Source organism: Pongo abelii, chromosome 5 (genome assembly GCF_028885655.2).
Source record: "Pongo abelii isolate AG06213 chromosome 5, NHGRI_mPonAbe1-v2.0_pri, whole genome shotgun sequence".
NCBI classification, from domain to species: Eukaryota; Metazoa; Chordata; class Mammalia; order Primates; family Hominidae; genus Pongo; species Pongo abelii.
In genome coordinates, this window is record NC_071990.2 from 145,093,264 (window position 1) to 145,632,218 (window position 538,955).

General features: G+C 40.2%; 4 protein-coding genes and 3 long non-coding RNA genes across 55 annotated transcripts; 3 read left to right on the forward strand and 4 right to left on the reverse strand.

The window, feature by feature from the left end:
• Positions 1–1,339: 1,339 nt before the first annotated feature.
• On the forward strand, positions 1,340–299,964 carry PHACTR2 (phosphatase and actin regulator 2). 8 transcript variants are annotated; one of them, XM_063724674.1, is made up of 13 exons: positions 1,340–1,605; positions 173,525–173,692; positions 210,109–210,189; positions 214,841–214,999; positions 221,186–221,425; positions 226,057–226,594; positions 233,097–233,296; positions 234,899–235,055; positions 240,764–240,819; positions 246,629–246,690; positions 252,191–252,328; positions 270,467–270,543; positions 292,867–299,964. In XM_063724674.1, the coding sequence occupies exons 1-13, from the start codon at positions 1,389–1,391 to the stop codon at positions 292,880–292,882; spliced, it is 2,109 nt and encodes a 702-aa protein (XP_063580744.1). In that variant the 5' UTR covers positions 1,340–1,388; the 3' UTR covers positions 292,883–299,964.
• Positions 24,135–26,652, reverse strand: LOC112133774 (uncharacterized). The gene is made up of 3 exons (XR_008526513.2): positions 25,570–26,652; positions 24,652–24,707; positions 24,135–24,439 (listed from the first exon to the last, which is right to left on the reverse strand). It is a non-coding gene; the product is annotated as an uncharacterized LOC112133774 (long non-coding RNA).
• On the reverse strand, positions 31,597–33,723 carry LOC129060093 (uncharacterized). The gene is made up of 3 exons (XR_008526514.2): positions 33,459–33,723; positions 32,276–32,316; positions 31,597–31,907 (listed from the first exon to the last, which is right to left on the reverse strand). It is a non-coding gene; the product is annotated as an uncharacterized LOC129060093 (long non-coding RNA).
• LOC129060092 (uncharacterized) lies at positions 74,723–160,478 on the reverse strand. 7 transcript variants are annotated; one of them, XR_008526509.2, is made up of 10 exons: positions 160,336–160,478; positions 159,074–159,213; positions 152,549–152,678; positions 148,594–148,709; positions 93,673–93,887; positions 91,196–91,374; positions 86,073–86,148; positions 80,646–80,821; positions 75,197–75,320; positions 74,723–74,989 (listed from the first exon to the last, which is right to left on the reverse strand). It is a non-coding gene; the product is annotated as an uncharacterized LOC129060092 (long non-coding RNA). The 7 variants fall into 7 exon arrangements; XR_008526506.2 differs by having other exon boundaries at positions 93,631–93,887; XR_008526508.2 differs by lacking the exon at positions 152,549–152,678 and having other exon boundaries at positions 93,631–93,887.
• Positions 299,965–312,410: 12,446 nt separating the features above from the next.
• On the forward strand, positions 312,411–332,914 carry LTV1 (LTV1 ribosome biogenesis factor). 2 transcript variants are annotated; one of them, NM_001135512.1, is given in 11 exon segments: positions 312,411–312,565; positions 313,556–313,687; positions 315,122–315,295; positions 319,196–319,283; positions 326,373–326,514; positions 326,822–327,077; positions 329,504–329,631; positions 331,204–331,343; positions 331,946–331,998; positions 332,188–332,388; positions 332,519–332,904. In NM_001135512.1, coding segments are annotated over 11 exon segments (1,428 nt in total). In that variant the 5' UTR covers positions 312,411–312,562; the 3' UTR covers positions 332,630–332,904.
• An 88-nt stretch (positions 332,915–333,002) lies between these two features.
• Positions 333,003–411,137, forward strand: ZC2HC1B (zinc finger C2HC-type containing 1B). Its single transcript, XM_002817434.4, has 8 exons — positions 333,003–333,664; positions 353,355–353,416; positions 355,082–355,201; positions 355,734–355,872; positions 371,862–372,001; positions 376,422–376,530; positions 410,490–410,574; positions 410,933–411,137. Exons 1-7 carry the CDS (start codon positions 333,637–333,639, stop codon positions 410,558–410,560), a joined length of 669 nt encoding a protein of 222 aa, XP_002817480.1. The 5' UTR covers positions 333,003–333,636; the 3' UTR covers positions 410,561–410,574; positions 410,933–411,137.
• Positions 411,138–413,098: 1,961 nt separating this feature from the next.
• Positions 413,099–533,563, reverse strand: PLAGL1 (PLAG1 like zinc finger 1). Of its 35 annotated transcripts, none has more exons than XM_063725028.1 (9): positions 479,626–479,930; positions 476,315–476,370; positions 456,737–456,776; positions 440,484–440,555; positions 437,742–437,782; positions 436,370–436,401; positions 432,058–432,131; positions 420,686–421,161; positions 413,099–415,457 (listed from the first exon to the last, which is right to left on the reverse strand). In XM_063725028.1, exons 8-9 carry the CDS (start codon positions 420,835–420,837, stop codon positions 414,218–414,220), a joined length of 1,392 nt encoding a protein of 463 aa, XP_063581098.1. In that variant the 5' UTR covers positions 420,838–421,161; positions 432,058–432,131; positions 436,370–436,401; positions 437,742–437,782; positions 440,484–440,555; positions 456,737–456,776; positions 476,315–476,370; positions 479,626–479,930; the 3' UTR covers positions 413,099–414,217. The 35 variants fall into 35 exon arrangements, with proteins under 35 accessions (XP_063581098.1, XP_063581102.1, XP_063581099.1 ...); XM_063725032.1 differs by having other exon boundaries at positions 437,742–437,796; XM_063725029.1 differs by lacking the exon at positions 479,626–479,930 and adding an exon at positions 478,767–479,527.
• Between the last annotated feature and the right edge of the window lie 5,392 nt (positions 533,564–538,955).

Below are 538,955 nucleotides of genomic sequence, written 5' to 3' on the forward strand. Positions count from 1 at the left end.
GAGGCAGGTGGATCACCCTGAGGTCAGGAATTCGAGACCAGCCTGGCCAACATGGTGAAACCCTGTCTCTACTAAAAACAAACAAACAAACAAAAAACAAAAATTAGCTGGGTGTGGTGGCGGGCATCTGTAATCCCAGCTACTCGAGAGGCTGAGGCAGGAGAATCAGTTGAATCCAGGAGGCAGAGGTTGCAGTGAGCCGAGATCAAGCCATTGCACTCCAGACTGGGTCACAAGAGTGAAACTCCGTCCCCCCTCCCCCCCCCAAAAAAAGACAGATCCTCCAATAGGAGTTCATCTGTCAGGAATGGGAAAATCTGGGATCATAGCAGGCCCAGACAGATTATCACCTATGCTTCTGCTAGAAAACAACTCCTTATTACTTGATCAGCTTTTTAAAATCTGCACGAGACAACCTTTATTCTTTATACACTTCCTCCCCCCACCCTCCCATAACTTGTGTCACCTGCCCGCCCCCCAAACTCCAAGATCCTGTTCTTTTCTGTAACTCAGGATGCTATACAGGCTTCAGTCATCTGACCCTTTGAGCCTCATATTTTGTGAAACTCCCAGGTGAACGTTGGTAATTAAAATGGGTTTTCTTTGACCTGTTAATCTGCCTTATGGCAATTTAGTTCATAGACCAGCCAAAGAACCTAGAAGGGTGGAGGGAAGCTATTTTTTGCTCCCTACACCCAGCAGACAGATACCCAGGGATGTGGGCAACCGTGAGAGGTAGAGATGGGCTTTGAGGGCAAGGGGTATGGGTGCGGGTGGGGAAGGGCATTAGGCTTCACTTCACAAGGGACTCCAGAATCTGCCCCTAACCCGTCCGGCAAGTGCAACGCATTTTCGCGCCGGAGTTTCCTATCTGTTAACTGGGTATGATCATTCTTGCTCCATCACAGGGCAGCTCACGTATGTGTACATGGCACCCCCACCCACCACAGTGGAAATGATATCGTTAACTCTGACCTTGCATCCCAGCTCCTGAAGCCCAAACTCGGCTTTTCTGCGGCCAGATTGCTGGATGAACAGCGCTTTGTGGAGCGGACCCCCTGCTGCCATCCTGCCGGGGGCCAGTGCCCGGGGCTTGGGGGAGGAGCAGCCGGGCAGGTTCGCGGGCACCGAGGGCGGCCCAGCTCCGAGCCCTGCAGCTTTCGCCCGCTGGAGCGAGAGCCGGCTGTAGGCGGCTCCTTCCTGTGCAAACTTTTCTGTCCTCTTCCTCCTCCCGCCCTCCGCACCGGCTCCTCGGCGCCCGGCGTCCACCTCCCCGCCCTTCTCGGTGCCTCCGGGTCCCTGCGCGCGGGGCAGAGCCGGGCAGCAGCGGGCAGCGCTACCCTCGGCGCCGGCCCCACCCGGTGCTCCGGCCCCGCCGCCAGGAGCCGATGGCCGAGGCGGGCTGGCGCCCCGCGGGGTCCCCGGTCGATCCGGCCGGGCAGGCGGCGGCGGTCCCAGTCCCCGAGCCCGAGGCCCCCGCCCCGCAGCCGGCGCCTGCCCTGCGCTGGCTGCCCGGGGACCCGAGTCCCCGCGGCCGCTCACAGAGCGACCTCTCGTCGTCCTCGAGCAGGGGCCGCCCGCTCCGAGTCCACATCTCCGGCTCAGGTAAGAGCGGCTCGGGGCGCTGGCCGGGGAGGGCCGGCCGTGGGCAGGTGGCCGCGAGGGTGACGCGGCCAACCCGGGACGCCCGCGAGCACTGGCCCCGCAGGCTGGCGGCGGGGTGGGGGTGGGGGACAGGGGAGGGCGGAGGCTGAACTCCCCACACCGCCGCCTCCTCGGCCGCCGGGGCTCGGCGACCCTAGGCGGAAGATGCTAAAAGCAGGCGACGGCTTGGTGCGCCTTAAGGGGCGAGTGTGCAGCCTGGGTTGGGGTAGGGAGCGCTCCCTCTCGGCTGCACGGCGCCAGGCAGCACCGCAGCTGGGCTTCCGAGGCTTTTCCATCAGAAAGAGGAACATTCTCGGTCTTCGGCGCGACTTTGGTCCCTCGGAAGGGTGCGGTTCCCTCACTTTGTGGGCTGGGGCCAGGGCAGGTCTTGGGAGGCTTCCCAACTAACTGCTTATGGTTCTGAAATAAAGACGCCTTTTGCGGGTTGCTGGTAAGAGGACCCGGGATATGAGTTTTTCCTCCTTGCAAAAACCCATGAGGTTGATGGGGGAGAGCAGGGGAGAGTTTGGCGGGCTGTTTGTGCCTCTCATCCTTTAACATGTTTTGAAAAAGCCTCGGCCAGGCGCGGTGGCTCACGCCTGTAATTCCAGCGCTTTGGGAGGCCCAAGGCCGGCCGATCACTTGAGGTCAGAAGTTCGAGACCAGCCTGGCCAACATGGTGAAACTTCGTCCCTACTAAAAATACAAAAAATTAGCCGCCGAGGCGGCGCATGCCTGTAGTCCTAGCTACTCAGGAGGCTGAGGCAGGAGAATCGCTTGAACCTGGTAGGCAGAGGTTGCACCACTGCACTCCAGCCTGAATGAAAAAGTGATGCTCCGTCTTACACACACACACACACACACACACAAACCTCAAGCTAGCCCCTCTGCGGTAGCACCAGCTCATGTGTCCTCAGAGGCTGCCCTGTGCCCCGTGCACCGGGACAGACAAAATCAGGAACTCAGCTAAGGCCGATGCTGCCGGCCGAGTTGTGTGACATTGGACAAATCACTTAACCTTGTCTCTCCTATCTCAGTATTCAGAGTGGGAATCATAGTATGGTACTACCACATCGGGAGGTTATGTGGATTAAGTAATCATTTTAAACTGTTTTTGAACAAAGCATTAGCCTAAGAACTGTAGGACTATTTTTTAAAAGTCCACCAGATGTGTCAGGTTTCCACCAGTTGTCTGATGTGCAATCTTTGTAGGATGCATGGGAGCTGGGAAATTAGAAATGAAGCTAGCTAGCATCAAAAACTACCCATAGCAGCAAAAGCCCTGCCAGGGTGTGAATGTGCACTGTACCCGCTACCACTGCCCTGGTTTTCAGGCTCTGTGCTCCGGGATCAGGCCTTCTTTGGGTTCTAACTCAACCTCACCTAAAGCTGAGCTTCCTGTTCAAAAAAGCACATTTCCATGCCTCTAACTCCACTTCAGCTGGCTAACTCTCTCACCATAGCCTTCTGTCTTCTTATTCTTGTCATATTGTTTTTGCCACCCAACATGTGTACTTGAAAAACCTCAAAAGCATTGCCGTTGTGACTTTGTAGATCGCATTGGATGAAACAAGTCAGAACTGTTAGAATACAGGTAGTGGGATTTGTGTGAAGATTCTTCCTCTGAATTTGTAGTGTGAAAAGCATTGAGTCCGAATGTTTTTAACCACCTGCTCTTGGTGTGTTGGCCAAACTGAACTCGAGCCATGGATTATTTTGATTGATTTCTACAAAGATTAACTGTTCAGAGACTCTAAAGAGACCACTGAGAATTCACCTAGTTGGTGATTGTAGACAAAGTATAGCTTGCATCGCCATTTTTTCATTTTCATAGATGGAAGTTATGGACTGTATGCCGAAAAAGGACAACAAAGACATTTAAAATGTGAGTGTGCAAAGTGTACATCATGTGAGCCATGGGCTCCAATTTATAAAATTATTTTACTTCCAAGGACTCTTTGTCTTTTCTGTGTCCTCTTAACGGATGCTAGGAAGTGAAACCTTTCAGCTCAGTTGTCCCCTGTGCCGCAGGATGCTGGCACACATGTAGAAGAGTGAACATCTTTCATGTACCTGATTTCATTTTCAGAACTGAGCCTCAGATCCCTTTAAGAGCAGACTAAATGTGATCAGGAGCTCCCTGCTCTTAGAGTCAGAGAGAAAAAGAATGAGCAGGTCCTTCACTGACACACAGAGTATTTCTCCAGAATGCCTCATAGCCTCTGCAGCCTCTGTAAGCCATGCAGGATGGATCTGAGAATCAGCAAGATGACCGTGCTGGGATCTCTGAATTATCTCAGAGGCACAATAAGAGGGTTACATGCCTTGTAAAAACATTTCTTGGCCTAACACTATAGTAGCCCAATTTCCAGCCCTTCCCCAGAAGCTCTGGGCACACACAGAGGCAGCACCTAGAGCAAGGTCATATGTGGCTTTGCCAAAACAGCCCCTGGACCAGCATCTGTGGCCTCATCTCAGAATCACAGGCCCCACCCCAGGCCTGCTTAACTGAATCTGCATTTTAATAAGATCCCCAAGTTGCTCTTAGACACCTTGCAGTTTGAGAAGTGCTACTCTCCCACACTGGTTTTCAAACTTGGCTACACATAGGAATTGCTTGGGGAGTTAACAACAAAACAACTTGTGGCTGGGTCACACACCTAGGGATTCTGATTTAATTGGCATCAGGTGCATCCTGGTCATTAGATGATGCTAATGAGTAGCAAAGTTTGAGAACTGCTGTTCTGTGCCATATATGTCACCCTGGCTTGCTACCGTATGTCTTGTGATACCGTGATACAAGTGTAAGTTTAAAGAATTTGTTTTAGTACCTTCTCACATCCCTATTGCTACATCCTCTCTTCTACTACTGCAGTCTCCCAAGCAGCCTTCCTCACTCCTATTTTTGATTCCAGCTAGTTGTCAAATGTTCTTCCTAAGGGATAATTTCTAATCATGAGTTAACTCCCTGCTGTGAGTCCTTAGAAGAGTGTTGAGGGGAAAAGGAAATCACCTTTTGCAGTGACAGTGACCTGAAATGGAGAAGAGGAAGGGGAAGAAAGAGTGCTTGCCAAGAGTTGTCAGAGAACAGCCTCCCTCCGGAATGACAGACCATACTTGCTACCTGCAATCATTACCCCAGCCTCCCCCACAGCTCCACCTCCATCCTTTCCAGGAAAGAATAATAAAAACTTGGAACTCAGTCTCTAAAATCTTGCCCTCTGCTGCAAATAGTCAGTCTAATACTAAATATACATTGTTAAAGACCTGTTCTGTGCTAGCACTGTGTTGATAGATACTGTGAGGGTACCCCAAGAGAATTGGCTTCCCCTGACTATGCTAGCTTATTACTAGATTTTTGTCAAGAAAAGCGTTTCAGACTTCAAGGGATTTTATTTAACTTGTGGCTTAAGGAATTTTTCACATAAGAATGCATCTGCTTTATCAGAAAAAAAAAACCCAAGCCAGTTTTATATTTCAAAATCTATACAAAAAAGTTAAGAAAATAAATATTTTCAAATAAGTAATTTTTAAAGATAGAATTGAAATAACAGTGGCATTTATGAATAAACTCTTTTATTGAGTTTATAAAAACGTGGATTCATTTTGCCATATGGTTTTTGAACTCACACTTCTGGAATTCAACAAAAGTTCTGAATTTATTTTTCTTTTTTTTTGAGATGAAGTCTTGCTGTGTTGTCCAAGCTGGAGTACAATGGCTGTTCACCAGCACAACCATAGTGCACTGCAGCCTCAAACCCTGAGGCTCAAGGGATCCTGCTGCCTCAGCCTCCTGAGTAGCTGGTGTTATAGGCACATGCCACTTCTCCCAGCCTTGGATTTTTAAAATATAGTATTTCTTTGTAAATAAGGTGATGTTTAACTCAATTTTTAAAGTAAAATCTTGAAACAAGGTTCTCATAGTATATGGTCAGGTATTCTCTTAAGTTTTAGACCAATCCTGTTCGGTATTAAGGAGCTTTGATAACTTTTCAGTGGTTTCTGATGTGCTGTTCTTATAAGCACAGTGTTTAGTAAGTAAAGAACCTGAAGACACACAGCCACATAGACCATGTAAAGATTCAGCAAGTACCGACTGTTGGCCTACTGGGTGCCAGGTGCTGTTCTGGACCTGTGTGGGCTATAGGGAGGACCAAAAGGTGTTTTTATTTTCATGTGATGATGCTTAGTCTTGCACATTGGGCTGCATAGATCAGAGAACCATTCAAGCCACCTCCAAAAAAAGCAGTATAGGTGTATGGACCACTTCATTAGCTTAGTGTGCAAGTACAATCTCATCTTTTTATTACTCTGATTCATCTCTTCAGTATCCCTATGCCCTGGTACATATAGGCATAGGGGTAACAGCAAATCCAGGATCTTTTTCTCGAATCTTTAATTCCTGGTGTGTTCAGTGCTGAGTGGAAGTGAGAAATCTCGCATACCTCAGTGTACTATCAGTTCATACCCACTGCTTCCTGGCCACTTCCATGAGATACTGCTGTCCAAGACCAGTTCTGCTGTTGGGTCACCTGTGCTGTTGGGGGAAGCTTGTGCTTGCTCATCCCTTGCTGGTGCTTCTACTGTGTTTCTTACTGACCTCCAAGGTTGTAACTCTTTGAGTTGATGCTTTGTACTCCGAAAGGGTGGCTGGGTCCCAAGAGGCTTCTGAGCCCCAGCCACAAGCTGAGCTGCAGGTGCCCTAAGCGAGGAACGATGAACACCTGCTCACTTTACATTTGTGTAACTCTGAGTGGATTTTTTTCCCAAACAAAGACCATCTAGCTCTAAGTTTACTTTCTGTCTCTCCCTGGTCAGGGAATAGCAAGGCTACCCTGCCCAGGCCAGATCGGGCAGTACAAGAGGGTGCTGGATAGAGCAGGTGCTGGTGGGCTAAGGTCCAGCCTGTGCTTTGCCCAGGTCAAGCTGTGCACCTGGTGTGGACATGTGTGCCTTCCTTCTCCCCCAGGGAGAGCACCCTTTTCTTTGCACAAAATCCATGGGCTTCTCATCTACCCAGGAGCCTGACCACCGGTTAGGCTTCATTCCAGAAGGGGCACCTCCCATCTGATTCTCACCAAGTTACCATAGCAGCTGATGACAGTCCTGTACCAGAGCTTGGCACATTTGAAAAATTGGCTTCACCTGTTAAGTCAGGAGGCCCTTTATTAGGTTAGATTGCCCCTGACCTGGGGCTGACACCGGAGAATTGTCAGGAATTGAGGCAACCAATTCCTCTTTCTCTAGCCCTTTCCTAGGCTGGCATGGTCTCAGCAGGCTTGAGCTTCTGTTTGTCTCTCTGTTGACCAGCTTTCTTATTCTCTAATCAAAACAGATTATCTCTCCTTCATAGGTGTTTCCTCATCCATCAACTTAAAATGGCACATCAGGGGTCCTACCTACCTGACAACAATCTTCCTTTGTTTCCTTTTAGCTCTTGCCTTGTGTTTACCTGGGGAAAATTTCTTCATATTTCGTAGTTCAAATTCTCTAGAAAAGACCTATTGTGTGAAGCCATCTTTATACAGCAAGACAGAGATCATATGCCCCAGAGGTGCCTCTGGATTGGTTGCCTTTGATCAGATACCAATTGGAGCCGAAACCAGTTGTGGAGCATGAAGTCACAGTGCCAACATGGCCATGCAGAAGGGACTGAGCCTGGCCAGTTTCCATTCGTCCATTCATTCAATTAGTCTTTATTGATTACTGCTATGTGCCAGGTACTGTGCATACAAAGTACAGGCACTGGGCATGCAAAGGTGAGCAGATGTGATTCTGTGATTCTGGAGTTAGACTGAAAGCAGAGAGGACACTCAGAAAGGGTGTGGCAGGCCAGATACAGCAGTGTCTCTGGTGATCTAAGCTATAGGCCATGCATCATGCTCAGTAAATAACATGATGATGATGATGACTGTTCTTGTTTTCAGAGGATGCATGAAGAGCTAATTTACTTAAACTAGTTAAGCTCTAGTTTGTGTCAGTACATCAGTGGCAGCTCTGAGACAGATATTAAAGCTGTGGATTTATTCTGGCCCCTACCTACTGCTGAAGATGCTGTAGGCAAGGGCATATCTTGATTTTTCATTTCTTCATTCAATCAACAAATGGCTAATGAGCTAACACAAAGGTTGCAAAGACATCCCTCAGGAACTCACAGTTTAGTGGGGAAAAACAGGCCAATAAGCCAAAGACCACAGTGCAATAAAGTATAAGCTATGATTAGTGCCCTGTCCTGGGCCTGGGGGAGAACCTAGGAGGGTCGGCTATAGGGAATGGCTTTGGGGAGAAAAGCCCTCTGGGAAGAAGTGAAACCTGGGCTATCTCTGTGCAAAAGGAGGAACTGAAAGATGGAGTTGGGTTGGGGAGGAAGAGTGTTTGGGGATGGGAAACAGTACATGCAAAGGCCTGAAACAAACTGGCATAATCAGAAAACACTCAGCAGTTGCTTTTGGCTCTGAGCAGGGTTCTTTTGGGAGAGAAGGGAGAGTAGAGAGCTGGGCAGAGACTGAGTATGGGAGGTTGCTGTGTTTGCCTTTTTCTTGGGAGACACAATTTAGGCAATGTTTATAAGGCATTTGCAAGTTTGATATGGATATATTCTGAGTATATTCTGACATGAATACTGAAAGACAGAGACAATGGTAGAAAGAGCACAGACAACTGAGATTGGGACTGTCAGGGCTCAGAAAACAATACCTCAAAGCGTGGTGCTTTGATGTGCTGAGTATTTCTAACTGAAGGACATTGGAAAGGCCTCAGAAGTAAAGCCTCTCTCTGACCTTCTCTTGCTCTTCTCTTGACCTCCTATCTTCTGTTCCCCTTTCTCCCGAATCGCAGGCCACAGAGGCTAGAATTCCTCTTCCCTGAGGTGAGTTGTAGAAACTAGGAATGTTACTCTAACCTTGCCCTGACTTTTTGTGTAGGAACTAGCCATAAAGAAATCCTTTGACCTGCCTCGTGTGATAGTAGGTCATAAGACCTTCATTCCAGGAGGGAGGGAGGGAGGGAGTGGGAAGGAAGGGAGGCAGGGAGGGGGAAGGAAGAAAGGAAGGCAGGCAGGCTCCCATATCAAATAAAACTTTGATTCAAGAAGTTTGTTAGGCTTTCCTCTTGTTAACCTGTCTTGTGTTATAAGAGTGTTGCCATGACCCTTATGATAGGTGAGAAAAGGTATCACACCTTTCTCCCCCATACACAGAATCTGGTTATTATCTGTGTAATCTTGGTCAGGACAGATTGACACCTGTCACCTCCCTATGCTAGGTTTAAGTCACCTCCCTATGCTAAGTTTCCTTATATCTGACCTGGAAATAATTAGTAACAGTAACACATAGCTCATAGGATTATTGTGAGGCTGAAATGTGTGAAAGGTGCTTTTGAACTTTAAAGTACTGTGTAAGTGGTGGCACCTTTGCATGCTTCCATTATAAGACTTATTGTGCTGCATTCAAAGGATGCATGGATTTTTCTCCTTCCCTGCACCATAAAATCACTGAAGATGGAAAGCATATTTTATTTACTTTTGCATTTTCAGTACCTACTACACAGCCTGGTACATACTAGGTGCTCAGTAGATACTTGTGGAATTAATGCATGAATTACCTTAAAAATAGTTCTTTTGACATTAAGTATCTATAAATCAAAAACTAGCCTAAAGTGATTTTTTTTAAATGTGTAAATAGAAGATTGGGTAAAAATGGGGATTTCCAAATGTTTTAAAATTTAAAAATAATGAGAGATTTTTGTTTTTTTTTTTCTTCTTTGAGACAGGTCTCACTCTGTCACCCAGGCTGGAATGCAGTGGTGCTATCTCTGCTCACTACAACCTCTGCCTCCCATGTTCAAGCGATTCTCCCACCTTAGCCTCCTGAATAGCTGGGACTACAGGCATGTGCCATCATGCCTGGCTAATTGTTGAATTTTTGGGTAGAGATGGGGTTTCACTGTGTTGGCCAGGATGGTCTCGAACTCCTGACCTCAAGTGAGCCGCCCATCTAGGCCTCCCAAAGTGCTGGGATTACAGGCATAAGCCACTGCTCCTGGCCTGTTTTTGTTTTTTATACAGCTACCCATGAGATCATTAGAACTTCCTTGGGGTTAGTGTGTAAACCTCACTTGGCAACACCTGTGGAAGTGAAGAGTGAAAAGGAAGTCATAAGTGTCAGTTCAGCCTGAGGCTAGTGGTGATGGAACCCCAGCCATGGGGACTCTGCAGCCTCCTGGGAACGCTGGTGCTGGGTATTGGATGCAAGAGTGTAGGCAAACGAAGGCAGAAGGAAGTGCACTCATGCTAGCCCAATCCTGCATTATTTCCCCACATGATCACACTCTATAGCAACCTGTGAGAGAACAGTGTATCGGCTCCTTTTTTCAGGTAAGGAATCTGGTTTCAGAAGAGTGGAGTAACCCACCCAAGTCCCTCAGGCAGCAGGGAAGGAATAGAACCAAGACTCAAATCTTCATGACTTCAAAACGCATACTCTTTTCTTACCCTACACCACCCTAGTACATATCTGTCGCCCCTCATAGAAACAACTCATGTTTATCTCCACCAACAGAGGGAAAATTGCATTATGTTTTACTCTGAATTATGAAAGAGATCATTAGAATAAATATCACTTTCTATCAAAAAGTATTTTTAAGGCCCCAGTCAATGGTCTGTCTACTTTAAGGCACATTCAACACCACATTTCTAGCATAAAGAACAAATTTGACTTACTCGTGATGGAGTGTTCTGCCATGTTTTCAGCCTAGCACATTTCAGTGATCATTACTTAGGTGGATTCTTTTAATCTAAAACAATTCAGTTTTGGAATCATGTGTTTAATTCATGCCCAAGAACCATATCTTGTCTCAAGGTACAAGTGTAGTTTCGGTTACAGTGAAACTCAGGAAAAAACATTGAAGCAGCTTTAGTGTTTTTAAAATACCATGCTGAGTGACTCATTATCTTTGATCACACTTGCTGAAATTTGCACAGAGAAGTAGGTTGCAGCAGCTTGCCTTAGAAAGATTTCTGAGCTCTAACTTATTTTGTGACCTATTGGCTAAAATCTGACATTTATATGCCTTACTTTGCAGTTTCTTGATACCTCTGTGAAGTCTTGAGAAAGAGTAGCTATTGCTTATCCCTCGTAACAGGAAGAAACTTGTGACTTAAAAAAAAAAAAAAAAAAGCATGTTATCTCTCTCTAGAACTTTGGACTGTGGCTAGGGCAAGAATGTCAAAGGTACAATGCTTTGATTTTGGGTCCGTAACTCACATACTGTAAGCGTGTGACATAATAATTGATGGTCATTAGTCAGGTCATCAATGTTGATTTATGATCTTTTTTGTTTTATGTATATTTTCACCTACCTGAATGTTTGGCATATCTCCTTTGGAGGTATAATTTCTATTAAATAATCTTCAAGTAGCCTAAATATCAAGAACAAACATATTAAACCCCTTTTCTCCAAACTACTGGGCATTATAAATCTTTGATTTCTGCTCCAGAGGTTTGGACAACAAGACAGAAAGATGTGATAGTGATAAAGAATGTGACTTAGCCTGGGCGCAATGGCTCACACATGTAATCCCGACACTTTGGGAGGTGGAGGCAGAAGGATTGCTTAAGTCCAGGAGCTTGAGACAAGTCTGGGCAACATAGTGAGACCCCATCTCTACAAAAAAAAATAAAAAATAAAAAATTAGCCAGGTGAACTGGTGTGCACCTGTGTTCCTTTCTACTCAGGAGACTGAAGTGGAAAGATTGCTTGAGTCCAGGAGTTCGATGCTGCAGTGAGCTGTGATTGCAGCACTGCAGTCCAGCCTGGGTAACAAAGTGTGATCCCATCTTAAAAAAAAAAAAAAGAATGTGGCTTATGGTTAGTAAGTGTAATAGAATTTATGTCTTCAAATGAGTGTTATCTTTTAGAGTTGTCATATTGGAAGAGTATATACTTATTCCCCTTATAATCTTATTAGGCAAAACAGTGTTCAACAAAAGTTTTGTGACTAAAATATGTGGCCCATGTTTTTATCCTCTTGCCCTGACTATACCTCAATTGTAGCTCTTTCTAAAAATCATGTCTACATTTGAGTGACATAGATGTACTGTCACTGAGGAAGATTTGAAAAAGCATTCCATAAATGGCAGTAACAGTGGCCACGTTATAGGAATACATTTATTGTCTCCCAGCATGATTATTTTGGTGGGAATAACAATAATTTGGACAGCTAAGTCATTCACATCACTTTATAGTAACACTGCGTACCTCCAAAATATATAACCACACAAGGTAATATGTGCTAACCAAGCAGATCAATTGGAACTGTTAACACAGTGACTGTGATATCTAGAAAGTAAAGGAGCTTTGAAACAGCCACTGTGACATTTGTAGAAGGGACTCAATCAGATATGAATGAGAGGATTACTAAGTAATAGCAAGGGTTTGAACAAAACAAACAAATTTCCATAGTTAGCAATAGAGACTCCCTTCTTCGAATGAAGGAAAAGAGGTTTGTTTGTCTGTTTGTTAACAAGAGCAGCCATTAACCAGGAAGGAGAGTGTGGCTTCATGATACCTTGCGGCCAGGAACTGATACATTGATACATTGGTTGTGATCAAGGAGGGCACTCCCTTTTTGTTTCCAGGGATTGATCTAACTCTCTCTTGCCTGCTCTATCCATCTATCTATCTATCTATCTATCTGTCTGTCTGTCTGTCTGTCTATCTATCTACCTATCCATCTATCCATTCATCATCCATCATCTATTAATCTATCTATCATCATCATCATCATGTATATCATCTATCTATCTTATTTTGACCTACTATAACAAACTGTCATAGACTGGTTGGCTTATAAATAAGAGAAATTTATTTCTGTTATTATGTCTCACAGTTCTGGAGGCTGGAAATTCAAGATCAAGACACTGGCAGATTCAGTGTTTGGCGAGGGCCTGCTTCCTGGTACATAGATGGCCGTCTTCTTGCTGTGTCCTCACATGGCAGAGGGAGGAAGAAAGCTCTTTGTGAGCTTCTATAATGACACTAATTTCATTCATGAAGTTTCCACCCTTAATACCTCATCTAATCCTTATTACCTCCCAAAGACTCCACCTTATAATACCATCATGTTAGGGGATAGGGTTCTAATGTTTGGATTTTGAAGGGATACAAGCATTCAGTCCATAACACTACCTAACTAATCTGTCTTTCCATCCATTCAACCATCCATCCTTCTGTCTTTCCCTCCCTCCCAGATTTCTCTGATGCCTTGAGCATATATTCTCCTTAGATTTCCCCAATTTACATGTCTTCTGTTAAAGCTAGCAGAGAGGGCTGCCCTTGGATCCCAATTCCACACACCAGCCTGGTAGCCATTCCTGACACCAGCTATATCCGTTTTGTTGGACAGAGACCACTGGGATGTATTCTTGCAGGTGTGGAGAGCACAGTTCCTCGATGAGAGGTGGGGGACTGGGAAAACACAACAAAAGCATTCATTACCTCCTTGTACCTGGGGCCTGGGGAGGTAAGGAATTCCAGGGCTTCTGGGAAGCATATATGTCACAGAGAAAAGCCTAATGTCTTTTAGGTGAGAAAGAAGGGAAAGAGTAGAGTAAGAAAACTATGTGAAATAAGGAAGCATTTTTTTTAAATAACGAAGTGGATGTTTCATTGCACCATAGGTGTTTTAGAGTTGTGGGGAAACAAGCAAGAATGAGGCATGTTCCTAGGGAACAACAAGGTAAGAATAGGAAGGATGATGGAAATCATTGGCTGGGGTGAGGTGGGGGCACCTGTGGCTTGAGGAGTATAAAGAGTACAGGGAAGAAGGCTTGGCCATGAAGACAGGCATTCTCTCCCCCTGACCCAGATTGACATGGTGCCTGATCTCCTCCCCAGCGAACATGCCAGTCTGTAGGGTGCACATTTCCACAGAGCTGTCTGGGCCCCTCTGGTTTCCATTCAAGGCAGCCCTCAGTGGTCATTTAACCAGCTCTCCTCATTCCTTCAGGAAGATTAATAGTGGGCCTCACATGGCAGATCAGGCCTAGGTCTCTTCCCAAATGGAACAATATGGTAGTGAGGCCAGTTCAAACCCTTGCTTTCTGGGGATTACATCCCCAAGGGTGACCCTGAATTCAGAGGCCTGCTCGGGGTGCAGGATGGCATTCCTTTGGCCTAATCTGATGAAACATTTCTCAGCAAGGGTTTAGAATTTGCATGAGGTCACATGTGATTATCCAGATCTGGATTTATTGTTTTTTTATGGGGGTGACTGCTCCTTAGGCAGCTGACACATTCTCAGAAGGCCAGCCACAGGCAATGGCAAGATGAGAATGTTTGCCCAAGCCCAGGAACATGCTGGGGGGGACTCAGCAGCTGCTAAGCAGCTATGGAGGGAGAAAGGTGTTTTGAAATTTCTGGTGCCGAAAAACCTGCCTTGTACATGAAAATCTGTAAGCAAATGTCCCTGTTCCACCTCCCCTTCCTGAGCTGCCTGGCTGCCACTCCTCCCTTCTTCTGCACACGTCTACTTTAACAGTTGCTTATTGAGCCTTCTTCTAAGGCTTCCCTTGATGTTCATGTTTGCAGGCCCTCACCTGTGTTAAAGTCATGCCTAGGAGTGGGGGTGGGGTGTCTCGATATGATTCAGCCGGTCCCCGGCCTCAACAAGCAAGCTCTTAATCCTAGATCGTGGTTTTCAGCCATGATCACCTTGCTGCACTGTTAATAGACAATAGGCAACAAAGGCACACCACAAAGGATGAAAACTGAGAGTCCCAGTCAGCCACACCAGAAAGCGCCAAGGCTACCATTTTTTGCTAGGTGGGAGTTGGAGTGATATCTCAATGCATCAGTGGACTACTCAAATCAAACGTAATGGTCTGCTGACCAGAGCTCCCACTCCGAGTTCACATATGAGTAGATGACAGAGTCGTATTATCTAATGTAGCATTTCTCATATCTAATGTAGACTTTCTCATACACATTCTAACATAAGAATCACCCAGGGATCTTGTTGAAATGCAGTAGGTTTTGAGTGGGAATTGAGCTTGTGCACTTTCTAACAGGCTTCTAAGTTTTGCTGATGCTGCTGGTCCTCAGACCACACTTTAAGGGAAGCAAGTCTGTATGGAGAGCTTTCAACGGGCTTGTCAACTATTTTAAGGACTGATTCCTTATAGCACTGATGTACCTCAACATCCCATCCATGGAAACTTCCATGCTACTTAAAAGTCTACTCTTGCTTTCCTGTTTGGCAAACCTTACTGTATATTATCTATGTAGTAAATAATGGGTGGAGGGTGTCATGCTTTTCCATGAAGTTTTTTGATGAAGTATCTAAACTAATCCATGCTTTGAAGGATTTAGAGAGAGAGCATGGCTTTAGAACTTTTACCTACACAAAATATTTTGCTTCAAGAGTGTCCGTATGAATTGGCTTCTGGGACTTTCTCTGAAAAACTTCTAGTGTCCAGTGTCTAGAGGACTGTACAATTAAGAGGCAGGAATAGATTTAAAAAAACAAACAACAATAAAAACAACAAAAACAAACAAAGAAAAACAAAGATTAGGGGCGAGTGTGGTGGCTCACGCCTCTAATCCTAGCACTTTAGGAGGCCTAGGAGGGCAGATCATTTGAGCCCAGGAGTTCGAGATCAGCCTAGGCAACATGGTGAAACCCCATCTCTAGAAAAAATTCAAAAATTAGCCGAGTGTGGTGGCATGTGTCTGTAGTCCCAGCTACCTGGGGAACTGAGACAGGAGGATCACTTGAGCCTGGGAGGTTGAGACTACACGAACCATGATCGCACCACTGCACTCCAGCCTGGGCGACAAAGTGAAACCCTGTCTCCAACAAACAGAAAGACAACAACAAAATAACCCCAAAGACTAAAACATTTTATTCACAGAAGACTCAAATCCATTCTTTAAGGTGACATTACCCAAAACATGAACAGACAAGAGTAGAAGATGGATATACAGCAGTCCCCCCTTATCTGTGTGGGATTCATTCCAAGACCCCTAGTGGATGCCCGAAACCTGCAGATAGCACCTGCTGAACCCTATGTATACACTATATTTTTTTCTATTCATACATACCTATGATAGAGTTTAATTTTAAAATTAGGTACAGTAAGGACAACAATAACTAATAATTATAATGTAAAAAGTATGTGAATGTGTTCTCTCACTCTCAAAATACCTTACTTCACTGTGGAAAGTAAAACCTCAGATAACTATGGATTACTGTGGACTTTTGAAAAGTTTTACAATTGTGAAGCATTTTTAATTCTTCATTTCTCAGTGTCTGTTGTGCCTTTTGTAGACTAGAAAAAGGTAACGCTGAACAAGATGAGCTGGGTTTCTTGACACCCAGACCAGGGCTGTGATGATAGGAACAGGAAGGAAGGGAGACCTTGGGTACTATTGCCTCCATGGGTTGAACATACAGACCTCCTTCTAGGGAGACTAAAGATGCTGAGATACACCTTAGTATCAGAGTGTCGGTGGTGGCAATGATAATTATGAACATGTTGGAAAATAGGGTTGAGGCTGCGATAAGAAGATATGTTAATTTTATTATCTGTGATTGATATTATAATACCCATTGAAAATGCCCTGTAGAAGAGAGAAATATAATAATGGGGGAGGCTAAGCTCTAAATGGAGAACTTTGACTTGCTGGTTGGATTAATAATGTGACTATTTATTATTGCCTTGGGTATCACTGGAATTTTCCTACATAGCTTTGTTCACATGAAAAGTTAAAGTTTACTGCATAGTGCTTGCTTAATAATTTGTTCAGCAAGCACTATGCAATAAACTTTAACTTTTCATGTGAGTATAGACTGTCTCCCTCTCTTCGAGTTCACTCTGAGTAGTAGACTTTTGTAATCTCAATGTGCCTCATCCGTAGTAGTTGTTTATAAGGCATTTGTTGGAAAGCGACTGATTATACTTGGGAGTATTTGTAGTCACCTGAAAATAGTGAGAAGCCACAGCTGGAAAAAAAAATTAGAAGACTAGGGAAGAAAGAGTGTGGTGAGGGAGGTTAATGGGCCCCAGCTCACCTAAGAGAACCTAAAGAAGAAAAATTGAAAGGACATCTTCAGATTGCATCTGAAGGAAGTCACTAGAATTCACAGCCAAAGCATTTTTGATGAAGTTCTAAGAATGAAAACCCAGAGAGTCACTGAGGGAGTTGGAGTTGAAGGGAAGTTTAAGGAGCAAAACCACAAATGGAAATAAAGGGCAGGGAAGCGGGGAAATAACAACAACCAACAAGAAAAGTTCCTGTGAAGCAACTACTCTTCACCCAGTACCTTTCGATAATCTTTCATTAACATGATCTTCTGTGTTCAGACATGTCTGTTTATGGATAATATTAAACATGTAGTAGATGGTGCTCTATCAAAATTAAAAACAAACTGAAGGCTGGATGCGGTGGCTCATACCTATAATCCCAGAACTTTGGAAGGCCAAGGCAGGTGGATCACTTGAGATCAGGAGTTTGAGACCAGCCTGGCCAACATGGTGAAACCCTGTCTCTACTAAAAATACAAAAATGAGCCAGGCATGGTGGTGGGTAGTCCCAGGTACTCAGGAGGTTGAGGCCAGAGAATTGCAGAGGTTGTAGTGAGCCAAGATCGTGCTACTGCACTCCAGCCTTGGCAACTGAGCAAGACTCCATCTCAAAAAGAAAAAAAAAAAAAAAGCAAAAAACTAACCAACCAACCGAACAAACCAAAAAACACATTGAAGAAACCTTTAGGAAAACTGGCATGATCTCTGATGTCCAGCCGCCTGTCACTTGCCAGGTATTTAAGGAGTGAAATGAGCAATGGTGTTTCATCCAGATGCTTAAACATGCTTATCCCAGCCCAGAAGTGTGGCTGAGGGGCTAAAACCCATGTACCACTGTTGACCCATCAACAAGGTTCAGCAAGTATTTACTGAGTCTCTATTATGTGCCAGTGAGAAAACAAAAATCCAGTTCATAGAGACTGCATTATAGTGAGGGTGTCAAAGATAAAGCTGGAAACTAAAGTGGCAAGGAGAGATTTTAATGAGTGATAGACTATTGCTATAGAGAACTATTCAGTGTGAACTGAACAACTTCAATTTGTACAGAAGTGACTGTGCATTTTAAAGAGGAAATGAAGGAGTATAGAGGGAGGTGAGCAGAGGTTCAGTAAATTCACGGAGGTAAAAATATCATACAAAGCAGGAAGAGGGGAGTTGGTACATGTAAACCCATCTGGGTTTGTTAACTGGTGCTTGTGGAAGTCAGGCTCCCACCCTCCCACAGAGGCTGGAGACAGGAGCCCCATCTTCAGATGTTAGATGAACAAACAGTAAATTATTTTGACAGTTTTGAGTTTTCTCAGACAGGCACTTTAAGGGGAGTTAAGGTCATTCTAGAGATGTGGCCTTGAGCTGTTAGAAACTGTATTTGTGTTTTATTCGAGTCTCTATAGGCTGAGGTTGAGGCCTAGTTGAGAAGAGGGCTCAGGGGAGCTGACTAGAGTTTGATCAAGAAAAGAGTCTTTGCTGGGAGAGAGAGACAATACACAAACTACATAAACTAAATAACACAAACTAAATAAACAATATTAGATGGTGATTACAAAGCAGAGGAAGGGTATAGGTCGTGCTGGGGTGAAGGTGTGCAGATTGCAACCTTAAGTATGGCAACCAAGGCAGGCCCCTCTGAGAAGGTGGCATTTGGAGAAAGGCCTGAGAGAAGTTAAGGGGTGATCCTTCCAGGCAGAGAGAAGAGCAAGGGCAAAGGCCCCAAGGAACAGAAAAGAATCCCGGGTTGGGCCCCTGTAGACCATCGCAATGACGTTGACATTTTCTCTGAGTGAGACTGGGGATCCAGTGGCGGGGGAGGGGGGGCGCTGGGCACAGGGGCATCATGTTTTTTGATACAAATGTAGAAAGCAAAGTTTGGGAGATAACTACTTCATTCATATCAATATCAACTTAGGAGTGAATCCACAGTATTCACTAGCCAATTGATGGAGATTTTAACATTACGTGGAAGTAGCTAAACTAATGGAAGACATTTAAAAATGTCTTTATCTCCAACAATTTGCTGTTAAAAAATTATTCAATGACACTTGTTAAAGCACAGTAAGGCAGGTTTTATTTAGGACCATTGCAATAGGTATAGGGACTACTGCTATCGATTTTGTAGTCGGGGAGAGGGATTGGGCTCAACTCTGAATGTAACAGGGAAAATAACTTATAGCCAAGGAGCAGTGTATCTTGCTCCTTGGCTATAAATTACAAGTGGGTGTCAGTGGATGGAAAATTACTAAGAGGAAACGTCGGGGTTAGAGCACTCTTGCTGAAGACAGGCCAGGATGATCAGCCCTCACCTGAGGAAAGGTGAAGGGCTAAGGAACTCGATTGAGGGTGGGAGTTCTTGGTAAACCAATTTAGTAGGGCTTTTGTTAAAGCTATATTTTACGAGGAAGTGCCCAGATGGGCCTAGAAGATCCAGGAGCCTGACTAAAGCTTGGTCACTCAAATAATCTTTGTCACTGCCAGTCTAAGAGGTCAAAAGTGTAATTTTGTCTTTCCCTGGTTACTATTGAACCTAGGAAATATTTTCTATTATTAGCCATTTGCATTTTCTTTCTCTGTGGTCTTCCCAGTACATATCCTTTGCCCTTTGTTGCTGTTGCATTATTTTCTTAACTCTTGGTGTGTTGAGTTGGTAAATAATCCTTTGTGGTATACGTTGGAAGTATTTTTCTGCTATTCGGTTTGCTTTCGTTTTGTTCTTAGGACGTTTTGTTACTCAGGAACAAATCCAGTTTTGAGGTGTGAAGGTGTGTGTTTCCATACACATACGGAGGATTTACAAATATGCTGTAGATGTCTGTATTTGCCTTTAAATGCCCTTCAATAAAAACCATCCCGGCTTCTGTGATTCTTATCTTCCCTTTTTAGTGTGGGAGGCTTCCTGCTTTGCTTTGTCTGCACATTCACATAGAGCCTGCCGAGCTTAATTTTAACCTGGGGAAAAATACAGAAGAGAAGCTATTTTCAGTCAGGTCATATTACTGAGAACACCTGTGAAATTCAGGATATTTTCTTGGGGGTAAGTTAAAATGTAGGACGCCACCTTGCCTGAAGCACATTTCTATTGTGGTTGCTGTACAAATTGGGAGGTGTTACTTGGAGCCAAAAACCTTATCACTTTCACACCAGCACTGCTTCTAAGTTGCATGCCTCCAACCCTCAGTCTTTGGTATTAATTCTGAAACAACTAGTATAACCATCTGTTGAAAAGTTCTGTGGGAAAAAAAGGGGTCTTTGTGGCCTGTTTTATTCACTTCCATGAGATCAACACAGAGATATTTTACATTTTGGTTATCAATCTATTTTTTCTTGCTTTTCCTCTTGCTCCAGTTTGCCTTCCTAAATGTCTGGCCATAGGCAAATAAAATATACCTCCACCCTAGATGATTATAGTGTCAAAATTCCCTTAATCACACAGTAGCCCCAGCCATCTGTTTGAGTAATATTTTTCCTACCTCATCGTGTGAATTGTCTTATTGTTTTGGTGAAATGTTGACGCTACCACCTACTCTCATCCTCCCACCTCCATTTGCAGATAAAATCTAATTATCACCTCAGGATGGTTTCTTGACATACAATATAATCACCGACACAAAAGAATTTAGAGCACTATGACATTTAGCTTTTTTTTTTTTAAGACTGTTGTTTAAAAAAATGATCCTTTTAAATTTGCTATTTCACAATTAATTTTTTTAAAAAGAAACAGAAAAGAACAAAAAGAACAGAGACCAAACCTTTTACTCTTAGTAATTAATCTATTTGTAGTGTTACATTGAAGGTAGTAGCAGAAGGGACAGTGAAAACTCATGATGGTTAAGAAATTAACAAACGAACTTGCTTTTAGGACTTCAGGCAGGGATCATTACTAAAGTCCCTAGCTTTGATTAGAATTTTGTGATACCAGCTACTGTATAATTCGGCCCCAGTTTATTTCAGACTTTCTTCCTTAAATTCATTTATTTATTTCAAGACATTAAGGTATGGACTTTAGGTGTGGGGCATCTCCAATGCTCCTGCGTGCCAGGCACAAGGTGTGGGCCAGGAGAGTGAATATCTGGTGGAGGGAGGCGAGTAATACAGGAAGTAGTGCATTTTACTAAATGGAGAAAACATTGAAGGCAGCCAGCTTGATAGAATCATCAAAAATAAAAATCGAGGCATATAACAAAACCAGACAGTACATTTATAACTCCATATGTCAAACTAGAGAGAGGAAAGTGAAAAAGATGAGAAAAAATATTTTGAGAAAAGTTGACTAGCTCCTCTGCAGTGACAGCATTCAAAAAATCAATCTAAACGCAGCCCTAGAGCAGCAATTCAGCTTCCCAGCTTGGAGGACTCTAGGTTTGAAGCTTTCAGCTGCTATCAGATTTGAACCTCTCAGCTCACAGGGTGCTAACTAGAAGAGGAGAAGGAAGATGTACATCACCACAGGACCACAGCGACGCGTCCTCATAGAATTTTCAGACTCAACGCACTGGCCACGCCATGGGGTCCAATTGCTGCCATTTAGAAAAGCATGCTTTTAAAGTGTGTCATTTAAGAGTAAATATTCTTTTTTAAAAATATGGGCCAGGAACTAATAAAAATGATGCACAAAGACTTGAGAAGATATACTGCCTGTCTGTCCTCCTCCCTCAGAGAGACCACATTTCCTTTTGAAACAAAAATGAGGCCAGAATGAAAGGGCCTCCCTCCCTAACCCCAGCCTCAGTTAGAGAGGGCCACAGGAGCTCGCTTACCATCTCTCTCCAAAATATGTTCTCCATGTGGTTCAGCAAGAGGATTCACTTGGTTTGACAAACTTTTCCCTTTAAAGAATAAACACTTCCTGAAGGGTTAAAGGCCAGGTAATGGCCATTCACATTATTTTGCAAGTAAGTTACTTTAATCATCATCATCACTAGTATTGCAGAGAAGTTTAAAGGGATTCTCATCTCTCAACCATATTTCGTCCTCATAACCTTTTGAATCCAGTGGGACTCTTATTTACCCCATTTCACAGATGGGGAAAGTGGAGAGGGAGGTAAATCATCTTAGGTCATACAGCCAGTAAGTGCAGAGGCAGAATTTAAAGCCAAGTCTTCTGAGTCCAAGTTCAGGGCTGCTGCCATCACCCCATTCGTTGCACTCCCACATTTGCTGGAACTGGAGCTTTGGATGGGATTGGGGAAGGAGGGAAGAGAAGGTCTGGAAGTGTTGGAGGTGGCATGGGGAGGGAGGTATACCTTCCTGCTAAGATGGCTCACCCTCACCGCACAGGGTCTCGATGTTTGGAGAACTGACCGGACCATGTGGACTTGGTCCAGCTCTTCCAGACTCTTCCACACTCCAGTCGTTTTCCCCTGGCTGATTTCTTTCTCCTTAAGGTCTTGTCGTGAGTCCTGGAGGCACCAGTTCCTTGCATACTCCACCCTCCTTCGTCAGCATGCTGCCACCTTTGAAACACAGGCGCGTTGTTTCTTTTGCCTGAACCCCAGTAGAAATGTAAAAGGTGACACCTTGTCAGTGGGAAGCGAAGTCAGGTCATATTCTTGAAGGTAAAGTTAGGCCAGGGTTCTATGGAATAAGCTGGAACCATCTCCCATGAGAATTGTGCTTTTTTTCCCCTTTTGCTTTGTTTCGTTTTCTCATTCCTGCCTCAGCAATACCCTTGAAGGATGGATGGGATCCTTCATGTCCAGGTGTACCTCACCTGCTTCAGGAGACACCAGACTGAACTCTTTCTCTCTGACGTTCTCCTTGGGTCCATCCCACGTGCTGCCTGGGAGCTTCTTCCTTGTCACCTAGGGTCCCGTATGTCTTCATTTTTGCCCTGGATCCAGCACCTATAAATGGAAAGAGATTTATAAGAAACACTGCACAATCAAAATATATGGACTTTGTTTGAATTCTTATTCAAAGTGTAAGAAAAAAAAAGTTATCCTGGATATATTTGATGATATTAAAGAATTAATGTTCCTTCTTAGGTGTGAAATAATATTGTGGTCTGTTTTAAGAAAGAGTCTCCCTCTATTTACATGTAAAAATATGACAGGAGAAAAAAGATGTCTACTTTTTTGCTTCAAAATCTTCAACTCTCCCTTTCACCTACCTCTTTCCCTTTACTATGTAAACATGTCCTATTTGCATTAGAAATATTAAATTTCTAAATTCATATGTAGTAAAACTACTAGGTTTTAAAAAAATTGAGTGTCAGATCTGTTATAAGGATGAAATTAAACGTTTCCATGTCCATTTTCATTTTTTAGGCTACATGGTGGGGAGACCAGAAAGCTCACTATCTCACTTATTCCGGTCTCCTTTGTCATTTTCTTTAGTAATATTCTGGGTAGAGAAAGGTAAGAAGTGTGTACAAATGACTTCTGTAGTGGTAAGATACATTCATGCGTTTTTGCAATGCGAGGAGGTAGAGATCGTTTTACAAAGTCGAGCTCGTGCTCTTTGTTTCCCAACTGGCCTTTGAGTACAGGTACATTAGAATTTGTAGACCTCTGAGGAAGATTTCAGGACCTTGCTGCAAACAGTGGACCAGTAATGGTGATTAGGTAGCTCGAGGGCCCCTAAACGCCTCCCTGATGATTGACCAGCTGGAATGCGTGCGTATGGCTTAGGTCTCTTGCATCCCCACTCCCTGGGAGGAGGGAAGATCTGTTACAAGTCGGTTGAAAGGGTCTCTCCAGACACTTGGCAATCAGAAGCAGATATGGTAGCTTTTAGCCCCCTCGGCCCATCTTTGGCTTCTGCTACCCATGTGGTTGGGCTGTACCCAATAAGAAACCACCTCATCTTCAATGGCCATGAAGATTTCCTGGAATGAGATCAAGGCTTTCCCCTGCTATAATATATAGATGACTCTTCCAATAGAGCAAGTGCCTTCATGCCCCGCTCCTTTGGGGTAGCTTTGGATTTTGGCTGGAATGTTCTCATTACTGACATCTGCTTTTAATTTGCATATGATCAAGCAGGTCAGCCCCAACTGCATCTCTCAGGCTATTAAGAATGCAGAGGCAGAATCCCCTGAATGTGATGTGAGACCAGGCTATTTCAAAATCGTCACTGATCCTACTGAGGAAATATCAGTAGAAAGGAAGAAGAGGAAGAAGCAGAGGATTCATGAGTTATTTATTAGTTTGTGATGCTACATATATCAGTGGTAACCCTATCCTGACATCTCTCCCTCCTACCTCCACTCCTAATTCTTTCTGGATCTGAAGTGGAAAGAGACAATGAAGGAAGGAGCTGAATATAATTCATTCATGAGCATGTAAGATAACCCCTTCTCCTCTTCCCTCTCTTACTCTGCCATGTAACAAATATTGTTAAGTATACCAGTTATTTTCTAGTACTAGAAATATCAATAAAAATACCAGTGATTTTTCTTTTCTTTTTTTTTTTTTTTTTTTGAGACAGAGTTTTGCTCTTGTTGCCCAGGCTGGAGTGCAATGGTGCGATCTCAGCTCACTGCAACCTCTGCCTCCCAGGTTCAATCGATTCTCCTGCCTCAGCCTTCCGAGTAGCTGGGGTTACAGGCATGCACCATCACACCTAGCTAATTTTTGTGTTTCTAGTAGAGACGGGATTTCTTCATGTTGATCAGGATGGTCTTGAAATCCCAACCTCAGGTAATCCACCTGCCTGGGCCTCCCAAAGGGCTGGGATTACAGGTGTGAGCCACCGTGCCCAGCTGTTATTTTTCAATACTAGAACAAAAATTGAGAATAGGGATTATGAGGATTGTTATGAAAACATAAGTTGTAAATTTCTTGCACATTTGGGAGTTGTTTCGGGAAAACAGATACTTGGTGTTTTTTAAACATTTTTAGTAATAATTGTATGGTATTATTTATGAAAATATAATTCACTAGGTTTTAAAAATTAAAATCTGTCCTTAATTAAATAACTCAGTACTCACAGAAAGGATTTTGAAGAAAAGTGTCTTGTAGAATTTCTGTCTTTACAAACAGAGCCCTGCAGTTGCAATGGATTGATCTGATCAGTCAATTCATTGATTAGAAACTGAACCAAGTATTTGATTCTGTATCTTTAAATTAGTCTAATTCATCCATAAGCCATGTGATTTACTGGTAGCAAGTTAAAAATGACAAGAAACCCAGCCTAGTTTGTGGCAACTGTCTTGAGCTCTTCCACTTTGATTCTACCATTTACCCACTCATTCATTTAATCAGCTCTGAATGAGACTCTACTATTTGGACAGCAATGAGTAAGATACCATTAGTTGCTGTGTCTGGGTGCTTATTTTGGTGTAAACAGATCTTTGACTAGTTCATTTAGGTTACATTTCAACATAATGTAATATGGGCTATAGTAGGAGGGAGAACTGACCTAGACTGGGATTGCCAAGAGAGGTCACCCAGAGGAGGTATTGGATACCTAAGCTGTCATGAAGGATCAAGTAGGTGCTCGCTGCGGAGGGAGAGGAACTTGTTCCAACCAAGGGTAGCAGCTTGGATGCACAGATGAGAGGGCATATAAGGACTTTATTTTGGGAAATAGTGAGGAACTCTGGGGGATTGGGATATAAAATGCAAAGTAGAGGGCTGTGTGTGTGTGTGTGTGTGTGTGTGTGTGTTAGGTAGGAGAGTTGGAGGAGGGTAATGTCAAGAGTTGACAGGAGTTCTAGGCTTAGAACCAGCAAGGACTCAGGGGGGCTTTAAGTAATAAACTGGCCAGACTCCTGAAGCTGGCTGCTGGGCTGGGCTGATTAGTCTTAGGACCAGATAGGCTTCACTGGCTGCCAGCCTGGGCCAGGCCCCACATACCTCAAACACAAGCAGGGACTGAAGGAGAGGAAGATGCAGTAGGCACTGACCTTCTGACCTTGGCGGGATGCTTGAACCGTTCTGCCCTTTCAGGAGGTTCTACCCCTCTGAGCTCAGTTCGCCTCCTCACCCTGTGATGACAGTCTTAGCACTCAAGATGCGGTGACCTGTCGAGAAGTGGGGGCAGGGGCCCACTGTCTCCTTTTTAACTCGGTCTCCAGAGCCCAAAAGACTAGGCTGTTGCTTAATGTTTGTTGAATGAATAACTGAATGTGAGAAGTTGTTGGAGAAGAACTTTCAGGAAGAAATTTTTTAGTGATCACCACCCAGGTCCCATGGTTGAAGTCTCAGCCTTTTGGAGGAAGGCGTTGCAAGGTTAATACAGGCTGGTATACAGGGTTGCTGTGGGCTTAGAGTGCAGGGGAGATGCCTGGTCCCCTCCTCCAGTCAGTCCTCCCTGGAGCTGGGCATAATGAAGTCTCTGGGGAGGGCAGCACCCACAGGCTCTGGCCTGGCCTCTGCATTCCCACAGGAGTAGTGGTGAGAGGAGTCAAGTTACCACGTGACCTTGAATGAAAGGACGTTTGAGGGGAGTGGAAGGACAGGAATGGAGACTCCCAAATTCATGGGGACAGCTTTGCTGGGTACCAGAAGGCCAGTAAGTAAGGCAGTGAGCCAGGGAGAGCTGGGTTATTACTGCTTGTGTGATCTCACCCTTCACCGCCAGCTCATGAAGTCTGAGGAAATTCAGGTTGCCTTTGGTGTTAACCTCCTTGAAGACTATCACTAATTGAATGATAGCCTTCAGTTACTCTCTGTTCTCCAAATACGTCCTCTCTTTTTGCCCTATGTCTTGACATGAGTGGTTCCTGTGCTTGGAGGGCCTCTCGTCTCTTCTTCATTTGACACAGAGCTTCTGCTCATTCTTCAAAACCCTAGTCAGATGTTGTTGCTTCACTGAAAACTCTATGCCGTCAGCCAGAGTTCCTTGTTCTTCCCTTTGTGACCTCGTAGCCTTGTCACAGTGCTCTCTGTTGTGTTGGAATAATCTGTTTACTTGATGTATTAGGCCATTCTTGCACTGCTATAAATAAATACCTGAGACTGGGTAATTTAGAAAGAAAAGAGGTTTAATTGGCTCACAGTTCTGCAGGCTGTATAGGAAGCATGGTGCTGGCATCTGCTTGGCCTCCCCAGGCCTCAGGAAGCTTACAATGAGGCTGGAAAGCAAAGGGGAAGCAGGCCCGTCACACGGCCAGAGCAGGAGCAAGAGAGCCAGAGATTGGGTTGGAGGTGCCACTTACTTTTAAGTGACCAGGTCTCACGAGAACTCACTCACTATTGCAAAGACAGCACCAAACCATGAGGATTCTGCTCCCGTGACGCAAACACCTCCCACCAGGCCCCACCTCGAGCACTGGGGATTACAATTTAACATGAGATTTGGGTGGGGACAAATATCCAAACTATATCACTTGACTGCCTCTCCGGTGTGACTCTGAGTTTCAAGGGTAATAATCCTGTCTTAAAATTTATGTGTATACAATTCATGCCACAGAGTCTCATTGTGAAAGAAAAAAGCACATTAAAGAACATATCTAAGGCATTGGAAATACATCATCCACAGTTATTCCTAAAAGGTAATGAGTAGTTGAATTAACAAAATATGGTATTTATGTACATGAGTATTATCCAGCCATAAAGAGGAACATATGCTGCAACATGGCTTGAAAACGTTCTGCTCAATGAAATAAGCCAGACACAGATGGACAAATATTGTATGATTCCACGCAGAGGATTTACCTAGAATAGGCAAATTCCTAGAGACAGAAAATAGAGTATAAGCTTCTAGGGGCTGGAGGAAAGGGGAGAAAAGGAGTTATTGTTTAACAGGTTTGGAGTTTCTGTTTGGGTTGATGAAAAGTTCTGGAAACAGTGGTGAATGTACGTAATGCCACTAAATTGTACACATAAAAATGGTTGATGTAGTAAATTTATTTTAAGTATTTTTTATCACAATTCTTTTTTTAAAAAAAGCAACAAGGAGGAAAGAAACAGATGAAAAAATTAGCAGTAAAGTGTTCCAATGACCCAAATGCAGAGAGTGGTTCAAAAGTATGTAAACCAGTTACGTGGGAGACAGGGCACTATAGGCTTTTTATCAAGAGAAGAAACCCGGGGGCTCAAGCCTGTAATCCCAGCACTTTCAGAGGCCAAGGTGGGTGGATCACGAGGTCAGGAGATCGAGACCATCCTGGCGAACATGGTGAAACTGCGTCTCTACTAAAAATACAAAAAATTAAGCTGGGCATGGTGGCACACACCTGTAGTTCCAGGTACTCGGGAGGCTGAGGCAGGAGAATTATTTGAACCCAGGAGGCGGAGATTGCAGTGAGCCAAGATCGCGCCACTGCACTCCAGCCTGGGTGACACAAACTCCATCTCAAAAAAAAACAACAGAAAAAAGAAGAAACCCTGTGTTCTTTCTCTTGACACAGTATTTAGGGAATCAGTAAGATTCCATCAACATAAGCATCATATTCTCTTATTTTTCTGCAAAATCATCAGCAGCAAGTGCTTTTTCCTAACATTAAAATATATTTATTCTGGCTGCGCACTGTGGCTCATGCCTGTAATCCCAGCACTTTGGGAGGACAAGGCAGGTGGATCACTTGAGCTTTAGAGTTCAGACCAGCCTGGGCAACATGGTGAAACCCTGTCTCTACAAAAAAAAAAAAAATACAAAAAATTAGCAGGGTGTGGTGGCACACACCTGTGGTCCCAGCTATTTGGGAAGTTGAGGTGGGAGGATTTCTGGAACCCTTGAGGTCGAGGCTGCAGTGAGCTGAGATTGTGTCACTGCACTCTAATCTGGGTGACAGAGTGAGATCCTGTCTCAAATAAATAAATAATTAAAAGTTAATTATACTTCTGTCTATGGAATTTTACTTCACGTGAGCTAAGAGAACTCAAACAGGTTATTGAAATGCTTTAGAAAATTGTTAAACTGTTTACTTTTTTAAGTTTTTAGTCTGTCTTATTTATATGTGTATGTGCATATATGTGTGTGTGTATATGTGTGTGTGTGTGCATATATATATATATATATATATATATATATATATATATATACCACTGCACTCTAACCTTGGCAACAGAGTGAGAACCTGTCTCTAAAAACTAATACAAAATAAGTTAATAATAAAATAAGTTGGCCAGGTGCACATAATTAATAATGCCCAAGAGTAAAAATTAAGTAAACAGTTATAACATGATTAGTCATTTTATTTATTTTATTTTGCTGGATTGGAGTCTGCTGTTATATCATATAAAACATTTGCTAGGATTTTGTATTTTTAACACCCATGCACATTTATGGGAATTCATTAGAGGGGGAAGCCTGGATTTAAAATTTCCCTCCATGAAACAGTGAAAGATCAAGAGGTGAATCATGTGGGACATGAAGCATGTTATGGCTGAGCTGCTGACGAGGCCTCGACTGTGCTTTGCATCATGTAAGGGCTCAGCACCCTGAGAAGGTGCCTGGTAAATGCCGCTGGCTGATCGGACGGCAGTTCTCGGAAGGCCTGCTGATCAGAAACAGAGCCTTTGGCAGAATCTAAATGGCAAAGTCACAAACAGTAACAGGCCCTAAAATAACAACTGCAACCTCAGCAAAATGAAAACCTTCTATGTGGGAAGTATAATGGGAAATGTATTGATTGGTATTTTTCTCCAGATACATGAATAGTGATCACAAGTAGAGATGCTCCCCTTTTCTACAAAGGAAAAGGTGTAAAACATTGGTTTTACAATGTAGTAAAACCAATAAAATGGTGGTATAAAACATTGATCACCATCAGCAGATTCTTCTAGCAAGAATGGCAGTTCAAGCCAATAGATATGTTTGATGAATTTTGTGGTTGCAAGTGGCTGGAATGGAATGAAAATCAGCCTTCACGAATCCATTCTCTCATTCTTCTCATTTTAATGAGCACCTACTACATGCTAGGCATTGTTCTGGGTACGTGCAGGATATCAGCGAGCCTAGCCAAGATTAAATTCTCTCTGCTCAGATACAGAAAATAAGGGATACACATCATACATAAATATATAATATGTTAGAAAGTGGAAAAAGTAAGTAGAAAAAAGAAAAAGTACAGCAGCAGGGGAAATTCAAGAGTGCCAGGCCGGGTGCGGTGGCTCACGCCTGTAATCCCAGCACTTTGGGAGTCCGGGGTGGGTGGATCACGAGGTCAGGAGATTGAGACCATCCTGGCTAACACGGTGAAACCCCGTCTCTGCTAAAAATACAAAAAATTAGTCGGGCGTGGTGGCGGGCGCTACACGGGAGGCTGAGGCAGGAGAATGGCGTGAACCCGGGAGGCAGAGCTTGCAGTGAGCCAAGATCATGCCACTGCACTCCAGCCTGGGCGACAGAGTGAGACTCCATCTCAAAAAAAAAAAAAGAGTGCCAAAAACTGGTGGGCATGAGGCAGGAGCATTAGGTGGGCAGGGGCAGCTCTGCTGAGATGGTGATAAGTGAACAGAGTCCTGGAGCAGAAAACCAGTGGATGATGGGGGAAGAGCATTCCAGGTAAAGGAGGTAGGAAGGCCCCAGAATGGAGCCTGCCAAGCTGGATCTGGCCTGTGGTTGCTGCAGGGTGGAGTGAGGGCAGGGTCTTGTGGGCTTTCTCTTTGGGCAGGAAGGGGAGTCTGTGCAGGGTCCTGAGCAGAGGAGTGAACTGACCTACAGATAATTTTTAAAAAGCATTCACTTTGCTGCTGTGTTGGAAATAGAGGGTAGGGGAATGGGTAGGGTGGAAATCAGGAGGCTTGTGGGGGGTTATCCTTAGGTCCCAATGAGACACATGAAGGGCTGATCACCAGCCTCCAACTTCTGGGCTCAAGCAATCCTCCCGCCTTAGCTTTCTGAGTAGCTAGGCCTTCTGGTGCACAACATCATACCCTGCTAATTTTTCTATTTTTTTGTAGAGATAGCATCTCGCTATGTTGCCCAAGCTGGCCTTGAACTCCAGGCCTCAAGCAATCCTCCTGCCTCAGCCTCCCAAAGTGGCTGGGATTACAGGCATGAACCACTACATCTGGCCAGTTTATTTTATTATTATCATTATTTACTTATTTTGTATTTTTTTTAGAGACAGGGTCTCACTCTGTTGCCAGGCTGGAGTTCAGTGGTACAATCATAGCTCACTGCAGCCTCCAACTCCTGGGCTCAAGCTATCCTCCCACCTCAGCCTCACAAGTAGCTGGGACTACAGGCACATGCCACCATGCCCAGCTATTCTTTTGTTGTTGTTGTTGTTTTGTAGAGACAGGGGTCTTACTATGTTGCCCAGGCTGATGTTGAACTGCTGGCTTCAAGCAATCCTCCTGCCTTGGCTTTCCAGAGTGCTGGGATTACAGATGTGAGCCACTGTGTCCAGCCATTTTTTAGTAAAACTTAAATATAAACCAAAAGTAGATAGAATAGTCTAATGATCCCTCATGCACACGGTCCCTGTCCCTGTTACTAACTCATAGTCAAAATTGTTTCTTCCTCATGCCTATCTGCTTGCCTTCCCCAACCTCAGAATATTTTAAAATAAATTCCAGACATCATATTATTTTTCTTATAAATATTTCAGCATGTAATACTAAAGAATAAGGACTTTAAAAAAAAAAACCCACAGTGCCATTATCATACTAAAAGAAATTTAACATTAATAATATTAGCTAGTCAGTCAGCATTCAAATTTCCCCCATTGTCTCATCAATGAATGTTTGGATCAGGATCCAAATAAGTTTGACCCATTCCATTTGGTTCAGAATTTCCTTTTGAAGTGTCTCTGTAGATGATTTGTCTAAAGCCATTAGCAGCCACACACTCAGTTCTGTGTTCCTCATCATCTACACGTCGCGTTCCTTTCTGTGTCTTTCCCAGAGCAGTGGCATCTCTTGTCGCTGTAACACTTTCACTTCTTTAATTCACTACCTCGAATCACCAAAGTGACTTTAGCGCCCCAAGTATTCTGGAGTCATTGTGAAAGCTGCAGATGTGGTTTAAGTGTGTTTGGCTTTTGAAAACCCCCAAAAGTTTAGATATGCGCAAAATTCATGGTTCCCTCCCTCTCTCGTTCTCTCATTTAGAGAGAAGAGACACTTTCTCCTATAGTTGTCTCCATACAGGCTTTGGTCTTTGATTTTTTATTTTTTATTGATTTTTATTTATTTATTTATTTATTTTGAGACAGAGTCTTGCTCTGTCGTCCAGGCTGGAGTGCCATGGCATGATCTCAGCTCACTGCAACCTCCACCTCCTGGGTTCAAGTGATTCTTCTGTCTCAGCCTCCTGAGTAGCTGGAACTACAGGCACACGCCACCACGCCTGGCGAATTTTCGTATTTTTAATAGAGACAGGGTTTCACCATATTGGTCAGGCTGGTCTCGAACTCCTGACCTCAGGTGATCCACCCACCTCTGCCTCTCAAAGTGCTGGGATTACAGGTGTGAGCCACCGCCCCCGCCCCTGTCTTTGATTTTGAAATGCCAGTCTGCATCAGCTAGAACCTTCCCTACGCTGGGGTACTGAGTTGAGGAATGAACTTCCCTCTTTGTTGTTTGCTCTGTGAAACTTTTGACCTGTCTGTGTAATCCTTAGATGTATCGAGGTTTAAAGTATGCTCTGAGATTGGGGAGAGAAGAGAAGGGGTTTTAAAAACAGAAACAATCGAAGCATTGAGCGTCAAACTTTACCTCTAGAAAGGTTCCAGCGATTCCCACGACTCTGTCATGCCCTGGAGAGAATTTTGGTATAGTCGCTATGCATCTTTTCACAAATTATCATTATAATCACATACACAATTTTACCCTTTCTAAATTCACTGTGACATTATAAACACTTATTTTCTGTTGTTACATATTTTCCTTTACCTTGATTTTTAAAAAACCATAATATCCAGGCCTTCTTCCTTGGAAATACAAAACCACTGAGTAGCGACACTCAGAGTTAAGGGAACAGAATCCCAGGCCTGGTTTTGCCACCAACTAGAGATACCACCAAAGGATTGTCCCCTGAGTTCCCAGAGTTTTCTCCTCCCTTAAATGGGTACCATAATTCTTACTTCACAGGATTGTTACAGAGATGAGATGAATTAAGGTTATAGGGCCCTCGTAAACTCTAAATTAATATTCAAAAATAAGGTGTTAATGTCTATCTTTAGAGGCAGTAAGCAAAGCTGTGGAAACTAAGTAGTTAGTTCTCCCTGCTGATCAAGGCTATGGTACTCAAACCTTGAATCTAGGGCCCAACACTTAAGGAGGGAGAACCTGTGTGTTCAGGCTATGCTCCAGCTGCTGGCTCAGGGTAGGGGGACTTCCTCCCACATATAAGCAAGAGGAATCACTGAAACAGAGTTCAAATATTCAATCCAGAAAGCAATCAGTAATGGAAGAATTGTAACTCTGGTTTCTTTATAAATGGAGCTGAGAATCTCAGATATTTCTGATAATTTAATGAAGGTTTATGAAATTTTCTTAGTCTTCCTATGCCTTTGTATTTTGATTTTTAGAATGAATGTACTTCAAGCTTAGCACGTCCCTTATACACTGTAGGAGTATGATAGATCTATGTTGACCTGAATGAAGGTATGAGCAGAGGAGAATTATCCATGCAAGTATGGTATTATTTACATTCCTCTTGTTATTGAGCTGGTGATTCCAGTATTTCTACGGAATAATAGATCAACGGGCACATTTCGGATTTGATTAATCAGAGCTGCAGATGTGGTCTGACAATTCCTCTCATCCACTCAGTTCTGCTCTCTTGGTTGCTTTCTTGATTCCTATTCCCAAATATATTTCTCCCTGGAGACTGTTTTCTTCTGGACTAGTCTCTTAATCTTCCCAACCCATATTTGGAGAGATGTTTAGTGCTCACCCGTGACCATGAGAAAGTGTTGCACTTTCTGGCCTCCCTTGCAGTTAGGCAGGGCTATGTGATTGGTTCCAGCCAGTGTGGGCTGTGAGGGAAAGAGGTGTGTTACTTGTGGGCTGAGACAGTGAGAAGCTCGTGCATAATTCTCCAGGCTTTCTTTCTTCACCTCATCAACTGAGGAGGCCACAAGTTCAGGAATCATAGCCATAGGATGGTGGAGCCACCATTGGCCTCAACTCTGAGTCACCATGGCAACAGCCTCCTTGGAGAATCATGTGGCCCACAATGGACTTTATGTAATTGAGAAATCCATTTTTGTGGTGTCAAGCCAATGAGATCTGGGGCTTATTTGCGACAGTCGCACAATTGTGTTTATTCTGACTACACATTCCATCTCTAAAATGGCCTCAGTCTGTTCTCTGATTTTAAACCTTTCTTGTATGTGGGGAGTACATCCTGAAAATTTTGATGTACTTATATTATTTAGATTATATTGCCATATTTTCCAAACTGTGGCCTACGTACCACTGGTGGTATGTGAGATATTTTTATACGGAATATAGATAGACATACCTGTTTTTTAAATATTTATTTACATGCATAATTCACTTCCACTTATGGCAAGTGATGTGTCTTTCCCATTCTTAGTGGTTGCATAAATGCTTCTTTTACAATAACATTGGAGAAAATGAAGTGACTTAAGGAGAAATATCCAGCAGATAAAAGTATAATTGATGTGCAGATATGGCAAAAGTCTGAGAAATGCTATTCAAATGACTGAAGATTTGAGAAATGCTGTGTATGATAAGTTATATGGTGGAATGTCTTAAAGAAATCTCCACCAGACCAGGAGATTTTCATTTTTGACAACCAGTTCACAGCATTCGATTCAGTAGATGTTTTTGAATGAGTAAACATTACTATAAAAAATGTTTAAATCTAGGAACCTAAATAATAAAAGCCCCAGTCCAATCCTTTGAGGTCAATTTCATTGTTTTTCTCCTTATTCTCTGCTCTTAACAGATTCTGTTTCCCTTAAGTGTGTTAGGCTCAAATCAGATTTAACCAAAGATCAGCATTCATGGCATCATAACATTTAAGAATTTAAAATATTGTGTGCATGACATTTTTAAAAATAATGATTTGCTTTGCTGATATTCAGAAACGAGGTTGCTGTTGGTCTGAGTCACAGGTGGAGCCCCATTTGTTTTTCCATTCAGCCACTCGCTGGCCCTAATCACAAATGTCTTTGTACTCACAGTCATCTTATGCAGGGTTTGTACTTCGGCTTCTCTCACTGTGCTGGAGATTAAAATGTGAGATGAGGAGTAACAAACTTGCCAGTGACATGGAAGTAAATATTATTGTTTTTGGGGGGTGACATCGACTGCATTTCAAATACAGCCATGAAAATGTTCTATCAATAGCTTTCTATCGATTGGCAGTTTTGTGCCTTTTCAGTTCAGCTCCCAGAGCTGGTCCTGATGAGGTGACAGGCAACTCACCCCAGGTGTGGCAGGCCCCTCCCCACTCTCCTGGGGCTCTCCCTGTCCCCCCCTTGCTCTCCTTCCCTAATCCCAACACCTTTTTTATGAAGATCAATCCTTTGTACAGCAGCCATGGCCAGCGTGAGTTGCATGTGCAAGTGGAGAAGTAGCAGGTTCATCGACTCGTTCTGGCAGGGGGACTCTATCTTATTGAGCACACTTTTGACAGTGGAGACGCTGCCTTATTGCAAATCCCTTCCCGGACTCCTCCTCTTCCTCCAAAATTCAGGCTGAAGACAATTGCCCTGATTCCCTAACCTAAGGGATGGCTGTGCAAGTGGTAATTGATGTTTATCAAGTGCCCCTGAGACTCGAAGAGGCAAATTATATTCCTATTTTTCATGAAATTTAAAAAACTTTCTAATTTAAGATCATTTAACTTTTAGCTGCTGCAAAACTAGTACGTGGAGTTCTTGTATACTCTTCACCTGGACTCCCCAAATGGTAATATCTTACAAAACTGTAGAACAATGATGGAAATCAGGAAGTGAATGTAGGTAAAGAGCAGTACAGTCTAGTACTTCTAACTAATCTGCAGCTCTCATTCAAATTTAGCCAATTATCCCACTAACAATTATCATTGTTAGTAACAATTATCATTGCGGTGTTTGCCAGATGGTGACTTTCTAGTTATCATTCCTTCTGCATTTATCCATTGGAATTCTACTACGATGAAGAGCTACCACTTCTGAGCTATTTATTCATTCAGTTATTTATTTGTATCAGTGTGGTCTCATGGATATTTACTTTATCCTATAATCCATTACTATCATTACTTTATTTATTTATTTTTTTAGAGACCCTCCAGCTCTGTCACCCAGGCTGGTGCAGTGGTGCAATCATAGCTCACTGCAGCCTCAAAGTCTTGACTGAGCTCAAACAATCCTCCTACCTCAGCCTCCTGAGCAGCTGGGGCTACAGGTGTGCACTGCCACACCTGGTTAATTTTTTTAAAAAATTTTTTATAGAGATGAGTTCTTGCTATATTTCCCAGGCCAGTCAATCATCACTCATTTTGTTGCCCAAATTGTTGTGCAATTGGCTATCGAGAGTTTGGTACAAGTTTACTCCTGTGTCCATTTGCCATGCTCCCATCATTTAAAAAAATCATTTCCTTACTTTCTGGGACCACAAGACGTTCCAGACTCATCTTGTGTTTTCTCTGTACCTGCTTTAGAATCAGTCTTTTCTCCTATGAGCCCTGCTTTCAGTATTATTTTAATGTTAGGTTTATAACATTCTGTTCATGTTCTTGGAAAATTAATATGTACCATATGGGAGATCTCTATGTAGGAGATATTAGATATTCTTCTACCATCTACAGAACTGATTTCTTATGAAACACTGGTCCCAACAACATGTCAGATTATGAGGAGCATAGCCTATTTTGAAACATATGCTAAAAAATGGGAAGCCACACAATTAGGATTTTCACCAAAAAATCTGTTTTACTCTTTCTTGCTTCTATATTTCTTTTTAGGAGGTAACTACAGGTCCAATATCTTTTAGATTTTTTGTTGTTTGTAGACTTCGTTTTTTGCTAAGAAATTCTTTTTGCCCCATGTAAATATCTTCTGCAGTTTAGCTCCTCACTGGCTTGAATTCTCCCCTCATCATATTTTATCCTGACACCTTCCCTCTTTGCTGAATTCTTGATAATAGCATCTCTGTTTCTCTGGATCTTGTGCCAATTTTTCAGTCAATCTGATCAATATATACAGCCTCAACACTGAAGTGAATCTGAAAGTTTCTTGACCAAAACTAGAGTCTAATGCCTCCATCAAATATATCCCAACTATATATTTTTTCTAAATAGAATGTGTGTCAGTGTTTGTGACTATGTGTTTATTATAGATTGATTCATACTCAAACACTAACAGTGTTTTTTTGTTTGTTTGTTTGTTTTTTGTCATTGTGATCGTTGTTGTTTTTGAGATGGAGAATCTCTCCATTGCCCCAGGTTGGAGTGCAGTGGCACTATCTAGGCTTATTGCAACCTCCACCTCCCCGGCTCAAGCAATCCTCATGCCTCAGCCTCCTAAGTAGCTGGGATTACAGGCACATGCCACCACGCCCAGCTAATTTTTGTATTTTTGGTAGAGACAGGGTTTCGCCATGTTGGCCAGGCCGGTCTCAAATTCCTGACCTCAAGCAATCCACCTGCCTTGGCCTCCCAAAGTGCTGAGACTACAGGCATGAGCCACCGTGCCCAGCCAACAGTGGTTTATTTTCTTTTGAAATTCACAAATCTTACTGCTATGAATCTATTATCATCAAATTCTAGAAGCATAATGTCTTTTATCTGTGGAAGTTTGGTCATCATTAGATAAGAATCCAAAATAAAAAATGAAATGTTTTTTACTTTCTAATTTGAAATAATTCTGTCCTTACAAAACTGGCAAGACTAGTACCTAATGTTCTCATAGACCCTTCACTGGGTATATGTATAATTTTCTTATATATTGCATTTCATTGTATATTACATTCATGATCTTCCCACTCAGAACTAGTAGGGTCATGTGGTAAACATCTGTTGAAAATGCCTTAGTGTTATATTCCTGTGGGGAAACCACCTCTACCCCACATTATCAACCATGTGATTTGGAGAGATTGACCCATTCTTTGTTCCTGGGCTTTACTTGGCTTTGGCCAATCATCAATGGCTGCGTGCTTGGTTTAAGGGTGTGTCCGTGATCCAATTCAGGCCATTGAGATGCATGGAGACTTTCACTAGGTCTTATGGAAGTTTCTTCTCTATTCCATGGAGGTCCCTGGATGCTACATTATTATGTTTGTCATCCATGGGAGCCAGCCCAACTGTGAAGGTTAAGAGAGAAGAGCCTAGACAATTTCTGAGCTTTGAGAATGGATGCAGTTAAGCCTGAGGCCAGCCCTACCTCCAAACCAGTTTTGTGAACCCATGAATTTTCCTTCCCTCTTTTTTTTTTTCTAAGTATTTTTGATTTCGGCTTTCTGTAGCTTGGAAAAGTTTCTGTTGATAACGGATCTTTTTCTGTGCATTCTATCGTGTTATTTGTGCCTGTGTTGGCAATTATCTTAGTTAATTATGTGGCTGTTTTTCTTCAACTAAATTATGATATCCTTGAAACTGTGGACTAAATCACTTACCTGCCTTTCTTATATTTGTATGGAGCTTAGTCCTTCCATTTAGCTGCACTCTGAGGGCTAAATTTCCACCAGGCCTAGAACTGGGTCTGGTTCTCCATAACTGTTTATGGAATCGTGAATTTTATTTAATATACTACCTGTTTTTGTCTTCTATTATTGCATAGCAAATTACTACAATCCTAGTGGCTGAAACAAGTTACAGGTTCTATGGGTCAGCAGCCTGCGAGCAGCTCAGCTGGGTTCTCTGCTTAGGGTCTTGCCAGGTCACACTGAAGGTGTCAGCTGTTCTCATCTGGAGCCTGACTGGGGAAGAATTTGTTTTAAGCTCATTACACCTGCAGGCAGGATTCAGTTCGTGCAGCTGTGTGGCTGAGTGCCCCTCGTTTGCTGGCTGTTCACTGGAAGCTGCTTGAGGCTCTCACTGTGGGCTTCCTCAGCGTGGCTGCTCAGTTCCTCAAGGCAGGAAGGAGAATCCCGGTCTCTAGTTCACTAAGGCAGCGTCTTAGATAATGTAACATAATCACAGAGTGGTGTCCTGTTCCCTTTGCTACATTCGATCAATAAAAACAAGTCACAAGTTCCATCTACACTCAAGGCTAAGGGATTGTACAAAGGCATGGCCATTGGAGGTCTGTCCTCCATGCTACCTTAAAAGTTCCTGTTCAAAGAGTTTTCTTTAAACATAAAAGTGGGTTCGATGTCTCTCAACATTGATACCTATCATAGTAGGCAATTAGATTTTTAAAGTTATAACTACTTTTTTTTCTACTCAGGAGAGGCATTAAGTTTGCTTGAAATTTCTTCTTATGATCACCTGTATTTTATTTAGGTTGAATCATTTTGCAAATGATTCCCTGGAATGTGTTTAACTTTTCAAAATACTTTTATATTCTTTTGATGGCATTAAAAAAAAAAGCAGTGGCTCTGAGATAGTTACGTTGGAAATTTGATGTGAGTATTTTCCAAGAGCCCAAAGGACTAAGCACTGTCTCCTATAAATATTTCATTTTTGTTCTAAATCTAACAGCTGGCCTTCTCCTCCTCTCCCCCGATTTTTTAAAAACTAAAGGCATGGTGTAAAACAACAACAACAACAACAACCTCATACACTCCTTTACGCAAAGTAAAAATTAACACACTAATAGACTTGTGAAATTTGGCCAGATTTTCCTTTATCTATACAGAATGCCTAGATGTTGACTAGCAGATTAGATTTCTCAATATTTACTTGGCTAGTTAATTGTAACAAATATTCCATTTGGAACATAATTAAGAGATAATAAACAAAAAATAGGCAAATAAATAATCATCAACACTCCAAAAACATTTTCAGCCAGTTAATTATTTTCTTGCATATATTTTCATGTTTTTAATGTTTTACTTTACATCTGCTAATTAATTTCTCCATATTGTTTATACACAGTCTTTGAACATCATGATTTCTATCCATGGTTCATAGTTCAATGAGATATCTTAGCTTTCTCTTTTACAAAAAGTCTTTTAAAAATAACTTATCATATTCCTATCTTTAGGTTTTAAACATCGTTTTACATAATTTGTGTACTTTTTTTTATAAGCACCATGTCTTAATTTTCTAGCACACCTGGAAATGTTATAATGTGACTTAGTCTTTATATGAATGATCTGTCCTTTATATTCTTGATGATGAACAATCAAAACGCCAGTTTAGAGGATGGCTTTCAGAAAGATGGACTTGGAGAAAAAGCGCTCCCTAGCTGCTGTTTTACAGTGTGGACACTAGATGGTGTAGTGGTCATACTGATCAGCCAATGTAATATTGGTGGGACACCGGAGACTTGATGTTTGTGCTTAATAGCTTCCATTGAAAAGACAGATGTACCTATAAATGTATTGTTTGAATAGTTCTCTCTCGTAAAGTACTGAAGTCCTTGAGAAGCAATATGAGATAAATTACTTTTTGTTTTTAACTATTTAATGTTTATTTATCTTCCAATCATTTTAAAACCTTTATTGAACCGTTTTGTTAAGTAAAAATCCAGTCCCTCTTGGGGTAAATTGTTTGCACAATACAATTGATTCTTAAGTACATTAAGTCTTTCTAAGTGGACATTTGTTTTCAATTTAGAAAAAAAAAGTCTATGTTCCAGTTCTTCGAACAAATATTTTTGAAGTTTTTTAGAAACTTTTTAAGAGTTGCTGTTTTCAGCCAATAGAGCACAATCACATTTCTGGAATGAGATATATCAGACAAAGCCAATGTCCTTGACTAAATTGAATCTTTTCTAAATTGATGTCCAACAGTACTAACGTAGATGTTATAATCTGCATATCCAAAGGGTTTTTCTTTATCTTGGCTGGAAACGTGGAGCATCTGCAAGCTTGGTGTCTTCACATTAGATTACTCTTTGTGTGCTAGAATTTGCGATCCAAGCCTGAATCCTTTAATTACCTTTGAGTTATATAACACCCAGGGGACAAACTGGAAGAGATGCTGCTGTATAACACTCCGCTCTCATGACATAGCTTTGGAAGGTCTCTCTTCTCACGCATTTTCTAGATTACGTATTTTACAAGTCATGGGGTGATTTTCTGTTCCTGAAAAAGCAAGTTTGCTGAATTGCATTAATTCAAAAAGAAGCTGTGCTTAAAAATACAAGAAAACAAAAAGTTTAACAGATTTTACATTTATTTACTTTAAGCAGTATTCATGACTACCTAAATGGCTTCAAGGGAAAAGTTTATTTCTAACATTTAGCTTTTCAGTTTTAAAACAGAAGTTGAAAGAGGGAATATCTGTGGTTTTTAAAGTTAACCTAAAAATTATTTGAAGAGGGGCCGGGAGCAGTGGCTCATGCCTGTAATCCTGGCACTTTGGGAGGCAGAGGTGGGTGGATCACTTGAGGTCAGAAGTTTGAGACCAGCCTGGCCAACATGGCAAAACCCCATCTCTACTAAAAATACAAAATTAGCCGGGCGTGGTGGCACACACCTGTAGTCCCAGCTACTCAGTAGGTTGAGGCATGAGAATCACTTGAACCCAGGAGGCCGAGGTTGCAGTGACCTGAGATCGTACCACTGCACTCCAGCCTGGGTGACAGAGACTCTGTCTCGAAAAAAAAAAAAATTATTTGAAGAAGACTAAATTTCCTGACACTGCTTGTATTATAGGTATATACTACTTAAAACTCTATGCTAACATACACAAAAAGCAACAAACTACTATATCAGTTTATATATTTATGTGCTTTAATTTGTATAAAATACATTTTGGGGGTTGTGATTTATGATTTACCTTTATAATTAGGTGAACTTCTTTTGAGAAGTTGAATGAAATGTAAAAAACATTTTTCAATTTTAAGTTATATTTTAAGAACACCAAGAATTTTGCTGTGGTGGATCTTCTGGTAGAGGGAAGATTCAGTCTTTTTAAATTTTATTTTAGCATGCTCTGTGTCCAAAACCCTGTGCCAGGCAACAAAAAAGACACATAAAAGTAGCCAACTTGGTCCTTGCCCTTGGGCACTCACAGTCAAGGTCATCAGTATTTTAAAATAAAATATCACCTAACATAGGGAAATAAAATTATGATCCCAGATAACAATAGAGAAGATGAGAGAAGGACCCTAGGGGTTAAAAAGGTGAGGAGAGGCTTTGTGAGAAGGGAAATATTAAATAGTATTAAAGATTATATAAGATTTTGACTTAGCAAAAAAAGTGTGAAAAAAACTCCAACCAGGAGAAATGTGATGAGCAGAGGCATCGAGATGAGAATGCCCCCTGTGAGTTTTCAGTTTCGCTGGAATTAAAAGCTAGGAGATGAGACCAAATTGATATATCGGAACCCTATTATGCAAGGCTTTGAATCACAAAACTCAGACACTTGAACTACAGCCTCTAAACAGTAGATAACAGTTGAAAATATTTGGGTACCAGTGTGAGATCCTGAAAACCATTTAAAGAGATTAACCTGGTAACCATATCATCGATGGAAAAAAAAAAAGTGAGAGAGGAGAGATGCAAGGAGAGCCAAGAAGCACCTGTTTAGGTAGCTTACATATGAAATAAGAGCTTCAGCAGAGGTTCAAGAAGTACAACCAAAAACAAGGGATAGTGAGAGGTATGGTAAGAGAAATATGACTATCAATATAATGTTATAGTAGCATGTACTGTGCAGGTAAGTTCTCATTATTTATTTTTCTAGATTAGTCTAAATCTGGTCCAAGACACTGCATCCCCCGTTCGTTTGCCAACACCGGTGAGAATTCCACAGTCAACTTGCTTACTAGGCCCCTCCCTTTCCCTCTCATGGATTAAATCAGCCATAGTCCAAATGCAAAGAGGGAAGGAGCTTCATTTACTGTTGTTCCTTCACAAAGGAACCATCGCAGTCAAGTGCAGTGCTCCATGACAGCTGGAGAGGGGTCCCCAGACCTCCATCCTCACGGTCCAGGATGGGGAAGTCATAGCCAGATTTAGCAGTTCCCCTTTGTCAGTGCAATGCCTCATCCTCCATGTTTCCCCTTCTAGGATGATCTAGTTTGATTCAACTCTTCTTGGCCCTTAACTTTCCTCAGGGAGGCAGGGGAGGCCAGAAGTCAAGAGAATAGATACCTGGCATTAGGCTTTCCCCATGAGAAAGCTTGAGCATGGTAGCCATGGAAGGATGTGTAGGTTGTTCACTGCTCAAGAGCATTGACTGTGGGGAAGAATGGGGCTGAAACGCAGCCTATACCCTGCTTGCCAAGCTGGGTACAAAATCACTCCTGCCAACAAGAAAAGGAGGAAAAGGACCTTTTAAAAATATTTGCTCTTGACTTGGATGCTGAGGGCTATATGGAGGGCCTGGACAATGAGGAGAGGATGAGGAGGAGGAGAAGGAGGAAGGAGAAGAGGAGGACGTGAGTGCAGAAGAGGAGGATGAAGACGGTTATCACAATGGAGAGGTAGATGGTGAAGAAGACGAAGAAGACCTTGGTGAAGAAGAAAGGAGTCAGAAGTGAAAACAACTCAGAGATGAGGGAGAAGACGATGACCAAGTGGAATAACATATTTTCAAAAATGCCTATTGTGATTTGTGTTTTTACCCATATCCCCTCTACCCTCATAATCCTGCCCCCAAAACTTTTTTTTTTTGAGACAGGGTCTTGTTCTGGCACCCAGGCTGGAGTGCAGTGGCATGATCATGGCTCACTGCAACCTCTGTCTCCCGGGTTCAAGCCATCCTCCTGCCTCAGCCTCTTGAGTAGCTAGGACTACAGGCACATGCCACCACACCTGGCTAATTTTTGTGTTTTTTGTAGAGATGGGGTTTTGCCATGTTGCCCAGGATGGTCTTGAATTCCTGGGCTCAAGTGATCCCCCCACCTTGGCCTCCCAAAGTGCTGGGATTACAAGCGTGAGCCACCGCGACCCGCTCCAAAACTTATTTTTTTCTTATTGTAACGTTGCTGTGGGAACAAGAAGGGAAAGGTGTACTGAGGGTTGCTGGAGGAGGGAAGGTGTGGGGGAAATAAAATACTATTTTTATTGTCAAAAAATTTGCATAAAGGAGACTTACGGGCCAAGGGAGGTCCTGGTTGAAGGAAGGAAAACATTTTGCTTTGCAGGGAGGATGAGTCTTTACTAGAAAACAAAACAACAACAACAACAACAAAACATCCCCCAAACCAGCAAAAATGCCCATTTTAGCAAATTGCCCTATTATGTGTGTAGTTTTTAAGTAGACTTTCATATATAAGAGAGACAAGGAAAGAGGCGAGCGGACAGCTGAGATGAAAGAGCACAAGGAACCCCCCCAATAAGGCACTATCTCAGAGAAGGCGCTTCTTTGGGGGTCACTCAGTGAGACCTGGGAAGATGAGGGGAAGGGGCCTCTTCTGCAGATGGTAGCCTGGAGGAGAAGACCCTTTTCCACTGCAACGAGACAATCAGCGGGAAGAATGAGTGGGTGTGTATTCATTATCTATTGCTGTATGACAAGCTACCCTACAGTGTAGCTGCTTAGGAAATACATTTATTGTTTCTGTGGGTCAGGAATCCAGGCACATTTAACTGGGCCCTCTGGCTCAGGATCTCTCCCAGATTGCAATCAAGGTATGCGCCAGGGCTGCAGTCATCTCCTGGCTCTGCCGGGAGGAGCTGCGTCCAAGCTGACTCACGTAGTTGTTGGCAGGGTTCTGTTTTCTGTGAGCTGTGGGACTGGGGACCTTAGTTCCCCATGGGCTGTTGTTTTGCAGGCCACCCTCAGTTTCTTGCCACGTGGGCCTCTCCATAGGGTAGCTCACAACATGACCACTGCCTTCTCTCAGCATGAGCCAGAAAGAAAATCAAGAGAGGGATAGCAACATGGGAGTCATGATCTTTCTATAGCCTTGTCTCAAAAGTGATATCCCATCCCTTTAGAAGGGAGTCAACTTGGGGCCGAGCGCAGTGGCTCACTCCTGTAATCCCAGCACTTTGGGAGGCCAAGGCAGGCAGATCACAAGGTCAGGAAATCGAGACCATCTTGGCTAACACGGTGAAACCCCGTCTCTACTAAAAATACAAAAAAATTAGCTGGGCATGGTGGCACGCACCTGTAATCCCAGCTACTTGGGAGGCTGAGGCAGGAGAATTGTTTGAACCCGGGAGGCAGAGGTTGCAGTGAGCTGAGATCATGCCACTGCACTCCAGCCTGGGTGACAGAGCAAGACTCCATCTCAAAAAATAAAATAAAATAAAATAAAATAATAAAAGATAAAAGAAGGGAGTCACTTGGTCCAGGCCTCCATAGTGTGGGTGGCTGAAGGAACGTGAAGATAAATGTCTCTGAGGAGAAGAAGGTGAAATAATTAAGAGGCTTAGGTTTTGGATGGGTCACCTACACAAATGAAGTGACCCAGAATGCTGAGGGAACCAGGGTGGAGGTAAACTGGGAGCTGGGTGCTAAAACTTCTAGGGTGGGAGAGAGAGTGACACCAGGTGTTGAAATTACAGAAGGAACCATTTCTGGCAACACAGCAGACCAGATATCTTGTAAAAGTCTTCCATTACAGAACACCTACAAATCAGGAGCTCAAAAACAGATATACTCTTTAAATGTCTAGCCAAAATTTTGGAAAAGTGTGGGAAATCCCTCAGGGCCAAAACCAGAGGGAGTTGGACACCAGAGTGATAAGCAGACACTGAAGGCAAGGCCAACCTCAGGGCTTGGCTCAATATTCTAGAACTTTACCCTTGTTCTCGAGTCTCCGTGTGGACAGGGGATGAGAGTTACCTGGTTTCTGCTCCTTTGACTATGGCATAGACTCTGTAGATGTCTGTAATTGACCGGGAGGTATGAAGATGACTGTATCAAGTTATCCTCCTGGCCAGGCGCGGTGGCTCATGCCTGTAATCCCAGCACTTTGGGAAGTCAAGACAAGGAAGGAGGTGAGCAGACAGATGTGCTGGAAGAGCACAAGGAACCCACCAGTCAGGCATGATCTCAGAGAGGGCGCTTGTTTGGGGGTTACTCAGTAAGACCTGGGAAGGTGAGAAGGGACCTTTTCTGCAGACAGTGGCCTGGAGGAGAAGCTCTTTTTCCATGGAAACAAGAGGAATGGCAGGAAGGATGAATGGATATGTGTATTAATTATCTATTGCTGTATGACAAATACGGATCGCTCGAGTCCAGGAGTTTGAGACCAGCCTGGGCAACATGATGAAACCCTGTCTCTACCAAAAAATACAAACATTAGCTGGACATGGTGGTGGGTGCCTGTAATCCCAGCTAGTCAGGAGGGTGAGGCAGGAGGATCACCTGAGCCTGAGAAAGTCAAGACTGCAGTGAGCCATGATCACGCCACTGCACTCCAGCCTGGGTGACAGAGTGAGAACCCTGTCCCCTCCCCACCCCCCAAAAAGGAAAGAAAGTTATCCTGCCCTTGCCTATGACTTAGATGAACCCAGTCTATCTTTTGCAGTTATACATGGGGATGGCAAAAGGCAGAATCCTGGGCCTTGGCGTGAAGGCCTTGGGTCTTAATGCCTAAGTGAGTCACATAAACCCTGGACAAAAGGCTGTACCGTCAATAAGAGGAAAAGCTAGAAAAAAAAACCTATCACTCTCATAAAAATTGATAACCGTAGTCCACACCCTCACATAGATTTGGCACTAGAATTTATACCACCTGTTTAGGTCTGTAAATGCCAAGCCAAACTAATAATTGAAAGTGGTTCTAGTTGGAGCACTGTGGGGCACCCAGCACAATTCAGAGCAAATCGTTTTGGAAATAGAATCTCAGCCCGGGTTTCCTGCAATTCCCATACATTGCTCAACTAAACATGAGTTCAGAAGTCAAAATTACAAAATACCCTAGGAAACAAGCCACAAAGAGAGTGAGTCAGAAGGAAAATAAGACAGTAGAAAAATTAGATTCTAAATTATCAGAGACAAGCAGGATACCAGGAAGACAGGAAGCAGGTGATTTGGCCCAGTGACAGGTACCTGGAAGCAGTTTGGTTGTTTAGTTATAAATCTTAAAAACTCTCATTCATTTTTATTTAGCAATTTTATTCCTGCAACTTTTTTCCTGAAGAATGATCAGGTATGGATTTATAATGATATTCAAATAGTGTCATTGATAACATTAAAAAAATACTTGGGAACAACCTTCAGATCTAAGAAAAGGGAAATGAATAAGCAAACGATAGAAATTACAGGGTATTATTATTCATATTTGTAAACAGTTTTAATGACATGGGAATTTGTTTACAATATAATATTAAAGAATAAGAGCAAGATAAGAAAATGCTTTCTAAATGTGGCTGTATTTAGCTCTCCAAATTATTTAGCTAAACAAAACTATTTCATTCTTCTAGCATTCTGTTTAAATAGGTACGTGATGTATTTGGCAGCGGAAAAAGGGCATAAGAAAATTGATAGCTTTGCCAAGATTTTATTGAGGGATTCAGTTGTATTGAAAGAAAAAAGACTACAGAGATTTTAGGTATAAAAATATATAAATAATAGCTTTCACAAATAGAATTTAATTTCAAACTCTGAAGCACTTAAAACATGCAATCACCATTCACATACTTTAATTAGAAACATCATACTGAGTCTTTCTATTTTGGATATGAAGACTTCTCAGAGAATTTAGAAGTTAGTTAAATTTCTATTGTTGTCTTTGAATATAATGATGGGGTGACCATTCTTGCCATAATAGCCAGAATTTGGTATCTGTGAATTCACCATGACCATGGTGGTGATAAAGAGCATTCCTCCACAATCGGTCCATTTCTGTGAATCCAGAAGATTGATTCCCTTTTGCTAAACCATTATTTAGTGAATGAAAGGACTTATACCATGTGAGAATGGGTTACAGAAACGCATGCTAGCAGCAATCCTCAGGTTGTTGCCCAGAACCGTCTACAATGACAACATGATCCCTTTCTCACTTTTATGATTGGTAAAAAGTTGGTTTATCCTCTCTCAAAGTTTATCCTAAAGTTGCTGAGTGACACAATGATATTTTTGTACTTAATCACAAAAGCAGAGAGTCTGACAAGAATTCAAAAAAGGGTGTATAGAATACAAATACTGTTGAATGGTGCAGCAACAGAGCTGTACAACACCTTTGTCTTGCCTGGAAGGCAGTGTGTTAGTAGGGCGAGAGCGAGGGCTAAAGTAGAGACTGTAGATATTATCTGCCTAATACTGTAATTTTCCCAGAACTGATAGCTTGATTTTGCCAGTTATACACTCAAAGACTTTGGACTTTGGTGTGGAAATATATTTGCTCACTACATGCTAGATGCCAGACTATCATTTGTTGATTGGTTGATTCATTGTTTGGAAAATACCTGGACTACTATAATAGGTGCCAGGCATCATATCCAGAGGGGGACCTAGCATAACCAGAATTCATTCAAAGGAGGACGTCCAGAATTCTGAGAGGTCTAGAGCACTGGAACGGTGTCTTATTTTTCTCTACACTTTTTCTTCCTAGCACTGTGTCTGGCACTCAGGATATTCATAATAAAAGTTTGATAAAACAATGGATTTACAAATGGTGGTTGAGGCTGTTTTACCCACTGGCAGGCTATGTTCCTGAAGTTGCCTATATCCCTGTCTGCCTGTTAGCTGTGAATACCTCCTAAGCCAAGATGTTCCACTACTGTGCTGTGCCAAACAGCTGTGACCCATCATCACCTCCCGTGAGATACATTCTTTTTATCCTGCATCATGCTAAAGATGTTAACTCTTGACTAGAACCACTTCTTGGGGCTGTGGTTGTACTTTTGGAGGCCCGTCATGGACTGGGACCAGAAAACTGGAGACTTGGATATGAACAGAGATCAATGGACTAGAGACTTCATTTTGCATCTCCGAGTGTTGGATGAGGCATCCTGAGTCCCTCCACTGTACAGACAGGATTGGGCCCAGCTACTCAGGGGGACTGAACTTTCAAGGGAAGATCAAGTAGCCTCAGTTCTGGAGGAAAAAAGATAAAGAGTGGAACAAACAGCGCCTAATTCAAATAAGGCATCACATTCCCTATAGTCATGGCATCAGAACAGGCTGCCTTTACTGATGGCATTCCCTGGAGAGCCTAAGGTACACTGTCATTCAGCCTAGAAGACCTCAGAAGGTCCAAACTCAAGCCTGATGTAGAGGACTTGATGTAACTATTCAACAAATGTTGGTCAAGTTCTACTACTTGTTTGTAGGAAATGAGCAAATGTGTATTGTCTATCAGTGCAGTGACCTCTTCACGCACAAACTTGGCCCAGTGAGTGTCAGGCTCTGGGTAATCATTTTAGCCACTGCTGTCATGAGGAGGGACAAGTATAGGGTTAGAAGGAGTGGCTGAGTTGGGGTCAGAAGTTTCCTTCTTTGGAACCCAAGTAATGGGCAGGTAATAAAGATTAGGACTCAGGCACCAGGGAGGAGAAGAACATAAGGCTAGGAACCAGGGGAGGGAGAGAAAAGTTTCCCTGATGCTGGCATTCTCCTCTAAACCCCAAGACCCTAGCTGGTCCTACCCAGATTAAAAAAAAAAAAAAAAAAAAGCTACTTCTATATAGGCTTGGCTGTCATAACTCAAGTTGTTGGGGGACACATGACTATTTAAGCAGCAATTATGGAGTTGTTGACGGGCAGGACCAAGGCCTGGCAGTAGACCTGTACACCAAGGGGGACCAGTGGAAGAGTCTAGCAGACTACAGGGACAGACAGTGGGGGCTCAGTGGGGTAGAGACCGCATCTGCACCATGATGCAGCAAGAACATGGAGGAAGGGAATTTGAAGAAGAGAAGGTGCTGGAAACCCAGCTAAGAAGTCACTGTCAGGAAGCAGGTCTGTCCGTTGGAGGAAGATTCCAGCTACTAGGAAGAGGCTGAAAGCAGAATTCCAGCCTCCAGGGAAAGAATGACTTGGCCAGGGCCAAATCTCAGTTAAAGTAGAAACTGAGATTCCAGGCAGCACAAGGACAACACACTGGAACTAGGAAACCAGGTTTGCAGTTAACCTAGGGCTTCAGGAGTAAGGAATTGGATTCAGAAACAGAGCTGCCAGTGCCACATACCAAGCAGGAGGCCATACTGTGGCCCTGTAGCTCAGGGAACATACAGGAGTCTGATGGTGTCATCTTGGGAACACTGTGTTCTGAAAAAGACTAATTGGGACCAGAAAGCAAGCTCCATGAAGGCAGGGACCCTCCCTGGTTATCACCAGGCATGGCACCTAATAGGTGCTCAAAAAATACTTGTGTGCGAATGAACTCTGTGAGCAATTTTATCCCCCAACTCCTCAAAATGATGTGGAAGAATAAGACTTCTTAGGTAATTTCTGTTTCAAATTAGATTTGGCTGGGGAATTAATGTAGCGCTGAATGTTTAAACGGGAAGTGGATGAGCCCAGCAGCAGGGGATTTTAAGCTGGGGCCGCTAGCACTTCATGGCAGGGACACATTATTTTTCTTCTTTGAAACAATCCATAAACTTTGGAAACACATTATCATGTGCTTGGATGAGACCCTGGCCTTATGCATCATATTAAATGGAAGAGAAGTTTTTATCTCAGCAATTGAGATTTTTGTTATTGTTATTTTTTTCTGGTGGTAATTAGCTAGCAAGTTCAGCTAATTACCACTCTTGATCCACATCAACTGCATGAAGACAGATGATCATCTATTTGCCATCGTGGAAAGACATGATAATTATTCTAAATGTTAAATCAAATTACTTGGCTGCGAGTATAGAAAAAGAGAGAGAGAAGGAGAGAGAGGATTGTAACTAATAGTCCTGCTGTACAGCATTTGACTGTTTATTTTATTTTTCTAAGAAACCATCACACTTTAATTTTTGGCAATGAAAGATGATACCAACATTCAAGTAACATTTACAGAGTATCTGTGTAAAATTATATAGATAAATCCACAAATTATTTTTGTCCATGGAATCAAAGGCTGATATGAGATAAATTATTGATGCAGGGCAGGCAAGTCCCAAAGTGGAGCTTAGCCCACGAGGGTTCTTGGCTTTGCCCAGGAAAGAATTTAAAGGCAACCCCAAGGCAGAAGAGAACAGCGTTATTGAAGAGGCAGTGTTTCGGCTCCGTGACTGCTGCTGCAGAGCAGGCTACCCAGTAGGCAAAGTAGCAGCCCAGGGCAGTTTTGCAGTCATATTTATACCCAGTTTTAATTGCATGCAGATTAAAAGGCAGTGTATGCAGAAATTTCTAGGGAAGAGATAATAACTCCAAGGTCATTGGGTCACTGCCATGAAAAGGGGCAGTAACTCCCAGGTGTTGCCATGGTACTGGTAAACTGACATGGCACCCTGGTGGGAGTGTCTAATTGAAAACTGCTTCTGCCCTGCCCTATTTTAGCTAGTCCTCAATCTGGTCCAGTGTTCGAACCCCAGCCTTTGGAGTCGAGTCCCGCCTCCTACCTCATTTTGTTGTCCAAAGTTTTATATTAATAAAGACAATCTGATGTTATTTGTAACTTACCTCTCAGTAACATGAAATGGTTTGTGGCAGTGAACTATAATGGAATAATTGTGTCGAAAGCCTGTTAGCTCCTCATGTAAGATTAGATTAACCCTTTTCCTGTTTAGAAAAAAAAGGTACAGCTCACTGCCAGTGTTCATTTAATTTTACATAAACACGCTCTTTGAGGCTGAAGCAAGTCTCCTGATTTTCAATGTGAAAATAGAACATAAAAACTGTTCTTGGAGTTATTTCTAAACAGAACTAACATCAGAATCATCTGAATCATCAGAATAATCTATTTTGGAAAAATTAGATTCATCAAATGAATCTTCGGCCAACAACTGTTCGAGAACGATGTTAACATCAGGCATAGACATAGGAATGCTACGTTTTCTAGGATTTGACATTTTTTGCGATCAAGAATTACTGTATTTTGTAAATGGAAATGCCACTACTAAAAACAGAATGTTATAAATAGAATAATGTCTTTTATTTCCAAAGTCAACATACTAGAGCGATGCAATAATAATAATAAAAACAAGATATTTAGTTGCAAAGTTATCTTGGAGCAAACACTGCAGCCGCAAGCACTGCCAGTGAGTATTCTTGGGGCAAATGGAATGATTAAGTCCAGAGTTTGTTGAGAAAAAAGGTGAGATACTTTTTTGTGGTCATATTCAAAAAATGAATGAGATATTTAAAGGTAAGAGTTTTCTATTTTGAAATTGAGACTCACTATTCTTTCATACATCCCATGGGAACTCTACCTGAAGGGTTATTAAAAGTAAAATATTGGACGGGTGCAGTGGCTCATACCTGTAATCCCAGCACTTTGGGAGGCTGAGGTGGGCGGATCGCCTGTGGTCGGGAGTTAGAGACCAGCCTGACCAACATGGAGAAACCCCGTCTCTACTAAAAATACAAAATTAGCCGGGCGTGGTGGCGCATGCCTGTAATCCCAGCTACTCGGGAGGCTGAGGCAAAAGAATCACTTGAACTCAGGAAGCTGAGGTTGCAGTGAGCCGAGATCATGCCATTGCCCTCTAGCCTGGCAACAAGAGCGAAACTCAGTCTCTAAAATAAAATAAAATAAAATAAAATAAAATAAAATAAAATAGTAGTCTAATGCTCAGCACAAATTCTAAATATTACTGGCAGTGAAAGATCTTCTAAAGCCTTTTTATACTTAAGATCATTGATCTTATACAAGTAGATAGAATTACAGGATCCCGATTTAAAAGGGTTCTGGCATTGATAAATATGGAAAGATTTTCCCTAGCTATAAGGTGGTACTTAGAAACTCCAGTATGTTGTCAATAGAAATATAAGTGTCTACGAGTACTAAATATTATGATATCGGAGAAACAAACCTCATTGGCCTGGTCATTCAATAATCTTCAAATTTTTGAGAACATTTTATTTTTAGAAAACGGAACCCTTTTTTCCCCAAATTTTACAGAAGCCCAACTGATCAAAGTAGAGCCGCTTTGATGAAAAGATCTGAACATTCTCAACGTGTTTGAGTGACTCTCCACAGTAACCTCTGAGACACCACCAGAGTGTCACTAGGGTCATGCAGAGCAGAGTTTGAAAACCAGATGTCCCAAATGTCAGTCCTCAGAGTAAGGCTTTCTCAGAATCTACCCAAAGAAAGCAGGAAGAATGTAATAAAGATAAATGTAAGAGTTCGTGAAATAGAAAACAAATATATGAGGATCAGCGAAACTAAAAGTCGGTTCTATGAAAAGACTGATGAAAATGACACACCTGGGAATATCCATGAGAGAGAAGAAAGCACAAAAAACAGTATTAGAAATAAAAAGGAACATGCCTGTAGAAGTTGTAGAGATTAAAAGGTAGCAAGAAGATATTATAAACAATTTGATATCTATAAATTTGAAAACAGATGAAATGTACATGTTCCTAAAAAATGTAGCTTACTGAAACTGGCTTACAACAAAATAAAAAATTAAAAAGACCTATAACTATTAGCTAATTTGAATCAATGATCAAAATGCTTCATAAGACTCTGAAGATTTTATGAGTTCAATTCAACCTTCAAGGAACAAATCATTCTCATCGTATGAGTTTGCTAGAGCTGCCATAACAAAATGCCACGGATTGGGTGGCTTAAATAACAGAAATTTATTTTCTCACAGCTCTGGAGGCTGGAAGTCCAAGATCAAGGTGTTAGCAGGTATGGTCTCTTCCTAGGTATCGCTCCTTGGCTTGCAGATGGCTGCTCACATGGTTTGGATTTGTGTCCCACCCAAATCTCATGTCCAGTTGTAATCTCCAGTGTTGAAGGAGGGGTCTGGTGGGAGGTGATTGGATCATGGGGGTGGATTTTCCCCTTGCTGTTCTTATGATAGTGAGTGACTTCTCACGCTATCTGGTTGTTTAAAAGTGTGGGGCACCTCTCCCTTTGCTCTCTTCCTCCTGCTCCAGTCATGTAAGATGTGCCTGCTTCCTCTTTGCCTTTTGCCATGATTGCAAGTTTCCTGAGGCCTCCCCAGTTATGCTTCCTGTACAGCCTGTGGAACCATGAGCCAAGGAAACCTTTTTTCTTTATTAATTACTCAGTCTCAGGTAGTTCTTGCAATGCGAGAGCAGACTAATACAGCTGCTGTCTTGTATCCTCAGGTGGTCTTTTCTCTGTGTTCATTTCTGGTGTCTCTGTGTCCAAATTTCCTCTTCTTATACAAACACCAGCCAGATTGGAGTGGGGCTCACTCTAACAGCTTCATTTTAATACCATCGTCTCTTTTAAAGGCCCTGTCTCCAATACAGTCACATTTCAAGGTCCTGGAAGCCAGGGCTTCAACATATAAATTTAGGGGAGGGGACACAATTCAGTCCATTGCACTAATCTTATGCAAACTATTTCATATTACAGAAGATGACAACACACATCCCAGCTCATTCTAGAACCAGGCAAGGATAATAGGAGAAGGGAAAATGGCAGACTAATCTCAATTATCAAAGTAGATGGCAAATTCCTAAACAAAATGTAACCTAACCCAGCAATGTGTCTAAAAATATAATGATCATGCCCAGATTGAATTTATTACAGAATATTACAGTCACAAAAACTCTGTACTCAGCAATTAAAACTCATGGTAGCAGAGTTTAAAATTTGTTAGTTTACTGGTTCTTAGTGATAAAAGAAAATTTTACTTACTTAAAAGTAAATTTGATTTACATAAGATTGGAATTTTAGGTAGTCTTACGTTCATTAAACTCTGTCTTTATTAAATGGATTTTTAGTTTGGTATTTTCCCTGTATTTGGTCTTCCAGTCAGTAAAACTTTTCATGTGCTGCAGATGACTTTTAGGAACTCACCACCGTGAAGCTGGAGGACCCACATTCATAAAAACATCACAGTGTTTCATGCAAGGCCTAATGAGCTTCTGGAATTGTTCAGAGGAGAATGCCAGTCTGTGACTTCAAATGTGCTTTTGCAGAAAATGTCTGTCAGCCTGTGGTTGCTTAAGTCTGTTATTTTAAGACACTCATCAAGAGGAACATAGCATTTCACCTCCTCCATGCTGTTTACATGACTTAATATAAGATCAGTGTTAGAAAGCTAATTACAGCATCCTAGATTGAACAGTAATTAGGCATTTGCCATCACAAGTGGGTGCTATTGAAAAAGAGAAAGGAAGAAAACACCAAACGAACACCATTCAGTGAAATTTTTAGGTTTAAATATCACTCCAGGAGTTTAATGTCTTTCTTTCTATCTATGTACAGGAACACGCTGTCTTAGTGTTATGTCTGAAGATCTAAGAAAGAAAAGGCCTTATGTCTTAATAGCTGAATTTCTGTGGTAAGGAAGTTCAGGCCTCTAGACCCTTCCATTGAAGGGTCTATTATGATGCCTTCCTGTGGATGGATTAATTTTGCCCTGTTGTGTGGCCTCAGCCCATTCCCCATCCCAATGACAATCTTGCCAGCACATGCTGCGTGTCACTAGATGGACTGGCCGAGACCACAAATGAAGCAGAACAAATCCATACCTACTACCATGAAAACTCAACGTGTATATCCTACCGACAGTCAGCCAAGTAGAATTGTACTTGTATAAAAATACAGCATTTCTTATGATAATTTTATGTAAGTATTTGAGACAATATTTTGAAATATTAACAAGTTTTTTTTCTGTAATTCTTTGTGCCTTGTGATGCTTCCTTTTGCCCCATCAGCCAAGACATTCCACGTTCATTTACTTGGGAAAACGTGACAGAGCTGAAGGCAGAGAACAATGAAGTCAGCTCCTGACTTCTGAATTTCAAAAGTGTAGGCCAGGCATAAGATAAAAGGTTGGGAAGAATTCTTTAGAGATAAGCATTGAGGTGGGCCATTCCAGGGTACATTTAGGACACTCTGGAATGACCCTGCATCAAGCATGTTGAGAAAGAAAGAGAAACTTCCTGTTTTTTTCTAGGTGTTCCGGGTAGGTGGCCAAGGAGAGTATCATCAAGTTCCCTGTTCCACAGCTTGGCACAGGAGCAGAGAAGGAGCATATGAGACCAGGAGGGCACTAAGGTGGTCCTTTCCCAGCCAGGGGTTATGTGAGAGCAGCAGGATGTTTCCAAGAGCAGCATGAACACAGCCCAGAGAGGCTGCAGACCTGAGGCTGCTGTGAGTTCAGGAAGGAGGCATGACACAACAGTGACCTCCGTGAACCTCTTGCCTAGGGCTGTGAAGGCCAAATGGAATTGAGGACATCTCAGAGAATTCCAGTGGCGATAGATGACGATCCCAATGCTGCACTGACATGTGGGCATAAGGGGCCTCCCTGCTCTGGGCGCCACCTTGGCCTCCTCCAATTATCCATCTCTCCCAGGGTAGGGAATATGGAGCCACCTGGAACCCAGACATCCTTTCCTATGCTATGTTTTGGTTACTTTGGGCCCTAGAATTCCTGGCCCAAACAGGGAATTTGTCGACTTCCAGGTTTTCCTGGGCCACTTCCCTAGATCTATTTTTAGGAGATCGAAGGCAGGTTGTACTTCTGGTCTCCCTAGACTCGAGGGTTAGCCTGGGCATGGCTGTTTGTGGGGTGTGTTGACAGAAGTACATTTGTGGATATGAGAGGTGCATGCAGACTCTGACACAATGGGACAGACCTGGGGGTGCTCTGAGGAGTGGGGGCTTCAGGCCAGGAGCCAACTCTCTCGGTGCCACCATGTTCCAGATCATTATGAAGGTGTATTGGTTAAGGTTGGAGGATAGAACATATGGTAACTAATAGTTTGTTAGCTTGATTTACAGCTTTTAAATATTTAGGCATATAGGATGGGGGCTTCCATTTGTGCACTTGCCCCAGTCCCTACAAATATAATGGGCAGGCTTGGATAACACCAATGGTAAGATGAACCATCCTCTCCATTCAGATTGCCTGCATGTTTACTATTGTTTAGTAAGTTTTCTAGAGCTTTACCCAATTTCAGGAAAAGGTAACATAAGAAGAGGTAGGGAACCCCAATTAACTGAGATTTTTCCATCCAAAGCCTTGGATGGAAATCCTAATTCCAAGATGTCCCAGTCACACTAAGACTTGTACTCCAGGGGGCGCTATTCACATCGACTAATACTCTATAGGGGCCATTCCCTTGATTTGGTCACTCATCCTCTTTCCGGTCATTTGTTTATGCTCTTTCCATTAACCTAGCAATGTCCTTCCCTCTGTCTATCCATCTCATCTACAAAGCCATACATATATGAAGCATAAATGAATTTCCTACTTAGACTTGGGTTCCATCCCCAGTTCATTCCAAATTCATTGTCTACATTACACAAATTAGCTATTGTTAAGAATCCCGACCTTAGGCTGGGCACGGTGGCTCAAGCCTGTAATCCCAGCACTTTGGGAGGCCAAGGCGAGCAGATTACTTGAGCCTAGGAGTTTGAGACCCAGGCTGCAAAATGGCAAAACCCTGTCTCTACAAAAAATAAAAAAAAAAAATAGCCAGGCATGGTGACATACATCCCAGCTACTTGTGAAGGTGAGGTGGGAGGATCGCTTGAGCCTGGGAAGACGATACTATTGTAAGCTGAGATCATGCCACTGCACCTGCACTCCGGCCTGGGTGACAGAGCAAGACCCTGCCTCAAAAAATAAAAAATAAAAAATAAAAAATAACCCCCATGAGATTATCTGTTTGAGAGGAAAAATTCCATTTCACATCTAAACTCATTGAACAGGTATTTATTGAACATCCGCTAGGCATCAGGTTGTGTAGTTGTGTATTAGATGCTGAGAATTCAAAGCAAATTATCGCCCTGTCCTCATAGGAAGTCTTGTGGGGGCTGCAGAGCAGTGGCCAGACAGTTGCTATGCCATATGGCAAGTGGGTAAGTGTTAGGGTGATGGAAGGTCAGGATCTCAAGGAGGAAACACAGGGGGTGTCTAACTGGTCTCGGTAGGCCAGAGAAGACTTTCTAGAAAAAAGGTATCTCAGTTGAAACTAGAAGGATGTTTCTTGGAGATTATTGGCATATCTTCATTTCTGCTTCAAATAGTTACAGAAGAGACTCAGTTCAGCAGTAACAGCACAGCAAGTTTATTTTGGGGTTAAATGTACATATTCTTTTCATATCTTGAATGGATATTAATCCATTCAAAAGCCAAATGATAGAAACTTTGGTTAAGCAATTTAAGTAAAACCTAATTTTATCTATAGAAGTCCTATAGAAGTTCTTCATAATTTTGTTTATATTCAGAGCTAGAAGATCTATACATGTAGATCACTGAAATGTTTATAAGATGATTCCTACATTATCTGATTAAATTATTGATTCATTTAAATATTGAATGCCCACGAGGAGCTTATAGGGAAATAGTGAATGTGTTAGGCCCTGTACTGGACACCTTCCTCTATGTTATCTCACTTCAAAAACACAAACGTGACATTCAAGTTCTATGATAATAGCAACCATTTCTCCATGCTGTTGTATTTGACAATATTCTCATGCATACTTTTTCTCTGCTGTCCCTACTGTGGATGTAAGGCTCTAAAGTAGCCCTAGTTTTTTAAAAGAATATTCCACTTGTCTGTTTTTATCCATGTTACAGATCGAGCATCCCTAATCTGAAAATCTGAAATGTGAAATGCTCCAAAATCTGAAACTTTTTGAGAACCGATATGAAATAGTGATACCATTGTTTTCTGATGGTTCAATATATACAAACTTTGTTTCTTGCACAAAACTAGTAAAAGATGTTGAATAAAATTACCATCAGGCTACCTGTATAAGGTGTATATGAAACATAAATGAATTTTCTGTTTAGACTTGGGTCCCATCCCCAAAAGATCTCATTATGTCTGGTCCCAAACATTTTGAATAAGGGACAGTCGGCCTGTACTATGAATGAAAACCATTGACATTGCATTTGTATTATCTCCCCACCACACTATGACGTCTCAGAGCAGGGTCTTGTTCACTGTTGAGTCCCTACCACTCTGCTCAATGCCTGGCTTATGCCAGTGCTCAGTGAGTGTCAGTGGAATGAATTTGTTCAAGAAAATAGTGTGTTTGACAGCTGTTCACCTGAAAAACCATTAAAGGCTAATTACTTGTGTTGAGAACCAATGTAAGTATCCTGGTGGAATATGGAAACAATCCACAATGATTGGTGGAGATTGAGCACCACTCCTTCTCTACTGAATGAAAACTGGGTATTGCTGCTACTGGAGGGGAAGTGAAGTAGGGAATGCCCCTGATTTGATTATGGTCCAGGGAGCAAGCCCAGGCTTCTGCCTCAGTGCTGGCCTTGGCCTGTTCCTAGCCGGCCGCATATGGGCTTCCTCTAGAGTTTGCCGTCCATGGATCTGGAACCAACAGCCTGAGCTACAGAGACTGGGCTGGAGCTGCTACTAAGTGCTTGGCCCTGTTTTGCTCTCATTAACCAGGTCAGAATTGCTGGCTGCCGTTGCTGTCAGGTGGGGTGAGTCAGGTCTGTGGGGATGTTTGACATCATAGGGGCCCTCTTATTCTAATCAGCTTGTTTTAGCAGAGCTCCTTTGTATAAACACATCAGCTGAGGGAAGCTCTGAAATGAAGACTGTTACATAATGATTTTATGAATAACATACAGCTTCCTAAAATCGGTCTTTTTCTGTTATATCTTCAAACCAGGTTTTAGAAGCAACACAATTTTAGATTCTTATAGTAAGAACAAATTTAGACACCTTCATAAGGTGTGACGCATTTGATGCAAAATATAGATGGACAAGGAACGATGTTGCTTATTAATAAGTTCAATTACAGGATGGGCACTAAAATATATATGAACTAAGTTAAGTATGTCAAATGACACACTAAAGGCTAATTAGGTAAAGGAAGAAGTGTACATGACAGGTTTCTGATTTTCTAGCTTTTTAACAGTAAATGTAACTTTATTTCCAGCATTCGACCAAAATGCAGGGATTTGGGCCACATTTACTTGGCTCCGGGGGAGTTTTTCAGTTCTGTTGAAGCACAGCAAGCAAGGCCCGGGTCATGAGAATTCTGTGGTGCTGACTGCATTTGGAGCTTAATTATTTAAATGTTTCCAGACTCAAGTGACTGATGAGCTAACATATTTTTAATTCAGACTTTCACAGAGCAAGCTACAAGGTGTGTCTTGATAAACCGATGCTCACTTGAAGTTCCATGCCATGTATTTTATTTCAGTAGCCACATTTTACATGACAAATTTAAAATTGTATCCAAATTTCAAGAGAACAGAGTCCTACATTAGTTCCAGTACCCAGCCCTCTTTCATGAAGAGGACTAGAGGTGGTTTTGTTGTTGTTTTTAAAGAGAGAAAAAAATGCTGTTAGAATAAAAATAAAGAATGTTACCAGAATGTTCTACTTAATTTAGCTTTCCAAAGATAAACACACTGGTGAATCATTACATGCTGATGGTGCTGTTTTAACATTAATCCTTTAACCTTCTCCTTCTCCCTTCCTGTCTACTGAGTTGGGTGGGTTATAGGTAGAGTCACTTAGGGAAAAGTTTGTTCCTTTTTAATTTTTCTATGGTTCAAACTATTTCTCGTATAAGCACTATCTACTGGAGGCTCTTAAAATAGCACTTTAAAGAATAAAATAATACTTGAGAATAATTCAGTTGGTGGAAATTCTATAAATTTAGATAATTTATTAATCATTATGCTTATTAAGTAATTTAACTATCTCAAATGAATTACAGATATTTTATAGCACTATCCACATGTTAATTGAATCTTGATCCTCAGGCCTGCAAAACTGGCCATGGAAAATATTTTTGTAGTCCCCAGCAAGCCAGATCTGTGAGTCCCTTTATTCCTCTAGGTCTTTGTTTGGTATCTTTTTAGCGTATGTTCTGTTTTCCAAGTTGGGAGCAGCTAACTAAGTGGGTCGTCCTTTCTCAGAAGGTTTATTTCTTGGTAGTGATCTTGTTATTGAGACTCACATTTACCTGAACTGCATTAGGAGAGAGACACTCTTACTTATATTTGTATCCCCAGATTGCTAGCAGAGTATCAGTAATAAATGCTTAACAGCCAATGTTTTTGAGTGGATAATATAGTAGGTTTTCGGGAAGAGAATGTTTTTGAAAACACCAAAACTCTGTGTAAGAATCACAGCATCAGGCCGGGCACTGTGGCTCATGCCTGTAATCCCAGCACTATGGGATGCCAAGGTGGGAGGACCACGTGAGCCTAGTAGTTTGAGATCAGCCTGGGCAACATAGTGAGACCCCATTTTACTAAAAATAAAAAAGTTAGCTGGCTGTGGTGGTATGTGACAGTAGTCCCAGCTACTTGGGAGGCTAAGGCAGGAGGATCGCTTAAGCCTAGGAGTTTGAGGTTGCAGTGAAGTGTGATAGTGCCACAGCATTCCAGCTTGAGTGACAGAGTGAGACCTCATCTCAAAAAAAAGAAAAAGAAAAAGAAAAAGAATTATGGCATCCAACTCTGGGGCTGTTGCTAGGGCTCTGCAGCCCTTGCTGAAAGTCCTGTGAACTTACTTGCTGGCCAGCAGCCCCATCTGCCTTCTGCCTGTGTCTTGCAACAGCCCTATTGCTGCCAGCACAGCCCTCCTGCCTCCTTCCCTCCTGCGTTTCTGCTCCCAGTATGCATATCAAGGTCACATTCTTCTGCTCTATACTCTGGATCTTTCTACACTTGGCATGTATTTTCCCCTCTGTGTTCTCACGCTCCACACTGTGGAAGAACACATTCTCTCGGGAAAACCCATTGTAGGGAGGGACAGGAATGACTTCCAGGAACATAGTTGCTCAACCTAGCCTCCAAGAAATGAAAGACATACCATTCGTGAGCTGCTTGCTGTCCCTCCCTTGAAGGAATATTGAGGTTGTCTAGGGTATGTCAGTGGTTTTGCTTTTTTGCCTTGAGCAGTTGTACGGAAACATAATACTGGCTTCCAGGTAAGTAGTAAAGACCTCATGCATTTTCATTAAATGGTTAAATGTGATTTCTTTTATTCAAGGTGAATATCATCCTCTACCCACAGACCATCCTAAAAATAAAGTGAAATCCCTACTCTCTACAACCCACATGCCAAATGTGAGCAAACATGTTTGGAATAAGGTATATTACATATGTCATCTTTGCAGAGTTCAGTTGTAATTTGTCCTGGACTCTTGGATTCCTCTTCTGCTATCTGTTTTTCCTGATGGGAGCCAGTGATAAAAGGATTAAGGAGATTTGGTTCCCCCTTCAAACAATACATGGTTCCATTTGTGTTCTAGCATAGAGGTTTTTAAAGTCTTTATTCAGCATTGACCTAAACACTTTTTCATTTAAGCCACTGAACATGCTGGACCCAGGCTTTGGAATGCCATACAGAGCTAGATTATTGGAAATCCTCCAGGTCCATTATATTGACATTCTTTTTTTATAATTTCTCTCCCATTTTATCCTGAGAAATTCTCTTTCATTACCTGCTCAAAGCCCATCACTGGTGCCCTTCCTGATGCTCCTCCTATCACCTGCCGTATTTTCTACCTGTTACTCAGCACGCAGGACTTCAGGTGCACCTATGGAAGTAGCGGTGGGGGCTTTGGCTGTTTCTGAGCCTGTTCCTGGGGAGAGGCAACTTTAATTAAGATGACTTGATGACATGTAGTTTGTTAAGACAGTGATGATATAGTAGATCAAAGAATGCCCCCCGCCCCCCCAAAAAAGAACCACATCTTAACCCCTTAAACCTGTGAATATGTTACTTTACATGGCAAAAGGGACTTTGCAGATGTGAAGACATTAAGGATGTTGACTTAATGATCCTGGGCGAAATGATCCTACATTATTTGGTTGGGCTCAGTGTAATCACAGGATTCCTTATAAGAGGCACAAGAAGGTCAAAAGAGGAGAAGGCAATGTGACGATGAAGACAAATTTTGGAGCAATGAGGCTGTAACCAAAGAATGCAACTGAGCCTACGAGGTGGAAGAGACCAAGCCAGAGCCTCCAGAGGAATGCAGCCCTTCAGAACACCTTGATTTTAGCCCTATAAGATAAGACTAACTTTGGATTTCTGACCCAGAACCATCAGAGTAAATTTGGGCTGTTTTAAGCCACTAAATTGGTGGTAATTTGTTACAGTAGCAACAGGAAACTAATACCGATGAAAAGATAATAGGAAAGGAAAGTAAAAGCAGAAGTGTGAGCCAGGGAGGGATCGCAGTCATCTGATGGCAAAGCACTTCTCTAAGAACAACCACGTGGCTTCCCCTTCCTGGCCCGTGTCCCTGTGGTTATGATAGAACCTGGTTAACCTTGACTGTTATCCAGTGCCTTTCCTGGCTTTGTCCTTCCTATCAGATGCAGATGTTTTACTTCCTTTTTTTATGGCTCCCAGGAATTTTCTATAACCCCCTTGGAGGAATCACTAGACCTCGTGTCTCAAAGACTAGCTAAATGTTTGCTGTGGTCCTAACAAGTCCATCTAGAGCCATTTAAATGGCTGGCATTGATGCTTTCTGTTATCTGTTCTAGGTTTAGTGGCGTGAATAGTAAACATAGTAGATTAGTCCTTTGTAATTAAACTTAGATAGCATCTCACCCCTGACTCTTTTAGAACAATGATGGCAGTGGGAGGAGTCAGAGAGCTCAGTCCCCAGTTAAATCAGTCAGGCATTTATTGATGACCCTCTGGGTACTCAGTGCCTTGCTCTAGGTGTCCTAAGCTGATCTGAAAGATTGGGGTCACCTCCAATTCTTTTTTCAATGAAGGCTTGGATAAGGAGACAAAAGCGGAATGGTGAAAAAGAATCATTCTCTCAATTAATCTAAAGCCTATGTGTTAATACCCTTTAAAAAAATAAAACTACTAGATGGCAAGTGAACTTTCGTAGGAGAAAACTAAACTTTCATTAGGCTATTTAAGGAGATCAGGCGGAAATTGATTCATGAGAGAAAAAAGTAACACATGCTTTTTAGGCATTTTTAGGAATTTTGGCTCTGCCTGGACCACACTGTTTATTGATTCATCCATCACTTATCTGGTCATGTATTTATTCTAGAAACAATTGTTGAGCACTCAATAGTGTTCTGGGAGCTATGAGGAAGACCTTGACAAGATTTCTACGTCTTTCGTGGAAGCAATCAATACATGTTTGATAAGAAGTAACCCAACTTAACAAATGTCTTATTACTAAAGAAATGCTTATTAATTTAAATTTAAGTCAAGCAGAGCCTAGAATACTTGTTTGATGAATCCCAAACAGCCTATGGAGGAAATTTTTTGAGTTGCAAAGGGTGCTTCCCTTGCTAGCCTATAAGAACAGCTCATTAAGATCCAACCTATACCTTTCCCCCTTTCTATGCTGTATTAAGACATACCACCCTTTCTTTATAGAATCATGAGTCTGTAAGGGATTTGAGAGGTCAGCAGTCCATTCTGCTGACTTGGGCACAAATGCTTTCAGGAGCCAGGCAGGCCATGTAAGTGTGTGTAGCTCAATGTGAGACAATTGGGAGTGGTGGAAACTTTGGCAAACTCAGAGCAGATGCCTTGTCTAAAGCTTTCAAGGTTTGGCCTGGCCAAATGATCATGTCAGTGAGCTGGATTTGATTAGACTACCAGTTGGCAACTCATGATTCTAATCTGAGAAAACAGTAGTCTGACCCTTTCTTAAAGTCTACTAGAGAGAATCACCTTTTTGAGTATGGATAGCAGGCTGCCCCCCGTCTGGCTGGCATGAGCCTGCCAGCCACATCATTGGAGGGGAACTTGCTATGTTATTAGGATGGGTACCCATCATACTTCCAACTAACTAGTGGCTTGTGGAGAGAACTTGTGCAAGCTGTATATTCCTGGAGCAGCTTCTCTGAACCAGTTTTTTCCTTTGTTTGCTGGTTTTGTAACAATAGATTCATCCATAAGCAGCTGCAACTGCCCTTTAAGCAACAGGCTACCCTTTTGGCTGATCGATATGTTCAGAAGCCCTTTTTAGCCAACAGTCAGCACCATGTCAAACAGATGCCTTCCTCTGCATTCCAGTGACCTGGTGGCATTGCTGCCAACTCAATAATTTTTTGAGCATTGGCCATAATAAAGTATATGTAAAGTTCTTAAAAACTATTTTTAAAAAACCTTGAAGTGATAAATAGATTGAGCTAAATAATGGTAAGCATATATCCTTCTGCTTTGATTTACAGATTTATAATTTAGTCTTCCTTCAGGAATAATTTTTAAATGCAGCCATCTCCTGGAATTTAGAAAGAGGCCTGTATCTCAATGCCTTTTACAGGCAGAAATTCTACCATGTTTATTTTCATACCAAGACTATTGAGTGCTATTGAGGGCGAAGTGATTGTTTCGTTTAGTTTTGTTTTGTTTTGCAAAGGCAAAAGAATAGTTTTAAACATTTCATTAGTCAAATTGAGACAGAAGCCTGAAGCTTTAAAAGAAATTGTGCTTTTGCATTGAAAGCAGAAGTTCAATAAAATAAGATTCTATAAAAAGAAGTTGGGCCTGTACATTAAGCCTGGCCATTCCTGGTAAATATTGTAGAATGAAGAGATGACACATGAACATGCTACAATACGAAAGACCTGAGTTTGAATCCAGATCTATCATTTGTGCATCTTGAGGCACATTTCTTAACCTCTCCAAGCCTTAGTTCCTTCGTCTATAAAATGGGAATAATAATAGTACCAAACTCATTCTTGCTGTTATGTTTAAATGAAATAAATGCATAAAGAAAGTATTAGGCACCGTGCCTGGTAAATAGTCAATGTTCAAAAAATGAAAGCTGTGGTCTCTGGCCTGAGACTCAGATACAGGTGTCAGTTCTGGGTTCCAATTCTGGAGGAGAAGGAAGAAAGCCCAGAATCTTCTTTGAGAAAATCAGAATCTTCTGGAAAAAAAGGCCTTCTTGGGATGGCCTTTAGATCTGTACAGGTTGCTGGTCAAAGTGTCCGATGAATTGATTTTCACTGCAATGGCCAGAGCTTCCCCAACATGTTTTTGCAGGGCCAGGCCAATGTTGAGCCTCCTTCTCAGAGGGCTGCTTGCAGGTTTTTGTAGGAGTACAATGCTGGGCTAAGGCACACTAGACTGACACCTAAGAAATCTCATTTAGATGTCAGAATTCGCTTCCTAGGCACTCTTGGGTTAACTGGTTTTATTAGAAAAGCTAAACATATTTCACATATTGGGGAACCCTCTGTCTCTGACTTTGGCAGAGTTCCTTTTATGCCTTTCACGGACATAGGCTTTTTAGTTTTCCAGTCACCAGGGCATTCACTTTGAGATTCATTGCTGAGTAAGTGCCATCTGTGTGGACTCCTGGGTCCCAGATGGTCCTTTGTTTTCTCTCATTGTTCTGCATTGTTACTGTAAGAAAAATACATTCCCGGGCTTTTATGTATTAGCAGTCTTAAAATATTTTGGAATTCAACTCATGCCTTCATTTTCAGTGGAAGGTCTTTTTTGTTTGCTTGTTTGTTGTTTTAAATTTTTAATTATTATTGATACATAATAGTTATACATATGGGTTACATCTGATATTTTGATGCAATCATACAACTTGTAATGACCAAATCAAGGTAATGGAGATATTCATTGCCTCAAGCATTTATCATTTTTTATGTTAGGAACATTCCAATTCCACTCTTTTAGTTATTTTGAAATATAAAATATGATTGTTAACTATAGTCACCTCATTGTGCTACCTAACATTAGTTCCTTTAGTTTTGTTTTCACTCTCGCTCCCCCTCTCCCTAATGGTTTTATGGTTTTGAAGTCATCTGCACCTTGTCCCTCTAACCTTCCCATCTAGTCAGGTTTTCTAATGACATCTTGAGGAAGTTTCTGCTCAATTTTGAGGGCATATTGCCGATCCAGTATTTAGGGACCCACGTGAAGCTCAGTTAATTATTGATTATGAAGACTTATCCTCTCCCTGCCCCTCAAGGCTTTATAAAGCCATGGCTCCTGGAACTAAGGCATCAGCCATTTGTTTTTCCAACCTCATTTCTTGAGCCAGAACTCTCCATTCAAGCAGAGCCTGGCTCTGATTGCTCCTTTCTCATGTGGAGCTCTTTTAGAGACATTACTACATAGGAGCTGTGCATCTGGCCTGGACCTCTGCTTTTGTCCCTTGGGTACAGCAGGATACTGCAGAAACCTCACCCACAGCCTTCAGCTTTTGGCTCCCTTCTCATTTATAGAAATGGTCAACTAGCTTCTTGTGCCTAGCTGTGATTTACCTATTTAATATTTTATCTATCATTGCTATGTGTTTGGAGCAGTGGGGTGTTGTCCAAGTGTGGATTCACCAAACCACCTTGGCCAAAAGTCCAAACTTGTCGGAAGACTGTGTCTGATGGATGTTGCCTTATGTAAGGTCCAGACACCAGGCAATCTGGGTGTGCAGAAAAGTTTCACAGCCTCTGCATTAAGATGTTAAAGAGGGTAAGTGTGGGCCGGGCGCAGTGGCTCATGCCTGTAATCCCAGCACTTTGGGAGGCCGAGGTGGGCGGATCACCCGTGGTCAGGAGTTTGAGACCAGCCTGGCCAACATGGCAAAACCCCGTCTCTACTAAAAATACAAAAACCAGCCAGGCATGGTGGTGCATGCCTGTAATCCCAGCTACTCGGGAGGCTGAGACAGGAGAACTGCTAGAATCCATGAGATGGAGGTTGCAGTGAGCCAAGATTGCACCACTGCACTCCAGCCTGGGTGACAATAGCAAGACTCTGTCTCAAAAAAAAAAAAAAAAAAAAAAAAATACGTGGAAGTAGCTAAACTAATTGAAGACATTTAAAAATGTGTTTACCTCCAACAATTTGCTGTTAAAAAATTATTCAATGACACTTGTTAAAGCACGGTAAGGCAGGTTTTATATGGGACCATTGCAATAGGTATAGGGACAACTGCCATGGGATTTTGCAGTCGGGGAGAGGGATTGGACTCAACTTTGAATATAACAGGGAAAAAAAATTATAGCCAAGGAGCAGTGTATGTTGCTCTGCCTTAAAAAAAAAAAAAAAAAAAAAAAAAAAAAGAGCTATCAGGCACACTCCAAGGACCATGAATAAGGGAAGAGAAGCAAATGTTATCAAGAAATTCAGGAGACCCCTCCCCACACCTTACATCAGAAGAGAAACCTCAAAAGAAGAATAGTTAGGCAGAATAGAAAACATAGTCATGTCAAGTAAGCATTGGCCTAAAATCCACATAGTAGAACATTGGATAAATGTATAATGTTTCTTGCCCAGATCTTCCTGGAAATACTATCTGTTGCAAAACTTTCTCCTATCAACTGTTTTTGGTTAATAGTTCAGGGATTTGGTTTAGTACCTTGGAGAGTTATATATCCAAGCATTTTGCTTGTCAAAACTATTTGATAGCTGTATTTGTAAAAGCAGTGGCTCTAATGTTTTTACAAGAGATTTTCAGCTGGGTGGGGTGGCTCATGCCTGTAATCCCAGCACTTTGGGAGACCGAAGTGGGTGTATCACTTGAGGTCAGGAGTTCAAGACAACCTGGCCAACATGGTGAAACACTGTCTCTACTAAAAATACAAAAAATTAGCTGGGCATGGTGACAGGTGCCTGTAACCCCAGCTATCCAGGAACTGAGGCTCGAGAATCACTTGAACCCGGGAGGCGGAGGTTGCAGTGAGCTGAGATCATGCCACTGCACTCCAGCCTGGTGACAGAGCGAGACTCTGATTCAAAAAAAAAAAAAGAAAAGAAAAGAAGACCCTTTCAGTAGAATCTGTTCCAAAATGAACAGGGAGCAAGCTTTCTCATTGGTAGTCAATATTCTGATTCTTTGGATGAATCAGAAACTCAAAAGTTTGAAATAGTCAGATAGGCCCATCTGAGTATCCAAGAGATCTACTGGACCAAGCAATCTAATTACCTGGACAGTTCACTCTTTTTCTCCTCCATCCTGAGAAACAGAGCCTGATTTTGTAAGAAAAGCTTCCAATCCATCCTCTAAAAGTAAAACTATGCTCTTTTTAGCCTGTGATTTTGGAGTCTCTCTGCCCCTTGGAGTGGTGTTTCTGCTCTTTTTCTCCATAGAATCCATCTGAACTGGCCTTTATCCCCCTGGGCTCGAATTTCAGTTAGGAAAGGCAGAGTATTATTGCCACCTATTGTCATCAGTTCTTCTCTGTGCTTCCAATAAGTGAGAGCTTCTCGTAGGAAAGTTAAGGAGTAATGTGACCCAGTGCACTGGCTCATGCCTGTAATCCCAGCACTTTGGGAGGCAGAGGCGGGTGGATCACCTGCGGTCAGGAGTTCAAGACCAGCCTGATCAACATGGTGAAACCCATCTCTACTGAAAATACAAAAATTAGCCAGGCGTGGTGGTGAGCACCTGTAATCCCAGCTACTCACGAGGCTGAGGCATGAGAATTGCTTGAACCTAGGAGGTGGAGGTTGCAGTGAACCAAGATTGCGCCATTGCATTCCAGCCTAGGCAACAGAGCGAGGCTCTGTCTAAAAAAAAAAAAAAAGAGAAAAAAAAGAAAAGTAAGCAGAACTTTTATAGGAAGCCAAGACATTATCTTCTTTGTTAAAACTGAGAGAGACAGTTGCTAATAGGGTTTTTGTTTTGTTTTTTTTTTCATAGAAAGATGTGCCTGGTGATGCATTTGAAGACTCAGGGCCCCACAGCAACCTTGCTGTTGCCACCTCAGCCAGACAGGCCCGGCATCCCAAACATCATACAACCAACCCCAGGCAAACATTCTCTTAAAAAACCCAGACAGTGAGGGGTTGAGTCCTTCTTTCGAAGGTGGGATCACACTGAGGGTACTTGGATGCAGGTGCTCCAAATTACCCCAGCCTCAAACAAGTTTGTCAAACTCTAGGCAAGCTGAGTATATACTCATGGGAAGGTTAATAAAAATGGGAACAAACCCCATATTTAGAAACATAATGGAGAACATTAGGCTTATCGTTGCCTCTACCATGCTCACAGCATCTCTGGGGCCATTGGAAAGGGCCTGGTGAACATTTTATAACCAGGCATTCCCCAGCTACAGCATATTAATTGTGGGTGTGAATTAAATCAAGGGAGGGAGTGGATTCTCCCTGGAGCTTGAGGAAAATGGTCCACTTACTGTGCTTTTTCACGGTTGCATTGCCCTTCCTCTGATGCTGGGGAGGGACAGAGGAGGGGCAGTGGTGGAGCCAGTTACCAATACAGAGAAATGGGAAGCAGTTATGTCCTCGGCAATGAATGCAGTTTTTGAACAGGGCTTAATTTATAATGGACACTCAACATTAATTTTCTGATTTCTAGACATTTTTCCATGTTGCCCATTTCTTGTTTATCTCTTAGTGGAGATGTTTGAGTATTTACAAGCAAGGCAGGGAGATGATAAGTTCCTAAATACCTAGGGGAATCCTGTGACAAAATAGTATTAAGAATTATTTTCTGCCATTTTATTTTATTTTTATTTTATTGTAAATTGACGAATTATAACTGTATATATTTATGGGGTATGATGTGATATTATGACATATGTGTACAATGTGGGATGATTAAATCCAGCTAATTAACACATCCATCACCACAAATACTTGTCATCTACCATTTTAAATTGCAAAAATGGACTGAAGGACCACAGTCCTTCAACTGAAACCCTTGGAGTCAGTTGTGTTTCAGAATTCAGAATTTTATTTTAGAAAGGTAATAGAAAACATATGCTACTTATTATGAATCACTCCTAGCAGGATCTGGGAAGATTCTTAGAACCTATAATATTAAACATTTCTGTAGCAAACATGATTATTTGCTCTAAGTGGAATAAGTAAGGATTTTTAATAGCATCACATCACTTCAAGTTATGACACTAAATGCATTTTGGAGCGAAACTTACAAAAAACAACAATATTTTTAAAACTTTCTGGATTTTAGACTTGTGAGTAAAGATTAGATTTTATATAAATCACATTGTGAGTTAGGGAGTGCTTAATGGGCTGTCCTTGGAAGCCAGTCAGTATTTATGAAAAAAAAAGTGTGTTTTGAACGACCAATAAAATGAACTTTTGGAACATAATCCATTTGTCATTTAAGGACTAACAGTATTAATAAAAATAACTGAGAGTCACATTTTGAACTGTGGACAAAGCTAATATAAATATATTCATATTAGGCAATAGGTCCTGCCAATAGATGAGACTTCTTAGCTACTCCTTACCCACACCTCAGCTTTGATGATGTATCTTCTCTCTCTGTTACCTTTATTTCCCTGTTATCTCCTCTTTTTTTTCTTAAAAATAGTTAGTTTGTCCTAGATTTTGAGCTTATAACACTCACTCTGGATAGTTGGCAGGTCTTAATCAGGGCAAGTAGATGAGGTATAGAAACCACAGTGATTTCAGTCTTACGGGATCCAAGCAAATTTTAAAAAAATATATAAAGATGATTTTTTTAAATTCGTAGAGTGATATACCTTTAAAATTGTGTGACAGAATTGAAATAACAGGGTTAAAAATCTCAGGTTAAAAATCACTGAGAAATTCAGCTATTATTTGAGGAAAACATTTCTGAACTATCACTGACGTAAATAAAGTGTTTTGTTTAAACAATAAAAGAACCTCATATCTATAGGAAATCCTGAAGTTACATTAAAAACAAAAATACTTAAACCTAGAAGCTGTTACAATGGGAAACTAGACTATAAATAATTTGAGACCGGTGTGTCACTAGGAATTCCAATGGCATAAAGAAATGCTTAATAAACAAATTGCCTTTCAAATGTAGCAACTCTGGGGATATAACCCTATGAACTGTTTTTTAAAACTCTGTCTGTATGAAAGACCTGGAGAGCCTAACTATACTGTGGATTCATTTCATCGTAGGTCCTATGAGGTCATTGTAAATCTTTGTACTATATTTGAGAAAACAGTTGCGCTGTCCCCAGCATCTAATGTCATGACAGTCACAAGGCCTGGCACCTGATTTCTCCAGCACTGTGCTTACCCTTGTGTCCTGACGGCGTAAGCAGTTTTTGGTGTCTTTGAGAGTCATCTTTACACAGCCAAATTAAAGGAAAGAAGTGAAGTAGGGCCTTCCTGTGTTAGTCAGTCTTTCCTGGTCTTCACATTTCTTTAGCCACGGATTATAACCGACTGTAGAATCCCCTAACCTGTTTTGACAGTTCTTTCTTGTATTATTAGTGACATTTGGTGAAAATACTTTGAATTTCTCTGTTAGGATAGGTGAGCAGAAATTCTGCTCAGAAATAGAAGAACTAGTCATGATGAACATAACTAAAATGGAATGGCAATACTCAACTTCCTAATATTTATTTGGAACAGAGATATTAAAGATAGTCTTTATTTTTCAATGTTTTATCTGCTACTCCCTGCCTCCTCCCCTAACAACAACCAAAATGCTTTAAAATTTTAAATTGAAAAGTTGCCCAGTCATTCAGTGATGTCAATGATAAAGGCTGAACCATATTTAGACTAACCCCAAGGAAAGGATAATGTATTGTATTTTTAAATATTCCTTTTTACCTTTTCATGATCAGTGCCTCTTCCTGCTCCTGTTTGCCCTGGCATCTTTTGGAAAGCTCTGTGTTTTGCATAGCATGTGTGCTTTTTTTTCCTGAAATGTGCAACACATTCAACATTGCAGTGATTTTTTCCCCCTCCTTAGCTTAGAGCAGAGGTGGAAACCCCAGGGGATTCAAGTACCCACTTGATAGGCTCAGTCTCTCTTAATCAGCCTGTAATGGAGCTAATGGCTGTTTGTCATCCTTGGAGATATAAATTTCCTGGCGGTGTCTCCTGCAGACAGTGCATGAAGTATGCTCAGTGTGCCAGCAAGGGCTGATAATCAGCAGAAGGACAGGGTGCTTCGTTAGTCAGAAGAGCCAGGGCTTCCCAGCTGCCAGGCTACAGAACTCGCCTCGCCACTCCTGAGACATGGACAACGCCGGTGGGTAAATCAAGCATGAATTCTTCATAGCTGCTGGCTTCCTTTGCAGCCCGCATCCTTTGCTGCAGAAGGTTTGCCTATTTGTTGCTCTCGTTTTGCACTTAAATGTTCAAAACTGAGACGCGTGTAATATGTGAACCCCGATGCATTGTCCACAAGACAATTAGTGTTTACTTTGAAGTTTAGGAACTGGGCATGCAGATTGTATTCCAAATTCACCTTTTGTGAAGACTACTGCTATTTTATTTAGGCTGAAGCAAGTGTGGTGTTTGATTCTTTTGTGCTCGGAGCGGTGGGTGGAAAATGCATACAGTTAGTGAAAAAACTATTACTAAGGGACGGCACAAGGTAGATGGAATTAAGTTAATGAGCTGAGCAAAAATTCTGTATAAATATTACAATATGCACGGTGTAACAGCATAAGAGCTCTTTGGTCTGATGCTTTCATCTTCACGTTAGGATGCAATGTCGAAAATGTTTCGATAGCTTCTGATATTTTAATTTCGGAATAGAGACATTAGTGGTCAATTGTGAACCTTTAAAAATGTATTTATTTTTAATATCTTTACTTGATAACTAGACAGACGGTTGAAGTATGTTAATGTCAATTAAATAATTAGCATAAAATTATCAGGTGGAACTTTTTTCTTTTTACTTTGCTGTATTGAACTTTTAGAGGAGATATACTGTGAGATCATGCCCCATTTCAGTGTTGTCGGCACTCAAGCAGAATTCTCCCAGCTGTGTTATGGATTATCTGTCTCCTGAAGCTCATTAGTTCAGTTACGCAGCTGGTATCAGCTTGAAGGTGATGCTTCCCATGCCTTGAGACACGGTCAGCTCTTCTAAGAGGTTACATCATTTAAAACACATTCTACACTACAAGACCACCCATTGGTGGTGAAACATATTTGTTTATGAAATTGAGCTAGTTCAGTCCTCAGCGCAGGTAGCATAGGCTAGCAGAGATTTTAAAGTCAGCGTGTATTAAGTTCTTTTATGAAATAGCTTACCAGGAACAAAACTCTGTGACTAACATTATTTGGTCATTGCCATTGAAGATATTGAAATAAAGTGGAACAGTATAATATTGGAGATGAAAATGTTAGGGTGGTGGAAGAAATGAAACAAGTGTAAGGATGTGTGAGTAGTAGTAACAGGAGGGAAGCTGGATGCATGTATATGGATTATACCCCCATTCTGGTCATTAAAAAAATGTACTATAGGGCTTGTCATAAAAGCAGGTAGGTATGGTATTCCATGACAAGGCACAATTTGAAGATCAACCAAAAGCTTCTCTAATTACAGCAGTAGAGTGAGTAAAAATTAAATAAATAAACTTAGAATCTCTAATTTAGCCTCATTTAAAACTTCTGCCACCCACAATTTATTATACTGACATTCTGGCAGAATGATCACTTTAATTCAAGTAAATGCCTTTTTAAACTGACTCATATATTTATTTAAAGGCCATTTAAAAAAAGGAAAGAAACTCCTGTGGCAGACTTTATGTAGGCTTAAAAATGCTAAGGGTTATTTTTCTTTTTTGGGTAACTAGAGCTTTGGGGGATGTTTTCACAATCTTTAGTTATGTTATTAAATGCAATTAATAAAATACCTCTGCTCTTGATGAGTTTAAGATTATTTAAACACTGTGGAGAGTGGCTTGTAGAGTAGCAATTTCTATATCATTTCAAATTTTAGGTGTAATCTCAAATATAGCCATACATACCTTTGAATAGAATAACAGGTTTTAAATCACATAATTTGAATGTTTCAGAAATAGCGTGTTTCTTATAATGGCTTATAATTGGCTGTCAGTGATCACTTTTCATGGTAATTTTTTGATGAGGTAAGCAGCCTCTCTTACAGGAGGAAAATGTAAACATCCATTACATACACACATTGCAATACATTGTATTGACTGTAAGGGAAGCATTTAAGATAGAACTGGTAGGTGGCAAAAAAAAAAAAATCTGAAAAATCTGAAATAACTTGGAGCACTACAGTTTCTCCAATTTAATTTAAAGAAGATAATGATGTTGAGTATTTGCCTAAATTTTTCTAATCAGAAATGGGTTGAGGCCCTGGATTTCAGAGCTAGTAGTTTAGAGCTGGGCACTGGTACTGACAACTGGATCATTAGTTTCAAGGAGCCAGGCCTTCTTCCAGCAAGGCTTTCTGTGTGGGAGTTTGGATAATTGACAGGCAGAAGCACAGCAATGGGTCCACACAAGTTGAATGTCCCTCATTTATTCAAGTCACATAGAACGCCGCATCAGGATATCTGTGCATGGTTTCTGTTGTTAACAAGTAAAGAAAGATGAGCTGCTTGGCACTCCGGCCCTTTTGGTGGGTGTGTGTACATTTCAGCTATCATGGCATTGTGAATCTGTCCTTTCTCTCCTTAGCAGCAAAGAGCTGACATTCCTACTATCTCGGAGAAGGAGACATCCCTTCCCCATAATTGCTGGCTTCTGTATTCCTTTAAAAGCTTTTCCTGGAATAACAATAAAATATTTATCAAACTGTGTGTGTGGAATATGTCAGGGCAATTTTAGCAATATCTAAAATTTTCTTCTTTTTTTTTCAAATAGCTATTTCTTCTTAGAAGTTATATAACAAGTCGAATAGATGGTGCTTTAGAATGGCACACCTGTGACTACAAGCACCATCAGCGTTTTGCCAGTACCACTATCCTCCTTACCTCCATCAAGTGGTTCTCATGAATGAATTGTGATAAGACATTCAGAGGCAAAGTTGATTGGTGTGTGATTTTTATCTGAAACACAATTTTTGAAATGTAATCCCATATTCTACAGTGCAGAGTACTGTAAAACAAACAAAAAAAATTCTGCAGAATTTATTGTGTTGGGTTTTCCCTACTTGATATCAAGATATTTCAGTTACCATGTGTGGGTTGAAAGAGCCACACTCATTTGGAGGGGAGGTGGCAGCTGCTGAGAGCCCCTGAGCCTTCACCGTGCATTCTAGCTCAGGAGTTCAAAGGCTTTTGACCATTGATGTGCATTCATTGAGTTTGAGAAGGTCACAGTCTGCCAGCTCCCTGCAAAACAGACTCGAGAGTTATTTGGAGCCAGACTGAGGAAGGGTTTGGAGTGGAGTAGTCGAGAACATCAGATAATTTTAGGTGAACGTTGGCTCTGCCACCTGTCATCCCAGTGACTGTGAACAAGTAATAGAAACTCTATACATTTAATTTTCTCATTGGTAAGGGGTGACAATAATGGTACCCATCTCATAGGATTGCTATGAAGAGAAAATAAGATAACTCCTGTAAAGCTTTTGGTACAATGGCTGGCATATGGCAACATACAATGCATGTTGGCGTTTTAGAGAGCCATCAAAAGATTGAAGCAGGTTGCTTTATGAATAAATAAATACATGCTCCAGGAGCATAGCTCTGAAAGTGGTGTGGATGACAGTATGGGAAAGTGAGCAATTCTGAGCAAAGAGACTAGTCAAGTGGCTGTCTCAGAAAGTAGAGTTGGAAATTAATGTGGGTGGTGCAATGGGTGTGGGGTTGGGGGATGCATTGGATATGCATCAGCAGAGCACGACGAGTGGATATGGAGGCAGGGAGAACTGCAGCAGTCAAAGGAGACCCTGGAGGTTTCTAGTTAGAGAATTTAAGACAATCGTCCTGCACTACTGAACACAAAATGAGTTTTAAGAGAAAGACAGTGAGTTCCATTTTGACATTGTTGGGTTTGAAATACCTTGTGTGTTGCCCACTAGCCATAGTAGTTGGTTCACTGATGACTTTTTAATCCACTTAAAGGATTAAAAAGGATTCCTGCCCCCTCTCCCTCCAGTCTGTGGGAGATCCTATGGGATGGTATAGAGAAAGGAAACTTTCAAATGCTTCATCTTTTTTTATAGGTGGAAATAAGACCAGGCAAAGCGGAACATGCTCCTAAGCATTGAAATAATTAGGGTAAAGGCCAGGCTGTTACATAAGAAAATGTAAGCACGAAGACATTTCATTTCAAGCTGGTTCAAAACCTTAGCAGCCCAGGTTGTCATGCCAAAGTTCCTGAACAGCTAAAGATGGTGACTCAGGAGAAGGGTTACCTAATGGGGCAGAGATCCAATAAGAATGCATATGTTTTGAAAGAGGTTGCTTTCTAGAATATATGACTATGTTTGCAAACTCTATTTTATGCAATTAAAATTTTGTTTCCTCTAATTCTCCACTTTCATGATCTCTTGGTCTTACTATCTATATTTTGTTAACATGATACTTTTTAGAAATTTATTAATGTTATATATACACACACACATACATAATATGTACACATGCATTTGCATGTGTATTGTTAATATATATAACTATGTGTGGATTCTTTAATTAGGGGATTGTCAGCCTTGATGTAGGGGAATGTAATGTTGCTAGCTCTTCTAAAAAACTTGATAAAAAATTGGAACGGATTTTCTTTTAAATTAAAAAAGAAACTCATTCTTATCCTCTGAAATGCCCCTTATGTTGTAAAGATTATTATTTAACATTTTATTAACTACCAAGCAAATTACAGTATTTTCCTTTGAATTTATTGTGAAACCCATTGTGCTATTTTAGCATTTTATGTTTCACAAAATAAATATTCTTAGAAGCATCCAGGATTCATGTAAATATATTTTTCTTTTTCTTTTTTTTGAGACGGAGTCTTGCTCTGTCGCCCAGGAATGCAGTGGCGCAATCTCGGCTCACTGCAAGCTCCGCCTCCCGAGTTCACACCATTCTCCTGCCTCAGCCTCCCGAGTAGCTGGGACTACAGGCGCCTGCCACCATGCCTGGCTAATTTTTATATTTTTAGTAGAGACGGGGTTTCACCGTGTTAGCCAGGATGGTCTCAGTCTCCTGACCTCGTGATCCACCCGCCTCGGCCTTCCGAAGTGCTGGGATTACAGGCGTGAGCCACCTCGCCCGGCCCGTGTAAAGATATTTTTCTAAGCAAAAACTTAAAATTTGATAAATAATTTGTTTTTTGGAGCATCTGTTTTCAAAATGCTAGTATTACCAAAATAATTGATTTAAAATAAAAATGCCAAAAGGAAAAATAAGTTCATATATAAACATAAAAGTACTGTGAAAGTGGGACTAAATTTTCTTCCTAGTTTTCCTCTAATAGTGTAGTGACTGTGACCTCCTGAGAGTAAACTGACAGTCATGGCCCAAGAGTGTGCAGAAGCAGGACAAAGTCTTTGTTTCTGAAATGGAGTTTTTACTTTTGTTTCAGGATCACTGGAATTTGTTCTGAGTGTCTCTTTCTTTGCAACCACTCATCTTTCCAAAGGCAGAATGAATTGTGATTTTTCTGTATCACCAAGGTGAAATAGAAATGCTTGTCAAATGGCTTCTGTCGAGAACAACTGTTAGAAAAGATATAAAGCACAAGCAAAAATGCATTTTGGTGATAGAGAGAGGAATCAGTAATCAACATTTTCTAAATTATACACCATTCCATATTAATTCCACAGGTTATTAAATAAACTCCCCACCCCACCTCTACACACAAAGAATTTAGCATTCAGGCAATTTTAAGAATTGTTGAGTTTAACAGCATTCAACAGGTTTCTTAGCATGTTAAGAAACATGCTGAGGCCGGGCGTGGTGGCTCACATCTGTGATCTCAGCACTTGGGGAGGCCAAGGCGGGCAGATCACAAGGTCAGGAGTTCGAGACCAGCCTGACCAACATAGTGAAACCCCCATCTCTACTAAAAATACAAAAATTAGCCAGGTGTGGTGGCACATGCGTGTAGTCCCAGCTACTTGGATGCCTGAGGCAGGAGAATCGCTTGAACCCGGGAGGCAGAGGTTGCAGTGAGCCGAGACCACGCCATTGCACTCCAGCCTGGGTGACAGAGTGAGACTCCATCCCAAAAAAGAAAGATGCTGATAGAATTGGCATATAATTTCCTGTGGGTGCTAATATTTGTTGTGAATTCCTAAGATGGAATATAGAATGCAGCATTTCCCAATCATATTAACCTCAGTTTCTCCAGGGGATACCTAGTTACAAGGTAGATAACTCCAATTTGGAATGCACTGTTAAGATCCCTTCATTCGCAGCTTCACTTTCCATTTTTACCTTATTCTTCCTCTCCGGAGTTCTTCTCAACTTCCTGTTTCCAAATATAGGAAGCCATTTTTGGTAACTAGCAAAGTTACCAAGAAGTTACTTTTGGTAAGTAACTTTTAACATGGATATTTAATTTCTAAACAATCAAGCATTGATACTTCCATAAGTATGTACATTTCATGTACATGAAATTCCATTGCACATGTACATGAATATGTACATTTCATGATACTTCCATAAGTATCAGTGCTTGATTGTTTAGAAATTAAATATCTGTGTCATCTATGTCCAGGATTTCTCTTCTCTTTCCTTGCCTCTAACCTTTCACTGCTCATAAACATCACCATCAGATGAAGTAAAGAAGGAAAGGGAGCTAGGCCTCGAACCTGCTTTGGAAAGGAGTGGAATTCAATGACACCTATGAGATTGGGGGTCATGCACAGATTTTATCTATCCAAATGTAACAATTCACATGAAATATTAAAAATAGATGATGTAAGATGTTATATGTAAAAAGTCAACTTCAAAGTTCTATTTTTGTAAATCAGGTACCAAGAACATATATAACAAAGGCAAATCATATTTAGCTAAATGTCAAATGTCTTAAAAGGAAGGAACCTTACTTTTTTGAGTGTCCATTATGTCCTAGGCATCAAGTTAGGTATTTTACACATGTTACATCATTAATACTTGCATTCACCCTGTAAGTAAATATTATCTCCCCCAAGTTACACATAAGTAGCTGAGGCTAAGAGCTCACCCAATAAATAAGCCGGTAATTTATAAACTTGAATCCAGCCTTTTGTAACAATAGAAAAATTCAACTCATCATTTTTCATGTTGTCTTACTGCTTTAAGAGTGGGGATTCTTGGTCTTTGTGTTTTCCATAGCATTGAGCACAGTGCTTGGGCTGTAGTAAGTGTATAGTAAATGTTTGTTGAATTAAGTCAACAAACATTTAATGACATTTAATTAAGTTGGAGCAATTTTTTAAAAAGCAAATTAATTTGTAAATATCAGTGTCATATGATCTTATTATACATCTGAATACCCTCTTGGATAGAAGTTAGTATATGGATAAGACAAAATATAGTTGTGAAGTGTTTCTTTCATAAACATTCATAAATTTATGACAATTTATAAAATAGAATGCTTTTTGATAGAGCCCACCTATGAAATCTGTTACCACTGAAAAAAATTATTCAAAATTTTCATTTGAAGGATGTGATAATATTAGAGTCATTAACAAAAATTATGGAAAGAGCCTTCCCCATATGTTTTTAATGATATTTAAATGAAATGCAGACACACCTTTCTGGAACATGAAAGAATTTTACTTTTTCTCTCTTCTTCTTCCAGAGAGATCATGATTAGAGGGAAGACCACAGACTACCTGTGCCTTTGTCTCATCTGACCACACCTGTGCCTGAATAGTCCTTTTTCTTTCACTAGCATTGCTAACACGTTACATTCCACATGACTCTTTCCAAACTCTGTATTACTCTGTGAACCACTACAGGATTTGACAAACACACAGTGAAACAATAATCTCATTTAAATTTTGATATCTATGTCAGGAGAAGCCATAGTTTCAAAGTTTCAGTTTCAGGTTTCAGAGCTATGGTTTCAAAGTTTCAGGGTTTCCTACCATTTGGTATGAAGTATCTGTGTAATTGTTTTTATAGGTAGCTCTTTTATTATTTTTATAGATAATTCCCAAAATCCAGCTATCTCCCCAAAACTATTTTGAATTTTTTTCACATAAACCAATTTTTTCCAAATATTTAATCTTCTAATTAGGAATAGTGATTGAAGTTGTGCCTCAGGACTGGACTTTAGAATCATGATTTCCTTTCTTAGACCTGAATCATTCAGTCCCGGCACAGCATTTATACCTTTACAGGTGTCAAGTTCAAATCCTTATATTTATTGTTATTAGTAATGATTATATTTGACTTATTAACCTTTATCTTCTGTTATTTTCCATGTATCCTCTACATCTACCAGTCTGTTCCACTGTCTGTTCTGTATCCACAAAAGCATTTGTACCTTCATTGTTGCTGTTCTTCCCACCTAGAACGCCTTCTCCTCCTTGCCATTCAGTCATTAATTCATCCGTACATCCTGGTGATGTTTCCTGGTCACCCACTCTGTGCCACGCAATGTCCCAGTTAGTGCGGATATGAGAGAATGAAACAGAACTTCTGTCAGCATGCTCCTTCCTTCTAGTAGAGAAAGCAAAATTAGTAATGAATAGACAAAATGCTTGGGGTTGTGATTAGTGCTGCTAAGTTAATCAACTGGTATTTGGATAGAGAATGAGGTTGGGGTGGAGGCTACTCCAGACTCAGTAGTCAGAGAAAGCTTCCTGAGGAGGTGGCATGCAGGCTGAGGCCTAAGGAATGAAAAGGAATCAGCCACGTGAGAGCCAGAGTCAAAATGTGTCAAGCTGAGTGGCCGGCAAACACACACGCCCCCAGACAGGACGTTGACTGCGATGTCTGAGCAACAAGGCCAGTGTGGCTGGGGCCTGATGAGCGGTAGGTGCCTCAGACCAATCAGGGAGGGTCTTGAGGCTTGGCCTCTGCCTACCAGCTTTCAGGAGCCTTTGAAGGCTTTTATGAGACTGGGAAGAATGGACTGGAAAGAAGCAAGAGTGGAAGCTCCTAAGAATGAAATCCTCTTAGAAGGCTCTTGATGGAGGTGGTGGCAGTGGGGAAGGGGAGAGGAAATTTACTGCAATCCCAGCCCTGTGTCAAGGCCCAGCACATATCCCATCTTACAAGGTCTTCCCAACTGTCTCCAAGCCCTGAATTTTCTCATGGCGCTGATGGCATTCAACACCCAGTTTTGTACTTACTGGAAGTTCATCTGAGATTACTCTCCAGTTGAGTCTTCCCTTCCCAACCAGATTTAAAAGTCTTGAGGGCAGATGCCACATCATAGACATCTTTGATGTCTTCCAAAGAGTTAGAGTGGTCATTCTCAACTCTAGCTACTCATTAGAATCACCTGGAAATCTTTTAAATACCCATCTCTGTGCCCCACCCTAGACAAATTCAGTCAGGGACTTTGGAGAGGGGTCAGGACATTGGTATTTGTTTAAAAGCTCCCCACTATATTCTAATGAGCCATGAGGGTGACAACCACTGTTAGAGTCCTCTCTCTTTCTCTCTTTTTCTTCCCCTTTCTCTCCCTCCTTCCTCCCTCCAGTCTAGCAGGCCAGTCTAGCTGAGATTTTGTGCTTGGGAATTATCTGCTTCCAGGTGAGATGTGAGGCTGTGAGATAAATGAGACCTCCAAGGAAATGGCTGAGAAAAGAGCAGAGATGAAATACTGCTTCCAGGCAATGTATCAGGATAGGAACAAAGGAAACTGAAGCCAAACTTTCTATAATCCATCCTTCTGGAGTCTGTAGACTGGATCAAAGAAGGTAGTTACGGAGAGACTTAGTCACCTACTTCCTAATCAGGAAGGTTGGTTTCTCTTCCAACATCTTACAAGCAAATTAAATACTAAAAGTGAAGATTCACAACAGTGGCAAAAACTATTTCTGAAGAGACTACATGTGAAATTTAACTAAAAAGACATGTTAAACATATCTTGTCAAATTCTATATAACAGAAGAGGTACATTATTAGACCCCCAAATAGCACTGCTATGATTTAATCATCACTAACTGTATCTGTACCAAGAGGCTGGGTCAGAGCCACGATTAGACATCGATGCTATATTTGCTGTATCCATGTGACTTGCCACCGGCGCCCTGCTTTTTAGTGATAGAGAAATAGGTCCTGTTCCACCTTGTACTTCCTGCTCCAAACACACACACACACACACACACACACACACACACACGCACACTCCAGAATGAGTTTCAGATCATTTTAAATTGATAGTGACCTTAAATATTAAAGCCTAGGGATGCTTTGATAACTTGCTTTTCTGGTGTTTTGGTTAATAAATGGTGTTTTTTACAACAAGGTTAATACATGCCTTCTAATAGAAACAGCGCAATTTAGTAAAACCATCTTTTATAATGTTTGACTTAACTACCTCACATGGTCATAAACATCACTTGAGAAAGTGTCAGTGACAGAGGGTTTTAAACCCCAAATGTTTATACAAGTGAAGCATCTAGTATTGGGAGGAACCACCAGGGACTGGCAGGGGAGGCTGGGGGGGATGGGGGTTGAATGTTTCCCTAACTGCCCCTCCTGCTCCAGCCCCCACCATTTCTCCCCAGACCTCACTTGCATGTCCCATACTGCCATATTGCAAAGCCTCCTCCTTGTCTTAGCCTCAGCTCAAGTGTCCCCACTTGCTCCAAACCATCCTCAACTCCTCTGGATAGAATGAGTGTTCTCACTCCTCTCCTCTCCTCTCCTCTCCGAAAACTCTCTTCTACCCCTATTGGAACACGTAGCAGATGTACCATCATGCTGCTTCACGCGCTCCTTAAGAACAGGGCCATGTCTCCTTCTTGAGCCTTATACTGAGTATAGTACCAGGCAGAGGAGGTGTGTTCCATAAGCAGGCAAATGAATACACTAGCTGAAATCAAGCCTGAGCTGTCTCTTTTATTGTGTGCTACTACTTATATAGAAACTGAATTAATTCTTACTGGAATTGAATGCTGTGGCCATATGCAATTTAATATGAGCAGCAGTTCTTCAACTGAGGAGCCCGTTAGAATCACTTGTGCAATTAAAATCTTCCTGCCTGTCTGTCCATCCATCCATCCATCCATCCATCTACCTACCTGCTTACCTACCTATCATCTATTTTTCTGTCTACCTATCATCGATCAAGAGCCATACCAGCCCCACTCCAGACCTACTAATTCAGAATCTCCCATGGGAAGAAAGGGGTACTTTTAGGAAATGTTTCACAGATGATTCCTCTGTACTCCCCTGGTGAGACCCATTATCGGTCTAAGAAACATATAATGAAGCCACTCAGACAAAATGGGTTTCTACTGTTTTGTGTGCTATTAAGATACTTGCTTATTGCCAGTGTGAAAGCACATTATTATTAGAATGCTAAAGATCTTGTGCCATGCACAAAAATGCTCTGAAATACCCTATTGAAGGGTACACAGTGTTGACCTGTACACAAAGAAGCATCTTTCTTTGAGACTGTTGCATGGGAATGGTGGTGCATTCTGTTTTCTCTCCCTCCACTTACTGTGGAAAGGGACTCAGTAGCTTTTGTATCATTAACTGAGACTTGCTTAAAACTGTACACCCAACTTGTCTTTAATTTACCACCTGCTGCATGCCTCTGCACTTCACATCCTGGGTCTTATTTTCTTAGTAAGGGAAATTTGGCAACCCTCCATTTTTAAAGCAGCTTGACTTGGGGCATTTTTAATAAGGGGGTAAAAAGAAATATAGCCAGTCCCAAACTTTGAGAGTGGTCAGTATGGTATAAAGAGTGAAAATATCTTAGGTTCCCTGTGCGAGATTCTATAGTCTTCACAGCGCCGATCATGCTTGCTTGTGGTACTTACAGAACATGTCAATCGGTGGGGGGGCCAGTTCGTTTGCTCAAACAATAAGCATTTCACAACATTCATTAACCTTAGGGTCACTTTTTTAAGTTAAGGAAGTTCAAAGACATTTGTTTAAATAACTGTATGACTGTGACGATAGTTGAAAAAAGCCAGATAGTTGAAAATTAAAGCCAACTTTGTTTAAAATCCAGACTTTGTGGAAAGCCAGGAGCTCTGCAGCATACACTTAGAATAAAGCTCCAGCTTTAACTTCTAAATATCCTGGCTTATGTCAGTCTTTTTGTCACAGCCCTAATGCTGCATAAACAAAGGTGTCTCTTATATACTAACAGATGTGGGCTTTGTCTTTAGCCGTCTCAGGGAAGGTTTTCATGGAACCTTGAAGCTACAAAAACTCCCAAAGTACCCTTGAGTACCTGGGTTACTGTAAAACAAAATCATGTCCCACAAAATTATGTTTTAAATGCAGGGCTAGTAAGAAATGAAGTTTTTTTTAAAAAAAAATGCTGTACATACTTCACCAAATTCCTGTCATCTTCAAAAATGCTTACAAATATAGCTGGTTTCTCACAGTTCTCCGGTGAATTATGTAAACACTTCAAATCATCAGTTCTGCTTTTATAGATATGAAACTAAGGCAGAGAAGTTTATTTATTTATTTTTTCAGAGAGCAGCCTCATGCACAGCTTAACTGCACATAAAAAATGTTGCCCTGACATATAAAATCCATGTCTGCTTGAGTATATGCTTGGCCATCGGCCAACCCACAAGGCATAGGCCATGCCAAATGTGATTTCCATTGACTTTTATGCAGGGGGAAAGCCAGGCACAGTTTACCCTTTGGGATGCATGCAATATTGTTTTTAGGGAAATGTGGTTGTATTTGTCCTGGCCTCAAAGGCTGTCTCACTGGGGGACAGGCTTTGGTCACAGTTTTGGTCACAAAACACAACTGTCCCCATCAGTTATGTTGAAGCTCTCTGTACTAGGATATGCAACCAGGTGATCAAGGATTGGAAATCAGCTGGAAATTCCAATAGAGGCTCATTAATTAGTGGAGCCCACATATGCAGGGCATATACTTATATGGCAGGTGGGCAGCAGATGGGGGACAGTGCAAATCTCCAGGAAAAGAACAAGAGCAGGATCATTAAAGAAGCCTTAGCATTTTCACACAGGGACTGAGCTTGGAAATCCAGTTTCAGAGAATGGATTGGAGGATTGGGTAGGGAATGTGGACAGATTATAGGGAGAGACCAAGATAGACACCTGGCTTATGAAACGGGTCTACAGAAAACATCAGGAGGCCCCCACAGGTTTCATTCTGGCTTCTTCAGTTTGGTGTGAATTGACAACAAAGGAAACTCAGGAGGGCGCGAATGAGTTCCTGTGGATCCCCAGCACTCTCAGGCCTCCTCGGTGCAGAAGGGCAAATCCTTCCCATAGTTCCTGCCTCTCTCTGTAGAGTAGCACAGGACTTGGGAAGCCAGCAGCTACAAGGAAGCTCACCTGTCAAGCACTAACACTTTATTTTAATTTGTATTTTGCATGAGAATCATTAAATTGCAACTCTTTCTTATACTTAATCACATTTACTGGCTTTCTCAAATTGAACATACCCCAACCCTTGAATAGTGTGGGATTGTGCAAAGGAATGGAATTAGAGTTCGAAAAGAAGAATGCAGTTCCTGGCTGAGCCTGTTCTACCTGCTGGTATGGGGCCTTGGGCATATCCATGAGCCTCACTTTCCTCATCTGTAGTTTAGGGTTGATTGTTTTTGGCTTGAGCAGTAAGTATTATGTAACATAGATTCATTTCGCACCTACATGGACTGTAAATCTGTGTGAACATTAGCTCATTTCTTCCTCTCAGCTACCTCCCAAGGTGACCACTTGGCCCTAGGTCCCCCTGCTCTGGCTCCCTGAGTTCCTGCCTTGCTCACCTCTCACATTTTGCTCACCTCTCACATTGTGCACTTGCTTCTGGCAGCTCCCATCTCCCTCCTTCTAATCTGCTGTTTTCTTCTTTTTGTGTGTCTGGGAAACCAAATAATCAAGAGTGTTATCCTTTTGTTCAAAATGATAGTACACAGACCCCACTGAGGCCCTGAGTAGTGTATGATTCACTTGTGTGGGCTGGAGTTTGTGAATTTTTTACATTTATTCGGGCTGAGTTGCAGTTCAGTTGATTTCCTGGTTCTTGACATAATGGAGGTGGACAGCTAGGTTACATCTTTTAATGTTTCCTCATCATCCAATTTAGAAACCTCCAGAGATCCTGCCCAAACCTGAGGATAAAATTCAAGCCCAAAACGTCACACAAGACCCCTGTGTCACCAGCACTGTCACCACCTCTGGTCATGTAGTCGTGGGTCCCAGCTCCCCAGACTCTTCCTCTCATCCCAAGTACTGTGTCTTCCTGCTGCTTTGCTTGGCAATGTGCTGTTCTCCTCGCCTATATCTGGTCTCCCCACTGGCCAGGAAACTGCTCAAGGGCAATGTTACCTTACCGTTGGTTTCCTTAGTCCTACCCAAGATGTGGCACACAGTAAGTGTTTAATGCATGCTGGCTGACTCACTGCTTCTGCCATTGTTACCAAGCTACAGAATGTTCTATAGAGCACAATGATGTATATAGACCATCTCATTACATAGATTTTAAAAATATTTAAGGAGAAAAGGACAGTTTAGAGAAATGTAGCCAAATGCAAACGATGCAAAATGCAGCTTAATGAGGTTAGTAAAAATCCTTATCAACCCAGAAAAGTCCTTGTGAACCTTGATTTTTTTGTGTGTGTGTTTGACTGACATTAAACCAAATTTAGAATTTAAAAATATATATTTTGTAGGGATTCCTTGCAGGAGAAGATAGAACATGTAATAATTACAGTAACAAGTGTATTGAATTTGGTTATCTCATGAAGGAAGATGTACCATATACTTTAAAAAAATGTTCTCAAAGAAGATTTGATTATATCAAAGGCATAAGACCTGTGAAACTTGGCCCTAAGTTGAGGAGTAGAAAGAAGCCAGCCTTCACCTAAAGAAGGCTCAGTCTAATGACATTGTTTATCCATTTGCTTTGAACCTTTCAGATTACCTTCCCTAACACTGATGTCAAATATGCCAGTGAAGAGTTTGAATAAAATGTTTTCATGAAATGTGAGAGTGGAAAAAAGCAATTTTTAAAAATAGCATATTTTTAGACATGATTTAGTATATGTATTTTAAACTAAATTAATAAATTAAATATTATTATAGGAAAAAAGCCAAATTACCTTCCCTAGAAAAAGAAATTATTTTCAAACTCCTAAAATGTATTAGTATATTTAAATTGTCCCTTGCTCTTAATATATGGAGGGAGAAAAAACTGTCATCATAATACCCAAATGAAGGCCCATGTGAGCAGATCACTTGAAGTCAGGAGTTCAAGACCAGCCTGGCCAACATGGTGAAACCCCGTCGCTACTAAATATACAAAAATTAGCCAGGCATGGTGGTGCATGCCTGTAGTCTCAGCTACCCGGGAGGCTGAGGCAGGAGAATCACTTGAGCTCAGAAGGAGAAGGTTGCAGTGAGCCAAGATCATGCCACCGCACTCCAGCATGGGCGACAGAGTGAGACTCTGACTTGAAATAATAATAATAGTAATAATAATAATAATACCTAAATGAGAGAGAAATAATTCTGAGCTATTGTTGAAAATCAGTTCATGGGAGTACAGCATACAAAGTTGGTTTTATTTTTATAAAAACATTTTGTGTGTGCATAGAGCAATGCTCAATCCCTGAAGAATAAAAGGAAGAATAAAAGGGGAATTTTTATATTTTACTCTAGATTTTTCTATTTTTGGTTTTGTTTGTACAGTCATTGTGTCCTGCTTTAAAAGCCAATAAATTATGTTTTAATCAGTTAACTGGAGAGCGGCACATATTATATTGTCTGACCATGTATGATGCGCAATATTCTGGGTTCACTCAGAGCACCCCCATAATCAGTTGCTAATGACATGGGTCCCTACCCCAGAGTAACTTGGGGTGAGTGATATGAAGCCCCTGCCTTCCCACCCACTCCCCACCCCGCCCCAATGTAAGCTATTATTGAACTTGTTTCTTTGTTAATTAGAACTAGCTCTGAAATCTTGTTAATTTTTTTGTTGTTGTTTTTTAGACAGTGTTGCTCTTTTGCCCAGGCTGGAGTGCAGTGACCCAATCTCGGCTCACTACAACCTCTGCCCCCTGGGTTGAAGCAATTCTCCTGCCTCAGCTTCCCGAGTAGCTGGGATTACAGGTGCCCGCCACCACACCCAACTAATTTTTGTATTTTTAGTAGAGACGGGGTTTCCCCCTGTTGGCCAGGCTGGTCTCAAACTCCTGACCTCAGGTGATCCACCCGCCTTGGCCTCCTAAAGTGCTAGGATTACAGGCGTGAGCCACCGTGCCTGGCCAAAATCTTGTTAATTCTTATGACCAAGACACAGTCATAATTACTAATTCATATTCACACAATATCACCACAACATGGACATTTCAACTAGATTTTCTTCCACCTTCCTAAGTTGAGGACAGACTTGAGGCCAAAATCAGCAATTTGGGATTATATCACCACTCTTTTTTAATGTTGTGGGAAGCAGTTTATTTTCATGGTATGCAGCTTTTTTCACATGGCTAAATTTCACCCTGTGTCTGTTTGGGTGGGGATGTGTGTTCAAACTGCCCTTGAGGAGCTCCAGGCCTAAAGCTGGGACCCCAGGGTTGCCCTGGATCAGGTGAGGTGTTGTTAGAGAGGCTGAGTGTGTAAAGGCTTGGCCAGGAATGGTAAAGTTGCATTTGTCCTTATGCCTGCAAGCTGAGTACAGTGCCAGAAATCAGAGATGGAGACCACAGCAAAGAGCTGATAAAGTATAGTCAAGGAGGCTGGGAACGGTGCCTCACACCTGTAATCCCAGAACTTTGGGAGGCCGAGGCGGGCAGATCATGTGAGGTCAGGAGTTCGAGACCAGCCTGGTCATCATGGTGAAAACCTGTATCTACTGAAAATACAAAAATTAGCTGAGCGTGGTGGTGCATGCCTGTAATCCCAGCTGCTGGGGAGGCTGAGGCAGGAGAATTGCTTGAACCCGGGAGATGGAGGTTGCAGTGAGCCAAGATTGCACCACTCCAACATGGAGTGTAGAGACTGAATGAGACTTCATCTCAAAAAAAAAGTATAGTCAAGGAATATGGTGTTTAAAATAGAATATGGTGTTTAAAATACAGTCATGTATACATACAATAGAATTAAATAGTTTCTGTGCCAGAATTCTTATTTATTGTGAGATATATCAAATTTTTACTTGGTGATTCAGAATTTAAACTATATCACTACCTATACAGTTTATTCAAAAAATAAATATTAAGTTATAAATTTATTAGTTATTTATGACTTAAGTAATCTTTATAAACAAATATTATTTATAACTTATGCCACATACTGTGAAAATAAACTACTTCTCACAACATCAAAAAGGATAATAAATATAATAATATTCAATATATAATAATATTCAATATATAATATTGAATAGGTCATTGCTGCATATTGATTTCCATTTCCCTTTGTGCAATGTGTCTCCAATAGATGTAATATCACCAGTGACTGTGTGAACTTTGCAATTGCTAAAAATGACTGGGTGAAGCTTATTAGTTCTTATTTTCTTTGTCATAATTTTAGAATATAACTTAATCGAAAGACATATTTAGCAAATATGAATTGAGTGCCTACTGGGTCAGGCACCCTGCCGGGTGCAGTGAATGGGGCAGTGATGAGACACATGGAGTCCCTGCTCTCATGGAGCTTACATTCTATTGAGGCCAACAGACAGTGACCAGATCAACACGTAAATGTATGATAAAATGCCAGGAAGTGATAAGAAGCATGAAGAAAGGTAAAGCAGAGTGGTGGGGCAGGGACAACTGAAGAGCTCTTTTAGGTAAGGTGAGTTTCTTTCCAGTGACTGGCCATCTAAATGTGACTGGGTTACAAAATTTGGGAGATTTGCAAGCATAGCTTTGTAAAACCTTCTTTGATCAGTTTGGTGCAGTTTCAGGTGAACGCTATTTTTTATTTCAATTTGCTTGAATGCTTTTAAGTTTTGTGCTGTTTCAAGTTTCAAGAACAAGAATTTTACCTTGTTTTGTGTGATAACAGAATGAAGGCACGTAATTACACCGACTGTCCCTCACCCCTGCCAAACCTTTAGTGGCCCAAATTGGTTTAAAATTTAGCACAAAACCGGCCGGGCACGGTGGCTCGCGCCCGTAATCCCAGCACTTTGGGAGGCCGAGACGGGTGGATCACGAGGTCAGGAGATTAAGACCATCCTGGCTAACACGGTGAAACCCCGTCTCTACAGAAAATACAAAAAATTAGCCGGGCGTGGTGGTGGGCGCCTTTAGTCCCAGGTACTCCGGAGGCTGAGGCAGGAGAATGGCGTGAACCCGGAAGGTGGAGCTTACAGTGAGCCGAGATTGCGCCACTGCACTCCAGCCGGGGCAGCAGAGCGAGACTCCGTCTCCAAAAAAAAAAAAAAAAAAATTTTTGCACAAAACTGCATTGTTATCAGAGGATGTTCCCATGTCTTAAGAAAAACCTGGCAGTATTAAGGTGGCAGCTTGATTACACAAATAGTAAATCATGTCTTCCTTAATAACAAAGACCTGTTGTTTATCCTTATAGAGACCAAATTAACACATGTTTATCTCTGGAAAATGTTGCTCTTAAGAGCTTCTGCCTGCGTGTGCTATGTACGCCAGGGGGCATGATGTGAAGCGTGTCAATTAAAGAAAGACAGGGAAGGGTTTTAGCAAAGACATTAGAATTTAAACAACCAAGGAGAGTTTCTTTCAGCTATCACATTGAGCAGGTATATATTCATTTTAAGATACTGATATTACTCAAACAAGTTTGGAATTCCTCTTTTAGAAATGTCTTTGGAGCTACTTTACAAGACAAACTAAAACGTTAGGTTGATTATTAGTGCTTTCCTTTGCCAACTTGGCGCTTCCTGCTCAGTGTATGTCAATAGATTAGAACTATTTCTTACCCTTGAGACGCCAACGCTGTTGTGAGGAGACAGATGAGACATAGAACTGGAAGTGCTTAGATATCTATGAACCAAACAAGTTAGAAGGTCCAGGAGGGAAGGGCCACTTGGTGATGTAGGGGAGGCTCCAAGGGTGATGATATTTGGGCTGGGATGTTTGAAGAACAGGTTCAAGTTTGCTAGGCAGACGGAAATGTGAGTCTCTAACTTTATAACCACACATTATTATTTTCAAAACTAAGATAGCTTTACTGAGTTCGATAACTTGCCTTATTCAGCAGACTTAGACTAGAATGATCTTGACTAATTTAAAAAAATTTGTAGGACACAGATATTTTATACCTTTTAATTTCATAAATATTTATTGAGTTCCCAATTATATACTCAGCCACTACCTTAGGTAGCCTTGCAGAATTCAAGAGTCTTTCCCCATCTTTTAATTTTTGTATTAAGGTGAGATTCGCATGACATAAAATTAACCATTTTGAACTGTCCAATTCAGTGGCATTCAGTACATCCACAATGTTGTACAACCACCACTTCTTTTTTTTTTTTTTTTTTTGAGAAGGAGTCTCGCTCTGTCGCCCAGGCTGGAGTGCGGTGGCACGATCTCGGCTCACTGCAACCTCTGCCTCCCAGGTTCAAGCGATTCTCCTGCCTCAGCCTCCCTAGTAGCTGGGACTACAGGCGCGTACCCACACCCAGCTAATTTTTTGTATTTTTAGTAGAGACGGGGTTTCACCATGTTAGCCAGGTTGGTCTCGATCTCCTGACCTTGTTATCTGCCCACCTTGGCCTCCCAAAGTACAACCACCACTTCTATCTGGTTCCAAAGCCTTTTCATCTATCTCAAGAAAACCCTATACCCGTTGTGCAGTCATGACTATTGTCCCCCTCCCCAAGACTCTTGCAAACACCATTCTGCTTTCTATCTCTATTGATTTACCTATTTGGGATATTTCTTATAAACGGAATCATAAAATATGTTACCTTTTGTGTCTGGCTTTTTAAATTGAACATAATGTTTTCAAGGTTCACCCAGGTTGTAGCAGGTTATCAATACTTCATTCCTTTGTATGGCTGCATAATATTCCATTCTATGGATATACCACGTTTTGTTTCTCTATTCATTTGCTAAAGTACATTGGGTTTTCCCCACCATTTAGCTATCATGAATAGTGCTGCTATAAACGTTTGTGTACATGCATTTGTCTGCATTCGTTTCCTATTGTTGCTGTAACAAATCACCACAAACTTAGTGACTGAAGGCAGCACAGATTCATTATCTGAGAGTTCTGGAAGTCAGAAGTCTAGCAGTCTAGTGTCAGCAGGGCTGCATTCCTTCTGGAGGCTCTGGGGGAGAATCTGTTTCCTTGCCTTTACCGACTTGTTAGAGGCTGCTGGCATTCCCTAGCCTGTGGTCCCTTCTCCTAGGTTCTAAGCCATCAGAGTAGCACCCTCTCATCTTAGACCTCCGCTTCTGTCTTTGCACCTTCTCCCTTTGACTCTGACCCTTTGCCTCCCTCTTATAAGGACCCTTGTGATTACATTAGGCCCATCCAGATAATCCGGGGTAATAGCCCCATCTCAGAATCCTTAATTTAATCATATCTGCAAAGTCCCTTTTGCCATATAAGATACCATTTATAGGCTCTAGGGATTAGGAGGTAGATATCTCAGGGCAGGGAGGGGCTGAAGGTGGGGGAAGAGGGAGATCGTTGTTCACCCTACCCATGGTATTTCTTACTTGAGCAAAGTCTGATTTCTTTAGCAGTGCTGGTCACAATCCTCACTAGGCTAATATTTTCATTATTCATTTTTCCAAGAGATTTCCCTTTACATTCTGGTCAATGGGAAAGAAGATGAATGTTTAAATGCAGGATATATATATATATATATACACATACACACATATATATATACACATACATATATATATATATATACTGCAAATCCTTGAGGGCAGGGATGGCCTTATTCAACTCTTGATGTCCAGTACCTAATAGAGTTCAAGTCACATGTTCAATAAGTACAGAAAATAATGGTGGTGGGTTATATCCTGAAATGAGGGAGGGTATCATTTTATAGTTTTCTTAAAGATGTCCATAGAAATAATAAGATTCTGTAACTCCAAGTACAAATACAGATCTATTATATGAAAATCATATTGGTCATATGCCTTCTCCCTAAACATCTTCTGGAGGGGGAAAGAGATAATAGACGTCTAACCAGGTCTGCTGAGAGGGACAGAATTTTACCATCTGAGAAAGAGCAGAACATATTTTTGGCACTCAGTCTAAATTTTTCCTTTCAGTGGTATTTTTAAAACCAAGTGAAGTTTCAGCATTTGAATTATTGTCAAGCTCCACATTGGACAAGGAATTAGCTAAATATTAAATTAGGTAATTTGGGCTTTATTCCAAACTAACCAGTACCTCATAGTGATGGAGAAATACAGTTTGGCATCCTAATGGTACCTCTACAAAATGTCCTTGAGTATTGAGTGTTCTGTGTCGTGTGTTATTCATTGCTGGGAACAACCTGTAGAATGTGCCATCTGCAACATGTGGCATCATAGCCTTCATGAGCGAGCAGACGGTGTAATCCAAGCTGACCTCTGAAAAGCAATCAACAGTATTGCAGCTCTTCTGTTTTCATCTTCTTGTGGTTCACAGTTCTATTAAGGTAATCTCTGTGAAAAGAGGAAGATGAAAATCTTGGATACATGACCAAAATAACTTTAATAATGGGATTTGAGTCATTCTTAATATTGTCATTATATTTCAGAATTATAATTCATAATATTAAGATGTTTATAAATATTATTTGAATGAAGATCAAAAAATTAAAAGATTTTATTTACTATCATTTAAAATATTTTCTTGTTTTGGATGAATGCAAACATTGAAGAAACAAAGTATGTCTAGAAAGCTATAGTAAGGCATATTCATTCTGGCTACCTTTAGAGGAAATTTAAGAAATAATGTTAATATACCAAATGTTTGACTTGATGACACGTTTAAATTAAATACAATTGTAGAATCTCTATAACTACCTACCAGTTTTATCAAATTGCATTACTAACCTGAAACCTCTATGCCTTAATTATAGCTCAAAAACAAATTAAAAGTGTTGTGATAACTGTTATTGACTCAGTAAACAACTATCATTAATCCTTCATAGGGTCATTGTAGGATTAAATGAGTTAAGCTTTCAAAGCCCCATTCCTGACACATTATTTATAAAATGAATAAAAATCATGGTAATGAATTCACTCATCCAACACGCTTGGCAAGGCAAAGTAAATTCCTTTGTTTAATTGAAACTGAACAGAGCAGGTCTATATCATACGTAACTCACATGTTATGGTACAATGCCATTTATACTGGAAAATTGAAACTAATAAGTGAAAATAACTAGTGATGGAACTAAGCCAGAAATACACTGGTATGGATCAGCCTTTGGAGCAGGGAAAGAACTGAAATGGTTCACATTGGAGAGAACTCTTGAACTCCAAGTCTTTCTCACAAAAAGTCATTCCTAGGTCTTCTTAATAACCAATGCTTCATGCAAGTCATGTATTTAATGGCTGCTCGAAGCAACACAAACTGTAGCAACAAGTTATGCCACAAATCCTTTCTTCTCTCCCTTCTTGAATACCAGCCTTCCTTGTTGGAAGGTACAGAGCAGGGAATTAAATACTTAACACAAACACTGAATGTCCACAGCAGCATTTTATAAGAGAAGTTTTATGTAGTATCTAACATGCCATATGTTACATCATTTCAAGAGGATTTAACCTTCTAGTAGAAAGCATTCTTTTTTATTTTTATTTATTCATTTGTTTTTTAGAGACAAGGTCTCACTCTGTTGCCCAGGCTGGAGTGTAGTGGTATAATCATAGCTCACTGCAGCCTCAACCTCCTGGGCTCAAGTGATCCTTCTGCCTCAACCTCCCTAGTAGCTAGGACCACAGGTGCAGACCACCACTCCTGGCTAATTTTTAAAATTTTGTTTTTAGAGATGGGGTCTCACTGTGCTGCCCAGTCTGGTCTTAAATTCATGGCCTCAGACAATCCTCCTTCCTCGGCCTCCTAAAGGATTAGAGGCCTAAGCCACTGAACCTGGCCAGGCAAGCTTTTTTTAGCCTGCTTCCTGGCTCCATCTGCAGAGCTTGTGTGCTTCCATGCCTATGGTACACCCAGTTAATTTGTATTAAATTGAATGGAAGACTTTCTCACACTAATAGGGAAAAGACAAGGCCATAAATTCAGCTGAATTCTTAACCAATAATGTCCAGCTTCATTTTCAAACCCCACAAACGGGGTCTCATTGACAAAGTTCAATCTGCATTCTGGTCCTGGGAACCCTGTGCACATTCTAGGAGTGAGACAATCTTAGAAATGTTGAGCTTCTCGTAAAGTGCACACACTCTAGAAAACATCATTAAGAGATAAGCAGAGTAGAAAAGGACAAAATTGATGGAAACCCTAAGATTCTGTCTTTATTCGGCAGTCCCTTTTTTGATCAAATTTGTTCCATTTCTAGGGCTATGCCTATATCTGTTATAGTACAATGCCATTTATGCTGGAAAATTGAAACTAATACATGAAAGTAAGCAGTGATGGGACTAAGCCAGAAATGCACAGTTATGGATCAGCCTTTGGAACAGGGAAAGGAACAAAGATGGTTCACCTCCCAACCTGGCCCCCTGCCCCTCCCTGGCCCTGACTCTAAGCAGATGGTCAATTTGCATTGTTCCAGAAGTAGAGAAGCAGGAGTACATCAACTACAAGGAGAGCCTCAAGCTGCCTTTTTTGTTTTCCCTATCTCGAGCACTGGCTCAAACTCATCTAGGGAAGGCTGCTGCTTTGAGGTCCACATGATATTGTTCTTTAGACTGCTTCTATTTGGGGAAGAATAAGAATATTTTTAATATTCTGTCTTGTATTTTACCTAAGTATGTATGTTATTTTAAAGAAACTATTTAGATACCCCCTGCCACCAATTTATTAAAATAGGCTAGAATTTGCAAATAAAGGCAAATAAATGTGTTTGACTTTTTAAAAGTTAGTGAACTTTATATTTTAGAGGAGTTTTAGGTTTACAGCAACATAGAGAACAAAGTACAACAAATTCTCACAGGTGTCAGGGGGTGTCTGCCCCCGAGTATGGACATCCACCACTAGAATGGTGGATGATTTGTTAGAATCAATGAAACTACATTGACTCATCATCATCTAAAGCCCAACATTAGGGTTCACTCTTGGTGTTGTACATTTTATGGATTTTGACAACGTATAATGATATACATTCACTGACACAGTGTTATATACAGTAGTAGTTATATACAGTAGTTTCACTAATCTAAAAAATCCTCTGTGCCCCACCTATTCATCCCTTTTCCCCCCTAAATCCTGGCAACCACTAATCTTTTTACTGTCTCCATAGTTTTGCCTTTTTCAGAATGTCATATAGTTGGAATCATATGGTATATAACCTTTTCAGATTGGCTTCTTTCACTTAGTAGTATGCACTTAAGGTTCCTCCATGTCTTTTCATGGCTTGATAGCTCATTTCTTTTTAGCACAGAATAATATTCCACTGTCTGGACATACCACATTTTATTTATCCATTTACCCACTGAAGGACATCTTGGTTACTTTCAAGTTTTGTCAATTATGAATGAAGCTGCTATAAACATCTGTGTGCAGGCCTTTTTGCTGACATAATGTTTCGACCGATTTGGTTAAATACCAAGGAGTGCAATTGCTGAATCACAGGGTGAAAGTATATTTAGTTTTATAAGAAACTGCTAAACTGTCTTCCAAAGTGGCTGTACCATTTTGCATTCCCATCAGCAAAGAATGAGAGTTCCTGTTGCTCCACGTCTCTACCAGGATTTGATGTTGTCAATGTTCTGGATTTTGACCATTCTCAAAGTTGAGTAGTGGCATCTTGTTGCTTCAATTTGCAATTCCCTATCGACATATGATGTTGAACATCTTTTCATATGCTCACTTGCCTTTTCCATCTGTATATCTTCTTTGGTGAGGTCTTCCTTTTTAGTGAGGACATCTTTAGAGAGACCTTCTGTTCAGGTCTTTTGTCCATTTTTAAATTGGATTCTTCATTTCCTTATTGTTGTGCTTGAAGAGTTTATATTTTGGGTAACTATCATTTATCAGATATGTCTTCTGCAAGTAGTTTTTCCCAGTTTGTGGCTTTTCTTCTCATTATCTTGACATTGTCTTTCAGAGAGTAGAAGTTGTTAATTTTAATGAAGTCCAGAATATTAATTATTTATTTCATGGATCATGCCTTTGGTGTTGTATCTAAAAAGTCATTGCCATACTGAAGGTCACCTAGATTTTCTCCTACATTATCTTCTGGGAATTCTGTAGTTTTGTACTTTATATTTAGATCCATGATCAATTTTGATATTTTATAAAGGTCTCTGTCTAGATTCATTTTTTTGCATGTAGATGTCCAGTTACCTTTTGAAGATGAACTTTGTAAGATGAACTATAGATTTAAGGTGAAAGTAAAAACGGTCCTCATTTAGCAGCCAATATTTTACTTAACAAGGCAGTATCATAAAATGACTATGATAATTATATTTCATTCTACTTTTACAAAATACTAGTCAGTGCAGGTATGCCTACTGACATCATTTTTACTGTACTACAGCAGGTCTTCCAACAGGGAAGTAAAATAATCTCATGTAGAAAATGGCCTAAAAAATGTTAAGCTCTGAGTCCCATGTTGGCCTTTTGCAGTGTGATTATTTTCAGAACAAGATTTCTTTTTCCTTTTGCAGATAATCCAACAATAAAAATATAATTATGGAATTGCAACCTCTTTGGGAGAAGGTCCTAATATATATTCTAAGTTCTCTTCTGGAAAGTTACATCTTAAGAATGTACCGTTCCTTTCAAAGGCCATAATTAAACAATATGTTTTCCTGCTGCCTGATCTTGCCAGAATAGGAACACTTAGTCCTTTTCATTTAATAAGAGAGCAGTTTTGCTAAAAATGAAACTTAATTTTAAAAATTTTGATATGTGCCATTGTATATATTTGAAGATGGTATTTATATCCTCAGAGGTTATTGAAAAAGAGGTGATCTGATTTTAAACAGCGGTCTTGGTGCCAGCTGTGCCTTATACTACTGATCAGTTTGTGTTCATTGTATGATAAGTGTTTACAACAAAGGAGTCTGATAGTGAGGATGAGCCAGTTAGATGATTTATCTCTGGTCTATTCCATTGGAGAATGAGGCTTGGATTCATGCCAAGATGATAAAAGACAGTAGTATCTCTGTTATAAGGTGTCAGACTGATGACTTTATAGTTGGGCATATGCAGATAGCTTCAGGCAGATCTTGGGTAATTTGCATACCACAAATATTTGCTCACTGTATATAGCTAGCAAATGAAACAAATACCACAGCAAATATAAAACCTGGCCTTGCCTTCATGGGATCTCATAGCCACAAATTAGTGGGGCGTCACAAATTTAAAAATCAACACCAATATTTTAAATCATTTTCTCATTTTTTTTTTAGAAAGGAAAGACTAATTTAGATAGCCTGAGGAATTGAAGTAATTTCTACGCACAGAACGTGTATCTACTCTAAGAAAAATGAACTTTCTTAGGGTCACTATTATCATTAAGATGGTGCACAAATATATTCAAAAGCATGACATTTATCCTCTCCACATTCTTGTTCTCTGCAGATGGCATGTGTTACTTTATCTCCATTAGTATATCTTTTTAAAACCCAAATTAGATTATACATATTTGTTACATAACAATAATTTTTCACTTAACAGTATCCATTGGATATCTATCCATATTGATATATATGAATATTTTAAATACTATTCCATTATTTGTATGTACTCAAATGCATTTAACTGGTTCATATTGATGGAGCATTTAGGATGTGTGTGTGCATATGTGTGTGTGTGTTTTCTGTTACAAAAATGCCACATAAAGCACACATTTCAGAAATCTTCAGTTACTTAAATAAATATAGGACAAACTCTTCAAAGTGGAATTGTGGGATCAAAAGTACATAGCTTTAAAATCTTGATAGATACTGCCAAGTTGTCCTTCTAAATGTTTCTAACTATTTATACTCCCACAGACAGTGTATGAGAGTGCCTCTCTTTCCCACCAACCTCAGCAACAATTAATATTAGCAGGCCTATAAATCTTTGGCAACCCAATAGGTGAAAAATCATTTCTAATTATTGTTTTAATTTGTTTTGTTTAGTGCCAGTTGTATGTACTTCTTTTCTGTGACCAACTCTTCATTCTTAGCTTTTCCCCATTTTACTTTAAGGCCATCTTGTTGATTTATAATGGCTCTTTATATTAGGGATGTTACGCCTTTATCATGAATGACACAAATGCAGGCCTTTTTTATTTGAATGTAAATAAGAAAGCTTTTCATCTTTATAAGCTTTTTATTTAAGGCTTCTGGATTTTGTATCCCATTTAGAAAAGCTCTCCCCTTCCTAATTTATTTTTTCAAAACTGGACCAGGTGTGGTGGCTCGTGCCTGTAATCCCAGCACTTTGAGAGGCTGAGATGGGCAGATCACTTGAGGCCAGGAGTTCAAGGCCAGCCTGGCCAACATGGTAAAACCTTGTCTCTACTAAAAAAAAAAAAAAAAAAAAAAAAAAAATTAGCCAGGCGTGGTGGTACACACCTGTAGTCCCAGCTACTCAGGAGGCTGAGGCAGGAGAATCCTTTGAACCCAAGAGGCAGAGGTTGCAGTGAGCTGAGATTGTGCCACTGCACTCCAGCCTGGGTGACAGAGTCAGGCTCTGTCTCAGAAAAAAAAAAAAAATTAAACCATGCTTTCCTCTGCTGCCTTTATGGTTTCTTTTTGTTATATGCATGAAAGATTATATATATTTTATTATATATGAAATGTATTTTTACATAAGGGGTGAGGTTGGGATCACCGTTTATTTTCTTTGCCAATGTGCTTCTACACATCATTCATTAATTTTCTGATTCATTTGAAGTATCACCTTTGTTACATATTATTTTCCATACATGTTGAGACCTATTTCTGAATGCTTTATATCAGTGTTTTTCAAAGAGTAGCCAATAAATCACTTAAGGTTGTCTGCAGTCTATCAGGCAGTCTATAGGCAGTTGGATTCCAAGAAAAATGTTATTAAATGATTTGATTCACAAATTTAAAATAGAAGATAAATTATGACTTCCACAGAATTTCTGTGCTTTCTTAATTATTTTCATACCTTTAAACATTGCCCATGCCCATGTATTAGCTCATCTTGGGTAGCATATATTTAACAGGGTAGATTTTGCCATGAACAATGAATTTTCAGGTCCTTTGTATATTATTATTTTCATTTTGAAATTTGCTTCTTATTTCTTTTGGGCTATGATACATACCCAACTCACCAAACAAGATGTACGGCTTCAAAGTCATTCATTAAAGTGTAAATGTCAAGTCCTTTTGGTTGTCTCATATCTTAGTAGAGGAATATAATTCTAGCTGAAAGTGGAATAGATCTTCCCTCTGCCATCCCCTGGCCATCAGCACTTGGGCACATGGCCACATGGCCCTAGGTGTCACCATTAGATGCTCTCAATCCAGATTCTCAACACAAGGGTTGCCATAAAGGTACAGGCCTGAAGAGATTTGTCATGCTGGCCTTCAGTGGTAGGGATGGAGTGTCCAGGGGTTGCATAGTTTGGCAGCATGACTAACCGAGGGCGGTGCAAATGGTGGTGTGCTAAGCAGGTGGTTCTTCTGAGGGATCCTTGCTGTGCCTTGTTCCCTTGTTTTTGCTATAAGCTCAATTCCATGAGCCACTCAGTATCCTTCCAAATAATTTTTTTTCTAAGTTAACCATTCTTTTGTTTTTCTAAATTAACCATTCTTTTGTTGTTTGGAAAAAAAGAAAAGAAAGAAAGAAAAGAAAAGGAAGGAAGGTAGGAAAAAAGGAAGAAGGAAAGTAAAGTGCACAGGAAACGTAACAATGATATTTAGTTTTTCTTGGACTGGTAGCTTATCCACTCTTAGTCCTCAATATGTTCTTGGTAAGACTTTGCCAAATTGAAGTATATTCATTTTCTATGCTGCGTAACAAATTATCACAAATTTAGCAGCTTAACACAACACATATTAACTATGTCACAGCTTGTATGGGTCAGGAGTTCAGGCACAACTTAGCTGGGTCTTCTGCAAGGCTACACTCTAGGTGTTGGGCAGGACACAGTTCTCATCTGGAGGCTTGACTGGGGAAAAGGGACTGGTCCCATTTTAGCAGAGTCAGTTCTTTGCAGCTGTAGCACTCATCGCAGCTTGCTTCTTCAAAGCCAGCAAGGAGAGCAAGGCTCTAATGCAAATCTGCTGTAGCAATGGGAGTCTTTTATAACATAATACAATCACAGGCGAAACATCCCTTCGCCTTTGGCAAACGTGATAACATAGTCATGGGAGTGACATCCCATCACCTTTGCAATGTTCTAGTTGTTAGAAACAAGACACAGGTCCCACCCATACTTAAAGGGAGAGGATTACACAAAGTCTTGAACACCAAGAGGCAGTGATCATGGGGGGATCATCTCAGTGTCAGTCCACCACAAAGCTTTCATGTCAATTTCAAACAAAAGCTATAGCATTTCTGGTAAAAACAGTCTAATGATTCCAGAACAAGGTTACAATAATATTTTTAGTGTGTAGTTGATGAATTATTTCAGTAAATATAGATAGAAACCACAAATACTAAGGTCTTCCTTGTAGCAAATAGAGACTTAAGTTATAGTATTGCTGAGAGCTTGATTGGCAGTTACAAATTCAGTGATCGCTATGGCTTAAAAAGAAGCAGAGGAATGCCAGGTGCAGTGGCTCATGCCTATCATCCCAGCACTTTGGGAAGCCAAGGTGGGAGGATCACTTTAGGCCAGGAGTTTGAAACCAGCCTGGGCAACATAGCAAGACCCTGTCTATACAAAAATAATAATTAAAAGATTAGCTGGGCATGGTGGTGCATGCCTATAGTCCCAGCTACTCAGGAGGCTGAGGTGGGAGGATTGCTTGAGCCCAGGAGTTCAAGGCTGCAGTGACTATGATCATACCACTGCACTCCAGCCTGGGCCACAGAGCAAGACCTTGTCTCAAAAAAAAAAAAAAGTATCACACACACACACGTACACACACACACACACACACACACACACCCAGCTATCCAAGTTTTGAGTTTATTTTTCATTTTATATTAAGCATTAAACACCCCAAACATATATTTGCTTAAGAAAAAATGCTAAATACATAGTTTTAAAAAAGGGCAGTGAAGTTAGAAGATGAATGTTAGCAGGCAGATTCATCATACTTTTCCTTCAAATATTTTAAGAATAGTAAATCCACAGACAATGCTTCTTGCATGTAGGGAAGTACACGTGTCTTGTACATTGCTCTTTCTAGCAATGTAGATAAATTCCTTTGTTCTACTCTGTCAATTTTCCTGCCCAATTGCATATTTGTCCTTAATAATCAGTAGTTTACAAAATTTATTCTGTCTAAAAATTGTAATTTAGAGTGTTCGTAGCTTCCCCAAAACTATGAATGACATTATCTCCTTAATGATCATTTTCTCTTTGCCCAGTTGTCAGGCAATAAAATTATTCAGTGTAGCATCAAAAGCCTCAGCCAAGGGCTGATAAAGTCAGATGAATCTACATACTTATGCATAATTTTTTTTAACAGTGTCCAATATTCTTCTGAATTATTTTTGAATCATTACATCTTTTTGCTTTCATGAGCCACCAATGCTATGCTTCATAAAATGACAATTGCTGCAAAGTACCTGAAGTACTGTCTGTCTTTCCAAAACAAATTAATGATAAGATATACCTATAGCAATGTAATGTTGTAAAACAAACATAACAGAACTTTATATAGTGATTTAATCTTTAAATCATGTTGGGAGTTAGTGTTTATGCCATCAAGGCTATCATTGCTCAAAACATTTCAAAAATTACTAAGTGAAAGCATATTCAGAGCCATCTTATAAGTGACACAAGCAAAATAATTCTTATTTTTAATTTACACTTTTGTTTTATGCTTATGTAGATCACCTATTTTTACTTTTGGCATCTAGATGACATTTGGCCCATTCAAAAAGAATTAATTGTGCTGGGGAAAAGTCTTTAGGTTTGGGAGTGAGAAAGCCTGATTACAGTGGGAGGGATTACTAACTCTCCCTTTGATGATGGATTAGCATACCCCAACATGAGTAAGGATAGCGATGGTTTAAGCAAGACAGTTGACAAGCTTGATGTAATTGATCAAGAACTTTGCACACAACAAGTAGATATCATTCCTCTTAGGCAAATATGAAACATACACAAATATTGACTATTTACACAGTCACAAAAGAAGTTTTAAGAACCACTGAAGGGTGATTTGATTTGCATTACTTTTTCTCACTGTAGTGCAGTTAAATTAGAAGTCAACATAACTACTCTGAAGATAATGTGTTCTGGTTCCTAGCCTCCAGAAGCTGGAGGAGGCAAGGAATAACAACTTGTTATTAATAGAGTCATGCGCTACGTAATGATGTTTCAGCCAACAATGGGCCACATATATGATGGTAATCATATGTAACTGTAATAGAGTTGAAGAGTTCCTATAACCTAGTGATTTCACAGTTGTGCTGTCATAGTGCAAAATGCTTTACTCACATGTTTGTGCTGATGCTGCTGTAAACAAACCTACTGCACTGCCAGTTGTATGTAAGTGTAGCACATGTAATTATGTACAGTACATAATGCTTGATAATGACAACAAATGTCTATGTTACCGGTTTATGGATTTACTATACTTTTAATCACCATTTTAGAGTGTACTGCTTCTACTTACTGTTTTTAGAAGGTCACTGTAAAACAGCCTCAGTCAGTTCCTCCAGAAGGTATTCCAGAAGAAGACACAAAGGATGGATAGATGAGCAAAGTTAACCAGGACACTCAGTCAAATAGAATAGAATAACATTCTCAAACAAAAGACTTAAAGACAGACATAAGGAGAGCAACTTGCTATCTAGCTAGATGCATTTATGGAAGTGCAGAGATGGAGGAGAAGTGAGCCAGGAGATGAGGTTGGAAGGTGAAGCAGACCTCACAGAACCAGTCAATGCCTACAAAAGGTCAATGGGTTTTGTATTCCTCTTGATTGAGCCTCAAAACAAACATTTTCCATTTCTGTTTTCTGTCAACTAATTTAGTGCTATTAATACATTAATAAACTACTACTTAATTTGAAAAAATACTAAAAGTATTTCTCAAGTACAAGGGACATTCTCAGGCAATTGTGTAGTGGACTGCATAGTGGCTCCTCAAAAGATATGTCTATGTCCTAACCTCCAGAACCTGTGAATATGACTTTATTTGAAAAAAAGATCTTTACAGGTGTAATTAAGTTAAGGATCTTGAGATGAGATCCTCCTGGATGACCCAGGTGGGCCCTAAATCCAGTAAGTGTCCTTATGAGAGACAAAAGAGGAGAAAATAGAGACACACAGAAGAGAAGGCATGTGTCTTAGTCTGTTTTTTGCTGCTGTAACAGAATACCTGAGACAGGGTAATTTATAATGAATGAGAATGTATTTCTCATAGTTCTGGAGGTTGGTGGTCCACGATCAAGGTGCTGGCATCTGGTGAGGGCATTCTTCATGACTCATGGAGGCAGGCATCACATGGCAGAAGGGCAAAGAGAGAGCAAGAGGGGGTTCAAACTTGCCGTTTTATCGCAACATTAATCGCACCCTTTGGAGTGGAGACCTCATGGCTTAATCACAATTTGAAGGTCCCACCTCTAAATACTGTGATAATAGCAATGAAGTTTCAACATGAATTTTTTAGAGGACAAACATTCAAACCATAGCAGCATGTGAAGTTGGAGGCAGAGATTGGAATGGTATAGCCACAAGTCAAGGAATGCCTGGAGCCTCCAGAAGCTGGAGGAGGCGAGGAAGGATTCTCCTCCAGTGCCTTCAGAAGGAGCACTGCCCTGCCAATTCCTGACTTCTTACCTTCAAATCTGTGAAACAATACATTTCTGTTGTTGATTTGTTTTTTTGTTTGTTTGTTTTTGAGACAGAGTTTTGCTCTTCTTGCCCATGCTGGAGTACAATGGCATGATCTCAGCTAACCACAACCTCCGCTTCCTGGGTTCAAGTGATTCTCCTGCCTTAGCCTCCTGAGTAGCTGGGATTACGGGCATGCGCCACCCTGCCCGGCTAATTTTGTATTTTGAGTAGAGACGGGTTTTCTCCATGTTGGTCAGACTGGTCTTGAACTCCCGACCTCAGGTGATCCACTGGCTTCAGCCTCCCAAAATGCTGGGATTACAGGCGTGAGCCACCGCACCCAGCCAAATTTCTGTTGTTTTAAGTCACCAAGCTTGTGGTAATTTGTTGTGACAGCCACAAGAAGCAAATACAAGCAGCTGAGATGAAATGGAGTCCTATATGCATTTTATCTCTTGTGACGCTAAAGAATGCCTAGATATTTATGCATCTAACTAGGTAATCGTGTTTGTCCCACTCATGCATGGCCAACAGCTACATAGAGGTGAATTATATACAGCTCCTCTGCAGTAAAGTACACTGTAGCACCTCTTTAATCATACCAGATCCTTCATTCAGAATGTCCTTTCCATTCCACATACTATAGTCCCAAACCCTAGATGAGGTCAGGATACACTGGCCTTATACTGATACTGTTGTACAATGAATAGGAATTTAATCAATGTCCTATTATTATTATTTGTAATTTCCTCTTGGTCTTGGAATGTCCTACAGTTTTTGAAGATCCAGCTTCTGTACCACATTGTTATTAGGGAGAAATTATTTACTGTCTGCATCGCAAGCAGTCTTGCTTTGGAAACACTTCGCGAACCTAAAAAATGTGATCTGTTGACCAGAGCAATGAACAACTATGGTAACGTAAGTAAGCAAAATTCACAAATAAAACAAACACTTCATTGTGTCAAAGATTTTCACCTTCTTATCTTCAGAGCTTTTAGTAGAACTGCAGTCAGATGTAGTGGTTTGGGCATGGCTTGTTTGATTGTGTTATGGATTGAGCCGTGTCCCTACAACCTTACATGTTGAAGTCCTAACCCCTAGTACCTCAGAACATGACCTTATTTGGAATAGGGTTGTTGCAGATGTAATTGGTTTAGTTTAGATGAGGTCATTAGGGTAGGCTCTAATCCAGTATGACTGGTGTTCTTATAAAAAGAGGAAATTTGGACACAGAGATACCCACACAGGGAGAACACTATGTGAAGATGAAGACAGAGATTGGGTGATGCTTCTACAAACCTAGGAATGTCAAAGTTTGCCAGCAAACCATCAGAAACTAGGAGAGGGGCATGGAACAGATTCTCCCTCACAGCCCATCCTGCCAATGCTCTTGTCTTGGGACTTCTAGTCTATGACACTGTGAGACAATACATTTATGTTCTTTAAGCCATCCAGTTTATGGTACTTTGTTACAGCAACCCTAGCAAACTAATAGTTTGGCTATTCCCTATTAATTTGCTTGGAAGTTGTTCATGAGTACTAAGATAGCTCATGAAAATACAAAGCAAAAGACTCTATTTAAATTATATTTCAGGTAATTTCATTGTAAATTATTTTGGAATTAACTATACTAAAAAGATTTTATAGTGCACATATAATAATGAATTGAGTACATCATTATTTTACAGAGACATTATTGGTGAGGATATTTATACAAATTATTGTTTAAATGGGTCTTTTTTTTTTTACAAAAAATATTTCATAAATAATCTATCCCCTGACTCCTTGATTGGCTTCAGAAGTGTTTTGATATAGACATCATCTCAAACCAAATTTAACATCACTTCTAGTTGGATAATTTTTAGTGGTTCAATTTAGAAATATTTTCTTAAAAATCCACAGATGGAGTCATACTATGCACAAGTTACTTCTGAAAATTGGTTAGTTTATGGTCCAAAAGTAATTAAGATTTGCATTCAATTCAGTTTGGAATTCAGTAAATTTTAGTAACATTCCTTTGTGAAGTCAAGTCACTGGTTATAGCAATGTTTTAACCATCAGTTGTTTATAATGCATTGTGTCATCTATATATAAGTCATGGGCATTGAAGAAGGAAAATGTACCTTCAGTGAACTTTGGAATTTAGTTCCCCAAAGGAGGGCTATTACTAGAAATGAACAGAGAGGTACAAGAGAGGCATAAATTAGACTCAAATGGGGCCCTCAAAGAGCCCCAAATCTAGGGTTTTATTTTCATTGTTAGAATGTCTATGTCTGTCTATGTCAGTAATTGGGATTATTTTTAAATTGAAAAACTCTATCCCACTTTAAAACTCCTAAATAGAACAAGCATTTATCTAACCTTAGTATCATAACATAACTCCTCAAAGTTTATTGACTTTAAAATAACTAAATTCAGTAGCTCTCAAATATCCATAGTATAATGAGTGACAGACCTGTAAAATCTAATTGACTTTATTTGGCAGACACAGGCAAACACATACATGTATTTTAACATAATATGATGACTACTTAGACATAACCTGATCCTTCAAATACAACTGAAAAGAAGGTGCTCCATTTTGCATGATTTATCATTGAACTAGAGTTTCCTTTCCTGGGTACATGGAGCAAATAGAAAAGATAATTAGAATTCCACTTTTCTTGAAATGTCAAGAAAGGCAGGTGTACTCTGACCTCAGCTTTAAATTTAACCAAATATATAGGGGGATTTGAGACTGCTCAACATGTTTCTCATGGAATTTCCCCCAAGCACTACTCTCTGAAGAGCCTGAAAAAGTATGTAAGAAAAGTCTTGTTCTCTCTTGACATGAAGTTATGCTCAGCCTGCTTATTATGCTAGAGCTTAGTGTCTGAACAGCAGAGAACATTTTCTCATCCTTAGTTATGTTTGTTGTTCTAACATAACAGTCTTCTGATCACGATGATTCTCTATAATCAACATTTCTTAAGTGCCCAGTGAGGTAAGTCTTGCTTCTAAAGAATTTTAAAATGTATTTTTAGCAAGGCTCTAAAGATTAAGTCTTCACCTTGCTGTCAGCAGTTACATTTTTTTTTCTAAGGGGTAAAAAGCACAAACCAGAATTATGCTGGATCTCCATTAAGATATAAAACATTTTATGGTGCCTGGTTGCTGTTGACCTACATTGATAATTGGAAATATTACAACTTATTGCAAAGCTACTATGTATTATGTATTATGTGTTTTGCATCCTTTTCTGTGATGTAGATAATATTAGTCCTATTTTGCAGATGAGGAAACCAAGACTCCGAAAGCTAAAAAACTTGCTAAAGTCACATGGCTAATGAGTAATAGCAAGATTCAAAATCAAAACAACCTGACTCTAAAACCCTCCTGTTAATCAATGACCTTTTCTCCTCTCAAAATTCTGCAATAAATGGAAACCATTTCACATGTGTTTATTCATTCACACCTACAGTGTGCCAGCTCCCAGTGTAGTCTAGGGATACTATCCATGGTGAAGAGGACAGGCTAGGTCGTTGCCCTTATGGGCTTGCATTCCATTGAGACAGATACATTTCTCAGTGCTTAATTTAGTTAAGTGAGATGGGGGCGGTAAAGAAGAGAAAATAGAGAGACAGAGAGTCATGGGGTTTCAACTTTATGTGGGAGTCAGGGAAGGCCTCCATGAGGAATTGTTAGCTGCAAGGAAACCTTGGTTGAAGTGAGGGAGGAGGAAACCTTGCAGATATCTTGAGAGAAGAGCACCTGTACAAAAAGAACAGCAAGCACACAGCCCCTGTGCTGGGAATAGGCTTGTGTCTGAGAACCACAAAAAAAGCCAGTGTGGCTGGAAAGGGCAGGTAAGGGAGAGCACAAGGGGAACTGGGCACAGAGCTAGCCACAGCCAACTCAGAGAGGCGTTGTAGGCCCTGGTAAGGATTTAGGACTTTCTTTTCACTTCTGTGATAAGAAACCAGTGAAGGGTTGGGCTTGGGGAAGTTGCCCCTGGCTGTGTGGTCGCAGTGGAAATAAGGGAAGCAGGTAGGATCCTGCCATGACCTGAGAGAGATGTATGGCTGGGACAGAGCCACAATAGTTGGAAACTGGTGGGTGATGACATTTGGGGTCTCTTTTGAGAATTCAGGGGATTTATCATCTCGTTGGTGGCAGGAACAAAACTCATAACAGCATAGTGGAAGAATACAGACAGCATCCTGTTAAGGACAGCAGTGTTTTCTGCAACTTCTTCCATGTGTCTACTGCAAATTGTCTGAGAAGGGCAGGGCCTAGGAAACATGGTGGAAGTTTTGAGATAAAAATATTGTAGCCCATCTGCATTTCCCTGGGAGCTCAATTAGTTATCACTTTGCCTTACTAATTACTAAGAGTTCATCATAGTTCTAAACAGATTCCTCAAAAGAATTAAATTCAAAGGACAAAGGGGTAGAAAATGGATCTGACTGTCTCTGCACTGGGAACTCCTGGGAGGGGAGGACGAGGAGGAACAGACCAAACAAAGCACGGCTGATAGAAAGAGAAGCCTGCGATGGGTGGGCTGAGTCAGGTAAGACAGAAAAGCTTGCTAAGGTGGAGTGGAAGGAAATCCCATCATTACTGTGGCTGCCCTCTGAGGTAGGAAGGAATGAAGAGCCCAGGGGGTTTAAAGTGCTCTGAGGCACTGATACTCTAAATGTGGCATGCTAGCCTAGGCGAAAGTGTAATTCAAACAGGCAGACTACTCTCTCTGCATTCCTACAACTGCTTCTCCTTCCCAGGATGTGTGCGTGTGTGTGTCTCTGTGCATGTGTGTGTGTGTGCTTGTGTCTCTGTGTGTGTGTCTGTGTATGTCTATGTGTATATCTGTGTGTATACAAGTGTGTGTCTTTGTATATGTGTCCGTGTGTGTATCTATGCATATGTGTCTATGTATGTTTGTGTGTGGGTGTCTGTCTGGGTCTATGTGCATGTCTATGTCTATGTATGTTTGTGTGTGGGTGTCTGTCCGGGTCTATATGTATGTCTGTGTCTATGTATGTTTGTGTGTGGGTGTCTGTATGTCTATGTGTACGTCTGTGTGTGTCTGTAGATGTGTCTGTGTGTGTATCCGTGTGTGTGTGTCTGTGTGTGTCTATGTGTATGACTGTGTCTATGTATGTCTGTGTGTGTCTCTGTGTGTATGTCTGTGTGTCTATGTGCATGACTGTGTGTGTCTGATTACACTCAAATGCTTCTGTGGAAAGAAGTCAATTAGATTTTGCCTTTCCGCATGGCTGCTGTGCGGCCTGTGCTTGACCAACCATCAACCAAAGCCTGTGGCTTTTCCTGTGAAAGGAATGCCACGTTTTTGTGTGTGTCTGTTTGTAAACAGTGACATTCAAGCACAAGGGTTAGGGATGGAGTGGATAAGGAGGGTGTGAAACAGCACAAATCAGAGAAAATTTAAGAGGTACAAGAACAAGGTTCTTTGCCTTGGCTTTAAAATGCTGGTAAACACTAACTAATTCTATGAGGCCAGCATCATCCTGATACCAAAACCTGGCAGAGATACAACAAAAAAAGAAAACCTCACACCAATATCCTTAATGAAACACCAATGCAAAAATCCTCAACAAAATACTGGCAAACCAAATCCAGCAACACATCAAAAAGCTTATCCACCATGATTCAGTAGGCTTTATCCCCGGGATGCAAGGTTGGTTCAACATACACAAATCAATAAATGTGATTCATCACATAAACAGAACTAAAGACAAAAAAACACATGATTATCTCAACAGATGCAGAAAAGGTCTTTAATAAAATTCAACATCCTTCATGTTAGAAACGCTCAATAAACTAGGTATTGAAGGAACATAACTCAAAATAATAAGCACCATATATGACAAACCCACAGCCAATATCATACTGAATGGGAAAAGCTGGAAGCATTCCCCTGAAAACCAGCACAAGACAAGGATGTCCTCTCTCACCACTCCTATTCAACACAGTACTGGAAGTTCTGGCCAGGGCAATCAGGCAAGAGAAAGAAATAAAGGGTATTCAAACAGGAAGAGGAAGTCAAACATCTTTGTTTGCAGATGACATGATCCCATATCTAGAAAACCCCATTGTCTCAGCCCAAAAACTTCTTAAGCTGATAAGCAACTTCAGCAAAGTCTCAGGATACACAATTAATGTACAAAAATTATTAGCATTCCTTTACATCAACAACAGGCAAGCTGAGAGCCAAATCATGAAGGAACTACCATTCACAATGGCCACAAAAAAATAAAATACCTGGGAATACAGCTAACAAGGGAAGTGAAGGACCTCTTCAAGGAGAACTACAAACCACTGCTCAGAGAAATCAGAGATGACACCAAAAAATGGAAGAACATTCCATGCTCATGGATAGGAAGAATCAATATCATGGAAGTGGCCATACTGCTCAGAGGGATTTATAGATTCAATGCTATTCCCATTAAACTACCGCTGACAATCTTCACAGAATTAGAAAAATCTATGTTAAAATTCATGTGGAACCAAAAAAGAGCCCAAATAGCCAAGGCAATCCTAAGCAAAAAGAACAAAGCTGGAGGCATCACCCTACCCAACTTCAAACAAAACTACAGTAACAAAAACAGCATGGTACTAGTGCAAGAACAGACACATAAACCAATGGAACAGAATAGAGAAGCCAGAACTAAGACCACACACCTACAATCATCTGATCTTCAACAAACCTGACAAAAACAAACAATGGGGAAAGGATTCCCTGTTTAATAAATGGTGCTGGGAGAACAGGCTAGCCATATGCAGAAAATTGAAACTGGAGCCCTTCCTTACACCTTATAGAAAAATTAACTCAAGATAGATTAAAGACTTAAATGTAAAACCCAAAACTATGGCAATACCATAGTTGTAAAATAGACTTTGTAAAACCCATAGACTTTGTAAAACCCAAAGTCTAGGCAATACCATTTAGAACATAGGCATGGGCAAAGATTTCATGATGAAAACGCCAAAAACAATTGCAACAAATGCAAAAATAGACAAATGGAATCTAATCAAACTAAAGAGCTTCTGAACAAAAAAAAACTGTCATCAGAATGAACAGACAACCTACAGAATGGATGAAAATGTTTGCAATCTATCCATCTGACAAAGGTCTAATATCCAGCATCTCTTAATACAAGGAACTTAAACAAATTTACCGAAAAAAAACAAACAACCCCATTAAAAAGTGGGCAAAGGACATGAACAGACACTTTTTTTAAAAAAAAGACATACATGCAGCAAACAAACATACGAAAAAAAAGCTCAACATCACTGATCATTAGAAAAATGCAAACCGAAACCACATTGAGATGCCATCTCATGCCAGTCAGGATAGCTATTATTAAAAAGTCAAAAAGCAACAGATGCTGGCAATGTTGTGGAGAAAAAGGAACACTCTTACACTCTTGGTGGGAGTGTGAATTAGTTCAACCTTTGTGGAAGACGGTGTGGTGATTACTCAAAGACCTAGAAGCAGAAATACCATTTGACCCAACAATCTCATTACTGGGTATATACCCAAAGAAATATAAACCATTCTGTTATAAAGATACATGCATGAGTATGTTTATTGCAACACTATCCACAAAAGCAAAGACATGGAATCAACCTAAATGCCCATCAATGATAGACTGGATAAAGAAAATGTGGTACATATACACCATGGAATACTATGCAGCCATAAAAATGAATGAGATAAAGTTCTTTGCAGACACATGGATGGAGCTAGAAGCCGTTATCCTCGGCAAACTAACACAGGAACAAAAATCAAACACCGCATGTTCTCACTTATAAGTGGGAGCTGAATGATGAGAACACATGGACACATGGCAGCAAAACAACACACACTGGGGCCTGTTAGGGAGTGGGAGGGTGCGGAGAGGGAGAGTGTCAGGAAGAATAGTTAATAGATGCTGGGCTTAATCCTAGGTGATGGGGCTGATCTGCACAGCAAACCACCATGGCATACACTTACCTATGTAACAAACCTGCATATCCTGCACATGTACCCCCAAATTTAAAATTAAAAAATATATAATATATTATATATATAAAAGAAAATGTGGATACACAGAGACACCAGACATAGGCACTCACACAGAAAAGGCCATGTGAGGACATAGAGAAAAGGCAGCCATCTACAAACCCAGAAAAAAAGGCCTCAGAAGAAACCACATCAACTGATGCCTTCATCTTGGATTTGTAGCCTCCAGCCTGAGAAATTAAATTTCTGTTGTTTAAGCAAAAAAAAAAAAAAAGCCAGTAAACATTGGTGGTTCTGCTTTATACTGAAAATGATGGCGGTGAGGGGGGAACAGTTTACTAGGTACAACCACAAGATATTTTGTCAAAAAGGATTGAAAGCCACTACTTGCTTTCATTTCTTGAAATACATACCATTTCTTGAAATACACTTATTAAGCACAGATGAGTGTTGTTTTGGTTTTTGCTTAGTGATTAAGTGTACAATCCCTAATAAAATATTTTGAAGTTTTTCCAAAGAAAAGTAACTCTGCCTGGCTGCATCAGCTAGACAAATGTACTTGCGCTGCTCTTTTTTTGTTTGTTTGTTTGTTTGTTTTTCCCTGTATCTGCTGGAATATTTTAGCTGATGGGCGTTTGAGCTGGCATTTCTTAAATGAGAATCTCTTCGAGGTGACGCACGCTGTGTTTTTCCCTGTGAGACGTGTGACTGCCTTGTGGATATTTGTGAGTACACTTAAGTGTTTTTGTTTTCCACTATGCTAGGTCAGTTTTCAGATCTTATTAAAAAGCTCAGGGTTTCGGGAATCCGACTGTTCTGCGAATGCCTGCTGCTGTTGTTAAGTGGCCTGCACCATACTTGAGTAGGTAAGAAGAGCTGAGATTTCACCAGAAACAGTGACATTCACACCCAGGGGCTGAAATAAGGCGGAATGCCCACCTGGAGATAAGTCTTGGCTGTCACACCTGGACCGCCTGCTCTGGTCATGCGTGTGTGTGATCTATAATAGGGTCACAGCTTTATGAAATTCAGTCACTTTGTAGCAGCCACTCTAAGGAGGATGATTCATGGTCCCTGTGCAGGCACTGCACCCAGCACCTTCTCAGGAACATTCACATTATTTCCAGCTGGATTGAGGCTGGAAGCTCCCCGGCAAGCAATAGAAAAGCACCAGGTGTTCCCAGCAGCGCTCTCCTTCACCCTTGCAAGCTGTGACTGGCAAGTTTCCCAAAGCAAGAGAATTGTACTTGACTGCACACGGAGTGATGGCTGCCTCACTGCCAGAGCATTTGTTCTGGATGCCTCTGTCCCCAGGTGTCTCAGAAGTAACCCTAATCATTGAACTTTGGCCCTCTGGAAACAAGGCCAGTCGCAAGACACTTCAGGAAACAATTTGTGCATCGAGACTCGAGCTGCTTTGGAGTTTCCTTCTCTGGATTTTAGTCAAGCTGTCACAAAGTTCATGACTTGGTTTTTCCACTCTTGTAAAACGAAGGCTGCTCTGACTCCTGTCTGCAATCTCCAGCTTATTGCCTTTAATACTTCCCCATTGCTATTGCTAAACCCCTTACCTTATACAGACTGTGGAGATGGGCAATGGAAAAAAATCTCCAAGCTTTTTGATATGGTGCTTTGAAGACACAGTTTACTAATGGCCTGAAAGAATTCATGCAACTTCCCACATGCAAAGTTTATTTTCGGAGAGTAGTTTATATATGGAATAAATGGAATAGAATTGAGTCCAGAAATAAACTCTCACATTTTTAGAAAATTGGTTGTCAACAAGGATGCCAAGACAATTCAATAGGGAAAGAAATGTCTTATCAGCAAACAGTGCTAGGGCAACTAGATATCTATGTGAAGAATAATAAAGTGAGAACTCTACCTTACATCATATTAAAAAATTAACTCAAGATTGATCAAAGACCTAGATGTAAGAGCTAAAACTACAACAGGCTTAGAAGAAAACATAGGTGTAAATCTTCATGACCTTGAATTAGGCGATTATTTCTTTAGAATATGACACTAAAAGCATAAAAAGCAAAAGAAACAATAATAATTTGGACATCATCAAACTAAAAATGTTGTGGCTCAACGGACACCATCTATAAAGTGAAAAGACTACCCAGAGAATGGGAGGAAAGTTTTGTAATGTTGTATCTGAAAAGGGGAGTATCTATATAGAGAACAATTACAATGCAATAATAAAAAGGCAAATACTCCAATATTCAAATGGGCAAAGGATTTGAAAAGACATTTCTCCAAAGAAGATATTCAAATATCTAATAAACACATGAAAAGATGCTCAGCATCATTAACCATCAGGAAAATACAAATCAGAACCACAAGAGACCACTTTATACCCATGGGAATGGCTATAATCAGAAAGACAGGTAATAACAAGTGTTGGCAAGGATTTGGAGAAATTGATGGTGGAAATTTAAAATGATATAGTCACTTTAGAAAAGACTCCGGCAGTTCCTCAAACAGTCAATCATAGAGTTACCATATGAACAGCAATTCTACTCCTAGGTATGTACCCAAAAGAAATGAAAACATATATTCACCAAAAACTTGTCTATGAAGTGCAGAGCAGCATTATTCTTAACAGCCTAAAAGTGGAAACAACCCAAATGTTCATCAAATTGATGAATACATAAATAAAATATACTATATCCACTCAATAGAATATTATTTGCCAATTAAAAAAAAATAAAGGCTGAGTACTGTGGCTTACACCTGTAATCTTGGCACTTTGGGAGACTGAGGTGGGAGGATCACTCGAGGCCTGGAGTTCAAGACTAGCCTGAGCAACACAGCAAGACTCCATCTCTACAAAAAGTAAAAAATTAGCCAAGCATGGTGGTGCACACCTGTAGTCCTAGTGACTTGGGAGGCTGAGGTTGGAGGACTGCTTAAGCCCAGGGGTTCAAGGCTGCAGTGAGCAATGATCATGCCACCACACTCCTGCCTAGGTTGCAGAGCAAGACCTTGTCTCTACAAATAAACAAAAAATAAATGAAGTATTGATACATGCCACAACACGGACGACTCTTGAAAACATCATGCTAGCCGGGCGCGGTGGCTCATGCCTGTAATCCCAGCACTTTGGGAGGCTGAGGTGGGTGGATCACCTGAGGTCAGGAGTTCAAGACCAGCCTGGCCAACATGGAGAAACCCTATCTCTACTAAAAATAAAAAATTAGCCAGGTGTGGGATGGCACATGTCTGTAATCCCAGCTACTTGGGAGGATGAGGTAGGAGAATTGCTTGAACCTGGGAGGCGGAGGTTGCGGTGAGCCGAGATCGTGCCACTGCACTCCAGCCTGAGCAACAAGAGTGAAACTCCATCTCAAAAAAAAAAAAAAGAAAACATCATGCTAAGTGAAAGAAACCAGGATGAATGTTGTATGATTCTATTTATATGAAATGTCCAGAATAGGCAAATTCCTAGAGAAAGAAAGTACATTAGTGGTTGTCTAGGGTTGGGGGAATTGTGGGGAATAGGGAGTGATGCTAATGGGCGTAGGGTTTCTTACTGGGTTGATGACAATACCATAAAATTGATTGTAGTGATGGTCACACAACTCTATGAATATACTAAAAACCATTCCACTGTATACTTTAAATTGGTGAATTGTATGCTATGTGGATATTTCAATAAAGAAGATATTTAAAAATCACAAAATAGATGATTAGAGAATATGGAATATGTCATTAATTATAGATTTTTTCTTTATTTTTAATTCTTTCTTTGATTTCACTTGCTTTCTCAGATGTTTCTTAGAGAGAAAACATCCAAAGCAAAGATTTATAACTCTGTAAGGAAGCCACAGATTTTGTAAGAAAAGGCTAAAGAGAAAAAGATGACTGCAATGTAATGTTTGCATTTATGATTTACTTTCTATTCACGTTTCAGACTTAGTTATTTACTTTGCACCTATTACCACATACTTGCTATTATCTCTCCATACACACGAAAGTTCTTTGGAATTTTTAGTAAAATGTCCTCAGTTTCTGAGTCAAACCTGTCTACTGAGAATCAAATATAGTTTTCACGAAAGTTGCTTCCTACGAATTGCCATATGAGAAATAGAAGAAAACAGACGGGCAGCAGATACACTGTTTTCTCCTAGTTGATGGCAAAAATTAGATCTCTATCAAGATCAAAAAACAGTCCTTTATTCCATGAACTAAGCTTCTTATCCTAAGCTGATTACGGGGGGAAATATTTAAAAGAAACATCAGTGAAGGGAAGGGGAAATCGTGGGATAAAATACATTCATTGGCTTTCTTCTCCAAGCCAAACTGCAGAGGAAATAACAGGCACAGAGACTTCTAGCAGGGTTGTCTGGTGGGACATGCCCTGGGATATGGGGTCAGTCCATTCCTGTCCAGACCAGGCACTTCCTCTGACCTTGGCAACTCTCTTACCTCCTGTGAGCCTAAGCTTTCTTGTCTGCAAACTGAGAGATCTCTCAAGTCTTTCCTGGCTGTAACAGTTACAGGGGCATCCAATCTTTTGGCTTCCCTGGGCCACATTGGAAGAAGAAGAATTGTCTTGGGCTACACATAAAATACACTAACACTAATGATAGCGGATGAGATTTTTTTAAAAATTACAAGAACATCTCATAATGTTTTAAGAAAGTTTACATATTTGTTTTGGGCTGCATTCAAAGCCATCCTGGGCTGTGTGCATCCCACAGGCTACAGGTTGGGCAAGTTTGGTCTATGATTTTATAACCTGATCTAGAACTCTCTGAGACATCAATGGTAGATAAGGATACAGGTAGATGAATGAATATTGTAGTTGAGTGAATATTACACCCAGTGTGTTGATTAATGAATAGATGTGATCATAGAAGAAGCAATATCAAGATTTTTCCCCGGCCGCTGGAGTTGTCACTGATTAGCAAAGCATTTTAATTAATAACTCAAACAGAAAAAGCATGTCTGTTAGTTTTGCAATCCACAAAAAGATGAACATGAGAGACATGTTAATTCCCAAACTTAGTTTCAAAAAACTATCTGCCAGGTTTCAAATGAACATAGGCTCGATTGGCCACACGAAAATTTAAATATTCTGAATGTTGAATGGCCGACCATAAGTTCAATTTGAACTAAGTTTGATGTGGCTACTTTTTATTTTTTACTTTTCAAAAATTGTGGTACACCCTGCATCTTCTCACTCATAAGTGGGAGTTGAACAATGAGAACACATGGATGCAGGGAGGGGAACATCACACACTGGGGCCTGTTGGAGGGTCGGGGGCAAGGGGAGGGAGAGCATTAAGACAAATACCTAATGCATGCAGGGCTTAAAACCCAGATGATGGGTTGATGGGTGCAGCAAATCGCCATGGCACATGTATACCTATGTAACAAACTTGCACATTCTGCACATGTATCCCAGAATTTAAGTTAAAAAAAAAAAAGTGGTACAGTGAACAATTCAGAGTTTTGTCAATTTCATACAGCCATGCACTCCACACCCCTATCAAGATGTAGAATATTTCCAACCCCTGAAAAAAGATCCTTCATGCCCTTCCCAGTCAGTCCCCACCGAGGCAAACACTGATCTGATTTCTCCCCAATACGTGTTTTTCCTATCCTGGAACTTCATCAGTCATAGAATATGTATTCTTTTGTGTCTGGTTTCTTACACTCAGGAAAATGGTTTTGAAGGTCATCCATTTTCTTGGTTTTATGAGTAGTTTCTCCCCAGTTGTATTCCCTGGCAAGAGACAGAGATGAACACGCAAGGCATTGATAAAGGAGTTCTCTTAGAAGCCACAGCTTTTGAAAGGCAGGGAAAGAAGTCAGATTGAGCAGATTGGGGAATAGAGCTGTGAGGCAGCTCCAGCCCCAGCCTCAGTGCATCCCAGTGGGGGTACTGGCGTGAGACTGTCTGTCAGTTATCTCAAGGTGTGGTGTGGAGACCTTGATGCTTGCCCTGTGTTGATCAGGCATTGGATGTGGGCTCCTTCTACAGGAAGGTGGTACTTTGGGCAAGGCTGCTGCTTTCAGGCAGGGAAGTTCTCCTTATAAAAAGCTGACAGCTGAGGGCTGTCTTCCAGCAGCACTCCTAGCAGCCAGGGGAAATCATCCCTTTATTTCTGAGGGAGGTTCCAGGCAGCACATCACAGTGTTTTATTGCTGAGTAGTATTCCATTAATGGACATACCACAATTTATTTACCCACTCTTCTGTTGAGGGACATTTGGCCTGTTCCAATTTGGGGCTATTATGAACAAAGCTGCTATGAACATTCCTAAACTGGTCTTTTTATGGATATATGTTTTTATTTCTGCTGAATAAATGACAAGTAGAATTTCTGAGTCATAGGGTAGGTGTATGTTTAACATTACAGAAACTGCCAGACTAACCTGAGCTTCAACAACTAATGTGATTTTAAAATAAATTTGGGTACAAATATAGAAATATACCTTCAAAATAACAAAGAAAATTCAGGTGAAACTTAAATATGAACTTAAAACTTAACCTGAAGTTGACCTCCTTAATGATAAGGTTCTCCTGTGCAGTATTTGAAAATGAATTACAGCACTCAGGTTCTTTTTCCCAACAGATTTTTTTCAGTAAAGTACAGCCCTGCATTGCTTAAAGACAGGGATACAATCTGAGCAAGGTGTGTTGTTCAGTGATTTTGTCATTGTGTAAACATCATAGAGTGTACTTACACAAACCTAGATAGAATAGCCTACTGTACAACCTAGGTTGTATGGTATAGCTTATTTCTCCCAAGCTACAAATCTGTGCAACATGTTACTGCACTGAATACTACAGACAATTATAACACAATGGTAAGCATTTGTGTATCTAAACATATATCTAAACATAGAAAAGTTACAGCAAAACTATAGTGTAAAGATTAAAAAACAAACAAACAAAAAATGGGGCTGGACACAGTGGCTCTGCCTGTAATCTCAGCACTTTGGGAGGCCAAGGCGGCAGGATCACTTGAGGTCAAGAGTTCGAGACCAGCCTAACCAACATGGTGAAACCTCATCTCTACTAAAAATACAAAACTTAGCCGGGCATGGTGGCATGCGCCTATAATCTCAGCTACTCTGAGGCTGAGGCAGGAGAATCGCTTGAACCCAGGAGGTGGAGGCTGAAGTGAGCTGAGATCATGCCGCTGCACTCCAGCCTGGGTGACAAAGCAAGACTCTGTCTCAAAAAAAAAAAAAGATAAAAAATGGCACACTTGTATAGGACACTTACCATGAGTGGAGCTTGCAGGACTGGAGGTTGTTCTAGGTAAGTCTGTGAGTGAGTGATGGGTGAATGTGAAAGCCTCGGATATTATTCTACACCACTATAGACTTAGCCTACACTAAATTTATATTTAAAATTTCTTTTTCTAATAATAAATTAACCTCAGCTTATTGTAACTTTTTTACTTTATAAACTTTAAAAATTTTTTAAACTTTTTTACTGTTTTGTAATAACACTTAGCTTAAGACACAAACTCACTGTACAGCTGTATAAAAACCCTCTGCTGAGGGTGTCAGGGTCTCATGAAGCTGCAGTCAAGGTGTGAGTAGGGATGTCGTCTCATCCAAGGCTTGACTGAGGAAGGATACACCTTGAAGTGCATGTGGTCACTGGGCAGCATGCCATTCCTTGCAGAATGCCAGACTGAGGGCTCAGTTTCTTGCTGGCTGTGAGTGGGAGGTTGCCCTCTGTTCCTTGTCCTTTCCATGTGGCAGCTCACAACATGGCAGCTTGCTTCTTTAAAGCCAGGTGAAGAGTCAGTGTCCCCTAGCAAGACAGACGTGCCCTCTCAAGGGGAGGGGATCACACAAAGGTGGATTACCTGGGGTCTACCTTCGCATCTGTCCACCATGCTCCCAATGGTAAGAAGCATTTATTGTAGTACCTCAGTTAGTCAAATATTTCCTTCCTCCAAAAGCAGAGGAAACTAGAACTCCCTTCCAGTTTGTTCATCCATACACAGTGATTTGTCAGGTAATGAATGTTCCTGATTAGCTTTAGCACTGGTGTATTTCAACCAAATCAATTTTTAAACAAAAGACAAAGGCCAGTAACATCAAAAGAGAAGTTGAACAGAACTTTAACTGGGAACACTAAAAACTTAAATGTATGTATTTAGTAGATACATATTAAATGTCATTATGGTAATATCCAGATCTGGTGTTTTCTCAGTTACTGCATTAAAAAACTTAAGTGCTCATTTGTAAATGGTGTTCTATTGACAATACTGCTTGCTACTGGTAGGCCTAGCAGTAAAGCTGCTCTCCATACTTTCAATAAATCCTCAGTCTCCTTTTCCTATTTCTCCTGGTACCCACAGACCTTGTATTAGTCCATTTTCATGCTGCTGATAAAGACATACCCAAGACTGAGCAATTTACAAAAAAAAAAAAAAAAAAAAAAAAATGGTTTATTGGACTTAGAGTTCTACGTGGCTAGGGAGACCTCACAATCATGGCAGAAGGCAAGGAGGAGCAAGTCACATCTCACATGGATGGCAGCAGGCAAAGAGAGAGCTTGTGCAGGGAAACTCCTGTTTTTAAAACCGTCAGATCCATGAGACTTATTCACTATCACAAGAATAGCACAGGAAAGACCCTCCCCCATGATTCAATTGCCTCCCACCAGGTCCCTCCCACAACATATGGGAATTGGAGATGATTTGGGTGGGGACACGGCCAAACCATATCAGACATAAACAGTGTGTTGATATGGATCAGGTTCATTTATTCATTCATTCATGTATAAAACTAATACCCACTGAGCACTTACCCATGAACTGACTGTGCTGGTGTTTCAGTAGTAAATGAGACATGGCCTCCAAATGACATTCAGTCCAGACAGATGAGGAAATACTGCACAATAAACTACACTGAGGAATTTGCTATGGAAATACATAAATTAAGGGCCCAGAGAACTTGATGTCCAAGTGGCACGCTCCTCAGAAAACAAATTATAGGAGAAGTACAGGCCAGATATTGAGAGTTAATCAACCCAAGTAGACAGAAAATAAAACCTCAAGGAAGGATGTGTCCCTTAGATGGTAATAAAATACAGAGACAAACAGAGGCTTGAGAACTGAGGCTTTAGATAAATCTAAATAGAAGATGGGAAGAAAAATAACCCACAAATTTTAAGTAACTGCAGTGTTGGCAAGCTGTGAAGTAAAGTCTTATTCTTCAAACGGCAATATCAGTTTTCAGGTACTAGCTATTTCTATATTGACATAAATAATGGAATACAAGTAAAATATTCATAGTGGATTTGCATACAATGAAAAACTCTAGATGAAGCAAGGTAATATTTAAGGTGGGAACAAAGTAAAAATTATCACCTAAAGTCACAGACCCAGGTGAGAAATGCATATTAATGTTGACTGTTATATTAATGAATGTAGTTAAATATAATAATATAATAATATTCAGTGTTGGTTTGTAGAAACAAATCACTGCGTGTGTTACTGGTTCACAAGAAAACACTGTAACACATCTATAAAGAAGTAATCAAATAATCTAAAATACAGTGGAATCTTTGTGGCTTCATGTGGGTTTTAGAATATTTAAAGCAAAACAAAATCTAGAGCACTTTATCCTGTAAGGTAAATAAATAAATATATCAAAGTATAACAATAATTTTGCAAATAAAATAAAAAAGCTTTTAGGTAAAGATTGTTTCTTATCGTATATTAGGCCCTTTTCTAAAATTTTTTTTTTTTTTTTTTTTTGAGACAGTCTTGCTCTGTCACCCAAGCTGGAATGCAGTGGCACAATCTCGGCTCACTGCAACCTCCTACTCCCAGGTTCAAAGGGAAGCTACTCAACCTCCCAAGTAGCTGGGACTACAGGCATGCACCACCACACCCGGCTAATTTTTTGTATTTTTGGTAGAGAAGGGGTTTCACCAGGTTGACCAGGCTGGTGTTGAACTCCTGGCCTCATGTGATTCGCTTGATTCAGCCTCCAAAAGTACTGGGATTACAAGCATGAGCCACTGCACCTGACCTAAAATTTTCCCTTGTGCATTCTCAAAATTGCAAGTTCTCTACCTGGAAAATTTGGAGGAATGAAAACCCCTCAGCAAAAGACCCTCATTGCACTGGAGGGTGGTGTGTGGATTTAAAATGGCAATATTCCAAGCACATTTTGTATATACTTCTTAATTGTGTGATTACATGATTTCTCCCTGAATAAATCTTGTTTTGATGAAAGATTAAGTCAGAGCACCTGCAAGCTTCATTGCTCCTCCCCCTTTCTCAGCTCCCATGTTTATCACCTGTTTGGAGAATGTGTCAACGTTCTCTAATTGAGAAGTAATTTGCAGTTACTGAAATCCATTTTATATTAAAAAGCCTCTTCAATATGCACAACTTCCCCTAGAGAGCTGTTTCACTTGGAGGCATTTCTTAGATTTAAGTTCTAATAAAACTAAGTATGTTTTAGGAAATAACTTTATAGCTTTTTTTCCCCTATTTTAAAATACAAGGCACATAAAAGTAAAGAAGAGTTGAAGTTAAGCCTGTTAAATATAAGAAACTACTTATTTTGTTTGTGATTCCCTTAAGATGTCATTTGGAGTTTTAAAGATATCATTGTACTACAAATAAAAAATATTACAGATTCTATTTACTCTTCAGAAAGTAAAAATAAGTAGTGAGTAGGAGTTCTTCATCTGTTTTTAGTTATAAAATGCTGACCTATTGAATAATGAAAGTGTTTTAAACAACACTAAAAATGCATCTGTATTTTTCCCTGAATGCAAAATAGTAAGATTTAAATTCACCTTACTACTAGGGATGTTTCAGTTCTTATGACTACCAGGCAGTTTTGTTTTTCATCTTGAATTGTTAATTGTCTTCACCTATATTACAATTAGTTTTTTCTTTTTTTCTTTAATTTCGGCTTTTATTTTTGATACAGGGGGTACATATGGAGGACTGTTACATGGGTGTATATTGCACCCAGATAGTGAGCAGAGTACCCAATAGGTAGTTTTTCAACCCACATTCTTCTCCTTTCCCCCTATAGTACACAGTGTCTATTGTTCTCATGTTTATGTCCGTGTGTGCTCAATGTTTAGCTCCCACTTATAAGTGAGAACATGTGATATTTGGCTTTCTGTTCCTGTATTAATTTGCTTAGGATATGATCTCCAGCTGCATCCATGTTGCTGCAAAGGACATTATTTCATTCTTTTTTATGGCTGTATAGTATTCCCTGGTGTATTTGTACCACGTTTTCTCTAGCCAGCCCACCACTAATGAGCACCTAGGTTGATTCCATGTCTCTGCTATTGTGAATAGCGCAGTGATGAACATACGAGAGCATGTGTCTTTTTGCTATAGTGATCTATTTCCCTTTGAGTATATACCCAGTAATGATATTTCTGGGTCAAATGGTAACTCTGTTTTAAGTTCTTCCAATTACATTTTTCATTCAAAGATGCAGAGCACTCTCTCAACATGCTAAGTGAACCCTTGCCCTTCCCATGGATGAATGAAGTACTGAATATCCCAAAGCATTGAATCACTTCTCTTGATTTTAAGATCCTGTTTCATTGGTGCCCTTGTTTTTATCGGTTTGTTTTTTACTCTGTTCTTTTTTGTCTTTTTTCTTTTCTTTCCCTTTTTAGCTTTAACATTTAATATTGACCTAATTCATTTGTGTGATTATTTTTCCCTGAATAAATCTTTCTTTGTTTTTTTAAATACATGCAATTAAAGCTTTAAATATAGCTCTAATTACCACATTAGCTTAATTCTACATGTTTTATAGTGCTTTCATTGTTGTTTAGTTCTAAATATTTTATGTTACAATTGGATTTTCTTGTGTTACTTAGGAGTATGTTTCTTTCAGTTTCCAAAAATGTGTGGGAGGGGTTTTTATTTCTGTTTTTAACTAGGTTTTCTTGTTGATTTTTAATTTAATTACATTATGGTCAGAGATCGGGGATTACTTAATATGAATTATTTAAAATTTATTGAGATTTCTGTTATGATCTAGTGTTGAATCAATGTACAGTTGCCATTTTCTTGAGTACAAGTCTCTACACGTTTGTCTATTACATCAAGCTTGTCAATGGGATTGTTTAAATTCATGACCTTAAAAATATTTTGTTTTCGTGATCTATTAGTTTTTGATGGTATGTTAAAAATCTCTCCTTATTGTTGTGAATCTATCCATTTATCATTGTAATTCTGTTAGTTTTTGCTTTATAGATATATATGGTTCTGATGTCAGGGATATATGAGATAATAATTTGAACATCCTGTTAGATATAATTTTTGTCATTACACTATATAATATGTCCCTCTATGCTATTTGTTATTTTACCTTCAGTTTTAATTTATCTATTATTAATATTGAGATTACAAATTTTCTTTTGGTAAGAATTTGCTTAGTAAATATTTTTCATACTTTTATTTTTAGCTTTTGCTGTTTGGGGTGTGTCTTCTAAAAATGACAGATAAAGAGATGTACTATGTTTCTGCTGCTCACAATTTTTTAGTCTTTGTCATTAGATAAGAAAGCTTATTCCTTTCATATTTATTGAGATTACTAATTTGGACTTACATTGCCATCTTAATTTGTGTCATCTTTTTAAGCATGCTCTTCTTCAATTTTCTTTCATTTTCTCATTATTTGGATTAGTGAAGCTTTCTTTAATCCCCTTTCTTTTGTTTACTGATTTGGAAGCTTATAGTTATATCTTTCTTATTATTTGAAAGTTACTTTTTCTAACAAAATTTAAAATTATTTAGTACATATTTCTTTCCCCTGATCAAAATCAGGACTTTAACATACATATTAAAACTTCACTACTTCCTCATTTGCAGAGCCGATAGTTTATTAAATTCACCACCATGTCCTCACTTTCTGTGCTCACTGTTGTTTCCTGCATACCACCCTTACCTCTAGGTTCATTTTCTTTCTTTCTTTTTATTTTATTTTATTATTATTATTATTATTTTGAGACACTGTCTTGCTCTGTCACCCAGGCTGGAGTGCAATGGTGCAATCTCGGTTCACTGCAACCTCTCCCTCCCTGGTTCAAGTGATTCCCCTGACTCAGCCTCCCAAGTAGCTGGGATTACAGGCACCTGCCACCACACCCGGCTATTTTCTTGTATTTTTAGTAGAGATGGGGTTTCACCGTGTTGGCCAAGCTGGTCTTGAACTCCTGACCTCAAGTGATCTGCCTGCCTCGGCCTCCCAAAGTGCTGGGATTACAGGCATGAGCCACCGCACCCGGCCTGGGTTCATTTTCTTTCTTGCTGAGGAATATCCTGTAGATGTTTTCAGTGATTAATTACTTTTAGTGAATGATTGATTTAGTGAATGAGTGTTTACCTGGATATAGAATTCTAAGTTGACAGCTGCTTCTTCAAAACACTAAGAAAAAATAGTCTTTCATTGACTTGGATTTATTATGATTCCTTAAAGTGGCATTTGCCTTTTCTGTCTACTGCTTTCTAAATTTTCTCTACATTTCTGCTGCTCAGTTTCACTATGATATGTTTAGGTATACATTGATTTGTTCTTTCCCTTGGCGACACATGGGATTGTTTTTATTCTCTACTTGGAAGTCTAGCAGACATCTCAAAACTGAACTTCTAATTTTCTATTCCAAATCCACTCCATTAACTGTTGTGCTAGTTTTAAGTAATGGGAATTTGATCTTTTCAATTGCTCAGAAAAAAATTTTGAAGTCTTCCTTCCATCATCTTTTGTCTCCCACACCCCACATTCAATCCATAGGGAATATTGGTTCTGTTTTCAAAATGAGCCCAGAATCCAGATGCATTTCATTACACCCACTGCTACCAACCTGGTCTAAGCCACTATCATTTCTAGTCTGGATTATTCCTGTAGTCTCTCCTGGTCTCTTTGCTTCTAATGTTGTCTCCTTTGTTCTCTACTCAGAAGCCACAGTGATTTTTAAAACAAAAGCCAGATCATGTTATTACTTTGTTCGAAACTGTCATTGCAACCTTATCTCACTTGTAGTAAAAGCCAAAGTCTTTTTTATTATTTTTATTTTTTATTTTATTATACTTTAAGTTCTGGGATACATGTGCAGAATGTGCAGGTTTGTTACATAGGTATATACATGCCATGGTGGTTTGCTGCACCCATAAACCCGTCATCTACATTAGGTATTTCTCCTAATGCTATCCCTCCCCTAGGCCCCCAGACCACCCCCCAACAGGCCCCAGTGTGTGATGTTCCCCTACCTATGTCTATGTATTCTCATTGTTCAACTCTCACTTATGAGTGAGAACATGTGGTGTTTGATTTTTCTGTTCCTGTGTGAATTTGCTGAGGATGATGGTTTCCATCTTCATCCATGTCCCTGCAAAGGACATGAACTAATCCTTTTTTATGGCTGCATAGTATTCCATGGTGTATATGTGCCACATTTTCTTTATCCAGTCTATCACTGATGTACATTTGGCTTGGTTCCAAGTCTTTGCTATTGTGAACAGTGCTGCAATAAATATAAGTGCATGTGTCTTTACGGCAGCATGATTTCTAATCCTTTGGGTATATACCCAGTAATGGGATTGCTGGGTCAATTGGTATTTCTGGTTCTAGATCCTTGAGGAATCGCCACAGTGTCTTCCACAATGTTTGAACTAATTTGCATGCCCAACAACAGTGTAACAGCAGTCCTATTTCTCCACATCCTCTCCAACATCGGTTGTTTCCTGACTTTTTAATGATCGCCATTCTAACTGGTGTGAGATAGTTTCTCATTGTGGTTTTGATTTGCATTTCTCTAATGACCAGTGATGATGAGTTTTCTTTCATATGTTTGTTGGCCGCATAAATGTCTTCTTTTGAGAAATGTCTGTTCATATCCTTTGCCCACTTTTTGATGGGATTGTTTGTTTTTTTCTTGTAAATTTGTTTAAGATTTTTGTAGATTCTGGATGTTAGCCCTTTGTCAGATGGATAGATTGCAAAAGTTTTCTCCCATTCTGTAGGTTGCCTGTTCACTCTGCTGAGAGTTTCTTTTGCTGTGCAGAAACTCTTTAGTTTAATTAGATCCCATTTGTCAATTTTGGCTTTTGTTGCCGTTGCTTTTGGTGTTTTAGTCATGAAGTTTTTGCCCATGCCTATGTCCTGAATGGTATTGCCTAGGTTTTCTACTAGGGTTTTTATGGTGTTAGGTCTTACATTTAAGTCTTTAATCCATCTTGAGTTAATTTTTGTATAAGGTGTAAGGAAGGGGTCCAGTTTAAGTTTTCTGCATATGGCTAGCCAGTTTTCCCAACACCATTTATTAAGTAGGGAGTCCTTTCTCCATTGCTTTTTTTTGTAAAATGTGTCAAAGATCAGATAGTTGTAGATGTGTGGCATTATTTCTGAGGCCTCTGTTCTGTTCCATTGGTCTATATATCTGTTTTGGTACCAGTACCATGCTGTTTTGGTTACTGTAGCCTTGTAGTATAGTTTGAAGTCAGGTAGTGTGATGCCTCCAGCTTTGCTCTTTTTGCTTAGGATTGTCTTGGCTATAGAAATTCTTTTTTGGTTCCATATGAAATTTAAAGTAGTTTTTTTTTTTTAATTCTTTGAAGGAAGTCAATGGTAGCTTGATGGGGATAGCATTGCATCTATAAATTACTTTGGACAGTATGGCCATTTTTATGATATTGATTCTTCCTATCCATAAGCATGGAATGTTTTTCCATTTGTTTGTGTCCTCTCTTATTTCCTTGAGCAGTGATTTGCAGTTCTCCTTGAAGAGGTCCTTCACATCCCTTGTAAGTTGGATTCCTAAGTATTTTATTCTCTTTGTAGCAATTGTGAATGGGAGTTCACTCATGATTGGCTCTCTGTTTGTCTATTATTGATGTATAGGAATGCTTGTGATTTTTGCACATTGATTTTATATCCTGAGACTTTGCTGAAGTTGCTTATCAGCTTAAGGAGATTTTGGGCTGAGACGATGGAGTTTTCTAAATATACAATCAAATCATGTCATCCGCAAACAGAGACAATTTGACTTCCTGTCTTCCTATTTGAATCCGCTTTATTTCTTTCTCTTGCCTGATTGCCCTGGCCAGAACTTCCAATGCAATGTTGAATAGGAGTGGTGAGAGAGGGCATCCTTGTCTTGTGCCAGTTTTCAAAGGGAATGCTTCCAGCTTTTGCCTATTCAGTGTGTTATTGGCTGTGGGTTTATCATAAATAGCTCTTTATTATTTTGAGATACGTTCTATCAATACCTAGTTTATTTAGCGTTTTTAGCATGAAGGGATGTTTTGTCAAAGGCCTTTTCTGCATCTATTGAGATAATCATGTGGTTTTTGTCATTGGTTCTGTTTATGTGATGGATTGTATTTATTCATTTGCATATGTTGAACCAGCCTTGAATCCCACGGATGCAGCCGACTTGATCGTGGTGGATAAGATTTTTGATGTGCTGCTGGATTCAGTTTGCCGGTATTTATTATTTTCGCATCTATGTTCATCAGGGATATTGGCCTGAAATTTTCTTCTTTTGTTGTGTCTCTGCCAGGTTTTGGTATCAGGATGATGCTGGCCTCATAAAATGACTTAGGGAGGAGTCCCTCTTTTTCTATTGCTTGGAATAGTTTCATAAGGAATGGTACCAGCTCCTCTCTGTACCTCTGGTAGAATTTGGCTCTGAATCTCTCTGGTCCTGGGCTTTTTTTTGGTTGGTAGGCTATTAATTACTGCCTCAATTTCAGAACTTGTTATTGGTCTATTCGGGGATTCGACTTCTTCCTGGTTTAGTCTTGGGAGGATGTATGTGTATAGGAATTTATCTATTTCTTCCAGATTTTCTAGTTTATTTGGATAGAGGTATTTATAGTATTCTCTGATAGTAGTTCGTATTTCTGTGGGATCAGTGGTGATATCCCCTTTATCACTTTTTATTGTGTCTATTTGGTTCTTCTCTCTTTTCTTCTTCGTTAGTCTGGTAGTGGTCTATTCTGTTAATCTTTTCAAAAAACCAGCTCCTGGATTCATTTATTTTTTGAAGGGTTTTTCTTTGCTCCTTCAGTTCTGCTCTGATCTTAGTTATTTCTTGTTTTCTGCTAGCTTTTGAATTTGTTTGCTCTTGCTTCTCTAGTTCTTTTAATTGTGATGTTAGGGTGTCGATTTTAGATCTTTCCTGCTTTCTCCTGTAGGCATTTAGTGCTATAAATTTCCCTGTACACACTGCTTTAGCTGTGTCCCAGAGATTCTGGTGTGTTGTGTCTTTTTTCTCATTGGTTTCAAATAACTTATTTATTTCTGCCTTAATTTCGTTATTTACCCAGTAGTCATTCAGGAGCAGGTTGTTCAGTTTCCATGTAGTTGTGCAGTTTTGAGTAAGTTTCTTAATCCTGAGTTCTAATTTGATTGCACTGTGTTCTGAGAGACAGTTTGTTGTGATTTCTGTTCTTTTGCATTTGCTGAGGAGTGTTTTACTTCCAATTATGTGGTCAATTTTAGAATAGGTGCAATGTGGTGCTGAGAAGAATGTATATTCTACTGATTTGGGGTGTAGAGTTCTGTAGATGTCTATTAGGTCTTCTTTGTCCAGAGCTGAGTTCAAGTCCTGAATATCCTTGTTACTATTCTGTCTCATTGATCTGTCCAATATTGACAGGGGGGTGTTAAAGTCTCCCACTATTACTGCGTGGGAGTCTAAGTCTCTTTGTAGGTCTCTAAGAACTTGCTTTATAAATCAGGGTGCTCCTGTATTTTGTGCATATATATTTAGGATAGTTAATTCTTCATGTTGCATTGATCCCTTTACCATTATGTAATGGCCTTCTTTGTCTCTTTTGATTTTTGTTTGTTTAAAGTCTGTTTTATCAGAGACTAGGATTGCAACCCCTGCTTGTTTTTTTTCTTTCTTTCCATTTGCTTGTTAAATATTCCTCCATCCCTTTATTTTGAGCCTATGTGTGTTTTTGCACACCGATGAGTCTTGGCTCTTTATCCAATTTGCCAATCTGTGTCTTTTAATTGGGGCATTTAGCCTGTTTACATTTAAGGTTAATATTGTTATGTGTGAATTTGATCCTGTCATTATGATGCTAGCTAGTTACTTTGCCTGTTAGTTGATGCAGTTTGTTCATAGTGTCGATGGTCTTTACAATTTGGTATGTTTTTGCAGTGGCTGGTACCAGTTTTTCCTTTCCATATTTAGTGCTTCCTTCAGGAACTCTTGTAAGGCAGCCTGGTAGTGATATTTCTCAGCATTTGCTTGTCTGTAAAGGATTTTATTTCTCCTTTGCTTATGAAGCTTAGTTTGGTTGGATATGAAATTCTGGGTTGAAAATTCTTCTAAGAATGTTGAATATTGGCCCCCACTCCCCTCTGGCTTGTAGGGTTTCTGCCGAGAGATCCGCTGTTAGTCTGATGGGCTTCTTTTTGTGGGTAACCCGACCTTTCTCTCTGGCTGCTCTTAACATTTTTCCTTCATTTCAATCTTAGTGAATCTGACAATTATGTGTCTTGGGGTTGCTCTTCTCGAGGAGTATCTTTGTGGTGTTCTCTGTATTTCCTGAATTTGAATTTTGGCGTGTCTTGTTAAGTTGGGGAAGTTCCCCTGGATAATATCCTGAAGAGTGTTTTCCAACTTGGTTTCACTCTCCCCGTCACTTTCAGGTACACCAATCAAACGTAGGTTTGGTCTTTTCACATAGTCCCATATTTCTTGGAGGCTTTGTTCATTCCCTTTCATTCTTTTTTCTCTAATCTTGGTCTTCACGCTTTATTTCATTATGTTGATCTTCAATCTCTGATATCCTTTCTTCTGCCTGATCAATTTGGCTGTTGATACTTGTGTATCTTCATGCAGTTCTTGTGCTGTGTTTTTCAGCTCCATCAGGTCATTTATGTTCTTCTTTAAACTGGTGGTTCTAGTTAGCAATTCCTCTCACCTTTTTTCCAGGTTCTTAGCTTCCTTGCATTGGGTTAGAACATGCTCCTTTAGCTCAGAGGAGTTTATTGCCCACCTTTTGAAGCCTACTTCTATCAATTCATCAAACTCATTCTCTATCCATTTTTGTTCCCTTGCTGGCGAGGAGTTGTGATTCTTTGGAGGAGAAGAAGGCCAAGGCCTTTTTTTTTTTTTTTTTTTTTTTTTTGAAATGGAGTCTCACTCTGTAGCCCAGGCTGGAGTACAGTGGCGCAATCTCGGCTCACTGCAACCTCTACCTCCCGGTTCCGGGTTCAAGCAATTCTCCTGCTTCAGCCTCCCGGGTAGCTGGGATTACAGGAATGCGCCACCACGCCCAGCTAATTTTTGTATTTTTAGTAGAGATGGGGTTCCACCACGTTGGCCAGGCTGGTCTTGAATTCCTGACATCGTGATCTGCCTGCCTCGGCCTCCCAAAGTGCTGAGATTACAGGTCTGAGCCACTGCACCTGGTCCAAAGTCTTTATAGTTAACTGCAAGGTCCTACGTGGTTATAATCTCCTTCTCCTCATCTTTACCTCTCTTATTCTATATACTCCAACCACATCATTTCCCCTGGGTTCCTCAAACACATGCCATGCTCCTATCTTTATATTAACTGGTCTTTCTTCTCAGAACACCTCTCCCCCAGATAGCCATATGGTTAACTCCATTATCTCCTTTGTGTTTTTGCTTAAACATTATCTTCTCAGTGAGGACTACTGTGAACACCACATGCCAGTCCAATCTCTCTTACTCTTCTGTATTTCATAGCACTGTTCATCTTCTAAATTGTTATAAAGTTTACTGATTTATTATGTTTACTGCTTATTTTCTGTCATTCCATTAGAATGGAAGCTCTATGAGTGCAGGTGTTTTTGTATTTTGTATAATTCTATCTCCTAAGTACCTAGAACAAAGACTGGTAAAAAAGGAGATGCATAATAAATATTTGTTGAGTGGTGAACCAATCAATGAGTTATTATTAATATAGAACTAGCATATATGTAACACAATATAGACCCAAAGTCTTTTCATAGAGCAGGAATACAGTGAAATACAGTTACATCCCAAATGCCCATTAACTGGTAAATAAACAAATTTTTGTGTAGCCATACAATGGAAGGCAACCTAGAACAAAAAGGAACAAAATACAGATACAGAGAGCAACATGGATGAATATCAAAAACATTAGATGAAACAAGCCAGATTAAAAAAAACTGTATATAATATTATTCCATTTGTAAGAAATTTTAGATTAATCAAAAGTATGGACATGGAAAGCAGGTTGGCAGTTCCCTAATGCCAAGGGTGGTACAGGGATGTGAAACAGGAATTAACTGCAAAAGGACATAATGGAGTACTTTAGGGTTCTCAAAGTTTTCTGAGACTTGAGTGTGCTGTTGGTTGGACTACATGTTTATTAAAACTTATTGAACTGTTTGCTTTAAATGGGTACATTTTAGGGTTCATAACTTATTCTTCAAAAAGCTGCAAGCAAGCCTGGGCAATATAGTGAGACCCTATCTCTCAAAAAAAAAAATACAAATAATTAGCTGGGCATGGTGGCAGGCACCCATAGCCCCAGCTACTTGGGAGGCTGAGGTGGGAGGATTGCTTGAGCCCAGGAGTTCAAGGCTACAGTGAGCGATGATTATACCATTGCACTCCAGCCTTGGCCACAGAGCAAGACCCTGTCTCAAAAACAAAAAACAGAAAACAAACAAACAAAAAAAGCTGCAAGCAATAAACAAACAAATACAGTTAATTCTGACCACATACTATTAGAATTTCATCTTTCTTTAATTCAGGAAGCACTTCACAATCTTGGGGCACCTTCAGAATGAATGAGCACCTCTGTATGGCAAAAATGTGGATTTAGTAATTTGCTAAAGTTCAGAGCCTTCTCTGTACCAACCTACTGGGCATCCCTAGCACTTGGAGGAACAAACTCCTTCTTTTTTTTTTTAATTTTTATTTATTTATTTCTTTTTGAGGCAGAGTCTCACTCTGTTGCCCAGGCTGGAATGCAATGGCGTGATCTTGGCTCATTGCAACCTCTGCCTCCTGGGTTCAAGCGATTCTCCTGCCTCAGCCTCCCAAGTAGCTGAGATTACAGGAGTGCATCACCATGCCTGGCTAATTTTTGTGTTTTTAGTAGGGACAGGGTTTCACCATGTTGGCCAGGCTGGTCTCAAGCTCCCGAACTCAGGTGATCCGCCCACCTTGGCCTCCCAAAGTGCTGGGATTACAGGCGTGAGTCACCACTCCCAGCTGGAGGAACAAACTTCTCTTCCTCCACTGTTAGGATCATGTATTTGTAGGCTGCAACGCCCACCCTCCACCGTACCCATACTATGAACTCCGCCACAGGAGAGTCCACACCTCACTTATCCTTATGCCCATGTGCTAGAGGTACCATGCCCATGGGAGGTCCTCGGTCAATTCTAGTTGAATGAGTAGATGATTATTTCAGAGTGGCATACAAAAGAAAATTTATAGTCACCAACAGACTTGATATGCTCTTGCTATGGAGTCAACATTATATATTATTACCAAAATTTTACATGTATTCCCAGATTTTTTTTTGTCCGTGCTTGGAAGTTATCATTAAGGAAATAACATAAATGCTTATTTTTAATTTATCATCTATGTATTGAGTACCCTCTATTTGCCAGGCAAATTTTGTTGGTTTCTAGGGATGGATGTGATGGTTAACAAAACAAAGATTTGGGCCTTACTGGAAGCAATTATTTTGTGTAAATTGGGCAGTCATATAAAAGATGTCTTTAAGGACTGTTCTCTTTAGATTTTGGTCAATAAATTAAAGATTATTCATTTTATAGCAGTTTTTAGAGTTTTAATACTATGGATGAGTACTTTGTTTTGCTTATGAAATGAAGTAGAGCAAAATTACAGACGCTTTTCCTCCCAGGGTAGGGAGAATGTCTTTGGAAAAGGAAATTCCAGCACCACCCCTTGAGGTCTTTATTTTCCAGCATAAATCTTCCAACTGTGGGGCTCACTCACTAAGCAAGCACACGTGAGCCACACCCCACCTCTGCAGAGACTCACGCAGGGTGAGGCAGAGGCAAGGTATTTTGTTAATCCTTTTAGCTTGAGCAAGCAGAAGAAGGAAAACTCAGGAAATAAATCACATGAAAATATGAGAGCAATAGGAAAGAAAAGCCTGTCTTTCAGGTTTGTTTCCTGTTCTAATACTTGTGGAATGTGGTCTTCTACTGATGCTTAATATAACTAGAATATGCAAAGTTGTAATTCTTTCCTTAACAAAAGTTTTCCTTTGTCTGTTAGCATTATCCTGTTAAAACCAGCATCTCTCAGAATTGTTAAAATCTAAGATATAGTAGCCATTTAGTTGCAACTTTACCATACAGTAACATTTTACAAAGTAAACATTAGTTACATATACAGAGTTTTCAGTTTATAATATCTAGTAAAGCTCCCATTTGCTTTTTATATTTTTCTAAGTAAGCTGACTCTTACAAAATGTAGCCAAGTTTTGAAGACATACAAAGTTTTTAAAAACCAGAAGATCTAGTAAAAACTACCTGAATAGTTAAAACGACTTTTGCATATCGTTTTTAGTATACTATTAGGAAAACTGCTAAGTTTTCATTCATTTCCTTCCCGTTAAGAAAGAATTTTTCTATGGCTACAATTCCCATTAGCCAAGGAAATGTCACTAATTCACAGGATGTTTATGGTCAAATCCAGAAATAAGGGTGTAAATTAATGTAATCTTCATCTGCTTGTATATGGCCACTATTAACCACTGTTGCCTCCCAGATCACTGCTGTTCTGATCAACCATCTCATCTCTTGGGACTCTGCCTAACCCTTCCCTCCCATCATAATTCCTCCACCCCTAACATCTGGTGTCTCAAAATGAATCCTCACACAGCTGGCAGCACCTGGACAAGGCAGAGACCTCCAGGATTAGTACTCATGGCATTTGTGTTCTGAGGAAGGTTCCCTCTTCTTCCTGCTCCATGCTAGATTTGGCTGCCTAGAAAAATCTGGCAGTAACCTAAGTTATAGGATTTGGTAGTGGTGACTGTAGTAATTGTAAACCATCTTCTCTAAAGGCACCAAGTTGTATGTCTGCCATTTGGACTTTGACCTAGAAAAGAACTTTCTCACAAATGGTCCAGATTGCCAATGTTTAGGCTTATGTCCGCTTTAACTTTTACTTAATAGATATAGTGGCTTCCATCCAGGAGGAGTGCAAGTGTCACTTTGGGCACCCCAGGTGGGTGAGTCTAAGACTTCCCACATCAGACAAGCCAGTGAAGTCTGTGTTACAGGGTAGAATGCTTGAAAACCTGAAAAGTACAACTTTTTGTCATAAAGGCACACTGGCTTTCAGAAGGGGAAATTCTATCTCACTAATTTACTTTAATTTCTTTCTGGAAATAAATGAATAAATCACAGTAGTTCTTTCAGAGCTTGAAAAATATTTAGAGTGTTCCATGGAAAAAATCAGTAGATGCCATTAGTCTATATTTTTAGGAAGGCTAAATAGAAGCTGTTCCTCAAACTCAGCCATGGTATGATATGATGCGGCGTTATTATAACAGAAAAGTAGTGGTGTGCTGAAGGCAGTTCACACAGGCTAGTTGAACATTTGGCCAAATTGTTACATTTCAAGGAATTTTGCAAGCTGTTTGATATCAGTTTTGCTAGCTGGTTGAAGGCCTGTAGAATAGGTCATTGTGGGAGTATTTACATCACAGTAAACAAAGCAGTCTGAGGCTCCCTCCTGCCTCCTCACCCCCAGCCCAAACCAGTTAAGCATTTACCAGGATATCATTGGATAAGAGATTGGTTTAGAAATAGAGAACAAAGAGTGGGACCAATGGGATAAATGCTGAAGAATTATAAATAGATAGCTTCCTCAGCATTAGGTATTGGGACTAATCTTGTTTAGCATTTTAATAAATTCCCTAGAGAGAGGTAGTATACAGAGAAATGTCCATACATTTCAGATGACATTAAATGTTTCCAGAGTTAAACTATAAACCCATGGGATTAACATCCAGAGCTCTTAGTAAAACTGTGTGAGTTCTAATAAGGCAAAAGTAAGGCAATTTGGGGGAAAATTATCTTAAAATTCTCTTGTTAAATGATAATTTCTAACCTTTGCGTTACAACCTAGAAATGAAATTTAGAGATTTCTGTAGACGTTTTCTGTGTTCATTAGTATAACTTGTTAGCTGTGATAAAAAGGCCACTTAAATGCCAAGCCCCATCAGAAGCTCTAGAAACCAAGAACAAGAACTGTCCCACTCTTAGAAAGAAACCTTAGTACACACTTCCTGCAGTTTTGGTTGACATGCTTCAAGGATAATGTAATGGAACTGGAAGAGTTTCAGAGAAAATTGCATAACCTGGTTGGAGTATTGTAGGAATCCCAGATGAGGCCGAAGATTATATTAACTAGCAAATCATGAAAGGTCTTGAATAAGGTAAATATAGCTGTATTAAGCAATGCCTGAAAAAACTGGAACTATAGTGCACCTCCTTGATCTTTGAAATAAGGATTTATAGAAGTAATAGAAATATACTATTGTTTCTCAAGGAAAAGAAGAAATGATAGCAACCTCAAAGTTTAACTTTTATCGGTATTTAAAAATTATTATAGTTACATATTTTGAATGTGCAAAATTTACTGTATATTTCCTCTGATCAGTGACCTCCCTTTATCAGAAAGACTCTGTCAAAAGGAAGAGTGAAACCTTCTCCCCCTTAACTTACCTTTAACCACTTTTGTTTGTTTGTTTTTTCTTACGGCAACTCAAAGCAAAGAGCTGGAGGAGCCAGCCATTATAATTGCTTACTCTCATCGCTTAGCGCCCCAGGTGGGATGTGTTTCCAAAACACATTTTTGTATTTATAAGGAAATGTAGTTAGGATTAATTTTATTGTCCTAATTAGAACTCACATTTTGGTTAAATCCTCAATTTCATTACAAAAAAAAATCAGTGTTTCTTAAGAGTGAATTAGGGAAAGGGAAGAAGACAATGGATCACACTTTTCTAGGGAAAAGATCTTCCTCACAGCGGTGGGTGGGCTATTTGTGTGTGAAAAAAAAAGGGCAACTTAATTAACCATGACAAAACAGACAAGTAAGTGTCTTTCAAAAAAATCAAACAAGGCTCTGCACGATCTTAATAATAAAAATTTTAGAAAAAAATGATTTTCATGTTAGTTCAGAGTTGATTGTCTAGGATAAATTAAAAAATGAAAGCTGTGGTAAATGACCTAAATATGTTGCACTTTCTGATATTTTTTACTTTTTAATGAAATATATGCCATCAGCAAAGTGCACACATCATTACAGACACCTCAATGAATTTTCATAAAATGAACACATTCAGTAACCACCATCCAATCTAATGCACCATATATAGATGTTCCATATACTGTGTATATATATATATACACACACATTATATATATATAGAGTATGTAGATTACTTATACTAATTAATCATTAATTGTAAATATGAAGAATATTTATTTGTATTCATATTTTTAAGAAGATTGAGATTTAACAGGATATTATAGAAGGGTTTAATTCACCTTTCAAGTTTGTTATAGTTTTTTTCCCCTTTTGTGTATTTTAATCACTTTATTTCACAGTAATTCTTTTGAAATAAAGGAGAGGTCAGCACTCCAGAGTTTTAGGTGGGAGACAGCAAAGAGTATATTTTATTGATCTCACACGTAGACCTATCATTTAGATTTGTTGTCAAGCCTGTTGAGGCCATTAATGCTGTTTTTAAAAAATTATATTTGTTAAAAGGAAGAGAATTTATAAAACGAGAAAAAAAATGGGCACAGGACATGAGAGTGCCACAATACTGCAAATAGAATGTAAGGAAGGAAATAACTTTTAAGAAACAAATTTTGTTAAATTAAGTACCGTGACTAAATACTTTAATTCCTTTTCTTGTAGCCTGTAAGGATCATTTGACTTTGAACCTTTTAAGTCAAAGAGGAGTAGCCTGAAAGCCTGAACTCCCTACCACCCTGAGGGGATGCGGGTGCGGCGGGGCCGGCTGGGGCCTTCCCCCACCCCCTGCTCCTGCGCCTTCCCCCCGCTTCCCCCTCCTCCCCTCCCTATCGCCCTCACCCCCCTTCTTCCCCCGTGACCCCTGACCCCAGCTAATCTGCATAGAGGAATGACAGGCATCCGCTGGGCAGGATCCGCCGCGCCGGCTGCGGCCGGCCGGGCTGGGAGACCCGCGCGGGGTAGAAGGTTAGGGGACCCGGCGGGCCACTCGGCACAGGCCGGGACATGAACGCTTGGAAGTCTGGCTGGGAGCGGACCCATGCTCGAAGGACCAAAGGAGCCGCGTGATCGCTGGACCTGGCCCTGCGACCCCAGTCATGGGCCAGACCTCGGTGTCCACGCTGTCCCCGCAGCCCGGCAGCGGTGAGTCCGGGGCGCACGCGATGCGCTCCCGCCGCGCGGGCGCGGGGCTGGCGGCGGGGCCCCGGGGCAGGCAGGACTAGTCGTCTGGTCGGGTTCCGCTCGGACCCGCCAAGTCCCTCGGAGAAACCCCAGAGGTAGCGCTCGCCAAACTCTTTGTCGTGAAAGAGGAATGCCTTTTGGGTTCCAGCCGATTTTACCTTAAAGGCACAGGCTCCATTTTTCTGTGCGCGATGCCTCGCTGTGGTTTTTTATCCAAATTATTTCGGAGCCAGAAACTTACGGGAAACGCCATTTGCGTATTACTGTGTTTTTAAAAACGCGAAACTTAGAGGGCAAGAGAAACATGCCAACAGGTTTTTCTGTATTTACGCTTGGCTTCCGAACACACTAGGACTGAATGCTTTCAAGCTTGTCAACTGATTTATGGTTTGTTATTCGGAGTAGAAGCGCTGATCGCCTTATCCTGGCAGACGCTGAATACTTAATAACTAGCCCCGAAATGCGTAATTGTTTCAAATGAGACTTGTTTTGTTTATAGTAGATACAGCAGCTATAACATTTAGGGAAACATATCTCATGAACTGAGTTCTCCAGGACTAAAGTTAGTTTTATGGAAACGTGTGTAACGTGTCTGAGTTCTAATGCTGTTTTAAAAGTTTCTTTTTTCCATTTTCTTAAACAAAAGGAGGGAAGGAAGGTACAACTGGGATTTCCCCAACAGTGTGGGGATAAAAAAAAAAAAAAACTGTTTGGTGGTGTTGCTTGTGATTGGATAAGGAAATAAATTTAAAAGGTACTATTTTGATATTTTTCCATCAACGATTAAAAATAAATAAAACTCAAAGGGACCATTTATTTTACTCATTGAGATATTTGATACACTTTTTAAATTGTGCAAACATCAACAGGATCTTGCTGAAAGGAAATGACAGGGTACAGAGGAAGGTTTTTTAATCTGCCTCAGGATGTCTAGCTAGATAGCATTCTGTCATTCCAACCCCCCACCCCACTTTATACCCAATGGGATTCTTTAGGTAGCACAGCTTCACTCCCTGAGATACCACAAGCTTTGCTGAGATGTCTGTTAATACCACAGAAGACCCTTCTGCAAAGAAGAGACATCAGAATCAGAATATACCTTCTTTACCATTAATGACATGGCTACAGCTCTGAAATCAAAGACTTCATGTTGACAGCTTTTTGAGAGATTTTTGCGGGGAGGGGTTGAGCAGGACTTTAAATTTAGTAAACTATTTTGTGCAAATAAGACTTGGTTTCCTTTGTCTTACCTTAAAGTGGTGTGAGACTTCTTTTCATTTCAAGGAAGTGTTATGTTTTTAAATTTGTGCACCGGCAAAGATAGAATTAAATCAGTACTCCAATACAAGAGTATACAGAAAGTATTGTCCTGAATTTAGTGATTTTATCACAAAATATTATTTGAGTGAATATTAGAAAAACAAATTTTGCCTTAATAAAAATCAAGGAATATTGTATAAATGATGTCTAAGAAGCAAATAAAATCCTAAAGTGAGACTCCCTACGTCTTACTCAGTACAGCAAAAAAACCCGGATTGCTACAATTCCAAATAAAATGACTGATTATAATGAAAAACTGTAATCTACTTAAGTAAAAAGTGTTTTAAAAAAAAGTTATGCTTGATCATAAAAGATAATTCAGAGAAATATCTCACGGAATGGTGTTATACTTAAATTGCAGGTCCTCAGTTTTGTGGATTAAAAGTTTGTATGAATTGAAATGACCAATCCATACATCATAAATACAGGGTTTTTTATTTTTCAGTTAAGGAATGACAGTAGTTATGACTTAAGTTGTGGTATTGTAAAAGAACAGTTTTCTTGTGGTATCCAGTATCTCTAAATCCATTAGAGCTACCCCGTTTCCCTGAAGGTTTGCCATCAGATTCTAAATGAAAACCAAAAAAAAAAAATTAAATTGAATACCGTTTGCTAAGTTTTATATTCATGTCTGTATTTTTCTGAGTCTGAGACTGTCAAACTCTCTACTATTCCAGGTATTTTGTTCACTCCTTGTTAACTGTTTAACTCTGGCTTTACAGATGGTGTGAAGATCCTTGTTCTGTTTGATCTTAGCCATTGACTAGCTGTTTAAGTCTGGAGCAGCTGCTTAGGATTACTGTATTAAAGATGATTCTCATCTTAAATGCTTAGTGGGCGAAAATCTGTTTAAGTCAAAGGAATCAATAGCACAGAGTTTAATTATTCATACTTACCGCTCAATTTGGCCTTTTGTAAAAATCTTCATTATAGGCTAGAAGTTAGCTTGCTTTTCCCCATTTTGACTTTAGGCTCTCTAGAGCCTTTCAGTTTAGGTTGCACCTAATTCTCTGGGTTCTAGGAAGACCATTAATAATTTTTTCTGAAAATATGCAGTTAGATCCATTATTTTAAAAAAACAGCTGTATTGATGTATAATTCACATACTATAAAATTCACCCATGGAAAGTGTACAGTTCATTGTTTTTCAGTATGTTCACAGTGTTGTGTGACCCTCAGTCTCTATTCCCACCCTATTCAACCAGCAGGCTCTACCTTAATTAAACACTAATCAACCTTTCTGTCTCTATAGATTTGCTTATTGAGAACATTTCATGTCAATGGAATCATAATGTGTCATTTTGTGACTGGCTTCTTTCAGTTAGCATAATGTTTTCAATGGTCATCCATGTTGTAGCATGTATCAGTTGTTCATTTCTTTTTATTGCCAAATAATATTCTACTGTATGAATATGCCACATTTTATTTATCCATTTATCAGTTGATGGACATTTGGGTTATTTCTGCTTTGGGCTATTTATGAATAATGCCGCTCTGAACTTAAGTACAAGTTGTTGTGAAGATATGTTTTCATTTCTCAGGTATATATTTAGTAGTGGAATTGCTAGATTATATGGTAGGTAGTTCTATGTTTAACCTTTTATGGTGTTGCCAAACAGTTTCCAAAGAAGTTAGACCATTTTACATTCCCACCAGCAGTGTATGAAAGTTACAATTTCTCCACGTCCTTACCAACATTTGTTACTGTCTTTTTGATTATAGCCATCTTAGTAGGTGTGAAGTTATATCTCACGGTTTTGATTTCCTTTTCCCTAATTACTAATGACCTTGAGCATCTTTTCATATGCTTATTGGCCATTTGTGTATCTTCTTTGGAAAAAATGTCTTCAGATCCTTTGCCTAATTTTAGTTGGATAATTTGACTAATTTGACTTCCGTTGGAGTTTTAGTTCTTTGTATACTAGATCCAAATCCCTTGTCAGATACATGATTTACAAATATTTTCTGCCATTCTCTGGGTTGTCTTTTCATCTTGATAGTGTGGTTTGCAGCTCAGATTTTTAAAGTTTTGATGATGAGCAGTTTATCAATTTTTTTCTTTTGTTGTTTGTGTTTTTGGTATCACATCTGAGAACTACAGCCTAACCAAGGCAAGAAGATTTACACTTGTGTTTTCTTCCAAGCGTTTTATAATTTTGGCCGTTACATTTAGGTCACTTAATACATTTTGAGTTAATTTTTATGTATGGTGTGATGTAGGGTTTCATTCTTTTGCATATGAATATCCAGTTGTTCCAGCACCATTTGTTGAAATGACCGTTCTTTCCCCATTGAATGGTGTTCCACCATTGTCAAAAATTGATTGACTGTATATGTAAGGGTTTACTTCTGGACTCTCAATTCTACTCCATTGTCTCTTCTTATGCCAGTTACCACAATGTCTAGATTACTGTTGCTTTGTAGTAAATTTTGAAACCTAGAAGTATGAGTTTTTCAACTTTGTTCCTTTAAAAGTTTCTACTGGTTATTCTGGTTCCCTTACATTTTCATATGAATTTTGCAATCAACCTGTCAATTTCTGCAAAAAAGCCAATTAGAGTTTTGATAGCAATGATATTGAACCTGTAGATCAATTTGGGTAGTATTGCTATGTTAACAATATGAAGTCTTCTAATCCATGAACATAGATGTCTTTCCATTTCTTTATATCTTCTTTCTTTTCACCATGTTTTGTAGTTTTCAGTGTAGTGCAGTGGTGCGATCATGGCTTATTCACTGCAGCCTCAACCTTCTGGGCTCAAGCGATCCTCCAACCTCAGCCTCCTGAGTAGCTGGGACCACTGGTGCCCACCACCATGTCCGGCTACTTTGTATTGTTGGCAGAGATGGGGTTTTCTGTGTTGCCCAGGCTGGTCTCAAACTCCAGAGCTCAAGAGATCCACCCACCTGGGCCTTCCAATATTGCAGGGATTATAGGCATGAGCCACCATGCCTGGCCTGAACTCATTTTTTAGTCCTAGTAGTTTTTCAGTGGATTCCTTATGATTTTCTATGTACATGATCATACTATATACAAGATCTATTTACATGTGCAAAGAAACAACATTTTAATTCCTCCTTTTAGAGTTGAATGCCTTTTATTTTATTTTTTTCTTATTTAATAGTTCTGGCTAGAACCTTTAGTCCAATGTTAAGTAGAAGCGGCAGTTGTGAGCATTTTTGTCTTGTTCCTGATCTAACAAAAAAAAGTTTTTTGTTTTTTGTTTTTTTTACCATTAACTGTGCTATTAGCTATGGGTTTCTTCATAGGTTCCCTTTGTCAAAAAGTTCTCTTCTATTCCTACTTTGTCAGTGTTTTTATCATGAAAGATTGTTCAATTTTGACAAAGGTTTTTCCTGCCTCTACTGAGGTGATCATATGGTTTTTGTCCTTTATCCTATTCATTTGTTATGTTACATTAATTGATTTTTGGTTGTTAAACCAACCTTGCATTCCTAGAATAAATCCCACTTGGGTAATGTGGTTTTTTTTTTTGTATGTTGCTGGGTTAGGTTTTTGTATGTTGCTGGGTTAGGTTTACAAGTATTTTACTGAGAATTGGATCCATTATTTCTAAGTACAGGCTAAAACGATATGCCCCCAAATAGGATGGTTTCAGTACCCTCTGGAATCATGCCCTAGGAGGGTTGAGACTTCTAGTATTTCATTGTGAAGTGTAGAGCATGGTAGATTGGATACAATACATTTTTGTTGAATATATGAATGAGTCAACAAATAGTCTCAATAAGCAGCCTGACTGCTTTAAGCCAATGATTATATGAATGAGAGGTATGTATTATTTGTATTCTTTTTTTAGTCCAAGAATTACATTACTCTGGCTCTGTTGTCTGAAGGGTGGTATCTGAATCTAGTAATTATTTCTTCTAGTTTTTTCCAACTCCACCCCATTTTCACAGTGCCACAGACCAGCACTTGGCTGCTTCTCCTCAGTCCTTGGGTTGAAAGGGCAGACAATGCCACTGTCCCCATGTTGAAGAGACAAGAAAACAAGTAAATAAAGTGTGCAGGATCACACCTATGTTGTGATAGCACCTGTATTTATCTGTGTCTCTGGGTTTCCAAGTTTTGTTCAGGGCCCTGTATTTGTCTTGTCCAGAATATTTATCCATTTCCTTGTAAACCAGGCACAGGAAGAGGTCCTAAAGGCAAAAGCTGATGGAGTTTGTTTTCTTTATTGTATAATATATACATGGTAGGAAGTCAAACATTACAAGATGGTTTGAGATAAAAATGAATTTACTCCCTCCCAGAATCCTCCAGTCCCACTTTTCATCTATAACCCAGCATGAACATTTTTTTTTTCATTCCACACAGTTTTCATTCATAGATATATCTTTATCAGCAGTCAAACAAGACATACTATACTTACCACTCTATACTTTAAATTTTTTGTGTAATATAACTTGAAAATATTTCCATCTTGTTCTCTTTAATTCTATAAATGAACACTATTATAGTATGTGGATGTATCAAAACTTCCTTTAAAAGAATCCTGTTGTATTTTAATATTGTTCCTGGGTTCTTTGCATATGTATATGCTCTTATGAACAATACTGAAATGAACATCCATATCTATGACCTCTCTCTGCACTCCAGGCTCAAATATGCAACTCCCTATTTGACAGGTCTGCTTGAAAACTTGCTGGGCATCCCAGGGGTAACATGGATCTAATGGAAGGTTTGATTTTGTCCTCCAAGCCAGTTCTTTCCTTGACTTTCTACATTTCACCAAATGATACCCCAACCACTCACTTATTCTAGCCCAAGATCTAGGAGTTATTCTTAGGTTTTCCTTTCCCCCCCCACATGGATCCATCAGCAGCTCCTGTCCTTTTTTCTTCCCAAATATATCTCAAGTCCATGCTCTTCCGTCTGTCCCTACTGCCACTATCCAAGCTCTGAGGCCATCCATTACATGGACAGCTGCAAACTACATGTCCTAATGACATATTAGCAGTAGAGTTGCTAGGTCAAAAGATTTGTGTGTTTTATTTTGATAGACTTTGCTACATTATTCTCAAAGTGGCTTTCTCAGTGTTATCTGCTTATTATATGAGAATTTCTGTTTCTGTACTCTGTCACCACCACTGCATATCAGGGTCACTCTTAGCCTATAGCCTTGTGAGAATTAGAAGTCACTTCCTCTGGGTGAGGCAGCTAGCTCCACAGCACAGACTTAACAAGTGGCACTTTAGCATGTATTTAGTTCCCACTCATTCTCTTACCTATGTGTCCTTCTGCAGTCAACACTCTACACAACTGTACATGACCACAATGCTGTGCATAAATAATTTTTTAGACTCTTTGTAAATCTATATGTAAAAAATGGCATCTTATTTTGATTATGAGTGATGTAGGACATTTATATTTCTTTTTCTTTCAATTGCCTATTTATAGACTTTCCTTATTTTTATGGTTTCTTACAAATTTGTATATTCAGGAGATTAACCTAATGTCTATCATATATTTTAACATTAAAAAATTTTTTCTTGTACCTTAAGTTTGTTTATAGTACGTTTTTATAGAAAACTTTAAATTTTTAAGTCAAATTGATTAGTCGTTTTCTTTCTTACAGACTAGGGCTATTTCAAAAATGCTTTCCTCTGCTATTTTTCTCATGTTTTGAATATTTGATCTCTGTAATTTATTCTGGCTTAAGATGAATGGATTTAATAATATAAAATTTTTAAACTTTTACATGGCCAAAAAAAATTAACATCAGAAAGTTGAAAAGGAAAATCATAAAGTTGAAAGAAATATTTAATTATATATGAAAAATAAGTTAATATCATTAATGTAGTAAGACCTCTTAAAAGTCAGTAACAAAAAGATAAGCAACCACATAGGAAAACAAGTAAACAACATGAACAGGCATTTTCCAAAATATCTAATGGTTACAATTGTGAACTCACTATGGGCCAGGAACTACTCTAAGTGCTTTACTTGAATTAACTTTTTAATACTTATGACGTTCATCCGGGGTAACTAATATTAATATCCCCATTTTATAAATGAGGAAAACCAAAGTACAAGAGCTAAGTAACTTGCCCATGTTACTTGACCAAAGGAGAACATAAGTGATCACTTGGTAAATGAAATAAGGTTTAAGCAATTAAATGAAAAAAAAAAAAAAAAGGTGGGGGATGCAACTGATCACCTATGAGTTTAGCAAAGATTAAAATGAGTAATTCCCAAAAGACAATTGTTTTGTGGTAATTTAAATTGGTACAACTTATCAGAAAAGCAGTTTGGCAATATATATTAAGTCATAAAATGTGCCCTTAGGCCAGGCGTGGTGGCTCACACCTGTAATCCCAGCACTTTGGGAAGCCAAGGCAAGTGGATCACCTGGAATCAGGAGTTTGAGACTAGTCTGAACAAAATGGTGAAACCCCGTCTCTATTAAAAATATAAAAATGAGCCAGGCATGGTGGCAGGCGCCTGTAATCTCAGCTACTTGAGAGGCTGAGAGAGGAGAATTGCTTGAACTTGGGAGGTGGAGGTTGTAGTGAGCCGAGATTGCACCATTGCACTCCAGCCTGGACGACTGAGTGAGATTCTGTCTCAAAAAAAAAAAAAAAAAAGTGCACTTAAACTACACTTAGACCCAGTAGTTCTGCTTATAGAAGTATATTGTAAAAGAAATAATTTGCTCATAAAAACAATTTTTACAAAAGCAAAAAATTGGAATTAACTTAATAGTCAAACATCAAGAGACTTATTGAATTGATTGAGATACAGACGTGTTAGAATAAGCCATTTAAAAATGATGTAAAAATATTTTTAAAAGGCGGTTTTTATGATAAATAACATCAACATGTGAAAAGGCAGGTTGTGAAGTAATATGATTCCATTTTTAAAATATGTAAAGAAAAATTTATATGTACACACACAGAGGAGAGGAACTTCATTCTTTTTTTTTTTTTTTTTTTTTTTTTTTTTGAGATGGAGTCTGGCTGTTTCACCTAGGCTGGAGTGCAGTGGCACAATCTCGGCTCACTGCAACCTCCACCTTCCGGTTTCAAGCGATTCTCCTGCCTCAGCCTCCTGGGTAGCTGGAATTACAGGCGTGAGCCACCACGCCCAGCTAATTTTTGTATTTTAGTAGAGACAAGATTTCATCATGTTGGCCAGGCTCGTCTCGAACTCCTGACCTCCTGATCTGCCTGCCTCGGCCTCCCAAAGTGCTGGGATTACAGGCGTGAGCCACTGCGCCCACCCAGGAACTTCATTCTTGAAGAGTTAGTGTGACAGTCCTGGCTTTCCCCTGCTTTGGACATGATCAAACCCAAGGTTTCCATATCCACTGTCCACCTGGACCTCGACCGTAATTAAAGTCATGAGCTGACCTGCAACTGTACTAGCTTTTCTCCAGCTGCGTGGATTCTGAGCTTTAAGCTCAGTGGCTGGTTTTCAGCTACTTTTTTTTCCTTTGTCAGTGATGAAAACGAAAACACTGATCCCAATATAGCCACCTTCTTTTAGGTTTAATTGTTTTTTTAGTCTGTTTGATAATAATATAAATGTCACTTACTTTCAGAGAAAGAATGTGAGCAAAATTTCAACATCACCTACTTCTCTTTGGTCCATAGCTCTTCAGATTTGATCAGTGAGTAGTATCCCAAATATTTTAATTTTATTTTTGGCAGTCTGAAATAGAAAATAATAAATTTATTTTATTTTTAGCAGTCTGAAAACATAATGACTAATGAGCAAGTCACACGTCACCTCTTGTCTTCTTAATGCAGTGGGGAAGGAAATGAGAATTGTAAGAATTGGTCTTACAATTAAGCCTATTTAATTTGAATAGAGGAAAAATTCCAACATCTTTTCTTTGGGGACTATACTGTAGCAGGTTAACTGCTAGTCTCTATTCTTGGGAGAAAATATTAATATTTAGTGAAGACTCAACTGATGCAAAAGTGATATTAAGGATAGAAATAGTCTTAAGAAAATAAACACTTCTTGTTTCCTCCCCACAAAAGCAGGGGAACAAAAACCAAAACTACAGAAATGCAGAAATGAATGGGCAAATCGCATTACTTGCTAAAAGGTCGGTCTAACCATTATCATTTATATTTATAAACCATCCCTCCATTTATTTTCATTTCAAGGGGCTGGATGTTTTTATTCACATCAACCTTCTGGCAAGTAAAACACTGCAGCCCTTAACACTAAGGAAATTTGGCCGCCAAGGAAGGACTGAAGTGCTATTTTGCTTAAGAATATCCTGGAAAGCTGTGCTGGTATGTGCTTGGCAGGTATAGTCCTACAAATCAGCCTGTTTTATGAGGGGATATTAAGAAGGAGAAGAGTGGCACCTTCATGCAGCAAACAGTTCCTAAATTAAAGTTATTATGTGTAAGGTGTTATGCTAAGCAAGGTGGGAAGTTTCAAAGATAAATCCTACACAGACCCTGCCCACAAAGCGTCCAGTCTAGAAGATGCTTAGTGAAAATGTGCAGAAATGAGAGTGGAAGGGAAGCGATACCTAGAGAATTGCAGGACTAGATCAGGAGGCAAAACACAGAATGGGGACAAGAATTCAGGCTCTGAAAAGGAAAGGGGTGGAAGGCAATACTGAAAGTCACAGGCAATGGGAACCACTGAAGCTTTTTTTTTTTTTTTAAATCAAACCAGAAAAATGATTATTGCTTTGCCTCCGGAGATGAGTTGGCCTGCCGCATGCAGTATAGATTTCATGGGGAGAGACTGAAAGTGGGACCAAGAAGTAGGCTGGAATAATCCAGCAAGGTGAAGTGGATGCCTGATCTGGGGTGAGGGGTAGGTAGAGAAATGGGAGTAGGGTCTCACCCAACTCTCAACTCCCAGAGTTACCTAGTTTGTGTCTGCAACTCTGACCTCTCTCTGCACTCCAGGCTCAAATGTGCAACTCCCTATTTGACAAGTCTGCTTGAAAACTTGCTGGGCATCCCAGCGGTAACATAGATCTATACAGAAGGTTTGGTTTTGTCCTCCAAGCCAGTTCTTCCCTTGACTTTCTACATTTCACCAAATGATACCCAACCACTCACTTATTCTAGCCCAAGATCTAGGAGTTATTCTTAGGTTTTCCTTTCCCCCTCCATATGGATCCATCAGCAGGTCTTGTCCTTTTCTCTTCCCAAATATATCTCAAGTCCATGCTCTTCTGTCTGTCCCTACTGCCACTATCCAAGCTCTGGGGCCATCCATTACATGGACAACTGCAGTAGATTCCAGCTGCTCTCCTGCTTCTGTTCTCACCCTTCTGCAATTCATTTTCCACAGAACAGCTAAAGTAATTTCTTAAAGCATAAATCATGTCACTCACTCACTCAAAACCTTCCAGTCCTCCCACTGCACTTGGAATGAAATCCAGATTGCATAGTATGGCCCTCAAGGCTCTACATGAGCCTATATGATCCCTGCCCACCTCTCTGACCTTATCTTCCATCACTTTGCTCTGGTCCCCTCACTGCCTTTTTCAGTCCTCAAACAAGCCTGGCTCAGTCCTACCCATGGACCTTGGCCGTTGCTGCTCCCTGTTTGGGACACTCTTCCCTTCGCTCTTCGCAGAGCTGACTCCTTGTTTCAGCTGCATCCTTGTGCTTCATAGAGACCTTCCCTTCCTATCCCTCTCCAGAATAACCCACCCAGGTCCCAACCACAGCTCTCTGTGCCTTCACTGCACTTAGCACTGAGATGATCTTGTTTGTTTGTTTTATTCATTGTCTCTCTTTGCTAGAACATAAGCTCCATGATCTAAAAGACGTTACCTGTCTTGTTCACCAATGTCTCTTCTTATTCCTAGGTATATGCCTGACACCAAAACTATTTGTCAAATAAATGAATAGCTCTGTTTGGCCAGGTCATATGTTAGTAGAGTAGTAGGAACTGAGTAGAAAGTTCAGGGGCATCTAAGAAATGTGGAGTTGTTTAAACTGATTCTTTAATTCTCCAGTCTCTAAATAGCATGCTCTTTACTACCTATTGATTGATTTTTCAGCATGACACATTATCTACTGAGCTCACAGTATGGAAACCGAACACATAATTCTCTTTTTTACCCTGCCCCAACCCCTGCCTCTCATAATTCTCTTTTTTACCCTGCCCCAACCCCTGCCTCTCCCCATTTCAAAATCATACATTTCCTATTATTTCCTATTCTCCCATTTTCTCATCTTCTCAATAGTCTTTTTTTTTTTTTTTTTTTTTTGAAATGGACTCTTGCTCTGTTGCCCAGGCTGGAGTGCAGTGGCCTGATTTCAGCTCACTACAACCCCCGGCTCCTGGGTTCAAGTGATTCTCCTGCCTCAGCCTCCCAATTAGCTGGGATTACAGGCACCTGCCACCACGCCCGGCTAATTTTTGTATTTTTAGTAGCGACAGGGTTTCCCCAGGCTGGTTTTGCAATCTAGTCTTGAACTTCTGACCTCAGGTGATACACCCACTTCAGCTCCCAAAGTGCTGGGATTACCTGTGTAAGCCACTGCGCCCAGCCCCAACATTCTTATATTGTGTTTTTGATTATATCAGTCATCCATGTAACAGCAGAAATGCCAATGATAGCTAAGGCTTGTGGTAAACCACGATTTCTTTTTCTCTCCTGCATACCTTTTGTTTTTCCTACTGGTGTTTTTGTTAGCTTGCTAAGTGTCCTACATACCATCCCCACACTTTCTCGTTATGTATTTAACGAATCGCTTCTCAATATGTTCAAACACTCGAGTTATTCTTACAGGTTCATCTTTAAGAGCTTCATACATAGCCTTTGTCCTCTTCCCATGTGGACTGGATTTCCTCTGAGCCCACTGTCCAGCTGTTGTCTTGGGATCTCTCTTCGTCACACCAGGGGGATTCCTTCCACTTTCCTCTTGCGTTGAATCTCCAGATTGCTGGATCCCATGCCTTTTTTTTTTTCCCCCTGGGTCTGTTTCCTTATTTTGGCAGAGCACACAGGGTGCTTCTTGAGAAAAGCTCATTGGGTGTATGGTATTAGAACGTGTCTTTATTCTGGCTTCATGCTTGGTTGAGAGCTTGGCTGGGACATAAGGTAGCAAAGCAGACTTGCTGCAGTATGCACAAACACCACCATCCCTCCCAATTAATCAGGATGAACATTTTCCTTTTATCTGGAAGACTTGGTTTTTCTCTTTAGCAGATAGCTTTTAACTGATTTCAAAAGACTTTCTTGGGTGATGGTCACACAAGATCTCAACTTTGACCTGGCTTGTTGCAATGGTCTAAAAAATATTTTATGGAAGTTTAAAAGTTTTGTGGTACATAGACTAATTAAAAAATGTGTTTACTGTGATAATAATGTGCTGGCATTTTTTAAGAAGACTCACATTTAAGATCTACATTGAATAATTGTGGTATTCCTGTATTTTTCTGTGTTTTTATTTTAGGGATGCATCATCTTTATGGGATGCACGTTCTGATAGGATCCTGGGGGTATTACAAACTACCATTGATATTTCACAAAAGTGCCCAATTGTGAGACTCACCTAGTGTGCAAAATACTGATTGCTGGGTCCCATATTATAGGTCAGCAAAATCAAAGTCTTTTGGAGAGGGGCCTCAGAGTCTGTGTTTTCAACAAACATTCTAGAGGATTCCTAAGGTGAGAAACATCTTCTGGAAAACAAATTATAGGTTAGTTGTACTGTACAGATGCTCCTCAACTTATGATGGGATTACATCTTGATAAGCCCATCATAAAGTAAAAAAAAAAAGTAAGTCAAACCATGGTAAGTCAGGGACCTTCTGTATTTAAATAAAAAAAAATTCTCATTTGAATCTTTATGTGTGTCTTTCTCTTTACTTGAGGCAAAAGTTACAAAATATCCAGTTCAGAGACTCTGATGTTCTATACGTAAATGCCGGGATGAATTGGGTCATTCATATTTACTGTTCATCAGCAAATATTCCTATTGTCAAGTAGAATGTTGAGATTCTGATGGAATATTATTGCCAGAAACCTGTTTGCTTTTATGTACATTTTGTTAATATTATAAGCAGCAAAATAATGCATTTCCCACAACAACTAGGTTTGAAGTAAATATATAGTTACATTCGAAGGCAAGGAAGTTATCAGCAGAATGCCAATTTCTGTTTAGGAAAAGGCAACAGAATTTCAACTTGTTGCCTTTTCAAGAAGACCCCTGTGAACTTCATCTGGGGGTGCTGCATGCTAATTACTTAACCCAAAACCAAAGTCAAAGAACAGGGCACTAGGTGAAAATAGCTGTTTAATAATGAGAAGGAAGAACTATAAGAAAGATTTTAGTAAAATACATTTCTGAAAAGGAGGCTGAGCCCTTTTCCCTTTTAGAACTGTAGGCGGCAAATTCTGAAAATTCCAAAAGGAAGCAATCATTTATTTAAGACTTCTGTTCATGCATTCCGTTTTGGATAATGTTTGGCTTTTTATTTTCGCCTCTGTTTGTACTTCAGGCATCCTTTCCTTTCAATTTTGTGCCTCTTTGCAGCCCATTGCCCAGAGTGAAGTAAACTCCATTCAGTCTTAATTGGGGTCTCTTAAAAGCTTTTTCTAAAGAATTTTTCAGCCTCCGTGTGGAAGGCCACTGTTTGTTGCCTAAGGTGTTTCAGGGTGTGCTGAACATTCCCTCTGACCTTCCTTCTTGTATAAAGATGTTTCTGACAACAGCTGGGTGGCTCACAGGACTGAGAAAGGCAGTCTAAAAGGATGATTCAGGATTGCACTGATCAATTTCATCTATTATAAAGGGATTTTGTGTTTTTCAAAATTTCTTCTGCATCTGTAAAGTTAGCTTGTGTTGACCTGCCAACCTGTTTATGAAAGAGCCGGGTGAGAATGGAAACTTGGAATAAACCAGAACAAGTTAACTGAGCTCATGCCGTGGGTTCCTGTTGGCCTGACTGCTCTGTGTTTCATTTTCCTAAAGGCCTCTAAAGCAGAATTGTATACATCTGTGCACAACTAATGTTCTGTCGCTTGGAAAGTACTTGACTGCCAATTTTCTAAAGAAAACATGAAAAGAATAAAATCAAACATGAGATTTTTAGAAGAATTTAGAACTGTACACTTTTAAAAAACTGAATCCCCTCAGTCATCCAACCACAGAGTGTCAGAACACACGTATACCTCATTTCCCAAACAAGAATGTTTTAATTTAGGAAGCCATTATAAAGTAATCATAGCAAAATCCTTCAAAGAACTTTTCTTTTTCCTTCTTTCAAGTGGGCTGAGGTGGAGGTGAGGTTGAAAGCTGTGTGACATTTTCACTTTACCTTCGACATGTTAATAAATAACTTTGCAGATAATAGTAAATGTCTGTACAGTATTAGTCTGCTAAGGCTGTCATAACACCATACCACAGACTGAGTGGCTGCAACAACAGAAATGTATTTCCTCCCTGTTCTGGAGGCTAGAGGTCTAAGATCAAGGTGTCAGCAGGGTTAGCTTCTGCGCAGAGCCTCTGTCTTTAACTTGTAGATGTCTGCCTTCCCTCTGTGTCGTATGGTCCATCCTCTGTGCCCACACACATCTGTGCTCAAATATTCTCCTCTTATAAGAACCCCATTGGAGTAGGGCCCACCCATATGACCTCATTTTACCTTAATTTTACTTTTTTAAAGGACCTGTATTTAAATATGGTCCCATGTTGAGGTACTGGGAGTTAAGGCTTTAACGTATAAATTTTGAGGGACACAGTTCAGCCCATAGCACTGTCCTTTTTTGTTTTTGTTTTGTTTTTGTTTTTATTTTTTTGAGACGGAGTCTTGCTCCATCGCCTAGGCTGGAGTGCAGTGGTGCGATCTTGGCTCACTGCAACCTCCGCCTCCCAGGTTCAAGCGATTCTCCTGCCTCAGCCTCCCAAGTAGCTGGGACTACAGGCACACACCACCAGACCTGGCTAATTTTTGTATTTTTAGTAGAGACGGGCTTTCGCCATGTTGGCCAGGCTGGTCTCAAACTCCTGACCTCAGGTGATCCACCTGCCTCGGCCTCCCAAAGGGCTGGGATTACAGGCGTGAGCCACTGTGCCCAGCCCCTTTTTTCTATATTTTTTAAATAGGGCATTTAAGGACTTTAAGCAATGTCCCTAAAACCAGCGTACAAACCAGGTCTTATTAGCAATGTCCCAAAGCACACTGCATCCATTGTCTTTCTTCTGATTTTTCAGTTTCATTTCTTAACCGATTAAGGCCTCTTCCCCACTCACCTCAACAGTGCCATATTGATATTACTTGAGTAAGAGGAGGCATTGAAGGTGATTTTCAGCAATGGAAATTAACCAGTGTGACTAGGCAGCACTCTTAGGAAGTAAAGCATAGGCTGTAGAGTATATGGGGTAAACTTAGAAAATGGAGTATGTGTTCGTGACCAGCCTGGGCAATGCGGCGAAACCCGTCTATACAAAGAATAGAAAAAATTATGTGGGTGTGGTGGTGTGCACCTCTAGTCCCAGATACCCAAGAGTCCAAGATGGGAGGATCACCTGAACCCAGGAGATCAAGCCTGGTGATCCGTGATCACACCACTGCACTCCAGCCTGGGTGACAGACAGAGTGAGACCCTATCTTAAAGAAAAAGAAGGAAGGAGGGAAAGAAGAGAGGGAAGAGGGAAGGAAGGAAGGAAGGCGACAGGGAGTGGGGAGGGAAGGAAGGAGGGAGGGAGGAAAGGAAGGAGGAAGAAGAAGAAGGAGGACAGAAAAAAGGAAGGAAGGGAGGGAAAGGAAAGGAAGGAAGAAAAAAGGAAATAAAGAAAGAAAAAATGGAATATGTGACATTATGTTTCTGCCATTGTGTAAGAAATCAATACCAGTATCTTGTGATTGGAGCACCAAATTGATCGAGTAATGTTCAGGAAAGAAACCCTCAAACTACTTATCAAGATCCTAATCCCAGTGTGGTCAGTAACTAATGTGGCCACCTGACCGGTTTTATAATCTTCTTTGAGGGCCCTGAATGTGAAGCACTGTATTTGGAGAAATGTTTTGTTCTCAAATGTCACTACTTATATAGTCTTCCTTTTCTGTGTTTGGTTTTGCTGGCTCTGTATGCTTTCATTGTCTTAGATGTGTTTGAAATCTGCAGGGTGACATGTCTCTTTTCAAAGAGCTGCTAAAATAAGAAAGAAAATGAATAAGCGTGTTAAAGAAAGATGGTGTTTAAACACCTGTCAAAGTAAAGCCAGAACAAGAATGTTCTTGCCAGAAAACGCAGAGCCCCATTGAGACAGGTTGGTAATTCGAAGATGATTCATTACGACTAACTGCATTTGCATTCTAGCCCATATGCATTGTAAACCACCTAGCAGGCTTCCAATGATGTCTTCCTATCAATTCATAAATCTCACAGGAAACTCTTAACTGGTGCAGTCAGTTTTGGTGGACTGCTTATCTTGTCAATGTGAAGATAATGCTTCAAAAGCACACCCACCTCCTCTAGGTTCAGAATTCCTTATTTTATTGAAAAAGGTCCCTCAAGCTGGTTAAGCACACAAATAAGAACTGGGTGCATCAGAATCTAGTGACCCTAGGTCCTTTTGTAAAATGATTAAAACTCTCCCTAAACCTCAGAAATTATTTAATTTTATAGGCATCTCTTGGACCAGGAATTGCCTTGAGATGGCGAGATACAAGCATTCTACAAAGGCTGCAGACAAGACTCACTTCTCTTAGGCCCTGATCCGAATCCAGATTATGATGGATTGGGCATGGGGATCAGGGCGTGCAGAAGCTCTTAGCCAAACCACTACACCCTTTAGTTGTGACTCTGTCATTGTAGACTTTTAAGGCATCTTGCAGATTAGAATATGCTGAGCACTCAATCTGAGGAAGGTTAAAAGTCATAGAATATTGGTGTTCTTCCAAGTTGAGAACAGTACACTTGGATCCAAGACCCTATTTCAGATTCAACATTCAATACCCTAAGGCATAAAAATGGCGTCTTACTATAGACAGTGGAAATAACTGATAAGGATTTAATTAATTGCTTGTGGTTTTGCAGTGCCAGTCCAAGTTTATTTTCATTGCTGGGCACTGCAGTCCTAGAGGTAAAGGGAATGAGCATAAGGTTCATGCTAGATATTAAAAAGGGAAGGGCAGAATAAACAGAGGGCCCTTTGATAATGATTTCTTAGCCAGTCCAGTGGATAACATGAGTCTCATAATCAAGAATCCTCTGGGACTTTGTCATCTACATTGAATTTATAGGTGGTCTTTACTTAAAATATCTGAAGTTAATGGAATCATAAAACGGATCTTTCTTTTCTCTTTAGATTGTGACATTAGGCATATTTGGAAACAACAGTAAAATGCAACTTCCTGTGTTTAGCAGCCATAGCAACACATCTTATATGGTGCAGGATTTTTAAAAACCAAAAGGAACAACAATTTGTATCTGACTAAATAGTGCCTAATCAGTTTCACCTTGATTTACTAAGTGTTGTATTAATCAAGTAAGCAACCGGCCTTTTCAATAAAATATTTTTATGTTTGTTGGTTTGGTTTTTAAAATTTTTTATTTTTTGCAGGTGCAAGCACAAAAATAAAAAATTCAGCAATTTCCCAGCTGGTAGGAAATAGAGCCAAGTCCAACTCTTAGCTCCTCTCTCATTCTTGTATATGATGTCAACCTTCTTGCTTAGTTTCTTTCCTTAATCCAGGGCATTTCTGCTATAGAGTAGTGGGGATTTCCCTCGAGTCTTAGTTGGTTTTAGCAGCTCCCAGCAATTATCTTGAGACCAACGGAGAATGCAGGTATCTGTTTTGGGTGGGTATACAGGAGTTTATTTATTTCAGGGGGCATTTTTGTTTTCCTGGAGACCTCTAGAAGACCAGGAAAATATTTTTCCAAGAAATTTTGCTGCCCCAATTGCTCCAAATCATAAATAACCCACTCTCCATTTTTATTCCCCACAAAACCTCTTATCAGCCTTTTCCCACTTGCTTACATGTATTATCTCTATTTACGCTAGCCGCAACCCAAATCGTGAATTGTGAATTGTATTACCCCATTCTACAGATGAGGAAGGGACTCTGAAAGGTTGAATTACAGACCTAAGGTTACCAGCTAGGATGGGGCGGAACAGATTATTACATTCAGACCTTTCTGGCACTGGAAGCCCATGTTTTTCCTTTGCAGTACTAACAGGTCTGTGTTTATATTTAAAATGGCTATTTCCTATTTTTTAAGCATACGCAAAGTCATATCAGGGTGACAAATAGCTAAAGAATTACACAAAACAAACCATTTTCTTCTCTGGAAGCTTTAGTGTGGAAATACCTAAGTGTCAGCCGTCTCTCCACTTGTGTTTGCTCCCCTTAGGGTACTGTTCTAACAGGAGATATTTGCTTCACAGTGGAAAGGTGAGATAGGAGAGGTGGTGTGTTCTGTTTAAATTGGAATAAAAACTTGTTGCTGGCTGCCAGTCTTAAAGAATGATTCCTCGTCATTGAACATGTTACATTGTAGAGTCAGATTTTTGCCACCACAACTCTGGGCTATTATGCGAGGTAGTTCTACCTTGTAGTTCCGATATATTTAGTTAATGGAAAGCCTAAAATATTGCCACATAATTGAACATCTGTTGTGCTACTATAGTATCAAAGAATTTAATTTCAGATTAAAATGGTTTTATAGTTTTCTATATTGTTCCACTGTTTTCTAAGAGATTCACGTTCTCGTGTGTGATGGCTAAAGAGAACGGAAAAAACAAAAGCAGTTTGGATTTAGTTCCAGTTTAGTTAGGTAATTTATTTTCTTGTTTCTCTGCCATGGAACAAAATTGCTTTTCTGGCTTCCCCAATTAGGAGAAAGAAGGTTAAGACTGAAGAAAAATCTGAGATGAGAAAGAAGGAAATGTTAACAAAGAGAGTGCTCTTGAAGAAATTAATTTTCACCACTCATCACTGGGTGAAAATAGAAACTTCTTAAAAGACAATTTCACATATAAATTATTCCAGCTGTTTTTCAATTATTTGTCTTTGATGAATTGTCTTTCAATTACCTTGTAAAGAGCAATTAAGTGTTTGCTTACCTGAAAACTGTGTCAGCAATGTCTGTACCATTCTTATGAGTGTTAATCGTCCTTTCTGCTGGCTCTGATATTTTCCCAATTCCAAACATTAGTGTTTGTTATATTATCTTTCAAAATATTTGGAATTCTACAGGAAGGCACTGTTGGAAACAATTTCCTCTGTGAAAAATCTAAAGACCTGCTAAAATAAATCATAGCCTAGGCCTTGTAAATTATTGCCCCACATTTACCCATGACTTACTCTTTTTGTAAATATTTTTAGGGACCTTTTTGTGGCCTAAGTACAGTATAGGGGCACCACCAGGAATAAAATCAACTTGCTCCCTGTCCTCATGGGACTCCTAATCTAGTGGTGAGAAGTATTATTTTTTCTTGCTTCTCAGAGAGGTAGTCTTTTTATTAACCTACTCACTTAATAACAACAACAATTAAAAATCATTTTTATGGTTTCTGAAAACATTGGTGAATTGCAACCGGCTACTTCTGAGGTTCTGTTACGGGCTTTTTCCCATCATTCTAGAACATGTTCAATGTTTCTTCAGACCAGTATTGAAAATCTAAATAAAAGTTATATTAGAAAAGGATTTTGGAATAAGCTGGTTGGTTTGATGGTGCCCTAATTGGATTCAGAGGCTTTCTGTATGTGTTTTATCCAAATCCTGCTGGAGCAACTCATTCTCTGGAATGCTTGCTTAACACACCTGTCATTTTAAAGAAAGAAACCAAAATAGAACATCTCGCAAGTGGGGCATCCTCAATAACTATGTTAGAAAAAATATAAAATCAACACTAAAGCCATCATTAGAAAAAATATAAAATCAACACTAAAGCCATCATTATTATAAAATTATCTTTTTTTAAAAAACAACTAGTGGAATTGTTTCTCTCTCTCAAGAGAATTAGGTGTACAAACCAAGGAATGTTAATCCTTTGCTTTTCAGTGGCTTTTAAATGGTTTCCTGTTTAATTTGAATAGGATATTTCTACCTTTTAGGCAATGCTATGAAACTAGACTAAACCTCTTTTGCCCTCAAACAATTTTACCCTGAATTTTAACTCATACTTTGGAGGCCATTTTGTGCTATGTCTGCCATGGGAACTAATGCTACAGTGCCACCGTGTGAGCCCCTGGGGTCCCCCACATTTCCTACTCACTACACACTGCAGGTCTACATTTGGGTGGATGGTTGTATGACTAATATCAGCCTCTCTCATAGCCTGCAAGCCTCCTAAGGGCAGAGATCTGATCTGTTTTTGCTTACCATTGTAGCCCTTCCTCTATAATAGCTGCTCAGTTAATTGTGAATGAATGTTTCCGTTCCACAGTGAGCACACTTTTCTACAGCCTCATTATTTTTGCAGATATCTCCTTCCACCTCTCCCTTGGATTGTCCAAACCCTGGGTCTCCTTGGCAACACCGTTGCCCTGGTAATTCTCTTTATTGGAGGCTCTGTTGTCCTTTACCTCTCCTATCACAGGGGGCATTGACATTGCATCAACTCCCCAGTGCTATTTCCTGCTCGTTTTGTGTCCAGTCTTGTGCATGCCCTCATTTAAGGCAGGTGCCGTCTGCTGAGTTTTCCTTCACGTTTCTTTGATGCTGTCATCTCTTGACTTCCTGGTCATTTCCTCATATTCACTGGATGAAGTTCAGACTCTCCCTCTCCACCCCAAATCTTGCTGTGACCTGAAGGAATTCAGTCCCCATACAGTCCCCGTGTGGCTGGTCTGACATCCTGGCTGGTGCAGCTCTGCAGCCCTTCTTCTTTCTTGCATCTTCAACACCCCAACACCCAGGGCTCCTTCTCCTCAGCCCATGAACCTGCTTGAGTGTCCTTCACACTTTATGAATTTAAAACAAACAGCAAACAAAACCTTTTTCTTTACTTGTTCATTCTCAATGCCAAAGAAATTCAACGTTCTTTATTGTGCAAAGCCCACTTGCTCCTAAACATAATCGTTCTCTAGGAGTTTACCCCTGGTCCTCAACAGCTGCTTTTGTTTAGAAGACTCCACCAAATAACTTCAACTCCAGCTTCTTGCTAGAGTGCCAGTAATGCATTTCTGACTGTCCGTTGGACAACTTCCCTTGAATGTTCTGCCAGCACCTGAAGTTCATGGTGCCTGAACACAAGCTAAAGGTCTCTCCTCCAAATCTTCTCTCTTCTTGACATCCAGCCATACCCTTGTAGAGGTTCAGGCCATGGAGTTCTCAGGCAGTTCCTCAGACTCCTCTCTTCTTTCTCCTCAATGTCCCTCAGATCATCCATCATTTCCAGTCCCTTTTCGCTCCTTCTCTCCAAGTTCAGATGCCTGGGTTGCTGCAGTCATCTCTTAACTGAGCTATAAGGACATAAATCTGGGAGCCTTGGGGACTCCGTATGACTAATTGACATAAATTCTTCTCCATGGGATGGATCTCCCAGCATCCTGTTTTCCATAGTACATGCCTGCAGGTTTCATGTCTGCCTTGGGGAGATTGTCCGGGATGCTGCATGTGGCCACGGTCTCTCCACAGATACCAGCCTTGGGGACTCTGTATGACTGCCAGGAGGCTCTTGGACATAGAGAGAGCGTTAGTCACATTATATATATTCTCTGGGTTTTTATTTATCCACCAGCCTTTCGACTTAAAGATATTGGTCTAGATTTAATGTGTTATTTTAATAATATTTGTGTTACATTCATCCTCAATGGGAATTTTTTCATAATTTTGTCTGAAACAAAATTTAGCCCCTTACTTAAAAACTGTGATATTTCAGCCAGGCGCGGTGGCTCATGCCTGTAAACCAAACACTTTGGGAGGCTGAGGTGGGCGGATCACTTGAGCTTAGGAGTTTGAGACTGGCCTGGCCAACATGGTGAAACTGCGTCTCTACTAAAAATACAGAAATTAGCAAGGCATGGTGGCATGCACCTGTAATCCCAGCTACTCGGGAGGTTGAGGCAGGAGAATCACTTGAACTCTGGAGCCGGAGGTTGCAGTGAGCTGAGATCTCACCACTGCACACCATCCTGGGTGACAGAACGAGACTCCATTGATTGGGGGCGGTGGGGAGGCGGGGGCGAGAGGAGAACTGTGATATTTCAGTATATTTTATTTTACAAATTATATATAAGGTCTACCAGCTTCTCCCCTAAAGTTCTGTGCCGACGCACATTCCCAGCATGAACAGGGTAATCATTATCCTATCATGGATGAGTTGAAATTCTTTCACTTGGCAGATTGTCCATTGGGGATATATCAGCTTTTTCTTCCTTTTCACAAACACAGCACACACTCTATATACCACGACCTGCTCCACTCCAGACTCCGGGAGTTGTTGTATATGACTAAACATCTACGGGGAACAAGATAGGTTGTTGGTTGATTCCTGTCACGTTTTTCCTCTCTGTAGCAAACATCTTGCTATTCCTAAGCAGTCATCCTATCTGTTCATAGAGACAACCCTTCCCTTGTAGCGATAACAGTGGCATTCAAAATGTAAAATGCTTTTATTTACATTAAAATTGATTTTCCATTAGCAAAGTGGCCCTTTGCCTACTCAATCAGAATTTCTGTAAACCCCAAATAAGAGCGACTTTATTTAATCTGTTAAATATCCTGTAGCAAGTCTTGGGGATGTTGTTCATGTCAGTGAATCAGAATGTCGTGCAGCTGCACAAACATATTCGTTCTGCAGGCCTGTTGGCCACAAGTTTAAACTCTGGAATTCTCTTGTCAGTGCTTGCAGGCAGATGGAAGTCTTTAGTAGCTTTTCCCTCTGGGAGTTTAAAAATAATGTCTGCCTCTGTTAAAAAAACAAGTTTAAAAATTGATAGTATCAAACTTCTAAAATTAATATTATGATAAATAAGGATTCTGTACAATCAAATTACTTTAGTCAGTATAAAGTATAGAGTACACTGCCTGCCGCCAGCATGAAATTAACCGTGATGACACTGGGCATTGTTTTAGACAGCAAAACAGTACCTGCCCTAACTCCTTGGATTAGCCCAGTAAGTGGCTGGGAGTTGAATTGAGTTACTACTCATTAGGGTTTATCTCTTGCCTTCTCTTAAAATAGAAATCCACTCCCACCCACTAGCCTCCTCCCCATTTTTGTACAGGGAATACTTGGGAGGTAAACTACCTGAGTTTAAATCCTGCTTACCAGCTGTGGGATCTTGCTAGTTGCTTGGTCTCTCTCAGCCTCAACTTCCTCATCTATAAAATGGGAATACTAATAGCAACTACTTCGCAGGGTTGTAGTAATGATGAAAGAGGCAGTATTTATAAAGCACTTAGAACAGGTCCTTTTTTTAGCGTAATAAAATATCAAGTAATAGAATAGGTCTTAATGTGACCTACAAGACTGATACACTCAGCACAAAGCAATATGAAGTCATAGAATTTTTAAAGTTGGAAAGGAGCCTAGAGATCATTTAACCTAGTCTCCTAATTTCAGCAATGAAAAATTGGGGTCCTAGCACAAGGTCACAGGGCTGATTAAGTAGCAGAGTTGGAACTAGGCTCCAACTCTCTTCTTGGCTTACAGATTACCATCCCAGTTGGGTGGTCAAAACCCAGAACAATAACACAGATTTATTGCTTGTCCTGATTGTGCAATGTCTTCTTTGCTTTTTTTTTTTTTTTTTTTTTGAGACAGGAGTGCAGTGGCATGATCTTGGCTCACTGCAACCTCCGCCTTCACGGTTCCAGTGATCCTCCTGCCTCAGCCTCCAGAGTAGCTGGGACTACAGATGTGCACCACCACACCTACCTAATTTTTTGTATTTTTAGTAGAGATGGGGTTTCACCATGTTGGCCAGGATGGTCTCGATCTCTTGACCTCGTGATCCGCCTGCCTCGTCCTCCCAAAGTGCTGGGATTACAGGCATGAGCTACAGCGCCCGGCCTGCTTTTTTGTTTTTTACAAATAGTCTTACTGCTATTTTAGAGCTACTAGGAGTGTTGCTGGTTCACCATGAGTTTAGCTATCATATGCCAATGGAGACAGCCTGGTATAGTGGGAAATAAGCCTGGATCAGGAATCAGGTGACCTAGACTCTTATCTCTTTCACTAGTTAACAATTTGGGAAGCCAGATAGCCTTCCTGGCTCCCAGTTTCCTTATATATATAGGGCTTTAATATATAGCATAATGTGAAAGTACTAAACATGATAGTTGTCCCATGGTGGATAACACTGTAACCCAGTGCTTTTATAAATTACATCGCTCAGAACTGCTGAGTGCTCTAATATGCATTGTAAGAATATATATACAACTTTTTTTTTCTTTTTTTTTTTTTTTTTTTTTTACAGAAAATAAACTACTTCTCTACCTTTAGTCTTGCTTCGGTGAAATTCTAATTTATCATGGCTTCAGGGCAACATCAAAAGATGGTGGAGAAGTAGATGAGCTTTCCCAGAAACCAAGTAAGGGAAAAAAGTTCCATAGATGAATCTCACAGACGTTCAGTGAAAGAAATACAAAAGATTATATTGTGTGATTCCACTAAGTTAAAGTTCAAGAAGAGGTAAAACAGGCCAGGCACAGTGGCTAACACCTGTAATCCCAGCACTTTGGGAGGCCCAGGCAGGTGGATCACTTGAGTCCAGGAGTTTGAGACCAGCCCGGACAACATGGTAAAACCCTGTCTCTACAAAAAATTACTAAAAAAAAAAAGAACAGGTAACACAAATCAATGCTGCTGGAGGTCAAAATAGTGGTTATCTGGGGGAATAGAGGTGAGAGGGTGGCTATTGATTTGGAAGAAGCATAAGGAGGCTTTCTGGGGCTTTGAAATGATTGATACTTTGGTCTGAATGGGATTGTAAGTGCAATATCATTTACATTCTGTCCGTATGCCTCGAAAAAATCTTTTTGGAAAATCTCCATAGTATTAATTTTAATGACTGTGGGAACTACTGATCTTATCCCAACTGCCTTTAGATAACTTTGTAGTTTCTTTCAAGTGATGGGGGAATGAAAATTGACAAATTGGGAGGCAAGTATGAATAGCAGGGTTATGAGCAATCTTCCTCCAGAGCGACTAAAATCCTTTCAATACACTCTAATATAGTAATGTTTTCACATTCTATTCTTTTTCTTTAAATTTAATTTCTTGCTTACATTCTGTTCTTTTACTCTTAGGGATTTAAAAAGATGATGGCAAAATAATATTTAAAATACTTTAGTCATGATTATTACCTTAATGCTGATTATTTTTAAAGGAACCATCAGCTGATAAAAAGCAATTTTCTTCTGAGCCAAGATCTTTTCTAACTCTAAAATTCTATTATTTTCAGATTTTTAAGTGAGGGAATACATTTATATATAGAAAGTTAAAAAATAATCTAAAATTTTTAGATTATTTAGATATTTAGATCGTTCCTTTAAAAATTTTTACATTTAACCATTTCACATGTTCAAGGACATGACTATAAATTTGTTTTAATTTTTTTCCGTAAATATGTATCATATGTCTCTGATGAACACAGTACTGATAATGAGAAGATTTTTCTTGGCATTACTTTAAAAGGTCAGCCAGCCTTGATTTATTCACTTCATGGTAAGTCCGTCATGGGTGTGTGTGTGTGTGTGTGTGTGTGTGTGTGTGTGTGTGTGTGTGTGGTGGAGGGATGTTTGGAATCTCTTCTCTGTGTATGGTTACACAGTAACTGTGGATGTATACCTCCTGATGCGTGCTGGAGCTGGGCCCATTGTCTACCATTTTGCAAGATGTTGAATACTACTTACCTTATCTGGATCCATCATGTGCTAAAAAGTGTTGAAACAGCCATTTAAATGTTCTCTTACTTATATTATACTGGGAATGAAAGTATTAGTAAAGGGAGAATTTTGGAGAGAAAGATGGCCAAGTCTGAAGCATATTACTTCCCAAAACTCTTTTCAGCTGAAATCTTTCCTGTTGGTAAAAGACAGTAGGCACCGAGGCCCCTTCGAGCTGACTTCCTCACTCCTAAGAAAAAAATCTTTATCCTCATTTACCTCCATGATAGCGAATGCCACATTTTAAAATATAAACTTGATTTTGGAGTAGTTTTAGATTTGCAGAAAAGTTGAAAAAATGGTACAGAGAGATCTTATATCAGCATGATACATTTGTTACAACCAAGGAACAAACACTGATATTATTCCTGTTAACTAAACTCCACAGTTTATTAGGATTTCAGTAGTTTTTCCCTAATGTCGTCTTTTTTGTTGTTCCAGGATGCATTCAGGATGCCATGTTACATGTAGCAGTGGTGTCTCCTTAGGCTTCCCTGGTCTGACAGTTTCTCAGACCTTCCTTGTTTTGAATGACCTTGGCAGTTTTGTTTTTGTTTTTGTCTTTGAGATGAGGTCTCGCTATGTTGCCCAGGCTGGAGTGCAGTGACGCGATCTCAGCTCACTGCAACCTCTGTCTCCTGCTTCAAGGATTCTCCTGCCTCAGCCTCTCCAGTAGCTGGGACTACAGGCACGCACCAGCATGCCCAGATATGTTTTGTATTTTCAGTAGAGACGGGGTTTCACTGTGTTAGCCAGGATGGTCTCCATCTCCTGACATTGTGATCCGCCCGCCTCGGCCTCCCAAATTGCTGGGATTACAGGCGTGAGCCACCGTGCCCGGCCTTGTTTTGTTTTTGAGACAAGTCTGGCTCTGTAGCCCAGGCTGGAGTAAAATGGCGTGATCTTGGCTCACTACAGCCTCCACTTGCTGAGTTCAAGTGATTCTCCTGCCTCAGCCTCCCAAGTAGCTGAGATTACAAGCGCCTGCTACAAAGCCTGGCTAATTTTTGTTTTGTTTTGTTTTTTTTTTTTTTTTTTTTTTTTTGAGACGGAGTCTTGCTCTGTAGCCCAGGCTGGAGTGCAGTGGCATGATCTCGGCTCACTGAAAGCTCCGCCTCCCGGGTTCACGCCATTCTCCTGCCTCAGCCTCCCGAGTAGCTGGGACTACAGGTGCCCGCCACTGCGCCCAGCCAATTTTTTGTATTTTTAGTAGAGACGGGGTTTCACCGTGGTAGCCAAGATGGTCTCGATCTCCTGACCTCGCATGATCTGCCCACCTCAGCCTTCCAAAGTGCTGGGATTACAGGCATGAGCCGCCATGCCTGGCCAGACCTTGAAAATTTTGAGATGTACTGGTCAGGTATTTTAGAAATGTTTCTCAATTTAGTTTTGCCTGATGTTTCCCTTGTAGTTACTACAGGGTTGTGGGTTTTGAAGTACCATTCTCCTTATATCATATCAAGAGTACATACTGTCAGCACAACTTATCACTGATGATGTGAACCTCGATCCCTGGCTAAGGTCCTGTTTGTCAGCATCTTCACCGTAAAGCCACTCCTTTCTCCTCTCTTTCCATACTGCACTCTTTGGAAGGAAGTCACTATGGATAGCCCACATTTAAGCAGTCAGGAGTTAAGCTCCACTTTCTTGAGAGAGGGTTATGTATATAAATTATTTGGAATTCTGTAAGGACTTACCTCTTCTCCCACATTCATTTATTCATTCAATATTTATCTACATGAGTATGGATTTGTGGATGTTTATTTTGTACTTTGGGTTATAATCTAATACTATATTTTTACTTTGTTGCTGAGATTATTCCAGCTTTGGCCTTTGGAAACTCTTGAGTGGGCTCCTCCCATTGGTTTTCTTTTTGAGCACTTTCTGGGACTACAAGATGTTGCAGGGCTCATCTAGAGTTTTCCATGCCCCAGCTCTAGAAGCAGCCTTTTCTGTAAGGAGGTGGTGTTTGTCTATTGGAGAATGCTATTAGAAACCAAGATCTGTGTGCTGGGCGTGCTCATTGCTACTGGGGTGTTACTGCTTCTAGACCTTCGGAGAGGACAGAGCTAGCAAATACATGTGTGTAAGCAAACCCATGCATATATACATGTCTATATTCATTTACTTATCTATCTGTCTACCTGGCCAAACATGGGGTCATGCAGATGTCTCCAACTCTCATCGGGGCTGCATGGATCATTCTAGCTTTACTCTCTCGCTTATCTGTAACTTCTGTCTCCAGTAGTGAGAAACCTGGCTTCCACCATCTGCCATTCATGTACTTCCTTGTTTGATCCCAATATACATGTTCAGCAGTTTCAGAATTTTTAAGCTGCACCCCGTGTGATGCCACACATTTTGATTCTTCTGTTCATTTTCTCTTCTTCTCCACTTGCCATTTATCTTACCCTTAAAAGGAAGATATTTGACCCAATCTGCTGTAAACTCTCATTAGCAAGAGAGTAAGGAACTCCTTTAGACAACAGAAGGCAAGGATAGCCACTTGGCTGCCTTAGAAACCATGATCCAAGCTCATCTGTGATGGCTTATACCATCAGTTCCCCCTGACCTCATCACTGGCTTATACCATCAGTTCACCCTAACCAGTAGTGGGTTGCTTCTGTGCCCAGATGTTGTACATCTGCCCTTGTTTAATGATAGCATATATCTTAAGCTATTGTTCCAATTGAGAGAGAGAAAGAGACCTCATGTAAATGTAGGCAATAAAGTTAAATCTTCCCTAAGCACTGTTCTAATTTTTCTTTGCCATATATTCTGTGGCTTTTAAAGGGGAAAGTGACAGAATTATAATAGAAATACAAAAACTGTAATAGAAATAAAAATATACACAGATAATCTTAATATTGCAAAAACATAATAAAGCACAAAACATAACAAAGCCTGGAAACCATATTTTAAGGAAATAAAGTTTGATATCCTTAGTGTTTTGTTTTAACTTTCTTAAAGCATACACAGCAGAGTGTTATCAAAGCATTATTTACCACACACGATTTCTCCTAGTTATTTTTGCTTTGATTGGGCTTCAAAAATGCATTCTCATTGACCTTCAGATATTTAAGGATATTTGGAGAAAAGTTGAGACCATGTTTTTTGCCACCTACTTTTTTTCCACAGGGCGGCTGTCAGTTTGTACGAAATTAGTACCAAGAGTTCTTTTATGGAGATCCTTTTCTAAATGGTCCTTCAGTTACAACATTGTGAGTTGGAATACTATGCCACATTTGTCTCAGTTTCTCAGTGCCTGAAATAATTATGTGTGGTGAAAAATTGATATCTGAAATATCATAACTATTAAATAGTATAAACATACAACAAACTCTATTAAGTAGATTCAATTTTTCTGAGAATCCCTATCATTTATTTATCAAATTTCAAAGGGAAGACTATTCAAACCTACAATTTATTTCATATGTATATTAGTCTGTTGTCGCACTGCTGTAAAGAAATACCAGAGACTGGGTAATTTATGTAGAAAAGAGGTTTAATTGGCTCATAGTTCTGCAGGCCAGCTTCTGCTTAGCTTCTGGGAAGGTCTCAGGAAACTTATAATCATGGCACGTGAGTGAAGGGGAAGCAGGCATGTCTTACATGGCTGGAGCAGGAGGAAGAGGGAGGGAGGTGCTACACACTTCTAAACAACTGGAATTCATATGATTTCACTCGCTATAGAGTATCAAGAGGGGATGGTGCTAAACAATTCATGAAAACTCTGCCACCATGATCCATACCTCCCACCCGTTTCCACCTCCAACACTAAGGATTACAATTTGACATGGGATTTGGGTGAGGATACATTTCTAAACCTTAACAATATGATAATTATCTAGCCTCATTTGTTTTTAGCTTATATGGTCACATTTGCACTGGGACTGCCTGATACATTTCTGTTTAAATAAAAAATAAAACCTGTATGTATTTTCTGATTTCTTAGCTATTGGTGGTGTGGGGAAATTCTGTTAGGGGTGGGCTTGTTTCAGTGGGAAGATAGACTGAGCTGTGTCATTTAAAGTCTCTACATTTGGTTAGCTAATGACTGTATTTCAAAATATGCTGTGTTTTAAAATGTAGAACTCAAGTGTGAAAAGGTAAGTTCTGATGAATGACAAGTTACTCTTAGTAACATAAAAGTGGATCAAAATTAACATTTAAAACAATCAAGAAATTTTACCTTTCATCTGGGATTTATGGAAAGTTTCAAATGGATTTTAATGGAAAACTGATCCACAAGAAAAATTATAGAAATATCAATAGCAATGCCAGTGTCCTGGGTATCTAAAGAGGAGAGTTAATATTCTGCCCGTACTACTCAAAAGCAGATGACAGTGGTCCTCACATTCATGATTTAAGAGAAGTACAATGGCACATCGGCCGACTGTGCCAATATATGGTTTCAAATTGCAAGTGTGGTTTATGATAGGGGAAAAATAGGCTGTTCTTAATTGCTTCAGAGGGAAAGTAGAATTTTTATGGAGCATCAGGGAACTGGATATGTGGGTTGAGAGAGAAAGATCCCATATATTGTAAGAAAATGAAAACTGGACATGTAGCCGCAGAGATGAATTTGAGATGGAAACTTTTGTTTCTATGTTCATAATAATCAGCCCTTTTGTATTTTGCAACATTTAAGTTGTTCAAAGTTAAGCCCTTCATGAGAGTTCAGCAGAAAGTCTTCATGAACAAGTAAAACCATACTCTCAGTTCCCCCCGGGTTTGCCCTCTGGTTCAAGGAGGGAAGTTGGACAGGAGTTGAATTGAAGTAATAAGTATTTTGCTCCTTTGCTCTGAATTAGCTTCAGAATGAGTCTGTCCCCTGTATTTCTATCTGTTGTGCTATGGCTGAAAGTAGGGGTAGGAACCACTTTCAGAAGAATCAGTTAGCATAGGACTTGAATCTCCAATTTTCCCTAGCAATGCACAGTGTCTGCCCATCTCTGCCCAGATAGTACCTGAAATTACAGTACCCTTCACTAGTGGGAGGAATAGGATTTATTCCTATTTGTGTGGAAGGAGAACTCATAAGAATTCAGAAATTGTCGTCTATTGATTGTCTTTCTTCATTCAGTTTGAGATTTTCCTGGTTCTTAGTGTGTCAGGTGATTTTCGATGGAAACTTGGACATTTTTGTATTATGTTATGTGACTCTAGATCTTGTTTGAAACCTTCGGTTTTAACTGGCTTTGTCTGACACCTCTATAGCAGGGGAAGCAGTGGGTGCCACCTTGTTGCCCCTACACGGAGGTAAAAATCCCAATTCTCCACCTGTCCTCTGTTGACACGATGTGTATGTGTGTGGGGTGTCCTTGTTACTGTTGGGCACAGGTGGAATTTCCAGATCCCCTTGTGGTCTCCCTTGATACCACAGTTGGGGTGGTCTTGTTCCCGGTGTGCAATGATTTGGCCACCTCTGTATTGGGGGGAAGGGGAGAGATACCCAGTTATTGCTGAGTAGGGATGGATGTCAGGGCTTCCTACATGGTCTCCACTGACACTGTGGAAGATGCTTCATTATCAGCCACCAGGCATAAAGGTGCTAGTTTCCTGCTTGGTCTTCTCTGACACCACTCTAGTAGGGGTATTAGGGGTCCTTTTCAGAGGCTCATGAGGGTGGAAATCTAGTAACTCCATTCAGCCTTTGCTGGCATGCGTGGTCACAGGTTCTTCTATGGTGCTCAGCTGTAGTAGAGCAGTTATTGTCTAAAAGTTTCTTATGTTGCTACTCTGCCCCTTTCCTGGTTATGTGGCTAGAGAGTGCAGACGTTTGTGGTCTGTGTCCATTGGTGTTTCTGGGTTGCTGGCTTCCAAGCTTGTTGGCCTTTCGAGGTTTCTGACTTCAGCTACGAGTCTGGGATATTTGAGGCAAAAAGAAAACCCAGGAATCTCACCACCGTGTTGTTTCTTGGGTTCCGAGGTCCCAGGCTTGTCTACCTTCTTTTGGCCTTACAGAATTTTCTTACATTTATATGCAACATCCATGGTTTTTTGTTTTTTGTTTTTTGGTTTTTTTTAGTTGTATTTAGCCAGAGGAATAAGAAAAAGTTAAGTTTAGGCTGTGTGTGGTGGCTCACGCCTGTAATCCCAGCAGTTTGGGAGGCTGAGGGCGGGTGGATCACTTGAGGTCAGGAGTTCGAGAGCAGCCTGGGCAACATGGTGAAACCCTGTCTCTACTAAAAATACAAAAATTAGCCGGGCCTGGTGGCATGCGCCTGTAGTCAGTCCCAGCTGCTTGGGAGGCTGAGGCAGAAGAATTGCTGGAACCCAGGAGGCGGTGGTTGCAGTGAGCTGAGATCACGCCGCTGCACTCCAGCCTGGGCAACAGAGCAGGACTCTGTCTCAAAAAGAAAAAGTAAGTCTGTTTTATCTTCTTGGAAGCAGAAGTCCTTGCTATTCAATTTTTGTTTTTATTTGTTTTACTATTACCAATATTAAGAAAGTTTTTTAAAATACGCAGAAGATGAAAGAATTGGTATCACGCCCCGTATGCATATCTACCAGCTGGATTCAACACTTAACATTTTGCTATATTTTACTTTATTGCACTTTTATCCATCTGCCTTTTCCATCTATCTATCCATTTATTATTTTTGACGGACATCAGTACACTTCACCTCTAAACACTTCAGCATACATGTCATTAATTAGACTTCACTGTCTGTTTACGGTTTTTTAAAGGTAAATTTTACATAAAGTGAAATGCAAAAAATTATAAATACCATTTGATGAGTTTTGGGTAATCCAACCATCGTTGAGATAATTTCCATCACCGCTATACGTTCCCTCAAGTTTCTTCTCAGGTCATTTCTGCCTCTAAGAAGAAACTACTGTTTTGATTTTTTCTTTTTTTTTTTGCCATCATTTCAAGTGCTATTTTATTGATGGAATAATATTATAGTTCATCCATTCTGGCCTGCTTCCAGTTCTTTGCCATTAAAATTTGATAGTTGGTGTAACATAAGTCATTGCTATCTTCCATCAGCCTAGAACACAGTGCAAGCAAGGCAACTTAAGATTTTGTGCATTTCTTCTGATTAATAAAATAGTGAAGACATACAAAGACATGTTTTTATCACACACAGTACCCAAATTTTCCACATATTTTTTGTTGTTAGTGTAGTTATCAGTTTCTTTGAAGCTCAAAACCTTTTTTGTAATAGAAGCAAAAGATAGTTTTAGCCTTGTAAAAATAGAATTAACTTCCTGGCACCAAATTTTATTTTGTGAAAGAGAAACCATGATTTTAACTACACCATAACTGTAATATTCATTACTGAGAATGTCAGACTAGTCTCTGGAGGAACAGCCTATTTCACAAATACTTAGAATACTCTATTCCTGTACAAAATATTGATGGGGTTGTTGCAGATGGATTCAGCTGTGTTGCACAGACACTCATTTGTCTGGCCCCATCTATAATGTAAGTCTCTTGCTTCTAGTCTGTTTCCCCAGAATGATTTTCTAAGTGGGCTGTAATTTCTGATTGACTGATTGATATGAGGGGAGTCCTACCAGCTGTGAAATGGGACAAATAAACTTTATGTGAGATTCCAATTAGAGTGGACGTGCTTACCGTTAACAGCCCAGGGACCAATTGATGATGTTGTTTTATTACAACCTTTTTTACAAGCTTTCTCTGTCTATATCTTTCTTTATACAGTTGACGGACTGGACAAAACTTCTATAGCAAACTCAGATGGCCCCACAGCAGGTTCCCAAACACCTCCCTTCAAAAGAAAGGGGAAACTATCCACCATTGGTAAAATCTTTAAGCCTTGGAAATGGAGGAAAAAGAAGACCAGCGACAAATTTAGAGAAACCTCAGCAGGTATGAGTATCATAACTGGTTAGAAGATGGGATAAACTGTAAAATGTTTTAAAAGGTAGAAAATTATGTTTTACAGTGTGTTTTTTCCCAGAAAAAAATTAATCCATATTTGAAATGAAATTCTTTATTTTAAGAATAAAATAAGGATGAAACAACTTAAGAGTTTGATTTGCCTTCTTTCTGTACTGACCTTGACTTTCTAATATATTCTTATTTAAAAATATGTATTTGTAAATTTATATAAAAAATGGATGGGTGAGGCGAGGGAGTGAAATAGTAGAAAATTATAAGTGGAAATGCTATTCATCAACATTGTGATGGCAGGTATCCATTTTTATATACACATGATGTTAGATATATATTTAGTTAGACTATACTATTTATATTAATATATAAATATTTAACGATTTAACTAGTAGACTATACTGCTATACACATAACATAATGTTAACGGTCTTGTTCGTTAATTAAATCTTTTTTAAAAATGTATTTTTTGATGTATTTATTCTTTAGGAAAGATTTTAGTGGCTATATGAAAGAAAAGTTTTGTTATATTTGATTTTAGATTTCTATCATATCCTTAGGACAAATAAATGGTCTCTGTCTTAAGAGAGTAGAGGCACAACCCTATTGGTGTGAAAATGTTTGATTGTTAATTTAGTTTGTAGATTTGTTAAACCTTAAAAGTTACATTGCTTAGTGCCTTTCATATCAACTCGTGGACAAAGTTGGCTTTAAATCTCAGGCCAGAATTCAGCCCAATTTAAACAAGTGTCAGCGTGAGTGTATTGTGTCTCAAATAGAAAAGTGTTTAGTAAGTTCAACGTTCCCCATGCTTACTGTCCAAGGCAATCCCTTCATGAGAATTCCTCATTGCACCACCGTCTAATATTGTTAGTGGATGTACAGGGTCACAGAGCATATCTTATTGGCCTGTACTAAGATAAGAGCTAGGGTTTTGTTCTAGAGCTGTGAAATGAAATTAAAAATACTACACACAATGCAAGGATATGGAATAGGAGCATCAAAGCTCCCCAAAGAAAGTGGTCTCGGATGCATTTGCAGCTGTATAGTTTATTTGAGCATTTTATATTTAACAAGAAATAATGATAAGCTACCTGGAATTTCTTTCAAAATAATCCTGGAGGAGGGTGAGGTAGGTAAGATTATAGATAAAGGAAGACTGGCAATGGGTTGTTTAAGCTGGGCAATGGGTCCATTGTGGTTATTATTCTCATTTCTCTGCTTACGGATATTGGAAAATTTCTGTAATAAAAAGATAGAGAAAGAAGAGAAACTTGGCTTAGGGGAAAATAATGCTAGTTTGGTTATTGGGTCCTCTTCAGTACCTAAGTGGCTTTCTGGGTTAGGGGGCAGTGAGAGGTGGGGGACAGAGTGCCGTGCTGTGTGAGGACACCCGGCTGGGTGACTTTGAACAGGTCAGTTCAGCCTCAGTTTTCTCGCCTGCAAAACTGGGGAGTTGAATGTGCTGAACTCGGAGGTGCTTCAGTTCCTGATTCTGTTGGTGGTCCCCAGAGACACCCTTACACCCTTGACTCCTTCCAGTCCCTGGCTGGGCATCTTGTTCTCCTCTGTTTTTTGGTTGTGGAAGGAACGTCACTGGTCTTCTTCAAGTGCCTGCCTCTCACATATGCTTAAGCATTGGGAGAATCTGGCCTTCATGTTACCAAGACTACCCAAGATGGGAACAGGGCTCGAGACGTAAGGTACGAAAACGAACGTATGATACAAAATGGTGTATCATACGTAAGTTTTTTTCAAATTGGAGAAAGATGTCATATCTAGAGGAAAACTGATATATTCAGTTGGTGCAAAAGTAGTTGCGATTTTTGCCATTACTTTTAGTGGCAAAAAACTGCAGTTACTTTTGCACAAAACTAATATTTGGATATAACCAAGAGAAAGTTATTTTCTTCTTTAAAAAATTATCTCAAGCAATGGAATCGAGCTGTTTGGGTATGATCAGGGCCATTTGCTGTCTGATAATCAATGAAGTACACCTTAGGCAAGACTCACAATATCTTGAGGTATAAAAGAAAGTTCATTTCTTCCAAGAAAAGTAACTCTTCTACGTTTGTCCTTCTCTTAAACTCCTGGGTTGGTATTCACATGGATATGAACCTTGTGTTCTGCTGCACAGTGATAAATACCACTTTTCCTAGTATGGGTTTCTGTTATAGGAATTCTTAATTGGTAGTAGATAGGATGTAACACTAATTTATTAATGCATTATAATAACATGTTTATTATTGTAGTGGGAGGTAAGAAGGGTCCCATTCGTGGCCCGTTTTGGTGGTCCTTGAGTCAGTTGTATTTTGGAATGCTCATTCTACGTCCAAAGGACATCTTGTCCTATAGGGCAGGCTGGGTTTATGCCCCAGCTTCCAGTTCTCTGGCCTTATTTTAAAGCAGAAAGTTTCCAATATCTTCAACTCTGATTTAGGCTATTCAATGTCTGGCTGTTAGATTCTAGGGCAGGAGAATAGGTCTCTTTTCTGTCCACTTCCCTCAGATATCCCTCTTCATTTCTTTTCTTCTCCTGCATGAGAGGTCCCACCTAAGCTCTAGGTTCTTCTATCCCTTCCCTATCGTTAAAACTCAAAATGGCATTTACATCTTTTTTTTCCCCTACATAATCATTTTTTCCCATTTTGCTTTGATTTGATTTGATTTGGTGGGAGGTGAGGATATAAACATCCTTCCTTTGGTTGGATTTTTATATATGCTTGTATCTCCCCAAAGCTAAAAGTACAAACGCCCTGTCTAAATAAACACAGTTGTTCCTCTAACTTCTCATAGTGTATTACTATCAAGACCAAACTTACTGAAAATCTAACCTATCTCTGCTGCCTCTACTTTCTTCCCATGTTCTCATTCCTTTTCCCACTGCAATCTATCTCTGTATCCTGTATTCACCGAGGTTACTCCAAGCCTCGTAACCATTAAATTTAGTGTCATTCTCTTACTTTCATTCATTTCAACCTCTACAACATTTGCCGTTACTGAACAGTCAGTCCTGCCTTAATTTCCAAAATACCTCTTCCTTAATTTGCAAAAGCTACCCTTGTCTTGTTTGTCTTTGACTTCTCTTTCTCTCTTTTGCCTTTTCTCTTCCTCTTCTCATCACCCCTAACCCCCAGCAGGAAGGTTGCTATGTGCCTTAGCCCTTCTGTTGCTTTGAATATGTCCTTCTTTCCCATACCCACATCCCTCAAACTGGCCCAGGCTCCAGCTGATGCCCATGCACATCTACCCAAGCAGCTGATGGGTAGCACTATTTGAGGACAGCATGTTAACTCGAAATCCATTCATATGGTCTAAATGTATTTCTGTGGAAAACATGCTAGTTGCTAGGCACTGTTCTGGAAGCTGGTGTTCTGCAGCCAATAAGCAAGTGAAGTTCCTGCCCTCATGGAACTTTCATTCTAGACAGGTAAGGTACTAATAAATGCTATGATGGACACAGGGCGTGAAGGAAGAGGGAGTGGAAAAGTACTATGTATAAATGCATTCCAACCAAAACAGATCCCCTGCTAACCCCAGCTATCCTTGTTACTGTAGACATGGCTTCTTTTGGCATCCAGACTTTGAACCATGGAGTTCTTTGACTCTTCTTTCTCTCACCATCTTCTACATTCTATCAGTTCCTAAAACATTTGATTTATTTTCTCCTCATGCATAGTCTTTAACATCAGCCTATCCTGTCAATTCCTGTTGTCTAGTCCTGTCACCTAATGTCTCAATTAGTGCAATGTAGCTTTTTTGCTATGCTTATTTGTAGCTAGCTATAGAAATCTGTAGGCCACTAGAGAAGACAGGGAGAGGTAGAGTTCTGGCAGCAAGCCTACCTACAAGGGGAACCTGACCTAGCTGGTGAGGCTGACAGAGGAGGTTTGGGATGTCATAGGCTGTCAGGAACCCGAGTGACCAAGATAATGACTTTATAAGTATCAAGCCAGGCAAATAGAACAATGAGTACTTCACTACAAAATGGCACAAGTTCCAACAGGTAGGATAAATCTCAGAGCATCCAGGTGAGCAATATTAGAAAATTCAGACAGGCCTCAGTAACCAGGGTGTTCTTTTCTCAGGTAGGAGTATTTAGGTGGGGCAGATGGTGTCTGTTATGAGAATCAGAAAGACTTGAAGAGGGCCCTGGTCACCCAGGCTGCTGTGCAGTGGTGCTATCACAGCTCACTGCAGCCTCAATCTCCTGGCTTCAAGCAGTCCTCCCGCCTCAGCCTCCCAAGCAGCTGGGACCACAGGCACACGCCACGATGCCTGGTTAATTTTTGTACTTTTGTACTGTACTTTTAGTGGAGATGGGGTTTCACCATGTTGCTCAGGCTGGTCTCAAACTCCCGGGCTCAAGCAATCTGCCCACCTCAGCTTCCCAAAGTGCTGAGAGTACAGGCGTGAGCCACCTCGCTCAGCCTATGGCCCTGTCCTTTTTTAAAGAACAAGGGAATAGAGCTGATAAGTAGGACAGGAACTTACCAAAGGACTCAGGACAGAAACTTGCTATATAAAGTGGAACACAGGGCATGGATTTGGAAGAGGAGTCCCCTAAGATCCTAAGCCTGTGGTGCTGGAGCTACTGTTGCTAGAAATGACATAGCCCAAGAGCTGGGTGAGCAGGGAGAGGAGGGCTTGCTCTGGTCAGCAGCAGTGGCCCAACATGTGTGGATCTGGGGACATAGGTGGGCAGAGCACCCGTCTCCCCTCTTGCTCCTCCATATCCTCTTGGATACCACCATCAGGAAACATTTCTCAGATGGGACTTTGCTCCTGTCACTTCTTGCTCAAAAAGTGTGACTGGGTCTGCGTTGCTTCTTCAGCGAAATCCAGACTTCTCAGCTCTTCTCAGTTTAACCCAAACTGACCTTATCTTTTCTATTCGTCCATAGCCCTTGGACTTCAGTCATGCTGGGTCACTGGCTCAGCATGCCCCAAGCCTTCTTGGTCTTTCCTGTTTCTTCTTTTTCTTCTTGCTGTTTCCTGTTCCTATGAGCACCTCCTTCCTCCAGCTATAGCTATTGAAATACTACCAATCAATCAAGGGTCAGTAACATGTCTCTTTCTCCTGCAGATATTCTTGACTTTGATTCAGCACCAGCTGATCCTCCTTTGCCTGTACTCCTATTAGGACATGTTTATTTTAACTTGTTTTCTTGTTTTAGTGTCTGTCTTATGCTCCTAATTTACTATGTAAAGTATTTAAGGGCAGAGACTATCACATTCACTTTTGTTGCACTTCACATAGGTTCTTTATGTAATAACTTATACATGGGATGTAATAAAAAAAAAACACACCTTGAATTGCTTCTTTATTAAATACCCACTATAACCAAAAATACAGTACTGGGTGCTTTAGGAATTTTTTTTTTGGTGGGGGAAGGGGGTCTCATTCTGTTCCCCCAGGCTGGAGTGCAGTGGCACAATCACAACTCACTGCATCCTCAACCTCCCTAGGCTCAGATGATCCTCCCACCTGAGCCTCCCAAATAGCAGAGACTACAGGCACACACCACCACACTCGGCTAATTTTTGTGTTTTTTGTAGAGACAGGGTTTCACTGTTTTGCCAGGCTGTTCTCAAACTCCTGGGCTCAAACAATTCATCCTCCTTGGCCTCTCAAAGTGCTGGGATTACAGGCATGAACCATCACACCCTGCCTATGCTTTGGGACTTTATAAAAGAAATTGAAGATTTTAAAAATTATAACATATTAAAATACTAACAAAACATGTACTTCACAATTACAGCCATGTACCACTATTAAGAAGCCAATAAAATTAGAAAAAATATTTTCCTATCTTTTGTCTTTATTTAAAAGTAAGTTATACTCCTGTATAAAGAAAATCAAGGCAACTTATCTTCAATAAAATGGAGACTTTTATTTGTGTTGGTAGTAATAGAAAAAGAATGCCTGTCTAGATTTTTGGGTAGCATTCTAGGAATCAGATGTCTGATTTTCTGAAGGTACTTTGTACTCCCTAATAGTAATAATGATGGCTAATTTTTATTGAATGCTGTTAGGTACCAGGTTCTACTCCAAGAACTTGATTCATATTAACTCACTGAATCATCAGTACAACCTTATGAACTGCAATCTTTAAGGGCTACTATTATCCCAGTTCTACTGATGAGGAGACTGGGGCTAGATCATTTAGATGACTTGCCCAAGAAAACACACCTGGCAGTAGGCAAAAGCAATATTTGAACCTAAGCAATGAGGTCCCATAGCCAGTACTTTCAACCATTCACTAGTTGCATCTGTAAAAGGTGTCTTCCTACCCACATCAGAAAGGACTGATCATTGAAAGGTGGCTCTAATACATGGTTTTGCCTCACACACTAGTTTTTGCTGTATGAAGGATTTTGTCTGAAGAATTACTTTATTTCTACTTGACTGGCCTGCTTTCCACAGTGCACATGTAGAAAAATTGTTGGCAAGGATCAAAGTTATGTTTGGTCCTATTAAAGGATAATATTCTCTTGTAACCATAGAGACCTAATGTTGCTATTTGGGATTATTTTCCACATCTAGAAAGTAGGGCGAAGTTAAAGGATTTGCTTAAGGCGATATTTGTTAAGGATTGCTCTGGTTGCATTAATAAATGACAGTATTTTGATTTTACTTATCTTATTCCACTAAGAAGTTGGAAGTGGTTTTTTTTTTTTGGAGACAGTCTCACTCTGTCATCCAAGCTGGAGTGCAGTGGTATGATCTCGGCTCACTGCAACCTCTGCCTCCTGAGTTCAAGTGATTCTCCTGCCTCAGCCTCCTGAGTAGCAGGGACTACAGGCGTGTGCCATTATGCCCAGCTAATTTTTGTATTTTTAGTAGAGACAGGGTTTCACCATGTTAGCCAGGCTGGTCTTGAACTCCTGACCTCAGGTGATCCACCTGCCTCGGCCTCCTAAAGTCCTGGGATTACAGGCGTGAGCCACCGTGCCTGGCCTAGAAGTGCTTTTATTTATCATTCACTCTCACATCATATTGGAGGAAGAGGAAGGAATCTTTCCTTTTTCCCAATTTACTGTATCAGGGAGAAGTTACATAACCAGCCAAAGGCCACACAGCACATCTAGATCCACAGAGGGCTTCTTGCTTTCTGTTCGACACTTCTTTTTTTTTTTTTTTTTTTTTTTTTTTTGAGACAGAGTCTCACGCTCGCCCAGGGTGGAGTGCAATGGTGCAGTCTCACTCACTGCAACCTCCGCCTCCCAGGTTCAAGCAATTCTCCTGCCTCAGCCTCCTGAGTAGCTGGGATTATAGGTATGCACCACCACACCCGGCTAATTTTTATATTTTTAGTAGAGACGGGGTTTCAACATGTTGGCCAGGCTTGTCTCAAACTCCTGACCTCAGGTGATTCGCCTACCTCAGCCTCCCAAAGTCCTGGGATTATAGGCGTGCACCACTGTGCCCAGCCAAGCGTTTGACACTTCTTTGTCCTCAGCAAGCATTTACTGAGCATCTTCATCTATTGTATGTGATACATACAATATGTCAGGAACTATTACAGGCTCTAGGGATACTCTCATAGATTTTAGTGACATAAAGGAGACAATCTTCCTTCTTTCAAAAAACTTACATTCTAGTAGGAGAAGGAAGCAGAAAATAAACCCAAATAAGTTAGATACTGTGTTAGAAAGTGAGAAGAGACAATTAAAGCAAGGAATTGGAATAGAGAATGTGGGAGGGAGGTTACAGTTTCAAATTGGGAAATGTTCCTGGGAAGGTAACATTGAAGCAAAGGCAGGAAGGAGGGAAGGGAAAGCACTGAGAGAACCCTGGGAAGTCATCACAGGGTTAGCCATAGCATGCGCTTTCAGTAATGGTGTGGACACATTGTGATTCTAGGCCTTTACAAACTTTATCTGATAATTTAACCATTAAAATGCCTCACATTGATGAACCTCATGGTTGTTAATCTTTTTGTCGTTGTTGAGACAGGGTCTCACTGTGTTACCCAAGCTGGAGTGGAGTACAGTGGAGTGATCACGGCTCACTGAAGGCTTGACCGCCTGGGCTCAAGCAGTCCTCCCACCTCAAGTCCCCTGAGTCGTTGGGACCACAGGCATGGGCCACCATGCCTGGCTAATTTTTGTGTTATTTGTGGAGACGAGATCTCACTATGTTGCCCAGGCTGGTCTCAAACTCCTGGTCTCAAGTGATTCTCCCACCCTGGCCTCCCAAAGTATTGGGATTACAGGCGTGAGCCACTGCACCGGGCTTGGTTGTCAATCTTGATATCTACTGCAGCTGCATGGCTCCTAACAAATTATGGAACTTCGTTCTATACAATTCTACCAGAAGAGGAGCAGGGTTTAACTCTATAATATAAGCATTTTGTTATGGCTTTCTTTCTTCGACTCAGATTCGCAAGGCAGATTCTGACCCACCATCAAACCAGAAGTCAGAAAGCCAACCTCATGGAGTTCCAGTTTAGAATGGCGCATATGTTGGTGTTTTCTGGTGGATACAGTATCGAGTCCTATTGAGACTGCCTTTCTAAGTTGAAATAACAATGCATTATTGCCTCTCTCTTAAGCAATCCTTAACTTACATACTGGTGGTGTCTCTGGTACTGCATTTTTAGATTATTTGGAATTATGGGTATGCTCCCAAACTAATTTACAAAATTGAGTTTAACCCATAAAACGCCTGAAGCCTGGGACTATTAATATTTATTCAAATACAGCCAAACACTATTTATTGTTACTATAGTAAAACACTTTCATAATTTTCAATTGAAATTAAGAATGTTTGAGTTGTAAAGGATCTTAGCCATCTAGTTCTGTCTCTAGGGCAGAAATCAACCCTGTCTCCAGCAGCCCTGATAACATACAGTCATTGAGCTTCTCCCTGAATTCCTTATTCCCAGCTGTAATTGTTGAGGAAGTTTCCTTTTGTGTTGGCCTGAAACAAATTATCTCCAGCCTTTCTAACTATCTTCTGATGTGTGTGTGTGTGTGTGTGTGTGTGTTTATCTCCTAATCACATTGTTACATGATCATCCTTCCATCTTTTCTTTAAGTTTGTTCATCCCTTTATCTATTGTCAGTTTCAGAGTTTCTCACCACAGGAATGTACTAGATTGTCTAGGTCACTCAGTTTTTATGGAGTTCCTGGCCCAATGCAGTGTGTACTAGGGACATGGTCATAAACAAGCCTGACCAGTTCCCTGTGCTCATGGAGTCCACAGGGTGCCTCTGCATCTGGCGGTACCTCACGTGTTCTTTCTTAGCTATTTTTAATCCTAAGCTAACATGGTGACTTTTCCAAAAATTCTTATTATTTCTACTTCACCAACCACATTTTCACTATGTAGAATTAAGTCTAGAATAGAATTTCATCTTACTTAAAGAGGAATTTATCAGTAAGAATTAAGCATCTTGTAAATGTCTAGGGAGCTGGAAGTTCCCATAAAAACTCTCTATCACTTTTCTGCTTATTTAGTGTTCTCTTTGTGGAAAATATCACCCAGAGCCTCCTAACGAGGTGATCTGTTTTACTTTTTTTTAACAATATATTTTCTGTTCTTTCTCTGTACCCTCATGTGGATATATGTACATATCATATCCACATTTCTTGGATGCTAGTTTCTCCGAAAGCACTAGAAGTCTCTGGCATTGGTTTATTTTTCTATTCTGGCCACTGTCCTCCATGATATCTGGTTTTATACCATTATGTGGGTGTTTTCCTCTCTCTTGAATTCAACTTTAAGTTTCTCTTCAATAGGCCAATTCAGTGAGCATCTTCTTGGCATGTCATTTTTTTCTTAATTTTTTTTATTTTTAATGAATGCATAATTGTTGTACATATTTTTGGGTATATGTGATATTTTTATATAAGCATACAATGTGTAATGTTTAAATCAAGGTAATTGAGATATACATCACCTCAAACATTTATCGTTTCTTTTTGTTAGAAATATTCCAGTTCCACTCTTTTAGTTATTTTGAGATATACAATATTGTTAGCTATAGTCGCCCCATTGTGCTACTGAACACTAGATCTATTCTTTCTATCTAACTGTACATTTGTACCCCTTAACCATCCCTCCTCCCCACTACCCTTCCCAGCTTCTGGTAACTGTCATTCTACTCTATCTCCATGAGTTCAGTTTTTTTTGTTTTAGCTCCTACATATGAGTGAGAACATGCAACATTTGTCTTTCTGTACCTGGCTTATTTTACTTAACATAATGTCCTTCAGTTCCATCCATGTTGCTACAAATGACAGAATTTTATTCTTTTTTATGGCTGAATAGTATTCCATTATGGTGGAATAATATTCCATTGTGTATATGTACTACATTTTCTTTACCCATTCATCTGTTGATGGACACTTAGGTTGATTCCATGTCTTGGCTATTGTGAACAGTCTGGCATCTCATTCCTATTTTCATGTAATGAACCACATGTCTTGTCAGGCTATTGTAGGAACGTTATGGTCCAGAAAATCAGATCTTGTCTTTGGCACCATCAGTTGAAATGGCTTTTCGCATTTCTTTATCCACTCTTTTCATATGTCATGATCTCTAGCCAGAAGAGAAGAGAGCCACATCTCACCTTCCATGCCTTCATGTTTTCCACTCAGGACTTCTGACTAGCTAGACCATCCAGATGGCTTCTGAGGAAGACAATTATTCTTATTTTTAAAAATCAGTAGAGGAGGGTTTGAGGAGTTTTGATGTGCCCTCTTTCATGTCCTAAGAAACACATTGCAAGAAGACAGCATTCCTTCTGATTAGCCAGGCAGGTCTGTGCAAGGCTGTCATCTCTAGCACTGGCACCTCATCAAGAGCTCCTCAGTGACCACTTTTGACTTTTCCTGCTGGGTCTCATGAATCCTCCTTGTCATCCATTCATACAGCAAATATTCACTGAGCTTCTACCCTATGCCCAGATTCTGTTCTAGAGAAACAAGCTCATGAAGCTGCTATTCCAGGGAAGAAACACCTGGGAAGGGTGTTGTGGGGAAAATCAGAGTATACGTGGAGATTGAGAATAGTGGATCAGTGAGAGAAGCAAGACACTGGCTTGGAGTCTCTGGTACACCACCCTTCTCTATCTTACCTACTGCTCCATGCCAGATCTACACAGCACATCAATTCTCCCTCTCCTGTGTGTTATCTTTTTTCTCCTATTAACCTCTTGACAGGACATCTTGGTTTTGTCAAGAGGTTGATCTCTTGGTACCTATTTTCTTCCTCAAAACATTTCTTTTTGTGTGGCTTTCTTAACTGTATAATTCTTCCATTTTTTTCTTTCTTCTTTTTTTTTTTTGAAACAGAGTCTTGCTCTGTCTCCAACTGGAGTGCAGTGGCATGATCTCAGCTCACTGCAGCCTCCGCCTCCCAGGTTCAAGTGATTGTCCTGCCTCAGCCTCCCGAGTAGCTGGGATTACACGTGTGTGAGACCACACTTGGCTAATTTTTGTTTGTTTGTTTGTTTGTTGTTGTTTTGAGATGGAGTCTCACTCTGTCACCCAGGCTGGACTATAGTGGCATGATCTCGGCTCACTGCAAACTCCGCCTCCTGGGTTCACACCATTCTCTTGCCTCAGCCTCCCGAATAGCTGGGTCCACAGGTTCCCGCCACCACGCCTGGCTAATTTTTTTGTATTTTTGGTAGAGACGGGGTTTCACCGTGTTAGCCAGGATGGTCTCGATCTCCTGACCTCGTGATCCACCCGCCTCGGCCTCCCAAAGTGCTGGGATTACAGGCATGAGCCACCGCGCCCAGCCTAATTCTTTCATTTTTTTCTAGAAAACATTCATCTTTTCCAGACTAGAGCAAAGGATGATGCAACCCAAGTTCTTTCACCTTCCCTTTTAGTGGGAAAGCTGGTTTATATTTATAGATTGCCTCTTGGTGGCTCCTCTCCAAGGAAGAAAAATAGAGGTCCCAGCCCCGAGTTTCTACACAGTCCAGACCATGGGGTGTCAGGGTTACCTTTGGTTGTTTTTGGCAGCCCCTCTTGGAAACATTTCCTGTAAATAGCCCCTCAACAAACTGGGCCTTTAAAAATGGGGCTTTTTTGTTGAGCCCTGGTTTGTGCCAGCTATGTCCATCCCTTGACCTTTCAGAAAACACAAGTAGCTTTTTGACTTTTCCAAAATGTTTTCCTGCCTTGACTCTCTCTTTGGTTGTGGCCATGGGCCAATGAGCCTATAGTTCACTGGAAGATGTATGTATTCATTCTGACAGCTCCAGTGTGGACTCCTGACATTCTTCTTAGAAATAGCTGTGGTGTGGCATATGTGGGAGGCAGATGTACAAAGGTACCATGAACGAGTTCTCTTTCTATGGCTGAATACGTGATCATGACCTTCTCCAAAGAGGTTATCTCTTGGTCATTCACCATGTGGGTGTTTCCTCTTTGTTTTATATGTGTCTGTGTATATGTGTGCATAGTGCTAAGAATTTTAATGTATGTGTAGTTTTGCATAATCGCTACCACAGTCAGGATATGTCAGAGTTCTGTCACTCCCCAAATCTCCTTTGTGCTGTCTTTTTTTTTTTTTTGAGACGGAGTCTCTGTCGCCCAGGCTGGAGTGCAGTGGCGCGATCTCGGCAAGCTCCACCTCCTGGGTTCATGCCATTCTCCTGCCTCAGCCTCCCGAGTAGCTGGGACTACAGGCGCCCACCACCACACCCGGCTAATTTTTTGTATTTTTAGTAGAGACGGGGTTTCACCATGTTAGCCAGGATGGTCTCGATCTCCTGACCTCATGATCCACCCACCTTGGCCTCCCAAAGTGCTGGGATTACAGGCGTGAGCCACCGCACCCGGCCCTGTGCTGTCTTTTTATAGTCACACCCTATTCCGCACCCCTTCCCCCAGCCCCTAACTTCTGGCAACTACTGGTCTGTTCTTCTTCACCATAGTTTTGTTGTTTCAAGAATGTCATAGGCTGAGCACAGTGGCTCACGCCTGTAATCCCAGCACTTTGGGAGGCCGAGGCAGGTGGATCACGAGGTCAAGAGATCGAGACCATCCTGGCCAATATGGTGAAACCTCGTCTCTACTAAAAATACAAAAAATTAGCCGGGCGTCGTGGCGGGTGCCTGTAATCCCAGCTACTTGGGAGGCTGAGGCAGGAGAATCACTTGAACCCGGGAGGCGGAGCTTGCAGTGAGCCAAGACTGCGCCACTGCACTCCAGCCTGGCGATAGAGACTCTGTCTCAAAAAAAAAAAAAAAAAAAAGAGTGTCATATAAATGGAATCATTCAGTGTGAAATCTTTGGAGACTGGTTTCTTCCACTTTGCAGAGTGACTCACGAGAGCTTCCTCCGGGTTGTTGCATGTATTCATCATTCCATTTTTTGTTGAATAGTATTTCATGGAATAGATGTACCACAGTTTGTTTATCCATACATGAAAGACACATGGGTTGTTTCTAGTTTGGGGTAATTATAAATAAAATTGCTATAAACATTCTTGTGTAAGTTCTTGTGTAAGCAAAAGTTTTCATTTCTCTAGGGAAAATGTGTAGGAATGGGATTTTGGGGTCATATGTTAAATGTGTGTTTAACTTTATAAGCAAATGCCAAACAGTTTTCCAGAGTTTTGCATTCCTGCAAGTAGCAGAGAAAAGTTTCAGTTGCTCCACATCCTTGTCAACATTTGGTATTGTCATCATTTTTTGTTGTTAAGGTAAAAACATTTATCATAAAATTCACTATCTTAACCATTTTTAAATGTGCGGCTCAGTAGTGTTCAATATATTTACATTGTTCTGTAAATAGATCTCTGCAACTTTTTTCATCTTGCAGAACTGAAACTCTATACCTATTAGACAACTTCCTTGTTGTCCCCCCCAGTAACCCACCATTCTGCTTTCTATAACTATGAATTTGACTACTTTAGATCCCTCATATAAGTGGACTCAGATAGTATTTTTTTGTGACTAGTTTATTTCACCTAGCATAATGTCCTCAAGTTTCATCCATGCTGTAGCATGTGACAAGATTTCCTTTTTTCAAAGACTGTGTAGTATACTACATTGTTTAGATCCATTCATTGGTCAGTGGACGTTTGGGCTGCATCCATCTCTTGGCAATTGTGGATATTGCTGCTCTGAACATAGGTGTGCAATAATTAGTTTTATGTTTACCATTCTAGTAGGTATGTAGTGGTATTTTGTCATGGTTTTAATTTCCCTAATGGGCTAATGATGTTGAACTTTTTTATTGATACATAATATTTGTGTATATTTATAGGATACATGTGATATTTTGTTTCATTCATATACTGTGTCATGATCAGGTCAGGGTATTTAGGCTATCCATCACCTCAAACATGTATCATTTCTACCATTGGGGACATTTCAAATCCTCTCTTCTAGCTGTTTTGTAATATACAATACATTGTTGCAATTGCAGTCACCCTACTGTGCTATTAAACATTAGAGCTTATTTCTTTGATGTAACTGTATGTTTGCACCCATTAATCTGCCTCTCTTTATCCCCTCCCCCACTGACACCCACACCCCCTTCCCAGCCTCTCGTAACTGTCATTCTACTCTCTACCTCTATAAGATCAACTGTTTTAAACTCCCACCTATGAGTGAGAACATGTATTTGTCTTCCTGTGCCTAGATTATTTTACTTAACATAATTTCCTCCAGTTGTATCTATGTTGCTGCAAATGACAGGATTTTATTCTTTTTTTATGGCCAAACAGCATTCCATTGTGTGTATATAATCATATTTTCTTTATCCATTCATCTTTGATGGACACTTAGGTTGATTCCATATCTTGGCTATTGTTAGTGCTACAATAAACATGGGCATGCAGGTATCCTTTTGATATATTGAGTTCCATTTTTGGGGGTGTGAGTACCTGGTAGCGGGATTGCTGGATCATATGGTGGCTCTATTTTTAGTTTTTTTGAGAAACCTCCATACTGTTTTCTGTAATGGCTGTACTAATGTACATTCTTACCAACACTGTGTAAGAGTTCCCATTTCTTTGAATCCTCACCAACATCTGTCATTTTTTGTCTTTTTGATAATACCCATGCTAACTGAAGTAAGATAATATGTCATTGTGGTTTTGATTTGCATTTCCCTGATGATGTCTTTTTGATAATAGCCATGCTAACTGAAATAAGATAATATGTCAGTGTTGTTTTGATTTGTATTTCCCTGATGATTAGTGGTTTTTTCATATACCTGTTTGCCATTTGTATGTGTTTTTGAGAAATGTCTATTCATATCTTTTGCCCACATTTTAATGGGGTTATTTGGTGTTTTGTTGTTGAGTTATTTGAGTTCCCTGTACATACCTCAACATATTAAAGCCCTTATATGACAAACCAACAGCTAACATAATGCTGAATGGGGAAAAGTTAAAAGCCTTTCCTCTAAGAACTGGAACAAGACAAGGATGCCCACTTTTACCACTCCTATTGAATTGGAATTCCTAGCCAGAGCAATTAGGCAAGAGAAAGAAATAAAAGGCATCCAGATTGGAAAAGAGAAAGACAAACTTTGCAGATGACATGATCTTATATCTAGAAACTCTTAGATCTGATAAACAAATTCAGTAAAGTTACAAGATACAAAATCAACATAAAAATCAGTGGTGACTCTTTTCTTTCTTTCATTCTTTCATTCTTTCGTTCTTTCGTTCTTCTGTTCTGTTCTTTTGTTCTTCTTTCTTTCTTTTTTTTTTTTTTTGAGACAGGGTCTTACTCTGTCACTTAGGCTGGAGTGCTGCATAGATGCTTACTGCAGCATCTACCTACAGGGCTCAGGTGATCCTCCCACCTCAGCCTCCTGAGTAGCTGGGACTACAGGCGCACACCACCACACCTGGCTAGTTTTTTACATTTTTTTGTAGAGACAGGGTTTCACCATGTTACCCAGGCTGGTTTCAAACTCCTGGGCTCAAGTGATCCACCAGCCTCATGATATTTTTCACAGACATAGAAAAATTTGTATGGAACTAAAAAAGAGCCCAAACAGCCAAAGCAATCCTGAGCAAAAAGAAGAAAGCTGGAAGCATCATAGTACCTGACTTCAAAATATATTACAAGGCTATAGTAACCAAAACAGCATGGTATTTGTACAAAAACAGACACATAGACCAATGGAATAGAATAGAGAACCCAGAAATAAAACTACATATTTACAGCCAACTGATTTTTGATAAAGGTGTCAAGAATATAGATTAGGGAAAGAACATCCTCTTCAATAAATGATGCTGGAAAAAGTGAATATCTAAACACAAAAGAATGAAAATAGACACCTATGTCTCACAGTATATAAAAATCAATGCAAAATGGATTAAAGACTTAAACAGAAGACCTAAAACTATGAAACTACTAGAAGAAAACATAGGAGAAACACTCTAGAACATCAGTCTAGGCAAAGATTTTTATGTCTAAGACCTCAAAAGTACAGGCAACAAAACAAAAAAGCACAAATTTGACTATATTAAACTATTAATAAAAAGTTTCTGCTCAGCAAAGGAAACAATCAACAGAGTGAAGAGACAATCTGTGGAATGGGAGAAAATATTTGCAAAATATTCATCCAACAATGAACTTCTTTTCATGTACATATCTGCCATGCATATAACCTCTTTGATAAAGTTTCTATTCAGGTCTTTTGCCTATTTTTTAATTGGGTTATTTGTTTTCTTACTATTGAATTTTGAGATTTCTTTATATATTCTAGATACAAGTTCTTTGTTGTATATGTGATTTGCAAATATTTTCTCCCACTCTGTAGATTGTCTTTTCATTCTTATAACAGTACCTTTTGCAGAGGAAAAATTTTTAATATTAATGAAATCCACCATATCAGCTTCTTTTAAAATAGATCATGCTTTTGGTCTCTTGTCATGCCTAATCCCAGGTCACAAAGATTTTTGTCCTATGTTTTCTTCTAAATGTTTTTATAGTTTTATGTTTTACATTTAGATCTATGATCAGTTTTAGGATCATTTTTATGCAAGGAGTGAGGTTTGGGTCAAGGCTGGTTTTTTGCATGTAAATGTCTAGTTATTTCAATATCATTTGTTGAAAAGATCATCCTTTTTCTACTAAGTTGCCTTTGTACTGTTTTAAAAATCAATAAGCATATATTGTTCTTCCACATATTCTCTTTGGTAAAAGTCTTTTGGCCAATTTTTACTGAGTAGTTTGTTTTCTTAATGTTGAGTTTGAGAGTATTGTATCTTCTAGGTTCAATGCCTTTGTCAGATATGTTGCTTGGTGTTATTTTCTGCCAGGCTCTAGTAGCTTGTCTTTCCATTCTTTAACAGTGTCTTTTAAGAGCAAAGGCTCTTAATTTTGATGAAATACAATTTTTTTTTCTCTTTTCAGATCATGCTTTTGGTGTCATGTGTAAGAAATTTCAACAGCATTTGTTGAAACGACTATCATTTCCCCATTGAATTACCTTTGCACCTTTGTTCAAAAATTAATTGGCAACATATATGTGGTCTATTTCTGGACTCACTACTTTATTCTCTTAATCTGTGTCTCTTCTTTCACCAATATCACACTATCTTGATTATTATAGCTTTATAAGTCTGAAAATTAGGTAGTGTGATTTTCCAACCTTATTCTTCATTTAAAATTGTTTTAACTAGTCTAGTTTGTTTGGCTTTCATTTAAATTTTAGAACCAACTTGTTTTTATTGTTGAAAAGTTACTGCTGGGGTACTTTTTTTTGGCTAGGATTTTTATTTAAACTGCATTAAATCTATGCTGCAGTTTGGGTAGAACTGATATCTATACCATGTTGAACTTTCTAATTTATGAACTGGTTTGCCTCTCCATTTGATTAGCTCTTCCATTTTTTTTATTAGCATTTTGAAGTTTTTAGAAAACAGTAATAAGTTTATACTTAAGTATTTGTTTTGTTTATTTTTTAGCTACTGTAAATGATATATATTTTTAAATGTAAATTTCCAGTTGTTCCTTGTATCATGCTACCTTATTAAACTCACTTATCAGTTCTAGTAGTTCTAGTGAAAATACCTTAGGATTTTCTACATGTACAATTATGTCATCTGTGAATACGAATCATTTTATTTCTTCCATTCTGACCTGCATGCTTTTTATTTTTTTCTTCCCTTTTTTCACCAGCTAGGACTTCTACTACAATAGGAAACAGGAGTGGTGAAGGAGATATCCATGCCTTGTTCCTATTCTGTGGGGGAAAGCATTCATTAAGTATGATGTTGGTGTAAGGTGTTTTTTTGTGTGTTTGTTTGTTTGTTTGAGACGGAGTCTTGCTCTGTTGCCCAGGCTGGAGTGCAGCGGCGCGATCTCGGCCTCTTGGGTTCAAGCCTCTTGGGTTCAAGCGATTCTCCTGCTTCAGCCTCCTGAGTAGCTGGGACTACAGGCACATGCCACTGCGCCCAGCTAATTTTCGTATTTTTAGTAGAGACGGGGTTTCACTATGTTGACCAGGCTGGTCTGGAACTCCTGACATCGTGATCCGCCTGCCTCAGCCTTCAAAAGTGCTGAGATTATAGGCGTGAGCTACCATGCCCGGCCCAGTTGAAGGTTTTTATACATGCCCTTTACTAGGTTGAGGAAGTTCCTTTTTGTTCCTGACTTTCTAAGAGTATTTATTATGAATAGATATTGGATTTCTCAAATGCTTTTTTCTGGATCAATTGATAGGGTTATTTGGGTTTTTTTCTTTAGACCACTATTATGGTTGATTACATTGGCAGATTTTTGAATTTTGAACCAGTTTTTGCATCCTTAGGATGAGTCCCACTGTGTTGTTTTGTTTTGTTTTGTTTTGTTTTTTGAGACGGAGTTTCGCTCTTGTTGCCCAGGCTGGAGTGCAATGGCACGGTCTTGGCTCACAGCAACCTCTGTCTCCCAGGTTCAAGCGATTCTCCTGCCTTAGCCTCCAGAGTAGCTGGCATTATAGGCATGCGCCACCACACCTGGCTAATTCTGTATTTTTAGTAGAGATGGGGTTTCTCCATGTTGGTCAGGCTGGTCTCGAACTCCGGACCTCAGGTGATCTGCCCGCCTCGGCCTCCCAAAGTGCTGGGATTACAGGCATGAGCCACCGCGCCCGGCCAGCCCCACTGTGTTGTGGTGTAGTATTCTTTTTATATGTTGCTGGATTTTATTGAATAATATTTTGTTGAGGATTCATGGTATTGATCTGTAGTGTTCTTGCACTATCTTTGTCTAGGTTTGATATCAGGGCAACACCAACTTTATACAATCAGTTGACAACTGTTCCCTCCTCTTCTGTTCCTGGAAGAGATTGTGTAGAATTGTTGTTATTTTCTTCTTGAAATGTTTGGTAGAATAAATAGTAAAGCATTATGGACCTGAAGATTTCTCTTTTGAAAGATTTTAAATAGCATATTCAATTTCTTTTATAGTTATAGGACCATTCAGGTGATCTCTTTTAACTTGGGTAAGTTTAAGCAGGCCCTCTGGTGCTTTGAAATGGAAAAGAAAGTGAAAGTTTTCCTCTAGATTTCTTTATGGTTAACCAACTGCCTTATCTGCTTCAATAAAGTCTATGTGCAAATGCTACTTTCTCAGTGAGATCTATCTGGATTGTTCTGTTTCAAATCTCTCCTCCCCCCCAGAATTCTTTGAATTAAATGGCCTTGTTGACATATAATTGGTATACCAAACAGTTGACCCATTTAACATGTGCAACTCAATAGGTTTTAGTAATATTCATGAGCTGTGAAACCATCACCACAATCAATTTTAAACATTTCCATCTCTCTAGAAAGAAATCCCATACTCATTAGCAGTCATTCCCCATTTCACCAATCTCCCAGCTCTACTTTCTATCTCTGCAGGTTTACCTATTCTTGATATCTCATGTAAATGGAATCATACAATACATATGTGGTCTTTTATGACTGATATCTTTCACTTAGCAAGCTTTCATTGGTCATCCATGTTGTAGTGTGTATCAGTACATGATTTCATTATCAAATACTAAACATTCCATTGTATGAATATACCACATTTTATTTATTCATCAGTTGCTGGACGTTGGGTTTGTTTCTATTGGTGGCTATTATGAATGATGTTGCTGTGTGCATTTGTATATAAGTTTTTGTGTACATATATGTTTTCACTTCTCTTGGTTTCATTTCTGTTGGTTATATACCTAGAAATGGAATTGCTTAGTCATGTGGTAATTCAATGTTTAACATTTTGAGGAACTGCCAAACTGTTTTTCAATGTGGCCACACCATTTTATATTCCTACTAGCAGTGTATGAGCATTCTAATTTCTCTACACTCCAGCCAACATTTATTATTACCTGTCTTTTTTTATTATTGCTATCCTGTTGGGTATAAAGTAGCTCCACCCAGCACTTTTGATTCCTCCTTGTCTTTTCTTTTCTGATTTATTTATTTATTTGAGACAGGGTCTTGCTCATTCACTCATGCTGGAGTGCAGTGGTGTGATCATTTCTACTGCAGCCTCTAACTCCTGGGCTCAAAGCAGTCCTCCTGCCTCAGCCTTCCAAGTTGCTAGAACCAAAGGCATGCACCACAACACCCAGCTTAACTTAAAAAAAAATTTTTTTTCATAGAGATGGAGTCTTGCTCAGTTGCCCAGGCTGGGTGTCCAACTGGCTTCAAGTGATTGCCCTATCTTGACCTCCCAAAGTGCTGGGATTATAGATGTGAGCCACCATGCCTAGCCTGATTCCTCCTCTTTTTCTACCTTACTTTTTTCATTTTCCATGCACATTTTACCATCTAACATTTATAAATTATTTCTATGGTTTATTATCTGACCCCACTTCCTAGTAGATTATAAATTCCATGAGAACAGGGATTTTTGTTTTCTTCTTTGGTGAGATCTCAAAGGAACTTGTGTAGTGCCTGGCTTATGTTAAACATTCAGTAAATGTATATTGAATGAACGAATGAATGAATGAATGGCTCTTGATGGACCTTATCCCATCCTATATATGGAGCATTTGCAAGTGAATCTTTTCGATTTGGAAAGTGCTGGATTTGGGGCGAGGGGTAGGGAATGACTGTGCTTGTTTTCAATCCTTCTTTAGTGTTCATATCACTGAGAGTTGCTTAAACCAGCCTCAAGAAACCCTGAAAAGCCATAGTAAACTAAATGAATATTTTACCAATTTAGTGGGTAGGGTGGGGAGCTATTCTCTCATGAATGGAAAATGACCTTAAGTAACTGTGACTGCTCTGTAAGGCAGCATTGCAAAGGTCAATGTGGGAACATCATTCTCAAAAAAGGAGGTGGGGTGAGGGTTGTATTTTAATTCAACCGTTTGTGTTCTTGTGTATTTCACAACAAAACCTAATCAGACCAAATGAGTGCTAGAAATTCCGTGGGCAAGAGATATTATATAATAATTTTATTATGTATGCTTTTAAAAAATATCTTCTATTATTTTCCTAAAGGTATATAATTGTGTTAAAACAGATTTCCTCTATGTGCTCTAAATATAAAGGAGACTAATTATTTCTCTCCTTTTTTTCTCCCAGTAGAATGGATTTTTTTTCTTGGTTTAATCTTTTTATACATAGGTGGATGGAAAGACTCATTATGGCCCATCTTTTTATTTATGGAGCATTTATTATTCATTATAGGTCTATTCTAGTGGTAAAACCCATTTATGGGAAAGAGTAATAGAATATGAGTGCTAACTTTTTGTGCATTTGTCATAATTGAAGTTAGTGGTTTTATAAATATGGGATTCTTCCACCATGGGTTTAGAATAGCCCAGCTGCACAATAAATGGCCTAACCATCAGGTCCTACCTCTTACAGATCAATAAAACCATGAAATCTTTTTTCTAAATGGAGTTGAGGAGTCTCCCTTGCTTCCTGTACATTCTGGAAAGTGGGATATTGTGTTTAATCCAAGCCGAGCTCTGGATTTAAATGAGTTGCACCATAGACTTGACTAGTATCTCAAGCCTCCCGTCTTTTCCAGGGGGAGTTAGGTTTTTCTAGTGAATTCAGATAAGCAAGGCATTTTCACTGAGCGTTCTGTAAAAACATTCTCAAATGAGACATGGATGCTACTGATTTTGCTGATTTCTGATTACAAATGACGCATTTTAAAAATCACACACATAGAATGAATTGCAGAATTGTTAACTTGCTTTCCCTTTTTTTCCCATCATATTTGATTGCTAAGGGGGATGTGGAGAAAAGGAGCACTGTTCCCACCCACATCTTAATTAAATAAGGCCTCCATTGGGTTGAGACAAAGTGGGTTTGTATTGCTTTAAGAGAAGATCCGATTGTTTATATCCCTTGCTTGGGTGGATAATTTCCGAATTTCATTTTCCTTTGGAGTGGTGCCACTTTAAACACTTTTAAAGGTACTACAGAAGCCCTTCTGGCCTGGGTCGGAGAATTCATGTCAGGAAAGTCCATTATTTTATTTCCTTTGCATATTATTTCCCTTTGTGGTTTTGTTTTGTCTTTTTCATCCTGTGATATGAATCTGGTCCTTATCACTGAGAGCTAAGTCCTGGAAAGTGACTGTTTCTTGGCTTACATATTTTCCTGGTTTATTTCTCACTTAGAATATAAGATGCAATCTTAATTTTTACTTCTTTTGTGTTAGGTGTTTGCTCATCTGGGCTTATAACACTTTTTGTCCGAAGGTTTCTGCAACTGATTCCCAAGCCTAGACTCTAAGTTTTGAAATTGGTACTCATAAAATTTCCTTTATTCCAAAGTTTAAGTGTTTACTTACTACCTATAAGACAGGGTGTAAGAGGCTATATACAAAAATACAAGATAATAAAAAAACATGATTGGAAAGAAGACTAGATATTAGAAAATTATTAGAAAACTCATTATGCATTATCATGATGAAAATTCTTTCTCATCTGTTTTTCATTTCAGCATTTATAGAAATCTATAGTCCAAAAATATTTTACAATTTGATTTTATTTTAAAATCCATAATGTAAATTTACCATCTTAGCCATTTTAGGTTTACAGTTCAGTAGTGTTAAGTATATTCACATCGTTGTACAACAGACCTCCAGAACTTTTTCATCTTGCAAAATGAAAACTCTGTGCCCATTTGTCAATTTCCCATCCCCCCATCCCACCACTTACCCTCTGTAATGTTTTTTTAAAAAAACTTTAGATGAATCAAATGCAAAACATTATTGACACCAATGAAAGTTTAATCACCTGTGTTAAGTAAGACAGTGATATATTGCTGGCATTCTGTCGTCTTTTCTTTTTGCTGAGTTTTTCATTTCAATTCAATGCTAAAAAGTTCAAATTAGTTACTACCCCATGAGGCTTGAAAATGTTCCCTTTGGATAATTTGGGTAATTTCTATATGTGTAGCATTGTGAAGTAAAGTAGTTTTTTCTAAAAAATTAAAGTTTAAAAAATGTATTTCTGTTACTCATTTGAAGTTTTATTTAGGATTAAATTTAATATAGGAAAAAGATATGTGGGTATTAATAATAATGATAACTAACTCATTGAGTTTTTACTATGTGTCAGGCACTCTTTTAATTAATTATTTAATAAATTTTTATAGACAGGTTCTCTCTCTGTCACCCAGGAGGGAGTGCAATGGCACAATCATAACTCACTGTAACCTCTAACTCCTGGGTACAAGCAATCCTCCTGCCTCGTCCAGATAATTTTTTAATTTTTTGTCAAAATGGAGTCTCACTACGCTGCTCAGCCTGTGATACTATTTTAAATGCCTGTAATCTTCCCAGTTACCCTATAATGCAGGTTACTATTATAATCTCACTTTTACTCCTGAGTAAACTGGCGAGGCACAGAAAAGTTAGGTAACTCACCCTAAGTTCCAGGCCTTGTGCAAAGCATAGCCAGTATTTAATCCTCAGAACCCTGCCTTGAGTTTTCATTCCTAATCCCTATACTATGCTGCCTTCTAGGTCAATAAGCATGTCAAAGTGAAAATATTGGTGGATTATTATCAAGGAATATGCAAATGTATACAGGAGGAACGGAAAGTAGAGGAAACTCCTATTATTATTATTTTCCTATTTCCTGTTTCAAAAAAAACTCCTATTTCTTTGGTCTGTAATTTATGCCAAACCCTTTACAATTTTTTTTTTTTTTTTTTTTTTTTTTTTGAGACGGAGCCTTGCTCTGTCACCCAGGCTGGAGTGCAGTGGCACAATCTCAGCTCACTGCAAGCCCCGCCTCCCAGGTTCAAGCCATTCTCCTGCCTGAGTCTCTGAGTAGCTGGGACTACAGGCACCCGCCACCACGCCTGGCTAATTTTTTTGTATTTTTAGTAGAGACGGGGTTTTACTGTGTTAGCCAGGATGGTCTCGATCTCCTGACTTCGTGATCCGCCCGCCTCGGCCTCCCAAAGTGCTGGGATTACAGGCGTGAGCCAACACGTCCGGCCTACAAGATATTTTAATCATCCTAATGTCTATTCATTCTAGGTTTTAGTGCCTGTGTTTTCATATGTGGAAACAAAGGCTCAGAGAAGTTGGGGAGTTTGCCTGTGATCACCTACTAATAACTTGCAGGGTCTGGATTTGAACACAAAGGTATATTCTTAAGAGGACTGGAATACATCCTATATAAAAGTATTCTATTATATAGAAGTCTATTATATATAATGTAATATAACATCGTGAACTTCTATATAAATATTATATAGGAATGATATTTATTTTGTTCCTTTCTGTAAATATTATACAGGAAACTTAATATAGGACAAGAATACTTCTACACATAACATATTCTAGACCTCTTAAGAATTATATATATCTATGTCTATATAGTATATAGCAATCTATTCTTTTTAAATTAAATTAAATTTTATTTATTACTATTTTTTAGAGTGATGGGGTCTCACTATGTTGCCCAGGGTGGTCTTGAACTCTGGGCTCAAGTGATCCTCCTGTTTCGACCTCTCAAAGCTTTGAGATTACGGGCATGAGCTGCCACACCCAGCCCAGTCTATTCTAATTTATTGTATAAAATATTCTATTATATATAGTATATATTAAGAGAAATATATTCTTCCTTCTACATTTCGTAGCCTTTCAGTCTTCAAGAAGGATGAGACCCTGATATTACCCTAATAATCAGAATATTTGAAACACAGAGTGGCAAGCGGGGATTACTGAAAGAGAGCATAATGTCTAAGTACAAACTTAGCTTTGCTATCAAACCTTAAGTGTTACAGTTTCAGCTACAGTGAAAAGTTACATTTCCCCAAACTGCATTTTTGTGTTTATCTTAGAAAATAAAAACTTTAGTTGAAATTACCCATTTTCCTATCACTGCAGGTTTGGGCAGGAATCAGGTGTAGTTTATCTCTCCTGCTTTAGTTTAGGCCTGGACCAGTTTTGCCAAAGGAATACTGTTCTTTACAAATACTGTGCTCTCTGTTGTGTAGGCAAGATGGTAGGTAGTGGATAGAATGTGAAGAATGCTCCAGAAAATAAACTTTTTAATCATCTTAAGAAACCTGGTCTGATTGGGTACGTATAATGAAAGTAATAAACATGGATTTGGGGAAATTCCTACTCAAATCTTCTTACAACTTAGACTGGTTATCCCTACCTACCTGAGTTGGTGTTGTTTTGATATGTATTGTTCATGGCTCAACTCAATAAAAAATAGACTTTTAAAGATTATACATTTTTGGCCAGGCGTGGTGGCCCACGCCTGTAATCCCAGCACTTTGGGAGGCCTAGGCAGGCGGATCACAAGGTCAGGAGTTCAAGACCAGTGGTGGGTGCCTGTAATCCCAGCTACTCAGGAGGCTGAGGCAGGAGAATCGCTTGACCCAGGAGGCAGAGGTTGCAGTGAGCCGAGATTGTGGCACTGCACTCCAGCCTGGGCGACAGAGGGAAACTCCACCTCAAAAAAAAAAAAAAAAAGATTGTACATTTTTTTTCATGACCTCCCTGAAAAGATCAGCCTAAGATATGAAGAATTTCAGCCACCTTTACCCCAGGGCAATAGAATTAGATCTTTAAATGAGTTGGGACCAGCACAGTGACTCATGCCTGTAATCCTAGCACTTTGGGAGGCCAAGGTAAATGGATCACTTGAGCTCACGACCAGCCTGGGCAACATGACAAAACCCCATCTCTTAAAAAAAAAAGACAAAAATTAGCTGGGCATGCTGGTGCATGCCTGTAGTCCCAGCTACTCAGGAGGCTAAGGTGAGAGGATGGCTTGAGCCCGGGAGGTGGAGGCTGCAGTGAGCCAAGATCGTGCAACTGCACTCTAGCCTGGGTGATAGAGCGGGACCTTGTCTCAAAAAAAAAAAAAAAAGAAAAAAAAATTAAATGAATGGGAATGTCTTCACTTAGGATGCTTTAGTGTCACTAAGATTTCTTTTATATCTAATCTTGCTTGCTGTTGACTGCTGAAATGAGATATTATCCCATCTTGATCAAAGGTGTTGAGTCCCTGAAATGTGTAGATTGAAAGCAGATCATGGAGAAGGGTGTTAGAAGTTCAGGCTCTCTGGAGCTTCTCTTCCAATGGCTATTGTTTATGATCTCTTAGTCTGAAAAGCTTCATTACCATTTAGAGCTGAGATTCACTTTATTTATTTATTTATTTATTTTTGAGACGTCCCCAGGCTGGAGTGCAGTGGCACGGTCTTGGCTCACTGCAAGCTCTGCCTCCCAGGTTCATGCCATTCCCCTGCCTCAGCCTCCCAAGTAGCTGGGACTACAGGCGTGCACCGCCATGTCCATCTAATTTTTGTATTTTTAGTAGAGACAGGGTTTCACCATGTTAGCCAGGATGGTCTCGATCTCCTGACCTCATGATCCACCCGCCTCGGCATCCCAAAGTGCTGGGATTACAGGTGTGAGCCACCACACCCAGCCGCGAGATTCACTTTAAAATCAGTTCTCTAGCCTGTTCTTTTTGGTATGAGATTAGAATGTAATTTCTCTAGGGATGATTATCATTATTTGTATTTAAAACATTGGTCCCCTCTGTGGTGTCATTGTGTCTTAGGTTTACCATCTTTTACTGTAAAGAAACAGGAAATGGAAACACGCATGCTTTTCTTTGAACTAGATGAATTCAAAAGCACCTGTCTTAGGCATTTGTGTTTCTTATGAGTTTGGGAGAGTCCGAGTGAAGGGGAAGGACAGGCTGTGTTACACGTAGCACTCAAATCCTCGCTTCTGATTACTCTCCTGAGATTGCTTGTACTTCCTGGCCCTTCTGGGATTGAGGACTTGCTCATTGTTTGAATCCTGGACCTTTATCCCTTCGGAATTAGAACCATAGGTCCCCATGGGCTGATTTCCCATGGCCATTCCCTTCTGCTGTTTGCACAGGTCGAAGACAATCCCCTCTGCCCTCCTCCCACCTCAGTGTTATCTGTGACCTCCTACTACCTGAAATTTGTTAACTATTATATACTTTTGTTACAGGAAATGGGTCCCAATCAAGACCCCAAGAGAGGGTTCTTGGATCTCGCACAAGAAAGAATTCAGGGGGAGTCCATAAAGTGAAGTGAAAGCAAGTTTATTAAGAAAGTAAAGGAATAAGAGAATGGTTACTCCATAGACAGAGCAACCCTGAGGGCTGCTGGTTACCGTTTTTATGGTTATGTCAAGATTACATGCTAAACAAGGAGTGGATTGTTCATGCCTCCCCTTTTTAGACCGTATAGGGTAACTTCCTAACATTGCCATGGCATTTGTAAACTGTCATAGCGCTGGTGGGAATGTAGCAGTGAGGATGAACAGAGATGACTCTTGTGGCCATCTTGGTTTTGGTGGGTTTTAGCTGGCTTCTTTATTGCAACCTGTTTTGTCATCAAGATCTTTAAGACCTGTATCTTGTGCTGACCTCCTATCTCATCCTGTGATCTGGAATGCCCTAAACATCTGGAATGCAGCCCAGTAGGTCTTAACCTCATTTTACCCAGCCTCTATTCAAGATGGAGTTGCTCTGGCTCACACGCTTCTGATACTTTTACAAAAACAAAACACCTATTACAAAACATCCTACCTTTTATGTTAAAAAAAAAAAGGAAAAAATAAAATGAATATTTGTTCAAGTATGTCTGGAAGGATACACGAGACACTAATAAAAGTGGGGAATTGTTTGTGGAGTAAGGCTGAGGTTCAAGTCTAATAGTTGGGAGGCGGGGTGAGAGTGAGAATTTACACTGTATCCTTTTATAATTTGAACGCTGTGAGAATGTACTACCATTTAAAAGATACCCATTTAAAATTAACCTTAAAAAGTGTTCTGCTGTCTGCTTTCTTAAGAAAAATCAGAAAGCAGCGTACCTCTGGTGGGAAAGTTGGAATCTTTGCAATTATCAACTCAGATTGGAGAATACAAAGCAGTAGTCTTCTGGTTAGACACACCTGGGTTCAACCAGGTTCCTACTGTGTGACTGGAAAATGTATTTAGTCTCTCTAAGTCTCAATACCCTTATCTGAGGAGGAAAATAAAAATAATTGCTTAGCCAAGCGCAGTGGCTCACGCCTGTAATCCCAGCACTTTGGAGGCCGAGGCAGGCGGATCACTTGAGGTCAGGAGTTCGAGACCAGCCTGGCCAACGTGGCGAAAACCCATCTCTACTAAAATACCCATCTCTACTAAAAATACAAAAATTAGCCGGGCATGGTGGCGCATTCCTATAATCCCAGCAACTCAGCAGGCTGAGGCAAGAGTTCAAGACCAGCCTGGCCAACATGGGGAAACCCCATCTCTACTAAAAATACAAAAATTAGCCAGGCATGGTGGCGCACGCCTGTAATCCCAGCTACTCAGGAGGCTGAGGCAGGAGAATCGCTTGAACCCGGGAGGCAGAGGTTATACTGAGCCAAGATGGCCCCACTGTACTCCAGCTTCAGTGACAAAGTGAGATTCCATCTGAAAAAAAAATAACAGTAATAATAATAAGAAGAATTGCTTAGCTTATCTTTTAGGGATAGTGGGTAGAAAATAAATAGGAAAATGTTCTCCAAGCACATAAGAAATAGATGATTACTATCAGATTTCTGAGTGAAGTTGCGACAGTAATTTCCCAAGAGGAGGAAGGAACACAGATCTCTTCATCTTCCTCTTTCTTAAGTCCTGGTCAAGTTTCAAACCCTTGAGTGGGTAAAGAGGGGCTATATTAGTTCTCCTTTCATATTTCTGCCCTCAAAAACCTAGAGAATCTGTGGTAACTACTGGAAGAAAATTCAATTTAGAAACATTTATTTGAGGCTGGGCACAGTGGCTCACGCCTGTAATCCAAGTACTTTGGGAGGCTCAGGCAGGCGGATCACCTGAGGTCAGGAGTTCAAGACCACCCTGGCCAACATGGTGAAACCCCGTCTCTACCAAAAATACAAAAAAAATTAGCTGGGCATGGTGGCGGGCGCCTGTAATCCCAGCTACTTGGGAGGCTGAGGCAGGAGAATTGCTTGAACCCAGGAGGTGGAGGTTGCAGTGAGCTGGGATCGCGCCACTGCACTTCAGCCTGGGTGACAAGAGTGAAACTCCATCTCAAAAAAACAACAACAACAACAACATTTATTTGATACTTTTTTGATTAGTCAGGGCTCTTCATTGCTGATGAATCATGACAAACTTAATGAGAGAGAGAACTCATTGGTTCATGTAACTGAAAAATCCAGGGGCAGACAACCTTCAGGCGTGGTTGGATCCAGATGCTTACAAGCTATCTCATTAGGAACTTGTCTGGCTCCCTCTTTTGAGTCTGTATTTCCTCTCTATTGGCTTTTTGTTGTTGTTGTTGTTGTTGTTGTTGTCGTTGTTAACTTCGGTTCTCCTCTTGTGGAGGCAAGGTGGCTGCTTGCCACTCTTGCTCATATTTGTCTGGTTTTAACAGCTCCAGAAGAAAGAGAAAGCCTTGCTTTCCTATTGTTCCAGCAAATTTTTGGGGCCTGGATCTTATTTCTGCAACTTGAGCATGTGCCCCTCTCTGAACCAGTCCCCAGTGCCAGGGAGAAACTGGGCTCTGATTGGATAAGTCTAGGAGCCCAAGAGCCTTGTGCCCAGAGATGAGGTTAGCCTTCTAAAAATGACACGGACTAAGAGGGGGAATGTGGTTTCCCAAAGGAAAAATGTCAAGAAGGCCATTTCTAAAAGAAGTAGAAAAGGATGCTAGACGTGCCTTCCCTCCTTCCCCCCAAAAAGACACTTAGGTCCCCAATATCTACTCTGTGCGATATATTATTTTTGGCATTATGGGAATGAAATGATAAACACGACATCCCTCAGAAGGCTTAGACTCGAATCATGTGAATATGCAATCTCATACACATGAATTTAGTAATGAACCACTTAGTAAGTGCTATAACAGAAATAATAGTTAATAGCTAATATGTATTGAATGCTTTCTAGATCCTAGGTACTGGTCTAAGTATTTTACTTGGTTTAACCTATTTAGTCTCCAAAAGAACCAGAAAAGTAGTTGCTATCTCTCCATTTTGCAGATGAGGACACTGAGGCACAGAGAAGTTAGTTGAAAGTGCTTTTGGAATACAAAGTTCTAGCCCATCAGGATAGTGAGATCTCCATGCAGAGCTACTGTGTGAAGAGAACTTAAAATTTTAGAGTGGATTTCACCGGAGAGGGATAAGGAAACAGTCTAAATTCTAGGAAGAAGGAATAATACACGAAGGAATGGAGCTGAAGAACTGCAGATGTTTAGGAAATGGCAAGAAGTAAAGTTTGACTTTAACGCCAGGCTTGCAAAAAAGAGATGGAAGGAAAGTGATGGGAAAAATGGTTCGCTGGGACCGATTGTAAAGCTTGGCTGCCGTTCCAAGTCCAACTTGTTCCACAGACTGTAGAATTCTTTAGTAGGGGAGTGGCTGGAGCAGATAAACAAAAAAATCACCAGACCCCTGAGTGTTTTTAGGTGAGGATGTTGGCTTTGTATCTCTGCTGTACATTCTTGGGATGTTTTGGAAGGTTTTTGCAAATGTCCTGTTGGGTGGCATTGAGGTGGTTGTTTCTTTAAATGACTTAGCTCTGCCTTAGTGAAGATCTTTTTAAAAGCAGACCATTTTCTGACGTTCTGTTTTCTGCAACTGCTATTGAAGAGGGGCAAAGCCGAGCCAGGCTCTTGTAGAACACTTTCAACACGAGACGAGTGGTTTTGTGTGTTTCTGTTACAGTTTTACAGTGAGGCCATTCAGTACTCAGAACTGAGAAGATAACATGGCACACTTATTTAATAGTCTTCTATTTGCTCTTCTATTTTGTCCAGTCATTAAATGGTGTTAGAATTGAGAATTAGGACTCTCTTTCCTCGCCAAAGAAAAACACAAGTGACTTGTTGACTACAAGATTTACTCTCACAGATATTTCCAGAGTAATATGAAATCCTGGCCAAGTATTCGCAGAAAAAAGCCAGCGGCATATGCTCCAGCCTCTTTTCCTGAGTGCAGCTCCACAGCTACCTCTCCATGCCCAGAAGGACATCATAAATCATTTCTAATTTATGAGGAGCCCAGTCGTGTACTACACCCTGCTAGTTGCTGGTGTTTGTCGTCTACAGACTGTGAGCTCCCTTCTTCAGTGCATACAGAGACTTTTTCAGATCATCCATAGGACAGAAGGTTGAGATTTTTTTTCCCTAGGACTGGCCCAGCCAAGAATTAAGGAGGGAGAAGACAGAAGATTCTTGTCCCTCAGGGTTTTGCCACAAGCCTTACTTGCTTTCTCCCAAATTGAGGACTGGGAAGGGGCAGAAACAATATCATTATCATGATTAGCTATTTTTTTTTATTTTATTCAACAAATACACATATTTTTTCAAAGCCAACAGCTTGTAAGTCAACGTTGGGGACACAGCAGCAGTAAGCAAAACAGAATTTTGGTTCTCAATGAGATTATGCATACACATGTTAGGAGGTGATGATGGGTTTTGCAGGGAAAAAAGAGATAAAGTTGGGAAGGGGAATAGCCATTCTACATCAGGAGTTCAGGGAAGGGACTTCCACTAAGGTGACCTTTGAGCAGAGACTTGTGGGACAGGATGGAGTGAGTCTAGCAGGTGTCTGGGGAAATGGCCTCCTGGGAAGGACAGAGGCCACCATGCAGGGCCCCAAGAAATTGAAGCCAAGAGCCAGAAAGAAGTGGTTAGGAGCTAGGCACATGGGAGGAGGGACACCCTAAGGGGCCGCGGTGAGTTCAGGGATTATTGGAAGTAAGATGGGCAGCCATGGGAAGTTTTTGGAAGATTACTAGAGTATAAGCCTGAAGTCAGGAAAATACAGGGCAGTGCTTCCTTCACTTCCCAGAGAGAATTGTGCGCTGCTGTTATCAGAATTGAACTGTCAAAACATCGATTAGCCCAATGCAGAGTGAAACAGAAATCATGGCTTTGTTTGATCTTGGTATAAAAAAAGCTCTTATGCTTTTCCAGTTGGGATAAAAGTGAGAGGCCATGAGCCATTTATTTACTCAACTGGCGATAATACTTTTCATGGAGACACCTTAGCTACTGTATTCAGCTACGACATTCAGCGACATTCAGTGCCCCACTAGCGTCTTCCCTGGCAGTATCTTGGTTGTGCTGTAGCTGTGGTGCATAGATTTCTGTGCATAGATTGGTGTGAGCTTCAAAGTCAAAGAGCAGTTGGTGGGATACTTGGGATCAGATTCGAGCAGGCTGCAATAACAGCAGGCTCTCAGTGATGACCTGGAGCCGACTGCTGCCGTTTTCTGCTCACAAACAACTGACTTTAGTCCAGAGCTACAGAGAGATTGGGTTAGATTGATGCGCAGGAGTTACAGGGAGTGCGATTTGACTCCTTCTCTGGAATACCTTCCTCAAAATGAGGGTGATCAATACTGAAGTGGATTGCGCCTTAAAGTGAGCATCTTCCCTCTGAGTGATTTTAAGCAGGTGAGCACATCTCAGGAATATTCTGAGATAGCCCCTGCTTTGTGCGGTGTGTTGGACTAGAATGACCTCTCAGATTCATTGCAATGCAAACCCCCTCTGAGCCCATGAAAAAGTGTCCAGTGAATGTGCTCTGCAAACATGCAGGCACTATATAAACAAGAGGCAAATATTTTAAAAGGTGAAGAATGAGATACTTGTACTGCTGTGAGAGCGGTGGTTGGAATGTTGTGCCCCAGCAACATACTTTCCGTGCTCAGTCGCCTGCAGTTTGTTCTCATTGGCCCTGTACATAGGTATCCGCATTGTGTGTTAAATATGCTCTCAGCCAAAGACCAAACAAATAGCCAACAGCATTTTCGTATCAGAGCCTGTTTATAGGAGGTAGAGCAAAAGAACAAAGCTGTTGGTTTTGATTCTTGGCAGGAAGCCAAGGCTGCTGCTTCAAGAAAGCTCCAGAGTTTATAAGGAGGAAAGAGGGGGAATTTTTAGTTTACAAGGAAGAAAGGGGGAATTTTTAGCTGAGACTAAGTTAGAATTTAAGCAAAAGAAAACTCAAAACTAAAACTAAAGAATCCTCCAGGATCCATAATGGAAAGGCAGAATAAGAAACCTGTATGTTCCAGGCTATGAGATGATTTTTTAGAGCAAGAGTGAACGTTTTAAAAGGTGCCCGAAGCAGAGATTACAGACAGCCTCGATTAATGATACAGGATCACACAGCATTTGAGCTGGATGAATTGTCCTTAGTGATCCTTGAATTGTGTCCCTTATTTTACAGATAATGGATTAGACGCCCAGGAACTTAAAGTGACTGCCCAGGGTCACTCAACAAGTTGTAGGAATTCAAGGACTAGAATCCAGGACTCCTGGCAGCCATTTTGTGTTTTGGGCAATTTTAAAGAAGCAGCAAACAAGTAAAAGTTTTGTTTCTTATGAGCAAAGGACCGGTTAGGAAGACAGCCACAGTGATTGAGTGCTGAATTGGCAGTGCATTTGGTTTGCGAGAATGTGGCCTGATCCCTAGGCCAGCGGCACTTGCTCTTGCAGTTGCCACCTTCATCCTTAAGTTTAGGGCAGAACAGCCATGAATCTCTGGGCCTGTCCCCAGGAATGGAGGCCAAGACAACTGTTGGAGGAGGTCTACAGAGTCCCACCACTCCTCAGAGCCCAGTCAAGCATGAATGGGCTTCTACAATCCGTAGGAGGCTGCAGTGATCAAGGTCCTTCTAAAGCACCTGCAAAATCCCAGCAGTGTCCCACCTGTCATTGTGGGTGTTCTTTGGCTTCCTGCGTTGATAAGAGTTCTCTTCTTTTTGACAAGAGACTCAACAAATTGAAACTGTATTTAGATAACAGCACTCTTTTTACATAATAGGACACCCAGTTAAAAAAAAAAAAAAAGACTTGCCTGGTTAACTTTTTTCGTTGAAATTACTAACCTTTAAGTGAGCTGTTGTTACTTGCTTCTGGAAGGGATGGGAAGAATGGGGTCAGTGAGGAATCTAAAGGAAGGGAGGGAAGGCTTCTGTGTATGTCTCCTTTTTAACCCAAAGCTGTTCATTGTCATTCTTTTGACCATTTATTCATTCATTCACTCATTTTCCTGTTTGTTTCTATTCTGATTCTATCCAAAGAAATGTTTGACAAAACTTACAGTAAAGAGCTTATATATTGTACATAAAATGTAAGTCAAGTCAGATTTTAGAGAAGGAGGAAACAGAGATTCCATCCACGAATTGTCTTATGAGATCTGTGTCAAATGTCCAGTTTTACTCTGATCTTTCTACAACCAGGATTTAAAAAGGAATACACAATTTCTATTATCAGAAAGGAAAAAAAAATCCAGGTTCTTCAAGAGACTAAGTGTTGCTATTCTGTGGTACATGCAATTAGCAAACACTTATGGAAGACTTTCATGCACTTACTACAAAGCTGGCTGCCCAGGGCGCATCTCCCACCCTGTCTCATATCAGTGTTCTTGCTCGAGGCCCTGGAGCCCCTGAGCAAACATGTTCTTAGTGTTATCACAAATGTCTTCTTAGTGTTATCACATGCTCCCTTTGGATGTGTCAGGACCTGGTTTGGGGTAATGGCTTTAGTTTAGTTGAAACGATGTTGTCTAGAGCAGTTCCAGGATTTGCAGATAATGAACCCAGGAGTAGGAATCGGGGAGCGTCAGAAATCTCGTGCTACTGAAGCTGCCTGTTCTCTACCACTGTAGCTTTCCTGCTCTTCAAAGTGCCCTAGACTCCTTATCTGGCCCTTCACTGCTGTATCAAAGTACATTTTTGAACAGAGGGTTTGGAGGAAATAGAGTCCTGCAGAACACGCTTTGGGACATGTTGACTCAGGATTAATAGATGACACGACCACATGTTAATTTTACACACCTTCTTGGCCTCTGAAAGTGAGGAATGGACTTTGGAGTTGTATGGACATATAGAGCACAGGATTTAATACTATACACACTCAAGGGGAACACTACTGAGATCCCGCTCCGGAGCTCCCAAGCCCCATTCCAAAGTTCTACCAGGAATTTACATTTCTTCCAGAAGAAGGAAGAATCAATGTTAAGATCCCCATGGCTTTACATGTCTGTGAAAACTGATTATTATTATTTTTTTTTTCTGAGATGGAGTTTCGCTCTTGTCGCTCAGGCTGGAGTTCAATGGCACGATCTTGGCTCACTACAACTTCTGCCTCCTGGGTTCAGGCGATTTTCCTGTCTCAGCCTCCCTGATAGCTGGGGTTACAGGTGCCCACCACCATGCCCAGCTAATTTTTGTATTTTTCGGAGATGGGGTTTTGCCATGTTGGCCAGGCTGGTCTCGAACTCCTGACCTCAGGTGATCCACCCACCTCGGCTCCCGCAAAGTGCTAGGATTACAGGCATGAGCCTTCATTCCTGGCTGAAAGCTGATTATTCTTAACTGCCTTCTCCATCCTCCTAAGACCTGGGGATTGTCAGCTAATATATGAGAACTCTCTAGAATTAGTGAGAATGCAGGGGAAAGGGTTATAGAAATATGATGTATTGGGCTTTTGTAATAGATGGAGTGAGAGAGAAAACACTAGAAAATAGTTCATTTTCCTGGAATGCAAATGGGTTACCCAGAATATTTACTGATGTTTATGTTTTTTTCTTTAATGTAAGCATACATACCTTTTTCATACACTGCATATCCATATAATTATATGTTTTATAATGCAACATTTCTAGCTTCAGCGTGAGAAGCAGCCTTTATGCTCTCTAGTTGGTATGTAATAATATCCCTGGACGCCAGGCCAAAGGTGGCCATTTGAAAGACCAGGGATGGCGGCTGGACTTCAGATCATGGGCTGCAGCCGTTTGCTCTTGTCATAGCGGTGTTGATTCAACTCAGATCATGTGTTTTGTTAAAGCAACTGAGAAAACGAGTTTGAGCTCTCATGTGAGGAGAATAAATGTGCTCAATTCTACTTGGAATGTTTTTCAGAATTATCTTAAGGAATGACTTGATTCTTATTTGTGCTTGTTCTTTTTAAAAGTATTAGAAAGGAAGATATCCACACGACAAAGTAGAGAGGAGCTGATAAGAAGGGGAGTGCTTAAGGAATTGCCTGATCAAGGTGAGGAAATTAATCATACATTTTAAATATTTCGGTCTTTCATTCTTTGGTCTTTCTTTTGTTTTCTTTTGAAATTTAAAGTGATCATGGTCTTTGTAAGGTAAAGCGGTGATTACTGCATTCCAAGAGCCTTGCTTCCATTGGTAATGCCTTTGTGAGCTGCAGAGAATCTGAAATATTATAGAATTCTAGTGACTTTCCTGGTGAATCTGTCACCATATGTCATTCTAAACCTAAAACTCTGCAAAGGTACATCCGAGGCCAGTACAGATGAGATACAAATACTTATGGCTCCTTCTCTTCTCTATTCTTGAGCTTCAGTCTTTCTATTCACATGAAACTCATGTGTGAGTAAATGCAAAGTTTTAGCTTGGTTCATGCTATTTTGTTTCTTAAGACTACCAATAAAAGACAAGAGAGAAGGCACACATACCTCTTGTCGTTTGCACTCTATAATAACACTGAAATGTACAATCAATAAAGCACGAATAAGCAGACTAAACTAACCTGCTTTCTGCGTTCTCTCAAGTAATTTTGCAGTATTGTTCTCTTTTCATTTCTCTGAATCTTTCCCTAGCAATGATTATTTCTAATTTTTTCCCCTATCTCTGATCTTCTCTTTTTTTCTCTATCCTCCCAAGGAGGAACTTTGTTCAGAAAAGACAAGGATCAGATAGAAACTGGTACTGACCCTCAAAAGAAGATACTAACATTGGTTATTTCTCCAAATATATAATACCTAATGATTTTCATCGCTTCCACTATTAAATTTAAAATTAAAGGACATTTTGTTGCAATATTGTTGATTTATCTCATGCCTCCCTTCCCCTCACATTTACTGTAATAATAAAGTATTATTATTGTACTTTTATGGGAACAAATAAAATGCTATTAATTTAGAATTGAAATTGAAATAATAGTACAGCTGTTTTCCTGATATATGTTCCTTGCAAAGGACTTAACATTTTTTGGCATTCACTATTTGTAAATCAAAATGACATGCTTTTTTCCAGCATCTGAATAATTCCAGAGTGGAGCTGAGAAATGCTTTCCTGTTTTTCTCCTGATTCAGAGAAAGTAGGGAACTCTGGAGTGAATAGTAGCATTTTCTTAAGCCCTCCCAATTTTAGGTATTTTACTTCAATTTCTGACCTGTCAAACTTTTCTTACTCTACTTTATGAATGAATTTTATGTGTTCCCTGTTTTTCTGTTATTTTGAAGCTATTTATTTCCTGTTTGAGACTTTTAAGAGTTAAAAATGCACATTTCTAACTTTTTAAACTTAAAGGTAGACTTGCAATATCAAAATTAATCTCCTGTCCAATGTCTCTGAAGGCAATAGAGAAATAATATACCCATTGAAAGCTTAACACTGGGCCATCAGCTTTATGGGATGGGCCAATGCATTTATTAGACATCGTTTATTTAGAAATATTTTAAAGAAAGTACAAAATGGAAGATTTTATGATTGAAACTGTTAATGGGTTCAAATGTGAAGATTAAAAGCCCATCTTTTTTTCCTAATTAAAATTTGTAGGTAGAAAAAGAATTTGCTCTGTCTAAAAACCAAGTAGCGATAGTCAATTTAAAGAAATTGTTTTTATTCTGCCTACTCTGTGAAACTATTTGCCTCATAGATTATAATTTCTTGGGCCAACATATACTTCTCAGAAATCTGACTCTCTGATCTTTTTATTTAACTTTTCCAGTGGAAACTAAAAGTTTTAAAACATAAAAGAACAAAACAATTTTTTAACCTAAGCATAATATAATAATAGGCTTAATGTTTGAGAAGTCATAAAATACTAGATTTTACTTTCCAGCTTTTCCATGGTCCCTGTCTAGAACCGTAGAAATTATCTAATGGTTGAAGGTTCCTGAGGATGTCAGTGGTAAATGGAGTCCTTCCCCTTTCCAGCTGAGGGCTGGAGAAAATAGTTTTCTGTGATTTTCCCAAAAGCAATTATCTGGAGAATTTCAGTCTGAGAGACTAGAAGCTGCTGTTCTTGGTAACAACCTCCTTTCTGCTGCCAGTGAAGATTCATTCTTTGCCTTGATCTTCTTGACCTTGCCTCTGCTCTTGACAAGCCTGTCCATCAAGCCCTTTATTCAGTGAGCCAGATAGACTTTAAAAATCCCTCTAGCTACCCTGAGTTTGACCCCATCCCATCATATCCCATACTCTCCCAGCTATTATTATTTTTCCTTTTAGGTTCTCTTTTTTACATCCAGACATACCTTCAGCCTAAAAGTTCAGTGATTCGTCTTCTCTCCTGGGAAGTCTATGATCTAGTCGAAGTTTGCTGCTTATCTCTGCTTTTTTCCCTCCATCTTTTCCCTTAGCTTTTGACATGAGGGTGTGGAGGTGGTTTTGCCTGTGTGCCATCCTTTCCTTTTCTCCCACTGTGGACTTTTATCACTTGCCTTTTGGTCATACATGATTTTCTCTTTCTATCTGTCCCTCCTTTAACTATAATATATCCCCAATACACCTGTTTACTAGAAGGAGGTGACCCCCTTCAAACACCCTCGTGTTCCTTATTTAACCACTTGTTCCTGTTTGTGCTTTATCTCTCATTTTACTTTAAGCTGACAACTACTTTTTGTGTTTTCTCTTTCCTTTGCTCTCGTGAGATGTGTTGACTTGGGCTGCTTATTGTCACCTGCCATCCAGCTCAGCACCTTCTTGCCTTCCTTTGCTCTGCTTGTATTTTACTTACACACACACACTATATCAAGGATTTAACTTATTTTAATTCTAAAACAACTTCCTTAACACTCAATACTAGAAAGCCTTTTCAATATACACACCAGCTAATTAATAACTTTACTTCCCCCCTGTTTTGTTCTTGAATTCCATATTTATCACAAATGTGTCTCTTTTTTCTACAATTATTTTCATACTAACTAGCTTTATTTCTTGCCTCAAAGTAAGTATTTTCCACATTGTTGACTATTTCTGTCTATCATAGGATAATCCACTTTCTTCTTGTGTCACAGCTATTAAAATTTCCAGGTTTTTCTAAGTTTAATAAATCAGTTATTTAACTAAAGAATTTTAATATAATAATGCTTAAAATAGAATTAAATTGTCATTGACATGACTTTATTATCAACTAAAGTCAAAGAAAACAAAGATAAATTTATATTTGAGTTACCTAAAAACTGAAGATTTTTATACATAAGCAAGTGGTTTTCTATTTTGTTTGGAATTTTCCATTCTTCATTTTTATTTTATCTGGATATATTGTGTTCTCCTGCTTTTTATAGCTAATTTCTTGGGATTTAATAATAGGAATTAAGAATCATTTGGGTTCTCTTTGGTTTGACGTATAGTCTTTAAAAAGTTCTTACTTTAATTTTATTAAAATAGTTGAGATTTACTTGTAATGGCATTGCCTTCAATTATTGTTTATTTTAGTTTTACAGAGGACTTAGTTATAGGTTATTGGGAGTTATATGACTAAGCAATGTTTGCTTTTTCATTCTAAAAATGACATAATTTCATGATATGTAGTTGATTTATTAAAATGTCATGCCTGTTTGTTCAGAAGGCAAATGGGTTTTATTGTTAAGCCAAAGCAATTCAATCATATTTAATGACAATTTGGGAAATGGTTTCTGTTTTATAATGATTGTCGAGATAAGAGTAGTAAAAAATAGAAAGAGCTCTAATCAAGCAGATTTTTAAGTTTGCTCAAACCTTCCATTCATTAATTTTTCTTTTACGATGGTAGCAAAGCCTCTTAAAATTTTCCAGATATAAAGTAGGGTTAATCTTTTCAAGAATCACTGAATTGAACGTTTCTGCAAAGTCTCTTTCACTTTAGAAACCCCCAGGAATTATGGAAATACAGGAGTTAAAATTAGTCATTTATGATTTAGATATCTCTTCAACATTTTATCCATTATGGTTTTTTAAAATTCCTTTGTGATTACTTTTTTAATGTGTGTTTTTTTTTTCTCGAACATTTTCAAATTATTTTTAGGACAACTTAGGGACTTTTTGGCTAGTTATATGTAATAATTACCTGAGTATACTTTAATCTTTCCATAAATAAAGAAATAAAAATAAAAATAGCCTTGCTATCATCTTTTCCCCGACTATAGAGTAGCAGTTATATTGCTGTGTGAAGTTAGCACATCATATACTTAATATATTCTGGAACCAGTAGTACTTGGAAATTTTCATATTCTCCCACTTATTGTTTGTATGTGTAATTACATTTCATGTTATTTGTGTATTTGCATTCACCTTGTGTTTTTGGTGCTTGTAAAATGTTTATTCCATTTTCCAGATTATTCCTGTCGCCATTCTGTTTCTAAATGACAAAGAAACACTAAGTATTGACTTCAGAGAAACCTAAGCACCTGAACGAGGGACTCTGCTGCCCTGGGATATTGGATAATTAGGATGATCATTCCTGTTGTCTTGAAATGGCGCATAGATATTCCCTCCGTAGCAGCTTGTCCCCAAGACGGAGGATTTTCTAGCTCTTTTGTTTTGAATAAACTGGTGAAACAGTGCAGGGTGTATTTGGTTCCCAGGGACTGAAACATGAATCCAAATTCTACAATCCTAGTAACTGGAAAACTTGTTTTTAAGAAAGCCAGCAAGTTAGACATCTAGGTGTTTCTTTCCCATTTTAGATGGAGATGTAACAGTTAACTTTGAAAATTCAAACGGGCACATGATACCCATCGGAGAGGAATCTACCCGAGAGGAAAATGTAGTAAAGTCTGAAGAAGGTAATGGCTCTGTATCTGAAAAAACACCACCTCTGGAGGAAAAGGCAGAAGATAAGAAAGGTAAAATAAAGACAAACCCATATTATTTACTTTAGCATATAGCTCAATGTCTAGAACCAGCACTTAGGCTCCAACTAGTGACTCTAAAACCAGCAGTCTGCAGAGGAGAGGTTTACAAATAGAAAAAAGAAAGAAATGATAGCTAGTAAAGTGAAATCGGATGATTTTCTCAGGTAGATGCATCCATTTTATAAGCACAGTATTTGTTTTTTCAATTATTAAAAATGTTAATTAAAAGTAATAATCAGAAGGGGTGGCCTCTTTAATCATTAGAGGTGTCTGGGAAGATTATCCTTTCTTAGGAGGTTTGTCTCAGGATCATAATGAAAGTGAGAAATCTGAACATCTTTCTCTGCTGGTTACAATTGGCCCCGTGAGCAGTTCAGCATGGAGGAATATCAAAACCCACATGTCTTGTTCAGCCCAGCACTGTCTCCAGCAGTGGGAACTTGGCTGGTGGCATCCGCATATCCAATATCACAGGTTCCAGACATTTCTGAGAGAGACCCAGTAATAGCTCCCAGAGATGCCACGGACTGTGGTTGCTCTGCTGGCTGATTCCCACAGCCTCTGTGCAATTGGAAACTTCAAAATGTGCCAGAGGCGATTATGCTATTCCCAGAAGACTTCTTTAGAGACCTTGGTTCCTAGAGTGAATATGCTACAGTAGATTGAGATACCTGCAAAATACATGTCTATCAGGGCCTCCCAGAACATTCACAGATTCCTGGTTATGGATTGATGACATCTCGATACCACTGCTGTGATGCGTAGGAACCTCCAAACATGAAATGAAACTTCTGTAAGGAAAGATTTCGTGGAGAGATTCTAGATGCTTCCATGCAGCAGAGAAAGGAATCTTTAGGAAATACACTATTTCATGTTTTATAATGTCTGTCTCTAAGTTGAATGGTAAAATTTTGTCAAACCTAATGTGTGTTCTGTGGGCATTTTGAACTCTTAGAAACTGATGAAAGTGAATTCTCTTCCTCTGTTCTTGACCCAGATCCTTGAGAGAGAAAGGGAAAAAGGAGTATTTGATGGCCCTATTAAACACACCATTGTAACTTAAAATCATCCTCTCTGGAAGTTCATAACCGTTCATTATTGGCATATATTAGCCTTTAAAACTTTTAGAAGCCTGTGTAAATAATCTGTTGGAAATGTATTATTTTGCTTTATTTCAAGGGCTTTATCTAGCCTTGTTCCATTGAAGGACTCTGGTTAAGCTTATGTACACAAATTATGAAATTAACTAATACTTTCAGTGATAATATTCCTGGAACATAAAAAGAAAGTAGACTTAAATAAATTTTAGTGGGATTCAGTTGAAAGTATTAACGCAAGTAGGGATGTTTTTTGTTTAAGTCTTTCTGTCCTGTCTCGCCAGACTGTTGAATTTCAAATCCATCTGTGGTTTGTCCCTGGCAGCCTTCTCACATCCAAGAATCGCATCCTGCATTACGTAACAGTGCCATCTCTGGTGCCTGGTCCATGCAGGGTATTCGTCACTGGACTGGCCAGACATCAAAGGAAGTGTTTCCCTTATCAACATAATAAAAAGTTCCTGACAGTTTTATATGAATTAACCAACAGACCTCGATGTTCTTGAAAGAAGATAGCAGACCTTATGGGTCCATGAATAGTTGAGAGATGTTTTTCTTTACTTAGAATTAGTACATTCAATTCTTCCTTGTCTGATAAGGTCCAAGAGAGCCTCTTGCTTGGCTAGTAGGTACATGAGGAAGGAGCTGGGAGTGCTGGATGCTGACATACCACTAATGAGGCAGTGCGGCTCTCTCCTGTGTGGAAAGTGCACACACCAGAGCCACAAGGAGAAGCACTAGGTATAGAAGCCACTTCGTGAGACTGAAAAGAATGGCGCGCATAACTAATATTACAGTGTATTATGTTAATTAGAAAATGCCTTATGACAAAGTTAACAATTTATTTCTCTAGAAAAACACATTTTAAATTCTGAAGACCAACTCAAGCTTCACTTTTGCCTCTGCTCCTCTTCTGGTCTCACTGCTTGTGTGAGCTCACTACCATGCAAACCCCACCATCCTATGATCTTAATTCACCCTTTATTTTGGGATACAGTGCTCCCTTTCCTCCTGCATGAAGCCAACTTATTCAAGAGCCTTCTGTCATCTATTTGGTTATATTTACCAAACCATATCATCTGCCTTTAGAGCCCTAGATGTGTATTATATCTCTTCATAAGACAATATCTCAATACTTTAATATTTGAAACATCACCATCAAAGAAAGCAAAACAAACGGCACATGGTGTCCTTCACACTTGCTCTGTGAGTAGATTCCACCCAGGCCCCCTGGGCATTTCTGGGGCTCCTGAAGGCACCTGATTCTGTAGTTGGTACAGCGGTCTTGGGCCTCCTCTGCCTAATACTAGAGACTTCTTCCTTAAGGTCTTTGGGGCTCTTGGTCTCCCATTATTCTTTCTCAGCAAGTGCCTTTATATATATAAGAGCAAAAAAACTGACTTGCTCCCTGTTAAACGAAACTTAGTGTTAAATATAAGAAATCTTATGGCTCACGCCTGTAATCTCAACACTTTGAGAGGCCGAGGCGGGCAGATCACCTGAGGTCAGGAGTTCGATACCAGCCTGGCCAACATGGCAAAGCCCCATCTCTACTAAAAATACAAAAATAGCTGGGCGTGGTGGTGGGCGCCTGTAATCCCAGCTACTGGGAAGCTGAGGCAGGGAGAATTGCTTGAACTTGGGAGGTGGAGGTTGTAGTGAGCTGAGGTCAGGCACCATTGCACTCCAGCCTGGGTGACAGCCAGTCTCAAAAAAAGAAAATAATAATAATTTTAAATAATAATAAGATTTTGTAAGAATTCTTATAAGAAATCTTGCTTGACATTATTTTTATTGTTATTATTAAAAAATCTTCAATGAAATAACAAGTGGTGAACACTTATTTGTTCCACAAATAATGAAGGTCTACCATGGGTGAGACTCTACTAGGGGCCAGGAAAAGAGTAGTAAATGAAAAATGGCCTTTGCCTTAAGAGCATGACCTGTGAGGAGACCAGAGTGCAAATGGGCAATTGTAATGCAAGATGCGAAGTACCATAGAAGGCCTGAGCACAGCAACCCAAGGGAGCTCACAGCGAGGACCAACATTGGTTCTCAGAGGAAGATATTTATGAACTAAGACATGAAGGAAACAAGAAGGAGGTAATCAAGTGAAGCAGAGGAATTGGGTAAGAACTGCATTCTAGGCAGGGTGAAGACCACATGCAGCCCCAGGCTTGTTCTAAGTATCGTTGAGCTCAAACCTTCCAGTGCTCAAAGGAGCCAAGCCTGGAAGTATGGGAAACAGCTTGTTTTCCAGACCGCATTGCTGGAAAGGCTAGCGTCCTTATCAAGCCAGAATGACTAGGCAGCCCCTTCTTAACCTTCTCTTGAAGTGATAATACTCCTATACGCCATCAGTTTATGTCATGTCTTCAGATCACGTGGTAAGTGTAAAATATACAACTTGACTTAATTCATTACCTCCCAGCTGCAACTAAAGCTCTGTTTTCTACTGATGTGTGTGTCAATAACTATTGGACGGTCAGTCCCATTCGTTGAATAGACATAGTGTTTACAGCATTGTGTTCGATGGGATTTTAAATTTCAGACAAAAGGAGTTTATAATTCAGTCAAAAAATTATACTGTTTGCATACTCATATGTCCCTGCATGTGTGTGTATGTACACGTGTGCACACACACACACACACACACAACTTAAGAATTACCAGAATGACAAATGTTCACACATAGTTGGTAGCGTTCAAAGAGTCAAGAGGAGCGGACCGTATTCTCTAAGGAGCCAGAAGAAAGTCTGTTCACAGTGTGTTCATTTTCTCCCTAGTAGGTCTTGTCGTTGCCAATCAATCTGGTGAACCATCTCCTCCTTCCCAAACCCAGAAGCTGGATTCTTTCCGGTATACCTTTAGAATTTTAAGCCTTAGGCAGAAAGGAAAAATATCCCTCAGTGACATGCTATTAAGGGAGAGGATAAAACATGTGTAGAGTTTGTGGTATATAAGAGAATTAAGGTGATGTGTTACGGATCAGTTTGACTTTCGCTATGGATGACACTATTGGGCTTAATCTCCATACTTCATGGTATTATACTGGGGGCTAAAGTTACAAAGATGTATTTAAAGAATAGACTTCAGCCATATGTCAGAAGACTGGGAAGTTAATGTATATTTATATATTTTAAGTTAAAATTAAATGTTATGGGTGTGTATCAACTTGTATCATTCTCAAACCTAACTGACTTTTGTGACTTACTTGCCTAGTTAAGACTGGCTGAGTTAAGAGGGCCATTACTATTAATATACATGATACTCAGCTTAGTTGAGGAGACAAGATGTATAAACAGAAAGGCAAAAATACAAAATAGCTTCTGATAAATGTTGAGTAAGTGGCTCACACAATAAGCCCAAGTAAGTTCAGAGGTAGAAGAGGTCAACTTGGGCCACAGCGACAGGAGAGGATTTTGTGGCTGAGGCAGGATCAAAGGTGAACTTTAAAAGTAAAGCTTTATTGATTACCTATTGTAACTGAAGTCATCATATGCTAATTATATATGTGGACTGATGGGGAATGTGGTTAAAAGAGAATTCTATACTTCACACTCATTAGGATAAGAAACAAAATAATAGAAATAATAATAAAATGCAATATATTCCAATATTAAAACCCTTTCTAGAGCATTCAATTATGGGAGCCTTGGTTAAGGCTCAGTCTTGTCTTAACACTGTCTCATGTTTTTTATTGTGCCCCATTTTTAAAGAAATGCTGCTTAGCTCTTTGGACTAGAATGGTATTTTAGTTTAATTCTCATCAGCCACTATTAGAAAGAATACAGATGTGAATATATAAATGAACCTTCAGCATATCCTCTGTCTTTCAGTAACAAAAGACTAACACTCTTTCTTCTCCGGTTACACAAAACCTTGTGAGAAGCTGCTATTCTTAGGTATGAGTTTTGGATGAATTTTAGCCTTTGTCTTTCCAAAATAATTATTTGGTTTACATTACAAAATAGACCTAAGTATTTCTTCGATTCGGCACCATCTAGATGTACCTATAGTTGTGACAATATTTGAAAAGGCCAGACATGGTGGCTCATGCCTGTAATCCCGGCACTCTGGGAGGCCAAGGCAGGCAAATTGCTTGAGCCCAGGAGTTCAAGACCAGCCTGGGCAATGTGGCAAAACCCCATCTGTACAAAAAATTCAAAAATTAGCTGGGTGTGGTGGCAAACACCTGTGGTCTCAGCTACACTGGAGGCTGAGGTTAGAGGCTGCAGTGAGCCGTGATCATACCACTGCGCTCTAGCCTGAGTGACAGAGCAAGACCCTATCTCAAAAAATATATATATATATATATTTTTAGATTTTCTTTCACACACACACACACACACACACACACACACACACAAAAGAACAAAAAGAAAGGAAGGAAAGGGCAGAGGAAGTTATTTTAGAACAGGAAGCTGCCAATGTACTGGGAAAGCTTTAGAAAATTTTGCTAGTAGAAGATGATTCATTCTAAAGCGTATTGTTGCCTCATGTAAAAGATTCTCCAGAGTCTCTCTTAGCTTACAAAATAATTGGGTTTTGATCACAGCGAGACTGAACACAGATCCCTTTCAGATGGATCAGGCTTGGGTTCTCAAGGGTAACCATGAGTCCAGCAGTTGCTGTAGCTGTCATTCCTCACCCCACAGCAGTGACTGTAACCTGTTCATCTGCCAGTCTCCAGGAGCCTTCAACTTTGTGAAATCATTGTTTGTTCAATTTAAATGTAGCACTTCACGCCCACATCATCATCCAGCAACCCCAGATCCAAGGCTGGAACTGAGGCCCCTGACTTGCAAACATTTACACACATCCTCAACCTAATTTCGTCAACGTAGTTTGTACAACCCGGTTTTATTAAAGGGTGATTCATGTACCCTGAGAACACTTCTCAGTTTGTCGTTCAGCCTTTGTTTTCACCCTAAACTGTGCTCTGTCTGGTGCAGAACTCCATGCTGGTTCCCAAGTACCAAGCAGCCATGCTTTGTGTCACTATCGTCATGTCTTGCTCCTCGTGTTTATATGGTGTGTGTCTGTATCAGTCTGCTTCTGTTCACTTTCTCGTTTATAGAGAACACTGAAAACCACTCTGAAACACCGGCAGCTCCTGCTCTACCTCCTTCTGCTCCTCCTAAGCCTAGACCCAAACCTAAACCCAAAAAATCACCTGTGCCTCCGAAAGGGGCCACTGCTGGGGCCAGCCACAAAGGTGACGAAGTGCCTCCCATTAAAAAAAATACCAAGGCTCCTGGTAAGCAGGCCCCCGTCCCTCCACCCAAGCCAACTAGCCGAAACACGACCCGAGAGGCTGGTGAGTATGCCCCCAGTGCCCCGTGGGGTCACTTCTAGGGTGCTTGGCTCTGGGGTGGGGCTAATTGTTTCTTCTAGGTGTGATGGGCTTTTGGTGTCTTAGGACATTACACCAGCAGGTTCAGCTTTGACACAAAGAATGCCCAGGAGATTCCTTTGTTGCTCTCTACCAAAGGAAAGTCAACCCATTGAATAGTTCACCTCATTAGTTTTTGAGTGAATATACTGGTTTCGTCTTGAGTATCCACTATCAGCACCAGTTGAAGGATACTGGGAGTAGTATGCCTGATGAATGACAATAATCTGATATAACATTATTTAGACATTGACTGACCTACCTATATGAGCTTATGGGTGGCTTTTTGGCTAGGATTTTCTTTCAAAATATCTTAGGTTTGCATATAAAAATGTGACAATTTATAACTTTGATATATTTGCTGGATGTTAATGTGTTAAATCTTCAGCATCCATAGTCATCTCCTTTCTGATAAATGACAAAGGGTTCATGTCACTTGTTTCAGCTCCACCCCACCACTTTCTACTGCAGTGAAAACTATTTCAGTGGAGTGGAAAGTTACACTCTCAGTGTTCCACACCTCCCCTGTAGACTTGTGTGTTCTAAGGCAAAACATCCTGGTGTCATGTGGTTATAAGTTACTATTACAAATCACCAGTGGATGTTTGAGTGACCTGCAGTAACTTCATGCAATATGTATCCAGCTTTGCTTTACAATCGGATATGCTTGATGCAAAGTGGAAACTCCCATTTTTTTAGTGAAGAAGGAGAAAGATGCCTACCATGTCATTTATCTTTTAAAAGGACATTAATCAGGCCAGGCCCAGTGGCTCATGCCTGTAATCCCAGAACATTGGGAGGCTGATGAGGGTCGATCACTTGAGGTCAGGAGTTTGAGACCAACCTGGTCAATGTTGTGAAACCCTGTCTCTGCTAAAAATACAAGAATTAGCCGGGTGTGGTGGCACGCACCTCTAATCCCAGCTACTCAGGAGGCTGAGGCAGGAAAATCGCTTGAACCCAGGAGGCAGAAGTTGCAGTGAGCTGAGATCGCACCACTGCACTCCAGCCTGGGTAACAGAATGAGACTCCACCTCAAAAAAAAATCTGTTTTCCTTAAAATCAACAGCAACTTTCTAGCAGTTGACTGTCAGCATTTGCCTTGGTGTTGATCTTTTTCCTCTCATAATGTATGACCATAATGCTCAAATTCAGAGAGCGGTTTAGTTGACAGTATAACAGATCTCTGAATGCCAATAGACATCCCTCTCCCTGTGCTCCTCACGTCCCGCCTTTGACCTTTAGTGTCTGGGTCTCTTCTGATAAGCTCTAAACTGAAATGTCCCAGAATGATGTGCCAACAGTGCCCAGTGGCCATCTCCTCAGGGACCAGCTGTCCTCACCCATCAGTGTCCGTTCTTGTTGGGATCTGTGTGTGTTTTCCAGACTTCCTAGAAAACCCTAGGAGCATTGCTTAAAGTGAGGCAGGCACTGATTTTCTTAAAGAACAGCCCCAAACGGTCACTCTGTCATTGGGAATTAAGCTCCTGTCTTGCACTAACTTCTCCACTTTCCCATTCTCCATGTGGTAGTGGCTCACTCTGAACTCAGCTTGGACTCTCTTTACTTCCCTCAGAAGAAAGCCGATGATTAACACCAGGACAGGGGACAGCTTTCATAAACGATTTTGAGGTTTTTCCAGATATTTTGCTTGAAGATTTATTTAGGCACTCATGATGTTCCTAAGAGAATAGCACAGTGATTTTATTCATTGTATTGTAAAAGGCCTGACTTTTCCAGAGGCTATCACAGAGAAAACAGGGGTTGTATTTAAGTACACCAACAAGCCCATCATGTAAGAATCGTTTTATCAAATATTGATAATATCCCTTTATGATCCTACTGATATTCCATTTGTAACCATTTAGAACTTTCTGCATAGTAACTTTGTTTTATTTGAATAATATGGACCTTCTGGAAAAGTTTGTTCAAATGCTACTCTTGATGTTCAGTCCAGTGATTTAAGTTGTTAAAACAGCCATAAGTTAAGAATCTTTCTCTATTGCTAAGTTAGTATAGACCTGTAGCTACCTAGATATTAGTTTTAGAACATTCAGCTTCTTTGCCAGAGAAATCGGGTTAAATCTCCTTGATTTTTGTTTCTCATTGTTACACATTATTAACAACAAAAGTACTTAACTGAGGACAGGCGGCATTTTTTTTTTTTTATCATGCCCTTAATTCAAGGTAACTTAAGCAACATGTTTGATTTCAACAAAGACCTGTTATTTAAGAAGATTCTTTAAGAAAAACTGTAACGTGGCTTGAATTTCCACTCTGGGCAGTGAAAAAAAATATATATCTTTTTCCTCAAGCCAAACTAAAATTAACTTTTCTGTTAATGATGAAAGAATTTTCTTGGCCAGGCATTGTGGCTCACGCCTGTAATCCCAGCACTTTGGGAGGCCGAGGTGGGCGGATCACCTGAGGTCAGGAGTTCGAGACCAGCCTGTACAACATGGTGAAACCCCATCTCTACTAAAAATACAAAAATTAACCAGGCATGGTGGTGGGCACCTGTAATCCCAGCTATTTGGGAGACTGAGGCAGGAGAATCACCTGAACCCAGGAGGCGGAGGTTGCAGTGAGCTGAGATTGCACCACTGCACTCCAGCCTGGGTGACAGAGGGAGACTCTGTCTCAAAAAAAAAAAAAAAAAAAAGAATTTTCTTTAACAAATTGTTAGAATTGATATGTGAAAAGGATTCTGTTTAACTTACCTAAGAAAATAATTGAACATGGTTAGGCACCGAATCCTTAGCGTCTTTGTTGTGAAAAGTAAATGTAGACTGGACTTAGATTGAAGGAGTGTGCTTAATGAGTTTGACTTCTAGGCTAGGGAAGGTTGTTTTCTATAAGGTAACAGGTCTAGATTTGGGGAAGAAGAATTCTAGTTATGTATATCTTAAATGATAAAGACCCCAAAACCATAGGGATTCCTTTTAAGCCTGGAACCTGCCACTAAATGAGACTGGCTTCTTTAGTATCAGTCTAATCAGAATTAATGAAGTCTTACATCTCATTGTCTATTCTTTCATTTATTCTTCATCTCTTCATCCTCCCAATTGACTTCAATAAAGTCATAACTGGAGGTAAGTTATAATAACATCTGTATACAGTGTGGATTGGCTTCACAATGTTAACAAGATATTTTCTAATCATTTTATGAAAGATAGTTGAACCCTTCATGAAAAGAAGGAACATGACAACATTATAACAGAAGAAGCCATTAGGATAAATTTATAGGTCATGAAAGAAAAGAGTATTCTCATAGGAGTTTATTTTATCATCATATATTTACTAAGATGACATAAAGAAAAAAGTAGTTAATCTTTTTGTTTTGAAACTGTTTTGAGTGAGGGTGCCCTATCCGGAAGTAGGCAAATATACCGTAGCTATCCTTCGATGAAGACCTTCTTGGAACTTAAGCATTAAGGAAGATCACATTTGCGAAGGTGGGGTCAAAAAACCTGAGAATGATATTCCTTCCCTTCACATTATTTAGAACCAGACACGGTGGCTCACACCTGTAATTCTTTGGAGCCATCAAAGCCTCTCACTTTGGGAGGCCGAGATGGGTGAATCACTTGAGCCCAGGAGTTCAAGACCAGCCTGGGCAACATGACAAAACCCTGTCTCAACAAAAATACATTAAAGTTAGCCAGGCATGGTGGTACACACCTGTAATCCCAGCTACTCCGGAGGCTGAGGCAGGAGGATCACTTGAGCCCGGGAGGCAGAAGTTATAGTGAGCCGATATTGCACCACTGCACTCCAGCCTGGGTGACAGAACAAGACCTTGTCTCAAAAAAAAAAAAAAAAAAAAAAAAGTTAGGAGCAACCCATGTAAATATGTTTTGTAAACAAGAAGTTTTTTACAAACTTCCCTTTTGATGTTTTGAAGGGAGTGTACCTTTCCTGTGTGGCCATGGGTTTTCCCTTTACCCCATCTCTACTGCAGATGGAAGTAGAGTCCAGCATGGCGAGCTTTCTTCTCTGGAGCTACTGGAACAGCTGGTGTGGATTTTACTCTTTTAGCAGTAAGATGAGTGATTTTGTTTTTGACCCAGAAGGATATATACCCCAGTCTCTTCTGAGTGCAGGCCACCACTCTATTCCTAGAAAGACAGCATAGAACATGTATAATTTATGATGAGCCCAATTGTGTGCTACACCCAGCTAGCTGCTGATGTCTGTCCTCTACACACCATAACATTCCTTCTTGAGAGCATACCGGGCTTTTTTCAAGTGACCCATAGACAAGGGGCAGAAGATTCTCCCTTTGGCTGGCTCAGATAAAGACTAAAGTGAGAGAAGATAGAGGACTCTTGTTCCTCTGAGTTTTGCCGTAAACATCACTTGCTCCTTGCTGGATTGGAGGAAGGGAGGGGCAGAAGACAAGACTATTATCATGATTAGCCTATTTTCTCTTATACATTTATTCAACAAATTCTAAAGGGAACATTTTAAATGTTGTTGACAGTTACACCTTGGTTACTTTATTTTAAAAAGCATTGTATTCTTTGATTTTTTAATGCAAAGTCTCTCTGTTGTAGCTGGCTCCTCTCATTCAAAAAAAACAACTGGCTCTAAAGCATCAGCTTCGCCATCCACTTCATCCACCTCATCTCGTCCCAAAGCTTCAAAGGAGACAGTTTCTAGCAAAACAGGGACAGTGGGGACCACCAAGGGCAAGAAAAAAACTGGCAAGCAGCCAATGACTTCTCGCCTGTCCTCAGACACAACCACTTCTGGCACATCCGACCTTAGAGGAGAGCCTTCAGAGACCAGAGTGGAGAGTTTCAAACTCGAACAGACTGTCCCTGGAGCTGAGGAGCAGAACACAGGCAAATCCAAGTCCATGGTCCCTCCACCCCCTGTGGCTCCAGCACCTTCTCCTCCGGCCCCCCCTCTCCCTCTTGAGGATCAGTGCATTACTGCCTCAGACACTCCAGTTGTCCTCGTCAGCGTTGGAGCTGACCTGCCCGTCTCTGCCTTAGACCCAAGTCAGCTTCTTTGGGCTGAAGAGCCGACGAACAGAACCACTCTCTACTCAGGCACTGGCTTAAGTGTTAACAGAGAAAATGCAAAATGGTGAGTTGGGGAACAAACCCCCTATTTTATCTGAGAACTAAAGATCACTAATATATTCTGTTGGAAATGAAGCACCGGGTTTGCTTTCTTTTATAATTTAATCTACTGAGTCTTAGGTAGGCATACATGTGATCCAACCATTGCTTTGTCAGAGCCCTGCCCTGGGAATGCCTAGGCTACTGGAGAAAATTACATTGGTAGAGCTGACAAATACCACTTGAGATCGGTGTTTTCAAGTACAGTTAGAACCTGCTTCAGCACTGCTCAACAGTCCACAGTTCCATTCTCTTTCCTTTCAGTGCTTATTTTAAATCTTTACTTTACCATTGTGCTTACCCACTCATGTCAGCAAGTTACTGAGCCTTCGCCTTCTCCAAGAACATAAAGAAGATCGGAAGAGAACTCTCAAATTTGAACTCTTTTTTCTCCAGCAGTAGAGTTGTCCCCTTTCTTGTTTCTTTAAATTCCCACCCAGCTTAAATGTTATGTCCTCTGTGAAGCCATTCAATACTTCTAGACAGAATTGGTTATTGTGTCTACTATACTTAGACAACCCTGTGGGACAGAATTAGCCAACATGTTTTATATACCTCTGTGTGCCCAGCAACCACTCCAGAGTCTGATATGCCACAGGCACACAAAGGATGCTCATTGAATTGTTGAAAGAAAATAAAAAAGGGATTTAAGATGGTTATAGAAAAAGTCAGCCTACTTTAACATTGCGGAAGCAGCATTGAAGATAAGATGACCCTATTGCTAGATTTTGTAGAGTATAATGGAAGATAAAAAATAGTGCTCAAGTAGTCTTAGTTTCATTTAAGAAGGTACCTGAACAAAATGGGCCAAAGAACTCAATGTTAACTCACCCTCATCCAGTTCGTGGGTTAGTTGCTTTACCATCACCCAGTTGCCCAAGCTGGAAACCTGGGGTTCATCCAAGGCTCCTCATTCTCTTTCATTCTTTGCATTTCATCACTGACAAAGTCCTATAAATATCCTACTTACAGGTAAATAAAACATATTAGCCCTGTCCCACAGGTATGAAGGGATGGATGGCTGTCAGAGTATAGTAGACGCAATGATAAATTCTGTCTAGCAAAGGCTTAGAGTTCTTGCATCCTGGCTTTTTGCTCCTGAGTCTAAGAACAAAACCTGTATTCATTGTTCAAATCATGTAAAAGGTTCTCTTTCAAAACAATCTGTCATGTTAGACTTAAAAGAATTATTACATTAATTAGGTTGGTTTTGGTCAAGAGACTAAGATATCAACTTTAATTATTTAATTGCTAATGATAATGACCTTTATTTATTGAATACTCATTTAATGTCAGGAACTAAGCACTGTACATGTATTATCATTTTATTTATACAAGTCTTCCCAAAAGTATCCCTGTTTTATAGATAAGAAAACTGGCACTGAGAGAGCTAAAATAGTTTGCACCAGACTGCCCAGTTGGTGGTGGTGAAGCCAGAATGTATACCCAATTCCATGCTCTGAATGAATAATTTCATGTTTTCCAAAGCAATGGCTTCTACTTCTACTGCCATTTCTCTTCTGTTAGTTTCTTTGGGTTTTTTTAAGTCATTTTGAGCACCAATATTTGAAGGAAATATTAATAATTACAATTATTAATTATTACAAATAAATTACAAATTAATTTATTTTCTTTGTTTGACATTTTAATAAAAGATATGGGAAAAGAAGATTTATTGAAATGAACGGTTATGGTGTCTTTCTTAGGACATTTTGTGCTGCTGTAATAGAGTACCTGAGACTGGGTAATTTATAATGATTAGAATATTGGCTCATAGTCTTAGGGGCTGAGAAGTCCAAGATCAAGGCAGCAGCATTTGGCAAGGATCTTCTTTCCATGTCATCACATGGTGGAAGGTGGAAGGGCAGAGAGCACAACAGAGTGAACCTACCCCTGTGAGCCCTTTTGAAAATGGCATTAATCTATTCACGAGGGCAGAGCCTTCATGACTTAAACACCTCCCTCTAGGCCCTACCTCTCAACACTTTCACACTGAAGATGAAGTTTTTTGTTTGTTTGTTTGTTTGTTTGTTTTGTTTTTTTGAGACAGAATCTTGCTCTGTCACCCAGGCTGGAGTACAGTGGCATGATCTCGGCTCACCTCAACCTCTGCCTCCCAGGTTCAAGCGATTCTCCTGCCTCAGCCTCCCCAGTAGCTGGGACTATGGGCGCCTGCCACCATGCCTGGCTAATTTTTGTATTTTTAGTAGAGAAGGGGTTTCACCATATAAGCCAGGCTGGTCTCGAACTCCTGACCTTGTGATCCGCCCACCTCGGCCTTCCAAAGTTCTGGGACTATAGGCATGAGCCACCATACCCAGCTGGGATTAAATTTTAACCCATGAATTCTGAGGGACGCATTCAAACCCTAGCAGCATTCTTAATACTTCCAGCACATAGCAAATATCTTCATTTAACTATACTGAGTATTTTCCAACATTGCAATCACTTCCAGCCATTAGAACTGAACATTCATTCTTACAGCATATATTTTTTGATTGCCTTTTCTGTGCTGGGCAATGTACTAAGCACCAAGGATACAAAAGTGAGCAAGGCAATATAGTTAAGACTAGCTTTTACCAAAATATTGTCTGATGTGCCCAGGAAGTATAATGTTTAAGGTAACATCTGAATTTTGGGAACTAGATTGGGTATATGGGATTATTGTTCAATATACTAAAGAATAAGGTGCAACATGTAAAGTGCTTCCTGATATAGTCTTAAACACTCAGAGAGCTCATATCCGAAGGTGGCCTGACACTATCCTGTTCATTTCCACAAATATTTAAGGAGTGCATTTTATTGTGCTAAGCACCACACAACATACTAAGGGCTTAATATCAGTCTTCATCTCAAGTATATGAAGAACTGTCAGACCAAAGAGGTAAGCATCTGTTCTTCATTCCTACTGGGACTATAATCAGAGGGAGTGAGCTTAGTACATCATTAGCCATTGAGGCTATTTATAATAGATATTCCTGTCCATCAAGGTAGTTATAATGCTTTCCTAGAAGACGCCATAGGGATTTTCTTCTCTGTATATTCTTCAAAATTTAAATTTCATTTCATCCTACAGGGATGGTTTGTGTTTGCTCTTGAATTAATGAACCTGGAGTAAGTAGTCTCTCAAATTTCCTTCCAAATTCCTTCTGCCTTTTTCAAGTGGATATTTGGATTAGAATATCTGGTCTTAGTCACTTGCTTTACTTAGAACTTTCCCTCTGAGTTATGTTTCATCAACTAATGTGTGAAAATCTTGTCATTTTGTGAAGAGACTTCTGTTTGGAATACAAATATCAAAACTTTCAAGAAGACAAGTGGCTATGTATAAAAATACCTACCTCTCTTCCCATATGGCAGGGTACTAATTATTTGGTAGGCTTCCATTCATGGGCAGCTTCATCAGTAACACATATGTGTCATACAATATAAGGTAAATACTAATAAGTCCATTTGGAGGCCATATCCAAAAGGCTACTTTGTACAGTTCATTTTCACAAACATGTATAGAATGCACTATATTGTCCAGTGTGCCCAGGAACCCGAGGGGGAAAAATGAGGGGTAAGTCATGAGTTGATTAATACAAATTTGGAATATATTTAACATCAGATATAATTTATAGCATAACTCATTAAGTGTAAAATATAATAGTATAATAAACGTAAAATGTAATAGGTAGACCAAGAGTCTTCAGTCTGGATTCTAGACAAGACTTGCTACCTTGGTTAGGCAACTCACTCACGGTCTTCTTTGATTCCATGAGCTATAAGTTATCTGCCCTCCTTATACAATAGAATACTTGTAAATTGTAGATGTATGCTGGACTCTTTGAAAACCATGAAACAAAATACAAATAGTAAGATTAGAATAATAATCAATATGATAATTAATTAGTGAACAATGACACCAACAAATAAAGGACTCATCTCTCAAATTTGTTCTGTTATTCAGAACATATTATTAATTGGCATGTATTTTAAATGTGCTGTGATCACCCATAATGGCAGCCAATTCAAACAAGAATGGCTTCCAGTGGCAATCAACTAAAAACCCAGACTGTGGAAAATTTTTCCCATAAAAATAGATCTTCTCTTATTTAAGATGAGATTTCACACTGTAGAAAACAGTATGATGGTTCCTCAAAAAATTAAACATAGAATTACCATGTGATCCAGCAATTCTACCTCCATGTGTATAGCCAAAATAATTGAAAGCAGGCACTTGAATTTGTACACCAGTGCTCAAAGCAGTATCATTCACAATAGCCAAAAGGTGAAAACACGCAAATGTCTATTGACTGATGAATGGATAAACAACATGTGTTATATACATAGAGTGGAATATCATTCAGCCTTAAAAAGGAAGCAGATTCTCACACATGTTACGACATGAATGAAGGAACCTTGAAGACATTATGCTAAGTGAAGTATGTTACATACAAAAAGACAAACATTGTATAATTTCTCTTAGAGAAGGTGCTTAGAATAGTCAAATTATAGAGAGAAAAAGTAGAATGGTAGTTGCCAATGGCTGGGAGATAATGGTTATGGGGAGTTGTTTAATGGGTAGAGTTTCAATTTGGGAAGATGAAAAAGTTCTGAAGATGGTTGATGGTGATGGTTACACAGTGATGTGAATGTGCCTAACGCCAGTGAACTGTACACTTAAAAATGGTTAAAATGGCTAATTTTATGTTATGTATATTTTACACAATAAAAATGAGATTTCCTATTTCCCTCTTTGAGAACGAGAATATAGTCTGTTGGGTTTTTCTGATAAGTGAGAAACAAAATTTTGACAGTGCTCACTCAGGTTTATAACTACAAAGTAGAGTTTTAAATACCTCGTATTCTGATAAAGTTTATCTGTGTTTATTGCTGGAAGAACTTTTTACCGGAAAGCAATTTGGGGGATCTTTGTGTCTTAAAATGAAGATTACATTATTTTTGATGTGATGTTTTTATGTAAATTACTATGTATTTTTTAGTCTAGTCTTTGAAAATTGGCAATCTTTGTACATTAATGGTAACTCTTTAAACCATAGACTTTTACCAGGGTAAATAATAGAAAATTATTGCATCCTTGCATATCACCTTTTTTCTTTCTTTCTTTCTTTCTTTCTTTCTTTCTTTTTTTTTGAGATGGAGTCTCGCTCTGCCCCCCGGGCTAGAGTGCATATTACCTTTTTTCTAAAAAGTTTATTTAACTTGCACATTGTCTATTATATTACAAGAGGCAGTTTTAAAAATGCAAACACACATAGGATAAATGAGTTTTTACTATTTACATATTGGGATAAAAGCAGGATTAATTCATATATATATATATATATATATATATTTTTTTTTTTTTTTTTTGAGACAGGGTCTCACTCTGTTACCCAGGCTGGAGTACAGTGGTGCTAGCATGGCTCACTGCAGTCTCGACTTCCCAGGCTCAAGCAGTCCTACCACCTCAGCCTCCTGAGTAGCTGGGACTACAGGCAAGCACCACCATGCCCAGCTAATTTTTTATTATTTTATTTTATTTTATTTATGTATTTATTTAATTTATTTATTTTTGAGATGGAGTTTTGCTCTTGTTGCCCAGGCTAGAGTGCAGTGGCGCGATCTCGGCTCACTGCAACCTCCACCTCCCGGGTTCAAGTGACTCTCCTGCCTCAGCCTCCCGAGTAGTTGGGATTACAGGTGCCGGCCACCACTCCCAGCTAATATTTTGTATTTTTAGTGGAGACAAGGTCCCCTATGTTGCCCAGGCTGGTCTTGAACTCCTAGGCTCAAGTGATTCTCCTGCTTCAGCCTTCCAAAGTGCTGGGGTTACAGGTGTGAGCCACCGAACCCAGCCGTGTATTAATGAAAGAAGATGTACTTTTCTATGTCATTACCTTCTGGGTGCTGTGATGCAAAACAATGAGTCTCCCTTTTCCAGGAACTTGTGGGATTGAGAAGGCAGAGAAGCAATGGGTGGTCAAGGTGTAGTACGCTAAGCACTATAGCGGGGTTGTCTTCAGGTCCCCATGGGACAGACGTGGGGGCAAGGAATTAAACTGAAGGCCCATGAAAGCTTCCTGAAGGAGCTGAGGCTGTAGCTGACACTTGAAGGATAAGCAGGAGTTCATACAGGTCAAAGAAAAAGTGCAGACAATGTCAAATATCCAGGAGCCTCTAGCTCATTATTCTTTCCGCTGAACCCCCATTGCTATGGAAAAAATAATTTGCAAAATGTAGTTTTACCCTATTTGTTTGCTAAATGTATCAGATACCAAGCCTTTGCATTTTACAGATGAAAAATGTAAAACCTTGAGAATTAAGGTTTCATTTCAGTGACTTTAGCCTGGCCTATGTCGAGTGTCTGCTTTCCCCAGCCTGAAGGAAGCCCATGAAACTAGAGCTCTTTTTCATGGTGTGGTGCCCCCAAGGGTTGCTCTGAGCTTCACATCACTCCCATGCTTTTCTGCCTTTAACAGTTTCACAACCAAAGAGGAGCTGGGGAAGACAGTGCCTCAGCTACTGACTCCTGGGCTGATGGGCGAATCTTCAGAATCCTTTAGTGCCTCAGAAGATGAAGTCCACAGGGAATACCAAGCCAATGACTCTGACTCGGATGGGCCTATCTTGTACACCGATGATGAGGACGAAGACGAAGATGAGGATGGCAGTGGAGAAAGTAAGACTGTTTTCAAGAGGCAGGGAGGAGCGTGGGTGATAAGCAGAAGCAGCTGCAGTTTATAAAGAATAAAAGCCTCATTAGGAACCAGACATCTGATGTTTTCTTTCCCCTCATCCTCCTTTCTCAAATTAGAAATGTGTGTATCCTAAAGTTTAGCTTTTGATGGGAGGCCTTTCCAGAAGATGATGTCACACGACTGGATCTGGCCTTTGTTGATGAGCTAGATGAGCTAGATGTGCATATTAGTATTTGTGCTGAGAATCAAAGCTTTCTAATAACAGAGACCTTTCTCACTATGACCAAAGAGAGCCCTTCCACTCTGGGCCCATTGTTGAAGAAAGAAAGTCAGTGCAGATTCATAGGCTTACTCATTGGAGGTGTTTGAAATTTTCACTCTCTTTTGTACTGGGATTTATAGAAAGGGGAAGGAGGAATGAGTCAAGAATGCCAAATACCTCATTAGCATTAAGAGGCTGGGCACGGAGGCTCACGTCTGTGATTTTGGGAGGCTAAGGTGGGTGAATCCCTTGAGGTCAGGAGTTCGAGACTAGCCTAGCCAACATGGTGAAGCCCTATCTTTACTAAAAATACAAAAACCAGATGGGCATGGTAGCGCACACCTGTAATTCCGGCTGCTCTGGAGGCTGATGCAGGAGAATCGCTTGAACCCAGGAGGCAGAAGTTGCACTGAGCTGAGATCTTGCCACTGCACTCCAGCCTGGGAGACAGAGCGAGACTCCATCTCAAAAAATAATAATAAAAAGAATGCTAAATACCTTGTTAACATTAAAAACAATCATACTTCCACAATAAGTAAGATAGTAGGCCTTCTAGGAAATAATAATATCATTTATGTATTAAAAATAATGGCAAAAACCACAATTACTTTTGCGTCAACCTAATATAACTTAGAGATATGGAAAGTGCTTTTATTTTTTTTTTAACTTTGAGCAGGATAACATGGGAGGGATTCAGTGTGGGACTGAATTTGTAGATTATGGCAAGTTATTACTATATTAGTGATTTAATGGCACTTTTTCAAATCCCTTTTAATTTGCATGGAGCAAAAAATAAAATAAAATGAAACCATTATCTTCCATGTGGTGTTACTTATCATTTGTTGAAATTTTCAGGATTCTGGGGTAATTAAGGGTTAAACATTGGTAGACTCTGCCAGGATGGCGTCTGAGTAGAGGAAAGGAGGAGACAAGGATTAACTGTACAGAATAAAAGCAAAAGAACTAAGTTTTTTAAACTTGAGAAAGGAAAAGCATTGTGCAATCATTCATTTCTATGATCCACCCTCTCAGCAAAATAAACTGCAGCTATCACTTTCCAAACGATGAAGTAGTACTTCTAAGTTTTTTCATGGTGTCCCAATATTTTTCAGAACGTTAAAAAGAAATAGCTCTTCAGTCTTCTCAAAATGAACTGCATCCAACTCAAAGTCTTTTTTTCCTTAGGTTAATTAAGATTCTTCTCCTGCATGAGGAGAAAGAATTTGGTCTGGGCTCTATTTAAAGTCCATACCATGTGTAACCCGAGTGCCACTGGCTAAAAGCCTCTCTCTCTGCATTTCTGCTCTTTTTCAATCCTCAGGTGCTTTGGCAAGTAAAATACGCCGGAGGGATACTCTTGCTATCAAACTTGGCAACAGACCATCTAAGAAAGAACTAGAGGACAAAAACATCTTGCAGCGTACATCTGAAGAAGAGAGACAGGAAATCCGACAACAAATTGGAACCAAGTTAGTCAGGTAATTGCTAGCATTTTAGGACAGTACTGACTAATTTGCATTTTTCTCCTTCCCAAAGCTTCCTACCTAACTGGGTTCATTGTGAATTCCTCATGTACAGATACATCTGGCCTACTGGGTCTTTTAAAGTTGGTCTTGCATGATGAACCACTCGAAGAACCTGTCCTTTGGCCCAGCTAGCCAATGGCTTTGAGGTCACCAAAGCCTATTCCGGGAGTCAAAAACTTTTTTTTAAAGACCAGTTGGCACACATTTCAGGCTTTGCTGGCCAGACAGTCTCTGTTGCAGCTACTCAACTGCGCTGCTGTAGCATAAAAGCAGCCATAAATAATAGATAAACAAATGAGTGTGGCCATGTTCCAATAAAACTTTATTTATTCATAAAGCTGGATTTGGCCTGCAGATCACAGTTTCCTCAACAATCCTGGCCTAATTTATGGACTCACTAGCATTCCTGGGAATGCCGTGAGGTTCTGCCCTGTGGACTGTGAGACTGCAGAAATATTAGTTGCCTTCAATGGTCTGGCTCCATCCAAGTCAGGCAGCCTTAACCCTCATATCTAAACATCCCCTTTCCAACTTCAAGTAAATGGATCATCTGACGTCTCTTCCTGCCTCCAACCATTGTATAGGATATTTGCTTTTGCCACTGGTGACTTTACAAGTCCCTTTAACTGGCAGTTTTAATAGAAGTGAGTATTCATTCATGCCAGAGGTCTTATTTTTGATGATCAGTTTAAGCACGTGTAAGAATTAGTTGTTCTGCTGACTTATCTTACTCTGCATACACAACAGGGTGCATAACTGGGAGAAAGGAACTGTCTAGAATCCCAGAGCAGGATTTGGAGGTGGGGGGAAAATTGCTGTCCTTGCCTGGAAGTGGTATAACTGGAGGCAGGATTGGCACGGAGGCTGCTGACCATTTCTCCAGAGGAAGAGTAACCCCTAAGGCACCTCCTTACGGCTGAGTTGTGCAGAAAGGTGTCAGAGACAGCAGCTGTGGCGTCTATCTGAAGGAAAAGCACAGCCTACCAGGGAACCTCGGGGGACGCTTAGAGGGTCTCTCTGTTCCGTAAACCCTCTTGCGACTCTGGAAGAAATTTGGGAATGTTTACCAGTGGTCTCTCTCGCTCTCGTCTTCTTAATTCAGCCCTAACCTGTGACCATTTCTGGCTTCGGGAAAGAGCCAGCAGAAGCAAGAGGGACTAACGTGATTAATGGTATCGAGCTGGAAAAACCTACAATTCTAAACTTGCCATCTTACCAAGGAAAAACAAGGGGCCTCTCTGAGGCCCAGAGAGATTAAGGAAATGTCTCGAGGACATGCAGTTCCTGAGTAGCAGAACCAGAATTAGAATTTCGCTCCTGGGCTCTGCCCGATTTTCTTTTGTATACTGTCTCCTGTTGTGTACTTTCTACTCTATGTAAGAGAGTATATGCTTCTAGGTTCTCTGATTGTTTTATTACTCTTGTTTATGTTTTACCATGAAGAAGAATGTAAATCATTGAATAATATTTGCATAAAATAATAATAGTATTATCATAGTAAGGAGTAAAAAAGTGTGAAGTATCATATACCCACCTCAATAAGTGTCAAAGTAGCAGTAAAGAAAATTTTGTAAGTTTTTGTTAAAATCCTAAACAAATGAGGAGTTGTAATCCCAGCACTTTGGGAGGCCAAGGCAGGCAGATCTCCTGAGGTCAGGAGTTTGAGACCGGCCTGGCCAACATGGTGAAATACCATTTCTACTAAAAATACAAATATTAGCCGGCCATGATGACTGGCACCTGTAATCCCAGCTACTCCGGAGGCTGAGGCAGGAATTTGGGAGGCGGAGGTTGCAGTGAGCCGAGATTGTACCACTGCACACCAGCCTGGGCAACAGAGTGAGACTCCATCTCAAAAAAAATTTAAAAATAAATTTAACAAAAATATGCTAAATATCTTACTATAGGGAGAAACCCTAAAGTCATTTTCTTTAAAAATAGAAGCAAAGAAAAATTCCTTAACCTTACTATGCTAAAAGTCTGGTCACGATTATTTGTGGTGAAGAAAAGGTATAAATTGTAGGAAAGACATACTATTATTATACATGGCTGTATACCTAGAAAGCTCTAAAAACTGACCCAAAATTGCTATATATAATAATTTCAGCAGGTTTGCTTGATGTAAGATTAACCTATAAAAATCAACATTATATTTATATAACATTGATACACAGAAAAAAATACAATGAAAAAGGGAGATTGCATTCACAGCATAGCAACAACCACATTTTAAATACTTAACTATTCACTTAACTCCAGGCCCAAGAAATCCGTTTCCAGAAAATCATAATGGAAGGAATGAAGGAATATATAATTAAATGGAAAGAAAGTAAACATTTTTATCAATGAAGAAAAATCAGCAGACAAGTTAATCAAATGGGTAACGTGAAGTTTGAAGGACAATAGATGTACTTTATAGAATCAGGGCATAATGGATTCATTCCATAAAATGAAACCTAATAGAAATAAATGTCACCTTTTTCAGTGTGGGCCAAAGAAAAACCATCTGCCAACATAGGATGAGAGGCCTGTGGCCACAGATTGAAAAGATATTTGGGGCTGTGATAAATTTAACGAAAATCATCATGAACATAGCCATTATGAGAGGTGGCTATTCAACATCCTAGTATGGGCTTATCCAGAACTGGCAGAAATACAGTCTATAGGTCAAGGCAGGAAAGAGCTCCTGCTTGGCCCCATCTGTAAAACAGAGCTAACTAACCCAAGAGCTTGGGAGAATTAAAGGAGATGATACACTAATGGTTCTTTAGTACCTGGGTCATAGCAAGCACTCAGTAAAATTAAGTTTCTTATTATTCATTTAAATTATTATACATCAGTTAAACTAGTAAAGCACATTTAAAAATTAAACCCAATGGGCCGGGTGCGGTGGCTCATGCTTGTAATCCCAGCACTTTGGGAGGCCAAGGCGGGCAGATCACAAGGTCAGGAGATCAAGACCATCCTGGCCAACACGGTGAAACCTCGTCTCTACTAAAAATATAAAAAATTAGCCGGGCGTGGTGGCGGGTGCCTGTAGTCCCAGCTACTCAGGAGGCTGAGGCAGGAGAATGGCATGAACCCGGGAGGCAGAGCTTGCAGTGAGCCAAGATCGCGCCACTGCACTCCAGCCTGGGCGACAGAGCGAGACTCCGTCTCAAAAAAAAAAAAAAAAAAAAAAAATTAAACCCAATGTTGGCAAGTTTATGAGCAAATAGGACACATAGACATTGCCCTTTTTCAATATTTCTGAAGAACAGTTTAACAATATGATAAGAGAATTATGAAGCAGTCTGTTTCTTTGCATGGTAATTCCATTTGGGGACTATATAAAAAGTAAATAATCCAAAGGGGGGAAAATGCTATATCTTACAAAGATGTTTATTACAAAGATATTTATAGCAATGACAAATTAAAACAAACCAGTGTTCAAAAACAAGGGTCCAATGAAGAACGCTGTGAGAAGTTGACACTGTGAAATCCCATAAAGTACCAGTTTTCTAAACACTTCATCAAGGATGCCCTGGAAATGATACATAGGCATCTACTGGAAGAGCTAGGGAAGTGTAGATGTGTGTCTGGGCTGGAATGGGAGTGTAGGTGTGTGTTTGGGCTGGGATGGGAGGAGGCTTCTCCATCCCAGATCGAACTATCCAACTAAGACAGCTTCTGTCTCTTACAGATTAGGATTCCACTGCAACCCCCAAAAGTTCGAAAACTTTTATAAATACATAGACTGTATCTATCAAAAATGTCAATGGGCGGGGCGCAGTAGCTTCATGCCTGTAATTCCAGCACTTTGGGAGGCTGAGATGTGGATCACGTGAGCCCAGAAGTTTGAGACCAGCCTGGGCAACATGGCAAAACCCCATCTCTACCAAAAAAAGAAAAAATTAGCGGAGCTTGGTGGCATACGCCTGTAGTTCCAGCTACTTGTGAGGCTGAGGTGGGAGGATCGCTTGAGCCCAGGAGGTGGAGATTGCAGTGAGCTGAGATCATGCCACAGCACTCCAGCCTGGGCAACAAAGCCAGACCCTGTCTCACCAAAAAAAAAAAAAAAAAAAAAAAAAAAGTTAATAGAGCAGAGTTTTCACTGTTACTAAAATGTAAATTTTACAAAATTATTTTTGTTCAAACAGCACATCTAATCACTGTCATTGAAAGGTAATTCACCCACAGTTCCAGCCACAGAGAACTCCATGTCTAATGAGAGACAGAATTATATGTTGCATGACGGAGTCATGTGAAAAGCACAAACATCTAAGTCAAAGGATTTGAGTATGAATCTTGGCGCTAGCATTTACTAGTGTTTTACCTTAGGCAGATTAGTTAATCTCTCATTTCGTCATCTGTAAAACTGAAACTGGCTGCTACCTTGCTGAATTGTTTTAAGGATTCAAGATCACATAAGCTAAGCACCTAGCACAGTACCTGGATTTTTAAAAGTATGACTCAGCTGTAATTATTATTTTTATAATTACCTGTGTGATAAGTGCTTTAATAGATGTATAGTCCTTGTGTATAAATTGCTGTAAATGAGCAAAGAACCAGGAGCCTTTAATTCTCACTTTCAGGAGAGGCCAAATACGTATCTTCAAGATATTATTTTAATCATCTGTAAGATTTCAGTAGATGGAAAAGGAGAGAAAGATGTTCCAGAGGAAGGAGACACCATAAATAAAAGAAAGGTGGCTTATTGTGGGTGTAATAGACAGTATATTGATAATACGGATACGTAGCACAGGATACATGGGGACATGGATGGCAGAAAACCTGGCTGGCATAGACATAGATATTCAACAAGTTCCTTTGTCTGCTCAATTAAGTTAGTTTCAAGGTAGCTCTGATGAAGATCATAGTTTAACAAACATTTTATTGAGATATTTAAAGTATTAATTTCAATTCTTCTTACCATTTCTGTCATAGCCATAAACATTTAGAATTAGTAGTACTACCTAACGTTAAGATTACCCGGCCAGGCACAGCATTCTGTTTTAGACCTTAATGAGCTATATATTAATTAGACTATAAGCTAAGCTGTAACAGAGACCAAAAACTACAGTGGTTCAAACCAGGTATGTGTATTTGTTTTTCACGTGACAGTCCCCAGGTAGGTGGGCCATCCAGTATGGGTGGGAGCATGGCTCCTCGAAGTCTGCCTGGCAGCCCCATTCGTTCTGTCTTCCTGCTCTCCCATTCCCTAGATGGTCTCATCTGCATGATCAAAGCTGGCTCACACCATCATGCTGAAGTTCTAGCCCGTGGAAAAAGGAATGAGAAAGAAGGGAACATGCACCCAGGCATTTTAAGGATGAGAAGGGGAAGTAACAGACATCATTCTGCTCACATCCCATTGCAGAAACTCAGTCACAGCACGATACCTGGCTTCTAGGGAGGCAGAAGTCTGTAGTCAGGTACCTAGCTAACATCCAGGCCGATCTGTTGCTAAAAGGAAGGGAGACTGTGTAATGGGGGTTGGTGAGCAGCCTCAGCCATGATCTGTAGTCTCCAAACTAATGGGAAGGAGACTTTTATTTTGCAGCTTTAAAAATGGATTTTTATTTCTCAAAACATGAAAAATAGAGCTTTGTTGTTTTATTCTGAGTCTCCTACTAGGGTACCTTGTTTTTAACCTGTAATATATCATTTTGTCATCATAGGAGGCTGAGCCAGAGGCCCACAACTGAAGAATTAGAGCAAAGAAACATCCTAAAACGTGAGTGTTCTATACTATAGAATGATTCCTTGTGTAATCATTAACAAGCTGCCTCTACAGATGATCGATTTATCAGTAAGAAACCATCATATATTCATTTACTCAAGATGGACTGAAATAGTCCATTTATGTCACATTTATATGTAATTGTTTATATATTTTTTAAATTTCTTGAATTTGATATTTGATTTTATGGCTTTGAGCCTTATATCCACCCCTAGACCAGAGTCATGGTCATGACAATTGTGTTTAAGAAAGATGAAATATATTCCATGTATTCTTTCACCCAAATATTGAATAGAATAAGAATGCTCTAGTGTTCTTGCAAATAAATGTCAAAGAAAAGGCCAAAAGAATCCACAAACAAACAAATCAAATATTCCTATATTATTATTAATAACACAGTTTGCTGCTAGTTTAACAAATGGCTCAATTCAAAACAAAATTTTCAATCCATTGCATTTTCCTATGTCATGATAACTCGGCTTCCTTCTTGAGTTGTTTATAATTTCTCAGCACGAAAACGTTCTCCATTCATTTTCCTACTTTATTTTCCCATTCTGTTTTTCCCTCTATTCTCTTTGACTTTAGTTTTTACTCATCCCTGCAGTAGTATTTATTGGAGTTAGTATGTTAAAGCTATAAAGCTAATAGAAATACAGTTTGTCATGCTATTGTGTGTCAATGTGGTCAGGCACTGCAGTGAGTTAAGAAATGGATATTTTTAAATTGCGCCTAGCTGTAGTTTTATATATTGTTAACCCAGTTTCAAAAGATCTTTTTATTGTATGAAATATCAGAGAACAGGAATGGGTAAAACTCCGGATAGTACTGCAATGGTAGTGACCCACGGTGTGGGGGAAATCCTTGTCAGCCAGGCTTTTCGAGTTATCTTGGCCTGCTAGAAGACCCCTCCTCTCCAATCTAAGATACTTTTTTTCCTTTAGGGAAGAAAGATTTTGGTAGCATATTGTATTACAGTTGTTAGTACGAAATCAATTCAACAATGAATATGAACTGCCGTCCAGTGAGAGGAACTACCATCCACCCAGTCTATGGGATCACTTTCTTTGGAATGCTTTTTTCTGGCTTTTTTTTTAACATAACTAGAATACAGCTCCAGGAAGGACTTAAGTGGCTACTAATGTATAGAAGAGCCAATTTGGAGGAGGAAAAATTCACGGCTAGAAAAGAAGGAAAATTTTGTGTTTTTGCTTTGCTGAGGAAGAGTAGAAGCAGCATCTAATTTTGACAACAAAACAAACCAAAAAGGTTCATTGCTTTTTGTGATAGGTTCCTGGGAAATACTTGTTGAATTAAGTTTTAAGCATGCTCAAATGCAGACCCTAACCTCCTAAAAAACACAGAGATTATGTCTTACTGGATGCCTGATCCAATACCTAGAAGAAAAAAGGAAGAGCACATTTTGGGTAATTCTTTCTTAACCTGTGAGATAAATAGTGCCAAACCACAACGGAGTTTGGTTATCTGAGGAACTGTTTCGTAGATCTAGAAACTTATCGCACGTTGATCTTAAGTGCTGCATTGGCCTTTATATCCCGTTTTCCTGGAGGTTTGGGAAAGAGTGAGACACTTCAGATTTGACTCCAGCCCTTCTTTTCCTTCCTTCTAAGTTCAACTAAGCATGTTTATTTCTGGAAGCAGAGGCATATTTCCAGCCTGGAGAGGCTGATAACTGGCTTATGATTTCCTGACCCACTATTGTACAGCCAAGGGAGGCAGAAGAAAACTGGGAGAGGTCATCTTTCCCTGAGCAGTCACAGGAAACTGAGTGGCCTAACTTACAAACACTCTACTCAGCCCGTTTCCCTCTTGGTTCTTCCACATAGATTGCTCTTGTTTGTTTGTTTGTATGTTTCATCTCCAGCTTTTGTTCAAGAACAGTAGAAAAGTATGTGATACAATGTGGTTTTTAAGGACGTTTACTTTAACTAGGTCATCTTTTTTTTATTTTTTATTTTTCTGAGACGGAGCCTCGCTCTGTTGCCCAGGCTGGAGGGCAGTGGCACAATCTCGGCTCACTGCAACTTCCGCCTCCTGGGTTCAAGTGATTTTCCTGCCTCAGCCGCCCCAAGTAGCTGGGACTACAGGTGCGCATCACCATGCCTGGCTAATTTTTGTATTTTTAGTAGAGGTGGGGTTTTGCTATGTTGGCCAGGCTGGTCTCGAACTCCTGACCTTGTGATTCACCCGCCTCGGCCTCCCAGAGTGCTGGGATTACGGGTGTAAGCCACCATGCCTGGCCCTAACTAGGGCATCTTTTCTGGCAAACTAGAAAACTAATTCACAGAATAAAACATTCAACAATTTTTAGAGCCCATCACTAGTTTAATAAACATGAGTCAGATGCCAATAAATGCCATTAGTTTTCATTGGTGACCACAGGACAAATTATATTTCTTAGTGTCAATTCACCATACCAGTCCTTACTTGATGTCTTTCCTAATTATTTTAGTGATACTAGAGCTTTTTAAAAAGATATTACATATATGTATTTATATTATATTATATTATATTATATTATATTATATTATATTATATTATATTATATTTAGTTATTCATTTTAGAACCAGTTCCTAAAAACTGATAAAATAGAAAGCAACTTTTGGTACTTAAAAGGTCAACTTTTGCTAATCAAGAAAGGTGATGTATTTAGCTGCGAATGTAATTCTAGCTATGTCTTCTATAGAGAAAAATGAATTAGGCCATTGGATTCTGCATATATTTTTCCCCAACATTTTATTATGAAAATTTTTAAACATGAATAAAAGTTGAAGGAATTTTATGGTAAAATCCGCATATATCTACCATCTATAGTCTGTCATTAACATCTTGCTTTATGACATATCCATGCATCTGTTGATCCAGCTTTTTTTAATGCACTTTAAGTTTATGTGTGTTTTTTCATTTGCTAAAAACACCCACATGAGGCCAGGTAAGGTGACTTATGCCTGTAATCCCAAAGCCTTGTGAGGCCAAGGCAGGAGAATTGCTTGAGGCCAGGAGTTTAAGACCAGCCTGGGCAATATAGTGAGATCTCATCTCCACCAAAAATTGAAACAACAAAACATCTACGTGGAAACATGTAAAAAGCAAAAAGAAAAACAAATCCACAAAAAAATTTGGCTTTTTGAACCCATTTTATCTGAATTAACAACTCAAGAGGATAATACTCCAATTGCTGGTATTTTTGTACTTTTCTTTCTTCTTTTAGCTCATCCACAAAATTCTCTGGGTAACATTGCTCACCAGGCGGGTTTCCTGTGGTGCTTGCTGCTGTTTAACCACATGTATTATTTGTTTATTTATCGGAAATGCTTCCTGCGGGTCGTCCGAAACGTTCGCCCCTCTCTGCTCTGATGAGAGTCACTGAGAGCAAGATTTGTCAATGAACCACGTCACTTCCTTCATGAATATCCCACCAGTCTGTTTAAATTCACCAGAAAGATATACATCCTACTTTATAATTAGTCCTCTAGTGAATCAAAAAATGAAGGAAGCATACACGGTGAATTTTCAAATGCTGAGTTTAAGGTTTAAACTTGACTCTATGAGAGATTTTGCAATGACTGTTTAATAAGATTCAGAGAAGCTGTCATGGTAGCTCATGCTGGTAATCCCAGCTACTTGGGAGGCTGAGGCGGGAGGATCACTTGAGTCCTGGAGATCAAGACAAGCTTGGGCAACATAGGGAGAGCCCATCTCTACAAAATAAAAGTAAAGATTCAGAGGAACAGTCATGTTGGCTTCCCTCTACCTCTCACCCTCATCCTCTAACTTCACTAAAAGTACAATTTTGAACATGGAAAACTTAAAGTCAGTTTCTGATGTCAAAAATGAATTCAATTCCCTAACTGCATTTGGCCCTTCTCTTTTTAGACATCACTGTTACCTGGTAGCACTAGTTCAACAGTATGCTTAATAAGGCAAAACTATCAAATATTCCCTTCAAGGAAATGTCATTTTTGCATATTTAGTGAAGACTGGAGCATTTGTTAGCTTTGGGATGTATTATATCCAATTTTTTAATCTTTGAAAAGTACCTTAAAAATATAGCATAAATACTGTATAGAAAGAATTGACAGAAATGTTTTAAGAATTATATTTCTCTTTTTATTAACAATGTCATCAATATCACTAACAATATCATCAATTTTTATCAACAATATCAACAATTTTATTTTCACTATCGCATGACCTTGTAAAGCTCTGGTTTGAATCACAAGAACCACAGTGTGGCATTTGTTTATTATGTATTTTGACAATCCACAAGCTTTATCCAACTCATATGAGGTAATTCTTTGAACCTAAGTATGCATTTTTAAGGATATGAAAGGATATATATTTTGTGAAGCAATTAAAAACCTACAGTACTTTCATAGGAAGAAATTTAAATTATAACCAAATTTGTTTGACTGGCACGAAATGAAAGGATATTAATTCATTGTTTCTTGTCTTGTGGGTGATTACAGTTTATGTCCACTCTTTGTCTAATCACCTTCTTTCTTATGCATTAAAGTTATTATTTCAGAAGAACATAGAAACTTTTCACTGTTCAGAGAAGGAAAACTGATAGAGAATTTAGCCTGTTCAACTAACAAATACAGATGTTGCAAATATTGAATACTGATATGTTATTCACAGTAAAAATAGTCTTAGTTGTAAGAAGTCTATTTGAATTATAAAATAAATATATTTCATACCTGTCATGGATTAAAAAAAATTTTTTTTAATTGAACCCGGGAAGCAGAGGTTGCAGTGAGCCAAGATCGCGCCACTGCACTCTAGCCTGGGTGACAGAGCGAGACTCCGTCTCAAAAAATAAAATAAAAATAAAAATAAATAAATAAACAAATAGAAGAAGTTTTCCTTTGTCAACCTTTTGGTCAAGCCTTTTTACAGTGTTATTTTCCTTCAAAAGAGTTCATAATAGCACTTTCTAAAACATAATCTTTCATAAGCATCGGTATCCAAGAAGCAAAATGTGTGCTCACTGATCGAACAGATGATCAGCTAAAGGAAGCAACAGAGAGAAGTTCCTCAAGTAAGCAACAACCAGCAAAACCTGAAGGGGTGTTTATTTCTTTAAAAATTTTGGACATTTTTCTTTAAATCCCATCTGTTGGGCAGCATAAAATCGTACTACTTGGTGAATCACTAGAGAACGAGAAGACTTTGGAAAGGCAAAGTCACAAGAAAATAAATAATTTCCACCCAGAGTACATCATAACCTCATTTAGAACGTTCTGGTTTGAAAGCAAAGTCCAAGGAAATGCTTACATTCTGCTTCTATGGAAACCAAGGAAGACAAATCAAATATTTTGGTTGGATTTGAGTGGAAATCAGCAGCTCAGACATGCATCGGATGGTTCTAATTTGCTCTTTTAATATGTCTCAGATTTTCACATGAAGGCCAGATCCAGAAGTAAATTTTTATCTGAATTCTGGTAAATTGTGCTTATAAGCCCATGAAATGATCAGCAATAGAGGGCTTTCATTAGAATATGGGCACTCCTGTGGTTTTTTTAAGAATACAGCAGGACATCAGGAAGCAAAAACATTTAAAATTAGTAAAGCAAACCAGTCCTACAAAAAAAGCGTGTGTGTGTGTGTGTGTGTATAAGATGATCAACCTTCCTACAAAATATTTTGACAACTTTTTAACAATGTTGGTGGTGTGTTTGATCATTATTTGTTAGAGTCACATGATTGTGGCCTGATACACTTTTCTGATTATAAAATCATCTATAGTAACTGTCATCATGACTTTCCTCCTTTAATAAACAGAAAAGAATGAAGAAGAGGAACAAGAAGCAAAAATGGAACTTAAACGCAGACTCAGCAGAAAGGTAATGAAATCGTGACTGTTAATGAGCATATGTGTTTTGAGATATACTTTTTAAAAAAAATACTAATCCTCTCTGTATGTGTAAATCAGATGTTTAGAAATAATTATTCCTATTAGTCTATAATCATAGACATCAAAATCACAAGCCTGGGCAACATGGTGAAACCCTATCTCTACAAAAAATACAAAAATTAGCTGGCGTGGTGGCACATGCCTGTAGTTCCAGCTACTCAGGAGGCTGAGGTGGGAAGATTGCTTCAGCCCGGGAGGCGGAGGTTGCTGTGACCTGATATCATGCCACTGCACTCCAGGCTGGGAGACAGAATGAGACCCTGTCTCAAAAAAATGAAATAAAATAAAATAAAATAAATCAATATAATGCACATGCTATGAATGATGTTTATAATTGTGTGTTGTGCTAATTTTGAAAAATTAGCAAGTGTTTTAAATTGCATTTACTCTATGAAAATATGTACTCTGTGTGAAAATGTTTAAAGACACAAAAAAAGAAAAAAATAAAATCATGTCTTTCATTCAGAGACAGCCATTATTAACATTTCAATGCGTGTATTTCCATTTTAAAAAATTGTTTTGAGTCAGGTGCAATGGCACGCACCTGTAGTCCCAGCTACTTGGAAGCTGAGGCAGCAGGATTGCTTGAGCCCAGGAGGTCAAGACCAGCCTGGACAACATAGTGAGACCTTGTTTCAAAAAAAAAGAATTAATTAAAAATTAATCTCGCTTGATTAGAACAATGAAAAAAAAAGAAAAAAAGAAGTGAAAAAAGTTTTTAATTATGATAAAAATTATTTCTTAAAATGCTCACACTTTCCATTTAGTGTTGGAAATATTAAACAAGTAAGTATTTTGTTACTCCTGAAGATTTCCCACTATTCCACATCACAGCTGGGTAAGTAATTTATTAAGTGAACTTGATCATCCAGCCTGCCTGCTACAGTGCTACCCAGATTGACAAATGTCTTACCTCCCAAACTCAGACAATTGTTGCCACTTATTTATGAATATATAAATCTGATGTTAGGGCCATCACCTTTTTCTGTGTTAAAAAAAGTAATAGCCTTTGGAAAAATCAAGCACCATCAGAGTTTATATTTCATTATAAATCCTTCTAATCATTCTTCAGGCATACCTTATGCACCTAAAAATGGATAAAGTGACTAAAATGTGACATCTACATGAAGTGTGACCTGACCCACGTTTTTGTGGGCTGGCCGGGGAGTCTTCAACAAAAGCATTCCAAGGCAGATGGAGGCAATGCTTCATTCCCACAGAAAAGCTATGGGACTATGTTCAAAGTGTTTGGTTCTGTTTTTCAAGGAAAAACATCCTTAATTTATCTATTGTATTAGTCCATTTTCACACTGCTGATAAAGACACACCCGAGACTGGGAAGAAAAAGAGATTTAATTGGATTTATAGTTCCACATGGCTGGGGAGGCCTCAGAATCATGGCGGGAGGCAAAAGGCACTTCTAACATGGTGGCGGCAAAAGAAAATGAGGAGGAAGCAAAACTGGAAACCCCTGATAAACACATCAGATCTTGTGAGACTTTTTGACTATCACAAGAATAGAATGGGAAAGACCGAGCCCCATGATTCAATTACCTCCTCCTGGGTCCCTCCCACAACACATGGGAATTCTGGGAGATACAATTCAAGCTGAGATTTGGGTGGGGACACAGCCAAACCATATCATTCTGCCCCTGGCCCCTCCAAATCTCACGTCCTCACATTTCAAAACCAATCATGCCTTCCCAACAGTCCACCAAAGTCTTAACTCATTTCGGCATTAACCCAAAAGTCCACAGTCCAAAGTCTCATCTGAGACAAGGCAAATCCCTTCCACTTATGAGCCTGTAAAATCAAAATTTTATCTAGTTACTTCCTAGATAAAATGAGGGTACAGGTATTGGGTAAATACAGCTGTTCCAAATGGGAGATATTGGCCAAAACAAAGGGGTTGCAGGGCCCATGGCAAGTCTGAAATCCAGTGGGGCAGCCAAATTTTAAAGCTTCAAAATTATCTCCTTTGAATCCAGGTCTCACATCCAGGTCACGCTGATGCAAGAGGTGGGTTCCCATGGTCTTGGGCAGCTCCGCCTCTGTGGCTTTGCAGGGTACAGAAAGCAGCCTCCCTCTTGGCTGCTTTCACAGGCTAGTGTTGAGTGTCTACAGCTTTTCTAGACACATGGTGCATGCTGTTGGTGGATCTACCATTCTGGGGTCTGGAGGACAGTGACCCTCTTTGCACAGCTCCACTAGGCAGTGCCCCAGTAGGGACTCTGTGTGGGGGTTCCAACCCCACGTTTCCCTTCTGCACTGCCCTAGCAGAAGTTCTCCATGAGCCCCACCCTGCCCATGGCAAACTCTGGCCTGGGCATCTAGACAGAGGTTCCCAAACCTCAGTTTCTGACTTCTGTTCACCCACAAGCTCAACACCATATGGAAGCTGCCAAGGCTTGGGGCTTCCACTCTCTGAAGCCACAGCCCAAGCTCTACATTTTCCCCTTTCAGCCACAGCTGGAGTGGATGGGGCACAGGGCACCAAGTCCCTAGGCTGCACACAGCACAGGGACCCTGGGCCCTGCCCACAAAATCACTTTTTCCTCCTGGGCCTTCAGGCCTGTGATGGGAGGAGCTGTCATGAAGATCTCTGACATGGCCTGGAGACATTTTCCCCATGGTCTTGAGGATTAACATTAACCTCCTTGCTACTTAGGCAAATTTCTGCAGCCAGCTTGAATTTCTCCTCAAAAAATGGGTTATTTTCTACTGCATCTTCAGGCTGCAAATTTTTTGAACTTTTATGCTCTGTTTCCCTTTTAAAATGGAATGCTTTTAACAGCACCCAAGTCACCTTTTGAATGCTTTGCTGCTTAGAAATTTCTTCTGCCAGATACCCTAAATCATCTCTCTCAAGTTCAAAGTTCCACAAATCTCTAGGGCAGGGGCAAAATGCCACCATTCTTTTTGCTAAAACATAATAAGAGTCACCTTTGCTCCAGTTCCCAACAAATTCCTTATCTCCATCTGAGACCACCTCAGCCTGGACCTTATTGTCCATATTGCTATCAGCATTTTTGTCAAAGCCATTCAACAAGTCTCTAGGAAGTTCCAAACTTTCCCACATTTTCCTATCTTCTTCTGAGCCTTCCAAACTGTTCCAACATCTGCCTGTTACCCAGTTCCAAAGTTGATTCCACATTTTTGGGTATCTTTTCAGGAACACCCCACTCCTGGTACCAACTTACTGTATTAATCTGTTTTCATGCTGCTGATAAAGGCATACCCTAGACTGGGAAGAAAAAGAGGTTTAATTGGACTTACAGTTCCACATGGCTGGGGAGGCCTCAGAATCCTGACAAGAGGCAAAAGGCATTTCTTACATGGTGGCAGCAAGATAAAATGAGGAGAAAGCAAAGGTATAAACCCTTGATAAACCCATCAGATCTCATGAGACTCATTCACTATCATGAGAATAGCATGGGAAAGACCAGCCCCCATGATTCAATTACCTCCCCCTGGGTCCCTCCCACAACATGTGGGAATTCTGGAGATACAATTCAAGTTGAGATTTGGGTGAGGACACAGCCAAACCATACCATTTTTTTTTTCTCAAAGCTCACAAATGTCAAATAATGATCAAACTGAAAGATTTTATTGACTCAGTTTCTAGAGATGACTCTAGTTTTCAATGGCCCTTAAGTTACCATCTGTAGACAATCAATCACCCCTCCTTATTGCCCTGGGCACAGTCTTGTGATACAAATCATCTTTCTCAATCCAGCTGGGCCCCTCCATGAGGCAGCAGTGCCAGCCCTTACCCTCTGCACCCACTTGCCTCCACCATACATAGCTCCATGCTGTAGGTGCAGGTCAGCCCATAGCACTGGTAGCTACCCCATGACTGGGACAGTCCTGAGGACAAGACTGGATGGAGGATTTCTAACCTATATTGCCATTGGTCACTTTCCTTCTAGCCAGTTCTTAGGAGCAAGGGCTTCTCTACCTCCTTATTTCCACCTGCCCCAAAGTGGCAGCAAGAAGCTAGCAATATAGATTGGACAGCAACTAGACCATAGCAGATCACTTAGATTGTTCTCTTTCTTGTCCATTGCCTACCGGGGCTCTATGAAGATAGAGGGAGCCATAGTTGGCACATCCCTGCTCAAGTGGGCTCAGGGTATGGGCCTAGGCCTTCTAAAAGTCCTTGAGTGCTTTGAATATTACAGTATTGGCTTAGTTCAGAAGGAAACTGAGGCCCAGGAAAGGGCTGTTAATGACTACAGAATGTAGACCCAGTGCAAAATAAGGAATATCTATGGACAGGTGTTGTGGCTTATGCCTGTAACCCCAGCACTTTGGGAGGCTGAGATGGGAGAATCGCTTGAGCCCAAGAGTTCAAGACCAGCCTGAGTAACATAGAGAGACCACCCCCCCACACACACACTCTGTTTAAATAAAAAAATAAATAAGCGATATCTCCAGAGAGGACCACTTAGATGATAGGTAGTCTGGCTGTATACAGAGTATATATAAGAGAGGAAATATATGAAAATGGGCCCTATGGCTACAATAGAGGTCTAAGTCTTCCTCTCTGGAGATAACTGTGATACCACCCAGCTAAGAAAGACCGAAATGGGAGTGAACCTCCGTAGCAGAGGGTAGATAATGCCTGTTTACCAGGGGGCCAGCTTTCTTTCACCTGTCAGAATCTTATTCTTTGGTTTGACAAAGGACCCAGAAAGAAAAGCAATATAATTACAAATCTGAATTTGACAAGGACCACAAGGAGGAACCGAAGTTGTCAGAAGTATCTTAAAGGTTGGAGTTGATTTTAAGCAGTGATGGCCTCAAGGAAGTACAGTTATCCATCAGCTCTCCTCTCCCCATTCCTGTACATTGGTTTTTCTGGCCAAGGGCATGTGTCCGATTGGGGTCTTGTCCTTATTATGAATATCTTAAAGACAGCTGTGCTGTAGGTGCACCCTTTATTGGACCCTTTCTATGTCATAACTTTGTATATTTCTGAGTGTATGGGCTTAATATTATAGGAACAGGTTTTTATTCCCATTTCTAAAAAATTCCATGGCTTTTGCCTTGATAATTCAATCACCAAACCAGCCATTCTCTATCTGGGTTACTATTGTATCTGCGCATTGCATATTCCTTGCGTCAGGGATGATAGACCTTTATCACAGTGCCAGGCAAGTTGGGGAAAATAGCATAATGCAGGTGGTTGCCAAAGACTGTGACCTATCTAAAACGATGATTTTTTTATAGTCTCAAAAATTAGGGCACATGGCTTTCTAGTTCTCATTAGAAATTCCCAAGATGCTGTTGCCTTTTTTTTTTTTTTTTTTGATGCCTGAAAGTGACCTTATTTAACCATAACTTTGAAGTGTTCTCTATAGAAAACTTGCCACCATGAGGCTGTAAGTGGTTTACTGAACTCTGCCTTTTTCCTTGTCCTCCTGCAGCTCAGCCTGAGACCCACAGTTGCAGAGCTACAAGCTCGAAGGATCCTGCGATTTAACGAGTATGTAGAAGTCACAGATTCTCCTGACTATGACCGCCGAGCAGACAAGCCCTGGGCCAGGTTAACACCTGCAGACAAGGCAAGAATCCCAGTGGATTTTGTGTTGATTGTATTGCTTTTCTGGAAGCTCCAATATCCACATCCCCCCTACTTAAGTCATCCTAGGGGACGAGATCTTACCAAATATTACAACGGTTTTCTGCCTCTGATTATTTAAGCCACTTAAGTGATACATTTAGTGATATCAATGTAGTTCTTTCAACTAAGTCTCAGAGAAAAGTAGTTATTTACCATATAACCTACCTTCTTTCATACCTGGATGAGGAGGGCTTTCTCACATCCAGGATTTATCCTTACTCTTAGAAAATATAACTTATACAACTTATCATTTTAAAGAGATATGTTAACAATAGAAAAGTTTAATTTTCGTCGAGACTGGCACACTTTTTAATAGAAATGACAAGATAGCAAATAGTTTAGGCTATGTGGGCCATACAATCTTTGTTGCAGCTGCCCAGTTCTGCCATTGTAGCATGAAAACAGCCACAGACAATGTGTAATTGAATGGATATGTATATGTTCCAATAAAACTTTATCTACAAAAACAGATGGTGGGCCAAATTTGGCCTGCAGGTCAGCTTACCAACCCCAAATCTAAATCATTGCACACAATTCCTGAAAAATGAAATATACACTGGGTTCTATCAATGTAGAAAGACTTCTATCTTATTAGTACCATGGTTCCATAGGCAAAGATTCATGCCAACCATTTGTTTTTAAATTGTTCTAATTTTTATCTCTTAGCAAAATCTGGTATTGAATAAACTCATGCTATACCCAGTTTTTTTTTTAATCGTAAGTACTTTTGCTTAAACATGCCACATCTTAATGCTAAAACTAGGCATTTAATCATGCTCTGTGCTGACCCTTTTAATAGGAAGCTTAATTATTTAAAATACCTACTATGCATCAAGCACATACTGGAGATACAGATTCAGAAATCCTTAGCTCATAAGTAGAAATGAAAAGTAAGAAGGAATAAGATCACAAAGGAAGAATGTTCAGAACAAGAATAGAAGAGAAGGAGGCTGAGAAAAGCACTCCAGGGATGTTTTAGGAAGAGGCAGCAGAAGAATATTGAGAAGAAATGTCCGTGAAGTGGGGAAAGAGGAGAAGCTGGTAGCACAGCAGCTTGGAAGGACTGTGTCAGGGAGGACGGACGGCCACATGTGTGCAGTGACATGGTGAGAGGGAGTATTTTGGTGGCCTGATGGGTGGAAGCCTGTGGTGGAGACAACAAGGATCAAACACAATCCTGAGAATTTGGGCTCTGAAGTATGATGAGGCAGTTGTTCAACGTATGGCTGGTGATTGTGAAGGTTAATAAGCTTGGGTGCATAAATTTGGAAAATGAGATACGGTATCAAGGGAGTGATTTTTTTTAATTTATGGGAAATACTTGAACAATTTTTTATGTGGTGAAGGGGTCAAAAGAAAGGGAGAGGTTGAACATACAGGAAAAGTCAGTAACTGATAGCGTGGGAAAAATCATTGGAGTAGCAGGTCAGTACTTATGTGGAAGAGGCAAGGAGAAGACCCTTGAGGACGGAGGGAGAGCACAGGCTGAGGAAGCTAGGAAGTCATATCTCATTGTGCTTTTACCTTGCCTCTCATTCATTATGAATGAGATTGAACATATTTTCATATGCCTATTGGGCATTTGGGTTCCACTCCACCGAAGTGCCTTTTGCCCGAAGAAAAGTGCCTTTTCTTTTGGGTTGTCAATTTTTTCTGATTCATAGGAGTTCTTCATATATTCCAGTTATATATGTTGCAAATATTGATTTAACAGGATTCTTTTTTTTTTTTTTGAGACAGAGTCTCGCTCTGTCACCCAGGCTGGAGTGCTGTGGCTCGATCTCAGCTCACTGCAAGCTCCACCTCCTGTGTTCACGCCATTCTCCTGCTTCAGCCTCCCGAGTGGCTGGGACTACAGGCGCCTGCCACCACGCCCAGCTATTTTTAAAAAAATATTTTTAGTAGAGACGGGGTTTCACCGTGTTAGCCAGGATGGTCTCGATCTCCTGACATCGTGATCTGCCCGCCTCAGCCTCCCAAAGTGCTGGGATTACAGGCGTGAGCCATGGCGCCCGGCCAACAAGATTCTTAAACTTAATACAGTCGAATTCAACAACCTTTTTCTTTGTGGCTTATGATTTTGTTTCTGGTTTTAAAAATTCTTTGCATACCAAAATGATAGATATATTCTCATATCCTGTCTTCTAAATTGTTTATAATTTTGCTTTTCACATTTAACTTTTTTGTTTACCTGGAGTTGTTTTTTGGGGAAGCTATAAGATATGCTTTCAGTTTGCTTGGTCATCTGTATTATATATTTGTTTTCTGTGTCATTATTTGTTCTTTTCTCTTCTTCCTCCTAATTTTTTGGGCTTTATTGGCTATTCTGTTCTAACCTAAGATAGACTCTCCAGATCATTAATTTTCATCCTTCCTTACTTTCTGATACAAGCATTGAAGGTTAGAAATGACTCTGTGTGTCAGTGATTTGCAACCTTGGCTACACATTGGAATCACCTATAGATCTTTAAGAATGTGGATGTCTGGGTCCCATCTCCAGAGATGCTGATCTCATTGGTCTGGGATGTGGCCTTCATATTGGGATTTTTAGTAGTTATAAATGTCTCACATGTCCTTGAAAACAATATGTGTTCTACAGTTTGAGGGTGTGCAAATTTTCCTGTAAGATCAATCTTGTTAGTTCTATTCAGATTTCTGTAGCCTTAGTTATTTTTTTGTCTGTTTGATCCATCAGGTAACAAACAAGATGTGTTAAATCTCCCACTATGTGGATTTTTTTTTTTTTACTTCTTATAATTCTGTTAATTTTGCTTCATTTATTGTGAGGTGTGTCATTAGATATATGTTTAGAATGCATACATTTTCTTGATGAAACCTTTGTTATATTTAAAAATATAATTTTTAAACTAGATTGTCAAAATGAGTTATTTTAGACTACCTTAGTACTATGAATTGAAGCAGCAAACCTCTGTGATGTTTAGCTCATGGCTTCAAATTTTCAGGGTACATTTCATCCCTCCCTGCCCATCCCCTTACTTACTAAGTACCAGCTTGCAATTTTTTGTTTGTCCTTGGAGGATCAGATATTCTAGCTTACCCTTACACTGAGGGTATGCCATTTGGTTCCCAATTTATGGAAAGAGAATTAATTATTAGACCTGAGTGGGTTTTGTGTGTCTTCTATATTTCACCAAATCATAAAGATGCCTGCTCAAATTCACTAGATTTAACACAAGTGCCCTCAAGGTCAAAGCCAGTTTCATTGCTCACTTACCTTATTTTCTCTGGCCATGATCTTCTTTTACTCATTCTTGTCAAAGTATTTTTTACTCTTTTCCCAGCTGTTTAGTACATTTAAAGCAGTTTTTAGATGCTATGTTTAGCATTTTAATTGTTTTTCAATGGAAGAGTTAGTCAAGGCATCTGGTATGCCATTTTGCTAGAAATAGTACTGCATTCTGAACTTGGTGCAAGGTTTCTTCCATCCTCCTTTCCTTTTAGTTGTGGGCTTTGGTCATTCACCTCTCATTTAGTGGCTCCTAGTTGACCCTGCTCTAGTCACTGTTTCTGTGCAGTGACCTTCCCCAAAATTTAGTGATTGAAAACAGCAACTATTTTATATCTTACAGATTTTGTAGGTTGGGGATTTAGTCAGGGCTCAGCTAGGTGATTCTTCTGCTCTTCATGAGGTTGACTAAGGTCACTCAATGTTATTCAGCTGACAAATAGGCTACTTTGAAGGCTCCAAGATAGCCTCTCTAACATGTCTGGTGTCTTGGTAGGGGTGGCTCAGCGACTGGGCTCAACTGTGGCCCCTAGTCTGCCAAACTACCTATACGTGGCTTCTTCAGCATGGTGGCCCGAGTCATCAGTCTTCTTACATGGTGACTGAGCAAATGTCCCAAGGGAACCAGGTAAAAGCTATATGGCCTTTCCTGATCTGGCTTTGGAAGACATCCAGCCTCACTTCCACTACATTCTATTAGTAACAAGCGAATCATAAGACCAGCTCAAGCTTCAAGGAAAGGGGAATTAATTAGCTCCACTTCTTGACAGGGGAGTGGCAAGATCACAATTGTGGCCAAATTTGGAAAATACAATTTTCCACACCCACCATTCCCAGCTATCTTATTATTCAAATGCAAAACTTCAGAAAGGCAGGTAGGGCCAGATAAATTAGTAAAGACCACTGCAGATGCCAAGTATGCAAGCAGGGAGAGTCTAAATGACCACCCACCCTCATGTGGAAACTAAATTGTCCAAACCCTAGAAATAGTTCTTTTTAACTCTTGTTCTTTTGTTGCAAGGTAAAGCTCATTCATCTCTAGCTGTAACAGAGAGGATTTTTTTTAAAATTTTATGTTGAAACTAAAATGGGATTTTGTTCTGGACTTCTAGGTTGCAGGGGAAAGGTACATGGCCAGGTTTTCTGCCACAGGCTTTGTTTCTGTTCATGAGCGCTTTGAAGGCATATGACTTTGACATCTCCCATGCAGATCTGAGCCCCAGAGCATAGCCACTGCCCCTCTCTCCTCACACATGGGCCTCATTTTCTCCCTCTGACAGTATCTCTCACATTTCTCCTGAGACTTTTTAAAGTCTAAAAAGCAGCATTTTTAGAAGTGGATTTTTATTGTGTATGTGTCTGTTTCTCTGGAAGAAAATTAAGAGGTAGAATTTCTTTTAAATAGAAAAAATATTGGCCAGGCGTGGTGGCTCATGCCTGTAATCCTAGCACTTTGGGAGGCCGAGGTTTCTTGAGCTCAAGATTTCTTGAGCTCAGGAGTTTGAGACCAGCCTGAGCAATGTGGTGAAACTCTGTCTCTACTAAAAAATACAAAAAATTAGCTGGGTGTGGTTGCACGTGTCTGTAGTCCCAGCTACTCGGGAAGCTGAGGTGGGAGAATTGCTTGAGCCCAGGAGCAGGAGGCTGCAGTGAGCCATGCCACTGCACTCCAGCCTGGGCAACAGAGCCAGACCTTATCTCAAAATAAATAAATAAATAAATAATGTGGTATACTTTTTAAAGATAAAAAATACAAAAATGCAACAATTTAAGATGTTTATGTGTAGTATATTGTATATACACAAGTGATGAATATTCATTGGGCCACATCTGAATATTCAAAAATGCAAAAATAAGAAAAGAACCACTTTAAGAATTTCTTAAAATACTTTTAAGAATTTCTAAAAATACCATTTACTACCTAACACTGAAAAAAATTGTTCCCTCTAGTTGTTAAAAGATAAGTGTGATGAAATAGTACAATATTATTGCCCAGAGATCCTAAGACTATCAATGGTCTTAGCGTATATTTTATTTTAGAATGAAAATGACACATGCTAATCACCATTATTAACAAGCATTTCTGGTTTTTGTTGCTTTTTACCTTAAAACATTTTATAATATATTATTTATTATATATATATTTAGATCAGATTTAAAATATTGTATTAAGTTAATTCATGTAAAAATTATAATTTAACTATTATGTTTAAAAATGAATTTTATTTTTAACTTTTGAGCTCTACATCCCATTTTAAAAAACTATTCAAAGTAAATATTTCCAAAAATAAACAATGAGGCCAGGTGCAGTGGCTCATGCCTGTAATACAAGCACTTTGAGAGGGTGAGTTGGGTGGATCACTTGAGGTCAGGAGTTCAAGACCAGCTTGGCCAACATGGTGAAACCCCATCTCTACTAAAAATACAAAAATTAGCTGTGCATGGTGGCTTCTGCCTGTAGTCCCAGCTGCTTGGGAGACTGAAGCAGGAGAATCACATGAACCCAGGAGGCAGAAGTTGCAGTGAGCTAAGATTATACTGCTGCACTCCAGCCTGGGCGACAAAGCGAGACTCCATCTCAAAAATCAAACCAAACCAAACCAAACAAACAAACAAACAAAAAATGAGCTTCCTTTCAGCCTAAAGGAGATATCTTTTTTCTTTCTCTTATCTTAGTGCCATTTTCTTAGCCCCATTAAGCTACCACCTTGCATTTTAAAGAGTAGTAGCCAATCAGTCAATAATTAATCAATGCCTCTCCTTTCTGTGAAGGAGGAAGGCCCTTGCTGGGTGTGGTGGGGAATCTCCGGAATCTGGTAGTCTGGTTAAATGGCTCGTGTTGGAAAAGAGAAGTGGTGGGAGAAATGCCTTATTAATTGTGAACTTGATTGAGCTTTATTCACCTATAAAATAAAATTTTCAGGTCGGGGCACAATGACTCACACTTGTAATGTCAGCACTTTGGGAAGCCAAGGTGGGAGGGTCACTTGAGGCCAGGAGTTAAAGACCAGCCTGAGCAACATAGCAAGACCCTCTCTCTATAAAAACTAAAAAAATTAGCCAGGTGTGGTGGCACACCCCTGTATTCCTAGCTACTTGGGAGGCTGAGGCAGGAGGATCCCTTGAGTCTGGGAGTTCAAGACTGCAGTGAGCTGTGATTGTGCCACTGCACTGCAGCCTGGGCAACAGAATAAGATGCTGTCTGTAAAACGAAAATAAACAAAATAAAATTTTCAGTTTTAGAATATATGTACTTACAGCACTAGAAACAGATATATGTACAGTAAAATAGAGATGGCCTGGTTTCCTGCACTGAGGTAGATAAATGAGCTGACCCTTCAGTGGCAGACAGGTGAGGTCAGAGAAGGCCACTGAATTGGCCTGAAGACCTAGGCTTGCCTGCCAGTAACCATCTCCTTAGAGTAGAGCTTGGAAGCTCCATGGAGGAGAGAGGGGCAGGCTTTAGAACTGGGCACTTCTAGGATGGATTGATCCTTGACTTGGCCACTTAGTAGTTGTTTGACCTTGGCCAAGTCATTTAACCTAGGTTTACTTACTAGTAAAATAAAGCCAATTATATCTATCTTGAGAATTAGGTAGAATATCTCTAGAATTCCTGCTCATCAATAAATGGTAGCTATTACCAATATTATACTCATGGTCAGGGATGAGAAGCCAAGCTTTGTTCCCCATTTGTGATAGTTTCACTGTTGATTCCTGAGTTTACGATCTAGTCTAAAATTATCCAGTGAAAGAGAGTGTAGAATTTTTTCAGATGAGATGTGCTTTTGTCTAACAGGTCACTCAGTAATCACTTATTAAAACCCTTACAACATATTAAGTATCATCCTAGATACTGGGGATATAAAGTTGAATAACACAAACTGTCTTTCCGGGAACACAGTGTCTAAACAGGTCCTAAGAAAGCCTGAGGTTTTTGTTCTCCGTAAGCTATTCTTTGCCCTGTTCATTGATGCCCTAGCAGCAGAAGGGAGTACACTTGCCTCTCTGTGGCATTGAACTTGATTAATGAGTAGTCCAGAAATCCTCTCCACATCCCGTCATAATTTTATCCAAGAAATAAAGGATATCAAAATGGCAATTCTAGTTAATTCTGGCCCCACAGCTCATGCTATTTGAGAAGGCAGCAAGGTCTGCATTTTTTCTTTCTTTCTTTCTTTTTTTCTTTCTTTGTTTGTTTGTTTCTTTCTTTCTTTCTTTCTTTTATTATACTTTAAGTTCTGGGTTACATGTGCAGAACGTGTAGGTTTGTTACATAGGTATACACATGCCATGGTGGTTTGCTGCACCCATCAACCCATCACCTACATTAGGTATTTCTCCTAATACTATCCCTCCCCTAGTCCCCCACCCCCTACAGGCCCCAGTGTGTGATGTTCCTCTGCCTGTGTCCATGTGTTCTTATTGTTCAACTCTCACTTATGAGTGAGAACATGCAGTATTTGGTTTTCTGATCTTGTGATAGTTTGCTGAGGATGGTTTCCAGCTTCATCTGTGTCCCTGCAAAAGACATCAACTCATCCTTTTTTATGGCTGCATAGTGTTGCATGGTGTATATGTGCCACATTTTCTTAATCCAGTCTATCATTGATGGATATATGGGTTGGTTCCATGTCTTTGCTATTGTGAATAGTGCCTCAGTAAACATACGTGTGCATGTGTCTTTATTGTAGAATAATTTATAATCCTTTGGGTATACGTCCAGTAATGGAATTGCTGGGTCAAATGGTATTTCTAGTTCTAGATCCTTGAGGAATCGCCACACTGTCTTCCAAATGGTTTAACTAATTTACACTCCCACCAACAGTGTAAAAGCATTCCTATTTTTCCACAACCTCTCCAGCATCTGTTGTTTCCTGACTTTTGAATGATCGCCATTCTAACTGGCATGAGATGGTATCTCATTGTGGTTTTGATTTGCATTTCTCTCATGACCAGTGATGATGAGCATTTTTTCATATGTCTGTTGGCTGCATAAATGTCTTCATTTGAGAAGTTTCTGTTCATATCCTTAGCCCGTTTTATTGATGGGGTTGTTTGCTTTTTTCTTGTAAATTTGTTTAAGTTCTTTGTAGATTATGGATATTAGCCGTTTGTCAGATGAATAGATTGCAAAAATTTTCTCCCATTCTGTAGGTTGCTTGTTCACTCTGATGATAATTTCTTTTGCTGTGCAGAAACTCTTTAGTTTAATTAGATCCCGTTTGTCAATTTTGGCTTTTGTTGCCATTGCCATGAAGCCTTTGCCCATGCCTATGTCCTGAATGGTATTGCCCAGGTTTTCTTCTAGGATTTTTATGGTCCTAGGTCTTACGTGTAAGTCTTTGATCCATCTTGAGTTGATTTTTGTATAAGGTGTAAGGAAGGGGTCCAGTTCCAGTTTTCTGCATATGGCCAGCCAGTTTTCCCAACACCATTTATTAAATAGGGAATCTTCCCCATCGCTTGTGTGTGTCAGGTTTGTCAAAGATCAGATGGTGGTAGATGTGTGGTGTTATTTCTCTGTTCTGTTCCATCGGTCTATATATCTGTTTTGGCACCAGTACCATGCTGTTTTGGTTACTGTAGCCTTGTAAAGTTTGTAGTCAGGTAGCAAGATGCCTCCAGCTTTGTCCTTCTTGCCCAGGATTGTCTTGGATATGCGAGCTCTTTTTTTGTTCCATATGAAGTTTAAAGTAGTTTTTTCCAATTCTGTGAAGAAAGTCAGTGGTAGCTTGATGGGAATAGCATTGAATCTGTAAATTACTTTGGGCAGTAAGGCCATTTTCACGATATTGATTCTTCCTATCCATGAGCATGGAATCTTTTTCCATTTGTTTGTGTCCTCTCTTATTTCCTTGAGCAGTGGTTTGTAGTTCTCCTTGAAGAGGTCCTTCATATCCCTTGTAAGTTGTGTTCCTATGTATTTTATTCTCCTTGTAGCAATTGTGAATGGGAGGTCACTCATGATTTGGCTCTCTGTTTGTCTGTTGTTGATGTGTAGGAATGCTTGTGATTTTTGCACATTGATTTTGTATCCTGAGATTTTGCTGAAGTTGCTTATCAGCTTAAGGAGATTTTGGGCTGAGACGATGGAGTTTACCAAATATACAGTCATGTCATCTGCAAACAGAGATAACTTGACTTCCTCTCTTCCTATTTGAATACCTTTTATTGCTTTCTCTTGCCTGATTGCCCTGGCCAGAACTTCCAGTACTATGTTGGATAGGAGTGGTGAGAGAGGGCATCCTTGTCTTGTGCCAGTTTTCAAAGGGGATGCTTCCAGTTTTTGTCCATTCAGTATGACATTGTCTGTTGGTTTGTCATAATCAGCTCTTATTATTTTGAGATACGTTCCATCAGTACCTGGTTTAGCATGAAAGGCTGTCGAATTTTGTCAAAGGCCTTTTCTGCATCTATTGAGATAATCATGTGGTTTTTGTCATTGGTTCTGTTTATGTGATGGATTATGTTTATTGATTTGTGTATGTTGAACCAGCCTTGCATCACAGGGATGAAACCGATTTGATCATGGTGGATCAGCTTTTTGATGTGCTGCTGGATTTGGTTTGTCAGTATTTTATTGAGGATTTTTGCACTGATGTTCATCGGGGATATTGGCCTAAAATTCTCTTTTTTTGTTGTGTCTTTGCCAGGCTTTGGTATCAGGATGATGCTGGCCTCATAAAATGAGTTAGGGAGGATTCCCTCTTTTTCTATTGATTAGGATAGTTTCAGAAGGAATGGTACCAGCTCCTCTTTGTACCTCTGGTAGAATTCGGCTGTGAATCTGTCTGGTCCTGGGCTCTTTTTGGTTGGTAGGCTATTAATTATTGCCTGAATTTCAGAACTTCTTATTGGTCTATTCAGAGATCCAGCTTCTTCCTGGTTTAGTCTTGGGAGGGTGTATGTGTCCAAGAATTTATCCATTTCTTCTAGATTTTCTAGTTTATTTGTGTAGCAGTTTTTATAGTATCCTCTGATGGTAGTTTGTGTTTCTGTGGGATCAGTAGTGATATCCTCTTTATCATTTTTTATTGCATCTATTTGATTCTTCTCTCTTTTCTTCTTTATTAGTCTTGCTGGCAGTCTATTTTGTTAATCTTTTCAAAAAAACAGTTCCTGGATTCATTGATTTTTTGAAGGGTTTTTTGTGTCTCTATCTCCTTCAGTTCTGCTCTGATCTTAGTTATTTCTTGCCTTCTGCTAGCTTTTGAATGTGTTTGCTCTTGCTTCTCCAGTTCTTTTAATTGTGATGTTAGGGTGTCGATTTTAGATCTCTCTTGCTTTCTCTTGTGGGCATTTAATGCTACAAATTTCCCTCTACACATTGCCTTAGCTGTGTCCCAGAGATTCTGGTACATTGTGTCTTTGTTCTCATTGGTTTCAAAGAACATCTTTATTTCTGCCATCATTTCATTATTTATCGAGTAGTCATTCAGGAGCAGGTTGTTCAGTTTCCATGTAGCTGTGCAGTTTTGAGTGAGATTCTTAATCCTGAGTTCTAATTTTATTGCACTGTGGTTTGAGAGACAGTTTGATTTCTTTTCCTTTACATTTGCTGAGGAGTGTTTTACTTCCAATTATGTTGTCAATTTTAGAATAAGTGCAATGTGGTGCTAAGAAGAATGTATATTCTGTTGATTTGGGGTGGAGAATACTGTAGATGTCTATTAGGTCCACTTGGTCCAGAGCTGAGTTCAAGTCCTGGATATCCTTGTTAATTTTCTGTCTTGTTGATCTGTCCAATATTGACAGTGGGGTGTTAAAGTCTCCCGTTATTATTGTGTGGAAGTCTAAGTTTCTTTGTAAGTCTCTAAGAACTTGCTTTATGAATCTGGTGCTCCTGTATTGGATGCATATATATTTAGGATAGTTAACTCTTTTTGTTGAACTGATCCCTTCACCATTATGTAATGGCCTTCTTTGTCTCTTTTGATCTTTGTTGGTTTAAAGTCTGTTTTATCGGAGACCAGGATTGCAACCCCTGCTTTTTTTTTTTTTTTTTTAACTTTCTATTTGCTTCCTCCATCCCTTTATTTTTTTTTATTTTTTATTTTTTATTTTTTTGAGACCAAGTCTGGCTCTGTTGCCCAGGCTGGAGTGCAGTGGCACATTCTCAGCTCATAGCAAGCTCCACCTCCCAGGTTCACCCCATTCTTCTGCCTCAGCCTCCTGAGTAGCTGGGACTACAGGTGCCCGCCACCATGCCCAGCTAATTTTTTGTATTTTTAGTAGAGACGGGGTTTCACCGTGTTACCAGGATGGTCTCGATCTCCTGACCTCATGATCCACCCACCTTGGCCTCCCAAAGTTCTGGGATTACAGGCATGAGCCACCGTGCCCAGCCCATCCCTTTATTTTGAGCCTATGTGTGTCTTTGCACGTGAGATGGGTCTCCTGAATACAGCACACTGATGGGTCTATACTCTTTATCCAATTTGCCAGTCTGTGTCTTTTAATTGGGGAATTTAGCCCATTTACATTTAAGGTTAATATTGTTATGTTTGAATTTGATCCTGTCATTATGATGTTAGCTGGTTATTTTGCCTGTTAGTTGATGCAGTTTCTTCCTAGCATCGGTGGTCTTTACAATTTGGCATGTTTTTGCAGTGGCTGGTACTGGTTGTTCCTTTCCATGTTTAGTGCTTCCTTCAGGAGCTCTTGTAAGGCAGGCCTGGTGATGACAAAATCTCTCAACATTTGCTTGTCTGGAAAGGATTTTATTTCTCCTTCACTTATGAAGCTTAGTTCAGCTGGATATGAAACTTTGGGTTGAAAATTCTTTTCTTTAAGAATGTTGAATATTGACCCCCGCTCTTTTCTGGCTGGCAGGGTTTCTGCAGAGAGATCCACTGTTAGTCTGATGGGCTTCCCTTTGTGGGTAACCCAACCTTTCTCTCTGGCTTCCCTTAACATTTTTTCCTTCATTTCAACCTTGGTGAATCTGACAGCTATGTGTCTTGGGGTTGCTCTTCTCGGGGAGTATCTTTGTGGTGTATTCTCTGTATTTCCTGAATTTGAATGTTGGCCTCTCTTGCTAGGTTGGGGAAGTTCTCCTGGATAATATCCTGAAGAGTGTTTTTCAACTTGGTTCCATTCTCCCCATCACTTTCAGGTACACCAATCAAACGTAGATTTGGTCTTTTCACATAGTCTCATATTTATTGGAGGCTTTGTTGGTTTCTTTTCACTCTTTATTCTCTAATCTTGTCTTCTCACTTTATTTCATTAATTTGATCTTCAATCACTGATATACTTTCTTCCGCTTGATCGAAGTGGCTATTGAAGCTTGTGTATGCTTCACAGAGTTCTCGTACTGTAGTTTTCAGCTCCATCAGGTCATTTAAGCTCTTCTCTACACTGGTTATTCTAGTTAGCCATTCATCTAACCTTTTTTCAACATTTTTAGCTTCCTTGAAATGGGTTAGAACATGCTCGTTTAGCTCGGAGAAGTTTGTTATTACCGACCTTCTGAAGCCTACTCTGTCAACTTATCAAACTCATTCTCCATCCAGTTTTGTTCCCTTGCTGGCGAGGAGTTGCAATCCTTTGGAGAAGAGACATTCTGGTTTTTGGAATTTTCAGCCTTTCTGCCCTGGTTTCTCCCCATTTTTGTGGTTTTATTTACCTTTGGTCTTTGATGTTGGTGACCTACAGATGGGGTTTGGGTGTGGATGTCCTTTTTGTTGATGTTGATACTATTCCTTTCTGTTTGCTCATTTTCCTTCTAACAGATAGGCCCCTCAGCTGCAGGTCTGTTGGAGTTTGTTGGAGGTCCACTCCAGGGTCGCATTTTCAGCAAATCACCTGTTGCTTCTTCCCAGCATAACCGCTGAGCTGACTGGGACTGATGAAGCAGACCTGTTACCACTCACTACTGGCCAATTTTAAACTTAGTTTCAGACATTTTTGTTTCCTTTTTCCTCTCTATAATTCTCATTATGCCAAAATTACTACATATTTGGTCTCGGTTGCTATCTCATAGAGCTTTGTTGTTGTTGTTGTTTCTACTCTAAAAATACCTAGTTTTGGCTCAATGGCTTCCCATTGGTGGTACAACCCAGCACCATTGGAGCTCTGATCCCCCATAACCTCAGCCCAGCTCTATCTCATGTCTTTCAAGAAAATCAGTCCCAGACTGGGTGTGGTGGCTCATGGCTGTAATCCCAACACTTTGGGTAGGCCAAGGCAGGAGGATTGCTTAAGCCCAGGAGTCAAGACCAGCCTGGGCAACACAGCAAAACCTCATCTGCACAATTTTTTTTTTTTTTTAATTAGCCAGATGTGGTGGCCACACACCTATGGTCCCAGCTACTTGGGTGGCTGAGGTGGGAGGGTGTCTTCAGCCTTGGAATTTGAGGCTACAATGAGCTGTGATCACACCACCTGCACTCCAGCCTGGGTGACAGAACAAGACCCTGTCTCAAAAAAAAAAAAAAAAAAATCAGTCCTAATTACATATATGTGAAGAATCATTAGGCCTAAAACCTGGTCTCCTTTGCAAAGAAGAGAGTTAAGTTTATTATACATGTATTTGTCTAAAGTGTCTGATTTACTTTTTTTCCTGTTTTAAACTCTCTCAGGAAATCTTTCTCTTTATTCCAAGAGGAAGTAGCTCTTGTAATAAAACTATGATCAATCTTCAGTGAATTTTAAAAATGAGCATTCTATTTCTTTAATTGCCTGTAGCCACATCTTTCTGGTATATTTTTTTCAAACAATTAGTCCTTACAATTTCACATCACTTCCATTGCCACTCATTCACATAACTGACTCATCATTTCTAATTGTAAGCCAGCACACACAACATGCAGATCTGAAGCAATTATCCTGATGACAGGGGCCCAGAAGCTCATTTTAGTGGAAGGACTGTAGGATGTGAGGTTAAAAAGCTTGTGTATGAGCCCCATGTTTATCACTTAACTCTCGTCCTGTTTAGAGAAAAAAAGTGCACCTCGCTGCCAGTGCTCATTTAATTTTACATGAACACGCTCTTTGAGGCTGAAGCAAATCTGACAGATTTTCAATGTGAAAGTAAAATAGAGGCCGATTGCAGTGGCTCACGCCTGTAGTCCCAGCACTTTGGGAGGCCGAAGTGGGTAGATTGCTTGAGCCTAGGAGTTTGAGACCAGCCTGGCCAACATTGCGAAATCCATCTCCACAAAAGATACAAAAAGTTAGGCAGGCATGATGGCGCACACCTTTAGGCCCAGCCACTCAGGAGGCTGAAGTGGGAGGATTGTTTGAACCCAGGGGGCAGAGGTTGCAGTGAGCTGAGATCGCGCCACTGCACTCCAACCTGAATGACAGAGTGAGACCCTGTCTCAAATAAATAAATAAATAAATAAATAAATAAACTGTTCTTGGAGTTGTTTCTAAATAGAACATCAAAATCATCTATTTTGGAAAAATCAGATTCATCGAACGATTTTTTGGCCAACAACTGTTTGAGAATGATGTTAACATCACACATAGAAATGCTGTGTTTTCTAGGATTTGACATTTTCAGCAATCGAGAAATACTGTATTTTGTAAATGGGAATACCACTACTAAAACCATAATACTATAAATAGAATGATGTCTTTTGTTTCCAAAGTCGATATACTAGAGGGTTGCGAAAATAAAAGCAAGATATTTCATGGCAAACTTATCCTGAGGTAAACAACTGCAGCCATTAGTGCTGCCAGGCAAGTATTCTCAGAGCAAACAGGAAAAGGGTTAATGCGCATCTCTCTCTAGCAAGTCATGTGACCTCTCTAGGCCTCCATTGTATCAGCTGTAAGGTAAAAGCCTTGGAATAGTTTTCAGGTTATCAACTGCTTTTTAACAAACCACCCCAGAATTTAGTGGCTTTTAAAACAGCTGTTTATTTTGCTCTGAATTCTGAGTTAGGAATTTGGGAAGGGCTCAGCCCAGCAGTTTGTTTTGGATCCCTGTGGCATCAGGTGAGATGCTGGGTTAGATAATTCACTTCCAAGATAGCTTCTTCACTAACCCTCGGTGCCTTTTGCTCCTTGGCCTCTCTCTCTCTATCTACTCAGCATCTTAACCTCCAGGGCCTTTCCCTGTATCTTGGGTTTCTCACAGCATGGTTTTCTGAGAGTAGTCACTTTTTTTTACATGGCAGCTGGGTGTAAAGTAGCAAGAAGCAAAAGGTGCCAGGCCACTTAAGGGCTACATCAGACTGGCACATATCACCTCTACTGTGTGCATTTGTTGAAAGTGGTTACAGGACTCACCCAGAGTCAAGGCTGGAGAGATAGACTTCACCTCTTGATGGGGGAATAGCAAAGTCACATTGCAGATGAGCGTGTAGGATGTGCCTGTAAATAATAAACTGTCTCTCTTTATGCATATGTATATGGTCATCAGTGAATTATAAATTTTATTAATATGACGGATGTATAGCACACAATTTACAATTGTAATGTTTTGTAAATTCCATGTCTCAGTTGATTCTCACAGAATGCTTTCATTGATTTTTGCCATACTCTTAGATCAGTAGTAGCCAACCTACTATTGCAAATAAGGACTTTATCTTATTCTTGGTTAAGTCAACTTCGGTGGCATTATCTTCTTTCATTCCAGTGGACTCTTCATAAATAAAAATGAAAGAATTGTTAATCCCAATCACAAACTAGAATAATTTGTTTTTCAAGAGGCTCATAATAATGACATTTTATTGACTCTACAGTGTATAAAGCACTTTCAAATATGCTCTTGATTAATTCTCATGATATTGTGAAGAATTTCCTCCTGGTTTTCCACATAAGAAAATTGAGGTTTGGAGTGAAGTGACTCACTAAGGGTCACACTGCTAATGAGGGCATAGCCAAGACTAGAATCCCTGTCTTCTGACTGCAAGTGTACCGCTTTTCACTTCCTCTGCTGAAACCTTACATTTGGAGAAGAAATTTAAAATGAACATCAAGACAGGATTCTCTGCCACTATTCAAATTAAAATACCTCCTTTCGGCTGGGCACAGTGGCTCACGCCTGTAATACCAGCACTTTGAGAGGCCAAGGTGGGCGGATCACAAAGTCAGGAGTTTGAGGCCAGCCTGGCCAACATGGTGAAACCTCATCTCTACTAAAAATACAAAAAATTAGCCGGGCATGGTGGTGCGTGCATGTAATCCCAGCTGCTCGGGAGGCTGAGGCAGGAGAATCACTTGAACCCGGGAGGCGGAGGTTGCAGTGAGCCAAGATCGTGCCACTGCACTCCAGCCTGGGTGACAAGAGCGAAACTCTGTCTCAAAAAAAAAAAACCTCCTTTCAAGGAAGAATGTTCCATAGATGTTAATTGGTGAGTGGTATAGAGCAGCCTCACTCTTTCTCCTTCTGGTTCTAGGCATCAGTTTTTGCGGTAAGCAAAAGTGTCCTCACTGTTGATTGGACTGGTAACACAAACTGGACAGCCATGTCACAGAAGACTCAGGCTCACACATATTTCTCTGCTTGCTTCTTCATTTCCAAAAGTCAGTAGCAAGCATTATTGTCACAGTTCCTAGTCACAGATTCCCCATAGAAACTACAGGGGCTGAGGAATATATCTGGGGAGAAGAGACAATCTGTGACACAGACTTAAATATAGCATTGAAAGGAGTGTTGATGGAAAAGCTCGTGTATTGCAGAATGATGGTTAGTTATGAGAGACAGCCAGAGACAGGCCTCAGGGCTTTTTTCTGTCTGTTCCCTTTCCTAAAATTTATTATTTTCCAACCACAAAGAAGACTTTTTATCTCCCAGTGAAGTCACTCCCTGTGACTTATCATTCTTAGTTTTGGCTGAAGAGTCCATTTTGCCTAGAGGTTACAGGGGTGTTTTTATTAGCACCTTTTTAAAAACATGAGTAAAACATTCTTTGTAGAGAAGTTAGGAAATAAAAATAAGCAAAAATTTGAAACCACCAACCATCTATAATCCTGCCACTATTTGTTAACAGATAACTAATGTTAACATTTCAGTCTGAATGGCGTAAGCATCCCCTCAAATACCAAAAATTACGTGACACGGATTATGTGTTCTTTAAATAGCAATGCATTCCATTTGATATTTTCTTTGGGTAGCTTTAAGGATTATGCTGAAATTATAAGTTCTATTTCTATAAACTTTCAATATTAAAGACTATATAAGCGACTGCTTTCTCAGTAGCTCTCTGGCAGCTAGTCAAAGCCATGTTGTTGTGGGCAATATTCAATGTAGAACTTTCCATAGGAAAATGGTATTGCTTCTCAGAAAATGTCATGACCTGCACTTTCCTTGTGGTCATCGTGGGTGGGGGATGTTCCATGTGACTCATAGACCAGGCTCAAGGATGAGTTTAGCAAAGGCGCCCTCCCACTCCCGCTTGCCAAGGGCACTTGAAGGAAGTCTATCATGGTTTTAGTTTGGCTATAGTATGATATTGTATTTATTACACCTTAAAAGAATGTCTAAGCTCTGTATGGTGGCTCATGCCTGTAATCTCAGCACTTTGAGAAACTGAGGCGAGAGGATCACTTGAGCCTAGAAGTTCGAGATCAGCCTGGGCAACATCTTGAGACTGTGTCTCTATAAAAAAAAATTTTTTAATTAGCTGAGCATGGTGGTGTACACCTGTGATCCGAGCTATTCGGAATGCTGAATTGGGAGGATCACTTGAGCCTAGGAGTTTGAGGCTGCAATGAGCCATGATCTCACCACTCCACTCCAGCTTGGGTGACAGAGTGAGACTCTATCTCGGAAAAAAAAAAAAAAAAAAGGTCTGCTTCGTTGATGCTGTATATACTGGGGCAATATATGACCTAAATAACAATTCTGTTTATCTATTTTTTTTTCCTGTTTAGGCAGCAATAAGGAAAGAACTAAATGAATTTAAAAGCACAGAAATGGAAGTTCATGAAGAGAGTCGACAGTTTACAAGGTAGGTGACAAAATGCAGTTTAGAAACTGAAAATGCTTAACATGTGATCCCATGTTAGGTTGGTTAAAAAAAAGAAATTGCTTACAATGGTAAATGTTATGACAGGTATATTTTATCACAATTAAAAAGTGTTTTAAAACAGTTTAGCTTAAAACCATCTTATGAACATTTCCGCTTCTCTCACATTCATCCTTGTTTGCTTTTAAGAACCTAATAGTCAATGTGACAGTTTTAAAGATATGACTAGATAAGATTGTAAATTTCTAGAATTTCATAATAAACTCAGCTATCTCCTTCAAGAACACTAAAGCTAATCATGCTGAATAAGAATTTCTAAAATTAAATCTTTTCTTTCAAGGAAGTCTGAATCATTCCATAGGGCTACATTTTGTTTCCTTTCTTTGTTTTTTTCTGGGCCTGAAGACATCATTTATTCTGCTCTTGAACAGACTTAGTTGAAGTTGTATGCCCAGAATAGATGCTGGCGAGAGTCAGTGTGGGCACATACATAACACTTTGGTTTCACAATAGACATAACATAGGATTGAAGCTGACTTTTCAGAAGATGTAACTTTAGAATGGGAATCCTGATTTTACTGGTGCCGAAGGAGATCGCTATCATCGTACCATTTTCCCCCCAGTCCCCTTCAGTTTCTTTCACAGGTTACCTAACCCGGGAGGGACCTGAGTGATCATATAGTCTGACCCCCTCACTTCACAGGTGTTCTGTTTATTTCTTTCTTAAGGATGAATGTACTTTGCTCTGTATAACAGGTGTGTTTCTAAAAATTTGCAAGCAAATCAAATCTTTAAAAATCGAATCAATAAAAAATACCAGGATAGATGATCAATGACATGAAGAAGATCATGATAGGTCTTTGTGGAAAACAAATATTGATCCCCTAAGCTACAGCCATACATCCTGGTGCCACTGTTCCTGCAGTCCCGGTGATGATGGTACTGTGTGCTGGGAGCATGTCACAATATAAAGGAAGTTGCTGTATAACCTCCAACTTTAACAACAAACTTCCCTGAAATTGATGGGGGAGGAGTGAGGTTTGTTATCATAGACTTGCTCCACAGCTTTTCTTCCTATCTTACTGTCTTGTGTGCCAGAGAAACTCCCCTTTCTTTCAGGGTTACAGTTGGCCTTCCATATCTATGGGTTCCCCATCTGTGGAGTAAACTGACCACAATCCAAAATTTTTTTTTTTTTTTTTTTTTTTGAGACAGAGTCTTGCTCTGTCGCCCAGGCTGGGGTAGAGTGACATAATCTCAGCTTACTGCAACCTCCACCTCCCAGGTTCAAGTGACTCTCCTGCGTCAGCCTCCCAAGTAGCTGGGATTACAGGCATGTGCCACCATACCTGGTTAATGTTTGTATTAATAGCAGAGACAGGGTTTCACCATGTTGGTCCAGCTGGTATCAAACTCCTAACCTAGAGTGATCCGCCTGCCTCAGCCTCCCAAAATGCTGGGATTACAGGCATAAGCCACCACACCCAGCCCAAAATATTTTTTAAAACAAATACAAAATAACACCACAACAATAAAAATAACACAGGTCGGGGAGGAGCCAAGATGGCCGAATAGGAACAGCTCCGGTCTACAGCTCCCAGCGTGAGCAACGCAGAAGACGGGTAATTTCTGCATTTCCATCTGAGGTACCGGGTTCATCTCACTAGGGAGTGCCAGACAGTGGGCGCAGGTCAGTGGGTGCACGCACCATGCGCGAGCCGAAGAAGGGCGAGGCATTGCCTCACTCGGGAAGTGCAAGGGGTCAGGGAGTTCCCTTTCCTGGTCAAAGAAAGGGGTGACAGACGGCACCTGGAAAATCGGGTCACTCCCACCCAAATACTGCGCTTTTCCGATGGGCTTAAAAAACGGCGCACCAGGAGATTATATCCCGCACCTGGCTCAGAGGGTCCTATGCCCACGGAATCTTGCTGATTGCTAGCACAGCAGTCAGATCAAACTGCAAGGCGGCAGCGAGGCTGGAGGAGGGGCGCCCGACATTGCCCAGGCTTGCTTAGGTAAACAAAGCAGCTGGGAAGCTCGAACTGGGTGGAGCCCACCACAGCTCAAGGAGGCCTGCCTGCCTCTGTAGGCTCCACCTCTGGGGGCAGGGCACAGACAAACAAAAAGACAGCAGTAACCTCTGCAGACTTAAATGTCCCTGTCTGACAGCTTTGAAGAGAGCAGTGGTTCTCCCAGCACGCAGCTGGAGATCTGAGAACGGGCAAACTGCCTCCTCAAGTAGGTCCCTGACCCCTGACCTCCGAGCAGCCTAACTGGGAGGCACCCCCCAGCAAGGGCAGACTGACACCTCACACGGCCGGGTACTCCAACAGACCTGCAGCTGAGGGTCCTGTCTGTTAGAAGGAAAACTAACAAACAGAAAGGACATCCACACCAAAAACCCATCTGTACATCACCATCATCAAAGACCAAAAGTAGATGAAACCACAAAGATGGGGAAAAAACAGAGCAGAAAAACTGGAAACTCTAAAAAGCAGAGTGCCTCTCCTCCTCCAAAGGAATGCAGTTCCTCACCAGCAACGGAACGAAGCTGGACAGAGAATGACTTTGAGGAGCTGAGAGAAGAAGGCTTCAGATGATCAAATTACTCCGAGCTACGGGAGGATATTCAAACCAAAGGCAAAGAAGTTGAAAACTTTGAAAAAAATTTAGAAGAATGTATAACTAGAATAACCAATACAGAGAAGTGCTTAAAGGAGCTGATGGAGCTGAAAACCAAGGCTCGAGAGCTATGTGAAGAATACAGAAGCCTCAGAAGCCGATGCGATCAAATGGAAGAAAGGGTATCAGCGATGGAAGATGAAATGAATGAAATGAAGTGAGAAGGGAAGTTTAGAGAAAAAAGAATAAAAAGAAACGAGCAAAGCCTCCAAGAAATATGGGACTATGTGAAAAGACCAAATCTACGTCTGATTGGCGTACCTGAAAGTGACGGGGAGAATGGAACCAAGTTGAAAAACACTCTGCAGGATATTATCCAGGACAACTTCCCCAATCTAGCAAGGCAGGCCAACATTCAGATTCAGGAAATACAGAGAACGCCACAAAGATACTCCTCGAGAAGAGCAACTCCAAGACACATAATTGTCAGATTCACCAAAGTTGAAATGAAGGAAAAAATGTTAAGGGCAGCCAGAGAGAAAGATCGGGTTACCCTCAAAGGGAAGCCCATCAGACTAACAGCAGATCTCTCGGCAGAAACTCTACAAGCCAGAAGAGAGTAGGGGCCAATATTCAACATTCTTAAAGAAAAGAATTTTCAACCCAGAATTTCATATCCAGCCAAACTAAGCTTCAGAAGTGAAGGAGAAATAAAATCCTTTACAGACAAGCAAGTGCTGAGAGATTTTGTCACCACCAGGCCTGCCCTAAAAGAGCTCCTGAAGGAAGCACTAAACATGGAAAGGCACAACCGGTACCAGCTGCTGCAAAATCATGCCAAAATGTAAAGACCATCGAGACTAGGAAGAGACTGCATCAACTAACGAGCAAAATAACCAGCTAACATCATCATGACAGAATCAAATTCACACATAACAATATTAACTTTAAATGTAAATGGACTAAATGCTCCAATTAAAAGACACAGACTGGCAAATTGGATAAAGAGTCAAGACCCATCAGTGTGCTGTATTCAGGAAACCCATCTCACGTGCAGAGACACACATAGGCTCAAAATAAAAGGATGGAGGAAGATCTACCAAGCAAATGGAAAGCAAAAAAAGGCAGGGGTTGCAATCCTAGTCTCTGATAAAATAGACTTTAAACCAACAAAGATCAAAAGAGTCAAAGAATGCCATTACATAATGGTAAAGGGATCAATTCAACAAGAAGAGCTAACTATCCTAAATATATATGCACCCAATACAGGAGCACCCAGATTCATAAAGCAAGTCCTGAGTGACCTACACAGAGACTTAGACTCCCACACATTAATAATGGGAGACTTTAACACCCTACTGTCAACATTAGACAGATCAACGAGACAGAAAGTCAACAAGGATACCCAGGAATTGAACTCAGCTCTGCACCAAGCGGACCTAATGGACATCTACAGAACGCTCCACCCCAAATCAACAGAATATACATTTTTTTCAGCACCACACCATGCCTATTCCATAATTGGCCACATACTTAGAAGTAAAGCTCTCCTCAGCAAATGTAAAAGAACAGAAATTATAACAAACTGTCTCTCAGATCACAGTGCAATCAAGCTAGAACTCAGGATTAAGAATCTCACTCAAAACCGCTCAACTACATGAAAACTGAACAACCTGTTCCTGAATGACTACTGGGTACATAACGAAATGAAGGCAGAAATAAAGATGTTCTTTGAAACCAATGAGAACCAAGGCACAACATACCAGAATCTCTGGGATGCATTCAAAGCAGTGTGTAGAGGGAAATTTATAGCACTAAATGCCCACAAGAGAAAGCAGGAAAGATCCAAAATTGACACCCTAACATCACAATTAAAAGAACTAGAAAAGCAAGAGCAAACACATTCAAAAGCTAGCAGAAGGCAAGAAATAACTAAAATCAGAGCAGAACTGAAGGAAATAGAGACACAAAAAACCCTTCAAAAAATTAGTGAATCCAGGAGCTGGTTTTTTGAAAGGATCAACAAAATTGATAGATCGCTAGCAAGACTAATAAAGAAAAAAAGAGGGAAGAATCAAATAGATGCAATAAAAAATGATAAAGGGGATATCACCACCGATCCCACAGGAATACAAACTACCATCAGAGAATATTACAAACACCTCTATGCAAATAAACTAGAAAATCTAGAAGAAATGGATAAATTCCTCAACACATACACTCTCCCAAGACTAAACCAGGAAGAAGTTGAATCTCTGAATAGACCAATAACAGGAGCTGAAATTGTGGCAATAATCAATAGCTTACCAACCAAAAAGAGTCCAGGACCCGATGGATTCACAGCCGAATTCTACCAGAGGTACAAGGAGGAACTGGTACCATTCCTTCTGAAACTATTCCAATCAACAGAAAAAGAGGGAATCCTTCCTAACTCATTTTATGAGGCCAGCATCATCCTGATACCAAAGCCGGGCAGAGACACAACCAAAAAAGAGGATTTTAGACCAATATCCTTGATGAACATTGATGCAAAAATCCTCAATAAAATACTGGCAAACCAAATCCAGCAGCACATCAAAAAGCTTATCCACCATGATCAAGTGGGCTTCATCCCTGGGATGCAAGGCTGGTTCAATATACACAAATCAATAAATGTAATCCAGCATATAAACAGAACCAAAGACAAAAACCACATCATTATCTCAATAGATGCAGAAAAGGCCTTTGACAAAATTCAACAACCCTTCATGCTAAAAACTCTCAATAAATTAGGTATTGATGGGACGTATCTCAAAATAATAAGAGCTATCTATGACAAACCCACAGCCAATATCATACTGAATGGGCAAAAACTGGAAGCATTCCTTTTGAAAACTGGCACGAGACAGGGATGCCCTCTCTCACCACTCCTATTCAACATAGTGTTGGAAGTTCTGGCCAGGGCAATTAGGCAGGAGAAGGAAATAAAGGGTATTCAATTAGGAAAAGAGGAAGTCAAATTGTCCCTGTTTGCAGATGACATGATGGTATATCTAGAAAACCCCATTGTCTCAGCCCAAAATCTCCTTAAGCTGATAAGCAACTTCAGCAAAGTCTCAGGATACAAAATCAATGTACAAAAGTCACAAGCATTCTTATACACCAACAACAGACAAACAGAGAGCCAAATCATGAGTGAACTCCCATTCACAATTGCTTCAAAGAGAATAAAATACCCAGGAATCCAACTTACAAGGGACGTGAAGGACCTCTTCAAGGAGAACTACAAACCACTGCTCAAGGAAATAAAAGAGAATACAAATAAATGGAAGAACATTCCATGCTCATGGGTAGGAAGAATCAATATCCTGAAAATGGCCATACTGCCTAAGGTAATTTACAGATTCAATGCCATCCCCATCAAGCTACCAATGACTTTCTTCACAGAATTGGAAAAAACTACTTTAAAGTTCATATGGAACCAAAAAAGAGCCCACATCACCAAGTCAATCCTAAGCCAAAAGAACAAAGCTGGAGGCATCACACTACCTGACTTCAAACTATACTACAAGGCTACAGTAACCAAAACAGCATGGTACTGGTACCAAAACAGAGATATAGATCAATGGAACAGAACAGAGCCCTCAGAAATAACGCCGCATATCTACAACTATCTGATCTTTGACAAACCTGAGAAAAACAAGCAATGGGGAAAGGATTCCCTATTTAATAAATGGTGCTGGGAAAACTGGCTAGCCATACGTAGAAAGCTGAAACTGGATTCCTTCCTTATACCTTATACAAAAATCAATTCAAGATGGATTAAAGACTTAAATGTTAGACCTAAAACCATAAAAACCCTAGAAGAAAACCTAGGCATTACCATTCAGGACATAGGCATGGGCAAGGACTTCATGTCTAAAACACCAAAAGCAATGGCAACAAAAGCCAAAATTGACAAATGGGATCTAATTAAACTCAAGAGCTTCTGCACAGCAAAAGAAACTACCATCAGAGTGAACAGGCAACCTACAAAATGGGAGAACATTTTCGCAACCTACTCATCTGACAAAGGGCTAATATCCAGAATCTACAATGAACTCCAACAAATTTACAAGAAAAAAACAAACAACCCCATCAAAAAGTGGGCAAAGGACATGAACAGATACTTCTCAAAAGAAGACATTTATGCAGCCAAAAGACACATGAAAATGCTCACCATCACTGGCCATCAGAGAAATGCAAATCAAAACCACAATGAGATACCATCTCACACCAGTTAGAATGGCAATCATTAAAAAATCAGGAAACAACAGGTGCTGGAGAGGATGTGGAGAAATAGGAACACTTTTACAGTGTTGGTAGGACTGTAAACTAGTTCAACCATTGTGGAAGTCAGTGTGGCAATTCCTCAGGGATCTAGAACTAGAAATACCATTTGACCCAGCCATCCCATTACTGGGTATATACCCAAAGGACTGTAAATCATGCTGCTATAAAGACACATGCACACGTATGTTTATTGCGGCATTATTCACAATAGCAAAGACTTGGAACCAACCCAAATGTCCAACAATGATAGACGGGATTAAGAAAATGTGGCACATGTACACCATGGAATACTATGCAGCCATAAAAAATGATGAGTTCATGTCCTTTGTAGGGACATGGATGAAATTGGAAATCATCATTCTCAGTAAACTATCGCAAGAACAAAAAACCAAACACTGCATATTCTCACTCATAGGTGGGAAGTGAACAATGAGAACACATGGACACAGGAAGGGGAACATCACACTCTGGGGACTGTTGTGGGGTGGGGGGATGGGGAGGGATAGCATTGAGAGATATACCTAAAGTATAATAATAATAAATAAATAAATAAAAATAAATAACACAGATAATAAAACGATACTGTATAATAGCTACTTATACAGCATTTACATTGTATTAGGTAGTATAAGTAATCTAAAGATTATTTAAAGTATACAAGAGTATGCATGTAGGTTGAATGTAAATTCTTCACCATTTTATATCAGGGACTTGAGGAATCCATGGATTTTGGTATCCGAAGGGGTCCTGGAATGAATCCCCTGCAGACACCAAGAGCTGAATGTACTTCTTCTTTATTTTTTTATTTCCTTCTATATCATTTGTTTGTATATACATGTAGAGCATTCCAACATCCTGAATGGATTTTTATCTATTTGAGGGCTTTATTCTATCATAATCTACTCTGAGACCAACAACATGTCCCTGTCAAGCCAGACATTTTTGTTCACCTCTTTTCTCCCTTCCACTTCTAGGGTTGGGAAAAATGTATGCTAAAATGTGACACCTTTAGTTGCTCTTCTGAAGTAAAGTTGATTATTAAAAGGTGACTGAATATTTTGAGTGACATCATGCTGGCTGGGGCCTCTGGGCAACTGGGAAGATAGAGTGCTTGGGTACGGTTGAGTCCTGACCCCTGAGCTGCAGTGACTGCAGTCAACCGATACAGTATCATTCGGGATAGTTTTGCTTCTGCGTAGTTTTCCTAGAAGCTGGAGTATCTGATAGCCTTATCTTCATTTGATAGCATGATATAAAGAATAAATTACAGTCAAAAGGAATCAAATTTTAAAAGTAGATTTTTATGGAAGTTCTCATTTTATGAAAAATAAATATTTATACTAAAAGAGGTTCTTTTTATTCTGTTGTACTCTATATGAAGAAGTACAATAAAATTGGAGTACAGGGAGAAGTAAGGGTCATTTTGTTTTTGTGGGGGTATTTTTTGTTTTTGTTTTTGTTTTTGTTTTTTAGTAGAGATGAGGTCTTGCTATGTTGCCCAGGCTGGTCTTGAATTCCTGAGCTCAAGCAATCCTCCCAGCTCAGTCTCCCAAAGTGTTGTGATTACAGGCGTGAGCCACTGCACCTAGCCTCTTTTTTATATATGTATTTGTATGTACAAAAATAATATATTCTAATTAAGCATTCAAGCAATACAAAATTCTATTAAGTATAAACGAAAACCCTTCACTTCTTTCCCAACCTCATTTCTGTTCTCACAGGTATCCACTAGTAAAAGCTTGATGTAGATCCTTTTAGATGTTTTTCCATGCATTTATAAACATGTATGTGTGTATATATATATATAAAAAATATGTGTATGTACATGTATGCATTTATATGCACCCTCTCTCACACATAAACAAAGCATCTAAGAAATCTTTCTATGATAATATATATTTCATTCAGCTGGATGCAATGGCTCAGGCCTGTAATCCCAGCACTTGGGGAGGCCAAGGTGGGCAGATCATTTGAGCTCAGGAGTTTGAAACCAGCCTGGACAACAGAGCAAACCCTGTCTCTACTAAAAATACAAAAATTAGCTGAGTGTAGTGGCTCACACCTGTAGTCCCAGCTACTTGGTAGGCTGAAGTGGGAGGATCACTTGATCCCAGGAGGCAGAGGTTGCAGTGAGCCCAGATCACACCACTGCACTCCAGCCTGGGCAACAGAGAGAGATCCTGTCTCAAAAAAAAAATTATGTATATATTTGTGTATATATATATATTTCATTTGAATGACATTTCATAGATAATATGCCAAAAAGTTATTGAACAATTACACTATTGATGGATGTTTATGGAGTTTTCAGTTTTTCATTATTAAAACAATGTTGCCTTGACTTTCTTTATGCATATATCTTTGTGCACACATGCCAGTATTTCTGTGGTAGTCCCATAAGTGGATTTGCTGGGTTTCTGGGCATATACATTTTGCATTTTGGAATAAACTATTCCATTATCCTCCAAAAAGAGCACTTAGTTTACAGATCTACAGTTTAAGAGCATGCCTAGTCTACTCACTCACCCTCATCAGCATCTGGGAGGAGAGGGATGTGGTCGAGAGGTTTGTATTCTAAAGGATGAACAATAATACTCCATTTCATTGATTTCTATTAGATTGGGCATCTTAACATATCTTTATTGATCACTTATATTTTATTATTTGATTTGACCATCCAAAACTTCTGACCAGCTGAGGCAGGAGGATTGCTTAGCCCAGGAGTTCCCTACCAGCCTGGTCAACATAGTGAGATCCCATCTCTAGAAAAAATTTTAAAAATTAGCTTAGCATGGTGGCACTTGCATGTAGTCTCAGCTACTTGGGTGGCGGAGGTGAGAGAATTGCTTGAGCCCAGGAAATTGAGGCTGCAGTGAGGCGTGGCTACACCACTGCACTCCAGCCTGGGTGACAAAGTGAGACCCTGTCTCAAAAAAAAAAAAAATTATGTGATCAATTTTTTGGGTAGTTGTTTGTCTTTTATACGGATTGGTAACATCTCCTTAGAGATCATGGATATCAACCCTTTATTGCATATGTTGCAATATTTTTCTCCATTTTGTTGTTAACTTTTAAACTTTTTAATGGTATTTTGTTTAAATTTTTGTATATTCAAATCTATCTGTATTGTTATGTTTTACTTCATTGTTTTGTGTCTTATGGATAGAGGAAGCCAAGAGTATAAAACTATTATTTTTACCTGTTATATATGCTTTGGAGAGGTGCATTTATTTGTGTGTATGATTCAGAAAGTAAACTAACTTTACTTTTTTCTAAATCAGCAGTTGATTCTCTCAATGCCACTTATTTCCCTGTGGATGTGAAATTCTCTTTTAATATACACATCGGTAAATTTCTGGATTGTTTATTATGTTCTAATTAGCTGTTTGTCTATCCCTGTCTATAGCCTACTGTTTAATTTGGGTAGATTTGTAGTGTACTTTTATATTTGATGGGGCATTTTTTTCACCCTCAAAATTCTATTGGCTATTTTTTTTATTTACTCATCTAGAGAAATTTAGTATATGCTTCTTGTATTTCATAAAAGTCTATTGATATTTTTATTGCTTATGTAAATATAAACAGATGCAAATATATAAGCTTTCGGGGAGAGTAACAGCTGATATCCAGGGTAAACTTTAAAAGTTCTCCAAAACATAAATTGATTAACACTCTTTAATACCTTTCCAGATAAGGAAAAATTAAATATTCATATCACCAAAATAAATATGCCTTGCTTAAGTATTCTTAAACCTTGGCAGTAAAGCAAATGTTACTGCTATTTTTCCATTAGCTTATGACATCATTTGAGATATATTCCAGTAGGGATATAGTTTGGCTCCAAGACATAAAAATAATGCTTATGATTTTCAAGCTGTTTTCAGTAATTCTTTTAAGGGGAAGAAGTTCTGGTAATCACTACTCTTTCTAATAAAAATAATACAAAAACATGATCCAGTTTTACATTTAGCAAATTGTTGATAAAAAAGGTGGTGGTACTCTTAGCACCAGCCTCTCTTGGGGAAAATAAACACCTTATGAATCATTACCTTGCCCTTTAAATGCAACCTAGATACACAGCAGCTCTCCTTTCCTCTTATTAGCATGAGACATTGTCTCCTTATACCAAGTAAGCCTTCCCTTCAAAACCTCAATCTGTGAACTCCTTGCAGATTTGGGGTGGTTAATAAATGGGCTGACTCCTCTTCTCGGGCACCTCTTTATCTAGAGGCCATTTCCAACACAGTGATGTACTGGTGTACAATGGAAGGACCCATTTCTGTATATAGCTTCCTTTGCTTCTCTAACTCCGGAGAGAGACACAAGCTGGTGGCCAAGGGCAGGCATGGGAGGGAGACTTCTCACAACTCACCCCTTTGAACCTTTTGAATTTTTGAAACATTATGAATGTATTACCTAGTCAAAAACAAACATTTAAAAGAAAAAATAATGAATCCATTCTCTAAGTCCTTGTTTCTGTAAATGAAGATTCCATCGTGGTGGCTTTTCTTGACGTGTATTGGCACTAATATTAATTGTGACACTTCCACGTCTTGTGCACTGAGGAGGTACCTCTGATACTTCCGTCATGGAATACATTCCATGACATGTTTGGTCTGTAGTGATGAAGAACTGTGGTGCTCTACTCTTTCATCTAATTCTCCCAGTTTCTCCCAGTATTTTCCAGATGGTGCCCTGGAATTGGAATGGATTCTAGGGCTGTACAAGAAGGGTAGGGACAAATGGTCACCACAAGAAGTCTTCCTGTGGCCCGATAGGTACCAAGCCCTAACCTCAGTTGCTTAGGTCTTGCTACATTCTGCATTTTCTACCCCTCAACAGTGCCCACTCAGCCCACTGTTCAAAACCCAAAAGTCCATTTGAGAGTGATAGATCATTAGATAGGATCATTGCATTCTCGAAGGAGACCAACGTGGCAAACAAAAGCCACTTCCTTTTCCATAGTAAATGGAATTTCTACAATATAAAATAACTCTCTAAATTCTAAAGACAAATTGCATGAAAGGTCAAATTTTACTGAAGTTCTAAACTGTAAAGTAGTTACAGCTGAGTGGTAAGATTTTGAGTAATTTTAATTTTCCTCTGGATATTCTCTGTTTTCCCAACAGAGAAAGTGTTAACACATATCAGATTTGTTATCAAGAGAGAATATCGCTTTTTAAAAATAAACTTCTCATTTTGTAAATGATGGCATTTTTGGAGTATACAAAGTAGTTTCATATTTGTATCAGCTTGTAAATTATTTACTTCTTATATTAAGGAGTCTTACTGAAGACTCATAGAATCATTGAATTGAGGCTCTTAGAGTTAAAATGAGCCTCAAGAGATCATTGGCATAATGTCAAGCGGGAAAGACAGGATATTGACTAACTGTAGCAGCAGTATATTTTATTTAAAATTCAGATGCCTGGAAATAAAGATTAGGAAATAACTTCAAAAATTCTTAGTGCTTTATTATGGAGTGGGGTTACAGTAATCTTTTTTTCTTTACTTTTCAAATTTTCTTAATGGTACAAAGTTTTTCTTCATGTTGAGAAGTTTCTTAATGTTGAGAAGTTTTCTCATGTTGAGGCTGAGATATTCACATACAGTGACCCTTGAACAACCCGGGTGTTAGGGGCACCGATCCCCACTCACAGTCAAAAATCCACGTATAACTTTTGACTCTCCCAAAACTTAACTACTAAAACCTACTGGTGACTGGAATCCTTACTGATAACATAGTCAATCAACACACATTTTGTATGTTACATGTGTTATGTACTGTGTTCTTACAGTAAAGTAGGCTACAGGAAAGAAAATGTTACTTTAAAAATCATAAGGAGGCCAGGCACAGTGGCTCATGCCTGTAATCCCAGTACTTTGGGAGTCCGTGGCCAGAGGATCACATGAGGTCAGGAGTTTGAGACCAGCTTGGCCAAAATGGTGAATCCCTGTCTCTACTAAAAATACAAAAATTAGCTGGGTGTGGTGGTACACATCTGCAATCCCAGCTACTTGGGAGGCTGAGGCACAAGAATTGCTTGAACCTGGAAGGTGGAGGTTGAAGTGAGCTGAGATCGCCTGGGCGACAGAGTGAGAATCTGTCTCAAAAATAATAATAATAATAATAATAAATAGTAAGGAAGAGAAAACGTATTTACTATTCATTAAGTGGAATTGGATCATCATAAAGGTCTTCATCCTCATCGTCGTCTTCATGTTGAATAGGCTGAGGAGAAGGAGGAGTTTGGTCTTGCTGTTTCGGGGTGGCAGAGGTGGAAGAACGTCCATGTATAAGTGGACTCATGCAGTTCAAACCCATGTTATTCAAGGGTCAACTGTATATACGTATGGACACATACACATACACACAAACTTTTTTTTTTTTTGAGACGGAATCTCGCTCTGTCGCCCAGGCTGGAGTGCAGTGGTGCAATCTCGGCTCACTGCCAGCTCTGCCTCCCGGGTTCACGCCATTCTCCTGCCTCAGCCTCCTGAGTAGCTGGGACTACAGGTGCCTGCCACCACGTCTGGCTAATTTTTTGTATTTTTAGTAGAGATGGGGTTTCACCATGTTAGCCAGGATGGTCTCAATCTCCTGACCTCGTGATCCACCCATCTCGGCCTCCCAAAGTGCTGAGATTACAGGCATGAGCCACCGCGGCTGGCCCATATACGTATTTTTTAAAGCAATGATCTCATTCTATACTTTCTTGAGGTATTACTATCCTATGTGGGTTTACAGTTAAAGTAAACCACTCTTTCAGCTTCTAGATATGCTTATCAAAATATGACATCACAGGAACTATACTTGAAACTGCAATGAAAATTAATAAGGGGTCCTCCACCGAGGAATGGAAAGGCTGCTTTTGTAGTGGCACTGCCTTTCATGGATACTCCATTTACTTGCTACCTGGACAGAAATTAAAAGAGTTGCAAAATGCTGCTTTAACTACTACCAGAGTTGAAAGCAAGGCTCAATATTGGGAATGATAAGAGCCCAGCCAGTGTGTGGTCTAGCCTGTCAGGTAGAACAAGGAGCTGTAATTTAAGAGAGCCTCTTCCTTTGTTTAACGCAAGTGTATGTACGGGAGGATCCCCTGAGCCCCAGAGTTCCAGGCAGCAGTGAGCTATGATCCGGCTACTGCACTCCAGCCGGATGACAAAGCCAGACCTGGTCTCTTTAAAATAAATAAATAAATAAAATTTAAAAATAATAAGTATAGGTGGCATGACAATGAAACTCTTTTAAAGAAAAGGGGAATGAATTATTTAGGAGTTTTGTGTCTATCAAGTAGGGAAGTACAGGAAAGTAAAATTTTACCTTTGTGTGTAATTATATATTTTATGTTATGTGAATAAATTTACAGGAAGGGCTGGGTGCAGTGGCTCATGCCTCAGCACTTTGGGAGGCCGAGGTAGGTGGATCACCTGAGGTCAGCAGTTCAAGACCAGCCTGGCCAAAATGGTGAAACCCTGTCTCTACTAAAAATACAAAAATTAGCCGGGTTTACATGGGATTACATGCCTGTAATCCCAGCTACTCTGGAGGCTGAGGCAGGAGAATCACTTGAACCCGGGAGGCGGAGGCTGCAGCGAACCAAGATTGCATCACTGCATGCCAGCCTAGGCAAAAGAGCAAGACTCTGTCTCAAAAAAAAAAAAATTTATAGGAAGATGAATAATTTTTTAAAATTAAATTATGAAGGAACCACCTTTATTGAAATCATTGTCTTTATCTGAATTCCATAACTTAAAAATAGCTTTTCCCCCATTCCCTCCCTCTCAACAATAAAAAAAAATAAGAAAAAATGTATTGCAGTTTTAAATGAAAGAAGAAAATATGTATGACTTTAGATTGGAGTCTCAGGAAAGTTCTGAAAAGAGGGTGGACAAAAAGCTTCATTATCCTTTGGGCACAGTAAATCTATTTATTGCTCCACCAACTTGAAGCCTAAAGCCAAAACTGTCATGCTGTCACATAGACAAACTTCTCAAGAGGTAAAGCTGAACTTCTCCTACTTTAAAATGAATGCAAACTACCGAGAAATAACAAACTGAAGCGTATTTTGCATTTTCAGTACCTCTAACCACAGCGTTTTAGAGCTGAATTTGAAGATAAGTTGACTAATTTAAACAGGATATAAGTGTCATTTTCAGATTGGATAGAGCAGGAAAAAATATGGCTTTTGTTTTCCTTCTGGTTGTTACTTTTTACCGAATCTGGGTAATCTATCTAAAGAGAGGTCATAGTTCTGACCTCTGGCTTTGTCAGCACATTATTGCACGCATGGTATCGATCGGTCACCTTCTTTTCCTAGCCAGCCCTTGAAGCTGTGTTGGTGGCCTGTGACCTTCCAATACAATCCAGACTGTGGAACTCACTGTGTACTGGGATCCATGGGCAAATGGTGTGTGCAGGAAAAAAAAAAAAAAAGTCTTACACTGTCCTCAGTCATTTTTGAAAATTAAATGCAGAATACTTTCCAGGATAATACTGGGCTTTCAAAGATTATCTCTTCTGGCCAGGTGCGGTGGCTCATGCCTGTAATCCCAGCACTTTGGGAGGCTGAGGCGGGAGGATCGCTTGAGGCCAGGAGTTCAAGACCAGCCTGGCCAACATGGCACAATGCTGTCTCTACAAAAAATACAAAAATTAGCCAAGTGTGGTGGCGGGTGCCTGTATTCCCAGCTACTTGGGAGGCTGAGGCAGGAGGATCTCTTGAATCCAGGAGGCAGGGGTTGCAGTGAGCCGAGATCATGCCACTGCACTCCAGACTGTGTGACAGAGTGAGACAGTGTCCCCCCAAAAAAAGAAGATTATCTCTTCAGGTCCATTGACTACTCCCTTTGTTATCCAACCCAAAATTTCATTTACCTTCTTCATCCTGCAGACATTACCAATGGGGAGAGAAAACATCAGGTTTCCTTATCCTTGCCCCTTGAATTCAAGATTAGATGAACATCTGAAGATTAGGACACGGTGGAATGTTTGGTACGCAAAGCCCAGCAGATTTGGCAAGGGCTAAATAATTGCTAAGTTAGATGAGCTTTTAACTAATTTTTAGAAAAGCTGAACCTAAGAAAGATAGACCTTTGGTAGCTCATGGTGTGAGGGTCCTAGAGGTACAATGCACTGTGTTGTCAGGGCTCCCTGGGTTGCTGCTCCCTTTCTGGAGTATGGACAATGCTGGTGTGCCCTGCTCAGAGGGAGATGCTGCTGCTAGTTTGGGATATCACTGGATGGGCTCTTCAAGTCATTGTGAAAAGTTTGAGAATAGACTGTAGCAATCAAAGTGTGACCTGAGAAGGTGGAACAGGATTTTTCTCTGGTCAAAATTGATCACAACTTGAATGGATAATGAAATTGCGGTATACATATACAATAGAATACTACTCAGCCACAAGAAAGAATGAAATTCTGTCATTTACACCAGCATGGATGAACCTGGAGGATATTATGTTATGTGAAATAAGGTAGGCACAGAAAGATAAACACCACACATTCTCACTTACACGTAGAAGCTAAAAAGTTGATCTCATTGAAGTAGAGAGTAGACTAGTGGTTATTAGAAGATAAACAGGGTAGGGGAAAGGAGATAGGGTGCAGTTGGTTAACAGATACAGCTAGATGGGTTGAATAAGTTCTAGTGTTCTATAGCACTGTAGGGGGACTGTAGTTAATAATTTATTGCATATGTTCAAAAAGCTAGAAGAGAGAATTTTGAATGTTCCTGACACAAAGAAATGATAAATGTGTAGGATGATTGATTTGCTAGTTTGATCATTACACATTTTATGCCATCAAAATATCACTCTGTACCCCATAAATATGAACAATTATTGTCAATTAAAAATAATAATAATAAAATAACAAAAATTTTAAATAATATTTGATTAAAATGGACAGAGGTAGAAATTCAGATGATCACCTTTTCTATTCCATGCTACCCAGAGAACACCAGAAAATCATGCCTTCGAATGGAAGTACAGATGAAGACATATTTTGATCTCATACTCAAATGTAGGTTAGGAAGACAGAGTCTGGAGCATAGCGCTTCCACTTACCAGCTCTCTCTCTCTGCCTTGGGCAAATGAGTTAGCATCCCCATGCCTCAGTTTCCACATCTGTACAAAGATGATATAGGAGTACTTTCCTCATAGGATTGTTTTTGGGATTAAATGAGGAAATACATGCGTAGCACTTGGACTTGTAAGCTCTGGTAAATATTATATTAGGATTGTTATTATTATCTGTGTATTAGTCCATTCTCACGCTGCTATAAGGACATACCCGAGACTGGGTAATTTATAAAGGAAAGAGATTTAATTGACTCACAGTTCCATGTGGCTGGGGAGGCCTCAGAAAACTTGCAATCTTGGCAGAAGGCACCTCTTCACAGGGCAGCAGGAGAGAGAATGAGTGCTGAGTGCAGGGAGAAGACCCATCAGATCTCATGAGTACTCACTGTCACAAGAACAGCATGGGGGAAACCACTCGCCTGATTCAATTACCTCCCACCAGGTCCCTCCCACAACATGTGGGGATTATGAGATTACAATTCAAGGTGAGGTTTGGGTGGGGACACAGCCAAACCGTATCAATTTGCCTTTCACATTGTATATAAAATGTTTGATTTAAGAGGTTTTCAGTTACTCTTTGAAATATTTTCATAGAACTTCCATATTTTGCTTCAGGTTGTGGTTGACTCTTCCTAGAAAACATTTTGGAATGTCCTGTCAGGTGGGTTATTGTGTATTAGTATACATTTACTGTAATTAAGTTTAGGCGCTTCCGACTGGACTCCTCAGTCATATAGAATTATTTATAGAGCTAACAAATAACTTCCTAGATGCCCCTGTGTATATGTGTTCAGTGACTTATGAATTCAACAAATAGTTATTGAGCACATCCCTAGTGAGCCAGATTGTGTTCTGGACCCTGAGAGTTTAGGACCTGTCTCATAAGGTCCTCAGGTGGTTATGTTCCAGTAGAGAAGCAAACTATTACCAAGTCAACAATAAATACACATGAGCATTTCAGATAGTGCTAAGGACTATGAAGAAAAAGGTAATAGGACAGGGGTGGGTATAGATCTGATGGCCAAGAAAGGGGTCTGTACCTGTCCAAGTTCTCCAGAGAAACAAAACCAATAAGATATATGTATATAGATATATGAGAGAGGATTTATTAGGGCAATTGGCTCACATGATATTGGACGCTGAGAAGTCCCACAACAGGCTGTCGGCAACCTGGAGACCCTGGAATGCTGGTAGCCTGACTCAATCCAAGGCTGGAGGCCTGAGAGCTTGAGGCAGTGGGGAGTACTGGTGTAAGTTCTGGAGTACAAAGGGTGGGGAGCCTGGAGTTGTTGTTGTTCAAGGACAAGAGAGGAAGAGCATGTATCCCAGCTCCAGTAGATAGATTGACATAGTCTCCTTTTCTCTGTTTTTGTCCTTTCTGGCTCTCTGGCAGATTGGCTGTGGCTACCAACACTGAGGGAAGATCTTCCCTACCTAGTCCACTCAGACTCACAAGCCAGTCCCTGAAAACACCCTCACAGACTGTATTAGGCCATTCTTGACTGCTATAAAGAAATACCTGAGACTGGGTAATTTATAAGAAAACAGGTTTAATTGGCTCACAGTTCCGCAGGTTGTACAGGAAGCATAGCAGCATCTGCTTCTGGGGAGGCCTCAGAAAGCCTCCAATCACGGCAGAAAGGAAGAAGGAGCAGGCACATCACATGGCAAGAATGGGAGCAAGAGTGGAGGAGAAGTGCCCCACACTTTTAAACCAGACCTCGTGAGAAGTCACTCACCATCACAAAAACCGTACCAAGCCATAGGGATCCACCCCCATGACCCAAACACCTCCCGGCAACACCTCCAGCATTGGGGATTATATTCCAACATGAGATTTGGCAGGGACAAATATCCAAACTATATCATTTTGCCCCTGGCCGCTCCCAAATCTCATGTCCTTCTCACATTTCAAAATGCCTTCCCAACAGTCCCCCAAAGTCTTAATTCATTCCAGCATTAACTCAAAAGTTCAAAATCTCATCTGAAAAAAGGCAAATCCTTTCCACCTATGATCCTGTAAAATAAAAAACAAGTTAGTTTTTTCCAAGATATGGTGGGGATCTACATTGGGTAAGCATTCTCGTTCCCAAAGGGAGAAATCAGACAAAAGAAGGTGGCTACAGGCCCCATGCAAGTTCAAAACCCAACAAGGCAGTTGTTAAATCATAAAGCTCCAAAATAATCTCCTCTGACTCCATGTCCCATGTCCTGGGCACTCTGGGGTAAGTGGGCAGCTCTACCCCTGTGGATTTGCAAGGTGCAGCCCCCAGGCTGATCTCACTGGCTGGCGTTGAATGTCTGTCGCTTTTCCAGGCACAGGGTGCAAGCTGCCAGTGGATCTACCATTCTGGGATCTGGAGGACAGTGACTTCCTTCTCACAGTTCCACTAGGCAATGCCCCAGCAGAGACCCTTTGTGGAATCCCCAACCCCTCATTTCCCTTCCACACTGCCCTAGTAGAGGTTTTCTGTGGGGGCTGTGCCCTTTCAGCAGTCTTCTGCTTGGACACCCAGGCTTTTCCATGTATCCCCTGAAATCTAGGTGGAGTCTCCGAAGCTTCCATCACTTTTGCATTCTGTGCATCTGCAGGCTTAACATCATGTGGAAGCTGTCGAGGCTTTCAGCTTGCACCCCCTGAAGCAGAAGCCTGAGCTGTATCTGGGGCCCTTTGCACCAAGGCTGGAGCCAAAGTGGCTGGGATGCAGGGAACAATGTCCTGAGGCTGCATGAGGCAGCAGGGCCCTTGACCTGGCCCTCGAAAGAGTGAAAGAGTGATGTTGCCTCTGTGTATCCAATGCAGGCATGGCGGTCCTCACATCTGCCCAAGGTTACAGTCAGGGATAGACTAAGAACAGACCTCAAAGTGGACACATTCCTGCTTTAGTAATAAATTGCCTACCAGTTTTGTAAAGCTTGGTATATCTTATTTTTCTTTTGACTTTTGTCAAACACAGAAGTAATATGAGTCCCTTGTATCCAACTAGCAGCTCCTCAGTTATCAATTCATGGCCCATCTCATTTCACCTGCTCTTATTTTTTAGTTTTTCATTTTGTAATGCTTGTATTCAACACAGCGACATTTATTAAGTACTATCATGTGCCAGAGACTGTATTCAATGAGTACGTAAAAATGGATAAGAACATTTCCTTCCTCAGCTTCTCATGATCCAATAGCAAAGGCACATGTATCCAAAGATTATATAATGTAAGCAATAACTGGCATAAGCCAAAGGTTATAGGAACACAGGAAGGAGAGCGATTAGTGCTTCCCTGAGCAGTGGAGAAAAGAGTTTGGAGAACGCACAGAGTGAGACTGCATAAAGCGCAGATGGGAAGAGAGATAAAGGTAGAAGAAAGAGTAGGCCAGGTGTGGTGGATCAAACCTGTAATCCCAGCACTCTGGGAGGCTGAGGACAGATTGCTTGAGTGCAGGAGTTTGAGAACAGCCTGGGCAACATAGCAAAACCCCATTTCTACTAAAAATACAAATATTAGCTGGGCATGGTGATGCATGCCTGTAGTTTCAGCTACTTGGATGCTGAGGTGGGAGAATCACCTGAACCCAGGAGGTTGAAGCTGCAGTGAGCTGAGATCGCACCACTGCACTCCAGCCTGGGCAACAGGAGTGAAACCCTGTCCCCCACGGGGCTCCCCCTCACCCACCCCGCAAAAAGTAGGTAGAGGAAAGGGCATTAGCGCAAAAGCCTTTTTGGGGCAAGTGATTGGAACGGAGAGTATTTGGAAGCAGTGATAGAGATATAGCTAGAACCATGAGTTGGGCCACTTTCTGAAAAGCCTTACTTGCCACTCCAGGAAGTTTAAATTTTATTTTGTTGGCTTTCCTATTTTAATTTTTTTAAGGGACAGGGTCTTGCTATGTGCCCAGACTTGTCTTGAACTCCTGGACTCAAGGCTATCCTCCCACCTCAACCTCCCAAGCAGCTGGGATTACAGGTGTGTGCTACCATGCCCAGCTTAAATTTTATTTTGTAGGGAATGGGGAACAATATGATCCTTTTGAGAAAGAACTGGGTTGGGCGCAGTGGCTCGTACCTGTAATCACAGCACTGTGGAAGGCAAAGGTGGGCAAATCACTTGAGACCAGGAGTTCAAGACCAGCCTAGGTAACATAGTAAGACCTCCATATCTAATTAAAAATAAAAAAAAGATTTTAAAAACCCCAAGAACTGGAATGATGGAACCAGTATTTTTAAGGATAGTGCGAGCAACAGTGAGGAGCATAGATTTGACGGAGAGAGCCTGGGACGGGGAAACTAATTAGGAGACTGGCTGACCAGAGCAGATGAGCATTCGATTGTAGAAGACAGAGTGAAATGCTAGGCAGAGTTGCATAAATGTGGAATCGCAGAGGTAGGCTGAAGAGCTTGATCACTTAAGGCTTTATGGAGAAGATAACTTTTGACCTTGATCTTGAAAATGAAAACATAGATAGGAAATGAAGGGAAGGAATTGCAGTATTAGTGAACAGCATGTTCAAAAGCACCGGGCTACAAAAATGCGAGGAATGTTCAGGAACTCACAAGGAGGGAAAGGAAGCCAGCTGGCTGGCTAACAAGCATACCGTGAAAGTAGTGCCAGCAAAAGATGGCACTTTAATGATTCCAAGACAGGCAGTTGAGGCAGGACTTGGTGACTAATAGGAAATGCTGGATGAGGGAGAGAAATGAATTGTTAATCTGAGGTTTCTAGACAAAAAATATTTTTAAAGATAGAATATTAAACAAGACAAAGTGCAAAGGCAGGTTAACAAGGAAAGCTTTGTATAGTTGTGGACATGCTTAGTATGTACCTGTGGAACATCTGGGGGGAAGCGCCCTGCGGGCTTTTGGAAATTCAGTTGTAGAAAGTAGATCTGGAGTCGTCAGCAGGAGATGATGAGAGGCTGAAGCTAATGAAAAAGTGCCTATTTGTTGCTGTGCTTTTATAATACAGACCAGGTGTACCGAAATCCCTTTGTGAAACATCTCCTTCTGCTTGATAAAAAAGGTTAGAGCACAATGCTCAAGAATAGTGATGTTTTCTGTCTTGGTTGCTGTGTAACCTGAATACTATAACCAGCATCTTTTATGTAAGGGTTGTCTCTGCTTTCCTCAATAATATTTATAACAGTATTTTGTTATGACAGCAATCTATAAACAGTAATTCAGTTGGGGGATATCTAGGGTAGCTTTTCATTGTAAACACGACCACACCTTATTCAGCTCACTGCGTGCAGAATGTGCTCCTAGGCCACAGACTCATGGTTTCTATCTCTTACTCCAGGTTTCATCGTCCATAACGAAGTGTGAGACTATTTGGAAACAGAGACTGATCATCTTTGGGGGAAGCCCTGCTTCCTGAAAATCTGATATTGCACTGGGATTTGAATGTGTGTGTTTCCGTTTAACGTGTGGTGAAGGAAGCGTGTGACTCAGCTTGGTTGAGAAGTGCTCCTCACCTGTGCGGCCCAGATGGCTCCAACAAGCAAAAGGAAGGATGCAGTGACTCTTGCTGCCCAGAATGCACAGTGATGGTAAGAGACACCATGGATATTCTTCATCAGAAGCTTTAATCAAAGAAGATGAGCAGAAGACAATCGCTGGCTCCCTGTTACCAGAAAGCCAAATTTTATAATGCAGGTGAAAGAAAAATATAGATTAAAATTGCTGGGCACTGAAAAGGGGTGGGAGTTGAAAATCAGAAAGAAAGAGAAATATTTCATTATGTTAATGAAGAAAAGAGAAAATTGAAGCATAAATGTATTTTTGAAGTAGTTATTTGGTAGCTGAGAACTTATTAAGGGATTTAGGAATCTAACCTCCTGATGTGGATTCCGCAAAGACTTGATCGGAGAATATTCTTGTTTCACCATTATGTTCGTACAGTATAGTACCATTATTTTATGTTGTGCCAGTGAATCCAGTTGCCAGAAATAAGTCTGAATGTTTTCATGCATCTTTTTCTTAAATGCAAGAGCTTCTACTGACTCTTAACAAGCATGCTTACCCAAATTTTGTTGCATGCTTTTAAGTAGCATTAGCTATGCACACTTGACATTTTTAAATATTCCTTTCCTAGTGTACCAGCCTTCACAGGATAAGAGGACTGGGAATAAAGTCAGGTGTAATGTGACCCTAGAAAACTGTAGCAAGCTTCAGAAATAAATCTTTTGATCTTTCCCTATCTTGATTAGATCCAAAGTCAAAGCAACCATACTTCACCTAAAGAAGACAGTATTGACAATCATGACACCCGTTATAAAAACTTGACTCCAAAGTTAAAACTTAAGCAAGACATGAACGTGCTGCCTGCAGATAGTCCTGCATGGGAATAAGGACTAGTTATTTTTTAGTGCTGCATTTTTTTAAAGTTGGATTGCTGCTATTAAAAAAAAAAAAAAGCACACAGATCAAAAAAACACCCAAAGGCTTAACAGAACATGGAAAGTTTCCACTAAGTTGTGTGTGAGGAAATCCTCATCTTGTATTTTAAGAATCTGCAGATTGCATCCATAAATACAGTACAGTATTTACTGTCAATGCAAAAGAATCAGTGAGGTTAAAGTAGTGGAAGTTTTCCCTATGAGCCTACAGTCTGTATTGTTTACATTAAGAAACTGTCTATTATTGTGTTGCTATTTTCCATGGAGTCACAGGCACACTATGACTTCTGCTCCCAAATACATATGACCATATGTAAATACCACGTTGCATTTCATTGTTCTTCACAATTGCTTTGTGCCCCTTTAATTAAAAACACATGAAATGAATAACAAAACAAGACCCAAATAGAGTTTATTTTATTCTCAGAGTTTGGACTACAATTTTCTGAGATGTTTCTGGTTCAAGACTGTAATTTTCTATTTCAACCCAAAAGTAAGCATTTAACCTGGTGAATAAATATAGATCCTGCCATTCATTGGTATTTTAAAGAACCACTTGAAATCGGATCATTTTATTTAAAAATAAAAAATGTTAATGCCAGTTGGCCTATTATAAAAAGCCAGGACCGTGTTAGAATTAGGAAAAGTAACGAGCATTACTGCACCTCTTGTTAGACTCTGTGCATTAATAAAATACACCTAGAGTCTGTTGTCATTTCACTAATAGGATAAGACAAATTTTTTGCTTTGAAAAAATTTTTCTGCATGCCCAGGTGTCTGTCTCTGGCTGAGGTTTTGTCTGTTTTATAGTGTTTCAATCCAGCCATAAAAATTAACTTGTGATTTTTTTTTCCCAAAGTCATGCTTTTCCTTAATTATATTTTTATTTTATTATTTTAGTGTCTTGGGAAAAATACCAAGAGATATAATGTTTCTTTTAAATGTCTATGCTTAATCATCTTTAAACACTTTTTAAATTTCTAACCACAAGACCTCTCTATAATGGTAAGTGTTAAGACATCACCATTTTATCACTCAAAGTATGTTATTGAAAGTTTCTATTTGGTTGAAAAAGGAACAATTTTTTCCCACTTTTGATGCCTATGATGCAATTTTTTATTGCCTACAATGAGATACACTCAGTACAAAAAATGAAAATCTGGTATTTCAAAATTGCTTTTCTTGTATAATAGGTCAGATTTATTAACTACTCATACTTTTTCTTTATACTAATCGATACATTTAGAAAAAATTTTCTAAGTTAGAGACAAGTTTAAAAGTAAAAAAAAAAAATTAGCCACTGCTAGTCTACGTAATTGGAATCACCAATTATTTTATTAGAATGATTGCTTGAGTAAAAAGCTGTGGAAAGAATTAAAGGATTATGAGCTAAGCTGTATTTTGCAGAATATGGTTCTATTTTAGTAGAGCAGAGATGAGACATATCCCCACCGGCCACCCAGCCAGAGGTCTCCTACCTGGGGGCCCTAAAGGGATGCAGAGGTCTGGCCCACCCTCCGTGCATAGGCACCTCTGCCCACCACCAGTGTTTCAGCAATCCAACCAGTTAGAATATGCTGTATAGGAAAATAAAAGTGTGTGGGAATTGGATTTCTTTTGTTGTAACACAGTTCCAGGTTTTTGGCTATTTAAAGTTTGACATTAGGCTGACATTGAGGAAGTAAGCGAGTTTTCCTGAGTTCCCAAGATATGATTAAGGAAGAAAACAAACCCATCTCCAGGAAGATCCCAGGCAGGAAAGAACTAGACAGATGTAGAAACCAAAGTGACCATTTTAGTTTTTTTTTAATGGAGAATAAAACATTAATATTAGGGTATTAAGAAGATGCTCAGCAGGCTTGATCAGAATCTTCATGGTCATTACCAATCAGTCTGACAAAATAGTTCTCTGGAAGTCAGCATTCATTTAAGGCAGCTCGCTTGATAATTTCCTGTGTTATGTGAAGTGTCTTGCACTTTTACATGTTAGCTATAATTCGTTAAATTACTTAACTGAAATCCGTAATAGAGAACCATTTTGGCATTTGAACAGCTATTTTACATGGAGAAAAAGCAAACACATCTGTCTCTGCTTTACCCAGAAAAACTGACTTTCTGGTTTCATCTTCATATTGTTTAGTAGCATAATGAGAGTAGTCCTTTATCTTTCTCTAATGTTAGTAAATATATTCTGTTAGTAGAAAGTTCTGAAATTGAAGGGAAAATATATTTAAGGAAATAAAGGAATTCAATACACCCTTCAAAAGTCACCAAATACTGAAAATAAGAGATGAGTCCTTAAAACCTGAGTCAAAAAAGGTCCAGTTTTACAGCCTGCAATTAATTCAGGGCTGCGTTGGCATTAAAAAAATATATATATATATGTATATGATATATATTATAGCTTACACTTAAAAGAGGAAAAATTTGCATTAACATTGCATATTCTGATATGTACCATATTAACACATAACAGGCATTTTATTTATGCTTCATAGAATCAGACAGACACAACTTTCAAAAATCATACTGTAGTCACAATAGAAAAGCGTAGTCTTGTCTACCACAGAGGAGTATGCCCACACTTAATAATGAAAACTTTCTTCCTTTCCTGCTGAAAAATTTCTTCAGTCTGTTATTATTTTTAAGTGCCCCTTGCTGCAAATTTCAAACAGAGCAAGAAATCTTCCTCAGAGTAGGCGGTATGGAATTAAACTAGTACAATATGTATGAATTCATGGCATTTACCCCTGAGTATGGTAAAATTGTTAAAGCATTCTTAAATTCCAATTATATGAAGCCTATCATTACTAGGAAAAGTATATTCTTTGGGATAAGAATTAATTTCTTCACACTATTAGAGCATGTTGTGAGTAGTAAGGAACTACTTAGATGCAATTTATTTACAGAATTGTCCCTTGGCCTCTTGAAATGGCTAGATCTTTCACTACTGTGTAGATAGTCTCTGCTTACTGGTAGGATAGATTACATTGCTTTACTGGACAAAGCAGAATGAACTTATATAACTAAAATATGTCCTATATTGGCTGGGTGCGGTGGCTCACACCTGTAATACCAGCACTTTGGGAGGCCAAGGCGGGGGGATCAGTTGAGGTCAGGAGTTCGAGACCAGCCTGGCCAACATGGTGAAACCCCGTCTCTACTGAAAATACAAAAAAAAAAGTATCTGGGCATGGTGGCTTGTGCCTGTAATCCCAGCTACTCGGGAGGCTGAGGCAGGGGAATCGCTTAAACCCGGGAGGTGGAGGTTGCAGTGGGCCCAGATCGTGCCACTCCACTCCAGCCTGGGTGACAGAGCAAGACTCCGTCTCAAAATAATAATAATAATAGTAATAATGAATGAAATAAAATAAAATATGTCCTCCAGGGAAAAGCAATGACAGAGTAATCACCAAATTAATAGGAACATCTTTCTAGAGAAAGTACATCCCCAGTTAGTTCAAACACAGGTTTCAAAGAAGTAGCATTGGGCTCTACTGTAAAGGCAGGCAGTGACCAAGAGGTGGTGGGGAGAGAGGTAGGGTACCCTCAGATCATTCCCATTTTCACTTCCAATTTCCTTTTTGTAATCATTAAGCTTAAGCTATGTATGGAAATGCAAAGCACCATTAGCATTTCTAGAAAGCAGCTGGAACCTTACCCACCAATGCTTTTTTGAAGACAGTATCATCCCAAATTTAAAAATCCTATTGTATATGTTGTAAAATTTCTGGCAAAGAAATGGAGGATCCTGTGGCAGCTATTCCCACCTAAAGCCAACCCTATAAGGATGGGTCATTTTTTAGCCATGCTAGGATTTACTGCACACAAAAAAAATGTCATTTAGCTTGTCGCATTGCTAGCACAGCTGCACATATGAGCGAAGCACTGTTGGTCTGTGTTTCTCAGTGGGGGTACTCTTGGCATTTGGAGCTGGGTAGGTCTTTGCTGTACAGAATCATCCCATGCATTGCCAGATGTTTAATATCCCAGGCCCCTGCTGACTAAATGTCAGTAGCATTCTCAGTCATTGTAAACACCAAGAATAAAAAGCATTCCCCCAGGTTCAAATGCCATCCCTGGGAGGTTGGTATCACCTCCCCTGAATGCCACTGTCTACTGCAATTTGAGGACACAGGGAGAAAAAGTGCCTATCCTCAAACATTGTCTCTGCTGCCTTGCATTTCTTTGGGCCCTGAATGGTTTTTCTCCCTTCATTTTTCGAGCCTTTGTCTCAGTGCAGCTGTTCTTCAGGGAGGAGGTTACTGGGCAGCCTTGGCCATTCAGTGGGCATGGGGACTTGGCCTAGTCCCTATATATATATACTTAAAGTCCCTATATATACTTAAAGGAGAGATCATACATGAAGAAAGCTTTTTTTTTTTTTTTTTTGCCTTACAACTTTTCTTTAGAACCACATTATTTGTCATAATCCTTGTTACTGTCATGAGGATTGTTGCATGGGTTAAACACAAACATAGACTAACAATGCACTTGAACAAACCTGGTGGTCTTTGGAAATAAATCACCATTAGATTTCACCTGGTTATGCTGCAGCCCATAAGTTCCAAACGAATCATCTGCTTATCCTATTAACAAAGCATTTAATTCACATGCAAATGCTTGAATTTTCCCTGTATAAATGTAGTCATGCGATTCAACTTTTCTAATAAGATTTGTGAATGCTGCATTATGATGAAAATGTGGATTAACTGTGGATTGCATGCCTATTGTTCATACTTCAGTGATGGTCACACACAAAACAGGATGAGTTTTACTTAGGTGAAACATTATTAAACTGTACTAACAATACAGAAACATATTCTCTTTGTCGCTTTTTATCACCAAAACTGAATGGTAAATATGTCTTGACATTATTTGGATGAATTGTGGCTAGCAGAATGGAATTAACTTAGCCATTATAATTTTTTAAAACATTAAAATGTCTAAATTGTTTTTGAGGCCAAGTAATGCAGAGTCAATAAAGGTGGTTATATTGTAAGCTTTTAGATGGTGCTTAAGAATTCTTATCTTTTTAAATAGCAGTATTTTTCTTTTTTTTAAGAATAAATTGAAAGGCACAAATAAGGCAGAATGCCACTCTACCCTCAGGTCAATTTTATGGTATATGAAAATGCCAATAATATTTGTGCCACTTGCCAACTCGGGGGAGGAGGGGCTTTTCCCTTACTGGATACTTTTGTTATAGTTTGACTACGTCATTATGTTGTTTAGAAAGCCTCCACAACGAGAAGTTGCCACTGCAAGGCTAACTCGCCTTCAGAAATAATCAGAATGATTCAAGGGTCAAACCACTTTCATCCCTTACTGATATTTCTTTTTCTTTTTTTTTAAAAAAAACATTTCTTCTGTGGCTTAGAAATGTGCCAGTGTGTTCAAAACATTTACACCAATTTCACCAGATTTAGGACCTATCAAAAATTCAAACGAGTTTCTTTTTTTTTTTTTCTGTGTAACAGGGATTTTAAAATAACAGACTATATACATTCTTTTGTTATTTCACACTTCAGTTAAAGTGATAACAATGGTAAACTGTGATCATTATCAGACTGACTGAATGCTTTCTGATTTCCAGTGAGTGATCTAGTTCTACGTATTACACAGGTGTAATATCTGTGAGTGTAAATAACTGGAACTGTACACTGATTAACATGACAGTTTCTCTTTTGTTGTTGTTCTTATCTGTACTGTATTATAGTATGTGGGTATAAATATCTACAAGTATACACACATATGTACTTGTATTCCACTATTGTAACCTGAAATACTATGTATTCCCTTTTTTAATTCCGTACTGGTGTTTGTGTTATTTAAAAAGCAAAATTCTGCTCTATTTAGTTGTATAATATTAGAGGATACTTTGCCGTGCACAATTCCAAGTGCCTTAGAACATTGTTTAGCTTTCCTAAGTATATATAAATGCATATATGTATAAAATTGGGAAAAGTTACCTCAATAAAATCATTGGGAAATCCCCAGTTTTAGTTTGTTCCAGTTTCTATTATATTTGGATAGTGCTCAGCCTTTTTAAATGAAAAAAGAAAAAAGAGTAAGACAACTTCCCTAATTGCCTGTTATTTCAATTTCACCTAGGTTTTTAACACCTCTTTGTATGTAAGGTCTTGAGACATGTAAGGCCTTGTACTTTTTATTTAAAATGTCTGTCTAAAGAATTACTGCTCTTAAAAGAAACTTCCAGTATTTTTTTTAACTTGCTATCTTTTTATATCTGAGGTATTTGATATTGATGTTTTTATTGCCATTATTATATGTAAACATAAAAGATAGTCCATTTAGAGTTTATAATATAGAAAATAAACAGACTTCCTCATTATGCTTACTATTTAATGTATTACAAGCAAGGAGTGAGGTTGGGAGCATATTTTGACCACAAAAAGAATTGGAATATACTTTTTGTGATTTTCAACATCAGTTACAAATAGTAACTTTACCTCCCCGCACTCCAGGACAAGGCCAAAGATGTAAGGGGAAACTTGAAAGCAACGTGCTTGCCAGTATCCTAGACGGAAGACCGGAGGATTGGAACCAAAAAATTAAAAAGTAGGTTTGAAAAATTTGTCCCAAGTATGCTATCGAAAACGAGAGGCACGTCTTCAAGACAGGCGTAGTAGTTGTTGCAATTCTATTTCTTTCTCAGACAAAACCAAGTTCTACATAGAAACATTACTGTCTAAAACCCAATGGAGGTAAGAAATGGGCAATTTTTCATTTTACACAATGCTATGTTGACCTCTGATTTATTTTGATTTAACTATTCGATGAAAAAATAAAAAATTGAAACATAAATTTTAAAAGTCCAGGTGCAGTGGCTCATGACTGTAATTCCAGCACTTTGGGAGGCCAAGGCGGGAAGACTGCTTGAGCCCAAGAGTTTGAGACCAGCCTGAGCAACACAGTGAAACCCCATCTCTATAAAAAATAAAAATAGAAAAACAAATGAACTAGTCATGAGCCTCAATTCAAACTTCTGCATGGAGTTGCTGCTACGAGCACTGCTGCCCACAGACACCCAAGTCCTCACTTAGTTTGTGAATTTTAAACTCTTTGCTCTTTAAAGGGTGGTCGCTAATAATGGAACACGTAAAATCTAGAGAAAGGCTAAGAACCTAAAGTTCATGTGAAGATTTTTTTGCTCTTTTGTTAAAAGGAGACACCATTTCTAAGGATCTGAATTTAAAAAAAAAAGCTGCAGATGTTAGCTTTTTGAAATTAGATGAATATCATGGGGAAGAAAGAAGTAGCATTTTCAGTGCTTGTCTACTCAATGATTTGGTTTTGGATGGACTTTTTGACCTTGGTTGTCCCAGGTCAGACAAACCAGAGAAGGGAGTATTTAACATGAGCAAGAATTTGCCTCTAATTTTTCAGGTAGCAGTATGCAGCAAACTGAGCTGCAAAATCTTTTCCCACTGTCAGTCCTTGCTTTTTGTGTGGTTTTTTTTTTTTTTTTTTTTTTCTTTTGGAGACAGGGTCTTGCTTTGTCATCCAGGCTGGAGTATAGTGGCACAGTCATGGCTCACGGCATCCTGGAACTCCGGGGCTCAAGCCATCCTCCTGCCTCAGCCTCCAAAATAGCTGGGACTACAGGCATGCTCCACCATGCCTGGCTAATTCTTTTCATTGTTTGTTTTTTGTATTTTTTGTAGAGATGGGGCTCTCTTTGTTGTCCCAGCTAGTTTTGAACTCCTGGACTTAAGCAATCCTCCCACCTCAACCTCCTAAACTGCTGGGATCACTGGCATGAGCCACTGTGCCCAAATAGCATTAGTCTTCCTAAAGCACACTCTTATATCATTCCTGCTTAGAATTGTCCAGTACCTGCTGAACAACTCCCAGGTGCTTTAATCTAGCCCTCAAAAGCTGTAGTTACGACCAGGCACAGTGGCTCAAGCCTGTAATACCAGCACTTTGGGAAGCCAAGGCCAGTGGATCCCTTGTGCCAAGGAGTTCAAGACCAGCCTGGCCAACATGGTGAAACCCTGTCTCTACCAAAAATACAAATATTAGCCAGGTGTGGTGGTGTGCACCTGTAGTCCCAGCTACTTAGGAGGCTGAGGCTCAAGAATTGCTTGAACCTGGGAGGCGGAGGTTACAGTAAGCTGAGATCTTCCCACTGCAGAGCGAGACCCTGTCTCAAAAAAAAAACATCTATAGTCTAACCACAGACCACAGTTCCAGATTACACTCCCTTTATTTCACACTTGGACCAAATCAAATGGAACTCATTGTTCCCCAAGTATGTGATGCACTCTTTGCAAATCACAACTTTGATTAAGCCATTCCCTCCAACTGGAGCTCTTTATGTGTTATCCAACTCATCCTTCTGGGAACAATGCAAATATCTTCTCCAGCTATTCCATTATAGTTTCTTTAAAGTTTTTCTTGAAATAGCATATATAAATTTGGCAGATTTCATTTTCTGTGTAATCATTTCAAATGCCCAAATGTGACTATAACAAGCATTTAACAACACTTTTAAATCTAATGCATTATATATGCAGTAAATCGACTTTTCTTAGACATTTAAGTATTATTTACAAATGTAGAAATGTTCTTATACTTTTTTAATTTTACAAGTCTAAAATTAGTTACATAGTTTAAATTGGAATTGCATGGCTAATAAGTCAAATTCTACAATATTCCAGTTTTTTAAAAATTGTAAGTGCTTTAATACCAAGTACATATAGATTGTCTTAATAATTATAAAACATAATTAAATGTAACACAAAAGTATTATTTTGACTTTGATTTAATATCCATATTTAATTCCCGGGCTTGTAGAAACAGATACTAAGAAAAGCAGATTTTAAAACCTCAGGCAAACTGATTACTAGATTGACAATTCACTATTTGCTTAATGGGGAAAAAAAATCCACGACTGATAAATGTGTCCTAAGTGTTACATACTTCTGGGAAGAATCTACTTCAACCACAGGGACATACTCAGAACCAGTTTTCAATCCCTATATCATTAGAGGGTCTCCAAATTCACAGCCTTCAGAAAGAATTGGTTTTGTTATACCTGATTCAAACTGCATCCTAAAAAGTTCTTTGATAGGTAGAAGGAAGTTTGGCTGGCACAGTGGTTCCTGCCTATAACCCCAGTGCTTTGTGAGGCCAAAGCAGGAGGATTGCCTGAGTCCAGAAGTTTGAGACCAGCCTGGGCAACATAGCAAGACCCTGACTCTACGAATAATTTAAAAAGTTAGCCAAACCTGGTGGCGTACCTATAGTCCCAGCCACTCGGTAGGCTGAGGCAGGGAGATTGCTTGAACCTAGGCGGTCAAGGCTGCAGTGAGCTGTGATCACAACACTGCACTCTTGCCTGGGTGACTGAGTGAGACCCTTTCTCTAAAAGAAAAAAGAAAACAAGATGTAGAAAAGCAGAAGGAACTCTCAAGTTGCAGTTAATTTCCTTCAACAATCTTTTACTGGCCTACTTGAGACTTTGCATTTTTTCCATATTCTCTCTCTCCAACTAGACATAATTTATTTAAATGACATTTAATTTTTAAAAAGCTTTCTTATAGAGACAGGTCTCACTAGGTTACCCAGGCTGGTCTCAAACAACTAGCCTCAAGCAATCCTTCCTCTTCGGCCTTCCGAAATGTTGGGATTACAAGCATGAGCCACCACACCCAGCCATGGCATCTAATTAGATTGCACATTTATCCCATACCAATGTCTAATCTAGATTTTTTTCGTGTGACCAGAACTCTATAGTTGTGCTCAGAATGGCACAATTAAGTATTAAAGCTGAGCCAAAGATAGAAGCTGTAATGAGACTAAAGAGGTAAACGAAGACTAAATCTTGAGGGTCCTTTTAAAAGGATTTAGAATTTATCCTTGAGACAATAGAGATTCACCAAAGTATTTTAAGCTCAGGGGTAACATCATCAGATTTGCCCTAATCATCCTGGCCACAGTGGATTGGATTGAAGGAATGGATTAGATCGGAGGAAGCAATATTGGAAGCATGGTGGCCATCACTACTGCCATAATCTTGTTGGGAGGTGATGGTGGCCCCAACTAAGGTATTAACTATTGGAATGAAGAGATATAAACAGGCTCAAAGGACAGTTATGAAGTGGAAATGATTGTTCCATATGGTAAATGGAGGAGATGGAAAAGTTAAGATTATACCTGTCATGTGGCTGGCTTGAGCGGATGGTGGTGATGCCACTTGCTGAAATAGAAAACAGCAGCGCTAATGCTGATGTAAGGCTAGATTGGAGGGCAGGGAAGAGCAAGAGAGCATAGGAGGTATAGAAAGGGGAGGCATTCAAATTTGGAAAAGCAATTCAATTTGTTTGAATTGCCTTCTGTTGGGACATCCACATGTGGATAGATGTACAGTAGTCAGTTGGATATATGAGTCTGAAAGTCAGGAAAAAGTCTGGGCTACAGATAGGAAGCTGAGAATCAGCTCACGTGTAATGGAAACTGTGGAAGTGGATAAACCTCTTCAACAGACAATGTAGCTTAAGACCATGAAGAAATTACTACAATAAAAATCTAATGAACTATTCTCTCATTGCCGGGTTTTTTCTCCAAGGCTGCAAAATCAAATCATTTATTCATCATCTAAGTGCTTAGGATGTTTGTCTTAATTTCAATGAGTTTTACGGGATAGCTTAACTTTAAATAAAATGGAATACTACATTATGTAGGGGGGTAAGTTGTAAAGCAAAAATTATATTTAAAAATGCCTTATATTGCTTGCACATTGGTTCAATGTGCAAGCAAACAGATTCTCATGAAGTGAACCTGATTTGAAGCAAAGCTCATGCCCCCTGACGCATCCTAGATACTGAAGGTCCTGTTTCAGGAGACGATCATCCTGAAGTACAATGCAGTGAGGTGAATAACTACATTCAGCTGAGAAAAGGACAGTAGCTCACGTTCATCAAATGCTTACTAGAAGCCAAGCACAGGTCCAAGTACTTCATACCCATCCTCTCATTTAATCCAACAACAACTCTGGAAGGTACATATTAATAATATCATTCCCATTTTACATGCAGGTAAGTAAACTGAGGTCCACTTAGCCCAAGTTGCATAATAAGAATGAAACAAATGCCAGAGACTACTTCCAGCTAGTATACAATGCATACTACTGTCATCAATTTATATTGTAGGGGAAAATTTGTGCTTCGTGAGAAATGATGTATTGTAGAGACAAGCACACCTTTTTGATTCTGATCTTATGAGGGTTCTGTGCCTCTCCTTATCTTTGAGCTATTTTACAACATTGTAAATTTCAGAAAGCTGACAGTCATGCAAAACAATTCTTGTCTCTAAACATCTACATAAATTCTGTCCAGTAGAGATTTCAACTCTCTTCCCTCCCTCACCGTGGAAGAAGTAAGTTGTGTCTCCATTTGCACATTCTTCACAATATTCCTGCTCTATAAATGTTTCTGTTCTTTGGATTGTCTTTGAACTAATTGTAACATCTTACTGGTTCCTTCATTAATTATGTGTAAAGTAAGATCTTTAACATGTGCTCACTTTATATATGAGAGCCATGATATTAAATCCTGCTATAATGTTATAAGGATTTAATGCGTAAATGTATGTAAAGCACTTTGAACAGTGCGATTATTATTGAGCCTTCAATATGCTAGGCCTTGAAGACGTCAAGTCAGCAAGACAAAGATCCTTGCTTGTGAGTAGGTGACTGAAGTCTAGTTCTAGAGACAGATGAAAATGAGAATTTACAACTTAGCATAACTGAGCAGAGTAGTGTGATCACAGGATACAGTGAGAACATTCGGGATGAGCCCCAGTTGTGAAGAGCATTATCGTTCAACAATATTTATTGAACCAAATTATATTAGTGCCTCTTTCCTTTTATTTTTAAGTATTGTTACTTTATATATATATAAAACCAAATGTAATACTTTAAATCTTCACTCTAATCACGTAAACATTGAAGAAATATCTAATATAGACACTGAAAGTTCCCTGCAATGCCATCCCAGCTCTTTGTGAATAATCGTTGTTGACAATTTGGTGCATAGTCTCCCAGATTTTTTTTACACTTGCACTATGTTATTTCTTTCTTTTTTTTTTTTTTTTTTTTTTGAGATGGAGTCTCGCTCTGTAGCCCAGGCTGGAGCACATTGGCGCAGTCTCGGCTCACTGCAAGCTCCGCCTCTGGGGTTCACGCCATTCTTCTGCCTCAGCCTCCCGAGTAGCTGGGATTACAGGCGCCCGCCACCACGCCCAGCTAACTTTTTTGTATTTTCAGTAGAGACGGGGTTTCACCGTGTTAGCCAGGATGGTCTCGATCTCCTGACCTCGTGATCCACCCGCCTTGGCCTCCCAAAGTGCTGGGATTACAGGCGTGAGCCACCATGCCTGGCCGCACTCTGATATTTCTTTGTAACATATTTTTTTTTCATACATTTTTAACAAAAAGAAGCCAGGCACGGTGACATGTGCCTATAGTCCCAGCTACTTGGGAGGCTGAGGCAAGAGGATCAATTGAGGCCAGGAGTTTGAAACCAGCTTGGGCAACATAGCAAGACCCCATCTCAAAAAAACAAAACTTGATCTAAATTAAACCAGCATCACAGTAGCTAGTTGTATGAATGGTTGGTTTGTTTGTTCGTTTGTTTTAATCCTTTACTAACGAAATTTTTCTTTTTTTAAGATATAGAGTCTTGTTATGTTGCCTAGGCTGGACTCAAACTCCTGGGCACCACAACGGGCTCGCTAATGAAATTTTAATTGTTTTATTTTTACCAGCAGTGTTACAATGAACATCCTGGTACATCCATTTTGCCGCACTTTTCCTTTTTATAAACTAAGTACCGGCTGGGTGCGGTGGCTCACACCTGTAATCACAGCACTTTGGGAAGCTGAGGTGGGCAGATCACTTGAGATCAGGAGTTCGAGATCAGCCTGGCCAACATGGTGACATCCCATCTTTACTAAAAACACAAAAATTAGCCAGGTGTGGTGGTGAACACTTGTAGTCCCAGCTACTTGGGGGGCTGAGGCACAAAAATCGCTTGAGCCAGGTAGGCGGAGGTTGCAGTGAGCCGAGATCATGTAACTGTACTCCAGCCTGGGCAACAGGCTCAAAACATAAAAATAAAATAAGTACCTCCATAAGCTTTATTAGGATTTTCAAACATGTAATTTATAACTCCTAGAAGTTACTGCTTCAGGTTCTAATTAGTTTTCTCTGCACTTCTGTGTACATTGGCTTCCTGGTGCTTGGGACTCCTTGAGTGATGTTGATGGAAGAGGGAGAACCAGTGAATGTGATATGAATGCGAATAAAACCATAATTTCAATGGCTTAGTTCCATATAAAAAATTTTTAAAAACTTATTCAAAGCCTAGACTAAGTCAGAAATTCTGTTTAATCACTTTAACATGGACACCAGTAATTAGAGTAGAAGTATTGCTTGAATTTATTATCATTACTACAATATTTCAATTATTTTTGCTTTCACTGGTGGCAAATAACATTTTTCTACATTAAGACAGCACTCGGAACAGTCTCTGACACATATAAGTTCATCTTATATGTTGGAGTATTTTGTAATAAGGTGGTTTTCTGAAATGGGGTATATAGTACTGTAATGGTAGGGTGTGACTCTCAAGCTACAACTGAGTTCACATTCTGGCTTCATCACTTATGGACTTTGTACCCTGGGGCAAAAGTCACTTAACTTTCTGTTCTGTAATCTTTACTGAGTAGAAAAGGGTAATTATAAGTCTACTTAAATCTGCTATAAGGATTTAATGAGTAAATGTGGGTAAAATACTTGGAACAGTGCAATTATTATTGAGCCTTTACTATGCTAGGCCCTAAAGATGTTCAAGTCAGCAAGACAAGGATCCTTGCTTTCGAGTAGGTGACTGCAGTCTGGTTCTAGAGATAGATGAAAATAAGAATTCACAATTCAGCATAACTGAACAGAGTAGTGTGTACAGGATACAGTGAGAACATTCGGGATGATCCCCAGTTTTGAAGAGTATGAAAATGTTTCCTAGAGGCAGAGATGGTGTAGGGTCCCTCAGAGCCCCCCACTTTCTTTCTGTGTCCTGACTAACATAGAGTGCCTTGACCACTCTGTGACCTGGCCAGCTGCATGGGTTTTTTTTCCCCTTGTAGGCTTAAAGTTAAGCCTGGGCCTTGAACATTCCCAGGCACTGATAAAGTTGTGTAGGTTATTGCTTCAAACACTGAAAGATCAAAATATGTTACTAAACACATAGAAACTAGCCCCAGCCCTAAGCCAAATTCCCTAAACCCTCACAAACTCCATAACCTGACTTCTCATTGCTGGCATACCTACGTAGAAACATCTCTTTTCGCCTGTCCACTTAAGCACTCTGTATGTAACTTCTCTAATAAATGCTTTGGACTGATCACCCCAGCGTTTATTGCTTCTTTCTTTGGAATTCTGTCCAGCCCCATCTCAGGATGGTTTGGGGCAGTCCTTCACAGAAATTCCCCTCCTACCCCTTTTGGGTCAACTTAGCTTCGGCTAGACTTGGGTTCAGCCAGAAGAAACAGACGGCTAAACTTGGACTTGGCAAACAAGGAGAGGAGAGAAAGAAAGAGCCTTTTAGATGGGCAGGAGACAGCTAATGTTTTTCAGGTACATTTGGGAACTGCACAGTTTCATGGGGCTGGATCATGAGTGGAATGTGGGGGGAATAAGGAGACATGATGTTAAATTGATGGCTGGAGACCAGAAGATATAAAATCTTGGTTGCTCTGCAAAATAGTTTATCCTGAAGCCCAAGGGTAGACATCAAGGGATTTTTTTTTTTTTTTTTTTGAGATGGGGTCTCGCTCTGTTGCCCAAGCTGGAGTGCAGTGGCGTGATCTTGACTCAGTGTACCCTTTGCCTCCTGAGTACAAGCAATTTTCCTGCCTCAAACTCCCAAGTAGTTGGAACTACAGGTGTGTGCCACCATGCCCGGCTAATTTTTGTATTTTTTAGTAGAGACAGGGTTTTGCTATGTTGGCCAGACTGATCTCGAACTCCTGGCCTCAGGTGATCCGCCTGTCTTGGCCTCCCAAAGTGCTGGGATTACAGGTGTGTGCCACCACACCCGGCCCATGGAAGGATTTTATACAGGAAAGTGACTTGAGTTTAAAATGATAAATTTGATAAAATGAATAACGAAGTGATACATGTGGATATTTAGAAAGTAGGATGAACAGAATTTGCTGGTTGACTCCCTCAGGGACATAGTATAGTATATGGATAAGGGAATGGCCTTCCTAAACAAGCCTGATGGACTACACTTCCAGGCTTTTCTACGTACTGTGTGACCTTAAGTAAATAACTTCAATTCTCTGAACCTCAGATTTCACATCTGCAAGATTGGTTTAGTGTCATTTAATTGTATTTCACTGGCTTGCTGAGGGAATTAGACATCATGAATAAAAAGTGCCTAGCACTGTGTGTTTAGTGTTTAGAATGACAAATATATAAAGTAAGCAGGCTGGCCACAGTGGCCTGCAATCCCAACACTTTGGAAGGCTGAGGTGAGAGGCTCACTTGAGTCCAGGCGTTCAAGACTAGTCTGGGCAACACAGTGAGACCCCTATCTCTACAAAAAATAAAAACATTAGCCGGGCATAGTGGCACATACCTGTGGTCCCGGCTACTCAGGAGGCTGAGGTTAGAGGATTGCTTGAGCCCAGGAGGTCAAGCTGCAGTGAGCCATGTTTACACGGCTCACTCCAGCCTGGTTGACAGAGCGAGATCCTGTCTCAGAAAAAAAAAGCAGAATATTACTCAGAAGAAAAAAACAAGCAATATGATTAGGTGGCCAGGCTCTAGTCAGGCTCCTTAGGTTTAAATCTCTGCTCTGCCATTTGCTAGTGATATGACCTTAAGAAAGGGTATCAGTCTGTTCCCACACTGCTGATAAAGACATACCGGAGACTGGGTAATTTACAAAGAAAAAGAGGCTTAATGGACTCAGAGTTCCAAATGGTAAGGAGGCCTCACAATCACGGCGGAAGGCAAAAGGCATGTCTTACATGGCAGCAGGCAAAAGAGAATGAGAGCCAAGTGATAGGGGAAACCTCTTATAAAACCATCAGACCTCGTGAGACTTATTCACTAGCATGAGAACAGTATGGGGAAAACTGCCCCCATGATTCAATTATCTCTCACTGGGTCCCTCTCACAACACATGGGAATTATGAGAGCTATGATTCAAGATGAGATTTGGGTGGGGACACAACCAAACCAGGTGGGGACACAGCCAAACCATATCAGAAGGTAACTTTCTTATGCTTTTGACCTAAAGAACGATGAGGTGCATAAGGGTTTCAGCCTGCAGAGTGGCCTGACAGGCTGGAAAGCATAGCCTCCAGCCCGAAGCCAAAAACATACATTCTGAGGGAGGGGCAAAGTGAAAGGGAGCAGGGTGGCAGAATATACATATTTAATAAGCTATAGGAGGAATCATGAATATTTATGAAAGGAGAAACATGTACATGTGCAATTGAGCTTCATTGCCCCTTCATGGGTCCTAGGTACAAAAAATGGGGCATCAGCATGATCTGAAGAGTTTTCAGCCTCTGATGTCAAAAGGTGAAGTAGAGGCCAATAAAACCTTTACTGTGCCTGCTCCGTAGATTGGCCAGAACCACTCCATAGTGGGTAGTCTGTTAGGCAAAAAAGGGAAGGCAGCAACAGGCTGATATCAGTGGTGGAGTCTTTTGAAAGGGATGGTTTCTATTTATCCCTTAGGGAAGAAAGCCTGATCCTGGTTAGTGAGGGAGGGGATATAACAAGGCAAAGCAAGAACTCAGTTTTCAAGGTTACTCTGGGTCCCCTTGGCCAAAAGGGAGTCCGTTCAGTCAGCTGGGGGGCTTAGTACTTAATTTGTATTCTCTTGCCTCATTTTTAGGATTTGTAGGATGCTGAAGATAATTGCGTCTCTTTCATAGTGTTGCGGTGAGGATGAAATGAGATGATTCAGATGAAATGCCAGAACATTAATTCATTTAAATAAATACTTACTGAGCATATATGCCCCATGCGTCAGGCCCCTGAGGATACAGCAGTAAGTACAACTGATTGAAAGGAAATAAAAACTGCCCTCTTGGATCTTTTAATTCTATATAACGAGTAATAACAACGAATCTCTGGCACATAGGAGTGCCATGTATTATCTCTGTTACAAAGCAATATCCTAAGACAAGTTTTATGGTCCTAACCTAAATTATTTCTATATATATATTTTTTTGAGACGGGAGTTTCGCTCTTGTCGCCCAAGCTGGAGTGCAATGGCATGATCTCAGCTCACTGCAACCTCCGCCTCCCGGGTTCAAGCTGTTCTCCTGCCTCAACCTCCCAAGTAGTTGGGATTACAGGCGCCCGCCACCACACCTGGCTAAGTTTTGTATTTTTAGTAGAGACGGGGTTTCACCACGTTGGCTAGGCTGGTCTTGAACTCCTGACCTCAGGTGATCCACCCGCTTCGGCCTCCCAAAGTGCTGGGATGACAGGCATGAGCCACCGCGCCTGGCCTATTTCTATAATTTTTATTGTAATAAAAGAATAATACTCCGCAAATACTTACAGTGGTAATGCCTACGGCATAAAGACACAATCCAAGGTAACTCATTCATTGACAGGTCACCAGAAACTGGGAAGTGGGGGAAACAAATTTGAAAAAAAGGTCTGCTGATGAAAGTGATTGCATTTACCACACACTTTTGTCCAAGAAAAGCTATGTGAGTGCGCCAATACCGGCCTGAAATCTTCCTAAGAATGCGTGCTTATAGCCTATTTGTTTAAACAAGGTGAGAAAGTTAACATTCAAACACCAGAGATTCTGAATGTATTTTATTAGTTCAAATGCCTCTACAGTTAACAGAGTCTCGGGGGTTTGGTTAACAGGGCAGATGAAAGCAGTTCACGAAACAGTGGAAAATATAACCTGATCAAGTCTGATGCAGTCTATAAAGGCAAGGCCCCAGCCTCCGTTGCTACGGCAACCGACTCCGCCCCCACCCGGAGAGGGAACCTGAAACTTGGCGACCCCAGCACCCCAGCGGGGTGGTCGCCTCCCTTCCTTGTCCGCGGCTTTGTTTTTTATGGTTGGGAATAGGTAAGGGACACAAGTCAACGGGGATGCTAGATTCGTCCCCTCTGGCCTCCGTAGAGGGAGCTATAAAAGGAAGTTCGTCCACAAGCAGAAACCCCTCTGTGGCACCTCAACGTTAAGGACCCCCCACGATTCCCTTTCGCCGGCGGGAGACTAAAGGCCGGAAAAGTACAGCCCGCCCAGGGGTGGGAGCCGAGCTAGCCCCACCTCCCGATGGCTTCTCGCGATCGTGGAGAAGCAGCAAGCCTATGTAACTTCCGGTCGCGACCCATCAGCTCCTCGGCGATTGGTTCATTTCCACGGCTGGCTGGGTGACGTTATCGCCGGGTCCTGGGGCTGCACGTGTGGTGAGGCCTGCAGAAGCGGCCTTTAGCTGGGACTTGGTCTCCCCGCCGGACTTCGAGGGTGTCATCGCCGCCCCTGTTTGGGGTGAGCGCCGCGCGGCTGCAGCATGGTGAGCAAGCCTTGCTTGTTTCGGAGGCCGGGCGCTGTAGTTTTGCAGAGGCCAGGCTGCTTCCGGTAATGCCTTGGCTACTGCGGCCTGGGTCTGGGTTATGCCAGAGGCTGCTTGCGGCACAGTACCCCGACATAGGCCACCCACACCGCCCCGGGCATTCTTTGCAAGTTACAGTCTCCCACCGCCGAGCCTCCCTGGGATGTGGCCCGGAGAGGAGAATGGCCTTTTTTTTTTTTACCCCTGGGAGTCTGCAGCCCTGCGCGCTTTCGGTTAACTAAAAGCTGGCGACTGCGGACACAAACGCGCAAGCCAGTGCTTCTTGGGGTCGAGCAGAGGGAGCTGCTGGTCTCCCTCAGCGTTGGAGTGGCAGGTGTCTGCCTGTTTCCTCTGAGAAAGGGAACTTGTGGGAGAGCATAAGGTTGGGCCTAAAGTAAAGCCACTTAATTGGTTTCACAGTTTAGAGAATCAAAATTGAATAGCGAAGTAAGAATGTATTATTAGACTTTAGCTGTTTGTGTCGTGATTTTATTTACTGGTTGGTAGATGCTCTGTGTGGAGCTGTCTACTCCAGATTATGTTGTGGCAGGCTTCTTGTCATTCTGGTTCAGTCGGCCAGGGGCCTTCCCTGAGCAGCCAGTGTAAAGTAGCTTTTAAGTCATTTTCACGTCACTGTCTTATATTTTCTTCACCAGAAATTATCTTGATTTTCTTGCTAAGAACAGGGACTTTATCTGACTTTCCCACTTCTGTATTCTCAGTTCCCATAACAAGGTCTGGCACAAAGTAGGTGCTCAAGGAATGTTTGTTGAAGGAAGGTTAAGTATGGATTCTACAGAACACAGCTGATGTTGCCTGCCCTAGAAGTGTAGATTTTTAAAAAGTATTTATCTTTAACATGACTACTAAAGATGCATGTGTGGACTATGGAATTATTCTCCGTCTTTTTGTTCTGTTTTAATTAATTGTTGTGATTTTGTTCCTTTGAAGCCTCACAGGAAGAAAAAGCCCTTTATAGAGAAGAAGAAAGCTGTGTCTTTTCACTTGGTCCACCGGAGCCAACGAGATCCTTTAGCAGCAGATGAGACTGCACCCCAGAGGGTTCTACTGCCCACACAAAAAGTAGGTCCTGTTCTTTAGCCAGTCAGTTTGTAGGTAGACAATAGGTTTTTTTTTTCTTTTTTTTAAATAAATAGAGTCTTGGCATGTTGCCTAGGCTGGTCTTGAACTCCTGGATTCAAGCAGTCCTTCCAGCTTGGCCTCCAAAAGTGCTGGGATTACAGGCATGAGCCACCGCGCCTGGCTATGTTAACAGTTTTTAATAAATTGTTAGCCAGCTGTTATTCTCAGATAACTGATATTCTGGGAAATAATCTATAAGTTAATTTTTAGTACAATTTGCTGATTTTTACATCATTCATATTATTTTGATTGGGAAGACAAAGTTCTTTATTTGAGATGTTTAAACGAGCAAATCTTGTAGAATAATGGTAAATATTTACCAAAGCACCAGCTACAATGCGGCATGATGTTATTTAGGGCACCAATATATGCTCAAACTGTGCTTTCTCTAAGATCCTGCCGTTTTATAACCACAAACTGCATTTTGCCTCCTGGTTGCTCATCTTAGGAAATGTAAAATATCTGAGCTTCTTGGTTAGCTCAGGGAACTTTGCAAGGGAGCCTCGAAAAGACTGACTTAATGTTAGACTCTACTTATTAAGACTCTTAATGTTAGACTACACTTATTAAGTGTAGATATTATGAAACAGTGTTGGGAAACAGAGTATTGGGGGCCATGGGCCATGTTTAGCTTTTCAGTAAAGCCAGTTTTGTTGTATGTTGAGAAGGTTTTTTTTTGCATATAAATACAAGAAATTGTACTTAACCTTTCAAGGCACCCAAATCTCTGTTGCCCAGGCTGGCATGCAAAGTGGCTCCATCTCAGCTCACTGCAACTTCTACCTCTTGGGCTCAAGCGATCCTCCCACCTTAGCCTCCAGAGTAGCCAGTACTACAGGCACACGCCACCGGGCCTAGCTAATTTTTAAAATTGTTTTGTAGAAACGAGGTCTCACTATTTTGCCCAGGCTGGTCTTGAACTCCTAGGCTCAAGTGATCCTCCTACGTCAGCCTCCCAAAGTGCTGGGATTATAGGCATGAGCCACTGCACCTGGCCTCCCACGTCTTTTCTTATGACCCTCCAAATAGATGATAAAATAAATTGTATGTATATTTCGTGACTCAAAATGTTGCACAGAAATGTCTAGTGGAAGGAGCAATTGTTATTTATTTTTATTGCCCTTTTAAAAGCATGAATGTTTTCATTCCATTTTGATGTTATGTAGCACTCTGGTTTTGAAGCTGTACATTTCCTGTTTGTCAAGAATTCTTTGTCTTTTTCCCATCAGCCAAAATGTTCATGTGCCATCTGCCTCCTACTTGGAAAGCTGTACTCATTGTAATATTCCCATGCCTTATCCTTGGAAGGCTTACTGATTCCATTTTGTTTATAGATAAACAGTGAAGAAAGTACTAATTCCATTTCATTTATAGATAGACAATGAAGAAAGGCGAGCAGAACAGAGGAAGTATGGAGTGTTCTTTGATGATGACTATGACTACCTGCAGCACCTGAAGGAACCATCTGGGCCTTCAGAGCTTATTCCCTCAAGTACCTTCAGTGCACACAACAGGAGAGAGGAGAAAGAAGAAACACTAGTCATTCCAGTAAGGCTTTTCAGCAATTTAATTGTGGGAGTGAGGTGAAGAAATCATTTTTGAATCAATATATCTGTTTGGGGCAAGAAATGGTGTCCGTATGAAGAGCACAAAGATAGACCATGCCTCCACTTAAAATTATATATGTGTATGCATGTGTATACCATCAGGAGAGAATAGGTCACGTCTTCTCTGGTGGCAGGTGTCAACGGTAACAGCCTTTTTATAGGTTCAGAACTTTTGATTGATAGACATGGCCATGTTAGACAGCACTTTTCAATAGGAGAAAAGCAGCTGACATTCTACATGTTAACAACATAACTTTTCAGGATCGTAAACTCTTGGTCTAAGATAGGACTTAACTTTTGTGGAATATTCAGATCTTTAACACTTTTGTAAAAGCTGCAGGCTACTCATAAGCGAAAGAATGAGTGGATGATAATAACATTCCTGTCTGGTAAACAAATGTTCGGTCCACTTTAATACCTTCTCTTTCAGGACAAGTGATAGTACGTGTTTATATGAAATTAGTGCTGTTAGTCTAAGTTCTGTTTTCTCCCCTGTTTATGTTAAGAATGCCCATGTTGTATGCCTCTGTGACCTTATTTTTAATTTGATGTAGAGTAAATTTCCCTGTGGGAAACTTTTATATCACCTAGCACTTTAAAAAAAGGAGGCATTCATTAGGTTTATAAGCAAAAGGTAAGAGATAGAAAGGGCACCAGTTTACCCTGCTCCTCATTCCCCAATTCTGTCGTGGTCTAGGCATTCCTTTCCTTGGGGAAGACGTGATTGTAGTTCTTACAGGCAATAGCTTGTTGCTTAAGGAGACTCAGAAAGGTTAGGTTTCGGGATATCATCCCAAAGAAAGGTAATAACTGCAGCTGCTCGTTCACTAAGTAGGTTGTGGCTCTTTTGTAACGCCCCAAATCCCACCACGTCTCTGTCATAGAGAACCAACTTCTTTATTCCTTCTTCCTCAAGGCTTCATTGGTAGTAGAGACTTATTGGCTCACTTGCTTCTATAACCTGTTGAGGGAGAGGAGGGGTTCTTTAGTGGCTCAACTTGTTTATCTAAGGGAGAAAATTCTTAGTAAAGTTTTGCCTGGCTTGTATTGACCAGTACAAGACTAACTTTGTTGTTGTTGTTGTTGAGATGGAGTTTTGCTCCTGTCGCCCAGGCTGGAGTACAATGGCACGATCTCGGCTCACTGCAACCTCCGCCTCCTGGGTTCAAGCAATTCTGCCTCAGCCTCCCTAGTAGCTGGGATTGCAGGCATGTGGCACTGTGCCCGGCTAATGCTAATTTTGTATTTTTAGTAGAGCCGGGGTTTCTCCGTGTTGGTCAGGCTGGTCTCGAACTCCCGACCTCAGGTGATCCGCCTGCCTCAGCCTCCCAAAGTGCTGGGATTATAGGCGTGAGCCACCACGCCCGGTCGTACAAGACTAACTTTTAATCCTTAATTCATTTTGAGTAAAAGCAGTCACTAATTGGCTTTTTAATAGGATAAGGCTCTTAAATGGACACTTCAGTGACATTTGCAGGGACAGCTGAATTGTATTTAAAAACAGAAGTGTCGTTGGTTTTCTGAAGAGCTATGAAAAAATATGGATTAGTCCCATATACTTTTTTTTACTTTAATTCGTAACACACCACCAAATTCGAGTAGATTAGAAATAATGAATAACCCCTAGAAACAGTGTAAGACAATGTAAAAAGGCAGTATAGAAATGATTGATGCTTGAGCAGGCCATGATTTTGACATGAAAGAAAGAGGGTGGTGCTGTTGTGGAAAGTAACTGGGCAAATGTCATGTAGTTGAGAACTACTGCAACCAGTGAAAACACAGCACTCCTCTAAAAAAAAAAGTAATTTCTCTTTAAACTCTTAATCGTGTATGTGATTCTTTGACTACTTTTCAAGATTTGAAAAATATCTCACAAAAGTAAATTCATTTAACACAAACTGACCTTGTGTTTAACCCCAAACTTCTAAGGATAAATATCACAAAGGTACCTTTTTAAAAACCTAAAAGACTATGTACATTTTACTACAATTTTAAGTAATTAATAATGTAATATCTTTAAAAAACATTAAATTGTACACTTTAAATAGGTGAATTATATGTGAATGATGTCTTAGTAACGCTGTTTTCTTAAAAATATACTCTACAGCAAAATAACATCTTTGCCCATGTTTATGCTACTGAGAAACTCATTTTGGAAGCCATAACATCTTGCTGTGTGTACACTGCCATATGTAGGCTTTACTCATGCTCCTCAGAGGCTTCCAATTCAGAGAGCTTTCTCAGTGAGCCAATGAGGATGCACATTCCAGCTTTGTGCCTCCTCCTGGGCTGAGGATAGGGCAGGTGGTGAGGTGCACAGAGATAAATAACACATGGTGGTTGTCCTCACGTTATCAACTGTTTGGTCAAGGAGAGGAAACAAGCCTAAGAACCAGTCAGAGAATGTAGGCTAGCAAGCACATGTTTAAGTAGATTGCAGTGTGTGAAGAAGGCAGGAAGTTCACACAAAGGGAAGTTCTAGGACGGTGATCAGAAAGGGCTTCATGTGGGAGGGTAGGAACCGAGCTGGCCACCAAGTGGTGGGTACTGTTGACAGGAGAAGGAACATTTTCAGTCAGGGTGCCGAGACAGCGAGCACTGTGGTTCCGTGTCAGGCACATGCGTGCCAAGTAAAATGTTTTGCATTATTACATGACTGAGGAGTGAACATGATTTGCATGGTCATATAGAATAACTGAGAAATTTGGATACACAGAGTAGGCCTTGATTTTATAGGTCCTTGAGAACCAAGGCCTTAAATACAGAGTGAAAAATTGAGACCTGTCAGAAACTCAAGAAGGTCACATGAGAAACTATTAAAGGAGCTTAATCTTGCCGTGGGTATGAAGGTTGTACTAGATATAGACTAGCTATATGAGCGGTTGCAGTCACTTATGTTTTGGTTAACTATAAATGAGATGATGCCCCAAAGAATAGAGTGAAATCACTGCATATAAGAGATTTCAAGGGGACGTAGGACAGAGCAAAATGATTTATAACCACCCGAGGATTTAAGATAGCCAATTCATACAAGGGCTGTGCCATTACTAGAGATTAGGACGTTATCTCTAGTTTAAGAGGAAAAAGTTTAATTTTGTTTTGAAATTTCAGGCAAGTGGAGTTAAGAAACTCTGGGATTTGAATCCCAGAATCTCACTTACTGATCATTCTCAGGCAGATGGGCCATTTAAACTTTCTTAGTTTTCGTTCTTTTGCTAAAACATGGTGATACCTCATGGGATCTGAGGGATAAATGGAATAATTTACTAGAGAAAGCATTGTGATGTATTATAGAGAGTTGCTTTTGGGTTTATGATGGAATATACATGTTTAACATATATACAACCTGGAGCACAGGTGAGAGAACACAGAATGTAGTTGTAATAGTTTCCTAGGACTGCAGTAACAAATTACCACAAACTAGGTGACTTAAAACAACAGAAATTTCTGCCTTCATGGTTCTGGAGGTCAGAAGTTTGAAATGAAGGTATCAGCAGGGTTGGTTTTTTTGTTCTTGTGGGCTTAGAAGGAGGGACGGTTGAATGGCTCATTCCTAACTTCCGAAGGTTACCGGTGATAATTCCTTGGAATTCCTTGCCTTATAGAGGCCTCACTCCAGTCTGCTGTCATCTGCACATGGCATTCTCCCCTATGAGTCTCTGTCTTCATGTGGTCTCGTTATAGGACCATGGTCCAGTAAGACCTCATCTTATTATAGTTGAGAGCACCCTATTTCAAATATGGTCAGTCTAAGGTTCTGGATGGACATTGATTTGGGGGGGACTTCAACCCAAGAAGAATTTCCAAATAAACCTAACCATTGTGCAATTTCTTTTTCAAGAGCACTGGAATTAAGTTGCCTTCATCAGTGTTTGCTTCAGAGTTTGAGGAAGATGTTGGATTGTTAAATAAAGCAGCTCCAGTTTCAGGTATTTTTAATTCTTTATCTTTTCATATGGATAAATGTATTTTGCAAAACATAAAGAAATGATGTAGGATTTTTCTATCTCCAGTAGAGTATTGAAACAATTGAGATATGCCTGGAATTCAGATCAGGGATTATTAGGAAGGGATGAATGTGATCTTTGTATTTTTGTATTCCTACCATCAAATCCTTACATCTTTTGAATTCCTGTTTGGAGAGGAAAGTCGGGAAACTATTCTTGGTAATCTAGTTAGGGGAATTGTAACCTTCACGTAACCTCTTACAAAGATAGTGGTATTCATTATTCATTACTTGTCGTGTAATTTTGAAAAATAAACTGTTGTCTTTCAGAATTTCTCCCCAGAGCATACAGGTATTTTTATCGAAGTTCATTTTGCCATCTACACATATATTGGGGGAGAATTTTTATTTTTAATTTTTAGTACCAACACTGTATTTCAGAACAAACACAAAAGTCCACAGAAGTGGTGTTGGTACTTTCTCCTAAGTTGCCTTAATTATTGACTAACACCTGTCCTGTGGCATTCATTAATTAATTTATTCTACAGATTTTTGAGTTGCCACTGTCTGTGTGGCAGGGCCTTGGGTTAAAACAGAATAAAGCATAGTCTCTGACCCAAGAATTTACCTCATTTGGGAAAAATAAACAATAAATGATAAATTACAGTATAGATGGATATTACTAGTGGGGTGAGTAGCACCAAACCCAGCCTCCCAGGGTTGGGCAAGGCTTTCTAAAGAAGGTGTTGTCTAGTTTGTTTCTTAAGTAAAAGTTAGGTAGGTGGAAGAAGGAGGGGAGGGGTGGGGACCAGAGGATGTTCCAGACAGAGGACTGTATGTCCTAAGGCAAGAGAACGTGAATATAGGTAACTGTACACATTTTAGCCTGCCCAGAAGGAAGGGTATGGATTAAAAAGAAATGAGGCCGGAGGGTTAAGTATTGGCCATGTAGCAGAGGGTGTTGGAGGCCATGTCATGATAAATTTAGAGTTGAAAGTTTTTCTTGAGCTTGAGTTTTTTGTTTTCATTTTCTGCTCCTTGTGGAGCAGGGCTAAGTCCTAAGCAGTGTGCCCAGAGTCAGCCTAGTATTTTTATAGATGGAAGAATATATCTGAAGAAACAGGTAGGTATTTATTAAAATCTCAAAGTCAGAAAATACTGAAAGTGTAACAGTCTAAAAATTGTTCATTTGAGTTATTTTTAGCAGGTGAATTTAAAGCCCAGTTTCTTCCTGCACACAAAAGCTTTGAATTATGCTAGACAAAGTTAAACATTATAGATGTATAATGGAACAGTATTTTTACCAGTGGATATTAAAAGGAGAAGCATGATTTCTTTTTTCTTTTTTTTTTTTTTAATTTAAGTCCTGGGATATATGTGCAGAATGTGCAGGTTTGTTACGTAGGTATACACGTCATGGTGGTTTGCTGCACCCATCGACCCATCATCTACATTAGGCATTTCTCCTAATGCTATCCCTCCCCTAGGCCCCCATCCTCCAACAGGCCCCAGTGTGTGATGTTCCCCTCCCTGTGTCCATGTGTTGTCATTGTTCAACTCCCACTTATGAGTGAGAACATGCGGTGTTTGGTTTTCTGTTCCTGTGTTAGTTTGCTGAGAATTATGGTTTCCAGCTTCATCCATGTCCTTGCAAAGGACATGAACACGTCCTTTTTTATGGCTGCATAGTATTCCATGGTGTATATGTGCCACATTTTCTTTATCCAGTCTATCATTGATGGGCATTTAAGTTGGTTCCAAGTCTTTGCTATTGTGAACAGTGCTACAATAAACCTACGTGTGCATGTGTCTTTATAATAGAATGATTTATTATCCTTTGGGTATATACCCAGTAATGGGATTGCTGGGTCAAATGGTATTTCTAGTTCTAGATCCTTGAGGAATCGCCACACTGTCTTCCACAATGGTTGAACTAATTTACACTCCCACCAACAATATAAAAGCGTTCCTATTTCTCCACATCCTTTCCAGAATCTGTTGTTTCCTGACTTTTTAATGATTGTCGTTCTAACTGGCGTGAGATGGTATCTCATTGTGGTTTTGATTTGCATTTCTCCAATGACCAGTGATGATGAGCTTTTTTTCATGTTTGTTGGCTGCATAAATGTCTTCATTTGAAAAATATCTGTTCTATCTTTTGCCCACTTTTCAATGGGGTTGCTTTTTTTTTCTTGTAAATTTAAGTTCTTTGTAGATTCTGGGTATTAGCCCTTTGTCAGATGGATTGATTGCAAAAATTTTCTCCCATTGTGTGGGTTGCCTATTGACTCTGTTGATAGTTTCTTTTGCTGTGCAGAAGCTCTTTAATTTAATTAGATCCCATTTGTCAATTTTGGCTTTTGTTGCCATTGCTTTTGATATTTTAGTCAAGAAGTCTTTGCCCATGCCTATATCCTGAATTGTATTGCTTAGGTTTTCTTCTAGAGTTTTTATGGTTTTAGGTCTTACGTTGAAGTCTTTAATCCATCTTGAGTTAATTTTTGTATAAGGTGTAAAGAAGGGGTCCAGTTTCAGTTTTCTGCATATGGCTAGCCAGTTTTCCCAACACCATTTATTAAATACGGAATCCTTTCCCCATTGCTTGTTTTTGTCAGGATTGTCAAAGATCAGATGGCTGTAGATGTGTGGTGTTATTTCTGAGGCGTCTGTTCTGTTCCATTGGTCTATATATCTGTTTTGGTACCAGTACCATGCTGTTTTGGTTACTGTAGCCATGTAGTATAGTTTGAAGTCAGGTAGTGTGATGCCTCCAGCTTTGTTCTTTCTGCTTAGGGTTATCTTATAAATTACTTTGGGCAGTATGGCCATTTTTATGATATTGATTCTTCCTATCCATGAGCATGGAATGTTTTTCCATTTGTTTGTGTCCTCTCTGATTTCTTTGAGCAGTGGTTTGTAGTTCTCCTTGAAGAGGTCCTTCACATCCCTTGTAAGTTGGATTCCTAGGTATTTTATTCTCTTTGTAGCAATTGTGAATGGGAGTTCACTCATGATTTGGCTCTCTGTTTGTCTGTTACTGGTGTATAGGAATGCCTGTGATTTTTGCACATTGATTTTGTATCCTGAGACTTTGCTGAAGTTGCTTATCAGCTTAAGGAGATTTTGGGCTGAGATGATGGGGTTTTCTAAATAGACAGTCATGTTATCTGCAAACAGAGACAATTTGACTTCCTCTCTTCCTGTTGGAGTACCCTTTATTTCTTTCTCTTGCCTGATTGCCCTGCCAGAACTTCCAATACTGTGTTGAATAGGAGTGGTGAGAGAGGGCATCCTTGTCTTGTGCCAGTTTTCAAAGGGAATGCTTCCAGCTTTTGCCCATTCAGTATGATATTGGCTGAAGGTTTGTCATAAATAGCTCTTATTGTTTTGAGATATGTTCCATCAGTACCTAGTTTATTGAGAGTTTTTAGCATGAAGGGGTGTTGAATTTTATCAAAGGCCTTTTCTGCATCTATTGAGATAATCATGTGGTTTTTGTCATTGGTTCTCTTTGTGTAATGGATTACGTTGAACCAGCCTTGCATCCCAGGGATGAAGCTGACTTGATTGTGGTGGATAAGCTTTTTGATGTGCTGCTGGATTCGTTTTGCCAGTTTTTTATTGACGATTTTCGCATTGATGTTCATCAGGGATATTGGCCTGAAATTTTCTTTTTTTGTTGTGTCTCTGCCAGGTTTTGATATCAGGATGATGCTGGCCTCATAAAATGAGTTAGAGAGGAGTCCCTCTTTTTCTATTGTTTGGAATAGTTTCAGAAGGAATGGTACCAGCTCCTCTCTGTACCTCTGGTAGAATTTGGCTGTGAATCTGTCTAGTCCTGGGCTTCTCTTTTGGTTGGTAGGCTATTGCTGCCTGTATTTCAGAACTTGTTATTGGTCTATTCAGGAATTCGATTTCTTCCTGATTTAGCCTTGGGAGGGTGTATGTGTCCAGGAATTTATCCATTTCTTCTAGATTTTCTATTTTATTTGCGTAGAGGTGTTTATAGTATTCTCTGATGGTAATTTGTATTTCTGTGGGATCGATGGTGATATCCACTTTATCATTTTTTATTGTGTCTATTTGATTCTTCTCTCTTTTCTTCTTTATTAGTCTGGCTAGCAGTCTATCTATTTTGTTAATCTTTTCAAAAAACCAGCTCCTGGATTCATTGGTTTTTTTGGAAGGGTTTTCGTGTCTCTATCTCCTTCAGTTCTGTTGTGTTTTAGTTATGTCTTGTCTTCTACTAGGTTTTGAATTTCTTTGCTCTTGTTTCTCTAGTTCTTTTAATTGCGATGTTAGGGTGTTGATTTTAGATCTTTCCTGCTTTCTCCTGTGGGAATTTAGCGCTATAAATTTCCCCTTAAACACTGCTTTAGCTGTGTCCCAGAGATTCTGGTATGTTGTGTCTTTTTTCTCATTGGTTTCAAAGAACTTATTTATTTCTACCTAATTTTTGTTATTTACCCAGTAGTCATTCAGGAACAGGTTGTTCAGTTTCCAAGTAGTTGTGCATTTTTGAGTGGATTTCTTAATCCTGAGTTCTAATTTGATTGCACTGTGGTCTGAGAGACTGTTTGTTATGATTGCCATTCTTTTGCATTTGCTGAGGAGTGTTTTACTTCCAATTATGTGGTCAATTTTAGGATAAGTGCAATGTGGTGCTGAGAAGAATGTATATTCTGTTGATTTGGGGTGGAGAGTTATGTCACTGTCTATTAGGTCTGCTTGGTCCACGGCTGAGTTTAAGTCCTGAAGATCCTTGTGAATTTTCTGTCTCGTTGATCTGTCTAATATTGACAGTGGGGTGTTAAAGTCTCCTGTTATTATTGTGTGGGAGTCTAAGTCTCTTTGTAGGTCTCTTAGAACTTGCTTTATGAATCTGGGTGCTCCTGTATTAGGTGCATATATATTTAGGGTAGTTAGCTCTTCTTGTTGCATTGTTCCCTTTACTATTATGTAATGCCCTTCTTTGTGTTTTTTGATCTTTGTTAGTTTAAAGTCTGTTTTATCAGAGAGTAGGATTGCAACCCTTGCTGTTTTTGCTTTCCATTTGCTTGGTAAGTATCCTCCATTCCTTTATTTTGAGTCTGTGTGCGTCTTTGCACATGAGATGGGTCTCCTGAATACAGCACACTGATGGGTCTTGACTCTATCCAGTTTGCCAATCTGTGTCTTTTAATTGGGGCATTTAGCCCATTTACATTTAAGGTTAATATTGTAATGTGTTAGTTTGATTCTGTCATTATGATGCTAAGCTGGTTATTTTGCCCATTAGTTTATGCAGTGTCTTCATAGTATCGATGGTCTTTACTATTTGGTATGTTTTGCAGTGGCTGGTACCAGTTTTTCCTTTCCATATTTAGTGCTTCCTTCAGGAGCTCTTGTAAAGCAGGCCTGGTGGTGACAAAATCTCTCAGCATTTGCTTATCTGGAAAGGATTTCATTTCTCCTTCACTTATAAAACTTAATTTGGCTGGATATGAGATTCTAAGTTGAAAATTCTTTACTTTAAGAATGTTGAGTATTGGCCCCCACTCTCTTCTGGCTTGTAGGGTTTCTGCCGAGAGATCCACTGTTAGTCTGATGGGCTTCTCTTTGTGGGTAACCCAACCTTTCTCTCTGGCTGCCCTTAACATTTTTTTCTTCATTTCAACCTTGGTGAATCTGACGATTATGTGTCTTGGGGTTGCTCTTCTCGAGGAGTATCTTTGTGGTGTTCTCTATGTTTCCTGAATTTGAATGTTGGCCTCTCTTGCTAGGTTGGGGAAGTTCTCCTGGATAATATCCTGAAGAGTGTTTTTCAACTTGGTTCCATTCTCCCCATCACTTTCAGGTACACCAATCAAAGGCAGATTTGGTCTTTTCACATAGTCCCATATTTCTTGGAGGCTTTGTTTGTTCCTTTTCATTCTTTTTTCTCTAATCTTGCCTTCACGCTTTATTTCATTAAGTTGATCTTCAATCACTGATATCCTTTCTTCCACTTGATCAATTCGGCTGTTGATACTTGTGTATGCTTCACAAAGTTCCCTTGCTGTGTTTTTCAGCTCCATCAGGTCATTTATGTTCTTCTCTAAACTGGTAATTCTAATTAGCAATTCCTCTAACCTTTTTTCAACATTTTTAGCTTCCTTGCATTGGGTTAGAACATGCTCCTTTAGCTTGGAGGAGTTTACAACCCACCTTCTGAAGTGTACTTCTGTCAATTCATCAAACTCATTCTCCGTCCAGTTTTGTTCCCTTGCTGGAGAGGAATTGTGATCCTTTGAAGAGAAGAGGCATTCTGGTTTTTGGAAATTTCAGCCTTTTTGTGCTGGTTTTTCCTCATCTTCTTGGATTTATCTACCTTTGGTCATTGTTGTTGGTGACCTTTGGATGGGGTTTCTGTGTGGACATCCTATTTGTTGATGTTGATGCTATTCCTTTCTGTTAGGTTTATTTGTAACAGTCAGACCCCTCTGCTGCGGCTCTGCTGGAGTTTGCTGGAGGTCCATTCCAGTCCCTGTTTGCCTGGGTATCACCAGCAGAGGCTGCAGAACAGCAAAGATTGCTGCTTGTTCCTTCCTCTGGAAGCTTTGTCCCAGAGGGGTACCCGCCAGATGCCAACCAGAGCTCTCCTCTATGAGGTGTCTGTTGACCCCTGATGGGAGGTGTCTCCCAGGCAGGAGGCACAGGGGTCAGGGACCCATTTTAGGAGGCAGTCTGTCCCTTAGCAGAGCTCAAGCACTGTGCCGGGAGATCCACTGCTCTCTTCAGAGCCGGCAGGCAGGAACGTTTGAGTCTGCTGAAGCTGCGCCCACAGCCGCGCCTTCCCCCAGGTGCTCTGTCCCAGGAAGATGGGAGTTTTATTTATAAGCCCCTGACTGGGGCTGAGGCAGCATTTTTTTTCCTTTTTTTGTCTTGGGGTGGTCACTCTTTATTCTTCACTAGACTGAACTTAGTTGTTAATCATTCTTTTATCCTTAATATATTAATAGACTCTTGCTATCATAGGTCCTTATATTGTGAGTTAAGTGAATGAATTGTTGCTATCTTGGGAATTATTGCTCAATTTTTGTTTTCCTTCTAGGACCTCGACTGGATTTTGATCCTGACATTGTTGCAGCTCTTGATGATGATTTTGACTTTGATGATCCAGATAATCTGCTTGAGGATGACTTTATTCTTCAGGCCAATAAGTCAACAGGAGAGGAAGAGGGAATGGATATACAGTATGTGTGGTTTGTTTCAAAGCAGAGATGATGACCTAAGTGTTACTGCTTCAGTGGGATGGTAACCATAGAACGTTACAGTTGGAAGAGACCTTCAAGAGCATTTAATCTGAGACTTCTGTATTTTAGAGCAGAAAATGTGAGATTCATTGCTTTTCCTACCAAACCAGATTGATCAAACACCCTCACTCTTCCTGCCTAGACAAGAACCCTTCCTGAAATACCTTCCAATTTTACTTGTATAAAGTGGTTTTGTTCTGTTCCTTTTTAAGTTGTTTTGGTAGGTAATTTATGACCTTTACTTTAGGAAATCTGAGAATGAAGATGACAGCGAATGGGAAGATGTGGATGATGAGAAGGGAGATAGCAATGATGACTATGACTCTGCAGGCCTGTTGTCAGATGAAGATTGTATGTCTGTGCCTGGAAAAACTCATGGAGCTATAGCAGATCACTTGTTCTGGAGTGAGGAAACAAAAAGTCGCTTCACGGAGTATTCGATGACTTCCTCAGTCATGAGGAGAAATGAACAGCTGACCCTACATGATGAGAGGTTTGAGAAGGTAAGGTCCCCACATAAGGGATGCTTTAGTACTATCTTATGATAAATTTTTTTTTTTTAATACCTGTCAGCTTTAGCCCAGGTTGAAGTGCTCACCAACCACAAAGTCAATCATAGGAAGTTTACAACTATCCACCTATAGGTTCGTGTAGCCAGCATAAAGCAGAAGGGTATCAGTGCAGTACAGGAGCACAAAGACTGCAAAGGGAGCATAGAACTGTGCAGGAGAAGAGTAATCGCTTAGGAGGATGTGACTTTTCCAATTTACATCACACGCTTATACCTGGAGGTGGCTCAAATGATGCCTCATTCAACCTGAATGGATAACCAAAAGTAGCTGTAATAGTTTTATTCTCAGTAACTGTGGTAGGACAACTCACTTGAGTTTCTGTTTGGCCCTTAAAACCCCCAGAAGTGGCCCTTAAACCCTCACCATCTCTAATATTGTGCTTCTTTATTATGTATGTCATATATAGATTTGTCTCAGTTTAGAATGTGAATTCCCCAAGGGCAGAGAGTTTTTTATATTTTGCTCATGATACATCTGAAAGCCTAAAATGGTGTCTTGGCATGTAGTAGAAGTTTAAAGTGTTCCATAAATGATAAATGGATGAAGGAATAGTTTCCTTCAAGGTGAGTCTAAAGATAGAAGCAGTCCACTCTAGGACCTTGGCGAAGCCGAGCCGGTTGAGGTTGATCTGGACACTGGACCATCCTCTGGCCAAGTCAGCTGATGTGCTCGCGAGCTAAGTAGATGTTAGGCGCCTTTCTGTGTGCCTTGTTTTTATTTATTTATTTATTTTTTTTTTTTTTTTTTAAAAAAGAGAGATTGGGACCCAAAGCTAAAACTTTTGAGTGTTGAAAACAGTGTATCTCTTTATTAAAATAGAGCATAAAAGCACCTTAGTTATTGTTGTTTTCCCTTTACGTATTCTATGAGGCCAGTCACCCTAGTTTTAATTCTGGAAAGAACGTGTGTAGGTCAGAAGGAGTTGGCTGATCAAACGTTCTTATTTTCCCCCTTGAATTCTGACATCCTGATTCTGAATTTCTCCAACAGTAATCCAAAAGATGCTATATTTCTGAAGTATTGGCCTGATGGAGCACATCAAAATTCCATTTCTTTCCATTTCTCATCTGGTGTTTTCAGACATAACTAACACTGAGGAACAGAATGGAAGTAGAGTATAAGACACTTTTGAAAGCTTGAATTTTCATATACTGTATTTGGTTCTGTTGTAACAGATTAGCTCCAGGGTTTATAATCTCAACCGATAGACTGTTTATACAGGTTTTTAATCCCACCTATCCTGTTGTTTGTTCTGTAGCACATAACACCTCCTAACATCATCTCTAATGTTGTGCTTCTTTATTATGTATGTCATTTATAGATTTGTCTCAGATTAGAATGTGAATTCCCCAAGGTCAGAGAGTTTTTTGTATTTTGCTCACGGATACATCCAAAAGCCTAAAATGGTGTCTTGGCATGTAATCGAAGTTTAAAGTGTTCCATAATGATAAATGAATGAAGGAATAGTTTCCTTCAAGGTGAATCTAAAATAAAGGCTCTTACCTTGCTACCTTCTCACCTAATACTATTTTCCCTCTTCTCTTGAGGGAGAAGCAAACTGTTGCTACAAATCTCACTCTTCAGGAGATATATCCCCCCTATTTACTCTTTGTCAAAGCTTAACAGTGTCAGCACCATTTGCATAATACAGTAATTATTGTCTAAACAAGAACAAATATATACATTAGTAGGAGAATTTTCAGTTGCACAGTCTTTTAGTTTGCATAACTAAGGAATTTGAAAATATCTTCAGGCTAGGCATAGTGTCTCGTGCCTATAATCTCAGAACTGTGGGAGGCCGAAGCAGATGGATCACTTGAGCCTAGGAGTTTGAGACTGTCTTGGGCAATGCAGACCCTGTTTCTATTTTAAAAAGTAAATAAAATAGCCTGGTATGGTGGCATGTGCCTGTGGTCCCAGCTGCTTGAGAGGCTGAGGTGGGAGGATTGCTTGAGCCTGAGAGTTTGAGGCTGCAGTGAACTATGATCGCGCCATTGTACTCCAGTCTGGGAGACAGTGAGATACTTAAAAAAAAAGAAAAAGTATCTTCAAAAATGTTCTGACGTAATCTGTGCTGCCTAGCATTTTGTTCTCCAAGCTGAGTGGAATAATGCCTTTCATTTACATGTTAAATGGAAGCCTATTTTTAGTCTAAATGTAAGTCTTAAAGTCCTGAGCGGAAATATCTTCCACATCCTATTGTTGCGTTAAATCCCTACTGATATTTTAATGGTAATTGTGATAGTACCTGAATAACTATTGTGTAAGAATAAAGTTAATGTAAAAAAATTTTTAAGTGTGTAGTCTTACTGAGTACATTTGCTTTTCATGGTGTCTTTTGTCTGTTTATATTCAAGTTTTATGAGCAATATGATGATGATGAAATTGGAGCTCTGGATAATGCAGAATTGGAAGGTTCTATTCAAGTGGACAGCAATCGCTTACAGGAAGTTTTGAATGACTACTATAAAGAGAAGGCAGAGAAGTACAGTGACTTTTCTTTACTTGTTTAGCTGTTCTTTTTTTTAAAAAACAAAAAAATTCCGAAGAAAGGTCTATAGTATAACCAAATTGAGGAAAAAATTAACCTAGTCAAAATCCATATTAAGAAAATGAAAAAGGAAAAAAGAAAAGGGAAAAAAAAGATAGGAGGGGGAAAAAAAGAAAGTGGTACATTTTCCATAAACTTTGGCTCATGTATAGCTCATTGTTTTGCCTGCATTTTGGTGTTAAATGTTCTGAAGTAGAATGTAATGGGAATATACGAGGAGCCACTTTCTCCGTTATCTTTGGCTGGAGAAGAGTCATAGTAGAATGTGTTCGTTTTTTAAATTTTTTTTTTTTTTTTTTTTTTTTTTTTGAGACAGAGTCTTGCTCTGTTGCCCAGGCTGGAATGCAGTGGTGCGATCTCAGCTCACCTGCAACCTCCACCTCCCAGGTTCAGGTGATTCTCCTGCCTCAGCCTGCTGAGCAGATGTGATTACAGGTGCACGCTGCCATGCCCAGCTAATTTTTGTATTTTTAGTAGAGACGGGGTTCCACCATGTTGGCCAGGCTGGTCTCAAACTCTTGACCTCATGTAATATGCCTGCCTCGGTCTCCCAAAGTTCTGGGATTATAGACGTGAGCCACTGTGCCTGGCCAATTTTTAATTTTTTTTTTTACTTTTATTTATTTTGCTTAAAAGTTTTGTTTTGATAGAAGCATGAGTATTATTGGGTGTCAAATATAAGGACAGGCTGGGCGTGGTGGTGTACACCTGTAATCCCAGCTATTTGGGAGGCTGAGACAGGATCACTTGAACCTGGAAGGCAGAGGTTGCAGTGAGCTGAGATAGCACCACTGCTTCCAGCCTGGGTGACAGGGCGAGACTCTGTCTCAAAAATAAATAAATAAATAAAATAAAGGGACACATTCCCCTTGGAAAATAAGATCGTGTTTCTAGTCTTTTGGGCTGAAGAATTATTCCAAATATACACTCTTTTCATCTTTCTGAAATGCCAGGTGTTCTGAGAAGTAGGTATTTACATCTCGTGGAAAGATAAGAATTTGTCTCTCCAGCTGGATTAGCGGAACTGACCAGCCAGTTATTTTGGCAAATCAGCATCCACATCAAGGTGACTCTTCTCTGAGAGAAACTGATAAAGTGTTCAAATCAGCTAGAAAGGTCTGATGTTCCATGATCACTATAACATATAGATCCCATAGCAGAGCAAGAAGCTATATAGTTTGAGTGAAATATTTGAATACTTCGCAGAGACAGATGAGTTATGCTTTTTTAGGCTTTAAAAACCTGTTTTCTTAGGAAGCTGCCTTGGAAAGACACAGCTAGATGTTACCTTCCTATCAGCCAAGTGAATGTCCAAAACTCACTGGAGGGAAGAGGCAGGGCTGGGTAGAACAGAGTTTGACAGAAAATAACATATAGGTCACTGGAATATGTGCATTTTAAACATTGGTTTTTTCCACAGCTAAAAATTGCAGTTTTGGTGACATAGTATAATAATAGGTCATTTTTCCCCTTCTTGGTCTTCACTTTTAAAAACTCATCTAAAAGTTGTGTAAAATTGAATACCCTTGAACCCTTGGAGGATCAAGACCTGCCAATGAATGAGCTTGATGAGTCTGAGGAGGAAGAAATGATTACTGTAGTCCTTGAAGAAGCCAAAGAGAAGTGGGATTGTGAATCTATTTGTAGTAAGTATATTCACTTTATGATAGTAATTTTAAAGTATTAAAGTATATCAACTTTAAGCTGGGCGTGGTGCCTCACGCCTATAGTAATCCCAGCACTTTGGGAGGCCGAGGCGGGTGGCTCACCTGATGTCAGGAGTTCAAGACCAGCCTGGCCAACATGGTGAAACCCTGTCTCTACTAAAAATACAAAAATTAGCCACGCATGGTGGCAGGCACCTGTAATCCCAGCTGCTCGAGAGGCTGAGTCAGGAGAATAGCTTGAACCTGGGAGGCGGAGATTGCAATGAGCTGAGATCACGCCATTGCACTCCAACCTGGGCAACAAGAGCGAAACTCTGTCTAAAAAAAAAAAACATATGTCAACTTTGAAAAAATACATACATTTTAATAAGAGTTAGGCTTTTAGGAAATTTGTGAAAAATTATTTGGAAAGAGTAATATTCCAATACTGAGTTGTAAGCAATTTATAAAACATTGATCAGAGATTCCAGTGTTATTTTGCACTATGAAAACACAAGGTCAGAAATATAGTAGGAATTCAGTAATGCTTTGTGGAACTGAAAATGTGCTCACTGATACATGACTTTTATTTGTTTGTTTAGGTACATACTCAAATTTATATAACCATCCACAGCTTATCAAGTATCAACCAAAGGTAAGTCCTAGTGTGCTGAGCTATCTGAAGGATGCAGTGCATAAAAAATAGAGTGCACGTTTTCACACAGTAACTTTTTATCTTTGTGGCTAGGGTGATATTAGAAAAAGCATCAACAGTATGTCATTAATGAGCTATTTTTTAATAGGAATGAGAAATAACTCTAGTACCATTTTATCTGTATTTCAGCCCAAACAAATTCGAATATCTTCTAAAACAGGAATACCTCTCAATGTCTTACCAAAGAAAGGACTCACAGCAAAGCAAGCTGAAAGAATACAGATGATTAATGGCAGTGATCTTCCTAAAGTATCAACTCAGCCACGTTCTAAAAATGAAAGCAAAGAAGATAAAAGAGCAAGAAAGCAAGCTATAAAAGAAGAGCGCAAGGTAAAATATATTTTTCAGATGTGAGATTTGCAAAGAGCTGGTGGAGGGGAAATTAGGGGAATTTTGTAAAAGCAGTCTGTATCAGTTTAAAGATATGAATAATACAAGTATATTCTTGTACTTATAACAGGAACGAAGAGTGGAGAAGAAAGCTAACAAATTAGCATTTAAACTGGAGAAAAGAAGGCAAGAAAAAGAGCTGCTAAACTTGAAGAAGAATGTTGAGGGTCTAAAGCTATAGACAGTGGAGCATACAGGGCAAGGCACTTTATTGGGGCTCCTCATCTTTAGTCATTGACTAGAACCTTCAGAAAGACAAAACTGTTTGCCATTTTTACTGGCAGATAAGAGGAAAATACAATATTTGTATTATTTTTATACTAGCAAGTGTCCCCTGCCAACCATCTTGTAAATATTGTAATATTTTAGTTTTTAATATTGTAAGCTTACATTTGCTCTGAAATAAATGACTTCATGAATGTGAAATGTTTGGATAAATAAAAGGAAAATATCTTCGTAACGTGAATGGAATTGGTGTATTCATTTATTTGTATGGTTGTCATAGTTGTTTTTTGCAGATGTTTTCAAATATTTCTTTGAATCCTCTCCACGCCTTTTCAGGAATTACATGGTTTAATTTGCTGTAAATAGTAAAGTGGCCTGGTTAAACTCAATTTTGAAATGCTGACTTTATTCTGTTTAGTGTAAGATGAGTTTTTCTGAGAAGGTTCCACTGTTAGGAAGCTAAGTTTTCCCTTGCTGTATACAAAGGACTTTCAAAAGTGTGGCAAAACTGAATATTAAGGTTCTTAAGATTCATATTTCCTGTTATATTACTGGATGACTTGCTTTTGGGATTTAGGAACAGTGAAGGCAGGAAACAGAATAGTCAAGGAAATAAGAAAACTTATTTGGCTTCAGTGAGTCCCTAGTTCAAAATCAGAAATATTTATTTCAGTTTAAACTGGAGAGTTTGTCTTTTCAACATTAGTTAATGCTTGGAACCATTCATACTTGATTAAAATACATAGTTGAAAACTTTCCCTGTTTTTGATGAGTTGATTTTTGTTTTAACTGATTTAAACTTTTTCAAGGTTTAGGCAATGACATCACAATTGTTGATTATTTGGTAAACTGTGACTTCTTGCAACAGATTAGTGGCCCTGGTTTATGTTCTTGACTAGTATGTTGTTATCTGGACTGGGCTGTAAAAATCTGTGAACACTGTTGCTCTGAGTTAGGAACAGAATGGCTGGGGCAGAACCATTTTTGGCAGGTGAGCTGCACTCAATATCTAAATTATTAGAAAATGCCTTCATCTGTAATCATTCGTTTATGGCTTTTCCAAAGCTGGTAGGTATTAGCTTGTTCTACCATGTGTGATCCATTTAAATCTAAGTATTGTAGGATTTTTAAAGAGTTGTCAAAAAACTGATGGCATTAGGTATTCTACCAACATTGGCTAGAAAAAATCTTGACTGAAGAGCTTGTCATTGCAGAAGTAGGATACTGGAGAGAATGTATTTAAATGCCAACCTGTGAAATAAAGGGTCAGATGATGGTTTATGTCAATATTTAGAATGTAAGTACTAAAAGGATTGGCCATTTATTTTGATAGCTGTCTCAACTGAAGATTCTCAAAAACAGCAAGAGTCTTAATAGGCATTGGATGTTTCTTTGTCATGTTACTAAAATTCTGTGTTATGAAGTGCTAACTTTACTTCACTGTGTTTAAATCCATATATTATGTATTTTGCAATTAAGAGAAAAAGACTAGGCCATGAGTCTTGATGAAGCATATTGTGATTTAGGCAGATTATACTCCAAACTTAAATATTTTAATTTTATTCTGAAGAACAAATTCATGATACTTTAAATGAATTTTCTGATATCTTGGTTCTCTAAAAATCTATAAATGATTGGGAACTGAGCATAAAAGCTCCATGCTAAATGTTGGGAGCCCAAGAGGTCAGAGGGTTTTTGCCTTCAGGAGCCACATGGTCTGAGGAGGCAGGATAGGTGCAGCGAAATATAACTGGCAATACTATTTCTGTGGTAAGTACCACTTGTAATTAGAATCTTGGTACTTGCTGTTCCCCTGGAAGTGCTTTCACTGCAGACAGACCTTCCTCATGGTTGGTGCTCATCTGTCACCTTCACTATAGGCTATTCCCTGAGCTTGTATTTCAAAATCCTGCACGTATCCCTCCCCTGCATCCTTGACCCTCCCTCCCTGGTTAATGTTCTCCACAACATCTGTTGACACAGAGGACTGTTCTTCAGTCTCCTCTCGCAGGACAAACCCTGAAGGCACAGTGTTTTATTTATTGCTTTATCCTTAGGTCTGGAAGGGTGCCTGGTATTCAGTATACAGTCACAAAGTAGTGTATGAATGAATGGATAGATGGGAGAGATTTCAGAAAAGAATTAAACGTAGAAAGAACCATAGTAGGGCCTAGACTCACTGGGGTTAGGGAGGAGAGAAAGGCCTAAGAGATCCCAGGCAGGGGGCAAAATCTTGAAGAATTTGTATCTTAAACTTTTTTTTTTTTTTTGCTAAGACGGGTCTTGCTCTGTCGCCCAGGCTGGAGTGCAATAGCGCGATCTCATCTCACTGCAACCTCCAACTCCCGGGTTCAGATGGAGTCTTGCTCTGTCGCCCAGGCTGGAGTGCAGTGGCGCAATCTCAGTTCACTGCAACCTCCAACTCCTGGGTTCAAGCGATTCCCCTGCCTCAGCCTCCCGAGTAGCTGGGATTACAGGTGTGCACCACCATGCCCAGCTAATTTTTGTATTCTTAGTAGAGATAGGGTTTCGCCATGTTGGCCAGGCTGGTCTCGAACTCTTGACCTTATGATCCGCCCGCCTCAGCCTCCCAAAGTGCTGGGATTACAGGCATAAGCCACCAACACCCGGCTCACCTATTTTGTTTAAGCATTGCCCGTGACTGGTGTAAAACCGCTTGGATATCGTAGTACCACAGATGCTTCTTGACTCGTGGTGGGATTATGCCCTGATAAGCCCACCATAAGCTGATAACATGGTAAGCCAAAAATGCATTTACTACACCTAACCTACTGAACATCATAGCTCAGCCTAGCCTACCTTAAACTTGCTCAGAATACTTTCCATTAGCCCACAGTTGTGCAAAATCATCTGGCAATACAGCACGCTGTAGAGTTATCAATTTGCCCTCGTGATCACATGGCTGACTGGGAGTGGTGGCTCACCACTGCTGCCCAGCATCACAAGAGGATTGTACCACTTTCTACTGAATACATATGGCTTTCTCACCATCATGGAAAAATTGTTAAGTTGAACCATCATAAGTTGAGGACTGTCTGTACTGTTACTTTACAAGTCTAAGTGTCTGAAGTGCAGTTACCACTTGTGTGTATTACCTGTGATGCCCTGTATCTACATCTCCATTTTGATGTCATCAAGCCACCTCAGTTGAAAGAACTCTAACCTCTTGTAATTTTACTGTTATGTTTTCAATACTTTTATGTTACTTCTTCATGTGGGTTGACATTGGTATGCTTTATCAGTCTTGTTCCAGTTAAAGTGGCAGAGAAGGTAGAAATTCTAATGGCCTTGCATTTTAATTGTGAAACTTATAGGAGAATATTTAAAGCAAACACAGGGCCACTGTTCAAGTTAAGAAAGAAAACATAGAAGTCCCCTGTGAATCCATCCTTGATTTCATTTCACTCTTTCCCCTCAGGTAATTCTTGCATACTATCTAGCTGTCATACAAGCTGAACATCTCTAATCCAAAATCCAAAATGTTGAGTGCCATTGTGAGACAACAAATAGAAAATACCACGCATAAGTACTTAATACAAGCTTTGCTTTTCATGCACACAAGTATGTAAAATATTGCAAAAAGTTACTTTCAGGCTGTGTGTGTAAGGTGACATATGAAATAAAGTGTTTAGACTTGGGTCCCATCCCCATGATATCTTGTTCCAAAGTCTGAAAAAAAATCTGAAACACTTCTGGTCCCAAGCATTTTGGATAAGGGATACTCAACCTGCATTAAGTATTTCCTTCTTTTTTAAAGCCATTTGTATAGTATCCCTAAACACAACACCTTGTTTCATTTTGAACAACTGAAATAAACTTCTTAGCTTTTTGAGGGCAGTGTTTGCTACCAATTAGATGAAAGCATCCTAGGGAAGATGAACTGTGAACAGTCCCTGGGTCTGACTTCCACTTCTAGAGTTTACAAGAACCCATGTTTAGATGTCAGTGAGCAAGGTGATGAGTGAGTTTTAGGGAACAAGTCACAGTTTAGGCATCCAGGATCTGCAGAAATATGCTTAGAGGATTGCATTCTTGTTTTATATTTTCTGGTTCTAAACTCACCCTGACCTCTCAAGATCAATGCAGAACCTTCCTATGGGGTGAAATGAGTGTCTCCAACTGATCAAGAGATAAGGATACGAAAGGGAGAGCAGGCACTTTATTAGAATATGGCCAAACATGACAAGTGTAGAACAAAATGGGAGCCAGACTTCCTTGAATATACTATCTTGAGATTATGAAGGCAGTGAATATCTTAGTCGTCATAGCCATCAACACGTCTGTCTCTAATCACACACCTCAAACTTCGACTGGTTGCTCTTTGGTTGTTGTGCCCAGCTATCATACTGGGAATTCCCTTTTCTCTATCCAGTGCATAATTGCCTTTTCCTATATCTCATTCACATGCTTGTGGATCACATCCTCCAGTAATTCATGAAATGGGGTACAGGAGATGTAGACTTTTTGGGAACTTGGATGTCTGGAAATATATTCTACTCTTATGTTGGATTGACAGCTTGACTGAATATAGAATTCTTGGTTGTAGATTGTTTTACCTCAGAAGTTTAAAGGGTTTCTTCCATTTGTTTCCATTTCCAATTTTGCTTTTTGGGAATCTGAAGCCATCCTGATTGCTGATCGTTTGTATCTAATTTTTTTTTGGAAGTCTGTAGAATCTGTCTTCAGTGTTCTGAAACTTCCATTTTACTGAGTCTTTTAAATCAGAAGGTGTATTAGGGTTCTCTAGAGGGACGGAACTAATAGGATAGATCTGTATATAAAGGGGAATTTATTAAGTATTAACTCACAGTCACAAGGTCCCACAATAGGCCGTCTGCAAGCTGAGGAGCAAGGACAAGCAGTACAGTGCCCAAACTGAAGAACTTGGGAGTTCAATATTTGAGGGCAGGAAGCATCCAGCATGGGAGAAAGATGTAGGCTGGGAGGCTAGGCCAGTCTAGTCTTTTCACATTTTTTTTTTCTGCCTGCTTTAGATTCGATCTGCACTGGCAGGTGACTAGATGGTGCCCACCCAGATTAAGGATGAGTCTGCCTTCCCCAGCCCACTGACTCAAATGTTAATCTCCTCTGGCAACACCCTCTCAGACACACCCAGGATCAACAACTTTGCATCCTTCAATCCAATCAGGTTCTCAGTATTAACCATCACAAATCTACCTCTTGTCAACTTCAACCCATACCCATCTCTTGAGATCATACATAATCTTCAAATAAAGACAATAATAAGGTCATAATTATGCCTAACATAATACAACTATCCTTCATACAACCAGAAATGCACCAATCCCCAACCCAAATACTATTACATAAAGTTAACAATACTTAAATGCTGACGCAAAGTCAATAAATCTTATGTCACATGATGAAGGAAAAAGTAAAAATGAAGTTATCTTCTTAGTACAAGTGTGTACATGCACAAACATGTTTTTAACGAAGGAGGAAATACTAATGACAATTACAGTCCTCATTTCTGCAGCTGGTCACGTGGTCATAGCTGGTATTGATGACTACATTCTTCTGCTACCCATTCTGTATTCCCTTTTTCTTCAGCAAGCTCCTCAGCAGGTCATGGTTTTTTCCTGGTGGAGTGACCCAAACCTTCATTCCTGAAGGGTCTGGGCTATTTGTAGTCCTGCCTGGATTGGGCTGTTGTAGTTTCCCATTGACCTGAATCACAGGACATGGTAATACTAAGAGACACCCTAATAGATCTCCTGTATTCCATGCCTACTCTTCCTTACTTCTGTTTTGGAGTAGTAGAGCATACACGACCTTCCGGAGAACTTTGCCCCAGCCCTTCAAAGTATTGTCACCTAGTTGTTGTTGTAATTGTGACTTCAAAAGGCCATCCCACCGTTCTATCAATCCAACTGCTTCAGGATGATGAAGAACATGGTGAGACCAGTGAATTCCATGAGCTTGAGCCCTCTGCCACACTTCTTTATCTGCAAAGTGAGTGCCTTGGTCAGAGGCGATGCTGTTTGGAATACCATGACAGTGGATAAGGCATGCTATGCGTCCATGGATGGTAGTCTTGGCAGAAGCATTGCATGGAGGATAGGCAAACCCATATCCAGAGTGAGTGTTTATTCCAGTGAGGAGAAACCTCTGCCCTTTCCATGATGGAAGAGGTTCAACATAATCAACCTGCCAGCAGGTAGCTGGCTGATCACCCTGAGAAATGGTGCCATATCAAGGTCTCAGTGTTGGTCTCTGCTGCTGGCAAATTGGGCACTCAGCAGTGGCTGTAGTCAGGTCAGCTTTGGTGAGTGGAAGTCCATGTTGCTGAGTCCATGCATAACCTGCATTCCTGCCACCATGGCCACTTTGTTCTTGGGCCCATTGGGCGATGACAGGGGTGGCTGGGGAAAGAGGCTGAGTGGTGTCCACAGAATGGGTCATCCTATCCACTTGATTATTAAAATCCTCCTCTGCTGAGGTCACCAGTTGGTGAGCATTCACATGGGATACAAATATCTTTCCAGTTTTTGACCACTCAGAGAGGTCCATCCACATACCTCTTCCCCAAATTTCTTTGTCACCAATTTTCCAATCATGCTTCTTCCAAGTCCCTGACTATCCAGCCAAACCACTGGCAACAGCCCATGAATCAGCATATAATCACACATCTGACCATTTCTCCTTTCATGCAAAGTGCACAAGCAAGTGCACTGCTCAAAGTTCTGCCCACTGGGAAAATTTTCCCTCACCGCTTTCAGGGATGTCCTAGGAAGGGGCTGTCCTTCAGGGATGTCCTAGAAAGGCAGCTGTCCACTTTTGGGTGGTGCCTCCATATTGTGCAGAACCATCTGTGAACCGGGCTCTAGTCTTCTCTTTTTCTGTCAACTGATCGTAGGGAACTCCGCATGAGGCCACTGGTGCAGGCTAGGGGAGAGAAGGCAAGGTGGCAGGAGTCTCCACTTCAGGCATTTGAGCCACTTCCTCATGTAACTTGTGCCTTTAGGACCTGCTTGAGTCCGATCACGTATATACACTTCCATTTGATGATGGATGCTGCTGTGCATGACCCACTTTATGGCTAGGTGGGTCAGAAAGCACTCAGTTCATGATAGGCAGGTCAGGTTGCATGGTGACTTGATGACCCACAGTCAAACGTTCAGTTTCCACGAAAGCCCAGTAACAGGCCAAGAGCTGTCTCTAGAAAGGAGAGTAATTATCTGCAGAAGATGGCAGAGCCTTGCTCCAAAATCCTAGAGGCCTCCACTGTGATTCACCTTTGGAGGCTTGCCAAAGGCTCCAAACAGCATCACTATCTGCCACTGACACCTCAAGTACCATTGGATTTGCTGGGTCATATGGCCCAATTGACAGAGCAGCTTGCACAGCAGCCTGGACCTGTTGTAGAGCCTTCTCCTGTTCTGGACCCCACTGAAAACTGGCAACCTTTCAGGTCACTTGATAAATGGGCCGGATTAACACACCCAAATGAGAAATGTGTTGCCTCCAAAATCCAAATAGACCCACTAGACATTGTGCCTCTTTCTTAGTGGTAGGAGGGGCCAAATGCAGCAACTTATCCTTCATCTTAGAAGGAATATCTCAACAGGACCCATACCACTGGACCCCTAGAAATTTTATTGTGGAAGAAGTTCCCTAAATTTTCATCAGATTTCCCATCCTCTGGCACGCAAATATCTCACCAATAAGTCCAGTGTGTTTACTACTTCTTGCTCACTGGATCCAGTCAGCATAATGTCATCAATGTAGTGGACCAGTGTGATATCTTGTGGAAGCAAAAAGTGATCAAGGTCTCTCTGAATAAGATTATGACACAAAGCCAGAGAGTTAATATACCTCTGAGGTAGAACAGTAAAGGTATATTGCTGGCCTTGCCAGCTGAAGGCAAATTGCTTCTGGTGGGCCTTATGGACAGGAATGGAGAAAAGGGCATTTGCCAAGTCAATGGCTGCATACCAGGTACCAAGAAATTTGTTAATTTGCTCAAACAATGAAACTACATCTGGTACAGCAGCTGCAGTTGGAGTCACCACTTGGTTAAGCTTGTGATAATCCACTGTCATTCTTCCAGATCCATCTGTCTTCTGCACAGGCCAAATGGGAGAGTTGAATAGGGATGTGGTGGGAATCACCACCCTGAGTCTTTCAAGTCCTTGATGGTGGTACTAATTGCCACAGTCTCTCCAGGGATGTGATACTGTTTTTGATTTACTATTTTTCTAGGTAAAGACAGTGCTAATGGCTTCCATTTGGCCTTTCTCACCATAATAATCCTCACCTGACCAATCAGGGAGCCAATGTGGGGGTCCTGCCAGCTGCTAAGTATGTCTATGCCAATTTTGCATTCTGGCACTGGGGAAATGACCACAGGATGAGTCCAGGGATCCACTGGACCCACTGTAAGTCGGACCTGAGCTGAAACTCCATTATTACCTGACCTCCATAAGCCGTATGTTAACTGGAGGACCATAATGATGTTTTGGGTCCCCTGGAATCAACATCAGCTCAGAGCCAGTGTCCAGTACTTTCCAAAATGTCTGATCATTTCCCTTTTCCCCAATGCATAGTTACCCTGGTACAAGGCCAGAGGTCTTCTTGGGGAAGGATGGGAGAAAGATTAACAGCATAAATTGTCAGTAGTGTAATGGAGTACTTTTTCAAGGGGACCCGGCCTCCCCTTCATTCAAGCAGCTCTGGGTTCGTAAACTGGCTCAAGTCTGGAAATTAAGGGGCCATGATTCTCTGTTTTTATAGTTCAGATTAGTCTTTTGTCCATTCGACCTAGAAGTTTTCTGCTTATATAAATTAAGTAAAAATGCAGTAGGCTTCCTTTCAATTTCACTTCTAGAAACACTGTGATTAGTCAATGCCAGAGCTCTGTATGTGTCAGACTATTCTGATTGTTGCCACTTTGCCACTGCAGTCCATTACAGTAGCTATGTCCATCTTGCCTTTGATGGCTGAGTGCTGCCACTTGGCCCCTGCCACCTCGGGATCCAAATATTCCCACTATATTTATTTTTTATTTTTTAAATTTATGTATTAGTCTGTTTTCATGCTGCTGATAAAGACATACCTGAGACTGGGAAGAAAAAGAGGTTTAATTGGACTTACAGTTCCTCATGGCTGGGGAGGCCTCAGAATCATGGCAGAAGGCAAAAGGCACTACTTACATGGTGGCAGCAAGAGAAAATGAGGACAAAGCAAAAGTGGAAATCCCTGATAAATCCATCAGATCTCATGAGACTCAATCACTATCATGAGAATAGCATGGGAAAGACCGGCCCCCATTTAGTTATCTTCCTCTGGGTCCCTCCCACAAGACACAAGAATTCTGGGAGATAAAATTCAAGTGGAGATTTGGGTAGGGACACAACCAACCCATATCATTCTTCCCCTGGCCCCTTAAAATCTCATGTCCTCACATTTCAAAAGCAAACATGCCTCCCCAACAGTCTCCCAAAGTCTTAACTCATTTCAGCATTAATCCAAAACTCCACAGTCCAAAGTCTCATCTGAAACAAGGCAAGTCCCTTCCATCTATGAACTGTAAAATCAAAAGCAAGCTAGTTACTTCCTAGATAAAATGAGGGTGCAGGTATTGGGTAAATACAGCCATTTCAAATGGGAGAAGCTGGCCAAAACAAAGGGTTACAGGGCCCATGCAAATGTGAAATCCAGCGGGGCAGTCAAATTTTAAAGTTCCAAAATGATCTCCTTTGACTCCATGTCTCACATCCAGGTCATGCTGATGCAAGAGGTGGGTTCCCAAGGTCTTGGCAGCTCTGCCTCTGTGGCTTTGCAGGATACAGCCTCCTTCCTGCCTGCTTTCATGGGTTGGTGTTGAGTGTCTGTGGCTTTTCGAGCCACACAGTTCAAGCTGTCAGTGGATCTACCATTCTAGGGTCTGGAGGACAGTGGCCCTCTTCTCACAGCTCCACTAGGGACTCTGTGTGGGGGCTCCAACCCCAGATTTCCCTTCCTCACTGTCCTAGCAGAGGTTCTCCCTGAAGGCCCCACCCCTGCAATCTTTTGCCTGGGAATCCAGGCGTTTCCATACATCTTCTGAAATCTAGGGGGAAGTTCCCAAACCTCAATTCTTGACTTCTGTGCACCCGCAAGCTCAACACCATATGGAAGCTGCCAAGGCTTGGGGCTTCCGGCCTCTGAAGGCATAGCCCGAGCTGTACATTGGCCCCAATCAGCCACAGCTGAAGTGGCTGGGACACAGGGCACCAAGTCCCTAGGCTGTACATGGGTACCCTGGGCCCTGCCCCACTAAACCACTTTTTCTTCCTAGACCTCCAGGCGTTCGATGGGAGGGGCTGCTGTGAAGGTCTCTGACATGGCCTGGAGACATTTTTTCCATGGTCTTGGGGATTAACATTAGACTCCTTGCTACTTATGCAAATTTCTGCAGCTGGCTTTAATTTCTTCTCAAAAAATGGGTTTTTCTTTTCTACTGCATCAAGTTGCAAATTTTCTGAACTTTTATCCTCTATTTCCCTTTTAAAACGGAATGCTTTTAACAGCACCCAAGTCACCTTTTGATGCTTTGCTGCTTAGAAATTTCTTCCACCAGATACCCTAAATCATGTGTCTCAAGTTCAAATTTCCACAAATCTCTAGGGCGGGGCAAAATGCCATCAGTCTCTTTGATAAAAAATAACAAGAGTCACCCTTGCTCCAGTTCCCAACAAGTTCCTCATCTCCATCTGAAACCACCTCAACCTGGACCTTATTGTTCATATCACCATCAGCATTTTTGTCAAAGCCATTCAACAAGTCTCTAGGAGCTTTCCCACATTTTCCTGTCTTCTTCTTAGCCCTCCAAACTGTTCCAACCTCTGCCTGTTACCCAGTTCCAAAGTCACTTCCACATTTTCGGGTATCTTTTCAGCAACACCCCACTCTACTGGTACCAATTTACTGTATTAGTCTGTTTTCACATTGCTGATAAAGACATACCTGAGACTGGGAAGAAAAAGAGGTATAATTGGACTTACAGTACCACATGGCTGGGGAGGACTCAGAATCATGGCAGGAGGTGAAAGGCACTTCTTACATGGTGGCAGCAAGAGAAAATGAGGAAGAAGCAAAAGTGGAAACCCCTGAAAAACCCATCAGATCTCAAGAGACTCATTCACTATCACAAGAATAGCATGGGAAAGACCAGCCCCCATGATTCAATTACCTTCCCCTGGGTCCCTCCCACAACATGTGGTAATTCTGAGAGATACAACTGAAGTTGAGAGTTTGGTGGGCACACAGCCAAATCATATCAATTTATTTATTTATTCTTTTATTTATTTTTTGTTTTTGAGATGAAGTCTCTTTCTGTTACCCAGACTGCAGTGCAGTGGGAAAATCTTGGCTCACTGCAACCACCACCTCCCAGGTTCAAAGGATTCTCCTGCCTCAGCCTCCCGGGTATGTGGGACTGCAGGTGCTCACCACCACATCCAGCTAATTTTTGTATTTTTAGTAGAGACAGGGTTTCATTATATTGGCCAGGGTGGTCCTGAACTCCTGACCTCAAGTGATCTGCCCACATCAGCTTTCCAGAGTGCTCGGATTGCAGGCATGAGCCACCACTGCACCTGGCCTATTCCCATTGTTTTTAAATTTTGTAGTTGAGTGACTGTGTATCCCACTGTTAGATGTGACATACAGAGAAAGGCAATTACAGGGCTCTTCAGAGATGCAGGTGCTGCCCTCACAAATCTGTTTTACAAGGCATTGGTCAAGGGTATATTTTCTGGACCCTCCCAGATGGGATGAGTAGGTCTAAAGTGACTAATCCATTCCACCATCCCTATGCCTTTGGATCCCTTCTTCTACATTAAACCAAGAGAGATCAGACATTTCCATCTTGCTCACAGTTGGCCATCTTTTAATCCATATTTCAGCTAACCAAGCAAATAAACTATTAGAATTTTTTTTTTAACTCCCTGAGCTGCAACATTAAATGCAGAGTCTCTACTAGTGTCCCCAAATCTATAAATTCAGCCTGATCCAACTCTGTTTCTTCCACCATTATCCCACACCCTTAATATCCATTCCCATGCCTGTTCTCCAGATTTCTGTTTATATAAGTTAGAAAACAATTCTTTTCGAATGTATCGCACCTCCTCATGGGTCACATTCTCAACCTCACCTCTAGGGCCCCATGGGAATTTTGTCTATAGATCTAGAAGCAAACAGAGGTGTTGGGGGTGGTTTCTGAGGAGAATCAACATTATCTTTCCTGGCAACTGTCTCAGGGGAGGCCATCACTGTTGCCTCAGGCAGTGCAGGGTTTATCTTCTCAGACAAAGGTGGAAAGGCTGATGGCAGCATGGGTCGGGGAAGGGATGTTGCCACTACTGGGGATGGAGAAGCTGTTTCTTCTGGCAAAAAAGTCTCATCAGAGTTTACAAACTCAGTGTCCCCAGCTTCATCAGGGTCCTCCCATATGTCCCCATTCAAAGTTGCAGGGTCCCATTCTTTTCTAATCAATTCCCTCACTTTAACAGTAGACAGTTGGCAAGGCTGTGCATGCACCTTTCATTGCAGGTCAGCCACTTGCATGATAAGAGCTTGTATCTGTTTTCCCACAATTTCAGCTCTTTCTCTACAGGAGATAAGACTCTCACTCAGGGCAATCTTAGGAGATTTGAGGCTCAGTATCTGCTTCTGAAACTGGGAGTTAAAATCCCTGAATTCATCATTTTCTTTCATTAGTTTGTCCCCTGAACTTAGGAGCAACCAACCAGCTTCATTATGTTCCTTGGTTCTCCACATATGGTCAAAGGTATTATGTATAGAGTAACTAAACTCCTTGCCTCTCATGAGCAATGAATCAGGTGTGTCAAATGCATTTATTTTGTGTAACTCTCTAAACAGTTCATGCCGAGGTCTATCAGTGTTCTCCATACTATTAGAAGTAGAGTCCTTAGCATTTTTGGATCTAATTATATTAAGCAGCCAACTCCAGAAACCCCAAAACCAATGAAAGAACTCCATTCTTAATATTCTGTTCTTCTAGAACTCCTGGTACAAAAATCTGTATTAGTCAGGGTTCTCTAGAGAGACAGAACTAATAGGAAATATATATAAGGGGAATATATATATATAAAGGGAAATGTATTAACTCACATGATCACAAGGTCCCACAATAGGCCATCTGCAAGCTGAGGAACAAGGAGAGCCAGTCTGAGTCCCAAAACTGAAGAACTTGGAGTCTGATGTTCAAGGGCTGGAAGCATCCAGCACGGGAGAAAGATGTAGGCTACGAGGTTAGGCCAGTCTAGTTTTTTTCATATTTTTCTGCCCGCTTTATATTCTAGCCTTGCTGGCAGCTTATTAGATGGTGCCCACCGAGATTGAGGGTGGGTCTGCCTTTCCCACCCCACTGACTCAAGTGTTAATCTCCTTTGGCAACACCCTTACAGACACACCCATGATGAATACTTTGCATCCTTCAATTCAATCAAGTTGACACTCAGTATTAACCACCACAGGAGGTTTATGTCCTTCTTTTTTGGAAATAATTAAAAATTATTTTTATTCTCTTCCTTGTATTTTCTCCTTTTTCTCTCTTGAAGTATTATTTGGAGTAGACCTGTCTGGACTGGTATTCTAATTTGCTTGTTTCTTTCCCATTTCTATGCCATTTTACTTTATTTTCTGGGAGATTTTCCTAATTTTATCTTTCAACTCTCTTGAGTTTTTCTCCTAAAGACTTTTTTGATTTCTTTTTTTTTTTTTTTTTTTGAGACAGAGTTTTGCTCTTGTTGCCCAGCCTGGAGTGCAATGGCGCCATCTCGGCTCACCACAACCTCCACCTCCTGGGTTCAAGCTATTCTCCTGCCTCAGCCTCCTGAGTAGCTGGGATTACAGGCATGCACCACCACGCCCGGCTAATTTTTGTGTTTTTAGTAGAGACAGCATTTTTCCATGTTGGTCAGGCTGGTCTCAAACTACTGACCTCAGGTGATCCGCCCACCTCTGCCTCCCAAAGTGCCAGGATTACAGGCGTGAGCCACTGTGCCCAGCAAGACTTTTTTAATTTCTAAGAGTCATAATTTTCCTTTAATTTTTTTTTTATCTGTTTTGGACTTACCTGCTAGAGACGTTCTTCAGATCTTTGGAAATTCCTGTCTGTTTGCTCATCATTAAGATTGGAAGAGGAAAAAAATGGAAATAATGAACAAGTGAGCAGTATTTCATGACTGAGCTGTATTGTAGGGTGGTCTGAGTGAGCTGTTTGGGAATCTCCCAATATCAGTATCTTTACATATTTGCTAGTGGAATAATTTGATTCCCAGAGAAGTTACATTTTGCCCTGAGGGTAAGGGTTTGGCAAGCAGAGTCCTCTAAGCCAAGTAGAAGAAGATGGGCATGTGGATATTCTCTGCTTTCCGTATCACTATTCATGAAATTAATCAGTAGATTATATATATGTACCTGTATACGTGTATATATAGACATGCATACATATATAGCTGATTCTTGTTATTCATGGATTCCCTGTTTGCAAATTTACCAACTTGCTAAAACTTACTTGTAACCGTAACATCAGTACTTGTGGCACTTTTACAGTCATTTGCAGACATGCACATAGTGATAAAAAACTTGAGTCATCCAGCACATTTTCCCAGCTGAGGTTGAACAAGGTAATACTCTACTTTCTTATTTTAGTGCTCATAATGTACTCAAGTTCCTTCCATGGGCTATTTAGTGCCACATTTTCCACATTTTTGTGCTTTTTCTTTGGTGATTTCACTGTTTAAAATGGCCATGTTAGCCAGGTGTGGTGGTGTGGGCCTGTGCTCCCAGCTACTCAGGAGGCTGAGGTGGGAGGATTGCTTGAATCCAGGAGGCAGAGGTTGCAGTGTGCCAAGATCGCACCACTGTACTCCAGCCTGGGTGACAGAGCAAGACCTTGTCTCAAAGGCGGAAGGGGAGGGAAGGCTGCCTAGAACAGTGCTGAAGTGCTGTCTAGTGTTCCTAAGCTCAAGGCTGTGATTTGCCCTAAGGAGAAAATATGTGCATTAGGTAAACATTCAGTCATGAGTTACAGCGCTATTGGCATGAGTTCAACATTACTGAATCAACACTATAAAGAAGGTGTCTTTAGACAGAAACATGCATAAAACAAGGTTTTGTATTGATCCATTAACAAAAATGTTGTGACCAGAGACTCCTTGCTAATTCAGTGCTCACAGTGACTTTATAGAACTTAACTACCAAAAGTAACGAGAATTGACTGTATGTATGTCTGTATCTATACCTACCTATCTGTTTTTGCTGTAGCACTAATGCCTTCAGTCGTGCCTCATATTGACTAATGCACAGACTGCTTATTTTTTCCTTTCCAGAAAGTAGAATCACCTAGAGACAGGGAAGGGCATTTATCCAAGGAGCAGGAGAGTTGCGGTGTGGGGCAGGGGTTGGGGGCGGGGCGCGATCTAGGAATCTTAACTTCTTTCAAACAGCTTCCCCCTTGGTCCTCCATATTTTGACAGTCTCTTCCTCCTCATTCGCCTGCCCCAGTTGTAGAGGTACATGCTGTCCAGGAGTTCCTGTGACTTTTAAGAGTCTGTAGTGTGAATCTGGATGGTTCTCAGTTCTCCCTTACTGTTAGTTTGGGAAGTAGAGTTTGGCGTTGCTTTAAGTCCTCCAAGTCAGTTACAATGTCTATTAGCTATCCAAATTTTAGGATAGCTTGTTTTCTTTCCTCCCTGTCCTATGTTTCTATGTCCCTTTGTCCCTTTACTATAGCTTTATTGGGGTTTAGGGAGAAAGCAAAATTAGACGGGAAGCTCTAAATTAGATAGGATCTGCTATCCTGAGTCTTAATTCTTTTTCTTATCTCATGACTCATATTCCTGAGATAAATTTTATTGGTAAGTTGAGGCCATTATTCCACCCCCTTGCCATAGGGCCTAGGAAGATGTTGATATTGCTAAATATTTGCATGTTCTGGACTGCAAAGAACTTAAGAGTTCTGTGATTTGCAGGCATCTGAATGAGAAAGTGTCTTCCTTTTTTCTTCTCTACCATGCTCCTTTAAGAAAATATGGATAGCTTAGTTCTCTACAAAGCATTCTTAACTTCCAGCTCAAGAAAGAGAATATCTGGTCAAAAGTAAAGTAAAACTTTTTCAATTTTAATCTAACCCTAATTCTCTCCATCCTTCTTTGTAATGTTTGTTTGTTTGTTTGTTTTTCCTGCTCAAGTTGTCCCTGATTTTTTTTTTTTTTTTTGAGACAGTGTCTAGCTCTGTTACCCAGCAGGCACAATCAATCATGGCTCAGCCTCCTGGACTCAAGCGATTCTTTGGCCTCAGCCTCCTGAGTAGCTGGGACCACAAGTGCATGCTACCATGCCTGGCTAATTTTTAAAATTTTTGTAGAGATGAGGGTCTCACTGTGTTTCCCAGGCTGGTATTGAACTCCTGGGCTCAAGCAATCCTCTTGCCTCAGCCTCCCAAAAATGCTGGGATTACAGTTGTGAGCCACCATTCCTGGCCTATGTTTTATTTTTGATGTGTTAAACAAAGCTTTATCACTTCCAGATTACTTTCTGTTACTCATTTTTAACATTTTCAAAGATTATAAACCAAGGTTTAAAAATAATAGCCACTATAATAGTTTACCAAGTATGATTCCAGATAGAGAGGAAAAAGAAATCGCTGAGGTGATACTCATTGTTTTAGAACATTTTCTTCCAAAGGGTTTCTTTTTATTTTTTGAAAGGCACTCATTTGTTCTGATTTTTAAAATAGTGATACATAATTTTCATTAAAAGTTTGGAAATACAGAAAACTAAAAGTAATATTCATCTTTATTCATACCCAAACTAATTACTCTGTGTGTGCCCTTCCAGTCTTTATTAGTAAATATATGAACAAAATGTTTCATTAATATTTTTCCATGTTATTCTCCCACAAATTCCTTTAAATTAATATAAAAATGGTTCAGCAATTTTTGGCAACCTATTTCTGTCAGAGGCCAAGTAGCATAATTTTTGGCTTTGCAGGTCATATGGCCTTCATCGAAAGTATTAAACTCTGCTGTTGGAGCAGGAAAGCAGCAATAAATGCTATGTATACAAATGAGTATGGCTGTGTTCCTGTAAAACTATTTACAAAAAAAAAAGCGTCAGATTTGGCCCACTGACTACAGTTTGCTGACCCCTAGATATTATTTTTAAACTTTTTATTTTGCCATAATTATAGTTTTACAAAATGTTACAAAATAGCACAGAGAGATGCTGGATGCCATTTACCCAGTTTTCCCTAAGTTACATCTTAAATAACTATAGTACAATATCAAAACCAGGAAACTAACATTAGTACAAGGTGTGTTCACAGTCTGTACCATTTGATAACACGCAAAACCACCTCACAGTGAAGATACAGAACTATTCCAACACACAGAGATCTCCCTCATTCTAACCCCATAGAATCACAACCACCTTCCACCCCACTCCCACTCATCTTTATCCTTTTACAGTCTCTAATCTGTGTCCTATCTCTCTAATTTTGTCATTTTTTAATAAATTGTGCAGGTGAAATCACACAGTATGTGACCTTTGAAGATGGGCTCGTTTCACCCAGCATTGAAATCCATCCAGATTATTGCATATATCAGTGGTGTTTTTTTCAGCTGGGCACGGTGGCTTACACCTGCAATCCCAATACTTTGGGAGGCCAAGGTGGGGAGGACTGCTTGAGCCCAAGAGTTTGAGACCAGTCTGAGCAATATAGTGAGACCCCATCTCTACAAAAAATAAAAAAGCTAGCTGAGTGTGGTGGCACATGCCTGTTGTCCTAGCTACTCAAGAAGCTGAGGTGGGAGGATTGCTTGAGTCCAGAAGGTAGAGGCTGTAATGATCCGTGATCATCCTACTGTACCCTAGCCTGGGTGAAAGACCGAGACCCTGTCTCAAAAAAAAAAAAAAAAAAAAGTGGTCTTTTTGTTGCTGAGCACTATGCCAGGCTATAGATATACCACAGTTTGTTTAACCATTCACCTACTGAAAGGCATTTTAGAAGTCCGAAAAGGTTCTTTTAATGTTCTAGCAATCACATATTCCATGTGATTCAATACACAGAAACAAACACTGCAGACCACATTGATCTCCCTGTTTGATTCAGCTGGCTAGGTAAGTGTTCCCTTCCTTCCTTATACTCAAGCTTCTGAGTTGAATGTGGTTCAGAATGCGGTGGTCCATCTGTATCCAAGTATTGAATTGAATCATATCATTTGTATCTGTCAGTATTTTAAATTCATTGACTCACTGATTTCAGCCAGAGGTCATTGATCCTCTAGGGACTTCTAGTTGCTTTGCAGGTGAGTACTAACATCTCTCTAGTTGTAGTGATGGTTGAATTAATAGTCTTAATACTTGGAAAGAGACTCAAATTCAAGTCTCAGTATTACCACTTACTACCGGCAGTCTTAGAGAAGTTACCTACTTGGGCCTCCGTTTTCTCATTTGTAAAATAAAAATAGTACTAACCCTGTCTCATAGGGTCACTGTGAGGATCACATGAGATAACATAGGAAAACACCACACAAATGTTACTGTAATATTCATAAAAATAGATTATCCTTCACTAGTGTTTTAGAAAGAGCAGCAGTAGTTTTATAATCAAGATGAGTAGTTTCAGGTTGTGGTACCCTTGCTTAAAAATATGTATACATATTTTATATATATTTATATATATATATTTAGATGAAGTTTTACAAACTGCACCAAAAGAACAGGGAGGACAAGAGGTATTTCTGTGTGCTGTGATGGATGGCCTGTGTTGAAAATAACAACACCAATTAGCAGATGTGAGAAGAAATCAGTTAAATCAACAAAGTCTGTAGCAGGCTACCCATCTGCTTCCTGTTAACTAGGCCTTCTTCCTTTTTCAAACTGTCTTCCTTCGGTTTCCATGACCCTGTTCTCTCCTGTTTCTCCTCCTGGCTTATCATCATCATTTTCTTGGCCCTAAATAGAAGTTTCCCTAAGGATCATCTCTGCACTTCTCTTTCCATGACTTCTTCCCTGGCAATATCATGCCTTTACTTCATTTCTCAAAGCCTACATCTGTGTCTCTAACCCTGACCTCCCTCATTTCCATCCTGCTGGCCGGATAACTCTATTTCAACTCAGTGTTTCCAAAGCTGAAGTCATTTTTCTTCCTAAGATGGCCCTTCTTTTCAAGTTTCCTGTATCTATCCCACACTCCCAGCATCTTCTCAGTCCTTCTGCCTCTAAACGTAGAATAGTCCTCAAGCACTCTTTTCTCTTTGCCACCTCCTAACTCCCACAAATCTAATCAGGCTGTTGACTCTTTGATACAGAACCACTCATCTCCTATTTCCTTTCTATTTCAGGCCTCCACCTTCAGCTTTTTTATGTGTATGTGGGAGAGACAGGGTCTTGCTCTGTCTCCCAGGCTGGACTGCAGTGTTATGATCATGGCTCACTGCAACTTCTGCCTCCTGGGCTCAAGCGATCCTCTCACCTCAGCCTCCTGAGTAGCTGGGACCACAGGCGCAAGCCACCAAGCCCAACTAATTTTTTTATTTTGTGTAGAGACACAGTCTCCCTATGTTGCCCAAGCTGATCTCGAATCCCTAGGCTCAAGCAACCCTCCTGCTTCAGCCTCCCATAGTGTTGGGATTACAGGCGTGAGCCACCACACCTGATCCACCTGCAGCTTTTTCACTAAACTCTGCTCTTCTCCCACTATACTCGCAATCCGTTTGCCCCTTCTTGACTTTCTCACATCCATCTTCCACAGCTCTGTTTAGGTTCTTCCAATTTAATGTCCCTTGTTGCTTTCCTTGCATGTAGAGTAAAGCCCAGATGACTGGTCTAATATAAAGTCTATGCTCAGACCTCAAACTGCTTTGTTTATTAACCTAAGACATCATAACTTTGATCAAAGTGCTTTTTAAATTTTTACATATTTGACTTCTGATGAACCAGAAGGAAGTAATACAAAAAACCTTTTTTCAGAATTTCATAATATTTTGCTTTTCTGATGATACTTTTCTAATGTCATTAATTTATCTGCATACTTTTTTCTGTGCTGGTCCCATGTATGATTTCTCCCAATGTTTCCACAGAATTGCATATAGCCAATATCTATTTATTGAATGAATGATTGTTTCTATGTTAGAAATTCAATGCTTGCTTGGCCCATGCATTCAACCAATACCTTGAGTACCTTACTATGGGTCAAGTACTTGCATTGGGCATAAAATAGGCACAGTCTCAGCCTTCATAGAACTTACGTTCTAGTAGGAATCCCAAAGATGTTACCACTGGATTATTTATGACTGCCCTTATACGAAGGTATTTTTTGCTTATGTCTCAAGCAAAGTTATCAGGCACTTCATGTAAGAATATATTAAATATTAAATCAAATAATTATACTCTGGTTGCCTGAAGGATATGGAATTTACTTGTTTAGTGAAGTGAGGAGTTTATATCAGGAAAGGAAAACACAGGTGAGTTTACACAGGGTCTTCCCAAAGGGAAGAAGCAGTTGGTGGGGAGGGAAAAGAGAGTGAGGATATCAAGCTATTGAGGTCACCTCCAGTCAGTCATTTCTTCTCAGCCAGGCAATTCCATGAAACTAACATAATGTGCTCTTGAATTTTACACAGATGGCAATCAGGAATTGTTTCCCTGTGAAGTCTGTGGAAGACGTTTTGCAGCAGATGTTCTGGTAAACATAAAGACATTTTGTAGATGTGTTTCATTGGACTTAAATGAACTGTCAAGTCAGTGAGGAGGCGGCAGTGCAAAGATTAAAGACAGATGTGGAGGGGAAGCAAGGGAAGAGGAGAAGTACATAACCTATGGCTGGTGGGCCCAGAGGACACTGAGGCAGATTGATGCTGCCTCATTCAAAAGCGACCCTGTTAAACATGGTCCTCCTGAAATGATGCCAGATGGAAGTCTCTTGGCATCGTCAATGATCCCTCAAGAGGTTTTGGCTCTTCCGCCTTTTCTTTAAGCATCAAAAATTCAAATTTCAAGGCCAAAGCACCAGGGAAATTAGCTAGTCAAGAGGAATGAGCATTGAATTTTAGACATCTGGAAACTTGGCTTTTAGCCGCAAATTTGTCACTAATCCTGACAAGTCCTTTAACCTTCCTGTTTTCTGCTTTGCCACGTATACAGAACCTTCAAATTTGAGGGTTTTTATACCATTTGAACAAAATGATACATGGATGTAAGTCCTGTTCCAAGATCTAATTGTTGTCCAGATTCAAGCTAACGGCATATCATGTCCCCTGATTGATGGCTATAAAGTTGAATAAAAGCTTGATTTATTTCAAAATTAGGGAATCAAATAGATGGTATGCCCCAATATTATAAAGGGGTTTCCAAGAAAGATGATTTTTTTCAAAAAGAAAATCTAAGATGATAATACAGCTGTCAGTTGGGACATTTTAGATAAAGGAGACTTATCTGGAACTTAAAGGATGTGGACTGTAAGCCTGACTACATTTGGGACAAAAGACTATAAAATGAGGTTGTAGGTTTTATTTTTCTGGAGAATTTAAAAAATGAAATAGCTGTCTTTTAGTTAACTGTGGTTAGAGCTTCCTGAAACTAGAGGGAGAGCTTGCGGGGCTGGTTGTGGCCCTGTAGCCCACCAGTGTGTGTCACTGCCTTTGCCAGCCTGGAGCCACACCCCCTGAGAATTAGTCTGAGACCTGGGAGGTTCCATTTGCAGAGGGATCTCTAAATGTCAGGTACATCTTGGATACTTTTGAGTTTCATTTCCTAAGCCTATTTCTAGGCTATGGAGGGCATTGATCAAATGATTTGATCTTTATTTCTCCTTTAGCTTAAAATGGATGGCTTGTTCTTAGCCAGTGCGGTGATTTTTATAGAGCTTGTATTTTGTGGGGTCTGACAAAGCTACTATGTCAATGACGGTTATTATGTGTCACACATCCACGAAGGGAGAGGGCAAAGGCCCCATAGTGGCACAGTAGCACATTTTATACAGGCAGTACACAAGCAAAGCTCTGCGTGTTAGCTCCTCAGTTTTTGTATCAGAAATGTTGAATACTTGAAGGACTACTGATTGGAGTAAAGAGCATACTGCGCACATTTGAGTTAAATATATAAACCAAATTTGAATTAAGTCTTTTAGCTATAAAGGTATTTTATTGTCTTTGCTCAAGCACAATATCTAGTTATATGTAACATGGATGAGAAGAGCCAGGTGGATTTGCTCTGCTGTGACCTGTTAGAGAATGAACTAGGCTCTGAGGAGCAAACATAGTCCCTGGAGTGGGGGCTGTCTAGGTACGCCTAGGCATTAAAAACTGATTGTGCACTTTAGAAATTCCAATCCCTACTCTTCGTTTTCTAGGAAAGGCACGGACCAATATGTAAGAAACTCTTCAACAGAAAGCGTAAACCTTTCAATTCTTTGAAGCAAAGATTACAGGGCACTGACATTCCTACTGTGAAGAAGACTCCGCAATCCAAGGTACTCCTGATATCTTCTTTAGTGTTTGTTATTACATTCTGTGGTACTGTAAGGCCTATTTCTGGGATTTCTGGTTTCATTTTTGCTTGATAATGCAGTAATGTAATGTAACTGTAATCTACCTTTACTGTTTGCTTTATAATCTTGCTCACTTAGATTTCCAAATATACTTCAGATATTTTCCAGATGTAGCAAAAAATAATCTTGTTTATGTTTTCATTAGAGTGGCTTTAAATTTAGCAATTAACCTGAGAACAAAGTCACTTTTAATCTTATATTTGCTTTTCTTTAAAGTTTTATAGTTTCTTTATTTTTCTGATTTTTGTTTTGTGTTTTCCCTCACCATTGTGGCTTGCAAATTATATTACTGTATTTTCCAAACCTCTTTAAGGAGTACTTTTGAAAAACAAACTCTCCTTTTCCCCAATTTTCACAGTTCTGTTTCCTGTGAATTCAAATTCCAGCTTTAAACAAAATTGTAATGGAAAGATATATAATCTAGGGTATTATTTGTTGGTTTTATTTTTTACAGTCTCCACCTGTGAGGAAGTCTAACTGGAGACAACAACATGAAGACTTTATTAACGCAATCCGATCAGCAAAGCAGTGTACTCTAGCCATTAAAGAAGGCCGACCCCTCCCACCTCCACCCCCTCCATCCTTGAACCCAGGTGTGTGGACATTTTGGGTTGCTTTTGAGGCTATGCTTGACTTTTGACCAAATCATCATGCCCTCTATGCACTCTGAAATTGACAATAACAATTACATAGAAGTAATTTTATTAATTATATAAAAGTAAACTTATCCTATTTTTTTCAATTTTGCATAAAGATTCTGTGTTTCCTCCTAACTCTGTCTCAACTTGGGAACACCACTGTAGCTGTGCTGTAGTATTACATAACTCCAAGAAACACCAGACACCTCTTAGCTGATAGGTATGGAGCTATGCAGAGCAAGCTAACCAACTCTGCAACAGCCCCATCGCGTCAGATACCCACAGCTCTTTTTTTTTTTTTTTCCGGGTAAAATTCCCAAAACATGAAATTTAGCATTTTAACCATTTGAAGCTGTACAATTTAGTGGCCCACAGCTTTTTTTTACTGGAAACATTTTATTTGAAAATTTAAAAATCTACAGAAAAGAGGAAGGAATAGTACACATGCCCTCCACTGAAATTTGGCAATTATTGACGCTGTTGCCATAATTTCTTCTTTCTCTTTTTTTTCTTCGACAGAACCATTTAAAAGTAAGTTCCAGGCATCATTAATACTTTATCTTTGGCTATTTTAGTGTGCATCTCTTAAGTATGAGTTCATTTTCCTGCATAATCACAATACTATTATCACACTTGATACATATTAATGTGTTTTCCCAATTACCTTAAGGATGTTTTTTAAAGCTCTCTTTTCACCCATATTGAGCCACAACTCAGGATCCAATCACAGTTTACTTATTACCTTTTGTTATCTCTTCGATCTTTATTAAATTTTGAACAATATCCTTACCAGGCTATTTATCCTTTAGAATGTCTCATGTTCTGTATTTCTCCACTTATTTAGTCATATTGTTAAACTTTTTCCTCTATCTCATCTTTCTGTAAACTGAAAGTTAGGGCTAGAATCTCAATGAGATTAACAAATATTAATATAAGATTATTAATATATCAATATTAATCTTATCAGATACATGATGTGCAAATATTGTCTCCAATTCTGTGGACTATCTTTTTCTCTCTCTCGATAATGGCCTTTAATACACAAAAGTTTTTCATTTTGATGATGTCCAGTGTATCTGTTTTTTCTTTTGTTGCCTGTGCTTTTGATGTCATATCCAGAAATTAATCACCAAATCTATGTCATGAAGCTTGCCCATGCTTTCTTCTTTTAGTTTTAGCTCTTATGTTTAGATTTTTTAAAATCTATTTTAAGTCAATTTTTATGTGTAATATAAGTTTTCAACATCGTTTTTTTTGCATGTGGATATCCAGTTATCTCAGCACCATTTGTTAAAAAGACTTTTCTTCCCCATGGAATAATCTTGGCACCATTATCAAAAATCACTTGACCGTATGTTTGAGGATTTATTTCTGGGCTCTCTGTTCTTCTATTCCATTGGTCTATATGTCTGTCTTTACGCCAGTACCAAACTGTTTTGAATACTGTAGAATTCTAGTAATTTTTGACATCAGGAAGTTTGAGGTCTGCAAAATACACTCAAGATTGTTTTCGCTATTCAAGGTCATTTGAGAGTCCATATGAATTTTAGGATTTGTTCTATTTCTGTAAAAATATTATAATGAGATTTTGTTAGGGATTGAACTGAATATATAGAATGTTTTAGGTACTATTGTCATCTTAACAATATTACGTTTTCCAATCCATGAACATGGGATATCTTTCTATTATTTTCATCTTCTTTAATTTCTTTTAGCAAAATACTGTAGTTTTCAATGGACAAGTCTTTCACCTCGTTGGTTAAATTTATTTCTAAGTATTTTATTCATTTTGACATTATAAATGGAGTTGTTAACTTTCTTTTCAGATTGTTCATTTTTAGTGTATAAAAATGTAACAGATCTTTGTATGTTGGCTTTGTATCCTGTAACTTGTGCTGAATTCATGTATAATATTATTTCTGATAGTGTTTTTGTGGAATCTATAGGATTTTATACAATAAGATTATGTCACCTGAAACAGAGATAATTTTACTTCTCCCTTCCCAATTGATATGTCTTTTATTTCTTTTTCGAGCCTAAATCCTCTGGCTAGAACTTTTCATACTATATTGAATAGGAGTGGCAAAAGTAGGCATCCTTGTCTTGTGTTTTCCATTGAGGATAATATCAACTATGGGTTACTAGTTACTTTTTAAAGCATAAGTAATAGCATATAATGGGTATTATAACATGGAAGTGAAATGTAGGAAAACAATAGCACAAGGTTGAGTGAGGAAAATGGACATATATTGTAAGGTTCTTATATTATACATGAATAGGTATAGTGTCATTTAAAGGTAGACTATTATATGGTAAAGATACCTATTGTAAACTCTAGAGTAACCACTAAAAAATATTGCTATGTAGCTAATAAGACAATACATGGAGTAGAGATAAAAAATGTAAAAAAATTCAATCCAAAGGGGGAAAAAGGCACAAAGAGCAGGTGGGATAAAGACAGATAACAAGATGGTAGACTTAAACCTAACCATATGCATAACTGCATATTAATGGCCTACATACTCCACATAAAAGACAGAAATTGTCAAACTGAATAATAAAGCAAGACCCGACTGTAAGTTTTCCATAAGAAAAACACATGGATATAAAGACACAAATAAGTTAAGAGCACGGGAAAAGATATACATGCAGACAATAATCATAAAGCTGGAATGACTGTATTAATATAGCGCAAAGTTAACTGCAGGGCAAGTATTAACAGATGATGATTCAAATGATAAATACATCAGTTTTGATGTATTTAACTGATGAAGACCTATCAGTTTTAAATGTTTATGTACCTAGTAACAGAGCTTCTAAGAATGTGAAACAAAAACTGACAAAACTGGAAGGAGAATGATTCAAATGATATTCAAATGATAAATACATCAGTTTTGATGTATTTAACTGATGAAGACCTATCAGTTTTAAATGTTTATGTACCTAGTAACAGAGCTTCTAAGAATGTGAAACAAAAACTGACAAAACTGGAAGGAGAAGTAGACAAATTCACAATTATATTTGGAGATTTTATCACTCCTCTCTTAGTAACTGATAGAATACACAGCAGGAAAATCAGTAAAGATATAGAAGAGTTGAGCAACAGTAACCAATTTGACCTAATAGACATTTATACTTATTCTATGACACATAGCCACAGCAGAAGACACAGTGTTTTCAAGTATACATGGAACAGTTACCCAAGAGAGACCACCATATACAGGACCACAAAGTAGGTCTCAAATTTAGAATTGAAATCATACATAATATGTTCTCCGATCAGAATAGAATTAATTAGAAATGTATGACAAAAATATATCTGGAAAATTCCTGAATATTTGGAAATCAAGAAGTCATTTCTAAATAACCCTTGGATCTAAGAAGAAATCACAAGAGAAATTAGAAAATGGTTTTAACTGAATGATAATGAAAATATCTAACTTTGTGGGATGCAGTTTAATTCATTCTTAGAGGGAATTTTATAGCTTTAAATGTTCATAGTAGAAAAGAGAAAAGGTTTAGTTCAATTATCTTAAACTTTCTCTTTAAAAGATTAGGAAAAGAGCAAATGAGACCTAAATTAAGTCAAAAGAAGAAAATGATGTAATCCATCAAATTAACAAAATATTTTTAAAAGCATATGATCATCTCAATAGAGAAAAAGCCTTCCACAAATGTAACTCCTTACACGTTAAAAACAATACAATACAAAAAAAAAAAAAAGACTTCTCAGCAAGTTAGAATTAGAAAGGAACTTCCTCCATAAAGGTCATCCTTGAGAAATCTACAGCTAACATCACACTTAATAGTGAAAAACTGAAGACTTTCCCACTGAGATCAGGAAAAAAACAAGGATGTTCATTCTGACCACTTCTATTCAACACTGTACTATTGATAATGCTCAGTGTAATAAGGCAAGAAATGAATTAAAATATTATATTTACATGTAAAAAGCATGTAAATTGGGGAAGAAGATGTAAAACTATCTTTATTCACACACAACATAATTGTGAATGAGTAAATATAGAAGATTCCAGGGAACTACAAAAAAGCTACTGGAATTAAAGTGAATTTAACAACATTTCAGGATATAAGGTATAAACAAGTGAGTTGTAGTTCTACACACTACGCATAAACAATTAAAAAATGAAATTTAAGGCTGGGCGGGTGGCTCATACCTGTAATTCCAGCACTTTGGGAGGCTGAGGCAGGTGGATCACGAGGTCAGGTGTTCGAGACCAGACTGGCCAAGATGGTGAAACCCCTTCTCTACTAAAAAAAATACAAAAATTAGCCAGGTGCGGTGGCAGGTTCCTGTAATCCCAGTTACTTGGGAGGCTGAGGCAGGAGAATCACTTGCACCCAGGAGGCAGAGGTTGCAGTCAGCTGAGATCGCACCACTGCACTCTAGCCTGGGTGACAGAGCAAGACTCCATCTCAAAAAAAAAGAAATTTAATAAATTTATAATAACATAAAAATAGTAAATATTTAGGGGTGTATTTAACAAAATATATACAGAACCTATAAAATGAAAATCTCATAGCATTCCTTCAAGAAATTAAAGAGGACCAGAATAAATGGTGAGATTTACCATTTTTCTGGTTTGGAAGACTCAAGATTGTGTTATGATGTCAATTCTACCCAAATTAACCTATGGATTCAATGTAATTCCACTAGAAATACCTAGAAGTTATTTTTGCTGAGTAGAAATTGACTAGCTGGCCGGGCGTGGTGGCTCACGCCTGTAATCCCAGCACTTTGGGAGGCCGAGGCAGGTGGATCACTTGAGGTCAAGAGTTCGAGACCAGCTTGGTCAACACAGTGAAACCCCGTCTCTACTAAAAATACAAAACATTAGCTGGATGTGGTGGCGGGCATTTGTAATCCCTGCTACTCGGGAGACTGAGGGAGGAGAATCTGGGAGGCGGAGGTTGCAGTGAGCCGAGATGGCACCACCGCACTCCAATCTGGGTGACAAGAGTGAAACTCTGTCTCAAAAAAAAAAAAGAAGGAAGAAAGAAAAAAGAAAAAAAAGAAATTGACTAGCTGATTCAAATATTTTATGGAACTGGAAAGAATCTGGAATAGGCAATATGGTTTTTAAAAAGCACAAAATTGGAGTATTTACATTACCTGATGTCAAGACTTACTGTAACAGTACAGTGATCATGACAACTTGGTATTGGTGTATCAATTTACAGAAAATAGAATCTAGATATAGACACCCCCCTATCTGTGGGTAATTGATTTTCTTAAAAGATGCCAAGGTAATTCACTGGGTGAAAGGCTAGTCTTATCAACAAATGATGGTGGAACAACTGGATATCCATATGGAAAAATGAACCTTGATTCTTATACCATTGTCTTAATCTGTTTGTGTTGCTATAAAGAAATACCTGAGCCTGGGTAATTTATAAAGAAAAGGGGATTATTTGGCTCACAGTGCTGCAGGTTGTACAAGAAGCATGGCACTGGCATCTGCTTCTCTCGAGGATCTCAGGAAGTCTCCAATCATGATGGAAGGTGAAGGGGAGCAGGCATCACATGTCAAGAGAGAAAGCAAGAGGGAAGGGAAGGAAGTGGGAAGGAGGAGTGACAGGCTCTTCTTTTTTTTTTTTTTTTTTGAGAGGGAGTCTCACTCTGTCACCCAGGCTGGAGTGCAGTGGCGTGATCTCAGCTCACTGCAACCTCTGCCTTCCACACTCAAGCCATCCTCCCACCTCAGCCTCCTGAGTAGCTGGGACCACAGATGTATGCCACCATGCCTGGCTAATTTTTTTGTATTTTTGGTAGAGGTGGGGTTTCTCCATGTTGCCCAGGCTGGTCTTGAATTCCTGAGCTCAAGCAATCCGCCTGCCTTGGCCTCTCAAAGTGTTGGGATTACAGGCATGAGCCACTGTGCCCAGCCCAGGCTCTTCTTAACAATAAGTTATGATGGGAGCTAATAGAGCAAGAACTCACTCCTTAGCAAAAGGACAGCACCAAGCTTGTTCATAAGAGATCCACCCCCGTGATCTAAACACCTCACACTAGGCCTGCCTCCAATACTGAAGATCAAATTTCAACATGAGATTTGAAGAGGACAAATATCTAAACTATCCAAACACCTCACACTAGGCCTGCCTCCAACACTGAAGATCAAATTTCAACATGAGATTTGAAGAGGACAAATATCTAAACTATATCAACCATATATAAAAAGTCATTCAAAAAGGATCATTGACCTAATATAATTGTTACAACTAAAGGCCAACAAAGATTTCCCAGGCAGGACACAAAATCCCCTAATAATTTTGTTTTTAAAAAAGGAAATTAGTAAATTTGGCCTTCCCAAAATTAAAAATTTCAGTTTAAGACTTAAGAAAATGGATCTGGTCTGAAGAAATGATGAATAAAGAAAAAAAAATGGAAAGGCAAGTTACAGACTGGGAGAAAATATTCATAATATGTATATCTGACAAAGAACTCATATCAAGAACATATGAAGAACTCTTAAAACTCAGTAATAAGGAGACAACCCAATCAGAAAAGGTCAACAGATTTATTTGAACAGACACATCACAAAATAATAGCCAATAGCACATGAAAAGATACTCAACATCATTTTCATTAGGAAAATGCAAATTAAAAACCATAATGAGATACCACTACACATACACTTCAGTGGCTAAAATTAAAGACTCTGACAATACAACGCTTGTAATCTCAGCACTTTGGGAGGCCAAGGTAGGTGGATCCCTTAAGGCTGGGAGTTTGAGACCAGCCTGGCCAACATGGCAAAACCCTGTCTCTACTAAAAATACAAAAAAATTAGCCAGGCATGGTGGCTCACTCCTGTAATCCCAGCTACTTGGGAGGCTGAGGCATGATAATCATTTGAACCTGGAGGTGGAGGCTGCAGTGAGCAGAGATTGTGCTAATGCCCTCCAGCCTGGGTGACCGAGTGAGACTCTGTCTCAAAAAACAAAGAAGAAAAAGACTGACGCTATAAGTGTTTGCTATGATGTGGACCAACTGGAAGTCTCATACACTGCTGATAGAAGTATAAAACAGTACAACCACTTCGCACTGGTATTTTCTTTTCTTTTCTTTCTTTTTTGAGACGGAGTCTTGCTGTCACCCAGGCTGGAGTATAGTGGCATGATCTCGGCTCACTGCAAGCTCCGCCTCCCAGGTTTACGCCATTCTCCTGCTTCAGCCTCCCAAGTAGCTGGGACTACAGGCACCCACCACCACACCCGGCTAATTTTTTGTATTTTTAGTAGAGACAGGATTTCACCGTGTTAGCCAGGATGGTCTCGATCTCCTGACCTCGTGATCCGCCCACCTTGACCTTCCAAAGTGCTGAGATTACAGGTGTGAGCCACCACGCCCAGCGTGCACTGGTATTTTCTTAGTAAGTTAAACATACACTTAGCCTATAAAGCAATCCCATTTCTTGATATTTATACAAAAAATGAAAACATGTCCATAAAAAAGATTTACATGATGGTTCATAGCTTTATTCATATAGCGTAAACTGGAAACAACTGAAAATGTCTATCAACAATTGAATAGATAAACAGATTGTGGAATATTTACAAAATGGTCTAGTACTCAACAATAAGAAGGAAATACATGCAGCAACATAGATGTTCTATTATATGAAATTATAGGACAGGGAAATCTTATGAATAGTAACAGGAAGTAGATAATCGGTTGCCTGAGACTGGGTTTTGCAAAATATTGACTGAAAGGGGGCATGAGGGAACTTTTTGGGGTGACAAAAATGTTCTGTATTTTAATTGAGGTGGTTAAAATGGATACATTCGTCAAAACTCATTGAACTAGCTCTCCCTCTCCCTCTCCCTCTCCCTCTCCCTCTCCCTCTCCCTCTCCCTCTCCCTCTCCCTCTCCCTCTCCCTCTCCCTCTCCCTCTCCCTCTCCCTCTCCCTCTCCCTCTCCCTCTCCCTCTCCCTCTCCCTCTCCCTCTCCCTCTCCCTCTCCCTCTCCCTCTCCCTCTCCCTCTCCCTCTCCCTCTCCCTCTCCCTCTCCCTCTCCCTCTCCCTCTCCCTCTCCCCTCTTTTTTTGGTCTCCCTCTCCTTCTTTTTTCGGTCTCCCTCTGTTGCCGAAGCTGGACTGTACTGCCGGGATCTCGGCTTGCTGCAACCTCCCTGCCTCGGGCTCCTGTGACTCTCCTGCCTTGGCCTGCCGAGTGCCTGGGATTGCAGGCGCGCGCCGCCACGCCTGAATGGTTTTTGTATTTTTGGTGGAGACGGGGTTTCGCCGTGTTGACCGGGCTGGTCTCCAGCTCCTGGCCTCGAGTGATCTGCCTGCCGCGGCCTCCCGAGGTGCTGGGACTGCAGACGGAGTCTCGCTAACTCAATGCTCAATGGTGCTCAGGCTGGAGTGCAGTGGTGTGATCTCGGCTCTCTGCAACCTCCACCTACCAGCCTCCTGCCTTGGCCTCTTAAAGTGCTAAGATTACAGCCTCTGCCCCACCGCCACCCCGTCTAGGAAGTGAGGAGCGTCTCTGCCTGGCCGCCCATCGTCTGGGATGTGAGGAGCCCCTCTGCCCGGCCGCCCTATCTGGGAAGTGAGGAGCGCCTCTGCCCGGCCGCCCATCATCTGGGATGTGAGGAGCGCCTCTGCCCGGCTGCCACCCCGTCTGGGAGGAAGTGAGGAGCGCCTCTGCCCGGCTGCCCCGTCTGGGAGATGAGGAGCACCTCTGCCCGGCCGCCCCGTCTGGGAGGAAGTGAGGAATGCCTCTGCCCTGTTGCCCTATCTGGGAAGTGAGGAGCGCCTCTGCCTGGCCACCACCCCGTCTGGGAAGTGAGGAGCGCCTCTGCCCGGCTGCCACCCCATATGGGAAGTGAGGAGCGCCTCTGCCCAGCCGCCCCTTCTGGGAGGTGAGGAGCGCCTCTGCCCAGCCGCCCCGTCTGGGAGGTGAGGAGTGCCTCTGCCCGGCCGCCCCGTCTGGGAGGTGAGGAGCGCCTCTGCCTGGCCGCCACCCCGTCTGGGAGGAAGTGAGGAGCACCTCTGCCCAGCTGCCCCATCTGGGAAGTGAGGAGCGCCTCTGCCCGGCTGCCACCCCCTATGGGAAGTGAGGAGCGCCTCTGCCCGGCCGCCCACTCTGGGAAGTGAGGAGCGCCTCTGCCCGGCCGCCCACTCTGGGAAGTGAGGAGCGCCTCTGCCCGGCCGCCCACTCTGGGAGGTGAGGAGTGCCTCTGCCCGGCCGCCCCGTCTGGGAGGTGAGGAGCGCCTCTGCCTGGCCGCCACCCCGTCTGGGAGGAAGTGAGGAGCGCCTCTGCCTGGCCGCCACCCCGTCTGGGAGGAAGTGAGGAGCACCTCTGCCCAGCTGCCCCATCTGGGAAGTGAGGAGCGCCTCTGCCCGGCTGCCACCCCATATGGGAAGTGAGGAGCGCCTCTGCCCAGCCGCCCCTTCTGGGAGGTGAGGAGTGCCTCTGCCCGGCCGCCCCGTCTGGGAGGTGAGGAGCGCCTCTGCCTGGCCGCCACCCCGTCTGGGAGGAAGTGAGGAGCGCCTCTGCCTGGCCGCCACCCCGTCTGGGAGGAAGTGAGGAGCACCTCTGCCCGGCCGCCCCGTCTGGGAGGTGAGGAGCGCCTCTGCCTGGCCGCCACCCCGTCTGGGAGGAAGTGAGGAGCGCCTCTGCCTGGCCGCCACCCCGTCTGGGAGGAAGTGAGGAGCACCTCTGCCCAGCTGCCCCATCTGGGAAGTGAGGAGCGCCTCTGCCCGGCTGCCACCCCCTATGGGAAGTGAGGAGCGCCTCTGCCCGGCCGCCCACTCTGGGAAGTGAGGAGCGCCTCTGCCCGGCCGCCCACTCTGGGAAGTGAGGAGCGCCTCTGCCCGGCCGCCCACTCTGGGAGGTGAGGAGTGCCTCTGCCCGGCCGCCCCGTCTGGGAGGTGAGGAGCGCCTCTGCCTGGCCGCCACCCCGTCTGGGAGGAAGTGAGGAGCACCTCTGCCCGGCCGCCCACTCTGGGAGGTGAGGAGCGCCTCTGCCTGGCCACTCCGTCTGGGAAGGGAGGAGCGCCTCTGCCCGGCCACCCCGTCTGGGAGGTGAGGAGCGCCTCTGCCCGGCTGCCACCCCGTCTGGGAGGAAGTGAGGAGCACCTCTGCCCGGCTGCCCCATCTGGGAAGTGAGGAGCGCCTCTGCCCGGCCGCCACCCCATATGGGAAGTGAGGAGCGCCTCTGCCTGACCACTCCGTCTGGGAGGTGAGGAGCGCCTCTGCCCGGCCGCCCCGTCTGGGAGGTGAGGAGTGCCTCTGCCCGGCCGTCACCCCGTCTGGGAGGAAGTGAGGAGCACCTCTGCCCGGCTGCCCCGTCTGGGAGATGAGGAGCACCTCTGCCCGGCCGCCCCGTCTGGGAGATGAGGAGCACCTCTGCCCGGCCGCCCCGTCTGGGAGGTGAGGAGTGCCTCTGCCCGGCTGCCACCCCGTCTGGGAGGAAGTGAGGAGCACCTCTGCCCGGCCGCCCCCTCTGGGAAGTGAGGAGCGCCTCTGCCTGGCCGCCACCCCGTCTGGGAGGAAGTGAGGAGCGCCTCTGCCTGGCTGCCCCATCTGGGAAGGGAGGAGCACCTCTGCCCGGCCGCCACACCGTCTGGGAAGTGAGGAGCGCCTCTGCCTGGCTGCCCCATCTGGGAAGGGAGGAGCACCTCTGCCCAGCGGCCACACTGTCTGGGAAGTGAGGAGCGCCTCTGCCTGGTCGCCCCGTCTAGGAGGTGAGGAGCGCCTCTGCCCGGCCGCCCAGTCTGGGAAGTGAGGAGCGCCTCTGCCCGGCCGCCCAGTCTGGGAGGTGAGGAGCGCCTCTGCCCGGCCGCCACCCCATCTGGGAGGAAGTGAGGAGCGCCTCTGCCCGGCCGCCCCCTCTGGGAAGTGAGGAGCGCCTCTGCTCGGCCGCCCCCTCTGGGAAGTGAGGAGCGCCTCTGCTCGGCCGCCCCGTCGGGGAAGTGAGGAGCGCCTCTGCCCGGCCGCCCCGTCTGGGAGGTGAGGAGCGCCTCTGCCCGGCTGCCACCCGGTCTGGGAGGAACTGAGGAGCGCCTCTGCCCGGGCGGCCCCGTCTGGGAAGCGAGGAGCGCCTCTGCCCGGGCGGCCCCGTCGGGGAAGTGAGGAGCGCCTCTGCCCGGCCGCCCCGTCTGGGAGGAGAGGAGCGCCTCTGCCCGGGCGGCCCCGTCTGGGAAGCGAGGGGCGCCTCTGCCCAGCCGCCCTGTCTGGGAGGTGAGGAGCGCCTCTGCCCGGCTGCCCTGTCTGGGAGGTGTACCCAACAGCTCCGAAGAGACAGCGACCATCGGGAGCGGGCCATGAGGACGATGGCGGTTTTGTTGAAGAGAAGGGGAGGAAGTGTGGGGAAAGGAAGGAGAGATCAGATTGTTGCTGTGTCTGTGTAGAAAGGGGTGGGCATAGGAGACTCCATTTTGTTCTGACTAGGAGAAATTCTTCTGCCTTGGGATGCTGTTGATCTATGGCCTTTTCCCCAGCCCCCTGCTCTCTGGAACATGTGCTGTGTCAACTCAGGGTTAAATGGATTAAGGGTGGTGCAAGATGTGCTTTGTTAAACAGATGCTTGAAGGCAGCATGCTCTTTAAGAGTCATCACCACTCCCTAATCTCAAGTACTCAGGGGCACAAACACTGCAGAAGGCCGCAGGGTCCTCTGCCTAGGAAAACCAGAGACCTTTGTTCATGTGTTTATCTCCTGACCTTCTCTCCACTATTATCCTATGACCCTGCCATATCCCCCTCTCCGAGAAACACCCAAGAATGATCAATAAATAATTCAGAAATTAAAAAAAAAAAAAAAAAAAAAAAAAACTCATTGAACTATACATGTAAAATAGGTGCATTTAGTTGTGTGTAAATTATTCCTCAAAAATACTATTTAAGAAAGTACAAAAACAAAAAGCCACAGTGTAGTCATACTATAAAATCATCTGAAAAATATGTCATCTGAACTTCTATACCAGAAAATAATCCTCATATTTGCTTCCCTTTTATTGAGTGCTAATAGAAATATATCTTGAAATAATGTGTTGTCTTAAGATATTCAGTAGAAAGATCTGTGCTGTGATTTTAGTAATAATGTAAGTACTTTGGCAACAATTTTCATATAACAAAAAACATCTTTTATGAGAAATATATTCATTTTAAGATTAGAAGCTACAGGGTTGATGGCTACCTTATGGTTCTTTAATTGAATAAGTGAAACCATGTCAGATGTCCTGCTGTGTGAATTTCTCTCACATTTTAGATCCAACTTGGATCTAACCATGACTTGGATCTAAAATGTGGGGATTATTGTTTCTCTAAAAAAAAAAATCCTTTTGTAAGGCCTCACCAAATGTTCAATTTATTTTTCTTTATATTTCTATGCTAACATATAATTTTATAATTAACTTCTTTCTTGTGTCCTTAACATAATTTTATGCAACAAACCAAATGATTATATGCATTCCCAACATTTTCACCACAGTGATGATTTTGTTTGTGCAAGGATTTTATATTAGCCAGGAATTCTCAGGCTTAAGTACTAGAGAATTTATTTGTTTTTTGTTGTTGTTGTTGCTGTTTTTGAGACGGAGTTTCGCTCTTGTTGCCCAGGCTGGAGTGCAATGGCAGGATCTCGGGTCACTGCAAACTCCGCCTCCCAGGTTCAAGCAATTCTCCTGTTTCAGCCTCCTGAGTAGCTGGGATTACAGGCGCCCGCCACCACGCCCAGCTAATTTCTGTATTTTTAGTAGAGACGGGGTTTCATCATATTGGTCAGGCTGATCTTGAACTCCTGACCTCCGGTGATGCACCTGCCTCGGCCTCCCAAAGTGCTGGGATTACAGGCATGAGCCACTGCGCCCGGCCAGTACTAAAGAATTTATATACATATAACTAGAGTTATATATAACACGGCCTAACATGCATGAATGTGCCAGTAATTTCCCTTTTTTCCTCAGCATGATTCCCTATCTTCATGACTCAGTTTTTGAGACATGCCTATATTCTACTTTTTAGTGACTTAGCTAAGCCTGTCAATGATTTAAATTTCTAGGATACTGTGACAGTTTATGGGGACAATGATATAGAATATTTATCATTGTTATTTTTCTGTGAGGCCTGGGACATTCAGTTACCATTTTGCATAGCTACATAGACAAGGAGACACAGCACAATGTTGGCATTTTAAAATAATGCTTGGTTTTCCACATTTCTCTGAGATCTGGCCACCATATTCCTCATAAGAATTCATTTGTACTCTGACTTTTAAAATCATTACCTATTGAAATAAATAGGACATGGTGATTTTATGAAAACGTTATTGATAGAGGAAGAGAGGTGACTCCGATTGAGCTGAGGGTAGAACATGTAGCTCAGTCATGCTGGGTTCAGATTATTGTTGCAGAAAATACAACAATTCTCAAAATATGTGAAGTTCAACATAAATAGAATCAGCAACCTTGAATGCTCAGCCACAGGACTCTCTCCTGCCTGCTCTCTGCCCCTCTGGTGGGGCCTTATGTTCCTTCTGTAGGGTCCCAGAGGCCCTAGTGCCTCCTCTTCTACAGTTTATCCCACCAAGCAGTAATTGTCTGTTTGCCTAATCATCTTTGAGATTTTCATCGGCAGGGAAATAGACTTCAACTTTGCTGTCTCCATGGTGATATGTAGTACCAAACACAGAAGGGTGGCAGTGAGTGAATGAGCAAGTGGGATTAAGGAAGCCACTCAGTATTGCCGTGATCATTGTCTTTGCCTAATGTGAGTAGGGTTTATGGTTGCAGCATTTCTTATGATGTAAGACTTCGTTTTCCAGCTGGCAAAATTGAAGAAATAACCACCAAGCTAAGAGCCATGTTCTAGATAGTTCTCCTAAACCATTGTAAATGAATTCTGAATGATAATGGCACTTTCTATTGTACTTTTTTCCTAGGCAGTTTCACTTCTATTTGGTAGCTGGAAACACAACCTTGCTGAACCTGTTTCCTTATAGCAATAGCTAGCATTTACAAAACATTTAGTATGTTCCACCCCGCCCACTGTGCCAAGCCTTTATATGGATTATCATAGTTAACTTTCACAACAACCCGATGAAACAGGTGATACGTAGGTGCTGGGAAAATGGAAGCTTAAGGAGGTTGGGTAATTTGCCCGAGTTCACACACATAGCAAGTAAAGAACTCAGGCTCAAAACCAGTCAGGCAAGCTCCAGCACTGGGCTTTTTATCATTTCCCAACGCTGTCCTGTTCTATTTTTTTTTCAAGGCATTTATCTCCGTGTGAAATTTTTATTTATTTGTTTCTGTACCAAAATGCTTACTCCTTGATTTTTCAGAGACATTGCAACCCCAGGTGTAAGACAGCACCTGGCACCAAGTAGATGCTCAATCAGTGTTAAATTAATGATGAGGTACTGCCTTCTGGATGGAGTAAGAAATAAAGGATAAGGCTACCAGATAATTCCTAAGTGCTTAAAAATTGTTACATTTTATGAATATACATTTTAGGAAATGATTTGTTCAAATAGAAAACTCCCCAAACTGCTTAAAAAGGTGGCTTACAAAAAATTCTTAACATCACTACATGAAATATCCATCCACGCATGTAGGAATTTTGATTATACACTAACACAAGTTCTACACTGAATTTGAGGTTGATGCGGTTTCACACCCTTCCTGGGGTCGGGGCGGCGGGATTATTTTATGTTGCTGATATCTAGTGTGCTATCCCTTTAAGGTGCCTAAAACGAAACAAAGCAAACACCAATCCCTGCTTGATTTAGAGGGGTAGTTGCCAACCTAGTTTTGCTATGAGCAGCTCCACATTCTAAGAAGATCTTGCCTGTCTCCCACTTCTCATTTCTCTCACTAACCAATTATGTCTGGTAATTGCAAATGAAAGAAGAATTTAGAAAAAAAGATATTATACAGAACCACAGAGAACCTGAGGCCGACAGGAGCTGTCTGGGCCATTGCATCTCTGGAAGCTGAAGCTGTTTTTGGTGAACTTTCCTATCATCCCTCCTTCTTTCCCTTTTCTATTTTTTGAGTCCTCACCTTTTATCCTATTACTATCTCCTTCCTGAATATATTGCCTGCTCACTTAGTAGTTAAGTGAAAAAAAAATCTAGCCACTGCAAAAGTAGTACGTCTTTCTGCCAGTGACACAGTCCCACTGACTTCCATTCATATCTCCCAAACCCACATTTTGAAACATCCCATCTCCCTCTGTAACTCCGTAACTTCTCTAAGACCCACCCAGCACTACAACCTAGGCTTTTGAATATTCTATGCCCTGCTGTGCCATCATACTAACATTCTGTGATTCTAGAACTACTTTCTTTACACAGGATTTACTAAATAATTCATTTCATTGAGAAGTTCTTAAGTATAATCTTCTTTGTTTTTCTGGAAAATTACATCACTTAAATATTTCAAGGGCAGACAATTGAAATGAATGCACAGGTTGTGACATTTTTCCCTGCCATGTCCTTTAGTAGCCCTGCATGTCTCCCCCCTTGGAATAGTCTCAAACCAGAGTTTGGGACCTTGTTCTTTCATGTTGGAGCAGAGTTCATATCATTAATTATATATTTATTTATTTACTTATTTGAAATAGGGTCTTGTTCTCTTGGCCAGGCTGGAGTGCTGTGGCATGATCAGAGCTGACTGCAGCCTTGACCTTCTGGGCTCAAGCTATCCTCTCGAGTGGCTGGAACCACAGGCACACACCACCACACCTGGCTAATTTTTTGTAGGGATGGGGTTTTGCCATGTTGCCCAGGCTGGTCTCAAACTCCTGGGCTCAAGCAGTCCACTCACCTCAGCCTCACAGAGTGCTGGGATTACTGGCATGAGCCATCATATCCTTATTTCACTTCATGTAGTTCATTCTATAATTCTATAGTATTCTATAGTTGTTTTTGAAGTGCTAATTGCCATTTGTTGTTATCTTTACATTCAGATTATATTCAATGCCCATATTGTATGAGAAGGTTTAATGAAAGCGCAGCTGAGCGACATATTAATTTCTGCAAGGATCAGTCTTCTCGCCGAGTCTTTAATCCAGCTCAGACAGCAGCTAAATTGGCATCCAGAGCTCAGGTAACTATCTCTCCCCAGGTGTTGGCTCTTGTGCCCTTGCATGCCTGGGGAGGGGGGGGGTGGGGTGAGCCGGTAGAATTCCCTAGAGAACCTCAGTTACCCATCCTAAGAAGTGTAACCGTGAAGAGAACTGATCACGATTGCTCACCCCTGTGGGAGCTGACTTCTTTTGTAGGAGAATGCTTTCCAGCTAACGGCACCTTTGGGTGTTGTAGAAAAAAATATTTCTAAAGTATTTGAAGCTTCTTTGGGTGAAGACTTGAATACATAGTGTTTCTATGGCATTATGGCAAAACTCTATCCAACAGTATCAACCTTAATCACCCAGAAAAGAATTGCGAATCTAAAGTGAAACTGCCTGAGTGGGACAGGCTGTCCAAAGGCAACTGCCCCACAGGTCATGTGTTTTGCTCTATAGAGGAGGGGTCTTCACCTTTTATTTAAAGTGACAGAATCAGCAAGTTAAAGGGGTATGTGGATGAATGGAAGCAGCTGTTATCTTCAGGTGCAAATCAGTAAAATAACAACCTGAAGTGGAAGACAGTAGATTTATAAACCACAGAACTGGAGCCAGCAAACAGCACCATACGGTCGAAGGTCTCAGGTACATACTTACAATATAGCATAAAAACTATTAGTTTCATAGACATGGCTTAGATGCCATGAAAAGTTGGTCTGAATACTTTAAGTGTATACAGACTGTTTGTTTATTTATTTTTGAGACAGGGTCTCACTCTGTTGCCCAGGCTGGAGTGCAATGGTGTAATCACGGCTCATTGCAGCTTTGACCTCCCAGGTGCAGGTGATACTCCCACCTCGGCCTCCCGAGTAGCTGGAACTACAGGTGCATAGCACCACGCCCAGCTAATTTTTTGTATTTTTAATAGAGATGGGGTCTCACTGTGTTGCTCAGGCTGGTCTCGAACTCCTGGGCCCAAGCAATCTGCCCCCTTCAGCCTCCCAAAGTGCTAGGACTACAAGTGTGAGCCATCGTGCCTGGCCTCTACAGCTTGTTTAGAAAGCTTCTGGTTAAATCCAGTATGTAATGGGGTGGGACCCTTTCCAACAAAAGCGGATCCCACAGACTGTGAATCCGGAGCTCTATCCCCTTAAGAATTAGAAGGTTATTGACTACCAACCATGTACCAGAAACTGTGCTAGGTACTGGTTGATCAAGAATTTGTCATTGAAAGATGGAGGGGGACTTGGAGCTGGTACAGTTGGCATATATAGGAGAGCTATGGAAGAAGAAGTCACTGCAATTCCTGGAAGTCTTCAAAGGCAAGCAAACGTTTTGCCCTTAAATATCAAAATGGGTTCACCAGCCTAGAGTTGGGGTTGGGAAGGGCTTTATGCACAAAACATCCAGCTTGTGGCCTGAGGCACCCATCTGGGGAGCGAAAGCATTGAGTACCTATGAAAGAGGTACAGGGTGCCGGGTGCGGTGGCTCACGCCTGTAATCCCAGCACTTTGGGAGGCTGAGGTGGGCAGATCACCTGAGGTAGGGAGTTGGAGACCAGCCTGACCAACATGGAGAAACCCTGTCTCTACTAAAAATACAAAATTAGCCGTGCGTGGTGTCACATGCCTGTAATCCCAGCTACTTGTGAGGCTGAGGCAGGAGAATTGCTTGAACCTGGGAGGCAGAGGTTGTGGTGAGCCAAGATCACGCCATTGCACTCCAGCCTGGGCAACAAGAGCAAAACTCTGTCTCAAAAAAAAAAGAAAAAGAAAAGAAAAAAGAGGTACAGGGACAGGCAAGACAGGCAGACAGGCAGCCAGAACTAGAAGGGCTTTAATTCAAGCCAGTTGAGAGAGGAAGAAAAGAGGAATTGATTGAATAAATGCCCTAAAATCAAGGACTGTCCTTGATTGACAGGTCCTTGATTAACATGTCCTTGAATGAGGGCCTGGAATAGGAGGATTAATAGGGTTGTGTGGGAGGGAGAATCTAAGAAATAATTGATGAGACTGAGAAAATGATTAGACATAGGATAAAAGAGGGAATCAGGGTTGACAATAAGGTTTTCAGCTCCAGAGCCTGGACAGACAGGAAGACAATCTCTGTAGATAATAGAACACAGGAGGTAGGACATATATGTGTTGAGAGGCAGTGGTTACAATAAACACAGTTTTATAGATTCAGTTTTGTTTTTGTTTTTGAGATGGAGTCTCACTCTGTTGCCCAGGCTGGAGTGCAGTGGCACAATCTTGGCTCACTGCAACCTCCGCCTCCCGGGTTCAAGCGATTCTCCTGCCTCAGCCTCCCAAGTAGCTGGGATTACAGGCACCCACCACCACACCTGGCTAATTTTTGTATTTTCAGAAGAGATGGAGTTTCACCATGTTGGCCAGGCTGGTCACAAACCCCTGACCTCAAGTGATCCGCTTGCCTCGGCCTCCCAAAGTGCTGGGATGACAGGCATGAGCCACCACACCCGGCCTAGATTCAGTCTTGACATCTGAGATAGCATGGGAAGAAGTACAACGTAGAAAAAGCCAGGATTCTACATTCAGTAGTCAGGATTTGAATTTCTTTCTTTTTTTTTTCTTTTTTTTTTTTTGAGATGGAGTCTCACTCTGTTGCCCAGGCTGGAGTGCAGTGGTGTGATCTCGGCTCACTGCAACCTCCACCTCCTGGATTCAAGCAATTCTTGTGCCCCAGCCTTCCGAATAGCTTGGATTACAGGTTCCCACCACCATGCCTGGCTAACTTTTGTATTTTTAGTAGAGACGAGGTTTCACCATGTTGGCCAGGCTGGTCTCAAACTCCTGACCTCAGGTGATCTGCCTGCCTTGGTCTCCCAAAATGCTGGGATTACAGGCATGAGACCCCGTGCCTGGCCAGAGTTTGAATTTTAATTCCATAATTTAGGTAAACTTGGCCCAGTTACTTAAATTCTTTGGGATTCACTTTAATCTGTAAAATGGGGTTAATCATGTGTACCTTGCTGAGTTGTTGGGGGACTTATAGATAAGTGAAGGGCCCAGTTCAGTGTCTTGCACATAGGGGCTCCTCCTTTCCTCTCTCTACATTACCCCACCCTCCCCTTCTCCAGTAGCCTTTTCCAGTTGATACGATGGGCACGACACTTTTGGAGGAATATGACTACTTTGGGCTTGAATACAGCCTAATTATGGAAAAGTTTGTATGTATAAGTCTACCTACATTCTGTAAAGCAGTAAAGGGTGAGTTACATTTCTGCAGATGGTTCTTCTTACTGGTCTCCAGAGTTAGTCTGCTTTAGTGGGGCCAAAGAGAGCACAGGAAAGCAGCAAACGGAAGAGTTTTTATTCCTGAAGAAGGCCAGCTGGCTGTCAGTGTAACCAGTGACTTGGCCCCATTCCTCTCCTTGTTTTCCAGAGCTGAATGGTGATTGGGAACACAGAAGAAAAATTGCTTGCTTTGTGAATTCCTTCACTCACTATAGAGTATATCTGAACAGCCGTATTTGTTTCCTTTGTGCCAGCTTCACCACTTTGGGGCCTTGTCTAATAGTGAAGCTTATTCAAAAATGGAAAAAGAAAGGAGGGGTTGTTTCAGTTTTGAAGGGCTGTTAACACAGCCGAAATATGTTTCTATTTTAAACATAATCAACTTTTAAAATGTGTCATACTCTTAACCAAAAGAGACCAATATAGGCCTCTAAAAATAGCTTTATTTGTGTGAATGGGGATGAGCTGCCTGCTGTAGTCTCTCAGCCATTCTTGCCCAAGTGAGAATTCTCACTTGGTGTAACAGGTTATCTTTATCCTGCAGTTTCCGTGGAACTGGAGGTGGGATCAGCGGTAAGATAAAAGGAGCATATGAGAGACCTTTTGGTCCTTATTTCGTTTTAATGTAACTATTCTGCTGCTGCTGCTCTGCAGGGAGTGGGATGGTGTAGGGATGTTGGAATTTCATACTTCAAACATTTGCTGCCTGCCAATCTGTTTTTCTTCTCTGTTCATGTTAAAAAAAAAACAAAACAAAATAGTCTTCAAGTGTAATAAAATATACTTTAAAATTAATTTTAAATAATTATAAATAATATTAAATAAATATATTTATAAAATTATAAATAATTTTAAATAATTATAAAAAAATGTTCTTTATATCCTTTATTGACATTAAGTGATTTCTTATGTCTCCATACAACTAATTTTATAGGATAAATATACCACCAACAACCCCAAGGGCTTAATTATGGAAGGGAAGCTTCAAAACCCAGATATGGCTTTGAGCACCAGCTGGGAGGACAAGAACCAGGCTAACTGAAGTGCAGGGTGTGTGTCTGTCCCCTTCCCCTGGATTCAGGGAGTCCCTGCAGATGATGCCATTCTGCTGCTGGTTAAGTGGGAACAGCTGTACCTCCTATGTGGCACCTGAGGTTACATACAGAAGGTGTTCTCTTTATCTCTTTCTTTCTCTCTCTGTAGGGTAGGGCTCAGATGGGTCCAAAAAAAGAACCAACTGTTACCAGTGCTGTGGGAGCTTTGCTGCAGAACAGGGCCCTGGTGGCCACAAATGAAGTCCCAACCAAGTCAGGTGAGTCAGAGCATGCATTTCAGCTCTCAAATGATGGGCTCAGAGGAGATCACTGTTGGGTTTGGGATTCACCGGTAGTCTGCAAAAGCTCTAAGACATTCACTGTTGCTTTTGGATGCAAAGATATTTGGGTTAGAGGTTAAAGTTTATTTGCCAAAAGGGAATATTTCTTAATTTATCAGGATTATGCAACTTTCACAATGTACAAGTCAAATTCAGTTACTGCAATGGGAGTCTAAACCATTGTTCTCCGGTCTAGTAAAATTGAAGAGATTGAAAATAGGAGAAGACCACGTGTCATATGTTTGTGTTGAAAATAAGGGGAAAGTTTCTTTTCTAGAAATAAATACAGATCCTCCTCAATTTATGATGGGGCTACGTCCTGATAAGCCCGTTGTAAATAGAAATATTATAAGTCAAAAATGCATTTAACACCCCAATTAACCCATGTAAGGTTGAAAAATCTTATGTCAAACTAACATAAGTCAAGAATTTCTGTACAGTCATCCCTCGGTATCCACAGGGGATTGGTCCCAGGGCCCTAGTGGATACCAAAACCTGAGATGTTCAAGTCCCTGATATAAAATGGTGTAGAATTTGTGTATAACCTAGGCACATCCTCCTGTATACACTAAATCATCTCCAGATTACTTATAATACCTAAGGCAATGTAAATGCTATGTAAGTAGTTGTTATGCTATATTAAAATTGTTGTATTATTTTTTATTATTGGTACAGTTGGGTGTTATTTATCTATTTATTTATTTTTAAATGTTCTCCATCTGTAGTTGTTAAATCTGCAGATGTGGAACCCATGGGAACAGAAGCTGACTGTAATTTCTTCAAAGTAGCAACAAGGCAGAACCATAGGAGCCATCCTAATGGGGATGAGGTGGTATCTCATTTTAGTTTTAATTTGCATATCTCTAATGATTTGTGAGGTTAAGCCTCTTTTCAAGTGCTTATTGGTCATTTGTATATATTCTTTGAAAAAATGTCTGCTCAAGTCCTTTGCCCATTTTTGAATTGTTTTTGTTGTTTTGGTTTTTGCTAACTTAATCACCAGTGTGATTGGTTGTTTTTGTTGTTGACTTTTAGGAATTCTCTATGTATTCTGGATATTAATCCCTTATCAGCCATATGGTTTATAAATATTCTTTTCTTTCCTATTCCATGGGTTGCCTTTTTACTCTGTTGATATTCTTTTTTGTGTGTGTTTTTTGTTTGTTTGTTTATTTGATTTTGAGACAGGGTCTCTGTTGACCAGCCTGGAGTGCAGTGGCACAATCATAGCTCACTGCAGCTTCAACCTCCCAGGCTCAAGTGATCCTCCCACCTCAGCCTCCCAAGTACCCAGGACTACAGGCATGTGCCACCATGCCCAGATAATTTTTAAATTTTTCGTAGAGATGAGTTCTCACTATGCTGATATTCTCTTGATTCACAGATTTTTTAAATTTTCGTGAAGTCCAATTTGTCTATTTCTCTTTGGTTGCCTCTGGTGACCAAGGAATCCAAGAAATTGGATTAATCCTTGCCTAATCCAGGGTCAGAGAGGTTTACTCCTATGTTTTTGTCTAAGCTAAGGCAAGCTTTAGATCTTACATGTTAGTTCTTTGATCCATTTTGAGTTAATTTTTAATATATGGTGTTAGGTAAGGGTCCAGCTTCATTCTTCTGAATGTGGATGTCCAGTTTCCCCATTCAACCAATGGTCTTGCACCCTTGTCAAAAATCATTTGACCATGTATACAAAGGTTTGTTTCTGGACTCTATTCTATTTCATTGGTTTATATGTCCGTCTTTATGCCAGTATTATATTTCCTTGATTACTATAGCTTTTAGTAAGTTTTGACATCAGGAACTGTGAGTCCTCCAAGATACAGCCAAGATTGTTTTGGCTATTTGGGATCCCTTGAGATTCCATGTGAATTTTAGGTTGGGCTTTTTTATTTCTGCAAGAAACATCGTTGAGATTTTAACCGTGATTGCACTGAATCTGCAGATTGCTTTGGTTAGTATGGACATCTTAACAATAGTAAGTCTTCAAATCCATGAACATGGAATATATTTCTGTTTATTTATGTCCTCTTTAATTTCTTTCAGCAATGTTTTGTAGTTTTCATTGTACAAATCTTTCACCTCATTAAGTTCATTCCTAAGTGTTCTTTTTGATGTTATTGTAAATGTAGTTGTCTTCATAATTTTTTTTGATTGTTCATTGTCAGTATATAGAAACACAACTAATTTTCATGTGTTGACTTTCTGTTCTACTTTGCTGAATTAATATATTGGTTGTAATAAGTTTTTTGGTGATATCTTTAGGATTTTCTGCTTATAAGAGCATAGCATCTGTGAACAGAGATAATTTTACTTTCCAATTTGGATGCCTTTTAATTTTTTTCTTGCCTAATTGCTCTGGTTGGAACTTCTAGTACTTCATTAAATAGAAGTGGTGAAAATTAGCACGCTTGCATTGTTCTTGATCTTAGAGGGAAAGTTTTCAGTCTCAGCATTGAGTATGGTGATCTCTGTGGGTTTTACATGTATGGTTTTTATTATGTTGAGGTAATTTCCTTCTATTCTTAGTTTGTTGAGTGTTTTTATCATGAAAGGGTGTTGAATTTTCTCAAATGCTTTTTTTTGCATCATTTGAAATGATGATGTAATTTTTGTCCTTTAGTCTGTAAACATAGTGTACATTGATTGATTTTCATGTGTTGAACCATCCCTGTATCCCAGGAACAAATCTCACATGGTCATGGTGTATAATCCTTTTAACATGCTACTGAACTTGATTTGTTAGTATTTTATTGAGGATTTTTGCATTAATATTCATAAGGGATGTAGTTTTCTTATAGTGTCTTTGAAGTCAGGGTACCCTTGGCCTTATGGAATGAATTAGGAATGTTCCTACTTCTTCAATACGTTTGGGAAAAGTCTGAGAAGGGTTGGTGTTCGTTCTTCTTTAAATGTTTGGTGGAATTCACCAGTGAAGCTCTCAGGTCCGGAGCATTTTAATGTCATGAGATTTTTTATTATTAATTCTATCTCCTTACTAGTTATAAGTCTATTCAAATATTCTATTTGTTCATGATTTACTCTAGGTAGGTGTTGTGTTTTTTAGGAATTCATCCATTTCATCTAGGTTCTCCAATTTTTTGGTATATATTTTTTCATAATACTATCATGAAATCCTTTTTTATTTCTATAGCATTGGTAGTTATATCTCCATTTTCTTTTCTGATTTTAGTAATTTGAGTGTTTTCTCTTTTTTAATTTTAATTTTAATTATTATTATTATTTTTTTTTTGAGAGACAGCCTCACTCTGTTACCAAGGCTGGATTACAGTGGTGAAATCTTAGCTCACTGCAACCTCCACCTCCTGGGTTCAGGCGATTCTCCTGTCTCAGCCTCTCCAGTAGCTAGGACCACAGGTACACACCACCACACCTGGCTAATTTTTGTATTTTTAATAGAGACAGAGTTTTGCCATGTTAGCTAGGCTGGTCTCGAAATTATGGCCTCAAGTGATCTGCCCCCCCTTGACCTTGCAAAGTGCTGGGATTACAGGCATTAGCCACTGTGCCCAGCCCCTCTTTTTTTTTTTATTAGTCTATCAAGCTAATGGTTTTCTTTTCTTTTCATTTTAAGTTCAGGGGTACATGTGCAGGATGTGCAGATTTGTTACATAGGTAAGCATGTGCTATGGTGATTTGCTGCCAGATCATCCTAGGTATTAAGCTGAGCATCCATGAGCTATTCTTCCTCATGCTCTCCCTCCTTCCCCCCATTCTCCAGCAGGCCCCATTGTGTGTTGTTCCCCACTATGTGTCCATGTTTTCTCATCATCCAGCTCCCACTTATAAGTGAGAACATGTGGGATTTGGTTTTCGGTTCCTGCATTAGTTTGTGGAAGATAATGGCCTCCAGCTCCATCCACGTCCCTGCAAAGGACACCATCTCATTCCTTTTTATGGCTGTATAGTATTCCATGGTGTATATGTACCATATTTTCTTTATCCAGTCTATCATTGATGGACATTTAGGTTGATTCCATGTCTTTGCTATTGTGAATAGTGCTACAATGAAAAAACATGTGCATGTATCTTTATAATAGAATCATTTATATTCCTTTGGGTATATACCCAGTAATGGGATTGCTGGGTCAAATGGTATTTCTGCCTCTAGATCTTTGAGGAATCACCACACTGTCTTCCACAATGGTTAAACTAATTTATAGTTCCACCAACAGTGTAAAATGTTCCTTTTTCTCCACAACCTTGCCAGCATCTGTTATTTTTTAACTTTTTAATAATAGCTATTCTGATTGGTGTAAGATGGTATCTCATTGTGGTTTTGATTTGCATTTCTCTAATGTTCAGTGATGTTGAGCTCTTTTCATATGTTTGTTGGCTGCATGTATGTCTTCTTTTGAGAAGTGTCTGTTCATGTCCTTTGCCTACATTTTAATGAAGTTGTTTTTATCTTTTAAATTTGTATAAGTTCCTTGTAGATACTACATATTAGACCTTTGTCAGATGGATAGATTGCAAACATTTTCTCCCATTCTGTAAATTGTGTGTTCACACTATTGGTAGTTTCTTTTGCTGTACAGAAGCTCTTTTGTTTAACTAGATCCCATTTGTTAATTTTTGCATTTGTTGCAATTGCTTTTGGTGTCTTCATCATGAAATCTTTGCCCATGCCTATGTTCTGAATGGTATTGCCTAGATTTTCTTCTATGGTTTTTATAGTTTTTGAGCTTTACATTTAAGTCCTTAATCCATCTTGAGTTTATTTTTGCAGATGGTGTAAGGAAGGGGTCCAGTTTCAATTCTCTGCATATGGCTGGCCAGGTATCCCAGCACCATTTATTAAATAAAGAATTATTTCCCCATTGCTTGTTTTTGTCAGGTTTGTGGAAGATCAGATGGTTTTAGGTGTGCAATCTTATTTCTGGGTTCTCTATTCTGTTCCATTGGTCTCTGAGTCTTTTTGTAATAGTGTAATGCTGTTTTGGTTACTGTAGCCTTGTAGTGTAGTTTGAAGTTGGGTAGCGTGATGGATCCAGCTTTGTTCTTTTTGCTTAGGATTGTCTTGACTATCCGGGCTCTGTTTTGATTTCATATGAATTTTAAAATAGTTTTTTTCTAATTCTGTGAAGAATGTCAATGGTAGTTTAATGGAAATTGCATTGAATCTGTAAATTGCTTTGGGCAGTATGTCAATTTTCATGATATTGATTCTTCCTATTCATGAGCATGGTATATTTTTCCATTTGTTTGTGTCATCTCTGATTTCTTTGAGCAGTGGTTTATAGTTCTCTTTGAAGAGATTCTTCACTTTCCTTGTTAGCTGTATTCCTGGGCATTTTATTCTTTCTGTGACAATTGTGAATGGAGGTTCACTCATGATTTGGCTCTCAGCTTGCCTGTTGTTTGTGTATAGGAATGCTAGCAATTTTTGCACATTGATTTTGTATTTTGAGAATTTGCTGAAGTTGCTTACCAACTTAAGAAGCTTTTGGCCGGAGACAATGGGGTTTTCTAGATATAGGATCCTGTCATCTGCAAACAAAGATAGTTTGACTTCCTTTCTTCCTATTGGAATCTTCTTTCTTTCTTTCTTTTGCCTGATTGCCCCGGACAGAACTTCCAGTACTATGTTGAATAGGAGTGGTGAGAGAGGGCCTCTTTGTCTTTTGCCAGTTTTCAAAGGGAAAGCTTCCAGCTTTTGCCAAATCAGTATGATATTGGCTGAGGGTTTGTCATATATGACACTTATTATTTTGAAGTGTGTTCCTTTAATACCTAGTTTATTGAGCGTTTTTAACATAAAGGGATGTTGAATTTTATTGAAGGTCCTTTCTGCATCCATTGAGAAATTCATATCTTTAGATCTGTTTATGTAATGTATCACATTTATTGATTTGTATACATTGAACCAACCTTGCATCTCAGCTGTGAAGCCTACTGAATTGTAGTGGATAAGCTTTTTGATGTGCTGCTGGATTTGGTTTGCCAGTATTTTGTTGAGGATTTTTGCACTGATGTTCATCAAGGGTATTGGTCTGAAGTTTTTGTTGTTGGTTGTGTATCTCTGACAGGTTTTGGTGGTGGGCTCCTGTAATCCCAGCTACTCAGGAGGCTGAGGCATGAGAGTCACATGAACCTGGGAGGCAGATGTTGCAGTGAGCTGAGATTGACCCACTGCACTCCAGCCTGGATGACAGAGCGAGACTCCATCTCAAAAGAAAAAAAAATAAGTTAGGGAAGATTCCCTCCTTTTCAGTTTTTTGGAATAGTTTCAGTAGAAATAGTACCAGCTCTTCTTTGTACCTCTAGTAGAATTCATCTGTGAATCTATCTGGTCCTGGGCTTTTTTTTTTTTTTTTTTTTTGGCTGGTAGGCTATTTATTTCTGCCTCAATTTCAGAACTTGTTATTGGTCTATTCAGGCATTCTGTTTCTTCCCTGTTCAGTCTTGGGAGGATGTATGTGTCCAGGAATGTATCCATTTCTTCTAGAATTTCTAGTTTATGTGCATAGGGTTGTTTATAGTATTCTCTGATGGTTGTTTGTATCTCTGTGGGGTCAATGGTGATATCCCCGTTATCATTTCCGATTGTGTTTATATAAATCTTCTCTCTTTTCTTCTTTACTAGTCTAGTTAGCAGTCTATCTTATTAATCTTAAAAAAGCAGTTATTGGATTCATTGATTTTTTTTGAAGGGTTTTTTTTGTTTGTTTTTACCTTCTTCAGTTTAGCTCTGATCTTGATTATTTCTTGTCTTCTACTAGCTTTGGGTTTGTTTGCTCTTGGTTCTCTAGCTCTTTTAGTAGTTAAGTTGTCAGTTTGAGATCTTTCTAGCTTTTTGATGTGGGCATTTAGTGCTATAAATTTCCCTCTTAACACTGCTTTAGCTGCATCCCAGAGATTCTGGTACACTGTATCTTAGTTCTCGTTAATTTCAAAGAACTGGATTTCAGCCTCAATTTCATTATTTGCCCACAAGTCATTCAGGAGCAGGTTCCATGTAGTGTTCAGTTTCCATGTAGTGGTGTGGTTTTGAATGAATTTCTTAATCTTGAGTTGTCAGTTTCCATGTGATGTGGTGTGGTTTTGAGTGAATTTCTTACTCTTTAATTCTAATTTGATTGTGCTGTGGTCTGACAGACTGGTTGTTATGATTTCAGCTCTTTTGCTTTTGTTGAGGAGTGTTTTACTTCTGAGTATGTGATCAATTTTAGAGTTAAGTGCCATGTGGCAATGAGAAGAATGTATATTCTGTTGTTTTGGGGTGGAGAGTTCTTTAGATATCTATCAGGTCCACTTGATCCAGAGCTGAGTTCAAGTCCCGAATATCTTTGTTAATTTTCTGTCTTGATGATCTGTCTAATAGTGTTGGTGTGGTGTTAAAGTCTCCCACTATTACTATTTGCAAGTCTAAGTCTCTGAAAGCGTCTAAGAACTTGCTTTATGAATCTGCATGCTCCTGTATTGGGTGCATATATATTTAGGATAGTAAGCTCTTCTTGTTAAATTGAACCCTTTACCTTTATGTAATGCCCTTCTTTTGTCTTTTTTGATCTTTTTTAGTTTATTTGTTTATTTTTGAGATGGAGTCTCGCTCTGTCTCCCAGGCTGGAGTGCAGTAGCACGATCTTGGCTCATTGCAACCTCCACCTCCTGGTTCAAGTGATTCTCCTGCCTCATCTTCCCAAGTAGCTGAGATTACATGCAGCCACCACCATGCCCAGCTGGTTTTTGTAGTTTTTCTGGAGATGGGATTTAACCATGTTGGCCAGGGTGGTCTCAAACTCCTAATCTCAGGTTATTCACCTGCCTCGGCCTCGCAAAGTGCTAGGATAACAGGCATGAGCCACTGCGCCCAGCCCTTTGTTGGTTTAAAGCCTGTTTTGTCAGAAACTAGGATTGCAACCCTTGCTTTTTTCAATTTTTTCCATTTGCTTGGTAAATTTTCCTTCATCCCTTTATTTTGAGCCTATGTGTGTCTTTGCAAGTAAGATGGGTCTCTTGAAGACAGCATACTGATGGGTCCTGGTTCTTTATCCAGCTTGCTGCTCTATGTCTTTTAATTGGGGCATTTAGCCCATTTAAATTTAAGGTTAGTATTGTTATGTGTGAATTAGATCCTGTCATCATGATGCTAGTTGGTTATTTTGTAGACTTCTTTCTGTGTTTGCTTCATAGTGTCACTGGTCTGTGTATTTCAGTGTGTTTTTGTAATGGATTTTCCTTTCTATATTTAGTGCTTCCTTCAGGAGCTCTTGCAAGGCAGGTCTGATGGTAACAAATTCCTTCATCATTTGCTTGTCTGAAAAGGATCTTGGTTCTCCTTTGCTTATGAAGCTTAGTTCGGCTGGATATGAAATTCTGGGTTGGAAATTCTTTTTTTTAAGAATGTTGAATTTTGGCCCTCAGTCTCTTCTAGCTTCTAGGGTTTCCACTGAGAGGTCTACTGTTAATCTGATGGCTTGAATTTGTAGGTGACCTGGCCTTTCTCTCTGGCTGCCCTTAACCATTTTTTCTTTCATTTCAATCTTGGAGAATCTGATTATTATGTGTCTTGGGGATGATTATTTTATTTTATTTTACTGGGCTTCTCTGCATTTCCTGAATTTGAATATTGGCCTGTCTTGCTAGGTTGGGGATGTTCTGGATTATATCCTAAAGTGTGTTTTCCAACTTGGTTCCATTCTCTCTGTCTCTTTCAGGTACCCCAATCAGTTGTAGATTTGGTCTCTTTACATAATCCCATATTTCTCAGAGGTTTTGTTCTTTTTTTTTTTTCTTTTTTCTCTATTTTTGTCAGCCTGTCTTATTTCAGAAAGATGGTCTCCAAGCTCTGAGATTCTTTCTTCTGCGTAGTCTGTTCTGCTATTAATATTTGTGATTGCATTGTGAAGTCCTGTACTGTGCTTTTCAGCTCTAACAGATTAGTTATGTTTCTCTTTAAACTGGCTATTTGGGCTCTCGGCTCCTGTATTGTTCTATCGTGATTCTTAGCTTCTTTGCATTGGTTTACAACATGCTCTTTTATCTCAGTGAAGTTTATTACCCACCTTCTGGAACCTACTTCTGTCATTTCAACCATCTCAGCCTCAGCCCAGTTCTGAGCCCTTGCTGGAGAGGTGTTGCAGTCATTTTGGAAAAGGGGCACTCTGGCTTTTTGAGTTTTCAGTGTTTTTGCATTGCTTCTTTCTCATCTTAGTGGGCTTGTTTACTTTTGATTTTTTACATTGCTGATTTTTGGATGGGTTTTGTTGTTGTTGTTTTCTATTCATTTGTTTTTCTTTTAACAGCCTGGCAACTCATCCATACGGCTGCTATGGTTTGCTGGGGGTCCACTCTAAACCTTCGTTTTCTTGTTTTTTTTCTGTACCTTGAGGTATCACCTGTGAAGGCTGTGAAATAGCAAAGATGGCAGCCAACTTTTTTCCTCTAGAAGCTCTATTCCAGGGTACTGGCCTATTGCTGGCCCAAATTTGCCTGTAGGAGGTGGCTGAAGACTCCTATTGGGGGGTCTTACCCAGTCAGGGTCAGGAACCCACTTAAAGAAGCAGTCTGGATGCTTTTGATAGAGTAGCTGTGTTGTATTGGAGATCCTTTCTGCCCCTGATCGGTTTGGGCTTTCCAAGGCCCACAGGCTGGACAAACTGAGAAGCCAAATGGCCAAGATGGCAGCCTGCCCCACCCTTCAGGCACTTTGTCCCAGGGAGAACACAGGCCATGGTGACCGGAGGCCCCTGTGGGTGGGACCTGACTGGGAGTACCTGCCCCAGGATCCAAGGAGGAGTGGATCAGGGTCTTGCTTAAAGAAGCAGTCTGGCCATACCTCAACAAAACAGCTGTGCTGTGGTGATGAACTGCCTCTGCCCCTGTCAACTTGGTCTCTCCAAAGCCCACAGAACGGCTAAGTCATCCAACCAACCCAGGTGACAGCCCTCCCCTCCTCTGGACACTTCATCCCAGGGAGAGATCAGAGCTCTGTCCCTAATATGTGCAGGCAGGTGTGGCTGGAGTGTCCAGCTAGAAGGTTCTACCCAGTGAGGAAGAAGCAGTCTGGCCATGATCTGGCAAAGCTGCTATGTTGCACTTCTAGGGAAACCCTTCCTTGTCTGGACTGTTTCGACTCTCCAAAGTCCACAGGCTGGAATAGCTGAATTGACCAAACAGCAGACGTGTTGCCCACCACTCTCCCCTTGAGGATCCATCCTGTCTCAGGCAGGCTCTGCCCTGTTGCTGATGGCTTACTGGATGGAATTCCAAGACAGTGGGTCTTATCTTGTCAGGTGTGGTGGAAGTGGGGTCTAAGGAATGATGCTGCTTGGCTCCCTGGATTCTGACCCCTTCCTAGGGGTATATGCAGACCACCCACCTTGCCTGAGTTGCAGAAAGACTGGTGTATTTAAAGCTCCTGGGTTTCTGTGTGTGCCTGAGCAGTTGCTCTGCCAAGACTCTACCCAGTTCTATGTGACAGATCCAAGGCTCTGGTGGCATGGGCTCACAAGGGGATCTCCTGATCCACAGGTTGCAAAGATTCATGGGAGAAGCATGGTTTCCTGGGTCACATAGTCACTAATTGCTTCCCTTGGCTGGGGGTGGGGGTTTCCTTGGCTCCATGTCACTCCTGGTGGGCCATTGTGCCACGCTACTTTTCTTCATTCTCCGTTTATTGAGTTGTTTCCCTAATCAGTCCCAGTGTGAGAACCTGGATGTTTCAGTTGAAAGCTGTATTCACTTGCCTGTTTTGTTCCTCTCTGTGAGTGCTGTGGACCACAGCTGCTTCTAATCAGCCATTTTGGCCCCCTCCCAATGGTTTTTCAATTTATTGATTCTTTTCAAAGAACCAACTTTTGGTTTTATTGATTTTTCTCTCTATTTTTCTATTCTTGATTTCTTTTCTCTCCATCTAAACTTTATTATCTACTTTCTTCTACCAGCTTTTGATTTCGTTTGTTCTTCTCGCATTCCTTAATTTGCAAAGTTGGATTGTTGATTTGAGATCTTTTTTGTTTTTTTAATGTAAGCATTTATAGGTGCAAATTCCCCCCTTAGCACTGCTGTTTCTAAGTCCAATAAGTTTTGGTGTGTTTTTCTTGAGCTTCATTCATCTCCAAATAGTTTCTAATTTCTCTTGTGATTTCTTCCTTGATAACATTGGTTGCTTAAGAGCGTGTTGTTTAATTTCCACAAATTTATAAATTTTATAGTTTTATTTCTGCTTTATCTCACTGCAGTTGGAGAAGACACTTCATATGATATATGTCTTTTTAAATTTACTGAGACTTAATTTGTGGCCTAACGTGGTTCATTCTGGAAAATGTTGCATGTGCCCTTGAGAAACATATATTGCTGTTTTTGAGTAGAGTGTTCTGTATATGTCTGTTAGATCTAGTTGGTTTATTGTATTAAGTCCTCTATTTTCTTATGTATCTTTATCTGGTTGGTATTGAGAGTGGAGTATTGAAGTCTCCAACTATTGTTGTAGAACTGTCTATTTCTCCCTTTAGTTCTGTTGATTTTTGCTTCATATATTTTGATGGTCTGTCAGTAGGTTCCTCTTTGTGTCTTGTAATCTTTTCTGATTTAAAGTTTATTTTGTCTAATATTAGTGTGGCCACTAATATTAGTGGCCTCCGCTCTCTCTGGTTATTATTTGCATGCTATTATCTTTTTCCGTCCTCTCAATTTCAATCTATTTGTGTCTTTGGATCTAAAATGAGTATCTTATAGGCAGCATGTAGTTTTATTCATTCTGCCAATCTCTGTCTATTGATTGGACAGTTTGATTTACATTTCAAGTAATTACTGATAAGGAGCGATATTTGTCATTCTGGTATATGTTTTCTATATGCTTTATAGCTTTTTTGTTCCTCATTTCCTGAATCACTGTTGATATGATTTGGCTGTGTCCTCACCCGAATTTCATCTTGAATTCTCACGTGTTGTGGGCGGGACCCAGTGGGAAGTAATTGAATCATGGGGGCAAGTCTTCCCTGTGCTATTCTCATGACAATGAGTAAGTCTCACGAGGTCTGATGGTTTTAAAAAGAGGAGTTCCCCTGCACAATCTCTCTGTTCTCTTTGCTGCCATGTGAGATATGCCTTTCACCTTCCACCATGATTGTGTGGCCTTCCCAGCCATGTGGAACTGTAAGTCCAATAAACTTCTTTCTTTTGTAAATTGCCCAACCTTGGGTATGTCTTTATTGGCAGCATGAAAACAGACTAAAATACAGTAAATTGGTACCAGTAGAGTGGGGTGCTGCTGAAAAGATATCTGAAAATGTGGAAGTGACTTTGCAACAGGGTAACAGGCAGAGGTTGAAACAGTTTGGAGGCCTCAGAAAAAGGCAGGAAAATGTGAGAAAGTTTGGAACTTTCTAGAGCCTTGTTGAATGGCTTTGACCAAAATGTTGATAGTCATATGGACAATGAAATCCAGGCTGAAGTGGTCTCAGATGGAGATGAGGAACTTGTTGGGAACTGGAGCAAAGGTTCCTCTTGTTATGTTTTAGCAAAGAGACTGGTGGCATTTTGCCCCTGCCATAGAGATTTGTGGAACTTTGGACTTCAGGGAGATGACTTAGGGTATCTGGCAGAATACATTTCTAAGCAGCAAAGCATTCAATATGTGACTTGGGTGCTGTTAAAGGCATTCAGTTTTAAAAGGGAAACTGAGCATAAAAGTTTGGAAAAGTTGCAGCCTGACAATGCAATAGAAAAGAAAATCCCATTTTCTGGGGAGAAATTCAAACTGGCTGCAGAAATTTGTATAAGTAATGAGGAGCTGAATGTTAGTCCCCAAGACAATGAAGAAAATGTCTCCACAGCATGTCAGAGCCCTTTGTGGAAGCACCTCCCATCACAGGCCCAGAGGTTTAGGGGGAAAAATGGTTTTGTGGGCCGAGCCCAGCATCTTTCTGATGTGTGCAGTCTAGGGACTTGGTGCCCTGTGTCCCAGCTGCTCCAGCCCTGACTAAAAGGGGCCAAGGTACAGCTCAGGCTGTTGCTTCAGAGGGTGGAAGCCCCAGGCCTTGGCAGCTTCCACGTGGTGTTGAGTCTGTGGGTGCACAGAAGTCAAGAACTGAAGTTTGGGAACCTCTGTCTAGATTTCAGAAGATGTATGGAAACACCTGGATGCCCAGGCTGAAGTTTGCTGCAGGGGTGGGGCCCTCATGGAGAATCTCTGCTAGGGCAGTGTGGAAGGGAAATGTGGGGTCAGAGCCCCCACACAGAGTCCTACTGGGGCACCGTCTAGTGGAGCTGTGAGAAGAGGGCTGGCTGCCATCCTCCAGACCCCACAATGGTAGATCCACTGACAGTGTGCACTGTGCACCTGGAAAAGCCGCAGACACTCAACACCAGCCCACAAAAGCAGTCAGGAGGGGCTGTATCCTACAAAGCCCCAGGGGTGGAGCTGCCCAAGGCTGTGGGAGTACACCTCTTGCATCAGAGTGACCTGGATGTAAGATATGGAGTCAAAGGAGATTATTTTAGAGCTTCAAGATTTGACTGCCCCACTGGGTTTCGGATTTGTGTGGGGCCTGTAGCCCCTTTGTTTGGCCAATGTCTCCCATTTGGAATGGCTGTATTTACCCAGCACCTGTACCCCCATTGTATCTAGGAAGTAACTAATTTGCTTTTGATTTACAGTCTCATAGGCGGAAGGGACTTGCCTTGTCTCAGGTGAGACTTTGGACTGTGGACTTTTGAGTTAATGCTGAAATGAGTTAAGACTTTGGGGGACTGTTGTGAAGGCGTGATTGGTTTTGAAATGTGAAGACATGAGATTTGGGAGGGGCCAGGGACAAAATGATATAGTTTGGCTGTGTCCCTACCCAAATATCATCTTGAATTCCCATGTGTTTTGGGAGGGACCCAGTGGGAGGTAACTGAATCATGGGGGCAAGTCTTTCCTGTGCTATTCTCATGATAGTGAGTAAGTCTCATGAGATCTGATGGCTTTAAAAAGAAGAGCTCCCCTGCACAAGCTCTCTGTTCTCTTGTCTGCTGCCATGTGAGATGTGCCTTTCACCTTCCACTGTGATTGTTAGGCCTTCCCAGCCATGTGGAACTGTAAGTCCAATAAACCTCTTTCTTTTGTAAATTGCCCAGTCTTGGGTATGTCTTTATCAGCAGCATGAAAACAGACTAATACTACTGTCTTCTTTTGTTTTCAGTTGATTTTTGAAGCAAAACATTTATATTCCTTCCTCATTTCCTTTTGTATGTATAACTATTTTCTTAGTGGTTACCATGGGGACTACATTTAACTTCCTAATGTTATCACATTCTAATTTGAATTTATTCCAGCTTATCTTCATAACATACAATAACTGCTCCTTCAGCAATGTCTTTTCCACCCATTTTGTTATTGATGTCACAAAATTACATCTTTATACATGTTGAATGCTCCTAATCTAAAAATCTGAAATCTAAAATACTCCAACATCTGAAACTTTTTGAGCACTGACATGACATGCAATTGATTTTTGGATTAGTGATGTTCAACCAGTAAGTATAATGAAAATATTCCAAGATTTAAAAAAAATCTGCAACACTTTGGTACCAAGCATTTCAGATAAGGGATCCTTAATTTGTGCTTTGTATAGTCAACTAATAATTCCTACATTTGGTCTCTTAAATTATGTATAAAAGAAAATGTGGAGTTACAAACCAGTTACAGTACTAGTTTTTAGACTAATAATTGTTTTTTAAAAAGTGTTAGTCTCTTCAATCATGTAGAAAACAAAAAAGTGGAGTTGCAAACCATTATTACAATAGTACTAGCTTTTATAATTGTCCATGCATTTACCTTTATTGAGATTTTGATTTCTTCATACAGCTTCAAGTTTCTGTCTAGTATCCTCCCACTTCACCTTGCAGGACTCCCTTGAGTATTTCTTGCAGGGCAGGTCTCATGACAATGAACTCCCTCAGCTTTTGTTTATCTGGAAATGTCTTAATTTCTTCTTCACCTTTTTTTGGTAAGAGACAGGATCTTACTATGTTGCCCAGGCTGAACTCAAGCTCCTGGGCTCAAGCAATCCTCCTACCCCAGCCTCCTGAGTAGCTGAGACTAGAGGCATGCACCTCTGTACCCATCTCCTCCCTTACTTTTTGAAGGACAGTTTTTCTGTATATGATATTTTTGGTTGACAGTTTTTTTCTTTTACCACTTTGAATATATTGGCCCACTGTGTTTTGTCCTCCATGGTTTCTGATGAGAAGTCTGCTGATCTTATTGAACATTCCTGGTTTGTGACAGGTCATTTTTTTTCTTGCTACTCGGATTATTTTTTGCCTTTTTCTTTTGAAAGTTTGATTATAATGTGTCTCAATGTTGGTCTCTTTGAGTTTGTCTTACTTTTAGTTTTTGAATGATTCTTAAATGTTTATAGTCATGTCTTTTTGTTAAATCTGGCAAGTTTTCAGCCATTATTTCTCTCTGCTCTTTTCTGTCTCTGCTCCTTCAGGTATTCCCACAATGCATATGTTGGTCAGTTTGACAGTGTCCCACAGGTCCCTAAGGCTCTGTTAACCTTTCCTTAAGTTTTTCTCTTTCTGTTCCTCAGACTTGATAATTTCCATTGTCCTGTCTTTAAGTTTGCTGAGTTTTTCCTCTGTTTGTTCAAATGTATTCTTGAATCCTACTAGTAAAGTTTTCATTTCATTTATTCTATTTTTCAGTTCTAGAATTTTATTTGGTTTCTTTTCAGGATTTATCTTCATGGATATTTCCATTTTGTTCATATATCTTTTTCTTGAGTCTCTTCACATCTTTTTTTAGTTCCCTGAGCATCTTCAGTTGTTTAAAAGTATTTGTCTAATAGATCTGTTTAGCAGATCTGTCATCAGGTCTTTTTTTGGGAACAGTTGTGTTGATTTTTTTTCTTTGAAGGGGCTATACTTTTCTCTTTCTTTGTCTGGCTTGTGATTTTCTTTGTTGTAAATTGGACATTTGGACCTAATAATATGTAACTGTGGAAATTACATTTTCTCCCTTCTGCAGGGTTTGCCGTTCTCTCTCTCTCTCTCTCTCTCTCTGTGTGTGTGTGTGTGTGTGTGTGTGTGTGTGTGTGTGTGTGTGTCTGTCTCTGTGCCAAGGATCAGTCTTAGGTGTCAACTTAAGGTCTTCTCAGTATTTTTGAGCTTGTGCCTTTCTCTGGGTGTGGCATGTTCACCTTCTAATTTCCTCATATATATAGTTTAAAAAAAATCGTATTTTTTAATGTCTAGTTTCCAAAAGGGGAAAAAGACAAAAATAAAAGGAGAGAAGGGCACTGTCCCTTTAAATCCCCTGGAAGTTACTTCAGCCAGAGGAGAAGGAGCTTACAACAATGATGGGAGGTACAACAACAATGGCCACCTGCCTCTTTGTACCTCTTTGATAAGAAACAACAATCAGTGATCAGAGCATAAATCTCTGATAGTCAGAGATTCTTATTTGGGTTCTTATTTGCCTACCATGGCTCCCACAGGCCATGTCCAGATTGATCCAGGAATATGTGCAGAGCTCTGCCACACAGCACAGCTGCGGGGTGGAGGATGTGTAGCTGTGCTAAGATCTGAGATTGGTGAAATTAACTGTATCTTACTGTTCAAGCCTTCCCCTGGAAGTTGCAAGTCTTCAATAGACTCCAGAGTCCAAAATAGTTACATGGGACACATTCTGCCAGCGCAATTGTTACCTAGGAGGGGAGACAAATTCCTGGTGCTTCCTACTCTGCTATCTTTCCAGAATTCTGACAAGTAATTAGTTTTTTCCTCATTTGGGAAAAACTTAACAGTGAGGTAGATACTAGTTTTCAGTAAGAAAAAAAATTTAAATTGTATGTGTATTCATTTGGTAAAACTTTTACTAATAAGCTTTTTTTTCTAAAGTACAATTCTTAGTGTCCTTCAGAAAAATAAAAAAAATTTCTTTATATTATGGTTTCTTTTTTTTTATTTTCCAGAGATAATACATATGAGAATGCTTAAAGGAGCAAAGAACACTCCTTTAAGTTTGAGGTCAAATCTTATTTCTCAAGAAGGAATATTTCTTAAGTTATAAGGATTAGATAACAAATCAACACAAGGGTCTAGAACCATTGAGCGCTTGTTTAGTAAACTTGGAAAGAGATCGTGAATGGGAAAAGACAGCATGTCAGTTATGGTGTTGAAAATCAGAAAAGAATTTCCTTCCTTGAACTGATTTATTTCAAGTAGCAACAAGACATAAGAGAAAAGGTCCCAAATTAGGAATCAAAAGTCCTGTGTCCTAGTATGTGATGTTAAGCAGAACATTATAAAGATACCATTCTAATACATAAGAAAATAGACTAGTAGATCAGTAAATCTAAGCAAAATGGTATTATGTTTGCTCTTGACTAGTTAATGATGATTTATAAGTACTGTGATGTCACTAAGTAAAAGGCAAAGTTCTTAAAATGGTTGACACGGCTGGGCGCGGTGGCTCACACCTGTAATCCCAGTACTTTGGGAGGCCTAGGTGGGCAGATCACAAGGTCAGGAGATCGAGACTATCCTGGCCAACATGGTGAAACCCCGTCTCTACTAAAAATACAAAAATTAGCTAGGTGTGGTGGCACATGCCTGTAATCCCAGCTACTCAGGAGGCTGAGGCAGGAGAATCGCTTGAACCAAGGAATCGGAGGTTACAGTGAGCCAAGATCGCCACTGCACTCCAGCCTGACAACAGAGCAAGAGACTCCGTCTCAAAAAAAAAAAAAAAAAAAAGGTTGACACTAGGTTCCATAATACCATCTGAGCTCACCTTCTCCAATTTCTCCTTTTTTTAAAAAAACCAAATCCCAAATGTAATACGATGCTGTTTCTTCTTAATCCTGCTCCAGCTACAAGTGGCCCCAGGTTGTTCCTTGACCATAGCAGCCATACACACTCCTGTCTCATGACCTTTGTACTGGCTGCCCCCTCTGCTGAAAACAAAAACACTCTCCCAGTAATCTGCACTGCTCACTCATTCACTTCCTTCAGTTCTTTGCTAAAGTGTCGTCACAGTGAGACTTCTCCAACCTCTGTATTTAAAACTAACCGAGCCTTCCCTAATTCCTTTGTAATTATTTCCACATAGCATTTATCACCATCTAATATTCAATATATATTTAACTCATTTGTCTCTCCTGTACCAAAAAGAAATTGAATATAAGTTTTAAGAAAAGGGAATTGTCTACTGTATCTTTCTCTATTGTACTGGAATAGCCCTACTTTTTATAGTTGTTTGTGGCACACATGAGGCACCCAGTAAATACTTGTTGAATGAAATGTATGAGGAGAAGTGGAAATCTTGATTCCATAATTTCACACTCAAATTATTATCATAGAATAGAATTATCATGTTAATTAGCTTTAGGAGATAGCTTTGTTTTATTTCAAGCTCAAGATGCTTTTTAAATTTAATTTCTTACTCTCTACTTGCTTACGTTAAAAAATATAATTGCTGGCTGGGTGTGGTGGCTCACATTTATAATCCCAGTGCTTTGGGAGGCCAAAGTCAGAGGATCACTTGATGCCAGAAGTTCAAGACCAGCCTGGGCAACATAGCAAGACCCTGTCTCTACAAGAAAAATTTAAAAATTATCTACATGTGGTGGCACCCACTTGTAGCTCTTGCTACCCAGGAGACTGAGGTGGGAGGATTGCTTGAGTCCAGTACAAGTGTTCAAGGCTGCAATGAGCTATGATCGTGCCACTGCACACCAGTCTGGGTGACAAAGTAAGTCCTTTTCTCTTAAAAAAAATAAAAATAAAGTTGCTAGGGTTAATGTGTCTTTAAATTAGTCACATGTAATTTGGAGCCATTCTGGGGAGGAATTAGAAGCATACTGGGTGAAGGTGAATCTCTAAAGTTTTTAAGGACTTGGAGAAAAGTACCAAATGCCTTTCATTGATGCAAACAAGCCCATGCATTAGTTAGAATCTCACTTAGTGAGATTTCCTTTGTTCTGTTGTGGTATTAGTCTACTTGTAATATGTGGTCTTTTTGTTGATATATAATATTTATACATATTTATGGAATACATGTGGTATTTTGATACATGAATAAAATGTGTAATGATCAAATCAGGGTATTTAAGATATCTATCACCTCAAACATGTATTATTTATTTGAGTTGGGAACATTTCAAATCTTCTTTTCTAGTTATTTTGAAATATGGAATATATTGTTGTTAACTGCAGTCACCCTACTGTGCTATCAAACACTAGAACTTATTCTTTCTATCTAACTGTATTTTATACCTACTAACCAACCTCTCCACCAGCACCCTGCCACACATATACCCTTCCCAGCCTCTAGTAACTATCATTCTATTCCCTACCTCACTGAAATCAACTTTTTTAGCTCCCACATATGAATGAGAACATGTGATATTTGTCTTTCAGTGCCTGGCTTAATTCATTTAACAATAATGACCTCTAGTTCCATACACATTGCTGCAAATGACAGGATGTCATTCTTTTTTGTGGCTGAATAGTATTCCACTGAGTATATATACCACATTTTCTTTTTTTCAAATTTTATTCACATGTTTTATTCATTCATCCATTAATGAACATTTAGATTGATTTCGTATGTTGCTATTGTGAATAGTCCTGCCATAAACAAGAGGATATGGGTATCCCTTTGATATACTGATTTCCTTTCCTTTGAATAAATACCCAGTAGTGAGATTACTAGATTTTATGTTAGTTGTATTTTTAGTTTGTTGAGGAAACTTCATACTGTCTTCTGCAAGGGCTGTACTAATTTACTTTCCAACCAACAGTGTATAATATAGAGTTCCCTTTTCTCTGCATCCTCACCAGCATCTGTTATTTCTTGCCTTTTTGATAAGAGCAATTCTAACACGGGTAAGATTTTGTCTCATTGCGTCTTGGATTGGCATTTCCCTGATAATTAATTATGTTGAACATTTTTTCCATATATCTGTTGCCCATTTTTAAGTCCTTTTTTTTCCCCCGTAACCAGAGGTGAGAGAGGTATGTCTTCTTTTGAGAAATGCCTACTCAGATCCTTTGCCCACTTTTTCATGGGATTATTAGTTTTTTTGCTGTTAAGTTGTTTGAATTCCTCAGGTATATGTGTTGTGTTAGATAAAAAACACAAAAAGTTGTTTGAGTTCCTTGCTTATTCTGAATATTAGTTCCTTGGGAGATGAATGGTTTGCAAATATTTTCTCCTATTTAGGATGTTGTCCTTCTCACTCTGTTGATTGCTTCCTTTGCTGCATAGAAGCTTTTTAGTTTATATAGTCCCATTTGTTTATTTTATTTTTATTGCCTGTGCTTTTGAAGTCTTAGCCATAAATTTTTTGCCTAGACCAATGTCTGAGAGCATTTTCCCTATTTTCTTCTAGTAGTTTCATAGTTTTGGGTCTTACGTTTAAGTCTTTCATCAATTTTGGGTTGATTTTTGTATATTGTGAGACATAGGGATCTAGTTTCATTTTTCTGTACTTGGATATCCAGTTTTCCCCGTACCATTATTGAAGAGAATGCCTTTCCCCAATTTATATTCTTGATGGCTTTGTTGAAAATCAGTTAGCTGTAAATACATGCATGTATTCCTGGAGTGTCTATTCTGTTTCATTGGTTTATGTGTCTGTTTTTATACCAATACCTTGCTGTTTTAGTTACTACAGCTGTTTAATATATTTTGAGATCAGGTATGTGATAACTCCAGCTTTGTTTTTTTTACTCAGGAACACTATGGCTATTTGGGCTCTTTAATGGTTCTACACAAATTTTAGGATTTTTTTTTTGTATTTATATGAAGAATATCATTGGTGTTTTGATAGAGATTACATTGAATCTGTAGATTGCTTTGGGTAGTATGGTCATTTTAACAGTAGTAATTCTTCTGAGTCATGAGCATGGGATATCTTTCCATTTGTTTGTGTCCTCTTAACATTCTTTCATCAGTGTTTTGAAGTTTTCCTCATAAGGGTCTTTCACTTTCTTGGTTCAATTTATTCCTAAGTATTTTACTTTTTGTAGCTATTGTAAATGAGATTGTTTTCTTTTTTAGCCAGTTTATTATTGGCACATAGAAATGCTGCTGATTTTTATATGTTGATTTTGTATCCTGCAATTTTACTAAATTCATTTATTCTAGGAGTGTTTTTGGTGGAGTCTTTAGGTTTTTTATATATATATATATATATATATAAATACATATTGGTATATATGTATTATGTATATATATCCATGTATCTATAATACACACACACATATATGTCCATGTTTTCTACAAAGAGGGACATTTTGACTTCCTCTATTCCAGTTTAGATGACATTTATTTATTTCTCTTGCCTGATTGCTCTGGCAAGGACTTCCAGTACTATGTTGAATAAAAATGATGACCCTATCTCTAAATAAATAATAAAAATGAAGTGGTGGAAGTGGGTATCCAATGTCTTGTTACAGGTCTTTCAGCTTCTCCCCATTCAGTATTATGTTAGCTATGCGTTTGTCATATATGACCTTTATTATGCTGAGGCATGTTTCTTCTGTGCCTAATTTGTTAAGAGTTTTAATCATGAAAGGAAGTTGAATTTTATAAAATTTCTTTTCTTTCTCTGTCTATTGAAATGATCGTATTGTTTTTGTCCTTCATTCTGTTGTTGTGAGGTATCACATTTATTGACTTGCATATGTTGAACCATCCTTTCATCCGATGTATTATCCTTTTATGGTGCTGTTGGATTCACTTTGCTAGTATTTTGTTGAAGCTTTTTTGTGTCTGTGTTCATCAGGGGTATTGGCCTATAGTTTTCTATTTCCATTATGTCCTTGTCTGGTTTTGGTATCAGGGTAATACTGGCCTCACAGAATGAGTTAGGAAGAATTTCCTCCTTCAAATTTTCTGAAATAGTTTGAGAAGAATAGGTGTTAGTTTTTCTTTACAAGTTTGATAGCATTTGGAAGTAAAGACATCCGGTGCTGAGCTTTTCTTTGTTGGGAGATTTTTTTTTCCGGTTCAATCTCATTACTTTTTATTTATTTATTTATTTATTTTTTTTGAGACGGAGTATCACTCTTTCGCCCAGGCTGGAGTGCAGTGGTGTGATCTCCCCTCACTGCAAGCTCCACCTCCCGGGTTCACGCCATTCTCCTGCCTCAGCCTCCCGAGCAGCTGGGAGTATAGGCGCCCGCCACCATGCCCGGCTAATTTTTTGTATTTTTAGTAGAGACGGGGTTTCACCGTGTTAGCCAGGATGGTCTCGATCTCCTGACCTCGTGATCCGCCTGCCTACGGCCTCCCAAAGTGCTGAGATTACAGGCGTGAGCCACTGCTCCCAGCCCATTACTTGTTATTGGTCTATTCAGGTTTTCTCTTTCTTCCTAATTCATTCTTTTCTTTTCTTTTTTTTTTTTTTTTTTGAGACGGAGTTTCGCTCTTGTTGCCCAGGCTGGAGTGTAGTGGCGCAATCTCGGCTCTCCACAACCTCCGCCTCTTGTGTTCAAGCAATTCTGCTGCCTCGGTCTCCCAAGTAGCTGGGATTATAGGCATGCGCCATCACACCAGGCTAATTTTTTTGTATTTTTAGTAGAGATGGGGTTTCTCCATGTTGGTCAGGCTGGTCTCGAACTCCCAACCTCAGGTGATCCGCCCACCTTGGCCTCCCAAAGTGCTGGGATTACAGGCATCAGCCACGGTGCCCGGCTCTGATTCATTCTTAGTAGATTGTATGTGTCCAGGAATTTATCCATTTCCTCTAGCTTTTCTAATTTGTTAGCATATAGTTCTTTATAAGTCTCTAATGATTTCTTGTATTTCTGTGGTATCAGTTGTAATGTCTCCGTTTTTGTTTGTGATTTTGCTAATTCACATCCTCTCTCTTATTTTCTTGGTTAGTCTAGCTAGCGATTTATCAATTTTGTTTATCTTTTCAAAAAACTAACTTTTCATTCCATTGACCTTTGTATTTTTTTTTAAAGTCTCTATTACATTTAGTTCTGCTCCAATCTTTGTTATTTCTTTCCTTCTGCTAATTTTGGATTTGGTCTGCTCTTGCTTTTCTAGTTATTGAGGAGCATCATTAGCTTGATTATTTGAAATGTTTCTACTTCTTGATATATGCATTTATTGCTATGAAATTCCCTCAGCACTTCTTTTGCTACATCCCATGGGTTTTGATATGTTGTGTTTCCATTTTCATTTGTCTCAAGACATTTATTTCCTCTGTCTTCTTCATTGACCCAATGGCTGTTAAGCATGTTATTTAATTTCCATGTATTTGTACAGTTTCCAAAGTTCCTGTTGTTATTGATTTCTAGTTTTATCCCATTGTGATCTGAAAGGTACTTGATATGATTTTGATTTTTTTTTTTAATTTAGACTTGCTTTGTGGCCTAGCATATGGTCTATACTGGAGAATGTTCCATGTGTTGATGAGAAGAATGTATATTCTGTTGCTATTGGATAAAATATTCCATGTATGTCTTTTAGGTACATTGATCTGAAGTGCAGTTTAAATCTAATGTTCCTTTGATGATTTTCTGTCTTGATGATCTGTCTAATATGGAGAGTAGGGTGTTGAAGTCTTCAACTATTATTGTATTGGAGTCTATCTCTCCCTTTAGATCTAATAATATTTGCTCTATATAACTGGATGTTCTGGTGATGAGTTCATATATATTTAGAATTGTATCTTCTTGCCAAACGGATCCCTTTATCATTATGCAGTGACCTTGTTTATTTATGTAAAATAGATTTAGGGGGTACAAATACAGCTTTGTTACATGGGTATATTGCCTGATGGCAATATTGTTGAGGTTTGGGCTTTTAGTGTAACCATCACCTGAATAGTGTTTATTGTACCCATTAGGTAATTTTTCATCCCTCACCCGCCTCCCACCTTCCCACCTTTCCAAGTTTCTAATGCCTGTTATTCCAATCTGTATGTCCATGTGTGCATACTATTTGTCTTTCACTTACAAGTGAGAACATGCAGTATTTTACTTTCTGTTTTTGTTATTTTACTTAAGATAATGGCCTCCAAATCTATACATGTAGCTGCAAAAGACATTATATTATTTTTTTCATGGATACATAGTATTCCATATATATATTTACCACATTTTCTTTATCCAATCATCCATTGATGGTTACTTAGGTTGATTCTGTATCTATCGTGACTAGTGCTGTGATAAACATGAGTGCATGTATCTTTTTGATAAAATGATTCTTTTCTTTTGGGTATATGCCCAGTAGTTGGATTGCTGGATCAAAGGGTAGTTCTATTTTTAATTCTTTGAGAAATCTCTATACTGTTTTCCATAGAGGTTGTCTAATTTACATTTCTACCAACAGTATATAAATGTTCCCTTTTCTCTGCATCTTTGCCAACATCTGTTATTTTTTGACTTTTTAACGGTAGCCATTCTGACTGGTATAAGATGGCACCTCATTATGTTTTAAATTTGCATTTCTCCGATGATTAGTGATGTTGAATATTTTTTCATATGCTTTTTGGGCATTTTTATGTTTACTTTTGAAAAATGTCTATGTTCTTTGCTCATTTCCTAATGCTTTTTTTTGTTGTTGACTTGTTTGAATTCCTTGTAGATTCCAGATATTAGTCCCTTGTCAGATGCATAGTTTGCAAATATTTTCTCCCATTCTGTAGGTTGTCTGTTCATTGTCTATTTCTTTTACTCTACAGAAGCATTTGTTTAATTAAGTCCCATTTGTCTATATTTGTAATTGGTGCATTAGCTTTGAAATCTTAGTCTTGAATTCTTTGTTTAGGCCAATGTCCAGAAAAGTTGTTCCTAGGTATTCTTCTAGAATTTTTAGTTTCGCATCATACATTTCAGTCTTTAACTCATCTTAATTTTTGTATATGGTGACAGATAAATCCAGTTTCATTCTTTTGCATGTGGCTATACAATTTTCCCCGCACCATTTATTGAGTAGGGTGTCCTTTCTCTGATGTATGTTTTTGTCAACTTTGTCAAATATCAGTTGGCTATAGGTATGTGGCTTTATTTCTGGGTCTTCTATTCTGTTCTGTTGATGTATATGTCTATGTTTATACCAGTACCATGCTGTTTGATTACTATAGACTTGTAGTATAATTTGGAGTTAGGTAATGTGATGCCTGCTTTTGCTATTTGGGTTCTTTTCAGTTCCATATGAATTTTAGGATTTTTTTTTTTCTAATTCTGTGAAAAATGTCATTGTTATTTTGATAGGAATTGTATTAAGTCTGTAGATTGCTTTGGGCAATGTGGTCATTTTAACAACATTGATTCTTCTAATCTATGAGAATGGAATGTTTTTCCATTTATTTGTGTCCTCTTAACTCTCTTTCATCAGTATTTTGTAGTTTTCCTTGTAGACATCTATCACTCCTTGGTTAAATGTATTCCTAGGGTTTTTTTTTTTTTAACTATTGGAAATGGGATTGACTTGATTTGGTTCTTAGCATGATTATTATTGCTGTATAGAAATGCTACTGATTTTTGTCGATTTTGTATCCTGGAACTTTACTGAATTCATTTATCAAATCTAGCAGTCTTTTGGAGAGGAGTCTTTAGGGTTTTCTAGATATAAGATCATTTCATCAGCAAACAAAGATAATCTGACTTCCTCTTTTCCCATTTTGATGGCTTTTATTTTTTTCTCTTGCCTGATTGCTCTGGCTAGGACCTCCTGTACTGTGCTGAATAGCAGTGGTGAACATGGACATACTTGTCTTGTTCTAGTTCTTAGGGGAAATTCTTTCAACTTTTTCCCAGTGTGTTATTGGCTGTGGGTTTGTTATACACAGCTTTTATTGTTTTGAGGTATGTTCCTTCTATGCCTTCTTTGTTGAGGGTTATGATCATGATAGGATGGTCAATTTTATCAAATGCTTTTTCTAATCTATTGAGATGATAATATGGTTTTTGTTTTTCATTCACTTGATGTGATGAATTACATTTATTGATATGCATATGTTGTACCATCCTTGCATCCCTTGCAAAACCCACTTGATCATATTGTATTATCTTTTTGATGTGCTGTATGATTTTGTTTGCTTGTATTTTGTTAAGGATTTTTGCACCTATGTTCATGAAAGACATTAGTCTGTAATTTTCTTTTTTTGTTGTGTTCTCTATTGATGTTGGTAGCAAAGTGATACTTTGTAGAATTAGTTAGGGAAGAGTCCCTCCTCTTTAGTGTTTTGGAACAGTTTCAGTTGGATTGGTAGCACTTCTTTTATGTCTGATAAAATTTGGCTGTGAATCTGTCTGCTCCTGGGCTCTTTTGTTATTGTTGTTGTTGTTATTGTTATTATTTGGGGGAGATATTTTTAAATTACTAATCATATCTCACTACTATTTATTGTTCTGCTCAGGATTTCTATTTCTTCCTGGTTCAATCTTGGGAGGTTGTATAGATTCCATAAATTTATCCCCTTCCTCTAAGTTTTCCAGTTTGTGAGCATATAAATATTCATAGTAGTCTCTGATGATCTTTTGCATTTCTGTAGTATCAGTTGTAATGTCTCCTTTTTCTTTTCTGATTGTGCTTATTTGAATCTTCTTTCTTCCTTCGTAGGTTAGTTGACCTAGTTGGTCTACCAATCTCGTTTATTTCTTCAAATGAACAACTTTTTGTTTTGTTGATCTTTTGTATTGTGTTTTTGGTCTCAAGTTCATTTAGTTCTGCTCTGTGCTTTGTTATTTCTTTTCTTCTGCTAGCTTTGGGTTTGGTTTGTGTCTTTTGTTTCTTTGTTTTTGTTTCTTGATGTGTAACATTATGATATTAATTCAGGATCTTTTTTTAATGTAGGTGTTTAATGCTAATACTGCTTATGCTGTTTGTCAAAGATTTTGATATGTTGTGTCTCTGTTTCCTTTTGTTTCAAAAATGTAAATTTTTGTCTTCTGTCATTGACCCAAAAATCATTCAGGAGCAGGTTGTTTAACTTTCATGTATTTGTATAGTTTTGAGAGTTTCTTTTGGAATCACTTTATAGTTTTATTCCACTATGGTCTCAGAAGATACTTGATATGATTTCAATTTCTAAAATGTACTGAGGCTTATTTTGTTGCGCAACATGTTGTCTATCTTGGAGAATGTTCCATGCACTGATGAGAATAATGTATATTCTGCAGTTATTGGGTAGAATATTCTGTAAATGTCTGCTAAGGTCCATTTGGTCTACAGTGATTAAATCCAGTGCTTCTGTGTTGATTTTTCTGTCTTGATGATCTGTTTGGTGCTGTCACTAGAGTGCTGAAGTCCCAACTATTAGTGTAATGCATCTCTTTTCTTAGGATTGTGATATTTTACACTGGACTGATCCTTGTATAATTATATAATGTCTCCTTTAGTCTTTTTTAACTGTTGTTGTTTTAAAGTCTGTTTTGTTTGATATGAGAATAGCTACTCGTGCTCGCTTTTGGTTTCCATTTGCATGGAATATCTTTTTCCACTCCTTTACCTTAAGTCTATGTGAGTTCTCATGCATTAGCTGAGTCTCTTGAAGACAACAGATACTTCATCGGTGGATTTTTGTCCATTCTGCCATTCTTTACCTTTTAAGTGAAACATTTAGGCCATTTACATTCAGCATTATTATTGAGATGTGAGGTACTGTTTTATTCTTCATGCTAGATGTTGCCCAAATACCTTGTGGGGTTTTTTGTTGTTGTTTGTTTTGCTTTTTTCATTTTGTTATTGTTTTATAGGCCCTGTGAGATTTATGCTTTAAAGAGGTTCTATTTTGGTGTATTTTGAGGTTTTAAGATTTAAAGCTCCTTTTAGCAGCTCTTGTAGTGCTGGTGTGGTAGTGGTGAATTCTGTCAGCATTTGTTTGTCTGAAAAAGACTTTATCTCTCCTTCATTTATGATGCTTAGTTTTGCTGGACACAGAAGTCTTGGCTGGCAATTATTTTGTTTGAGGAGGCAAAAGATAGTACCCCAATCCCATCTGGTTTATAGGATTTCTGCTGAAAAATCTGTTGTTAATCTGATATCTTTTCCTTTGTAGGTTACCTGATGCTTTTGCCTCAGAGCTCTTAAGATTCTTTCCTTTGTCTTGACTTTTGATAACCTGATGACTGTTTGCCTAGGTGATTATTTTTTGTGATAAATTTCTGAAGTGTTCTTTGAACTTCTTCTTCTTCATTTTTTTTTTTAATGGAGTTTCACTTTTGTTGCCCAAAGCTGGAGTGCAATGGCATGATCTCAGCTCACTGCAACCTCCATCTCCCGGGTTCAAGCGATTCTCCTGCTTCAGCCTCCCGAGTAGCTAGGATTACAGGCAGTACAGGTGTGCACCACCACACCCAGCTAATTTTTAGTATTTTTAGTAGAAACAGGGTTTCACCATGTTAGCCAGTCTGGTCTCGAACTCCTGACCTCAGGTGATCCTCACACCTTGGCCTCCCAAAGTAATGGGATTACAGGTGTGAGCTACTGTACGTAGCCTCTTTGAACTTCTTATATTTAGATATCTAGATCTCTAGTGAGCTCAGGGAAGTTTTCCTCAATTATCGTCACAAATGTGTCTTCCAAACTTGTAGATTTCTCTTCTTCCTCAGGAACACCAATTATTTTAGGTTTGGTTGTTTAATATAATCTCAAACTTCTTGGAGGCTTTGATCATTTAAAAGAAATGTTTTTTCTCTGTCTTTGTCTCATTGGGTTACTTTGAAAGCCTTTTCTTTAAGCTCTAAAGTTCTTTCTTCTACTTGTTTGATTCTATTGTGGAAACTTCCCAGGGCATTTTGTATTTCTCTAAGTGTGTCTTTCATTTCCAGAAGTTGTGATTGTTTTTTCTTATGATATCTTTTTCTCTGAAGCACTTTTCCTCTATATCCTGTATTGTTTTTGAAATTTATTTAAGTTGTCTTTTACCTTTCTCTGGTATCTCCTTGAGTAGCTTAATAATCAGCCTTCTGAATTCTTTATCTGGCAGTTCAGAGATTTCTTCTTGGTTTGGATCCATTGCTGGGGAGCTGGTGTGGTCTTTTGGGGGAGTTATAGAACCTTGTTTTGTCATATTGCCAGAATTACTTTTCTGATTTTTTCTCATTTGGATACACTATTTCAGCGGAAAAATCTGGAACTCAAGGGCAGCTGTTCAGATTCTTTTGTCCCACAGGGTGATCCCTTGATGTGGTACCCTCCCTGTTTCCCTAGGAGCCAGATTGTGGTGATTGTTATTGCTCTTCTAGGTCTAGCCACCCAGCAGGGCTACCAGGCTATTAGCTGGTTCTGGGGAATGTCTGCAGAGTCCTGTGATGCAATTTGTCTTCAGGTCCACCAGCCCTGGATACCAGCACCTGTTCTGATGGAGGTGGCAGGGGAGTCAGGTAGACTCTGTGAGAGTCCTTGGTTGTAAATATGTTTACTGTGTTGTCTTTCTTGAATGCTGGTTATGCTAGCAGTGAAGTTGTCATGTGGACAGACTCAGGACCACTGGTTAGCCAGGATGTTGCAGGCAGTGGAATTAGCTGTTGTTTTTTCCTTCATTAGAGCAGGGTTGTTCTGTTATGAGTTGCTATAATGTTCTGAGTTGGTTGACCTTGAGCCAGGAGGTGGTGCTTTTGAGAGTGTGCCAGCTGCAATAGTAAAGGGGGATATAAGCTTGCTCTGATTTGGCCAGGACAAGTATTCAGGCTTCTCAGGTGATGGATGGGATCATAAAGCTCCCAAGAGTTTATGTCTTTTGTGATTCACTATTGGACCGGGTAGAGAAATACCATCAGGTGCAGGCAGGATTAGGTAGGTTTGAGCTCAGACTCTCCTTGGGTGGGGGTTGCTGTGGCCACTGTGGGGAGATCAGGGGATGGTTCTTGGGCCAATGGAGTTATGTTCCAGGGGGAATTATGGCTGCCTCTGTCACCAGGGAAGTGGGGGAAAGCTGGTAGCAACAGGCCTCACCCAGCTCCCACACAGTTGGCAAGGCCAGTCTCACTCCCAGCATGCCCTGCTAACAGTGCCGAGTTTATCTCTAGGCAGCCTGCAGCCTGGGACTCAGATCTAGTCCCAGGCTCTAAGCTTCCCTGCTGAGGAAGCAAGCACTGCTTTCAGGCCACACCTTTGCCAATCTGCCACACTGTCAGCCTCATCTCCACTGTGCTTTCTGCAACAGTTCCTGTTTGCCCCCAGATTATTCTCAAGAGGGTTTGCACCCAGTCAAAATTATTACAAAGTTCAGCTGGAAGCTTCTTTCACCCTGTGACCCCTCTCAAATTCTGCCAGTTGCCTTCCCCGAGGGCCCTTGTGAGATAGAGTCAGGGATGGCTTCCCTGGGCTTGAGCTGGAGAATGGGACTGCCTACAAGGCTTGTCCCACTGCTGCTTATACTTTCACATTTCACAGCAAATCCATTTCAGCTCTAGGTAAGGCTAAATTCTTCTCCCATAATCTGGATTTTCAGGTTCCTCAGTGGGGACGTGTGCTTGGAAGCAGATGTTTCCCCTCTCAGACTTTGGGAACTTACAAATTTTCACCTGTCTTGCAGAATTTGCAATAGCCTGCCGCTTCTTTCAAAGGATCTGCGATTTCTTTTGTTTTTCTGGTATGCTCCTGCAGTTGTTCCTGGAGCAAACGTCCACAGAGTGAGTGTCCACACACTGTTCTGTCCGTCCAAGTGGGAGCTGCATGTCAGCCCTGTCCCCTATCTGCCATCTTCCCTCTCTTTCAATAAGCTTTTTTAATATTATGATTTTGAATTCCTTTTCTGGCATTTCATCAATTTTTTTGTTGCAATCTGTTGCTGGAGAATTGTATTCCTTTGGAGGTGTCACATTTTCTTGCATTTTTATGTTTCTTGTGTTCTTATGCCAATATCTATGCATCTGGTGTAACAGTCATTTCTTCCAATTTTTGAATTGGCTTTCATAGGGAAAGACTTCTTCCTACATATGTATCTATAGTGTTAGTTGGGTAGGGCACTTTAGCTTTGATACTGGGAGCATGCAGTAATTTCGTCTCCATGATTTTTTGGCTGTAATTACTATCAGTGGTGTCTATGAATTCCTTAGTGACTTAAACTGCAGTTGTTATTGGAAGCTGTGGTGAGGCTTTGCTGGGGATGGGGACACCAAGTGGGCTGGTCTTTAGGCCTCAGTGGTGGCAGCAGTAGACTGAGCCTGCCTGTCTTTGGGCCCCCAGGTGGCATACATGGGCACTGGTGTTAGCAGGTCCAGGCAGACCAATCTTTGGACCTCCAGATGGCTTGCTCTGGTGCCAACAGTGGCAATGGGTGGCTCTTCAGGTTCCTGGGTGGCATGCATGGGGCTGGCAATAACATTGATGGTGGTAGACCAACCCTCTGGCTCCTAGGCAGCATCCATAGGGTACTAGTGGTGGCAGTAGTGAGCTGGGTGGCCCCATCCTTAGTTCCCTAGGAGGAGTATGTGGACACTGCAGATGCTGGTGGTGGTGGGCAGGGTGGGTCAATCTCCAAGTCCATGGATGATATATGCAGGTATCAATAGGCTGAGCAGATTCACCCTCAGGCACCTGGTAGGAGTGGGTAGAAGCTGACCACAGGCAGGGTGAGTTGATCCCCAGGCCCCAACAATGCACAGAAGCACCGGTGGGCATGACACCACATGGGTCAAGCCTGTCATCAGCCTCCCAATGGTGGGCACAAGCACAGGCTGTGATGGTCAGGGCTGCTCAATCTCCAGGCTCCCAGTCAATGTCTGTTGGTGCCAGCAGGGTAGGTGGCCCTGTCCTCAGGTCCAATGAGGGTTTGCATGGGTTTCTGTGGCAGGGGTCAGGGCAGCTCATAAGGGTCTTTTTTTTTTTCTTTTCATTGTACAATGCTATTCCCATAAAAATAAAGGTCTTTAAAAATTGTTGTTGGGTTTTTTGTTATTGCTATTAATATATTCAGACTGACAATCAGTAGTTTAGGCCACTTGGTGTCATGCTTTTTTTTTTTTTTTTTTTTTTTGAGACAGGGTCTCTCTGTTGCCCAGGCTGTAGTGCAGTAGCTTGATCATTTGATCATAGCTCACTACAGCCTTGACTTCCTGGGTACAAGTGACCCTCTCACCTCAGCCTCCTGAGTATATGGGATGACAGGCATGCACCACCATACCCAGATAAATTTTTTTATTTGTAGAGGTGAGGTATTATATTTCCCAGACTGGTCTTGAACTCCTAGGCTCAAGCAATCCTTCTGCCTTGGCCTCTCAAAGTGTTGGCATTACAGGTGTGAGCCACTGTGCCTGTCTTCTTTTTTAAGTAATATCTACTTATGGTATCATATATTATAAATCTAGTTGTTGTGTTTTGTCTAGATAGCAGTTAGCTTCCTAAAACTCGGGCTTTCATCCTTCAACTCTGTTGAGTAAAATAAGCATTTAGTACCTTGTACCTCCCACATATAACAGTTTTAAAATTCATACCAGAGGAGATACATGTGTGTACAAGTCAACAGCCTTATTGATCCCAGAGTCTTATGAGAAGATATAGCATGCACAGGAAAACTTCTAATACAAAAGAGCACCTGGTATTAAGTGAAGTTATCATGCCAGTTAAGCAACTGGCGTATGAACTCATTTAATTCTCACAATAGCATGAGGAGGTCGAAGTACTATTCATATCTCTATTTTACAGATAAGGAAAGCACAGAGAGGTTAAGTAACATGGACAAGCTATTTAATAGGAAGGAGCAGAGCTTTGTATGCTTTGGGAAAAATTGGTCCAAAAATACAAATATTAAGGCTATTGATACATATTTGGAAATTATTTTAGAAAAAGATGTGGCTCTTCTTGCATTCCTAAAAGATTCTAATGTTCAGATGGGAAATGAGTGTATAGCCTAGTCAGCAAATATGTACTGGTGGCTGTTTTCTGGAGGCTTTTGTTATATGAGTGATGGATATACTGGAAGGTACTGCCAAGAAGCTGCTTCTCTGAGATCTTCGTACAGAGACTAACGTCGCTATGAGCATGTAGTTCTGGGATCTAGACCTACATTGCTTTGTATATTTAGTAGTGGATTGCATTTGTACAGCTTTGCTGGTATGGGCTCTACTTTACTCCTGGAGCTAGTGGATTTTTATCAAGTTAAGCATTTTACCTGCACTAGCATTCCATTCTTTACCTAATTTAGTTGTGTAGCAAATCTGTTGAGCATCAAAGTGTCAGTTGTGGATTCTTTGGCAGAAGTAAAACCAGTTTATGTTTCAGTAAAACTAACAGTGAAAGCTCTTTCTATTCCTATGTCCTTTGAGAGTTTTATTCACAATTTCCTTGTTATTGCTCCTTCATAAAACACTGAGTAGAAAGGAGGCTTCTTAGGACAGAGGGGACTTGTTCCTTTTTTATTTTTTAACAAAAAAAGAACCTCTGAGAATCCTGTCCCCAACAATGTGGTCAAAACTAAGCCATGGTGTGGTGTGCCCATATCCATAAACTTGTGTATCTCCATACCTAACAACGCTGCTGGGCTCAAGGGAAAAGAGTACTGTTTGTGGAATGAATCCATTGTCACGTAGATAACCCCAAGCAGGGAAGGCAGCTTATGCTTCCATAAGGCTTAGCAAAGTCTTCTCATGTGAGAGCTGGCAAAGAATTTGAAGATCCAAAATATCAGGGTCCATTTTGAAAGCTGGGGCAATAGCGGAGGGGATGTCGAAAGTCCTGGTGTATAAAGGGTGGGTCACCTGAGGTGCAGTCCAAAGTCCATGAATAAACAGAGGTTAGGGGTAAAGGAAAGAAGGCACCTGAGGTGGCCCCTGTTTTCTTTATTTGGTTATTTGTCTATAGCTACCCCACCCTCATTGCCCTCCCCACAACACTCCCCCACCTCCCACCAAAAAAAAAAGGAAGAATAGAAACTTTTGAACCCATGTGGGGATTTCACAATCATGTCTTTTTTTTCTTGGTAATGTTCTGCTTTGACATAATAACAAATCTGTTTATGTTTGCAAAGGATTAGCTATGGACCCTGCTTCTGGAGCAAAACTCAGACAAGGATTTAGCAAATCTTCTAAAAAAGATTAACTCCTAGAAGCCAGGTAAGAAAAAAAAATCACCTCTAATCCAGCTGTTGCTGACCAGTTATTGACTTTTAAGAGAATGGATGCATAGTAGGCAAACTGAAGAGACATTTGGACAAACTCCAAGTTGGGTTAACAAAATGTATGCCCTTGAAACTGACTCTTTTGTTAAACATACAGTTTAAAGAGGATATTCAGTTTTTGATTCATGACTTAATAGGAAAGGGGAATGATCCCTCACTTTTGACCTGAAAGGTTACTGCCTTGTCCCTTTTTCTGAGTACCTTACCCTCACAAAGAATAGTTCCCCGAAAGTGTGAATTGTTTGTAAAATAATTAAAAGTCTAAAGTAAATGCCTCTTCTTTCTGCTTTCAGACTGCCTCCCTGAAACCCATTAGCCTGGATGGTTGCGTACCTGAGAATGCCACCTAAGGGGAAGGAACGGTAGATGTGATGTCGGTTTATACACCCTTGATTCTTCTTGAAGCATCACTTAGAACAAGTAAAACTAGCTTCAAATTTTTATTTACTCCCTTTAAAGTTTTCAAAACAAAAGCATTAAACACATCAACCTGTATAATACATGATTCAAATTCACTTGAAGTTTAATTGGACATTTGATGGGTTTTTTAAGACAATGTTGCTTTGATATTAGAACCTTTTTAGTAGACTAGTAATTGGAATACTAACATTATTTACTTACTAGGAAAATCTTTAACTGGCTTCATTTTATATACTAGCTGTGAAATCTCAGTTTTGATATTGGCATCTAGTAAGTATTAAATTATAGCTATTATACTTATTTTAAATGTTTATGTATATACTGTGTAGAAGTGTCTTACACATATCAGTCACACAGACCATATCTGGGAGGAAACACTGAAGTGGAAGAGAAAAGATTACCAAAATCTTCCATCCTGTGGGAAGAATGTTCTCAGTGGCCTCAAGCCATTTATTTATCATGGCCAAATCAGAAGCTATCTAATCATTTCTTTAGCACTGATTTATGCAGAGCTCTGTTGAGAAGTGACTCTCTCTTCTCTTCGCAGTCTTTTTTTTTTTTTTTTTTTGGGGGGACACAGGATCTCACTCTGTCACCCAGGCTGCAGTGGTGCGATCTTGGCTCAAGCAGTACCTCCCACCTCAGCCTCCCAGGTAGCTGGGACCACAGGCTTGCGCCACCACAACCGGCTAATTTTTTATATTTTTTGTGGAGATGGGGTTTCGCTATTGGCCAGGCTAGTCTTGAACTCTTGAGCTCAAGCCATCTGCCTGCCTTGGTCTCCCAAAGTGCTGGGATTACTGGCATAAGCCACTGTGCCCAGCCTCTTTGCAATCTTAAGGGTCAATAGACCTCTTTTTGTAGAGTCAGTTATACTTAATTCATAATTTTAAATCCAAGAACTTTTTCTTAACCTCGTAAAATTTTAATTAGAACAATTAAACCATTTCTTTCTGTCCAAATTTAAGTAGGAGAATCCCAGCCTACCCCGACTTGTAATGCAGAATATCTGAAATTCTTATGATCTGTATTTTGGGGACCAAACTCCAAATGTTATGTTCTGTGTTCAGGAAAATCAAGTATGTGTTGTGGAACTCACAGGAGACAGTAGTAAGCCATGTAAAAGTATCTGTGGAAACTTCTATAAATGGATGTCAGGAGGTTTTAGCTGAGATGAGCTACTCCTCTTTCCCCTTTTGCTCTGAGAGATTGCTTTCCCTCTGAGAACAAAGAGGGGATATGGGAACTGACTTAAACATCCCCAAGCAGTGGATCCTACTAACGGAATAACTTACATCACTTTGTCTCATTTCCTCCCGGCAGGTTTCATTGTAGTTTAAAGACCCAGGTCTGTCTGGCAGCTGGGTCTCATAGATTAAACTTCCTTCTCAGTTCCAATCCTGGGTAGCTGTTTGCCCCTTAAGTGGTCATCAGCATCATTGTTAAGGAGTGTGAGTGGGTCAGGTTTTCTCACATTTGACCAATAGACTTCTTGGATAGACAGACAAACTCGTCTTCCCTTTCTCTACCTACCCCCACCCTATTTAGCGGTAAAACAAACAGAAATGGGCCTGTCAGATTTAAGGGGCATAATACGTTGAGAAAAACCCAATAAGAAATAAGTACATTTCTAATTTGGCTAGAAATTAATGGTAAACACCGTTGTAAAAGTGGGTCATGGTAGCCCAGGTTAGACTAAACTCTGGTGGATAGTATTCTGATCCATACATTAGAAATAAATTATGTCACATTATAGAATGATTTAAAATATTGTATTTTTAGAAATAAGATCTTAGCGCTGTGAATTTAATGGAAGCATATAAGCTTCCATCTTAAGTCATAATTATTTTACTCAAAAAAAGTGAAGTTTCTAATCGATGCCCAGTAGCGGTCAAAACAGTAGTTTCTGTGGGGGAAGTAATGACCAGGAGGGGGCATGAGGGAGCCAGGTGGAGCCGGAAGTGTTTTCTGTCTTGATCTGAGTGCATGTAGTTCATGCTGACATAGGTGGAGCTGTATGAAAAATTAATCAAGCCAAATTGCAAGATTTGAAAAGTTTATTATATGTAAGATATATGTTTATGGAAAAGAAAGCCTCTAAAAACATAAGACAATGGAGCTTTAAAAAAGGTTAGGTTTTACATTTTTAAAACTCATTAATAAGATACCAAATTCAAGAGATTATAGTTACATTGTAAAACATAATCTTCTTTTAATAAAAGCTAATAATGACTGATGAATTACAAATGCACTTATTTATTGGTGATTAAAAACAATACTTAAGAACTTAAGCAGCTTGAGTAGTAGTTTAAGCTAGACAGAGCAAAGAAAATTCTTGTTTAATAGATATATATTTTTAATTCCAGTAATAGTTTCTTAAATTCCTGTTAAAAATATAATCAATATTAAAGTCAGCAAAATGCCTTTGACTGACGCCTGGATTATTTTACCACTTAACCTGGTTACACAGTGATTTTTTTTTTTTCTGTCAGATGTAACTGACAACCAGTTTAGTCTTTAAGATAAATGAAGTGATAACTCACATTGCAGCATCTTGTGGAAAATATTCAAACTACATTTAAAATGCTTCTGTAAAATGGAGAACTCTATTGCTCCACAAGAAAATGTATATGTAAAACTACAGGTTGGCTATGGTAATAGTAACTAAACTACATCCAACCCTGAAGGTAGAAAAATCCCTGAAAAGAAATACACAGCCTAGTCATAATATATCATATAAAGGTTATTTTCTTATTTTGAAAATTCTCCCAGATTTGGAGAAATCCAAACCTTCCCATAGTTCCCTTACTAGGCAGTGCCACATAAAGTTATTTAGTTAACATTATGATCATGGCTTACGATTAAATTCCATATGACAAACACTTATATATAGCAGCCGTCATTTTGGATGTTGGTTATGACAATATTTGCAGTTTGATTACAGAACACGCGTTCATTAAATTTGGTACAAAGCATGAACACTCAGGACAGATTGGCACAATACATGCAGTTTGAGAATTCTCTTATCTCAAGCCAGTCATCACTGAATAAGCCATAGTCCCAGTCTCGTTTTCCAAATCTTTCTCATATTGTAACTGACATTTAAAATGCTTCTTAAAACATCTTCCAGAATATGAAAAATACACTTTAAAAATCAATTATCTGAATGCATGATGGAAATGAGGCAGGATGGCAGAGCCAGTGCCAGCTGAGAACACATGAGGGATGGGGGGCAGGGGGAGCTGGCCCAGGCTCACAGTGCCCATGGCAAGTGGGGGTTCTTGCTGCTGCTGCCCCAGACAGCTTAACCTGTGGGGCAGAGATTCCCCAGGCCCCAGGGCAAGAGTGCTATTCCCAAAGGTATTTTGGGTAGCAGGAGGGGGCAGCTGCCAGAAGCCCAACAGGGGGGACAGGTCCAGAGAGGCAGGTATTGTTAGGTTCACAGCATCTGCAGGCAGCTCCTTGGGCAGGTTTACTTTACCAGCATTTCCCTTAGCCAGATCAAAACCTGGGTTGAGCTTTTGAGGTGACTGAGGCTCTTGCAGAGGCAAGTCCTCAAACAAACTGATATTGCAAAAACCTTTAGTATCTGCTTTGAGGGGCAGGCTTGCAAGTGGGGAGTATGAGGTAGAAGTGGTGTTGTACTTGTGACAGGGAAGGGGTGGCGGAGGAGAGCCAGGGGATACCGAGGGGTGGAGGGAGGACAGGGACTCTGGCAGCGGCTGCATAGGCTGGGCGGCTTGTTCTGGGGGACTGAGGGTGAGACTATGGACCTCAGCTGGCAAGCTACTTGCGAGCCCGTTCTGGGCAGAAGCTCCTAAAGGGAAAGGAGGCAAGGCAGCAGCCTTCAGTTGGAACGAAGGCGAGATGGTGTGGAAGGTGCTCAGAAGGTCTCCGGTCTGCAAGCTCTCTTTCATCAGCTCCTGTGAGTGGGTCTTCTTGGTATGCCGGGTGAGGTGATCCTTGCGCCCAAATCTCTGGGCACAGAACTGGCACAGGAAGTCCTTGCATCCTGTGTGGACCACCAGGTGGCGTCGCACATCCTTCCGGGTGTAGAAGCATCTTTCACAGTGGTCGCACTGGTGCTTCTTTTCCTTGGTTCCGCTAGGGGGCTTCTCTTCCGCATGGGCTTTGAGGTGGTCCAGTAGCACCTCGGTGCTCCCTAGCTCCAGGGCACAGACCCCACAGGTGAGGTCCCCACTGCTGGCCGCATGGAGGGCCAGGTGCCTCTTATAGCCCAGCATGGTGTTGTACTTCTTCCCACACTCCTCACACCCAAAGGCCATTTTGTTGGGGTCGTGGGTCTGGAGGTGGTTTTTCAGGTGGTCTTTCCGGTTGAACGTCTTCTCACAGTGAGCACACTGGTGAGATTTCTGGGGAGAATGGGTAGCCATATGCCTAGGAGCAGAAGGAGAAATTTTGCAATAGAGAGTTGTTTTAAGAGCTGAAGAAAGGTACAGAAACAATATTATATCAAAATGTTAATAGTTTTCTCTGGGTCTTGGTATAATCTTCAAAATTCTTTCCTATATTTTCCAAATATATAAACTTTTATAAGTAAAAAAGCAAGCAATACTAAAGCCATAATACATTTTTCACACCTATAAAACGTTTTTTGAGACAGGATCTCACTCTTTTGGCCAGGCTGGAGTGCAGTGGCACGATCATGGCTCACTGCAGCCTCAACATCTTGGGCTCAAGCAATCTTCCCACCTTAGCCTCTCAAACAGCTGAACTACAGGCACACACCACCAGGCCTGGCTAATTTTTTTTTTTTTGGAGAGACAAGGTCTCACTATACCCATGCTGGTCTCAAACTCCTGGGCTCAAGTGATCCTCCCGCCTTGGCCTCCCAAAGTGTTGGGATTACAGACAAGAGTCACCGTGCCTGGCCAGAATGTTCTTAAAGATAACATGTTTTTTTAATGTATACAGATTTCTGAACAAAGTATGCAAGTATTTAAAAATACATGACCATGAAAAATCTTTTTCAGGAAGGGGTTAAAGGGGTCTTTTGTACTCTGGAAACTCAAGTGACTCAATTTGCCTGCTACCCAGAACCACACAAAGCCCCAGTTTTAGGTTATTGTTCCTAGTTCCTATGTTTCTGTTGTTTGAGACAAAAAGTTCAGGCCATGGACATGTAACTCTTAGGAGCCTCTTAAAAAGTCCATCCTTAACCTCAGAAAAGTGTCTAATAGGACCCTCAACATCAGCCCACTGCCTTGCTTTCAGCCTCAGCCTCTGCACGCCGTGAGATCTCACCACTGTCTTGATTTCCTTCATTCAGTGCTTGCCTATCAGCTCTTATCTCTGATTCTGCTGCCTGTCTCCGTTACTTCAAATTTTCCCTCTAAGCCACCTTCGACTTACTTCTTAAAGGTCACTGGTAATTTCATTGGCAAAATTCAAAAAGACTTACTTTCTTCTTTAAATATGAAGCTGCTACTTCTAATAAGAGTTGTAAGTTTGTCTTCAACAATGGCTTCAGGGACAAGCTGTAGTCCGACTAGTCAATTTGGAATTTCAAAATAGCTATTTTATATTTGTGAAGCAAAAATTAGTTATGGAAAGCCATCACAATTCCATCTCTTTCATAGTTCCACTGAATTGCTAACATCTAAACTCAACACTGGCTTTTAAAAACGCAGTGGTATAAGGAAACCCTGAGTTTGTCATCCTTAAGCTTTAAAAAGGTTCATTTTAATAACTAAAACGCAGAGCACTATATGTTAGCATCTCCTATAAAACAGAATCCTTCATTACAACTTGTAGCTTCATATCCCTCAGGGCAGATACCTTCTTTAGGGGTTTTGTCATGAGAGGTTAAAGCTTGTCCTAACTGACAATTTAAGTGCAGTTGTACCCTGTGAGCTTTCACATTAGATACAGAAGATTTTCTAACAACTCATTCCATAAAAGAGATAGGATCTCTTTAAGACAGTATGTTTAAGTCAAAAGTATACCTAATTACACCTTTCAGCCAACATCTGCCCTATACTGTTTATTCCTGCCCCTTTTGTGGAGCCAGAACTGGTGAGGGGTCTACAATAGCAGCTGTTGAGTGGAGGCCCCCACCTAGAGGCCAACTGGAAGCCAGTTCAAAAAATATAAAGCTAATCTGAATCGAACTGTCATTTTCTTAAAAATAAAGTACAACCTCATACCTCCCTCCTCTGTCACAAAAAAAAAAAAAAAAAAAAAGCCTGCTGTGTGCATCCCTTCCCTCCAGTACACCACAGCTTGTTTGCACATAAATGATAACGTGGTGGGTACCATAAGGCAGGGACAGGAACCAATACGATGGGCATCTGAGAAATCAGATTGTGCTGGTGTTTCCATGTTCTAGGTCTATCTAAATAAATGCACAGGTTGGAGAAAGGGTTTTTAGAGCATGTTAGAGGGCAAATAGCCATGTTGTTCTGCAAGATATCCATATGTATATATATATCGCAGGAATAAATATGAAGGGGGGGCTGGCTTACACACTCGGTATTTAAACCCTTTTTTTTTTTTTTTTTTGGCCCAGTACTGGTGAACGGGACCCCATAGCTCTCGGGTCAGTTTGTGCCTCTCTCTTTTCTTTCATTATAGAGGATTTTCATCTGATTTGATTTCATTTATCACCCATGGGTAGATCAATACCAGGTTAACGACTGCACCTGGTTATTTCCTACCCACTCTTTCCTGTCCTACACCTGTACTACCTGTAAGTGGGGTGCAGTCTGACACCCCAGTAGTACTTGAGCAAGACCACTGCCTTCCAAACTTCATTAGCTCCCACACTTCTGAATTTCTTGACTCTTTCCCTTGCCTGTCATCTACTTCTTTCCCTTTTAATTTATCCCTTACTTACTTATGCAACAATCCTGATCTAGAACATTCTCATCCTATAGCTGAAATTACTTCAACAACTTGTTTCTTTCCCTCAGTTTTTCATCTTACTTTATAACCCATGAAAACAGCTTTAGTATGTCCTAGAGTCAGTACCCAATGCCACCATCTTTGGGTATCATCTGGATCATGTCAGTGATCTTAGAATTACTTAGAGGTTGATTGCTCACATTAGGACCTCCAACCTTGCCAAATCATCTTTTCTTGCCTGTTGCTGTCTCTAACTGGTTTCATTATATGCTGTACTAGGACCCACATTCTGTTTTCTGGTTAAGCAAGTCAGTTATTTTTTCCTTCAACCTCTGTTGCCTCATCATCCTTTTTTTGAGATGCAGTCCCACCCTGTCACCAGGCTGGAGTGCAGTGGCTTGATGTCAGCTCACTGCAACCTCTGCCTCTCGGGTTCAAGCGATCCTCCTACCTCAGCCTCCCAAGTAGCTGGGATTACAGGCGTGTACTACCACGCCCAGCTAATTTTTTGTATTTTTAGTAGAGACGGGGTTTCACCATGTTGGCCAGGATGATCTCGATCTGTTGACCTCATGATCCACCCACCTCGGCCTCCCAAAGTGCTGGGATTACAGGCATCATCTTTTTTTTTAAAAGCAAAACCGAAAGCATCCTGCCATCTCACACTCTTCCAGTCCTTTATTATATCACTGCTTCAGGCAAGAGAGGCGAGAGGCAAGAAATGCTGGGGGCTGAGGCAGGGAAGGCAGTTCTTGCATAAAGTACACTGACAGCTTCCCTTTTTGCCTCTCTTTACACCCTTAACTGAACAAACCATTTTCCTTGCTCAGAACAACTACCTTCTAAACATGACTTAAGACTTCTTTTTCAGCGCAGTTTACCATAGTAAATTATTTCTCGGAACATGCGGGGTACTGATTCTACCCCTGTCATACCCAAATACACATATACTCAGGTCCTGCAGTCCACCCTGTGGACCGCGTGTGTATGAAAAGTCAGCCTTCAGTATACACAGGTTTCACACCCTGCAAATACTGTACTTTCAATCTGCATTTGGTTGAAAAATATTTGTGTATAAGCGGACCCGCGCAGCTCAAACTCATGTTGTTCAAGGGTCAACTGTAATCCCAATAGTTCCACTCCACTAATTCTTCTTTTCTAAACATCGATCTCTTCTATGTGTCTCAGTCTTTATCCACAGTTTTAGTGTCCTCACTGTGACTCAGCTGCAGCCAGTGCTGCTCTCATGTTTGGGTAAGGACGCTTACCCTACGCACACGCAAGAAGCTTCATGCAAAACAGGGAGCCTCTGCAACAAAATCATGCACGTGATCGGCACTCAGTACTTCTACTCGTGACAGCTAGAGGGAGGCCCATGTACAGAAGACATTTGAATTTTAAAATATGTAAGCATTTGCAGGCTAATTTTTAAAACCAACTTATTACATTACATTACGTATAACAGTGGTATTCTTAAGGGCCAAGAGCATAATTTCCATCTTTTCAATTCTTTCAAGTGCCTTCCTCCAGGGTCACTCCAAGATTTCATAATGTGGTCTATGGTAATACCAGTTAGATGGAAAATCTCACTTGCTAAAGCCTGGCTCTCTCCAGGCGTTTGTATGTGAACAGTCAAAGTTGAAACTTCAAAGTTTATTTCATGAAATTAAGGGCAAATGGTGCATTTCCCTTAACCAAGTATCAAAAGCAGCATGTGTGAGTGGGCATGCTATGTGTGTGGCTCTGAGTGTGCACAGACACAACACACACCATGCTCATTACCAGTCCCAGTACTGTGCAGCACAGCCACTGCATGTACATGGAGTCTTTCCTGTGATATTAAAAAGATCCACTGGCAGCAGAAACTATATCTAATGTATTCATTTCCCTCATGGATGTAGGTACCTAACAGGCATTCAATAAATAACTTAGATTAAATGTGATTTTTAAAAAAGACTCATCTGCTAAACCAGTGGTTTTTATCCTTTGGTGTGTCATGGATGCCTTTAAAACTGATTAAATGCACATGCTCCTCATCTGCATACCCACCTGAACTCCACTTACTAGGGTGGCTTTCCACCCAAGTTGAGAAACTGTGTTCCAAACACAGGTTTCAAATCAGCCTTCCTGCCACTTCTTCAAATTATTATCTGAGTCCTCTTTCTAGGATACTGAACAAATCATATTTCTTCACTACTTATACACCTGAACGAGACAAACCCTCTCAGACAGAGGTAAGGCCTGCTATACCTGGCTTCCTTCCTGCCTGCACTTTTAGCCTCATCTGCTCCTCATCGGATAGTACCCTCTGTACATGGGTGCTTTAAGGCCAAGACTTATGGCTTTCCCAGAACCTCCTCTCTGCCTCCTCCTCTTTCATTGTGTCACAGCTTTAAGATTGTCCCCATCTGAGAAGCCATCCCAGGTTTCCTCAGGCAGTGAAGAACAACTTCTACCACCTGTATAGCTCTGTCAAAGCAGTGAGGTTGCATTTTAATTGTCTTTTCTTATTTCTCCAGCCATGGGGAGAGGCCTGGTATATTGTAGGTGCATACAAAATCTCTGTTGAATTAACTGACACTGCACAACAAGACTGTTACATAAAACCACAGGAATCACTGGATGCAGATTTAAAGAATCCCTCAAAGGCTAAAATGCATCCATATCCTGTGTCCCTTTCCCTTTGCATCGTGTGGTCTGAGGGCTAGAAAAGCCATTTAAACGTACTTCTAAAAGTGCATACCTTTGCTAAAGCCTCTCACCTCATCAATTTATATCTGGAAACAAAGGCTTTGCCACAGTCAGGCTGCACACACTTGTACGGCCGCTCCCTGGAGTGGGAATAATTGTGAATCGTGAACTTCTCCAGGGTGAGGAACGTCTTGCCACATAACTGGCAGGGGAACGTGGCCATGGGCTTTGCTTCTCACACCTTCCTTTTCAGATGTGCTGACCAAATGCTGTGCCATTTAAGCACAAACAGAACGATGGTGCTGGGCACATCAGCAGAGTCCCTGCAGCTGAACTCCAGACCACGGGAGAGGCGGCATCGTGGGCCTGGTTCTACCCAGACATGGACCTCTCAGCTGTCACTAGCTTTGCTTCCTGCTTTCACACATCCCAGTTTACATGCAGTCTCAAGCTGAGGGGAGAAAGTCTGAGGCACAGGTGCGATTCAGGAGCAGAAAGGTAATCTGCATCACTATAGCTGGGGCATGTCCTGGGTCCCCCGGATTGGCTGTGGAGAGAAGAGGAACAGTTTTCTTGCATTAGCCATTTGAAAACAATGCTTTTCCTCCCTGACTGCTTCAGAATCAACTACCCACAATCAACACATTCCTTTAAATGGTGTTCCTGGAACACAGTTCTCCATGTGAGAGGGCCATCTGCATATAAATCTACACTTGTGGCTTCTCAGAGGGTGAGGAGTCAAGCACTGATGGCCAGTGGAGCACACTTTCCCTCTGACAAGGACAGTTCTTTCCACGGATCCAGTATTATCTATTTCACGTCAGTGTGAAGCTCAGTTGACCATAGAGAAAAACAACAACAACAACAACAACAGAAACCTCCTTCAGTGTGTTCAAGTGTTTTTACTGGTCCATAAACAAAAATCACCGACGCTTATTCAAACCATGGGCTCTTCCTCATCATTCATTGTTGGCATAACATTAGTTGCTTATCACACCTGTTTAAACTTCCAGAGGATAAGAAATAATTTGTATACACCTAAGTTAATTTGTTTGTAAGATTACTCTGCAGAAGGGCTGATATAAACAGAATGTGCGTAAAGCTAATCTAGTCTAGTTGCACTGATGTGGTGGCACAAAGCTGATAGCTCAGGAACCAGCTCGGGCCACATTCAGATTTGTAGGCACCATCCTCTAGTAAGTTCTACTAATCTCTTCCTCTTTTGTTTATGGACCTTTCTTCATTCCCTGGCCCTACCCAGGAAGGCCCATCCAGCTACCTGCTGGTAAGCCACTTCCAGGAGATGGGCCTACTGCCTCCTCAAACCCAACTTGTCTCAAACCCAAATCATTATCATCCTTCTGACTCGGCCAGAGTCATCAAAAACCAGGTTCTTCTTTTTCTACCAATTGGCCATCATTGGAGGAACCTGAAGTGTCTGAGGCTGCATCATGAACAATACTCCACTTACTAGGGTGGCTTTCCGCCCGAGCTGAGAAACTGTGTTCCAGAAATTTACACTTGGAGATGTCTCCTCCTAGCTTCACTCTCAGGACCTGGACCAGCCCCCCACATTTCATCCCTGGACTCTGACAGCAGGTTTCAAATCGGCCTCTACCTGCCACTACCTGCCAGGGTAAAGCCCTGGATCACTACCACCCTGTGCTATTCTAGAGAGAGATTCTCAGGTGGGTAAATGCTCACCTTTCAAGTGCCAATACTTAAAAAAATTAAGAGTACTGTATGCTTAGGTGAAGTACACTTGAGTAGCTTTTGTCCACAGGCCAGCATTTGCTGAACTTAGCCAGTAAGCAGGGCACTTCATGGTAAACTGACCAATTGCAATGAGTCTTTAAAGCCCTCCCTGCTCCTTGCAGTCATTTATTGCCATGTCTCTAGAGTTGCTCTTTATTGTTAAAAGTTAATTTTTACTTACCTTTTTGGTTACTTTCAGATCAGAAAGTATGAGTCTAACTAGATGAAACTTTATTGTAATAACAGTTGAAGCATGTTTAAATATAGCATTATGTAGCACACAGACATAACCAAACACATACTCCTTTTCTAACCAGCAAAAATTCCAGGTAACTCGTAGAGTTCCTCATCTTCTGTTGCAAATGTTTTCAGTGTCTGGACAGAGTTCACAGTACCAAGCAAATACCCCCTCGCCATCCTGCCTCACCCACTTGGAAACTTGAAAGCTGACTTGGGCACTTTTGGTCAGCACTAATCCAAACCAGGGGACACACAGCCCTCCTCGGCCAGCACCTTGGCACCACACCTTCTTACTGACGGCTTTGATTCTAGCAGCACACACAACCTCTGCAATTATGTGTGACTTTAACTGATTACCTGTCCTGGCTCTGCCCAAACCCCTTTACCCCAACCCCTGGTTCCCTTCCAGTATTCTAGTTCATGCCTGAGGCCCTATCTTGAGGAATCCTCAGCAGCCCTGGTCACAAACAAAATAACTCCTTCTAGGAATTCTATTCCGCCTGCCGAGTTTGCTCTGCTAGGTATCACGATCTGTTCTACTTCTCATCCAGCCTAAGTTTGGCCATAATACCGGCCCAGCTATAAAACACACTCATTCACTTAGAATTGCTGTGTGTTCTTTCTAGGTTTATTTAAAAAAAGACTAACACACACAGAGTATGAAGTTTGAAAATGCATCTTTTTCTCTTTCCCTTTATAGCTGAACTCAAAACAGCACTCGTCCCACTTGCCCCTTCAGAGAAGGAGCTGGTTTGTTGGGGAAGGTTTTGTATTTCTCTCACCTACTTAACACCCTGCATATACACTTTTCTCAACTTATCTCAATAAGCTGATTCTCCCCAATTCTTGCTTTATGAGATGACTGGTATGTCCAACAGAACTTTCTGCAACGATGGAAATGTTACAGATGTGATGGCTACTGAGCACTCAAAATGTGCCTCTGAGAAACCGAAATTTTTACTTTATTTAACTTTAATTTAAATTGCCACATAGTGCCAGTGGCTGCTATACTGGATGGCACACGCAGACTCTTGGTATTCCCATCAAAGGAGAGGAAGGCAAGGCTGTGCTTTCCTTGGACACAACTGTGCTACTGATCCAGCCTCAGGTGTTTACCCTGAAGCTATAAATCCAGCCACTTGTTCTGTGAATCCAGTGGAAAGATTCCCCAGTTCAAATTCCAGCTCACCCATGTATCTGTGTGCTGAGTTTCAGTTTCCTCATTTGTGATAGTTACCTGATGTATGTAAACAGGCTGCTGGGACAATCGACTGAGACAAAATGGATCTGAAAGCACACTGTAATCTAAATAAACACCCTACAAATAGGCAGTATTTATGAAACACTGGAATTAAAAGTACTATAGAACCATGTGTCAATGTACAGCTCATGTTCCAACCATTTAGCTACGGATGTAACAGGAAAGAGACACATTCTCTCCCTATGGATACTACACCATATCAATTATACTGGAAAGAAGTGGCAGTGTGGACAACACACGTGCAGAAAGGACACAAGAGGTGGCAAGTAAAATGCCTGCAATCTTTCTCAGGAGATGTAAACCTTGACTCATTGCTTACCAAACACACTAGGAGTACAAAGAAAAAAATAAAGCTTATTCAATTGAAAAACTTTCCCTTTGGCACTGAATGAGGTTTTCCAAATCTCTTTCCAGCCACTTCTTCCCTAGATTCAAAAGGCCAGCACTCATGGACAGCACCCATGCCTACATTTCCCCTGAGCCCTCAAAGATGAATGGGACAATCCGAGCATTAGACATGGCCGTGGTTTAAAGGTGAGGCACATTTCCTCCAACTTCAAGTTTCCCTCAAAGACCAAAACACAAAGTCTCTCATTTTTATGCTTATTTCATGAATATCTTTTCCCAAGGCTTTATCTTGAGTTCCAGGTCTGTGTGTTTAATATACCTAGCCTAATATTAATCGCAAAGTTGGTCCTCAGAACTGTTAGTTATATGATAGTGAACATTCTTTAATTTCTTCAGAGAGTCCTTAATGAACTCAAATTCATAATTGTTAATCACCATATTTCTTCAATATGGGCCTTAGAATACAAATATTTGTTTTCATGATATAATAATAAACTTCTGTAAAAACAAGACTGTCTACCCCAACAGACTATAAACTCTTTGTGGCTGAGGGTCAAAGCTTAGCTGTTAAAAAACAACAACAACAACAACAACAAAAAACTGTGTGGATATATACAACATCTCTCATCACCATGCACTTGATCGGTTCGAAGGCTGTTTACTGATGAGTCCAATCTTTGGTTGAAACCCAATGCACTTTCTGGCCACATCCTTAAGACAACTTATGACAACTTTCTATTATCTGGCAGACCACCAACAATCCTAACAGAACTGACAGAGCAATGGTCCTGATGAGAGTCATTCTGTTCTGTGACTTGACATAGAGATTGCATTTGAGTCTTAAATACGGTGCTATTTCAACACCTGTCACCCTGGAAAGATAGTAAGTCTTACCCCAAAACATCTCAGGACATAATTTTCAGTCCCCTTGATTCTAAAAATACTGAGTGAGTGATACAGATCTGCCAGTATGCCAAAGAAGGCTTGTGCCATCTGCTTCGTTCTGCTCATGTTGATTATTTTGGGGATGAGAGAGGATCAGACGGGAAGAAGAACATATATATATGGTAACAGCCAGGAAAGACCGTGTTCCCAGGGGACAGGGGTATACGAGGGTGGAGGGGGGAGTCAGAACACAACTGTAGTTCCAGGACTTCCCCAATGCTACGTAACACATCATCTAATGGGGCACAACTGCTTTACAACATTCTTAAAATAAACTGTGACTTCTGGCATCTATTTGCATTGTCCTCAGTGACACAATCAATGCAAGGCCCATTTCTGAGAGGAAACTGAATTTCCACTTTTGGTCTTCCAACACGGGTGTTTTTCTCAATATCAGTTCTTTGAAGGACTTTGGTAGCAGTCTCTATCAAAATTTAAAAAGCTATTAGAAATGTCATCAGGAGAAAGATGATATCCAGAACCTCCAGGTAGTCATGGCTGCCATGGCTGCAGACCTCACTCCCATCATGGCCGGAAGGCAAGGCCAAAGATCAATCCACTTGCTGTTTCCTTAAAGTGCTATTTTCTCTCACGCTTCTGGCTTTCTCCCTCCTGGAATGTCCTGGGAACCCTTGTCTACCTGGCAAACTGCTACTTTTCTCTGTCACTCCCAGGCAGAGGCAAGAGTTCCTCCTCCACACGGTCAGGTGTTTACTCAATGGCCCAGTAGAGATCTCCACCTTAATATGTTTGAAGAGCTTTCACTCTAGTTTATCCTCATTGTAGGAAGCACTACCTGCCCTTCTATTCTGCTCTGAGGGAGCCACCTGCTGAGCCATCAGGTTTGTTGCCTATAGATTCTTTTCAGCTGTCACCTTGAGAGACTGAATTTTGTTAACCCAGTGACTAAGCTCTTACTTTCCAAGAAATGAGGCTTAAGATAAACAAGAAAGACAAAGTGAATTATTACTCTAATATTCAGGGAGAAAACTGAGAAAGCTGTCCAGATGATTATGCTACAGCTTTGGAACATCAAATCCACATCCTAGCCAGAACATCTGAAAAGGGACAGGGTGTGTTCTGTTTACAAATAGTGTAATATCTGGTTAAAGATGGCCAACTGAATAAAAGCATGTAGCTCCAGTCTCTCCGAAAATTCTACTAAAACAGTAATAGTGGGATTTTTCTAAAACACAGCCTAATATAAAAGGGAGAAAACACCAAATTTCAGAAGCTGAAAAGCAGGTAAACAAGCAATGATCGACTTGGCCATCCTAAGAAAGCTAAAGTTTAAGCCAGCGGTAAGAGGCAACAAAACAACCTGCTATACCCTGCAGCATCTATCATACATCTCCGCAATTTGGTACAGTAGGTACTGCTGGAAGTGAGGATGGAAACAGGTATGAAAGCAGCAGGTGAAAGTCTGTTAGTGAAGCACTGAGCCCTCCTGACCTCTCCTGATGCCTGCAGTGGGGGTGCCTGCCCTTCCTTCCCCTAGCACAAGTGCTCACTATGGAGACTGTATGAAAGTGGGGGAGTATCCTGACACAGGGTTGTCTAGGCAGTGACCATCTCTTGCTTGGGAGATCAAGAAAGGTGTCATGGAGAAGTAAAAGTTGAAGCTAGCCTACAAGTTCACAACGTGTTCAAGAGGGAGGTGGTCTATTTCAGGCCAAGGGAATGAATCCAACCACTTGGAGAATAAGTGGTTCAGTAAGACTGGAATACAGGTGCAGATGTGGGCAAAGGAGAAAACAGGCTAGAGAGACGGAGAATCGTGAAGGGTCCATTCTACAAGGGGAAGGTGGGCTTTTTTGTCGTAAATTGTTTTTAGCAGATTGATCTATTTAATCAAGTCCAGCCACAAACTCTTGAATTTATGTGGAGGTGCAGTGAGGAGGGTGGGAAGAGAAGAGGTAGAAATAGGGAGAGAATGCCAATAAAATGCTATGAGGAATGGGAAGAGGCAGTGGGAAAAGCCTCAGCCTGTGAATGTGAGCCTCAAAGGGCCACAGAAGACTGACAAAACCAAACTACCAAGGAAAAAACTGACTACCAAGGAAAGGATGACCCAGGTGCTCACCACCAGGGAGCTGGGCAATGGGGACCCATCAGAAGCAGTGGACTTGCCACCAGATTTCACTTTTTGATGGTAACTCTGGCAGGGACGTATAAGACATGCTGGAGGGTGGTGGGCTGGATAATGAGATCATTGAGGCTTCTGCCAGATCTCAGAAGAGAGAACACAGGCCTGCGCAAGGAGAGGGGGCAGGTTCCAGTGACACTCTGTAAACAAAATAACCGGATTAGGACTGAGGTTAGGGGAAAGAGGGAATGGTGGTGGCAGAGAGAGGTTTTCTTCTGCATCCCAGAAGAAAAACTCAGCAAAAAATAAGCATTAGGAGTTCATTTTTAGACACGCTGAGCTTAATGGTGCCTCACGGGCATTCGGGCCAGCAAAGGAGACATACAGCGTGGAGTGGCTGAGGAGCTCTTCTAGGGAAGCGGATGCCTTTCTGAACCTAACTTATACAGGCGACTTTATAAGTTACTCTGAGCTTTCCATGAGTGGCCTCAAATCCTGTCAGTGACTCACGTGTTCAACCTTGATCACCAATGTTTCCCTCCCAGAGTGGTTTGGTCAAGTGGGCTAGCCCTGGGGGTAAGGAGGAATTTGTTTTCTTTATGGCAGGCTGCAGCTAGACTGAGACTCCCTTAGGCCATCTACTCTGCACTGTAGCCTGGATGGAACCAGGCTTGTGGGGGCATGGAATTCTCAGAGCTCCAAAGACAGAAGCAGCCTTCTGCCTCAAAATCCCCCCAGCTCCTCTTGGATAAGATGGTCCACTGACAGGCCTATGGTGATAAAAATGAGCAAAATGAGAATTAAGTCTGAGTTCAAAAACTTGATAAGATGTTGCTAAATAACTTCTAGATGGTAATAGTACAAACAAGATCCTAATAAACAAACAATCCCAAAACAAGAATCTTTTGGTTACCTCATCTACTAGAAGAAGGTAGGCTTTTTAAAGATGGGAGTTTTTCTTTGCTATAATTTATTTAGCAGATTGAAGATATCTAACCTATTGAGTCAAGGCTAGCCCCTGACTGCGTCTACATGGAGATGGAGTGAGGTGGTAGAGGTAGAGGATGCCAATAAAACATTCTCAACTGAAACAGGAAGAAGTCCAGAGAAGCAATGGAAAAGGCAAGAGCCCATGAATGTGAGCCTTGGAGAGCCACAGAGGACTGAGAGATGCTGAACTACCAAGGGGGAAGGGATGACTCTGATGAGAAGGGAGCTGGGATCTGTCACCACAGAAGTGCTTCATCTCTCACAGGTCTGGGGCCACTTCCACCACTGGCCTTCCTCATCCACACAGCACGGAAGCAAGGGGCTGGGACAGCCAGGATCCCCACGAAAGGGCCAAAGGCCTTCTTCCAGATGGGTCATCCAGTATAGTACCCACCAGGGGGAAAGGAGGAAAAGAAATATTGTTGCAGACTCTTGGATCTTTGACATACCTCCTCACCTCTCCCCACCATACGCATTGTATTTTTAAATAGAAACATTCACAAAAAAATAGACAAATGTCTACAAGTAAGTAAAATAGATGTGTGCATTGAGAAAGGCAAGGGTTAAGTCCAGGCCTGGTTCTCAAGCTGAGATGGGACTGCCTTGTTTGAAGAGGACTATTTATGAATGAAGACTCTCAGGAGCCTGGTGGGGGGTGAGGGGTGGAGAGCAACTCCCGAAATCCAGACAAGAGCCTTTGGTATTAGGGGAAGATTTTCTAATTGTTACAGTCAGGAATGGGGATCATTCCTTTATGATAGCTGAAAATACATCCCCCTCCTCACTTCCTAGAAACCTTGAGTCTCACCTTTAGGCCCTTTTAGGGTCTGCTTCTATAGCTGATGGCGGTGATCTCTTTTCCTGGGACTCTAAGTGTAGGACATGGAGGAACCAGAACTCTAATTAGCAGCAGGACCTATTATTTTTCCAATAAGGTTACCATTCAAGGGAAAGAAAAGCCTGTTTCTTTCTCAGGAAGTGTGTGAGGATATAGGCTCACATTGAGAAGAGAAATGTGAAAAGCATATTAGTTACATTGACCATGGGATGCCCGGTTTGTGAGTTAAAATCACCGGAATGACCTTGAAGGATCTGAGATCTAGAAAGGATGCTCAAGACTTGGGTGGACTGTTTGATCCTAAAATAACATATCACTAAATAAACAGAAAAAGGCCTTGAAGTACAGATAACTACACGGCAGCAGGGTATCTTGACAGTGGATTTATAGATGACCTCATTTTCTATTTTTTGAATATCTGTACTTTCTAAAGTTTGATAATGACTACTTAGGCTGAGTCTAGGAGGATACCCGGTTGACAAATGGAGGAGGCATATTGCAGAGGCAGAGGGGAGAACAGAGAAGAGCTCGGAGTCATGAAGCAGCATAGGGCATTGTGGAACACGCGGTGCAGGCTGGCTGGGATAGGCAGGAGAGGGGCCTGTGTCAGAAAACCAATAACAGGGATAGTGCACCTGGCAGGGAACACTGGGTTTATCCTACAGGGAACTGGGAGCCAGTGAAAGTGAGGATGTCCCATCTACAGATGAATTGCAGAGAGGAAAAAATTACATATAATCACTTATCCCTCCCCCATGGGTAACTCAGTTACCTGGAGAGAACAGCAGATTGAAAGGTACTGTTCTGAAATGCTAACTGGTTCTTTTTACATGAGATGAACCCAAGACCAAATCGGATTACCCTAGACACAAATTTGATGGGCAGTTTTAAAGTAACGTGCAGTATTTTTTTCAAGCTCGATGTAGAAATATCCAGAACTTATAGTAAACTGTGTACATGCATGGTTATGTGAGAAAAATGAAGCTGCTGCACCTGTTCCAAAGCTCACTCTACTTCCTCCAGAAGCATGCCTGTCTGCCTCTCGGGACACAGGCTGTATTTTATTAGACACAATTATTTCAAGAAGCTTGAGAATTTTCTCTTTGCCTTTCCATGTCATGTCCAATAAATTCAAAGGATGCAAAGCAAATTGTTCATCCAGGAATAGTTAATTTGAGAAATAAAAATATTTATCACTGGTCCTTTAAGATTATCCTGATTCTTGATTTTTTCTTTTTAAACTGATTAACATTTCATCGGGTTTCCATTTTAAAAGAAAATGGCACTGAAGAGACATGGCAAGTTTTCCAAGCGACAACACTGGCTTTTCTGAAAGGGGAAAGGAATGTTAAGGAAATGGGGGAGAAAGCTTAAAAAGAGTGGAACACTAGCAAGCAGGGCCTCTTCTCCTTTTCACCTTAAGTCTTTTTTCTCTCCCATTCACAGCTTTAGGTCCTTTGTTTGTTTAACAAACCATTACAATCATACCCAGTTCAATGGGGGAGGAATGTGAACTCTCTGAGTAGCTGTCCTTGCAATCCACATGTGTGGTCCATCCCCCAGCTCATCCGCAGGCAGCTTTCATGTGCTGCTCTGCGCTCCCCGTCGCCCCGGAGGCCGGCACCTTGCTCACAATAAGCCTCAATTTCCCACCGCTGCCTGTTCGCGGCTCCTCCCCAGCAACTGAGAGCAATGTCTCAAGTGGCTCTTCCTCCCCTGCTTGCCTTGCAATCATACTGTCCACCCTGCTTTGGCTGGCCCCCTTCAGCTCCTGAGACAGACAAGGCCTGCTGTGTTAGCCACCCCCCACCTGTTCGCAGCCCATGGACTCGCCACTGAATACTGGGCAGACACATTCCAGGATCTTCCTGGCTAGCACTCCTAGTCTTCTAATGTCAGGCGCACTGTAAACAGAAGATACAAGCAAGACGCTCCCCCACCCCACCCCAACTCCCACCCCTAACTAGAACTGCTAGTGCCTCTCTCAGGTCCTAGTAGATATGTTGGCCCTGTTGGGATTAATTTCAATTTGTCAATAAATCAAAATATTTAGTGACAATATTGTATTTCAGTAGGAGTCAGAATACTATTTAATAAACTATTTCAGTTGAGCTCATAAAGCTCTCTCATGCTATTCCAATAATTTCCATCTCACAGCCCTAAGAGACAGCTAGAAAGGCATCATTGTCCCCATTTGACAAATGAGGAAACTGAGGCTCAGAGGATTTAAGTTTACTGCCCATAAGCATGGACTAATGAGCAAGTAATACACTGTCCTAAGCAAAATGCCTAGCACAGAGTGAGTGCCCCAAAGGCATTAGCTTCTATTAATATCATTATTGGTGATGATGATAATGATGATGAACAGAGGTTGCTCCCAGGTGTTCTGAACTAAGCCAAGTGCTCTTTCAACTTACGCTTTGCCATCCCTTCTAGCCACACTGTCTACATGAGCAGTGAAGTTCAGCAACAGCTTTACAACAGTGTGTTCAAATAACGCCTCAGGAAGTATGGCTGGATTGCCTCATGTGGCTGGGATGTGACCAGCATCTTTCCCAGGCTTATCTTTCAGTCGACATCTGCCACAAAGACAGGACAACCTCTTACACATCTTATGTACACAAGTTAGGAGTGTTGGCAGGGGCAGCTTTCTTCTTTTGAACTGACAGGGTTGTCAGCAGAAAATTCCATAGATCTATGTGTATTACTAGGCTGTGGATGTGGGACAGCAGAGGTCATGAAAAGTTGCCAACTGCATCATCAAATTCCCTGAAACACATGTGCGCTGAGCTTTAACAAATGAAAGGGCTAAAAGAACCCTGTTCTCGGGGATTTTGCAGTTTGTGGAGGAAATGTGTTTATTTTCCACTAGAACCTTTTTGAAGTACCCTGAACCTCCAGCATGTTCTTGCCTATGATGTGTTTCCAAGCAATCGTTAATAAACATGCCCAACTAGAAATAATCTTAAAACATGCGCACCTACTGAGTGACAGGGAACATCTGCTGCGAGGCAGGGACCGAGTCCTCCCAGAAGTTTGTCTGAAGATTCAAACCTGTGAGAAGAGACCTTGTACATCGTCAGGGAATGAAGCTAGGAAAACATTCCTCCATTATGTTACCCCCTGAACTTCACTTCTAGAGCACACACACGACTGGCGATGTGCACAGGAGATTTTCTAGTGTTTTTTCATGCATTTTAATAGATGATCTTTAAGCACTCATATCCTTTGTCCTACTTGCAACTGGATTAAGAAAAACTCTCAATTTTCCCCTGCTTTATGCAAGTGGGAAAAAAAGAACACGTGAAATGGCTTACATAATATATTCAAAACAGCACTCAGAGGAAATGGTATTTTTTAAAACCAACAGTATTAAAATACCATAAAACAGGTATGCAAATCTATGCAATAACAGAACCTAAAACAAATTCTGAATTGAAAGAAAGTCAGCAAATAACCAGTTGGCACTCAACAAAGGAGAGTCATATAAACAAAGATTTATCAAATTTGCAGTGCAAGAAGGTTGAAGTCTCCAAGTTGAATATTGAATTAAATGGTTACTAAACTTGGCTATGCATTAGAATCAGCATGGAAAACTTTTAAAAATACAGATTCCTGGGTGGCCACAGGGCAAATCAGTACAGACTAAAACAGCATCACTGGGACCCCAAGAATTTACGTTTTTACCAAATCTACAGAAGCCAAGTCTACAGCCAGCTTTGTGCCACTGAACCCTGATGAGCATTTGGAAACCAGCATTTCCTTTCACCAAGTAATTATCAAACTTGGCTTCTTCCTACCAAGGCTATTCCAACCAATTGATCCTCTTACAGAGAAAGCTTTTCAGGATTTTCTTAACTAGTACAAAGGCAAATCTGTTATGGAACAAAGCCAATTAATATCTCGCCTAAGTGATTTATTCACTTGCCTATTTTCTTCTGTGAATTTGATCAAAAAGGCTATGTCCATTTATTTTGTATGAGAACATCCTTTTAAGTTAAAAACAGAAAAATCGAGGCCATTTTTGGACAACTGTTTTTAACGATAATGCATCACAATACAGGAAAATACTGGAGGTGAGCAGGTTATTTGTCTGAATCATTTAGGGAAATTGTTTCCAACATATTCCTTGTTTTGCTTGTATGAACACAAATCATCTTCATGGTCCATCTCTTTCCTCAAAATGCTCAACATTTATTGTGCTGGTTTAATTGGGTGGTCTCCAAAGGCTTGTATAAAAATTTTTTTGAAAGAGCTTTAAAAAGACATTAAAGCAAAAGAGTAAAATTCTTCCGGATGATTCTTCCTTTGCACCTACCCATCTCACAAACGGACAATACCAATTTATGTATTCAAAGAGGCAGGGGTTCTTCTGCTTCCCAGGAAAGGGTGCACATAACGTGAGGTACGCAAACCAGGCAGTGAAGTAGCTTAGCTTCATTGTCAAAATATTCAAATTATCACAAAAAGAAAGCGATTCCTTTCTGAATTCAACAATACTCCTTGGCCTCCGAGGGCTCACACAGGAGCTTATTCTTAAGCTGTTCAATGTAAGCAGCACTCGTGAAAGAGGAGAACTCTGGCAGGGAGGAGATCAAATCCCTCAGCTTTTCCCACCTGCCATCTCTGCGCCAGTCTAATGCTTAAATAGTTAACAATGCAACAGAGAGCCCAAGGCAGGCCCGGCCTGGGGGGAAAATCATGTGCGGTATATGACGATTTAATAAAGCAGAGAAGAGACAGGAAAAATAACACATCTCAGTTTGACAGGATGCTACTTGCAGATTGCTTTTCAGGTCAGAATTTAGATTTCTAAAGCAGAGGGAAAAAAGGGTTTTCATACGTCAATTATTCTTTTTTAAGTGTGTGGTTAAAAATGACCCTATAAAATTAAACAATTCTAAAGATAAATGTTTCCGAGTTCCAGAGTAACAAGAAGAATTACATTTTTCTAGGAGTGAAGACTGGCAGATGGTAAACAGATTAGTTAATTGTTTTAAATGAAGGGGGAAATATTTTTTGGAAAGTTTGTTTATTCGTTGATGACAAAAACCAAACTTTCATAGTGTATGAGTTCCAGGATGTGTTTTTGCTGTCACAATATGTTTTTCTAGGCATTTGCTTCTGAGAACAGCATTTAAGAACCCGTCTTTTTCTCTCTTAATGAACTGGTTTAGCCGCCTGCTGGGCATTCACTGAAACCCACATTGAACAAAGGGATTTCCTTCCAGTTTCAGCTCATTCACTTCTAGCGACTCCTGGTTTTACTTAAGCAAATTCTCCAAACTGACTTTTTTATTTCTAATGATTTGAGTGGGAAAGAATTGGGCAACCCTCAAACACTGGGAAGTCTGCCCTGGTTTTCAGTGAAAGAATCCTCTAGGCTGAAGATGTACAAGGTTTGTTTTTGAAAAGCCTCTCAAATGTGTTTTATTTTATTCTCCAGATGGAAAGGAGCCCACCTGATTTGGTAGATTACAGACAACTAAATCTTATTTCAGCAAGATGGATTATGGTGAACAATGAGATTATATCTTTGAAATGAAGCCTGAGTGGGATATTTAGATTCACCTCCAGGCAATGATGTCATTTTAAAGGTGACACTGGGGGGCATGGTATGAAGGGGTTGCTGGAAGTTGGAATAGAGTTATGGGCCTGGCAGCTGGTCTTCTACCTTCTCACATTATACGTGATCTCCCTGGGGGACCCCATGCACAACCCAAGGTTACAATTACTCCTTGAAGTCAGAAGCCTCCCAAATTTCTATCTTCAATCCTGAACTTTCTTTCAAATTCCAGACTAATACATCTACCTCCCTCCCGCAGCTCTCGGGATACCTTGCAGTGCCCCTTCAAGGTCACATGGTGGGGCTTCAAACGTTAACCCACAGACTTGCTCCTCCTCCAGCACTGCCTGTTCTAGCTAATGGCACCGCTGTGCAATAGCCATCAGAGCTCCCGGATCCTCACCAGGCGATGGCTACTGTTTTAAGAACTTTACCTAATACCTTCAACAACCGCATGAGTAGGTAGCATTAACCCTATTTGATTAATGGGGAAATTAAGGCTTAGAAGTTACGCTGACTTGCCCATGACCCTACAGCCAGCAAGCAGTTAAGCTGGGCCGTGAATCCAGGGTGTGTGTCAAAAGTCAACCTCTTCCCATGTCATCTCCCAGCCTCTCCAAACTTAGAAGCTCTGCAGTCTAGATTGTTCTCAGAGATTAAGCTTTACAACTTTATTGTCTCTCAAATCTGTTTCCTTCTCTTAATTCCCATAGCTACCTGCTGTTTGGGTGATGTTTTGCCTTTATTAGGGCCTCCAAATCAGCATAGCACGACAACTCTGGAATTTTACTTTGTTTGAATTCCCAATGATTCTCCTTTCTAGCTCATTTAAAACAGGTGGCAGGCTTTGTAATCCCTTGTATTTTCATCCAGCTGAAGACAGAAGCATTCTGAAGAAGTCTGTCTTTGTTAACAATATCTAAACCCAGAGAAGAAATTCTGCTGGACTTCCGGGGGGAGAGAAGGAGAAGCAGAGGAGAAGCTGCCAAAATGACCCTCTCCCTTCCATCCCCCCATGGCCAACCCCCCACCCCTGGGCCTGATAAGGAGATATGTCAGTCCCCAGCAAGAGAGGCCCTGGCACCCCTCTGTTCCCTAAGGCAATGAGTAGAATCCTTGAGAAGACAGCTACGTGAAGAGTATGCCTCGGGAGGCCAGACCTGAGGCAGGAGGTTTCCAGCCCTCACTGGCGGCCCTGGGGCAGACAGCTACAAGGATTCAATAAATCACTACTTTGATAAACTGAAGGTCAGAGGTGGGTTCCTCATCTTCCAGAGGCCATGAAAATCTCCAGGTCCTAGGACACACTCCATGGGGGAAGGGGAAGCACCTAAATCTTACTGACATGAAATTTTCCTCTAGGTTGGCAGAACGGGGACTGGAGTCCGTTTTCATTATGGGGAATGAAAACAGTAATGCTTCTTGCATAGTTGACACTCTGAGGTGAAATGCGGATTTGTGGGGCACCTCAATAAAGTGCAGAATCTTAGAACAGTGCATATCTGTGCTATAGACTAGCTACAACTGCTGGAATCGGAGGCAATCTAGTTTTCAAAAAAGGCCACCACCGCTTCATTAGAGAGAGGACCACGGACTCTGCATAGGCTCTGGTGACCTAGGGCGGAGGGGCGGGGTGGCGGGGAGGGCAGCAGGCTTATGCTTAAAACCCCTGAGGCAGATAGAGAAGGAAGGAAGGAAACAAGGGCAGATGTTAGAGTATACTCACAAGATTAACTCCTCTGATTCCTATGCAAATACCTAGAAAGGGAGAGACACACAAAGTTATCTTTAAGGTCTTTATCTTGAGCTCTGAATTGCTAAAACAAACAAAAACACCCAAATAGGGGGGGAACGGAAGTCTACTTGGAAGAGGAAAGAGAGCAGCTGGTGCTGCTGGAGTCATGAGATCCAGGACACCCCCGTTTCCCAAGCCTGGATGTGCCTCCCAGGGTAGCATGCTGGCACGGAGCGGGATGGCTGATTTCCATAAGATGGAAATGATTGCATGCTGGAAACTGAGATGCTTTAGGGGAGAGAAGATTCCTAACCCAAAAGAAAGGATATAAATCTTTAATGTGTCAAATTTGTTAACTGTAAGATGTTGTAGTAATGGTCAGTACTTGCAGCACCAAATGGGCACGTCTAAGGGGTCCGGGCTTTGAAATCAGTCATGTTATCCAAACAAATTCCACTTGAGTTCCGTGGCTGAATGTCTGAGACCTTCAGAAGAAGCTTAAAAAGACCCTGCTGGAAACTGAAGAGGATTTTAGATACGCCAAAGATGTGCCGGCCATTACGCAGAGACTAGAACTTTTAGTGCTGAGAGCTCTGGCTGGGAGAACCTCACATTCCTAAGAATCAGCAACCAAGGGACCCCATTTTTCTGCCAAACAGGCACACTATTAAATCTGATGGGGATGTCAAGGGGGAAGATGACCTGGGAAAGGAGTTGCCCGGGGAGCAAGTGCCCTGTTGCAGAGGCAGAGATTGCCAAGATGGTCTCCTTGGGGTTTGAGGCACAAAGCTCCCTCTATCTATTTTAGTTATAAGGAGGTGGGAATGCTGTGTTAAATTGTACCCAAGAAGATAACTCACAAGGCAAGGAACTTGGAAGCTAGAGTGTGTTGGGCAAGTAAGCAGAGGTTGCTTGCTTTACCAAAAGTGGGGCTGCTCTGGTCTCACAAGGGTCTAGCCTTGGTTGGCACATGCTTCCCTTGTCACACCAGACAGGTGAGACCAAGAAGGGAAGACAGAAAGACACCCCACCACTTAACATGGGCAACTACCTACAGGAGGCTACTTTCCAATCTGTGGTGCCCAGAAACTTGGCAGGGATAGGGGGGTTGCATGGGGAAGGATGCTAGAGAATGGAGAACCAGTTCACTCTATTGGCCCAAACTCAATTTTCATGTGGCTTCCTTTAAACAAACCACAAGCTTAGTAAGTCAGTTAGGTCAGTGTAGAGAGATATTTCCGCATGCTAGAGGCAGATCCATATTGGTTCCCCAGTCTGTTTTTGGACGCTTCCCCTTCATTCTAATCACAATACTGCTGCCAGCCTGATTCTTCTAACATGCAAATATGTTCCTGTCACTTGCCTGTTTGGAATTCTTCAATGGTCCCACTAGGTTTCTGTCGACTGCAACGAAAAGTCTTGTCTAATCAGAACCACTGAAAGTTTTTAATCAGGAGAGCAGTATGTTCAGGCTTGTATTATAGAAAGAAACTGAGAGAGCAGACATACAGATTATCCTCCTGGATTTATCAGTTATATACATTAAAATGGCCAAACAGTAATTCAAATAGCAAAACAAACAAAAAACCCAACTGTGCACACACACACACCAAAAAATAAGTACAATAACTGAACTCTGAAGTTCAGTATAAAACTGTTCACAGAGCATTCTAAATCTTCCCTGACTCAGAACAACATCTTCATGCACTCTGATTTGAACATGTGGGGCAAATGAGAACCATTTTAGGGAAACAACATAAGATGACTATGATCTTAATGTGGTTTCAATTTACATGGTGATTGTGTGTTTTATGAACTGCCTCTAATTCCTACTGCTGGAACAAAAAGGGAAAAGTTACCTTGGTAAACGCCACATCATGGATCAATTAAGTTATTCCCCAAATAAAGTATTCTTTGTTATAGTATAAGCATGCATAATTTCTAGCATTTTAAACATTGATAGAGAAATGTATTTTCTTTTCTAATTTTAATATTTAACACTCCTATGTTATGATCCCCGACTCCCTTCATCCCCCACTGCTTTCATTTTAATTTTTTGTTTGTTTGTTCATGGAGGGAAGTAAGGAAATTTTAATGATATTCCTTAGATAATACATTTTCTTACCTAAAAGTGGTACAATAATGGGTTTTACTCTACCTCAGTCCACTATGCGGCATGCACACTCTACTTAATACTAGGTTGTGTTCCTACAGTTAGTTAAAAAACCAACCAGCTGGTAGTATTTTTTTAGATCCAACCTAAGAAAGACAGTGTGGTCTAGTGTACAGGGCACTGGCTTTGGAGTCAGATAGGTCTAAGTTCGAATGCTGGCTCTGCTACTTGGAAGGTGTGTAACTAGGTAAGTTGCATAGCTTCTCTAAGCCTCAGTCTCCGTCACCATAAAATGGGGATATCTATATATCTTGCAAAGCTGGTCAACGATTATGCATAGCACATGTACATATAGAGGCAAAGTACATGTACGAAGTAGATGTGGCCTGTGAATAAGTGTTAGGGCCGATTTTACACGATGGGTAAGCTCACAATTAGGAAACATGAATAACTTTTTTTGGAGTAATATATATATAAAATAGAAAGTCAGAGTATAAATAATGGATTCACTTCAATCATGTTTCTTTAATGTGGATCATCATGATACAATTCCATCTCCTAGAATGTGTTTATAAAATAAATTTCCATTATCCCTGTGCTTTCACATTTTCTCACATATTTGAGAAATTCCTAGATTCTTAAGCAGTGTAATCCTATTTACTGTGCTTTTAATGGCAATATCATGTTTGAGAAAACAGTTATAAATGGGCCTGGCATGAACTAGTCCTACAGGTGCCATAAAGTTACCCAAATGGTATAATGAAGTGATGAGGGTATTTGGGGATTCTGCTACATTTTTTTCCTTCTGAACGTGTTGGTGGGGGTAGTAGACTAGTTTTAATTAGAATCGTTTGGAGAACAGGAATCCAAGCACACGACCTAATATTCTCCTAGTTAGCCTTCCGCCTGAGGCAGCTGTGGACAGCCTTCCTAGAAGTCAGTCTCAAGATAAAGAATAGAGCGGGAAGTGGTTTATCTAGTGGGAGGTTTGCGGGGGGAATTGAATGTAAGATGGGATATAAGAAAACTTACAAAGAGAACTGGAATTTTTAAAAAATACACCATTATGACCATCAAGGACATTTTGCAAAAAAAAAAAAAAAAACAGTCTGGAGAGAGGCCAAGAGTTATGGTTAAGCAACAGCACTGCAGCTGCAAAACAAGCGAGGGCTGCTTTAGGGTGACATGGCCTTGAACCTAGAATTAATGTATGTGACAGGGAAAAACAACAAACATGTTAGATATGAAATTTAAGGCTGGGATTTGGAATCATTATCTTGAAATAGGCAGTTCAAACGAATCCTAATCTTTACATGAGTGGTAGAAAATAAGAAATAAAAACTTCTGATGTATAATGGGGACACTGCCAACCATGAATTCCCTCAAATAAACACTGGATTGAGCGACATAACCTATTTCACAACTCTAGAAAATTTGGCAAGCTGAGAATCATCTCATATTATGATTTTAGGAGAGTGGTTTAGAGACTCTGAATTGTAACATATGTTACATTCTGGATATCTGATTCTAAATGGTGGACCCTACCTCAGTTTTTTCCCCCTAATATTTCTTTAAGATAAAACCATTTAAAAACATCTTTTTAAAATATAATAGAAACAGATCACGAAGTTTCTAGTGAGCAAGTCATGATAAGTAAAAATCAACTGTACAATGCCCATGATTTCTAATTTAAGTCAAATAAATAGCAATGATCGTTCTTAGCATGTCCTCTCGAATTTTTAGAGTGAAAAACAGGCTTTCATTAAGTCCACATCTTAATCCCCCAACCTTATTTTCCCCCTCAAGGCCTAAGTTCCTCAAATGTAAATTCTCTCACAAAGTCTTTTCTGGGACATAAGCCCCTCTACTGTGGAGGAGGCGAAGGCTCTGGTTTGTGCTGTAATGCGAGGAGAGAATGAGAATACAGAGCCATGACTGATGGCAGGAGCGCTGGGGGGCAGGAGTTGGAGGGTTCCGCATAGACGTATTTACCTTTCTAAGTGAGGTACAGATGAGTTTCAGATGTGACACGAGGCAGCAGCCACATTAGACGTGACAGCAATCCTAAAGAAAAAACAATATCAAAAGTTAAAAAAAAAAAAAAAAAGCATCAAGAAAAAACACATTGGTACTATGAATGCTGACATCTACCTAATCAGAATATGAGTTCAAGGATACCAGGGGTCAAAAATCTCTCTCCATCAACATGCTGTGCTATAATGCCATATCCCAGCATTCCAGAGGCACACATTTAAGTCCTTAAGGGATCTTTAGTTTTAGAGAGGCTATACAGTGATGTGGTTAAGACCACAGTAGGGTGCCAGAAAGCTTAGATTCCAATCTTGGTGCCACCTGGAGCCACTTAGCGACCTCGTGCAATTGGTTTTCTCTCTCTACCTCAGCTTCCTCTCCTGTAAAATGGAGATAACGATTACACCCACATCACAAGACCCTTTTGAGAATTAAATAAGCTAATTTGAGATAAATGCTTGACACTGTCTGGTAAGCAGAGAGTATTCATGTATTTGTATTTATTTTTCAGAGACCCCCAAGAAAAAATACCTCACAGCCTCAAGCAGAAATTACAAGATAATCATGGCTGGGCACAGTGGCTCACGCTTGTAATCCCAGCATTTTGAAAGTCCAAGGCAAGAGGAATGCTTGAGGGCAGGAGTTTGAGACCAGCCTGGGCAACATAGCAGGACTCAATCTCTACCAAAAAAAAAAAAAAAAAAAAAAAAAAAAAAAAAAAAAAAATTTAAGATAATCAGAACCTTTTTAAGAGTGTCAACTAACCTTTTTAAGAGTGTCAACTAAGAAGAACACTATTCCTTTGGGTAAGGTAAACAAGAACCTCAGCAGGGATGAGGGTGAAGAGAGGGAGGGAAGAAAAGGCCACTAAGAGGCAAAATATGGGGGAAAAAAAAACACCCCACTTTGGCTTAACTTCAATTTTTTTTTTTTTAAAGTCAAGACCACTATTATCAGCAGAGGCCTGGAGAAAAGAATTTGCTGTGCAGACCCAATCATTCACCTTGAGATAAGGAAAAGGACAGAAACTGGACAGCAAATGATGAGAGGGCAGCAGCAAAATGTTTACAGACTGAAAAGAGATGGAAATATAGCTTTCAGTGAAAATAATGAAGACAGGAAATAGATCAATAACTTAAACCCATCAACCCTCACCTCCACAGATATAAATTCATTACTGATTAGCAGTGCAATCCAATTGGATGAATACTTAAGCACCAACCCTAAGTAACCTCCTTCTCTGAGTAGCCCACATTTGTGCCTTGACCAAAAAGGCTGCTGTTGCGTTTTTAAAATAACAAAACCATATTAATTTGAACCTTACTAATGCAAAAGGCATAAACTTTTAGGTATAAGCTGAGTTTGGGTTTTTCCTCCTGAATTGAGGTTTTTTTCCTTGCAGAAAAATGTCTCACTGAAGAAGACAATATGTAATGTTGCAAAGTAAACATTTAAACTACTGAAAATATACTAAGTATTTTAACAACCTCATTAATATACAAATGATTAATTACAAATGATTAGGTATCTAATTATTACAGATGATCTTTATAATAGTCATATCTGATCTTATACAACTGACACATTATTTAATTTTAGATAGTTCTGTATTTCAGAATAGCTTTCTTGCAACTAAATCTAGTGGGTAAGGAGGATGTCTTGTTTTCAATGGCTAGATAAACGTTTATTAGGGCTGCTTTATTTGGTCAGTCTGGGTGGACGGGAAACTGTCTAAGAGGGAAATACCTGGTATTTTTCTACTAGGAAGTTAGCTTACGTAGATTAACACACATGTAAACACAGAGACATAACATATGTCCATCCTCAAATCTATTTTGAGGGTTTGACTCTTAAGTTACTTGAAATTATTCTTCTTGGGTATTACAGCAGTCTTCAGTCTGAAGAAAAAGGCTCTTTTCTGAAGAATCACATAGTTGAAGTTATCTGATTCTATAAGCATAGCAAGAACACAATTTTTAACTGCAGTTACTTCCCTGGCCTGTCTGTAGTTCTTTTTTTATTAATGTAGACAAAGATATGCCTCACTGCTGAAAGCTGAAACATCAAATGGAAAAGTGCAGTTTGATTTTCTACATTTCCCTCCACTCTCTGCCTCTCCCTACTTTGGTATTATGTCACACAAAATTACTTCCAGAAACTGGGAGGGTTGAGCAGCCAAGTTATGAAACCTAAGTGCTATGCTTAACGCTTTTTTTTTTTATCTTCAAGTTAATACTTATGAGGGTGAGAGTCTACCAATGATCAAAGTCATAGTAATTTTTCTGTTTCATGAGAAATCTAAAATCTCAGAATCACAACCCGCTGACTCGACCTTATTTGTACAACCCATACAAATGCCCCTTCCTCTACGAGATTCCTCCTGCAATTCACAAATGTGTAAACCTCTATTTTAAATTTTACCTCTACCATTAATCAAAACAGAAGTGCAAATAAGTTTCTTTAAAAATAATCTTGGTAGTGAATATAAAACAAAAATAAAATGGAGAGTAAAGTATTAGCCCGTTCCTGTACTTGTCTGCTTACTTACTCCCTCCTACACCACTTTCTAAAAATTTCCATTATGATTTTAAGATGTTATTTTCCCAATAAATGTTGACAACAATTTCCCACTTTAAGCTCTGGCTTTAAAAAGAAATAGGTTATAAGTTGAGAATAGCTAAGAAATTGGGTTTGTCCTAGGGTTCTGTGAAATCAGACTAGTCACTGCTTTAGAATCAAAATTTCCCTTAGACTTTTCACTAAGAAGCAAAGCTGTTTGTTTGCCTTCTCTGATAAGGAATTCAAAACATGCAATGGTAGTAAATCTGGTTAAAGAAATTGTCAAGGGAGGTTTTGAGTTTTGCTATTATTTAACATTACATCATAGAATTAAATCAGGTAAGATGGCAGCCTTATTCATCTCAATCACTAAATTTGGTCAAGTGAAAGTCTACAAAATTCTAAATGAAAAGCTTTTTCATCTTCTTAATGGAAATATCTAAACATTACGTTGCGGTTTATTTTTAGGAAAGAATAACAGAGAAGAGAGCTTGGATCTGAAAAGAAAAATGCCACACACTGGTGATGCTTCCTTCTAGAGGCTGTGGACTGCCCGACAAACTTGCTAAAGCAAAAGAGGGCATAATAGTTCTCTGTAGAGGAAGAATTTTAAAAAGCAATAGCAACAATCAGGTAACAACAGACCAATCAGGTTCTCCCAAAATTTAGTATTTGCAGTTGAAACTGTGATAAGTAATTACTTTCAAAGGAATGTAGACAGAGCCATCAATCCCCATTCATTCAGCTCGCATTTACTGAGCCAAGAGCTCTGCTAGGCTTGAGATATAAAAATGAATACAACACAGCTGCTTTACTTCCAGCTAAAAGAATACACCTAAATAAAGAGCTACAGGGCCATGTGTTAAGTGCTATAATAGAGGTGTACACAAAGGGCTGGGGGCCAAAGGAAGAAGCCATAAATTCTTCCTGGGAAATCAAGCAAGTGAGGGGAGATGGGAAAGAAGGTATCTCAGAGATGTTTCCTTGTGATAAACTCAAGACTTTTTCTTTAGTGTGTTCTAAAAAGGTGGTAATTTTAAGATTTATCAACTATTATAATGCCAGGTGCTAATCTTGGTCTGCTAGCCAGTTTCTGTTTGACACACACTTCCAGTTACAATATCCCAAGAATATAAATATTTTAAAATAAATATATTATTGTAATATTCCCATGCAATGCACACAATCCAGAATGGCATGAATCGCTGGCTTGAGTGGAACGTAGCTTCCAAGTTCAAAGACGTTTTAAAATATAATGAATGAAAGATGGATTTTAGAGAGTTTCCATATAATATCAATAATGCTTACTGCATCACTGTTTTCTTTCCTCTCAAGGCAAAAATAAAAGAATCACCTGATTATATCATGGTTAATATTTATTTTTCTCTACTTCTGTGTTTAAAAAAGAGGGCAGGTGGAGAATCAACTTCTACTTAACATCATTTATTATGCAGACCATATTCCTACTTATAACATAGTTGTGACAAAACCTCCATTGTTCATTACACACTAGCCCCAAACTTGAGTAATTCTAATGTAAGCATGAGAAACTCCCGTCTCCTTTGGGGTGAATTTCCCAATTCCTCTGTGTTAAATTGAGGTCTAATTTTCCCTGTGCCTGGTTTTCACAAGAAGGTCCATTCCACCCCATGTGCTCCTTTTCAGCTGTCAATAAACAGAGGCAGTGAATTCCCCACGGCTTCACAAAGCTAGTTAGGCAGAGCCATTCATTCCTTCAGGAAAACAGGGCATTGATTTCAGCGAGTTCCCAGGGAGCAGCTGCAACAAAGAGATCAAAGGCCCACCTCTCTTTCCCTCCATTGCTTTCATTAGGCCCAGCCCAGACAAACAGCGACAGGTTTCCTTGAGACAAGGAGAGGGCTCAGCAGACCACCTCATGGTTCAATTCAAATTCATCCGTTTCCTACATTCCAGTGACAGTTCAGAATGCTAACCATGACAAACCAGCACAATCACCCAGCATAATATACTGCTCGCTAGTTCATCCAAGGTCAGAGGGAGAAAACAAGCACGGGGGGAAGTCCTCTGCTTCTAGGGCCTGCTGAGCTTCAATGGCCCCCTGACATTCCATAAATAAACTTCTCCCTCTCACTCTCCCTTTCTTCCTCCATCTTACAAACCTACAAGCGACGGTCTCACTGAACAATCTGCAACTTCTTTCATGTCACCGTATTCAAACTATATGGAAACTTTATTCTCAATCAAATAGTTCATTCTAATAGCCAGAGGAAGATGGCTATACATGCAGCCTCTATTAGTTCACTGCTGTGCTAAAGCCAGTCGGCTACACCCAGTAAACTACTACAACGTGATGAATTCAGAGCTGCACTTTCTAGGGTTACCTTAGTAAGGGGTGATCTCTAGAGCTGCAGTTTCTAGGGTTACCCTAAGGGGTGATCTCCAGAGAAAGCAACACAACTTAAAGATGGAGTTAGTTTGCATAAATTCTCTTTGTAGAACAAAAGTGTGAACAGAGATATAACAGGTTTTTTCGGATCCAGGTAATCACCCAAACTGGGTAATCCAAGCTCCTGTGTAAAAATGAGTTGTGTGTTTGTTGGGGTGAGGATGGTTAGTCAAGGAGAGAGGAGAGAGCAAGAGGGACTATGAAAGAAAATGAATTATTCTGACTGGTTACCTACACGGAACAAATATAACTAAGAGGTTTCCAAATTCACCATTGAATTCTGAATTGCTTATTTCACACCTTCATGGAACCCTATAACAAAATGCCTTCATTTCATTGTGCTCCATTCCATTTGTCACTAATCCTGAGTACACATGGGAATCGATGGGTTAAGTTTCAAAATTGTGAAACCAAAAAGAAAATAAACAATATTGGAACGAAAGGTATGAACCCACTCGATGAGGCAGAACACAACCTTCCCACGTGCCCACAGGCGTCAGTACTGACCTCGGTGGTGGGGTGGGGGGGAGGTCACCAGTGACCTCCGGGGCCATCTATTCACCAATTACTCACCTTGGACTGTCAAAGATGCTATTTGGTATAGACAGCTGAACAGCCCTCAAGGAGAAAAGACATTCCCTTATATTCAAATTAGGACAGAAATGGACTTTGCATATACAGAACTCTCAACTGCACAGGAAAGGTCGCTTGTGACAAAAATGGTGTGACAATTAATTAGGAACCTTAAAGCTAACTCTGGCATTGACCTGCTTTAGGCCTAGGGGACACATTTAACCCCTCTGTCTTCCCACTCTTCCAAAATCATCACAGAAATATCTGTGAAGAATTCCTTGACACAGTACTATGAAATAACCATTCCTCAAAAACCATGTATCTCATCAAAGAAACCTAGGCTTATGAATAGAACTTCCTTATATAATGATCACTCTGTAACTCAGTAGAGGTTCTCTGGAAACTTGCTACATTTCTATAAATCAAATTGTTTTTTAAAAGCACTCAGGAAAAATACTACTGAAAGAAAGTCTTTGGCAAATAACCAAAAACACTTATCAATCCATTTATGTATCTTTCAAAAGCATTTACAAAACACTGAGAAACATTATCCATTGGATCTCCGCCACAACCACCTGAGAGAGATGGTTTTATTAATCTATTTTTGAATGAGGCGATAATAGGCTCAAGAGAGGTACATTGACTTGCCAAAGTCATAGAACTAATAATCAGCAGTTAAAACTTTAAAATCAAGTATTCTATCTTTGAGTCTCATGCTGTTTCCATCATACTAGCTACCATGTACTGGGGATATAATCATTCACTGAAGTTCTCTCACCAAGATTATATTAAATAAGTCATCCTAGTTTTTGAGGCCAATGCATTGTACTACTTCCATTCAATGAGGTAGTTGCTTAAGAGTATGGACTCTGGAGTCAGATCTGTATTTAAATTTTAGTGTCACTTTGTAATAATTTTATAAATTAAGCAATTAACAATATTTTTGGAACCTTAGTTTCCCTATTTGTAAAAGAGGAATAATAACCTCACAGGGTTTGTGGAGGATCAAATTAGATAACTAATATAAAGCTCCTAAAACAGTGTTGGCATACAGCGAAAGATCAATAATTATAGCTATTATCAATGCTGAAAATCAAAACAGTGTAAAGCTTGTTAAAAGGAAAAATTTCTTTTAAAGAAAAAGACAAAATTTAACATTCAGTCTATAGATTGCATGATTCCTTGCATTAAAAGTTTAGCCTTCAAATCTAGGATTTTATGGGGGGCAACTAATGAACCAAGATCAAACTATTATAAAAGAGAAAGAAGCTACTTTACAAAACAGAAACACTAATTGAAGTGTCATTTTAAAAGGCTAATTGAGGCAAATCCTCACTACTATAAAGCAGCAGTGTGGTTTTTCTGCACAATTCAGCTTTACTTCTTGCCACTTAGCCATTTCAAGTAGAAATGTATTGGTAACAGGGAGAAATTCACAGACTGTTACCACTTGAAGAGAAAAATACACACAGGGATATTTGTTGTCTGTAGATAGTGCTTTCATGTTTTCAAAGAACTAACACATATCTTACTTCGTTGACCCTCACATTACTAAGAGAAAACAGATTAATTATCTAGCACAAGAGAAGACTGCCAGTGGTAAACAGCAAACCTTATGTTTTTATTCCTTGTCTCATTTTTTCATGACACCCTATTACTGGGTGGTGGCATAGAGATGCTACAGTACAGAGTGTACAGAATACTGTGGGAAGACAGAGGCCACTAAGACTGAGAGAACCAGAAAAGGCTTTGCAGAGAAGGTGACATTTATCCAACCTTTTATCTAGTACAGACGTACTTCTGGAATATTCCTGGTCGCCCTTGAGCCTGAGATTTCTTTTTTTTTTTTCTTTTTTTTTTTTTTTTGGTGAATTCTGAATATCTCACTCAGTGATTTAGTTCTCCTTATACTGCTTTTTGTTCATTTGAAAACTTAAATGCATGTCCTCATCTCCTTTTAAAAATTTCATCCAAGGCCTTGATATTAAAGAGGCAGGAGCTAAAGCCACTCTTGTTTGACTTAATAATATCAATACATAAGGCACCTTCTCATGCTACAGTTCTGTGACTTTTAAAATTACTGGTTATTCTTATATTGCATTACCTACTATACAACACATCACTTGAAATGTGCAATTTACTTCCTGTTAATATTTTAAAATATTTTCTTTATTGCCATTTTTATCAGAAACAGTTTAAAAGAACTCTCATGAATATCTAAAGGAATATGTCTTGCTAAAGAAACTCAGCCTAGAGCTGGTGAAGTATGACAATTGTTTCTGTACTAAGAGCCGAGTTCCTTTTTATAAGTAACCACCCCCAATTCTATCTTCTCTCACAACATAGAAGAAACACATTTTTTAATGAAAGAGGTTCAGACATTTTGAAGATGATTCTGACAATCTCTGATGAGTTATTAATTTGAGACCATTCTTCTTTTCTAACACAGGCATGTAGTGCTACAAATTCCTCTCTAAGCATTGCTATAAGTTGCATCTTAGTCACTTGAAAATATGGTTTCATTTTCATTCAGTTCAAAATATTTTCTAATTTTCTTTTCGATTTTTTTTAAATAGGCTACTTTTTAGAGAAGTTTATGTTCACAGCAAAATTGAGCCTGTTACAGGAATTTCCCATATACTCCCTTCCTCCAAACACACTTAGCCTTCTCCATTATCAACATCCCCCACTAGAGTGGTACATTTGTTACAACTGATAAACCTCCATTGACACATCATTATCACCCAGAATCCATGGTTTAGAGTTCACCCTTGGTGTTGTACATTCTATGGGTTTGAAAAAATTTATGACAGTTCTCCATCATTATAATATCATACAGAGAAGTTTTGCTGATCTTTTTACTGTCTAGTTTTGCATTTTCTAAAATGTCATACAGTTGAAATTATATAGTATGCAGCCTTTTGAGATTGGCTTCTTTTACTTTAGTAATACACATCTAATTTTCTTCCATGCCTTTTCATGGCTTGATAGCTCACTTCTTTTCTTTTTTTTTTTTTTTTTTTTTCTTTTTGAGACAGAGTCTGGCTCAATCGCCCAGACTGGGGTGCAGTGGGGCAATCTCGGCTCACTGCAACCTCCACCTCCCAGGTTCAAGCAATTCTCCACCTCAGCCTCCCGAGTAGCTGGGACTACAGGTATAGTCTGTATACCTGAGATTACAGGGGCCCACCACCATGCCAGGCTAATTTTTGTATTTTTAGTAGAGACACAGTTTCACCATGTTGGCCAGGCTGGTCTCGAACTCCCAACCTTCAGTGATCCACCCATCTCAGTCTCCAAAGTGCTGGGGTTATAGGCGTGAGCCACTGCACCCGGCCAGCTCATTTCTTTTTGGTGCTGATTGATTTCGTTTGTGTCACATTGGCTGGCTGGTAGAATTCACCAGTACAACCATCTGGGTCTGCTGTCTAGAAGGTGTTTTAGTTTATGTGTGTATTTCAAGGAATTAGTCTATTTTATCTAATTTATCAAATATGTGGGTGAGAGCTTATTTATACTATTCTCTTACTAATCCTGTATTTTATCCATGGGATTAGCAGAATAACACCTCTTTCATTCCTAATATTGGTAATTGGTGTACTCTCTTTTCCTTGGTTGCCTGGCTAGAGATTTATCATTTTACTGATCTTTTCAAAGAACAAGCTTTTTATTTTGTTGATTTTCTCCATTGTTTTCCTGTTTTCAACTTTGTTGATTTCTGCTCTAATTTTCAGTATTTACTTTCTTCTGCTCACTGCAGGTTTAATTTGTCCTTCTTTTTCTAGTTTCCAAAGGTGGAAACTGAGGTTATTGATTTTAGGTTCTTTTTCTTTTCTAATACATCATTTAATGCTACAAATTTTGAAGCACTGTTTCAGCTGTATCCCACATGCTTTCATAACCTGTATTTTCATTAAAATTAAAAATATTTAAACATTTTTCTTGAGATTTTTCTTTGATCCATGGGTTATTTAGAAGTATACTGTTTAATTTCCAACTATTTGGAAAATTTCCAGCACTTTTTCCGGTATTAACTTTTAGTTTATTCTGTAGTCTCAGAAGGTATTTTGTATGGTTTCTATTCTCTTAAATTTGTTAAGATGTTTTTAATGTCTCAGGATGTGCCCCTGGGTTATTTGGAAGTGTGATGTTCAGTTACAAGATATTTTTCCAGATTCCTTTCTAATTAAATTCCATTATGGTCAGTGAACACTTTGTATGATTTAAATCCTTTAAAATTAATTGACTTATTTTCCCACCCAGAATATGGTCTATCTTGATAAACGTTCTGGCTATGCTTGGAAAAAGTATGCAGTTTGCTGTTGAGTAGTGTTCTATAAATGCCAATTAAGTCAATGTGGTTGATAGCACTCTTCAAGTCTTCTATAGCCTTATTGGTTTTCCAACTACTTGATCTATTATGTATTGAAGGAAGGGTGCTGAAATCTGACCACAATTGTGAATTTGTCTATTTCTTCCCATGTATACTGAAATTATTCTACTAGGTGCATAAACATTTAAGATCATTTCTTCTTGATGAATTCACCACTTTATCATTACGAAATAACCCTATTTATCCCTGGTAATATTTTTTGTTCTAATTTCTGCTTTGTCTAATATGAATACAGTCACTGCAGTTTTAAAAAATCAGTGCTAAAAATGGTATTTTTTTATCCATTAGCTTATAATCTATTTGTGTCTTCACATGAAGTGCATTTTTTTGTAGGCAGCATATAGTTAGTTCTCAAAGGGTTTTGTATGTATTAAATCTGACTGTGAACAATCAATTGAGATAACTCACTACCTTCAGACTGGCCAATATGTGTATTAAATCTGACATTCTTTGCCTTTTAATTATGACAGACCATTTATGCTTAACGTGCGTACTGACATGATTAGGCTGAAATGTACCATCTTGTTATTTGTTGTCTAATTGCCTCAATTATTCTTTGTTCCTTTTCTTTCTTCTTTTGAATTATTTTTCTCTAGTTTTATCTCCTTTGGCTTATAACTATGTTTTGATATCTTCGTGGTTGCTGTAGAGTTTATAGTTATATCTTTAACTTATCATGGTGTACTTTCAAGGGATATTATATCAGTTCATGTAGAGTATAAAAACTTTATAGTTATATTTTTCCTCTCCTGACCTTCGTGCAATTATTGTTGTACCTTTTGCTTTTTTATATGTTATACACCCCATTTGCTACTATTTTTGTTTAAACCATCTTTTTAAAAATATTAATAATCATCATCATCGTATGTATTTACCTAGGTGGTTGCCATTTCTAGTGCTCTTTACTGCTATCTGGCATTATTTTCCTTCTTTATTAAATCAACTGACAATAAATGTGAGAGTTTTAAAAAAAAGATTTCCTTTAGTATTTCTTACACTGTGGGTCTACTGGTGATTAATTCTTTCAGCTTTAGTACATCTGAAAAAGTCTTTATTCCACCTGTTATTTTCCTACCAAAGAAAGTGCTTGCATGTTTCACCTTTTTTGAAAGATATCGTCACAACTATAGATTTCTAGATTAACAGTTTTAGTTTTCACTACTTGGAAGGTGTTTTTCCACTGTCTTCTGGATTACATTCCTTCTGACAGGAAGCCTTCTGTCATGTTTGTTCCTCTGAATGTATAGTTTTTTTTTCTCTGCTTTAAAATCTGTCTTTACTACTGGTTTTAAACTATTTGATTACGGTGTCCCTTGGTGTAGTTTTCTTCATGTTTTTGTGCTTGCTTGATATTTATTTAACTTAGATTTGTGGATTTATTGTTTTCATCAAATTTGGCAAGTCTTCAGCCATTATATCTTTATTTTCTGTCCTCTCCCTCCATTGGGGACTCCAATTACATACATATTTGGTCATTTCAAGTTGTCCCAGAGCTCACTGATGTGCTATTCACTTTTTTCTAGTTTGTTTTTTTTTTTTTTCCATTCAGTATCTCATTTTGTATAATTGCTATCCAGTGTATTTTAGGATTTTAATCCTATCCAGTGTATTTTTCACCTCAGGTGTTTATAAAATCTCTAGAAGTCTAGAAGTTCAATTTAGGTCTTTTTATAGCTTCCATCTTTTCTTAACCACCTTATGCTTTCCACTACCATCTTGAGTATATGGAACATAGTAACAATAACTATTTGAATATCCTTATTAAATCTATTTAATTTATTTTAGTATCTCCACTGATTAGATGTGTGTCACTTCTGGGTCTGTTTCTATTGATTGAGTTTTCTCTTCACTATTGAATTTTCCTGCTGCTCTGCACATCTGGTAAATTCTGATCGAACGCTACATATTGCATACTTTATTAATGGGTGCTGGATATTTTGTATTTCCTTAAATATCCTTGAGCTTTGTTCTGGGATACAGTTAAGCTACTTGAAACAATTTGATCCTTCAAACCAAGTGTCTGCAAACTAGGCCCACAGGCCAAATCTGGACCACTGCCTATTTCTATAAATAAAATTTTATTGGAATACATTCTGATACATGTAAATACATTTGCTTACAAATTGTTTATGGCTGTTTTAACACTAGAAGGGCAGAAGTGAGTAGTTAAAACAGAGACCACATGGCCCACATATCCTAGAATATTTTCCATCTGGCCCTTTACAAAACAGTTTTATGACCTGTCTTGAATGGCTTACTTTTAAGATTTTTTAGGCAGGATCAGATTAGACTAGTCTAGGGCTAATTTTGCCTCATCGCTGAAGCATTAGTCTTCTGAGTACACCATCTAATCCCACTTATATACAAGGTTTTTCCACTCTGAATGGTGGGGGTGGGGTGGGGGGGCACACTCTTCACTGCCTTATATGAGCTACTTTTTTCTTCCCAGTGCCTCTTTCCTCATCCATGGGTAGTTCTCTTATGCATATGCACTAATCAGCACTTGGCTGAAGCCTCCAGGAGAGCCCTCTGAAGATCTCTGGAGCTCACTCTCTGTGTAACTAACTCTCTCTTCTCTGGTACTCTGTCCTTCAAATTCTAGCTGCCTTAGCCTCCCAGAATTCCTAACTCCATCATCTCAACCTAGGATAACCTGTGTTTGGGTTCTGCCTTTCTGCACTGCAGCCTGGGGCAAATCATTTGTTTTTTCCTTGTCTCAGGGTTCACTGTCTTGTGCCACTTGTCCAATGTCGGAATGCCTTTGTTTCATATGTTTTATGGGCTTTTTGTGTGTGTAGGTTTGTTAGGCTATTTTAGGCGAGAGAATAACTCCAGTTTGTTAGGCTATTTTAGGCGAGAGAATAACTCCAGTTCCTGTTATTACAAGATGGCTGGAAGCAGAAGTCCTCTCAGTACGAAGTTCCAATCCTTTATATTTGCCTTAGTGCTTTATATTTACAATAAATTGTCCCAGCTCAAGCCATTTACCCAATTCTATGATCAGTCAGCAACTAGAGAAGGGTGTAATAAGCAAAGTCAAACTACTATAGCATCCCTTTCCCCAATCCCACTTTCCTATCTTTGTGGGATATATACGGTGGACTTGGTTTTTAAGATTTATCTTTTTCATTAAACCAGCATTTATTGAGTGGTTGTTTTTCCTGGCATTGTTCTAGGTGCTAGGGATTCACCACTGTGAACAAAACACGCAAAAATTCCTGCCCTTGTGAAGCGCACCTATGAATTAAGCTTATCTTTAAATTAATTGTTTCTAGTAGCTTAACTGTATCCCATAACAAAGCTCAAGTAAAATATGTATCAGATGGTGATTTAGCAGTGAAAACAGTGTCAATTTAAAACACGCTGGTCGGGGAAAAAGGCATGGGTGAGAGGATGACAATTTAGGGAAGATCTGAAGGAGGTAAGGATGTAAGTCATGTGGCTATTTCTGGGTACAATAATTGCAAAACTCTGATGCAGAAACAAGAAAACTGGTATGGCTAAAGCAGTCGGTGAAGGGAAGCGGTAAAAGATTAGGCCAGAAGTAATGGGACCCATAGCACATAGGAGCTGATAAGCCTCCGTAAGCGAGATGGGAGGGACTGGAGACACTGGAGCAGAAAAGTAACATGATCAGACTTACAGTTTTAAATAATTTATCGGCTGTTGTGTGGAGAGTGAATTCTAGGGGAGAAAGTATGAAACCAGGGAGACCAGCTAGATAGCTACTGTTATAAAGAGATGATGAAGGTGTGCACCAGAGCAGTAGCAGAAGAGCTGGGGAGAAGTGGTCACCTTCTGGATTTATGGAAGGTGGGGCTGACAGTATCTCCTGAGAGCTGAATGTGTAGAGGGTGAGAGAGATGAAATGAGGATGCTGCAAAGGCACGTGGCCTGTGCAACTGGAAGAAGAGTCTTCCTCATCTCGGTAAATGGCTACTTAGGATGAAGGAAGTTTGGTTGGGAACAGAGAAGAACTCCGGAGCTCAGGTGCAGACACGTTAGGTTTGATATGCCTATTAGACATCCAGCAATTGGATATTTGAATCTGGAGTTTAGAGAAGAGGTCCACACTGGAGACAATTTAGTAGTTGCCAGCATATATGTATTTAAAGCCATGAAAATGAATGGGAGCAGCTAGGGAGTGAGAATCGACAGAGGACAAGTACAGAGACTGTGCCCAGGGACAGCCAATGTTTGGAGGTCAGGACAATGAGGATGTAACTGCAAGAAAGATAAGAGTAGTCACATGCAATAGGAAGGCAGTTGGGAAAGTGTGGAGACTCAGAAGACAAGGGAAGAACATACTTCACAGAGCAGCATGATCAGTGGGGTCAGTGCTTCTGACAGGTCAAGGAAGATACGGACTGAGAATTAATGGTTGGGTTTGCAATATGAAGGTCGCTGGTGACACTTGAGAACTTTGGTGGAATGCCCAGACAGAACTGAGAAATTGTGTAAAAGGAAGCAGGGACATTAAATGGGGTAGTACTTAGAGAGGAATGGGAGTTAAATAATTTTTTTAAGTAAAGCAGGGAGGTGGGAATGCATGATGCAGGAGAGAGAAGGGACAACTACTGTAGCTATATCCTTGAGTAGGTGAGAGGAGATGGGACTAAGAATATAAGTACAAGGGTAAGCTTTAAATTGAGCATGGCTGGGTATCTTTCTCCAGCTATGTTCAGCTGCACTGCTGCAGGCATGGAATCAGCAGACCAAGACACTGGGACATAGATGGCTAAGTACAACAAAGCAAAGGGGAGGGACAGAGAAGATGAATGGATGAGTGATTTTAATGAGAGGGTAGGCTATCGACGTTGAGTAAGGGAGGATGTGAGATATGAAGGAAGTGTGCTGCAGTGTAAAAGTTGTATGTCTAGGTGGAGTTAACAATGTGTTGGAGTGGGAGGACAGATGGAGAATGGGGTGCTGGGACTCAAGATCATGGAGTGAGAGCAGTTCTTATTAATGACTAGGCCCACAGTATGACTATGGGAGAAAGTTGCTAATGTAGTTTGGAAGACAAGGTCATTGAAGGAGAGGAAATCAAGAAACCGAGAGGCCAGGCTGTTAAGACTCTACGAAGCCTGAAAATCACCAAGAATTAGGACACATTAGTCTTACAGGGAAGGACAGATCCTGAATCTTCAAGGAATAAGGAACAATGATTTATTTTTACTTTCCAGATTTTAAATTTTTATGTTGTCTTATAACTATATTTATAATAATGATTTAGGCCTAACTCCAAGTCAGCTGTTTTAAGCTAATCCAACTGTCCTTTTATGGTCCAACTTGCGTTCTGCTCAAATGTCCTTCTTTTCTTTCGCTATCATTCTGAAAAATGTACAATTAATTCTGTCATTTATATCAGTTTCCTAAATTCTAAAGCAAAATTTCTCAAACTTTTCCGTGGAGCACCAGTTCGATGGTATATTTGGTGAGGTAGGGGTTGTATGGTGAAATATGTTGGAGAAACACCACAGACCAAAGGCCATCGATAATCACTTGTTGGAAATAAACAAGTCTAATTTGATTTTAACTCAGCTTTTTTCCCAAATTTAAATGACCATATGCTCATTTTCCATATAATATCAGTTAACATCCTAAGGAATGAGTATGCCAAGGTAGGTGCTATCGGGAAGACTGTATCAGAGGTGTGTGTCTTCTTGCTGGCTTCAAAAGAGGTGAAACAGAACCTGCTAGAACAAGATTCAAGATACAGACTTAGAATCTGTCAGAGAATGCAAATCCTTGTTAAGTTACTTTGTAACAATATTCTCCTCTCCTGCTAACATGATGAAAAACAAAACCATCTCAGAAAATAACTTCTCAAAGATGTATTTAAAATTGATTTAGTATATTTCAATTCTCCTCCATAAAAATGACACTTCATAGACTATTTAAAAACAAAGATACATAAATATGTTTTGGAGGAAGACTAATGCCCAACAGGATGTCTGCATCTATATACAACCTCAGCTCTGCCCTTTGCTCCCACTAACCATAACTCTGATAAGAAGTCACTATAAGGAAACAAATGCCCCTAGGCCAAGACATGTACTTCAAAAATCACTATCAAAATAACTATTATCTAAGAGTACCAGAAAAAGTGAGACAGACTTTAAAATAATGTAAGAACCAAATAACAAAAAAGTTTTGCTCCAATTTTTGCTCTAGGAGCTCTAAAAAACCATTATCAAGTTATTAGAGGAGACAAGGTATTGGGGGAATAGGATAAAAGAAATTGAAATATCAGCTTACAAAAGTCAATCACGATGTTTATGAATCAGGCAGGAACAATCTGCAAACAAAAATAAAAATTATTAGTTTTATATAATATTTGCACATGCATTTATTTGTTAATTATAATTTTGAGATCATTGTAGGTTCATATGCAATTTTAAAAGAGCCTTTACTTAGTCTCCCACAATAGTAACATTTCACAAAACAACAGTACAATATCACAACCGATATGTTTATATTAATACCATCTACTAGTCTATTGCGATTTCCCATTTAATTGTATTAGTGTGTTTTATACAGTTTTATGACATGTGTAGGCTCACATATCTACCACTAGTCAAAATATTGAACAGTTCCATCACAAGGATCCATCATGTTGCCCTTTTACAAACACACACCACCTCCTTTGCCACAACCTCTTTCTGCCCCTGACCCATTGCACATCTATTTTTAACACTAAAATAATAACAGCCATTTACAAAGAGTATTTCACTCCTTGTCCATAGTTCTATGTCTACTACTACTACTACTATTTCCTAGTTATATGTCAAATCTTGAATGAATACTTTTAGTTTTCTGCATTAAAGTTTTAGTTTAAGGAATACTTTCTCCAGGGAGTTTTTCTTATTGTTAGCATGGCATAGATCACTCATTTCAAAAATCAAAACGCAAAAAGTAAGGGAGCCAGAAGTGATGTCTGCACTCACAGATTCCATATTTTCAACATATTACTAACAAGAAACCTCTGAGTGCTTACCATGGGCCAAGCTACATATTATATATTATTATGTGTGTGTGTGTGTGTATATATATACACACACATATATATATTAAATCATACATATGTATATATATTATTTAATCCTTTTTCCAAGCCTTTGATGTATGCACATTGACCCTGTTTGGCCCAGGAGAAAACTGAGGCACCAAGAGGTTTACAAATTGCCTAAAGTCAAACAACTAACCAGTGGCAAATCCTGGAACCTGGGACCAGACTCTGGGCACCCAGACTCTACCATCCCTCAAGGAAACCCATGATAAAGTCAAGATGTTTTGATGTCACCATTCATTGCTATGACAAATAAATCACCTAATTATTGGTAAGCTTCACTTTAACATACCAGAATTCAACAAGGAAAATGTCCAAAGCAATGATGTGTAAAATGGAAGGAGTATTTTATTCAAGCATGAAATCATAGGAAATTGCCAAAAACAAAGGTTGGGACATGCAGAAAAGATTTTATATTATAGCAACAAACTGTTCACCAGCCCTGAACAGATAGTCTTAACATTCGTTGGGGATTGACAGGCAGCAGTTTATACATAGTCAAGATTACTCTTGAAAAAGACATATTCAATTGAGCAGAGATGATGATGGGAGAACTGAAATTTTTGAACAGATAAAAGCTTCAAAATTAGGCTCTTCAGCCAATAGAGACATCTAAAACTCCAAAGATAATGTTCAGCTTATAGCAATTTAACAGACACCTATTGTGACAAACTTCCTGTAGGTTTATTAGCTTAATAATATAGCATTATTACTGAGGACTAGTATTCTCTTCTGTGAAACTATACAGCACATTTATGCATAGCTGTGACAGTTTTGCCTATCATTCAACAGTGCTTAAAAGGCGCCTACTCAATAAGCCATTGATATGCTGCCCCAAATACCCTGGCAAGGCTTTCTTTACAGTGCTAATTTTACAGACGTCTCCTGGATGATCTAAGTTCAAGAGGCAGCCAGGGGAGGAGAATGCATTATTAGCATGGTTTGGTGTGCGTATAACCGAGTTATACATAGGAACTAGGGAAATGGAGCTCTGAAGTTCATCTTCCACAGGAAGATACATGCTATTATTCTCGACTTTCTGGGAGGGAAGTTAATTCATTACTTCGTTAACATTGAAATATATTAAAAACATTTTCAGTGAAAAGATAGCTAAAAAGAAAAAAAACTTTAAATTAAAATGCTTACATCTTATGAGATTTCTAGAAATCACTATTAATTGATTTTAACTAGCTTTATAATCTCCTCCAGTTACTCAAGGCATTTATTTATTTATTTATTTATTTATTTATTTAGAGACAGAGTCTCTGTCACCCAGACTGAAGTGTGGTGACGTGATCAAGGTTCACTGCAACCTTGATCTCTGGGGCTTAATTGATCCTCCCACCTCAGCCTCCCAAGTACCTGGGAATACAGGCATGTGCCACCACACCCGGGTTTTTTTTTTTTTTTTTTTGGTAGAGACAAGGTGTCACTATATTGCCCAGGCTAGTCTTGAACTCCTGGGCCCAAGAGATTCTCCCACCTTGGTCTCCCAAAGTAAAAACTCACATTTTCTTAAAGGTGGGTAAGCAAAGGATCAGGGTGAAGGAAACCCTCTCCTTTTCAGACACCACCCTACGATGCCTGTTTGCCCTTCTTCACCAAGAAGCCAGTTGTCCGTGGCTGGGCCAGCGTGACAGACTCAGGGGACATTGGATACAGCTCTGTTTTCAATGGCTCCTAGAGTTAAGACTTTTATAAGCATTATTATTACAAGAAAACACTGTGTCCTGGTCTTCTCGAGTAAATACAAGGCAGATGGTAACCTTAATTTTCTCTGAAAACTCTGTCTAACACATGGGACAAAATAGATGTCAACGTTCTAAGAACAAAGAAAAATCAGAATTCCTCATTTATCTCCAATTCTTCTCCCAGGGAAACACATATACAAAGCCTCCTTTAAGTTTAACATGACTTGTTTCTCATATCTTTCTAAAAGCATAGTGTTTATTTAGAATAACCTTTCTATCTTGTCTGCCAAGCTTTTCCCATACATATAAGATAAGAACTGAGAAACACTTTTCCATTCCCAGTGATGTTTGTCCAGTAAGTCTTGGTAAGTAATAATGATTATGCCTAAACTAACATCACTCTCTCTCTGCTGCTAAACACAGTCATCTGGTGGTGTACGGTGTGACCTGTATGGTTCCTCAGTGGTTCACCATTCTAGAACATCCTACAAGATTAACTAAATTTTTCAAGTTTGTGCATCACTTCAGCTGTAACATTTGTTTATGTCACTGTTTTTAAGTTATTAAATTCTTAGAGGATAAAGACTATATCTGTATAACTTAGTTTACAAAGAATAGCCATGCACGAACATCCCATAAATGCCCTTGGCAGTGATGAGTACAATCACAGCAGAGTTAATGGCAGGTTGGCTCCACTTCATCAGAGGTTCTGGAGGAGGAAACCAAGATCTTCCCTGAAAGGCAAGACCTGGCAACAGGGGCTACTGTGGGCACTTTCCTTTGAATTGCAATTATCTGCCAGGAAGATGATATCCTTTATTGTTTTACATGAAAGCATTTGAAAATTCTAAAAACTGACCATGCCTGCCTTGGTCAGTTCAGGTTGTAATAACAAAGTGCTATAGACTGGATGGCTGACACAACATTTATTTTTCACAGTTCTGGAGGGGAGAAGTCTGAGATCATGGTGCCAGCATGGGCAGGTTCTGGTGAGGAACCTCCTCCAACTGTCTACTGCTGGCTCTCCTATCCTCACAAGGTAGGAAGAAAAGCCAGCTAGTTGTCTGTCCTCTTCTTATAAAGGCACTAATCCCATTCCTGAGGGCTCCACCCTTATGTCCCAATTTCTTCCCTAAGGCCCCACCTTCAAATACCATTTCATTAGGATTAGGGTTTCAACACATGGCTTTTGGAGGGACACACACATTCAGTTCATTGCAATGCCCTTACATAGACATGAAGACAGGTCACATATGTTTGAAATAACTCATGGTCTGCAAAATCTCACACCAAAAATAACAGAGGAAGAAAAATTCAGAGTAGACCACTCAAAACCTATGCACTTTTGTAATCACAGCACTAACCAAATAATAATGCATACCTCAGGGATAACTTAGAAAGCCCAGATAGGCAGCTCAGTGTGTCTGGGGGTGCCCCAGGGGACATTAAAAACGCACAGGAACAATAGAGTGGAAAGGCTACTACAGTAGAAATGCAGGGAGGATTCAGAGATGAGTTCTCATCCCTGGAGAGTGTGATATGACAGTGAATTGTGTCAACGTGACCGTGCCACAAGTGCCAGGTTAAACATTATTTCCGGCTATGTCCATGCAGGTATTTCTGGATGAAATCAGCACTTGTGTTGGTGGAGTTCGGAGCGTACCACCCTCCCAAATATGGGCTGGCATCATCCAATCCACTGAGGGCCCGAATAGAACAAAAAGGTGGAAGGAGGAGGAATTCACCCCCTTTTCTTTCTGCCTGCCTGAGCTGGGACATCAGTCTCCTCCTGTCCTTGGACCGGGATTTATACCCCTGGCTCCTCTGCTTCTCAGGCGTTCAGCCTCGGACCAGAATCACACCACCAGCTTTACCGAGTCTCCAGCTTGCAGACAGTTGACTGTGGGATTTCTCAGCCTTCATAATCATCAGGGTCAATTCTTTGTCATCAATCTCTCTTTCTCTCTCCATATATGTAACCATGGGTAAACATACATACACTCTTAACTCTGCCAACTCAAATTCACTTGGGTTCTAAAGACTGCCCAACAATTATGCAACATTTCCCTAATCTTTGGTCATTTCATTTCACACCTTCTCTTTTATCTTCCAATTGCCTTCCCCACTCCTAATACTTACACATAACATCTCTCTGTTAACATCCGTTCTTCATGCTTCTGTGAGAAAACAAAAGCTGTTGGATAGGGCATCTCCGCTTTCTATCTCTAAACTTAGAAACTTCCCTATATCCACAAGAGGATGCACCCTCCCTAGAACCAGAGGCCAACTCCACCTCTCTATTCAAAATTTCTTATACATTATCTTCTCCCTTTTTACTAAAGATACTTGTCATCGACACATACTACGCTCTGATATTCTCCAATTTTTTTTTTTTTTTTTTTTTTTTTTTTGAGATGGAGTCTCGCTCTATTGCCAGACTGGAGTGCAGTGGCATGATCTCAGCTCACTGCAACCTCCGCCTACCAGGCTCAAGCGATTCTCTTGCTTCAGCTTCCCAAGTAGCTGGGATTACAGGCATGTGCCATCATGCCCAGCTAATTTTTGTATTTTTATTAGAGACGGGGTTTCAACATGTTGGCCAGGACGGTCTCCATCCCCTGACCTCGGGATCCGCCCACCTTGGCCTCCCAAAGTGTGGGGATTACAGACATGAGCCACCGTGGCCGGCTGATATTCCTCAATTTTTAAAGAACAAAACCTTCATTGACCTCCAGGTCCCACTATACTCCCACCCTTTCTCAGATAAACTTCTGAAAAGAACAGAAAACTTAGATAATCCCCATTTCCTTACCTCCCACTCACTTTCCAACCCATTCCCCAGGCTCTTATCTCTACCACTCTATCAAAAGATCTTTATCAAGGTCATCAAAGCAATTCTTATTATCCTCATTTTAAAAACCAGGACACTGAGGCTCAAGAGAGATTACTAGGTTGAGATAGTAAAAACGTACCTTCCCTTCAAGATATGCAAGAGCCCAGGGCTGCCCCAAGGCACTCTTTTCAGGATATTAAAGACTTCATCTTCCAGGGACCCAACCCCTCTTTCCTCCCTTGTGTCATGCTGCTGCATTATATATCAGACACACTCCTTAGAATATCTCATTGTTTTTCATTATTTTTATTTGAGAAAAAGGACTTTGCTTTGCCTATGAATGTTTTCTGTGTTGACCACTTGGTATAAATTATTTAATTGTTCCAACCACATGAGAATAGGTGGCTTTAGCCCCTTTGTACAAATAAGAAAATTCTGGCTGAGAAAGAATAAAATCTTTCCCAACATCAGACAGATAATAAGCATTTCATTGTTTCTTAGTTGTTTCCATTAGATGATGGCAAGATAGGGGCATCACTCTGACAGGTGTGACATCGGCCCATTATGTCCATGAGGTTAGAAAACCTAGAACTGATGCAAATTTGCTATGAAGGAACACCTCAGAAACTGACTTATATATCATAATGGAACTTTATAATGAGGATTTTAATTTACCATACATCTAAATATTTATAAGTTATAAATTATGCAGACCAACTAAGTTCAAAGCTAACCAACCAAGTCCAAAATATATCTTTCCTTGACCAATTTACCTCATATTTCCTGGAAAACCATGTTTGAATGTGGACTTCTTGGAGTCTGTCTCTAGAACATGGCCCTGGGGGGCCATGATACTGAATCTTGGTGATTAGGGCATCTTCCCTCCCTAATTCTACCACGGAAGCCAAATTGGTGAGCATGAGGTGTGGAACAGAGTTATGTGCTTATCCCATAACATGTCTGGTTTTCTAGGTATTCAGACATTGCACTCGCTCAGCACTGCCCTTCACCAAGGTGAGTGGAGCTCTGTCTTAGGATCCATGTTCCATTCTGGCCTTTCTCTAGCTGCACATTTCCTTTATCATGAGGAGTCCAAAGGCCTAAGGGGAAGGTGCCCACCCAGGCCTACACTCCCTCCCCGAGGCTATGCTCCTGGTTCCCAGAACCATGGCATTCCTTGTCCAAAGAGCTTCAAGCCTGCTAACCAAGACTGCACAGGCTCTTTCCTAGATCTCTGTTTTTAAGGGCAGACTGTGCCCCTATTATATGCAGTCCCTAGGCCCAAGGGGTGGCCAAGGGGTGTCTGTTTGCAGGAGATATGGACATAGTGGGCAGAGTGATCCCAGAACATTAAAAGAAGGGAAGACAGGCCAGGGCCTAGTAGCCAGCTTGCCCCCCAGTGCCATGTTCTAGAGGTATAGGCTCCAAGAAGTCCACATTCAAACATGGTTTTCCAGGAAATATGAGGTAAAGTGGTCAAGGAAAGATATATTTTGGACTTGGTTGGTTAGCTTTGAACTTAGTTGGTCTGCATAATTTATAACTTATAAATATTTAGATGTATGGTAAAAGTGTTTCTATTTATATTCTGGCTTGAACTGTACCCCTGTATGGTTAGGAGGGGCATGAGATTAGTTCTAGACTTTAATAAAAAGTTGATTACTGAGGAAAAACCATTGAACATTCTCTTTTTGAACCACAGTGGCTGAGAAGGCCAAGTGTTCCAGAAAGTGTACAATGACAAAGGTGGTACACTCACAGGCTTGAGTCTTTCTGTGTGAAGCAGAGTCTTCTGCAAGTCCACAGTGGATGTTTATTGTAAGCAAAAAATAAACTGTTTTTGAATGAAGCCACTGAGGTTTGGGGATGGCTTGTTAGCACAACATAATGTTAGCCCATCCTGACTACATAGAAATTGGTACCAGAAGTAGGATGTTTTTGCAAAAACCTAAAATATATGACCTTGGTTTAGTGGTCAGCAAGTAGTGAGGAAAGTGATCTTAAGGGCCAGAAAGATAGTGATGTGTTTTATACAGTGGCAACATATCTGGTAAAACATTTGCCTCTGCTAGTTCAGGAGGCAGATCTCCTGCCAAATTTACTTGTAGCTCTAGGAGAAGAGGTAAGAAAAAACAATTGAAATATGGTTGGGCGAGGTGGTGCACAGCACCTTGGGAGGCCAAGGCAGGTGGATCACTTAAGGTCAGGAGTTCAAGACCAGCCTGGCCAACATGGTGAAACCTCATCTCTACTAAAAACACAAAAATTAGCTGGGTGTGGTGGCACGTGCCTATAATCCCAGCTACTCGGGAAGCTGAGGCAGAAGAATCACTTGAACCTGGGAGGTGGAGGTTGCAGTGAGCCAAGATCCTACCACTGTACTCCAGCCTGGGTGACAGAGTGAGTGAGACTCCGTCTCAAACAAACACACACACACACACACACAGAAAAAAACAGAAAGCGGCCGGGCACGGTGGCTCACGCTTGTAATCCCAGCACTTTGGGAGGCCAAGGCGGGAGGATCATGAGGTCAGGAGTTCAAGACCAGCCTGGCCAACACAGTGAAACCCCGTCTCTACTAAAAATAGAAAAATTAGCTGGGTGTGGTGGGCGCCTGTAATCCCAGCTACTCAGGAGGCTGGGGCAGGAGAATTGCTTGGACCAGGGAGGCAGAGTTTGCAGTGAGCCAAGATCGCGCCACTGCGCTCCAGCCTGTGTGACAGAGCTAGACTCTGTCTCAAAACAAAAAAACAAAAAACAAAACAAAACACACACACACACACACACACACACACACAATTGATAAGTGTATCGGTTATTATTGGCTTCATTTGACAAAGTACTTCAAGAAAGAGCTGAGCTTAGAAAAGAACTATCCGGTTTCCAGGAAGTGAAAGGGAATGAGGAGACGCCAGATATTTCAGATTTTGCAACTACAAAAACTAACTTCTTCTCCACCCCTACACTAACAGTTAAAGGTAAGACTTTGAAGATCATTAGCCGGGAAAACTTTTTTTTAAAAAAACTAAATTGTCTCAGGACAAGGATAGATAATATATCCATTAAATCTTTTCATGTGGATAAAATGACTGAGAGAATAGATCAGATTAAAAGTAAAGCTTTCCAATAGAAGCCAGCCAGTCCCAAGATAACTTCCTTTAGGACCAGAAAGACAGCTATGGGAGTGAGAATGCAAATCAATGTAGCAAATCTGAAAACCAGGACTCATGCATGACAAAAGAAAATTCTAGGGCTGTGTTTACTAGCACACAGAATTGATTGGAGACAAAGAGATAAGAAAGCTTCCAAATTTTGGAGAGCACTGTGCTGCCAAAAAGAGTAAGACTATCAGCTGAAGTCTTAAAATGATCCTTTGGCCCCCAATACTCTATATGCAAGATAGAAAGGTTTGCTCAGTTCCCAACTAGGGCAAATTCTCAAATGTCCACTTCATATATGGCTAAGGAAAAAAAAAAAAAAAAGAAAAGAACTCCCTAGGGGGCAAGGCCAGTGCTTCTGAAAATGATGAACAAGAAGGTAGAATCAGGGCCTAATCAAGAAGCATTTTACTCTCCAGGTTTTGAAGGATTTCAAAATTGTTATGGAGCAGGGACTCCCTAAAGTATACTGGTGAAATTTATAACTTGCAATGTGGGAAAGACTAGGTTTGGATCTGCCTTATTTTAATAATCTCAGAAAGGTGTCAGAAAAACGAGGAATTTTCCTACATATTGTAAATTTTAAGACCTCACAGTGCATGGGATGTCCACATGTTCCACACTGTGTCATCTGAGAATATGAATATCTTTCCTCCGCTGTTTAAAAGCAATTTTTTAGATTGCAGTTTTAAACATCTCTGAATGTGAAAAGGTATTACCATTAAAGCGTATGACACTGATTTTACACTCTGCAGAAGTGCAGACAGATTTAACAAGGCAGCCCTACTTCACAGTAGCTCTTGAAATCTCAAGTAGGAACGAAATGAAACTAATGGCATTATAACTACTACTATTATTCACAAAAAAAATGTATGGAAGATGATGAGAGACAGCAGCGTGACCACTGGAGCAGCTCATATTCGGTCCCAACATTTTATTCCTGCTTGCGTTTCTGGAAAATCCACTGTTACAGATTCAAATGTGTCCTCAAAATTCAAATGTTGAAAACTCAAACCCTAATGTGACTGTATTTGGAGATAGGGCCATCAGGGAGGTAATTAAGGTTAAACGATGTCTTAAGAGTGGGGCTCTAATCCAATTAAAATTCTCATTATAAGTTCTCATTATAATACATGTCAGTTTCTGATGTATTTGCTCATAGCAAATTTGCATTAATTTCAGATTTTCTGAACTCATGGAGGCAATTGGACTATGTCACATCTCTCAGTGATGCCTCTATCTTATCATCTAATGGGAACAATTAAGAGACAATAAGATGGAACCATCACGAAGAGCAGGCACCCTGTGCTCAGAATTCAAGTAATCAGAATTCAAATGCTTGCTGTATTACTTATTAACTGTCTGATATTGGGAAAGGCTTCATTCTTTCTCAGCCAAACTTTTCTTATTTGTACAAAGGAGATAAAACTATCTATTCTCAGGTTGTTGGAACAATTAAATAAAATGATTCACAACAAGTGGTCAACACAGAAAATATTCACAATAAAGCAAGGTCCCTCTCAATTTATCCTTAAAGTTAATTAATAAAAAAACTTAAACTTCAGTATTATACAGATTATTTGTATGCATGTATCAAGCTACCCTTTTCATATCATTCAATAAATGATGCATAATTTTTGGTTTTTGCTTTTTTGTTGTTATGGTTTTTGGGGTTTTTTTTTTTTGCTTTGCTTTGGAAAGGGGATAAATGTTAAACTAATTTGAAGAATAAGTTAAGCCAAGGAAACATGATTCTAAACTACATAATTTAAACAGATTTCTATACTTTGTATTTAGGTGTGAACAATTTTAGTCAAAGTTTGAAATTATGTTTACCTCTTATAAATATTTGTTGAATAAATTTATGAACGTTTTCTAAGTTAAATAGCTTTAAAAGTTATACTGTCATAAGATACTCATACCACTTAAAATTTAAACACTATTGTGATACATATGCTTATATAAAATGTTTCAAATCTGAAATATAAGGATTTTTTTTCCTGAAAACTAAAGGAAGAAAGATCACCCTTTCTACATGTTTCATAATATATTTTCCAGGGATGAAAGAGAAAAGAAAATTTAACACTTGATGGGCTCAAATCTTAATTATAAAACAGAGGTTTTTGTTTCAAAGCCCAGTAATAATAAATATTTCCATAAAATACCTACATTCCTGGCTATATTAATGGTGGCCAGTCATAAAATTAAAGCAAAGAGAAGAACTGAAATCTAGACCTCTGATCTTTTTTCCAAAAATATCAAGGATAAAGGATGGCCAGGAGCTAACCAAAACCAAAAACTGTTTAACTTGGTCACACTCCCACCATCGTCCACTCTATTTTGAGACCTCCTGAGCCACATCATCCTTTAAATTTTCTTGATTTAGGGTCTCATTTTCTCCGAACTGTTATGATCACAATGGTGTCACATAAAGAAGAAACACGGGGTGATTTGAGAGAACTTTAACAAGGTCTGGATATTTCTCTCACTAGGAAGTAGCTGACCCCATTACTACAGGGCACGCTTCTTATTAGGTGGATCTGGGAGAGTCCTATCACAGAGCTGCGATGTCTGCATGTATGATTACAAGCAAAAGTTGACCAAGAAGGCTTCAATGAGAAGTAGATAAAATTGAATCAAATGAACGTTTATTAAGCACCTACAAAGCGCTCGTAAACAGAAAGTATGGCAAAGACTGCCAATTTTCTCTGATATTCATTCTTCCCTTCTTTCTTTGTAATATAATCTCTGAATTTTAAATGGGCACATGACTCCCCAGAATAAAAACATTTTTCAATGTCCCTTGAAGATAAAGGTTGTCACGTTACTGAAAAGATGTAGGCAGAAATGTCATGTGCAAATTCTGGGAATTGTCCTTGAAGCAGGAGCAGAGTCTTATTTATTCCTATTTTTTTTTTTTTTCTGACTGAAATACAGACATCATAGCTAGAACTTAGCTAGCCATCTTCGATCATGAGGTAGATGAACAGAACAAGGATACAGAACTTAGAGTTCAAAAACAGACACACATACTCAGGCACTTGATTTTCAACAAGGGCACCATGCAATTCAACGGAGGGAAAAAAAAATTCCTCAAAAGATTCTAGAGCAATTACATTTCGATCCTGAAAAAAATTAACCTTGACCCTTATCTCACATCATACAGAAATTAATTTCAGATAGATGATGGAATGGGTCACAGATCTAAATGTAAAAAAAAAATTCATATCTTTATGATTGAGGGATAGACAAAGATTTCTTAAACAGGACAAAAGACAAACCATTAAAAAACTGATAAACTGGATTTCATTAAGACACCAAAAGACAGCATTAAAAGATACACAGAAAAGTCATGAAATCATCAAAGAAATGCACATGAAAACCATGAGACCATGAAGCCATGAGATATCACCTCAAACCCACCAGAGGGCTTAAAATGAAAAAGACTAACAATATCAAGTGCTGATGAAAATGTGCACTCCAACTACAACTCTATTGCTAGCAAAAGTGTACATATATGCATTCAGTTTTGTAAACTGTTTGGCTCCCCTATGGCCTAACAATTCTAGTCTCAGATTTGTTCCTTGGTGAAATACTGCAAACGTCCACCAAAAGACTTGTGAATGAGTATTCACAGCAGGTCTATTTGTAAGAACCCAAACTAGAACACACCCACATAGCTATTAACAGAATGAATAAACAAATTGTGGTAATGGAGTCCTACTCAGAAAAAATACAAAAAGAACTACCTATTGATAGATGCATTAACACAGATGACTCTAAAAAATTTACACTGAATAAAAGCCAGACACAATAGAGTACATCCTGTTTGGTTATACCTAAAATCCAAGAATAGACAAAACAGGGAGGCTCAGGTGGGAGGATCACTTGAGCCTGGGAGGTTGAGGCTGCTGTGCACTGTCATCCTGTCATCATGCAATCACACTCTAGCCTCGGTGGCAGAGTGAGATACCATCTTGGGGCGGAAGGGGCTGCGGGGGAAGGAATAGATAAAACTAATCTACAGTGATGGACATCAGAAGAGTGTGATCCATAGGGGAGGTGGTGACCAGGAGGTAAATGAGAGAATTTTATCCTCGATGGATGTAATATTGTCTAGCTTGCTCTTGGATGTGGTTACACAGGTGTGTGTGTGTGTGTGTGTGTGTATAAACTCATCAAGCTATATACTTAAGAATGGCAGACTTCATATGTTTTTCCTCCCCATGTATTTTAGGCCTCAACAGAGGCAGAGAAAAAGTACTTTATGAAAGATAATTAGACTCTTTTTACCTTATCCATTGCCCAGCAAAGGTTATTAGGCAAATGTAAAATTTTCTACTTAAAATAAAACAAACACCAAGCAAAGTGTGGCTAAACTTTATGGTTTTTCTTACCCCCAAATAAGCCAAAATTAGAATATTCAAACCTTATTCATTAGTATCAACAAAAACGTAGAAGGAAAGTCCAAAGAAAGTAGGAGTACACCAGTTAATCCATAGCAACTATCATGGTCACCAAAGTGAAGATTCTATAGTATACTGGCAATGAAAGCAAAGCTTTCATTGTGTACGTCACTTTCAGTGTGTGTTTTACCATAAATGTTTCTGTTCATGATTTTATTTAATTATTTCTTCATTTTTAGCACAAGGGCAGTATGGCATAGAAAAAAGAGCAAGAGCTTTGATTCAGACAAACCAGTTTTGCCACTTACTAACTATATGGTGTTAGGATAGTTTCCTAATCTCTTTGATACTAAGTTTCTTCACAATTTAAAAGAGATAATAATACTTACTTTGCAAAATTGTAGCACAATTATAGTAGGTACTTAGTAGTGGTAGCTATTTGGCAATAGCTGTTTGTATGCAAGGTATCATGTGAGCCACTTGAACCCTATCTAAGAACCTGACCATCTGGAAAAGACATTTAGATATAAAGATTGGTGACGAAAGGTAAGAATTTAACAAGGGCTATAGATTATAAATTATAGGGTTTCTATGTAGCTAGTAGGGTTGTAGAGTGAGTACTCTCTGAACAGAGCTTGAAAAAAGATGGTTGAAAATTAGTTGGGGAGAAAACATTTAAGGCAGAGGAAATGGCACAAATAAGAACACAGCTGCAAAAGCAGGACAGTGAAACCTTTAGGGGCTGATGAGTGGTTAGGACCACCTGTGCCACTGGATTAGTTTTGAGAAATCAGAGAAGGCAGCCAGTAAAGTAAGTTAGGACCAGACAAAAAAGGACCATTGTCATACTAAGAAGCCAAGAACCTTGTTAAGTATTGGGATGCCACTAAAGGACTTTTTCAGGGAACTGACCCCAGTGGTCATTACACATGATAGGAAGGGAAGAAAAGTCAATACAGGGAAAAATAGCATAGGGTGACAAGGGCCTAAACCAAGGTGCTGAGGGGAGTGAACGAAGCAGGAAGGAAAGATATTAGAAAGTTCAAATTTTTTTTCCTGTATTTCAGAATGCAAATGGAAGAGAAAGTTCAATTTTATTAATTAAAAAAAAAAAGATCATTGAGTTTCCCTGAATGATACAAATAGGCCTGCCTTCAACTTCAAGATTGATCCTAATTGACCCCTAAGTTCCTCAAGAGCAAAGATAAGCCCCCAAGCCAACAAAACACATTGCCTGGCACATAGAAAGTGCTCAGTACATCATTGGTTAATGAATCTTTCCAAATATTCCAAATATGGAAATCTCCATACACAAATAATACAATGTATTAATGATGCAATGTAAAACATGCAGAAAAGCTAAAATCACTTTTCCTTTTTGTTTAGTGACCATTTTCCACCATATGCCAAGTTTTGAATTTGCTCATGCAAGAGCTATCTCTTATCTCCAGCTTATCAAAAGACTCAGATATAAATCGCTCCAGAAAGTTGGGAATGTTGCCACCTCAGTTGCTAAGCTCTTGTGTAATGTTGTTCTAGGAATCCATCATTCTTTGCTATAGCAAAAGAACAGTCACTTTATGACTCATGAATATTACATGAAAAAATTAAAACAGTAAATTAAATCCAAACCATGTAAATAAGTATGTGTAAGGTTACTTAAGAGTACAAGATGATTTAGTAATTAATTTACTTATTATGATAATTTAAATTAAAATAACTTAACACTAAGTAATGAAGAAAAAAATGAGTACTTCCTAGGGCTAAGCACAATTCTTACCCCTTTTTATGTATTAACTCATTTAATCCTCTCAACAACCTTATATGGTAGACAGTTGTACCTAAATTTAAAGATGAGAAAACTGAGATACAGAGAAGTAATTGTCCAAGATTATACCACATGGCAGCAGAGGAGCAGAACTAGGAATTGAATGCAAGCAATCTGGTTTCACAGTCCAATAGATTCAGAAAAAATACTTAATAAAATCCAATACAATTCATGATATAAAACTCTTAGAGAACTAGAAGAAGAGAACTTTAAATATCCCACAACAACATCACACGAAGCTTCAGTGCTACAAAAGTATTCTCATGTAAGTCAGAAACAAAATAAGAATGCCCATGATCAGTACAACTATTCTTCATTGCACTGGTTGTCCTAGCCAGTTAAATTAGACATAAATAAAAGAATAAGAGATATGAAGATCAGAAGGAAAAGAAAAAAATCATTTCTTGCAAATTATGTATTTATGTAAATGGAAATATAATATTATTTATGAAGTAATAACTAGCTGGTTAGAAAATAAGAAACTAAGAGAAACTATTCACAGTAGCAACAAAAATCATCAGGATCTAGAAATAAATGTAACAAAATATGTACAAGTCCTTTATTTATATCATATCATTGAAGGACACAAAAAGGACATGTGAGATAAATGAAAAAATTGAGTATTGCAAATATGCCCATTCTTCTCATATTGATCTATAAATTCAAAGCCATTTCTATAAAAATCCCAACAGGACTTTTCAAGAAACTTCATAAACAGGTACTAAAACTCATATGGAATGGGAAAGGTCTAAAATAGCCAAACAATTCAGCGGAAAAACAAAAGGCTTCTGCCCTATGACATATCAAAATCATTAGAGTTATCTTAGGAAGATTTGTTCAGGAAATATGGAGAGCTAGACATTCTAAAACCTTTTAATACTTGCAAAGTTCCAAGGAATACTGGAAAAACATCCTTTAAAATGTCAGATATTTGTAATTCTTCATGTCATCAAACTAAGAAAAGTCATAATCTCAATAGATGCAGAAAAAGCATTTGACAAAATTAAAAATCAAGTATACGTACATATAACTCCTAGCTCTGTCCACAGAGGGCCAAGAAACAGTAACATCTCAGTAGCAGCAAGGACACCTAGCACACAGATCTTGGTTTCTAATACCATCCTCCAATAAAAGGAATCATTTGGAGAAATGGCTGATTCTAAGGTTGGAGAAGGGAAAATACTAAATGAGCCTGGTGTATCTCATAGTGCCAGACAGTAAGGAAATGATAAAAAAAAAATAAAAATTTTTAATGGGGACATTTCAAAAGGACAAAAGTATCAACCTGAAAAAATCCCAATGCCAAAGCTGGAACAATTTAAGCAATATAAAAACGATATTAGATAATAGCTCAAAGACTAAATAAATATCTATCAATATACATGGATATAAATAACTGACTCAATAATAAATCAATGGGAAAAAAGGGACCAATCTTTCTTAGAGAAGAATTCCTATTAATAAATGTAGAAAGAAGGAAGAAAATGGAAAATCACCATTAGAATAGCACAATAATAATTGCTTCAGGCAAGATCCATTGAACACTAAAGTTATTGGGCAAAACTTTAAAGAGAAATAGAATATTTGTACTACCTCAAAAATATTTATTAATCACTGTGGTGGTTTTAACATATGTCCACAAATTATTTGATACCCTTCCCTTCCCTTGACTGTGGACTTTCTCCTAACAAATAGACTATGGAAAGGGGGAAAAAGTAACATTATAATAAGAAACCTTGCCAGACTCCATCTTGCCATGTGATCAAAATTATCATCAGTTGATGTGGCTATCATATGCTGCCATATGTGATACAATGAGAAGGGCACAACAGCTCTGCGATATTCTTCTCTCAAAATCCATAACCTCAGTCTAATTGTGAGAAAACATCAGATAAATCCAAATTGAGATGCATTTTTCAAAACATATAACCAGTACTCTTCAAAAGTGACAAGATATGAAAGACTGAGAAACTGTCACAGATTGGAGTAAACAAGGGAGGCATGAAAACTAAACACCATGTGGTATATGGGTTGGATCCTGAAATTAAAAAAAAGAACATTAGAGGGAAAACTGTGGTAATCTGAATAAAGTGTATAGTTTCATTAATACTATTGTCCCAATGTTAATTTCTTAACTTTGGTACTTTACAAGGGTTATGTAAGATGTTAACCTGAGAGAAAGCTGGGTGAAGGGTATACAAAAACACTGCACTATCTTTGCAATTCTTGTAAATTTAAAATTATTTCAGAATAAAATGAATTTGAAAATTCAATACTCATTTGTGAAAGCAATTCTCAGTGAAATAGAAACAGAAGAAAATTTCCTCAATCTGGTAAAGAACATCTACAAAAAAAAGTACAGTAAACCTCACCCTTAATAGTGAAATATTGGGGTATTCTCCTCTTAAGATGAGGAAAAAGCAAGGATATCCATTGTTAATACTTCTGTTAAATATTGTTCTAGAGGTCCCAGCCAGTGCAATAAGGCAAGAAAAGGAGAAAAAGAGACTAGAATTGTAAAGGCATATTTAAACCATTTTTTTTCCAGATGGCATGACAGCACATTAAAAACAAAAACTAAAACAAAAACAAATCTGCATACTACCAAAACTATAAGTGAATTTAGCAAGGGCACAAAATACAAGATCAATATATAAAAATAAATTTTGTTTCCATACACTAGGCAAGATGTTTGGAAAATAAAACTGGGGAAAAAAAAAACTCCACCACTTACAACAGCATCAAAAAAACATTAAATGTCTAGAAATAAATTGAACAATATGTAAGTCCTCTACACTGAATATACAAAACAATGTTGAAAGTAACTGTAGAAGAACTTATTCAGTGAAGGGAAAGACTCAATTTTGTTAAAATGTTCACTTTCCCAAAGTGACTCTGTAGAGTCAATGCAATCCCAATCAAAAGTCTGGTAGACTTTTTTTTTTTTTTAATGGACATTGACAAGCACATTTGAAAATTTATATGGAAATGTAAAGCACTTAAATAGTCAAAACATTTGTTTAAAAGAACAAAACTGGAGAGTTTACAATACCATGTCAAGACTTACCATAAACTACAGTAATTTAAAAAGTATGGTACTGATGCAAGAATGGATAATTAGTCCAAGTGGAAAAGAACAGAGTCCAGAAACAGACCCAAATACATGACCATTCATTTATTAACAAAGTCCCCATGCAATTCAATGGAAAAGAAAGGTGGTGTTTTTTTCAATAAATGTGTAGAGTAGATGGATGTCCATATAGATGGATGTCCATATACAAAATAAATCTTGATCCCCCACCTCACACCACACACAAAAATCAACTGGTGATAATCGCAGACCCAACAGCTAAAACTATAAAGTTTCTGGAGGAAAACAAAGGCAAATGTCTTCAAAACCTTGAGAGTGGGCTGGGCGCGGTGGCTTATGCCTGTAATCCCAGCACTTTGGGAGGCCGAGGCGGGCAGATCACAAGGTCAGGAGATTGAGACCATCCTGGCCAAAGTGGTGAAACCCCGTCTCTACTAAAAATACAAAAAATTAGCCAGGCGTAGTAGTGGGCGCCTGTAGTCCCAGCCACTCAGGAGACTGAGGCAGGAGAATGGCATGAACCCGGGAGGCGGAGCTTGCAGTGAGCCGAGATCATGCCACTGCACTCCAGCCTGGGTGACAAAGTGAGATGCCATCTCAAAAAAAAAAAAAAAAAAAAGAGAATAAATAGGCCAACTTCAGGGTAGAAAATACTTGCAAACATATACCCAACAAAGATTCCCTATCCAGATTATATTAGGAACTAAAAATCATTAACAAAAAGGTAACCTAATTTTTTTAAAATGGGCAAAATATTTCAATAGGCAGGTGACAAACGAAATCTAAATGGCTGATTAAGATATTTTAAGATGTTCAACATTATTAGTGTTTATAGAAATGCAACCAACCTACCAAAAACCATCAATTCAACTCCTTGGTATATAGCTGAGAGATATATGTCTACCAACGGAAGTTGGAAGAACATTCTTCACAATTCAATTCTTAACGGCCCAACAATGAAAACAACTCAAATGTTAATCCACAAGAAAATGAGTAAGTAAATTGCTCATATTATATATCCACATAATGTAATACCATAGAAGAGGGGTCAATAAATTTTTTTCTGTAAACAGCCACATGGTAAATAGTTTAGGCTTTGTGGGCCATATGGCCTCTATAACAACTACTCAACTCTGCCAAATGGGGATAACTATGTTCCAGTAATTTTTTTTTTTTAAGATGGGGTCATCTCACTGTCACCTAGGCTGCAGTGCAGTGGCATGATCATAGTTCATTGTAAGCTCAAACTCCTGAGCTCAAGAGATTCTCCTGCCTCAGCCTCTTGAGTGGCTGGAATTATAGACAGGAGCCATGGAACACAGCCCAATAAAATTTTATAAACAAAAACATGCAGTGGGTTGGAATTGGCCCACAGGCCATAGTTTGCCAACCCTTGATACAAAGCAAAAATAAAAAACAAACAAAAATTCTTATACATGCAACATGCATGAATACAATGTGAACAAAAGAATAAATTGTATGACTCCATTTATATGAAGTTTAAAAACACTTGAAAATAATACATGGTCATAGAAATCAAGACAGTAGTTGACTGGGGGAAGCGAGTGGCTCCATTGATAGGAAGGGGCAGAGGAATGAAAATGTTTTATATGTTTATCTGGGTAGTAATCACAAAGGTAAACACATATGTAAATTTCATCAAGCTACACACTTTTTTTTGTTGTACATAAATTATAGAACTAAAAAACATATGTAGAATTCAACATGGATAAAAAATATATTAAATACATTAAATCTACCTTAAAAGATGTGGGTGATAGAGTGAGGAAGTCTAACAGAAGTATAATCATAGCTCCTAAAGGAAAGAATAGGACAAAAATGTGTGAAAATGAAGAGATAAAAGACAAAACTTTCCTGAATTAATGAAACATAAACCTTAGAGACAGGAGATTTTATTCATATATATACATTTATACAAATATATTTAATTTTTATATAAACTCTACAGTGAGATTATATATAATCTATATATAAAGTGTATGTGTATATATTATATATATACACACACCTACATACCTTGCCTCAAAAGTCTATAAGTACAAATTATTCTTGATGATACAAGGAGCAGTTAAAACCATAAAGCAATTCTTGAATTTCAAAGAATTGGTGGCCTTGACACGTATGCTAACTACAGTGCAAATTAGAAATCAGTAACAAAAGGATAACTCACAAAACCTTCCACATTGGAACTAGACTACTTTCTACAAATCTCTTAGGGGAAGAAAAAATATCACAACGAAAAAATTTTAAATTCTTAGAACTGAACAATATACTACATAGAAAGCAGCAGTAAATGAAAATCTGCGGTATTTTCAGATGACAAATAAACCGGGATTAACAGCCTGGAAATAAGCCCAAACATATCTGGGTACTGTATGTGACGGAAGTGGCACTGCTAATCACTGATATTGGGACAATTACCTTTTCATGTGGGAATCTGAAAATAAATTAAGCTTGATCTCATAACATAAAATATATACATCTCAACATATACATGTCTCAGGTAAATTAAAGAACAAAATGTGGACAAAACATAAACTTAAAAATTCTTAGAAAAATATTCAGAATACATTTCATTAATAGTAGAGTATCTTAAGACGAAAAGCATAAAGATTCATGTCTACACTTTAATATCTGCAAGTATATAACAAATATTTGTATCCAGAATGTTTTCCAATATAAATTTCTGCAATGATGGAAATATTCTGTTCTATAATGTATTATAATGTAAAATATATAACGTAATAAAATATAATAAAATATAAAAGTCATATGTGGCTACTGAGCACTAAAAATGTGGCCTGAAAGAACTGAGGAACAGAAATTATTGAGGTAAATACAACATGTTAGCATTTTAAAACGCTGAAAGTCTGTAAAGTTCTGTGATTTTTATATACTTTTTAGTATTTCGTTTTTCATAACAAAATTTGATTTTAGCTAAAATTACTATGTAAAATATTCCAGTTGTGTACAAAATATGTAAATGTGACTTTTGGGAAAGCAAACACACCAAATGATATTTTCTCCTAAACGCTTTTTGAAATATTATAAATTAAGTTATAAGAATATATAAAGAATAATTTAACGAATACTGATACGTCCACCATGGAATTTATGAAATAAAACATTACTGATAAATTCCCTAGGTACTCCTCCCTGATCAAGATTTTTTTTTTTTTCTAAAAAGAAGCCAGGAAATAAGAATAACAGACAGAGAGCCCTAGACTCAGGCTTCTTCAGTTTGCGACACCCATATTTTAACAGATTTGGGGGGAAATGTAACATTCAAACCCAGTGTGTATCATTTAACAAAGAGTTACAAAGCAAACACCCATGTAACCATCGCACAGGTCAGGCGATAAAGCATTTCCAGCATCTCTGAGCCCCTGACCCTCTCCTCCCCACCAGGAGATGACCATTAGCTTGACTTTTTTTTCTTTACTACTTTTAATGCCTATATATGCATCCCTAAACAACAGCTTTGCTCCATCAAGTTCTGAATTTTACATAGATGATATCACACAGCATTCTCCGGCAACTTTTTTTTTTTGGTTGAACACTGAAAGGCATTTGTGTTGAAACACAAAAATACTTCATTGGCCACTGTACAGTGTGCCCTTTTTCTGACTGGTGTATAATTTATCTTTCTCCTTCAGGTGGGCATGAAGGCGGCATCCAGTTTTCTGCTATTAGTCAACCTTCTTGTACACGTCTGCTTGTGGACATGTATTAAAATTTATCTAGGGCAGTGGCTTTCAAACTTTTTTGTCCATGACTCATACTAAAGAATGACGTTTTACATCATGACACACATTTGTGTATGTATGAAACTGAGGAGAGGGAGAGAGATTCATAAAGCGAACACCCCTATGACCTGAGAGACACTGATGTTCTATTCTCCGTCTATGTTTTACAAATTCTGATCATCCACTTAAGTGACTTTACGACCCACTAAAATGGACTTCAAATTCTGAAAAACATTGTTCTTAAGGATGAATACCCAGGCGTGCAACTGCTGGATCAGGAAACACGGACATCGGACGTCGTCAACTTTTCCAGATCCTTAACTGTTAAATGTTCTTATCTAAGCGCATATAAATTTACCACTATTTAACTTCAGAGCAAAAAGCGTGAAACATCAGAGAACATTTTATCTTTTCCCTCGGTCATTAAACAGTATTAATCACTTACCATGTGCTAAGTAAGCAATCTCTGGGCCCAGCGAGATCGGTGGGTTAATACGCGGAGGGGCTGCGGGGGAGGACTTAGGGGACCAGGACCTCAGTGAGGCCCCAGAAAGCAGCCGGGAGGGGCCTCCGATCCTGCCTGGGAGGGAGGGGTTAGAGGAGGATTCCTGGAAGAAGGAGGACCTAAGCTGGGTGTTTCTATTTTTGATTTTTATTGGTTTCCTAAAACACGAAAGTAACACATTTGATGAGAAAAAATATTCAAAATTACAGGAGTATATCCAGTTAAAGGTAGAAATCCCCACTCCGCCCTGAAAGTTGGATGCGGAGACTAACAGAAGTTGCATTATCAGCTGTCCCGATCTAGGAAATTTTTAGGACCCCACGTTTTTAAATACTTTTAAGAGTATGTCTGATACAGTCTGTAATACTAAAGCATCAAAATAATCATATTTTCCATAAGAGACGAAAGTGCAAACAGTTACTGTCTAGTCCCATTATTACTTTGAACAGACTTTTTCTTCTTTTCCTTGTTCTGTTTTTTTTCCTGGCCCGTTGGCGAGGTTAGAGCGCCAGGTTGTAAGAATCGGGTCTGTGGACCGCATACCAGATAGGCGCGAACGCCTCTGGCAGCGGCGTCCAGGGGGTCCGGCGGCACTCGCGGTGGGGCTGCCTGGATTGCGCGTGACGATCTGCGGGGTCCCGCACCCAGCCCCGCGGAGCCCGGACCCGCACGTAGGCGGCGCGGCAAAGGCACACCCTCCTCGCGGCCGCGAACCCAGCGCCGTCCTCGCAGTGCGGCAATGCACGGCCACCGCTGCCCCCAGCCCGCCCGCCGCAGCCGCGAGCACCCAGACACCTACCCTGCGGGGCGACGACCCCCGGAGCTCAGGCGAGGCCGCTCGGGCGTGCCACCTCCGCGGCCATGACGGCGACCCGGGGAAGCGCCCCGCGCGCCAAGGCCCTGCGCTGCTGGGCTGTGAGCACGGCTGCCCAGTCCGTCCGTCCAGCACCCGCCCGGAGAGTGAGGCCAGAGCACGCCCCAGCCGTGTCTAAATCAAGGCTCGGGGCGGTACCGACGGGCTGAATGACAAATGGCAGATGCCGTGGGCTTTGCCGCCCGCGGCAGCCAAGAGGATGGCTGCGCCGAGGAGGCCGCGCGCAGGCGGGGCTCGGGAGCCGGAACGGCGCGGCCGCGAGGAGGGCGCTGGGGCCCCTGGCGGGGGCGTCACGTGGCAGGAGGAGGCCCCGCCGGGGAGCTGGGGGTCGGCGGCCGACGCGGGGGTTGCTGAGCGGCACCCACACGTCCTGCGGGCCGGGTCACCAGTGGGGGCAAAGCCAAGGTCGCCCAGGTACAGCTCTGGCGCAGGTAGACCCGAGCCAGCCTGGGGTCTGCAGCGGGGCCTGCTAGCCGAAGTCGCCGCCAGGATGGGCCACCCGAGCCCAATCACACATGAGAAATGCGACAGATGCTGGGACGCTGCAATAGGCCAAACTAACTTACCTCCTGTGTCAGCAGCGCCCAAGTGCAGCTGCCCAAACGTGAGCACTGACCGTGAGCCAGGCACTGTCCTAAGCACTTTGCAGGTAAATACGTGTAATCCTCACAGCAACACTGGGAGAAATACCCGTCTCACAGCTGAAGAAACGAAGACGCAGAAAGGGTAGACAGAAGTAATTTTCTAATTACGGTATCACACTATGTCTGCTTCATGTAATTTCGAATTTTTCAGTGTTACTGGAATTTAAGAAAAATAAACTGAAGGGATTCTCTATTGCTTTCTTCCCTAAAAGACGTGCTTTTTAAAAGGCCTATAAGCATTACGTAAAAAGATTAAGAGAGGTGTAAGGAGCTCAGTACATGTTCGGGTTTAGACAGTCTCATAGCTCTGAAAGATGAGGTTAATTAGCATCATACACCTCCACCTGCCTTTACCCCCTGCCTCTCAATTTCCACTACTTCTGTTACTTTCGGCTTCCTAGCAATGAGAACATTTGCAATTGCTCTGCAACTTTATTTTTCCAGATGTTGCCTTAATTCTATCTTTAAATGAATTTGATATTCACTGTAAGTTATCCATCCCTGAATTTTTATTTAGTTCTTGATGGACTTCCTTCATTTTCAAGTCATATTCCTAAGGAGGGTTTATAGAGTACTGCCATGTTTGAGAAGATCTGGTATTTTTCTCTACACATAAATAAAAAGTGAGTTGGGTAAATATTTTCAATTCACACCTTCCTTCAAAACCTAACAGAACAAGATGGCAATTGCTTTATTTATTTTTTTATAATACTTTAAGTTTTGGGATACATGGGCAGAACGTGCAGGTTTGTTACATAGGTATACACATGCCATGGTGCTTTGCTGCACTCATCAACCCGTCATCTACATTAGGCATTTCTCCTAATACTGTCCCTACCCCACTAACCCCCCACCTCCCGACAGGCCCCAGTGTGTGATGTTTCCCTCCCTGTGTGCATGTGTTCTCATTGTTCAACTCCCACTTATGAATGAGAACATGCGGTGTTTAGTTTTCTGTTCCTGTGTTAGTTTGCTGAGAATGGTGGTTCCCAGCTTCATCCATGTCCCTACAAAGGACGTGAACTCATGCTTTTTTATGGCGGCATAGTATTCCATGGTGTATATGTGCCACATTTTCTTAATCCAGTCTATCACCAATGGCCATTTGGGTTGATTCCAAATCTTTGCTATTGTGAATAGTGCTGCAATAAACATACGTGTGCATGTCTCTTTACAGTAGAATGATTTATAATTCTTCGGGTATACACCCAGTAATGAGATTGCTGGGTCAAATGGTATTTCTGGTTCTAGATCCTTGAGGAATTGCCACACTGTCTTCCACAATGGTTGAACTAATTTACACTCCCACCAACAGTGTAAAAGCGTTCCTATTTCTCCACATCCTCTCCAGCATCTGTTGTTTCCTGACTTTTTAATGATTATCATTCCAACTGGCATGAGATGTTACCTGATAAGCAACTTCAGCAAAGTCTCAGGATACAAAATCAATGTGCAAAAATCACAAGCATTCGTATACACCAATAATAGACAAATAGAGATCCAACACATGAGTGAACTCTGATTCACAATGGCGACAAAGAGAATAAAATGCCCAGGAATACAACTTACAAGAGATGTGAAGGACCTCTTCAAGGAGAACTACAAACCACTGCTCAAGGAAATAAGAGAGGACACAAACAAATGGAAAAACATTCCATGCTTGTGGATAGGAAGAATCAATATCATGAAAATGGCCATACTGCCCAAAGTAATTTATAGATTCAATGCTATCCCCATCAAGCTACCATTGACTTTCTTCACAGAATTAGAAAAAACTACTTTAAATTTCATATGGAACCAAAAAAGAGCCCGTATAGCCAAGACAATCCTAAGCAAAAAGAACAAAGCTGGAGGCATTACACTACCTGACTTCAAACTATACTACAAGGCTATGGTAACCAAAACTGCATGGTACTGGTACCAAAACAGATATATAGACCAATGGAACAGAACAGAGTCCTCAGAAATAACACCACGCATCTATAACCATCTGATCTTTGACAAACCTGACAAAAACAAGCAATAGGTAAAAGATTCCCTATTTAATAAATGGTGCTGGGAAAAACTGGCTAGCCATATGCAGAAAACTGAAACTGGACCCATTCCTTACACCTTATACAAAAATGAACTCAAGATGGATTAAAGACTTAAACATCAGACCTAAAACCATAAAAAGCCTAGAAGAAAACCTAGGCAATACCATTCAGGACATAGGCATGGGCAAAGACTTCATGACTAAAACACCAAAAGCAATGGCAACAAAAGCCAAAATTGACAATTGGGATCTAATTAAACTAAAGAGCTTCTGCACACCGAAAGAAACTATCCTGAGAGTGAACAGGCAACCTACAGAATGGGAGAAAAATTTTGCAATCTATCCATCTGACAAAGGGCTAATATCCCAAATCTACAAAGAACTTAAACAAATTTACAAGAAAAAACAACTTCATCAAAAAGTGGGCAAAGGATATGAACAGACACGTCTCAAAAGAAGATATTTATGTGGCCAACAAACATATGAAAAAAGCTCGTCATTACTGGTCATTAGAGAAATGCTTCACTGATTTTTGACACAGAAGATTTCTGTGGAAAGATCTTAATCCCATGTAATTTTCCCCTTGGAGGTGGCTTGATTTTTCTGCTTGGATACCTGAAGAATTCTTTAACATTAATGTACCCTTTAGTATTCTTATCTGGGCTATGCCTCTGTGTCAGTTATTCTAGATCAGTTTTTCCCCCCAAGCATACAGTATGATCTTCCAATTTATAGATTATGTTCTTTTCTAATGTCCCATGTATATTATATATCTGAATAAGCTGCTTTTTCAGGGCTGAGTGTTGTTTCTATCTACTTGTTCTGTGATCCGAGGTTTTTCGGACAAGGAGAGGTGGGGGAAAAGGGGATGTGTGGAATTCAGCTCAGATAGAGTATAAAGCTTGCTGGAGGAACTCAACCTTCACATCTGAGATTCCTTTAAGTCCTCTGGCAGCTGGACTTCAAGCTAGCCAAGGGAATATCCCATGCCTCAGAGTTTCAGTTCATTTGCTCACTTCAGCACAGTATCCCAGAAAGTGGGAAACCTTCCTGCCTCTGGCAAGATCCAACAGTGGTATGCAAAGTTCCTCAACATCTCACAGGTGTGCCCTGCCTTTCCACATTGGGGGACATTTGTGCGAATTCTTAGGATTTGGTCTGATCATCTTTTTCAACATGTCTTGCAGTGGTGGGTGGAGGGCTGGGCAGACATAGGTTCATCTGGAGACAAAGCATGCCTCCATAGAATCTTCTGTTCTCTTTGTTTTTGCTATCAATTCTCAAATTTTATATTATAAGGTTGTACTTTTTTCTTCTTTGGTTGCAGCATGTAAGTTTTTTGTTGCTTTCTTTCTTTTGGGTGATTTAGTGTTTTGTTTTGTTTTTAAGACAGTCTCACTCTGTCACCCAAGCTGGAGTACAGTGGCGTGATCTCGGCTCACCGCAACCTCTCTGCCTCCCGGGTTCAAGAAGTTCTCCTGTCTCAGCCTCCTGAGTGGCTGGGATTACAGGCGTGCACCATCACGCCCGGCTAATTTTTGTATTTTTAGTAGAGGCTGTTATGGGGGTACTGGGTTGGGGGGAAATTCGCCATGTTGGCCAGGCCGGTCTCAAACTCCTGACCTCAGGTGATCTGCCTGTCTCAGCCTCCCAAAGTGCTGGGATTACAGACGTGAGCCACCATGCCTGGCTGATTTAGTGTTTTAATTTTGATTTTTTTAGTGCTTCCTTGTGCCATCTTTATCCAAAGTCAGTCAAGCAGTCTTTCTTTCTCACTGGTAATGAACTATATGAAATCCTTTTTTATCTTTAGGTTATTTCCACAGTGGTCTCTTTGAACATGACTATGTTGACCTGGTAGCTGTGACACACTCTTTTTCCCCTGAGCTTTCCCTCAATGACACATGCTTTGGCATTACAGCATGCCCCAGCAAAGTTTCTGGAGCAGGGGTTGCAAACTCAAATCTCTACAAAGTTTCAAACAGTGAGGAACAAAGGGACTGTGGTAAAGTGAAAAGGACGCTCTTTGTGTAAGGCGCAGATGCTCAGCTCAGGCCAATGGCTGCCATGTTTGAACTCAGGGCAGGGTTGCCACATCTGCATAATTTTCAAGGGAAGTATGCTATCTAACATTTTACTATAAAACCTCCTAATTTTGGAAACACTGCAGAGGTCACATGAAGTATTTCTCCAGGTCAAACTGGACCCAAGGGTTGCCAGCTTGGTCCCTGTTGTAGAGAGAACCCCTCAGGACAAATTCCATAATCACACTTTTTCTCTAAGTATTTGGAGATTCCATTTTATTCTGCAGAGTATTGAATGACTTCTTAACATTTCTTCAGCAAATGCAGAACAAGAAAATTCATGCTGACACATCTATAAGTTAATACAATGTGTCAGGACCCAACACTTTCAGGAACAGGTGTTACCAGGGTAACAGCTATGATGGGGCTAAAATTAATACCATGTGGGCAGACAATCATACAGTTTATGCCCACATTAACAAAGTAATTGGGGGGGGAAATGTTATTTTCAATTGATGCAAAAAAAGCATTTGACAACTACACCCCATCCTGAAAAAAACAACTAGGAATGGAATGGAACTTCCTTAGCCAGATAGTGGCTATATTTTATCCTATAGCTGCCATAACAAATTACCACAAACTGATGGCATAAAACATGAAATTTATTTTCTGAGTCCGAGAGGCCAGAAGTCTGAAAGCAAGATATCAGCAAAGGCCGCAGGCGCCATCTAGTGGCTCTAGTGGAGATTCCTTCCTCACGTCTTCCAGCTTTTGGTGACCATTGGCATTCCCTGGCTTCCTCGGCTTCCTTGGCTTGCAGCCACAGCATGCCAATCTCTGCCTCCATCTTCACAACGCCTTCTCTGTGCGTGTCATGTGCTTTCTCCTGTGTGTGTCTCTCTTATAGGGGTAGATGTCACTGTACTTAAGACTCACTGAAATAACTGAAGGTGGTCTCCTCTTTTCAAGATCCGTAACTTAGTCACATCTGCAAAGACCCTTTTATTCAACTCAGGTTACATTCTGAGATTCCAGAGATTAGGACACAAATAAATATTTTTGATGGTCATCAGTCAGTCCTCATGTCAAAGTTGACATGGGCAAAATCCATGTCAGCTCTGCTATAGAAATTGACAAGCTGATTCTAAACTTTATATGGGAATGAAAAGAACCTAGAAGGGAAAAAATAATCTTAAAAAGAAAAACAAAGTTGGAAGTCTTATGCTATCTGATTTTTAGGCCTACTATAAAGCTAGACTAATCAAGACAATAGGGAGGTTCCATTTTATTCTGCAGTGTATTGAATGACTTCTTAACATTTCTTCAGCAAATGCAGAACAAGAAAATTCATGAGATTGGTTTTATCTCTATTACCAGCAATTTGAATTAGAATTGACCTTCTGCTGTTTTTTTTGTTGTTGTTGTAAGTTTTTTCATTAGCACTCTCTTGTGCATTATCAGTCTGTTTTCTAACCTGTGAGGGTGTCAGTGGCAGAGGTGAAACCTGACCTACAGCCTTCTCTTGGACTCCTAATCCAGTGTTCTTTTATAATAGCAAGCAGCCACAGGGAGCAGCCTCATTATGGCATTTACAGTCTGTCAAACAGATTGTGCACCATAAAAACTCGAAAAAATCTTTTAGTGTGTTCAACTCAACAGATATTCAACAAATGCTTAGATTTAATTTTCTCTAATCACAATATAAATAACCCTTAAAAGCCTATATACATAAGTAGCTTATTTTAAGGCTCATCGCTTCTGGCCAAACTACCTCTTGCTGGTCTTATTGCTGGCCATCCTCAAACTTCAAGTCTCTTCTCCTTTTTTTGAAACTGTAATCTTGGCTCAGAGGATTCCTGCCCCCTTCCCTCCTCTTGCCACTATTTGCAATGACTTCTCCATCTAGGTATCACTTCCCTAACAAGGGCTCCCATGAGAACATCTTAAAAGTTTTCCCCAAGCAAAACTGACTAATGTCCATTTCTATCTTCAACTGACTGACATTTAGTCAACATAGAAGACTCACAAGGTGAAGTTTGGCGCCTCTACTAAAATGTCCCACTTTACGTGATAAAGTTTTTCCATGTATTCATTATCGAGCCTGCTCAAGGGATGACTTTGGCACCTGGCTGGTTAAATGCCTCTGCTAGTTGCCCCATCATCCTGGGCCAATTAGACAACCATGTGGGTGATTTATTCAATAGCCTAGTCTTAGAATTCCTTCACTTCCTCCTAATGGAAAAACTCCTCTCCATTCAAACAGTTCCCTGAATCCATGGCAACCCCCTAGACTTCAACAACCAGGATCTGCTCTCCCCTGGAAATCTTCAACTCCAAAATTCCCACCTCTGATCATAACTTCCTGCTCTTCCTGGTTTCTCACACTCTCACTCACAGGATGTTTACTCTGACTGCAGTAAGACTCTCCAGTCTCCTTCACTGGACTCCCTCCTTGTTTTCACTCCTTCCCTAGCCAACCTACACCACAAGGTTCAAGATTGTAATCATTTTCTCACCACTGTCCAGATCTTGACATCCTGTCCTTGCACCAAACCAAACTCCAAAGCTCCAGCCCCACTAATGAATGAGCACAGAAGGAATAATTTAGAAAAGTTACATTTTGTAGCCATCATAGTAATAATGAATACATGAATTATCAATGGATGCTAAAACTACTGGGGGGAACATTGAAGAGGAATAGGATATTTACATAGTCTATATAGTCTCAAAAAAGTTAAAGAAAGAAATCCTATCATTTACAACAACATGCATGAGCCTGGAGGACATTAAGTGAAATAAGTCAGACACAAAGACAAATACAGCATGATCTTTCTTACCTGTAGAGTATAAAAAAGTGAAACTCATAGAAGTAGACAGAGAGTAGAATGGTGGTTACCAGGGGCTGGCGGGGGTGAGAGAATGGGGTAGCGGGTATTGGTCAAAGGACACAAAGTTTCAGTAAGGAGGAATAAGTTCAAGATTTCCAGTGTACACTATGGTGACTAGAGTTAATATAATTTATCGTATACTTGAAAATTGCAGATTTTGGTAAGTATTCTCACCACAAAAAATAAGCATGTGACATCAGGGATTTGTTAATTAGCTTGATCTAGCCATTTGGCAAGGCATACAAATATAAAAACATGTTAGACACCATAAAATATATCATTTTTATTCATCAATTTAAAGAAAAATAATTTTTAAAAAAGTGATGTTCACTCCAACATCTAAATTCTCTCTGCAAGAACTTTAAAAAAATTCAATATCACCAATAATGCCACAAATTGACATGTACCTCCTAATGTGATATACTGATCAAGACACATCACGTATGTAGTATTCCTGCCAAAGATGCACAAATTAAATCTTAATGATGGAATAATTAGATGAACCAAAATCGAGGGACATTAATAAAGAGCCAGGCACAGTGGCTCATGCCTGTAATGCCAGCAACTCGGGAAGCTAAGGTGGGAGGATCACTTGCGCCCAGGAGATCAAGGCTGCAATGAGTTATGACCGCACCACTACACTCCAGCCTGGGGTACAGAGAAAGACCCTATATTTAAAACAACAACAAACTAGACTATGTTGCAAAAACATCAATGTTATAAAGACAAAGGCTGAGATTCCAGACTAAATGAGATTACAACCAATAAACTGAATGCAATACTTGATTCTAAAATGATCCCTGGATTTTTTGAAAATGCTATAAAGGCCAGGCACTGTGGCTCACGCCTATAATCCCAGCACTTTGGGAGGCCAAGTGGGTGGATCATGAGGTCAGGAGTTCAAGATCAGCCTGGCCAACATGGTGAAACACCATCTCTACTAAAAATACAAAAATTGGCCAGGCATGGTGGTGGGCACCTGTAATCCCAGCTACCCAGGAGGCTGAGGCAGGAGAGTTGCTCAAACCTGGGAGGCGGAGGTTGCAATGAGCTGATATTGCGCCACTGCACTCCAGCCTGGGTGAGAGAGGGAGACTCTGCCTTGAGGAAAAAAAAGTGCTATAAAGACATTGAACAATCGGATAAACTTGAACATGGGCTCAACATTGAATAATAATATTGTGCTAATGTTAAATTTCCTGAGTGTAATAATAGTCCTGTGGTTATGTAGGAGAATGTCATTGTTCCTAGGAGACAAATGCTGATGTAGTTAAACAATCATAAATCTAGTTTAACCTCAATCGGTTCAGCAAAATAAGTAGGCATTCTATATTACTGAATCTAAGTGGGGGGTAGGGGAGCACATTGTACTGTTCTTCCAGCTTTTTGTTTTGAAAAATTTCAAAACCACAAAAAAGTTACTTAAAAAAAAAAAACAAGGAAAACCCTCCAGCTCGGATTCAGCCACCTGATTATGATGTTCCTTTATTCAAGCTGTTAGGAACTGCTGGAACAACTCCCACAAATGTAGAAATGCATAGCTCCCAACCAATGTATGCCTAATATTGACCAGAAATCCAACTGAATATTTGTGTCCCCCTGCAAATTAGTATGTTGAAATCATATTCCCCAATGTGATTGTATTTGAAGATGGGGCCTCTGGGAGGTAATTAGGGTCATGAAGATAGAGCCCTCATGATGGGATTAGTACCCTTACACCAGAGAGCTCACTTCCTCCTTCTCTCCCTCTCTCTCCACTCTGTGAGGAAGCAAGAAGACCGCTGTCCACAAACTAGAAAGAGAGCCCTTACCACACACTGAATCTGACAGCACCCTAATCTTGCATTTCCCAGCTTCCAGACTGTGGGAAATAAATTCATGTTGTTTTAGCCACCTACTCTATGGACACTTCCTTGTTTGTTTGTTTGTTTGTTTGTTTAGACGGAGTCTCGCCCTGTTACCCAGGCTGGAATGCAATGGTGCAATCTCGGCTCACTGCAACCTCCGCCTCTCAGGTTCAAGCAAGTCTCCTGCCTCAGCCTCCTGAGTAGCTGGGATTACAGGTGCGGGTCACCACACCCAGCTAATTTTTTGTATCTTTAGTAGAGATGGAGTTTCACCATGTTGGCCAGGCTGGTCTCGAACTCCTGACCTTGTATCCACCCACCTCGGCCTTCCAAAGTGCTGGGATTACAGGCATGAGCCACCACGCCCAGCCCCTTGTTTGTTTTTAATGTTAATCTTATTCATTTATTTATTTTAGAGACAAGGCCTTACTATCTTGCCCAGGCTGAATTCAAAATCCTGAATTCAGTGATCCTCCTGCCTAAGCCTCCCGAGGTGCTGGGATTACAGGTATGAGCCACTGCTCATATATATATATATACACATATATATATAAAATATATTATATATTTTATAATATAATATATAATATATCTTATATATTTTATAATATAATATATAATATATCTTATATATTTTATAATATAATATATAATATATCTTATATATTTTATAATATAATATATAATATATATTATATATTTTATAATATAATATATAATATATAAATACTATAAAATATATATTTTATAATATAATTTAATTTTATAATATAATTTATAATATAAATATATTTAACATAAAACTATAGATATAAAATATATATATAACAAATATATGTATATATGAGCTAGCTAAGACATACATGGTACACATGAGGACACAGTGTTTAGGGAGGTTAGGGAATGTGCCAAAAATCTTCCAGCTAGTAAATAATAAAGTTAAAACTCTCTTTATGATTCCATAGCCTGTGCTATGCTTCTCCCACAAAATCATTGAGACATGACAACTGGGCATAATGTAGAGCACAGAAACAGAACTCAACGGGTAAGAGGTCAAACCTATGCGGTTTGAGCAAGTTCATAACACATTATACTCGCTGAAGCTGAAAAAGGACTTCACATGCTGGATTTATTTGATAACATTGTAGAGTAGGATAAGAGTCTCTACAAGTTCTATTTCATCAGGAAATTTTAGCAATTATTACTGTATTTTTGTGTTATTAGGCTAACATTAACATCTTTTTCAAAATTATTCCATCTGTAGATACTCTTTAAGGTACTGTACACTTTGTGAACCTTTCTAATATTATGTGGCAGCTTTCCTGTTCTGCCCTTCAGGGGACATTTTTGCAGGGAGAAAAACAACTTTTATAGAAATGGGACCTGCTTTTTAATGATGGAATAACTACATGGAGGAAGGATGTAGAGAAATTCTACATGCCAAATAGTTTCCTCACCTACCTACGAATGTGCAAAGTTTGTAACACATGGTAAACATGGAGGTCATTTCTGAGATCCATTTAATTTTTCTCCTATTGTGATTTTAAAGTCACTGACAGATTTATTTCATTCTGGCAGGCCATCATAACAGTTGAGCTTTTAGGCGGTGGGAGTAATGAAATTCCACAAAGAAATTAAAGACTGTCATTGTCTGGACCATACAGTTCTTTTCCTTTGCGAAAGCAATTAGAAAGGTAAGGAGATCTAACGATATATTGGTAGCATTCCAGGAAGGTTTCAAATGGTCAGGTAGTCATGGAATCATAGAACTGAAAACTGAAAGATACTGGCTCTCTGGGAAGTAACTTAATATTCCTGTTTTATAGATGAGGCAACCCAGAAAGGCTGACTAGAAAGAAATAAAAAAGGAGAAGAGAAGATAGCTTCAAAAGAGGTGATCCAACTCTCCTACCTCAGGCAGTTGCAGGGCTTTGAACCAGAGGCTGAGAATCACCAAAAGAATTTTTTAAAAATCAACGTTCCAAAGACAAACCACAGATTGGTAGAAGTATTTGCAAATCACATATCTGAGAAATAACTTATATTAAATATACAAAGAACACTTAAAACTAACCAATAAAAACAATCAACCTAATTAAAAGATGGGCAAAGATCTGAACAGACAGCTCGCCAGAGGAGATATGTAGATGGCATGTAAGCATATGAAAAGATGTTCAGCATCATTTGTCTTTAGGGAAATCCAAATTAAAACAAGATACCACTACATACTTACTAGAATGGCTAAATTTGTTTTTAAAAGTTGACAATACAAAATGTTAACAAGGATGCAGAGCAACAGTCCATCATTGGTGATGGGAATGCAAAATGGTACAGCCACTTTGGAAGACAGTTTGGCAGTTTATTACAAAGCTAAATATAGTGATATGGTTTGACTATGTCCCTACCCAAATCTCATCTTGAATTGTAGCTCCCATAATTCCCATGTGTTGTGGGAGCGATCTGGTGCTGGTAATTGAATCATGGGGACAGGTCTTTCCCATGCTATTCTCACGATAGTGAATAAGTTTCACCAGATCTGATGGTTTTATGAAGGGGAGTTCCCTTGCACAAGCTCTCCTGCCTGCCACCATGTAAGATGTCTCTTGCTCTTCCACCGTGATTGTGAGGCCTCCCCAGCCATGTGGAACTGTGAGTCAATTAAACCTCTTTCCTTTATAAGTTGCACAGTCTCAGGTATGTCTTTATTGCAGCATGAGAACAGACTAATACACACAGACTTCCCATACTACCCAGCAATCACACTCCTTGGTATTTACCCAATTGATGTGAAAACATATCCATACAAAAACCTGCACATGAATATTTATAGCAGATTTACTCATAATTGCCAAAAACTGGGAGCAACCACAATGTCCCTCAATAGATGAATGGACAAACTATGATATATCCATAATGCAGAATATTATTCAGCAATCTAAAAGAATGAGCTATTAATTCATGCAACACCATGGAAGAACCTTAATGCATACTGCTAAGAAAAAGGAGCAAGTTTGAAAAGACTACATACTGTATGATTCCATTCACATAATATTTTGAAAAAGAGAACACTATAAACATGAAAAACAAATCAAACTCACCAGGAGTTTGTGGAAGGAAGTAGATTGACTGGGTGAACACAGAGGATTTGGGGATTATTTTTAGGATAGTGAAGCTATTGTGTATGATAACATAGTGGTGGATACATAACAGTATGCATTTGACAAAACCTACAGAATTTTATAGCACAAAGGGTAAACCTTACCATATGCAAATCCCAGGATGGAATGCAGACGGTGACAAAAGAATCTCACTGTAATACTAATGCATGGCATAAACTCATTGAAGGGGGGCTGGAGAAAAAAAGGTGCTGATCTAAGTAACTTTGGAAATGAATAAAGACAAAAAGGAACTGTACAAAAAATAAGTACCACACTCTAATTGGTAAAGTTGTTTCCCGTGGGGGTACAAATTAACAATTCCAAAACCACAGTCCATGCACAATGGGAATGGCCAAGTAAGTAATTAGATGGTAAGTGGTGGGAGCTAAGTTTCTCTGTTAGGGAAATTACAGATAAGCAAGAGGGGAAAGCTAGAATAAGCCATAAGTCATGTAGAACTGGATTAGAGTTGTACATCATTATGAACTCATATCTAGCTTTTTTTTTTTTTTTTTGAGACAGAGTCTTGCTCTGTTGCCCAGACTGGAGTGCAGTGGTGCAATCTTGGCTTACTGCAACCTCTGCCTCCCAGGCTCAAGTGATTGTTGTGCCTCAGCCTCCAGAGCAGCTGGGATTACAGGCACACACAACCATGCCTGGCTAATTTTTGTATTTTTAGATTTTTAGTAGACACAGGGTTTCACCATGTTGACCAGGCTGGTCTTGAACCCCTGGCCTCAAGCAATCGGCCCGCCTCACCCTCCCAAAGTGCTGAGATTATAGGCCTCAGCCACCACACCTGACCAGCTTTAGAAAGATACATGTGGATACATAAATAATTGTAGCTATGTGTGTATGCACAGGTTAGTATCCACCTATATATTTCCTAGCTCTGTCTACTGAGAAGGCCTACATGCAATGACACTCTGCTGATGGTGAACACACCTGGTCAGATTTTTATGTCTAATATTATTCTCCATTAAAAGGAACCATGCCCCTTGGAGAGAGCATTCATGCCAGGGGTGGGCAGGGAATATACAAGATGTACCTTGATGATATGGTTTGGCTATGTCCCTACCCAAATCTCACCTTGAACTGTAATAATCCCCATGTGTCAAGAGCAGGGACAGGTGGAGATAATTGAGTCATAGGGGCAGTTTCCCCCATACTGTTCTTGTGGTAGTGAATAAGTCTCATGAGATCTGATGGTTTTATAAATGGGAGTTCTCTGTACAAGCTCTCTTGCCTGCCGCCATGTAAGACGTTCCATGTGCTTCTGCCATTATTGTGAGGCCTCCTTAGCCATGTGGAACTGTGAGTCAATTAAACCTTTCCTTTATAAATTAAGTAGTCTTAAGTATGTCTTTATTAGCAGTGTGAGAACAGACTAATACAGTTGAGCATCCTGATTACCAGAAAGTAAGGAAGTGCTCAAAAATAAAAACAATAATGGTGGTATGTCAAAGGGACACGAACCAACCTGAAAGAGTTCCTAGTGATCAAAACTGAAACCATCTGAGCAACCAAATAATTCATGTAGTATTGAATTATAGCCCAAAGTATAAAATAAATATCCATGTATATCAGTATGATCCCATACTGATACAAATAATTGAATGAACAAGTAGATAAATGAGGGGGAAGAGACAAATCCTGTGCAGGGGAATTTCAAATTTATGTAGACACTCCGCTCTCAAGGACATGAGGCATAACTCCCCATTCCTTAAGCATAGGCTGCATGTACAGCCCTCCTTCCAAAGTGTATATTATAGAGGGGGAGGCGTGACTTTGCCATGGAGAAACCAGACAAACATCACCTCAGCCAGGTGATCAAGGTCAATGGCAACAGAGATAAGTCATAGTCACAGCTGTACCCTTTTCTTTTACTTTTGTAGTCTTCCCCCAAACCCCAGTCTAACCATAAGAAAAAATATTAAACACACCCAAATTGAGGGACTTTCTACAAAATATTTGATCACTACTCTTGAAAACTGTAAGGGTCATCAAAAGAAAAAAGGAAAATGTGAGAGTCTGTCACAGCCAAGAAGTCCCTAAGGAGACTTTGTGACTAAATGTAATGAGGAATCCTGGAATAGAAAAAGGACTTAGGGGAAAATGACTGGAATCCATCCAAAGTATGAGGTTGACTTAATAATAATATGTATCACTACTGGTTCATTAATTGTGACAAATGTACCATAGAAATGTAAGACGTTAATGCTCGGGGAAACTGGGTGCTAGGTATCTAGAAACTCTCTGTACTGCCTTTGCAACTTTTTTGTAAATCTGAAACTATTCTAAAGTAAAAAGTATATTTTTGAAAAACACCTACTGGACGGGAACAGTGGCTCACACCTGTAATCCTAGCACTCTGGGAAGCCGAGGCGGGTGGATAACTTGAAGTCAGGAGTTAGAGACCAGCCTGGCCAACATGGTGAAACCTTGTCTCTACTAAAAATACGAAAAAAAATTAGCTGGGTGTGGTGGCACGCGCCTGTAATCCCAACTACTCAGAAGGCTGAGGCAGGAGAATCGCTTGAACCTGGGAGGTGGAGGTTGCAGTGGGCCGAGATCACACCATTGCATTCCAGCCTGGGTGACAGAGCAAGACTCCATCTCAAATAAATAAATGAATAAACAACACCTACTTGCCCAAGTTCTACCTGAAGAGATTTGGATTCAGTCAGTCTGGGAACACTGCCACATATATAACATGAATACTAAGTAACAACCAATAATGGACAAAATCTACCTCTAAAGAATTTCTCCAGTTTATCCCAGCTCCTTATTACTTTCCCAACCCATTCATTCATACATTCAATAAGCATTTATTCCTACTGAAATGAAAGAATAAAAAGTATTAGAATCCAACTTATATAATAAAAGACTGGGTTGTTTTGTGTATGTGTGTGTGTCCTGGATTATGATATAAAATGCAATTCTTAATACAGATTTAAAGCCAAAAGAGTTGGAAATCTACCATAATAAATTATGTCCCTGGCCTCAAGGAGCTTCGGTTTAGCAGAGGAAAAAAGGTGAGTAAATCTTAGAGAAAAGATTTTGCTTTAACAATAGCAAAATAGAACTGTTTTCTATGGTTTATACAAAAAAATAGTACTGCGTTAACCAGCTCACAAAATCTTAGCCTAAGAAGTATCATGGCATATTTACACTTACTGATTTATAATTTATTCCACCATATCTCCAGAAAGAATTTATAGTAGCTGTCTAGTTAAGACAGTCATCCCTGGCTATGAAATTTAGAGACTTGGGGTTCAACTGCCACATAAATCTTCTATACAAATAGCCTAACAAATTTCTGATGGTATATTCTTATAGAAACCCATGTTTTCCAATAATTCATCTATACCCAAGCCTGACTTGTCCAAATTTCTTTGCTTATTGTTTCAAGTTAGAATAAATATATATTTTCAATCTCTAGATTACATTCGCAAGAACACAGTACTGCTCAAGATCAGTTAGTGCTTAATCCTTTGGATGCCCTGCAAACCACTGAAACTACCGGCAAAGCAGATAGGAATATTTCTTTCTACAGACAAAAAAATGGTAGCTTTTCACTTTCAGGTTGGATCAATTTGCTTAGACTTCTCAGTGCAAATTAAGCTCATCAGTAAAACTTAGTATTAGCATTATTTTGTCCAGGTGCAGTGGCTCACACCTATAATCACAGCACCTTGGGAGGCCGAGGCAGGAGGATCATTTGAGTCCAGGAGTTCAAGACCAGTGTGGGCAACAAAGTAAGACCCCCCCCAACCCGACTCTACAAAAACAAAATTAAAAAAATTAGTCAGCCCCAGTGGCATGCATCTGTGATCCCAGCTACTCAGGAGGCTGAGGTGGGAGGATCACTTGAGCCCACAAGTTTGAGGCTGTGGGGAGCCATGATCACGCCACTGCACTCCAGCTTGGGTGACAGAGAAAGACCCCAACTCAAAGAATGAATGAATGAAAGAAAGGAAGGAAGAAAGGAAGGAAGGAAGGAAGGAAGGAAGGAAGAGAAAGAAGGAAAGAAAAGAAAGAAGAAAAAAACTTATCTGATCTGAAGTACAATGTCTTTAAGAAGTGAAATCTGTAAGTATTCAGAATAAGAAGCAAAACTGCAGGTGAGGATCTTTTTGTTTCTTCTACAATCCCATGAGAAACAGCTAGGGAAGAAGAGAGAACAGGACAAACTAGTAGGAAGAAATAGAGAAGTAGTTAATAGGAGAAATAGGAGAATGCAGATACCACTCAAGAGTGAGGGAGTAGAACAAAAACAGCCAATATAAGAACACTGACCTCCACCTCCCACCATCCTCCAGGACCAATTGCACCAATGGAAAAGAACCAATAAAAGCACCACAGTCAAATTCGAAGCCTGTACCGTGCTTTGATTTACACAAATATAACCTCTTGCTCCAACAGATGAAATCTCCTTTAAGTGTTCTTGTTTTGAAATGAGGTTAGATATTTAAAAGTCTCTTTACTGGGAAACACTTTGCTCTGTCAGGGAAATGTTAATCATATTTGCTAAACTTACTATTATATATCCATTCTAATCATCTCCATTTCTCCAGTCTTGCAAATATGTGCACAGACTCACATACAAGATCCTAAAGAAAGGATTTTGCTAATGCTCCCCAATTTTCTCAGAGTGTCTTTCATTTTGATATGAGAATAAACAGATGCCTGGCAGCATTTGTTTTTGAAAAGAGAGAGAACAAGGAAATAGAAAGTATTCAAAACTCCAAAAATGCACAGGATTGTCCCTTAGAAGTCTCAGCACCTCAAACAATTTAAATAATGGCTCATATGGTTCTTTATCACTCTTACTTATTATAATTTTATGCTATAACCAAAGCAGGCTTCCTTTGTGAGGTTAATTATTTAACTGTATGCAGTTACTATATAAGCCATTAACTTTTCAAACATTTATTCCTTTAGAATACTCTGTCTAAAATTAACTATTACTCTTGTAAGTGTTCCAAAGTATATTAGTATAAAACACATTATATCTTTTAAATTATATATTTTAAGTCAGTTCTCTGTAGTCTCCTATGAAAATGTTCTATCTTAATTGCAGTCACAGCTCCTAGGGTAAACACATTTGTCAAAATTCAAGCTGTGCATTGAGACTGGTTGCATTTTACTGTGTGTAAACTGTAACTCAGTAAAGCTGATGAGGAAAAAAGACTCTGTCAAGTGTGATGAAGATGTGATGGGAGGGGAGCAGGGAAAGGGGCATAATTTTAAAAGAAAGTCAAATCACTAAGAATTTTAAAGGGAGAAATAAAGATTTACTGTTAAGTGCTAATTTTAGGGTATGGCTGTAAAGTGAGCTGCACTTTCTCCCAGTGAAATACATAAAAGAGTACATTCCCTGCAATCCTGATATCCGTCTATAAAAGAAGAAAATCTGGATAAACTAGCTCTATTCAGGACAAAACAATGATCAGTTTTCTTTGCTCTACTTTTGGCTGCCGAGGGTATAGAGAATGTCAAATGCTCAAAGCAAGTAGATCCAAAGCAAATGTGTGTTATCTACGTGCTGAGACTACAATACCATCCATGATGCTGTATTTTTTTCTTATTATAAAAATACATGCTTGTTTTAGAAGTTTTCAGAGACCATATAAACATTTTAAATAAAATAATATCACTACCAAATTACAGTAATTAATCTGCCTTCCATTTTTTCTCCTCATTTTTTATGTAATTGAGATGATCTGGAATAATTACAGTATTGATTCTGGTCTCAACTTGAACAAATGTAATCCCATGACCTTCATTTGTAAACATTTTATTACTATATGTTTTGAGGAACTTCCTGTAAATATTATTTATACAAGTTGCATAATAATCTATTATGTAGCTATATCACAAGTAAAGCACCATTCTTCAGTTGTTGAACTTCTATATTATCTTTTTTAATTTATGAAGAATGGAATGAACATCTTTACATATAAATCTTTCAACATATTTAAAATTATCTTCTGTGGTAAGGAAGGCATTTCCAAGTTTGCACAAACCCCAACAGCCACAAAAAAATTAATAAATTCAACCATGTAACAAAATCAGATTCTCTGTATGGGAAGACATACCATAAACAAAGTCAAAAGACAACAACAACCTGATGGGGTGGGAGCAGGGGTTACTGTGATTCACAATAAAGGGCTAATTTCCTTAATATAGAGAAAGCTTCTACAGATAAGTAAGGAAAAGATTAACTCAATAGAATAATGAGCAAAGAATAGGAAAAGACACAGCTCATTTCATGAAGAATAGAGAGCTAGCTCTCAAGTCTATTAAAAGATACTCCTCATCATAAGAGAAATGCAAATTAAAACTATGCTGAGATTTTCCACTTATCAGATTGGCAATGATTCAAAAATCTTAACACATACTGTGCTGTCAAGCATTTGGGGAAAGGCACTCTCGTCTCTCACATATTGCTGATGGGAGTAGAAACTGGTACAGCCTTATGGAAGGCAAGCAGGTAATATCTATCAAAAGTATAAACACGTGCACTGTTTGATCTCACATTTCCACTTTTAAGAATACGTCCTGTAGATAAACTAACATGTTCAATATGATGGAATAACAAGGTTAGGCAATAAAGCTATATTTCTAATAGCAAAAGCTCAATAATAGAAGACATAAATTTTGGCCGGACGCAGTGGCTCACGCCTGTAATCCCAGCACTTTGGGAGGCCGAGGTGGGCGGATCACAACGTCTGGAGATCGAGACCATCCTGGCTAACATGGTGAAACCCCGTCTCCACTAAAAAATACAAAAAAAGTAGCTGGGCGTGGTGGTAGACGCCTGTAGTCCGAGCTGCTAGGGAGGCTGAGGCAGGAGAATGGTGTGAACCTGGGAGGCAGAGCTTGCAGTGAGCCGAGATTGCAACACTGCACTCCAGCCTGGGCGAGAGAGCGAGACTCTGTCTCAAAAAAAAAAAAAGAAGACATAAATTTTAATACAATGGATATAATTTCATATAATGGAATAAGGTACAGCTTTTAAAAATTTTTTTATTTCAATCGGTTTTTGGGGAGCAGGTGATGTTTGGTTGCATGAATAAATTCTTTAGTGGTGATTTCTGAGATTCTGGTGCACCCATCACCTGAGCAGTGTACTCTTTACCCAATGTGTAGTCTTTTATCCCTCACCACCCCCCAACCTTTTCCCCCAAGTCCCCAAAGTCCAATGTATCATTCTTAAGCCTTTGTGTCCTCATAGCTTAGCTTCCACATATAAGTGAGAATATACGATGTTTGGTTTTCCATTCCTGAGTTACTTCACTTAGAATAATAGTCTCCAATTCCATCCAGGTTGCTGTGAATGCCATTATTTCATTCCTTTTTATGGCTGAGTAGTAGTCCATGGTATATATACACCACATTTGCTTTATCCACTTGTTGACTGATGGGCATTTGGGCTGGTTCCATATTTTTGCAATTGTGCTGCCATAAACATGAGTGTGCAAGTATCTTTATCATATAATGACTTCTTTTCCTCTGGGTAGATACCCAGTAGTGGAATTGCTGGATCAAATGGTAGATCTACTTTTAGTTCTTTAAGGAATCTCCACAGTGTTTTCCAAAGTGGTTGCACTAGTTTACATTCCTGCCAACAATATATAAGTGTTCCCTTTCCACCGCATCCACACCAACATCTGTTGTTTTTTTTTATTATTATGGCCATTCTTGCAGAAATGAGGTGATATCGCATTGTGGTTTTGATTTGCATTTCCCTGATAGTGATGTTGAGCATTTTTCCATATGCTTGTTGGCCATTTGTATATCTTCTTTTGAGAATTGTCTATGGATGTCCTTAGCCCGCTTTTTGATGGAATTGTTTGTTTTATTCTTGCTGATTTGTTTGAGTTCTTTGTAGATTCTGGATATTTTTCTTTGTCAGATATATAGATTGTGAAAATTTTCTCCCACTCTGTGGGTTGTCTGTTAACTCTGCTAATTGTTTCTTTTGCTGTGCAGAAGCTTTTTAGTTTAATTAAGTCCCATCTATTTATATTTGTTTTTGTTGCTTTTGCTCTTGGATTCTTGGTCATGAAGTCTTAGTCTAAGCCAAGGTCTAGAAGGATTTTTCTGATGTTATCTTCTAGAATTTTTACAGTTTCAGGTCTTAGATTTAAGTCTTTGATCCATCTTGAGTTGATTTTTGTATAAGAAGAGAGATGAGGATCCAATTTCATTCTCATACATGTGGCTTGCAAATTATCCCAGCACCATTTGTTGAATAGGGTATCTTTCCCCACTTTATGTTTTTGTTTGCTTTGTCAATGATCAGTTGACTGTAAGTATTTGGCTTTATTTCTGGGTTCTCTAGTCTTTTCCATTGGTCTATGTACTTATTTTTATACCAGTACCATGCTGTTTTGGTGACTATGGCCTTAGAGTGCAGTTTGACGTTGGGTAATGTGATGTCTCCAGATTTGTTCTTTTTGCTTAGTCTCGCTTTGGCTATGCAGTCTCTTTTTTGGTCCCATATGAATTTTAGGATTGTTTTTTCTAGTTCTGCGAATAATGATGGTGGTATTTTGACAGGAATTACATTGAATTTGTAGACTGCTTTTGGTAGTATGATCAATTTCACAATATCAATTCTACTTTTGCATGAGCATGGGATGTGTTTCCATTTCTTTGTGTCATCTATGATTTCTTTCATAGTCATGATGACCTTTTCCCCTTTACCTATTGGGCACAATGGTTTTTATAAAATATATGGTATATCAAGCTTCTCCCTATAACTTATTGCTTTTTTTTTTTTTTTTTTCAGACAGAGTATCTATCTCTCTGTTGCCCAGGCTGGAGTGCAGTGACACAATCATTGCTCACTGCAGCCTCAACTTCCTGGGCTCAAGCGATCCTCCTGCCCCAGCCTCCTGAGTAGCTGAGACTCCAGGCATGTGCCACCACACCTGGCTAATTTTTTTTTTTTTTTTTTTTTTTTTTTTGGTGGAGATGAGGTTTCACTATGTTGCCCAGGCTGGTCTCAAAGTCCTGGACTCAAGTGATCCTCCCACCTCAGCCCCACAAAGTGCTGGGATTTCAGGTGTGAACCACCATGCCCAGCTACTTATTGCAATTTTTAAGCCAGTTTTTATCTGCCTTCTAATTTTTAGCTTCTTGGCAGAAGTTTTAAGTTCTATGTGGTAAAACAGTGTCATAATTTCTTCTACCTCCTAGTTCAGTTTTGGTTGTGTTTTTGGGGTTTTGTTTGTTTGTTTTTTGAGACAGAGTCTTGGTTTGTCACTCAGGCTGGAGTGCAATGGCACAATCTCAGCTCACTGCAACCTCAGTCTCCTGGGCTCTAGCAGTTCTCCTGCCTCAGCCTTTCAAGTAGCTGGGATTTCAGGCGTGTGCTAATATGCGTGGCTAATTTTTGTATTTTTAGTAGAGACAGGGTTTCACCATGTTGGCCAGGCTGGTCTCAAACTCCTGACCTCAAGTGATCCAGTGTGCTGGGATTACAGGTATGAACCACCACGCCCAGCCTACCTAGTTCAATTCTAAGCATTCTTTGGTTGCTACTGTGTTCCAGGCAATTACTAAGTAAACCCTGAGAGGTAAGAGATTAAGAGGGACACCGTATCGGGGTGATAGACATGTGATAGATAATTCTATATGGCATGATAAGTGAAGATGAAGGACCACATGCTACTATGGACACACAGATTTAGGCCACTTAGCTGAACTCAGTACTAGAGCCCAACTTTCTAGAAGAAATTATTCATTAGATGAATTTTAGAAAACAGGACATCAGCAAATAAACAAAATGGGAAGAGCATGCTAGGTAAAGGTCATACCACAAGAAGTGCGCAGATATGTGAGTGACATGAGGACTACTGCCTGTAATTGCTAAAGCCTGGAATATACAAAGAATGGTGAGAGACGATGTCAGAGCTATTGCAGGGTCAGCTTGGACTTTTTACCTACAGACCTAGGGCATAATAAATACCAGGTTTAAGCCACTAAGTTTGTGGTAATTTGTCAGGGCAGCAATAGAAAACTAATATGAACTTTGCTGCCAGGAAGTGGTGTGCTATTGTAACAAATATCTAAAAATGTGGAAAACCTTGGAATTGGGAAGTGGGTAGAAGCTGGAAGAATTCTGAGAAACATGACGGAAAAACCTAGATTGTCTTCAGCAGACTGAAATACAGACAGGAAAGGTGGTACCAGTGAGAGTTCAGAAGGAAATGAGGAACACATTACTAGAAACTGCAGTAAGGATGATCTTTGTTATATACTAGTAGAAAGCTTAGTGAAATGTGTCCTGTAGTTATGTGGAAAGCCAGAAGTGTAAACAGTGGACTGGGATATTTAGCTAAAGAGACGTCCAAGTTTAGAACTGATCAGGTAACTTAACTGTATGCCAGAACAAAGTCCAACACTATTTAAAGGAATAAAAAAAATCCAGCATAAAACAATGTAAAATCACAAGGTCTACCTTCACATCAAAAAATTATCAGGCATGCAAAAAAGCAGGAAGATATGACCCATAACTAGAAAAAAAAATCTGTCAAAAGAAATGGTCATTTCTAAGTCTGAGGTAATGAGACTTGAACATAAAAACAGCTATTATAAATATGCTCCAAACACACAAGAATGTAGAAGAACCCAAATAGAATTGCTAGAGATGAAAGATACACTATGCAAAATCAAAACCACATGGATGCTTTTACTACACTACAGACATGGTCTCCATGTAGTACATATAAAACTGCAGACTTCAATTTTCCTGGAGTGTTTTATACTGTTAATCACATCTCCATGCAGGGCTGAAAAGAATGACCTGTGTTTACGTGTAAAACCATGTTGTTGGAGGAGGGGGTGCCCCAGCTTAGTGAACCCCAGCCTCCGTCCTGGGGTGCCTCATTCCAGGGCTCTTCCATCTTTCTCCAGCTGCCAAGGCTCAGGCTGACGACCCCCAGACCACACCACACCCTCTGGACCGAAGCCTCTAGGCCCCAGATTGCTGACTCAGGCTGCTGGGCACACAGCCCCCAGGCTGACTGGAAGACGGGGCTCACTGCACACTCATCTCAAGGACAGTGACTTAAGCCTCTCCAGTTTTCCTGTTAACTAAGTAAGCCTCAAGTCCGTTTAGTGTTTATTTCTCTTCGAGAAAATAAAACACTTATTTGTTTCCTTTGTATCCTCCTCCCATTCAGGGGGTTCAATAAATTATCTGCTAGAATGGAAGTGTGCAGCTAATTCAGTCCTCCAGAAAAGAAAAGTGGGGGGCCCCGAGGAATTGTCAATTTTATAATAGCAATAATGAACCTTGGACAGCCAAAATTTCATCTACAATATCAAACATGGAACTTAACTTTGGAGTTTATTTTATTCTAAAAATCAGGTTTTCCCCCTAGCTTTTAAGATTGAAAAAAATCCTCCTTGGAGGTGACTGTCATCTTACATAGCTGACAGTAATTTTCAGATTTGTGGAGTTTTGCAAGCTTTAAGCAAAGTAGATGAACCAGGCCCAATGCATCAGCTTTGTTTAACATCACTGAGTAGACTAATACTCCTCCCAGAGCCTGATCTAGGACTATAGCTGAAGGCTTTCAGGTTTGGACAAAAGTCTTTGAGTATTATCTTGGAAATAAGGTAAATTGATGGATGGGTATGTAATACATTGAGAACAGTTAAATGTTAATGATAGAATCTAGTGGTAGGTATAAGGGCATTCACTGTAAAATTCAACTTTCCTATACATTTCAAAGTTTTTCATACTAGAATGTTTCAGGGGGTTGGGGGTATATTAGGGTTATCTAGAGGCACATAACTAACAGGATAGATGTATATATGACAGGGAGTTTATTAAGGAGAATTGACTCACACAATCACAAGGTAAAGTCACACAATAGGCCTCCTGCAAGCTGAGGAGCAAGGAAGCCAGTGGTAGATCAATCCAAGCACCAAAAACTCAAAAATAGGGAAGCTCACAGTGCAGCCTTCAGTCTATGGCCAAAGGCCTGAAAGCCCATGGAAAACCACTGGTGTAAGTCCAAGAGTCCAAATGCTGAAGTACTTGGAGTCTGATGTTCAAGGGCAGCAAGCATCTAGCATGGGAGAAAGATGAAGCCCGGAAGACTCAGCAAATCTGCTCTTCCATCTCCTCCTGCCTGCTTTATTCTAGCCGTGCTGGCAGCTGATTAGATGGTGCCCAACCAGACTGAGGGTGGGTCTCCTCTCCCAGTCCACTGACTCAAATGTTAATCATCTTTGGCAATACTCTGACAGACATGCCCAGGAACAATACTTTGCATTCTTCAATCTAATCAAGTTGACATTCAATATTAACCATCACAGGGGGCAAGAGGCTTTGTGTCAAATCCCTGTTGCTATGAGCGGTAAGACTAGAACAAAATGCCCAATACTCAAATTACCTCATTTTCTTGTTTTTTCTTCTTTTTGCCTCTAGATATGATACCTCATTTTTTTATATGTGTCATGTAGATCATTACTGATCTCATATGGTTGATGAGAAAAATGACAATGTCAAGAACATTTCTGGCACTACTAGAGGCCCTCAAATCAAAGGTAGCCACCTGGTGGGGCAAAGAAACGCAGTTCAGGGATCACTGGAGTGGACTGGTGAGAAACTTCTTTAAGGCGGTGGAGGAGCGGGGGCATTTCTGGGTTTTATTGTGCTTGGATGGCCATCTGATTATGTGTGGCTTAGCCTGGAAACCCTCAATGCAGGACTCCAACCCCAAGAAAGTGCTTCAAGGACACCCCAGATGGACCCAGAGGGCAGCTACAAGCCGACTTTCATGCTCTGCCTCCAGAATGACTCCTTCCAATGCTCACTAATGCTTAGGGGCCTGAGGAGAAGTCTTTTATGCCCAGAAATGACAACCACTTCCTCTAAGAACAGTACATTTAAGCTATTTCATCTTTGCCAGTTTCATTTTAGGAAACACAAGCCTTATAACAAAATCCTGAGGAAATCAGCTGTGAAATACACAGACTTTGTGAGGAGAAGTGGTGCAAGTGTGCAATGCTTCAGTCTTAGTGACTGAGGACAGCCAGCCCACATGCCCAGTACCAAAGGGGCACATGCTCCACATCAAATGGGCAAAAATTCCACAGCCGAGCCTGCCCAGACAAGGGCACCCGCTACACAACTCCCCACTCTCAGCACTTTGTGACATAGGACAATTCCTGCCGCGTGACAGGACTCCAGTCCTGGGGCTGCTACCGGGTGCAAGTGACATGCTGGAAAGAGCGTGGTAGACATCTAGGGGCCAACTCTAGGAACATGTGTTTCTTATTCAGAATAGCTTTTTGTTTTGTTTGTTTGTTTGTTTGTTTGTTTTAACTTGTGAGGCTTCTTCACTACTCAGGGACAAAAGAAAGAGGAAAGAATGGAAAAAGTGAAACTAAGAACAGAAGTTGTGCAACTTCCAGAAAATGGCTCTAAGACAAGCAAGAAGGGAGACCTGCTAAATGCCCATTATGAGACTATTTGACTAAACAGGTTTGAAATACTCTGGCATAAAATGAAGGCCATCCCCTAATGGTTTGTTCTTGGTGTTGGGCAAATCATAAAAGGACCAGACATTGCTGTGATGAATTATATGCCCTGGAGAGAGGCAGAAAGTGATTATACCACCTTCATTTGCACATGGAAAGGAAAACTAAAGGTAGTATCTTAAATCTTTCCTTTGCACAGTCTGCTTGCCTCTTGTCACAGAGCACGCCTGCAAGTCTTTAAAAGCATGTGATATTTTAGTGCTTTAATCAAGGACACATGTAAAGGCAAGATTCCACCTGATACAACACTGATTTTTGAGACTGAACTTTATGCTGTGACCAGAGGACCACTGAACCATTTAAACAGAAAGACACCATGACAGACAACTCTCTAAAACAGAGCTAATCACTACCTAAAAGAGAAGTTTTAAAAAGATGAGAAGCCATGTGACAAGTCATATCAGAATGCAGTTTTAGGCCAAGCACAGTGGCTCACATCTGTAATCCCAACATTTTGGGAGGCCAAGGTGGGACAATTACTTGAGCCCAGGAATTCCAGACCAGCCTGGGCAACACAGCAAAGCCCCATCTCTACCAAAAAAAAAAAAAAAAAAAAAAATTAGCTGGGTGTGGCAGTGTGCACCTGTAGTCCCAGCTACTTAGGAGGCTGAGATGGGAGGATTGCTTGAGCCCAGGAGTTCGAGACTGCAGTGAGCTATCATATGATTGTGCCACTGCACTCGAGCCTGGGTGACAGAGCAAGACTCCATTTCTAAAAAAAACAAAAACAAAGCAGTTTTAGAAGATATTTTAAAGAAAAATGATCATGATGGTGACAGTTTCATTTCTTTCAAGGAATACAATGCATATCAACATTATGAACTATGTTTTTAATTTCTATATTTTCTTAGATATTTACTGTCTTTGTTTATAAAATAAAGTCACTTTCACAAAAAAAAACCCAAACCCAAACTACTGCTTTTGATGTTGTGCTATTGTACATAGAAATGTACACAATAAGGTTCTGCAATGAAAAGCACAGTACTCTTGAGACTTAGTACTGCTTTGATTCATTGTTCAGTTTCACTTTGATTCATTTGATTCAATTTCCCCCCTTAGAATGTAAGTAAAAGTTAGTGCTTGTCGCCAATAAATGGTAATACTAAAATGAACTAACTCCCACCTATGCAAAGAGAAAAATAATTGAAAAAAATGAGCAAAGTCTCTGAGATCTGTGGGAACAATATCAAGTTGTCTAACAGATAGTAGTTGGAGTCTCAGATGGAGGATAGTAATAGCATTTGACAAAATAATGGCTGAAAATGCTACACATCTGATGAAAGTGATAAGCCCACAGATCTATGAATCTTAATAAACCCCAAAGCACAAAAAATAAAGCTACATGTGTTAAGACGGTAATATGACTGAAACTTACCTACTTATTGTTTGTTTGTTTGAACTTGTGAGGCTTCTTCACTACATAAGGTTGCCCTATCAAGATTTTGGTTAATTTCTTTGTAGAAACTGACAAGCTGTTCCTAAAATTCATATGAAAATTCAAGGGAACCAGAATTACCAAAAAATCTTGAAAGAGTAGAACAAAGTTAAGGGGTCACGCTTCCTAATTTCAAAACTTACTACAAAGCTACAGTAATCAAGATGATGAGGTACTGGCATTAAGGCTAGCTATAGATCAATGAATAGAATCAAGCACCCATAAATAAACCCATATGTCTGTACACAGTAGATTTCTGACAAGGATGCCAAGACAATTCAATGGGGAAAGAATAGTTTTTTTTCAACGAATGGATAAATAAAATGACATATCCATACAAAGAAATATATTTGGAAATAAAAAGAAATGAAGTACTGATACATGCTACAACATGGGTGGCCTTTGAAAACATTATACTGTGTGAAGAAATCAATCACAAAGAACCACGTATTATATGATCCCATTTATATGAAATGCCCAGAGTAGGCAAATCTAGAGACAGAAAGTAGATTAGTGACTGCCTAGGGCTAAAAGTGATGAAAGGAGTGGGGATGATGACTAAATGAAAAAGTCATAAACTTGATTATGGTGGAAAATGCACAACTCTATGAATATACTAAAAGCCATTTTAAATGGGTGAATTGTATGATATGTGAACTATATCTCAGTAAGTTGTTTTTTACAAAAAGAAAAGAAAACCACGCCAAGACACAAATTGCTGAGAGCCAGTGATATAGAAAATAAATATCAAAAGTAGCTCAGGGATAGGGGAAAGACATAAAGTGAAAATACAAGCCACAAATTTTGGAGATAGGTTTGCTATTCCAGAATTATAAAAAGTTATTACAAATAAATAAGGAAGAGACAATCCAAAAGAAAAATGGGCAAGGCATATAAACAGGTGTTTTACTGAAGAATAAACAGAAATGGCTCAGAAACAAATGAAAAGATGGTTGACTTCATTAGTCATCAGAAATTTTAAAATATCACATGCTGGCCAGATGCAGTGGCTCACACCTGTAATCTCAACAGTTTGGGAGGCAAAAGTGGGTGGATCATTAGAGGCCCAAAGTTTGAAACCAGTCTGGCCAACATGGCAAAACCCCATCTCTACAAAAAAATACAAAAATTAGCTGGGCATGTTGGCACACGCTTGTAATCCCAGCTACTCAAGAGGCTGAGACATGAGAACCGCTTGAACCTGGGAGGTGGAGGTTGCAGTGAGCCAAGATTGTGCCACTTCACTCCAGCCTGGATGACAGAGTGAGACTGTTTCTCAAAAATAAAATCAAATAAAATATCACATGCCATTTTACACCCCAAAAATGAAAAGGTTGACAAGAAGAGATTTACACTTCTGATAGGGGTATTAAATAGCACAACCACTTTGATCAATAATTTGTAATAGTCAGTGAATACAAAGGGGTATATACTAAATGCTACAGAAATTCCATTCCTGGGTATAAATCCCAGACACATTTATGCATATGTACACCAAGATATATGTGCAAGAATGTTCACAGCAAATCTCTTTGTAGTAGCAAAAGGCCAAAAGGTCTATCAACAAGAAAATTAATAAATTGTGGCGCATAATGGCATTCCTTATGCCAATAAAAATGGATGAAATTATGGTTAGGTTCAAAAGGCAAGCCTCCAGATAATTTATATCATATAATTCAATGTACAACATCCAACAACAAGCAAAACTAAACATATACAAATGTTAGGGAAAATGATGAACAAGGTTAGAAAATGATTAATATAAAAATACTGCACAGTGATAATATTTAATGAGAAAAAAAGAAGGAAGGGCTTAGGGAGGGACCTACAGGGAACTCCAAAGTTCATGGTAAGTAGTAAATACATAATCAAAGTACTCAAAATAGAAAATATTTTAGTAATGTTTTAGCTAGTCAATATCTTACTTAAAACAAGGTCTAGGCCAGACACGGTGGCTCACACCTGTAATCCCAGCACTTTGGGAGGCTGAGGCAGGTGGATCGCTTAAACCCGGGAGTTCAAGACTAGCCTGGGCAATATAGTGAAATCCTGGCTCTATTCAAAAAACAAAAATTAGCTGGGCATGGTGGCACATGCTTGTAATCCCAGCTACTCAGGAGGCTGAGGCAGGCAAATCATTTGAACCTGAGAGGCAGAGGTTGTGGTGAGCCAAGATCACACCACTACACTCTAGCCTGGGTGACAGAGGGAGACTCAGTCTCAAAAAATAAATAAATATAAAAATAAAGAAAACAATGTCTAAAAAAAAATAAAAGCTACTAGGAGGTAGCCTGACACAGTGGCTCACACCTGTAATCCCAGCACTTTGGGAGGCCAAGGCAGTCAGATCACTTGAGGCCAGGAGTTCAAGACCAGTCTGGCCAACATGGCAAAAACCTGTCTCCGCTAAAAATACAAAAAAATTTCTGTGGTGGCACATGCCTGTAATCTCAGCTACTTGAGAGGCTGAGACAGGAGAATTGCTTGAACCTGGGAGGTGGAGGTTGCAGTGAGCTGAGATCAGACCACTGCACTCCAGCTCAGGTGACAGACTGAGACTCTGTCTCAAAAACAAAAACAAAAACAAACAAAACAAAAAAACAAACTAATAGGAGATGAAGAAGTAAAGATAGCCAACCTTGAATAATCTTTAAAACCCTTAGGTGGGAAACAGAGAGAATATAGTAGTCAGAAAGGGATCTGTGGTCAAGAGACAGTTTGGCTTTATTCTTTTCCAGAACAGGAAATGTTTTGCAGACATATGAGCTGAGGGGTGAAGACCAATGGAGAGTAGCAAGTTAACAGTAGTAGTAGCCATAGTAATAGGAATAGTAAAAGCTAATATTTATTGAGAGCTTGTGGCAGATACTATTCCAACTTTTTATATATATATATACTTTAAGTTCTAGGGTACATGTGCACAACATGCAGGTTTGTTACATATGTATACATGTGCCATGTTGGTTTGCTGCACCTATTAACTCATCATTTACATTAGGTATTTCCCCTAATGCTATCCCTCCTCCATGCCCCCACCCCACAACAGGCCCCAGTGTATGATGTTCCCCACCCTGTGTCCAAGTGTTCTCATTGTTCAATTCCCACCTATGAGTGAGAACATGCGGTGTTTGGTTTTTTGTCCCTGTGATAATTTGCTCAGAATGATGGTTTCCAGCTTCACCCATGTCCCTAAAAAGGACATGAACTCATCCTTTTTTTATGGCTGCATAGTATTCCATGGTGTATATGTGCCATATTTTCTTAATCCAGTCTATCATTGTTGGACATCTGGCTTGGTTCCAAGTCTTTGCTATTGTGAATAGTGCTGCAATAAACATACATCTGCATGTGTCTTTATAGTAGCATGATTTATAATCCTTTGGGTATATACCCAGTAATGAGATCACTGGGTCAAATGGTATTTCTAGTTCTAGATCCTTGAGGAATTGCCACACTGTCTTCCACAATGGTTGAACTAGTTTACATTCCCAACAACAGCGTGAAAGCATTCCTATTTCTCCACATCCTCTCCAGCACCTGTTCCTGACTTTTTAATGATCGCCATTCTAACTGGTGTGAGATGGTATCTCATTGTGGTTTTGATTTGCATTTCTCTGATGACCAGTGATGATGAGCATTTTTTCATGTGTCTGTTGGCTGCATAAATGTCTTCTTTTGAGAAGTGTCTGTTCATATCCTTTGCCCACTTTTTGATGGGGTTGTTTTTTCCTTGTAAATTTGTTTGAGTTCTTTGTAGATTCTGGATGTTAGCCCTTTGGCAGATGGGTAGATTGCAAAAATTTTCTCCCATTCTGTAGGTTGCCTGTTCACTCTGATGGTAGTTTCTTTTGCTGTGCAGAACCTCTTTAGTTTAATTAGATCCCATTTGTCTATTTTGGCTTTTGTTGCCATTGCTTTTGGTGTTTTAGTCATGAAGTCCTTGCCCATCCTACGCCCTGAATGGTACTGCCTAGGTTTTCTTCTAGGGTTTTTACGGTTTTAGGTCTAACATTTAAGTCTTTAATCCATCTTGAATTGATTTTTGCATAAGGTGTAAGGAAGGGATCCAGTTTCAGCTTTCTCCATATGGCTAGCCAGTTTTCCCAGCACCATTTATTAAATAGGGAATCCTTTCCCCATTTCTTGTTTTTGTCAGGTTTGTCAAAGACCAGATGGTTGTAGATGTGGGCTGTTATTTCTGAGGCCTCTGTTCTGTTCCATTGGTTTATATATCTGTTTTGGTACCAGTACCATGCTGTTTTGGTTACTGTAGCCTTGTAGTATAGTTTGAAGTCAGGTAGTGTGATGGCTCCAGCTTTGTTCTTTTTGCTTAGGATTGTCTTGGCAATGCAAGCTCTTTTTTGGTTCCATATGAACTTTAAAGTGGTTTTTTCCAATTCTGTGAAGAAAGTCATTGGTAGCTTGATGGGGATGGCATTGAATCTATAAATTACCTTGGACAGTATGGCCATTTTCGTGATATTGATTCTTCCTACCCATGAGCATGGAATGTTCTTCTATTTGTTTGTGTTCTCTTTTGTTTTGTTGAGCAGTGGTTTATAGTTCTCCTTGAAGAGGTCCTTCACATCCCTTGCAAGTTGGATTCCTAGGTATTTTATTCTTTTTGTAGCAATTGTGAATGGGAGTTCACTCATGATTTGGCTCTCTGTTTGTCTGTTATGGGTGTATAGGAATGCTTGTGATTTTTCCACATTGATTTTCTATCCTAAGACTTTGCTGAAGTTGCTTATCAGCTGAAGGAGATCTGGGGCTGAGACAATGGGGTTTTCTAAATATACAATCATATCATCTGCAAACAGGGACAATTTGACTTCCTCTCTTCCTAATTGAATACCCTTTATTTCTTTCTCTTGCCTGATTGCCCTGGCCAGAACTTCCAACACTATGTTGAATAGGAGTGGTGAGAGAGGGCATCCCTGTCTTGTGCCAGTTTTCAAAGGGAATGCTTCCAGTTTTTGCCCATTCAGTATGATATTGGCTGTGGGTTTGTCATAAATAGCTCTTATTATTTTGAGATATGTCCCATCAATACCTATTTTACTGAGAGTTTTTAGCATGAAGGGCTGTTGAATTTTGTCAAAGGCCTTTTCTGCATCTATTGAGATAATCATGTGGTTTTCGTCTTTGGTTCTGTTTATGTGATGGATTATGTTTATCGATTTGCATATGTTGAATCAGCCTTGCATCCCAGGGATGAAACCAATTTGATCTTAGTGGATAAGCTTTCTGATGTGCTGCTGGATTTGGTTTGCCAGTATTTTATTGAGGATTTTCGCATCGATGTTCATCAGGGATATTTGTCTAAAATTCTCTTTTTTTTGTTGTGTCTCTGCTAGGCTTTGGTATCAGGATGATGCTGGCCTCATAAAATGAGTTAGGGAGGATTCCTTCTTTTTCTATTGATTGGAATTGTTTCAGAAGGACTGGTACCAGCTCCTCTTTGTACCTCTGGTAGAATTTGGCTGTGAATCCATCTGGTCCTGGACTTTTTTTGGTTGGTAGGCTATTAATTATTGCCTCAATTTCAGAGCCTGTTATTGGTCTATTCAGGGATTCAACTTCTTCCTGGTTTAGCCTTGGCAGGGTGTATGTGTCCAGGAATTTTTCCATTTCTTCTAGGTTTTCTAGTTTATTTGCGTAGAGGTGGTTATAGTATTCCCTGATAGAAGTTTGTATTTCTGTGGGATTGGTGGTGATATCCCCTTTATCATTTTTTATTGTGTCTATTTGATTCTTCTCTCTTTTCTTCTTTATTAGCCTTGCTAGTGGTCTATCAATTTTGTCGATCTTTTCAAAAACCAGCTCCTGGATTCACTGATTTTTTGAAGGGTTTTTTGTGTCTCTATCTCCTTCAGTTCTGCTCTGTTCTTAGTTATTTCTTGCCTTCTGCTAGCTTTTGAATTTGTTTGCTCTTGCTTCTCTAATTCTTTTAATTGTGATGTTAGGGTGTCAATTTTAGATCTTTCCTGCTTTGTCTTGTGGGCATTTAGTGCTATAAATTTCCCTCTACACACTGCTTTAAATGTGTCCCAGAGATTCTGGTACATTGTGTCTTTGTTCTCATTGGTTTCAAAGAACATCTTTATTTCTGCCTTCATTTCGTTATTCACCCAGTAGTCATTCAGGAGCAGGTTGTTCAGTTTCCATGTAGTTGTGTAGTTTTGAGTGAGTTTCTTAATCCTGAGTTCTAATTTGATTGCACTGTGGTCTGAGAGACAGTTTGTTGTGATTTCTGTCCTTTTACATTTGCTGAGGAGTGTTTTACTTCCAACTATGTGGTCAACTTTGGAATAAATGCAATGTGGTGCTGAGAAGAATGTATATTCTGTTGATTTGTGGTGGAGAGTTCTGTAGATGTCTATTAGGTCCGCTTGGTGCAGAGCTGAGTCCAAGTCCTGGATATCCTTGTTAACCTTCTGTCTCGATCTGTCTAATATTGACAGTGGGGTGTTAAAGTCTCCCATCATTATTGTGTGGGAGTCTAAGTCTCTTTGTAGGTCTCTAAGGATTGTTTTATGAATCTGGGTGCTCCTGTATTGGATGCATATCTATATTTAGGATAGTTAGCTCTTCTTGTTGAATTGATCTGTTTATCATTATGTAATGGCCTTCTTTGTCTCTTTTGATCTTTGTTGGTTTAAATTCTGTTTTATCAGAAACTAGGATTGCAACCCCTGCTTTTTTTTTTTTTTTTGCTTTCCATTTGCTTGATAGATCTTCCTCCATTCCTTTATTTTGAGCCTATGTGTGTCTCTGCACGTGAGATGGGTCTCCTGAATACAGTACACTGATGGGTCTAGACTCTTAATCCAATTTGCCAGTCTGTGTCTTTTAATTGGAGCATTTAGCCCATTTACATTTAAGGTTAATATTGTTATGCGTGAATTTGATCCTGTCATTATGATGTTAGCTGGTTGTTTTGCCTGTTAATTGATGCAGTTTCTTCCTAGTATCGATGGTCTTTACAATTTGGCATGTTTTTGCAGTGGCTGGTACTGGTTGTTCCTTTCCATGTTTAGTGCTTCCTTCAGGAGCTCTTGTAAGGCAGGCCTGGTGGTGACAAAAATCTCTCAGCATTTGCTTGTTTGTAAAGGATTTTATTTCTCCTTCACTTATGAAGAAGCTTAGTTTGGCTGGATATGAAATTCTGGGTTGAAAATTCTTTTCTTTGAGAATGTTGAATATTGGCCCCCACTCTCTTCTGGCTTGTAGAGTTTCTGGCGAGAGATCCACTGTTTGTCTGATGGGCTTTCCTTTGTGGGTAACCCGACCTTTCTCTCTGGCTGCCCTTAACATTTTTTCCTTCATTTCAACCTTGATGAATCTGACAGTTATGTGTCTTGGGGTTGCTCTTCTCAAGGAGTATCTTTGTGGTGTTCTCTGTATTTCCTGAATTTGAATGTTGGCCTGCCTTGCTAGGTTGGGGAAGTTCTCTTGGATAATATCCTGAAGAGTGTTTTCCAGCTTGGTTCCATTCTCCCCATCACTTTCAGGTACACCAAACACAGATTTGGTCTTTTCACATAGTCCCATATTTCTTGGAGGCTTTGTTCATTTCTTTTTACTCTTTTTTCTCTAAACTTCTCTTCTCACTTCATTTCATTAATTTGATCTTCAATCACTGATACCCTTTCTTCCACTTGATTGCATTGGCTACTGAAGCTTGTGCATGCATCACATAGTTCTTGTGCCATGGTTTTCAGCTCCATCAGGTCATTTAAGTTCTTCTCTACACTGTTTGTTCTAGTGAGCCATTCACCTAATCTTTTTTCAAGGTTTCTGGCTTCCTTGCAATGGGTTCGAACATCCTCCTTTAGCTCGGAGAAGTTTGTTATTACCGACCTTCTGAAGCCTACTCCTGTCAACTCGTCAAAGTCATTCTCCATCCAGCTTTGTTCTGTTGCTGGCAAGGAGCTGTGATCCTTTCGAGGAGAAAAGGTGCTCTGGTTTTTAGAATTTTCAGCTTTTCTGCTCTGGTTTCTCCCCATCTTTGTGGTTTTATCTGCCTTTGGCCTTTGATGATGGTGACCTACAGATGGGGTTTTGGTGTGGATGTCCTTTTTGTTGATGTTGATGCTATTCCTTTCTGTTTGTTAGTTTTCCTTCTAACAGTCAGATCTCTCAGCTGCAGGTCTGTTGGAGTTTGCTGGAGGTCTACTCCAGACCCTGTTTGCCTGGGTGTCACCAGCAGAGGCTGCAGAAGAGCAAATATTGCTGGTTGATCCTTCCTCTGGAAGCTTCGTCTCAGAGGGGCACCTGGCTAAATGAGGTGTTAGTTGGCCCCTACTGGGAGGTGTCTCCCAGTTAGGCTACACGGGGGTCAGGAACCCACTTGAGGAGGCAGTATGTCTGTTCTCAGAGCTCAAACACCATGCTGGGAGAACCACTGCTCTCTTCAGAGCTGTCAGACAGGGACATTTAAGTCTGCAGATGTTTCTGCTGCCTTTTGTTCAGCTATGCCCTGCCCCCAAAGGTGGAGTCTACAGAGGCAGGCAGGCCTCATTGAGCTGCGGGTGGGCTCCACCCAGTTCGAGCTTCCTGGACACTTTGTTTACCTACTCAAGCCTCGGCAATAGCGGGCACCCCTCCCCCAGCCAGGCTGCCACCTCACAGTTTGATCTCAGACTGCTGCGCTAGCAGTGAGCAAGGCTCTGTGGGCATGGGACCCGCTGAGCCAGGAGCAGGATATAATCTCCTGGTGTGCCGTTTGCTAAGACCATTGGAAAAGCGCAGTATTTGGGTGGCAATGTCCCGATTTTCCAGGTGCAGTCTGTCACAGCTTCCCTTGGCTAGGAAAGGCAAATCCCCCAACCCCTTGCACTTCCTGGGTGAGGCAACACCCCGCCCTGCTTCAGCTTGCCCTCCATGGGCTGCACCCACTGTCCAACCAGTCCCAATGAGATGAACCAGGTACCTTGGTTGGAAATGCAGAAATCACCTGTCTTCTGCATCGATCACACTGGGAGCTGCAGACTGCAGCTGTTCCTATTTGGCCACCTTGGAATGGACAACTATTCCAACTCTTTACCTACCTTAACTCATGGCATCCTCTCAACATTATAAGGTAAGCTCTATCTATTAGTTCATTCTCACATTGCTATAAAAATCTGCCCAAGATGGGGTAATTTTTAAAGAAAAGATGTTTAATTGACTCACAGTTCCACATGGCTGGGAGGCCTCAGGAAACTTACAATCATGGCAGAAGGGGAAGAGGCATGGCTTACGTGGCATGAGAAAAATGAGAGCAAGAGCAGGGAAAATTGCCTTATAAAACCATCAGATATCTTGGGAATTCACTCACTATCACAAGAACAGCATGGGGAAAACCACCCCCATGATCCAATCACCCCACACCAGGTCTCACCCTCAACATGTGGGGATTGTGAGGATTATGGAGATTACAATTCAAGATGAGATTTGGGTGGGAACACAAAGTCTAACCATATCATTCTGCCCCTGACACCCCCAAATCTCATGTCCTCACATTTCAAAACCAATCAGCCCTTCCCAGCAGTTCCCCAAAGTCTTCTCATTTCAGCATTAACTCAAAAGTCCAAGTCCAAAGTCTCTTCTGAGACAAGGCAACTCCCTTCCTCCTAAGAGCCTGTAAAATCAAAATCAAGTTAGCTACTTCCCAGATACAATGAGGGTACAAGCATTAGATAAATGCTCCCATTCCAAATGGGAGAAATTGGTCAAAACAAAAGGGCTACAGGCTCCATGCAAGTCCAAAATGCAAGGGGACAGTCATTAAATCTTAAAGCTCCAACATAATCTCCTTTGATTCCATGTCTCACATCAGGGTATGCTGATGCAAGAAGTGGGCTCCCACGGTCTTGGGCAGCTCTGCCCCTGTGGCTTTGCAGGGTACAGCCTCCTTCTTGGCTGCTTGCATGGGCTGGCATTGAGTGTTGGTGGCTTTTCCAGGTGCACAGTGCAAGCTGTCAGTGGATCTAGCATTCTGGGATCTGGAGGACAGTGGCCCTCTTCTCACAGCTCCACTAGGCAGTGCCCCAGTGGGGACTCTGTGTGGGGGCTCCAACCCCTCATTTTCCTCCTGGACTACGCTAGCAGAGGTTCTCCATGAGAGCTCCACCCCTGCAGCAGACTTCTGCCTGGACATTCAGGCATTTCCATACATCCTTTGAAATCTAGGCAGAGGTTCCCAAACCTTGATTCTTGACTTCTGTGCACCCTCAGACCCAACACTATATGGAAGCCTCCAAGGCTTACGGCTTGCAGTCTCTGAGGCAATGGCTTGAGCCGTATGTTGGCCCCTTTTAGCTATGGCTGGGACACGGGGTGCCAAGTCCTGAGGCTACACAGAGCAGCATCAGGGCTGTAAGCCAGGACCATGAAACCATTTTTTCCTACTAGGCCTCCAGGTCTGTTATGGGAGGGGCTGCCAAGAAGATCTCTAACATGCCCTGAAACGTTTTCCCCATCATCTTGGCTATGAATATGTGGCCCCTCATTACTCATGCAAATTTCTGCAGCCAGCTTGAATTCCTCCTTAAGAAAATAGGTTTTTCTTTTCTACTACAAGGTCGGGATGCAAATTTTCCAAACTTTTATGCTCTGCTTCCCTTTTAAATCCAAATTCCAATTTCAAACCATCTCTTTGTGAATGCATAAGATTGAATGCTTTCAAAATCAACCAAGTCACCTCTTGAATGCTTTGCTCCTTAGAAATTTCTTTTGCCAGTTACCCTAAATAATCTCTCTCAAGTTCAAAGTTACACAGATCTCTAGGGCAGGGGCAAAATGCCACCAGTCTCTTTGCTAAAGCATAGCAAATTTGACCTTTGTTCCAGTTCCCAAGACTTTCCTTATCTTCATCCACCTCAGCCTGTACTTCATTGTCCATATCATAATCTGCATTTTGGTCAAAACCATTCAACATGTCTCTAGAAAGTTCCAGACTTTCCCACATCTTCCTGTCTTCTTCTGGGCCCTCCAATCTGTTCCAACCTCTGCCGGTTACCCAGTTCCAAAGTTGCTTCCTCACTTTTAATTATCTTTATAGCAGTACCCTACTACCTTGGTATCAATTAACTGTATTAGTCAGTTTTCACTTTGCTATAAAGAAATACCTCAGATGGGTAATTTATAAAGGAAAGAGATTTAATTGACTCACAGTTCTGCATGGCTAGGGAGGCATCAGGAAACTTACAATCATGGTGGAAAGCAAACAGGAAGCAAGCTTGGACCTTCTCACATGGAAGCAGGAGAAGAGTGAGGAGTGAAGGGGAAAGAGCCTCTTATAAAACCATCAGATCTTGTGAGAACTCACTCACTATCATGAGAACAGCATGGGGAAAACTGGACCCATGATCTAATTGCCTCCCACCAGGTCTCTCCCTAGACATGTAGGGATTATGGGGATTACAATTTCAAGATGAGATTTGGGTGGGGACACAAAGCCTAATTATGTCACTCTATTATTAGTCCCATTTTTCAAATAAAAAACTGAGACACATGGAGGTTTGATAACTGTGTGACATACTTAGAAGGTGGCTCCAAAGCCAAGGTTTTTATCCTTCATGCTGCATAGCTTCTGATCATGACGGAGAGGATAAATTGAGTAAGCAGGGTCCAACAGGGCACAAGACAGGTCTGGACTAAGATACTTTGAAGCTGGAGAAGTGGAGGGGAGGAAAGGTGCAGATGCAAAAAATGGCAGAAGGGGGAAAGGGTGAATGGGAGGGAAGCCATTCACAATTTAGAGCCTCGGTTTTTTTGAATGAAGTAGGAGAGTAGGTATTTTTCATGAAAGCAAGTAAGGGTGCTGGCTGAGTTTAACTCAAAATATTTATGTGTCTGGTGAGTTTTGAGGTAAATTAAGACCACCTAAGGGAATAAGAGATTCACATTGCCCAGAACGTACTCATTCCAGGACAATACACCCACTATGTGACATGCTAGGGGCAACCTCCTGTGCTAATTATTGTTCTTTTATTCCCCCTTGAAATTGACTGTTGAACTCAACTAAGTTAAATATGTCCATAAGACAATGCCACCAAAAGGTCTTTGATACCAGCAACCAGGGCTTGCTCGGCTTTCCTGCCCAGATCCCTTCTCAGGGCATTTTTATCTCTCATATGTTATTCTCTTTTCTTCTGTCTGAGGAGAGAAAGATTCTTCTACACTCTTTTAAGGCTGTCTCTTCTCTATGTTTATGTCTCTATTATTACATTATAGGCTTATTCTAGGGAATAAATATCTTATTCCTGCCTTGCAAAGAATAAGCACATGATATTTATACACATCTCTGTGTCAGGTGCAGTGGCTCATGTCTATAATCCCAGCACTTTGGGAGGCCAAGGCAGGGGGATCACTTGAGGCCAGGAGTTTGGGACCAACCTGGGAAACATAGTGAGACCCTGTTTCTACAAAAAAAAAATTTTTTTAAAGTAAATCAGGTGTGGTGGCACATGCCTGCTGTCCCAGCCACTCAAGAGCTGAGGTGGCAGGATCACTTGAGTCTGTGAGTTTCAGGCTGTAGTAAACTACAATTGTGCCACTGCACTCCAACCTAGGTGACAAAGCAAGACCCTGTCTCAAAAACAAAACAAAGCCAAAAACCTTAGGGAACTGTATCTGTTACTCTTTTATTACCAATAATATCTTCAGGCAAAATCTGCTGACAAACATTTATAAATTAAATGTAAAAATAAAATCTTAAATCAGCTTTAAAATAAGTCAGTATATGATGTGTAACAACTCTAAATCAGCTTTAACAGTTTGTAATATGTAACAACTTAAAATCTAGACACCTACAGACTATCAGATAATGTCTAGGAAATCACCTCAATTACATACTTTCTCTAAGTTTTCTATATATCACAAAATTAAATTACAATAAATTTCAGAAAACAATGAATCCACTCAATACAGGAAACCACAATAAGCAAAAGTGCAGGACACAGGGAAACCAATAACTGCAACATGTATGTGCTTAATGAAAAAAGATCCATTCAGGCATATATTCAGATGCCAAATAGCTTCTCCTAGTACTTTCCTCACACTAATTCTACTTTACTGCTTTGAATCCTTTTGGTAAACAACACCCACTATGCATGAGGCACACACATACAATCAAATAATAACTAAGGACAATCATTTACTCCTGTTTTTTTCACAAATGATATCTTATTGGATGCCCTTTAAACCAATATGTTTCAAATGTTTTTATCAAACCAACACTAAGAAAAACATTTCATGTTGCAACCAAGTTCAAACATATTGTATTAGTCCGCTTTCATGCTGCTGATAAAGACATATCATAACTATGATAGATAAGACTGGGAAGAAAGAGAGGTTTAATGGACTTACAGTTCCACATTGCTGGAGAGGCCTCACAATCATGGTGGAAAGCGAGGAGGAGCAAGTCACGTCTTACATGAATGGCGGCAGGCAAGAGAGAGCTTGTGTAGGGGAACTCCCATTTTTAAAACCATCAGATCTCATGAGACTCATTCACTATCATGAGAATAGTGCAAGAAAGACCCTCCCCCATAATTTAATCACCTCCCACTGGGTTGCTCCCACAACATGTGGGAATTGTGGGAGTTACAATTCCAGATGAAATTTGAGTGGGGACACAGCCAAACCATATCACATATATTCATGAATTACAGTTTAATCTAACAATATTTACCTTACTACTCATGATGCACTATAAGATTTATTTTTATTTTTACTGGTTTCATTTTACCAAATTAAAACTTAAGAGTTTGAAAAATACTGCTCCAATTACTTTACTCAGATATTATTTTTAATGACATGATCCTAGGTTGCTATTCAGAAAAACAAATATTTGTCCTAAGATCAGAAAAGAATGTAAGTGATCCTGACAGATAGTATATATGTCCTTCATTCAATATGGCAAGGAAAAGAGCACATGGCAAGGAAAAGACTACCACCAAAGAAGGAGCAATCAGTCAATCAATCAATCAATCAATCAACCAAGGCAGATATAACATTTTTGCTGATATTCAATAAGAATATTATTATTCTTTAGAATAATTATATTCTAGAATTATGAATTATGTGAGGCAGTGTGATACAAAGAATAGAGCACTGAATTTAAAATGTGGATACTTAGTTCAAGCCCCAGTTCTACCACTTTGGGCAAGACATTTTGTAGAGATCTAATTTTTCTCATCCATAATGAACATGGGGCAGGGACTCTATCTCTTGTCTAGCACTCTACTCCCAGAGCCTAAACAGTGCTTGACATTTAATAGATGTTGTTAAGCAAATGAATGGATGAATATATATCTTGTTCATATGGTTGCAAACAGGATGTCAAACAAATGCTTGATTTTTAAAAATTCAGTCTGAAATAATTGGGGACTCAATATGCTGGCATCTTCACACTATGTTGATTAAGCACTTTTCTCTTTCGACACCTCCTAAACCAAAAAAAGAAAAAAAATGTGGTGGAGGGCATTGTGAAAGGACTGATTTTCTGTATTTTTCCTTTTCCAACAACTAGTTCTTATGAAAAGAAATTCTATCAACAATGTGTTTAAATTCTCCACATCCAGGATATATGCAACATTGGTGTCCTCTTAGAACAAAAATGTAAAAAATTGAACTACTCCTTGTTTAAACATTTAAGCCATTTAATTCTTTCTTGGTATCATGAACTGAGAAGACTGAAGGGGGTCACAGAAAAAAATTATAATCACGATACTATATTTTTTCAGGTTAGCACCATACTTGTAAATGTTTTGATAAACAAGGATGAAATTATTTATTTTAGCTGATGCTCAACCATATTGAGTCATCCTTATTAGCTACAACCACACATTGCCAAAATAAATGAATCAATCATTTTTTTTAAGATGGTCTCACTCTGTCACCCAGGCTGGAGTGCAGTGGTGCAATTTTGGCTCACTGCAACCTTTGCCTCCTGGGTTCAAGCAATTCTCCTGCCTCAGTCTCTTGAGTAGCTGGGATTACAGGCATGCACCATCACGCCGAGCTAATTTTTGTATTTTTAGTGGAGACAGCGTTTCACCATGTTAGCCAGGCTGGTCTGAAACTCCTGACCTCAGGTGATCAGCCACCATGGCCTTCCAAATTGCTGGGATTACAGGCGTGAGCCACCACGCCCAGCCTAATTAGTCATTAATTCTTGAGTAGTTCATTCAAGTATAACATCTTGCTACCACCTATGAGGGATACAAAAGGTCCCAGTGCTTGCCATCTTAACATGATTTATCATGAAACTATTCAGTAACTATGCAAAATACTATTTGATTAAATATAATAGACAGTACAGACAATAAGTCCCTATGGGACTTATTTGGATAAAAAGGAAAATACTACCTTCATAAAGAAACTTACTACCTAAAAGTTTAGGCTTCGGGGATGGCAAATACATGGAAAATGATCAGCTATTTTCCTCATCCTCTAGTAACTATGTCAGGCCAGTTACTGATCATGGTATTCTTGCCCAGTGAACATAGTTATAACCTCGAGATCCCTATCAGCACATCCTTCTAGGCAGCTACGATAAAATATGATGAAACTTATTTGTCATCTCTGGGCTCAGCCTCTTTAAGAAGCTGCAGGAATGTCTTTGATTATATTAATTATCACAAGAATCCTGTCAAAGTACATACCAAGAAGAACACCATCAACTTCAAAATCCATCAGGAAAGGGATATTCATTTCTCTATATGGTCTAACAGATGACACTATTTAACTCTAGGTCTTAACTTACTTATATCAAATGACAATTGTACCTATAAATCCAATAAAGTGCTTTATAATTACAAAGTCTCATTCTATAACAAACCACATGCATGAAGTTATAAAATATATGCTCATTTTAACAAACAATACAAAGTATATAAAGTAAAAACTGAAAGTTTACCAGCCCCTACAACAGTCCATTCTTCAGAGATAGCCAAGATTAAGTTTAGTATATATCTTTCCAAACTTACTTTTTACTTATGCAAGAAAAACAATGTGTGTGTCGTATGTTTATTGCAGCACAATTTACAATAGCAAAGACATGGAACCAACCCAAATGACCATTAATGATGGACTGGATAAAGAAAATGTGGTACATATATACCATAGAATACTATGCAGCCATAAAAAGGAATGATATCATGTCCCTTGCAGGGGCATGGATGAAGCTGGCAGCCATTATCCTCAGCAAACTAACACAGGAACAGAAAACCAAAAACTGCATATTCTCACTCATAAGTGGGAGCCGAACAATAAGAACACATGGACAGAGAGAGGGCAACAACACACACTGTGGCCTGTCAGAGGTCGGGGGCGAGGGGAGGGAGAGCATTAAGACAAATACCTAATGCATGCAGGGCTTAAAACCTAGATGACGGGTTGATAGGTGCAGCAAACCATGGCACACATATACCTATGTAACAAACCTGCACGTTGTACCCATGTATCCCAGACCTTAAAAGAAAAAGAAAAAAAAAAACTAAAAAAGAGTGTGTGTGTGTGTGTGTTCATGTGTAAGGTGTACTAGAGCTATTTTCCTTACAAAATTATTTCTAGCAAAATTATTTCTTTCCTAAACTTTAAATTTGTAAAAGAAATGCAACATATAAATAATAGAAATTTAATGCCATTTTATTCTGTACTTAACACAGGTCAGTGTTTGGACATGTACAAATTAAAACATGAGGAAAATGCATTAACCCAGCACCTTTTCAACATGAATCGTCATAATAAAGGATTCCATCCAAGTGTTATTGAAGCTCAAAAAAATAGAACTTTCTATTGAAAAATACTCTTTACATATAGTAGTGCCATATATTTTGAAAAAGAAATGTCTAATGATCATGGAGAGGCACATCCACAGATATTCATATCCACAGATATTCATGAAAACACACTTACCCAGAAACACAGTGTGTTCGACAGAGAAGAAAGCTCACTGAGTGCTTAGTTCAACACTTTCATTTTACATATAAGGAAGCGGACTCAAAGGTCACAAAGCCAAGAACAGAAGCAGCACCAGAACCACAACCCACCATGACTTGCTGTGCTTGTTACACAAAACCACACTGGCATTCTTTAACATGATGAATTTTATTATACAGATGAGGCTTGTGGTTTAAATGGAGGTTCTTATCTGTACTAAATTGCTTTTGTCCCCAAATCTAGCTTCTTGGTGCCCTGGGTGCCTCTATCGTAGGACCCCCAACTACCCTCAAGCCTGTGATTCTTTCTCCTCCCTCCAGTCTCATCTCAACAGTCTCTTCCATTGATGGCCCTTGTGCTGGTCCATCTCTGCTCTGCCCCAACCCTGACCTTCACTTTCATCCTTAGCAAAGTTTTGGGGCTTAATAAAGGGAAACATGTATGTGCTCATCTCCAGATCTGGAGCCACAGTTGTCAGAGATATAAATCATAACTATAGGTGCCTTTAGGAAAGTGAAAGCTACATTTACCTTATTAATGATAACAAGGCCTGGAAGAAAGAACCTCATCCCCATGAACGATACACAGCCACTGTCTTTCTTTGGGTACTACATTCACACACACAGAGAGATTCATGTTCCACATACACGACAGCCCTGTGATTTGGGCTAAAATTTAACCTTCAAAAGCTCATAAAATAGTGGTGCTCTTACTTTCGAAAGCAGATACACTCTTTTCATAAAGATATATCAGAAGCTCAACATATAAGACAGAAGTACCATAGACAAGTTAAACATGGTAAAAGATTACTCACTTTTCTTTCCCCTCATCCCTTTCTCCAACCCACCCCCACCTCTGAAGAAATCTAGAGTTCCAAGGGATCAGTTTGAGAACCGCTACTTATATATTTTAACACATTCACTTTTTTTAAAAAGCCTGTTTTTCAAAGCTGTTTTATGTTCACAGCAAAATTGAGAAGGAAAGAGACTTCTTATGTGTCCCATCCCCCACACATGCACAGCCTCCCCTATTACCAGCATCCCCACCAGGATGGTACATTTATTCCAACTGTTGAATCCACACTGACACACCATTATCACCCAGAGTCCATGGTTTACATTCGGGCTCACCTTGATGTTATACATTCTATGTGTTTGGACAAATTTATAACAGCATGTATCTACCAATATAGTGCCATACAGAGTAGTGTCACTGCTCTAAACAAAACTCCTCTGTGCTCCGTCTAGTTAACCCTCTTTCACCCCAACCCTTGACAGCCACTGATCTTTTTATTGCCTCCATAGTTCTGCCTTTTCTAGAATGTCATACAGTAGGTAGCCTTTTCAGATTGGTTTCTTTCACTTAGTAATATGCATTTAAGTTTCCTCCATGTCCTTTCATGGCTCGATAGCTCTTTGTTTTGTTTTTTTTTTTTTAATTTAGACAGGGTATCGCTGCTGCCCAGGCCAGAGTGCAGTGGCACAATCACTACTCACTGTAGCCATGACCTCTTGGGCTCAAGTAATCCTCCCACATTAGCCTTTCAAGTAGGTGGGATTACAGGTGTGTGCCACCATGCTAAGCTAATTTTTTTAAATTTTATTTATGTTGCCCAGGTGTTGCCCAGGCTGCTCTCAAACTCCCAGGCTCAAGCAATCCTCCTGCCTCAGCCTCCCAAAGTGCTGAGCCACTATGCCTGACTCTCATTTCTTTTTAGTGCTAAATAATGTCCCATTGGCTGGATGAACCACAGTTTATTAATCCATTAACCTACTGAAGGATATATTGGTTGCTTTCAAGTTTTGGAAATTATGAATAAAGCTGCTGTTAACATCCTCATACTGGTCTTTGTGTGGACTTCAGTTTTCAACCACTTTGGGTAAATACCAAGTAGTGCAGTCACTGGACTATGTGGTAAGAGTATGTATAGTTTTATAAAAAACTGCCAAAGTTCCTTCCAAAGACACATTCACTTTTACTAAACAATGAGAAGACCTATATAAAGACAAGGCACATGGTACTTTGCACATTGTAAATTGGTAATAACCAGCAGTATTCTATTTATCCTTGCTTGATAGAAATGTAATGCTTTTACTTCTCCTAAACAAGTTGTTTATAAATATGTTGCTCTGTACTGAATAATATATTAAAAATCACCTTTCTTCTGACCAGAGGCACCCTACATGTATACCTGGCCAAGGGCTGGCCCATCAGTGACAGAAGGAAGCATGTGCCAGCACCCGTGCCACTGTGGCATGCTGCATACTGCATATAGTGCTCCAGAGAATCGTACCCTTCCCTGCGCCGGTGCCATTTCCCAATGTACTCGAAAGATTCCAAACCCACAAGCTGATAAAAGATGCTACATTCCCTTCAATCTTTCTCTGAAAATGCCACACCCATTAGCTTCATCAGCTCATGTCTCTAGCTCCTCTCCCCAAAAGCCCAGTCTAAGTAGCTGTGCCCAAAGAGAAAAGGTTGTTGGAGAAAGTGACAAATGCCATCCCATGCCTTCCACACCACCATTCCTCTCCTTTTTTTTTTTCACCTCTACATGCTTCCTCTCTCTTCTTTCAGCCCAAAGCCCTCAGGTTCATGGACTCATGCAAATTAATGTCTGAAGGAACTTATTATTACTTTTGCAGTTTTAACTTTAGCCAGATCTCAAACCAAGATTAGGCTGAGCCAATGAATACTTGACCGTCTCTAATAAGATTGACTCCAAATTTATACACCTATACTAAAGCTAAAATTGGTGTCATTCCCAAAATATCATTTGTGCTAGGCCATCTTTGCATCACTATACAGGAATAACTGAGACTGGTTAATTTACAAAGAAAAGAGGTTTGATTGGCTTATGTTTCTGTAGGCTGTACAAGAAGCATGGTGCTGACATATGCTCAGCTTCTGGTGAGGGCTCAAGGAGCTCTTACTCATGGCAAAAGGTGACAGGGACCCAGCATGTCACATGATGAGAGTAAGAGCAAGGTGAGGGAGGTGCCACAGTGCCACACACTTTTTAAACAACCAGATCTTGCATGAGCTCACTCATCACCAGGAAGATGGCACTAAGCATTCCTGAGGGCTCCGTCCCCATGATCCAATCATCTCTCACCAGGCCCCACATCCAACACTGAGGATTACATTTCAACATGAGATTTGGAGGGATGAATTTTCAAACCACATCATTCTGCCCCTGGCCCCCCAAATCTCATGTCTTTCTCACATTACAAAGTGCAATCATCTCTTCTCAACAGTCCATTAAATTCTTAACTCATTCCAACATCAAGTCCAAAGTCCTAAGTCTCATCTGAAACTCATGACCTTCCATTTTTGGGCCTATAAAAGCAAAACAAATTATTTACTTCCAAAATACAATGGTGGTACAGACATTGGGTAAACATTCCCATTTCTAAAGGGATATATTGGCCAAAAGAAAGGGGTAATTTTCATGCAAGTCTGAAACCCAGCAGGGCAGTCATTAAATCTTAAAGCTCTGAAATAATCTTTTTTGACTCCATGTCTTGTATCCAGGACACATGGGTGCAAGAAGAGGACCCCCAAGGCCTTGGGAAGCTCTGTCCCTGTGGCTTTGCAGGGTACAGCCCCTGCAGCTACTCTCACAGGCTGCAGTTGACTGTCTGCATCTTTTCTAGGCAAGAGTGCAAGCTGCTGGTGGATCTACCATTCTGGGGTCTGGAGGGTGGTGGCCCCCTTCCCACAACTCCACTAGGCAGTGCCCTGGGGGTACTCTGTGTGGTGGCTCCAGCCCCACACTTCCCCTCCACCTTGCCCTACTAGAGTTTCTCTTCAGGGGCTCCACCCCTACAGCAGGCTTCTGCCTGTACACTCAGGCTTTCTGATATGTCATTGGAAATATAGGTGGAAGCTGCCAAGCCTCCTTCATTCCTGCGTTCCATGCACCCACAGGCTTAACACGACATGGAAGCTGCTAAGGCTTATGGCACCTTGCACTCCCCAAAGCCACAGCCAGAGCTCTACCTGGGGCCCTTTGAACCAAGACTGGAACTGGAGCAGTAGAATGTAAGGAGCAGCTTCCCAGGATGGTGCAGGGCATCAGGGCCCTAGGCCTGGCCCTTTAAGCCATTCTTTCCTCCTAGGCCTCTGGGCCTACAATGTGACTCAGACCTACAGGTCTTGCTAAGGTTCCTCCACCAACTGGATAGGATTCAAGGGCCTTTGTGTCTGTTAACAAAGCCTCAAAGTCCTCTCCAGATACCTCCTCTCAATTCCCTTTCCTGGGGATCCTGTGACCTCCTGCTCTGTAACCTCCCTTCTCAATAATAGGGAAGAATCACATATGTTTTGATAAATACTACTCACAGCCCTAACCCTAATTGTAACTTTCCCAGATATTTTAAATATATTTAGGAAATGTATTCAGCAAAACTATTCAGCAAATAGCTACCACCCATCATAGCCACTCACTAAATCTATCACCTATTGTGAATTTAAGGGAGTCTTGTCACTGGCTGCATTAAGCTTTGTCTTGCCATTAATAATATTTTCCATCCCTGAGGCTGCCCTGCAAGTAAACCTGCTTTAGTCTTTTGTGGTACCTGGGGCCTTTTTGAGAGATCAACCTTGAGGTCCATTTTGGGAGATAACCTCAAGGTTATTAGTACCTTTACGGTTTCTCTATTCCTAATGCCACTTCACTGTCCCCAGGTGGCCAAGGGTCTGAAAGGTCATGTCCCCTCCTCTAGCAAGAGCAAGTCCTCTTTACTCCTCCACAAAGCTTTCTCAAATTTTATGAGAACCCTCTGATCCCTTCCTTTCAGGAAATTGTGCCACACCATTTTTTTTTTGAAATTGGGTCTTACTCTGTTGCCCAGGCTGAATTGCAGTGGTGTGATCACAGCTCACTGCAGCCTCGACCTCCCAGACTCAAGCAATACTTCCACCTCAGCCTCTCAAGTAGCTGGGACTACAGGCGTAGTCCACCATGCCCAGCTAAGTTTTGTATTTTTTAATAAAGAAGGGGTTTCACCATGTTGCCAAGGCTAGTCTCAAACTGTTGGGCTCAAGCAATCTATCCACCTTGGCCTCCCAAAGTGCTGGGATTACAGGCATGAGCCACTGGGCCAGCCTGTGTCACAGAATTTAGCATTTATATTTATTTCACCTAGTTGGTTTCTTCATTGCTCCCTAGGTTAAATGTTGACTTTCCACCTTCATGTATTACCTATAGCACCCAATATTATCCTAGACACAGGGTTGGTATGTTATACATTTTTTGATTACTTGATTGAGAAGGTTAAAAATGCTGAATTGAAAGACATGAAAGTAGGGACCATGTGCATCTAAAACTAGAAAGGTGATCTATGAAGATTAAATCTGCCTCTTCCTAAGAAAAAAATGAACCAACACTGGGACGTATTCTCAAAAGCATTCTTTACACTTTCCTGTGTCCTTATTTTTCAGCGAAGAGATTCTTATTCACACTTTTCCATTCCAAATTACCCATTACCATTCTAATTAAAATTTGACCCACATCCCTCATCTCCATATAGATCCATGGTCCCCTCCCCAACCTCTTCAGAGATCAGACCTATGTGAAAGGATATGCAAGAAAATATTATTTCTGACACCAGAACTACCAGCTGCAGAAAAAAGCAGTTAAGTTGCTAAACAATAAAGCTGACTATTTCTCTAGTAATATTTTAGTATGTTATTGGAAGTTAGAGGGGTTCCCCCTTCTAAAGCTCTCCCATATATGACTTCCTTACAGCTTTTCCACCATTTCTCTCCTCTGCCCCCAAAAGGAGACCTCCACTCATAAGCCTCAGAAAGAAAAATGTAATTTTCAAAGAAATTTACAATTGGAAGTGGAAAGGTACTGGGTGACAATGTGAGTAGAAGAGTTGTAACAGACATGCATGATTACAGCCTTTGCTCCTTTTAACTCCAGGGAGAGTCACAACAGCCAGAAGAGAGCCAACCATAGCATGGAGCAGAAGAGACACACAGGACTAAATTCCAAAAGGCAGCCTCTCATTTCAGTTCAGTTATCCATCAGCCATATGACGTTAGCAAGTCAGTCTCTTCCAATTCCAGTTTCTTTCTACAACTGGAAAAGGACAGTCTATCTGTGCAGCCTACCAAGTTCCACCAGGATCAAATAAAGTGAGATAAGAACAAGAGAGCAGCCACTCCTGAATGTGGCCTTTTCACAGCCAGGTGCCTCTGAAACATCGTAGCTGTTAATCCTCACAAGTCTCCTGTAGATCATATCATTATATCCCCATTGTACAATGAGCAGACACAGCTAATTGAGGACCTTGTTCAAGGTCACCAGCCAGTAAATTATTCAAACTTGTTTAGCCCATGTTTAACTTCTACACTATACTGCCTCCCTCTATATTTTGAAATAACTTTAAAACTACAAATCTATACAGTTTTATTAAAATGTATATGAAAAAATAAGTCCCTGAGGAAGAAGTTGGCAGCCAGATTTGATTCACTTATTCCTTTTCTACTCCCCACCTCCCACCATCAATTTTATCAAGTTCCTTCCTCCTCCCAATCTCCCTCTTCTAGTTATTTCTTGTTTTTAATTCCTCTTACGATTTTCCTTTTGTGCACCTCTCCTCTGTTGTCATTCCAACCTTCTGTAATTAACATAATGAGAACCCCTACAACTTGAAAGTGCACACAATTAAAACAATGTATCAATTATATTTACTATGAATGTAGGACACATTTTGAGCTTTTTCTTTTTTGTTTGTTTTGTTTTTTAACCATCCCTTTATTAGGTTAACTTTAGACATAGCTGAGACTTTTATGAAGATGAAATGACAGAATGCTTAGCAAACTTAAAAAAGAGACATCATGGGCCGGGCACGGTGGCTCATGCCTATAATCCCAGAACTATGGGAGATGAAGGCAGGCAGATCACGAGGTCATGAGATGGAGACCATCCTGGCTAACACGGTGAAACCCCGTCTCTACTAAAAATAAAAAAACTTAGCCAGGTGAGGTGGCACGCGCCTGTAGTCCCAGCTACTTGGGAGGCTGAGGCAGGAGAATCACTTGAACTCAGGAGGCAGAGGTTGCAGTGAGCCAAGATCACGCCACTGCACTCCAGCCTGGGTGACAGAGTGAGACTCTGTCTCAAAAAAAAAAAAGACATCATGAAACAAAGTCATTTCCATTTTTAGATTATCAGCACATAATTACACTAGAATGTTATCAAATCAAAAAAACAAAAAAACAAAAACACAGATTTGACTACACAGTGAATCCTCAACTATATGTGTGGCTAGTACAGAAGGGCACTGTTTACCCATCCCTGTTTTTGCCTCCCTTGGATGCTTTTCCCCCCAAACCTAGGGAGCTGCTCCTCTCTCTGGGCCACGAAGCACTTTGTTCATTTTCTACCTTAGTTATCATTGTAGCCGGGTTATATTGCAGCCTGTTTTCACATTAGTCTCCCCAACTTAACAGAGAGGGCTAGGGCAAAAAACAGCATTTATTCATCTTTATATTCCAAGAATGCCCGGTACATGAAGATCCCCAACACATGTCTGTTGAATGATGGAACAGAAATTCACATTTAGCAGAAAAACATGCAGCCTTCAGACAGACCGGGGTTACCATAGGGCAGGACACATTGGCGATTACTGGCTCTTAATTTGCTTACAGGAAAATAATCTAAAGCCGTTGGTTCTTGAGAAAAGGAAGCAGAAATGGTGCATTTTTCAAACCATCCTCCACAGGCTGGAGCTGGCTCACTTTTCATCCTGCTGACAATTTTCTGAGTTACAATTTACACCAACATTTTCACAGAGTTGATCACCTGAAAACCAGCCCTCCTTTCCTTCCCGTGGCAAGGGTATCCTGCCACACTCCTCTCACTCAGCCCAAAGATCACTGGCAGAACCAAAGAATGAATTTATTTGTTGCAACCTGCACCGGAGCTTTGTATTATTCCAATTTCTCCCTTTTCCACACACTTCCATACACCCTATTTCACCTCTATTACAAGTTCTCTGGAGCCACTTTACAGATGATACAACTGGGCTGAAAATGTGTTTAAGGTCACATGAGTGGAACCCAGTTCTTCTCCTTCCTGATGCCTAACTAGGCGTCCCCAGCCATATCCCCGGGGCAGCTTTTACCAAAAGACTCACGCCAGGGCTTTACCCCCTCACGTGATTCAGGACCTCTAGGTGGGCCCAATAGGTGTGTTCTGAAAAGCTCTCCTGGTGCTTCTGGGAGGCGCCTCGGGTTAGGCAGCCACGCACAAAACATAAACCCTGTCATATCATTATTTATTCCCTGAACACATCGGAGTTATGTTCTTCTTGGCCACACAGATGCTCAATGCCACGACCCTTGAATAACTGCCATCGTTGTCACTTCATTTGGCTTTTTCAATAAAATGAACAGGTACCGCCCTCCCAGACCCATGAACACTCGGGAAGCCCCAGGGCTATCGCTGTCCTCGACACAGCAGGGGCCGTACAAACCCAACACGACTGTGCACCCGCCAAAGTCCCCACACCCACCGCGGCGGGGCGTGTCCTGCCCGCCCCTATCAGGGGAGTCCTGCCCTCGAAATTATCCCGCGCGCCGCCGGCAATCCGGGGGGACGCCACGGCCCAGGTCTCTTTTCTCCTGGAGTCTGCGGGGACCTCCCAGCCGCAACTCGGTCACTTTCTTCCCATTAACTCAGTCTCTGGGGGACGGGCTAAGCTGGCCCTTGAGATTCTCCCGTTGGGGTGGTTCAGCAATGACCACCCCGCCGTCTGCGCAGACAGCCCCGCCCCCAGCCTCGGAGAGCACAGGACCCGGGAGGCGGCGACCTGCCTCCGCGCGGGGACAGGGGACGGCGGGGCGGGCGCTAGGTAGCGACTGTTCAGCTCCCACGTCACCCGGCCCGCCCTCCGCCCAGCGCAGAAGCGAAGAGCTGCAGACGACCGAGAAAAGGGAAGCGCGCCCCAAGCCGCACAAAGGTGGCCGCCGGTGTCCCAAGCACCGACCGCCATCCCCGGCAGGACGCAGGCAGGAGCCTCGGCCAGGCTGCCTCGCCTGGCACGTGGGCACCTGCGGCACGGGTTGGAGCCCCCGCCCCGCGCGCCCACCTGAACGCCGCGCCCCCGGCTCCCCGCCCCGCTGCCAGCCGGTTCTCTCGCTCGCCCCTGCCTCACCTGCCCTTCCTACCGACCCGCCGCCAAGTTTCCCCCGCTTGGAAAGTTCTGGAGTCCGGAGCCCGTGGCCCACTGGGGCAGCTCCGAGGGCGGCTGGCGGGTCCGGGAGGCCGCTGGGCGTGCGGCGCGGCTCCGACTCGGCGGCGCGGAAAAGGGGAAGGGGAGGAAGGGGCGGGAGCCTCGACGGGGCGATCCCCCTCCGACCCCAGCCGGCCCGCGGTAGCCGCCCTGGGGACTTCTGCGCTATGATTATCCGCCCCCGCTTTGGGGACTTTGCCTGTGTTTCGCGAGACTCTTGTCATCGCCGCCCGCGGTTAAGAGTTGGGGCTCCGGGTCGGGCTGCCTCAGTTCAGATCTTGCTCCTCCACTTAGGAGGGTGTGGTCTGAGACAACCTAATCTACCCCTCTGCAAAAAGAGGGAAATTAATAATAATAATAATAATAATTCCTGTCCAGGGGCGAATCCACGTGTTGTGGGGCTTGAAACTGAAACAACTGTGAGTGGGGGTGGCGAATCTTCAAGGGAAGTATAAAATGAGATTCTGGAATTAGCAAGCATCTGTGCGCGTGAGGGGGCCCAAAGCTTAAGCTTCATTAGCTTCACGTCTCAAACTGCCTCTGCAATGTTCTTCATGAGATTAATTAAGTGCGAGAATTAAATGAGGTGAGCCGCTAACGGGGCCTAGCATAGTGCGGAGCGCACTCAGCAGGTGTTGTTTATAGGGATCATTTCCCTGTAACTGGCCAGGTGGACCTGGGAGAGGAGGAAATAATGCTGATTGTCAGTTATGTGCCAGGTGTTAGAATACGTGTTAAACTCAATTCATATGCCAACGCGTGCGTAAGCAATATGCCAGTTTTATAGCTCAGAACACCGAGGCTCAGGGAGTCACGTAACTTGCTCATGGTTTCACCGAAAACCCAATTCTGACACCTGGCAAAGACCCGCTTTTTCCACAGTTCCATCTCACAAATATGAATATGTAACTATGTTACCATAACTTGTTGTTTGGGCAAGAGAAGAAGAAATTCCCCCATGAGAGAACTGTTAATGAATTTTCAGTGCAAAATTTCCCCAGCTCATGCAACAGCAAATGAAGACTTGCCCTGCATATGAAATACCTGGAAGATCAACAAATTTACTGAAATGTGTTCAGGTTACACATTTGCTTGCTCTGTTAGCACTATGTATGTAGTTTTTATATTGGTTATTAATACTACTGCACTTCAGATGAATGAGTTTATAATCTGTCCCCAAAGGGCGTATAAACGAAGACAACAACATAAGGAAAGGAACTTTCCTTGTTCAAGGCACTTCATTCTTTTTCTCATTGAATTTTGACATCTCTATGCTGTAGTTGTAATACCCTCAATTAACTAATGAAAACTCAAAAGTAGATTAAGTTGTCTAAGTTCACACAGATAGTCAGGATTTGAACCCACCTGAGTTGCCTGGATTCTAAACCTTAGCTCTTTTTTCTGCACTTTGGGGGAGAAGAGAAGAAACTATTTTAAACACATGAAGTCAGACTGGGCGCGGTGGCTTACACCTGTAATCCCAGCACTTTGGGAGGCTGAGGCTGGCAAGTTTGAGACCAGCCTGGCCAATATGGCGAAACCTCTTCTCTACTAAAAATACAAAAAATTAGCCAGGCATGCTGGCGGGCGCCTGTAATTCCCGCTACTCGGGAGGCTGAGCAGGAAAATCGCTTGAACCTGGGAGGCAGAGGCTGCAATGTGCCGAGATCGGGCCATTGCACTCCAGCCTGGGCAACAAGAGTGAGACTCTATCTCAAAATAAATAAATAAATAAAATAAAATACGTGAAGTTGTTTATGTTTTGCAAAGTGGAAGAAAAGAGTATATCAAATGCAAGTCGTTATTTTAAGTTTCTGTTGCAGGAGAACTAAACAGAAAGCTTAGATCCACAACTTAGTTATTTAGGGTGAGGAAGGGAGCGTGCCTACTATAGTGCCAGGCACATAATAGGACATTTGTTGCATGAATGAATGAATTCATAAAAGAATTAGTGAAATTCTTTTAGGTCCTTGGTAGTGCCTCTTAAGTCACAGCCTTTCAATATGTAGTTCTTATAAAATGCCAGTATCGTGAAGATATTTTCCCCCTTCTACTTTTGTTCTCCCTCTTGGGTAATAAAAGGGACAAATCAAATTTTTAGGGTGAGCAAAAGGAGAGTGGAAGCAGGAAAGGACAGAGAAGAATAAAAGGATCATAGGAGTAAGGAGAAGGAGAATGAGACACATCCTTTCCCTTGCCTCCTCAGAGAGAAAGATTTTATATCTGTCAGAAACGTGAATAAAACTACAAAAGTGCATTAAATTTTCTAACTAAATTATGAAAAAGCTTGATTGTTATTGTATTATTGTAAAAGCAACAATATTTTGTTAAGACAGAAAATAAACCTTGCACCCATGCGCACTCCCACCCCACAACATGTGAGTCCAGCTGTGGCTTGGATGGAGTAGGCGGATGGGAGATTGCACATTTAGATAAAGAAGGCAAGTTCACTACCTCTCCCTCAGGCAGGTAGTGAACTTTCATGCAGGAAGTGAACTTTCAAAGACTTTCAAAAACAAATTCAATAAAGGAAGTGAGAGAGGGAGGAAACATACAACTTTCAAGGAATAGACGGTTTTTCCAAAATTTAGAGGAGGGAAGGAAATAATGGCTCTAATGAAAGGAATAACAGCTACCATTCTAGTGCTTATCCAGGCAAGCTGACCCCAGAGCCCATGTTCTTTTGCCCATGCTATTGGGCACTTCGCAGCAGAAGAAGTTAGACCGACTGATCTAGAAATGGCAGGCTGGAGAAGAGAAAGTGAGAGCAAGGGGGGAGGCGGGACTCTGGGTAGTTTTTCTTTCTTTTTCTTTTTCTTTTTCTTTTTTTGAGTCAGAGTTTCACTCTTGTTACCCAGGCTAGAGTGCAATGGCGCCATCTCGACTCACTGCAACCTCTACCTCCCGGGTTCAAGTGATTCTCCTGCCTCAGCCTCCTGAGTAGCTGGGATTACAGGCACCCAACACCACACCCGACAATTTTTTTTTTTTTTTTTTTTTTTGAGACGGAGTCTCGCTCCATCACTCGGGCTGGAGTTTAGTGGCGTAATCTCGGCTCACTGCAACCTCTGTCTCTCGGGTTCAAGCGAGTCTCCTGCCTCAGCCTCCTGAGTAGCTAGGATTACAGGCGTGTGCCACCATGCCCAGCTAATTTTTGTATTTTTAGTAGAGACTGGGTTTCACCATGTTGGCCAGGCTGGTCTTGAACTCCTAACCTCAGGTGATCTGCCCGCCTCGGCCCCCTAAAGTGCTTGGATTGCAGGCGTGAGCCACCATGTTTGGTCTCTGGGTGCTTTCTTAAAAGACCTACAGAAGATGTGAGGCCCTTGAGCTTGAAGATTAAAGCAAAGTCATTCCCCAATCCCAGACTGAGAGTACAGCCTCCCTTAGTTATATACCTAGTCAGAACATCCCTCATTTGCAGATGTCACTAGCACATCCAGCAGTCCTTAACTTTCAAGAACAAGATCTTTGGTTATATACCATCAGTACAGCTGTGCACTGTTTATTAATATACATCGCACCCCCTGCCCCAAAACCTGCAACTACCTTTCATACACCAAATTCCATTTTGGGTCATCATCTGAGAGATGACACCAACCATTGAGTGATGGGTGTTGCTGTTAGCCACTCATCAAAAGAAGCACAGACGCCAGGGGCTTGTGGTCCCAATGCCCACCACCCCATGCCAAAGAACCATGTTCTTGGACCTCTGCCTCCACACAGACGGCGCCCATGAAGGAGGCTCAGGGGTCATGTCCCAGTGCCTAGAACCTGCTCTCCTGGGTTGGGGAATGGAGTTAGTTCCGGCAGACACAGCCTCAATTCTTTGGTGAAATTATATAATCAAATCCTCTGTAGGTGCAGAAGATGAAGATCCTCACCCCCTACCCTGTTCCAGCTAAACAACGGCATGATGTTGGTAGTTAGGTTTAATCGACCCAGGTGCCTGGGACACGGGTGGCCTGACCCCAGCAGCCATCTCCCTGCCTTGGGTTCCAGAGTGAGGGCTGACAGGCTAGAGCTCTCACTGGCACCCCTGGCCGCTCAAGCCTGAGGGAGCCAGGGCCTACAGAGACCATCATGAGAAATTTTCTAATCAAAATTTTTTTTCTAGTAATGAGAATCATGTCTAACATCTACAGGTTTTGTTGTTTTTTTCTTTTTCCTTTTTTTTTTTTTTTTTTTTTTGCCTTTAAACACGTTTCCAGGAACTCATTAGTTACCAATGTAAGGGACCGCCTTAATGAACAAATTACTCCAAGGATATAGAATTCCCTTTTGTTGTCACAGCCTCTTATTCTGCCCACCCTGTCTTGCTTCCTATTTTAAAAAAATGTCTTTGGGACCTTTAATCCCTAGAACCTCTTCCTACTTTCTTAGTTCATTACCTCCATTTTGACTTCCCTTACCTCTCCACTCACTATAGGTCAGTTTTTGTTGCTGTGGTTTTGTGTGTACGTGTGTGGACTTACTTCCTCACTGCCATAAGCATGACTCTTCATTTCCTTGACCTCCTTCCATTCCCAGTCAGAAATCTCCCCTCATTCACTTGTTTTGTTACTTTCTCAAATTGTTACATGCTACTGGGACATCAAAAGAGTATGTTGATTGGCTCTACTGTGAATATAATTTCAGAAGAGCACATACAGCTTTTTAGCATCTTTTTCATCACCTCTTGTATTAGTCCATTTTCATACTGCTATGAAGAAATATCCAAGACTGGATAATTTCTAAAAAAAAGAGGTTTAGGCCGGGTGCGGTGGCTCATGCCTGTAATCCCAGCACTTTGGGAGGCCTAGGCCAGTGGATCACCTGAGGTCAGGAGTTCAAGACCAGCCTTGCCAACATGGTGAAACCCCATCTCTACTAAAAGTACAAAAATTAATTGGGCGTGGTGGCGGGTGCCTGTAATCCCAGCTACTTGGGAGGCTGAGGTAGGAGAATTGCTTGAACTCAGGAGGTAGAGGTTGCAGTGAGCCGAGATCATGCCATTGCACTCCAGCTTAGGCGAACCAGCGAGACTCTGTCTCAAAAAAAAAAAAAAAAGAAAGAAAGAAAAAGAAAAAGAGGTTTAATGGACTCACAGCTCCACATGGCTGGAGAGGCCTCACAATCATGGTGGGAGGCAAAGGAGGAGAAAAGTCGTGTCTTACATGGTGGCAGGCAAGAGAAAGTGTGCAGGGAAACTGCCCTTTATAAAACCATCTGATTTTGTGAGACTTATTCACTATCATGAGAACAGCATGGGAAAAACCTGCCCCTATGATTCAATTACCTCCCACTGGGTCCCTCCCACGACATACGGGGAGTATGGGAGCTACAATTCAAGATGAAATTTGGGTGGTGACACAGCAAGCCATATCATCTCTTTATTACATTTTCTACCTCTGCAATTCTAAACTTTTCCATCCAAGATCTCAACTTTTCCTCCTCCTCATTCTCAACAGAGTGAGTTGCCTTCTTCTT

Coding starts and splice junctions, on each gene's coding strand:
- PLAGL1 (XM_054558262.2), bottom strand. CDS start 420,837: ATGGCCACGTTCCCCTGCCAGTTATGTGGCAAGACGTTCCTCACCCTG. Junction 415,458..420,685: donor TCCAGATATAAATTGATGAG/GTGAGAGGCTTT, acceptor TTCTGCTCCTAG/GCATATGGCTACCCATTCTC.
- ZC2HC1B (XM_002817434.4), top strand. CDS start 333,637: ATGGCTGGGGCAGAACCATTTTTGGCAG. Junction 355,202..355,733: donor AGAAGACTCCGCAATCCAAG/GTACTCCTGATA, acceptor TATTTTTTACAG/TCTCCACCTGTGAGGAAGTC. Junction 376,531..410,489: donor TGAAGTCCCAACCAAGTCAG/GTGAGTCAGAGC, acceptor ATGTTTGCAAAG/GATTAGCTATGGACCCTGCT.
- LTV1 (XM_054557043.2), top strand. Junction 327,078..329,503: donor ATGATGAGAGGTTTGAGAAG/GTAAGGTCCCCA, acceptor TTTATATTCAAG/TTTTATGAGCAATATGATGA. Junction 329,632..331,203: donor TATAAAGAGAAGGCAGAGAA/GTACAGTGACTT, acceptor CTCATCTAAAAG/TTGTGTAAAATTGAATACCC.
- PHACTR2 (XM_063724674.1), top strand. CDS start 1,389: ATGGCCGAGGCGGGCTGGCGCCCCGCGGGGTCCCCGGTCGATCCGGCC. Junction 1,606..173,524: donor AGTCCACATCTCCGGCTCAG/GTAAGAGCGGCT, acceptor TTCTTTATACAG/TTGACGGACTGGACAAAACT. Junction 226,595..233,096: donor AACAGAGAAAATGCAAAATG/GTGAGTTGGGGA, acceptor TGCCTTTAACAG/TTTCACAACCAAAGAGGAGC.